Below are 576,716 nucleotides of genomic sequence, written 5' to 3'. Positions count from 1 at the left end.
TGTAAGGAAAAGGAAAGGTCCCCTGTGCAAGCACCAGTCATTTCCGACTCTGGGGTGACATTGCTTTCACAGCGTTTTCATGGTAGACTTTTTACAGGGTGTTTTGCCATTGCCTTCCCCAGTCTTTTACATTTTCCCCCCAGCAAGCTGGGTACTCATTTTACTGACCTCAGAAGGATGGAAGGCTGAGTCAACCTTGGGCCGGCTACCTGAATCCAGCTTCCACTGGAATCAAACTCAGGTCATGAGCAGAGAGTTCAGACCTCAGCACTGCAGTACTGCTGCTTTACCACTCTGCGCCATGGGGCCGCTCCTATGTGTAAAGGCCATACCTAAGTTCCATTTGTTTTAGAGCTGATAAACAAAGCAAGTGCAACAGTTAAGATACTAGTTCAGACATCACACAAAATCTTGGTTTTAAAATATCATTAATGTAGTCACCTGAATGCAGGCTGTTCTGCTAACTGTGGTGAGTTAGGACCCAGTTCAAATCCCACCTTTATTCATCTCAAGCCCTGTCCACCTCCCAAACTTTACATTTCATTTGACAGACTTGCTAATGAGTGAATTAGTCCAAGGGTTTGTCTTATCCCTTCTAATCACCTTAGGCAGACTGTCCGCCTTTTATTTTCTTGTACAAATATGACTGGTAACATCCAATTGCTTGTAAATTCTTTCAGTGCCTTATGTAAACACACACAATTGTCCAAAAGTGAAGAAGTCTAAGAGATAGGGAGAAAGTGACCTAGCGGCATGATCTCAGCTAATCAGAGTTTTCCCTGAAGTCTGAAATTAAGCTACCACAGGGCACATTTTGCCAATCAACCTCTGCCCCCCCCCCCCAAAAAAGTGTATTTATTACTTCAGGAATTAAGGACAAAAACAATTTCTCCTTGTACACAACCAACTCAGATTCCAGTGAAAATTTCAGTACATAAAAATGGCAGAGAAAAATCACTTTGTGGTGATTTTGTCCCATGTTTAACGTTAATAGGTTAACAGGTTACTTCAGAACAACAATGAGCAACAGCTGACTTCCTTGTCTTAAAGCGATGATGCATTTAAGATGTCTCACCATGACAGTTTTCTCCAAAGACAGCTATAAAACTTTTGCATAAAGATTGAAAAGAGAAAAAAAAAACCCTTCATGACAGTGAAGCTACCACTTTTAAGATCAATCGAGACAACAAGCTCATGTCAAAGTACTGTCACTCCTCAAAACTTTATGATTATACATAGGATGCACAATCTGAGAATAATAAAAATGTATAAAGTTACGTTGCTGACATGTTTATTTATATACATGTATGCACAGAGGAGGCATATGCAATGCAAAGAGACATAAAAATAAAATGCTGGGGATCTTGAAAGAGAAGAGGAGTCCCTCGATGATGAAGAATGTGTTCCAGACTGAAATATATTCCACTAAAGCCTGAAAAATACCCCATCCACGCATTACATTCAAAATTGTCATTATGGTGCAAACGGTGTTTATTTCGTTTGGATCACATTGAAAATTCTCAGTAATAAAAGGAATCCAGCAGGGACCACCATCAGTGGGTCTGTTGGAACAGGCTACTGAAGAAAGCCAAGAAAAAGAGCTCTTTATTTATTGAGATCTTTACACCCCAGGTTATCTCCTGAGTATGGACTCAAAGCAGCTTATAATGCTCTACTCTCCTCCCATAGGATTTCCCAGATCCTAGTGTAACACTGGAAACACTATATCATGCTGGCCAATAAAAATAACCCAACAAAATCTAGGTTCAGTTATGCACTCTGCATCTGAGTTAGTGGCACTGGTCTACTTCACACACACATACACAAACACATACACACACAAAGATGTAAATTAGTAATTAAATGGGCAGGACCTCCTTTGCTTAGTACAGGAGTAGCCAAACTGACTTGGGAGCCACAAGTGGCTCTTTCACACATATTGTGAAGCTATCAAAGTCCCTGCCACCCTGTTAACTGGAGTGAAGAAGACATTTGTCTCTTTAAATCCCTTCTCCAAGCCAGGCTGGCTGGTATGGGGGTGGGGTGGGGTTTGGAGAACACATTTAAAGTTAAAGGTGCTTTCTTTCCACCTCTTCCAACATCCCCCACCTATGTGTTTTCTTTCCACCTTTCTTGATCTCTTTTTCTTCCTTCCTCTCTTTCTCTCTCTCTTTCCCTCTTCCTTCCTCCATCCCCCATCTACTTGTTTTCTTTCCACTTTTCTTTCTCTTTCCAGGGCTTTTTTGGTAGAAAAAGCCCAGCCGGAACTCATTTGCATATTAGACCACACCCCCTGATGCAACCATTGTTCCACATAGAGCTTTTTATAGAGAAAGTCCAGCAGGAATTCATTTGCATATTAGGCCACACCTCTGACACCAAGCCAGCCAGAACTGCCTTTCTGTGCATTCCTGCTTTTAAAAAAAGAGCTCTGTCTCTTTCTCCCTCCTTCCCTTCCTTTCTCTCTCGCTCTCTCTCTTCCTTCCTCCCCCTCTACCATCTATTTGCTCTCTCTCTGTGTATGCATAATAATTGCACAGTGAATCAGATGGGGGGCGTGGTCAGCATCTCAGGACTTGGTGGGCCAGAGCAAGTCAAGTCACATTCATGCCATAGGGCTCTCAAACGTTTGACGTTTATTCCAGGTGGCTCTTACGTTAAGCAAGTTAGTATGTGAAACAGCCACAAGTTATTACAATTGGTTATTATCATATAGTATGGTGATATGGATAGGGAGGAAAGGTGGCATGATATACTCAGTATCATCAGATACTGGAAGCTCAGCGGGTTGGAACTTGGATGGGAAACCACCAAAGAAAGCTCTGCAAAGGAAAGCAATGGCAAACCACCTCTTCTCACTTGCCTTGAAAACCCCTTGCTGGAGTTGCCATAAATCAGTTGAGACTTGACAGCATTTATGTATATGTGGGGATATACATAAAATATTTAGTATGAAGACTAAGCAGTATGTCATATAGGAAGGAATGTTATTGAAGCATGACAGTCACTTGACTTCCTGGATTTAGTTACGATCATGTGAAGCTGCCTTATGCTGTTCCTTTCTGCTCAGACTATTTGGTCTGTCAAGGTCAGACTTTTCTACTCTTGACCGGCAAAAGCTCTCCAGGATCTCAGGATGAAGTCCTTCATATCACCTCCCACATAAGCCTTTTTAATGATGCTGAGAACTGAACCAGGGATCTTCTACAATCTGCATGCAAAGCAGATACTCCACCACTGAGCCATGCCCCTGTGATGTTATCGGTTATCTCTTAGTACGTCAATCATGTTTTCACATATTTCCAGATCCCTTTTCTGGGCAGTTGTGTGAAGAATGGAAAGGCAGCAGGCCCATAGCTACAGTGGGGCCCCAGGGGTCCAGGCCCCACCAATCAAACCCCTGTGTAACCTTTCTGGTCCCACCAACAAGTTCCCCACTGCTTGCTGTTGTTCAGGAGGCCTTAACCCTTTTCTTTCTCCTCACCCCCCCTTTACCATCCAGCCTGATAAAAAGTGCAGGGGAAGAAGATAGTTCGTGCATAATTTTGTGATAATAAAAAGGATAATGTGGCATTTGTTTTGTTTTTTTAGAGGGTTCACAGGATATTTTGAGAGTTGACACTAAGAGCCTGGCCTCCCTAAACAAAAAATCATGCCTGTGGCCCCACCAAGTTTAAAATCCTGGCTATGGCCCTGAAAGGCAGTACCTGGTCATCAAAGCCCTTCAGTACCTGATGTAAACAGAGCATCAGAGAATAATTTTATAGCAAAAAAAAGCAGCAGACTAAACACAACAAACACACTTTGCACTAAATAATCTGCAAAACAGACATTTCTTCCTCTGCAAAGTATTTATACTGCCTCCAAATTCACCATTCCTGCCATATTTAGAGTTCTTTAAATTTTCCAGGATCACCACTAGCTTATCCAAGTCTACTACAAATTGTTAGTAACAGAATAAATGGGATAAGCTAGTATTTCAAACAATCCCACGAGATACTTTGTTGTCTACAGTTAATCCTTTCTTTCCACACCTGCTAATTCCATCTTGAATGCTTGGGTAAAAAAGTCAAAAGAACACTGCTGTTCTGGAATATTTTTAGAGCTCCACGTTTTCATAGAAAATATAGATGATCATTGCTACGTTGCATTGCAAAGTCTGTTCTCATAAATTTGGGACACGCTCATCATTTTCCTAATGTTATCATTACGTCACCATAAAAAATTAATCCACCAATTTCATCAAATTCTTTGTAGAAGTATTGAAGGAGAATTGAGAATCTTTTATTACTTTTAATAGGGTTCCAGCTTCAGCCTTCTTCCATCCCCAGTGGAAGGAAAACCACTGGTGGTTTATACAACAAATGTTGAGCAGTGTTAAATACATTTGCACTGCCTCTTTTATTGCTGTGGCAAGGAGCTCTGATCCACTCTTTACTCTTCTCCAGATGCTGAAAGGCCAAAGAAATCTCAAAGCTTGTTCATGGGTTGAAAGAGTTGAGTCTTGGTTGACATTTTGTTTCCTGCTCAGACTTATATTTGCCCAGCCTTTTCTTTCCTTTTATAGCGCAATCACTCTTAAGCATACTTCTCTGGAATTAAGTCTCACTGAATTAATTGGGACTCCCTCCCAAGTATAGGACTACAGCCTCTCCTATGTTCTGGAGGACCTCTAGCAATTACATACATAAAACATGAAGCTGAGGAAAGTAATTTTGAATAACATCTCAGTTGTCATGTATTCAACAAATAAAATAATTTTGTTAATGATTTCTTTCAAATCATTGCCTAGGTCTGCATAGCGACCCTGGACTTCCTTGGTGGTCTCCCATGCAAATTCCAACCAGAGCCAACCATCTTAGCTCCTAAGGTTGCCAGCCTCCAGGTGGGGCCTGGAGATCTCCTGCTTTTACAATTGATCTCCAGCTGACAAAGATTAGCTCTCCTGGAGAAAATGGTTGATTTGAAAGGTGGACTCTATGGCATTGTACCATGCTGAGGCCCCTCCCCAACCCTGCCTTCTCCAAGATCCACCCTCAAAGTCTCCGGTGTTTTCCAACATATTACCTTCTGAAATCTGACAAGATCCAGTAGAAAACAGCAAGAGTCCTCACTGCTCACTTCATTAAATACTCACATACATTCATACCCTGCCACGGATTTTGTTAGTCTTTAATGTGGACAGGACTCTTGCTCTTTTCTACTGCTACAGACAGACTAACATGGCTACCCATCTTGACAAGATCCAGTTAGCCTGGGCTATCCAGGTCAGGGCATATATATAAAATGCATACCACATGCACACATTAAGGTCTGAGGCAGCATTATATCAAGTAAAAGAGTGTCATAATTGTGCCAATACTCTTGGAAGTTGGCAGTACTTGTAAGGGAACCAGAGTAATACCAGTTCACTTGGCACATTTCTTCATGTAGGCTGATAGAGGCCATTTGTATTCATTGCACTTCATCTTACAATGTGACTTTATTTTGTATGTTTTGATTTGTTAGCCGTCTGCTGGTCTGTGTAAGGGCAGAAAGATAGAATATAAATTTCTCAAGCCCCAGGAGCAGTCATGTTTGGTAAGCATGTATAATAAACTACAACATGGATTCAGTGCCTCTACTCATCCTTCCCAGGGAGGGGACTTAGAGGTACAGGCAAAGACATCTCTGGATATGTCAGTACACTAATTTATTTACTTAATTTATTCCCCATTTTTCTACACAACGGGGGCCCACAGCGGCTTACAATGTTCTCCTCTCCTCCATTTTAGTCTAGGATTGCCGGTCTTACCTGGCTGCTGGTGAGGAGACTGTAGGTAAAAAACATAGGTAAAAACTCTATGGTGCCATAGAGTTTTTCACACAAATGCTAGAGCATCCCTGCACAAGGTACTCAACATGATTACATCACTTCTGGGTGACATCATTGTGCCAGGCATGTCACATGCCAACAGAAGTTTCCAGGGTTGGGCCTCTCCCTGCTGGCCAATCCTGTGCCAGTGGATGGGAGGTCCCAAAATCGGGGGGAAACCTTGCCCCCCAGTGGGAGGATGGGAACCCTATTTTAGCCTCACAACTACACTGTGTGGTGGGTTACCAAGACTGGCCCACAGTCACTCAGCAAGCTTCTATGGCAGAGTGGGGATTTGAATCTGGCTCTTCCAGATCCTAGTGGAACACTCTAACCACCACACTTAGGGTTGCCAGTTCCAGGTTGGGAAGTACCTTGCTTTTGGGGGGTGAAGATTGAGGAGGACAGGTTTGGGGAGGGAAGGAACATCAATGGGGTACAATGGCAAAGAGCCCACTTTCCAGTGTCCATTTTCTCTAGGTGAATTGATTTCTATCACCTAGAGGTCACTTGTAATCCCAGGAGCTCTCCAGCCACTACCTGGAGGTTGTCAACCTTAACCAAATAATGGTTAAAGAAAAAAAATATGTATGAGAAAGCATTGTAAATGAGAACAGTCACAGAACTAAATGCGTATGTCAAGTGGCTCTCAGACCTTGTTCTTACATGCAGCAGAATCAATGTAAAAAAAAAAAATCCCAGGCTGCACCACTTCAGATAACAGGTGTAGGCCTACATGTCTGAATGCTTTCTGCCCAGTGCATAACAATCATTGTCCTATTGGAACCTGAATATAACAGATTTTACTATTCTGTCATTCACGTAATTCAATGAGACCATTTTCATCATCCAAACCAGTCATCATCAGCCACTTCTGTGTCAACAAGAGAGATATAAAATAGATAAGAGAGTGAGGAATGAAGGGAGGAAAACATTTCTATACATACAGGGGTGACAACAGTGATTAATGGCTCAGCGGTTGGATCCCAAATGCCCCAGGGAGGCCTCTTGCTTCCTCTTGGAAACACTGTTCTGTCGCCTGTCTCTGATTACCCTGCCATTGTAGCTCTTATTGCACACTTCCATGGGGTGAAAAGCACTTTGTTTCTACTTTGTGCCGGGCCTCCTTCATGGCTCTCTCTCTGTAAAACCCCAGCAACAACAGGAGCAGGTGCTTGCACAATTCCCTGCGATAATGTAACACAGCTGTTGTGTAATTGGGCCACACATTTTCTGTAGGGACACAGAACTCTGACCACAGGCATGCCAAGAAAGCAAAAAGACAGAAAAGGATCCTAGGAAACTTATCATTGTGAGTGTGCTAATCAGACAACAATGCTTAGTATTTATATAGCACCATAGAGGGTTCTTCACAAACAGGATCTGAGTAATCCTGGAAGGCAGGTCAGTATTATTTATTACCCCTCTAGTGCAAATTGGAAGAGGCTGACAGAACGGTGGCTTGCTTATGGTCATTTAGGAAATTCATGGCTGGAATGAGATTTAAATTGGGGATTTTCTGTTTATGTCTTGGGGCAAGGTTTGGGGCTCTGCACTTTCCAGGAGACTTTTTATCTCCCATGATATTCTCACCCTCTCCTGCTGCCAATGCTACCTTCAACCTGCTTTTATTGCTTTGGGGAGGAACAAGTACCTGCTAGTTTCCCCCAATAGGGAGAAAAGAAATTTGGAATTTGCTGTTTTCAAGGCAAGGCCATGAAGGCAAAGGTTACAAAGTCCTCCCTCTTGGTTAACACCAGGGAGGGGGTGTGGCTCAATTGTAGAGCATCTACTTGGCATACAGAAGGTCCCAGGTTCAATCCCCAGCATCTCTAGTTTAAAAAGAACCAGGCAATAAAGTGAAAAGACCTCTACCTGAGACTCTGGACAGCCACTGCCAGTCTGAGTAGTCAATACTGACTTTGACAGACCAATGGTCTGCTTTATTGTATGGCAGCTTCATGTGTTCAGTCACAAACCCAGTGTCTATTCTTACTAAAAGAAAAAAAACTCATCCTTGAAAATAACATAACTATGTATCATATGTATTGCACCCTTACATACTACATAGTGCTCATTATTTCATAAAAGTATATTACTTTTTACTCAGACTGTTCTGAGGAACTCTGAGGATGGGTGGTGTGGTCCTACCAAGGCAAAATATTGCCTTACAGGATTATTCAGATCCTTTTTGTGAGGAATACAGTGAAATATAAATGCTAAACATTATTTGCTATTTAAGAAAGGCACCTGTTGTAACTAGGTAAAATTTTTGAACTTCCAGAATATTCTTTGTAGGTGATTAGAACTTTGCTGACCTAAGACCTAACTGTCTAGGAATACTGGGTATATTCTGGGTTCCATCTCAGCTCACACAGAGGAATGGTTAAGCCTAATAGAGCTGACCAGTGATCCATGTGATCTGAGTTCATTACATTATCTGTTCTCTTAATATTGTTCTGTAGCTCTGAAAACACATTGTCAGACCTGATGCATATTTCTTATTCCTAGAGTGGGCAAATACATTTCATTTTGCTTTGTATCTGTCACTGAATCTCTATTATCTGTCTCCAAGTTCCTAAAGCTCTGTCACATTTTAGCATATCCAAGAAATACAATTTGAAGTGGAGCTATCTAGGGACAGGCTTAATCTAGCAAACCAAGAATTGGTTTAGCCCCAGGCTAAGGAAATACCAGGGGCACATAACTGCAGTGTAGTTTTATCCCACTTTTCTGCCAAAAAATGACTTAATGGTTGCTGTATCACTTCCATATTGGGAAGCAAAGAGTATGATAACACAGCCACAGTAAGGACAGCTTTTGCCTATTTGGCCTTGACATTTTTCCTGAGCTAGGACCACTGAAGCGTGACCTGGATGGCTCAGGATTCCCCAATGTTGACAGATCTCAGAAGCTAAGCAAGGTCAGCCCTGCTTAGTGCCTGGATTGTTTCCACATGTATAGTGTAGCCAGGAGATCCTGTAATTGGCTGTGATCACACACACTGGGCGTTTTCGCGCAGAGCTTACCCCAGAACGACGTCCCTCTTCACTGCGCAGTGTCTGTGCAGATTTCGCACCAACTGCTCCGCAGAACCAGGAAGAGCCGCGAAGTGCCGAGCCTTTTGCGTCGCAAATGTAAACCGCTAAAAACCAGTTTACGTTAGCGACGCAAAAGCCGCGGCTCTTTGCGGCTCTGCAGAGCAGTTGGTGCGAAATCCGCGCAGACGCTGCATGGTGAAGAGGGACGTCACTCCAGGGTAAGCTCTGTGCGAAAACGCCCACTGAATAATGCACTTTCAATCCACTTTCATACACTTCCCAACTGGATTTTACTGTGTGAAACCTGGCACCAGTCTGGTGGAACTATCTGCCTAATTATATCTGAGCCCTGTGGGACCTACTGCAGTTCCACAGGGCTTGTAAAACAGAGATATTCCACCAGATTGAGGACAGCAATGTTTTTTCATCGCCTGCTTCCCCATCTCTCCTCTCCTCCACAGGGAATCTGAAATATTCATAGAATGTATTATTTTAACTGTTTTAAAGTTATTTGTATTTATTGACATGTTGTTCACCACCCTGAGCTCTGCATGCAGGAGAGGACAGTATAGAAATAAAATAATAATAATATCTTAATGGCACCCAATTTACATACAACCATACACCTAAGTACCTTGGCATTACCCCGGACAGGACCTTGAACTATAAACACATCTTACCAATGTAGCAGCAAAAATAAACATGCAAAACAAATTTTCAAAAAATTTTGTGGAACACCTTGGGGTGCACTTGCTTCAACATTTGGATGTTCAACTTTAGGGCTGGTGTATAGTACTGTGGAATATAGAACTTCAGTGTGGCTCAACAGCCCCCATGTTCAATCGTTGGTGTCCAACTCAATACAACAACGAGAACCATCTGAGGATGTATTTAACCCACTCCTACCTGTTGGCTACCCATGTTGTGTCACATCACTCCCCGCATCTCTGAAGACAAGATGTTCTTCTTCATTAATATAGAAAGATCAGTGAAAACAGAATTGCCTAGCCATAAAGACATGGCTGACAAAGGCCTATCTAGACTAAGATATTGACACCCAACAATAAGATATGCACAAATCTTGCAAACACAAAATTGCAGTCTATGGAAGGAACGGTTGCAAACATGGATGCAGTCAGTTCTACCTCATATCCATATCTTGATATGTATTTATTTATTTTAATTTATATCCCACCCTCCCTTGCAAGAGGACTCAGGGCAGGTCACAGAGTGGGTGAATGATAAACATCAATGAGAGACTGACAGTATTTGACTTGCCACATAAAGTATGGAAGATGGCTAATAGAATACGAACAGGCTTTGTCAGTTGTACAGACCTGTTATTTAAATGGGGCAAAATACTGGGACCCGAATGCAATTGTGGTGCAGCCTGCCAAACTATTTTCCATCTGTCACAAAAATGTGTCATGTTTTCCAGAGAGATGTGATGGAGCTTTTTTAGCTCTCCCCAGCTGTAATTGAGTGGATTGAAAATGTAGTTATTAGTATTTAGGGGGATTGCCCAGTCCTTCTGCATACCCATATCAACTTGGCTATGTATTTTATATTATTATATGCTTCCTGTGTGTAACTCCACTGTAACATAAATAATAACTAATAGTACCTGGATGGAGAAACACCAATTAAGTCCAGAAGTTGCTATGCAGAAGCAGACAATAGCAAACCACCTCTTGCCTTAAAAAGCCTCTCTCCAGGGAAGGGAGCAAGTAGAGTCATTATGACCTTAACTTGTGCCAAGGCCAGGACTATGGGCTGTAGAGCAAGAGAAGCAGACATGCTGAGCACTGTAATTGAGCAGCACATGGACCCAGTACACCCAAGGGTCCATAAGGACCTGCAGCCATTCCTTTGAAGAAATGGCTGGCCCAAGGTCACCCAGCAGGCTTCATATGTTAAGAGTGGGAAATCAAAATCAGTCCTCCAGATTAGAGTCTGCTGCTCTTAACCACTATGGCTATGTGTATGATTTTTCTAAACAAGGAGAAATCAAACAAACTGGGCCACTGTACCTGATCGTTCATCTGGAGCCCCCAACTCATATAGGAGTGTGTCTGCACTGGGATGGAACACACCTTATTAAAAGTCAATCTCACTTCTTAGCCTACATATGAGACCGACTGAAACAGACTACAATTGTCATTGAGTTCTGAAATGATTAAGAAGTCATTTCACACACCTATTGATTCAATACAGAAAAACCCCTCAGCTTTGTGATCTGCAGCAGACAGGTCAACTGACAGCTCAAACTTAGCACACTGCTGTTACGTTTCTCTCAGTGAGAGCATTTCTGATCAATTCACAGTGGTTAGGATTCCTAATGTTTTTGTCGATGTTTTCTGCCAATACTATGAACAGTATAAATAACATGAGCATTCAAAACCCAGTGGGAGAACCTTTCAGTCTTCTGGAACATTCTCCTGTTGATTTAAAAATCGCCACTATTGACCAAGGGAGGCCTCAGTGTGAAATTGCTAAAATAGAATTTATGAGGAAGGTTGACTACATTAATCTAGGCCTCAACGGAGACCAGGTTTTCTCACCTTTGTCAGTTAAATTAGTTCCATAAAGTGAGGGGTCTTGTTTACACTTGAGGTTAATATAGAAATGTCCTATATGAATGTTAGAATGTTATTGGCCCTGCAGATGCATTTTGACCTCTCTAAACGCCGAGGCTACCTGTGAAGACATACATCCGCCCCAGTTAGCTATCTATTCAAGAAAGTTTATGCCCCCAATAATCCTGTTCGTTTTCCGTATGCCGCAAAACTCCTTTGTGCTTCTAGCGTGAACTCAGTCCTTAAACCAGATTGCGTTAAAGAGTCAAAGCTAAAAAGCTAAAACTTTTGACTGGATTTAGTGAATTCCCATCTGCATTATCGCCTGTCTACATCATTATTTAAGGCAAGCGGAAGGGCTTGTGCGGGGGAACAAGACAGTTTGGAAAAACGCCGCACGCACAAGCCCCGTCCGGACTGTCCCCACTGAGACACCCTCCTCGGCTCCCGGCAGCCTTCAAGGTGGCTGGAGGCAGAGAGGCAAATGTGGGCCGGGGGCGGGGAGGGGATTAGTTTGGATTTGCAAGAGGCGAAGCAAAGCGGCGGCGAGGCCTCCTTTCCCACTGGCTGGACAGCCTGCCAATCCTAGCTGTAAACCTGCAGGAAATTCTCCAGGCTTTAACTCGGAGTTGCGCCGCTGCTTGCTCCTCACAGCACATCGGCAGCCCGCCGAGCAGCCCTGGGACCGACGAGGCTCCGCTATTCCCACCCTGCCCTCGTGGAAAAACTCCGCTGTGCAAACTTTCCCCCCCTTCGCTCGTTCATCTGCGCGGCCACGAAACCAGCGCGGGGGAAGAAGGTCAAGCGCCCCTCGGCGGGAGAGGGACTGGCTTGGAGTGAGGCGAGGCGAGGCGGGCGACAGCGGCAGCGGCAGCTCTCCCGCCCGCCCCCCCTTCCCCTTTGCTCCCCGCAAGCGAGCCAACTCCGCCCTGAAGCTGGTGGGCTTGGAGCGAGCCAGCAAGTGCGGAGCGGCGGCTGCAGTGCAGGAGCGGCGAGAGGACTAGGGAGCAAGGCAGGCAAGGGGGACCGGCGAGCCCGTTGCTTCTGCCGGCGGATAATAGCAAAGAAGGAGCTGCCTGGGAGCCCTTCTCTTTTCTCCCCCCCCCCCATTCATTTTGGAGCCTGGCGGGGGCTGCGCGCGCGCGCCTCGGTGTCCTTTGATTGTTGCAAAGAGCTGCGGCGCGGGAATAATGTGGAACGTGTGGATACTGCTGGCTTTCGCCTTGATAGCCTGTGTCTCCGGGGAGACGGTAAGATTTAGTACTTTTTGTTTTGGGGAGGAGGGATGGCCAGTGGGATGCATCGAGTAATTCGCCTCTAAGTCCCAGGAGCGATCCTATCCCCCTCCTCCCCGCCTTGCTATCCAGGCTCTACAGCAAACCTTGGGGGCGCCCTGCCTGCAACCAGGTCAACAGAGGCAGATAAACATCTCCTCTCGCCGGGCCGGGCGCATCCTAACGCTTGGCAGAAGTTCGCTGTACTTTTCCAGCGCGCCACAATCCCTGTGCCAACTGAAATGTTTTGCAGTGAGCAACGAGGATTGTCAAAGAGAGTCATCCGGACTGTGTTCTTTTTGGGAGAGGGAGGTATATTACAAACGAGCTGCCTTTCCCACGGTTAGGGACTTGGCTGAATGGAGGGGGGGGGGAGAAGGATGAGACACCCCCGCTGTTCCCACATCTGCCGCGCAGAAGTCTGCTGAGGTCACTGGCAAAGATCAAAACTTTTAAAACAGAAGGGGCATTTTACCGTTTCGGCTTTATGTAGCGGTATGCGAAACGGAAAGAGTATTCCTTCATATATTTACGGGGGGCAGTGATTTCTTCCTCCCCCCCCCCCCCCCGGGATCGAGGCCAGCCTTTTGCAAACGGGGGCATCGGGCAGTTTCTCGACTTCTCCTGCCTTTGATGCTTTGCTAGGGTACTGTCTAAAGTTCTTTAAAAGAGTCTGAAAGTTAGCATGGAAAGCTGCAGGGAGAGGAGAGGCCTAAAAACAAACTGTAAAAACAAAACTTTCGAAAGTGAGTGTGTGAGGGCAGGTTTCCGAGGTATGTTCCTTTAATAGAGGAGAAAAGTTTAATAGCGTGTTCGGAAAGAAATCTGATGTTGCTTCAGCTTGTCCTCGGAGGACTGGAGGAGAACATGATATGATGGAGATTCCAAATGTACTCGTTCTTAGGTGGGGAGGATTCGGTATGGCTCTTTGCATTCAGTGTGACGGATCAGAATTGGATTGTGGGCAGAAACTAATGTACATGCTTCCCACACACCTATACACATAAACAGTTAAGCAGTTTCCCCTTGTGATTTCAGGTAGGTTTGTTGGCCTTATGAGAACACTGAATGGCACAGATTGTCAAAAATGTTACTTTCCCTCTTGGGAATTCATTTGGCAGTTGACTAATGGGACTTTTTTTAAACTTTAGAAACTGAGAAGGGATTCCTCTGGGTGGTAACTATAGGGCTTACCTAAGGTGGTGGAACACATTTGGTCTTTTGGTTTTAGTTGCCTTGTAGCCTTCTGTTTGGCATATAGTGTGAATTCAGTGTACGGTTCTTCCTTTAAAAGCCAGTGCTGTTTGTGCACTAGAAACTCCCCTCTCCTCTCTAGTGCCTCTGCAGAGGGGAGGGGGGAGTCTCTTGGCAAAATAGCTCAAATCTCTGCTGGTTTCTGCTGCTGAACATGCTCACAGGAGGATTGTGCAGTTCAGCTGCAGATCTCATGCAACATGTATTGTGGCTCTACTCTTTCCTGCTGCTGTAGTGTATCTGTAAATTGTTTGTGGAAAAGCAAAACCCAGTTATAGCTGAATTACCTCCTCCCTTTGTTGGGTTTTTTCCAAGGTTAAAGAGTGGTTCATTCATAACTTGTTGCATCTGTAAGATTTGCAATCAGCATGAGCTGCTGTCTGATGGAGGGAGATTGTTTGCATCCTCTGTTCTGTAGGAAGTCTTGCCGGTGTATAACAAGGGCATCAGAACTACTGAATAATAATGGTTGAAATATGAGAGTGCTTTGGAGAGAAGGGGGCATACATCAGCACAAATGCCCCACTCCCTGGTGGCTTTTGATGTGGCTTTAATTTCTTCTCTGTTCGTTGAGGGCTTGCTTGGTTGGTTTTCTAATTTGGGGGCATTTTGGGGGTCAAAAGAAGAAGGGGCTTCCTGTCTGTGTTTGGCTTAGAATCCTTGAGAGGAACATTCCAAGCAATCTTGTATCTTAGTCACAGGGAGAAGGAAACACAACAGCTTCTCTGTGGTTGAAAGGATCAAAATACTGAATGCAATGCCCTTTTCTACTAATGTTTTTACAGACTTAGGGGATGCTCTCATTTGTGGCTTTCATTATTTCCTAAAGCAAGCAGCCTGATCCTATGTCTACTTACTCAGAAATCAATTCTGCTGAGTTAATTGAAGCTTACTCTCAAGGAAGGATACATAGGATCGTTGTCTAAGTGCAATCCTATGCATCAGTGCCCATATCTAAACTGAGACCAGCTGAAGAAAGCATAGGATTGCATTTAGGTGGCAAGCCTATGAACCCATCCTTGAGAATAAGCCTTATTGAACTTTTGCATAAGTATGTCTAGGATAAGGCTGCTTTTATATATCATTTGCTGTTCTGGATCCACTGCTGTCCTAATTGATCATAGCCTGTTAACAGGGCAAACCTTTTAATGCTTGTTCATATCCTCTCTTCATAAAACGAGCATCATAATAACTTTTAGCAGTTTCTGAAGCTTTCTCGAATTGATAGTTGTGAAAGTGTGTTGATGCTGTTCTGAGAACAATTGCTTTTTAACTTGTGGGTTAGGATTTATATTAGCAGTGTGTTTAGGACATCAAAATGCTTTGAAAGCTTAATTTTGCACTTAATGCAGCTGCTGCTGAGGCCATTATTCTGTTCTTCTCTGAAAGTGTAACCATCAAAGAGCCTTGGCAATTAGGAGAACTTTTGCTTTGTGACTGGTATAATGAATGATTGAGGTTAGGTGGTTGAATTGGCAATGCTCTTTCTTTTCTTTTTCATTTTGTTCAGAAGCAATGACTAAAAGAGAAAAAAGAACAGATGGAAGAGCATTGTGTAGAATATAAGCATATTAAAGAAAATGTCAAAACAGTCTTTGAAAATTCAAAGGCTGGCCAAACTGTACCGTCAATAAACATACACTGAGAGAAATACTTCTACACAACTGCCTCTCCTGTGTTGATTGGAAAGATTGGTTAGCTCAAGCTTGTTGAACCTAAGGGAGAAGGTATTAAGAAAGAGTTTGTTTTACCCTGTGGGTGCCATCTTGGAGAGCCCTTTGGAGGACCGTGGTCCTTACATTACTTGTTTTGATGAAGTTTGATTTCTTGTATGGCCTGTTGAAATCAGAAGGACTTCTGAGTAAACCCACTGGGGATCATAGTGCAAGTGACTAGCCTGTCTGTTTTTCTCCCTGTCAAATGCAAATTGGATAATAAAAAAAATGTGGGTAGGTCTATGGCGCTTTGGTTCCTTATAACAACCTCCATGTGAATGATTCCTTTGGGGTAAAGTCTGAAGACATTTTCTGTGGAGAATGCATCACAGATGACTTTAAGTGTGTAATCTTGCCTGAGCATTTCTACAGTTGGAAGTATGGATTCTTCTTTCCAAATGTGTAAACAGATTATAATGCTCCAGTATCATTTGATCTTAAAATGTGTACTCTCTAAATTGTCTGACTTTTGTAGCTCTTCCTTTTTTCTTTGCGGAATACAAAGTTCTAGCCAACTATAAAAGAAGGGAGGATTTTTTTGGCTGCCTTCACAAGAGAAATGAGGAATTACAGACATTGTGGTGTGTTAAATGAGAGTGCTATACAAGCATGTGTTGCAAAGAAAATTATATTGGGATTACAGTAAATGCTGAAAGCCATCATTTTGAGGTGACACAGTTGTGGTACTTGGCATCTTACCCAGAAACTATATTTGGACGTCTTGAAAACATACCACGCTGCCACATCATTTGTTCCAGCTGCACTAGAATTCTAGCAGGTAATATGATGATACTATTTCATCAGCCATAAATGCAGGGTAGGATGATGCAGCCATTCTGTTGATGGATGATGACAGTTGGATTCTTAAGAACCCACCCTGCCCATTCAGTGGAAGGATTTTTTTCATCCCCTCTTTATGGGTGAGTCAGGCTGTGGTTACAGATTGACTGGAATATGTTCAAATTGTGCAGAAAGCTTAAAAGTGTATATGTACATCCTTCAGGAAACAATTTAGATGAATTCAAAGCACCACCCGGAGGCTCATCTTGCAGATATTTCTGAGGTTCGGTGTGGATCTGCAATGTATAAAATTTAGAGCAGAATTACATGCTTATTATGCATATTTAAATATTAAGGGGAGGGCAGTGTGGAACAAGACTACAATGTAAGAGTGAAAGGGATAAATTTAATTCTCTTATCTTGTGAAGTTTTCCTAATAACTGCTTGTGAAACAGAGGGCAGCACCTGTTTCTGGTTTCCCTGGGTTGGCAAAAAAACCATATTTTCCCTGGACAAAGAAAATAGTAATCATATCTCCTCCACTCCCCTGAAAAACAGCATGGGGTGAAGAACTACCCTCCTCCTACTATGCATAGGCAGGCAATAGTATACGACCTCTGAATGTCTTTTGGTTTAAAAACCCTACAGGGCCGCCATGTCAGTTGCAACTTGATGGTGCTTATTTACCACTTCCTGTTCCACTTTAGGTGGTTGACTTTTTAAAAACACTAAATATGTTGGGAAATATGATCATGGATCTATCATTTAGTGTGGCTCATCCCATTGACTGAAGATGAGTAGTGTGATACAGAAAGGGGACTTGCAGCTTTGTGGAGACAGTGTCACCTCTATTTGCTAACATCTGTCTAGCATACCACTGAATTGAATGGGATATATATTCTTCTTGCAGCTTCTAGCTCAACTGCTGCTGCCTTCTTCGCCTGGGGAGCCAAAGGGTCATACAGAACAGACAGGAGGAAGTTGTGCCGTGTGCTGCAGGCCTCTTGGTTTCCCAGCCATGCAAGGGGGCAGCAGTCACTGGGCTACTGAGTGACCAGGAGTGGGGTAAGACTTATATCTGTGTCTGATTCATTGATACACATGAGAGAAAAAATGAAGCTGGCAGGGTACATGCAGTGCTTTCTGTTCCTTTTTCTACATTGCATCTGTTTTAGGATACTAGAGTAGGATATGCACCTGTGGTCTATTGTGGGCTTCCTAGTTTGAATATCTTTTCCAATGATTTCACTGTTTTTATTATTTGATTTTGTTGTTGGAAGCTACCTTAAATTCTTTGAACTGAAAGATAGGGATCACATGTAAGGTTTCACTTGTAAAAGAATTGACAACAGAACTGATAATCATGGGATGATGCTTTCTCACAATACGAGAACTCATGGACATTCAATGAAATTGCCGAGCAGTTGTGTTAGAGCTGATAAAAGGAAGTACTTCTTCACCCAAAGGGTGATTAACACATGGAATTCACTGCCACAGGAGGTGGCGGCGTCTACAAGCATAGACAGCTTCAAGAGGGGATTGGATAAGCATATGGAGCAGAGGTCCATCAGTGGGTATTAGGTACAGTTTATGGTTGGAACTCTCTGTCTGGGGCAGTGATGCTCTGTATTCTTGGTGCTTGGGGGGGGGGCACAGTGTGAGGGCTTCTAGTGTCCTGGCCCCACTCGTGGACCTCCTGATGGCACTTGGGGGGGGTTGGCCACTGTGTGACACAGAGTGTTGGACTGAATGGGCCATTGGCCTGATCTATCATGGCTTCTCTAATGATCTTCCATAGGAATGGGGAGTTTAGCAGAATTCATGGACTTGAACAAATGAAGCAAAAGCTTGTGTAAGAGTTGGGCTGGGAGCTCAACCTCTGTGAGGGCTGGCTCGGCACAGCAGGATTCAAGTACTTCTGCAGCTCTGGAGATACCATCTTGTGTTCAACACTCTTTTTAAAACTCTTTATTAAGAACTGCCTTTAAGTGACAAAAAGAAGTGATTTCTGTGACATGTACTCCTTGTCACTTCTGAAGCCACTTTTGATTTAGGTTTCAAGATGCTTTCAGGGTACTCTGCTAGCCATTTTGATGAAAGTTAGTATTTCTTTTGGCTTTTGGAGGAGTCTTTTGATTGACTGGCTGATCTGACCTAACAACTCTATGCTGAATGAAAAGAAATTGTTTGCTTTTGAATATTTTTGTTTTTATGAAGTGTTGGCATAAGCAGGGCTTTTTTTGAGCAGGAATGCGCAGGAACACAGTTCCAGCTAGCTTGGTGTCAGGGGTGTGGCCTAATATGTACATGAGTTCCTGCTGGGCTTTTTCTTCAAAATAAGCATAAGTATGTACTTGTATTGAAGTACTGCCAGATGACACATGGTACTGAAGGAAGGATGCTAGATAGATGAACAGTGCAAATGGAAGTGACCATAGGACAAACTGAAGGCTGGAAAGGAGCTTTTGAGTCACAGAACTCCCTAATGTTCAAAGCTCAAAGAAAAATGGTGTTACATATTAACGCAGTGAAATTGGATGGTCTTTTAGATAAGGTGGACTTAAACAGGGTGGAGATTACTGCTGTTCAGTACTAAAGACTTCTAATGTCGGCAATAGATTTCTTCCCCTCCTCCCTTACAGATTTAAAAAATACCTTTCAGTGTTCAAGAGATTATGGGAAAAGCCTTATTTTTCCTTGCCTTCAGTACATAACAAGAGTAACTTTAAAAAATCCTGTTGTGTTGAAATTCTTAGATGACTCTGGGAGCCATAGTAGAAACCAAGTCTGAACTGAGGAATTCCCTCTTCCTTATTTAGAGGAAGGTCCTTTAGGAAACTTCATAAGATCCAATCATTTCAAAAATCTGTTTTACTACTCTTAATGTATGTGCAACTTGCACAGTCATAGTAAAGCATGTGGAAGATCAGAAAATTACGGTACCAGCAGGATCTTATTTTGTTCTATTGTGCTAAACTGTTAGCGACTATTGAACTGAAAATAAGACAGGGCATATAAAAAGAAAAATACATTTTAAAACAAATGTAGGAAATGGGGTTTCTCACACCTTCCTTCCTATAGGGGCTTGTAAAAATTTCTTTTTATTTCCAGCAACTGGCACATCAATAATGTCTTATAATTAGATTATCTTCATCAAATAGCTATTAATTACACTGCAGAATGAGTTAACTTATACTGGCCACCAGTTCAAATGTTTTCCTTATGGCAAATAATGTTGTTGTGATCCGGAGATGGAATAAAAGAGCACTTGTCTGGTTGCTGAAAAGCAGTCTGTCATCTTATTAGATGTGACTGTTTAAAAGAAACAGAGTTGTGTTGTTCTTTGAAGATGGAGAGGTTGTATTAGGTCTCCCCCCCCCCCCCCAAAGGCCCTACTTGTATCCAAGTCATAAAGACCCTCTTTTTATGTTTGCGTCTCATCTGAGCTGCAGCGAGTAATGAGTGAGCAATTTGAGTTTGGTTCAAGACACATTACTGAAATGGTATGACATGGTTTCCTGTTGTAGTATGAGAGAATTACTTCAGGCTGTTCTGTGAACAAGATTTGCTTAGTTGTCCTCAGAAGACGAGTGAGGAGGTTACAGTTTGCACAACTGGTAATTTACTTTTAGTTGTACAGCTGATGCTCTGAAAGCATGGTAGTTTGTGTTCACATTGAATTATAATTTGAAACCTTTTGAGCAAAGGGAGACTAATATTTGAGCATATAACAATTATTATTGTTTGTCTTTTTTTATTCAGTGGTATAATCTTGAAGAATGCTATCAAGGAGAGTATTCTATACAGCAGTCTGCAAACGGCAACTGTTTTCTGAAGCAACTCTGGGGAAAATCATTACACATAGAGTAAAAATCCTAAGGGACTCGTTTCCAACAAGCTATGCGAATTATTTTTATCGGGTTCTGGATTTGCTAGGATGAAATACTAATAGCTAGATGGTAAGCAATCTCTGTGTTAATATTGCATAAGTAACCTGTAGAAATCATACAATTTAAAATCAATTTTTAATGTATATTTAATTACTGAATTTGTTTTCTTAGAAAATATTAACCTAGTGGTATAAGTTGTTGATGGTCAAAGGTAAATTTATTTTGGTTCACTTCCCTAATATCTGTTAAGCTTTATTTGAGTTGTATGTTGAACACAAATACACACTTTGTACTCTTCCTTTTTTTAAAACACAGTTTTTATGTGCTAAGCAACTTTCAACGCATTAGAAATTAGGAGAAAGCTCAACATTTAGCAAAATTAACCATTTTTTGTTTATATTGGTAGCATGTATGGGCCTGAGCAATGCTGTTAACAATATGAAATTTTGGAGGTCACTAATTCACATATATAATTAACATATATAATTCCCCTGCTGTTAAAATCCACAACAAGGGGACAGCTTGTGAGGGACTTATTATTGCTGTTAGGGGGAACCTTCATGCTGAGTTGATATCTCATGATTGTGGTAATTTTGCATTGGTTTTGTTGTCAAATGGACCCTCATTGGGAACTGTGTTGTGTATACATGTTTATTTGCCCTCTAAAGAAAATGGAAGGAAAAATAGTGCTTCATCTTGGGATAAATGATTCGCTTTATTGGAAAGGTTAGTGGTTCAATTCCCAAAAGCCCAAGTTGTCCTGGGAGGAGCAGAATTGGTTCAGGTAACAGTGATTTGACTGAGGGAGAAGAAGATGACTGCAGATTTATACCCCGCACTTCTCTCTGAATCAGTCTCAGAGCGGCTTACAACCTCCTTTATCTGCTTCCCTCACAACAGACACCCTGTGAGAGGGCTCTCACAGCAGCTGCCCTTTCAAGAATAATCCCTGCGAGAGCTATGGCTGACCCTAGGCCATTCCAGCAGTTGCAAGTGGAGGAGTGGGGAATCAGACCTGGTTCTCCTAGATTTATTTATTTGTTACCTTAAATTTCTATTCCGCCCTCTCCGCAAGCGGACAGATAAGAGTCTGCACACTTAACCACTACACCAAACTGGAGGAGTTATGAATGCAAGGTATATAACTGAAGAGAGGTTTCTGCAGACTCTTATTATTAATAAAGCTGGTAGGAAGTTTCTAGAGTTATTGTCAATGTTCAGTCTGTATTTGCTGAATTGTTCAGATCTGGATTATACCAGAGGGTCTTTTAGGTATATTTCTCCCCATCCGGCAAGTGTAATTGACGATATAGCAGTCTGGATGGAATTTGTTAGGAAAATTTACTCTTTTGAGGAGAGGCTCAATATATAGTGGTCATAATCCTTTGGGAATCATTTTTCGCTGTTGGAAAGATTTACTTTTACTTGCCTGTAAAAGGAGTAGGAATATATTGTTTCATAAGAGGCCAGTCTGGTCTGTTTGTTCCCAGAATTTAATTGCTGAAGTCCTGATCAATGAGAGAGACTTGCAGGAAGTAATGGATTTTTTAAAAAGAAGATTTTGATGGGATTGATTGTTGCGAAAATATTTCTCACTAATTCACAGGGTTGCTATAAGTCTGAAGTGGCTCAACTTTTAACACCTATGCACGGGCCTTGAACCACACTTTGAAGCCTTGATATGGATAAAAGAGCGAAACAGATTTTGTGGGTTGGATGCAGTGATAGTTTCTAGATCCTAAGTTTTTGTAAAGCTTGTTACACCCCTCCAGTGATAGTGCACGCCTCCACAATTTGCTTCATTTTGATTGGTCCGGTGGGCAGATGTCGTTGGATGAATATACATTTTGTACCCATTTTTACCTAATGTGTTTCCTGGTAAGGCCCAGTCTGATAATCTGAGCAGACATAATGTAGGACCTGATTGATCTTCGATACAGGAAGATTTTTTTTCCCCTGGAGTCATAACTGAAAAAAAACTCTTACAGTGTATTGCCTGGATTGCATAATTACATTTGTCTCTCTGTGTGTGTGTGTGTATATATATATATGGTTTGCTCTTGGGTTTGGGGAATGGGATGCATCAGAGCTTTTTTGGTAGAAAAACCCAGCAGAAAATCATTTGCATATTAGGCCACACGCCCTAATGCAAAAACAGCCAGAACTGTGTTCCTGTGCCTTCCTACTCAAACCAAGCTCTGAGGTGCATGAACACAGAGAGACTATAAGAATCACATGTCATTTGAACACATGGGAGAAGCCATAAGAACCCTGAGTCATTTGGGAACCCAAAGACGCTTATATTATATTTATCCCGTCCACCATTTTAGCTTTACAGCAACTGTGTGAGATAGGTTAGGCTGAGAGAGCAACCACTCTAAGGTCACCCCGTGAGTTCCGGTGATCAAACAGGGATTTGGACTTGGTTCTCCCAGATTGTAGATACTCTGACCACTAAGCCATGTTTCATATGTTCATTAAAAATTAAAGATTTAACCAATGGGTAGAAAAATAATATTTAAGAATGATTGTTGTAAGTGTGTGAGGAATTATATGGAGAATTGTAAAGCATCATGAAAGTGATTAGAACAAAGTTTGAGTCCAGTGGCATCTTTAAGACCAACAAAGTTTTATTCAAGATACGAGCTTTTGTGCATAAGAACACTTCTTCAGATACAATTAAATGGAAATTACCAGCCTATACAGCCTAGACAGAGGGTGAGCAGTAAATTAGTAGGCAACATTATGATGTTTATCAGATTCAGGAATAACAAACTTAGTTTATATGGGTACCATTTGCTTAGGTTCAATTCAGGGAGGGGAACATAGTGAAGAAAATGTCTAAATTGGAGATTGATGTACCCTTAATTGTGGAATGCTGAGAGCAATTAATCGAAACCCTGACATTACAAGCATGGAAGTGACTTACAGTGTCATCTTCTTTGAAGCTGGGCAATTGGCTGTGTAGATTTATCTCCCCTGTTCGCAGACCAGAGAAATATGATTCAATCTACATTCCAAATTACATTACATTCTACTATTTTAATATATTCTTACAAATAAGAAAAAAAATAAAGAGGATGTATGACCCTTCTGGGGGATTGGTGAGAATACAGATGTCAGAATTGAATGAGGTTAGCATATGTAATGAGGTAAGAAACCAATATTTCTGTTAAGTCCTGGGGATTCCATTGTACCGAGTGTTGTAATTTATTTATTTATTTTATTTTATTTATATCCTGCCCTCCCTGCCGAAGCAGGCTCAGGGCGGCTCACAACATAAAATTCCACAAACAATTAAATTAATAAGTATTAAAATACACATTCGGTATTAAAATAGATATACAATGATTAAAACAATTAAAACAGAAAAACAGAATATTGAGTTGGTGCTATTCTGGTGGTGATGGCCTTCTTCCACTTCTCTTAGTACCAGTGCCAAGTCAATTGAATGCCAGCCGGAAGAGGACAGTCTTGCAGGCCTTGTGGAACTGCACAAGGTTCTGCAAGGCCCTCACTTCATCTGGCAGTTGGTTCCACCAGCGGGGGGCTACGATTGAGAAGGCCCTGTCTCTAGTTGATTTCAATCGGGCCTCCTTTAGCCCGGGGATTACTAATAGATTTTGTGATCCCTATCTAAGTACTCTCTGGGGAACATGTGGGGAGAGACGGTCCCTAAGGTAGGCAGGTCCTAGGCCATATAGGTAGCAGGTCCTAGGCTTTAAAGGTAATAACCAGCACCTTGTAACGAATCTGGTATACTATAGGCAGCCAGTGCAGTTCCCGTAGTCCCGGCTGAATGTGCTCCCTCCGGGGAAGCCCCAATAACAGCTGGGCGGCCACGTTCTGCCCTAGCTGCAACTTCCGGGTTTGGCACAAGGGCAGCCCCATGTAGAGGGCATTACAGTAGTCCAGCCTCGAGATGACTGTTGCATGGATCACTGTTGCCAGGTCGCCGTGCGCCAGGAAGGGGATCAACTGCTTTGCCCGCTTAAGATGGAAAAATGCGGATTTAGCAGTGGCTGCTACCTGGGCATCCATTGTCAAAGCAGGCTCCAGGAGCACCCCCAAAGTCTTGACCTTGTGTGCCATTGCCAGTGGCGCACCGTCAAACGCCGGTAGGGGGATTTCCCTTCCTGGACCACCACGACTCAAGCAAAGGACCTCTGTCTTCACTGGATTGAGCTTCAGTCTACTCAGCCTAAGCCATCCAGCCATGGTTTTTAGCACCAGGTCCAAATTTTCTGGGACAGTCAGGCCAGCTGTCCATCAGTAGATAGAACTGGGTGTCATCAGCATACTGAGTGTCATCAGCATACTGGTGACAACCCAACCCATACATCCGGGCGATCTGGGCAAGGGGGTGCATGTAGATGTTGAACAACATTGGGGAGAACACCGCTCCTTGAGGCACCCTGCAGTCAAGCGCGTGTCTCCGGGACAGTTCACCCCCGATCGCCACCTTGTTGTAATAACTTGCAACTCAGCAGTTTCCCTTTCTAGTCTGTTTCTGAAGTTCCTTATGATTATACAGTTAAGCATTAAGGTAATAGAGGTTAAAATCCTAAGGAAATTGATTCATTAGTACTTTCTAAGAGGAGGCCTGTGTACTTGGAACCCTGCACCAGAATGACTCCGAAAATTCTTTTTCGGAGTAGCGGTTGAATTGTATTATTTTAAAGATCTGCCATTTCTCTTAACCACAAAAAATCTATATGTGGCTTAGTCAATCTGTTAATCACGTGATTTCAGACTCTTCATTTAGCAGCTAACCTAATTGAGCAGACCTTTTAAAATATTACACAGACTCTTTAATAGGAAGTGGAGAGGTCAGGTTTATGCCTACACAGATGGTATGAGAATGGGAAATGTACCACACAACAGTGCAATCCTAAACAGAGTTATACTGTACTAAGTCAATTAAAAAGGTGCTTAGAAGGTTGATCAAAGATATGAGAAATCAAATCAGGTGTGACTGTTCTAACTTTCTTGGACACATGCCATTAAAACGTGATGATCTTATCTCCCTGCATCTCTTAGCTTTATCAGGTTTGAACAACCATAATGCTTGTCTCCCAAGTTACTGGCTGGTCACCATTTCTCCATAATACTAGCAATCACAGGGGTACACTAGGCTTGCCTCATTATTTTTTGGTACGATGTAGCAGCCTCATGAGTGGTTTTTATACATATGATAAATGCTTTCACCCTTCAAACACTGTTGAGATTAAATTCTCATTATCCTGTAACTGCGGTTTTCACAATAACCCAACAATGTGAAAGGGCTATTGTCCATTACCCTGGATTTTTGCCCCTTTTATTTTTTCTTGCAGCATCCCAATAATAATAATAATAGTTAAACCGAGCGTTGATAAGCTAGTCTTTCACAACTTGTATCCCACTCAGCCAGTCCCATCTCTCAGCCATGTATGGTGAAAGGCTTTCTAAATCTCCTGTTTTTGCTGCCAGAGACTGGAAATACAAAAGGGTTATAAAGCATCTGCCAGGCCACATTTCTGTGCTGATGAACTGTAATTTTCTTTTTCTGCTGTGCTGTCCTCATTGTTCTTGGGTATCATATTTGGCTGAAAAGTAGGATTTAAGTATTAGGAAATAAAATGTTGCAATCTTTGGCAATTTGAGTTCAAAGTTCTCGGGAGCCTTTTGTGTATCCTGAACTAAATTTTGGAATGATTGTTTTGCATAGTTATAATACTTAGAAAACTTTTTTCTGGTTACTTCAGGATATCTATTTGTATGTTTTGCAAAAAAATAAACCACCACCACAACAGAACACCCTAAGAACCATTGATGTTTCTGCAGTGTTTAAATTTGTGAAGAGACAAGAATTACTACCCTGGGGCAGAAAGTTTGGAGTAATATCACTGCTTCTTTTATTGGCTGAATGAAAATTTCATACATATCTCTGTGCATTGGAATACTGTACACAGCATCCAGTCTTTGATAGGTTTGTTTATCATTCTTCAGCAAAGTCCCTTTTGATTATTTCTTAGCTGTGGGGCTTGGCAGTTCCATTGTAACATGCAACTGAAGTCTTAAAATAACTGTATGAAACGTGTGGGAGACTAACTGGCTCTGGAGCCAGCATTTTGCCAAGCCTATTAAATTTGCTGAGCTTGGCGTTAGCTTTGTGTTTACACCCTGCCTTGCATTTCTAGCAGCCTGAGCTACAGTCCAGTTAAACTGATGTTTTTTTTCTTTTTTGTGGGGTGGTGCTGGTGAGATGATTTTATGTCTTGACCCTGTGCATGTTTACTTGCAGACATGTCACACAATCAGGACGAGGGCCTTCTGTGGTGGTACTCTTACTGTCTAGCCAGGGTCTTCTGTAGTGTTTGGCACTATATGGCAGAGATACCACTGCTTTGTTATTGGAGGAGGCTGTGCTTCTGTGGTACAGCACAGTTTGCATGCTACATGTTCCAGCTGAAATTTACTAGCATGTTCGATTAGTACAGGAATCCCCAACCTTTTTGACTTGGTGGGCACCTTTGGAATTCTGACACAGAGAGGTGAGCATAACCACAAAAATTGCCGCCACAGGAGGCAGAGCACACACTCCCCCCCCCCCCCGGGAAAAAGGACAGTGTGAGAGAGAAAATCAACACTGCAGAGGCAGCTGCCACCAAAATACTGTTATTTGAATATGCACATTCTGTCAGATCTCCAGTGGCCAATCAGAAACCTTGCTTGACAGCAGCTCCACCTCCGCTACCAGCTTTCTAAAAACACTTGGTGCGTGCCAAGAAACATACTGGCGAGGAGGACATTGCCTGTCACTGCTCTGTCGTTAGGTGATCTTTGATGACTTAAGACCAGATCTTCCCTGTCCAAATCCTTTTTAGGTGGCATGTTGTAAAAGACATGTATCCAAGACCTGGAAGAGTTGTCACCAGAATATGGAGTTAGATTGAATGGGTGTTCTTATTTAAGGTAAAGGTTTTTTTGTATATGTTGATAGTGAGCTTTTATCTTTTGCTGTGCTACCTATAGGGGATTGAAAATAGTGGGCATATAGTAAATACATTCTTAATGGATTTCTTGCACAGATGTGAAAATACAGCGATCTATAACTGATGTAATTACTTATACATAATAGTAATAAGTTTGTACATTACATAATAAGTAATAAGTTTGAGTTGATATTTATTCCATGACAGATCATCTGGCAGATGAAGATGTGTTCAGTCATAAATTGGACACAGTGCATCACAAATTTTACGAAGTGTTGCAGAGTTCTAGATACACAAAGGGTAGTTTACTAGGAATTTCTAGTGAGGGGAATGGAGATTTGCAAAGACATTGGGTAATACTGATATATTTCATTGAGGATTGATCAGGAGTTTGGCTTATTTCAATTATACAATTTAAAATCTGCTTCAAGGGAGTACTTGCATAGATGTATTTATTTCATCTCTAGGAAGAACTGAAGTTTTGACCTTTCACATGGCTATTAGTACCGAACTATTGAGTAGGCTATAAAATTGAAGGCTCCCCCCTTTCCTCTTGGGTGAATGCTTTATTAGAGCTAGCTGTATACATATTAGAGCTAGCCATATACAGTGACCTTCTCGCTTATAAATAATGAAATATGGCAATGTTGCTTTTTTGTGGTAGGAAGTTTGTATTTGTTGGTGGAGACTTGAGTGCTCTGGGATAAATGGTAGTGGGGATGAAGAGGAGGAGGGGAAAAATGTTGAGATGAGGCCTGTCACTGCAGTAAGCAGGAGGTGAACAATGTGTCTTGGCTTTGCTTATAGAAATGTAAAACTCCTGGAAGTTTTGAAGACTTGGCTGAAAAATATTTATTTTCCTCTTTCCATGAAAATATGAAATTGGGGGATGGGAGGACATCAAATGTAAAGTTATAGTTTTAATGATATAACATAAATCGCAAGAAGAGCCCTACTGGATCAAACTAGTGGTTCATCTTGTCTGGCATCCTGGTTCACACAGTGGCTCATTCTGGAGAAGAAAGTATTTCTTAGGAGTCTCCTGCCCCCCCCCCCACGCAAATGCTTCTCCCAAATTTCTATTTTTTTTCCACTGGAAAAACTGAAACAGTGTTGTTGGGGGGTGGAGGACCAAACCTTCAGTGACCCCACCGCTATGTCCATTTTTCCTTCCCTTCTTCAGAAACTTGTACTTGCTAGAATAAGAACCACAGTCTACCAGCAACTTGCATGATCAGGCTAAGCACTGATACCCCTCATAACACACATAATTAATGCATTTGTGGAGGCAATATTTGGCTGGTTCAGTAAAGGCTGTGCAGCCCCTGTAGCTAAGGCATCAGGAAAAGTCTCCCTTCTTGTCACTCAGGATTTTTCAGCAGCAAGTGAAAATCCCAGTAGCAGTGATGCTTAGAAATAATTCAGGCAAGCATCAGAACAAAATAGGTTTTGATTGTCTTTGAAAGATAAATCAGAGTTGTATTGTTCCTATAAATGTCATTTTGATTTGATTTTAAGGACTTGAGAGGAGCAGGGGATTAAATTATCTGCAGGTTAAGAAGCAGCCCACCATGTATTGTTCTGGTAATAATTAGTAGTATATAAATTTACCTCTTAAACTTTAGTCCTAATCCACTGAAAAGCATTTGATCTGCATTCTGGGCATAGTCTTCAAACGAAGCCATTCAGAGAAGTCCTGACCTAGTTCTGCTGAGAAAATGTTGTGCAAATCAGCCTTGTCCTGCTAATTTGTTGGGAAAGGTTTTGAGGTAAATTCTTCATGGCTTAAAACACTCTCGCATGGAGAAACTTTGCTGTAGAGCGTTTTCACACAGGGGGAGGTAGTTCTTTGCAAAGCTGGTGTTGTAAATATAGCATGAAGCCGAATTGGACTGACCTGCAATTAAGTGGTGGCAGTCCCTTATTTTGTGCTCTGCAGTTGTCAATTAGCTGTTATTATGAGAGATTTGTTTGCTGGAGGCTTTTGTGAATGGCTGCCAAGACTAAACTGTGTTTCTTTGCCCATTCTACCTGTGTAAAAAGGATGCCTGTTTCTATGCTATTATACCAAGACTTAATTCTCAATAAAGTTGCTCTCTGAGATATATAAAAGAGATTTCCTCCTCCTTTCTTATTTAAATAAATTCCCCATAATAAAATCACTTTCCTCCATGAATATACTGTGTATGCTTGGCACAAGTGTGCATAGGAGGAAGGCAGATCTTTGTGATCCAGGTAGCGAGGGGATGGGAGCCTGGAGGTACAAAATACAAGGGTTTTGAAATCCTTGCTTTGAAAAAAACACATCAAGAACTGGGGCAGAATTGTTGGGCTATATGAGCATTGGTTGGAGGATTCTGAGGACAAGTGGAGGAACTAAAAATGGAGGGAGGGAGGAGATCATGGGGTAATATTGTGCACAAGTATTCTAGTTTATATTATGTATTTTGGGAAGAGAGAAGCTTCACTTGCATTCAGGTCAACCAACCTCTAAAATTGTAGCCTGCTCAAGAAAGACTGTCACTTGTTATTACCCAAAGAGTTGCAGATTTCACAGAAATATAAAAATACACAAAATTATCGGTATGCATTTCTGAACATGGGCAGAAGGAATAAGTGAAGTTGACAGTACTGGCAATGGAGCACGGAAATATGATGACATGCACAGAAAGAAAAAATGATGGCAGAGAAGCATGGGCAGTGATTAGAACACTGGGGAAGTGCCAGTTGTCTTGAGGTATGTATAAATTTGAAAACCGGCAGTTAACCATTTGCATCCATTGTAGGATCTATGACAGAAAGGTGGTATAACAGGCTGAACCAGGGACTGGTTTCTGAGTCTAAGGCTAAAAATACAGCTGAGTGACATGAGAAAGGGCAACAGTTGAAGCAGAGGAACTTGAAAACTGGATAGGAAGAATGAAAAATCTAACAGAAGAAGAGATAATGAGAACCAAATTCTGAAAGGATGATAACTGAATATGCAAAGAAAGTAAATGAGGCTGGAAGTTAAATATATAGCAGATAAAAAGAGAGGTATGTCCAAGTTTGGTAATTAATGATTAAATATGAGTTGTAGTTGTAGAAAATTTTGGTAAAGATAAAGATAATATAAATCCTGTGCAGGAGAAAACTAGTGAGCAGGAGTGCTTTACTTTGAGGGAGAAGGATTGGCTAGCAATTTAGAAAGCCAACAGAATAAATTAAATAAAAACTAAATGTTTAAAAAGTCGTCTAGGTAGTCATTGTCTCTTTCAGGTCCCCAATCACTAATTAATGGGAACATACATAGAAAAGGGGAGAAAGGAATGATGATGAATTTTACTTCACCATCAGTCATTAATAGTAGTCCAAAGAGTTCATTTTAAATGTGAAAAAATACTAATAATATAGAAAAATAAAAGAAAGGGAATGGTTTGTATAAATGTTATGGTAGACTGCCATGGTACTGTTTACAGTTAACATGAGACAGTGTACCTCAGTGTTATATTGCTGTCTTCTCCTTGCAGTAGTAGTTATGGATGAGGGCCCTGAAGAAGTAATAGGCAACAATGAACCATACTATGTGAGATGCATAATTAATCTAGTCTGTAATAAAAAGGATAACATAGTACTGCGTCTCATTCTTTCCATCACTTACCCTCCCCCCCCTCCCGGTGTGGCTGCTTTAAAGGTTCAGTTCCAAGATAGCTAAATAATTTTGGAGATTCGCAGATCTCTAGGAAGAGAAAGTTTGAAGCAAGCAGCAGCACCAGTCTCCAGAATCCATCCATGTTTGTTGCTCCCCAAAGCTGCTGCTTCTCAGCTTCAGAAACTGTTTCCCTATCCGCCCAAGTTCAAAACTATCTCTCTTCCACAGCCCAGAATTATTTTGTCTTTTTCCTAGGCCCATAGCTTTGGTATATCTACCTAGTCTTTAACGCATGTTCATTAGCAGATGTTGGAAGCAGCCATATCATACCAAAAAAATAAAAAAGGACTTTGAATGACCTAACAGCCTCAAAAAAGTTATATTTCTATTTCAAACATTATGATGACTTCAGTTGAAGCAACAATCACCTCAGTTCCATAGAAAATGTTTGTGGTAAAGTTCAGAATCCTTAGAAATGCTTTTTGCTTATAACCATTCAGTGAAGTGTTGAAAAAAGAGCACTAAAATAGATGTGGAGATGTTGAAAAAATAGGTTAATGATTTTCTCGGTCAACATAATATAGTATTTTAGGAACACCTGTCCTAACTAGCTTCAGAATTAGTTGTTGGTTCACTAAAATGCTTCAGTATTTTGGGGTACATATTGGCATAGTTTTGAAGGGCTTTTCTTTTTTAGGTTGTCCAGGACCACTGCTGTTTGGTTTTGCTCATGTGAAAATATGGGAGGAAGCCACTTTAAAATATTGCTGACCTTAAAGGAATAAACTTGTTCTTGCCACCAAACTCATTATCTTCCCAAAATTCTCCTTTGCTGCCTGAAGGCAAACTGTAGTGGAACTAAGCATCCAAACCGTAATGGAACTGAGCAATGTTAACTGAGCAGAACTGAGGTGATCTGTTAATTCTTAACTGGTGTGAGTGTTAAGTGCCATCAAGTCACTTCTAACTTATGGTGACCCTATGAATTAATGACCTCCAAAACACCTATTGTGAACAGCCTTGTTCAGGTCTTGCAAACTGAGGGCTGTGGCTTCCTTTATTGAGTCAATCCACCTCATGTTGGTCTTCATCTTTTCCTAGCGTTATTGTCTTTTCCAGTGACTCTTTATCTTCTCATAATGTGACCAAAGTACAAGACACTCAGTTTAGTCATTTTAACTTCTGAGGAGAGTTCAGGCTTGATTTGATCTAGAACCCACTGTCTGTGGTATCTACAAAACTCTCCTCCAACACCACATTTCTTACTTAGGCATGATAAAATTTGAGCCTTTTTGTTACTAGGTTATAAAAAGGTTTGTGTGTATGTGACTCAGCAAAAAGGCATACTTATTTATGTACTTGGACAGTGTATCCTGCCACATTGTTTTTTAATTAATATTTCTTGATTAATAATGCTTACTTCAAGTATGGCAAACCCAAAAACATAATTGGTCAGATATTATAGGTTAACACCTGTCATTTATGTGCTTGCCCCAAAATGAGCAAAGCTCTTCCTCTTCCTTGCCTAAATTGACATAAGAACATAAGAGAAGCCATGTTGGATCAGGCCAATAGCCCATCCAGTCCAACGCTCTGTGTCACACAGTGGCTTATATATATACATACATACACACACACTGTGGCTAATAGCCACTTATGGACCTCTGCTCCATATTTTTATCCAATCCCCTCTTGAAGCTGGCTTTGTAGCCGCCGTCACCTCCTGTGGCAGTGAATTCCACATGTTAATCACCCTTTGGGTGAAGAAGTACTTCCTTTTATCCATTTTAACCTGACTACTCAGCAATTTCATTGAATGCCCACGAGTTCTTGTATTGTGAGAAAGGGAGAAAAGTACTTCTCTCTCTACCATCTCCATCCCATGCATAATCTTGTAAATCTCTGTCACCCCGCAGTCGACGTTTCTCCAAGCTAAAGAGCCCCAAGCGTTTTAACCTTTCTTCATAGGGAAAGTGTTCCAAACCTGTAATCATTCTAGTTGCCCTTTTTTGCACTTTTTCCAGTGCTATAATATCCTTTTTGAGGTGCGGTGACCGCACCATCGATTTATACAGGGGCATTATGATATTGGCTGATTTGTTTTCAATTTCCTTCCTAATAATTCCCAGCATGGTGTTGGCCTTTTTTATTGCAATCACACACTGTCTTGACATTTTCAGTGAGTTATCTACCACGACCCCAAGATCTCTCTCTTTGTTTGTTAACCATGCAGGCCTTTTCTTATACCTGTTTGTGCCTTTCCTAACTTGTGGTATATATTTTATCTGAGCTTCTAGAATTGTAGTTTTAAATAGCCTCCAAGCTTCCCCAAGGGTTTTGACTGTATTTACCTTTCCTTTCAGTTTCCTCTTCACATGCCTCCTCATCTCAGAGAATTTACCCCTTTTAAAATTAAATGTGGTTGTGCTGGTCTTTTGGGGCAACTCCCGATTTATACAAATGGTGAAATCAATAACGTTATGGTCATTGCTCCCAAGCAGTTTATAGTGGAGCACCTTGCAGTAGTCTCTCCACAAACCCATGCAAGCATGATAGCAATTAGATTGCCCAGGAAAATATGCCATATTTGCACGAAAAGCATTTACCTAAAGCTTAAGCCATTGATTCTAAGATGCATAGGAAGCAGCCCTGTACTCCCATATACTTGTACATTTAATTAATATAATAGGGCAGTTTATCCTTTGAATATTTCAGCTGAGGTACATTTAGATCATATAAATATATTAAATACATGTTTGCTACATGGCTATTGAAAGGCATGCTATTAAAAGGATGCTCTGTCTGTGTTTGATGAGCAGCAGAACAAACCGCAAAAATCTTTGAAGAGTCAATTGCACACCAGTTACAACTATGTAATGGGTCTGGAGCATACAGTCCAGTTACTTAAGACCTACTGCCAAAATGTTTTGCTGGGCAAGAGAGAAACAGCTCTTGACGGATTATCTCTAGATCAGCAGCTGCTGTCTGGGAGCATGCTTATGCACACCTTGCATTGTGAACAACTTGCTGATGTCCAGGACCTCTTGCAGGAATTTACACCTATTAATCATGTTCTTCCATTGTCTGCATTTAATTACACAAATTGGAACAAACAAAAGGTAATCACTGGAGAATCTCTCAAAGGCAGACTTGACCTACATATATGGTGATAGGTTCACATTTTTTAGAATTTTTGAATGTTCACTAATCCATAAGAAGATTGGGGAAATGTGTCTAATTATGGAGAGTCATGGTCAGATTTTCAGACATAAAGCTGAACACTTTATTCCCCCATCCCTTGTTTAAAAAAGATCTATGTATTTGAACTCAGGAACTGAGTACAAATTGGATTTAAGTCCAGATTTGATGCAGTTTTATTTCTTCTGCATTGCTTTCTTTGGGAGTAACATCCCAATCCATATTCTGGTACAATTAAGTTTAAATCCCTTTTTAAAGCAAGACTGGAGCTAGAGCTGAATGCCTTGAGTTTCTTGGCACTAGTATCTGATTTGTAGGTCAAGCATTTATGATGTTCATCCCTATTATGTGTTTCCTAGTTTGGTCGTAGTAGCAGTCACCACATTTAATCTATTTGGATTTCTTTCCTGCCTTATCCAAGCTCTAGATAGATTTCTGTTATAATTTATATGCAGTACAGATATCTGTTATATCAGTTTAACTGCTATGACTTTCTCTGAGTAAACTTTGTAAATTGAGTACACTCGGAGTTCTCTGAGTAAACACAAAGTTTGCTAATGGTAGTGGAAATCTTCTGAAAATCTGGAACACCTTTCACAGAACTAGTGTTTCAGAGGTGCGGAATGATAATTAAACCAGATTAAATCTGGTTCCGTGCAGTCATGGCCTCTGTTCTCATCCCACTTTATTCTTACCCTCAAAATTTTAGGCTTAGTGATGGCAAATTATTCAGAGTCACATTGTGAGCTTTACAGATGGACAGCATTGCACTTATTATGTTTTCACCCCACATGGAATGTATTTCTTAGGATGAAACTTGCATGTAATTGGAAAGGCTTGGTGGGGAGATGGTAGATTTGAAATTTGGGTTTTCTGTTTTGTAATGTGCAGGGCACTCAGTCAAGACTTCATTAATCCAAATTAACCCAAAACGTTGTTGAATGGTTCTGTACTCTAAATTAATCCATGTTAAGTAATTCATCCATGTTTTAAGACTTGAATATTCACTCTAAATATGTAATATTTTGCTCTGAACATGTTTTGGGGTTGTATGGTTGGGTATCTGGCAAGACCACTATCTGTCAAAGCACCCACTCCTGACTGGAAGAGTGGGGTTCTTCTTTTGTTTCTCAGTAGGAAAGGTTTCCCAGTTGGTGGCAGTGGAAAAAGTAGAGCACACGAATATCTCTGGCTTCTTCCAAGCAACGCTTCCAGATGACCCAGAAGCCAATTTAACAGTGCAGGGCTTTTTGTTGATTTGCTATTTTCTGGTGTGAAGAATGGTAGAAAGATCTGAACAGTGACAGTTTCATATACATTTTAGACTTGCTGACACATGTTAGGTTAAATAGATTGTGAGGAAGTTGCATTCTGCTCCCTCCAGCATGGGCATAATGGGAGAGGGAGAAAGGATCTTTTACTGGGGGAAGAGAATAGAGTCCTCATTGGGAGAGGGGAGGTGCTGTGGTATTATGGCCTACGAACACCCTCTGCCTAAATACAGACTGGATAAAGGTGGGTTTAATATAGGAAAACTCAATAACAGAACCTAAGGACAAAATCTTACAATGCCTCAGTTTACTGGTCTCAATCTATGTGTTATGTGGGAGACTCAGGAGTGGGGTTTTTAGTTCTACAGCTTCAGAGAGCTCAAAGTTTGATGCATTGAGATAGAACATAATTTCTGATTCTTTGGTCCTGTAACTGCTGATAGCCCTGTATAGTTTATAGCTACCCCTCTGAATGTCCACTGTGGCATGCAAACTATTTGGAGGACATTTCTGAAATAAAGAAATTTCTTTCTTGTATTTGGAGGGTGTTTATGAAACATCGAGGAAATTCCTTTCTGTGCATCGCTAGGCCTCCTTTAAAAGCAAAATTATAGGTATTTATGTAAGCTGCTGAGCACCCTAGGAATATAAATTTGATACATTTATTTCGGTTTTCAAAATATTATTAAATCTTTTTATGTGTCCTTTCCATGTAGGACTGGTATTTGGGCAAAGAGAGGCCTGCTGAGAAGTTGAACTGAAACTTGCAATTTCAGAGGGTGCCTTCTGTGCTAAAAATAAAGACACAAATATGTTGCAGCTTTATTCAAGAGTCACCACTGCTTTGGCGGTATATAAAATTCCCACTCTGTTTATGTAGAAAGCATTTAAGCCAACAATCAGCATTTTTGTTACCAGAGATTGGGTATCCATCCTGAAGACAAAGAAAGCAACTTGAGGGTGTTTTTTTTAATGCTTGAAAGTGGTTATCTCTTGTAGCTGGTTATGAGAAGGAGGTGTGCGTAATCCTTATGTTTACATACAGTAAGTCAGTGCTTGTGGAATTTTGCTGGTAGAATTTTGTTAAGCCTGCTTACTGGGAGCCAGGCCCCTTGAGAGATCTTGGCCTCTTCCTTAGTGGAAAGGAAGAAAGAACAAAGAGATCAAAAAGCAGAGCTGTTGAAACGGAATTTGTTTTTCTAAATCTCCTTTTGACATTTTTGTGCTGAGGAAGTTGCAACAGCAAAAGCATTCTGAATGTTGATAACTTGGTGTATGTGAAACACATCTTTTTCTTCACTAAAGATGAACAGGTGTCCTTGGAACTGTGTTGCATCTTCTAAAATTAACTTTGTATATTTCTTTTCAGGTAAACAATAGAGTGAACTTTGTTTTTCCCTCCTAAAAGTGCCTAAACTAAAAATGAATGTAGAATGTGAGTTTCTCTTTTTCCCCCCCGCAAGAAAAAAGAATTTTTGGGAGAATAGGTAGAAACTCTGATGATTTAATATGAGGCTTTGTATTTTTGGTGTGTGTAGAGCGTGTAAAGTCTGGAAAACAACTCCAGTGTAGTCCAAAGAAATAAATGTGTTTGGGGGAAGACTGTAAAAAAGGCTGGTATTTTCCTGCGGGAACAGAATGTCTTTTGGCAGCATAATTGTCTACTAGGCAAATACATATTTTGGTAAGCGGGACTTTGAAAATGCCCATTGGACTGTGTTCTCCCATGAATGATCTTAGTTTGTTATGATCCGCTAGGTCTCTGTTTTATATGCTGTTGTGAGACAGAAGATTACTGTGGTAGACCACTACATTCTTTGGAGTGAGTAGGCAAAGCCTAATGGCTCTTGAAGATGGCTGTTGATTCTGTGACAGGAAGGTTGATTTCATTTTAAAAGCCATAATTGTAAGCACCTGAAACTCCAGAATTTGAAGCTGGGTTGGGTTGCTGCTGTTGTCGCTTGTGGAGGACCTTTAGCTGGCCATTCTGGAGAAGTGAGTATAAAGTGAGAGAATATTTTAGGTTCGAGAGATATTGAATCATTCTAAGAATGTATGCAGGTTAAAAAAAAACCCACATCACTGAAGAAAGTAAGTAATGATGATCTCTTCATACATAAGATGATTCCACAGATCAGAGTTACAAAAGGAAAGAGTTTACTGCATCAGTCAGTGACTAGTTGATGATGTATGTGCATCACAGTGTATTGATCTGCTTTTTAGACATGGTGCTTGTTTAGGTGTAAGAGACAGGGCAGTTTTTACCAGAAAATATAGCAGGGCTCAAGAAATCTGGGCACTAGGACAGTGTGGCACCTAGGAATTCTATTGTGTCTTATAGTATTTCTATTAGTGATCTTACTGTAGTGTCTCTTGGCAATCTTCAGTTTGTACAAAAGTTTATTTCATTGCAGAATGTTTTGTTGTATGACATAAAAGTGCATGTGCATGAAGTTGTAGTCATTGACTGCAGTCACACACACTAAATAATGCACTTTCAATCCACTTTCAATGTACTTTCCAACTGGATTTTACTGTCTGAACTGGCAAAATCCAATTGGAAAGTGCATTGAAAGTGGATTGAAAGTACATTATTTAGTGTGTGTGATTGCAGCCATTGTTTGTTTATTCATAAATTGTACAACCTTCCATTGCAGTTGATGAATTCATTTCTTGCTTTCTATACAGGCACCAGTATTTGATAACATGGAGTGTTTTAGAGAAATAATGAAATTTTGAGAAATAAGGAAGAGGTTAGATTAGAGGCAAGCCCTTTAAAAGGGATGACAACCAGTCTTACATATTTATTTATGCTCGTGTCACAAGAAACTAAAGAACTAGCTTCTAGTCCCATAGCAATTTAGAGATCAACAGTATTGTGTGGCGGGGGAGGTATGAGCCTTCAGAATCAAAAGTCTCTTCAGATATACTGAAGCTATGAGTGGACTTTGTGGTAGCACCAAATAGAAAAATAAACTCATTAAAATATGAAACCCTGAAGGCTGAAAAAGTGAGCATGACTCCTAAATTTTGCAGTCGGTCCTCAAGCCAAAGAAAATTTATTAAGGTCCATAATACAGTATGCCTGTCCTCATAAGGTATGGCTTTAGTTTGGAGTGTATACTGGTAGATTCCCCCAACTTTCATTCTCAAAATAGTTATAGTAAAGCACATATTATCTGTGCTATTCAGCCTGGGGATGGAATGACATTTTTGTGCTTCTTGTCACTTTTAGCAGTGTCATTTTTTATATGACAGTCAAGTGCTGCATAACTGCTGAGGGACAAATCATAGGAGATATATGATGTTGGTTACATTTCACATAGGATTGAAAGGGATCAACTCCAGAGCATAACAAAAGAATTAGTCTCAGTTATGTTACCTTGATGGCATGGAAGCAGCATTCAAGCAGCTCTTCAAGGGCGTTTCACATAACCCTACCCCATTCAGGATGAATCCATGCTGTTTCCTATGATACCAAGATTACATAAGAATTCAATCTAATTGCCCTTTGTATGTATTGGTACAAGAGGCTGTCTTGTACTGAATCAGACCATCAAGGTTAATATTGTCTACTCAGACTGGCAGCTGTTTTCCAGGGTCTTGTGTGGAGGTCTTTTGCATCACCTCCCGGCTGAGCCTTTCAAATGGAGATGCCAGGGATTGAACCTGGGACTTTCTGCATGTACTATATAAGTAAGAAAAATTATTTCCTGCCTTCTTTCTTTCCTCCTTTCTTTAAAAAACCTATATTAAAATTATTTTAATGGGTTATTACTGGTATTACTGGATTAAAAAATATGTTCTGGCTTGCTCTAAACCAGTCCTTGAAAATATGAGTATGAAAAAACCCCAAACCCCAAATATTCTGAGAGCAAGACAATGGTTAAATCTTGCTGCATTGAGAAACATGGATCTACTGTTACAGATCTCATTCTTCTTCTTCTGCAAACTTTCTTTTCTGGTCTTCAGAAAGTGTTCAGGATTGGTGTAGAGATAATTGTTCAGGATTGGTGTAGAGATGCTCCAGAGAAGTAGCCATGCTGGCTCAGAGTAATGTGCCACCTTGTCCAACATTCTGTTTCTAACATTGACCAATGAGGTGCCACAGAAAATACTGCAAGCAGGACCTGAAGACTGCTGCTATCATCTACTGACTGCTCCTAAGCATTTAATAACCTGAGGCTTTTCTCCTTTGAAGCTGGAGATCCCATTCAACTGTCGTAGATAGTAGCCAAAGAGACCTATCCTACATAGATTTGTCTAGTCCACTCCCTGGATTGGTCTAAGCTGATAGTCATAACCACATCTCATGGCAATGCATTTCATGTGTCAGCTACCCAGTTTGTGAAGTAGTACGCATGAATACATGAAGCTGCCTTATATTGAATCAGACCATTGGTCTATCAAGGTCAGTATTACCTATTCAGACTGGCAGCTATCCAGGATCTTGGACAGAGATCTTTCACATCACCTACTGCCTCTTTCTTTTAACTGAGGATTGAATCCATTACCTTCTGCCACTGAGCCACAGCCCCTCAAGCAATAGTTCCTCATTTGCCTTGTTTTCTAATCTAAAAAGCCCCAGATAGTTTAGCTTTTCTTCTTTGGGTAAATGCTGTCTGGCTATGAGAATATTTTGGTTGTCCTTTTCTGCACTCTCTCCAGCTCTTCTGCATCCTTCTTGAAATGCTACACACAACTGTACACAGTATTCCAGGTATGGCCACACCAGGGGCTTGTATAAAGAATTTACTGTACTGGTAGCAGTGCCCTTCCTGCTAAACTGGCAGAACCAGCGCCATAACAGTTTTATTGCTGCCAGATATATTTATATTTATATATATATAGTGTAACGTGAATTATGTATTTTAACTTAACTGACTGGTTTTTATATGTTTAATTTTAATTGTTAAATTTAAAGTTTTATTATTTATGTTAATGTGTAAGTTTATTTTATTTTATTTATTTATTTGAGATTTATATCCCGCCCTTCCCACGAATGGCTCAGGGCGGCTGTTGTTGTTGTTGTTAGCCGCCCTGAGCCGCCTAGGCGGGGAGGGCGGGATAGAAATAAAAGTTATTATTATTATTATTATTATTAGTCCTTAGCATGGAATTGCCTTTCTGAAACACTGTTGCGCACTTAGTGGATGCTTAAGTGAGCTTACCACCACAAACCTCAGGTTTCTGTCTTGGTCTGTAAATCAGTGAAATTAATGTTTTTTGCCCCAGCATGCATTAAGTTTCATCTATCATTTTGGTATCAATCCATCCACTATGGAAAGATCCACTTACTGAACCATAAAAGCAAATCATCCTGTGGCCTTTGGTGAGGCACCTTGTCAAATGCTACCTGACAGTCCAGTTATACTGTGTCTTATACGGCTCATTTCTGTCTGTATGGCTTGTTGACACACTCAAATAATTTTAGCAGGCTTTGCAAATTAGGACTTCTCTTGAAAGAACCCATGCCTATTACTCTTCAGTTAGGCTCATTCCTCTGTGTGCTTAACATTTTTTGTCTTTAATACTTTTCACACATTTATTTGGTAAAAAAATTAGTGTTTCTGGGGCTTCCCCCTAGCTCCCTTTTGGGAAAAAAAAGTTACTTTTTTGCCTACCTTACTGATCCCCGTCTCAGCTGTGTTCAGAGTATAGCTGAATGAGGCCTAGTTTGGGTGTAACATGTCATTCACACTCACCTCAGTTGGAAGAGCATGGAATTGTACTATAGGGCTCAGATGTTTCCTACTCCTGTTCCTTTTCTTCTTTTCAGCTCTTGTGTGAATTCCCCTCCCCACCATCCTTGGTTTGCTTTAGCCATAGTCTTATATCTCTGTTGGTGCTATCTCTCATTATGTATGATTAGGAGCAGAAGTCTCTTATTGATGTCATTTATTAATGTAGTAGTATTTATAAATTGTCTAATCCCTACTTAAAGCGTAAGATTTCTGCTGGCTGTTCTAATAGTTTTTGGTTTGATGTGTTTTTATTCTATTGCCCATTTTAGCCCTCAGTTGCCTGGGAGAAAAATAGGCTGATAAATGTTCTAAATTAATGTTGTGTTTCTTTTACCAGTGTGTGTGTTCCCCTGCAGTTTTCCCCGCAAAAGTTAGACTTCTCATTTTCTTTTATGTCATGCTTGACTCTTAACCATGTCAACCTCTTATTTCCATGTATTTCACTGAGTCTAAAGATAGGAACATCCTAGCTCAGGATCCTGAAGAGATTTGACCTTATTCACTTTTCTTTTTAACTAATCCCTTTTGGGAAGTTGGCAGTGTTGAGCATTTCAGGCAATTTAGAGCTTACCTGTATGGTGAGTTGATGGGGTGACTGTTCCGTAGTGGTTTGACCATTCTTATTTCAAATACTGGATCCCAGGTACCACTCATTATCAAATCCCAAGTTCATTTCCCTTCTAGTTGACAGACCATTCCAGGGCATAGTCACTTATAATGTTTAGAATTTGTTTCACTTTGTTATGATTAGAACAGGCGTTTGCCCAATCAGTGTGAGGAAGTTGTTGGATGTCCCCCATTATTACAATATTGTCTCCCCTGGCAGCTTTTCTGATTTCTTCCCAGAGCATCCTCAAAGCTGCCTGGGACTTGATGTCTGCAGCTTTCACACCAGGCAGGTAGTTTGCCGTGTGGATATCATATCAGCCACATACATATGCTTCTACATTTTCAACTGCTGAATCATGTCTGTAACTATGTTTAGAAGATTAGGACAATGCTGTGTGGGTGCAGCCACTTTTTCCCATTCTACAGTATGCTTTAAGCAAGGCAATGTAAATTGCAGTCCTTATTAGTTTAACCAGATTAGCACCAATGGCAGATGTAATGGCTCTGCTATGGTTAAATCAAACCAGGAGAGGGGGGAAGAGCGGGAAATGGGTGAGACCTACAGCACACACCCTATCTGTTCCTACTGAGGAAATTAGGAATGTTATGCCTATACTGGGCTCATTCAGTTGTACTTTGAAAATAGTTGAAAGGGTAATTACTTCCCTTTGTTGCCAAATAAATAAGTGGTAGGCAAAGTTAATTCTTTTGATGCTATTGCTTATTATTCAAATGGTAAAATATGTACTTATTTAATGTTTGGCTGGCAAGGTGAGAGATTTTTTTTAAAGAGCAGGTACTTCTATATGTCATTCCCATTTATGATTTGAGGGGGAGAAAAGAAATGTACACGTGATCTAGAAAGGGAAAATGTATCCTACAGAACAATTATCACGCACCCCTCTCCCCAGGCCATCTCCTCTGAAAATACTGCGGTGAGTTATGAACCTGAGAGACACATTTTAATATTTCTGTTGGGTTGCTATGTGTGGAATGTATTAGTTCATGCATCAAAGACTCTGAAATGTATCCAGGTGCATGGCTGGCCTTCCTTTTTCTAAAACGAATGTCTGTGAGTAAAATAAAAGGGAATCGTGGAAAAGAGTAAAAACTGTGCAGCTAGAAAAAGGTAAATATCTGTTTGACTGAAAGTGATTTCTTTATATCTCTGCGCTTTTTTCAGCCTGCATCCTTGCTACATGTTAAAATGGCTAGCATTTTGGACAGTTAGTTGATTGTCACTCTTAGAATTTTGTGTATTACTTTAAAAATAACAACCAACAAACCATAATTTAGAACTTTGCTTGCTGGGTAATTTTTTTTTTTTTAAAAAATGCCACCTCAAATTCCTCTAACATAAAATAACTTAAAGTGGCCAACTAAAACTGTGTTGGCTTTAAGTTGTTGTGCTTAAGTATAGCTAGATTCTGGTCCTGTACCTTGAACAGGAGCATAGTTGGGTAAGATTCTCCTAAGTGCAGCTGTCTTTACAGGTGTGATGAAAGAAGCTGCATCTGGCAAATATCTTATCCAGAGGCATGTAGGAAGTCCGCTGGACTGGCAACCCTTTATACTGTGCTTCCTGTATAAGCGTCAGCTTGGCTCCAGTGACCTGACAGAGGAAAGGCTGTTCACAGTTCTGCTTTAGCCACGAAGATAATTGCATTGGTTGCTATTGCCATGTGTGTATAATAGCACAACACACTGTATTTTCTCACTGTCACAGGTTACAAGACAATATCAAAGCCAGATATCGAAGCGTGGCAAAATCTTGGGGATTTGACAAGTTATTACAGTTGGTTATGGCTGAGTGACTTGGGTAAGTCCTCGGATCCTGAATAGACTGATATACATACAGGGTTCCAGAATGTTGGAGTGCAGTATTCATAGGATTTTTGTAAAAATGTGTGTCAACGAAGGATCTTCGGAGCAGGGCTGGAACAGACCCTTGACTTATCGTTCAGAGTAGACTGCTTAAGTGTATGACCAAGGGAATGACCACTATATACGGCATCTTCATTTATTCACTTTTTTATTCATGCTTGAATAAAATACTTTCAAATTGCCCCCCCCCCCCCGGACAAAGGAGAGAAGGAAGAAAAGTTAGTGTGTGTGTGTGTATACTCAGAAACTGGCAAGAGCTTCAAGAGCTTCTAGAAACCGACAAGGGAATTCAATAGCTGTTTTGAGTGGCACACTTTGAAAAAAATACTGACTGGAATTCAGGTTGAATAGTGCCCTTTTCAGCTAGTGATAGTCTTCCACAATCATATGCCAAACCCTTTGTTTTTCATAGGTATGTTTTATTCCCACTCCTGCCATGTACAGGTGCAAATATCTGGTAACATATACACAAAGACACCATTAAAAAGCCATGCCTGGGATAGCCCAGTCACATCAGATCTCTGAAGCTAAGCAAGGTTAGCTGTGGTTAGTGCTTGGACCACCAAGGAAGACCAGGGTTGCTGTGCATTGGCAAGCAATGGCAAACCACTTTGAAGGTCTCTTGCCTTGAAAATCCTATGGGGTCACCATAACTTGTCTGTGACTTGATGGCAAAAAATAACTATTGCAGCCTCTGAAATAACATATGAACATGCAGCTCTACCATTGATCCAAGCTCATTTCAAACACCAGAAAAGTCACTAATCATGTAACTCAGGACTGTTCCTCATAAAAGGCTCAATGGTGCAGTACCTCTATTACATTATATACAAATTGCTGTGTCTTCAAGGCTATATAGAGAGGTCTTTGTTAGAGCAAAGGTGCATGGCAGAGACTGCATTCCACAGTATCAGCCTCTTCCCCATTCCATTTGAATTAGCAGCAGATGGGCTGAGAAGTGTGGAAAGTCCCAGCAGCAATGGGAGAGTTGGAAGGGAAGGATGTTTCCTCTGACAGAATTTGGAGGGATAGGGTGGGGTGGAGAAACTGATATTTTGAAAATTTTTCAGTGGTGCATAGAAAGGGCTCTTAGGAAGGGGATCTTAGATGGTATGGAGCTGTGAACTGTAGCTGAGTGTTCATGAGAGGGAAGGATAGTAATTGCTTGTTACGAGATTTTGGAATGCAAAATATGGAAGGGATAGCATTTTGAGGGACTGAGTGTCAAGAGCTTGTATTAGATGCTAACCAAAAATCCTGTTGTCAGATCTTCCTTCATAAAAGCTGATGTATTTTTGGAGCAAAGTTATGGATGCGGATCCTGGCAGTTAATGAATAAGGAGTTTGCTCTCTATGCACATTAGAGTTTTGATGTCACTGTTTTAAGGCATCCCTTGCATAAATCTCTCAATTCTGACCTTCTGTGTCCCCCTGTTTTCAATCCAGTTTTAGTTCAGTTTAAAATACTCTATTCATTGGGAAAATATTCCGGATGGCTGTATGAGGCAGGGTTTCCTGTATGTATGTGTGTGTAGGCACACACACATATCCCTCCGGAATAAAAACAAAATGGTTAGAGCAAAGACTTGTCTTTAAATACCTCTTTGAAACATTTTAGGTACCTGGAGACTATTTTTTTCTCAGGTTAAGAGTTTGTGAATTGAAAACATTAGTTTTGTTTTTTAAAAAAACAGGAGGCAAGTTACTTAGATTTATTACTACTTGAAAAGGCATAGTGTTAGGTGTATAACTAAAGCCCCTAGAGGAGCATATTCCTGGAAGTAACCCACAATTTTTAGCCAAGGCACAAGTCATAAATGGAAAGCTGCTCATTACAGGTGTATCCTGTGTTGCTTCTTAGCTGAGGGACAATCAGCAGGGAGTGGGCATCATCTCCACTTGCTGCTTGTGAACATCTTAATGCATCTGACTGGCAAATATTAGAATTGGAATAGCAGGCAAGATCTGGCCTTGGCCACATTCAGCAATGAGCCTTTGGCTGTAGTTGCTGTTCACTGAGACACAGCTGTCGTGCAGTGTGTATAAGATTTGTTGCAAGTAGTTGGGGCTATGTAAAAAGTCCACAATAAGGGACACATGTGCTGTTTCACATTCTAGAACTCTTTTCCCCAGGCTCTTTCCATTGCATCCCTTTGTGATCCTTGGGCTATAGAAATACACAGACAAAAATCACATGCCCACTGTAAAGATGCAGTAGGGATGAAATGCAACTGTAGATGAGTCTTCCAGGATGGCCATTGAATGATACAGAAATCCAGCGCAGGCACATTTGAAACTACCTTTCTGTTTCTTATGGATCCAGAATATAATACTTTTGTCTGTCTTTTTTTTTAAAAAATTAACAACATGGAAAGTTTTGAAAAAAATCTTTCTTGTGTGTTAATATGGTTGTAATGTGTTTTTTTTTTTTTTCTTATTTTATTAAGATTTATACCCCGCCCTTCTCACCTAGGTGTCTCAGGGTGTTACATGCCAAGGAACTGAAACTGACTGCTTTTTCTCCTCCCCCGTGCATGCACAACTGCTTTTCACTTGCACATATGGTTCTTTAGATCCTGGCAGGGTTTTCTGTAGATCAACTTCTTGGCACACAGTTCAGTGTCTTTGCGGTACTGTGTCAAATGTGAAGAAGCTGATTGAATTTGTGGCTAGCAAGAGACTGTCTTGATGGTAATGCAGAACACACAGCAGGTTCATCCTACAGTTTCCAAGTAATGCTTGAAGCCCTACCTTGCCCAGCTTCCACTTGCACAGTGTGTCTCCATACCTCCAGTCATAACAGGGAGAGACACAAACACCAATATCTCCTGAAATGGACGAGAAAAGAGGTAGAGGTTTTCAACAGTATCTGAAAATGACCTGCATGGCATGGTGTGAGGATAAGCAAGCATTGCTATGTGGAATTGAAAACACATTGCCTGATCACCCAAAAAACCTGTTTTCATCTTTGATGTGTGTACATTTGGGATGGGGCTGTCGTGAATTGGTATGTTGTTAGTTGTACCTTGTCACATGGTCCTGAACTACGTAGGTGACTAACTCTGTGTTGTTAGGTTCAGTTTTTAGGGATTTCTCCATGCCAGAAAGGTGTCATATGAGCAGCTGAGTGTGTGATGTGATAAGCAGCATGCCTTGGGGTTTGGCCAGCTGCCTGAACATCTGAAGAACACTGAAATTGTGGCATTGATTTTCTCCCCCTTGCGTAAAGAAGGCAGCGCCAGTTTCCAAAATTGAGAGAAATTAATCTTAAAAGGTGCTAAAGCTTGTAAATCTTTAATTTTTACCAGATAGTATTTGCAGAAAAACCTGGAAAATTTAAAAAGGATTAAATCCCCGCTTGTACTGGGTGACTTCAACAGCCACACACTCTCAGCTTAGTCTGCCTCACAGTGGTGTTGGGAGGATAAAATGGGGAGAAGAGAATGATGTAAACCACTTTGGGTTCCTGTTGGGGAAAAAAGCTGGGTATAATAGTAAATATACTGTATATTTTTTAAAAAAACCTAAATTGGAGCTATGATGTTAACAGATTTTGTGAGATCACCATTGGCATTACTAGCAGATGCTTGGAGCAGAAAGCATGCAGGACAGGCTGTCCACTTACCAGCCAGGTGATAGGGTGTGCGTGGAGGGGAACTCTGTGTTTGAATCATAAAATGTGAACAGCAGGCTTCCCTCTAGCCAGTGTTTGGCAGGGAAGCTTGATGGTGGTGGTAGGGGGGGGGAAGCTTGAGGGAGAAAGTACAATTTGCTTTCAGCTCTGAGTCTCCCCTCCCCCACCAGCTGGCTAATTAGGGGAGGCCTGGAGCTTGAAAACATCGTCAGTGTGCTTTTAACTCTTAAGTAACTTTTGTTAACTAATTGTTAAATTAGCTCTTTTCTGTAAGCCAAAATGCCCTCAAAACGAGGATGGGGAATTGTCAGGTGGGCACCTGGCTTAATCAGGATCTTTTACCTGTGTATACAGGATTCCATGTCCAGAAATTAATGCTTAAAAATATTAGGGACTCTAATTAAGTAAAACAATTAAAATTTATTCCAGAAAAATATAGGCTTACATACAAGATAAAATACTCATAAAATCATTCATACAGTCCTAAGAAAAATAGAGAGAGATATAGAGACAACACATGGGGAGACAAACAGGGTGATAATTACCGATCGTAGTCTTCAAGAAGGCTCCAATGGCGATGATAGAGGACGGAGGAAATGGAACCCTCAACTGGCCAAGAATCGGGGATGGATCTAGACAGCGGAACTGGGGTACTGCTAGATGCACACATGTGAGGAGCTGTGTTACAGGTTATATAGACTACCTTGAGCCCTTAGGGGATGGGAGGCACAGGGGTGGATGACAGGTGGTCAGCTGGTACATGACCTCAGAAAAGGGGAGGCTCTGCAGTGACCATAAGGGCTGGACTTCTGCAGTAGCCAATAGCAAGTTAATTGGTGGCACCTAATTGGGTGTCCATGACTGACCAATGAACAAGCTTGGTCCAGGGGTACCTGGTTGGACTTTCAGGTTGCAATGGACCAGAGTGACGCTCCAAAATGGGGAAAAGAATGGGGGAAATTACTGGGTGGAGGTGTGCTTGAGTTTACCAAACTTATCTAAAAAGGTGACAATAGATGGCCAAATTGCTACCTAAGGTAACACCCGGTTTACACAAAGGAACTTGGCTCTAGCTGAAGATGGTCTTCCTCTTGTTCAGTCTTCTTCTTGGCATCAGTCTTTGTCTTGAGTTCCGTTAGACAAAGGCTTAGGCGGTCTGGCAGGATCCACGCCTAAGATAAGCTTGATTGCCTTATGCAGAAGTTGAAGCAGCTGTTGGATATGGAGTCAGGAAAACAAGATGGATTCTGGTGGTGTTAGCCTTTGGTTCATGGAAACAAGCTGGAAACTGTTTGCCTGTACAGTTCATGGTGGCGTGGCTTCTTCCACTGCAGTGGCCAAGACTGGGCACGCAAGGAGCACCTGGAAGCTCATCTGTAGTTCTGGCTAACGCCAATCCAGAGATGTAGAATGCTGCTGCAAAGCTGAGGCTTATAGTATCCACATAAGCCTTAGAAACCATGGGCAAAGTCCACTTCTTAGAGCAGATGTGTGCGAGTTAAAACTCCAGGCACCCTGGCAACCATACTGGTGATCATGATGTCCATGTGTATGAAAAGTAGGGGGCTTTTTCTTACATTTCTAAAATGAAGACCTTCTAGCATTTTTACCTAAGATCTATGTAAATGTCAGTTGCCAGTCCTTCTCTTTGGCTTTTTTCCTGAAACACTGAGGGTTAGCCTGCAATTTCAGCACTGTAAAACAAAGAAGAAAATAAAGCAAAGTAAAAACAACTCTGTTTTTCCAAAAAATCAGTCTTTAAAGAGTTCTGTGCCAAGTAGACCTTAATAGCAGCCAGTTAGTATGCTGTATGCTGCTTGTTCTGCCTCAGTGGGTACAGGGCTTGTGGACAAGGATCTTCAACTTCTGTGGTTGTTGACAAATGATATCATAGTGCAATAATAAAGGTAAGCTGATGCCCACTCAGTGGTTTTGTTTGGTTCATGGAATGTTTGATGACTTTTTTTTTAAAGGAATATTTCACAACTAGTAATAAGGCCCAGTGTGAAGAAAAATACAACGGGCTTTAGAAAGAGGCTCTGGGTAAGTGCCCCCCTTGCTGTCTTCCACCAACCCAAGTGAAGTCATGCACTTTCCCCCCACACCTGAAGGAGAGCTGATGTCTGTCATCTGGAAAGCAGTTGTAATTCTGAATTATTTCCAGCCCTCACCTGGAGATTGGCAACAGTGATTCCTCAGGAGGAAATGGCACTGTATATGTCTGAGGTCTCATCCCTCCTCAAACCCCACCCCTTAAATCTCCAGGAATTTCCTAACCTGGAGTTGGCAATTGTATCTCCTTCCCTTTATCTGTCCCTCTTTCAGCTTTCCATTGCCTTCCACCTCCCTGCAGCTTCTATATAGGAAAAGGACAATCTTTCTTCACACTGGTGAGGAGGAAGACCAAAGCAGCTTACATCTTTCTCCTCTTCCCACTTCAGTCTGCACAACCTTGTAAATTAGGTTAGGCTGAAAGTCTGTGACTGGCTTGAAATCACCCAGTCAGCTTCCACAGCAAAAACATGGGTGTGGCAGACCCCACTCTGAAGCCCCCCGCCAAACCTTGGCTTTCACTCATCTAGTCTTTACCCTTGCTGTCTTCCCACCCACCCTGCAGCTGAAACATACACCGGCTTTCCATCCCTCCCCCCAATATGTGTGTATGTTCCCATGTCTGCGGTGGCTCAAAGCCCTGAAACAGGTCCAGAATGCCAAGAAGGAATAAGGGGAGGGGGTGCAGGGGGAGCTTGATGATGGTCACACAGACACCGAAGCACATCACACAGGGGGAGCTTGATGATGGTCACACAGACACCGAAGCACATCATTCCTTTTGTTTTCAGTGCATCATTGTCCCCTTTTCCTGTCATATCCAGCCTTGTGGTGTTTAGCGTCAGTGTGAGCTTGTGGCATGATTTTTTTTTTTTTGGCCTGGCATGGTTATGCTATAGAGTATGCACCTCAAGGCAGATATTTTCTGTAGGGGAATTTATCTGATTTCAGTTTTCCATCTTTTCCCCCCTCTTCCTGCAGCATCTACCTAGTAAAAGTCTCCACAATGGGGACAAAAGCAGGAACCAAGCGACCTCAGCAGAGTGTAATGACACATCCCTCACCTGGAGATTGGAAACACTGGTTTTCCAGGCAGAAATGTCTAATTTTGAGAATGGATTCTATGCCATGGTACCTGACTGAGATCCCATCCTTTCTCAAATTCACCCTCTCCAAATCCCACCCACCAAATCTCCAGGAATTTCCCAACCTGGAGTTGGCAACTGCTAATTCACATTGGCTGTCATAAAGGGACTGCTGCTGAACAGGAGCAAGCAGTTGGGCCTAGTTAAGTCATGCCAGCTAGGTGGCATCGAGTCACCCAGAGGGTGCTGCCAGACCTAGGGTAGCCAACCTTTAGGTGGAGCCTGAAGATCTCCTGAGATCAGAACTGAATTCCAGACAAAAATTTTTTCTTCCCATCCTGGAGAAAATAACTGCTTTGAAGGGTGGACTGTATGCTATTCTATTCACCTGAGGCCTCTTCCTTTACTGAGAAAAGCAGCCTGGGTTGCCTAGCAACAGCCTCTGGCTAGCACTTCCCACCTAGTCCTCACCCTTGTCTTCCCACCCACCCTGCAGCTGAAACAGACACCGGCTTTCCATCCCTCCCCCCCAATATGTGTGTGTGTACCCGTGTCTGTGGTGGCTCAAAGCCCTGAAACAGGTCCAGAATGCCGAGAAGGAAGAATAAGCGGGACCTTACCTCGCTGGCTATTTGTGTGGCCTTTTGAGACTGCGTGTGCTGGGAGCCCTTTTGTGAGGCCACACTAGCTCTGCAGCCCTTTCTGAGGCTGGTTGACATAGAGGACACAGAGAAGATTTGACTGAGGGAAGAAGACGATGATATTGGATTTATATCCCGCCTTATACTCTGAATCTCAGAGTCTCAGAGCGGTCACAATCTCCTTTACCTCCTCCCCGCCCCCCACACAACAGACACCCTGTGAGGTAGGTGCGACTGAAAGAACTCTAACAGCAGCTGCCCTTTCAAGGACAACTCCTACAAGAGCTATGGCTGACCCAAGGCCATTCCAGCAGCTTCAAGTGGAGAATCAAACCCAGTTCTCCCAGATAAGAGTCTGCACACTTAACCACTACACCAAACTGTTAACATTCCTGGGCCTGAGTAGGCAGGGGCAAAGGAACATGTCTCACAGTTTACTGTTTGCTTTGCCGCAGCATTGTTTGTGTGTGTTTGGGGGGGGGGGGAGATGGACTGTCCCAGACTTCTTACAACAAGCCCTGAGGAGAGGCAGTAGTAATCAGTAAGGCTCCAGAGAAGCTCTCAGCAGAGAACTGTCTCGCTCAAAAGTCAGTGGCCTTTTGATGGGGTTCTGGCCTGACAGTAGGCGAGTCACAGTGAGGCTACCCAATGCCAGAGGGGAGTGGTGACAGACAGAGTGCAAGGCCACTCCTGTGGTTGCCACAACTTCAATTAAAAGGATTGAGGATTGAGCCAATGTGTTGAGCTTTTATTATAACTATGATGTCAGATAAGTAATAGTTATCAAAATCCATTGGACGACTATGTAGGACAGAGCCTTTCTAGTAGTGGCACCAAAATTATGATATTCACTTCTTGGGGGAACCCATTGTGCTACTTTGTCAGCATTTTATCACCTGGTAAAAACAATTCTGTTCAGGAGGGCATTTGGGCTCCTCATGTAAACTTTAGCTGCTGTGTTTTTTGGCCTTGTCTGATTCTGTCGCTGTTGGAATAGCATGATAAATTGTGTGATGCCCTTTAAAAAAACCCCTCTAGCTTCTAAGCTGATCTGTTCTGATTTTTATGAGCTGAAAGTTTAAGTGTAAATATTTTAAATAAATCAAAACTGAAACAGTTATTCAGTAACTGGGTTTAACCATCACTACTCTACATATATACAGATAAATACTGTAGGCTTATTTTTAGTATGATTCATTAAACGATAAGTGAATTGTGAAGCTTAAAGCCATCAGAAATGTGTTAAAACATGACGGCTTTAGAATGGAACTAAAGATATGCCATTGTTTGTAGCATAAATGGCATCTGGTAGCATGGCTGGGTTCAGCTGTGCTGTGAATGAGGATATTTTTAGAGCACTTTTTCTTTTGTGTTCTGTAAGATTATTGGAAAGTGCTTTTTCTATTATGTGTGCCATATGAACATGCATTAGATGTAGCTCACCAAAGCTGATTCTTGCCTTGTCTTCAAATGTAGAAGTTCTAGAATGGCAATGGGGGGGTGGGAGTTGCTGTAGTACTTAAGAAATATAGCTGATGTTTACATGACAGTGTGTAAGTTACTAAACTGCAGTGTTTCAATTAAATTTTCTGTTTGACATTTAATGCTTTCTTGAGACTCTCTAGAGGGATTTTTGTATTCTACAATATTGGTGAAACAAATTGTACTGTCCCACATAGAGAAACAGGGCACTGGTAATGGATTGATGCCCTGTGTCATGAGCCCTGACGAGGAGGAGCTGGAAGGGTTAACATACCTGGAAGATTTACCAGCTAGTTCCTCAGCTGAACAAACAGCAGCTGGCCCATCAATCACTCTCCAGGCACCAGTGTCAGCTGTTGACGATCAATCTCCTCCAAGCTCTCCTCCTCCCATCTCAAGAGTTCGAAGCAGGCTCCTGAAAGAACTTTCAGAGCAAAGACATGAGGCACGCCGATGCTTCGTGTCTCGCAACCCCTGAGTTCTAGCAGAGTCACTGCCATCCAGGGAGCAGGCTGATTGAGACTCCCATATAGCGCCCACTCAGGACCTGGTAACCTTGTAGAAGCAACAAGTCTAGTCTCTGGCTTGCATCCACGCTACTTCCTGATCCTGACCTGCTTGATTTCCTTGACACCCTGACCTTTTGGCCTTTGGACATTGACTTCTGATTCTGGTTTGTGATTCTGCATTGGTGACTTGGCTCCTGCTTGACTTCCTGGACTTTGACCTTGGACTGGCTTTGAACTCCTGCCTGCCTGCACCCTGAGAACGTGACACCCTGTCTGAAAAAATTGGTATGTGCTTTTTGTTCACAGCCTGCCTCTGTTGGTCTACTTAATTGGAATTTTGTAATTTTTATTGATTTTAACTACAGAAACAAGAGGCACAAGCATAGATACATTAAAGAGGGAAAGGGGCGGATACAAAGTGGGAAAGCAGAAACAGAGAAAAATGCAAATATGTCATTTACAATTCTACCTCCAAATGAAATACCCAGTTCTTTCTACATGCAAGTATAAAGTTCTCCCCTTATATTTTACCATCTTTATCTTTCATTATAGATTTTTACTGAACTATTACTTAAAATACAATTTAAACCATTCTTCTTCAGCACATATAAGTCTCAACACAGAACTGACTGGCTGAGTTTAACCATATTGAAAGCACAGACTAACTTGTTAGTTTAACAATATCGTCATTAAAATGAGTATATGAAACAAATATCTTTACCTTCTAACTAACTTAATTCAAAAGGAAAAAAAAACAGATTTAAAATATCATAGAACATAGGGGGCAGAAAAATAATAAGCTAAAAATAAAACATATTAGTTTATCTGTCTCAGTATAAATAATTTCTCCAAACAAACATACTAAGAGCAGATCTACCAGATTACAAAATAATTGTGCTGTCTGCCTTCTTAAAAATTGATCCAAGTTAACTATTTATTTATATAACATTCTTTGTAAAACTTTTCAGTCCTTAAAATCTCGACCTTTTAAAATCGCATATCAGTTCTTATTAAAAATTCCATATCCAATTACCCACAGAGAGAACGACAGTTCAAAGACCCTTCTTCCTAAAAGATTTCCACGTCTTGATTTTTTGCTGCTTACCTCAACCATATTAAAAATACAGAATAGCTTGTTAGTTTAACAATATCATCATTAAAATGAGCATAAGAACAAATATTTTTATCTGTTAAGAGCGAATCTACCGGATTCCAAGATAATTATGTTGTCTGCCTTCTTAAAAGTTAATCGTTAACTATTTATTTACATAAAGTTAATCAAGTTAACTATTTATTTACATAAAATTCGTTTCAAAATTTTTCAATCTTATATCCATATTACTCTAGAAGAAACAACTTAATTTAACCCAAAAATCTCACTTAGCCTTTTAAGATCGCATATCTGTTCTTATTGAGAGTTCCATATCCAATTACCCACAGAGAGAGAGTTCAAAGACCCTTCTTCCTGAAAAAATTCCACATCTTGATTTTTTGGCTGAGATGCACCTTCTCTCTCCTTAATGCAGTCATCCCTCTCGGTAAAAGTAGGAAAAATTCCACATCATTTGTTCCTCTCGAAAAAACTTCAGTCAGTCTCAATTTCCAGTCCTTCTTTTTAACTGCGCCATAAGGTTCCATTTTGGTTTTCTTCTGTTCATTTCCCAGCGGGTCACTCTCCATTTCCAATTTCACAGACATCACCAAAATCTCTTTAACATTCTGCTCATGTAGATTTCAGCATAAAAGCTCCCATTTGCTTTTTAATCAACTCTGTTAATAAACTAAGATCCTGCTGTAGAGAAATTATGCTAAGCATTATATCTTTTTTATAAAACATTTCGCTTGGTAAAGCCATTTTTCTCTAGCAACAAACTCAGTCTATTAATCCAAGTTGAAAAGTAGCTCAGACCCAGTTAGTCTGCCTCTCCAAATCTCCTCCAGCCGTGATTTTTGATGTTATCATTTCAATTGCCTTCAGACAACAAAGACAGATCTCTCTAGAATATATCTCGTTTTTGTTCAGACCATATTGCAGCCAAATAATAGTCTCTTTAACACATATCCAATTATAATCCAGGTCAATTTGGGTATCTATATTCAGTCTAATTCAGATTGCTGCCAATGCTCAAAGTTGTTTGAAGTTGTTCGAAGGCTCATTCACAGGAAAGTGGGGGGTGGGGGGAAATCCACCTCTTTCCCTTCCCTTGAACTGTCCCACTTGTTGTTATGTAAAACAACCCATTAGCCAGTGGTATTGAAAGCAAACTTACTTGTCAAGTAGAATTGCCATGCTTGAGGTAGGGATGCGAGACATCAGAAGCTTATTAAGAGAAAAGAGAGCAAGCGGTCGAAGGTTCACCTCTTACTGCTGTGATAGCGATCATGGTGGTGGAGCTTTGGGGCATACAAAAAGGACAGAAACAGCCGCCACTATGCCCCTGGCTTCTTGCAAAAGTCCCATGCCGAAAGAAAACTCCTTCAGGGTCTCCTTGGGGATGCCCTGTCTGTGGCACCCCTCCAACTGCCTGATTCAGGGGGGGGGGGCGCTGGAGAGACAGTCCGTGGACCCCCGTTGAGCTCAAGGGGACATAACCCAGAAAACTTGGTCTTCCTATTTTATGTGGTTCCTCATTTTTACAGTCTGGTCTGATGTACCCTGCTTATTTTCTTTTTGTAAGTTAAACTCTTGAAGTTATGTGGGTAACTAGTTGACAGCGTCATGTAGGGGGAAAAACCTGCAGCCTGATCCTTAATATGTTGTTTTAAAAATCCCACTGCACTCACTAGTATTTATTGATTGGCTTCTGTTATACCCCGCCTTTCTCCCCAGTGGATACCCAAAGTGGTTTACACCATTCTCCCCTCCTTTGTGTCTTCACAAGAACCCTGTGAAATAGATTAGGCTGTTTTGTGTGATTGGCTCAGGGTCAACCAGGAAGCCTCATGGCACAGTAAGAGATGCTAAGCCTTTGCCTCTGCCTGACTTCTGGACTCTTAGCCTTGGACTGAATGGTCCTGTCTTGCCTGACTTCTGGCACCTGATATTCTGAGCCTGCAAGCCAGTACAGTTGCTTACTTTCTACATGTTGTGGTGATTAGAGTTTTGAACTATAATCTGGGAGATCCAGGTGTGAATCCCCACTTTGCCATGGAAGCCTGCTGGGTGACCTTAGGGTTAGTTACGCATGCTCAACCTGAAGTACCTCACAGGGGTGTTGGGAGGATAAAAAGATGAAAGCAGAATGGCATAAGCTCCTTTGGGTTCCCATTGGGGTGTTGTGGGGTATTGTTATAAATAAAATGGCTTGTGATAGGGGAGTAAGTCTCACTGAACTTGTGGGACCTACTTCCCATTAGGATTTGAAAACCAAGTGTTTTATAACAGTTAAAAAGTGTTGCACAAAAAGCAAGATGTTTTGGAACCACTTGGAGGGATGAGCACAAACTGGTTCATGAGCCAGAGTTTGTCACAAATATGGTCCAGTTTGGAGCTCCCGAACATTCGGCGAAGGTGGCTTCTTTTGGCCCTAACAGCTGAACTTGTCTGATTCAGCTGTTACGATCATTTAAAATTAACAACCGAGCACTGTGGTTCCACCTGCCTGCTGGTAGGTTTAAATGGCTGCCTGGTTCTATTCAGGTGTATGCATGGGAAGGATACTTAAAAGAATCTCAAAGATTCTCCCTGACAAAGCTGCACACAAACACATAGAGGTTATATAATTGTGTAAGTTTTTTTCCCCTTTGTACCATTTCATTTTTTTTCTTTTTTGTTTGCTAGCCATTTAACCCTTCCTGGGCAATTCCGTCTGCAGCCGGGAGAAAGAGAGATCTTAACTGACCTGTTTGGTTCAGATTATTTTTGGTTTGGGGTTTGGTTCATGAACTGCACTGAACCCTGAACTGAACTGGTATTTTTAGGTTTGTACCTATCCCTAACTGCCAGGCAAGGATGTATACTACACTGGCATTCTAATGCTGTATCTGTTGAAATAAGAATCCAGTGTAAGCATGATGCTAGCAATATGTTACTTGGAATTTTTTTGTGTGCAGCATCCATATAACTATAACCAAGGCATCAACATAACACAACAGTGAGAAGGGGGGAGACCCTAGATTTGTTGGGGGAACAACAACTCTGACTTCAAACACCCAAGTATAATAGTGATTTCTGTACATGCAAGATGCCGTTCCACCCTGAACCCTGCCAAAATTCAGGTAGCACTTTTGAATTGCTGTAGAAATTACAGTGGGCCTGTGCATGCTGATGGCAGCAAACTGGATGGTTGGAAAGGGAGGTAGCTGGGGTGTGAAATCTATTGGCAGCAGTATTGTTTTTAGTCATTCAGTTATGAATGTGTGTTTGTACCTTCTTTCTGAATTAATGAACATTTGGGCTGGAGTAACATCACTAAAGACCTGGTGTAATATTGTTCTGTTGGTATTTCTAACCTTGTATGTTTAATGTATGGACTTTGTGAATCTTGGGATCAGGCTGCAGGGGAATTACTGTGAAATTATGATTGTCAATCAAGAGAGTGTGACCTGCATGCACATTAGAATCTCTCTCTCTCTCTCTCTCGGCTTGGCTGTTAAAAGCGACACAGAGCAATTTTACCTCTTTTTTTAGCCATGTCATACTAATAATAAAAGCAGTAAGAAAAATAATTTGAATATGGAACTATATCTCCTTTCCTTCATAATGGAATAAATTATTTAATTTTGATTGGAAACTGCTTGTAGTAAAACTTAATTTCCCTTTACTCCATCCTTCATTGACTATATTAACAAACTGGTACATATGTATTCCTTGCTATCTTGGGGATTAATTCTGCTAATTGTTTTATAAGTGAGTATGCAGCATGATAGGTCTTGCTATGAATACTTGGAAGCTAATTTTCCTTTCTAACTTTCTTTCTCTGTAGCCGGTTTAGGAAAAGGTGCAGAAATATATCAGCGCTGTTCTAGCTGGTAATTGTTCCTTGAAAATCAGTCTGTCTTCAGTAAGATATGACATCTTTCCAGCACTGAAAAGAAGTTTCTTGAATGAAATGATGTGTGGTCAAACAATGTATGTTCATATGCACATGATTTGTATGTAGTTTCTTCCATGAAGTGCTTTCTGGTAGGAAACTGGTCACCCCTCGAGCATTCTAATGTGCAAAAAGTGCCAACTATGCCATTTTAAGCCCTCCATGTTTTTAGTTCTGCCCCCCCTCCTTAGCATAGTGTGATACCAATATCTTATTGCACAGTTAAAGTTAATAGTCAGAATGGAGTAGGAGCTAATGTAAAATGCTAATGTAAAATGCATTTTCATATGATCCTCTGGGAAATGCTTGGTTTGGATCCCAGTGAAAATCACTGATGGAGGAAGATTTTGATCAGCAGAGTTGTATTTCTTGGCCCTTTCCCCACAGCTCAAAGCATCCCTCAAAATGCTACTCATGTGGACAGGGAAGCCCCCAGGACCAGCATGAGAAGGGAATTCAGCTATGGGAGGGGAAAATCTCCTGCCCTTGTGGTAGTGCTTTCACAAAAAGCCTTCTTGCTACCATGAATAACCCTTCTCCGCCAATGTAAGGCAATGTCTGCACCTGCACAGACCTTGCAACTCAAACCAAAGCAATTTTGCTAAGTAAGAATGCTCCATACAAAATATCCAAAGGACATAGTTGCTGCTTCTCATAACTGATTGTGCACCATGGAACATACCCTAAAACATGGCCAGAATTAAGGGGTTCCATGGCAGATGCTCTCTCAGTGGAAAAGTCGATGTGAAAAACTTTTCCTGAACTGGAAAACTGAAAATAACTGAAGCCTACTGTTGGTGCTGAGTTAAAAATTCATGGCTATGTAGTTGAAATGGGGAGGAGTGTTACTTAAACCTGGGGTCCCCGTGTTGTTGACCCAGTGGGCAGTTGCAGAATTTTGAGAAAAGTGGATAAGTAGCTCCCCTAAATGGCAACCATAAAGGAGCCAGTCAGTAAATGTTGGGAGACTGCAAACTAAGCATTCTTCTACCATGAACTCGAGTTCTACTTCTTCAGTGAGGTGGAAGAAAACTGGGACTGGGTCTTTGCCTTGGAGAAGAGATGCTATGGGAAAGAAGCAGATGGACAGCATGAAAATCATCCAGAGGAGCAATGATGTCCACAGGTGCCACAGTGAGGATTGTTCTTAAATGGTGGCTCTAGACAACTATGGGGGAGGATTTGACAGGATCCTATATCTTGAAGTACGGTAGTGGGAGCCACTAGTACAAATGGGTGTATGTGTGGCACTGCTCTACAGCCTCAATGTTCTGGTCAACTTTTGAGACAAGAGCGAAAACCCATCTCTACTCATTATCCTCCCAGTTTATTTGATGGAGAGCTACAGGGAGACAAATGCTTTTTAAAGACAAACTTTGGAATATACAGTGCCACAGTGGAGATGGGAAATTTTGCTCTGTCCATGTGAACCTTATTTAATATTGTTCTACTTCTGCAAGATAACTAGATGGCGATAAAGATGGAATAATTCCAGTGCTTAATTAATTGTTGGTCAAGTGGTCAAGTGGAAGCTATTTTAGGTTGGCTATTTTTCTCACCTCCATTCTAAGAGGGTACTGACATTGTTCAGCCTCGTAGAATTGGTATGTGTTTGTATGATCTTACAGGCGTAATTTTTACACCATATGAAATTTCAGCTACCTAGTTTATATGAAAATCATCTATCAAAATAAGACATACAGATCCAGATTTTCCTTTTCAGATAGTAATCTAGATATACTGATCCCTATGTAGGTCAAATACTAATTTTTGTAATTGTATCCAGATAACTTTTATATGCTAGTCAATCATTTACAAGTAGTCATTCTCTTTGTACAAGAAATTTTAAAACTGTAGATTTTATAGTTTTACAATTTTGTTAATCTTGCATGTGTGACAGCTTATTAGCTACCTTGAGTTAGGGAGAAGGAAGGGTAAAAACAGTAGGTGTTGAAAGAAGTACAGCAAAATCCTGCACATTTTAATAGGAAGTATGCTGTACTGTTAGTAGTGGGGGAATGCTAAATACTTCAGGATATTTTTGGCTGCTTCATATAAATGCTTTTAACCCCTACTGAAAAATGCAATCTAAATAAACCCTCTCCAGTGAAGGTGACTATCTCCTTCTTAACTCCATCCAGGTATGATCATTTTCATAGTGGCCCATATGGTTTGTTGAATCTACATAAATGTTGTTTCATTAGAGACAGACAGATATACACATGCACATGCGTGCATGCACACACACAAAAGTTGTGTGTTGGAAGTTACCAAAAACGACCTGTCAGTAAGAGTCAGATTTTTGGCATATGAAATGAGGCAAACTACCAGCCATTAATGAATTCTGCAGTTTGATGGCAGGTCATAGTCATAGATGCGTGTGGTTTCTCAGCAATGTGAGAGGACAGTTATGCCTGCCTTGGAAGGACAATAATATATAGATGGATATTCAGTGTTGTCTGGTAATTTATGGGAACTATGGTCTGCAAAATGATTCATTCACCTTCCTACATTAGAGGAAAATGTTCCTAATTGTTTTTATTCTTCATGTTTATATTGATTATTTGAGCCCCCTTGAATATTTTTTTTTCAAATGGAGAAGCAAGTAAAATTTTAAAATCAAAAGAAGGAAAATCTATTCAGATCTGTATATGGAGACCATTTTCTTTCTTCATTTCTGATAGTCAATATTTTTTTCCAGTCTCTGCAAAAAGTTTAGCTTTGGGCAAAGTTTTTTGAAGAGGGTGCAAAGGTCCTGCTTTCCAGCAACTGAACCTTCCTTCCAGATTCTTTGCCCCTCCCCAGAGTTTTCAGCCTGCCACAGTCCTCCATTCTCAAACAATAGTTAGAAGGAGGACATTTTATTGGCCCTTTGAGCAGAATAGGTAGTAGCAAGTAGTAAAACCAGATTAATTCTGAGAAGAAATGGGATTTGGCCTTCATGCAGATTTCCTTAGAAACATTTGTCTTTCTAAAGTATTTTTAGGACACAGAAACAATAACCCAAAGTTGAAATGTGCTGGATTTTATTGTTGGCAGCTGAAGAGTTTGGTTGCTGTTGAAAGCATTTAAATGGGCAATACAGCATTTACCACAGAATGGAAAGCTTTCTTAAAGAGAACTGTGAATCTTACCTAAAATAGCTTTTTAAGCTATTGGTTACTTTTTAGTAGTCATTCTGCGACAGAATGCCAAGACCAAAAAAAAGAGAGAAGAGAGTATGCCATGCAAGTGGTGAGCCATCTGGATTTTTATTTAGAGATGGATGTTGCTATGCCGATACTCCTGGTTCTGGGGTTTTTCTAATGGGAGAAGGAACTCAGTCATCTTTGGTTGGGGGTAGTTTTCATTCCTCTCTACTCAGCCTTAGTTTGCCTGTCTCTACACTGCCCTCATGCAGTGGTCCATCCAGCAAATTGTGCTAAAAGGAAAGCACCCTGGAACATTTGGGGAGGGGCACAGATTTAGTAGTCTAAACATGGAATGTGGATCCTTGGTTGCACACCTTTGATCTAATGTACATACTGTTCAAGGATCTTTAGCTATATAATAATCTTGTATCACTCCTGTATATTAAACTTCGTCTCTTCCATGCTGTGTTAAATGTTCAATCAGAACAATACAGTGTAATCTACTAAGGGTCTTTTAAAAAACTGCAGCCAGTATTACCTATAATACCTAGCCCAACCTTGTCAGATCTCTGAAGCTAAGCAGAGGCAACTCTGGTTATTACTTGGATGGAAGACAACCAAGGAAGTCCAGGGCTGCTACACAGAGGTAGGCAATGGCAAACAATCTCCGCCAGCTCTTGCCTTGAAAGCCCTGTGAGGTCACCATAAGTTGACTGTGACTTGGTGGCACTTTCCACTACCATGGTACTTGCTGGTTTTTATTATGTGTAATTCACTGATATGATGGATACCAAAATTGTTTGTTTTGATTTTTACGTATATGGCATTTGATTGAAGTAATAATTGATAACTAATTTCTAGTGATTTGATTAGTCCCTGAAAGTGTATCTGTGTTCATTATTACATTAACCTTCACGAGGGGCCTTAATTTACTATACGCACACCTCTGAACGTAACTGGCTACATCTAACTTGGCACTCCTAATAAGAAGAATTTTACTGGATAGTTTTAATGATGGAAACTTGGACATTTAATATGATGTGACTAGGAGAAAAAACACCATATGATTACCACACACACAGCCTAATAGATCTCCGTAGTGGAAATTTCCAGCACATGATCAATGATGTAAAACATGAAATTTTTAAATGATTAAACAATGGGGATTTGTTCATGGGGTGTCACTGGAAATTTTAATTTATCTTCTTCGTGGTCTCTGTGCATCACACCGATGGGAGTAGGCGCCTGCGCCGATCTCGATCGGTAAACTTCAAAGCTGCGGATTTCCGCAGCTCGCGCCGCAGTGCGCATGCCCAGTACCCCTACTGCGCATGCCCACCAAGGCGGGGAGCAGACATCCCGCCAGTTCTCTTCTGACCGCCGTGCTGATCAGTCGATCTCTCCTGCTACGGTCGGTGAACTTCGTTCTTTCTTGTTAGCTGTTGTTAGTTAGTGTAGTTGTAATAGTTCAGAGTTAGATAGTCTAGTTAGATATTTTGTACCGCGAGGTGGGAATTTTCCCTCTTCGGAGTTTCCCCCCCCCCTCGCGGCCCTTTTTCCCGCCTTGTCTTTCGTGGCGTATGGAAAGAAGGTGCGGTTTTTTTCGCCGATGTGCAAAGTGCGGCAGTAAAATTGCACCACCCGACAGGCACTCCCTCTGTTTGCTGTGCCTTGGGGAAGGACATAAGCCGGATTCCTGTGGGCACTGCGCAAAATTTTCTAAGCAGACCAGTAAGAACCGGGTGGCGAGGTTAGCAGCGGCGCTCATGGAGCAAGCCCTCTCCCCCCGCAAGATGGCCGCCGAACAGGCCGATCCCGAGGAGCCGTCGACATCGAAATCTGTCGACACCGACCGGTCCTCCGTCGACGCCGATCGCCCCCGTAAGCGTGCGGGCTCGGCAGCTGCCGCTGAGTCCCCGGTGCCAGTTAAGAGGCACAAGGACGATAAGGCGACTTCGGGCGAGAAGGTCAAAAAGCCTAAGAAAGTTGAGAGGGCTAGACCTCTACTATCGGCACTGCCGACTTCTCCCGAATCTCCTCCGGAACCGGTTGGCGACGCACCCCCCCTGAAGCTTCTCGCTACATGTCGAGACAGCCCACTACTCGCCTCGGCATCGACACAGCTTGTGATCACTGATTCGGACTCCGAGATCAAATAGGCCCAGCGTACGGGCAGAAGCCTGGACCGCTGCTCGTCATCGGGCCGAGAAACTCCTCGATTCCGAAGCCCGGTTCGCCACCGATCTGATCGGGACCGATCTAAGGGACGTTCGCCACATGATGTCAGGGCAGACCGTACTCCGCATCGATCGGCGCAACAAGTGCCTTGGGACCAGCGCCAATGGCAATATCTTTACGGCGCTTATCCGTTACAACCTCCCTTCCCTTGGTTCGCCCCGAAACAGACGGAGTGGGACCAGCGTTCAGCCACTTCTTATCAGTCCCGCATGTCCTACCGCTCTCCGAAGCACTCATCTGCATTGGCGGCGGTGGGGTCGGCATCCGCAACGGCGCCGGTAGTGAAACCTCCCGAGACCGAGCATCGCACCCGGCGCGACCCAGCTCCTCAGACGACAGCGACAGAGCAGATGTCTCAGGTTGAACATAACCCGTCTGAAAGGTCGGAGTCGGCAGAGGCATCCCCCAGATCTTTGGACTCATCACCTGACGAGTTGGAAGACCCCTCCCCCGGGGAATCTTCCCCTCCCCAGAAGACGTCCGATGAGCAACCCATTTCCCCATCAGAGGACCTCAAGTCTTATGGGGACTTGGTTCGAAAAATGGCCCAGACACTGTCCTTGTCGACAGAACTACCGCAACCGGTTATAACGGACAGTGTCTTCGACATTGTTCAGAGGGACACCTCAACGGCAGTGGCGTTACCACTCACTAACGTGATGCTCCAAACAGTAAAGTCCTCTTGGGACAAGCCCGCCTCTACCCCGGTGTCTTCGCGGTGCCTGGATCATATGTATCGGATCCAAGAGAGTACTGCTGAATTCCTCTACACACACCCTAGACCGAATTCGGTGGTTGTGTCCTCTTTGTCTAGAGCGAAGAAGACACACTCCATGCCGCCCGATAAGGAAGGCAGGAAACTGGACTCCATGGGTCGTCGGCTGTATTCTGCCGGCTCCCTCGGGGTGAAGATAGCCAATTACTCGGCGTGTATGGGCAGGTACCAGTACGCCCTATGGGAGCAGGTCTCCTCCATCCTGGGTACCCTTCCAGAGCAGAGCAGAGGCACCCTGAAGCGGCTACAGAAGGAAGGTATGCTGCTAGCCAAACAGCAGATAAACTCGGCCAAACACTCGGGAGACGCATGCGCCAAGGCACTGACAACAGCCATCTCCCTTCGACGCCACTCCTGGCTGAGGTCCACGGCACTGCAACCGGACACTCAGATATACGTGGAGGACCTTCCTTTCGATGGTTCCGGTTTGTTCAGCTCCACAACAGACTCTGTCCTCCAGGATCTGGACAAAAGCATAAAGATGTCACGTAATCTAGGTGTTTCGGCTCCTCGTCCACAAGCAAAGCGGCAGTGGACGAAACCGTGGCAGAAGAAGCAGTATACGAAGTCGCCGGAACGCTCTTGAAAATCTAAACCTTCCATGTCCTTCCAGCGCCAGCAGTACTCTACTAAACAGAAGTACTCTCCCCCTGCTACCCAGCCTCGACAGAAAGGGTCCAAGCAGGGCAAGCAGAGCCTTTGACTTCCTTCCTCCATCCATAGTCGTGGACTCTATCTGCCTCTCCTGCCACCTGCCGGCGTGGTCCCGTGTTACATCGGACCTGTGGGTGTTATCCATCATTCGAAGGGGATACGCGATAGAGTTTCTGCGCTACCCACCGACTCCCAAGTTTGTTCATACCCCTCCGTCCCCATTCCTCCAAGAGGAGGTGGACTCCCTTCTCCTCAAACGTGCTATCGAAGCGGTTCCGGTGGACCAACGGGGCCGTGGATTCTACTCCTGTTATTTCACCGTCCCAAAGAAAGACGGCAGCCTCCGTCCAATCATGGACCTTCGGGCTTTGAACTTGTTCGTTCGCTGCGACGTTCCGGATGGTCTCATTGCAACACATCCTTCCCCTGTTGTCCCCAGGTGACTACATGACCACGCTGGATTTGAAGGATGCGTACTTTCATACCTCCATCCTTCCTGCCCACCAGAGGTTCCTGCGCTTCGCCATTGGAGAAGCCCACTTTCAATACAGGGTCCTCCCCTTTGGACTTTGCATGGCTCCGAGGGTCTTTACCAAGACCATGGTCGTAGTGGCCGCCCACCTGCGGCTGCAGGGGGTGACGGTCTTTCCCTATATAGATGATTGGTTGATAGTAGCAAGCTCGACGGAGCTTCTGGAAAGGCACATCGACCTGACCCTCGATCTGCTCTCGCAGTTGGGACTACAAGTCAATTGGGCGAAGTCTCACCTCCTCCCATCTCGAAAGGTGCAGTTTATTGGTGCGATCTTGGACACAGAGGCGTGAAGAGCGTTTCTTCCTCCAAGCAGAGCGGATGTACTCATCCAGACGGTTCGCTCTTTTCGCGAGAACCCGTTAGTTCCAGCTCGGCAGGTGCAGAGATTGTTGGGACTCATAGCGGCTACGACTTCAGTCATCGGCATGGCGAGGCTTCGCATGCGGCCGCTGCAACTCTGGTTCCTCAGGGTCTTCCGATGCAATATCGACTCCCTCTCTCGCAGGTTGATGGTTCCAGCGGAGGTCCTCGCGTCCCTCAGCTGGTGGGAAGCTCGTTGCCACCTGATGGAGGGTGTGCCCTTTCAGCGCCCACCCCCTTCGGTGACGGTGACGATGGATGCATCCCTCTGGGGATGGGGGCGCACGCATTGGGACTTTGTGTGGGCACTCCGTGGCCCAGTCGCCATTTACAATGCCATATCAACTTCCTGGAGCTCCTGGCGGTGTATCATGCACTGCAGTCTTTCCAGACCATCCTTCAGGGCAGAGCGGTGCTTGTTATGACGGACAACACCACGGCAATGGCATACATCAACCGGCAGGGGGGCACGGTGTCTCGCCGGCTTTGTCTCCTCGCAATGACCATCTAGGATCTCTGCGAGTCCCTGGGGGTGTCGCTGTCGGTGGCCCATCTTCCGGGGGAGCAGAATGTCCGGGCGGACTTCCTGAGCCGCGGCGGAGCGTCGCTCCACGAGTGGGAGCTCAATTGGGACTACCTGAGCCGTCTTTCAGCTGTGGGGGGCTCCCAATCTGGACGTTTTTGCAACCAGGGAGAACAGGAAGTGCAGGCTGTTTTGCAGCAGAGGGGGCCGAGGCCGGGGGTCCTTGGGAGATGGACTTCTTGTTCCTTGGAGCCATCACAAGGTGTACCTCTTTCCTCCGATCCCACTCATGACCAGAGTGGTGCAGAAAATCCTGTGCGACAGGCCGGTGGGGATCCTTGTCACTCCCTGGTGGCCCCGGCAGCAGTGGTTTCCAGTGGTCTCCTGCCTGGCCAACGGGAACTTCCATCACTTTCCGCAGGCCCCGGACCTTCTTCTTTACCATCGGGGCCAGGTTCTCCACCATGACGTTCCCCACTTGAAGCTTACCGCCTGGCGTCTGGACGGTCCCAGCTATCCGAGTGGGCGCAATTTGTGATGCTGAACTGTAGGAAGGAGTCCACTAGGAAGTCATATACCTACAAGTGGGCTAAGTTCGTTAAGTTCACAATGGACAGAGGGGTTCCTCCCTGTGAGGCGGGCTTACCAGTTGTCTTTGACTTTATTTTGTCCCTGCTTGACGGGGGGTTGGCGGTGCCTTCTGTGCGAGTCTACTTGGCAGCCATATCCTCGGAACATTCCAGGGTGGATGGTCACTCAGTCTTCGCTCACCCGGACTCTAAGAAGTTCCTGAGAGGGATTGCCAGGTTATACCCGGCCATCAAGGTACCCGCCCCCGCGTGGGACCTAGCCCTGGTCCTTAAGACCTTGACGGGAAAGCAGTTTGAGCCCATGGCCACTTGTGTGCCGCATCTTCTGGCCTGGAAGACGGCGTTCCTGGTGGCCATCACTTCGGCTAGGCGGGTCGGCGAGCTGGCCGCGCTCCGTAGTGATGCTCCCTACCTGCGCTTTACTCCGGAAGGTGTCTCGCTCCGGCCGGACGTCACCTTACTACCTAAGGTCGTCTCTTCATTCCATCTTAATGCGGAGATTCACTTGCCATCTTACTTTCCGGCCCCGGCCACCGAGGCTGAGCGCCAGCTGCACGCGCTGGACGTGAAGCGGGCTCTGTCTTTCTACTTGCATCGGACGAAGGCGTTCCGGAAGGACCCTCGTTTGTTTGTGTCATATGCCACAGCGTCACGGGGCAAGAGGATATCTTCCCAGCGATTGTTGAAATGGATTATCGAAACCATTCGCCTTTGCTACCTCCTTTGCAAGACGCCGCTCCCCGGGCCGGTGCGGGCCCATTCCACGAGAGCCATGGCAGCGTCGGCAGCCTTCATGAAAGGTGTTCCTCTTCAGGACATCTGTAGGGCTGCAACCTGGGCTTCTGCGCACACCTTCGTGTCCCACTACGCGTTGGACCTGAGATGGTGCCAAGATGCCTCGGTGGGCCGTGCTGTTCTGCAGTCTCTGTCTTCATGATGGACCGTTGCGCCCTCCTCCAGGTAAGGCCTTGGCTTGCTACGCTCCCATCGGTGTGATGCACAGAGACCATGAAGAAGATAAATAGGTTTCCTATCTGTAACTGATGATCTTCGAGTGGTCATCTGTGCAGTCACACTACCCGCCCTCCTTCCCCTCCGCTGCCGGTCCATCTGCTTGGGCTTTTGCAGCGGTCAGAAGGAACTGGCGGGATGTCCGCTCCCCGCCTCGGTGGGCATGCGCAGTAGGGGGACTGGGCATGCTCACTGCGGCGGGAGCCGCGGAAATCCGCAGTTTTGAAGTTTACCGATCGAGATTGGCGCAGGCGCCTACTCCCATCGGTGTGACTGCACAGATGACCACTCGAAGATCATCAGTTACAGGTAGGAAACTTGTTTTTCCCAAGGTCTGGAAAACTGGCAAAGGGCACTTGTGCATTCTAGGATCATCTGTGTCTGAAGAATGTGTTTATCAGTGCTGGCCTTGCTGTAAATTGCTCAAAAAACTGATAACAGAGCATGTTAACATCTTGAACAATTAGTAGCATAGTTGGTACTATGTAAGAATGGGCTGCACTGTGAGTGTGCTAATGTTTAAGTGATAATTTTTTTTATTGTTTAATAAAGCGGCTATTTAAATTTTTATTCCTACAAGTAAGCTTGATCATTTCCCCTCGTTTTAAACTTCTCTGATGTAATTGATCTGTACTTAGATTGTACATGGGAAAAGACCACAACAGGCCCTGAGGAGAGACAGAATGTACGCATTCTCATGTGTACATGGGGAAATTACTGTGAAAACTCACTGGTGTGGTATTACAGAGAATGTTATAATTTGAGTTCAGTAACTGTACCACAAATCTGGGTTGATATGGCAATTAGATGATGGGAAGGAAAGATACATCCTATTGTGTTACCTGTTTATGGAATGTGAATTTGCATGATGGTCATTGCATTTTGGGTGGCAATTTGCAGTTTGTGCTGCTTTTCTGATTATAAATGTTCAGGGACACAGACACATTAAGCTACCTCAACATAAAAAGACCCCTGCTGGATCAGACCAGTGGTCCATCTAGCTCTCTTGTCTCACACAGTGGCCAACCAGTTGCTCTGGAGGGCCAACAAACAGGGCAAAGATGCTGAGGCCTTCCCCTGATGTTGCCTCCTGATACTGTATTTATCTAAATGTGGAGGCTCCCTTCAGTCACCATGGTTATGAGCTGCTGATAGACCTATCCTCCATGAATCTGTCTAGTCTGCTGTTAAAGCCATCCATGCTGGTGGTCGTTGCTGCATCCTCTGGCTATATATTCCACATTTTAACCATACCCACAGAGTAAAAAAATATTTCCTTCTGCCTGTCAGCTTCATTGGGTGCCCCTGAAATCTAGTATTTGAGGAGAGGAGAGAAAAGTTGTCTGTCTGCTCTCTACCCCTTGCATCATTTTATAAACTTCTATCATGTCCTCCCCCTCCTTTACCTTTTTAAAAATGGAAATATCAGTCTTTTTAGCTTTCTTCACAGGAAAGGTGCTTCAATGTTGCCCTCTGTTGTACTTTTTCCAGCTTTGCACTGTCTTTTATGAACTGAACATTCAATTCCAAATGAAGGCACACCATAGATCTAGATATCTGTTTTATTTTAGTTCCTTTCCTAGTAATCTCCAGTACAGAGTTTGTTTTTTTCCACTGCTGTAGCACATTGGGTTGACATTTTTATTGAACTGTCAACTGTGACCCCCAAGATCTTTTCCTCCATGTTTCAGCAAGTTCAGACTCCATTAGAATATAGCTGAAGTTGGGATTCCTCCTCTCCCCAGTGTCCATCATCTGAGACTGACTTACAGTGAATGTCATTTGCCACCCTGTTGCCCACTCACCCGGTTTGTAGAAATCCTCCTGCAGTTCTTCACAGTTGCTTTACTTTTGTGTCATCTGCAGATGTCACCACTACATTTATTATTTAATTTTATACCACCCAGTGTACAGCAATAAATAATAACATTATCATACTAGTTAAAAGCATTACAATTACAATAAAATTAATGTAACAAATTAATTTAATCAGATGGTGCTCAGACTTCCAATTATACTATTACTTTGCAGGGGGGGATAAGAGTGCCAGCCAGATAGATGCTTTTGCTGTCCTCAACTGAACACCTGGAGTTAGGTTGTTCACCAGAGTTCCAGATAATTTATGAACATTGTTCACCACAGCTCCAGATCATTTATGAACAAATTAAAAAGTACCAGATGCAATACTTGATATTTGTGGGACCCCAGTGATTACTCTGTTGAGAGAACTGTCCATTTATTTTTATTCTTTGTTTCCTGTTGTTTAACCAATACGAAATATTCCCGCTGTTAGCAAGCTTCTGTTAAGTTTGACCTATAATTTTCACTCTGGTAATTTAAACCCTTAAATGATTGAGTGATATTTGAGGAAGTTGAATTGCACAATAATCTTGAGACAACCAATTATTTACCTTCTTTGATTGGACTGAACACTACTCCATGCTCCCAGTTTCTTGGAATAATAGTAAGTTCATGGAGTCAGTTTCATTGTGATAAGAAAATACTAGAGTCCAATATAACGGTTAGAATAGATCAGGCACAAGTGTGCATGCAAGTAATGCACACTCTTTCAACAGCAGCAATCACATTAAAAGCTGCTTCTGGAAGTTCAGCTAGATGTTTTCTCTGGTCAGATTCTGGTGTTTTTTTTTTTAATATCTTCATTTGCTCCCTTCCCCTCAAAGTGAAGTGCAACACAAATTCCCGTGGCTTGGAGTAGCGAAGGATATTAATCAGGACCACAAATCTATAGAGAAAAAGGCAGGGCTGTTTTTTGCCTAACAGCGCAACAGTATGTTAGTCTTCTCAGCAAGGTAAGATTTAAACCTTGGTGGGTTTGGGTCTCCCCAAACCCCGCCCCCCAGGCTTTTAAACTGACTTTTCCTTCTCAATATCCACATTCACACCTGAACTATAGCTTAATGACTGTTTCTGGCATGCATTTTTCTCTAATACCAGTCAAATTAGTAGCAAATATGTCTCCTTGAGATTTATGTGAAACTTGGTACTATAATTGTCTACCTTTCTCCTTTAAAAGTGAATAGATGGCTATCAAAATTATCCTTGACTCTTTTAGTCCAAGGCACAGTAGGCTGATGTACCACATAAACACTGCTTTTACCCCAATTTTACTCCCATCTGGTAATATCTTCCTTCAGCACTTGGTAGCTTTTCTATTTATGTCCAGGAAGTATTATCTGTCATTGTTACTGTTGTGAAACACTTAAAGAAGGGAGAAGTCTTGTTAGGTCATGTTAATTTTTCTCATTTACAAAGATTTGTAGTGCATATTTTGTGTTGTCGTGGGATTGCATTTCAATATCTTTTCCTGTGAAACTTTAATACAGATGACACTTGGAGAGTATGCTGCATCTTATTTGTTTTGGCCCACAATACTTCTTGTTAGTCTGTTATTAACATCTAGTTGAGTCCAAAGTTCAGTTTCTGCTAACAGAAGACACTTCTGACAGTCTGGATCTTTCTTGCCTTCTACTGCAATTCACTGAACTGATTGAAACTAACCTTAGATCCAGCCTATTATAGTTTTTGGCCTGATTTTTTGACAGTAAACTTTTTATTATCCTTTTTAGCATCTTGGGCAGAGTAACCTGTTATCTGTAACTTTCTATTCTTGAGTCCTTCACACATTAATTTTTCAGTTGTTTGAAATGAATAGAAAATAGAGTAGGCTGGATTTGGTGTGGTAAAGGGAGTTCACAGGATTGATTTATGCTGATCTTCCCACTTTCGACTGCTTTTGAGGGTTGGGAACCTTGTAAATGGCATGGTGTATGATCTAGTGCCGGGGTCCCCAACCCCTGATCCGTGGACCGGTATTGGTCCATGGCCAGTTAGTAACCGAGCCATGAGTTGTATAATTATTATATATTACAACACTGTTTCCCATTGCAGGGTCGGGACCCGGTACCGGAAGCCTCACTACTGAGTCACAAGAAAAGCCAGAGCTAGCCCCGCCCCCAGCAAAGCATGACCTCTGCTCTGCTTCCTTCCTTCCACCATCTCTTTGTTGTGCAGTAAAAACCTAGCCTTGAAGACAGGCACAGGCTGCAAAGCCTGAGCTCCATTTGGCTTCCTTCCTTCCTCCATCTCTGTGTTGTGCAGAGAGGAGTTGGGTTGCCTCTCCTTCCTTGGTGTAGTGGTTAAGTGTGCGGACTGTTATCTGGGAGAACCGGGTTTGATTCCCCACTCCTCCACTTGCACCTGCTAGCATGGCCTTGGGTCAGCCATAGCTCTGGCAGAGGTTGTCCTTGAAAGGGCAGCTGCTGTGAGAGTCCTCTCCAGCCCTACCCACCTCACAGGGTGTCTGTTGTGGGGGAGGAAGGTAAAGGAGATTGTGAGCCACTCTGAGACTCTTCGGAGTGGAGGGCGGGATATAAATCCAATATCTTCTTCTTCTCCCCCTCTCTCAGTGTTTGAGAGAAAAGCTAGCATCCACTGGCACTTTAGATCCATGAAGCTTTCATGTGCCTTGCAGTATGTTCTTTTGGGGAGATTTCTTGGGAGGCCTGGGCGGCAAAGAAGGGTGTGTTTTTTTTTCCAGCTGGGAGGGACAGGGAGTGGGCATTCCAGTAGCTATTTTTTTACCAAACTACAGAATTATTGCTGGCTGGGGTAATCTGATGGTGAGTAAGACTTTTTTCCCCTTTGTCCCCCCTTCTTTCTTTTTCAGTCTGCAAGGGATGCTATGTCTGTATTCTTGGTGCTGGGGGTGGGGGGAAGCAACAGTGGAAGGGCTTCTAGTGCCCTGGCCCCACTGGTGGATGTTCTGGTGCTTTTTGGGCATTGTATGAGAGAATTTTGGACTGGATGGTCCACTGGTCTGATCCAACATGGCTTCTCTTATGTTTTTTCTTTCCATGTCTTTCTTTTCTTTTCTTTTCTTTTCTTTTCTTTTCTTTTCTTTTCTTTTCTTTTCTTTTCTTTTCTTTTCCTTTCCTTCCATTTCATTCTTTCCCTTTCTTTCCTTCCATTTTTACTGAATGAAAATTTTCTGTTCATCGTATTGTTGTTGCCGACATAGGAGCTCTGTCAATGAAAAATTGGCACCTCCAGCTGTAGCCAGCTGGCCTTTCTATGAGATTTCTGTGTGAGTGAGTGAGAGTGTGTGGGGCAGAAAGAGATTATTGGAGATTACTGCGGTATATCTCAACAGCACTTGAAGTGATGGTACTATGAACTTGGCACCATTTTACTGGTCCTGCTTTTAACAGCTGTCTGAAACCAAAATTAAACTCCTGTAGATATTACAAAGGATGAAAGAAGTTCACTGGCTAAATATCTGCACTACAGGTTGCTTTTAAAGGCATGGGAAACACAGCCAGTAAAAAGCTGCAAGCCCCTCATAAATATCCTTTTTTGGGATAACTGCAGAAAAGCTTGTATGAACTTGATATAACTTGAAATTCATTATTTGCAGTACAATTCTCTGCTACCTTGCACAGCAATTTCCCAGTGTTTCAGTCAAGGAAAAGTATGAAAAATAGCTGTCAAAAGATTTTCTTGAAACCAAGCAAGCTTGGTTGTAGCTTGAGGAAGGGTTCCAGTAGTAGCAGATGAAGGAAGGGGCCTACTAAATGTGTCGGCATATTTTGAGGTACAGCATCTGCCAGGGCCCAGTGTGGGTGGTACACAGCACTGGCATTTCTGATGGCAATGGCAACAGCACTTCCAACTGCATACTCTAGCCAGTGCTGTTGAGGAAGGGGTGCGTAGTTGGTGCAGGCAATTGAACATGGACATTAGGAGTGCTTGCAAGCTGGAAAAGAACACACAAACAGGTGCATGCAGGTGTGAGGGTGGAAAGAGAGGACCCTGGGAATGTATGAAAAAGTTGCAGACCACCCACTTTCCACCCCCATTTTGGCTCAGCATGAGTTTCAGAGAGATTTTTCTGAAAACGGAGTTACTTCAGAAGAAGGCAGGTTTGGGGGAGTGCCCTGGAAGTGACATCACAGGAAAAGGTGGCATTTTTGTTTTGGTTCAGTGTGCCCCAGAAGTGACATCACTTGGCCCTTGACCTGGAAGTGACACCACAGGAAATGACAATTCCTGTCTCCCGGCTCCACCCCCAAAGTCTCCTGTCTCCACCCCTGAATTTTAGTGGGCCACAAAGGAGAAGTGTAAAAATAACTGGGCCACAGGAAATAAGAGTTTGGGAAACCCTGATATAAATGATCAGTCCTTATATACTTAGAGCCTGTGTGATCTCACATATGTGTTTCTGCATTTTAAGTGGGGCCTTTCCTGGGCTGGATGCAGTGAAAGCACAATGTTGACAGAACACTTCTACACTGCTCACTGCTCTGTTCACATAGCAGGGATTGTTCTGTTGTGCTACCAAACATATATCACAGCAATTCCTGCTGTTCATAGTATCCTTTGTGATGATAAAAATGTTTTCTTGGCCTTATTGTTTGTAAATGCAGTTACTGTTTCCACCATTTTCTGATATATCTGCTGTAATATTTAATGGATTTCTGGGTTATATAATCTGCTTTATTCTTTTGAATTTTTCAAAGATGCTGTCCCTCTTTCAAACTATCTGCCCCTCACCCAGTCAACTGGAGAGATTTTAAAATTATGGAAGCTGCACAAGGAGAAATGGCTTAATATCCCCACCAGCACCTGTTTCCCAATCAAATTAGTAACACTATGTGACTTCCTTGAATTAAAATAAGCAAACACTAAAAACCCAGACCTCAGATTTTTAGCATCACAGCAATGATATATTTCAAAAAGTAACTCATCTTTAGGCACAGTAGAACATTTCACAGTGTGCTGTTTATTTTCTTAAATTTAGACAAACTGATGTCAGTATTAAAAAAAAATTAAAGTGATGATATGATTTAAAGGAGAATATAAATCGCTCCATATTCTTCTGTGTTTCTGTTTAGTATGATTTTGCTTGCCTTTAAATTTGTGTATTTGTGTTCAGTCTGAGCTTAATTTCTGAAAGACAGTAAGATTGCTTCAAATTGATAGTGTTCCAGAAATGGGCATTGCCTTTAATTGCACTTGGAAGAATGAAGATTTTGAAAATACTTTTTAAAAAAAATAGGATACAATGACTACATTCTTCATCTCACACTTTGACCCCACTTAAACAGCAGGGCTTCTACCTGCAAGGTCTGTACTTGATTTCTTGCAACAGTGTTGTATAGACTTGTTTGCTCTATTCTGAGATACAGATATATTGTGGAATGTGCCTGACTGAATTCCTCATTATTTATGAAATATCTAAAGGGATAGGTTACTTTTCAGCTCCTTTCCCCCACATGTGCTACTTTACCAATCTTTAAATTTCTCCTTAAGAGTGTTTTGTTGCTGTGAGATACTGAATGAACATTCCTACCGTTTCTTGAAGCATCTTGCCTTTGTTAAGGGATAGTGTTTCTTCAATTCATTAAGCTTATTAGAGTTTCTTAGCTTATTAGAGTTTCTTAGTACTGAATGAGAAGAATTGTAGGTATTTCAGGCATTCATGAATAGCTGTTTTATAATAAAGGACTAAAAACTTTTTTTGGGTAATCTGGTTTCCCCCCCCCCCTTTTTTTTTCTTTTTTTGGCAATACAATTCTGACCTCTGACTTGTACAAGCTTAAAAGCCTTTCCTGAGAACCTGAAATGATAGAAATGCAGATTTTCATCTGCTTAAAAGGCTTCAGGTTAAAACCCTTGAATGTACAGGTTATGCTGTTCTTGTGGAGTTTGATACTGCAAGAATTCTAGTTTAAATCACTCACTTTGTGGCTGATAGCAAGGCACAAAGGAGAGAAGGGAATGGAAAAAAATTATTTGGATGCAAAATAATTGTATCTAAAACCCATGACGATATTGTTTAAAACAGAATTGCCTGCCATGTAATGTTAATGTCTTCCTTGTTGGAAGTGATCCAGAAAATTAGAAGTACAGATCAGAGCCAATCCTGACAAATTTTGCTATTGAAGCAGAGAAGCATCTCTCTATAAACTAATTATCACTAAGATCACAGTACGCTTTCAATTTTATTGCTGTTATTTAAAGGTACTTTTGGGGGGGAAGTGTTCCAATAAACTTTTAATTAGAAAAAAAATACCTACTAATTTGATTTTGAGGTTTGTTCTGAGTCTCCTTTAAAATATATTTGTCTACCATAACTTTTTTTTATCCCTGCGTCAGTGACTTCCCACTGAATGAAATGTTATCCCCCAGCTCAATGTTCTACCTTTATCTGAAACATGAAACTTTCTTAAATGAGTGAGCCCTCTGGTCCATCAGGTTCAGCATTGTCTTATCTGACTGAGAGTAGCTGTCCAGGGTCTCAAGGAAGAGGTCTTTCAAAGTACCTGCTATCAGATCCTTTTTAGTGAAGATGCTGGGGCTTTCTGCAGGTGGAACAGATGTTTTAAGCTATTGCCCTGCCTCCAAACAAGGCCTGGTACGAAAAGCCAGCTTTTAAGGAGGTGCCACTTAAAGAGGTGCTACATTTTTCTAGTCTTGATCTCACTAAAATCACTAAGTTTTAGGCATTTAGTGAAGCACGTAAGCCCCAAGTATCGCAATAAGATTTAGATTACCTAATTTTACTCACTGACTGGGAGTAGTAGCTTTGATTTGAGTGAAAAATCTAGTAATGGATGTGATGAGACTCTGGAAAAGAAGAGAGGAAATTAGCTTAGAAAGTTTAATTTGCTGCTGTTTTCTTTATATATCACAGGTCAAAGAAATTGGTTCTTTTCAAGAAGATAATTGTCACAGCTATACCTATTGTCTGTTTCTTCAGTTCCTGCCGTGTCTTGGGTCTTGGATCTTTTACAGAGATCAAAAGCCCAGACACTTACAGGCATTGTAGTCTTTCTTTGCTTTTCTGAAGCTGACAAGGGTCTGTTGTAGTAAAGGAAGACCCTGAAACCCTACAGATAGCTCTGGACTGGTAGATCACAGCAGTGATTCAAGTTGTAAATTCTACAAGGCATTCAGTAGGCTTGTTTTTAGAGCTGAACAAGTCAAGATCTGTAAAGAACTCATGAGCTACCGATGCTTTTTCCTTGTCACTGCCACTTTCCCCACTTTTTCTTCTGAATAGGAAGAAAAAAGCAGTGCTACTGCCTTTTCCTTTTCTCCCAGGCAGTGTTGAAACCTTGTTGCATGCCCACCTGGCCTCATCCCTCCACTTTTCCCCATGCTGGTGGCTACCACTACTATCCACCTTGTTCCCTGTCAATCCTCACTGCCGTTCCCACCTTTTCTCCTCTCTACTGACCCTTGGGTAACACCCTAAGTCCCGAGGGCGAGGTTCATATTCTAGAGTTCACAGATTCAAAATGTAAATCCAATTTATTTAAATATAACAGAACACAACTGTGAAAAACATTCCCCAAAGTTATCAGTACTGGCTTGTCCCCAGAGCAGATTCCTACTTATACTCCACTTTGTAGAAGGTGCAGACAGTACTGTGTGTTCATCCAGAGGCTATGCCTGGAACAGAGTCCCGGATTACCAGAAGGCCTTCTTGTAACAGCAGGGACTCTTCTTATGAAGGTGTGTGATGGATCCTTAAGCTCGTTTGTTGCCCTAGGAGCAGTTTCCCTTACTTCCTGGCAAGATGAAGTGTGGCAGCTCTGTATTAGGGTGTTGACCTCAGGCAGTCAATGAAGAGTTCAGCTGTCAGCAATTCTTGCTTCTTGCTCTTCCCAGCTTCCTCAGCTCTTCCTAGCCACCTCTGCTTTCCCAGGGAGGAGTGTTCAATTTTTCCCAGCTAGCAGTTTCAGCTGTGTTCTTTTTTCCCTTACAGAGAACACTGCTGTCTTCAGCACATTTCAATAATAATAACAATAATAATAATCCCTTGTCCTTTCAGCTAGCCCATGCCTGTTTACCCCATCTGCTGAAAATCCTCCCAATCTGTATCCGGCCCCATTTGGTGGGAAGGTAGATTCACACTTCTTAGAAGGTTCTATATCTGCTCTTGTCCTTCACCTTGTGCAAGTGAAAGAAAGTCTTTGGATTGAGTTTCCCTTTTATTTCACAATGCTCTATCTAGCACAGTGTCAAAGAGATCTTAGACCCATTGTCTAATTTGAAAGTGGGTGGGAGGGCACACAAACAATCATTCCATTTAAAGACCTTGTTTTCTTCTGGCATTTTGAGGTACTTAATCCTGCAACAACATCATATGAGTCCCGTGGCACAAAGTGGTAAGCTGCAGTCCAAGCTCTGCTCACGACCTGAGTTTGATCCCAGCAGAAGCTGGGTTCAGGTAGCTGGCTCAAGATTGACCCAGCATTCCATCCTTTCGAGGTCAATAAATTTAGTACCCAGCTTGTTGGGGGGGGGTGTGTGGAATGTAGATGAGTGGGGAAGGCAATGGCAAACCACCCCATAAAAAGTCTGCCGTGAAGATGTTATGATATGATGTCACCCCAGAGTTGGAAATGACTGGTGCTTGCACAGGGGATTACCCCTCAATCCTGCAACAAATTGTATCCACACCTTCCTTGTTTATTGGTTGTGATAAATAAAATTTGAATGAGCTATGTTGAATGTTGAACTTGTATGTGATAGGTTTGCAGTCACCATAGCCTTTTTCATGGTATTCTGAGCAAAGATTTCTTTCTCGGATTTGTTGCATTTACAAAGGATGTTGCATTTACAAAGGATTTTCCTATACAAACATTTCTGGCTTACATTTTAAAAACATTTTGTTATTGAAAATTTTACACACAGAAATATGAAAAAGGCAAGAAAAGAGAACCCTCAAAACACATTCATTCTATTCCTTCTATTTAGAAAATAAATATGCTGCAGTATTGATCCTATTTTTTGTAGATTGTTGCTTGCAACTTTGACATTATTCATTTGGGGCAGCCTCTATAACATAGAGATAAATAATAACAATTTTGCCTCTGTATATAGTTATTTACATACATATTTAACCCACTTTTCTTTCATTCTGAGGACTCAGGAGTGGCTTACAAAATGAAATGCACAAAACAAAATGCAGCTTAAATGAAGGCATACCACCCAAAAGGTGGTATATGTGAAGGAGATGATAAGCCACAAGGCTGTCGTATGTTGTTGCCTATTCCAGCACCCCAGCTTCCATAGGGAAACATCTGCAAGCACTGGATGGTCAAAGATTCACATCTCTGGCCTATGCTCTTCCTCTCCAGCCTGCCCCATGCCTGCTGCTTAAGTCCTCCCCCTTGGGGTGGAATGCCACCAGAGTCTCCAATCACTCCTTTCCAGGTGGGTTTGTGTAATGGATGTCCTTCATGCCCGGTGGGCACCTCCCTCCCTTAACTTTGGTGTGGGGTGGGTCTGGTGTCCCAACCTCCAGCCTCCCTTCTCTGCTGGTGTGCCAACAACTGTTGGTGCTCTTGTCTACTGCTTCCTTTGTGCTCTGCTACAGCTTGGGGAAGGCCGGGCATGCCTGCCTCATTCCCATGCCAAGCAAGGAAAACCCCAACAGTGCTGGCAAACCACCTTTCCACTCCCTAGGTTTTCACTGCCCATTTTCCTCCCTGGCAGCTGTCTGGTCTCCCTCTGTTCTGGTAAGTTTGAGGGTGCAGCTGCTGCCCCCAGGCACATAGTTTGTGGAAAGCCATGAGAAAGGGAACTTTCCTAATATCCTTAGGCAGGCCATCCCACAAGGTGGGGAACACAATAGAGAAACATATGTTTGAGCAGTTGTTGATTTTGCCCATTTGCAAGTTGTCACTTGTAGAAGACCCTGCTCCAGTGAGCAAAACTGTCATGGCGGAACATGGGGAGAGGCAGTCTCATGACTATGAGGGCCCAAGGACATGAAGGACTTTGTATGTGAAAGCTAATGCCTTAAATTGAGCCAGTAACTGATGGGCAGCCAGTGAAGTGCCTGCAGGATGGGAGTAATATGTGTGTTCCTTCTAGCTCCTGATAATAGCCAAGCTGCAGTATTTGGTACCAGTTGGAGTTTCCAAATTGATGTTGAAGGGGAGTTTCCAAATTGATGTTGAAGGGGAGTTTCCAAAATTGATTTTGAGGGGAGATCAACATACAATGCATTACAATTGTCTAGTCTAAATGTTACTGTGGCTTGGATCCAAGTGGCCAGATCAGCCATATCAAGGTGTAAGGGTCCATCTTTCAGGCAAGCATGAGTTTTAAGAAAGTCTTTATTTAGAACTGCATTAACTTGCTTCATTCCCCAGTGAAATCTGGAACATGTTCTTCAGAATGCATTCAATTCATTGTACTTTCCTTGCATGATGAAAGCCATTCATGAGCAAATTTCTGAAAAGGTCCTGAATGAATGACCATGGAGCACTAGACATACTATATCCTTGCTTGGAACATTGTTGCTAAGTGGAACTGTCATAGTAACTGTCAACAGAGAATTCTACAGAATAGTAGTTGAGAAGCAATTCTAGATGTAGGTGTAGAGATTTTTCCCCCATGTTATGATCCAGCACTAATTGTGACTTAAATAGGGTACATGTATGTATAACAAAACTAAAGCACTATTAGTATTGGTGTGCTGCTCAGCTGAATTAGTCATAGTTGCTGAGTGTATCTGACTAAAATATTGTTAGTTTTTATAGGTGTTGATGATACCTTCTCTTCTGATGTTATCTTCTCTTCTCCATCCCAGTTCTGCTGCCAGATTTTTTAAAAAATGGCCTCATCCAACTTCAGTAACTAACTGCATAGTCTGGTACCATTATGTATGAATAGAGAGGTTAATTATTCAGAAACCATCAGTTACAGCAGTACAAGCCTACATTGTGATGGGTCTGTGTTTAAAAGAATTGCGTCACCATTGGCTGTGGAGAGTTTTCTTCTACTCTGCAAACTGTATTGTTTGCACAGTAATTAACTGCTTTCAAAGCTGTAAATCAAAACAAGATGCATACAAGAGTACATACACTGTTCAGTCCCAAAGTTCTGGGTTGATTCTCAAAGGAAAAAATGCTGTCAGTTTTCATGTGTGGAATACATTTCAATATCACACAGTTTAAGATCTAGCTGATAAATTATTTAGATAAACAACAAGCTCTGATCTAGCCACTGTGTAATCCATGAGACAGTCACCTCCAGATTAGACTACTGTAACTCTCTGTACGCTGGCCTACACTTGGAACTGACTTAGAAACTCCAATTGATCCAGAATGCAGTGGCACAAGTACTGACAGGAATGCCGCAGACAGCACACATTCAACCTGTGCTGCACTAGCTACACTGGCTTCTGATTGAGTACAGAGTCCAATTCAAGGTTTTGGTGTTGATCTTTATGACCTTGAGTGGTCTGGGATCAACGTATCTGTGGGACCACCTCCTCCGCTATGTCCCTGGAAGAATGTTATGCTCTTTTGGTAGCAACTTGCTGGTAATCCTGACCCTAGAGAGGTCTGTCTGTCCTCAGTATGGGCCAGGACTTGATCGGTCCTGGCCCCGACCTGGTGGAACTCTCTGCCAGATGACATCAAGGCCCTGTGGGATCTTTTACAATTCCACAAGGCTTGCAAGGCAGAGATGTTCTGCCAGACTTTTGGTTAAGGACAGCAGTGGTTGCCTCGCTGGCACCCTTATTCCTTCCCCCCCACCACCACCCTCAGTTCTCCCCGATATGACACCTATAGTCTGGAATTGTAGAAGTAGCAGGGCACCATTGGGGGTTTATAAAATGTTTTAATTATACTGTTTTAAGGTTTTTAACTTTGTAATTTGTTGCATTACTGATTTAAATTTCCCAGAGCCTGGCACTAGCTGGGATGGGGCGAGTAGTAGAAGTAGTAGTAGTAATAATGATAGTAATAATAATTATTATAATAAAATAAGTGTTTTGGAGAGATGTCTTAATTCAAGAGCACAAAGCCATGAGTTTCCTGTGGTGTAGTTTCTGGCACACTGGAAGGAAACACAGTTGGGTTGGGAAATCACCATCAAAAAGCTCCAGCAGAAACACTTGATCATAGAGTCTTGCATAGTATTCACTAAGATTGACATATATCATTTGAGGCCTGTGACATAAACAGTTAAGTAAAAAATGACATTTTAAAAAAATAGATTATTCAGTGGTAGAGAGTCGTAGAGATTGTTAAGCTTTGATCTCTTCACTTAAACTATTTAAAGTAGCAGAGATGATGCCCACCAATTGCCTGAGGTCCTGATGGGTTGCAAGAAGTCAGAGTAGATAATCCTAGAGTAGGTGTACCAGAAGTCCAACTTGATATTAAGCTTCATACATTTGTAGGATTACATGTCACTCAGAACTGGCATATCTGTACAGAATTAATTAAATGAGAGATCTCAGTAGCTAAATATATCAGTATAGAAGAAGATGATGATATTGGATTTATATCCCACCCTACACTCTGAATCTCAGAGTCTCAGAGCAGTCACAATCTCCTTTACCTCCTCCCCCCCCCACCCCCGGCACAACAGACACCCTGTGAGGTAGGTGGGACTGAGAGAGCTCTTACAGCAGCTGCCCTTTCAAGGACAACTCCTACAAGAACTATGACTGACCCAAGGGCATTCCAGCAGCTGCAAGTGGAGGAGTGGGGAATCAAACCCGGTTCTCCCAGATAAGAGTCTGCACACTTAACCACTGCACCAAACTGAATCGTATCAAGGTGTATGATTCTACAAACATCAGCTTTCACTTCTGATAATGCGGTGTATGGATTCGGAATTTCTTAATGTAAATACCCTTAGTATAGGACAATTATTAGAATATGTTATTTGCTGAAGTTAAATTATTCTATATGAAAGAAAATTCTATATGAGGTTCTGCAGCAACTTTCCTTGGATTTCGTATTGGGCATGTGACTTCACAAACTTTTTTATTTTGATTTGTGTGTTTTACTGACCACAGTAGTTTAAGGCCCTGTGAAAAGAAGCCTGCCCAGCCAACAACAAAGTCGTCAAAACTGAATAATCCAAACTAAATAGACAGCAACATCCATCTGACACCACCCCATGCCTCTGTTGTCTTTCAAAATGTTACAGTTTTGCTTTATCTTGGCAACAATCAAAGATCCATAGTAGTAAATTGTAATAGGAATAAAAATATGAATTTAGCTCTTCTAAACACAAGATTAAATAATTTCTGGGAAACCTAAAGCTAGAGTTCAGAAAGTTAATTTTATACACCTTCCAGAATACTTCTGGAAATGCCCTACTTGTTGATGCTTGCTTGGTGCCTACTTTATGTTAGGCGCCAGGTCAAAATACATCTTTTTACCCAACCTTTTAATTAGAAGTTTTATAATAATACTTTTAAATGGCCTGCTTCCATTTTATGGATTATTTTTATGTTGCTTATGTCTAGCGGCTCAGCCATCTTAAGCAGCACTCTAAGCGGGTGACATTGAAATGCACTAAATAAGTAAAAATCTATAGTTTTTAGACCAAAAGTACAAGCAACAACATTGCTTTGGTGCAGCAAGTGTTGCTTTCTCATTTTAAATGTTTCTTTGCTGATAGGACTGGCAGGGTCTGGAACCTGAATTCTCATTATTCCTATCTCACCAAATTGTGGACTGGTTATGCAAGTTTAATAATGACTGAACTATTGTAGATATGACATTAGAAAACCTGTCAACTTGCATATTTTATGTGCATCGTATTTTTCTGTAGCATTTCCTGCTGCACTGTGCAGCTTTGTAAAAATTGTACAGTACCTGAAATTCTGAAGCCATTTAAATTTTCTTTAATGCACAAATGGATTGATGTGACAACATGGAATGACTATTTTAGGACTTACTATGTCAGGGTGACAGGTGGCAGACGCAGGACATTGGGATATTCCTGACCTTTCCCCTACTGCCCTACAGAACATGTAAGGCAGAAATGATTTTCTTTGGAGACCACCCAGAGGGAAAGAATACTTAGGTTCAAAATGTGATTTCTAAGTGTGTATTTCACTGTTCTTCTATTTGATATATTAAGTTTCATAATCTTCTTGTTGAGCCTCCTGTTAGTTAGATTTTCTATCTAACATGTAGTCCTAAAGCTATAGGCTGTGATTCACAGTGTAGCATGTCCATGGACTTTAATTCAGTGATGTGATCCATGGAAAAATTTTCTTGCCCCGCACATGTTAATATGTTCTGTTTATTGTCAGGGCTGTTGTGCTGCAGATCACTCATGTTAAGTTAAATGTGGAATACAATGCATGGACAAAACCCAGCGTATCTGTCTTTTGCTAGCATTATGTAGTTTTTGCTAACATTGTTTATTTAAATTTGAATCGGAAAACTTTCTGATTCAAATTTTCCTAGAAAACCCACATCACTGCTTTCAGTCACAGCTCCCTACATTCCACCTGAGCTTCACAGCTAGATCAGAAAAAATTGACTCTTTGTTTATAATTCTACCCTTTTCTGCTGTAACTTTCTGCCACTGCCAAAAACTCACATATGAGAATCAGGATGCATCATGGAGGGATGCTGCCAGATCAGAGAATCTCTGGAAAACACAGATTGTACCTTGGTGACATGAAAATACCTATTGCTTGCCTGAACAGGGGTTTGGATCCAACCCTATTTCCTTTGTTCCTGCATGTCCTTAAATGACTCTGTGTTGCTTTGTTGATGCAGGGTGGATTCTTGCCAGTCCCCCTACCCCCCACCCCCACCCCGACATATAGATTCCATGAAGTGCATAGATTGAACATCCAATACCCTGATAATTGGTTTGCTGTGTATATAGCATAGAAATCAGAATTTTGGCTTTTGTATATACAAAATTCTGATATTTTGGGGCCCATTTTAAACTGTTAAAAATTGTGCCTTTAATTGTGCAATGAGTTCTGTGTGCTAAAACCAGTATCAACAAACTTAAAATTATAACTTAAGCACATTTTCATTTTTTAAAAAAAAGCTAGCTCAGGGACTGGATTGATAAAACTTTTTTCTCAAGTGACAACTAATCTTTTTCATATGATTGGCCAAAAGCATCTCTTTAACATGTTAAATCTTTGGGTTGCCCCTTAGGAAAGCAACTGTAGGCACTCAGTTATAGTTCCTATTTAAAGATCACCTGATCATTATACATTGTATGTGCTTGGGGAGAAAAAGCCACATAGTTAGTAATACCTTTTTGCTTTTAAGTTCTAACAAAGATAAATTACCTAGCAGTACTGTGAAGTAGATCTAGAGGGGGATAAACAGCTTAGGTGCTCTGAATATAGAAACACAGCAAGATTAATGTATCTTCACAGCCAACAATATGTGTGGATGTTAGGCTGCTGTCTAATAACATTTTACTCTTTGTTGTTACTTATTAATGTGATAAAGAGCATACACCAGAATAATAAAGGATGCATTTAAACACATCCCTTCAGGTTGGAATAGCACAGCATACATTGGATCACTTTTTTCATCTGCTTGAAGACTGGACCTGTGAACAGATTCCACATGTTCAATTTCTGCTCCTTCCATATCTGTCAAAGCCGCACCATTGTTTTTGCTGTGTGTGTGACCCATTGTGGAAAGAGCCATGGTTTTGGTAGTAAGCATGTGTGGTTTACTGAAGGCTCAATCCCTGGCATCCCTGGTTGAAAGGATTTTAGGCATAGGTGTTGGAAACCTATTTGAAGGTCTGAAGAGCTGCTGTCAGTGTAGACGATACGGAGCTAGATGAGCTCGAATTGGTGGTCCTCAACCTTTTGCACCTTACCTTCTCTATCAAAAACTTGGTCTCACCAAGCTAGATACAAAAGTCTGCTTTTCTGAGAAGAACATTTAATGTTTACCAGCATCCTGTTCACGGTAAGTATTACAGATATTTTAAAAATTGCAAAAACGCAATGGATTGGTAGGGTTGGCAGGAAGTGGCACATCAAATATACTTGCCAGTGAAAAAGAGGTATGAAACACCCACGTCTTCAAGGTTACTGTTAGCATGCCAAAAGACCACAGATGGCTAATCTGTGTTAGGCAGAGTTGGCAGGAGATGGTAGGAGTTGGTATGTCACATTTGCTGGTGGACATAGGGATTGGGGGAGAGTGAATTTGCAGTAATTGTTTTGAAAATCCTGTGTCCCACCTAGACTACTTCTGCATCCTGCCAATGGTATGCATATTACTGGTTGAGAACAGCTGGACTAGATAGCCTGGCTTAGTATAAGGTAAATTCCTTTAACCCAGTGAGTCTGCAATTCTCTGAAAGTAGGAAATTTGTCACATAGCTCCCACACACTCCTAAATTAAGTTGTATTTTAAGAACAGCTGAACTGCAATTCATTAAAACTTTCCTCCTTATTTGTGTGGGTTCCCTTAGAACGTACTTGCTAACTTTGCCTGTGTTCGGAGAAAACCACCCAGCCACAATATAATATAACTGGATCTTGCTTTTCTTTGCATGCTGACCAAGGAGTGCTGAGAGAGGCTGTTGATCAACTTCATCCCCCTGTGCTAATTCACGTGTGCATATAAGTATTCAACAACAAGAGAGTTCTCTCCTCAGGGCATTGGAACCATGAGCCCGCACCATCTGATGTGGTGAGCCCCCTTCTCTTGTTCACTTGCATTTAAAGAAGAGACTATCATCTCTCCCTGCCTCCTTGGATAAAGGCTGCTTTGATCACCAGTTTAGCGAAACACAGCTGAGATGCAGTTCCAAGCCCTCCCACACTTACATTGGCTCCAGGGCTTTGCATCATCACAGAATCTTCGTCAGGCACAGCAACGCAGCAAAGCATCAGTTTCCCAGCTCTTGTTCTCATGAGAAGGGAATATCTGTCATGGAAGCAAGCTGATTCCAGGGCTTACTATACCCAACCTTGGAGGAGCCAGTCTCTGTTATAACAAAGTGGGGCACAGTCTTTAGTAGCACAGCTGAGCCTCTCCCTGCTTTTCTATAGCAAGGCTTATTTCCCACCCTTTTAGGTCCCCTGTTTCTAGCTATTTCAGGGAAGGACAGGATGCACTTCACCGAGCAGGGATCCCAGCTTCATTGCCCTTTCCAAAATTGCTGCAGCTTGTTTCGTGGGGGAATAATGGGACTTTGAAGAAATTAGTTTTGGCTGAATTGTGAATGTAAAAATGGAAAAGTGTTAACTTTACAGTTTGACAGACATTTTTGTTCCCCTATTCCGTATCTGTCGCTGTTGTTTCTTGAACCTTTTAAAAAGCTACTTAAGTAATTCAGATTTCATTGGTAATTGGGTGCCTGGATACAAAACCTCAGTTAATTTAACATCCTTACAGAGCAGTTTATGGTTATATGAGGAAGGTGGACTGGCTTGGGTGTTCTTTTTTTCTTTTAAGAGAATTTGCCATTTTAGTGGACCATGTTTTGGGTGCTAGAAGGAAAGATCTGGCAATTACAATATTCACATAGAAACAGAAGTTCCTTTTGCTGTTTTGATAATGGCTGCTGATGCTTTCCATAAGTAATAAATGCCCTAAGTATATATCTTCCTTGTTTACATGTGTTCCGAAGACATAACTAATGATAAGAATTCTTATTAAATAAAGGACAGAAAAAGTAACTAACTTCACAAATACAACATCTTTTCAATTCTACCACAGTTTGAAAGATGGCATCTGGGTTCATTAAGCATGGAGCTATTTTATTAGTTTCATTCACTGACTGATTTAGATTTTTTTCATGTGAATCTATTTAGCTGGGGAGGGTTGGTTGAATAGAGGGGGATTTTTGCAGTTCTCCACTTCCCAAATCCGTAGTGCTATTGATTACAGCTGCTCTCATAAGAATCCTTTAAAAAATGCATAAAACTGTTTTTAAAAGCATTATGTGCTTCAGACTTCTGCAGTTTGTCATGGGGGAATACCTTGCAATTTCAACCACTTTGCAAGCTGGCAATAATTACCACTAGGCTAAGGCAGATGAAGAGTTACTGGTTGCTTGGGCAGCTTTATGCATTCATTCACTTTCTTCTGCACTGGAAATAAAGCATCAGGTTTTCTGAAAGGTATAGAATGGATCTGTTGGGTGAAGACAAATAAGGAATTGGAGTGGATGGGATACAGTCATTACTGCATTCATTAATGCATTCCAAAGATGTCTTTGAGAAAAAAGGAAAAAACCCATACTCCAGCTTGGTCTTAAATGGATTGCTTGGTGGTAAAATCAGGATCCTGTTTTTGAAGGGATTAAATTTAGCATCTAGAAAATAATTAACAGATTGTTTTTTATATGAATAACATGGGCTAATGTTGAGGCACATTTTTCTGTAACTTGGGTTAGACTGATCTCAAAAGCTAACTGGGTTGTGGGCCTTGGTTAGTGCTTAGATGGGAGTCCTTTAAGGAGTACCAGAGTCGCAGCACAGGAGCAGGCAATGGCAAACCACTTCTTTTTTAAAAATAACATAAGTTTATTGAAATTTCCAAGTTATACAGAAATTTGTTGAATGAGGTAATATCTAGTAGATTAATTCCACATATAATAAAATTCTACTGCACATAAAGTGCTATAATATAGGGAGGCGCTACAATGGAAAACTTACTGTGTGTATTTCCATTTTTTTCCCTCTGGTAAAACTTACAGAAAATTGCTATGCTAATTGAGGAAAATCTGTGTGACGCAGTGGTTTGGCTGCTGACTGCCTGCTTTCCTGTTTGCAATTTGAAGAGCAACTTATCTATTGAAACTTCAGCCTGGAGTGGCACTCCAGGGACTAAATTTCAGGCAATTTCTCAGAAGCAGCCTCTCTGAACTTCTGTGAAGCTTGATTGCTCACCCTTCTGTCTTTGTTGGGTCAGAGCTATGGGTGTCACTATGGAGCCAGGACAAGGCTCCAGTCTTTATATCTAAGAATAGAGGGCAAATTGTCAATGTTAAACTCTGTAGTGGCCCTGTGCAGATGTGAGTTTTGATTTCCAGAAATACTGGAAATGCTTCAAATGCTGTGCATTTGCTTGTTTAGCTCACAGGTTTTAGTCTAAGAATGCACAATTTGATTGGAGGAGAGGAGAGCAATGGGATTTATGCTAACCTATAGAGCTAGTGTGGTGTTGTGGTTGGATAGTTGGACTAAGATCTGAGAGGAGACTCAGGTTCAGATCCCCACTCTGCCATGGAAGCTTGCTGGGTGACCTTTGGTCAGGCTCACATTTTCAACCTAACCTACTTCTTGCGGTGGTTGTGAAGATAAAATGGAAAATGAGAGCTCTTTTGGGTCCCGATTAGGAAGAAAGGTGAGATATACTTGAAGTGAATAACTAGATAAAATGTACAAGAATCGTTTAGTAGTGTTATTAGCTTCTTAGGAAGGCTGTAGTCTCTGTTGTTGTTTCTTGGGGGAGGGGGTGTTCACTAAAATGGTACATTGGCAGTACCAGGACTGCTCGCACTGTATACTTAAAATCAGAGTTCTTTACTAATATAATGCAGATTCTCTGCCTAGGAAAACCAGATATTAATGTATTCTGTTAAGCAAAAGTGGACAAACCTGAGCTATTTTCATCATTTCTGGAGAAATGGAATAGAATATATTGGGTTTATTTTCCGACTTCTCCAGTTAGAAGATTCTTCAGAAGCACCTGTTGGGAAGGACTGCCTTGGACAGCCTCTGTCAGGGAGTGGGGATAACACTGAGCTAAATGGACCAGTTTCCTCAGATATGTGTTCATGGATATGCATGCTGCCTTCCACTGGGGAACATATAATAGGGTGAAAAGCAATGTACTGCATACAGCATTGAAGACCCACTGCTTCATCAAGCACTGCCAAAACCACCTTTCTGCCATTTTTTTAAAGCCAAGATTTATATTCAGGATGCTGAATTCTGCAGTCAACATTAATTTCTATGATAGTCTCAGAGCACATCTAATTAATTGTATGATTGTGTGTGCTTGTTAAGCGCTGTCAAGTCACTTACAACTTACAACGACCTTGTGATTTAATGCCCTCCAAGTGTCCTATAATTAACAGCCATTCTCAGGTCTTGCAAACTGAAGCCCATGGCTTCCTTGACAGAGTTAATTTATCTAATCTTGGACTTTCCTCTTTTCCTGCTGCTTTCAAGTTTTCCCAATGGTATTGTGTTTTCTGTTGACTCATATGATTAGCTCAGTTAATTTTAGGCATCTCTTTTTTTTTAGTTGTGTGTATTAGTTTTAGCCCACCCATCCTGCAGAGCACCCATCCTGCTACCCATCCTGCTACAAAGTTCTCCCTCACTTTTCCTCATAATCATCCTGGAGTTAGGCTGGAAGAAAATTTCCGAAATAGGGATTTGAAAGTTGGTCTTTTTTTAGTCTAATTCTGTAACTTCCCCACTGCATTGGTTTTCCAGCGTTGGACCAGGTAAATCCAACTGGCCCTTTCCAACTTCATTGTATGAATAATAGAATCACAGAGTTGGAAGGGGCCATACAGGCCATCTAGTCTAACCTTCTGCTCAATGCAGAATCAGCCTGGAGTACCCCTGACAAGTGTTTGTCCAGCTGCTACTTAAAGACTGCCAATGAAGGGAAGCTGATTCCACTGTTGAACAACTCTTACTGTAAAAAAGATTTTCCTAATATCCAGCTGGTATCTTCCTGCCCTTAATTTAGTACCATTATTGCGAGTCCTATCCTCTGCTGCCAACAGGAACAGCTCCCTGCCATCCTCTAAGTGACAGCCCTTCTGATACTTAAAGAGAGCAATCATGTATCCCCTCAACCTCCTCTTTTCCAGACTGAACATTCACAAGTCCCTCAGCCTTCCTCATAGGGCCTGGTCTCCTTCCCCCCAGTCATCCTTGTCAGTCTCCTCTGCACTCACTCCATTCTGTCCACATCCTTTTTGAAGTGAGGCCTGCACACAATACTCCAGGTGCAGCCTGACTAATACAGTGTTCAGCAGAATTATGAAGTTTGGCAATTTGGATGTTTTGCCTCTGTTGATAACACCCCAAGATGGCATTATCCTTTTTGTTGCCACATTACATTGGCTGTTGCTATTTAACTTATGGTCCACCCGTACCCCAACATCTTGTTCATACACACTGCTACTACCCAGAAGTGTGTGAAGTATTACATTCTGTAGATTTCAATGAGATAGTTGGTACTTAAGGGAGCAACCAGAATGAAATGCTGCTGTTACTTATTTCTCGGCCTGCATTTGAATTCTGCTCTTTGGGGCATTATGTGTTCTCAGTGGCTGGGGACTCTTGAGCCATTTTTTAAATCTGCAATGAGAGATTTTAGGATCCCCAAGCTACACACATAGTGCTAGGGAAGAGGTTCTTCCTTAGATACAAGGAGCATGAATAATCTTTCTGGCATCTACTCTGAGATGTTACAGTAACTGTGTTGGCGAGCCAAACAAGGCTATCGTCCAGAATGTGATTTTCAACTCCAAGGTTGTGCTCTCATTGCTATAGGCAAATGCCAGAGTTTTAAATCCACTGCTGTTGCTCATACAAATGCTGACTTGGTATTGTTTCATGCTTGCGTAAGCGAGATCTTCAAATGTCCTTCAGTACTTTGAAACACTTTTTATATAAGCTATGTGTCACTTTAGGTAAATATATATGTATTTGTTGAAGGGAGGATACAAGGCAACCTGCTAAAATCAGAGATGAGAGATGCTATTTTCTATCTTAGCTTTTTTTTGTGAATGCAAGAATTAGCCCCACATAGAAATAATAAAGTATATGAAATGGCACCTGTTTGGCAAATGTAAATTAGAGCAAGAGTGCAGAGGTGTAGATCTACATTCTTTTGTGGTCTGTACGATTCATATCTTTTTTTTTTGCATTGGAGCAAAACATCTCCGGGTAGTTTTGCAAACCATGCAGGCTTCTTACATTGTGGAAAATAATTTACTCAGTTATTTCCCTTTGCCCAAAGAAATAACAACATCTTTATGATGCAATATTATCCTCTTGTTTCATATACAAGATTATACCTTTACAGGTTTGGTGTAGCAGTTAAGTGCGTGGACTTTTATCTGGGAGAACCAGGTTTGATTCCCCACTCCTCCACATGCAACTGCTGATATGACCTTGAGTCAGTCACAAGTTCTCGCAGAGCTCTTCCTCTCAAGAGCAGCTTCTGTCAGAGCTCTCTCAGCTCCACCTACCTCACAGGGTGCCTGTTGTGGGGAAGGAAAGAGGAGGGGAGGGGAAAGCGATCGTAAGCCACTCTGAGACTCCTTCGGGTAGTGAAGGGCAGGGTATAAATCCAATCTCCTTCTCCTTTGTAGCAGGAAGTGCCTCCCCTCCAGATCTAGTCAGTGTTCCCTTTAAGCTGAGTTAGTGTGAGCTAGTTCACAGTTTTTTTAGCCTCCAACTCACACATTTTTGTCTTGGCCCAGGAAAAATGGCCCCAGAGCAAAGTAGTTTATGCAGTAGCTCACAACTTTAATGCCAGTAGCTCATGAAGTAGAATTTTTGCTCATAAGACTCTGCAGCTTAGAGGGAGTATTGTTCCCAGTGTATTGTATTTTTGGCTTGGGCTCATTCCTGTTTGACCTAGGGGAACGACAGCCTTTCATGTTTACATGCAATGTAGTTTATGGAACATGGTACATTCTGACAGGCCTTGGATTTAGCAGGAGCTCACAGGAGCACAGCTCCTGAACCTTTCTGATTCCCCCTCCTCCTCGCCACCTAGTCCACTGAATAGTAGGTGCAGCTGCATAACAATCCCTGGATGAGTCCACCACTTATTTTTCTATAAAATGACCCCTGCATTCTGATGACCATGTTGAGAGAGTTGTCTGACATGGTGAAAACTGTGTGGTTTTTATATTTATGGGAGAGTATGTGACTGGCCATTTGAATACATGCTTGTGACAGTCATGAACCTGACTTTTTGCCATAAACTCTCTCCCTTTTTATGTAGTTGAAAGAGCCTTGAATCCAGCTTCAGTTTACCAAGACCTTGACTGTGCAGTGTCCTGTATTTGGAAGCTCCCCTGCCCCCTAGCTCTTGTAGATGCCAGGCCAAAACATTTCTATTACCCAGGCTAAACTAAAAGGCTGCTTCATTTTCACTTATTTTTTACAGTCTGCTTCTAGCCTGTTCGGTGGTGAAAATGTTGTCATTAACTAGGGCCAGTCCTGCTTAATGTCTGAGATCTGATGACATCAGGCTAGCCTGGACCATCCAGATCCGCCTGTTTTAGGAGGGTCATTTTAGGCTGTTTGATGTTTTATGCTGTTTCTATGATCTGGCTGGGTTTTGAATCATTTGGTTTTAGTGTCTTGTTAATGATGTTGATGGGGGGTTTTTTATCACAGTTTACTTTCTGAGTTGCCTTATGCAGTCGTCTAGAGAAGCAGTGTATACATTTTCTAATAAACACCTCTGATGTGAGAAGGTACTTCCTATGTGAATTTTCCTCCCGTCACTCCTGCCACCATAAATCAGATCCACAGTTTTTCCATTTGCAGTGCCTTTTGCTAACTTGGGTCAGCGACCGCAGTCTTAAACTCAGCCTTATAACTTAGGTTGTTGTTCATTTTTTTATGCATCTCATCCTAACTTGAACTGTAAATCAGACGCTAACTCAGTACAGACAAGAGAGAGTGGGTGAGAGTGGGCAGACCCCCACCTCCTGTGTCTGCATAATCTCCTGATCATCTGCAGAGAAAGTAGCTATGTGAACTCTTCCTCGTTGTGATCTCAGTGTTCAGAAAGTAGCATTGCTGATCACAGGGAGGGGTGTATGCATGACCACTTCCTCTGCATGGTTGCACCCTGTAGATGACCAGGACGTTGAGCAAAGGCAGGGTGTATGGCTGGCCTACTTGCACCTGCCTCTCCCCCTCTGCATTTAGTGAACACTCCTATCGTCTATACTGGGTAGGGTGTATGCTGTGAAATAAAATCACTCTGTTCGCCAGCAAATGGGAATGCTGACTCTCAAAGGCTTATACCCTGAACATTTGTTAATCTCTAAGGTGCTACTGGTCTTGAATCTAGAGCCATTTCTGCACTAGAACTTTAATCCTGGTTAAGCCCTGTCCCCAGACCGATTTTTTACACTAGAATCATGAAGTCATAGAGTTGGTTTCTATGATTCTAGTACAGAATGTCATAAATGTCATTAACTGCCATGAGATTATCTCAAACTCTTCAGCCAAAGACTATCAGTCATTCAGCAGAGAACCACAAGCTTTCTAATTTGAGCTAGAGCCTTGTTATCTCAGACATTATATAAAGACATTAACAGATGCTATATGTGTGTGTGTTTTAAAAAACTCTCACTCTTCATCATTTGGCACAAGAAATAAGCTTGGAATAGAAAGTACTGAGCTTTAATTTGATTTTTGAAGACCATTCAGACTCCTCAGAGGAGATTTTTTTCAGACAGATGTTCTGGCCATGCTCTCATCATTGTACAATGTGGAAAGTGTGCTTGGTAAAGCAATGCTGAAAGTGAAGCCAAGTTCTTAGTAAGAAACCCTCCACACTGCAGTGTTACTGCCTTGGTTTTGAAGAAGCCAAGACACATATAATACATTATAGCAGTGGATCAATAATTAATACCAATATCTAATCAATATAGCAATGCTAGAAATATATAAGAGTGTTTGCAAGAAATAATCTTCTAGAGCAGCTTGAAACATAGGAGTGTTAGCTTAGAGAGAGAAAAAGGGAACTGTGACAGGTCATTGACCTTGTTAAAACCACAAGCTGAAAAACATAGAACGAAACCTGAAATGTTTCTAGAGAAAGAGGAACCAGGGTTTACAGAAGCCCTAAGAAGGGTCCCAAGAAGAACCCAGAAGGTTGAAAAACAACCCGAAATGTGGTTAAAATGTGACGTAGGCCTCTTCCCACAAGTGGGAAACGTAGTATATTGAGTTGGCAATTGGGGAGGGAAAACCCAATAAAAGGTGACAGGCAATTGTAATTCACTGCTCAGAGCTGAGAGTTCAGACCCTCTCTCTGATGCCCGTGTATAGAGCGCTTATGCACGTTAAATAAAAAAGCTGTTTTCCTGATTCCTCGTCTCCGCGGCCTCCGTTATTGATCCGGCAGAAATTGGTAATGTATAAATAGGGTTTCCCCGCTACATATTTTGGTGCATTGGCCGGTTTGGGGCCTTTAGCCCCTTTCTATTAGCCTGGCCGACTGCGGCGGCTGACTGGTGGGACTAGAGCAACGGTAGTGGCCACCGGCCCTCTTTTGGGCTGACCGTCCTCAGTCTCCCCCGTCGCCGGCTGCCTTCGACCAGGCCTAATCGACCTAGCGGAACGGGGCGACAGGAACCAGCCCTGCTTAGAAGACCCCGGGGCGTGAGTCTTGACCCCCAACCTAGAACCTTGACCACAAGGCCGTGGCAACTTTTTTTAGGACCTTGTGCTCAACGTAGCTTTCTTTTACGTATCATAGCCTGACTGCAGTAACGAACCTCTCCGAGATGGTCGGGTAGGTGACCATACCGGGTCGCCTGACAGCCCGCATCCGCTGAGGGGCGGGCAGGAACACCCCGCTTCAGCAGCGCTCGCCGAACCCACAGAGCGGGAAGGGACATCGTCGCCTTCCGCCTGCGGCCTTCTAACAGTGTCTGATCGACGGAGGAGGGAAGGTATTAGCCCCTTCTGCCGGCGGGCCTTAGTCGGTTCCGCATGCAGCCACTGCACTAGGCTACGGGCTGCATTCGAAGAGGGGAAGGGACGGATTTCGACCCTTCTGCTTCCTATAGGTAGGGTACTGAGTGAAGAAGAAAAATAAAACGGCTGAGTCACCCGTCAGGGAGAGGCCGCCTCTTCTTCCATTTGGGGAAAATTCTGTGTTTAATGTTTAGGGAAACTGTGTGTCCAATATGTCTTACATGTTTTGCCTGTTTGGTTAACCATAACTGCACTTCTACTCTGGGGGACGCCCCTGCTGTTTTTGTGCTTGCCATCCTGCCATAGGTTTTAGGCAAGGTACCCCACTCTTCTTCCAGAGCTTTCGAAAAAGTGGGGAAAGTAAGGAGGGTTTTTTGTGCCTCCTCATTTACTTAAGAGTTTTATTAATGCAATAGAACCTGTCTGGTATGCCTGATGCATACTTGACGTATGTCTGAGACAATACTTGCTATTGAAGCGATAGCGGATCTGTCGGTGCCGTGTTTCCCGCCTGCGTGAGCACGGTGGGCCGGGACCACAGAGAAGCGGCTGAATAGGCTCCCATATGTGTTCTCCCTCCCTTACCAGGGAAGAGGGGAGGCATTTCTACGATTGGGAAGATTGTGACTTTCGGGCTCCAGGCGATAAGTTTTATTATATAGTTCGTCCCTGGGTGCGCACCCCAAATAAATTGTCCCTCTGTTGGGAAGAGGCCCTTTGCCCCTACCTTCGGGTCCAATTGTGGGAGGGGTCCAACGATACAACAACTGGGTGGCTACTTAAGCGACGAGTAAAGACTCTCACTGGGGGGAGTGGCACCTGGGCGCGGTGGTATTTTCTTAGACAAAAAGAGGGGGATCGCATCTGTGCCTGGGAGATTAAGTCCCAAACTGCCCATCCAGTAATCAGTAAGAGGGCGGTGAATTGGTCCCCCCTGATTGCCTAGCACCCATTAGCTGTGAAGGATTTTCACTCACGAAATTGTAAATGCTGCTCTGAAGGAGAGAACACACTTAGCCTTAGCTCACAGGTCGAGCTTGAACTGGCCTGGTACGTAGCGACTTTGGATGCTGGATGGGACCCCTTTAATACCAAAGCGGTGGTCTGCCAGTTAGTCGGCCAGTACCTCGACGATACCTCGCTAATACAACCGCATGAATCCCTTCCCAGACTATCAGTTGCAGGATCAGCCTCACTGGAGCCCCCGTCGGAGGTTCCGTAGGTTGGTAGGACCCTGGGTCTACACCCCAGGCGTACTGACCCTCTGCTGGCGCACTCCAGCGCCCTATAGGCACAGGCATAATATCTGCCTGTGGGTAGGAGAACAGGGGGAGACGACTGCTTGGTTGCTAGGAGGTCAAATCAGGGGCCCGACTGGAGGCGTAGGACGCACACGGTGGTGCTTCCTAAGGAAAACTCGGGAGGGTCCCCTACTGGCTTGGAAGATCAAAGGTCGGACAGCCACCCCAGGGAGCTTAGAGGTTGAGTTACCACCCAGCCTTGGGCCGCCTTTAAGGATTTGACGAGTCGCCTTTTGTTTATTTCAAACTTAGATTAATGCGGCCACGGGCAGCGTGTCAAATCATTGGTCTGAGTGTGGGATAGATTATAAATAGGACTGTGGCATAGATAGACTCCTGGAGGAAAATGAGGAGTCTGGATTTTTTAGATGTCCCAGAAGGGTCCCCGCAGCAGCGTACAGCAGCTGTGGGCTCCCGAAGTGTATTATGGAAGCAGAAGTCTTTAGCAGTTCCCCTTGTGGGTGCAGTTCTGCTTATAATTATCATTGTAATGGCTGTCCAAAAGACACAGCCTTGCTCACCATGCCCCTTTCTTGGCACCACTGCCTGCCCACAACATTGGATTGGGTACCATGGGAAATGTTATTATAAATCTGAAGATGAAAGAGATTGGAATGGCAGTAAGACTAAATGCTCTGCATTTGGTGCCACTTTGGCATTGATTGATTCACAATGGGATCTGAGTTTCCTAGTGAACCTGACTCGCCCTGTACACCACTGGATTGGCCTCTCCAAACAGACAGGCCTAGTGTGGAAATGGCAAAATGGCACAGAGTTTGCTGATCAGTTTCTTGTGCGAGGAGATAATGCATGTGCGTATTTAGATGACACTGGTGTGAGTAGCACCAGGTGTTCCCTGGAGAAAAACTTCCTCTGTAGCCAGGCGGATGCCTGTGCTGGAAGTGAAGGGAGAAATTAAGATCAGAGCAGTCACCGATTCACATTACTAGCAGCCACAGGGCAGTGTAAAGGCTGCTTGTGGTGATGTGAAATATTTCTGCAGTATTGCATAGCCCTGGCCTCGCTCGGAGGAAACGGGGGGGAGCGGGCTGCTGGGTAGCTGATTCACACTGGCACTTCCCGTTTTTTTTCTGAGCGCGGGTGTGGATGGGCTGCCTAGCAGCTTGCAATAAAAGTGTATGTGTTTTACCCCAGGAGATTCCTGGAGAACCCCAAAGATGCTATCTGTTAACCAGGAAAACTATGCTTTACTTTGTTTTATGATTGTAATGGGATTGCCATGCTCATGTCATAGGGATCCGGCGGCTGCGTATTACTTGAGCTTGCACATCATTAATTGAATATGGGTGTGTAGCTTGAGTGGTATGCAATTGCCGGGTGTGGCATCTCTGAATGGTCACCTCTTGGACAAGGCACTTGTAGTTAAGGAACCCCTTGGGAATCAAATTTAAGACATGGAGCAGTGTTTTCTGCTGCCCTCAGTTGTAGGGAGCTGGTCCTTTAAGCCCAATGCAAGGCTCCCCGCCTTTTTGGTCCTTCAGACCCCTGCCCCTTGCATCAGTTGGCACAGGAAACCCACGGTAGTCATGTGATGCCCTTTCCCAACTTCCGACCCATGATTAGGCTTGAAGGCATTCAGGGCAACCTCTATCTCCGTTAGGCATGTATCAGGAGGTGAAGGAAGCCTTGAGTGTTATCACCTTTTACCTGTACGATTGGCTTCCACGGAGAAGGGTTGACCATTTCAGGGAAGAATTGGAGCAGCTACTTGAGAGGAAATATGAAGGCCACTGGTACCCAGAGACACCCCTAAGGGGGTCCGCCTATCGCTGTATTTGGATAGGGAAGACCAGAGACTCTGTAGTAGAATTAGCTGCCAGAAGAAGTGGACTGACTGTAGAGGAGGTCCAGGACAGCATTCCTGCAGAATTGACTGTGTGGATTGACCCATTTGAAGTTTCCTACCGATTTGGGGAAGAAGGGCCAGTCGAGACCGTGTATCTGAAAGACAATAAAGGCTGCAGCACGGCCGAGGGACAGAGCAAAAGCAGAAGCAGGCTCAACCCTGAGGCTCCGGCTTTTGTCTCCGCTAGGAGTCAGACGACCTTCTTGTCCGGCTCCCCACCTCCATCTGCTGACCAATCTTCTGGTCCGACTTTCACCGTGGCTACTTTTGCAGCTACCAAGTTTGTCTCCACGAAAGTGAAGAAAAGCAGCAAAAGGCTGAATTGGGGTCTTGCCTGCCCAGGAAAATAAAGGGCTGACTGTGAGATTTGTTTAAATAAGCTTCTTCTCTTGTACAGTTGCTAAACGCCATTGCTGGAGGAGTGAGAGAAGATGGCATCGTCCCCTCCACTGCAGGAGGCCCAGATTGACGTCTGCCTTGACTGGAGCCAGGAGCTGGAGGAAGATAGTCCCCCTAAAGTCGGTCGTAAGGGGCGAGCCAGAAAGGCAGCGGCTCCAGCTGGGAAGAAGCACTGGAAGAAGACCATTGCGAAGACCTTCGGCACTCACGAGGGTACCTATAACCTCGAAATCAAGGGTCATGAACGGTTTCTGATGTTTAAGGAGCTGAATGAAGCCCTAGAGTTTAAAGATGCCCAGGAAGACCTTGAAACGGGGAAGAAGACCTCGAAGGGTCGTGGTAGAGGCAGAAGACCCCCAGACGATCAAGAAGAAAAGATGCCCCGACCTCCGGGCAGGCCCAAAGCTATGAGACCATCATTGGCACGCGACGAGTGCGCCTTTTGCCGCGGGAGGGGGCACTGGATCCATTCGTGCCCAGACGCCCCTCCCCAATTTCGCGAAAGAGGAAGAGGCCGAAGGGGAGTGCTCGACCACCACTGGCATGCGATGCGTGAACCTAGAGTCATGAAAGTGGCCACAGGATGGTATCTAGCCCCCTACAAGCAAAACCACACAGCTTGGAACCAGGTCTCCGATGCCGGTGCTGCAATTGAGGCGATACCAGAGAGAGATGAGCACGGAAACGAAGAAGGCATAGACGAAGCAGCCGGCCTGGCCCCCGAAATAGATGTGAGCCCACAAGAGCCTCTCCAGGAAGAAGCAGCGGCTTCTGCCCTTTTGAACCTCAAGAAGCTTTCCCAGGAAGAAGAAGGCTTGGAGGAAGATCCCACCTGTTAAAACCCTGATGTGAAGTCACGAAGAGGGGACCCCTTTTGAAGTAGTTTTGAGTCATTTGCTTTCTGCGCTTAAAATAATAATAATAAAAAGAAATATTGCCTTTCCTTTGTTAGCAAGAGCTCGCCACAGAAGAAAGGTAGGTTGGTCCCTGGGAAGAGTTAAGTAGTCAGAATGTGTTCTGAGCTAGTTTTAGCTTGACACATTGCTTAGTGCCTTGCCCATATCTTGTGATGCTTAAATAAGAAAGAAGGTTTAGTTCTTTGTGATTTTATTCATGAGAAGCCCTTTGGAAGATTGTTAAGATGAGAAAACCTAGCCCTAGAAAGAAATGTTACGATGATGGGATAGGCTTGTTTTGAACTTTGTATTGTTTTACTATGCAATTTTAACCGAAGCTTTCCTAGATAGGCTTTCTAGGTGCAGCTTCGGCCCCAGACCTGATTGCTTGAAGCCCGACCTCTGGACCTCACTCACCGGCAGTAGTGAGGTTCCACAGACAACGCCCTCTGGATCCTGGCCTACCGGGGATGGCAGGATTCCACAGGCATCAGAAATGACTCTCCCTGGGCGTGGAGCGGTCAACTCCTGTGCGGTTGCAGCTAGGGAGCTCGATTGCTCTACACACCGGGAAGAAGAAGGAATTTCTCGAGCAACAGCCAGCTGATGGGTTATCAAATGTATTATGGGTTTGATGTTTGGCTTTAAGTAGGTTGATGTTAGTATGTGTGTGATGGTTTGTGGATGTCATGATAAGTAATCAAACTCCGTTTGAAAGAGGGGAATATAGCAGTGGATCAATAATTAATACCAATATCTAATCAATATAGCAATGCTAGAAATATATAAGAGTGTTTGCAAGAAATAATCTTCTAGAGCAGCTTGAAACATAGGAGTGTTAGCTTAGAGAGAGAAAAAGGGAACTGTGACAGGTCATTGACCTTGTTAAAACCACAAGCTGAAAAACATAGAACGAAACCTGAAATGTTTCTAGAGAAAGAGGAACCAGGGTTTACAGAAGCCCTAAGAAGGGTCCCAAGAAGAACCCAGAAGGTTGAAAAACAACCCGAAATGTGGTTAAAATGTGACGTAGGCCTCTTCCCACAAGTGGGAAACGTAGTATATTGAGTTGGCAATTGGGGAGGGAAAACCCAATAAAAGGTGACAGGCAATTGTAATTCACTGCTCAGAGCTGAGAGTTCAGACCCTCTCTCTGATGCCCGTGTATAGAGCGCTTATGCACGTTAAATAAAAAAGCTGTTTTCCTGATTCCTCGTCTCCGCGGCCTCCGTTATTGATCCGGCAGAAATTGGTAATGTATAAATAGGGTTTCCCCGCTACAACATCAATTATATAAAGTCACTGAAGTACAAAACTGCATGTCTCACACTGTTTTTCATTTATGCTGTCTTTAAAAAACCTACTAGAAACCTAAAATCTAGTACATTTTAGGAAATCTTTATTACATATATACCAGAAAGCCTTAGATTATCCTAAAAATACATGATGAGGTAAGGTAACTTTGTAACTACCAGCTGTGTTCTTTAAATACCACCGTAGTCCTGTGGGTAAGAGATTTGAATTTGGGTTTGAGAGACATGTTGAATCTGAGGGCGACTGAAATAGGTCTGTTTTCTTTTTAAAATGCCTTTATGTGGTTTATATTAGCATACAGGAAGCATTCCCCTTCTGAGATGGAGGACATCTTGATTGGGTGATTCCCAATGTCCATTAATTTTCCTGCCTCAGAAGGGAGAGCAGCTTTGGAGACAAGCTCCTTTTTAGATTTAGACTTAGATTTTTTTATCTTCCAACCTTTCTACCTGTATCTGTTCCTTTGTTCTTCCTATCTTTTTTTCTAGTCCTCCCCACTGAGTGCTGGAGAGTGGAGAACGGAAACTTGAGCACCAGACTGCTGAGGGAGATTAATGGCTGCTAGCAACAAGCTCTCACTGCAGCTCTTTAAACCAAGCCGTTGATACGAAGGTTGATGCCTTTTTTTTCAGCCAGGAAGGCTGATTAATTGTCAGGAAGTGAGAGGAAGACTGCTAAAGATGACTTGACCCTGATGCAGTCTGCTCCAGTGGCTGTGGCTGACCTCTCTGCGAGGAAGAAAAAATGTGTGAGGAAGAAACATACAGGTTTGCAATGGTGGCCATTTTGAGTTACAGCAGGGCCCCCTTTTCAGGTGAATCTACCACTCTAAGAGGGAACAAATGAGAATTGGGAACATCGTCTTGGAGGCTCTGATGCCATAGCAATGTCCCAAACAGGCTCTCAGGAATAACATCACAATCCAGTCTTGCTGCAAACTGCTTAGCCTGATGAAGAAAGCACTGATGCACCTCAGTGGTAATGTAAGATCCCCAAGGTCACTTCACGTCAGTGCCCTCCAGACCTTATGGCCTTCCTTAGGCAAGAAGTGCAGGAGGAATTAAGAGATCTGCACCATCGTGTTACTCCTATTTCTCCCAGGGGTTGTAGAAGGTCTAGATCCCCTATTACAAATTGCGCCCCCTCTTCGTCTTCCTCCCCTCCCCTGGATGGAGGAAGGTCTGGCAGACACAGGCCAGTACGTGCTCAGGCCTGGCCAATTAAGGCAGCCCAAAAAGAGACTATTGCTACTCAATACTCAGTAACTATTACTACTCAATAACCATGGATTGGAACTCAGACTCATTATCCAATCCAGAACCAGAAAAGAAGGAAGAGGGGAGGAGTTCCTGTCTGAGGAACAAGAGGAGGAAAGTTTAGCGGCTCCAGAGCAATTTCATAGATCCTTTAAAGTTTAGGACTACCGCTATTTGCTTTCTAAGGTGCTTAGTACACTAGATTTACAGGAGTCACGAGGAGGAGGATTTGAATGTTTCTGATGCAAAACAAAAGTCTAGACCCAAAGGAAATAGGGACTTTTTTTCCTAGTTCAGATCCTCAAGAAAAAGTAATTCCTTTTCTGGAATATTTTGAGAGACAGCATAAATCTGAAATTACCTTAGCTAATAAGCAACATCCTACCCTTCTCAGGAGTCTGTATGTCCTTCCTTCCTTCACTAACAAGTCTTTGCTAACAAGCCATTGATGGATGCTCCTGTGGCAGCACTGCAGTTTTTGGGTCTGTTATCAGAAGATGGACAGGGCACTATCAGGGACAGCCTAGATAAAAAGGATTTCACCCTGCAGAAAACATTATGAAGCAATGGCTATGGCAATCAAGATCTCTACAGCAGCTTCCATCATTCTAGAACCTTTTACAATTAATGTCAGAATCTAATAAATGCCTTAGAGAAATATCCTCTCAATTCCTAAAGGTCATCTCTTTTGTAACTGATGCTACATTGAACTCTTTTACCTTCATGTCAAGAGCTATAGCAGCAGCAGCCAATAGGTCCATGTACTGTAGCTACAAGTGTGGCCATCTGATCTTCACTTAGTCAAGTCAAGGTAGCCTTTATTGGCATAAAATATATAGATATAGATATCAGAGCAAATTGGTTAAAAAAAAAGATAAAATGGAACAATTGCATACATATACATCAGGAAAAGCATAAACATAAACTATTTCTATGAGATCCTCTGGCATGCTTTTAAAACAGAATAAAGAAACTTAGCCACTTTCTCAGTGACACTAGATGACGTATCGTTCAAAAGACTATAGACCTTAAGTGCATCAGAACAATCAACCGTGCTAACTAAAAGAGGATGTAAATACTTGTGACGAAGATCTGTATACAAATTACAATAAAGAAGAATATGAGTAACTGACGCTACACATTTTTGCTTACAGAGACAGTATCTGACTGAGTAGTCTGTCTTGTTAAATCTGCCATAAAGAATGGCAGAGGGCATGGTGTTGCATCTGGCAAGGGAAAAAGCTCTACGCTGCTGTGGCACCTGCAAGATGGATAGAGATGAGGCCATTTTCCTAGTACTAAGAGAGATCTCAAAACTCAGTGGGGAACAAGTTTTCTTAGCCAGACTGTTTTTAATTTGTTGGACTGTGGTGGTGAAGGACAGCATGGACAGTAGTTCTATGCTTTGCTTTGATTTTTCTCTCAATATGTGCTGACAAATTTGACAAATTAAATTCAGAGAGCATTTGAGAGATATAGCTCCCCAGTTCAGAGTTGTAGTGCAAGCGTAACCAGAATTTGAAGGTCATGAGCCATGCACTAGTAACCATTAAAGACATGCCAGTTTCTAAGCAGATAACTGCATATGGGACACATTTTGGCATGCCCAGAATTTTACACAGGAATTTGGATCGGTCACGTTCAATAGCACATTCATAAGATCCAATCCAGACTGGGATGCCATACAGAAGTTGTGAAATCACTTTGGCTTTGAATATTTTTATGGCAGCTGGCACAAATTGGTTACCTCTGTTAATGGGGCTGCCGCGATGGGAGCACATTCAGCCAGTGCTGAGAGCCTGTTGTGTTCCGAGTTCGCTTCAAGGTGTTGGTATTAACCTTTAAAGCCCTTTATGGTCAGGGACCTGTCTATCTACGGGACCGCCTTTCCCCATATATCCCCCAGAGAGCACTGCGATCAGGGACAAAAAAGCTGTTGTCCGCCCCTGGGCCAAAAGAAGCCAGGTTGTGTGTAACGAGATCTAGGGCTTTTTCGGTGGGAGCACCAGAACTTTGGAACACCCTTCCAGAAGCCATAAGGGCACTGCGGGATTTGTCTGCGTTCTGCAGGGCCTGTAAGACCGAATTGTTTAAGCAGGCTTTTGCTGTTTGATTGAAAAAGGGCTGCCACCGGACATCTTATAGAATGCTGGTGATCACAGTCGAGAATCCAATATCGCTTATATTGTACTGAAGCAGCGCCATAGAATGGTTTTAAAACTGAAATAAGTAAATTATGGTTTTATATGTTTTATTGGACTGATTGTATTGTATGATGTTGTGAGCCGCCCTGAGTCCGCTTGCGGAGAGGGCGGGATATAAATTGAATGTAATAAATAAATAAATAAAATGAGCTGTGGCAGATGCACTGATGTTAACTATCTTCACTGCATAGAGATGGGTAGACTAAATCACATTATATTGAAAATAAATACCTATTTAAAATACTTGACTTGCTCGATATCTTTACCATCAGTAACCCATTTGTAAAGTCTCCACTTTTTTGAGAAAACTAAGATTTTGGACTTCTCATAATTGAGTTGGAGCTTATTACTAGTAAAATACAGAACACAACGAGACAACAGACATCTTAAGCCCACTCTAGAGCAGGACAACAGCACCATATCGTCAGCATAAAGTAATAAGGGTACCGAGTTTTGGACTATGGCAGTCAGGACCAGACAGCTGAATAGCCAGGTCATTAAGGAAGCGATTGAATAAAAGGGAGCCAAAATGGAACCCTGTTTGACACGCTTATTGGCAGCAATCTTCAATGTTAGGTTGCCTGCTAATGAACATTTGATCTGGCCGGTGGTAGCAGTGTGTAATCTCTTAATAAGCATAAGGAGTCTTTTATCCATGTTTAATTTATCTAGCTTAATCCAGAGGAGGTCCCTGTTGACCAAAACAAATGCACCTTTTAAATCTAAAAAAGCTACAAATAATTTCTAGTTGTTTTGCACAGGGATAGGGTAATGCAGTGGTCTAAAGTGGTCTTCCCTTTGCAGAAGCCCAGCTGTTCAGGGCCTAGAATTTTTTCCTGTAACATCCAGAGATTGAGCTTGACTAATAGATGTTTAGAGTAAAGCTTGCCAATGATGGAGAGTAGGCTAATTGGCCTGTAATTGGCAGGGTTAGTGTGATCACCTTTTTTGTATAGTGGGATCTTCACTTGAAGAATATTGTCATCGCCTATCCGTTTCAGAGAGATGGGCTCTTCGGGGATTGTCTAGATAAGATGTTGGTGGAAACGAGAGACAAAAGAAAAGCCATACTCAAGATGTGGAGGACTTGCTTGCATGCACTTTGGAAAGTGGTTGTCCATTGTGTAGCATGTGCCAGGGAAGAATTGGGGTTCTCTATTAACTGAAGTTTGAGAACTGCTGCTTTATACAGTTTTAAAACTGGCCTAGCGTTCCTCAAAGAATCTTATGTTGAAGTGAGAGTGCTGGGAATTCTCTATTCCTCTTTGAAATACAGCAATACTTTCTGGGGTTCTGTGGGAGGAGTATACAATTAAATCGATTTAAGTGGGGTAGATATTCTTAGACTCCATTTGCACATCACACTAAAGAAATATTAAATATTGTTTAAGTGAATGCTGCTTCATTCTTGAGTATAGCCCTATTGGAGATGGCAGCTATACTGTTAGAATAGCTTCTGCAGAACATGTAATTTCTGCTTTTGCTTTTCTTGTGTCTATTCTCCTGCTGTTACAAAGTAATGATCTTCCCCCAAATTTCGGTGTTCTTTTTTAGATACGTGATCACGATGAACCGTAAAAGCTTTCCTACTTCTTTGTAGCCAGAGAAATGACTTTACCTTTGGGTCTAGGATGACATGAGTTCTATAGCATTCCTTTTAAATTTGTTGATGACTTGCAATGAACTAATCACTCCCAGATGTGCAAACGAGTCAGCATATATTTGAGATGAAAGTAACCTGTATTTAGTGCTTAGTGGATACTAATCTGCTTCACATCTACTAGATTTATTCCTGTTTATTCAGTAACCAGACAGGGCTGCAATGATCATTGGCTTGTAATATGTGAAGAATTTAGGTCAGAGGGTTTTGCAGCATTATACTCTAAAAATATAAATGGAAGTGGGATAATAATTGATGGATGGGAATACAATCCCTGTCTGAGTGCAGCAAACAGTGTTTTTTATGGCCTAAACTACAAGTCGTTTGTGAAGGATCTTAATAAACCTTGTTGGTTTCATCGGTGAAAAATAGTCATGCTAATTAGGATTTGTAGTGCTGTAGACAACTGCTTATATGAGACACGGTTTCTACGTCTGAATTCCTAAGATCAAGGGCCAGTGCAGATGTAATATTGTCCAGTCTTCTCTAAACATGTTTAGGGTGTCAGGAGTTTCCAGCAAGTTTACATGCTCCTCCCTTTTCTTAGATACTCTTCTTCCCTCCTGCATTTTTTTGTATGTAGGTGTATAACTCTTTCCCCTCCCATGGCAGCCTAATACTTCCTCCTGAAAATGTGGTCTCCCTCTTCCCCAGAAACAGGATTTGGGGGGCATATTGGGCTGCGGGGGTGGGGAGAGGGGGGATAGATCGCACTCTATGGATGAAAGGACTTCTCATGGAAATGCTAGTGTGGATCCAAGCTGTTATGTCTTCGGTGGGTCTATACTTCTCCTTATATGAACCTATAGCAGCGCCCGCCTCACGGCCTCACTGGATCTCTTTCTTTCAGTCTCTTCGGGGTTTTTTACTTGTTTATTAGATGGAAATATAATTCACTTCATAGGGGACCACAGCAGCCTTGTTTGTTTTTCCCAAAAATATAGGCTCTCGAGAACTTTAACTTAAACCACAGATTTATTATAACACAAAGTCTTTAAACTGGGAATATGGGAGATATTTACACAGGCTAACACGTTGCTCAGTTGTTTCAGGCTTTTCAAAAACTTTTTCCCTCCTTTGAGTTTCTCAGTTACACAGTTCACAATTTCCCTAAATCTTGCTCTCTCCACCTCTAGCACAGGTCTGGCCTCTTGGGAATGATGTGCCAAGTCTCACCCCTCGACTGGAGTCCCTCTCTCAGCCCTTCTTGGTGTCTCAGACCCACATCCACTCCCTCAACCACCTCACTAGATCTTCAGAGTTGTCTATAGGTGTCTGTGACCGTTCAGGTCTTGACTGACTCACACACACAGCCCTCTTGGCTGGTTTTGTCGAGCTTGCAGCCTCTGGAAGTCTTTCCCGCCACTGTCTCAAGCTCCTTCACAGGATCAGCTGTCCCCTCAGCCTCGGTCAAGCACGAACTGACCCACTCAGTCTCTGTCAGGCTCCAACTCTGACAGACTTCGCTGACAGGCACCCAACACTGTCAGAGACCAACACTGACTGAATGACTGCCTCAGCAGTTTCCGTCCCTCAACCACTTTCCCTCCCTGAGAGCTCTGAGCACTTTGCCCCCACCCTCAGGTCACCTGACGCAGGCCCTATGCGTCTTCAGTTTCTGGTTAACCCCTAGCTTTCCGTCACAGAACCATTTATAAGGGGACCACTGCTGTGCCAATTTTTGAGCCCATTCTTTATCTAAGAAGTCTGGTTGAGAATGTCAGCCATTTCGATTGTGCAAATTGCATCAGCTGCATGTAAAGCACTCACTTGAAGTTCTGATTCATACTACTAGTGTCTCCATAAACCTTCAAAACAAGCAGAAGTGCAAATTTTGCTGAAATCTTCCTGAATTGACATCACAGGAGAAAAGTAGAGTTGCCAGGTCCAGCTCAGAAAATATGTGGGGACTTTGGGGGTGAAGCCTAGAGACTTAGAGCCAGGTGACTTTCCTATTCCCTAGAATAAATAAAAATACAGAAGTGCATGCAGTTCCCCAAATACAATCTTCATTTCCTCATTCCACAGTAACTGCACTTCCACTAAATGAAAGTGAACACACACAGACGCTCACAAAGCTGCAAAAATAAACATTTTGCAAGCACACACTTTTGTGATCTCACTGCGACAATTTACTCATGGGAGTTGCTGAATGTAACCAACTTCTTCAGGCTAACAGGAAAATGGAAGGAGAGCAGCCTTGGGGGGTGGAGTTTTCTTCTGTTCCGTAATCAGGTTCTAGTTAACTCAATTTTGCTATACACACAACTTCTGAAATTAGTGCAAAGCAAACAGAGGGACTGTACTGGCTACTCTTCCTTCCTCATGGTTTCACACACTCACTGGGAAGAGCCATGTGACTCTGCTTGCTGGCCTGCCCATGCAGCTTCCTCCTGCTGAGATTTAACACACAGAGTCCAAAACACACGCAGTTTCCAAGGTTCTTTTAAGCCTGCTGAGGTTTACCAGGAGAGCTAAGAGATATGGAGCTGTGCCTAATTGGAATGTTTTGATGGGGATCTCGATTGTACATGTATATTTATGTCTGTAAAGGAAGACTTATCTGCATTCTCCTGAGGAAGGAACACGTCCAAAATGCTGACTATCCGGAACTGTGTAGAATGGATTCTGTTTTGTACAAGCCACAAACTCTTGACGATTCAAGGACTTGCAGTATTCATATAACAGTTTATTCCATTGTGAGCTTGTTTTAGTTTATGAAGGAAATCCGCTGCCTTAGATTTGTGCTGTAACTCAAAAGTGTTTTTTGCCACTATCAATTTTTTGACATCTGCTTTTTTTATATGGGTATGAGTTTATTATTCTGTTATACACATATGATTGTAACATATTGGACTTTGGTTCTTACATCACTTTGTTGGCTTATATTTAGTCTGTTTTGACTAAAGATTTGTTTTGGTATTCTACCTTCTGAGATTTTAATGGCAAATTGTGGCTATTGGGGTGGGGCTTCCCCACACTGGCCAACTGGCTGGCAGTGAGGAGGAGTCTGAAAAAATGGGGGATACCCTGCTGGGGCCTGGCAAGCCTAGAGAAAAGAGTAGTTAGTATTGTCAGTTCTGGGTTTGGAAATACTTAGATATTTGGAGGGTGGAGCCTGAGGACGGCAGGGTTTGGGGAGGGGAATGACTTCAGTGGGGTATAACACAATAGAGTCCACCTTTCAAAGTAGCTATTTTCTCCAGGGCACTTGAAGATTAGTTGTAATCCCAGGAGCTCTCCAACCACCACTCATAGGTTGGCAACCCTATGAGTACTAGAGGTAAAGACTGGTATATTTCCTAGGCTTCCCAACCCTCCCGCTCTGGCGGGGGACCCCAGGATTTCCACCCTCCTCCCCCGCTCCCCATAAAAACGGAAGCGGGGGGGGAGGGGGGAAATGGCACCGGGGAGCATGGCGAGCCGCCCGATCCTGGATCGGGCGAGGCCGCCGCGCCGCTCCCGCCCCCTTCCCTCTTCTCTGCTCGCCGGCAGCTCCCCCACCAACTCCAAAATTCTTTTTTTTTGAAAGCTCTCGGTTGCAAAAAAAAGAGAAGCGGCGCGACTCCCCCGGAGGTGAGTTCGGCGTAGTTGCGCCTGGGCTTTTTTCCTCTTTCAAAACCGTCTCGCCTCCATTTGGTCCTTCGCAGGCCCACGTGGGATTCCCAAGCGCCGCCCCATCGGAAAGTTCCTTGGCGGGTTCCCAGAGGAGGGTGGCTGAGGGTTGCAAAGCTCCCTTCCAGCGCGTTTTTTGCAAAACACACAATCCGGCGATGGTGCAGCAGCAACGCCCGCGGCCTGGAGCGATCCTGGGAGAGGCGCCAGCTGAAGCGCCAGCTCCTCTGCCCTCCTGTTGGCAGCAGACTTCGGCGTTGTGCAAGCAGCCCGCCGCCCTGGTGACGTCTGCTTCTCGCACGCCCTTCCACGCTACAAAGTACGCAACATGCGGCAAACTGCAGCGTGACTGTCTTGGAGACTCCCCTAGAGGTTGAGGAGTGTCTACGCTTCTGACACAAACGCTTACCGTCGGTGCCTAGAACTTCGTTGGGCTTAAAGGTACCACTGGATTCAAACTTTGTTCTGACGTTTCAGTGTCCGCTCCGAGAAAAAGATCCATGTGTATGCACAGAGATGCTTTTGTCACGGAGAAAGCTACACTGCGCTCGTTCTCCCTGATGCGCTAGCTTTCTACGTGTAAAAAGATTTTTTTGTTTGTTTTTGCCCTCTCTCATGGCAGTTTCCTGCCTGCGGTGCTTGCACAATGTTTAAGCTGGGGTGGAGCAAGGCAATATTATTAATTTAAGAGTAAAAAATTCTGGCCCAATTATCAATTATCTTATCCTTACTAGGATATTTATTTATTCACTGGCAAACTGGACGTTATCTTAAATGCTAAATAATATGTGCTACAAGGTTATATGTATTATAGTACTTTATGCACAGTAGAATTTTGTTATGTGTGGAATTAAGCTACTTGATACTACTTCATTCAACAAAGTTCTGTATAACTTTGAATTTTCATATGAAGAAACTTATCATATGAGGAAGGAAGGAAGGAAGGAAGGAAGGAAGGAAGGAAGGAAGGAAGGAAGGAAGGAAGGAGTTGTGGGGCTCCTGTATCAGCTAAAACAGGCCTGCTTTCCAATTTCCAGTGTAGGGTAGGGTTGCCAATCCCCAGGTGGGGGCAGGGGATCCCCCAGTTTGAAGGCCCTCCCCCCATTTCAAGGTCATCAGAAAGCGGGGGGAGGGGAGGGAAATGTCTGCTGGGAACTCTGGTATTCCCTATGGAGACTTATTCCCATAGAAAATCATGGAGAATTGATCCGCGGGGCTCTGGGGGGGCTGTTTTTTGAGGTAGAGGCACCAAATTTTCAGTTCAGCATCTAGTGCCTCTTCCCAAAATACTCCCCAAGTTTCAAAAGGATTGGACCAGGGGGTCCAATTCTATGAGCCCCAAAAGAAAGGTGCCCCTATCCTTCATTATTTCCTACGGAAGGAAGGCATTGAAAAGGTGTGCCGTCCCTTTAAATGTGATGGCCAGAACTTCCTTTGGAGTTCAATGATGCTTGTCACAGCCTTGATCTTGGCTCCACCCTTAATGTCTCCTGGCTCCACCCCCAAAGTCTCCTGGCTCCACCCCCAAAGTCCCCAGATATTTCTTGAATTGGACTTGGCAACCCTAATATTTCCTGAACAACCACACATGCAGTAGCTAACTAAACAATACATGTTGGGTTGCAGCAAAATAGAATAAGGATGAGATGGGGAATGGGGCATCTTTTTTTCCACTGTCTCCTCCACACCTTCTTTCCCTCCTCCTTACAACTCACATGTCCTCATCTTTCTCTGCTTCTTTCTCTCCTTCCAAACCAACTTACCTGTTACTTTAATTCATTTAAGCCCTACCTTTCTCCACAGTGGGGACCCAAAGTAGCTTCCATCATTCTCTTCTCCATTTTATTTTCACAGCCACAGGGGTGGCCAAACTGTGACTTGGGAGCCACATGCAGCTCTTTCATACATATTGTGTGGCTCCCAGAGGTCAAAGAGGAACTTAATGCAGGCTTACTTCAAATAAGCATGCTTAGCACTGGGGCCTTAGTCAGCTTCTGAGTGCTGACCCATAGGTAGGCAACTAGTTCTGCCATGTGTAAAGTAGGGAAGGAGGGGGAAATAGGCAGGCTTGCAAGCTTTTCTCCTCCACCACAGAGGTTGACCAGGGAAAGAGAGCACAAGAGCCAAGGGAGCTACTGGAAGGAGGAATGGAATTAAAGAGTATGCTGTCAAAGACTTTTACGGCCAGAGTTCATTAGCTGTTGTAGATTTTCCAGGCTGTATGGCCGTGGTCTTGGCATTGTAGAGCCTGACATTTTACCAGCAGCTGTAACTGGCATCCTCAGAGGTATAACACAGAAGGCTAGAGTTCTCTGTGTCAAAGTGAGAAGAAGGTGGTAGGCCTTCCTGAGTAGATATATATTAACTGCCTACCATCTTCTCACTTGACACAGAGAGAACTCTAGCTGTCTGTGTTATACTTCTGAGGATGCCAGTCACAGCTGCTAGCAAAACATCAGGTTATGCAATACCAAGACCATGGCCATACAGCCTGGAAAATCTACAACAACTAAGGAATTAAAGAGGGCTGAACAGCATTCCCTCTTAGTTTTTAGCTCTTGTAGGAGCTGTATTTAACAGCCTTGGTGTCAAGGCAAAGAGAGATGCATAATGATGCAAACAGTAGTCAGTAATTTATACAGTACATGTGTGTTTCCTTCCCACTGGTGCCAAAAAATAATTCTCTAACCTTTTCCTATGCTGGTCTTATGGACACCATTATTCCCAGCTTTTGTTTTTTAAAAAAGTCTGCTCCTAGCATGGTTGTCTTGTAAAGTGCATGCATACATATTTTATCTTTTTTGTGTAAAGAAAGTATTAAGAGTTTTAAGAAATACATGTGTGTAATATTTGTTTATATCTTGCGGCTCTCAAACATCTGATGTTTATTCTATGCGTTTCTTACCTTAAGCAAGTTTGTCTACTCCAGTTTCCATGGTACACTAGCTTTCATTGGGTGGCTGCTGTTGAACAGTAGCAAGCAGCTGGGCCTGGGTGAGTCATGAAAGTTGCATAATATCAAATCACCTAGTGGTTGTTGGCAGGCCTAGACCTGATAAGTCTACATACAAAGGCTAAAACAGCCCTGTCAAGGCCCATGTCCCTTCCTCTCCCTTGTAGTGACAGAAAAGAGGGCCTGAAAGCTGGAGACACTGTTGTGCTCAGGGCATTCATTTCTTAAAGCTATAGGAACAGGTTCTATTATTTTGTGGGGGTTAACTCTCCAATTTTTAATTTTTTTAACATCCAGTTTTTTAGGGGTATTTTTCAGGTCTGTAGAAAGGTCGGTGTCGACATGAGTCCAGTCTCTGAATTTAAGTATTCACAGATTTTGCCATGGTGAGAATTAGATATATTAAGGAGTGTAGCTTATGTGCTTCCAACATTTGTACTACAAAATTGTATGTTTATGTCCATGAGAGCCAATTAATTGATTTGTTTAGTTGTCCCTGTGCACTTGGAAGATTGCTGATGACTTGAAGAGGGCCACAATAGACCTGAACTTTTAAAGATATTGCACACCCCTATTCCAGACTACAAAGTCTAGACTAGAGATTGGAGAACCAGCTGGAGGACTTACACTTTTCCCAGCAGTGACAATAGCTGCTTATCTCTAGTACTTCTCTAGAACTAGTTTTCTCTTTGAAAAGCAAATTTCCTTTTTCCTTGCAGTTTGGATAATACAGGATATTGAAATATTTGCTTGCTTCTATTCAAAATATGCCAGATGTCTTTTTTTTAAAAAAAAAATTATATCTTACTGCTGAGACATCCTAATGATCTACTTTTGATAATGCTATGCATAGCTTTCTTGCACTGTGACCATTTCTGAAGATGGAGTTATTGGAAGAATAGCTTGCTTCCACTTCAGTGTTAAGCTGAGCAGATCAAGAGGTATTTTCTTCTGCCGTCTCTAGCAGAGTGTATGGAACAGCACGAAGTATTCAGCATTTCTCATCCTGATTCAGACTTGTTCTTTTCTTTTGGTCTGTTTTTCTGCTCTATACTATATGCCCTTACAAGCTGCAGTGTCAAAGTGATCCAAGGACTGAAAGAAACACAATGGGAGGCTTTTGGGAAGCTCACTTTTGAGAAAATGGGAATACCACCCATGACTATCAAACCTCTAGGCCTTTGTATCTGAGAAGGATACCTGTGTACCTGCCAGTCTTCTTTAATTTGCCCCCATAGAGCCTTTCTATTGTGGCACCATATTTTCAAAGGGATAGTCACTTTGTCTCCTCATCCTTCTTTTGTTTCAAATGGTATTTTCTTTGTGAAATATCATTGTTTTAGTTTCTATTGAAACTAGACATTCCTTATATATATTGGCTATTTTATGAGTTGGTCTCTGTTGTCAGACTTCAACTAAAGTCCTTTCCCCTCTCCCCCTCAAAAAGTCTAAGAGCAGAAACCTGAGAACAGATATGGAATTTCAAATTTACTATAGATTTAAAGAACTTTAAATTGTTGTTTGTATGGTGGTGAAAAGTGCTGTCAAGGCACCTCTGACTTATGATGAGCTTGTGAGATTTTCAAGGCAAGGGACTTTCAGAGATGGTTTCCCATTGCATGCCTCTGTGTATCAACCCTAGTATCCTTGGTGGTCTCCCATCCAAAGGCTAGCCAGGACCACCCCTGCTTAGCTTCCGAGATCTGACAAGATAAGGCTAGCCTGGGATCTTCAGGTCAGGGTTTGTTTATAGCATGCATGAATTTTAGTGTAAACCACCATGCAGATTCAGTAATAGATAGAAGGTAGGGTTGCCAACCTCCAGGTGGCCTGTAAACATCTCCCAGAATTACAGTTGATCCTCAGAGTCCAGTTCCCCTGGAGAAAAATGGCGGCTTGACAGATGGCATCACATCCCCCTCTCTAAACCACACCTTCCCCAGCTCTACACTAAATTCCAGGAATTCCACAACTGGGAGTTGGCAACCTTAATAGAAGGACAGAGTAGAAATATTGTCATAAATAACAGAAAGGAATTGATGTTTTTAAAAGCTGTTGCTCACTTGATATTTATTGCATGAATTACTGTCTTAACAACCTGAATTGAATTGGAAGGACTCTCTTTGCAAAGCTGTAATATTTGACTTCTTGTGTTTCATTGTTGTTTCCAGAGAGCAGCATTGACTTCTGATAAAGATCTGTACCTTGACAACAGCTCCATTGAAGAAGCATCAGGAGTCTATCCAATTGATGACGATGATTATACATCTGGATCTGGCTCAGGTAAGCCAGTGTGCTCATGAAGAAAATATGTTGTATACACTCTGCGAATGTCACTGTTCTTCTGCAGGTTTGCACAGGTGGATTTATACATCTGAATTTTTTACTGTGTGTGAAGCAGACCTTAGTCAACATGTAGAACATGCTCCTCCAAAAGTGCAGACTGTTCAGTATAATTTAATGCTGTGTGCTGCATCCCTAAAATTCTCATTGCTTTTTTTGTTGCTGTCAGGTTGCAGCTGACTTACAGTGACCTCATATGGTTTTCAAGGCAAGAGATATTCAGAGGTGGTTTGCCATTGCCTGCCTCTGCATCATGGCTCTGGTCTTCCTTGGAGGTCTCCCCCCCAAATACTAGCCAGAAGAAGGGGAGTTGAATTTATACCCCATCCTTCATTCAGAGTCTCAGAGTGGTTTACAGTCTCCTTCCCTTCCGCTTCCCACAGCAGACACCCTGAGAGTAGAGCTGGTGCCAGGCTTTCTGGCGCTCTAGGCTGGGAGGGAGGGGGATGCCCCCTCCCTCCAGGCAATTTCAATCCTGTCCCTCTTCCCGTGCAATTTGAATTGGGGGCAGGAGCAGCCTTCAAGCTGTGGCTGAGGTGCTTGAAGGCCGCCTCCACCGGCGATTCAGATTGCACAGGAATAGTGGCAGGAGCAGCCACAAACACCTCCCTGCACAATTTAAAGATCCTGTGGGGAGAAGGGGAAGTCCACGGGAAGAAGGAAGCTCTCCTTCTTCCCCATTATAGTACTCTCATTCTTTTTTTTTTTTTATGAATGCATACAGTATTCCTGAATTTTACTGAAATGTCTTGTTTGGCCAATTATATTTTTAAAGTTTAGATATGTGATAAAACAGATTTAAACTTTTACATTTTGTTGGATTTATTCAGTAAAATGATGGATAAGACAGAACAGGGATGTAGTGTTGAATAATTGGTTAATGTAATAGATCTGAAATGCCCATAACAGACTGCTTGTTTAATGTAGCCTCCCCCACCCCAAACAACTGGCTTAATGGAAAATTAAACTTAGAAAGCCATGCGCGACTGGGCACATCTAATGGGAATCCAATCAGTTATGGAGATAAGAGAAAATGTAATGACTGCTGGGTTTCAATGTAAAGGAGTCACAAGATAATCAGTCTCATATCAGCCCAGTCCTTTTGCAGCTAAATAAATTCCACAGGATAAACTTAGCCCTTGTAGATCACCCGGCTGCAGAATAATTAACAGCTAGTCTGCAAAAACCGCAAACTTCATGGTGGAACTATTCCTTCAAGCTGCAGAGGCTGCTTGCTTGTTGGAATGCTCCCTTTGGAAAAGAGATTTCTACACCCTGGAGAAAGGAGCTGAGGCTTTTTAGCTGAGCCAAGATAATGTTTATTCATTTTGAAGCAGTTAAGTGACCTTTTGTATTCATTTGGCTGTAGCTGTGGTGATTTTGGTAGCAGTTTTTGCTTCCTTTAGTTATTTACTGGCAGCACCTAAAGAGCTGCTTTAGCTATATCCAGCAACATGTTTTATTTCCTTCTAAGAGCAGCAGACCTTATTCCTGCCCTGCACATCAGCCAAAAACCTTTGAAAACACTTCTCTTTCTTCAAAACAGTTTGTGACCCTGGAGGGGGAGAGGCCTGTTGTCCAGAAATATATGTATGATTTCCCCCCCCCTAGCCTTCAAAAGAAAGCGGGAAGGATGGACTACTGTGGGGTGGGGGGAGGACTTGAAAAAGGCAAGAAGCAAACACAAAAGATCCCTTTTGAGATCTTTAAGAATAAGAGAGAGGCACACACATCCCACTGATGATGGGGAAGAAAATCCAGTGGAGATTTTTATATACCATTGTGACCTTTTATTAGTAACGGGACAATTGCTATGAGGGTTATGCAGCAACAAAGGTATCGGGGCTGCATAGTGGAGCTCTGCAGTGTACTGCTGGTCATCTTGACAAAAATAATTGACCCTCTCATATTTTAGCGTTTGGGAATAGCTCTCAGTTCTTAGCGTTCACCACAAAACCACTAGGTCCCACCTGTACCTACCTGTGCAGGCTATCAGGTGAAACTTGGCTCTGAATGCTGCTGCCCCTGGAGATCAAGCTCACTAGTAGTATAATGTACCACGACAGGAGACGCGAGTGGTGCAACATACTTTATTCCTAGTACATTATAAGATGGAGACTGGACACACGCGGGCTGGGTCCCGCTTATATACAATTCCCGGTACCGCCTCCTGGGCAGGCCAGCCCAATCCTGGCCTGTTGAACTTCCCGCCACAGCTGGTGATTGGCGGGGTTTCGCGCCCTGTGCAGGGGCGCCCGGGGCAACCCAGTCGCCTCTATGCGAGGGTGCGTGGGGCTTGATATTGTTGTTGCGTTATTCAGTGTATCGTAATGGCGATACACTACAAGTAGGAAGAGCAGAATCTTTTCCTGTTGTTAGATGCTGTGGTTTGCTCACTCTTTTGCTCATAGTTTTTAGGAAGACAGCAAACACTTTTCTATTCCAGGACCCTATTGGAGACTCTTAATGGTTGTTTTATTACTTGTGCTGAATGTTTTAAGTTGATGCTTGTTGACATGTTTTGGGAACTGCCTTGGCCCTTTTGGGAAAAAGCGGACTATAAATACTTCACATAATAAGTATATGGGAAAACTGGTTGAATGTTTTGTTGTTGTTAACCAGTTTTTTAATATATTGAGGATGCTGGCCTAACATCTTTTATATTTTTGTGATGTTTATGTTTGTTTTTAACAATTTTGATTGTAAGCATTCTTGAGATTTCATTATAACATAAATCTTCAAAACTAAAAGAAATAATTAGAGTTGTGTGTGTAGAACTAATACTATTCAAAATGCTTTAGGGGCTGAAGAAGAAGGAGATGACACAATTATAACAACAACATCTAGAACACTTCCAAAGATACCACCAACTAGTGATGTCCCTAGAACTGAGAGAACTACATTGAAAACACAGACCAAGGTACCTTTGCAAACAAAGGTGTGTGCAAGTTGTTTTTGTGTTCTTTCTTTTTTTTAAAAAATAGCACTATTATACTATAGCTCCAAATGCCATTTGGCATACACTTTAAAAGTACGGTATTTGAAATTTCCTACATCTAGTGCAAAGCTGTGGATTAACCATAAAGACAATATTCCCTTTTACTTCATAGCAGCTATTAATGTTTTAAATAAAAATAAATACTATTGTTCATGTTGTAAATGTCAACATATTTTATTTTAAATAAAATAAATGTAAAATGTTGGTCTCCTGTTTTGAAACCACTGACTTTATAGAAAAGGTATGGAACAGTTCTTAGCTAGAAGGTCCATTCTTATGGTCATAAATAGGTATGGGTTTCCTGTTGTATTTTTTTCTGTTGCCAAAAGCCCTGCTTGTTAAATGACAGTACAGGCTTAAAGGGAAGTAGTAGAAAGAGATATGAAAATCTTGTTTTGATTTTTAAAAACAAGGGTTCCATGTTACCTTGGAGAGTCCCCCCCCCCCCTCCGCTCTTAGGCCTGATCTTTCTACTCAAACATCTAATTTAGATGTTTTTGTATCACATGTCGTATAGTAGATTTGAAGATGGTTAGATAAAAGATCTTTGTTATGTACAGTAGTAATTCCTTTCTTATTACATGCCTATCTCATATATTTATGATGGAATTGAATTGTAATTCTGAGAAAGGTTCTGGGGCCTCCAGCTACAAATTTAGAAATTATTATATTTTCTCTCTAGTTCTCTCATAGAAGTTTTGCTTCTAAGATTCTAAGTAATTAAAACAGTGCTGAACTTGCTGTGCTATATTGTATCATTTGGAGAGGTTTGTATGTGTCATTAGTGTCTGTGTACCTTAGACTTGACTCAGTGCCTTTTTTTGTGCTGTAGTCACCTGATGAGACTGATAAAAAGAAGATACTGAAGCCTAAGGCTGAAAATAAAAATACTAAAACTGAGCCCGGTGAAGACGCAGATGTAGTCACTCAAAAGCATTCAGAAAACCTTTTCCAAAGAACAGAAGTATTGGCAGGTGAGTGTTGCAGATTAAAAGTTCTGCAGCTCTTTAAGAAGTAACAAAGGGGCTGCCAGATTCTCAGTTATGAAAATACAAAGCTTGAAACTCATACCTCTGCTATTATGCCAATATCTGTAGGAGTCAATATCACACAGACTCCAGCTTTTGAGTATAGTGATGTGGGAGGCCCTCAGGCATTGTTAAATGAATCATCTGGGTGGTTGACTTACTTGTTTTTTGACCTGTAAGATCTGCAGGCTGTTACTGTCCCCCTCCTTTTTCTTGTGCTGTCTAGGAAAGTGCATATTCTGTTGTGTGAATCCTCCCTTTATTGTCTTTTTTCCCCTTTAAATGTACATCAGGTGTACTTCAGCACTGGTTTGCAAACCAATTCATTTTGGTTCATGACCCCTGCTTTCTAATTCCTTCCGCTTTTTTCTAATTCCTTTCGCTTCCCCTGATTTCTGCTCTACACGAACTGCCTTAACATTTGTGAAAATTCATGGTGGCTCTTCAGTTAACAAACTGGGCAGAATTAATTAGGAACTTTAGTCTTTGAGCTGGTTCATGCCCATCCCTAATCAGGTGTCATTTTATTATATCTTGATGGTACACTTATTGTATCTTGATGGTACACTGGGACACTTTTCTGCTTGTTAGATGGTAGTATTTCCATATCTCATGTCTTGCTGCCACTTAGTGGTCTAAGTCCCAAATTAGTCATGATGGCATGGGGTGGAATATATGTTCACATATCAAGTGGGAGAGGGGAGGAGCTTAATCCTATGTCTCCTGCCACTTCACTTTGAGCTGTGGTTGTGATAAAGTTTTTCAAGAGACAAAACACAGAAAGGAGGAGAGAGAAGAAGGCAAGGGGTAGTGCCCCTCGTGCTCTCTATATTTCAAAACAATTTCTTGTTTTGAAATATAGACCCATACTCACCTCTTGCTGTATATTTGAACGTTGGGGACACCATTGAATAGACAGCACTGCCATTGGTGAACCGATGCTCTGAATCAGTACAAGGCAGCTTTATATGTTCATGTATAAGGTTCCCTGGTTCCCTCTGGCCCCTAGTGGGGAATGGGGGGCAGGGTTGCTAGATCCAGGTTGGGAAACTCCTGGAGATTTGGTGATGGAGCATGGAGCAGACAGGGGCCTCAGAGGGGTATAATGCCATAGAGTCTACCCTCCAAAGCATCAATTTTCTCCAGAAGAAGAAGACTGCAGATTTATACTCCTCCCTTCTCTCTGAATCAGAGACTCAGAGCGGCTTACAATCTCCTATGTCCTCTTCCCCCAACACCACAACAGACACCCTGTGAGGTGGATGGGGCTGTGATAGCTATGGCTGACCTAAGGCCATTCCAGCAGCTGCAAGTGGAAGAGTGGGGAATCAAACCCAGTTCTGCCAGATAAGAGTCCGTATCTCTGTAATCTGGAGATTGTTTCAGGGGATCCTTAGGTCCCATCTGGAAGCTAGCTATCTACTTTCAGCTCCAAGAATTCAGATCTAAGTGTGTATCCATTTGAATGCAGTAGGACTTAGCTTCATAATGTTAAGAACAGCTTTTAATCTCCTGTTGAAAGCCTTTGAGGACATTGGATTTATTTTGGCTATGAAACAGTTGTTTTTAATGGTCTGCATTGTTTTAAGAACCCAATTGAGTAAAAAAAACAACCGAATAGTGGTTTTTAAGTGAATGAAACATTACTGTGGAGTGGTCAACCTGTATTACTTTTGAACCTTTTTTAAATGGAAAGAGCACAATATATTTAATTCCACTCAGGGAGCAACAGATTGGAAGTATGTATCATTCCTTGGCATTCCTTCTGAAATTTACTGTGTCTCTCTTGTTTCCTTTTCAGCTGTTATTGCGGGTGGAGTTATCGGCTTTCTCTTTGCAGTCTTTCTGATCTTGCTTTTGGTATATCGCATGAGGAAGAAGGATGAAGGCAGCTATGACCTCGGGGAACGTAAACCATCCAGTGCTGCTTACCAGAAGGCACCTACTAAAGAGTTTTATGCATAAAACTCTTAACTTAGTGTCTCTGTTTAAGAGATCACTGAACTTTTTAAATAAAGCTTTTTTTTTTTTTGCATAGAATAATGAAGAACTTTTTTTTTCATTAAAGAGCCTTTATGGCACCTTTATGATTAAAAAAAATCCCATTGTATTTAAAACTTTTCATGTATTCCTTTTAAGAAAATGTAAAGTTAAAATCTTAACATTTTGCAGTGTTCTGTGAATAACAATGGCAAAACATTATTTTATATCGCCATTGCTGTTCACTGAATCATTTAAAAAAAGAACTTTATGCATAAATGAAAATGATTGTTTTATCCTATGGTTTGATGAAAGTTGTTTAATTTTTGTCAGCATGTCTGATTGATCTTACAAGTTAGTTTTTATTTCATTAATTTATCTGTTTCCAAAAAAAAATGCCTTTTTGTAGTTTGTCATGGTGCAATCTGTCTTCGGATAATTCAGATAATGGTAGCTTTTAGTGTAAATGTATTTTTTCAGCTATGTAAACTTTAACCTCCACTTTGTATGAATTTTAGTGTCAGGAAATCCATTTTACACCTTGCTTTGTTCCTCAATGTTCCTGTAGCTTCATTGAAATTTACAGCAGCAAATTAATGTGCAAAATCGGACTATTACTGCAAACTGCATAGTCATACCCTTACAAAGAAATCTTCTCTATGGGAGATTTGTAGTAAGCTACTGACAAGCCTCCACCAACCCAAAGACTCTGAACAGTATTCTGAGAAGTTGCTGCAAAGTTATATGGCCACTGTTTGTTAATTTTTGGCAATTTGAAGGTACGCGTAGGGATTAATTTCTTTCCCCTGTTCTTCAAAAATGCATTTAAGTTGTAAACGTCTTTTAAAGCCTTTGAAGTGCCTATGATTCTATGTAACTTGTTGCAGACTGGTGTTAATGAGTATATAACGGTTTAAAAAAAAAGAAAATGTTGGTATTTTATAAGCACAGACAATTCTAATGGTAACTTTTGTAGTCTTACATGGATAGACAAATTGTAATTTGGGAACATAAACACTACTGAATAAATCATGTGGCCTAATACTGAAATATTTTATTGCAGAATTATTTTTCGACTCTTTCTCATGATCACAGCTTAGTCATTTTTGACATTGTGAACCATTACAAAATGAAGGAATTTTGGGAAGGAGAAGAGCCCCCCCAAAGCTATTTGCACAAGTATTGGTTAAAGCAACCATTTCTCAGAAAGTGCCATCTAGCCTCATTAAAAGTTAACTGTACCTATGATTGCTGAATCTTTTAACACTGATGAAATTTTAAGTACTAAGCAATATGTGCTGCTTCTGTAGAAGTCAAATTCACATGAATACTAAGTTTTCGTTTTCCTTGTGCATTACTGTTGTTTTTTCATGTTCTGACTTGTCCCTTGAAACTAGCAGATTGCAGGTTTAATCATCATTTCCATTAAACCAGTCTCCTAGTAAATAATGTGAACCCTGACATCCCAGAGAGCAGCTGCCAGTCTGAGTAGATGGAAGTGACCCTGATAGACCAGTGGCCTGACTTTGAAAGAGGCAGATTCACGTGTTCAGACCACATTGGTTGCTGTTAACCTTTTCCTCACCAGTTGTTCTTCTCCTGCAACTCTTTCTCCCTGGTCAGGGTTTACCCCTCATGTTTCTGCCACATACACAAGCATGGTATCCCAGGTTAGGACAAAGGGGTAAGCAGGATCCTTACTTCTTTTTTTCTCCCTCAGTGTCCTCCCTGAACCTGTGAATGTGCACATACATAATCTCATTGTCTTATAGGAGCAGCAGCTAGACTTCCCAGATATTTAGTGAACATATATCCCATTCCCAGCATATGCTGGCGATGTTCATTGTAAGGCATGGACCACAAAAAAAAAATAAAGAGTCCTTGTATGGTTGCTGTAAACAGGGCTTGGTTGAAGGAGTAGCAAGGAAGAGGCAGAGGCAAAGCTAACTAGTAACTGAAGTGATGGTGATTCTAAGAGAGGCTCTGTGAGTTTTAACAAGGAGAAACCTGACTGGTATGAAGGTAGAAGAGAGATAAAGGAAGCAAGTGGCATGGAGAGTTGTTTAGCACATATGGAGGCATTATCCATCAAGGAGTTCATGCATCAAGGGAGGAAGATGACAGATGGCAAGAAAGAAAAAAAGGATATTGGTTTAAGTCAGAACACAAGTGAGGAAAGCAGTGTTTACAACAAGATTTTTAGGAGTGTTTTTGAGATAGTCATAATGCAGAAAGTGGAACGGGAAACCAAAGAGGAGATGGGAGGAAAAGAGGGGCAATAATAAGGCTGTGCACAACTGGAACTTAAAATATAAAAATGAACTTCATGTGAATGGCAACTAAGCCAACAAAGAGATTTTGAGAATTGGGCTGCAGTCAGAGGCAAAGATCTACTCAAAAACTGAAATGGAAAATGTGCAGCTAGTGAGGTGACACAACTACAATAGGTCAGATGAGGAAAGAACCAGACTCTAGCGAAATTCAGGTAACAAATCTGTAAGCCAAAATGCCCTCAAAACGAGAATGAGGAATTGTCAGGTGGGCACCTGGTTTAATAAGGATCTTTTATCTGTGTATACAGGATCTATGTCCAGAAATTAATGCTTAAATTTATCAAGGACTCTTAAGTAAAACAATTAAAATTTATTCCAGAAAAATATAGGCATACATACAAGGCAATGTGCTCATGAAACATACATACAGTCCTAGGAAATATATAGAGAGATATAGAGACAACACATGGATGGACAAACAGGGTGATAATTACCAGTCGTATTCTTCCAAGAAGGCTCCAATGGTGACGAAAGAGGACGGGGGGAAATGGGACTCTCAACTGTGGTCAGAATCGGGGATGGATCTAGACAGCGGAACCGGGGTACTGCTAGATGCACACACGAGTGGAGTTGGGTCAGAGGTTAAATAGACTACCTTAGACCCTCAGGGGATGGGAGGTACAGGGGCGGAAAAAGGGGAGGCTCTGCAGTGACCATAAGGGCTGGACTTCTACAGTAGCCAATAGCAAGTTAATTGGTGGCACCTAATTAGGTACCCATAACTGACCAATGAACAAGCTTGGGCCCTGGTTACCTGATTGGACCTCTAGGTAACAATGAGCCAGGGTGGGGAAGCTCCAGGATGACCGTTGGGGAGTAGAATGGGGGAAATCACTGTTTGGAGGGGTACTTAAGACTATTAAACTTATCTAAAAAGATGACAATAGATGGCCAAATTACTACCTAGGTAACACCCGGCTTACACAAAGAACTTGGCTCTGGTTGAAGATGGTCTTCCTCTTCTTCAGTGTTCTTCTTGGTACCAGTCTTTGTCTTGAGTTCCATTTGGACAAAGGCTTAGGCGGTCTGGCAGGATCCACGCCTAAGATAAGCTTGATTGCCTTATGCAGAAGTTGAAGTAGCTGTTGGATATGTGAGTCTCTTGCTTTGCCATAATGGAGTCAGGAAAACAAGATGGATTCTGGTGGTGTTAGCCTTTGGTTCATGGAAACAGGCTGGAAACTGTTTGCCTGTACAGTTCATGGAGGCGTGGCTTCTTCCACTGCAGCGGCCGAGACTGGGCACGCAAGGAGAAGCTGGAAGCTCGTCTGTAGTTCTAGCTAACACCCATCCAGAGATATAGAATGCTGCTGCAAAGCTGAGGTTTATAGTATCCACATAAGCCTTAGAAACCGTGGGCAAAGTCCACTTCTTAGAGCAGATGTGTGCGAGTTAAAACTCCAGGCACCCTGGCAACCATACTGGTGATCACGATGTCCATGTGTATGAAAAGTAGGGGGCTTTTTCTTACAGATCTTTTTCCATTAAGCCACTTTTCTTCTAGGTTGTGTTCCTCTTAATTCAGAAGTTGCCCTGGAATGAGGTTTTAACTTGTATTTTATTTTTTTATTTTCCATTGCTCAGTATGCATTCAGGTGTGGGGGGGTTATCATTTGGGCTAGTTAATACTCACTTGCTGACAGTTTGCAAGAGGCTATATAAGATTTTTCTGCTGCATAGTAGTTTAATAAATGTCCTTGAAAATGAACAGAAGTACTGTTCCTTGGACACCTTTTTATTATTATTTGGCACAAGCTAAGTGATTTTAAAATGGGGTTCAGCAATATAAGTAAGATTTCAGCTTGTAGAGTGACAGCAGCTTTAAAGAACAACCAAGAAATAGGATTCTGGCAAAAGCATGTGAATTTAAAGTGCCAAAATAAAGTCTGCTGTTCCCATGTGTCACATTTCATTTCTATAGTCTGACACTGATTTCTGTGTAACAGCAGATTATTTATAATAGACTGAATTTCTTAAAGGTGGGAGACTTAATTTAATCACAGTGTTTAGATGTTAAATGGGAGAAATGATGGTCAGATTTAAAGCATTGGAATGAAGCTTGTGTTTTGTGTTTCTACCAGATTTGTTGGGTTCTTATAATAAAGTATTTCATTGCCCCATTTAGTCTGTTTTCTTGGGAAGACATTTTCCAAATCTGTCTATAAAATACAAAGAATTTCAAAAATACTTTTCATTAGGTTTTTAAAAGAGATTAGAAAAGAGAAAATATTAGTATATTTTATACAGAGAAAGGATCAATGCTTTAATCATTTGTGTTCTAGCACAGTAATTGTGAGCTATTTGTTAAAGTTTTCTCTTTCCCCCCACTTTTACTGAACACCCTGTCCTTTCTGCTTAATAGGGGTGGGCTCACACGTTACTCAGCAAGGTGGTTCAGATGTGGTGCCAGACCATAGGTGGATGTTCTGTGGGCAGTTTTACAGTTCAGGTTTGGTGCTGAAGGTGCCAACCATGATTTCTTCAGGATGTGGAAGTCTGGAAATGACAGTTGACTGTGTGACTGTTCACTATTGAGGAGGAACCCTGGTTCAGTGGTAGAGTGTCTGCTCTGTATGCAGAAATATCCAGGTTCAATCCCCAACATCTCCTGTTAAAATAATAGGGTAATACGTGATGCTAAAGACTTCCTCCTGGGGCCATGGAGAACTACAGCCTGTCAGAGAAGACAATACTGAATTTGATGAATGATTCAACTCTGTATAAAGCAGTTTCATGTGTCTCCACTGAAAACTGTCTTGGAGGTTGTGTCAGATTATATAAAAACTGCCTGTAAAGTATATTAGCTGTTTCATACTTACAAATCCCCTTGATATTGCAGTCTTCAAGCACTGAATGTGCATTTGTGTATCTGAAACCTCTACCCAAGATACTAAAGAGATACAATACTGTATTTATCTACTGTGCTGACAATAGCTACCTTTCTCCTATTACTTTCTGACCTGAGTCCCCATGCTAGTCAAAGTTGTCTCAGAACTCTTTTGATTCCACCTGCCTCTCAAGGTGTTGGGTGTGAAGGGAAGAAGGAAATTAGATTGTGTTATCAGAAATGCTGGGGGTCTCCTCTTTTTATGGGGAAATTAGCAAGAGGGAGACCTAGGTAGAGTCAATTAGAGCAGGGATCTTTTCCACCAATAATACAAAGGCCCAGTTTCAGAAAGAGAGACTCCAGAGTAAATATATTTTAAAATGTTTACTAGAAAAATGTGTAAAAAGGTCCAATCACAAACACACACGCAAGAGGCTACAAAACACACAAGAGGCTATGAAAATAGAGGTGAATGATAGGGAATTTTGGGGTTTATTATAAAGGTAATACTACTTGCTCAGATATCCAGAGGTCCATTTACAAATTACAAATTAAAGATGGAGACATGCACTGCCATCCTGCCATATCAGAGGCCCATTACTCAGAGTAGTGGGGGAACAACCTATGAACAAAGAGGTGTGGCTTGCTCTCATGTTTTATAAGGTTTGGAGCGTTGAAGACCCTCCCAGAGCTATGATGGCTCTTGATGGGTGATGATGTGTCTTTCCTGGGAACCTGAATGGATTCCCAGCTCAAAACAATAGGTGAAAATTACTCTAGATGTCTGCCATGATGGGTCCTGATGGATTTAATGTTTGTAATCAATTTAGTCTGGATACTCTGAGGAGGAGTCAGTGTGGAAGACAAAGCATAAAAGTAAATAAAAGAAGCTGAGTTGTAGTAAGAAGCCAGGAAGATGGGCCATTAATCAGTGGCCAAGGAGAAGAACATGAGACACACGTTACCTGTGAAAGCTTTTGTTCTTATGCATTCCGTTGGGGCAGGGGAGAGGCCAGACCAGGAGGATGCCTATGCGGTAATCAGAATCAGCTCAAACCACGTCTCGCTCCATTTTGCAAGGGGTGTTTTCCCTTGGCCTGTTTCTGATAAGAATCCATTTTGTTTCCAGGGTTGGGAACCCCATTCTCTCTTTATTGGGGTACTTCCATAGAGGCAGGCAGTGCCTCCTGGCCACAGTTGTATGTCACTTTGAGATTCCTTAAGGTACAAAAAAGCAAGGTATAAAAACTATTTTTTCTTTGTCTAATGCACATTCTAAACACATCCCCAGAGCAGTCTAAGACAATAGCTAAGGTTGGGGACTGGGTATCCGTTGTTCCTTATAACTTGAGCAATTACCACAACAATTGAAGTCACATGCAACAGAATGTAGAATTCTGAGACGGTGGTTAAATGGGCAGTACCACCAGTCAGGAGGTGAGGAGGTATCTGTTGTGGGAAGAGGAACGAAGGGCAATTGTAAACTACTTTGAGACTCCTTAAAGTAGAGAAAAGCAGGATATAAAAATCAACTCTTCTTCAAAGGAGGTGGTATCTGAGCTACTGTTACTCAGAATACCTGGGATTTTTTTTGTTGATGATTCTCTAAATAGTTCCTGCACCTATTTGCATATGTGCTTGATACAATAGATTTTGATTTTATTTGCACAAGAGTATTAATCTCAGAAGTATTTTTAAGGAAGCAGTAACTATTATTCTTCTGAAATTCTACATGCTTGATCTTGCCCAAAATTCTTAGCAAAAGTTTCCAATGAAAAGACCGGTTGTCTGCTTTATGGAATCTTGCTTTTCAGTGCAAATAGACTGTTTTTCAGAAGTGCCAGATTGGTTGTGAATTGTTAAAACCACAGGGAAGGGGTTAGACAAATATTCCTGTCAAATGGAAATAACCAACTAAAGAAATATTGTGAATTTGAGTCACTCTATTGTATTCAGGGGAGCAGAAGTGAAGAGAGAAATTGTTATCTTGGCATTTCATGGCAAAGCTGGGACAGAGGGCTATTATTCATGAGGCGTAGATATGCAGTGAACAACTGACAATATTGGACACCAGAACATATTTCTTAAAGCAATGGTGAAGTGTATTAAAGCTGGTATATGACTGACCCAATGAAATTAATTTACCATTTCCTACAAATGTAATGGATGATCTGTTTTTTGTTAAGCAACCAAGGGTCCCACCATTTGGAAAATATATCCTTTACAATTTGGTTGTATACTTAAACAGAAAATGTAGTTGACCCATGTGCTTACATGCACAAGTGGACATTTGATGCCATTAACATTGATTACAGTAAAAAAATGCCTTAAAATCAGTTACAGATAAATATACAAGGGCAAACCTTCAACAGTAAAAACAACTGCAAAGCCATGATACGTAATGCCACTCTCCTGGGCCGTTTTCCCACTTACCTTACCCCAGAGCGACGTCCCTCTTCACCGCGCTGCGTCTGCGCGGATTTCTCACAAACCGCTGCGCAGCACCAGGAAGAGCTGCGTAGTCCCGGGGCTTTTGCGTCGCAAATGTAAACCGCCAAAAAGCAGGTTTACATTTGCGACGCAAAAGCCCCGGGACTACGCGGCTCTTCCTGGCGCTGCACAGCAGTTTGTGCGAAATCCGCGCAGACGCAGCGCGGTGAAGAGGGACGTCGCTCCGGGGTAAGGTAAGTGGGAAAACGGCCCTGTAAAACTTCACTTAAAGGTAAATTGCCTCTGAAAACAGAGGGGAAAGCCCTGTGGGCCTGGAAGAGGGAACCTCCTGTTTGATAGTGCTGGGAAAAGTGCTAAGGAATGCCTCACCTGTCAGAGAGAGGGCATTTCCAGAAGTTGTTAAGTATATTTTGTGTCTGTGTGTGTGAAGTTCTGTCAAACAGCTTCCGAATTATGGTGACCTCCAACAGCCTCGCTCAGGCCTTGCAAACTGTGGGCTGTGGCTTCCTTGACTATGTCAATCCATCTCATGCTGGGTCTTCTTTTCATGCTGCCTTCTATTTTTCCTAGCATTATTGTCTTTTCCAGTGACTTTTATCTTCTGATAATGGGACTGAAGTACAATAGGCTCAGTTTAGTCATTTTAGCTTCTAGGGATAGTTCAGACTTGATTTGAGCTAGAACCCACTAGTTTGTCTTTTTTGGTGGCTCATGATATCCATAAAACTCTCCTTGAATTTCGCATTTCAGATGAATCAGCTTTCTTAATTGTCACATTTTCACACCTATACATCACAATGAGGAATACTGTGGTAGGAGCAGAAAATCTTGAACAATTTCAGTTTCTTCATTAAAGTTGTGCAAAGTCAGTCATACCTCAATGTTTTCTAGTTTAAAGCTTAGCTCTGCAGTTGGGCTGTGTTTCTCAGCTTTTGAGGCTTTGGGCGATAGTGTTCTTCTGGATTTACACCAGAAACACATGTTGTATACAGAAAACTTGCCAGTTATTTTCAGATTCATCTTTTGATCTTTGATTAATGGATCTATACTATTTTGAGGGGTGGTAGCATGATCTCAAGTCAGAACTCAGGATGTAAATGTTATTTCCTTAAGAGAAATTATCTTAGAAATGGCAGCCTTTTGGATGATGTTCTGATGTTCTGACTAATGTTCTGTGCTCGTGAACGGGAAGGTCTGGAATGAAAGTCTGCCAGGGCTGTGAGATCAAATTGTTTTTTTAAAAGAACCTACAGAAATGGGTTCTGATTTGATGAACAAGAAATAGATTTGATAGATTCATCATTTGAAGCATGGGTTCTTTTTTAAAATAGGCAGCTGGAATCCTATAAAAGTTCATTCTAGTCAATGGGGACATAGTTTACTTGTAAACAGCTTGTCACAATAGAAAATATTTGGGACATCTGCTTATCCCAGGAAAATAATCTGGAAATCATTTCCTTGAGAGGTTAATGAGTAAAGACAATTTGCGTAACATATCCTTTCCCCCCCATGAGATAATTGTTCCCACAGTAATTCCTGTCACAAGATTAATATGAAATCAGATTCCAAAAGAGGAGCCATATGAAGAGCGAAAACTCACATAGGGTTGTGATGTGGTAGAGTCCAACTGCTTTATTGTGGCACAGCCATTCCTAAATAACATCACATGTATGAACCAAGTATTATTTCATGGAGCATTTAGGATGACTGCATCTAAAGCACAACATGGCTTTCTTAGCAATCTGGTTATGAATAATTCCCCAAAAGGAGAAAAAACTGTTAGGTAATAAAAGTTTAATGTGCCTGCTTATATTGCCCATAAAATGAAATACATTGACATGCCCTCTGTAAGAGGAATTAGCTATTTCTTCTTCTTCTTCTACTTCTACTCCTCCTCCTCCTCATATGTTTGCTAAGGCAGCTAACATTAAAACATACAAATTAAAATCTTGTAAAGACCATTCATTACACAGCAATATCATTACAACCAGAGCTTAAAATGAATACTAAAGATAAAAGGAACAAAACACTGGGGAAGAAGAGACCACTGAAGGAATACCAAGCAAAACAAAAAACCCTTCACCCATGGTGGAAGACAGCAACATATAGGGTTGCCAAGTCCAATTTAAGAAATATCTGGGGACTTTGGGGGTGGAGCCAGGAGACATTAGGGGTGGAGCCAAGATCAAGGCTGTGACAAGCATAATTGAACTCCAAAGGGAGTTCTGGCCATCACATTTAAAGGGACCGCACACCTTTTCAATGCCTTTCTTCCATAGGAAATAATGAAGGATAGGGGCACCTTCTTTTGGGGCTCATAGAATTGGGCCCCCTGGTCCAATAGTTTTGAAACTTGGAAGATATTTTGGGGAGAGGCACTAGATGCTGTGCTGGAAATTTGGTGCCTCTACCTTAAAAAACAGCCCCCCCCAGAGCCCCAGATACCCGCGGATCAATTCTCTATTATTTTCTATGGGAATAAATCTCCATAGGGAATAATAGAGTTCCCAGCAGACATTTCCCTCCCCCCGCTTTCTGACGACCCTGAAGCGGAGGGAGGGCCTCCAAACCAGGGGATCCCCTGCTCACACCTGGGGATTGGCAACCCTAGCAACATAAGGGGAATAGGCAAATTTCCCTGGGGATGATTATGGTACCACTATTGAGAAGGCCCTCTCCAGAGTTGCTGCCCATCAATCTCAGAAGGCAGGTGCACCAAAAGCAGGCCCACCAAAGATGACCACAGTGGTTTGGGTAAGTTTACATTTAAGTCATACGCCACCTTCCAATAAAGATGACTTCCACCAATGTACCATATATGACATTATAAGCTACTAGGAGGATATGATGTTATATAAAGGCACCAAGTTCACTCTTGTCTGCTTTGCTGTGTATGGTTAGTGGCCCTGGATGGTAATGCAGATGTGCATTTCATATCACAATAGGTACATTCAGAGGTTTTTTTTCCTGGGGGAAAGTGGCAGAACACAGTTCTGGAACCTCTTTGTGGAAACGAAATTCTAAACAAAAAAAAGTTTCAATGTTCGCGAGGAACACCAATGTGTTTCTCCTTCATTTCTCTCTGAAGAGTTCCAGACCTCTTTTTCCAGAAAAAAGCCCTGGGTACATCCATACAATTCAGTGGGAACATGGACATTCTACAGTCCATATCCCTTGCATACATATCTATTACTCACATTATTGGCTAATGGTGTGCAAACTCATCCTTAATTTGGAACTCATTTGTGCTGAATTTTAAAGTCTATGAATGTAATTGACCAACTGTTTTGCCAGCTATGTAGGAGTATTAGAATATGGTCTTTCTCACTTCCATTTCATGTATGTTTTCTGAGGCATTCTATTTTGCCCAGTTTTCATGGCTAGTGGCCTTCCTTCCTTTCCACCAAGTTGCAGCTGACTAATGAAAACCTGAAGGTAAGAGGCCATTGCCTGCCTCCAGGGCTTTTTTTTCATAGCAGGAACTCCTTTGCATTTTAGGCCTCACTCCCTGATGTAACCAATCCTCCTGGAGCTTACAGTAGGCCCTGTACTAAGATCCCTGGAAGCTCTTGGAGGATTGGCTACATCAGGGGTGTGTGGCCTAATATGCAAAGGAGTTCCTGCTACAAAAAAGCCCTGCCTGCCTCTGCGTAGCAACTCTGGTCTTCCTTGCTGGTCTCCTATACTGACCAGGGCCAACCCTGCGAAGCTTCCATGTTCTGATGAGATCAGGCTAGCCTAGTTTCTTTTACATTATTTTAAAAGCAATTGACACAAAAACAGGAGTCAGTTTCAGCAGTGAGGTTTTGATCTAATTTTGTTATGATCAGGAAAAAGGATTACTCAGTTTCTTCCCAAGCAGGGAAAAGCCAGGCAAACATGGCATTTTCAAATCAAAACAGCATGTTCATGAAATGTAACAACATCTCTTCAAGCCTGCTAAGTCAAGTGTGATATATGAGAAGCTTACAACTCAGGTGTGTGAACATTGCATGCAAAGGCAGCTGTGTCTTGATGCAGTTTTCCCCCCTTTAGTCTGCTGAGCCATAGAGAAGTCAGCAGCATGGAGTATTGTTACCCCCTTTTCCCATTGCTGCACCCCACATTTGTACTTCCACCCCACCCCCAGTGATTTTAAAGGCAACCAATCATAGACATCCAACATCACAAACAATATCCATAGATAAGCCTTGACTCAAATGACTTCTTGGTCCACAATATCTTCACCCTTCCACCTAAAATAATCTATGTATACATACAGCTCTGAGCATTGTACTAAGATGCTCATGGATCTCTGGCCTTTAATTTTTTCAAACCACAAAAGTTTGGATTGGTCAAGTACCTATAGCCTTTTACCCATGTCCACATTTTGCTTGCTTCTGTGTGTGTGTGTGTGTGTATGCGAAAGAAGGAGAACCCAATTTTTCTTGGGTTTCTTGTTACACAGTGAAAAGATATCCCTGCTTGCTGCTGGGGCACAGAGTCAGAGTGGAAATTAAGAAGAGGGAAATGACTGAATGCCTCATTGCCGCTCACACAAAGCATTTTCCATTCTCAGTGACTGTAACACATATCCCTCATATTAGCATCTATTGCAGATCCTTTCTCCCCCTCTACCATTAGGTGACTGGGGTTACACTTGCTGCAAGACTGGCAAAAATTGTGCTCTTATTAGGCTCATTAGGGCTAATTGAGGGCCTCTGGAAAGCCTATCCATCATCTCTTCTTTTTCCACAAGCCCTTTTTCGCTTCCCCATGGCTTCAGGGCTTTTGATCTCTTTCCCCCTAGTCCGTGTTCAACTAAGTAGAGTTTAATTATAAGCTTATCTACTGTGGCAGTCATTCCCTCCCACCCACCCCCCACCAAAAAAAAAAGCATGCTGGAAAATTTGGTTGAATGGGATAGCTGCTGAGTCAATTTCTCATTCAGCTCTTTCGAACCTCCTAGTTTTCCATGGATTTTTTTTTTTTGAAAGACTGTATAATGGGATTGCTTGAATGAACACCTATTCCCCCCCCCCACCCCCAGTCAATAACTGGAAAGCTGACTCCTTGGGAGACCTGGGGTGAGTTAAACACGCTATGGCAATAGAAGTGTTTAGCTGCTTGTCTGGGCATCTTTAAAACTCAGAGCGATGAGCACCTACACAGGCGACAGCTGAGCTTCAGCATTTGATTTTCAGCTGCATGGGCCAAAAATAGAATTTTTTTTTAGCCTTTCTGCATTTCTTTTGCTAGGAGTCCAATAACACTTTTGTTCTGTGATTTCATCACCTGATATGTAGTGTAAAAGCCACTGGGAAGATGATTTCACCTTTAATGCAGGGGTGTCAAACTCATGAGGGACAGATCTGACATAAATGAGACCTTGTTGGGCTGGGCTATGTCAGGTTGGGCAGGGCCATGTTGGGCCAGGCCATGTGTATACCTATTTAAGATTAGGCAGCAGAGATATAAACTTTATAAAGGACACAAATTCAATTAAATGTTTTTTTTTTAAAAAAAAACTTTAAACATGCTTAAAACGTTGGCACTTATTGGTCTTAGATGCTTTCTTTGTATCTCACTCATGGGATCCAGGGAACTCAGCAAAGGAAGCTGTGGCTCTTTCCTTCCTTCCCCAGGGGACCAGGAGGGGGAGGAACCTCAGCCAATAGAAGGAAGAGAAGCTTGGCTCAGTTGCTCTGCTGTGCAATTGAGAGAGCCTGGAAAACAAGATCTGCCTTCCCCCCCTTTCTCCCCAAGGGAGGAGCCTCAGCCAATGGAGAAAATAGAGCTTTTGCTCTGTAGCTCCTGTGTGATTGAGCAAGCCGTGCAAAGCAAGCTGTTATGCAGAAGGAAGCAAGAGAGAGGGAGAAGGAAGCAGATAACAGCCAGTTGCTCAGGGGCCTGAGCACCTGATTCTGCCCCCAGGCCATGTTTGACACCCTTGCTTTAATGCTTTTCTTGTAAGCATCCTCCCAATAGAAGTTGTCCACCAAGCTGTCAGTAATCCCAGCAGAGAATAAAGTGTACACACAAAGATTGGAACTAATAACTGATCAAGGGTATGGATTCTATCGGGGAACACAGTGAATGTGAAAGTGTTAAATCACTCCCATGTTCCATATCCTTACCCTAGATTTTAAAGTTTAAATTACACCATGGAAGACCCAGTCCTTCCCCGAAGAAGATATGTCTGCCTTACTGGGTAAGAAAAGAGGATCAGCATCTAACCTCCTGGAAATCTATAATTTCTACACATTTCATTCTTAGGAAGAGACTGGGAAAAGCTTCTCTCTAGTGCAGGGGTGTCAAACTTATTTGTTAGGAGGGCCAGATCTGACACAAATGGGACTTTGGGGGGCTGGGCCATGTGTATCATAAAATGTAATGTGAGGTAGCAGAGATATAAACTTTATAAAGGACACAAACGCAGTTAAAAGATATTATTTTCTGACTTAAAATACAAACCTGCTTAAAACTCTTGCAGTATTTTGTTTTAAATGGAAAGGTGGGAGGAATAGTGAGATTTGGCAATGCAATTTTAAAAATAAAACATCAAGAAAAAGCACAAGGATCACAGCAGAAGCTAAAAATATAAAATGCTCTGAGCTTGGGAAAACAATTAAATGGCATTGCAAGCTTCTCCTCCCCCTACCTTGGTGTCTGCTCAGATTTGCAATGGCCATCCAGTATAATATCCTTCTTTGGCTGTGGGTTCCAAGGTTAGAGTACTCATTATGTCAGATTCATTCAGCAGAAACAAGCTGCCTCAAAGCATCAGCCCTTTATTTGCAAGGACACAACTCCCAAAAGCATGAGCTTCAGCTGTCTATATAGGAACACTGAAAGTGAAACTGGTCTCTCCATTGAAACGCATTGCAGCACAGACAGTGTTGCAAGGAAAATGTGGAATGGATTTTCCATTACGGTCTCTATGCCTATCTATCTGGGCAGAGAGACCTTAATGGAAATTCATTCCATGTTTTCCTTACAGCTTTGCTTTCTGCTGCAGCTTGCAATGGCAAGGCAAAAAAGCAGGGAACTGAAAGAGCAGGGAACTTTGTCGGCCTCAGAGCTTCAACAGTGAGGACAAGAGGGGGAGGAAGGGTACCAAGGGCCTGATTAAAGCCCTGGGCAGGCCAGTTCTGGCTCATAGGTCAGACATTAGAGCTCTAGTGTAATGGAACATTTGGAAACACTACAACTCTGGACTTTATATTACGTCCACTTTTGTAACGTTCCCATCAAGTTGGCAGTACTCTAGCCACTGAGTACCTCCTCAAGACATCTGGATCCTAGAAACTCAATTGTATACATGTTTTGCACAATGTTTAGCTCATTAAGCCTGGAGCTTGTTGGCACTTACAATAGAAATAATTAACTAAAATGTTAAATCTCTGGCATAACAATTTGCTAGCAAATCATTTACTACTTATGGGGATTAGAGCATGAAAAAAGAGGGGGGAAAATAAAGCATAGGGGAATTTGGATAAAGCTGCCAGGTTTGTTGTCTGGTAACATGCTTAAATGAGAAATTAGTGCATGGCTGGAAGGTTCAATTACTCCTTACTTAGGCGGGAGCATCATTTTTGGCTCTTAATTTAACCAAACCTTCTCTCCTTCCATTTTGATGACATTTCTTCTGCCTGCCCATTGTTCATTCCTATATAAGGGAGAACAGCAAGCTTGGGAAATGGTGCTTAAAACCTATCCTTCTTCTTCTACACTGATTTAAATTCTAGCCTATATTTGTTTAACCTGAAATGCTTAATTCAACCACTGCTTTCTCAGTACAAAGATTTTCAATGGCATTAAAACATATTGGCCTGTTTTCCTCACCAGATGTTGAGTCCTGATGTATTTTTCATGCCTTGGCAGGTGTATTTTTATACGGTCAGCCCCATAATAATTAACTGAGCCTTTTGGATTGGGTTTCCCTCTGGTTCACTGACTCAACCTTTGCGGTTTCAGTTTAGCAAAAATGGAAAGTGGTATCAAGGACTCAAAGATGCACTAACATTCTGCCGCTTTCCAGAAGCAGCCAAAGTCAATGCCTACTCATTAAAGTCATATTGCTGAATCAGAAAGAAGATCGCAGCTAGTGATTCACATTTCTCACAGTCCATTTGTAGCTGAATGTCTGCTTCTGCTGGCATGTCACAAACATTAGTTGCTGCTTCTCTCAAAGGCTCTTTGGGGTATGGGAAACTGAGACAGAAAAGACATGGAGTTATTCAAGAACGCTCACTGAGTTCAGAAATAAGTATTGTCACATGCAAAGTTCACAGGACGTGCTATTATTCTGACAAAGCTATTTATTTAAGGAAACATTTTTGCTGGGGCTGCAAAGCATTCCCCACACTAACCAGTAGGTCTGGGGGCTAGACGAGAGGTTGTGTTGGGGCCAGAAGAGTGACTCACATATGACACACCTGAAGCTGCCAGCCTTACACTGAATCAGACCACTGGTTCATCATGGTCAGTACTGTCTACTCAGAGTGACAACAGCTCTTCAGGGTTTCAAGCAGATATCTTTCAGATCACCTTTCAGCTGGCGATGTCAGGGACTGAACCTGGGATTCTGCATATTAAGCAGATGCTCTATCACTGAGCCACTGGCCCACTTTTTGTCCTCTCCCACAGCCACTATTAGCCCCAGGACCATGCCAGGTGGCTGCAGCAATGTTGTTGGAGTAGGAGAAGCTCTCCATGCACACCCATATGGCCCAGTGATGGAGGGTTGTAGAAGCAACTGGGGGAGGGTGGGCAGAGGGGACTCAGGCAGACTCCTCTGCCAGTTGCAGCTCGTGGGGGGGGGGACCAGGGAGGACTCTTTGCCAGCACACCCAGGATCAGCTGTTCAGATTGACCCAGCCATCACAAATCAAGAGGGCTGGAGCAGGTCAGGGACAGGAACCCCGGGGGGGGGGGGCACAGGATGGTGACTTTCTAGGAGTTGCACCAGCCAGCAGGAGGTTGGACAGGGCCAATGAGAGAGGGAAGCACAGAGGAAGGCCCACTGGCTTAGAAACTGGGAGTCAGCCATGGCCTACCCATAACTGGACAGCACTGGTGAAGCTCAGAGTGGCTCCGCCTCCAGGCAGGCACAGCCCAAGGCAGTCTGGGAGGACAAGGCCTGTCACACCTAAGCAATCAGAGAATGGACCAAGGGTTGAGGAGAGAGGACAAAGGATATTATAAACCTCCCTCCTGCCCCTTGAAGAGGAGGGTATGGGGTGTGCCAAAGAAAAGAGATGGCAGGAGGGTGTGCCCATCCTGAGCAATTACCCCCAGGAGGTGGAGTATGACACATTTTTGGGCCAAAGTGGCTTACACACGACAACAAAAATTTTCAATCTGCAAAACAGATAAAGAAAACACAAACCTGGGCTGGTTGGGGTCCATGAAACTAAGTACATTGGGTTTCATGCGGTGAGCTTGGGCCAAGAGCTCAGAAGCATTTAGCCCCACTGAATCAAAATACCTGCAGGAAGAGGAGGGAAAAAAGCCAGACTAAATGGAATTCATCCACTGCTTTCAAGCCAGCATGATCTTCTTCACTTCCCCATTCTGCCAGGACATTCTCGGTACAAGCTCTTATTTCACACATTTTTCTCCTATTCAAAATTGTTCCCTTCCCCTTCCCTAAGGGGAAGTTTAAAGAGAGCTTTGATTTTAGATTCACAGTTCACGTAAGACAGCCATTCACATAATCAACTCTGATGGGCCTAGATAGCAGATGAGATCCATTCCAGCCTTGCCCCTACGTAAGATCCTCTCATATAAGTAAGGATAAAGAATGCATAAATGAGTTATTGTTTTCCATCACATCTGTAAAATCTTTTTGTCTTACAGCTGTAATTTGGGGTGGGGGTTGCTTTTTTCTTTCTGTTCAAATGCTTCACATTGTTGATTTCACTTACCATCAATTAAATATTAAAACCTCCACAGAGACAGGAAGGAAGAGGAATTTAAGACATACCTGATAGCTTAAGATATGTTGATGCTTTCTGGGTTTTAGGCAGCAAGGGAGGGATGAGGGAGAATTGCCAGATGTTCAGATATCACTGTGATGGGTTTGGGGGAATAGGTTGCACAGATGTAAGCCAGCTGCCAAAAACAATCTGCACCACACAGTTGTGCTATTCTCTCTTTCACTTGGTAATTCCATGGTTCTTTGGATATTGATGCAATACCATGTCATGACCATATGAGATAGGGTTGCCAAGTCCAATTCAAGAAATATCTGGGGACTTTGGGGGTGGAGCCAAGATACTTTGGGGGTGGAGCCAGGAGACATTGGGGCGGAGCCAGGAGCAAGGGTGTGACAAGCATAATTAAACTCCAAGGGAGTTCTTGCCATCACATTTAAAGGGACAGCAAACCTTTTAAAATGCCTTCCTTCCGTAGAAAATAATGAAGGATAAGGGCACCTTCTTTTGGGGCTCAAAGAATCGGACCCCCTGGTCCAATCCTTTTGAATTTTAGGAGGTATTTTGGGGAGAGGCACTAGATACTATACTGAAAATCTGGCGCCTCTAGCTCAAAAAACAGCCCCCCCCCAGAGCCCCCGATATCTGCGGATCAATTCCCCATTATTCCCTATGGGAATTGTTCATGGAGGTGCATAATGGCTGTGGGGGAGGGGCTTCCCCCACCGGCCAGTTGGCTGGGGGAGGGGGGAAGCCTGTAGAACTGGGGGATCCTCCGCTGGGACCTGGGGATTGGGAAGCCTAATATGAGAAGACATTTGCGTCAGGTTAGCCAGCCTTGTTTCAGAATCAATGGAACCACATGCAGTAAACTTCCTGAGTGAGACCTGTTCTACACATGTAGTAGAATAAGCTGGTGACAAGATGGCAGAGTGTGAGGTGGTAGAACAGGCTGTACCCATTCAAACCTGCAGATGAGGAGTTTCTATTTTTCAGTGTTGTCTGACATTCATAATTCCTTGTAAATGGGAAAGTAGCACAGGCATGGTCAGAATCTTCTTTCTCCACGATTTATCACTTATTTGTAAGGAAATAGCGCACAGCAAATATTAAAATATTATCTTCCCCTCCCTCACTTTCCGTCTGGTAGTACAACTCATTTTACTGCCATCTCAGAATTCTACAATCTCATTCTGTTGCATTTGCAGCCAAGATCTCAATTGTTGTTGTGGTCAGTGCTTAAATTATAAAGAACAAGAGATACCCAGTCCCCAGCCTTATCTATTGTGATTGTGAGGCACTCCAAAGAGATCTGTTGAGGCTGGGTGAGTGGGCATCAACGTGGCAGATGAGGTTCAATGTGGCCAAGTGCAAAGTAATGCACATTGGGGCCAAAAATCCCAGCTACAAATACAAGCTGATGCGGTGTGAACTGGCAGAGACTGACCAAGAGAGAGATCTTGAGGTCGTTGTAGATAACTCACTGAAAATGTTAAGACAATATGCAATTGCAGTAGAAAAGGCCAATGCCATGTTGGGAATTATTAGGAAGGGAACTGAAAACAAATCAGCCAGTATCATAATGCTCCTATATAAATCGATGGTGCGGTCTCATTTGGAATACTGTGTACAATTCTGGTCACCGCACCTCAAAAGAATATTATAGCATTCGAAAAAGTCCAGGAAAGGTCAACTAGAAAGATTAAAGGTTTGGAACACTTTCCCTATGAAGAAAGGTTAAAATGCTTGGGGCTCTTTAGCTTGTAGAAATGTCAACTGCGGGGTGACATGATAGAGGTTTACAAGATTATGCATGGGATGGAGAAAGTAGAGAAAGAAGTACTTTTCTCCCTTTCTCACAATACAAGAACTCGTAGGTATTCGATGAAATTGCTGAGCAGTCGGGTTAGAACGGATAAAAGGAAGTACTTCTTCACCCAAAGGGTGATTAACATGTAGAATTCACAGCCATAGGAGGTGGTGGCGGCTACAAGCATAGCCAGCTTCAAGAGGGGTTTGGATAAAAATATGGAGCAGAGGTCCATCAGTGGCTATTAGCCACAGCATATTATTGGAACTGTCTGGGGCAGTGATGCTCTGTATTGTTGGTGCTTGGAGGGTGGGGGGGAAGTGGAAGGGCTTCTAGCCCCACTTGTGAACCGCCTTTTTTTGTGGTCACTGTGTGACACAGAGAGTTGGACTGGATGGGCCATTGGCCTGATCCAACATGGCTTCTCTTATGTTCCTATTTATTGTTTTAGCTCTTGAGATGTGCTTTGTATGTGCATTAGAATAAAAGTTTGTTTTTATACCCTTTTGCTCTACTCTAAAGAGTCTCAAAATTGCTTAAAATCACCTTTTCTCTCCCCACAGCAATTACTTTGTGAGACAGGTAGGGCTGAGAGAGTTCTGACAGAATTATGACTGGCCCAAGGTCACCCAGTAGGTTTCATGTGGATGAGTGGGGAATCAAACCTGGTTCTCCAGATTAGAGTCTGCCACTTTTAACCACTATACCATGCAGGCTCTTAGAACACCAGACAGAATATCAATGTAGTATCAAATTTATTTCTTTAATTCAATTTGTATCCTGCCCTCCCCACCAAGGCAGGTTTAGGGCGGCTCACATGGACATGCATATGCATGAATATAAACATACAATAAAAAGTAAAACAGTAAAAACAATTTAAAACATAGAAATTGACATTTCATTTCAGGTGCTATGACCTTAAGTGTGTTGTCTTGCTATTCCAGCTAGGTGTTCTCTGTAAAGTAGATCTTAATGGTCCAGATGTTCTATATGGAGCAGATTGTAAGAGGTGGCCCAGATACTGTATTTTTCGGAGACTGTAGTAGCCAATTATCTAACTTGCAAGAGTGTTGTTTTACAGGCCCTGTGGAACTGTATGAACTCTCGCAGGACCCTGATTTCCTCTGGAACTCATTCCACCAATGTGGGGCTGCTACAGAAAAGGCCCTAGCTCTAGTTGTCATGAGCCTGGCCTCTTAAGGGCCAGGGATTGATAATAGCTTTTTTGACCTACATCAAAGTGCTCTCTGGGGAACATGTGGGGAAAGGCGGTCCCTAAGATATGCAGGTCCCTGACCATATAGGGCTTTGAAGGTAAGAACCAGCACCTTGAAACAAATCCGGTATGCAATGGGCAGAATGCTGCAGCACTTTCTGCACATGTTAAATGTGCTCCCGTAGGGGAAGACCTGTTAACAACCTGGCTGCAGCATTCTGCACTAATTGGAGCTTCTGGGTTTGAGACAAGGGCAGTTCCATGTAGAAGGCATTGAAGTAATCCAATCTTGAGGTGACTGTGGCGTGGATCACTGTCGCTAAGTCATTGTGTTTGAGGTAGGGGACCAACTGCCTTACTAGCTGAAGGTGATAAAAGGCTGATATGGCAGTGGCTGCCACCTGGGCCTCCATAGTTAAAGAGGAATCCAGGCGGACCCCTAAGCTTTTAACCTTGGGTGCCGATGTAAGTAGCGCCCCATCAAAGGTCGGTAATAGGTCCTTGGATCCTGGACCGCCACGACTTAGGTACAGGACCTCCGTCTTCGTTGGATTCAATTTTAGTTGACTATGCCTGAGCCACCCTGCTACCACTTGTAGGGCCGTGGCCAGATTTTCTGGGGAGGAGTTGGAATGGCCACCCATCATCAGATAGAGCTGGGTGTCATCTGCATACTGATGACATCCCAGTCCAAATCTTTGGGCAATTTGGGCAAGGGGGTGCATGTAGATGTTGAACAACATCAGGGAGAGAACTGGCCCTTATGGAACACCACATACAAGAGGGTGCCATTGGGACTGTCCCTCCCCTGCTGCCACCCTTTGTTCCCGACCCTGTAGGAAAGACGAGAGCCACTGTAAGGCCAACCCCTGTATCCCAGCGTTGGCAAGGCGGTGAGTCAGCAACTGATGATCAACCGTTATCATATTCGGCCGATAGGTTTAGAAGCATCAGTACTGCCAAGCCACCTCTATCCAGATGGAGGTCATCTGTGACGGCGACCAGAACTGTCTCCACCCCATGACCTGGACAAAAACTGGATTGAAAAAGGTTAAGCACAGAAGCGTCATCCAGAAAGCTCTGTAGCTGCACTGCAACCACCCTCTCAATAATCTTGCTCAAGAAGGGCAAGTTTGACACCAGCTGATAATTTGCCAATACGGCCAGGTCCAAAGATGGTTTTTTTAAGGAGGGGGTGGACCACTGCCTCTTTAAGAGACTGAGGGAAGGTCCCTTCTGATAGGGACTTGTTGACAATTTCCCTCAGGGGAACCCATAGTTCTCCCCGGCCAGTTTTTATAAGCCAGGATGGACATGGGTCCAAGAGGAGAATATGATTTGAGTCCAAAATGAAAATGTAATTTCAGAACTGCTGCTTCTCTCATGATCTGGAATGTTTCAACATCCTACAGTGCACAAAGCTGAACAAGTACAGTAGCCCCAGTAGCTGCTAAACTGCCAGCATACAGAACGCATTGTTGGAGGAGGGGCCATAGTCCTTGAGTGATTCTTGAGACAGCAAATTCAGAGCCTAGTCATTTGGACTGCACTGGGGACTTCAGGCAGGCCATTGCAAGGTACGTATTTTTTTATTGTTCCTTTTTTTGTATTTGAATAAATGCATGTTTTTGTTACTTCTCAGTTGTCTGCATGGCAAAACATTTGCCCTGCCAAGCTGGGCTCCACGGTTTTAGGAGGGAAAGTACTGTTATAACCTCCTACTTCCCTAGGAAAGGGATTTGAAAGGCAAGACGGATTTAGTATCTTGATGCAGCAATAGCAGCTGTAAAGCGTTGAAGGCTGAAGCACAAACTGGACGCTATTGTTGGAAGTCATCCTGCACTAGAAAATTTATTATATCATTCAGGTGAATTCCCCCCCCCCTCTTTTAACTGGGGATGTCAGCCTCCAGGTGGGACTTGGGGAATCCCCTGGAACTACAGTTCATCTCCAGTCTACAGAGATCAGTCTCCTTGGAGAAAATGGATGTTCAGGAGGATGGACTGTGTGGCTCCGTCCTGCACAGGTTCCACCCCCATACCTCCAGGAGTTTCCCAACCTAGATCTGGCAACCCGAGCCCCTCATCCCCCACTGGTGGCCAGGGGGCACCTAGCAACCCTAGTTCCAATCTATTTACAGAGGCTGCTCAATCTACATCCACTTCCATTATTTATTTAGGGTTGCCAATATTCAGGTGGGGCCTGGAGATCTCCCAGAATTTCAACTGATCTCCAGATTACAATGATCAATTCCTCTGGAGCGAATGGCTACTTTGGAGGATAGACTGTATGGCATTGCAGATTGCTGAGCTCCCTCCTCTCCTCAAACCCCGCCGTTCCCAGGCTCTACTTCCCAACTCTCTAGGCATTTCCCTACCTGGAGTTAGCAAACTATGATGGGATTTAAAAAGAAAATTATGTTAAGCCCTCTTGCACGTTTCCTTGGAAGCAAGTGCCACTGAATCTGACAGGACGAATTTCTTTTCCCCGGTACGATTGAGGCTTAAAGCCCTCGCAAAGTTTATAGTTCCGCTCTCCGCTTTCCCTTTTCTTCCCGCCGGGTTGGAACTAAGGAAGCTCTCCAAAGGCCACCGGCGCTGAACGTTCCCTTTGCGCTCTTTGAGACAAACCCCGCCGCCTGTTTTTCCAGGCGCCGTTCCAAATGCCAGCCAGACCTCTTCAGGTTATGTCGAGAAGTCAGAGGACCCTGCTAGGGATAAAGTGCGCTCTCGACCTCCTGGGCTCGACCTCCTCTTTTGGAGAGGGGCGGAGAGACTGGAAGCAGCCTCCTCCAGTCCAGAAACGCGCCAGGTGCTGCCTCCCCAGCTGGGAAACAGGAGGAGGCCTTCGCTTCTCCCGCTTCTGTGTCCTTTACTACCGTTTCCAAAGGGGGCTGTAGAACCAAGAACAAGCGCCAGCGCGCCTCCAGACGCCTGGAAAGGGGCGAACTTAATTACGCGGGACAACAGGGGACCTTCTTTTGTCGTTATTATCTTACGTACACAGCTTGTGTCGCCTTATAGACGCGAAATACCTTCCCGTCGTCAGTCTCAGATACACACGAGCCGACACAGCTCGAGTCCTAAAAACTTGGAACCTGAAATCAAGGTGTGAAACCAAAGGCCCTGTGGGTGGGCAAAGCGGTGTTTGAAGGTTTGAAGAAAAGGATTTGTACCTTTAAGAGAAAACAGGAAGGAAGCCACCTCTCAGCAGAAACAGACATTCGCTCTCCTTCCCAGGTTTTAAAGGGACGGAAGCGCCTGCCGTTTGGAGCACATGAGTCCGGTGGTGCTAGTTGCCAGCGCGATTCCTTTTTAAGGAGGAAAGCGGGGAGGGTTTAAAGTTGTTTAATTGCAGGTTGGTTGTTCCCCGCGCCAGGGTGACCCTGCTGGTGTCGCTAACAGCAGCCGCAAGCTAAAGCTTGCCCCGCGGTTTATCTGTGCCATTACTGAGCACCTTGCACACATAATTGGTTTAGCTTCTGCAAAAGGCAGAAGAGCAGGGTGGGAAAACTCAGTGTCGGCCTTGGTAGGATTTCTGGTGCAAAACTTGTGGTTTCATGGAGCAGCACTGAGTTAACAAATCAGCAAGGGCCCATCTGACCACAGGAAAAGAGTGTGGCTGTGTAAAAAGGTAAAGGTAGTCCCCTATGCAAGCACCAGTCGTTTTCGACTCTGGGGTGACGTTGCCTTTGTTATATATTGTATTCCCCACTGGACATGGCACCTGTACCTGTTAACAGACAAGCCAAAATTCTAGGCATAGCTTTCTCTGCTAAATTTCTGCCTGTCCTTGCTCCACTTGCAGAACTTATGCTTGTTTCATACAAGAGCCCTGCTGTGTAGTCTCTACATGTGCTAAACGTATCTATATTATTTTATTTATTTATATTTTGAATTTGTATACCATCCTTCTCTGAATTCACAGAGCTCAGGGTGGTTAACAACAAAGTATATAGTTTAAAATTTGCAGTTAAAATAATACCAGAATGGCACCAATAAGACAGTGTGCATTACAGGCCCACCATGAGTGGGGGAAGGGAGTGCCAGGTAAGATTGATATGAATAATATTTCATACAGCCTTGATCTTAAACTGGATCTCTGGAGCCACCCACCAGGGATTTTTTGCTGTCCTCAGTCAAAAGCCTGGTGGAACATCTCTGCCTTACGCACCTTGCAGAACTGCATAAGGTCTCACAGGACATAGAAATGACTTGGCGGAGAGTTCCACCAGGCAGGACAACAAAGACAACTGGACATCTTTAGGTCTGGCGATCACCAGTAAGTTGCTTTCAGCAGAGCATAAAGCTCTTCGGAGGATATACCAGAGGAGGCAGTCCTATAGATAACGTGGGTCCCAGACTACTCATGGCTTTAAAGGTTAGTACCAAAGCCTTGAACCTGACCTGGTATTCCACTGGGAGCCCGTGCAGCTGGCACAGCACAAGCTGAATATGTGCAGTCCATGGTGTACCCATCAGGACCCACACTGCTGCATTCTGGACCAATTGGAGTTTCTGGATTAGTCTCAAGGGCAAGCCAGTGCAGTGCAATCTGGAGGTGACTGTTGTATGGATTACTGTGGCGAGGTCAGGGCAAGACAGGAAAGGGGCCAATTGCCTTGCCTGGCACAGTTGGAAGAATGCCAGCTTGACTTTTAAAAATCAAGAATAAACATCTTATTTTTGTGAGCTTAATTTATACTCAATTTTTAACATTCCTGAACTGAATTAACTCAGTGGGCATGACTTTTCTCGTAATTTGTACAGGAAATAACTCAATTTTCCCCTTCCCAAGTTTATGGGAAATCAATACCTTACATTGTGAAGAGGAAAAAGCATGGCTAGATGCACAGAATATTTCAATAAATTATACATAGCAAAACAGTAGAAAACAAATAGCAAGGGTTTTTTTGTTTGCTTAAGTCCAGTGTCTTGTAATTTGGCTTGACTTTTGACCTGATGTGTTGACAATATAGGAAGCATTGAAACCTTCTCACACTGAGTGTAACTGGTGCACTTTTGTATTTGTACAAAGACCATCTTCTGTATCTCTGCAGATACTGTTTGAATCTGACTGCTCTCACCTTTATCACCAATGAGAAATCTTCCAGCAACCCGTGCCCCCAACCTGTAAGTATCTCCTCATTAATGGATTAATATAAGCATTGCAACAGATGTCCAGGTTTTATTTTGGTTCTGTGATCATTTTTTAAAACAGAGAACAGCAGGGGGATGCGGGAATTAGACAAAAAAAATCCCTGGTGGGTGGCTCCAGAGATCCAGTTTAAGATCAAGGCTGTATGAAATATTATTCATATCATTACCATGTTGATAAGCATTGGTAATGCTGCATATCTGCACGGGGGATACACAGCTCTGAAAAAGTTTACCTGAGGACAGAAATGCAACAGAAGGCAAAGGATGTAAGAAAAGGTTCGATTGTGGTTAATTTTGTTATTATAGAAGGCAAGATGGTAGGACTGGACATTGAGATTCTAGACAGAACTAAATTTAGCTAAACAAAACATGCAGGTTTGGTATGAATTTGCATGCATTTTATTTCTTCTTAATACAATATAACTGCTGATGTACATTTTTTAAAAAAACCCAGAGGGATGCATGCAGAGAACCAAGAGGAGCAGGAGAGAATCCTAATGGCTAAGCAGGTGTTTTGGGGCTCAACCAAATGAGGCACTAGGAAATCCCATCTGTAGAGTACCAGTTGTGTTTGTTCTGTGGGAGCCTAATTTGGAGTGGGACTGGTGTGTATGAACACTTAAGGCCTGTACTAGTTTCTGGACCTGAAATGGCCCTGCAGAGCTATACTTTGCCTTGTGAGATCACACAGAAAAGGTTCCAGTTGAAATTGGGATCCCATGCCCTGACCTGGATAGGCCAGACAAGCCCAATCTCATCAGATCTTGGAACTAAGTAGGGCCAGTCCTGGCAAGTGCTTGGTTGGGAGACTTCCTTGGAATACCAGGAGTGGGAGACAGAGGCAGGCTGTATCAAGCCACTTCTCTGAACATCCTCCATGCCCTAGCAGGGGTCTCCAGAAGTTGCCATGACTTCCAGGCATACAAACACACAAATACAGGAAATACAAAATAATAAGAAGGGATTCCATATGCCTCCTTATTAAAAATGTTTTGGATCTCTCCATATGGAGCTTATCGCATATCTTTTGGTTTTAGATGTCTTGCGATTAATCAGAGCAGTGAAAAAGAGTCTTTTTCTAAATGTTCATGAATATTGCCTTCTTTTTAAAGCACTCTAGAAAATTTTCTATGGAGCAGGCCTAAGCCTTCCCAAAGAGTGATAGCCTCATGCAAGTTCTAGGCTGACTGATGGTATTTAGAACAGAAAGACTCCAATTAGCCCTGTTACCCTCAGGTAACAGGCATTTGGAGGGTCCTGGCCTCATCTCCCATCATTCAGATAGGCAGTTCACAGTGTACTAATTAGGCTTTCCAGGTTGTTATTTCAAAATTTCTGGTATCTTGAGCAGGGATAAAAGGAAACTCTATATGAATCTGTGGGTGGAGCCTGCATGGAAATAAACAGGTGAGTGTGCATAGATTTTTGTGTGTGTATATCCTTTCCTAATTAGGAAAAATATGTATTTGAATGCCTGTCTGCTTTGGAATTTCTGAAAATAGTAGGTGACACTATGAAATTTCTAGGTACCATGATGACCACCTGGGATTTGCCAGGCTGTAACCTAGACTGATCAATGATCTAATTTGTACCCTTGTATACCAGAGTATGTGTAGGGAGGAGAGAGAGTGTTGCTCCAGGACTAGAATTGTACCTTTTAATCTCACAACTGCTGCCCATGGGAAAATGGGTACACATTACCAGGATAGCTCATCCTATCCTATCCTATCCTATCCTATCCTGAACTGCAAGCGCATTGCCATGGTATGATCTATTTATGTCATTTCAAAAGAAAAATGCATCTTTTTCCCTTTTACAGTTTTATGAGTGTATATGAAATGGAATTGTTGGTGGCATGTTACAAGTTTGTACTGGTCCCAGAGAAATGTCTTGCTCACAACAATTACTTTCTGTTTGGACTGTGTGAAAGTGTATCAGACCTTGGGTGCCTAGAGACACTGACATGATAATTGACAGCAGAAATTACAGATAGAACAGAAAAACTTTTTTCTGTTCTTACCTTTCCTGTTACAGTTAATTGGAAGACTTGAGAAACAGAATTCAAGTTTCTTACAGTTTGCAAGACTAAAATACGTTCCTTAACAATAAAACAACAGATTTGGTATTCAGAATTGGGAAGAGAGCACTATCTTGCTATCTCATGGCAGCGGTCAGACGCACCATCAAATCCATCAGCAAGGCGTTCCTGTTTTGCCGAGTGCCTGTCCCGTCCTCCACCTTGCCGAGTGCCTGTCCCGTCGTTGACTGATCAGATGGCCCGGCCTTTGCGCATGTGCATAAACAATGCCGCTGATTGGCTCAACCTCAGGGACTATTTTCTAGAAATACGGACTAAACAATGATTGTGTCACAAAATTCAACCCCACAAAATTAAAAAGAAACATTTGCAGTTGCTCGGAATTCATCTGTTGTGGTGCTTAAAGCGCCCAGGAGCCCTTCCGCCTTTTGCCTTTTGCTGATCCTTTTGCGGTTATGTGTGTATCGCTAAGATTTTAAAAAAATGGCGCTGATCTGGGATGCAAGTTGAGACGACTCGCTAACGCTGGCATGATCAGACAGGGGAAATCTGTTTTTGGCCCGTCGTCAAGCATTTAGAACCGGATTTTATCCACTATCAAAAAAGTCCGACAGTAAGTCGCAGCATGACGGGATACCCACAACTCACCGACTACTCCCAGATGTTGTCGTCTGGACGTGCACTTTCAATCCGAAGAGCATGCGCTGCTGTGTCGGATAAAAATGTACGTCTGACCGCAGCCTTAATCTCTGCCAAAATGGCACATGTAAGCCTGGTTGGGTTTTACTACCTGAAAGCTAGATCATCTCCTAAGATTTATGGTTCGAATGCAGGATTTGCCATCAGCTTGTACAACTGAGTTAAGGTCATTGAGAAAACAAATGGCATGAATTAATGACTTGGCAGTCAAAATATGGAACAATTTATGTCCTTCAGGATGCATTGTGATTCAATATGTAAGTGTTTTTGTGTTTATAGACAGAGTAAGCAATCCTCATATGAAATTGGTTGGGATTTTGGCATCTATAAGACTGAAATTAAAATGTCTTGGAGATTTCAGTCATCAAGCACTATTAGTAAAAAAAAAAACACGAATTTAAATCCCTTCTAGTTAAAAACTTTGAGTTCTCAAAACAAAACAAAAATGGCCAAGACATCTGCTGCCTTTAATGATTTGTCTTATTTCAAATGTTTGTAGAAGAGTTGGTTTTTATACCATGCTTTTCTCTACCCTAAGGAGTCTCAAAGTGACTTACAATAGCCTTCCCTTCCTCTCCCCACATCAGCCACCCTGTGAGGTAGGTGGGGCTAAAAGAGTTCTGAGAGAATTGTGCCTCGTCCAAAGTCATCCAGTGGGTTTCCTGTGAGGGAGTGGGGAATCAAACCCAGTTCTTCAGATTAGAGTCTACCACTCTTAGCCACTACACCACACTGGCTGGAGGCAGAAGTATATCTTTGACTCTGCTGAGCTGGCCAACTAGATCTATGCCATAGTGACATTGAGACTAGACTACTTTAATGCATTCTACATAGGACTCCCCTCAAAATCAATTTGGAAACTCCAGTTAGCTTAAAATGCTGCAGCATGGTTATTATTATTATTGTGAGGAAGTAGGTGGTACATGCATATTATGCATATTCTGCATTCGCTCCTTTGGCTGCTCATCAATTACCAGGTTCAATTTAAGATAGTGGCCATCACATGCAAAACCGTTCATGGCCTTGGACCCTCATATCTGCAGGCCTGCTACAGTAACTTCACTCATCTGAACAGGGCCTTCTACAGGGGTCACCTGCAAATGGACAAGATCAACAGTTGCTTGTACCTGTGCCTTGTCTGTAATGGCCCCACCCTACTTTCAATACTTATGCTTGTTTTAGATTTCTGCAGTCCTAGCCCTGTTCTTTATGATGTATTGGATGTCTTCTCATTGTATTGATTGTAGTGACTTATGTGATCTGCCTTGTGTCTCAGAGAGAAAGGCAGACTGTGAATAACTTTAAAAAATCAATTTTATTTGGTTGCATCCTAAACATAATGGCTCCAAACCTAACTGCACTTTCCTGGGAGTAAGCCTCATGAATAAAATTGGACTTATTTCTTGGTAGACATAAGGATTACTTGTACATTATACCTTGATCCACCTAGAACCCATGCACCAATTACTTCCATCTCACCAGCTCTTATTTGCTGTGGCTCCTCTCATATGGCCGGTTTAATCATCCTCAGTTTGATCAGAACCACCAACTGTTTACAATTGTTTGTTGGAAGGGAGGAAAGAAGATGCCTACATCCATAGCTTTTGGGAGGAGTTGCAAATTAGTCTTGCTGTTGAATAAGGTGGTGAATTGACATTGAAGGGTAGATTGGATTGTGTTTGCATGGTTTTTCAATTATTTTGGTGTTGGCCATGGTGGTGGTTTATGGCTATTATTGTAATATTGCTTTTAGCAGTTTTTATGCTGACAAATATTTTGTAGACTCTTTCTGTAACGAAAGGCAGAACAGAAAGGTTTTAAATAAAATAACTTATAAAGGGGGAATAGTTAACTTGGATGCACATTAGTTCCCTGAGCTAACTTGATGGTTTCATTTTCTGGCTTTGCATGGGGATTGACCAGAAAAGTATGCTAAATCTTCTGGCTTACTCAGATTTGACAGATGGAAGGGAAGGGACTTCAGTCCATTATTCTGATTTCTAAGCCGGGACTGAGACCCATCACTGTAGACTTAGAAAATCCTGGATTTTTTTTAAAAAAATTCTGTTTTGTGTGTTTATAAAAATTATACCAAAGACATCCAATTGATGAAAAATAGTTGGAGAGAGCTTACTTTTTTATAAGCTAACATGGAGGGTTAACATTATCATGGAACAAAATAGCCAGCTCCACAAAACAGGTTATCCATTTCGAATCACCTGTTGCCATGAGTGTATTCCATTAAGTGTATGCCCTCCATGAGAGAGCCGCTGTGCTGTGTTTGTAAACATGGAGTGATTTAACAGCCATTCAAGCCCATAAGAATCAACATTTAATCATGTAAATGCTTTAGAAATAATGTTGAAATGTGATCTTTAAACCCCACTCCCCATGAATGACTCCAGGTAAGATAGGTTGTATGGAAGATACAGACCTCTCAATATATTTTTAATACCTTAATAGCAGCAGTGAAATTTGGATTGGGCCCCTAATGCTAGGGAGACTTAGATCAGGACCACCCGCATTAAGAGGTAGGGGGCTTAGCTTCCCCCATCATCCTGTTTTCTTGTACGGTATCCAGGGCCGGCTCACCCATTAGGCAAACTAGGTGGTTGTCTAGGGTGCCGGAAGGGTGGAGGCATCAAATTGGGCTCTCTACCCCCTCCTGGTGCCTCTGGCAAGCACCTTGTTTGCCTGCCTCCTCCCCCGCCAGCTGCTACCGCTGCCCGCCCCTCCGTTTTTCTTCCCTTCACCTTCCCCCCGGTGGCTCCGTGCCCCCCCGTGCCTCCCCCCCTCCCCGCCGCGCTGCCTCCTCCTCCCTCCCAGCCCTTCCCCATGCCACTTGTTTTCAATGCCGGAACCAGCTCTACCACCATGTTCTGGCTCTCTAAAGCCTCCTTCCTCCCGCCTGATCATTGGGTCTCCGGGCAAAACCGCTGCGGGGCCTGGCTGCATTCAGTCTGTCATGAGCAGTGTCCTGAAAGGGTGCCTCGGCTGCCACTGACTTCTTTCCCAGCCAGGAAGTGGGGAGGGAAGGAGTCAGCGGCAGCTGAGGTACCCTTTCAGGATGCTGCTCGTGACAGACTGAGCGCGGCTCGGCCTCATGGCGTGGTTTTGCCCAGCGATCCAGTGATCAGGTGGGAGGAGGGGGGCTTTAGAGAGCCGGTTCCAGTATTGAAATCCACGTGGCATGGGGAAGGGTCGGGAGGGAGGAGGAGGAGGCGGCAGGGAGGGGGGGAGAGAGAAGTAAAAATATAAATTGAAGGAAGAAAACAAATTCTGTAGTAAACAAAAAAATATTTGATCAGGTACACTTTCAAGCAGTCATAGTATATAGGACAAAGCAGCATCTTTGGATATTAAAACACTGAACTCTTTAATAAAGTATTATCACTAAGTGCATTATAGTGTATTAGTCAAAACTGTTTTCATTTAAACAAACATATTATTGAAAATACATTGTATACATAGGAATTGTTATCTTAGACTGTATCATGGAAAATTTGTCATAATATTCGTTTTGAGTACAAATTTGTCTTGAAAAAACATTTTACTCATTCCAAAATGAAAAAAGAGATCATAGGAGTTTTTCCCCCAGTGCTCCCCAACATTTCTAAGTTTTCCCACTTGACAAATGGAATAGTCTTCAGTCTGTAATACATTCTGAGTGAGAAAAGCCTTATCTTAAGAAGCGTTTCCCATATTCCAAAAGAGAAAACAATTGACAGTTTTTTTCCAGTGCTCCCTGAAACTTCCCAATTTTTTCCAAACTTAAAAATTTAAAAAATGAGAAAGAACTCTACCCATGAGTTATTCCACCCCCCCCCTTCATATCTCTTTCTCTAATTAAAAGGCTCTCCTACAGGGGGAAGAAGAGAATCTTGAAGAATTCCTGCCATTCAGTATAGGCAGTACTGAACTAGATGGGCCAGTGGTCTGATGACATAGAAGGCGGCTTCAAATCTTAATCTCACTTTTAGAAGGAATCTTTCTGTTTCGCTATTGAGTGGAGGCAGTGGGGCTGACGATAGCCATATATTGTGCAGTGCTCTTTTGCTTCATTTCGTATCCTTACTGTTGTCTTAACTTTTCACTTCTTAGCCACAATAAAGCATCTGTCCCTCTTTGCTGTCATTGACCCTACATTAAATTTAAGCCTTGGATTCCCTAGAGCTTCTGAGATAGGAAAGGTTATTAATTTATGTGTCTGGCTGGTAGACAGAGGCACTAATACCCAAATAGCCTGAGGGCCATTGGTCATAGGAAGGTCTAGAGGCTATAATGGAAGAAGAATGTGATGCTGAAGATCAGGGATAGTTTTATGCATTCATTGCAAAAGAGTCATATTGTCCCCCGCTGGCATAAATACATCTGAGCAGTCTTCTAGTTAATAATAAATCAAATATACCGACAGCTATTCTGACTGCAAGACCCCCATGTCTGAAATAAAATATCTGTTTTAGTCCTAGTGCTTAGCCTCAATAGCAAATGCTTCTGTGCCGATGGAAAGTAAAGAAAGACCTCCTAACACAATAGGATGCAATTCAAATTATGTCACTCCATAAATTTGGACAGCTGGCATTTTGAGAGTTGAGAAAGGGGCTTGCACTTGGCTGCCAGCAATATTTTCTAGAAGAGATCAGCCAAGAGTGAGCTATGATGTACATGCTTCGGTGTATAACAAAGTGGAAACCAATGGGTAAAAGAATTAATACTGGAGGTTCTAAGCAAATGGAACAATGAGTTATGGAATCCTCTGGTTTTAAAAGATCATTTCTGTAGTTTGCTGCACCAAGTTAGGGTCAGTGCTAATAAATTTCTAAAGAAAGGGAGTAGCAGGGTCTTTAATCTGTAGAAATGCTAACATTTTGTTTGGTGCAGAGGGGGCAGTCTTATTCACTTGGCAGCACTTTGGTGGAGTGGAACTAACCTCTAAGAAAAATTGGAGATCATCTTACATTCACGTACAAGTTACAGGTATGTGGAGTAATAAAAAGAAACATTTTTCTATGTCATCTTTTTAGGGGTATTGTCTTACATTCAGGATAGCCTTCCTTTTGTGAAGATATGGTTAAGGAAAATAATTGTATGTGGACAGGGATGAGTGAAAGCTTTGCAGCTGTACAGAAAGCACCTGCTTGAAGTGTCCATGTTTACCATGGACCAGGGCTTTTTTGGTAGAAAAGCCCAGCAGGAAATCATTTGCATATTAGGCCACACCCCCTGACACCAAGCCAGCAAGAACTGTGCTTGCCTGCTCAAAAAAAGCCCTGTCAGGGACTATCCTTATGCTCTGTCGTTCTTATGTCATTTGGAGATACTGTATTGTTAGTGTGAGATACTACTGTATCTTTTCTATATGTTTTATCTGAAGTTAACAATGCATTCTTATGCAGATATGCTGGAATAAATCCTGTAAATCTCTATGGTGCCACTGGACCCCTGCTTTATCCAGAATTGCCCGAGTCTAAACCCACTAATTTCAAAAGACACGAACCAAAATAATTATATATATTATTGTACTGTAAATCGCTGAATGGAAAATGAATTCATCTTTATCTCCAGTGCAGATGCATGCAAAGGCAGGCACATGACCACTAAAGCACCATGCAGTGAACTGCCTTCCATGTTACATGCTATAGCCACTGATGTATGCTTTGAACAACTGATGACATTGTAGGGAAATTCTATTTCTCTGCCATGCCTTTTGTCTAAAGGCAAATGCATTTTTAAATTAGTGCAAGAAAAGGTAAGTAAATACAATCTGCAGAAGACACGGCCAAGTCTTCTGCAATGTATAAAAAAATGGTGGGGGACTGTAAGGTACTATAAATGTGCCCCTGTTTGTTGAGAAATGTTGGAAGATACATGAACAGCATTCGGACTTCATATAGGCAGGAAATGTAAATAGCAATGTTGGTCCAAAGAAAATTTCCTCCCCCCAAGCCATTTTATATCCTTGGTTAGGACCAGCCAAAACATCATTTTTGAAATTCTCTGTTGGGTTGGATGTTGGAAAGAAGAGGAGGGGGTGGGGAGTGAGTTAGGGAGGGAAAAAAGTGTTCTTTGGGCTTGCTTTTAAGGCCCCCAAATTTAGATTCCCTCAAATACACTGGCTGTCTTGGAGGATGTAGATCTGATTCTTCTGATAAATTGCATCCTTCAAAGACTTGAACTCTTTCAGCAAGTATTGAATGCACTTCAGATACCCCAGGCTATGCACATGTTTGCACAGAAACCCGATTTATTGGAGTTCCTAAGGCTGTTGTGTTACTAGTTTTCCAGGGGCAAACAAGTCTGCATATGTCATTAGGTTTCTGTGCAGGCTAGTTCGTGCTGTATGTAGAAATGGGAAAATAAGAGCACAATTTATTCTTGTCTTCTCTCACTTTTCCTTCCAATTTATTCCTCAATGAGAAGGCAAGAATTCCAAAGTTCTTTCTTCTTCAACAGTACTTGGGGCTATATTTCATAAACCTAAGATAGGGTTGCCGAGTCCAATTTAAGAAATATTTGGGGACTTTAGGGGTGGAGCCAGGAGACTTTGGGGATAGAGCCGAGAGCAAGGTTGTGACAAGCATAATTGAACTCCAAAGGGAGTTCTGGCCATCGCATTCATTAAAGGGACTGCACACCTTTTAAATGCCTCCCCAGCATTGGAAATAATGAAGGATAGGGACACCTTCTTTGGGGGCTCACAGAATTGAACCCCCTGGTCCAGTCTTTTTGAAACTTGGAGGGTATTTTGAGGAGAGGCATTGGATGCTATGCTGCAAATTTGGTGTATCTATCTTTTAAAAAAAGCCCCCCTCAGAGCCCCAGATACTCACAGATCAATTTTCCATTATACCCTATGGGAATCATTCTCCATAGGGAATAACGGAGTGCCCAGCAGCCATTTCCTTTACTCCTCCCACGCTTTCTGATGACCCTGAAGTGGGGGGAGGGCCTCCTATCTGGGGGATCCCTTGCCCCCACCTGGGGATTATATGTAGAAAACAACCAAAAGTTGATACTCGGTCTTTCACCAATCACGGATGAGCGGGCGGGGGGGAGGGGTAGCATTACTCATACGGGAGGATTACTCCTTTCGGGCTCTCCCGGACCCAAAGATTGACGGGATTGAATGCACCGGTCTGGCATGGGATGTCGGAGAGGGGTTGGCAGTTTGGCTGGTGTACCGTCCGCCCAACGCGCCAGCTAACGCCTTACCATCACTATTGGAGGCAGTGGCGGGCTGGGCGTTGGAGTACCCGAGGTTTATGGTCCTGGGTGACTTCAACGTCCATGCCGACGACACGGCCTCCATTCAGGCGATGGACCTAGTGTCGTCCATGGCGACACTGGGACTCTCTCAATTTGTTACGACTCCCACGCATCAGGCCGGGCACACATTAGACCTGATCTTTGCAGCCGGGATTTTGGTGAACGATATCGCCGTAGAAGCGGTACCATGGTCGGATCACCTAGCCCTTAAGGCCCGTGTGGGGATGCCGCCCCAACCCTGTATGGGCGGAGAGCCTATTTTGGCTCGCCCTCGGGGCCTGATGGACCCGGAACGGTTCCAAACGGCCCTGAGGGATCCCTGGCCCACTGGCAATTCCCTCGATGACCTGGTGGAAATATGGCAGGGCCAGCTGTCCAGGGCTATCGACGAAATTGCACCCCGGCGCCCTCTGCGCCCTCGTATGAAGCTGGCTCCATGGTACACCTTGGAGTTGCGCCAGCTGAAACAAGGGCTCAGACGACTAGAGAGGCAATGGAGGCATACTCGGGACGAAGCAACGAGAACATCCTATAGAACGTTTATGAAGTCTTATGAGATGGCAGTCAAGGCTGCAAAGAAAGATTACTTTGCAACCAAGATTGCATCTGCAAATTCGCGCCCAGCACAATTATTTAGAATAATTGGGGATCTTACAACGTTGCCACAAGGCAAACCAAATGTTAGAGAATTAGAAATAGGCTGCGAGGCATTTGCGAAATATTTTGCAGATAAAATCTCGCTGCTCCGCCAAGACCTGCCTACCACATTAGACACAGTGAGTGAAATTGAGGCTCCGTGCCTGTCTTCGGGTTTAGTGCTGGACCACTTCGACCCACTCAGCCTGGAGGAAGTCGACAGAGTCCTCTCTGCTGCTCGCCCGACAACATGTGATCTGGACCCTTGCCCCTCTTGGCTGATTAAATCCTGCCAAGGGGAGCTTAGATGTCCTTTACGGGACATCATAAATAGATCCCTTTTAGAGGGGCATTTTCCAACACCTCTGAAAGAGGCTTTGGTCCGCCCTCTCCTGAAAAAAGTTACAGCAGACCCGGCTGAATTGGCGAACTACCGCCCGGTGTCCAATTTACCGTTTTTAGGTAAAATTATTGAGAGGGCCGTGGCGCAGCAGCTACAGGGGTTTCTGGATGACGCTTCTGTCCTAGACCCATGTCAGTCTGGTTTCCGGCCGGGCCATGGGACGGAGACAGTGCTGGTCGCCTTAGTGGATGACCTCCAACGGCAACTGGATCGGGGCGGCGTTGCGGTACTGATGTTGTTAGACCTGTCGGCTGCATTTGATACAGTCGACCATCGGTTACTGACGCGCCGCCTCACCGACATTGGGGTTGAGGGGTCGGCCTTGCAGTGGCTTTCCTCCTTTCTCCTAGGTCGGGGACAGAGGGTGGCTATCGGGAGCGAGCGGTCCCGGAGGTGCACACTGGATTGTGGGGTGCCTCAGGGAGCAGTTCTCTCCCCGATGTTGTTTAACATCTATATGCGCCCCCTTGCCCAGATTGCCCGGCGGTTTGGGCTGGGTTGCCATCAATATGCAGATGACACCCAGCTCTATCTACTAATGGATGGATGGCCCGACTCCGCCCCAGGGAACCTCGACCGGGCATTACAGGCTGTTGCGACATGGCTCAGGCTGAGTGGGCTGAAGTTGAATCCAGCGAAGACAGAGGTCCTATGCGTGGGTCGCGGCGCTCTGGGAAGGGAAATAGCTCTCCCGACCTTTGATGGTGCGCCATTGAAAGCAGCGCGCCAGGTAAAGAGTCTGGGTGTTTTACTGGAGCCTTCACTATCGATGGAGGCCCAGATAGCAGCCACTGCCAAGTCAGCATTCTTCCATCTGAAGCGGGCAAGGCAGCTGGCCCCTTTCCTTGAGCGCCGGGACCTCGCAACAGTGATCCACGCAACGGTCACCTCAAGACTAGACTACTGTAATGCCCTCTACTTGGGGCTACCTCTGTGCCGGACCCGGAGATTGCAGCTAGTGCAGAACGCGGCGGCCAGGCTGTTGTTGGGACTCCCAAAACGGGAACATATACAGCCGGGGCTACGTGAACTGCACTGGCTGCCGATTATATACCGGGTCCAGTACAAAGTGTTGGTCGTTACCTTTAAAGCCTTATATGGCCGAGGACCTGTCTACCTGAGGGACCGTCTTTCCCCATACGAACCCCAGAGAGCACTGAGGTCAACCGGGAAAAACCTAATGACTGTCCCTGGGCCGAAGGAAATTAAATATCAGAGTACCAGAGCACGGGCCTTTTCGATCGCGGCCCCTACCCTGTGGAACCGACTCCCAGAGGAGGTGCGGGCCCTGCGGAACCTTGAACAGTTCCGCAGGGCCTGCAAGACCACCCTTTTTAAATTAGCATACTCGGACTGCTAGGAAAAAACGGTAACCAAGGGTCCGCCAATGCGGTCTAAAGATCTATACCGCATCACAACTGTATTACTGGATTGGTTTTAACTTAATATTTTAATGTTTTATTGCTCTATATTGTAATTTTAAGGTTTTACTTGTTATTGTATGATTGTAGAATGTTGTTAGCCGCCCTGAGCCTGCCGTGGTGGGGGAGGGCGGGATATAAATGAAATAAATAAATAAATAATAAATAATAATAAATAGTGATCAAAATTACTAATATATATATTGACAATAAATATCCTGATGGTGAACATGCAGTAATTACAAAGAATTCCCACCATTGTATACGATGTACAGTAAGGTATCCACTTGAAAGAGTTACCAAGAAATCCCAATATAAATACACACAAAAATTACACATATTATTAAAATAGGCTAATTCATTGCAAATACTGAAGGAGTCCATTTTTTTAAAAAGTTCAAAGTTCTTAATATCACAAGTTTAAACTCATTGCATGTATGTAGATATAGTTATTTAGCCATTCTACTTGCAAATAAAATATTGGTAAATTCCACTGAAAACAATATTTGTGGTTTATTGAAAATCTTCCCAGCAATATTTATTATGTGTGCGGTTTTTATTGCACCGGGTTTTCATTGCAGGAATTCTGCTTGAGGATGTTCAAGAAATGTCTTTGTGACTATGCGATTTGACAGAATAACTGTATTTGGTTTCCATAATCCCACGGGGTGGCATAGCAGGCAGCCCAAATTCCGTAGTCACTGCTGTTCCAGAAACTTGTCGTGATTGTATTGCAATTGTCAATCACTGATTCCAGAAGTGTGCCCAATCCAGGTTGGATTAAGACTGAGAGATTTCCTGATAGTTGAGAAGGCTTCTTGGTGGGTTTGTTTTAAGATTTACAAGAAAATGAGTAGTAGTAGTAGTAGTTGTTTACTATGGTCTTTACACTAGCATGCAATTCAAACAGGCACAAACTACAACAATAATACAATGGTAATTTTTTTTAAAGAACTTTTAAAGTTCCGTGTCCATAATTTGAGAATTAATGAACAAAATTTAACAACTTCACATGTGATCTTATAATTATTATCAGATAAAAACCAATGAAACCTTGCTTTGTTTGTGTTTATGTGGCCAGGAATCGTATCAAGTAACAGGGTGATAATTCCACAATGGAAAAAAAATGAGTTGTATAATAATCTGTTTTGCTTGCTTCTGAGACTAGACAGCTTCAACAGCAAATGGTGGGGGCAGGGAATAACCAATGTTTTTAGATATCCTTATTTTCCTGTTGGGCAAATGTGTCAAATGGTGGCATTGCCCTTTCTTTTGCCCAGAGCTCCCCTGCTACACCCCAAAAGCAGGGGTGTAATTAAACTGGGGTGGAAGGGAAGGTGAGAAGCCAGTAGCAGCCTGAGAAAGGGGGTTGTCTCCTGTAGAATAGCAATAGTATAAAAGTAGAATCTGGGACATAGTCATTCTGAGTATGAAAGTTTGAATGTTAACTGGTAGTACTCCTAATGTGACTTGTGGAGAGCCATATTTACAGATACCATCAACGAAAAGAGCCACATGACTGACTACTCGGTAGCCCACGCCCCACCCCAAATACAATAACTACCAATATTATATAACTATATCTTTTTAAATTACCAGAGTACCTCACTACCAATGCTCCCTCTATGCTGTGGAATCTTGTGAGCAAAAATTCTGCTTTGTGAGCTTCTAGCATTATAGTTGTAAATGAGCGATTTGGCTACTGCATAAATTAGTTTGCTGTGTGGCCATCCTTCTTGAGCTAAGATAAAAAAATGTGAGCTGGAGGCTAAAAAACTGTGAGCTAGCTCACACCAACTGAACATAGAGGAAACATTGCTCCGTACACAGGAGGTTGTTGTTCCCCACAACGACTGATTTGTTAAATCTTAGCCAGCCCTGGTGTATATGGTGTGAAAGGAAAGGCTTCCCGTTTGGCCTTCTCTCCTCAGCATGAAGACAGGGCCAGCGCAAAGGACTAGGCCAAGTATGCGGCTGCCTAGGGTGCCACCTGGCCTACAGGGGTGCCAGATGCCCCATCCCACTGTGTCACTGCACTGCTCTCACCTTATTGGGGGAAGGAAATTAAGTATACAGCCAGTCAGCCACTAATAGGGAATTGGTACAAAAATATTTTTCAGATGGTATATTACCCCAAAGGATATTGAGAAAATAGATAAAACTACAAAGGAAAATGCCGGAAATTTCAAGATATAGATGGAACTTTTTACCATATGTGGTGGTGTCCACCACATACCATATGATCCTGGAAGAAAATATGTGGGAAAATGCAGAATCTATTCAAATTCCCAATGGAAGCCATAAGGAATACTGCCTAATTAATTACCAAAAGTTTTGGAAGAGATATTTGAATATATGATATCAGCAGCTAGAATAATCTATGTTGCAAAATGGAAACTGAGCTTAGAAGAATGGGAAAATAAACTTGCTGATTATGCACTAATGGCAAAATTAACAGCTTATCCAAGAAACAGATCAATTTCAAAATTTGAGGAGAAATGGAATGTGTAAACCCAAGACAAACTCAGAACAAGAAAAAGTTCAAAATTTAGAATGAGAAACAAATTAAAATTTTATACAAATATTTAGCAAACCATACAAATTATTATAGAAGCAGAATGAAAATGAGCTTAAATATGAAAGCATAAAGAGCTGATTTTTGGATAAAATATCCTCTATTCTTTATTGTGAGATATATAATATATAATTATATACTTCTTTACTGTGAGATATATTATTTACTGTGATATATATATTTTCCTTTAAATTTTAGGATATTAAAAACACTAATTAGTGAGGGAAAATGATGAAATATTTAACACAGAATATGTAGTAATTATGAAATTAATAATATAGTTGTAAAATAGATTAGTTATGAAATCTGGAATTCAAAGTGTTTGAAATATCTTAAAAATTTTAATGAAGGGGAGTTGGGGGAAAAATATTTTTTACATAATTTATCCTTTTGTATTCCTTATATATTACTATATAACCGTTCTTTCCTTTTGTATTCCTTACTGGTTTCTAAAAAGATTTAAATACTTAAAAAATATACTGGTATAACTAAAGCTTCTGAATTCATGAATGGTCCTACTCCCAAGAGTCTCAATGCAGTGTTTAGGACCTGGGTATTAATAAATAGTCCTAGTAGGACTTGTGGCCATGCCCTTATCTTTTAGAGGATATTTATTTACTGCTTTAAGAATATATCCTCTTTCCCCTTCTTTGTCACTTTAGTTCGCATTCTCAAAGATGTCTTCTAATGCTATCGATTTTGGATCTGTGTTCACTGAGGCTAAGCTTTTTCAAACTGTTTTAATTGAATATCTTTTGTTAAAGAGGACCAGCGTTTAGTCATGCACCAGGCAGTGTGAAGTAGATTCCAGACTCAGCTGATTATCTGATCTGATGATTGTGATAGCTAAAAACTCTGTGTTCCAGATGGGAAATGTAGCTGGTATCGAAATGTTTGTGAGGTCATGGCAGGTACATTGGGAGCCAGCCAGTAGGGTTTGCCAGATAATGTTTGATATTTAAATTCCCCATACATCCATGAATTCACTGACTTTGGTCAAGTTGCTGTCTCTTGACCTGCTTTCCCTCTCTGCAAGTGAGAATCACATTGTCCAACTGAACAGAGCTTTTGTAATAATGAATACTGAGAACATTATGAAATACTTTGGATAACAAAAGTGCTAGTGAATTGTTTCACAGTAATTCTAATGGGGCAAGCGGTAAATTGCACTGTAACAATTAGATGAATATAACAAGGTTGAACTGTGTAACTCCCTGGCATATTAGATTCTGTATAAGCCTACTTAGTCTCCCAAACAACAATTAAACATCTCATATCTTTATTATATCAAGAACAATTAACAAATCTCCCGCCTCCACAGGAGAAGTAAAGGCCAGATCCCAACCGATAATAGAACAGGAAAGTAACATTTTTTCTCTCTCATTGCCAGGAACACATTTCCCAGTGTTATGGTCAAGGGTGCTATGAGCTAAACAATGAGATAATTCCACTCTAATTCATCTGTCTAATCCCCTGTTCCTTGATGAGGCTTTGTCTCTACCTTACTGAAGAGGTAGAATTGCAGCAATAGAATAGCAAGCAACAATTAAGGACCTTAACAAATTTCATGACTTAACACTGGTTTGGTTTGAAAGTTATGTTTCTCTTGCAGTTCCTAAGTACTTAGGATAAAAACTGTGGCTGTTTTTCTTCCCTGACAAAATAAACAAATTTGATGTTAGAATGGCTGTCCATATTGATAACCGGTTTTTGTGTAAAATTAGCTTGTAACATAAATGGTGTAAAAACCTGATACCAGAAATGAGCAATATAGGTAAACAGGCAAAAAAGAAAAAAGGCAAATGCAAATTTCATTTGTAGCCGAACCTGTAAGCTTTCCTGCTCTGGTCCAGGATAGAGATGTAACAATTTTGGAAACTGAAGCCATGTTTGTTTTCTCTTTTGGAGGCAAATGGAACTTTTTTGGAAGTTAAGTAAATATATCAAATGCTTTATTAAATCAAAACTTATTTTACTTCTTTAACAACAAAAATGCATCATTTATAACTTGATGGTGGTAGAATGTGCTGTTCGTAAGTATACCCAGTACTAGAGAAAAAGAGGCAAACTGCTGCACCCTACGCTACTGTAGCCTGTGTATCATACTCTTCGCCATCTATGAGATAGGAAACAAAATGAAAGCTGAAAATAGAAAACACAAAGTTTGTAGTATCCAAGAAAATGTGCGGTAGGAGATGCAACTGAAGGGATTCTTCAGTCTCCCTTATGTTTTCGGTGGGGGGTGGGATCTGTACTGTTATTGGAATCTAGGGAGTGAAAAGAGTATGAGGCTTTGGGGGGCAGGATTCACCCACTTGGATTAATCTCTGAAGTCTGCTGAACTACACAGCAAAGCACAGGACTGTGTCCAAAATCTCCGAAAGATTGTTGCTGGCAACCTGGAATAGCAGTCCTTGAGAAATGTCTTCATTTGTTCCAATTTCATCCTTTGCTGCTCTTGTTCCATGAGAGGAAACAACTCTGTAACTCTAACCCCCCCCCATAATTCCTCTTATACTGCACATTCAGCTAACCTCTGAGCCAATTTATTCCACAGCTGTCATAACAATCTTACCCTTAGATGCTACTAACTGTGTCAGACACCCCCATGTACCGTGCAAGTTTCATTCCCTTACCCTGGGGCTTTTAAAGTCTAATCCAATGTTATCCAAGCCACCTCATGTACTGCTAGGTATGTGATTTCCTGTATTCCTTGGAGGGAAATCAAACAAAGCATTGTTAGGAAACTATTCAGTTATTCACAGATTTAGGAAACTTTTTAGCAACTAAGTGGTTATTAACCTGAGCCCATTGTTCCCTTTTCATGTTTCCCATTGTGAATTACAGATGAGATGTTCTTCTTTTGATCTGTGCTGGGCAACTGGGATTTCAAGAAATACTGCCATATAAAAATAGAAGAGCTGCTGAAACTTTATTCATTTGGGCTGCCTTTTTCTCTCTCTGTTTCTGTCTCTTTCCATTTAGCCCATTACTGATACATAAGTTCTTAGGCAGTTATGTCTGTGATGCTTACTCTTCCTCCTTTTATCATCATTTTCCCCCTTCTGATCTAACACTTTGATGGCTGAGGTTATCTCATGTTGTGTGTTCATGGCTATTTCTTTTCAGTTTAAATAAAGATCACTGTACTTCCATCCTAACAGTGATGTCTTTAAGGACTTATTGGGTACAAACTTCAAACAGGTCCCCCCCCCCCGATCCATTACACTTAAAACCAATATGATTACTCTGATACAAAGTGGTTTGAAGGTGGCAACTTTAATGCAGTGTATCACCTCATCACTTCCATGTCTGCATGTCATATGATGAAGGATCTACATGCATGTCTGAATGTCTTATGGCAAAGGATTTAGGTTTACTGGGGTAAAAACTTTCACAATTTATCTACTTTGCCACTAGATCAATATTCCTAAACCAGTGATCATGGGTTAGGACCCTCAGGTGGGTCATGGAGCTAAACCTTCTAGGTTACAAGTATCTTGTAGATTCACTAACTATTTTGCAATTGTTTGGAAGGACCTCCTGCTAGCATGCATGCATGCATAGAGAGTAAGGGTACAAACACCTTCTGCCTCTCCTTGTTTCTGTGCTCAGGGGGCAGCAGAATGGCAAGGGGAGGTCACTCTGTGGTGGAGAGGATTCTTCTTAGTATAGGTAGGTTCAGAGAACACTCAGCACCAGGGCTTTTTTTGTAGCAGGAACTCTTTTGCATATTAGGCCACACACTCCTGATGTAGCCAATCCTCCAAGAGCTTAGAGGGCTCTTAGTACAGGACCTACTGTAAGCTCCAGGAGGATTGGCTTCATCAGGGTGTGTGTGGCCTAATATGCAAAGGAGTTCTTTATACAGAAAAAGCCTTGTCTTCTTCCCTTCTGACTTTGGGTTCATCAAATGCTTCAGAACAGGGGTGGCCAAACTGTGGCTCTCGAAGCCCCCACTGCCGCATCAGCCAGATTGAAGGCATTTCTCTCTTTAAATCACTTTGCCAAGCCAGCCAACAGCTTGTTGAATGCATTTAAGGTTAAAGTTGCTTTTTTTCTACCTTTCCCTTCCTCTTCTCTCCCCACCTATCTTCCTTTTTTCCTTCAAACATATGACGTTCATGTCTTGCGGCTCTCAAACATCTGTTCATTCTGTGTGGCTCTTACATTAAGCGAGTTTGGCCACCCCTGCTCCAGAAGCATTTGCACTTTAGATAGTCCTGCCTTGGTGGTGGAAAGTGCCATCAAGAGCTGAGCTGACTTATGGCAACCCCAATATTCATTTGACAGATTTGGATACAGTCTCCTATACCCCTTGTCAAGTAGTCCTGAGAAGGACTGTTGAATTGGTTGATTGTTTCCATATGTATAGTGTAGCCAAGAGATCCTACGATACTCTAGCCGCCAGAAGTCCTAACTCTTTAGTGTTATCCAGGGTGTACCACAAGGAGGCAAGCTAGTATGGAAGGTGGCTAATAGAGTATATGAACAGGCTTCAGAAACTGTAGACCTGTTGTTCAAATAGGGCAAAATGCCAGGACTCGAATGTGATAGTGGTGCAGCCCGCCAAACTATTTTCCATCTGTCACAGGAATGAGAGTGTCGCGCTTTCCAGGGAAATGTGACAGCTCTTTGAACTCTCCCTAGCTGCTATTGAGTGGACTAAAAATTCAGATATTAGTATTTAGGGGGATTGCCCAGTCAGTTTGCATAAGAACATAAGAGAAGCCATGTTGGATCAGGCCAATGGCCCATCCAGTCCAACACTCTGTATCACACAGTGGGAAAAAAAAATTATATATATATATATATATATATATAATATATACATACACACACATTGTGGCTAATAGCCACTGATGGACCTCTGCTCCATATTTTTATCTAACCCCCTCTTGAAGCTGGCTATGCTTGTAGCCGCCACCACCTCCTGTGGCAGTGAATTCCACATGTTAATCACCCTTTGGGTGAAGAAGTATCTCCTTTTATCCGTTCTAACCCAGCAATTTCATTGAATGCCCACGAGTTCTTGTATTGTGAGAAAGGAAGAAAAGTACTTCATTCTCTACCTTCTCCATCCCAAGCATAATCTTGTAAACCTCTATCATGTCACCCCGCAGTCGACGTTTCTCCAAGCTAAAGAGCCCCAAGCGTTTTAACCTTTCTTCATAGGCAAAGTGTTCCAAACCTTTAATCATTCTAATTACCCTTTTCTGCACTTTTTCCAATGCTATAATATCTTTTTTGAGGTGCGGTGACCAGAATTGCACACAGTATTCCAAATGAGACCGCACCATCGATTTATACAGGGGTATTATGATACTGGCTGATTTGTTTTCAATTCCCTTCCTAATAATTCCCAGCATGGGGTTGGCCTTTTTTATTGCAATCGCATACTGTCTTGACATTTTCAGTGAGTTATCTACCACGACCCCAAGATCTCTCTCTTGGTCAGTCTCTGCCAGTTCACACCCCATCAGCTTGTATTTGTAGCTGGGATTCTTGGCCCCAATGTGCATTACTTTGCACTTGGCCACATTGAACCTCATCTGCCATGTTGACACCCACTCACCAAGCCTCAACAGATCCCTTTGGAGTGCCTCACAATCCTCTCTGGTTCTCACCACCCTGAACAATTTAGTGTCATCTGCAAACTTGGCCACTTCACTGCTTACTCTCAACTCCAAATCATTTATGAACAAGTTAAAGAGCATGGGACCCAGTACTGAGCCCTGCGGCACCCCACTGCTTACCATCCTCCACTGCAAAGACTGCCCATTTATACTCACTCTCTGCTTCCTATTAATTAGCCAGTTTTTGATCCACAAGAGGACCTGTCCTTTTACTCCATGACTCTCAAGCTTACTAAGGAGCCTTTGATGAGGAACTTTATCAAAAGCTTTCTGGAAGTCAAGGTAAACAACATCTATTGGGTCTCCTTTGTCCACATGTTTGTTCACCCCCTCAAAGAACTGTAACAGGTTAGTGAGGCAAGATCTTCCCTTACAGAACTCATGCTGAGTCTTCCTCAATAACTCGTGTTCATCAATGTGCCTACTCATTCTGTCCTTGATAATGGTTTCTACCAACTTTCCTGGTATTGAAGTCAGACTGACCGGCCTGTAGTTACCCGGATCTCCTCTGGAACCCTTTTTAAAGATGGGGGTGACATTTGCTACCTTCCAGTCCTCAGGAATGGAGGCAGATTTCAATGAAAGACTACATATTTTTGTCAGAAGATCCACAAGTTCAACTTTGAGTTCTTTCAGAACTCTTGGATGTATGCCATCTGGACCTGGTGACTTATTAGTTTTTAATTCATCTATCAGTTGTGGGCCCTCCTCTCTTGTCACCTCAATCTGACTCAGGTCTTTCCACACCCCTTCCAATATAAGTGGTTCTGGAGCAGGCAAACACTTCTCATCTTCCACAGTGAAGACTGAGGCAAAAAATGCATTCAGCTTCTCAGCCATTTCCCTATCCTCCTTCAGTAATCTTTTGACCCCTTGGTCATCCATGGGCCCCACTGCCTCCCTGGATGGTTTCCTGCTTCTAATATATTTGAAGAAATTTTTATTGTTGGCCTTTATGTTTTTTTGCAATATGCTCCTTATAGTCCCTTTTTGTCTGCCTGATCACAGTTTTGCATTTGATTTGCCACAGCCTGTGTTCCCTTTTGTTAATCTCACTTGGACTAGCTTTCCACCGCTTAAAAGAGTCCTTCTTACCTTTTACTGCTTCCATTACTTTGTTTGTTAACCATGCAGGCCTTCTCTTATACCCGTTTGTGCCTTTCCTAACTTGTGGTATATATTGTATCTGAGCTTCTAGGATTGTAGTTTTAAATAGCCTCCAAGCTTCCCCAAGGGTTTTGACTGTATTTACCTTTCCTTTCAGTTTCCTCTTCACATGCCTGCTCATCTCAGAGAATTTACCCCCTTTAAAGTTAATCGTGGTTGTGCTGGTCTTTTGAGGCAACTCTCTTTTTTACCTGTTTTATCAACTTAGCTCCATATTTTATATTATTACATACTTCCTGTGTGTAATTCTGCCATAAGATAAATAAATTTGGTGACCCCATGGGCAACCACCCTCAACCCAAGAGACATTCAGAGGTAGTTTGCCATTGCCTGCCCCTTCATTGCAACTCAGGCATTCCTAGGAGGTCTCTCATACAGGTACTAGCCAGAGCTGACCCTGTTTAACTTCCAAAGTCTGTTGAGATTGGGTGTCCTGCCTTATTCCTCCATAAAAGGAAGATACAAAACTGGGAGATAGTGGCTTGCCTCAGATTTCTCTGGTAGCTCTAGCAGAGATGAGATTTGTACAGGTGACTTTCTGAGTCATACTTTTAAGCTACCTGCTATACCAGCTTCTGCTCTTTGTTTTCTAATGCCTGATTTGTACTCCAGGTGCTTAGCAGTACCCTGTTAATATTTTTCTCTTGTTCAAATGTTTTTCCTCTCAAAGTCCGATTCCTATCTTACCTGTGAAATATGTACAGATCAGCATTATTTCCCCCATTATATGTACTGAAATGGTAAATTTCATGGTCCACAGATGGAGATGAGAGTTGTGCTTTCTCTCTTTATAAGCAGTAGAGTTGAATAGAAAGTAACAAAGCAGTATGATTTTTGACTGTAAGAGGAAGGCCCAATTAGATGTGATGGAAGGAACCATGTGTCTACCTGTGACTAAAAAGAACAAAAGGGGGGGCTAATTTTTAAAACAAGATAGATTGTATGAAGAATTAACCCCCCTGCCTCTTTCTAGTCTTACAGGATTCTGCCCTACTGCTTTTAGCCTTATTTTTTTTTGGCCCCTCTCCAGTACCAGAAGTGAGCTGGGCTGAAAGTACAAGTTAAGTTGGAAAGGAGGCAGGTTTTAGGTCCCTTTACCTGCATGCTTCACTTTTTGTTTAAAAAGACACCTCCTTTTCCGTTCACTAGATATGAATAGGTTAACACATGTATAAATGCATGTGGATTCCCCTATCACATCTAATTAGGCAATCAGAAAGACTTAATGCGTGGGCCAGATGTTGCCATGTCCAGTGGTGCCAACTCAGTTCTTGGAGAGCTCTCAGCCCCATCTACCACACGGGGTGTCTGTTGTGGGGAGGGGAGGGGAAAGGAAATTGTAAACCTCTGAGGCTCGTTCAGGTAGTGAAGGGCGGGGTATAAATTCAGTCTCTTCTCTTCTTGTTCTGCAGATTAGAAGCCATCTAACCCATTGAAGTTCTGCTTTAGATATTATGAAAGTTAGTAATAGAGAAAAGGGATTGGACTATATTTTCCATCACAGTGTTGGAAGCTACAAGGAGATGGATGGATTTACCTTGGAGACGGACAGTATTGGTGAAATCCAGCTTCATTGCCTTGGATGACATCAACATGCTTGCCCAAGCTTGAACTTTTGACCCTTTTTAACTTCACTTGGGGTCTGTGATAACCATCTGGAACTGCTGCTGCTAGTACTACTACTACTAGATTAATCACCCTATCCTGGCTCTGGGTGATGTACAGTATGTATTATAAAATAGCATACAAGTTAAAAACCAACATAACAATTTCAGTTTTAAAAATACTTAAAGAGCCCAGATGACACTCTGTGAGTTTTTATCTACAACAATTTTTGGGTATTGAAATCAATTACTAAATCCAAGTGCTCTGATATTTGGCAGCAAACCTTAAGAAGACTCAGTTCTTTTTTAGTTTAACTGCAGTTGGTAAATGTTCAGAGACAGCATTTTGTTGAATACTCGGTGGTTGAGACAAAGCATTCAGATCAAGTTTTGCAAGCTTCCTGGAAGTATCCATCTGGCCACCTTTAGAAACAGAAAGCTGGATTAGGTGCACCTTTTGGTGGCTTGATTTAGCAGAGCAATTTGTATGTATCTTTGCTTAGTTGTTAGGTTGCTTTCCAGATGTTCCTGTGCCAGTGTCCTGGTAGTAGATCAGTCAGGTTGGGTCCAGAATTGTTTATGGCATAAAGGGACCTTATTGGGAGAGGTATTCACCCTGGGCCTTGAGAACAGCTCTGCTGACAGTCTGAATTGGCTTTCTGGCTGTTGACTCAGTAGCATCCAATCATCCCTTCTCTGGCATAAAGGGCACAACTGTGCTCTTATGCATGTCCCACAGTTTGTGCAGGATTTAGAGATATTCCCAGTGGACTGTGCCCTGATCCACTATAGAGAGAAAAGAACATATTTCAGCAATAAAAGAGAACATTAAAAAAGAAAGAAACCTGTGCAATTTCAAATCACTTTTGAAAACATGAACTAATTAGCAGTCCGCCCCTGCATAGAATAACTTGATGCTGAGAATATTATTCTTTCTTGAATAAAGTTCAATTTTGCATCTGGGATTAGTTCTTTAAAGATAAGCTTGTTTTATTCTTATGACAATTATAATTAGCTCTTAATAAGGGTTATAAGGGATTTTTAAAAACAACACTGAGAAAGGGCTGTGTTCAGTTCCTGGGAAAATAGGTTTTCCAGTGTGAGATCTTACTGTTAAAAAATCTCTAAAATATTGATTTAAATATATCTATATGTTTCTTTTCTTTCCCTCCTGCTTTTTGCATACGAGCATGATATTTAGTATTCCAATTACAATTAAGTTAATTTTAAAAGGAATGAGTAATGGCTGTGTCCCCTTTTATGTATAACAATAAAGAGTGTTTGATATGTATTCTGCATCTTAATTCTTAGTTCTGTTTTCTGTTAGAAAAAGATCCTTGTAAGCTTTTCAAAGACTTCTAGATTCCAAGGGGTCAGGCATGTCATTTTACTCATTTCAATTTGTGTTAAAATTTTTTAAGGGGAGTGAGACCCTGGAGAGTAGAAACCCAGAACTAATTTAAAGGAGTACAGTGTGTCAAAATGGAAGGTGTCCCTGAAGAGATACAGCCAAGTTCCTAGGCAAAAAGAAGAATCTTTCTACAGCCTTCCTTCTGCCCATTTTGTGTAAATACTGAATTCTCTCAGTCAGGTCCTCTACTAAGGGGTGTCAAATGTCTGGCCTATGGGCCTAATCTGGCCCCCAAAGGACTCCAATCAGGCCTGCCAGCAACTGATCTAGGGTTGCCAAGTCCAATTCAAGAAATATCTGGGGACTTTGGGGGAGGAGCCAGGAGACTTTGTGGGTGGAGCCAGGAGACATTAGGGGTGGAGCCAAGACCAAGGCTGTGACAAGCATAATTGAACTCCAAAGGGAGTTCTGACCATCACATTTAAAGGGACAGCACACCTTTTCAATTCCTTCCTTCCATAGGAAATAATGAAGGATAGGGGCACCTTCTTTTGGGGCTCATAGAATTGGACCCCCTGGTCCAATCTTTTTGAAACTTGGGGGGTATTTTGGGGAGAGGCACTAGATGCTATACTGAAAATTTGGTGCCTCTACCCCAAAAAACAGCCCTCCCCCCGAGCCCCAGATACGCGGATCAATTCTCCATGATTTTCTATGGGGATAAATAGAGTGCCCAGCAGACATTTCCCTCCCCTCCCCCCACTTTCTGACGACACTGAAGGGGGGCCCCTCCAAACTGGGGGATCCCCTGCCCCCCCTTGGGATTGGCAACCTTATTTCCCCGCCAATTCCAGGCGCCCAGAAAAACCCAGCCAGGCGCCTTGGAGTGGAATAAAAGGTGATACCTGGAATAAAAGGTGATAAAAAGGTGATTGCTGCCCCCGAGGAGGCTGCCATTTCCCAGCCTGGCCGCCTCCTTCTCCGGGAGGGAAGAAACCTTCCGGGGCTCCTCCAGGGGACTGAGTGGCGAGCAGGCCCGGCGAGGTGGGGAAGGCCGGCCTCCTTCGGCTGGGTAAGGCTGCTCCCTCTGAAGCGAGGGGCTTCTCCTCTCTCCCTGCAAATGGCAATGGCGGCTGCAAGGGGAGGCGGGCGGGCTGCTCGCTGGCCTGGAAACACCGTTTCTCCTCGGCTGCTCCCCTCGAGGGCCCGCCACTGCTCTCGCTTCCGCAGCCTGCAAAGGGACCGGGCAGGGGCGGAGGGAGGTGGTGCTGCTGAGCCCAGCCGGGCCCTTGGGAGGCCGCTTGCTGCTGGCCTTCGTGGATGCTCCCCATGGAAACCGGAGCAGAGCGTGTCAGTGTGCGGGTGTGCGCATATTGCGCCGCTGCAGCCCCGAGGGAAAGGGATGGGAGGGGAGGCGTTGCGCAGGGCCGGGTCGAGGCGGCAGCAGTGGGGCAGCGTGGTGGAGAGCAGCGCCCCGCAGCCAGGCCCAGCGCCAGCAGCACCGCCGGCAGCCCCGAGGCTGTGGCCAGCAGCCGCCCACGCCATCCGAAGCCCCCCGCCGGCGGCCAGCCCCAGCAGCCGCCAGTCAAAGGCCATGCGCCACTGCAGCCCCGAGAAAAAGGGAGGGGAGGGGAGGCTGCCCGGGAGCGCCATCGAGGGCCGGTTGGTGGCGGCGCGGACAGGCCACTACTGCTGCCTCCTCTTCTCCGCTCCCGGGTCTGTTGGCTGGTGGGAAGGCCCGGCCCAGCTCTCTCCCCCCCACCCCCTGCCCCCAGATTTTTTGAGAGCGGGGGTTGAGGCTCAAAATTCGGGGGTCCCCCGCCAGGGCGGGAGGGTTGGGAAGCCTAAACTGATCATAGCCTGTTTCCTACTCCCTCATCTGTTTTGTTCAAGTTATGAGCTTTTTGTCTTGCTACAGAGAGAGAGTGTGTGTTTTGTTGGCTTGTTATGCCTGGGCTCTCCTGGGTGCAACTGGATTTGCTTCCCCCTTTTCTCTGTATTCATGCATGCATGATCCATGCCTTCATGACTCAGAAGAGGAATAACAAGCCAGGATTAGGCTGAGAGTATGTGTCCAGACCAAGTTCCTTTTATTTTTTTTCACATTTCCCTTTGATTTCCTTTGATTGAGTGGGGATTTTGAACTTAGACTTCCCAGATAGTAGGCTGATACTAACCACTATACATAGTTGTCTCTCTGTTCTTGCACTGCCTCATAGGAGTTGTAGTAATTTCTCTGGGGAAGACTATAATTTTGTAGACAAACACATAGTCCTCAATCTGTGTCCTAGTGCCTTCACATGTGCTTGACTAGCACATGAAGCAGCTTATGTACAAAAGCTCACAATGCCCAGCCATTTCTTGTTCTACTCTAGGTCTCAGGACCAAAGCATTGATCATGAGATTTCTGTCACTAATGTCATTAAATCAATAGTAGGTTTGCAATTTACAGATGCACATCTGAACACCTGATAGCATACTCAAGATGGCTACAGCTTAGACATTGTCTCCAGTTTTTGATGCAGTAATTTAGAGCAAGAGGAGTCAGTTATTAGAGACTGCTAACAAAATCTGCAAGTGTACTAATGTTTTAAGCATGTTTTATTTTTAATAAAAAAATCTTTAATTGTGTTTTTGCCCTTTATAAAGTTTATATCCATGCTACCTGGCATTACGTATTATGGCACACATAGCCTGGCCTGACGTCTTGTTTATGTCAAATCTAGCCCTCATAACAAATGAGTTTGACATCCCTGCTCTATATTTCTTTTCTCTAGGGCTGTGATCAGATGTCAAGCTTACTGGATTCTGGAGCTGCCTCTAATTTATCTAGGTTTCTTTGAAACTGAGAGTTTTGATCAAACATCCTCCACCCCTTAACTTGCCTTCACGTGTTCACCCTATGGTTCATCTATCAGATTTGGCAGCCATGGAGTGGGGCATCACCCAGTTTTTCTTAATCACATGTCTTCTGGGCATGCACATAGGTGTTTATGGGAAGCAGCATTTCAAACTTTTGGCAGGATGGCTGCAACGGGGGGCCAATGGAATTGCTGGAGGAGGTTGCTGGAATCTGTAGTTCAGCATGGGGAAAGTGTTTTTTAAACTGTGCTTTGAAAACCAGGAGGGAGAGAATGAAAGAGATTAGCCTTATCCTGAGGAGCAAGGAGGGAGCTCTCTGGTTCAGCTAGAGTAGGCAGGGAGTGACAAAACCCACAAGTACTGAAGCACCTATCTGCTTATTTGCACGTCAGTAACACAGAAAAAATGGCAGTGAAACAGGAAGTCAGCAATCTGACCTCCCAAACAGCTTCACAACACAATAGGATTCCCAAACCTCCCGCTCTGGCGGGAGACTTCTGGGTTCGCAGCCTCATCTCCCGCTCTTCAAAACTCTGGAAGCGGGGGTGGGGGGTGGAGGGGGGGGAGAACATACCTTTAGGCTTCATGTTGTAGAGCTCCTGAGCCGTTTGCAAAATGTCTGCCCCTTTAAGGCTGGGCAGGAAGCAGGAAGCAGAAAAGGCTTCTGAGAACGGCCCCTCCCTTTCTTTGCTTTCGTTTTCACAGGAAGTAGAGTTGTCCGGAGGAAGATCTGGTAAGTGTGTGTGTGTGAGAGGGAGGGGGCAGGGGATTCCCTAGTTTGGAGGCCCTCCCCCCCTTTAGAAAGCGTGGGGGGGGAGGGAAATGTCTACTAGGCACTCTATTATTCCCTATGGAGAACGATTCCCATAGGGAATAATAGGAAATTGATCTGTGGGTATTGGGGGCTCTGGGGGGGGCTATTTTTTGAGGTAGAGGCACCAAATTTTTCATATAGCATCTAGTGCCTCTAGTGCATCTAGTGGAGAGCCAGTTTGGTGTAGTGGTTAAGTGTGCGGACTCTTATCTGGGAGAATCGGGTTTGATTCCCCACTCCTCCACTTGCACCTGCTAGCATGGCCTTGGGTCAGCCATAGCCCTGGCAGAGGTTGTCCTTGAAAGGGCAGCTGCTGTGAGAGCCCTCTCCAGCCCCACCCACCTCACAGGGTGTCTGTTGTGGGGGAGGAAGGTAAAGGAAATTGTGAGCCGCTCTGAGACTCTTCGGAGTGGAGGGCGGGATATAAATCCAATATCATCTTCTTCTTCTTCTTCTTCCCCAAAATACCCCCCAAGTTTCAAAACGATTGGACCAGAGGGTCCAATTCTATGAGCCCCAAAATATGGTGCCCCTATCCTTAATTATTTCCTATGGAAGAAAGGCATTTTAAAAGGTGTGCTGTCTCTTTAAATGTGATGGCAAGAACTCCCTTGGAGTTCAATTATGCTCGTCACATCCTTGTTCTTGGCTCCACCCCCAATGTCTCCTGGCTCCACCCCCAAAGTCTCCTGGCTCCACCCCCAAAGTCCCCAGATTTTTCTTTAATTGGACTTGGCAACCCTACAACACAACAGTGATTTCACATCTGCAGAAGTACTGTGAAACTGGTAGGATACATAGATACTGGACTTTCTGTGGTGTCAGGAAAATCTGTGGTGAGCCGGAGGGGCTGATGACTGTGGGACAGGAGTCAGATGTTCTCTGCATGAGTGCTTTGGGAAGAAGCAACGACAGTGGATCAAAGTGCTCATTTGATTGCAGCTTGTGTTTCCATAATTCAGGTTTGTCTGTTTTCGGTACAGTCACAAGCAGGGTTGCCAGTCCCCAGGTGGGGGAAGGGGATGCCCCGGTTTGGAGGCCCTCCCCCTGCTTCAGGGTCATCAGAAAGCGGGGGTGGGTGGGTGGGAAGGAAATGTCTGCTGGGCACTCCATTGTTCCCTATGGAGATCTATTCCCATAGGGTATAATGGAGAATTGATCTGTGGGTATTGGGGCTCTGTGGGGGCTGGTTTTTGAGGTAGATGCGTCAAATTTGCAGCATAGCATCCAATGCCTGTCCTCAAAACACCCTCCAAGTTTCAAAAGGATTGGACCAGGGGGCTCAATTCTTTGAGCCACAAAAGAACAACTGTGTAGAACTTTTTCTAGAATGTTCCTTTTATTTATTTTTATTTTATTTACCTTAGATTTGTATGCCGCCCACTCCATATGGACTCCTTGGGTACTACTCGAGTGCCTCATAGGATATTAACACCCAGTTAAGAAGATGATTACCAGAAACAATTAAGCAGGTTTTTTTTAAATAGCCTGTTATATATGAGTAGAGCCCTGTGACGCAGAGTGTTAAAGCTGCAGTATTGCAGTCCTAAGCTCTGCTCATGACCTGAGTTTGATCCCCAGTGGAAGCTGCATTTTCAGGTAGCCAGCTCAAGGTTGACTCAGCCTTTCATCCTTCCAAGGTTGGTGAAATGAGTACACAGCTTGCTGGGAGGAAAGTGTAGATGACCGGGGAAGGCAGTGGCAAACCACCCCGTAAAAAGTCTGCCGTGAAAATGTTGTGAAAGCAACGTCACCCCAGAGTCGGAAATGACTGGTGCTTGCACAGGGGACCTTTCCTTTTCCATATATGAGTAATGTTCTCCTAACAATTTGGCAATTTCTTTGCTTTTGGTAACTGAGGCCTTGTTTTCAAGGTTTCTTCTACACTGAAAAGTAAATTCCAGGGAGAAAGGCTGTGGGCTTCCAATCATGTGAGCTTCCACCTGTATCCCAGGCACAGTTTTATGACCTCAGCATGAACCAGACCTGAGATTAACTTTTGTCCTATTGCAGTAAAAGCCATGTTTCCACTGATGTCTGTAAGTGAAATTTAGCCTGAGTACCTTTCCTTTGGGAATCATAGCATTCCAATGGCATTCTTTTAAACAGCAATAAAATGTGTTTTGGGCTCTTGTCTTTTTCATTTGGCTTCAGTAACGACCACCAGAAATTGGCTCGACTTTTCTGCCACTTCACTTTCACACGACAGCACTTGATTGAATTGGTTTTCCTCTTTAACAGGCTACCATGGTCCATACTTCAAAACTGGAGTATTGCTGAATGATTTAATGTTGTCTTTTTCCTCCTACAGCTTGATGAGTGAAAATCGAGTGGAGGAAAAAATGAAGCTTCTGTTTTTATTAGCCTTCGTGCTCCTATTTCCTCAAAGCAAAGGGAACCCATTAAGTAGAGATGATGGCTACCAAAGAACATTTGAAGACCTGAAGAGGGAAATAGCTGGCTATTCAGACATTGCCAAGAAAATTATCGACCTTGCTGTTTACGGCAAGGCGCAGAATAGATCCTATGAAAGGCTTGCACTTTTTGTGGACACTATTGGATCAAGATTAAGTGGCTCAAAAAACTTAGACTTGGCTATCAAGTACATGTATAAAGCCTTGAGGGTGGATGGCCTGGAAAATGTCCACTTGGAACCGGCAAAAATCCCCCACTGGGAAAGGGGGAAAGAGTCAGCAATGATGGTGGAACCTCGCAATCACAGTATTGCCATTTTAGGGCTTGGTGGCAGCATTGCAACTCCTCCTGAAGGTAACCAAGATTCATTTAGAAGAGCTATTTTGTTTATTCGTTTGATCTAGGAGAAAATTGAATGGGTGTACCTTATCCAAGAGTGATCAGTCTGTTTCGGTTTTGCTTCTTTATCTCTTGCTAGTTTCTCAATTGCTTATAGCACTGATCCCAGTATAATATATGTAAGGCTTTTCAGCAGTTGAGGTCTATCTGACCAGCACTGTGCAACCTTCTGTCTTAACAAAAGGATGGCTTGAAGCACGATCTTAATGGTGAAACTCCTGAACTACAGAACCTCCTCCCTGAAGAAATTAGGCAATTTACTTCTGTCAAAGTCCTAGAAAGTTTGGGTTACCAAATCAAGCTTGGGAAATTTTTGGAGATTGAGGAGGGAAGTGAGCTCACTGGTACTGTGATGAAGGGTTGCCAGATCCCCATCATACACAGCGGGCCTCCTGCTCTGTGTCCCCTCCCCCTAGTGCCAATCAGCTGGCTGGCTTGGGACTTACTGGCAAGAAAGGAAGCAAAGGTCCTCATTGCCATCAACATAGTGATATCACTTTTGGTGCATAGCATAAGCACTGGCATCACATCACTGGCAATGCAAGGGTGCTCTGGAAAAACACTATGGTAAAAATGACTTCTACCATAGAATTTTTGCTCAAGTATCAAGAATGTCCCTGCGTTGCCAGCAATGTGGTGACATTACGTTGCCGCCAACACTGACCTAAGCTTCTTTTTGCTCCCACTGAGTCTTCCCCATTCTCTGTTGGTTGTCGGGAATACCTAGCAACTCTGATGCGATGTCATAGAGTTCACCTTCCAAATTTGCCATTTTTTTCCTGGGGAAAATGATCACTGAAGTCTGGAGTTCAGTTGTAATTCTGGGAGGCCCCACCTGCAGATTGTCTACAGTAGTAAGAACTTTCTTCTTTAGCAACCAAGTTGGATGATCAGGATTGTTTTTGTGTTGCTAAGTTCTGTATTTTATTATATATTATATTGTATTCTAATTGGTATTTCTTGTTTAGAGCTAATTAGGAAAAGAGGTATAATATAATGGCTAATGGAGGTGGTAGAGGGGGGTATTTGAAAAAAACAAGAGGAGGATTATGTGCATGCATGGAAGTGCATTGCACCTTTTCATGCAATGTACAAGAGTCTTTTTGATGTTTCCCACTTCTCAGGAAGACATTTATTCATGGCTTGTTCTTTGGCCACCTCGCAACACAAGCACAAGGGTGTCGACACTGGTACTGTGATGAAGGGTGATGGAGCTTAGCTTCTTCTGAGGCAGCATCAGGTGTAACCCATGCCCATTGTCATCTCCTGGACACACACTGCTGTTGGGACTCAGCTTTGTCTAGCTGCTAGGTGATGGTGACTGGCAACAAAGTATAAAACAGGGGTGGCCAAACTGTGGCTCGGGAGCCACATGTGGCTCTTTCACACATATTGTGTGGCTCCCGAAGTCCCCACCACTTCATTGACTGGCTCGGAGAAGGCATTTCTCTTTTTAAATCACTTCTCCAAGCTAAGCCAGCTGGCAGATTGGAGAATACATTTAAAGTTAAAGTTGCTTTCTTTCCACCTCTCTCCCACCCATCTATTTGCCTTCCTTCCTGTTGTGTCCTGCAGTTCTCAAACATCTGACATTCATGTCCTGCAGCTCTCAAACATCTGACGTTTATTCTGTGTGGCTCTTATGAGAAGCAACTTTGGCCACCCCTGGGATAAAGCATCCTGTAGGCATCAGGATGAGTCTCTCAGTAGGTTTTTGCATCCATCAGTGAGACCCTTTCTCTTCTTTACAAATACAAAACTGTCCATACAGTAACAACTAGGTCGGGGTCCCCAGCGTGGTGTCTCTGGGCATAATGGAGGCCTCCAACACCTTACTTGGTACCCCCCAAGTGTTTTCATAAAGTAGGTGGTGCCGAGTGGGGGTTTTGCCCAGCATAGCTTCTAATAGATTTGATGGGCTGTGCATATGAAAAGAGCATTGCTTTGTTGGCAGCTGCCACCATACTGATTTTATTCTCTCTTTCTTATTCCTCTTTCCCAGTATATTTTTAGCATTAGCCCTCTTCTCAACTGCACTTGGACTTCTTCTAGGTATATGTATGACGCCCACAGCAGCTGTTGTGGTTGTTCAAATGACTGTTTCAGAATTCTGGAGGTGCCCTCAGGCTCCAAAAGGTCAGGGAGCACTGGGCTGTGTCTTCTTTGTGATAGACCTTAAATGGCTTACCAGAGTGGATACAGAGGGTGCCTTCCCTGGCTGCATTTAGGAAGGCATGAAAGACAGTTCTGTTTCAGAGGGCATTTGCAGGAGGGTGAACTGCCTCATCCCATTTAGCTTTATATATATATGTGTGTGTATGTGTACACACACTTTAATCTGTGCATTGTTTTTTATTTGCTGTTTCTTTTGTGTCCTTGTAATTCAGAGTTGTTCTGTTAGCCACCTTGAGCCAAGGAAATAAAGGGAGGGAGTGTATGAATATTTTACACTAAACAAGAAATTCGGAGTAAATAAATATATATTTGTCTTCTAGTATGCTCCTATCTAGTTACCTAAGATTCCTGCATCCAAGTAAGGTATCAAGGAAGCATTATTGTTTGACACTTCTGAAAGTGTGCTTCTGCTCATTGATCTTTCTGAAAAAATCTACATGAATTTTTCATCCTGATTAAGTTGCACAAGAGTTCTTCTATGGAAGAAAGTTATTATGCTGGACCTAGCTGGTAATACTTGTATAAGTTTCTATTAAGATGGGAGAGAGCCAATATAAATTAAGGAAAAATAACTTCCTTCATAATTCCCTCCTTTTCCAAGCTTATGAGGAAAAAATTATTTCTGTTCAGCCACTGTTCTTTAAAGCAGAAGATGTTTCAATTGGAAATGTATTTATTTATTTAAGACAAATTATATTGCATTTCCTAAATTCAAGGCAGTTTAGAAATATCACTACCAACATTGCCAGTTTATTAATTCAGAATATTTCTAACTCATTCTCAATACTCCAGGTTACTGAGGTGATGTCCCACTTCTAATCTCTCGGCTTGGCTTCGCGAACGAAGATTTAAAACCCATAAACGTCCTAAAAACAATGACAAATAATTAGCATTAAATAGGTTTGCCAGCCTCCAGGTGATGCCTGGAGATCCCCTGCTTTTACAACTGATCTGACCCTGGAGAAAACAGCTGCTTTGAAGAGTGGACTCTATGGCATTGCACCATGCTGAGACCCCTCCCCTCCCCAAACCTCACCCTCTCCCAGATCCACCCCCAAAGTCTCTAGGTATTTTCCAGCACAGACCTGGCAACCCTAATAATGAACAATTGAGATAAATAGTCATTAATGACAATAGTCATTAAAGCAGTAATAGTAAAACAGAACAACCTGAAAATCACATTAAAATTATCTAACAGGCAGTCGTAGCAGTACAACATTATAAGAGCTATTTGGGATGGGAATCAACCAGAAGCTCCGAAAAAGAAGAGCTGGTGCCTTAAGTAGAGCACCAAGCAAGTAGTCATTATGAGAGAGTTCCAGAGTTGAGGTGCCACCACAAACAAGGCCGGTCCTCGGAACATGGGTACAACACTGAGCAGGCTCGGACAAAGTTTGCTGATCAGAATTATTTAATACTGTGACACCCCCCCTCCATATAAGGTAGCATCCAACAAAAATAATTTGCAAATATCAAGAAATAAAAACTGAAAAGAATGACAGGAATGCATTACTAATATTAGGTCTAAGGTTAGCAAGGTCACAGTAGCAGAGTGTAAAGTACCTCACATTAAAATTCAGATAGTCTCAATAGAGAGAGCATTATTAAGAACCACTATGAAACAGAGAACATTCAAAAAGTGCAGTGATTCAAAGAGAAGGGAATGGAGGACAGGAGAAAACAAATTATACAGAAAGAAGGGAAGCGGCTTAACTATAACTAGCCTAAGAGGGGATGTTTTCATCCATGTCCGAAAGCTTTGAACAGGTGAACCAGTGTGGGGAGGACCCTTGGGGCACCACTTTTTTTTTTTTTTAAGAGCCCAGTCTGTGATGCCTGACTCATTTCACACCTCCAAAGGCAGTCACAGCAGGGAGAGGGGCACTCTGAAGAAGATAATTGCAGGTTTGTAAGAGAAAAAAAGATGCTCCTTTAAGTGCCTATGATCTCATACTGGCTCTTACATTAAGCACCAGAAGCCTATGGCTGTGCTCTGTGGTCAAAGATTGAAGCTGGATAACATGAAAATGTTCGTTCTGATTGAAAATGTTCATTCCGAAACCCCAATGTCTTTTTCTCTATGCTAATTATGTGTGTCTTTGTTTTCCTGTTTATAATACTAACTTTCTGTTCTTAGAAAATTCAAGAGTGAGAATCCCATTTTAAATCAGCCTTGGCAGAATTCTTAGGCAGAGGCCCTGAAAAAAAGCAAGCAACTTGAGACCTCCTTGGTGGTGGGGGTGGGGTGTGTGTCTTTCATTAATGCAACAAGGAACTGTCAAGAAGAGCCACTGTTCTTTCTCCCCTTGATGAGCAATCATGAGCACATGTTATTATGTTTTATCTCTCCATGCAGCATATAAATGGCACGTTGGGATGAATTACCTGCTGCCAATCCTGCTCATCTGTTGCCAGAGCTGATATGTCATGCAGATTGCAGATCCAACCTGCAGAGACATTGATTTTTCTAGTAGAAAATGAAATTTCTGCAGATACCTGGCTTCATTTCCACTGGCATCCCTCCAGCCTTTGGAATGATCCTGTCACTGGGACGTTTCTTAGCTATATGGTTGAAACTCTTCTTCATTAGGAGCAGCTGGAGCCTCTCAGTTCAGCCACTTACATGCCAACAATAACAGCGGTAGATTTTTGCACTTGGTGCTCAAATGTGGCATGTTTGGCACTTTAGGAAAAAGTTGGAAGCCAGGACAGCCAGCCAATTAGAATTTCCTCACCTGTCTTATTCTATTTCTGGAAGAAAAAGCCATGGTCTCTCTTGCAACGTTTGAAACTATCTCTAGTATATCTAATAAATTGTTTGAAGGAAGCCAGTGTGTGATTTACAGAACTATTCTTCTGCATCCCATTGCCTTCAATGGTTTTAGAAAGGGTGTGGCTTAAGGACTGCACTTGGTCTTGAAAGCATGAAACATGAAGCTGCCTTATACTGAATCAGACCATTGGTCCATCAAGGTCAGTACTGTCTACTCAGGGTGGCAGTGTCTCTCCAGGTTTCAGGCAGGTCTTTCACATCACCTTCTCTCTGGTCTTTTTAACTGGAGATGCTAGGGATTGAACCTGGGATCTTCTACATGTCAAGCAGATGCTCTACTATTAAGCCACTTCCAACCTGCAAATTTGCAGTCCAGAGCTGAGGATCTGCATCATTTTCTCCATCTGATCCATGTCATGTTAACTGTCAATCCTTCTGGATTGGTCTCAGTGAACTCACCTTTATGCAGTGCCCATCATGGGTAAGCGTGCAAGATCAGGATTGGAGAAAATAAGAGAAAGGGAATTGATCAACGTAGGAATAACTATAGCACTGAACTTCACATTGCCTTCATATTTATAAGCTCACCCACTGGCCTTGCATCATATCCAGCATGGAGCAAGAAAAGAGCAGGATTCTGGAGGGTTCTGAGAAATACAGAGATGATGAACAACCACCCATTATGTTCTCTAAGGCCTCTCAGCTAAAGATGAGTAGAGCTACTTAACAGCACAGTCCATCAAAACCTGCCAGGTCTTAATGATTATGTTAATAATATTTATATACTGCTGAGTGTTAAAGCTGCAGTACTGCAGTCCTAAGCTCTGCTCACGACCTGAGTTCGATCCCCGGCAGAAGCTGGGTTTTCAGGTAGCCGGCTCGAGGTTGACTCAGCCTTCCATCCTTCCAAGGTCAGTAAAATGAGTACCCAGCTTGCTGGGGGGAAAGTGTAGATGACTGGGGAAGGCAATGGCAAACCACCCCGCGAAAAGTCTTCCGTGAAAACGTGAGAGCAACGTCACCCCAGAGTCGGAAACGACTGGTGCTTGCACAGGGGACCTTTCCTTTCCTTCAGACATTCAAAGCATATTCCAGACATATTATTGTTCCAGTCCTTGCAACAATCCTTCAAGGCTTGTCATCAGTATTACCTTCATATCACAGATATGGAGGGAAGGCAGTGCTGACACAAATGCAGCATTTTGCCTAAAGTCATTTAGTAAATCCTTGGCAGAGATAGGATCTGAGCCAGAAATATTCAGATGGTGGTTTGGTCTCTCACAGTGTAATCCTAAGTAGAGTTATCCTTCCAAGGTCCATTGAAGTTAGGGTTGCCAACCTCCAGGTAAAACCTGGAGATCTCCCAGAATTACAACTGATCTCCAGATGACAGAGATCAGTTCCTCTGGAGAAGATGGCTGCTGTGAATGGTGATTCAGTGGCATTTTACCCAGCTGAGGTACTTTCGCTCCAAAAATTCCACCTTCCACAGGCATTGTTCCCATTTTCCAACCTAGAGCTGGCAATCCTAATTCAAATAAATGGGTGTAGAAAAGCCTAGCAGGATTTGCATATTAGGCCATACCCCCTGAGTCACCATTGTTTCACATGGGGCTTTTTTGGTAGAAAAAGCCTAGCAGGAACTTGTTTGCATATTAGTCCACACCCCCTGACACCAAGCCAGCCAGAACTGTGTTACTGATCAAAAAAGGCCTGTTGCTAGCTATTCTGCTTTACCACCTCCACACTTCTGTGCACATATCTGATTGTGAACTACTATCCTGGTACAAAGCAAGTGGATATGAGTGCATGTAACTCACGAGGAGCTACAGTTGGAATCATTTATGGAGGGCATTCAGATCTAGAACCATCAGCTTACTATGCAGGTGGTATCATGTATAGAACTCTACAAACTTGGTTTGCGGATTAGAAGCATTCAGATAAGGCTGCAATTGGGACTGTATGAAAGAATTTCAGACAGACTGATTCTTTTTCATTCTTTCCAGAACCTATGGAAAAACCCTTGCTTTTCACTATTACTAATGTTTTTTGTGGCTTCTAGGTGAAATGCATAGAGGTGGCATTCCAGGCATCCATTATGACTTCTATATTTAGCAGCCAAGTCTAGTTCTCACCCTTGAACAGTTTCCACTTATCTCTGTAACGAATCCGCAAGATTGGATTGTAAGTGTTGTGGTCATCTTGTGAACGGTTCCATAAAAGCCATGAAATGTGGTTCCCAAATGAAATGTTCAGTGAAAATTTATGTGCGATGATGGCAAAAAGAAGTTTAAAATAATGGTTACCACCGTTACCTATAAACATTTATTTGTTCTCCCAGCCAACGGGTAAGCAGAGAGGAAATGCTTTTAGAGATTTCACTTGCCTTCGCTGAAAAGTTTGTTTGTACTGGAAATTCAAAAATGGGAGATCTCAATTTTTCCAAAAAGCTTGCTGACAGTTGTTTCTGCAGTCAGCTTTCTTCCTTTTTTTAAAATAGTATTTCTGGGGTTTTTTTTAAAGAAAGGATTTGCACATCATGGCTAAAAACTGTGTTCTAAGAAAGATGTTGGATTAATTTCAATTGATCTGATGCGAGACAGTTTCCTGGAGGCTTGTACCCTTTGTAATCATGATTCATGTTGTTCAGCAGCAAGGCAAACAAACAAAAAAACCCCAGAACAATGATAATGTTTTGAAAGCATGTATAAATAATCGTAACCGTTCACATTGTTAAGCCACATAATTTAATCATTATTATTTATTATTGCCCTCATTCACCAGAAAGCAGAGTTCAGTGTGCTGCAAAAACTCTTCTAGGGCTAGATGTATCCTTAGGCTTCCTGTACTCTGCCACTTGTCTATGGATTAAGGTTGCCAAATCCAATCCCAGAAATATCTGGGGACTTTGGGGGTGGAGCCAGGAAACTTTGGGGGTGGAGCCAGGAGACACTGGGGTGGAGCTAGGGGGGAGGGGGGGAACGGCGCCGGGGAGCGTGGTGAGACGCCCAGTCTCAGAGCGGGCAACGCCGCTGTGCAGCTGCCGCCTCTTTTCCGCTCGCCGTGGCTGCTCCTCCGAGATGGGCTCAGGCTGAGCCCATCTCGGAGGAGCAGCTTCAGTGGGGCGGGGGGGGGGCAGCAGCGGCGCGGCGGCCTCGCCGGCTACGCTCCGCCGTGGAATCGGAGGGGGGGTGGAGGCGGGCTGGGGGCGTGGCGAGCCGCGAGTCCGGGTCCCAGAAGGGCCCGGATTCGCGGCTCGCCATGCTCCTGGCCTGCCTCCGCCCTCCCCTTGTTTTGCCTGCGCTGCTGCTGCCTCTTGGCTGCTCCTCCGAGATGGGCTCAGCCTGGGCCCATCTCGGAGGAGCAGCTGCGGTGGGTGGGGGCGGCGGCGCGGCACGGTGGCCTCGCCCGCTCCGGGATGGGGCGGCTCGCCATGCTCCCCGGCGCCGTTTCCCCCCTCCCCCCGCTTCCATTTTTTTGGGAAGCGGGGGAAGAGGGTGGAAATCCTGGGGTCCCCTGCCAGGGCGGGAGGGTTGGGAAGCCTACTATGGATATGTGCAATAGTTGCAGGCATTAGGCTAGCCAACCTCCAAGTGGGGCCTGGAGATCTCCTGCAATTACAATTTATCTTCATACCACAGACGTCAGTTCCCCGGAGAAAATGGCTGCTTTGGAGGGTGAACTGTATGACATTATACCTAGCTGGAGTCCCTGCCCTCCCCAGGCTCTACCTCTCAATCTCCAGCAATTTCACTGGCAATGCTAGTAGGCATGTTATAGCACATTTTGCATTCCTAAGCATCAATACCATAAGGAAGGTGAGGCAGGTGATGGCTTTGGATGGTCTTATGAGCAGTAGAATGGGAGACAGAATCCATGAAGCCACGTTCTACTAGAAAATTCTCTTGTGCAAGTCCCAATAAAATGAATAAGAATTGTGTGCAAGCAGTCCACCTTTGTGCAACATGCATTGGTGTCCATGATGATTATTGGGAGGGGGCCATTTTCAGGTCACTAACTGAGCAGGGTACAAATGTTTTAAATAAATAAAACCATCACTTTGATGTTTTCCAAATAGCTTCTTTGGCCTGCTCTGATCCATAACTCTAATATGATTTTTCAATTCCAGGGATTACTGCTGAAGTTTTAGTGGTGACCTCCTTTGATGAGCTACACCAAAGAGCTCAAGAAGCAAAAGGCAAGATTGTTGTTTACAACCAACCTTATGTCAGCTATGGAGAAACAGTACAGTACAGGGGACAAGGAGCCGTGGAAGCTGCGAAAGTGGGAGCGAAGGCATCTCTTATCAAGACTGTTGCTCCGTTTTCTATAAATAGGTAAGGGCTTGCAGCTTAGTGTGTGTACTATTTCCCTCCTCCTTCACTGAGTGTTGTGGATTGTCAGCATGCTCAGAAGAACAGTGTGTGTTCTCAATAAGAAGGGGTAGCTGTATTCAGGATCTCTTGCAGAATGCTATTTTGTTGTTGTCATCTTATTGTTTGTCTACTTGCAGCTCTGATATCTGGCACTGGTTCTGTCAGGAATCTTAGTAGCTGTTTGTGAGTTTCATGGTTCCATGAATACTCTGTATCATCATGGTTCTTTTGATGGAGTGGGAGCATTCTATTTAACAGCAATTATGGCACATTCATTTTCTCCGCGTTTTGCTTCAAAGTGTTCAAATTGACTCTTGTAGCTGATCCTAAGAGGAGAACTGTGAGTTTTCATGTACTGCAATTTTACTTATTGGAGGGATATATTAATAAGGAGAAGCTGTGGCTCAGAGGTAGAGCATCTGAAATCCATGCAGAAGGCCCCAGGTTCAGTCTTCAGGATTTGCAAATTATAAACATTAAGAAGTAGGAGATAGGAAAAACTTTGACCTGACACAGTGGAAGAGCATCTGCTTGGCATGCGGAAGGACCCAGCTCTGTTTCAGGCATCTCCAGTTTAAAAGCGCAGTAGCAAGAGACCTCTGCCTGATACCCTGGAGAGCCATTGCCAGTCTGAGTAGACAGTACTGACCTTGAGGGACTAGTGATCTGTCTCAGTATAAGGCAGCTTCATGTGTTCCTGGTGTGAGACCTTGGAGCGTGGCTACTGGTCATAGTACCAACTAGGGTTGCCAGGTCTGTGTTGGAAAATACCTGGAGACTTTGGAGGTGGAGCTGGGGGAGGGGAGGGGCCTCAGCATGGTACTATGCCATAGTCCTCACCCTTCAGAGCATCCGTTTTCTCCAGGGGAGCTGATCTCTGCCAGCTGGAGATCAGTTCTAAAAGTGATAGATCTCCAGGCCCCACCTGGAGGCTGGCAGCCCTAGTACTGACCTCGATGGACCAGTGGTCTGACTCAGTATGAGGTGGTTTCCTGTGTTGGTGTTTTATTTGTAATTATTGCAGGAAGGTGCTTCTAATGCTTTAAAGTATTATTTTGTTTGTTCTCGCAGCCCTTTAAGCGAGGTCTCTGCTACTTCTAGATTGGAGTGACAGCTTTGTCAAACTCATCTCAGTGAGGGTCTGGTTTACATGGGATTTGAATGCAGGCATCTCACATTCAGGTAGGATGCTGAAGACTCAGCATTGCCTGCTTCTTTTTCTCTCTAACGGTGTGATCCTAAGCAGAGTCACAACACCTGTCTTGACTTCAGCAGACTTAGAAGGGTGTTACTACTTCGGGTGTCATTGAAGGTTTTTCAAAAGCTGCTGTCATTATTATCTCTATTGGTATTACACCCACATTTGATAGCTGTCTGTGTCAATATTCCATGGTAATGAGGACTTTCCCTAAACCTAAAATAATATATTTACCAAAAACCTGGATGTACAAGCCCCTTTTCCCCTGAGAAATTTTTCTAATCCTATCAAAACTCTTTAATTTTGAAATTGTCCTAAGGGAAACACCTATGTTCTTAATGAATTTTGCTGTTGGCAAAATGTTGATGGCAACTCAAATAAGAACATAATGTTTCTATATTTGTGGTGTTTTTCCATGTTTCACTGTTAGGGTTGCCAATCCCCTGTTGGAGGCAGAAAAAATCTCCTGGTTTGGAAGCCCTTCCTCCACTTCAGGGTTATTAGAAAGCAGGGGGGAGGGAAAAGTCCACTAGGCACTCCATTATACCCTATGGAGACTGTTCCCAATAGGGTATGATGGAGAATTAATCCATGGGTATCTGGGAGGGGGCTATTTTTTAGGTAGAGGTACCAATTTTTCAGCATAGCATCTGGTGCTTCTTCTCCGAACACCCCCCAAGTTTCAAAAAGATTGGACCAGCGGGCCCAATTCTATGAGCCTAACCCCTGTGTTCTTTGAGTTAAAACAATTTTTATTGGTAACATATGGTAATAAATCTATTTCTTACATCTTTAATAACTTCTTTTATCTATCCCATATATTACTTTCTACCCACCCCTCCCCCCATTACTTCACCACCCACGATGTTATTTACTTAAAATGCTAATATTTAAAGGTACCCTTAGCTATTAAAACAAAAATTTATATTCTTCTTTCTAAAACTTAATCATTATCACAAATTGTCCAATGTACTTTTATCTTCCACTCTTTTTCTACATATCTTCTAAACTTTTTCCACTCAGTCTTAAAAACTTCTAAATCATAGTCTCTTAATATTCTTGTTAATTTGTCCATTTCACTCCATGTCATAACTTTTATAATCCAATCCCATTTCTCTGGTATTTTTTCTTGCTTCCACAACTCCGCATATAATGTCCTAGCAGCTGAAAGCAAGTACCAAATTACAGTTCTATCTTCTTTTGGAAATTTTTCCATTTGTAATCCCAACAGAAAAGTCTCTGCAACTTTCTTAAATGCATATCCCAAGATCTTAGAAATTTCTTGCTGAATCATCTGCCAGTACTTTTTTGCTCTTTCACAAGTCCACCACATATGGTAGAAAGAACCTTCATGTTTTTTACATTTCCAACATCTGTCTGGCATTTTATTTTTCATCTTTGCCAATTTTTAGGAGTCATATACCATCTATACATCATTTTAAAACAGTTCTCTTTAATACTATGACACATCGAAAGCTTCATAGAATTCTTCCACAAGTATTCCCAAGTTTCCATCTGTATTCCTTTATTTACATTAATTGCCCATTTAATCATTTGAGATTTCACTACTTCATCCTCCGTAGACCATTTTAAAAGTAATTTATATATTTTTGAAATTAATTTTTCATTATCTCCAAGCAGAACTTTTTCCATTTCTGTTTGTTCTTTTCTTATTCCTTCAGTTTTGATATCATTATCCACCAAACTCTTTATTTGTTGCATTTGGAACCAATCATATTTATTATTCAGCTCTTCAGCAGTTTTCAGTTCTATTTTGCCACTTCGTATTTTTAATAATTGATTATATAACAACCATTTTTCTTCACCTATCTCAGTCGTTATTTTTATTACTTCAGCTGGCACTATCCATAACAGTCTTCTCTCATCTCCATATTTCTTATATTTATCCATGTATTTAGCAAATTATTTCTTATATAATGGTGAGAGAAAAAAACGTCCATCTTCTTTTTCCATAATACAAATACGCGTGCCAGCCAAATTTATTTCTGTGACCTTCACTAAGAGTTTTTTGTTTAACAGCGTTATCCATTCTTTTACCCACACTAAACAAATTGCTTCCTGATGTAATTTTAAATTCGGTAGTTGAAATCCAACAAGCATCTGAAAAAAGGCACAAAGATCAATGTTTACAAAGCGGTTGTGATGGCAACCCTCATCTACGGCTCCGAATCGTGGGTTTTATACCGTCATCACCTGCGACTCCTCGAGCGCTTTCATCAGCGCTGCCTTCGCACCATCCTCAACATCCACTGGAGTGACTTTGTGACCAACACTGAAGTCCTCAAGCGGGCGGAGGTTACCAGTATCGAGGCACTGCTGCTGAAGACGCAGCTGCGCTGGGCAGGGCATATTTCTAGGATGGAAAACCACCGCCTTCCCAAGATTGCCCTGTATGGCGAACTCTCCACCGGCCATCGAAATAGAGGGGCACCAAAGAAGAGGTACAAGGACTCCTTGAAGAAATCCCTTGGCACCTGTCGCATCAACCATCACCAGTGGTCTGACCTAGCCTCAGATCGCAAAGCATGGAGACACACCATCCACCAGGCTGTCTCTTCCTTTGAGAACGCACGCATAGCTGGTCTTGAGGACAAAAGGAGATTGAGGAAGAATCGCACTGCTACAGCACCAACCCTAAATCAGACTTTTCCCTGCAGCCACTGTGGCCGGACCTGCCTGTCCCGCATTGGTCTTGTCAGCCACCAGCGAGCCTGCAGCAGACCTGGACTATTGCACCCTTCTTAAATCTTCGTTCGCGAAGCCAAGCCGAGAGAGAGCGAGAGTTGAAATCCACCTCTCTCTTTTGCATCTGTCAAAATTTTCATTTTGATCCTTGGTTTCTTCCCAGCCCACACAAATTCTGAAATTTTTCTTCACCATTTATAAAATTGTTTACTATCTTTCACAATGGGAATAGTTTGAAACAAATACATTATTCTTGGTAGAATATTCATTTTAATTGCAGCTATTCTACCCAGCAATGACAAATTAAGTTTATTCCATTTTAACATATCTCCATCCATTTTACGCCATAGCTTCTCATAATTATTTTTAAACAGATCAATATTCTTCATTGTTATCTCCACACCCAAATACTTTACCTTGGAGGTAACTTCACAGCCCGTTAGTCTCTGCAGTTCTTGTTGCTTATTTATTTGCGTATTTTTACATAGAAGTTTTGATTTTTCTTTATTAATACAAAGTCCCGCCAACTCCCCATATTCTTGTATTTTGGCTAACAGCAAAGGTGTAACTTGTATGGGGTTTTTATTTATAAACATTATATCATCTGCAAATGCTCTGTATTTGTAAGTAAATCCTTTTATTTTTAATCCTTCTATTTCTTTATCTTCTTGGATCTGCATCAGTAATATTTCAAGAGTCATTATAAACAGCAATGTGGAAAGCGGACAACCTTGTCTTGTACCTTTGCTAATTATCATATCTTCTGTAAGATCTGCATTTATACATAGCCTTGCACATTGTTCAATGTATATTGCTTTTATCATTCTTATAAAGCTTTCTCCCAGCTCCATTTTCTCCATTACTGCAAATAAAGTCCCAGTTTAAATTGTCAAATGCTTTCTCTGCATCCACAAAGAATAATGCTACTTCCTTTTCTGGATGTCTTTCATAATATTCTACAATATTTACAACAGTTCTGATATTGTCACTTATTTGCCTTTTGGGAAGAAACCCCACTTGAACTTCCTTTATAAAATTTATCAAATGTTGTTTAAGCCGTTCTGCCAAGATTCTTGTATATATTTTATAATCATTGTTTAATAGCAAAATTGGTCTGTAATTTTTTACATTCGTGACATCTCTATCTTCCTTTGGTATCAACGAAATAACAGCTTCCTTCCATGTGTTTGGTATTTTCCCTTTTATTCTTATCATGTTCATCAACTTCTGCAATTTCGGTATTAACTCATCTTTAAAGGTTTTAAAATATTTAGCTGTATATCCATCTGTCCCAGGTGCCTTTCCATTTTTCATTGCATTAATTGCTGCTTCAATTTCTATTTTTTCAATTGGATCATTCAAAACTTTTCGCATATTTTCTGTTAAGGGTTCTATTTTGTCTTTTGTAGATACTCATCCATCTTTTCTTTCTTTATTTTAACACCTTTAAACAACTTGGCATAATACTTAAAAATTCTCTTTTTATTCCCTCTTGGCTAACCACCTCTCTTCCATCTACCACAATTTTATTAATAATTTTATTTTCTCTCTTTTTCTTCAGTTGCCGAGCCAAATACTTTCCAGGTTTATTTGCTCCCTCAAAAGATTTCTGCTGCAGTCTTTACAAATTCTATTCCAATTCTTTATTTAACAAATGTCTCATTTGCGTTTGTAATATTGTAATTTCCCTTATAATTTTCTTTTTCCCTGGCCTTTTTCTCAACTCCCCTTCTTTTTTCTTTATTTCATTTTAAATGTCCAACAACTGTTTTTCTTTTGCTCTCTTATCTTTATTATTCAAAGTAATCAATATTCCTCTCATTACTGTATAGGCATCCCAGACCGGCTGAAATTCTATATCCTCTTTGTCATTCATTTGAAAGAAAGCTTTCATTTTCTAGGTATGTCACTATTTCTTTATTCTGTAGTAAATCTTCGTGCAATCTCCATCTTCTCAACTTCTTAGACAATTTTGTAATCCTCATTATTGGGTTATGGTCAGCCCCAATTTTAGGTAAAATCTCTATTTTCCTTGACCTAAATCTTTAGTGCTCCACAACATGTCAATTCTGGAAAAGTTTTATGTCTTGCTGAAAAAAAGGTATATACCCGTACTTCAGGGTTAAATTTCCTCCATATGTCCTCCAAATTTTCTTGTTTGACCAATTCAAAAAAGACTTTGGCAATTTTCCTTCTTTGTTATTATTCTCCCCCCCCCCCAGACCTATCCAGTGAGTTCTTAATTGTTCTTTTAAAGTCTCCCATTATCAAAACTTGGTCATAAGTCAGTTCATCAAATTGTTGTAAAATGTCTTTTTAAAAAGCATTCTTTGCACCATTAGGCAAATACAGTCCCAATAACAACGGTTTTTTTGCATTTAATATTATTTCTACTGCTACAAATCTTCCATCTTTATCTTTAAACACTAATATTGGCTCCAATTCTTGTTTAATATAAAAAATCACTCCCCTTTTCTTCTTTTCTTCTTCAGCCAATGAAAAAAATTCTAACCCCAATTGCTTATTCCATAAAAAGTTGTAATCCTTTTGTTTAATATGCACTTCTTGTAAACAAACTATATTACAATTTTGCTTTTTAATCCAATGAAACGTTGCCCTTCTTTTTTGTGGTGAATTTAGTCCATTTACATTCCAAGACAATAATTTGTAATCCATCATGGTGCAAATTCTTTATATTCTTCATAAAATCTACGCAGTTCCTGTGCATTTGTAATTGTGATTCTTTTCCCCTGAAGTTCAAAGCTCAAACTTTCAGGTATTATCCATCTAAACCTCTTTCATTGTCCTGTAATTTTTCTGTCAGTTTTTTATATGTTCTTTTATCATTTATCACTTGCCTTGGCAACACCTCCATAATTCTTACTCTGCTGCCTCCCACTATCAATGTCTTTTCAAAGTTTTTATTCATGATCTCTCCCACCATTTCTTTTGTCATGTATCTTATGATAACATTTCTTGGTAAATTATTTTTCTTGGCATAGATTGAGTTCACTCTATACATATAGTCATACATATTTTTAGTCTCTTCAGGATCTTCCTCTAAAAATTCTGCAATTATTTTTATTATATATTCTTTCAAGTCACCATCTTCTTTTTCAGGTACTCCTCTCAGACGTATCCGAGTCTCCATCAATTTGCAGTCATGGATTGTCACTTTTTCTTGTATTTTCAACAAGGTGGAGTCATGTACTTTCATTCTCCCTTTTACCTCCTGCACTTTCTTAGATGTTTCCTCTGTCTCCTTTCTGAGAATCTTCCATGTCTTTTTTAATCTCTTCTATAATTTCTTTTTTTGATGCAGTTATCATCTCTTTCATGCCTTTCATCATTCTGGCCTCCATTGCCTCTAAATGATCCTACATTTTCTCCAATGAAGTAGCCCTTTTACAGGTTTGCTTGTGTTCTGACATTTAAAAATACTGAAAATTTTGATCTCACCAATTCCAAATTTGACTATTCGGTTCAAAAGATTAGAGGTTGCTTTTTATAACAAAACTAATTTCGTCATCCTCCGAGCTTCCCAGACCGAGATATTAAATTTTAAAATTTTTAAATCCTTCAAAATGGCAATCGCGACTTTTTGCTTCTCTCTGAAAATTTTTTTATTCCTTTTTCTTTTAAAGGCTTCTAAAGTCCATTATAAACAATATGTCCAATAGTATTTATCTTCTTATCATAATCTCAATTAATTCCAACAATTTTTAATGTCCCGAACACTTTAAAAACATTATTTTAATTTTGACCTCCTTGCAATGGCTGCTGATGTTTCTCAATGGTATTATAGTCCTAGAGTAGGCTTTTCATCCACTACTTCCTGCTTTACTTGCCACCAAATCTCGTTTTCACTGGTAAAGAGATCTCGCGATACTTGACGTACTTCCTGTGTTGATTGTATATGCTGCAGGTCTGTGACAATGGTGCTCTTTTTTCAAAACCGCAAGTAGACAAAACAATAAATTCCTTTCCACTTTTTAGCACTGTCCTTTAAATTTACAAAGTCCAAATTTCACCTCTTCCTCCCTTCTTCCAAGCTTTCTAGATTTCCATTTCCCACCTTCTGAATTTATTCTGTTTAACTGTAAATAGTCCCAGAATGAAAGATAGTAATCTGTACCTTTTCTGCCAGTTATCCAGATCCACACCGGTCTTGTGTAGCTTTAGATGTTTAGCAAAGTCCAAGAAGGTTAGGATTCTGTCGAGCTTATGTCAAATAAATGACTCTAAGAACTTCTGCAGATGATGAAAATGCAACTCTTCTCCGGAGACCCCTCAAAGGAGCCCCCCCAGGACTCCCTTTTAGCCAAGGTAAATCTCCTCAAAGTTTCCTGTGCATATCTTGGACTAATCTCTAACTGAGAAAAGTAGGCAGTAGGCATTAATTTGCCTTCCAGTACCCCGGACAGAAGTTCCAGCCTGCTCCCGTTATGAGAAGCAGCTCAGCTCGGCATTTTCCTCCCCCGGAAGTCCCTAACAGCTATGTTCTTAATGAGTTTTGCTATTGGCAAAATGTTGATGGCAACTCAAATAAGAACATAATGTTTCTATATTTGTTATGTTTTTCCATGTTTCACTGTTAGGGTTGCTAACCCCCTGTTGGAGGCAGGGAATCTCCTGGTTTGGAGGCCCTTCTTCCACTTCAGGGTTATTAGAAAGCGGGGGGGGGGGGAATCTGCTAGGCACTCCATTATACCCTATGGAGACTGTTCCCAATAGGGTATGATGGAGAATCAATCCATGGATATGTAATGTAATGTAATGTAAAATTTTATTTATACCCCGCCCTCCCCCGCCAGAGCAGGCTCAGGGCGGCTTACAACATTTAAAATGAACAATACAATAATAAAACATTAAGAACACATTAAAACCAATCAGTGATTAAAACATTCCTAGACTAACAGTGGCGGTAAGCATTATTAATTTAGCAGTAAACATTGGTACCATCATTAATGAACGCCTGTTTGAAGAGGGCGGTCTTGCAGGCCCTGCGGAACTGATCTAAGTTCCGCAGGGCCCGCACCTCCTCTGGGAGCTGGTTCCAGAGTTGTGGGGCTGCGGCGGAAAAGGCCCGAGTGCGGGTGCTTTGCAATTTTACTTCTTTCGGCCCAGGGATATTCAGTTTATTTTTGCCTACTGACCTCAGTGCTCTCTGGGGCTCATATGGGGAGAGACGGTCCCTCAGGTAGGTCGGTCCTTGGCCATATAGGGCTTTAAAGGTTATGACCAGCACTTTGTACCGGATCCGGTATACAATCGGCAGCCAGTGCAGTCCGCGCAGCCCAGGCCGTATATGCCTCCATCTTGGAAGACCAAGTAGTAGCCTGGCTGCTGCATTCTGCACTAGCTGCAGTTCCCGGGTCCGGTATAGAGGCAGCCCCATGTAGAGAGCGTTACAGTAGTCCAGTCTTGAGGTGACCGTCGCATGGATCGCCATCGCTAGGTCCTGCCGCTCTAGGAAAGGGGCCAACTGCCTCGCCCGCCTCAGATGAAAGAATGCTGACTTGGCAGTGGCTGTTATCTGGGCCTCCATTGATAATGAAGGCTCCAGTAAAACACCCAGGCTCTTCACCCGTTGCGCCGTCTTCAGTGGCGCCCCGTCAAAGGCCGGGAGAGATATTTCCTTCCCCAGAGTGCCACGACCCACCTGGAGAACCTCTGTCTTCGCTGGGTTCAACTTCAGCCCGCTCAGTCTGAGCCACGTTGCAACAGCCTGCAAAGCCCGGTCCAGGTTCCCCGGGGCAGAGGCGGGCCGGCCGTCCATTAGTAGATAGAGCTGGGTGTCATCTGCATATTGATGGCAACCCAGCCCAAATCTCCGGGCAATCTGGGCGAGGGGGCGCATATAGATGTTGAATAACATCGGGGAGAGAACTGCTCCCTGGGGCACCCCACAATCTAGTGTGCGCCTCTGGGATCGCTCACCCCCAATTGCCACCCTCTGTCTCCGACCCATGAGGAAGGAGGAAAGCCATTGTAAGGCCAGCCCCTCTACCCCTATGTCGGCGAGGCGGTGAATCAGCAGCTGATGGTCGACTGTATCAAATGCAGCCGACAGGTCTAGTAACATCAGTATTGCCACACCGCCTCGATCCAGTTGCCGCTGGAGGTCATCCACCAAGGCGACCAGGACCGTCTCCGTCCCATGGCCCGGCCGGAAGCCAGACTGGCATGGGTCTAAGACAGAAGCATCATCTAGAAATCTCTGTAGCTGCAACGCCACTGCCCTCTCGATGATTTTACCTAAAAATGGTAAATTAGACACCGGTCGGTAGTTTGCCAATTCGGCCGGGTCTGCTGTAGATTTTTTCAAGAGGGGGCGGACCAAGGCCTCTTTCAGAGGCGTTGGAAAATGCCCCTCTAGGAGGGATCTATTTATGATGTCCCGTAAAGGGCATCTAAGCTCCCTCTGGCAAGATTTAATCAGCCAAGAGGGGCACGGGTCCAGATCACATGTTGTCGGGCGAGCAGCAGAGAGAATTCCATCAACTTCTTCCAGGCTGAGCGGGTCGAAGTGATCCAGTGTCAAATCTGAAGACAGGCGCGGAGCCTCAGATTCACTTACTGTATCTAATGTGATAGGCAGGTCCTGGCGGAGCGACGAGATTTTATCTGCAAAATATTTCGCAAATGCCTCACAGCCTATCTCTAATTCTCTAATATTTGGTTTGCCTTGTGGCAATGCTATAAGATCTCCAATTACCCTAAATAATTGTGCCGGGCGCGATTTTGCAGATGCAATCTTGGCTGCAAAGTATTCTTTCTTTGCAGCCTTGACTGCCATCTCATAAGACCTCATAAGCGTTCTATAGGATGTTCTCGTCGCTTCGTCTCGAGTATGCCTCCACCGTCTCTCTAGTCGTCTGAGCCCTTGTTTCAGCTGGCGTAACTCCATGGTATACCATGCAGCCAGCCTCTTACGAGGGCGCAGAGGGCGCCGAGGTGCAATTTCATCGATGGCCCTGGATAGCTGGCCCTGCCAGACTTCCACCAGGTCATCGAGGGAATTGCCAGTGGGCCAGGGATCCCTCAGGGCTGTTTGGAACCGTTCCGGGTCCATCAAGCCCCGGGGGCGAGCCAAAATAGGCTCTCCGCCCATACAGGGTTGGGGCAACGTCTCCATACGGGCCTTAAGGGCTAGGTGATCCGACCATGGAACCGCTTCAGCCGCGATATCGTTCACCAGAATCCCGGATGCAAAGATCAGGTCTAATGTGTGCCCGGCCTGATGCGTGGGAGTTGTGACAAATTGAGAGAGTCCCAGTGTCGCCATATCTGGGAGAGGACTGTTTTTTAGGTAGAGGTACCAATTTTTCAGCATAGCATCTGGTGTTTCTCCGAACACCCCCCAAGTTTCAAAAAGATTGGACCAGCGGGCCCAATTCTATTATCCTCAAAAGAAGGTGCCCCCATCCTCCATTATTTCCAATGGGAAGGGAAGGCATTTAAAAGGTGCAGTCTCTTTAAATGTGATGGTCAGAACTTCCTTCAGAGTTCAGTCATGCCTGTCACAACCTTGCTCCTGAATCCTCCCCCATAGTCTCCTGGCTCCACCGCCAAAGTCTTTTGCTCCACTCCCAAAGTTCCCTGATATTTCTTGAGTTGGACCTGGCAACCCTATTCACTGTTGAGCCCAGTATTTGGCCTGTATCAGAAAATTAAAAAGCAAAACAAAACCAGAAGCCAGAAGTTGGGCTATGAGTTCCAAAGGCTAAGGGCTCAAGTGAAGATCAGTACTATGACTGAATACCCAGTTCAACTGTTTTTCTCTCCAGTTCACAGTGTGGCATGCTACATGTGTTACTCAAACTGGTGGTCTCCAAATTAATTTGGGGAATTAGCATAATTGGAGACTAGTAATTAGGGTTGTTCCCTGAAAACTCTCAAATAAACCACGCCATGGTATAACAGGAAAGGCATTTTATTTTAAAAAACACCTTTATTAGTATAAAAACACTGGTCAGAATGTGTCCAGTTATAGGAAAAATTGAACCTGGGGCAGTTTGATGGATGTGCCCCTAAAACAATACCATGATTGGCTTTAAACCACAACTTCTTGTCTTAATGTTTGATGGGTACTCACCATGTCATTTAAACAATGTGTTGGGAGAGGATTGATGGCTTTCCCTTGGATGGACAAAGACCTGCCAAAACTCATGACAGTTTACATTATTGTTGCTAATGGTGTGTAATGAACTTGTCCGGTGTAAACTGAAAGTGTTAATGTTTTTCCAATGACACTTGGATGTGGGATGGGAGAAACTATCAAATTATATGAATATCCCTTTAATTAAGGTGAATGAGTAAGGGGGAAGCAGTTTGGATGGGGTGAAGTTCAGGGAGGGGTTCTCAAGAAATACATTATTAAGATAAAGTATCTCTTTTTAGGGTGGAGAGAGAGCAAGCCAGCTGCCCAGGATCACCTATCCAAAATAGTTTCCCAGACTGTCTCTGACCACCATCCATTTTGTTTGTTCCAGCTCCATCTTGGTTCTATTTCTAGGTCAGGCACAAATGATTTTTTTGGGGGGAGGGGTGGTATTTAAAGAGGGGTGTCTGGTATCAAACTGCCTTTTTCTGTGGCATCCTCTTAATGTTTGATGGGTACTCACCACGTAGTTTAAGGAAATCATGTTCAGAATCTCACCCCTCCACATTCCACCTAGGTCTCCATCAGAAACCCTCACAGTGATCCATGTTATCAAAGGGAGGGAAAATTAGCTGCCATAGGAGACTCTTTTCAGTGACATCCTTTCAGTGTTCTCCAGCCGTTACTGTGTGACAGCTGAGGAAGGTTCTGTGGAAGTGAAACAGTTGCTTATTTTCACCCCTTAACATATGAAAATTGAATCATGGTATTTCAGAAATGAGCTCTATCTAACATTTATGATATGCAAGTGGATTGTAAAAGATCTGAAAATGAGCATGGTTCTTTCAGACAGACTGTCTGCAGTTTTGCCTGTTAAACCGGCTTAGCCTGCAGACTCTTGGTCTTGATTTCTTGACAACCAAGAGGCCTGGAAAATTGTTTTTCTAAAGAAAGCTAACGTTAATGGGGCCAAGAGAAAACTGCATGACTGTTATTGTTGTTTTTTAAAACTGCCACAGTCCTGTCCTCTGAAACAAGCCTATGTGAAATTGCTTTACACTGCGCAAGGCTGTTGATCCACTTTCTCTAGTATTGTCAGACATGGCAGACAGCAGTTCTTCCATGTTCTTCCACAAAGGTCTTTAGCGTTGCTAATTAAGGTTGATTACAAATAATTGTACCTGAGATTATGCATGAAAACAGGGCATATTTTCCCCCTTGACCTGTAGGCTTCCTTATTAATTATAATATGCATCTTTTAAAAAGAAGAACTGTTTTATGAAAGCAAGCGGTGTTGCTTGGTCTTGGTCTTCTAGAGAGTCTTGGAGTCTGATGGAAACCATGGATCAAGGAAACGTAACAGGGTGGATCTGACTGTAACAAGACTGTTTGTTTAGAGGCGCTTCCAAAGAGCTTGATGGAGACTCATGACGTGATGTGGAGAATTGAAAGTGATGCAAGAAAATGCATCCAAACCAACATAGTTGCTTATTGTTCAGTTTTAGTAAAAGTTCCTTATGGTTCAATCTTAGAAAAAAAAGATAGTGAGAAAAGATTTCTGAAGCATAAAAATCAAAGGAATTTGAAGAGGAAGGACTTAAGAAGATGTATAGCTAGATTGGTGGTTTGAGTGCTGAAGCTTCTATCATAGGTTCTAAGTTGGAATGGCTTTTCTCACTGTGCCTTTTGTATTGTACATGATTACTTAATGACAAAGACCTAAGGCACTGGTAGAAGGAATGGCATGCTGTGCAAAACAGTGGCTGCAGCCAACTAAGTACTCTTTGATGAGAACAATGAGTCCCAAATAATGTTTCCAAAAGGAGTTAAAGACAGTAAGCTATTTAATGGCGGATAAACACTAATGCTGCTGAATTCTAGCTTCAGAAAATCTTTAAGAGAAAATTTAAGATTCCTACAATTTAGGAATGAAAACCATGGGCATTAGAAGTTGAGACTTATGCCAGAAGTTTAGGGTTGCCAGGTCTGTATTAGAAAATACCTGGAGACTTTGGGGGTGGATCTGGGAGAAGGTGGGGTGAGGGGAGGGGCCTCAGCATGGTACAATGCCATAGAGTCCACCCTTCAAAGCAGCCATTTTCTCCAGGGGAGCTGATCTCTGCCAGCTGGAGATCAGTTGTAAAAGCGGGTGATCTCCATGTTGGAAATATGTATCTGTTCTGTATGTCCTTTGCAATGTTCTAAAGATACAGTCATTATAGGGTTAACACTGTGCCTGATTCCCTATTGTCTGCATGACCTAGGAAGAAGATACTGACTGCTGTCAATCAAGGTCTAGAAGCGGGAAAACCTGTTTTGTTTGTTTGGTCAGTTAGTCAGGTGACTTCCTTTGTCTAGACAGAGAGTTCAAGAAGGAGGAAGTGGTCCTCCATTAAGTACATGATCTTCTAGTGTAAGCATATAGTTCTGTAGTGTTTTTTATTTTTACCTCCCAGTACCCTTTTCCTGTAGAAATAAATATATTTTTGCTTTTTCTTGTTAAATGCCTCTCAATGATTATTTGATCCAGTGATCCATTGCACTGTTTGAGATAAAGAAATAGAATTTCAAACAGAATTCCCTTAACATTCCAAGCTGCACCTGGAGGCTGGCAACCCTAAAGAACTTCCATTCCATTAAAGCAGTAAAGATGTATTTGCATATTGGATTTGCTTAAATATATTTCTGTCTGGTGCATTTTAAGACCAGCATATTGTTCAGGAAGCTCAGGGTGAAAAACATTCTTTTTCTGCTTGCTTGCTTATTTGTTTATTTATTTATTATTTTCTAACCTGCCCTTTCCTCAGTGGGCTCAGGGCAGGGAACAACAATTAATAAATATACAGAGTTGAAATTAATTCACACAATAAAACAATATGACAATCTTAAAAACAAGTCAGATTCTGCAGATGGCAATATCAAATTGCATCCACTCCTCCCACACATCCCGCAGCTTGTATAAGATGGATGACATAGCCTTAATGTAGTGGGTCAATTCAACAAAACAATTTCAGCAGGGCCACTGCAGCAGGGAAGCCCCAGATTGACAAATGTCCACTACCTTAGTTGAAAGCCTGGTGGAACAGCTCTGTCTTACAGGCCCTGCGGAACTGCAGCATTTATTCCTATGTGGGGGGTGGGGGGGGTGGGGGGGATGGGTCTGGTTCACAGTCATCCAGCAAGCTCAGAGGATTTGAACAGTCTCCCAGATTGTACAGCTCAGCTCCATATTCTCATAAATATGGAAACTTTCTTCCTCCTACCTCTCGCTTGAGTGTTAATATTAAGACTAGAAAATGAATTAAGCAACAAAATCCCAGTAAAAATAGGTAGTAAAATATTATTAAAATGATCTCATATAAATCAACTACTCCAACAATAACTGACAGGGTTTAAGATAGCTAGTTTAAGATAATAGTAGAATTAAAAACCAGGTGCCATAAGGGAGGAAGGAAGAAATACACCAGTTACAATCACTGAACAACAAAGTTAACAAAATATCTGGAGAGACAAGTATATTTTTAACCTGATTCTGAAAACAGGAAGCAGTAAATGCATGCACAGAGTATTCATGTGAGTTGGATGCTTTTAAAGGTAATGTACCATTTGTGCTCCTGAAAGAATTCTTAATGGAATCGAAAGCATTTACTTTTAGGGCCAGTTAAATCAACATTCTAGTTTGCAGTGGAGTTATGATGCACTGGTTGAGCACATGTTTTGCACATGGAAGATCCTAAATTCAACAATTGGCATCCTCAAATTAAAGGATCCAGATCCTGGGAAAGATTTCCCTGAAAGACATGGCCAATTGGAGTAGGCAGTGTTGAGTGAGGTGGAATGATTTGGAAAGCTGAAAGACTGCTTTATATATATGTTCAGATACATATATTGAATTCAGAAATAAGGAGCTCAGATACATATGGAGTGTGCCAAAGCTGGCAGTTACTTGTAACTGGGCACTGCATAGTTTTAGCTTTCCAGTTAAATGAAAGATGAGATCAACGGGATGCTAAGAATCAATTTGTTTTGAAGGTTCTGCATCTGTAATCTTAGATGGAAAGAGTTCAGTGTCATTCTTAAATGCTATTGCAAAATGGGAGATTTTTTTTTAAATTCTAATACAATAAGGTGAGTTTATTTTTTGTCCTTCTATTAATTTAAGATAGATAATACAGTGAGGGGGACTCATGTCATTGTGGCCATTGCCCAGAGTGACAGGAGGCAATGTCCTAGCGAGGACAGATTTTTTAGTCTTCAACGCCTCCTCTTAGCCACCTGCTCTATCTTTTCATGTCTGTCTGTCCTGGCAACAAATTGTACTGAGTAGATTCTGCTGGACACACAGACGGTTGTCAATCAGAAACAGGTGGCATTATCAGTTCAGATTGTGTTGCTTTTTATTGGATCGAATGCAAGCGTTGATTTCACTTGACCGCTCTCCTGGATATGGAGCCCTGCTGGAGCACAGGGAGGGAAAAATAACAATTGATTTCTAATTAGGGATTTGTAGTGGAGTCCAACGCATCTTTTTTGCAGAAATAAGTGCTGTGTTTGATTGTAGTCATTTTCTTCAGTTTACAACCTTGTTTCCAGGGATAGTATTTTTTTCTCAAGAAAGGGGAACAATGTTTGGAATACTTCATGGTGCTGGAAATGTATGGCTGCCTCAGTAGCATCAACAGTCTCCTTCTGCAATATGTGTTATTAAATTGAGCACAGTGAGGGGTATTCTTTAAGGAAGGATGGGTGAAACTCTGGATATCGCTTTGCTGAGTTTTGGCTGAAGGGAAAATGGTTTCATTCCAACTGTGGTTTGGGTTATGGAAGCCAAAAATGACCTCTGAAGTTTACTCCTATCCTCTGAAGGGAAGGTACTGAAACTCTAATGCATATAGTTTTTAAAAGCTTACCTGGATGACTAGATAATGCTGGATCAGCATGCTTCAGGTATGATGGAAAATCTAGTGCAGTCCTCCTGCAGTTCCAACAAAGACTTGTATTTTTATTCCCTTCCCTTTTGGGTTTAAGAATGTTTCCAGGAGAAAAGACTCCCTGCCATACACGCAAACACCTTACATGCTCCAAGGTCTCTGAATTGGCAGGAGAGGAAATAAAAACACCTCCCTGGCTTTGTACCAGGGGGTTACTATTGTTTCTGGAGTGAGCCCATAATCTTCTGGACTTGCTCCAGAAATGCTCTCATTCAAATATCCATAATTCTAGCATAGATCGCAGTAGGGACAAAACTTCTAGACCAGTGGTCCGCAACTTTCTTGAGCCTGTGGGCATCTTTCAGAATCTGTGTGTATATAGTACAGTGGGTGCAGCCACAAAATGGCTATCACAGGAGGAATAGCTAGCCACAAAATGGCTACCACAGCTTCAATCATGCAGTGAAGATCCTTGTGCTACGGTGGCTGCAGCAGCTGCTGACCAAGCAGCAGCATTTTACAAAATCTGCACAGCAAATCAAATTTCCAGTGTGTAATGTACTGGAAACCGAGACGGTTGGAAGGCAACATTCTTTATTGTGAGCACATTACAAGAGAGGGAGCACGCGGGCCGGGCCCCGCTTATATACATTGCCCGGAACTGCCGCCCTGGATTGACCAGGCCAATCCTGGTCCATCCGAACTTCCCGCCACAGGTCTTGGTGGGCGGGGTGAATGGCGAGCTACATCCGGGGACCCAGGGGTCGCCTTCTGTCGGGCTCGCCATGTGGTACATTCTAAAGTCAATACATAACACCGTGTCAGTCAGAAGCCTTAAGAGGCAGAAACCCCTGCCCACTTTCTAAAAACCCTTAGCAGACATGATGGCACTCATGGGTACCATGTTGGTAACCCCTGTTCTAGACAATGGAACATCAGTCCCCACTAAAGCAATAATTCATCCCTCCACAATGTCCAAGGCTCTTTCATACCAAACAGTTCAAGAACTCGGTTCAGTCATTGTCATTCCCTCTTCTTCTCCCTCCCTCCCTCACTCCCTCCCTCTCTCCCTCTCTCTCTCTCACACCCACACCTTTGGAACTGTTCCTTTCACACATTGTTGTTTCATGGTAGTTTGTTCCCACTCTGGCAAGAGAGTATGGACGGAATTCTAGGTTTTAAGCACACTAGGGCCGAGGTCAGACGCACATAAACTGACGAGATGGGCATGGATGAAAGCCAGATGCATATTTTATGCGGTTGTCCAGACATCAGCATCTGGCAATGGTCGTTGGCTCGTTCGTGTCCCGAACTGCCACAACTGAGACACGGACTTGTTTGACAGTACATTAAATCCGGGATAAGAATGCTTCCGACGACTCCCGCATGTACTTTCTATGTTTGAATGCTACATTGTAGCCGACTTGTCACAAGCGCACATCCGCTTCCCTGCAAGAGCCCACTCCAAATATCATTGCGCCAGCAATTGTTGACTCAGCCTTCCAACCTTCTGAGGTCAGTAAAATATGCACCCAGCTTGCTGGGGGAGAAAGTATAGATGACTGGGGAAGGCAATGGCAAACCACCCCGTAAAAGGTCTGCCATGAAAACGTTGTGAAAGCAGCGTCACCCCAGAGTCGAAAACGACTGGTGCTTGCACAGGGGACCTTTCCTAAATGGGGGGGGGGGGGGGAAGGCAGATCACCCACCTTTGCTGTCTCCCTGCCAGGGGAGGAAGATGAACCACCTTTGCCATCTCCCCGCCAGGCGGAGAGACAGCAAAGAGAGTTGCTGTGCTCCCCCCCCCCCCATTTAAACACCACGGCGGGGTGTTTAAATGGGGAGGAGAAAGATCCCCCAACTTTGCTGTCTCCCCGCCAGGCGGAGAGACAGCAAAGAGAGTTGCCGTGCTCCCCCCATTTAAACACCATGTCAGGGTGTTTAAATGGGGGGGAGGAAGATCCCCCACCTTTGCTGTCTCCCTGCTAGGCGGAGAGACAGCAAAGAGAGTTGCCACGCTCCCCCCCCCATTTAAACACCACATCAGGGTGTTTAAATGGAGAGGGAGGAAGATCACCCACCTTTGCTGTCTCCCCACCAGGCGGAGAGACAGCAAAGAGAACTCCTGGGCTTCCCCTTCCTTTCTGGGTGTTTAAATGAAGGGGGGGGGCAGATCGCCCACCTTTTCTGGCACCTTAAAAAAAAAAAAGCCAAGCACAATATCCCATGTACTGCGCTTGCGCGAGTGTGGAATGCCATCTCAAAAAATGAGGTCCTGTTGAGACCTCTGATCAACCAGCGCCGGGACCAACGCTGCTTAGAACTGAAGGATGGAGGGATGTCTGATCAGGAAATTCGTTGTAAAAAAAGCTGCAGGGTATAATAGCGATGTGTTAGGGATGGATTTAATGGTGAGTGTGACCGCGGCCCAGGACTCGCATTTATCAAGTCCTTTTATCAAGTAGTCAAAAGCCCAAAGAGATGGTCATTTCTTCACTTTGTTATAACAGTTCAGCATGACTATGATGTTGCCTCAGATTCAGTTGAGTTTTATAGTTCAGCTTGATTCTTAGAAATCTTGACTCAATTCATCAGAATGTTTCTAAGTCCCTTCATAAAAGTGAAGTACAATTGGTAGCTAAATGTTTTCTGATCTTGTCCATCCATTTGAAACTTTGTCTCCCCTGGGAAGGGTGCCCACGTAGTATTCTTCTCCCCACTCCATTTATGTAAATGCACAAATCTGTTCGTATTGAGGCAAGGTTATAACATCCTCAAACTAGAAAATGCTTTGTATGACTTTCCTTGCCCTGCCAGGATGGCTTCTTCTTAGTAAAGGCTGCAAAACAGGTTGTTTATAGCTTTTGAAACCATGCTACAGATTTGCTAGATCTTGCTTTGCGGGGAAGAGGGCGTGGTTAGAATTGGAGTCTTTGAATATGAATTCTCCCTTGTGGAAATCCATGTCCCAATATTTTTTTTTTGTTTTATATATGATATTAGTATGTTAATATTTTTTTTCTTCTATCATGGAATTCAATGCAGTGCACTTTGGGGTCCAGAAGATCCCTGTATTTTGGAAGTGATCAGCAGGGCTGCTGTATCATGCGTCCTCAACCATATCCCAGGGAGCATTGTCAACTCCAGGTTGGGAAATAACTGGAGATTTTGGGGGTTGAGCCTGAAGAGGGGAGGGTTTGGGGAGGGGAGGGATATCAGTGGAGTCTAATGCCATACATTTTTTACAGCAATCATTTTCTCCAGGTGAACTGATCTCTGTTGCCTGGAGATAGGATTGCCAGGTCCCAGCAGGGGTTCCCCCGCTTTTGGGGGTGTTCCTCTGCTGGGGAAACCGCACCTCCAAAGTCCAACCATGGATGTCTCTGGCTGATGTCATTGTGCTGGGGATGTCATGCAGTAGCACTCTGGTTCTGGGTTAAACTCTATGGTTTTGAAGGCCATGACAGCAAGGAGGACCTGGTTAACCCTACCTGGAGATCAGTTGTAACCATGAGAAATCTCCAGCCACCACCTGAAATTTTGGGTCAGTGAAAAAATCCATGAAAAATAACTAACACACGTGTTAATTCAATTTCATCCAGAATTCATATGAAAGTTCAAAAATTCATAACAAAAGGTCTACAAGACCAATAAATATTTCTTATAATCTTCACAGTGCACACCAGCGTTAACAAATACAATGCATTTACAAAAACAAAGTGCTGGTATAAAATTTAAGATAAATTCTTAATGTCACAAAGTCATGAGCAGACATCCTTGAAAACCCTCTATGCGGATAGCCGACAATAATCTTCATATTTCAATGGAGCCACATCTTCATTAAGGAAGGATGTTGGACCATCCACCAATACTTTCTCAATGTATTTCTTACAGAGTATCCAGCACAGTGTCATCCAAAATGGAGAAAACTGAGCTATGATTGGCTTTAACAATCTTTGATGGGTTTTTCCATGCCTGAATGGATTCCCAGTTTAAGACAAAAGGTGAGAATGGATCCCTGATGAGTCCCAGGAAGAGCCATAATGGTTTAATGTTTGAGATTAATTTTACCAGGATACTCTGGGGTGGTAGCAGGAAGGAAAGAGGTTTTCACACAGTACATCTGCATATTAGCACAGGATCACACAAAAAGATGCTTGGGTGTTATTTGGAGACAGAGATTAGCCAGGAGTTTCCAGCCAGAGATTAAGAAATAAAGATATTTCACCAGAGAACTCATTGTATTAAACATTTCCTCGCTGGGTGGAGGAGGGGGTGGAGCGTGACAGGAATTAGCCTGGAGGATGCTTGTTTTGCAACCTTAGCCAGATACCTTGTTTGCAGACTGACCTTTAGCCCAAGCATGGAGTCTCTCTCTCTCTCTCTCTCTTGGCCTGTTTTCCTGTTTTTCTGACTGGACTCTGGTTCAGGTCAATCCCAGGGGATGCCACTGCTTGTTGGGTTACTCCCATAGGGTACTCCTCCATTTACAGCTGCTGGAATGGCCTTGGATTAGCCATAGCTATTGCAAGAATTGTCCTTGAAAGGGCAGCTGCTGTGAGAGCCCTCTCAGCCCCACCCACCTTACAGGGTGTCTGTTGTGGGGGGAGAAGATATAGGAGATTGTAAACTGCTCTGAGTCTCTGATTCAGAGAGAAGAGCACAGTATAAATCTGCAGTCTTCTTCTGGTGACACTAGTACCAAACAGGGCCAACCCTGCTTAACTTCCAAGGCCCCCAAAAATATCAGGCTAGGCTTTTACTGCTTACTGTATTGCTCAGCTAATTTGTCTGTCTGGGTTGAGGAAATTAGGTGAAGAAGACAGTGAGAAGTTAAAGCTTCTCTCTGAACATGACATCAAGGGACAGACTCCAGGCATTGTTGACTGTTTGGATGATATCTCCAGAATCAGTGCCTGGCTGCTTTGCAGTGGTGACTGTAATGAGATAATGAACCTTAAGATTATTTTGTTTTGGATGGTAGGGTAATACTGATCATCATTCTAGAAGAACCCATGTGTTATTCACATACTGGGAATGTGTCTGAATTCAAATCTTAGTCCCACTGACGTTGAAAGAATTTTGCAGTTGACTTTGATGAGGCTCTGGCTCATAGAGAGTCAGCACAGTTTATAGGAAATTTTGCTTGTTCAAAACATTGAATCTTCTTGTGTAGCAATCCTCACTTTCTCCTGGGGCAACTTCTGGCACCAACTTGTCAACATTTCATAAGACTTCTAAATGATGCCCTCTTGGGCCAAAAGTAACAGAACCTTGGCAAAAATAAACAGCAAAAGCAAACATTGACTTAAAAATCAATAAACAGGAATTCAAATATTTAGTCTTCTAGAGAATGCATGGTATTGATTTGCTTTGCTTTGCCCATGTGGAAGCTACAATATGACTGTTAGGATGAAATTTGAAGTAGAAGTAGGAATTCACAAATGAATTACTTTTGATTTGATGTTTAAAGTGTATTAAAACAGAGAGACTGGATATGCAGATAGTTAGAATGTTGGTCAGTGTTAATTTAGATAGGAAGAGGAATGCATTGGTTTAGGTGGGAGGGAGTGTTCAGGATGTTCCAAAAAATTGGAAAGGCTAGTAAGCACTGTGAGTGGTCAGCCACACAGATTCAAGCTGTAGTGTAACACTGTTGGAAAGTAGGGACACTTCCCCCCCCCCCCATCTGCTGCACAGATGCATAATTGGTGTCCTTGGGTGTGGTGAGTCAAATGCTACTTCCTCCGTACAACTGGGCACTTAAGAGTGCTTAACCCACTGAGCTTGGCACAAGTTACTGATTGTCTCCTTTGTGCTCTGCATATTTTGCTGTCTCTTTAGCATTTAAGGACCACATTAAAAAGCATTATGAGGTCTCTGACAAGAATTGTCAGTGTTCTGTCTGACCTTAACAAGCAGCTGGGGGAGGGGGTCAATGTTAGTGAGGGAAGTTTGTTTCTTCTCCTTGTGATGTTTCCTTGACTGAAAATCCCCCCCAGCTGCTTTAAGCCCTGCTAGGAAAAAAGACAAGCAAAATATGGATATCTAAACAAGTTGAAACAAACTCCTGATAAGATGGAAGTAATGCTGGATGGTAAGGTTAGAGCTTCTGGGGGAACTGTGCTGCCTGCTTAATATGGGATTAATCTCTTGAACTGTTCCTTGAATTGTTGCTTTTAATTCCAGTTCTAAAATGTTTGGCGCCATTGCTTTGGAGAAAAGTATTTTAAATAAAATATTTATTAAGAAATAATAGTCATGATACAATACATGAAACTTCACTTTTCTCCTGTGCTGCAACTTAAAGCAGCTCCAGTGAGTATCTTTGTTCATGGAAATGGCATGGGGTGGAGAGTTAAATCCCTCTCCTCAGTTTCATGGCTCCAATTTGTACTTGGGGCCCCATAGCTTTTTTTTTTTTAAAGTCAGACAAATTGTCAGGAAATCCTATTACAAACTCCAGTGTTGTTTGAGTCCTAAAACTGGCCAGTCGCAAAGATGTCAAAATTCCTTACCTTATCCAAACAAGAACGTGGGTTCCCAGCTTAGGGATCCCAGGTGGGATCTGGGGATCCCCTAGGTATTATAATTCATCTCCAGACTACAGAAATCAGTTACCCTGGAGAAAACGCATGCTTTGGAGGATAGACTTTGTGACATTGTACCTGAGGTCCCTGTCCTACCCAGGCTCCATCCCTAAATCTTTCAGAAGTTTTCCAATCTGGATCTGGCAACCTCACCCCCCCCCCATCCCCCACTGCTGGCCAGGGGGAACCTGGCAACCCTATCCAACTAGACCTGTAAACAACAGCACTTTAGTGGCAGTTTTTGTCTGATCAGGGACCCACTGGCTGTAGTGGTTGTGAGCATTTCGGTTAAATACCTCACAGAAGAGACACATAATGTTTTTGTGTCTGAAAAGCATAATGTGAAAAATGAGTTGTCTTTGCAGTACATTCAGACATCCACAGTGCAGTTGGTGATGAGCTAATGTTCCCTTTTTTGTGTGGATTTCCCAATAATTATATCTTTGCCAACTATCGCCATTCTGTGCTTATGGCAGCAGATTTTGTAAATTTGCTTTTAGTTTGTATTTAGAGCCAGTTATTTTTATGTCCTGTTCAGGGTTATTTTAATCTAAACCCATTGAAACGAGCAGGCTTCAGATTGGAGTAATTTTGCATAAATTTTTGCTGTTATAATATATTGTATATTGAGATAAATGTTGGCTATCCTGGCAAGAATTCAGTGCAAAGAAACACGATGTGGAAATAAAAGAACCATGGGTTCAGTTTGCACAAGGGAAAAGCACTATTAATATGGGGATCAAAACAGTAGATAACTTGAAATTATCTCTAGTTGGCATGGCTACCAGTAAGATCCCCTGCAACATGGAGCTTGAAACTTAATCTGATATGCAGTTTTGTTTAGCGTTATAATAATTAATGAGGCAGTAAATAAACCTGAATATAGCAAACTCAGAGCAAGACATCTACGCTGTCACTTTCTTCAGCAATGCCATCTGTTAGACCATACCACTTGTCATCCAAGCTGTTGTTCCACTGAATCATAGTTTTCCCAAGGCATTTAAATTTAACCAGGACTTTACTGTATAGCTGGCACCTGTTGGAAACAGTGAAAAAGATTTTATAAGCCTAGACCTAAAGCTCAGGAAAATATCAATTCAACCTCCAGCCCTCGAATGCCTGGTTCTCTTACCGGCATTAGCACAGCGTGTTTAGAAGGCAAGAGGAATCGTATGGTCTGTAGAAATGAATTTGCATGCACAAGCTGAAAATTGCAGTCAAAAAGGAACTCTAACAGCCAATTATAGATTGGGGTGGTGGTGAAGAGGTTTTTGTAAGAGCAAAAAAATAAAAATTAAAAATGTAGACACAATGCAGTAAATGGAGCTTTGAGCATAATGCTTTCAACTTTCCCAAGTTCTCTTTTGATGGCTTTTTGGATTATATAAAGCCTGATTTACTGCGTGCATTTGTTTCTGAATTTTTAGAAAGGTTAGGTGCAGCTCTATCAGAAAAGCATAAAATCTAGAGGTAAGTGAACATTTGGAAACTGGAAAGCTTGAGGCAAGTAGCAAAACCCAAACATGTTACGTATCACAAATTTTAATCTGTCTTCCTGATCATATTGAACATTTGGAGGGGGGTGCACATACACAAACAAATGCAGAGGACACTACCTCTAAAATTTAGTACATTTCAAATAGTGAACAAAATACTCTTCACAGTAGTACACCTGTCCCTCAGCCTTTGCCAACTGTTGCCATTTTTGTAATGATTAATCTGTTTTCTTTTGCTGGATTTCTATCTTGTTTTGTTCACATGGCAACAGTGGAAAAATCACACAATAGTGAAGTCATAAGGTTAACCATACCCAAGTGCCACGCAGTGCATACCACCCCAGTCACAATGACCTTAATCATACATTACAACAGTAGAAACTTGCCATTTTCTTCCTGATTAAAAATGTTCAGTCTGCTTTTCTTTTCCTTTTTTGCGGTCCCACACATTTATTGATTAACCATTTAATTTGACCTCCAATGGCTTTCCCAGCAAATGGTTCAAGGAATGGAAGGAGGACCGTCTTATTTTCCATGCACAAGTGCTGAATATTTGACTTGCCAGCTAGTTCAAGGTCTTTTGCTTTCCATCACCTGCACTTTTTTAAAAACAGAACTATTAGCTGCTTTGTGAAGTTACATTGGGATACTTTATTAATTTACTGCAGTTCTAGTTACTCATCTCTTTAACTTTGCTGGCTTTTAATCAAGGACATACCTGTTCAGAGGTTTTAAGAGGTCCTTTAAAGAGCAATTTGTTTCAGAAAAGGGCCAACCAAAGAACTCATATGAATATGTTATGTCAGAAAATATCACAGAGAAATAAAGGACTCACATGGTCTTACACAATGAACATTTTTGACCAGGATTTTTTTTTGAGAAGGAACGCACAGGAATGGAGTTCCAGTTGACTTGGTGTCAGGGGTGTGTGACTTGATATGCAAATTAGTTCCTGCTGGGCTTTTCCTACAAAAAAGCCCCTTGTGAAAGTGGTGATGTCAAGGGATGTGGCCTATTATGCAAATGAGTTCCTGCTGGGCTTTTTGTACAAAACCCTGTTTTTGACTATTATTTCAGTTTTCGTCCAAAATCAAGCTGACAAGTGTAGTCCTATCCCATCAAAACTACACCAATCTAAGTCCATTGACTTCAGTGCATTTAGGATGCAGTATAACTGCTAATGATTGTAGTGTAGGAGTCCCAGAAATGGAAATACATGAAAATACATGGAAATTTTGGGGTTGGTGCCTGTGGAGGGCAGACTTTTGGAGGGGAAGGTATAATGCCACAGAGTACACTTTCCAAAGCAGCCATTTTCTACAGAGTAATCAATTACTGTCGTCAGGAGATAGTTGTAATTCTGGGAGCTCTTCAGGCCCCACCTTGAGTTTGTCATCTCTAACTATGGACCTACTTCAAGTTTCCCGAGGCTATTTATGTTCAAACTACAAGTATCATCATTCAGAATCCTTGCCTCCTGTTATCTGTATCTCTGAGCTCTACATAAGCCTCTTGGCACTTCCTTAGGAAGACAATATATTACATGTTGATACACTTTGACTGATGTAAGGTGCCTTTTGAAGATGGGAATTGTCCGTTGATACAAATGGGTCAAAAGTTCCTATTTTCTGGTTTTGAGAAAATACGATTAACAGGTTTTTGCTTGAATCAGGTGTGTGACCTTTTGTTTATTAATAGTTATTTTCATTTGTATTGTGTTTTTCTTCTTCACAGAGGCTTAAAGTGACTTATCATCCTTCCCCTCCTGTGCCTTTGAATCATGACAACAACCTGTGAGGAAGTTTAGACTGAGGGATTGTGGTGAGCCCAAAGTCACTCACAAGTTGACAGGTTTCGAATCTGGTTGCCCCAGGTCTGGGTCTGATACTGTAACATACCTAGCTGACTTTAAATTTCCTTTTATAATAATAATAATAATAATAATAATAATAATAATAATAATAATAATAGATTTTATTTGTATCCTGCCCTCCCCGCCTAGGAGGCTCAGGGCGGCTAACAGCATTTTATACATTTACATTAATAGATAAAAACTTTAAATTTAACAATTAAAAATTAAACATATAAAAACCAGTTAATAGATTTAAAATACATCATTTAAGTTAATTTAAATTTATTTGGCAGTAGTAATGGTTAGTTCTGTGACGCTGATTCTGCCAGTTTAAATAGTTCGATAATAATGTAGATGGCGGATCCTTTATTCACAGCAGTTCAGCAGTCGGTGTCGATATACGCTTGTTTGAAAAGGACGGTCTTGCAGGCCCTGCGGAACTGGTCAAGGTTCCGCAGGGCCCGCACTTCCTCCGGAAGCTGATTCCACAGTGCAGGGGCCGCAGCTGAAAAGGCCCGAGCTCTGGTGTTTTGGAGTTTGACCTCTCTCGGCCCAGGGATCGCCATTTTATTTTTTCCCACTGACCTCAGTGCCCTCTGGGGTTCATATGGGGAGAGACGGTCCCTTAGGTAGGCTGGTCCTCGGCCATATAAGGCTTTAAAGGTAATGACCAACACTTTGTACTGGACTCGGTATGTAATTGGCAGCCAGTGCAGTCCGCGCAGCCCCGGCCGTATGTGCTCCCATTTCGGGAGCCCCAACAATAGCCTGGCCGACGCGTTCTGCACTAGCTGCAACTTCCGGGTCCGGCACAGAGGTAGCCCCAAGTAGAGGGCATTACAGTAGTCCAATCTTGAGGTGACCGTTGCATGGATCACTGTTGCGAGGTCGCGACGTTCCAGGAAGGGGGCCAGCTACCTTGCCCGCTTCAGATGGAAGAATGCTGACTTGGCAGTGGCTGCTATCTGGGCCTCCATTGATAATGAAGGCTTTTCTGGGTATTCTCTTCTGATGACTAGTCATTTTTGAGGGTGTGAGTGTACTTTTCTTTCTTTAATGAAAATAGTTAATAGTAATCCTCCCTGTATCTCATCATGTGTGAAAGTTCCAGTAAAAATCACTTAAGATTTAGAATGAAGAATGCGTTCTGAAGTCGGCAAAGGTCTTGATTCAGTCTGCAGAAAGCTAGTATCAAAGAATAGTCCCAATCAGAGTTGCTCTTTCCCTTTTATTTCATTCAGAGTCTGAAGGTTAGTGGGATGAGGTATGTGACACATTCATCCCCTCTAAATATTTCAAAGCCTCTTTTAAAGGTTAGCAGCCATGGGAGACAACCAAGCATGGGGGAGGGAGCACCAAAGAATTATTAGAATACAAAAGAAACTGTGTTAATGTTCCAAGAAGAATCTTTACAGTTCACTTTCTCATGGCTGCTTCAAGCTAGTGTGACTGCTGTTCCGTAGGGTTGTGTCTTTGAATCCATTGGTTATTAGGGCAAGGGTGTTGTGCTCATACAGGAGCCATGCCTTCCTCCCACTTAAGGCTATTTGCATTCTTAAATTCAGATCTTAAACTTTTGAAGGTCAGAGGGTTGAATTCAACCAGCTTTTCTTCTCATGAAAAAGGGAGATGGTCCCCTTTGGCCATCAAAAAAGGCTGTCATGGGACTTGTGAGACCTGCATGAACAAAAAGCATATGCAGTGGGGACTGGAATAAAGAGCAGAGTATGCATGAGAAAGCTGGCTGGACGCAACCTACTGAGGCTTAATTTGTTGTTCTAGGATTGAGAAGATCTGAGTTAAAATCTGCATTCAGTAATTAAACTCAATAATATCAGGGCTTCTTTTTTTTAAAGCAGTAACGCACAGGAACGCAATTCTGGCTGAATTGGCATCAGGGGGTGTGGGCTAATATGCAAATGAGTTCCTGATGGACTTTTTCTACAGAAAAGCCCTGTGTAGAACAATGGTGACACCAGGGGGGTGTTGGCTAATATGCAAATAAGTTTCTGGTGGGCTTTTTCTACAAAAAAGCAATAATAATAATAATAATAATAATAATAGTAATAGTAATAATAATAATAATAATAATAATAATACTGTTCTCCTCTGAATGGCTCAGGGTGTACATCATAAATTAAACATAAATAGAAACTATAACAGAAAACTATAAATAGAAAATAACAAATGGTTAAAAACGGATAAAACAGTATAATTTCTCCAGATAAAAGACAGTGTAAACATAACTTGGATTGCATGCTGGGATCAGTAAGGCCAGATGGAAATCATAATAAAAACCATTGCTGCCTCAACTGTAGGCCTGGTGGTATATCTCAGTCCCACAGGACGTAGATGTTACAAGGTTAGAGAGTTCCACCAAGCCGGGGCCAGGGCTGAAAAAGCCCTGGCCCTAGTTGAGGACACCCAGACATCTTGCAGGCCGCAGATCTCCCGGAAGTTTTGATCTCCCAAGCTTAAAGCTCTTCAAGAGACATACCAGGTAAGGAGATCCCACAAGTTTGTTGGTCCCTGATGGTTAAGGGCCTTGAAGATCAGAACCAAACCATGTCTCAGTGTGATTCACCTCACAAGATTGTTGAGACAATAAAATGGAGCAGCAGAGTGGTTTGTATGGTTCCTTGAGCTCTTTAGAGAAGGAAAAGCAGGATAAGGAAATGTGGTAGATCAGAAGAGCACTCTTTTTTCCTTTTCTGCTTTGAAGAAATATTCTTTGTAGTAAAATAAACTTTCTCCATCAGTAGTCTCTTTTGTTTCCCATGGAACCTCTTTAGAAGCAAAGCAAGGTGCTATCTGGCTACTGTAGCAAGAAAGTGCAGGAAATGATTGATTGCCAGACTGGATGCATTTAAGATATACAAGTGCTTACTTTGGGGAGAAAAAATGAGATATGAAAAAACAATTTCTAGTCTGATTTATTCTCTTCCAAATTACACTGATGTCAATATGTGTTCTGTTATTGAATAAGTCCTGTCTAAATTAGCATAATCAGGAAGAGTAAACAGCATTCTGCTCTGGTTTGCAGTTCACCAACAGTGCAATTCTAGAACACTTTCCTAGGAGTAAGCCCAAATGAATAAGCCTGGATCGGATTGCTCTGAAAGGACTGTTACCTCCAAGCCTTGCTAAGGCTGGCTATGGTTGTTTCTCACAGCATCAGAATTCATTGGGTGGAATTATTATCTGTGCTGCTAAAATATTAGATTATAGATAGGAGCCACTTCCTAGTTTCATCTCCTGCTCCAGATTGCCTTTTAGTTGCTGAGGCTGGAGCAGTAGGCTATGCAAAGATGTGTCCTCGGTTCAGATTTTTGAAAATAGGTATTTCAGTTGCAGAAGTCTTGCATGAGCTTAATTTAAATAATCTTAACGATTTGATTTTTAATTTTTTTTATTAATAAAGCTCTATCTCCAGTCGGTGCAGTTTAAAAACTACATTCAGGCCATGACGCACGGAAGTAGGCTGAGAGAGAGAGACTCCTGTTGGAGTGATATGCCCCTTTCCACAGAAAGAGTTGTTGGCCTTGGGAGAAGTAACGTGTTAATTGAGTTTGTTTCATCAGCTAGGGCCAGACTTTTTCAGAAAATATATCCAGTAGAAATATAATAGTTTTCTGTGGAAAACATGTTTTTATGCCCTGCCCTTTTACTTTCAGAGCACTCAGTGTGGCTTAAAGTTAATAATTTAAAACAACCACTACATTTCTTATTTAATTTTATTTAAAACATTATATGCTGCTTTTTCACTGAGCCAGGGTCCCTGAAGCAGCGCATATAAGCCATTAAAACATTTGAACAATTAAAAACATCATTTGAAACTGTAAAAACAATTCAATAAAAACATGTAAACAAACAATACCAGAACCAGGGAGGAAGGCCAATAACAGACTTTGGGTTGTGCCAGACAAAACAAAAACGGTCTTCACCCACTAGTGGAAGACACAGAAAGAGACAGACAGATCTCCCTGGGGAGGGAGTTCTAGGGTTGGTGCCATGATCAAGAAAGTTCTTTCTCAGATTGCCACTAATCTAGCCTCACATAGAAGGGGCAGCCAAAACATGGACTCCAAATGTGTCTTGAGTGAATGGGTAAGTCCTTATGGGAGAAGGCAGTCTTTAAGGTATGTTGGTCTCAGGGCCTTAAAGGTCAATACCAGCACCTTGAATAATTTTGAACAGGGGAGGCCAAACTTGCTGAATATAATGATCGTCAGATGTTTGAGAGGAGTAAGACATGAATGTCAGACTTTTGAGAGCTGCAAGATATGAACGTCATGTTGGACGGAGGGAAGGAAGGGAGGAAAAAATAGATGGGGTGAGAAGAGGGGGAGAGAGGTGGAAAGAAAGCAACTTTTTCTTTAAATACATTCTCCAAGCCACCAGCTGACTTGGCAAAGTGATTTAAAGAAAGAAATACCTTCTCCAAGCTGGCCAACAGGGCAGTGGGGGCTTTGAGAGCCACACAATATGTGTGAAAGAGCCACATGTGGTTGCCGAGCTGCAGTTTGGCCACCCCTGATTTCGAATAACAGTAATGACAACACAAATGAGAAGGGAGCACTCACTGGAGAAGACCCTAATGCTGGAAAAGACAGAAGGCAAAAGAAGAGGGGGACAGCAAAAGATGAGCTGGCTGGACAGCATTACTGATGTAACTAACATGAATTTCAGCTGACTTCAGAGGATGGTGGAAGACAGGATGGCCTGACATGACTTGGTCCATGTGGTTGCAAAGAGTCAGACTCGACTGTGTGACTGAATATCAACAAAATGAACAACACAAAAGTGAGTCATCTGAAACCAATAAAGAACAAAGTTGTAACCCCACTAAACCTGAAAAACCCAAACTCTCCCCCAAACAAGTTGAACTTACAGTCAAAGACAAAATAAAACTTAAGTGAAGTCTGGCACAAAACAAAGATCAGAGAGGTTTAGCCTCCTTAAAGGTCTTTTGGAACAGAATAGCTTTAACAGATTTCCAAAGGATTGTCAGAAAAGGGGCTACTGCTGAGAAACATTTTCTTCTGTACCCCCTAATTTCCCTTCATGCAGAACTGAAAGGAAGAAAAGACCAGTTTCTGAGGATCTCAAGTGAATTATTCTCGGGTTCCAGGGTTGTTATTCACAGACTTTTAGTTGTTCATGTTCTCTCCCTCTGGCTGGTCATCCCTCTTCATACCATATACCTGTGCATGTCTCCTTCAGAGTTCCCACAATATCTCCACGTGTCTCACATATCTGACCCTCTCCAAGAATGGCTGCCGCTTTTTAAAGGGTTAGCTACTTTGCACATGCCCCACAAACCCTCTCAATAGAGATTCACCCAATAGAGATTCACCCAATAGAGAAGGGGATGGTCTAAAACAGTTTGCAAACTTTGTGGCTTAGTAAGTATATTTGGCTTAAATGTCAAAAACCATCTGTGAATTGCCTCCATTATCCTACTAATAACTTTATTGCTCACTCCTTTAGTTTGAGAGTAGGGAGGGAGCTTGATTTCCCCCCAGATCGGACTATTCACCAGGGCAATTTTAGTTTAACCTCTGAGCAATCACGTATTGCAAACCCACAATATGTGAGTAGAACATTTTAACATAGATATTTAAATAGTGTCATACCATCACACCCCTCATGCTCTGCTAAAGAGCTCAAAGCCCTCCCCCCTTTAAAAAGTCTGTGAAACATCCTGCAGAGGAAAGTCCACTTGGCCACATTTTGGTTTCAGAAGATTGTTCAAGGTCTTTTTGTTTTAGAAGAAAATATTTTAGTTAAGTCCCGAGAGGGGAGTATGTTGATAGTTCATTGACTTTTGACTGTAAAAAAAAAAAAGTTTTGTTGCCTGCACATTATTTTGATAGGTTTATTTTCCTGTAATTGTTGCTTTTGTTGTATCTTTTTGTTAATCAGGTGGGAGCCTGGAGAATGTGTATGTGAGGTAGAAAGGCAGGCAATGAATAGGTTCCCTGCAGGGACCATTCTAGCCCTGTGTAGATGTTCTTAAAGTGGATACAGACAACTTCAGGAGAAGGGATTGGGATTGTTGCATTTGGGCTGTCTGCCCACAAGCACTATGCTCATGGTCCAGTTGATTAATGCCAGTTGAGGTTGGACTCAGTAGGTGTGTGATCCTATTTGCTGCCTGTACCTATTAACCGTATCCTTTTGAAGAATGTCTGCCATGCAGCTAGAGTGAGGCAACACTGAGACAATGCTGTGAATGGACGTTTTGTGCTTCATTTTATTTTGAAAAATATGCTGGTTGTTCAGATTTCTCTTAAAAATCAGCAAGCCTTGTTGATTTAATCTTTTATTCAGGATTAAGAAACATGAGTTGAAGTTCTAATGGATTTTCACAAGACTGTTCTTTCTTTTTACGAGGATGAAAATGCTGTGTTTGCCTGTTTGTAGCAGCAGAAAAGAAGAGGAATCCAGTAGCATCTTAAAGACTAACAGAATTTGTGGCAAGGTATGAGCTTCTGTGAATCACTGCTCACTTTAGGTATTTGAAGAAGTGAACGGTGACTCATGAAAGCTCATACCCTACCACAAATTTCATATGAGTATTTTTATAGTATATATCGACTCTGAGATGCTATGATGGATGTTAAAATGATATAAAATTTAACATTAGTTGCCAGAAGCTTTCATTATTTTATCTCAGTACTGCTATATTTTTTTGGTGTGGCATCGAAGCTGTCCAGCCAGCTCTAAATTCACAACGTATCTCTCCATGGCAATTTAAGCCTGGTGTTCCATCATTTAGTTACAGTGTTACATTTTTAAAACCCCTTTGAATTTTGCAGTGTTATATATCATTTTGAGAAAGGACTGGTTATCATTTAATTATCACCACGGAATTAAGTTCATTTTGTTCCATGAACTACTTATGTTAAACATGCAATAAGCAAATAATGGCACAGCTATCTTATCCATTCCTGTTGAGCTTGCTACTACAAGGATCATATTTAAATAAGGAAGTGGATAAAGTAACTACAATTCAGTTGTGTTACAGGTCATGAATAGGCATTTTAGATAGGGGAGAGCACCATCATCTCAAAAGTACAATGAGGAACTATAGATCCGGTGCACCACTAGAATAAATGTATGCATAAGCCACGTACTCATTAAGTCCGTATTCATGGCCTATCCTGAGAGTTTGCTTTATGTGTTTGGTAAAGCCAGGCAACTTGCCCACTGCATTACTGTAGAACCTATTGAGTTTGCGTGGGATCACATGGTTCCATGGAATGCACTTTGAAAACCACAAATACAAAGATGAATGGCAGTTCAGATGATAATCTGTGAACACAGTGTGCTGAAATCAGTGAGTATTATGAAACATCCCAGCAATCATGCATTCTACTGAATGTGCCTCCTCTGAAATAAAAGGACTTGCAGAAGTCCAGGCGGAGCATTCCAAAATTACTTTAGAATGGCAGTGGCATTTTCATGATAGCCATGAGGACACTCTCATGTCTACTTTGGCCCTCTGTTGGCCATTAATGAGGCCAGTGCCTTGGTGAGGAAGACTTGAGCTACGGTAGGGTTGCCAGGTCTGACTCAGGAAATATCTGGGGGCTCTGGGGGTGGAGCCGGGAGACTTTGGGGTGGAGCCAGAAGCAAGCTTGTGACAAGCATGACTGAACTACAAAGGGAGTTCTGGGCATCACGTTCTAAGGGGCCGCACTCCTTTTAAATGCCTTCCCTTTATTGGAAATAATAGAGGATGGGGGCACCTTCTTTAGGGCTCATAGTATTGGACCCCCAGTCCAATCTTTTTGAAACTTTTGAGGAGAGGCAGCAGGTTCTATGGTGAACATTTGTTGCTTCTACCTCAAAAAAGCCCCCCCCCCCCCGATACTCGTGGATCAATTCTTCATTATACCCTATTGGAATTGGACTCCATAAGCTATAATGGAGTGCCCAGTTTCACACATCCCCCCTTGCTTTCTGCTAACCTTGAAGTGGGGGGAGGGCCTCCAAACCAGGTGATCCCATGCCCCCAACTGGGGATTGGCAACCCTATGCTAGGCCCCCACTTTGTGTGTGTATCCCTTTAAAAATCCATACTTGGAACTGCTTCCAAAGCCTGACAAGGGGACTTGTGGGGGAGGGGGGTATGACAAATTTCACTTTCATTTAGTGGAATTGCATCTGCCAGGGTAGGCAAAAAAGAGGATGAGGAAACAAAAACTGTATTCAGGGGAACTGCACTGCTGTACATTTATTTAGGGAATGGGAAAGTCTCTTGGCTCCACCCCCAAAGTCCCCAGATATTTCCTGTGTTGGACCTGGCAACCCTTCTTAAAAACTAAAGAAAGTGAACAGAAGCCAGATCTGTCAAACATCAAACCCTTTCACAGTTGCCCGAACTTAGCTGGAGCCCAGTTTAATTCTGTAGTGCATGTGAGCTGCATGATCAAATGTTTTGAAAAATGCTGCAGAGTGACACATATTGATTGCTGCAGTTGTATATAGTATGCAAATTTGTTCAGGAAATATAATTAAGTGACTTTTTCATGAGTTTTAAATCAAACTCATTTGATTTAAATCAACCCACACTAATACTAACCCATACTAATTATGATGAATTGGGGGTAGGGTTAAAAAGTTAGTGGTAGAGCCATCTGCTTGGCATGCAGAAAGTTGAAGATTCTATCCCTGGCATTTCCAGTAAGGAACAGGTTGTAGGTGATGTGAAAGTCCTTAGCCTAAGAGACCTCGGGAGAGACCACTTTCTGAAATCCTAGAAACCTGCTGCCAATCTGAGTAAACAATACTGAGTTTTTATAGACTAGGGGCGTAATTCAGTATAAGGCAGCTTCCTGGGTTCATGTGTTCAAGGGTTCAGTTTGAACAGTTACTGAAAAACATATTAAATCTCCACATATGAGTAAGATACAGGGTTGCTAACTCCAGGTTTGGAAATACCTGGAGAGGTGGAGCCTGTGGAGGGTGGGTTTTGGGAAGGGGAGGGACCTTATTAGCATATAATGCCATAAGAGTGCACTATCCAAAGTAGCAATTTTCTCCAGGGCAACTGATCTTTGTCATCTGCAGAACAATTGTAATTCTGTGAGATCTCCAGACCTCACCTGGAGGTTGATAATCCTAGTTCACCTGAGATAAATGGCAGCTTTAGAAGGTATTCTTCATGCCATCACATCCCCACTGAGCTCCCTCCCTTTTCCAAACTCCACTTTTCCCCAGGCATTGCTTCCAAATCTCCAGGAATTCCTAAGCTGGAGTTGGCAACCCATATGTACTGACTTCTAGGTTGCTCATGTGTCTGATAATCTTGCTCTTAATTATAGCTGCTATCAATTTATGTTGCTGGCTTCTGCTTTCTATTCTCATTTCTGGATGCTTGCCAAAAAAATTATCTTTCTATTTGCCACCTTTTTGCCCTCAAATATTGTGGTTGGTGTTAGGGGGGAAAAAGTTACACACAAGAGTCAGTAGTTCAATAATTTCATATCCGAGGTGTTTTATGCTCTCTTGAAGGTCTACATCTGATTGTACAGATGCATTCCTATTTAATCTGTCTGTGCCTTGTGACTGAACGTGGGCAATTAGATTTCAGTAGATTCTGTACGAGGCCAAAGTGATTATAGTTATAAGGCCTTCTGATCTAGAAGACAGAAACAACAGTGCCTGTGGGCTGGCCTTATCTTGTTCCAAGGATACACAGGTGAAATCTTGTTCACTTAAGAGAGTCCGCTGCATAATACTGTCATCGGACTCAGTGTGCAGAGGGCTTAGCTATTTGGGTGCTGCTGGACCCAGCGCTATAGCTAAGCTGCCAGACTGCAGGTCAGACTTCCATCACCTATGTTTGGTGAAAAGACTGCAAGTTTTTCTTTTAGGTTTAGATTTGGCATTCACTTTAAAGTCTTTTATTACACAGAATCTTGACTCCTAATATGGTTTCTTAAATGAAAGATGCTTCATCTTTAACTGCCCATGTGTGGCCTTAGCTCATGATGCTTAATGGTTTTCCATATTGCCTAGGAATGGTCCATGATTTGAAGTTCCCTTTCTTATGTCTGCCCTGCACAACACAGTGGCGTTTTGCTTCAAGTCTCTTTTCGAATGAGTTATACAGAAAATAGCATTGCCAGACTGTTCAGGAAGACTGCGTGTGGGCAGTTTTCCTACAGTCGTATATGGGAAAGGGAAAAAATTCATCTGTGCTCTTTAGGATTACCTAAAGGTAAAGTTAAAAGGTAGTCCCCCGTGCAAGCACTAATCGTTTCCAACTCTGGGGTGACATCGCATCACAACGTTTTCATGACAGACTTTTAAAATGGGGTGGTTTGCCATTGCCTTCCCCAGTCATCTATATTCCCCTCCCAGCATGCTGGGTCCTCATTTTACTGACCTCCAAAGGATGGAATGCTGAGTCAACCTTGAGCTGGCTACCTGAATCCAGCTTCTGCCGGGATTGAACTCAGGTCGTGAGCAGAGAGTTTGAACTGCAGTACTGCAGCTTTACCACTCTACGCCATGGGACTCCTTTAGGATTACCTAGTGTTCCTTAAAAGAACAGGAGGCCTGAAATGCTTATGGGGCTGTCATACCAAGAAGGAAATCTTTATTGAGTTTCTGACTCAACATTAGGAAGAACTTCCTGACCGTTAGAGCGATTCCTCAGTGAAACAGGCTTCCTCGGGAGGTGGTGGGCTCTCCTTCCTTGGAGGTTTTTAAACAGAGGCCTAGATGGCCATCTGACAGCAATGAAGATCCTATGAATTTAGGGGGAAGTGTTTGAGTTTCCTGCATTGTGCAGGGGGTTGGACTAGATGACCCTAGAGGTCCCTTCCAACTCTATGATTCTGTGTCATTGGAGGAAATGTATACGTGCATTACTTTAGATGAAGAATTCTGTGTACTTCTGCTGCGTCTTTTGTTTGAACCTATTAAGCTTATTTATTTATTTATTTATTTTATATCCCGCCCTACCCCACCGAAGCGGGCTCAGAGCGGCTAATGACTGTCATATTTCAGTCCAGTCAATATGTTGAACATTTTTTGTTATTGTAAGAATTTCTATAAACTGAAGAGGAGAATTTTTTTTTCCATTTTAAGACCATTGTTCAAATAAGGAAAAACGCACTGTGTTGTATCCAGTAGGAGAGTGCACAGAAGCAGTCGGCAGAATGGATCATTCGTCACCTTTTCCACAGACCATGCACCGCTCTTTGAAGACTGGGACAGCCTCACAAGCAAAATGTGCTGCGGGTGGGAATAAGATGAAACTGCCTTTCTCCCTTTTGCACTGATGTCGGTCTCAAATGGGTGAGAAAGATGCATCTGTAACTGATTCCCAGTTGTCACTATCCTGTTTTGCTTGTCTTCCAGTCCTCAGAAAGACTCTTGGGACTGCTTGGGGAAGATGAGGGAAAGAACCACTTCACCAGCTCTTTCTGTGACCTCTTGCACTGGATCCAGCCCAAGGATTAGTCAAGGCAATGATGTCAGCTGCAATGCCATAGTGATTTCCTATGAACAAGTTAATCAGTCGTTATCAGTGAATTCAGCCTGAAATGCTGTGCTGTAGAGTCACGTTGAGGCATCATGACAAGCTTTGGTTTGTTTATGGCAGGCATAGACACAGCCTGTTTTTACAGCTGCATGCTCCTCTCTCTCCTGTCTCATATGTGGAGTGGGATTGACTCAAATTCCAGTTTACCGTAATGTCCAGATGCAGGAGCCTAGGTAAATTGGAGCTCGTTTCCTTCCCTCAAACCAAGGTCCTAAACCTGGGTTAATCCCAATGGAAAATCCTTGTTTATGATGTCAGGATGAATAGGAATATGATTTAAGATTTCTCCAAAATAGGGAGCATTTAATTGTGCTACTTGCACAAGAGGAGGTCTGCACAAGAAGGGGAAGAGCATGAATTCAACAATTTGCATTTATACATTGTAGACTAACAGGTTTTTTGTGATATCTGAATGTGATCAAGATGCTTGTGGAGCCAACTTGAGCCAAGAGGAAAGATGGGGTAGACATATTTCAAATAAATAAATTTCAGTATGCTCTGTTATTAATTTAACAAACAGAGCTTTGTTACACACTGTCATTCTGTTACTCTTTTGAAAAGTATCAGGCAGATTTTTTGGGGTGGGGTGGGGTGGGATTTGTCCCAGGTATTGATGAACAGCTGATTTATAAATGGTCTTTTGGAATGGCTCTGTTTTTCTGGGACTGGACTTGTAATTGATGTGTTGGATCCATTGCTTTATTTCCTCTTTCAAAGGACCCTGTTTGGTCTGCTGCAGAATACATTCCTGTCTTGTTCAGAACTTCAGCTCATTCATCACAACCAATGTCTTTCAAAGAGCTGGAAAGGACTTACCACAGTTCATAGTATAGAGGCTTTTAGATCTACAATTTTTATTGCATTGGCTGCTGCAAACTTAGTTTTCTGTAATTTTGTCACTGATCTTTTGTGGTGTTTAACTGAGATTTTAAATTCTAAATATGCTGATTATGGTTTTAGTCACTAGCTTAGCTTAGGTCTAAGCTGCAGTGGTACCAGTTTATGCTGTTGCAGGTTGCTTTTGGTTGTTTTATTGTCACATGATTTGATTTCTTGACTTATTTTGTTTGTATTTGCAGACCACCTTGAACATTCTTCGGAATGTGGAACATGGAGACTTATTACATAAATAATAGCATCTTCATTTTTGTTCTCTACAGCCCACATACCGGGATGCAGTCCTATCAGCCAGGTGTGCGCAAGATTCCTACTGCGTGCATTTCAGTTGAAGATGCTGAACTGATGGCGCGCATATCTTCCCGAGGCAACAAGATTGTTTTGACTCTGAAGATGGAAGCCAAGACCTATCCTGATGCCGATTCCTTTAACACAGTTGCAGAAATAGTTGGAAGCAAGTACCCAAAGCAGGTGAGTGAGACTTTTTATTTCACACATAAGTAACAAATTCGAAACACTATGGAGTCTTGCACTTCCAAAATCAACATAATGCACTCACATCTGATGTTAACATTTAAAGGAATAGAGCTATAAAACTGATTGTATCCGCAAAATACTTTTCCCTGGTGATGTCTCTAGCTCCGTAACTTCCTGGTTTGGAATATGAACCATAACCTGGTTTGGAATATGTAGTTCTCCAGTGGGCTGGCCAGTGGTTCGGTCCGTACTACTGGGATTAGTACGGACCTCCTCATCACAGGGTCGGCTTCTTTGATCAATCTGGGAGGGGAGTGGCCTATCCCCAGAGAACTCTCCAGTCATTCCAGCCCTGCGACCAAGCAGGACGGCTTTTTGCTGGATACAGAGAAAAGCGCGCAGATCCGGAGAAAAGAAGAAAGAAAGGATAGGGACCAGAAGCATCAGGGTTTGTCCCCATCAACGCCGGCTGGAGGATGACCTCCCACGGGGAGGGCTACTCTGAAATAGTTCCTTTTCATTTACTCCATCCCCCCACCCCCGAACAAAGTGGCACAATAGACGGGGCAGCGGCGAAAGGCCCAAACGCGACCTGCTCCCTTGTTGCCGCAAACGGAGCAGGAGCGACAGACTCCAGCTGACTCCAACCTGAAGCTGCATTTGGTGAGTCTTTTGCAGCGTAAGGGGCCCGGCGAGGGCAAATTAACTTACCCAGGGGTAGGTTAATCGCCTAGCTACAGCCCCGCGGGCAGGAGAGAGAGCACGGGAAACTGACTTCGAGTCAGGACAGTTTTTCAAGCGGGGGGAAGGAACCGGGCAAGGTTTCCCAGACCCTCCATTTTGTTTCCCTTCCTGCCTTTCTCAGGGCAGTTTTACTTTTGTTTTCAGTGCTGTCTGCGCTCACAAGATGGCAGCCAACTCCAAGGGAAGTTCCCCCAGCGACTTTGAATTGCCTTCCTTTTCTGGTTCCCTCTTGTCTCAGATGACACAAGATGATCCTGAGCCTGGCCTCACAGGGAATAATGCCAAGTCTAATTTGCTGCAATGGCTAAAGCAGGAAATGATAAAGGAGTTGGGATAAGACCTCTTGAACAGACAGGACGCTTCCGCTTTAACCCAGAAGAAAAAACTGGAAGGGAAGAAGAGAGCTAGAGAGGCCAGCCCTACAGACTATCCCGGCAGACCCCCTAAGGGAAAACTAAACCTGGGGTTAGACTCCCCTCTACCCCGTTCTGAAGAGAAGTCTGGGCATTCTGATCAGTCCTCAGATAAGGAAGAAGGGGAATTGTCAGATGAGAGGGAGGAGCAGGACAACACTGTACAATCTAGACTCTTCCCTCAGGAATACTATTCAAAGATGCTTCCCAAAGTTTTGAGAACCCTTGATTTTTCTGCTACCCCTAAGGAAAAGGAAGAGCTGGACCCAGACCTTCCTACGGGCTCTGGGGACATGATGCCTAAGTTGAGTAGCTCAAAGACAGGGGTGCCCTTGCCAGCTGCCTTCTTTGCTCTTTTTAAAGGGGAATGGGAACACCCAGCCAAGCCTAGGTCCACCCAACAAGTTTTTTCGAAGCTCTATTCCTTAATCCCTCAGGCAACCAAAAGGCTTAAGCTGCCAGTGATTGACGACCCAGTTACTAGTCTTATCTCCAATTCAGTCCTTCCCATGGACTCAGATGGGCTACCTAAGGACCCGTGTGACCGAAGGGTGGAACAAGCCCTACGAAAAGAATTTGAGGCTTCAGCGTGAGCAATTAAAGCATCAACCACTTCCTCGCTGTTTGCTAGAGCACCTTATTCTTGGGCAACTAACCTAGCGGCTGCCGACAGTGGGGTCCCAAAAGAGCTAAAGGATGAACTAAAAAAGATTGCTCTATTGGCTGCCTTTGTAGCAGACTCCTCCTTAGATGCAGTGCAACGATCAGCTCGGGCCATGGCCTGTGGGGTGGCGGCTAGGCGTAACATTTGGCTACGCAATTGGGATGTAGACGCGGCAGCCCAGGGTAGAGTTGCATCAATCCCTTTTAAAGGGTCTTTGCTGTTTGGGGATGGATTGGACAGGTACCTTATAGAGAATAAAGACAAAAAGAAGGTCCTGCCTTCCAAGGGGAAGGAAGGAAAACAGAAAAAATCCTTTCCTTCCTTTAGAGATTCCAAAAAATCCTCCAGACCTGGCTCCTTTCACCCTTTCAGAGGGAAATGGCAGTTTAAAAGCAGAGATACCAAGTCCTTCCTTGCAGGTAGATCGGATCAGGGTTCCAAGTCCTCCAAGAAAGGAGGATTACAATGACTACGCCAACAGACCAATGCAGATTGGGGGCAGACTGATGCTGTTTGCAGACATCTGGCAACAATCAGTAAAAGACAAATGGGTCTTGGACACAGTGAGAAACAGTTACGCGATGGAATTCCACTGCGACCCTCCCAATCGATTACGCCTCCTTCCCAAGAAAAGAGATCCGGTAGCTCACGAATCGATGCTGGCAGCTATCCAGCACCTGATAGACATAGGTGCAGTGGAACTGGTGCCAGCATTTCAAAAGGGCCTTGGGGTGTACTCACCCATATTTTTGGTCCCCAAAAGTTCTGGGGACTTCAAAACTATACTGGACTTGAAGCGTCTCAAGAAATTCATGTAGACAAAACATTTCAAAATGGAAACTCTGCAAGCTATCCTGGCAGCGATTCAGCCACAGGACTTCCTAGCCTCCTTAGATCTATCACAGCCTTACTTATATGTCCCCATTAGGGAAGCATGCCAAAAATTTCTCCGCTTTGCATACGGAGGGAAGCACTGGCAATATCGGACTCTGCCTTTTGGTCTAAAATCATCACCAGGGGTATTCACAAAGGTCCTAATGACTCTAGTGGCCGAACTGAGACTCCAGGGAGTAGCCCTGTACCCCTACTTAGACAACATTCTAGTGATATCTCTGTCATTTCAGCAGTGTCTGGAAGCCATTCGCCTAACCATACGAATGTTCCAGCAACATGGTTTTGTAGTAAACAGAGAAAAGAGCAACCTAGTCCCGACACAGAGTCTGGTTCACCTAGGAGTTCAGATAGATACATCTCTAGACAGAGTGTTCCTGATCACAGAGAGGAGGGAGAAACTCTGTTTGTTACTGCTAGAGGTGACTCAAAAGAACAGAATACAGGTGATGAAACTAGCAAAGCTCCTGGGTTTGCTGGTCTCTTGTCAGGATCTGTTGTTCTGGGCCAGGTTTCATACACGGTCACTGCAGTTGTTTCTCAGTCCGTTCCAGGAGGTCATTGCAAACAAGTGGGACAGATAAGTGACCCTGCCAGAATTGTGCCAGAAACTACTATGGTGGTTGGAACCTGCTCAGTTCTTACAGGGCCATCCTTGTGCGAACCTCGCAGAGTTTGTATGACTACAGATGCCAGCCTGATAGGTTGGGGAGCACATTCACAAGGACAGATGATCCAGGATTGTTGGTCTGCTTGTGAGGCTCGCCGCAGCATAAATCTCCTGGAGCTCAGAGCAATCAGGTTGGGACTGAAAGGATTGCAGAACATGCTATCAGGCTCTCATGACAAGACAAACAATTCAGTACCTATGTGAACCGGCAAGGGGGTACTCGGTGAATTCTCTCCATGCTGAGGCAGTGATGCTGTTCGAATGGGTGGAGGCCAACCTCCTCTCGATGGCTTGACTCAGTATAAGGCAACTTAATGTGTATGTGATAGACAAAGTGTAAAATTCTCTGTTTATGCTAAAAGATTCTTCTTGCACATAAACAGTTGTGTTTACATGTGTTCTCCATTGAATTTGTGTAAACTACAATGTATGCCTTTTTATCCATTTGTGGTGGTATCTGTTATTTCTGGATCGATGCACAGCTACTGGGGAGCTACCTATTGTGCCCACCTCTATAATTCTAGCAGCATATTTCTTTTTGGAATAATGTTGCCATTACTTCTAGTAATTTAAGGCATTGTTTCTGTTTATCAGTAGTAAAGGTTTCATTTGCACAAATATGGCTAAGCTCTCCTTGTAAAATAAAAACATGCTAATGTTTTAAAGCGGAAATGTATTAGATTAACTTCATTACTTGTTGCCAGCTGCATTGTAACTTCTTAACTGTATTAGACCCTGTTCAAGATCACAGTTAATATGTTTTCCAAGCATGTAATGCCTTTAATATTTAATGAAGATACATTACAATGCATGATATGACATCATTCAACAAATATATCCTGCTTTGTTCCCTCACCTGGCTCTCAGATCTGCAAGAGCTGGTGTTTCAGAAGTCTCCCCTGCCAGTTCATTGTTCAAGATGGATGGTTTAAGAGCTGTTAATAGATATGCCACCCACTTTAGGTTGCTTGCCAAAAGCTTAGAGTGCCAGATCTCCTCTTATTTTGCTTCTGAATTTCAAATTTGGTTTATTTTTTTTTCTCATTAAAACAGCTGCTTCGTGTCCCTTCAGGCTTGCAGAGTATGGCACAAATGGAGGTTGTAAGAGTTGGCTCTGGCAATGCCTTTTGTTGTTCAGAGAGCTTGAAAGGAGATCAGCATACAAAGGGAGGGGTGTGTGAAAAACTTTGAGCCAAAGTTCAACTTCATTGCTTATTTCAGGAGAACCCCATAGATTTCTGAATTGCCACTCGTGTGGTGAGTTATCAGGGCTACATGTCAGTTTGTTTTCTAGGCAGAAAAGAGTTAATTGTCTGTGGAACAACTCCCACCTACTCAAATTGGTTGGTTTCAGTAACCTGGAAAGACTGTAAAGGTTTTCAGGTCAGGCCGGAACTTCCCTTGTGCTACAGCAGCATCCACTGTGTCTGGCTATTTGGTAGAAGAACCTCTCCCTCCAAAAATTACAATGTCAGAGCTCAGGCAAGAAATACACTGACTGGCTGTTTTCACATTACCATTCTAAATGGGATGCTATTTGTTGTTGGTCCAATTTTGAGTAAAGCGTTACAGGGATGGGGGTTTCATACAGCAGATTTCCTTCTGTTAATAAGCAATCTCTGAAGCACTATAGTCATTTCGAAGAGTGCCACTTTTTCCCACCCATTTTTGCTGTGCCATCTTGTTTGGACTTTTAAAAAAAATTATAAGGTGAGTGCTATAGTGCTAAACTGCTAATGATACAGTGAACATAAGAGAAGCCATGTTGAATCAGGCCAGTGGTCCATCCAGTTCAACACTCTGTGTCACGCAGTGGCCAAAAAATCCTAGGTGCCATCAGGAGGTCCATCAGTGGGGCCAGGACACTAGAAGCCCTCCCACTGTCCCTCCACAAGCACAAAGAATACAGAGGATCACACCCCAGAAAGAGAGTTCCAGCAATACGCTGTGGCTAATAGCCACTGATGGACCTCTGCTCCATTGAGATGCATTGACTCTCAGTGCTATAGTGCTCACCTTAGAATGTTTTTAAAAAGTCCAAGGAAGATCGCATAATGAAAAAGGGTGTGTGTGTATGGGGTGTGTGTGTGGGGGGGGAAGCAGTATTGTAAGAAGCACTATGGGTGTTTTAAACAGCACACCACAGTGATTCAGAAACAAAGTGAAGGGGTTGAAAATGGAAAAAAAGCAGTCTCCCTCAGAAGCAGTTCAACCACACTTTGTTAACCTGACGCAAGCAGGTTTGTATGGACAGATAAATAAATACTGCTAGCAGCCAGTTACTGAAATAACAGGCAAAAACTATTAGCAATCAGTTCCTAAAATGGAATAGAAAGGCAGCCTGAAAAGGGTTAATGTGTTTACAGGGAATAGATCCAACCTTTAAGCACCTGGAATTAGGGATGGTTTCATTCCAGACCCTGGCTTCTCTCTAGAAATGAACCACTTGAAATATTGAATAGAGAAATCATTTCTAAAGAGGAACCGAAGAACCACATAATTAACCTCTACCTACCAGTATCCTTGTGCTAAAAAATGAGAGGCGTTGAATGAGGATATTTGTGCATCTGAGGAGCTGCAACACAATGTTAAGAACTGCAGACGCCAGAAGTATGATTCAGGAGAGAGGTACACTAGCCCCTATGCATGCAGCTAAATTTCTACTTTACATAAGGCAAGAGGCAGCTGTACTGTAACCTAAGTCTTAAGAATTTGTCCTCTGTGTCCCTTGGTTGTATAGTCCAGCTAAATAGATAACTGTATGACATATCCTTGACTGAGATGGTGGAGGTGATCTTGGGTGTGGTTTTAAGATCTTCCACGCTTATTGTTCTGGGTTTTCAGTTCCCTGATGAGGCTGTGTTTAGCTGGTGTGGCTCAGGAGTTCATAGTTGCCATGACAACATTGGACCTATCCCAGTGGAGGTCTAGTCCAATGCATGTTAAGGGTTATTCTTTCAATTTGGTCTTTTGTTCTGAGCAGGTTATAAACTGTGGATCTACTGTAGTCCCTTTGGCACAGGTTGATCACTCTTCGGCTAAGATTGGGCTAATGATGTCTAATTCTCTCCAAATGGATGGTTTAAAAGATATTTATTTATAATCTTTGTCTATACATTCTTTAAATGGGCAAGCATTGGCAAATCTGGAAAAAAATCATATAAAACAATAATTATAGTAATAGCTACTGAAAATTCAAAACATGATCAGCAGAGGAAATGGACAAAACAAAGCCAAGCCAAACAGTATCAGCAACTGTATTCCTTCTAAATAACGACACAGCAATAGAAATTGGTTAAGGATCCAGTCCTGGAGGATCTCAAATGGTAAGGCATTCCAGGACCTTGAAGCTATCACTATATGATCTGAAGAGGTGCCCTGCTGGAGGGCCTACAAGCAGGGCGTAAAGGACAGGATCTTCCCATTATGTTGCCTTCTAGTATTTACATTCAGCTGTTGACTGCCTCTTGGTGTAGAAGTTCCTGTTAACAAAGCACCACAAACAAACTGGACCCAAACTGGTAACCAGTGGAATAATGGCAATAGTGGTGTTGCATGGTTATACTCAGTGCCTAATACATCACCTGGTTCAGAACATGACAGTTGCACCAGCTTTAGGCAATAACTGCAGAAATCAGCATCAGGACTAGGAACCAGGAGAGCTCTTTGATTTCCCATTCTGAATCTTATTCTCAGACAGACTGGCACCTGGTTTTTTTATCCACTGTGTGACACAGAATGTTGGACCTGATCCAACATGGCTTCTCTTATGGTCTTATGACTTTTACATATATGGTGTTTAGAAGGTTCCTATGGCATAAATAATGCTGGCAAAGTTTCTCTTTTTCAAGAACAGGAAAAACTGACCAATCTATTCTCTTTGGCTGAAATTGTCTCTGGTGAGAGCCTATACCTAAAAAACTAGAAAGAAGATCTCAGAAATAGTCAAGTTCCCTTGCCGATACTGAATTTTCAGTTTATCCATCCTCATTCAGCTGATTTCTGTTCTCAGCTTTGCATTTAAAGACAAAAAATCACCACACCTCATTTAGAAGGAAAGGAAAATCAAGCTAGGTGTCATCAGTCTGATGGTGACAGTTCTGTCCATACCTTTGGATAACATCTTCCAGTGGTTTCACATAGACATCAAAGAATATGACAGGCAGAATTAGTCATTGTGGAATTGTACAAGCCAAGTTTCAAAAGCTGGGTAAAAAAACAAGTCTCTCAGCATCCCCTTCAGGAATTTACCAGCTGAAGAATCCAACAAGGCAGTATCTAAAAAGATTGTGGATCCATAAAGTTCCAGGATCTGTCCTTTCTTTGCAAAATGTTCACAGTTAAGTCCTTAAATGGGAATATACCCATATTTGCAAACATTTCCCACGTTAATATTTATAGACATGATGCGTGGCACCTGCTGAAAGGGTTCCTGGTACCAGTGGGCTTCTTCCCCAAAGCAAAGAGCCAATCCTGGCTTTCTTCCACTTAATTGGAGCAGAAGAATCCAGTCCCAGAAGCAACTGAATTGATAATAGTAGGATTCCAGCATTTTGTGATTCTTATGTATACTATCCATGCTGTCTTAAGGAGAAGGCTCAGTGATACGTCAGTGTCATAGATGTCAAAATATTAGTTTCTTAAAACCCCTTCAAAGACAAACTACATGGACCTTTTCAACTATGCATGCAATTTCAAAACGATAAATAATGTTTTAGCGCCACTATTTTGCCACTGCTGAGATGACATCATTTCCATTATAAACTTATATAATCCAAAAGGAACCTTTCCATGCAATTAAGTCAGCAGAAAGGCCTCTTGCCATTTATAGCTGACATTTCTTCCACCACATGTATGTTTGGATTACTGAAAAACCGTAACATTGTAGACTCTCCAAAGTACGCGGTAAAAGTGGAAAGAATTTTTGAGCTGAATTTTAAAAACAAGAAGCTGCAATGTGTTCATGGATCTTGTATTGTATGAGCTTCCTCTTGCCCTGGGCATCACTCCAACTTTCCTGCACACTGGAGTGATATGGAGACCTTCATTTGTGCTAGGGTTGTCAAATCCCTCCTGGCCACTGGTGGGGGATGGGGGGAGGGATGCCAGATCCAGGTTGGGAAACTCCTGGAAAGGACAGGGACCTCAGAGGGGTTCAAGACCAAATAGCCACCCCCCAAAGCTGCCATTTTCACTAGTCTGAAGATGAGCTATAATTTGGGGGGATCCCCAGGTCCCATTTGGAGTCTGGCATCTCTAATCTGTGCCTTGGGACCCTCCCCCCCGTAAGTACACTGAATGGTAGAACAATAATATGTAAAGCTGCCTTTGAAAATGCTTTTGGAAGCCTCAGCTGGGTCAGTATGCAGCTGCCTGTATGTTGGCTGAGGTTAGTTACTATCATCATGTCACCTCAATTTTAAAAGATGTACATTGGTTACGCAACTTTGTTTCCAAGCTAGATTCAAAGTGCTGGTTTTGTTCTATGAAGCGACTGCTGAGATGACATAATTTCCATTATAAACTTATATAATTCAAAAGTTTACACATTACAGTTTCCTGTAGGACCAGGGTACTTTAAGGACTATTTTCTCTCATATCATCCTGCCCAGACACTGAGATCATCATTGCGACCTCTCCACCCTGTCCCTCATTGGCATGAATGGAAGAGTGTTGTCACAAGGGAGAGAACCTTTTCTGCTACTGTCCTCTGTCTCTGATGAAATACCCTCCTATTGGAACTCTGCCCATTCCCCTCTCTGTCCTCCTTTCAACAGCCACTAAAGGTGCATCTATTTGGTCAAGCATTTCACTGAGTGTTCTGTTTCTCCTTTAGATTTTTACCATGTTAACCGTTTTATACCAAGGACTAAAAATTTTAATGGGAGCTATTTTATTGCTTAATTTTATTGTTGTAAGCTGCCTTTAGCACATTGTTGTAGAGGCAGGATATATGTATTTTAAACAAGCAAATATATTGTTTATTGTATAGAACTGTTACACATTCCTGAGGAAATAAAGTGGTGTACAATCTAATTGCAGAAAATCTTTATTAGATGAATAAACATCACAGCAAATTAATGTTTGGCTGAGAGCCCATATTTTGGGGCAATTGCACACGTTATCAGGCACATTCTGTGATATTTGGTCTTCTTCGGGTTAAGGCAACCTACAGTGTCATCCTGAACATAATTATACCTTTCCTGGTTTTTAAAAACTGAGTAAGGTGCAGAAGACCTTGGTAGGTCCACTCCACTATTTTGAAAATTATCCTTCTGTCTCTTACCTATTTTCTTCCTTTTTGCAGCCTTCTGTCCTCACTAGCATTTCATAGAAATGGTAAATTCTAAATAGGTTTTCAGTCTGTAATAAGAATATGAACCGGAGCAGAGTTGGGAGATAAACTTCTTTCAGCCCCTTGGAATCAGCCTGTTGGTTATAAGCTTCTTTGAAAGGCTAGTGAAAAAGTTGGTTGGGTATATTTTTTTTAGGAGTTAAAATTGGTTTGTAATAAGTTGGTACATGTTCAGAATGTGTTTCCAGTTTCAGTCTATTTTTTGTCAAATGCCTATACACCAACTAATTTTTATTTATTTATTTAAAACATTTCTGTGCCACCTTTCCAAATATGGCCCCCATGGCAGTGAACAGCAAAGCATTAAAACATTTTAAACAGCATTGAATATAAGGCATATATAAAACATTCAGTAAAAACATACAGACATACAAACAGAACTCAGTCAGGGAGAAGAACCCGTAAGAGTTACTGGAGGTATGCCAAACAAGACAAAAAATGCTCTGCCCACGGACAAAAAATCCATGACAGAAGGTAGAAAGTTCTAAAGTTTCAGTGTCTTATTTGATTTTTGGACCACCCTCCCCTATGTAGGGTTTAGGGCAGTATATGTCATATCCACATCTCAGAGAGGCCTGAGAGGAACATCTCAGAGAGGCCTGAGAGGAACAGAACAGAGCAGAGCAGCTCTGATAAGCTGAGACAGCTGGAGAAGTTGCTAAGAATTTCTGTGTTTTGAAAGACTTCATTCTGAGGCTTGGGTGACTGCTGAAAAGGCTGAGTTGTGATAGCTGGGGAACTGCTGTACGTTTGGGTGAGTGGGCTAAAGGTGAAAGTGATTGATTGATTGATTGAGAGTAATTGTTGATGATTGCTTAGGAGTGGTCTGCTCCACCCTCTTTGCATTTTAAGCTGCGCCTTGCCAAAGGCGCGAGCCTTTGGCGCGAGCCGAAGGGCGAGAGCTAAAGGACTCTTGGCCTGTGGCTCTTTGCCTGGGGGCTTCCTAAGGACCAGGAACCCAGATCCCTTATTTCCTTGTTCTCCCAATAAGGTAAGTTGACCTTCCAGAAGGGGAGCCACGTAAACAACAGCATTTAAAGAGGACTGTATATTTAATATATATATCATGAAGGTAGAATGCCAGCAGGGGGGTGGGGGCTTTCCAGTGTTTTGCACTGAGTGTCACATGTATGACTATCTGCCCACAGGACAGAAGTCTTGGGTGTGTGCTCGATGCAAGGAGCTCCTGGTCCTCAGGGAACGAGTTCGTACCCTTGAGGCCGAGGTGACTGCCCTGGAGAAGCAGAGACGGTCAGTTCGGCAATTGGGGAAGACTCTTGGGGGCGTATTAGATGAGCCCCACTCTGAATGTGGCAGCCCCGTTGCTGCCAGAGAGCGTGAGGGTCTAGAGGGAACAGGGCACCTTGCTGAGGATAAGGGGAATGCGCCCTCAGAAGGGACCTCTTCTTCGGTTGGTGAGCGGGTATCCTTTCGCGCCAAGGAACCATCCCTGGGCAGGGGGAGAGGGGGGGTCTTGGTAGTTGGTGATTCGATCCTTAGGCAAGTAGACAGCTGGGTGGCGAAACCGCGTATTGACCGTATGGTGACTTGCCTGCCTGGTGCGAAGGTAGCGGACATTACGCGTGTAGTAGATAGGCTGATAGACAGTGCTGGGGAGGAGCCTGTGGTCATGGTGCATGTTGGCACCAACGATGTGGGGAAATGCAGTCGTGAGGTCCTGGAGGAGAAATTTAGGCTGCTAGGTGGGAGACTTAAGGCCAGGACCTCCAAGGTGGCCTTCTCGGAAGTGCTACCTGTTCCACGTGCAGGGCAGGAGAGACAGGCGCAAATTAGAAGTCTCAATGTGTGGATGAGACGATGGTGTAAGGAGGAAGGGTTTAAGTTTGTTAGGCACTGGGATGCTTTCTGGAACAAGCCGGAGCTGTACAAAAGAGACGGTCTCCACTTGTCTCCGGATGGAACCAGGCTGCTGGCGCTTAAAATCAAAAAGGTGGCAGAGCAGTTTTTAAACTAAATCTTGGGGGAAAGCCGACAGGAGATGGAATGTCTCTGGTTCGGGAGGACTCGTCTCAAAGAGATGAAGGGTTGGCTTCTATTTTTCTACCGAGTAACGGATCAGAGTTGTCCACTGTGATGGTGACAAACAGTATGGACTGTCTGCTAGAGTCTCGAGGCGGCAGGAGAGAGGTGGCGGGCCTAGCTTGCTTGGGAAATTATAAATGTTTGTATCCAAATGCTAGAAGTGTCCGAAGTAAAATTGGTGAATTGGAATGTTTAGTGTTGGGAGAAAACATAGACATTGTGGGAATTTCAGAAACTTGGTGGAATGAGGAGAATCAGTGGGACACGGTGATTCCTGGATATAAGTTATATCGGAAGGATAGGGAGGGAAGGGTTGGAGGTGGGGTGGCTCTGTATGTCAGAGAGGATATACGGTCCAGTAAGACTGAGGTCAGAGAATTAGATTCCCTTTTAGAAATGCTTTGGGTTGAAATAGAGGGCCCAAAAGGAAATTTAACTATGGGAGTTTGTTATCGCCCACCAAATCAAAAGAGAGAGGACGATTATAATATGATGGAGGGATTAAAGATAGCGGCTAAACGTAAAAACTGTGTCGTAATAGGTGATTTTAACTACCCGCAGATTGATTGGGTCAATATGTGTTCTGGTCGAGAGAAAGAGATTGAGTTTCTTGATGCTCTCAATGACTGTGCTATGGAGCAGATGGTCTCAGAACCTACCAGGGGTGGGGCGATCCTGGATCTGGTCCTAAGTAATGCCAAGACTTGGTGAGAGACGTAAAAGTGATTGCGCCGCTTGGGAACAGTGACCATAATGTTATTGATTTCACCATTTGTATAAATAGGGAGTTGCCCAAAAAGACCGCCACAACCACATTTAACTTTAAAAGGGGTAAATTCTCTGAGATGAGGAGGCATGTGAGGAGGAAACTGAAAGGAAAGGTAAATACGGTCAAAACCCTTGGGGAAGCTTGGAGACTATTTAAAACTATAATCCTAGAAGCTCAGATAAAATACATACCACAAGTTAGGAAAGGCACAAACAGGTATAAGAAGAGGCCAGCATGGTTAACAAACAAAGTAATGGAAGCTGTAAAAGGTAAGAAGGACTCCTTTAAGCGGTGGAAAACCAGTCCAAGTGAGATTAATAAAAGGGAACACAGGCAGTGGCAAATCAAATGCAAGACTGTGATCAGGCAGGCAAAAAGGGACTATGAGGAGCATATTGCAAAAAACATAAAGACCAACAATAAAAATTTCTTCAAATATATTAGAAGTAGGAAACCAGCCAGGGAAGCAGTGGGGCCCTTGGATGACCATGGGGTAAAAGGATTACTGAAGGAGGATGGGGAAATGGCTGAGAAGCTGAATGCATTTTTTGCCTCCGTCTTCACCGTGGAAGATGAGAAGTGTTTGCCCGCCCCAGAACCACTAATATTGGAAGGGGTGTTGAAAGACCTGAGTCAGATTGAGGTGACAAAAGAGGAGGTCCTACAACTGATAGACAAATTAAAAACTAATAAGTCACCGGGTCCGGATGGCATACATCCGAGAGTTCTGAAAGAACTCAAAGTTGAACTTGTGGATCTTCTAACAAAAATCTGTAATCTTTCATTGAAATCTGCCTCCGTTCCTGAGAACTGGAAGGTAGCAAATGTCACCCCCATCTTTAAAAAGGGTTCCAGAGGAGATCCGGGAAATTACAGGCCAGTCAGTCTGACTTCAATACCGGGAAAGTTGGTAGAAACCATTATCAAGGACAGAATGAGTAGGCACATTGATGAACACGGGTTATTGAGGAAGACTCAGCATGGGTTCTGCAAGGGAAGATCTTGCCTCACTAACCTGTTACATTTCTTTGAGGGGGTGAACAAACATGTGGACAAAGGAGACCCGATAGATGTTGTTTACCTTGACTTCCAGAAAGCTTTTGATAAAGTTCCTCATCAAAGGCTCCTTAGAAAGCTTGAGAGTCATGGAGTAAAAGGACAGGTCCTCTTGTGGATCAAAAACTGGCTGAGTAATAGGAAGCAGAGAGTGAGTATAAATGGGCAGTCTTCGCAGTGGAGGACGGTAAGCAGTGGGGTGCCGCAGGGCTCGGTACTGGGTCCCATCCTCTTTAACTTGTTCATAAATGATTTAGAGTTGGGAGTGAGCAGTGAAGTGGCCAAATTTGCGGATGACACTAAATTGTTCAGGGTGGTGAGAACCAGAGAGGATTGTGAGGAACTCCAAAGGGATCTGTTGAGGCTGGGTGAGTGGGCGTCAACGTGGCAGATGCGGTTCAATGTGGCCAAGTGCAAAGTAATGCACATTGGGGCCAAGAATCCCAGCTACAAATACAAGTTGATGGGGTGTGAACTGGCAGAGACAGACCAAGAGAGAGATCTTGGGGTCATGGTAGATAATTCACTGAAAATGTCAAGACAGTGTGCGTTTGCAATAAAAAAGGCCAACGCCATGCTGGGAATTATTAGGAAGGGAATTGAAAACAAATCAGCCAGTATCATAATGCCTCTGTATAAATCGATGGTGCGGTCTCATTTGGAGTACTGTGTGCAGTTCTGGTCGCCGCACCTCAAAAAGGATATTATAGCATTGGAGAAAGTTCAGAAAAGGGCAACTAAAATGATTAAAGGGCTGGAACACCTTCCCTATGAAGAAAGGTTGAAACGCTTAGGGCTCTTTAGCTTGGAGAAACGTCGACTGAGGGGTGACATGATAGAAGTTTACAAGATAATGCATGGGATGGAGAAAGTAGAGAAAGAAGTACTTTTCTCCCTTTCTCACAATACAAGAACTCGTGGGCATTCGATGAAATTGCTGAGCAGACAGGTTAAAATGGATAAAAGGAAGTACTTCTTCACCCAAAGGGTGATTAACATGTGGAATTCACTGCCACAGGAGGTGGTGGCGTCCACAAGCATAGCCACCTTCAAGAAGGGGTTAGATAAAAATATGGAGCAGAGGTCCATCAGTGGCTATTAGCCACAGTGTGTGTGTGTGTGTGTGTGTGTGTGTATATATATATATATATATATATATATATATATATATATTTGGCCGCTGTGTGACACAGAATGTTGGACTGGATGGGCCATTGGCCTGATCTAACATGGCTTCTCTTATGTTCTTATGTTCTTATCCAGGGCTTTTTTGAGCACGAACACACAGGAACACAGTTCCAACTGGCTTGGTATCAGGAGGTGTGGCCTAATATGCAAATGAGCTCATGCTGGGCTTTTTCTACAAAAAAAGTCCTGGTTATATCAACGAATACATTTATAAATTAACTATGTTAAATTAAAGCAGTAATAAGCAACTATTCAGAATAGTGTCTTAAGGACACTTTATATTCTTTCCCTACAATGAGAGGAAAGATGGAGGATTCCAAGCTTGATGGCAACCATTGCTGTCCTAAGCCATAGGCCTTGACCTAGAAGGTTGCTACCTATCTGGCCTCAGATAACCGAAGTGGGTAGGTAGGTACATATGGGGGAAGGTGGTCCTTAAGGTATACTGGCCCCAAGCTGTATAGGGCTTAAAAGTCACCAGCACTTTGAATTGAGCCTAGAAGCAAATTGGGAGCCAGTGCAGATGGAACAAGACTGAGGTGATATAGTCCCTAATCACATTCATTCAGGGCTTTTTTTGAGCAAGAATGCACAGGAACACAGTTTCGGCTGGCCTGGTGCCAGGGGTGTGTGTGGCCTAATAGGCAAATAAGTTCCTGCTGGACCTTTTCCACACAAAGGCCCCGCACAAAACAATGCTGCCAGGGGGTGTGGCCTAATATGCAAATGAGTTCCTGCTGGGGGTTTTCTGCAAACCCCCCCCCTGCATTCAGTTATCTGTATTTGACAAAGAAGACTTCAGGAAGGAACATTTTAGGTCTTACCCAGAGCTTTTTTTGTGGAAAAAATCCAGTAGGAAGTAATTTGCATATTAGGCCACGCACCCTGATGTCACCATTGTTTTGCACGGGGCTTTTTTGTAGAAAAAAACTCAGCAGGAGCTTATTTTCATATTAGGCCACAACCCCTGATGCCAAGCCAGCCAGAACTGTGTTCCTGCTCCAAAAACGCCCTGGTCTTACCCTGAACATGAAAGTACAGGCCATTGCGAAATCTATAGGTTATCAGGTTGGAGAACTTCCTAGAACTTGGTTAGTCAAGCTCAGGGTTTGTACAGTTCCTCCCAAGGCTCCAAAGCTTCCTTGGGAAGTTTTTTCAGCTCTGTGATTAGTGTTCAGGACTTGGACAAAAAAGTAATGAAAAGCACATTCTGCTTAGAATTTTGCTTTACATAATGAGGCAAATTAGAACTTTTGAGGCACCCCTCAAAGACATGACATTTGATTTGTAAATACATCAATGCATGACAAGGTAGGAAAATTCAAACCAAGTCATTACACAGTTACCATCACCATAGTAGGAACATGGCAAGCAAATTAACCACATGTCTTTAGCAAGAAGGAATATAGGCTGCTCAATGCCAAACTAAAATTGCCTAATGTGTAGCTAGAAACAACTGGAGATCATCATAAACTCAGTTGGAATATTCTTTAAATTGTCTCAGAGAATGCTCTGAAAGCATTTGATGCTGTTACATCATTAAAGCCGCGCAGATCTCAGCCTGCTTAATGCTGATGGAAGATTATCTGCGAGTCTCACACAAGCTTTAGCTTTGCTGGGCTTTATGAGGGAAGGGTGGGCATTAAGCAATGCAGTATGCAGCTCTCATAATGGATTTTCTCTTAACATTTACATCTTGATCGGGGAAATATAGGCACTGTTGCATAATGTGCTATAGAAGTTTGTGTGCAGAACATAAACAACTTTGTGGTCACTTATTGTATATTTTCTAGAATCTGTCAAAGGAACAGTATCCAAATATTTGCTGTGGTGACTGCCATCATATATTCTGTCATTCTATTCACTTATGTATTGTAGGTGTCCAAAAAGTATATATGTATCTGTTGGGGTTTAGATATACTATTAGCAGAGTAATGTGGAGAGAACCACAAATAACAGCCAGGCACACGGTTTAGTTTAAGAATAAAAGTAGTTTACTTTACTAATGAGGAAAAGGTATGACTGGGATTTCTAGAAAACAAAGGATTCATTATCCTATCTTGCTATACTACATCTTGACTCTCTTGAGTCTTAACTTCAACTGCATGGAGATCTAAGGGCTTAACACAAAGAGCAATAAAACTGACCAAATGGTTTCCCTCAGACCACCACCCAAATAGATGGATTAGCCTAGTAGGGCTCTCCTTCAATGGTCACGATGCATATTGACACCTAGCCTTGGTGGGAAGTACGTGCAAACATTCTCATTGGCTCTACCTACTCACTGCCTAAACATCAGCATGCATATACAAACACTTAATTAACTCATGACAACAGGAAGTGAAATTGCATCAGAAACCCAACAGTATCCAGCAGCCTTACTTATTTAGCCACTGATTTGTGAACATTGTCACACAGGGATGTGGACAGAGTCCTATTCTCATGTGTAAAACTATTATTTGAGACAAAGTGCCAGTCAGTATGGGAGGTAAGGTGACAGCTAGGCTTGAATTTGTAGATGGCTACAGAATGAGGAAGAAATAGGGCTGCATGTGGTTCTTGTGGTCTAAGAAGGAACAATGGGCAGACACTTCTGTACTCAACCCAAAATCATTTGAATGTTTGTGAGCATTCTTTTCAATCACACAGGTTAGGGATTTGGATAGCACAAATATGTACAGAGGTCAGATGAGGATCAGTGAGAACCATTTTCTGTTACCTGAAGAGGCAGTCTGCCACTTAATTGGGGAAATTAGCTTTAGGAGACAGAGCAAGGGGCGGATAACTGGAATCTGCTGCTATGTAGACCAAGATTTTCCCCCTTTAAGAGAACTCTCAAATAAACCAGGCAGATGTTCAACCAGATAGGCTTTTTATTAAAAGAGAAATAAAAGGGCAAAATGCACACACAAACACATTTAAACACATACAAGCTAGTTAAGAGAGAAACAGGGAGGAGCAGGAATAGTTGAGGGAAAAAGGGCTAGAATTAACAGGTCTTGTAGAGGTCCATAGAGGCAGCAGCAAAATGCCCAGGGTTTCAGGGGAGAAGAGAATAAATTCACAAAATGGAGGTGCATACTGTTGATACCAGGAACACACGATACAGTGCTTTATAAGGGCAAAACATTGCCTAGGGAAAGCTGATGTATCAGCCCCAAAAACTATAACTTGAGGGTTTATTCAGAGATGGACAATGGTTGAGTTTTTCTGAGGTGAACTATAGGCATTAATGGTGCTTTGGTGACCCTGTTAGCACCTGATGGGAAAAGCTACCAGGTTTACTGAATAGATGTTACGTGTTGCTTAAATAGGGTAAATGGGTGAGGGGAAGTGAGGCTGGGTGTGGATGAGTTAATCCAAGATGAGGAGACCCATTGTCCTAAATTATGCATCTCTCTATGGTAGGGAGGAGGTTGTTAGTGGGCCAACCACTTTCCCCCACACTTATGATGTCCAGACTTGTCCATGTCTGGCATCCATTTTATGTCATTTTAGGCCAGACAGTGCATTGAATTAATGTTATTTGAGATGATATTTGAGGAGGGGTGTTAATGGTGTAAACTGTCTCTCAGTAAGAGGGAAAATCTAACTTCTAACAGTTCAAATCCCCACTCCCACCACAGAAGCTTGCTGGCTGACCTTGGCCAGTGAGTTTCTTTCAACCTAACATATCTCATGGGAGTGCTGTTGTTATGAGGATAAAGTGGTAGAGGAGAGATCAACACTGTAAGCTGTTTGGGGTGGGGCTCTTTTTGTGGAAAAAGCTCAGCAGGAACTCATTGGCATATTAGGCCACACACCCTGACATCACCATTGTTTCACATAGGGCTTTTTTGTAGGAAAAGCCCAGCAGGAACTCATTTGCCTATTAAGCCACACCTCCTGATGTCAAACCAGCCGGAACAGCATTCCTGCTAACCTCCCCCCCCTGGTTTTCCATGAAGCAGAAAAACATGGCATGCATAGCTTTTTAAAAAGCACTTCAGACATTCAGAATACTTGTGTGCGCACAACCTCATAGATTTCCATCTCTCTTTGTAAAATTTATTTCCTTTCTCAAGCCACAAGTTTCCTCCTTTGGAAGGTAGCTTGCAATGGGGGATAGTAGTTAAACAGGGGATTGTAGCCTAGCTATCCATCAGACTAGTCTTCCTCGAATTCTCAATCATGACTTCCTACCAGAGCTTGTGGAAGGAACTGTATTCTCCAAATTGAAGATCAAAGAAATTACAGTTTCCCCAGCAATCCAGTGCATACTGAGCATGGGGAAGCAGTGGATGCCTTTATGACAAGGAATGCTGAGAAATGAGAGTACCACCAAGTCAAAGGCACTTGAAATACTTTCCAGTAAAACTGGCAAACAAATCACCTCTGTGTGTCTGAGGTGCTCACCTTGGGAAGTGGTCTTTGTGAATAAAATATGTTTGGTTTTTCAAGAATGTCATTTGCAAAGGCCTGAGCCTCACTAGCAAGAGGTGAGCCTATCCTTCTTGTTCACCCATGCCACAAGGAGCTGGGAGAGGTAGGAAGACTCTGCCCATCTTCCTCATCTCTTGCAGTGGGGCAAAGTCCAGCACTGGGTTGTACTGGCGTCTTTTCTCCTTCCCTCCCGCCTGGCACAATGGGGAGGTGAGAAGACACCCCCATCATCTCCCTCAATCGCTGTTGCATTCCTTTGTCAACTGTGGCCAACCTCCCTGTCCCACCCTTCATGGAGAGAGGGAGCATTGCTGACTGACTTCTGAGGATGGGGGAGTCTCCCGAGTGCCACAGTGGACAGGTGGCTTGAGGGTTGGCCATGTTATTTGGTGCCCCTCCATGGCTGGCATCCTCGACAATCTCCTAGGACTGCCTACTGGATGGCCCACCCATGAAGCATACACGTAACACTCTCTCCCACCCCTTTTTAGAGTTCACAAGAAAGGAAGGAACAGCTCATTTACACACAAATCAATTCACACCTTCCACTGCTCACTGTGCAAATGAGAATTTTAATTGGAGGCAAGGAAAGTTTTCTCTCAGGTACACAGATTTTAGGAATGATACCTTGGTGATGGGTGCTTTCCCTGAGAACTTCATCAAACTTGCATGCAGGAGGACAGTCACATTTTAAAACAATTATCTAGTTGTTTTATGTTATAGAATATAGTTCAAGTTAGTAGAACAACTTAAGAACTGAATGCTCATCAGCCTCTTTTGTTCCACATCCCAGTATACATTTGTAAATAGGAATCCTTCCTCCCTCTCTCCCTCCTCTATTGTGATTGCTCTCACTCTCTGGCAATCAAGTTGTAGCAAACTTAAGGTTTTTCAAGCCCAGAGACATTCAGAGGTGGGTTTCCATTGTGGCCGTCTGCATACCAACCCTGGACCTTGATTTCCTTGGTGTTCTCCCATCAAAGTACCAACTAGGCTGACCCTGCTTAGCTTATGAGATCTGATGAGATGGGGTTAACCTGAGCTATCCAGGTCAGGGTGATTGCTTTCTACCGTGCACCATTCATTCTGCATAGGATATACTCTGAAAAGTTTTAGATTGTCAGAGATCCTGTGCTCTTTGGAAATATTGTTCCTGTCTTAAAATGAGGGATTTTGTTTTTATTTGTTTGTTTTTAAAAGCCTCAACTGTGATGTTGGCTGAGAAGAAAATTTATTCAAGTTTGTCCCCTGAATTCTTATGACACTGTAGAATGATGTGTATCACAGGGGCTCTAAGATGCTAGAACATAAAGTTCTTTCCCAGTTAGCAATTGATTCAACAGATACTCTGTGACAAAGGAAATGAGAGTTTATTTACTCTTCTCTTGGAAAAAAAATTCTCTCTTGGAACTTGCTTTTAGCAGATGCTCTGTAGAATAACAAAACATGGAAAATTGGCTAGATTCCCCCCCCCCCCCCCCCCGTTACTGATACTCATGTAAGAATAAGAGCCGATCAGTGACATTAAAAATCATATGAAATTTGTGTTATGCTACACAGGGTTAAGTTTACATGAGATTTGGCATAAGCTCTGCCTGAAGACACAGTATTCATTTATTGGATGGGGTGTGTGTGTCAGAGTTCTTTTAAGCCAGACTAACTCATGTGTATAACAGATACAGGAGTGAGGATATTTTTGAACCTGGCATGAAAGTATCATTTTCCCTCCCAGTTTCAACTTCTGAATAGCTTTTCCTGCTCTGGTACCCTAATAGCTTTTTGAATGAAAAATGCCATTAGGGTCCCATTTGCTGCAACCTTTGTGTTGGCAGTAGAGTCCCGCTTTTGTGGAAACTGGACACATGCTCTTGCTTGCAGAAAAGGTTTTTGGGCTTTTTTGGCAATTCCACTTCAGAGAGGCCGCAGCCTGAAGATGGAGAAAGCGGTTAGGGGGTTCAGTTGGATGAAAAGCAACTGAAAGGAAAATTAGCTAGCATTGTCCTAGAATACTATTATGATATTTGCAATAGTGTGCAATCAGATGGAAATAGCCAGAAATACTATAGTTTATTTCTGCAAGACTGTGTGTTATAATTAAAGCAATAATAATGGCTCTACTGGGGAAAGAAATAAAGCTTAATCACCATGGCGAGAATGGGTACTTTTCAATATCATATTTTTCATGTGATTTAATACCTTGTGGTGTCCCAGCACTCTTTCCTTTTATTTGGGTTAGCTGTTCAGATTTTTCTTGGATTTAGCAGCATCATCATCATGGTCATTTGCCACTAAAGATGCTTCCACTCACACATGCATTCCCAAGTGATGCTTTAGAACAAAAGCTGCAGTTCTCTGGGATTATAAGAAGAAAGACTGGAAGCAATCCTGTATTGTTACAAGTATATCTGCTTCTGTGTATAAACTTGGAGAATCACCAAAGGAGGCGGAGGGGGCGGGGTGCTGTGCTGTCAAACTATAGTTCACAAAACTATCAAAAATATTGTGCAAAAACACACACTCTTGACTAATATATACAAAATTAAGTAAATTATATTATATTATATAATGAACAGCCTACAAAAGTGGGCATGCATTCATACAGTAGAAATTAAAGACAAACAAGAGTCTCAAATACAGTATTACAGGGAGGACCCCACACAGTCTCTTAATATTCCAAACAGAGTACTAAGACTCAATAATAAAGTTCCACAGGAGTCCCTCCGTTGCTTGTTGACTTCTGAAGGAAAAATTCTTGCCTTCACACAAACTCCGGCTTTGATTGCATTCCGCTGCTCCTGCAGCTTCCTCGTAAGCCAACTGAAACTTCCAGCCAAGTTCTCTCTCAAACGCCCATTTTGGTATCTTAATTAGCGGCTTGATAAGATACCAAAATGGGCGTTTGAGAGAGAACTTGGCTGGAAGTTTCAGTTGGCTTACGAGGAAGCTGCAGGAGCAGCGAAACGTGATCAAAGCCAGAGCTTGCGTGAAGGCAAGAACTGTTCTTTTGCATTGTCAAACTATAGTTCAGCACAGAGTTTAATGTGCTTAAAGGCCACGGATTTCAGTAAGGTTACACCATGTTGGAATGGAACTTGGTGCTTTCCATCACAGAGAAATTTGGAAAACGGCACAGCGATGTTTTGAGAAACCTAAAGTTGGGTGTGTGTAATCTGTGCACACATGCACAGGTACCCACACACATGGTCTTTCTTGGGGGAAAAAATCCACTTCATCTCCTCTCTCTTCATGTTTCCATGTTCCTTTTGTAAAATGCAAAGATGTAAAGTGGCAGACATTAAAATAAAAATGGAACATTACTTATGTTTGTAGAGAGAGCGAAATGTAAGCCATGTCAGTTCCCAAGGATTTCTGTAGTCATCACTTAAAGGAAAATATACACTATTCGGGTATAAATCCAATGATTATCATTAACATTATCATTATTATCATTATCACATACATTTCCTTTCTGAATTGCACACCCTTGTGCATCCACAACATACTAGCGACCCACATGCAAAAAATCCAGCATAAAGTCTTGCCTGTATTTTAGGGCATGGGTGGGACTACACGTTCTCAGAGAGCTATCTATTCTGCAATGCTAATGAAAATGGGCCTCTCTTCCCACTGTCAATCATTGTTTTTTCTGGGTTGGGGCCCCATGCTGTGAAATATTCTAATGGCTTCCTTAATCATGTGGCACTATACTTGTTACTAGACTAGATGAACAAGGCCAGTGAACTTGTACTAATGTACTAATGCAAAAAAAAAAATATTAAGTGTTTAGTTAGTGCCAAGGATGTTTTTAGTCCAACAGTTCTTGAATCCCAGGAAAGGAGGAAAAATTGGCCCACAAAGCACACAAAATATCTCTGTTCTTCCTATTCTTTGTCTGTAGGCTCAGGAGATATTAGCTAAATGTGCAACATTTTAAGAAAGATCTGTCTTTCTCCAAAAGCTTCCATTAATGGATTTGTTGTACAAATCAGGAATGTATTTTCCCAGCAAATCTCATAAATGTAAAAATAGCTCTGGTCTGGACACTGTGAAGCAACAATCTTTTCCCTTCTCCTTTTAACGGGATTATAAAGCATCCTGTGGTTAGAAATGTTGGCAGCTCATGTGACTCCTATCTGCTGGCTTTAATTCATTCGGGTTTCGTTGCAGGGAACAACTTTAGATAGAAATAAAACTCAGGAGAAAGCTAAACTTTGCTGATCAGATTTTCTTGCGATATATAATTAAGTGTAGGTCTGCCAGCCACTGAAATGTTTCAGTCGATTAAGAGTGCTATTTAACTGATTGATTAATTGTAGGATACTATGCACATGTACACTCTGCTGCTTTCTGCCACTTACGTAGCATTTCATCTGCAAGGGACTTTGTGTGTGAGTCTGTGTGTGTGTGTACATGGAAGTCATGGTGACCTCTGGTGACTGACCCTTACTGGGAACATAGAGGATATTCAGACAGGTGGCTGAATAAACCCTCCTGGTACTGGTATTTCAAGGAGGTCTCCCATCCAAGTACTTGCTAGGGTTGACCCTGCTTAGCTTCTGAGATTTGATGAGATCAGGCTTGCCTAGGCTATTCAGGTCAGGGCAACGTGTTTAGCCATTTCAGGGAAATCCTAAGGGTATTCTAACCCACTGTATTTTAAAACTATTTTAGACATTAGATGTGCTGTACTGCCAGACCTACAATGTAATTCTTTGAGGAAAACTGAACCAGTTTCTTCTGAGGAAGTATTTGTATACATGGATTTATTAATTTCATTAATATTTTGCACTTATACCTATTTTGCACTATACCACTTATTGCAGTGATATAGATTATGTAAAGCCCTCTTTGCATGATAACTGAATGTGCAGAGAGGGTTGTGGGATCATGCCCACTATATTCACTTCTGACTTTCACAAGGTTAATGAGTGTTTTTGAGTAAAACACCTGTATATTTGTAGTGCTCTTTCTATGCAATTGACATCCCTGGTTTTATATCACTGTGAAGGCTGGAAGCAGGGAGGGCCTTCCCCAGAATCCCATCTCCTTCTCACACACACCTTCAGTGAAGACATGGTTTTTGCATGAACAGCACTGAAGTCTTTATATATGGCTCTTTCAATAGGTTCTATGAAAAACCTACTTTAGCTTTGACCAGACAAAAAACATCCTGGTTTGAAATGCTCTGGGCCCTAACAGATTGATTCCCACGCTCCTTCAAAGTCTCCTCTTCTCTTTATTTCCTGTACTGGTGCGTTCCTCCTCACTTGTCTTTTGGATGCAGGTTGGAGTCTCAATCTTACCTTTCCAGTTTTCTCTTTAGCTTGTTTTGTTTGGTGTCTTTTGACAGCTTTACAGGGTGATCCTAAACAGAACTACATTCTTCTAAGTCCACTGAAATCAATGATTTAGAAGGGTAATAACTCTGCTTAGGATTGCACTTAGTGAATTTTGTTGGCTTTATGGCTCTGACACTTCCCAGGCTGCTATCAAAATGCTTTTCAGACTGTGTCATTAGAATTTATTCTCTGCCCTTGAAGGAGTTTCCTATCTTTTAGGGGGCAAGAAATTTATCCAAGCAGCTAGTTTATTACCTCTGTCGTAATGATTACAAAAATATGCACAAGTTAACATGACTCCTTTCCCCTGCTCTGTGTTCCATTTCCTCATTTTTTGTACTTCTGCAAATCATTATGAAATGGCAACACTGTCTAAGCACACAAAAGGATTTGCAGTATCATTACAATTGCTCTTATTTTTTAGAATTACTCTGCATTTGTAGCAGCATTTCGGCAGCAGGAAAATAGGCATAAAGCAACATATTAACTGTGCTATAAAATTACAGTGGCCTAAAAGCAATCCAAAATATTCATCCTGAATAAATAAAGAGCCAGAAATGTATGAAATTGGTGTCTTATGATTGCTGGAAAACTGTTACCAAGTACAGGCGTATCTGAATTCTTTTATTATTAGTAATAATCTAATGATAGGGTATTTCAAACACCATTATACCTGTACAATACAAGAGCAGTTAAGAGGGTTTTTGCTTGGAAGATTTTCAGATCAAGTATGGCAGAGAAATAAAAGATTTGGTGAAGAGTCCAGGATAATTGCAGTCCTACTTAACTCCTAAGCAATTTATATCAAACTGTTTGGATTTAAACCTGTTTTACCCTCTGGAACTCAATAGGTTGTGGATTACACAGACTGTTAGTGACTATTGGTTTGCTTTCTATCAAGACATTCCATTAATAGTCAAAGGTGGCTAGAAGGTTTAAACGTGGGAACCCCCACTTGACCAAACAACTTATGAGCCTTGGACAAGCTGTTTGTTTCTTAGCTAAACCTACCTCTCAGGATTATTGTGAGGATAAAAGGATCACGGGGACTGGCTTCAATGGCAGACTATATGGTTTGCATTCAGAAAGCCCCAAATTCAGTCTGCAGCATCAACAATTAAAGGGATCAGATATTAGGTGATAGGTAGACCTCTAAGACCCTGGAGGACCTCTGCAAATCAGAGTAGAAAGGACCTTTGAGTCAGTATAAGGCAGCTTCTTGTGGGAGTGGAGCTTGGACTTTAAATGTTTCAGTTTACCTGGGCTTTTGATTAGGACACTGATTTTTTTTTTAACAAAATCTTCATAGGGAAGCTAGGAAAGGCATTTGCTAGAACACCTCTCTGCATTGTAATGGTTTTCTTGATGTGTTTTGATGATGGTGGTTTGTGAGGGTGACTGCAACTTATATGCAAATGTATATATCCTGTGAGACCTGAGAAAGAGGACAAGCCACTCAGAAATGTGCATCCCACCATATCTAAACTCAACCCCCTTTCCTTTGTGGCTGTTGGGACTGAGCTTGTCTGGGTTGGTCAGATGGATCTGGGAAGTAATAAACTACCTCTTTGTGGAAGGGTGTTGTCCTGGCCACTTTTGAACAAATGGTTGTGTAACGCCTCTTGAAGAAGATATCTAAACAACTACCACCTGATGACCAATATTCCATTTCTTGACAAGGGACTTGAGTGAGTGGTGGCCACACAGCTTCAAGCAGTCTTGGAGGAGATGGGTTATCTGACTCCAGAAGGTGGTGTTGGGAGACTGCCGCTCATCCCAATGGCATTTATGTTACAGGGTCCTGCAGGTTCTATCTTGTGCCATGTCCTGGTTAGTGTCTACATGAAACCAGCGGGAGAAATCAGGGATTTGGAGTAAGGTACAACCAATATGCAGATGATCCAGCTCTGCATCTCCTTAACAGTTGAGTCAGGTGGGTCTGCTGAAGTCCTAAACAGGTGACTGGAGATATTAATAGGCTGGATGGGGGCCAATAAACTGAATCTCAATATGGACAAGACTGAGGTGCTGTTGGTCAGTGACAAAGCTGCTCAACGACTGAGGAGTGAACCCATCCTGAAGTGAGTTGTGCTTTCCCTGATGGGCACCTTCCTTGTGAAATGCCTTTCCCCGTCACCTACATTGCTTTCTTTTAGATGCCAGGCTAAAATATTTCTGTTAACCCAGACTTTTAATTAAAGGGCTGATTTTTTTTAATACTGTTTTAGCCTGGAGACTGTTATCTTAAGTTGTCAGTGATCTGCTGCTGGACTGTTGTGTTATTTTAATGCTGGATTTCTATTAATACCTTTAAGGTTTCCATTTTTTAGTACTGCTGTAATACTTGCCACACAAGTTCAGATCTGTAAAATGAGAGGAGCTGTCCAGCCTGCCAGTAAGATCTGCCTCCTAAGGTGTAATCTCTGGACGCAAGCCCAAAGAAGCAAGAACAGGGCATTTTCTGTGGTGGCCCTTCACTTTTGTGATGTGCTCCTTTTTGAAGCTGGCCTGAGGCCTACCTTACTACGTTTTAGGCACCAAGTAAGAATGGTTCCTTTTACCCAGCCTTTTCATTTAAAGGATTTTAAATCTGTTTAAAGTTCTTTTGTTGTCTGCGTCTAATCAGAAGACGGTATTGTACATTTTTTTTCAAGGCTGGATGTTCAATGGTTATTTTATCCTTTTTATGCTAATGACCCATTTTTGATATTGGTAATTTAATACTGCATTTAAAAATGTTTTAAAGTGTTGTTTCATTTGTGAGCTGCCTCAAACAGGTCCCTGGAGAGACAGTACGGTATATCAATTCCCTAACTAGCTAACTAAATATTTTCCTTGGAGTCACCTTGTTCTTTAGGGACTGCTCAGTGACCCTTCATTAATGTAAGAAGTTTAGTCAGCAGGTAACTCATACCTGACATTGAAAGAGTACTGCTGGCTGGTGACCACTGACTGTTTGAATCCTATTGTTTCATTATTTAATTGAGGAAAATTGTTATAATCTCATTGCTTGCCAGAAGAAAGCAGTCTATGAAGTCACTGACATCTAATTTATTGGACGAATTAGCTGTGTTATGCTGAGCATGTTTCCTTCCCCCACCCCCAGCCTAAGAATGCTTGATCACCCCTTGATTTCAATCACAACTCGATCATTCATTGCAAACAGTACCCACAGCCACTTGGTGAAATGATCACTGTTTTTCATCCTGATTTTTATCTATCGTCTTCGGGCTTAAACGATCAGTAAAAATAGATGTCTCCATCCTGCTGGGCCAAGCTTGTCTCTGCCTTTTCTCAGAAACTTGCTGTTATAGCCTTGTCCATTTTTCCTGTCCAGCTCAGTGTTTAGGGCAGGATCACAAGTATTTTGCGCTTGCATGTTCTTGCATTTCTTTGCTGTGGTTGTGCTCTTCCATCTGCCCAACAGGAACTTATAACGGAGATGCTTTCTTTGATTGTCTTGATTGTGCAGGACTGGTGAGAGCTTTATGACTTCTTCTGTCTAGTGTTCCAGAGCTACAATTTTGCCACTGACCCACTGGCTGTGGGCCATCTCCCACCCCTGCCTTCTGTGATTATTAAAGGAGCAAGAAAAAACATGGGGAGGAGGATGGCATTGATGCTGACACTCTTTACCACTGAGGTTAGGGGAAATTCCTAGATAGTCACCCAGAAATGACATCATGTCCTCTTGAATCTCCACCCTTCCTGGACACTATCCCAAGGAATCTTCCAGCATTCATCAGCACAGGGCTGGAAAGCCTCATTTTGGCCTATGTCCAGGCTACCAGAGTTAAGTGTGTTTGTTTTCTTGTATTGATTCAATTAACATTGTCTCACACTGCTGTCTGGAAACTGTCTATCAGATAAGCTCTGCCCACATTGGTTTGGTGAATGCTCTTGATTGATGAATGCCACCAACTGTGGAATTGCAGGACATGCTGTCTAACAGAGTTGATAGTAAATACTTGTGTGTTTTTGCACTGCTGCCTAGGAACTGGTTTTGGTAAATAAGTTCTGAGCATGCCTGATTTTAATGTGCTGACTGCACAGAAGCAATAGCAGCACATATGCATGACTGTAGTTGACTTAAAATTAGGCATGACCTGCCCATAGCAAGATTGTCATCCAGGCAAGCCAGCAGTTGTTAACAACATCTACCTGGCCAGCTGCTGTGCCAAATGCTGCCACCGCACAAATGCAGAAGTGAAAAGCTGTTTGTTATGAGTTGTGAGCAAAACACCATCTTGACAAAACAGGCATTGCAACCCAGGGAAGGATCACATTTTGAGCACCTCATTTGCAGACATCTACCTATTTCTGCCCATGAACACTCTGGATGGGTAGCCGTGTTAGTCTATCTGTAGCAGTAGAAAAGAGCAAGAATCCAGTAGCACTCCAACAGCTAATCAAATTTGTGGTAGGGTATGAGCTTTCATGGGTCAATGAGGTATCTGAAGAAGTGAGCAGTGACTCACAAAAACTCATCCCCTGCCACAAAGTTTGTTGGTCTTTAAGGTGCTGCTGGATTCTTGCTCCTTGTTACTTGTACATTCTATAAGCAAGTAACAGTGTCACCCTAAAGCTGATTTACACCCTTCCAAGACTTCAGTGGACTTTGAATAGCATTAACTCTGTTCAGAATGGCACTTTAAGAACAGAATCCAGATGAAGTTATTCTGTGAGTAAAAATAAAAAGCAAAGCTTTAAATGTATCTTCCTGGCTTTTCAGAAACTTCCTGTGGTAGGTGGCAAACTCTGCTAGTGTAATGTGCTATCATAACATGGATCTTCAGTTAAGGGTTGTTGTTTTTTAAAAAAATATGTGATTTACATTCAGTCATTTCCTTATATTCTGCTGGGTGTTCTTAGGGCATGTTTTATATGCCAAAATGCTCATTGTAACTGGTGCTATATTTGGAAGGCGCTTTTCTTTATGGTCTCCTTAGCTTGCATGCTCTGCATGCCTTTCCCCCTCAAACGTCTGCCACAGTAAATCTGGATGTAAATATAGGCTGAAGTTTCTCACAGGGGCTTGGAAGAAATCCAGAGGCTGAATATTGTTTCGTTCATTAGCTTAGTTAAATCCAAAAAATGTGTTTTGTACATCAAAATAATTGGGTATGCTCTCATGCAGCAAGTGTGGTCCATTTGTTTTTATTGATGTGCAGTGCAGTATAGTATTTCTGAGTGTTGATTGCTGAGGGCCTCTTCACACATTGCACAATACAAATGCATGTTTTTCAAGACTTGCAGACATGTGATGGTGCAGGGGATCCTGGCTGTGAATGCCTTTTTGATGCATGTATGTGCAATATGCATGGTTTTAAAAAACACTCCCCTCCCCAGATATGACATTTATCATGAATGTGCTGCATGTATATTCTAAAAAACATAGCCTTCCTCAGTTGACATATGGAAACATACAGGGGGTATGAGAATGAGTGCACTGGACCTCTCTGCTGCCTACACATATACAAACCATTTGCTCTGCAACTTGGAATTTCTGGCAATTTCTAATGGTGGGGTTTTTTTGAGCCTATACTTTCAAAAATTGCTAATGTGGGTACTTATGTTCTGTAGGAATATATGACTCTGAAATAATACACAGCAGGGGTTGAATCTTGGGTCTCCTGTATGCAAATCATGCGCTCTCCCACAGAGCTATGGATCCTCCTTATAGGAGTGTAGTATATAATCAGTTTGCTTGTCATACATACTCTAAACACTAAAATTACAATATTAAGATAATAAGCTATGATGGCTGCTGGGTGGTTACACTTTTCTTCCTGATCTGTGGTTCAATATTAAAACGGTGTGATATGCTTGGCTACAAGTATGCCTTTCCAGTACCCTATCTCTTTTCCACTACTGACATGATAAATGTCTGGATTGTCTACAGTTGTCTAGGCTAAAGGGTGGCATCTCTGTTTGTGTGCCAGAGTTTTTCAAATAACTCCATGGGATCACTTTTCACCCACCATGGTGACTGCTAAAGTTTTACAGTGGAGGGGAAATAGGGTTCTGAATTAACACCAAGCTGGAGAGAATTATGGGTCCAATCAGCTTGTTCACTCAATCTTGCTCAGCGCAACTGCTTAGCACAGTCCCATCTCACGTGACTTTGGTCCATACAGGCGCTGTGATGGGGGTGGTGGTTAAAGGGAACCCCTCCTTCCTTTTTCACCAGCTTCATAAGGTTTATTCTAAAAGTTCTTTTCCATGTAAAAACAATACACAGTAACTAACCTTTTTGTATCAGGGAGGACTGAAGAATACTAAACCTCTTGTTGTAATTGAAATCTATGGATTCCAGCTTGTTCTCCCGGAAACTTGTTCTCATTGAGAAAATGGGTGGCAGACAAGCTTTCCAAAAAGATGCTTGGTCCAACACAGATCTCCCTCTGCACAGGGCAGTCCTGGAGCATTTGTCAGGGATTTTTTTGTAGCAGTAGGCTACACACCCCTGATGTAGCCAATCCTTCAAGAGCTTACAGGGCTCTTCTTACAGGGCCTACTGTAAGCTCCAGGAGGACTGGCTACATCAGGAGGGTGCGGCCTAATATGCAAAGGAGTTCCTGCTATTGGCCCTTTAAAAAAAAAACTCTGGTTGGATGCATTCTAAGGAATCATTTGAAATCCTCTTAGGGCAGAGATGAGGCTCGACAGATCACCCTCATTGAGTGGCACACAAAAGATTTGCAGTACTTCTCTTGATACTTTTTTTTTAAGTTTTAACTTTTATTAAGATTCATATAGTGTAACAAATTGCAAATGGTATCAATATACAAAGAGCTAAACTCATTGTAACAAACAAAAATACAGATATTCATTTCTTATCCCCCCCTTAACAAAGCCACAAGTTATTCATTCTCTTCATACTATAAGCATTATCCTACTTTGCATGGAGTAGACCTGTAATTAGTTCCACAAGCTGATATTGCTCAAATAACAACAAAACAAACAAACAAAAAATAACCCCTAGGCAGTTTAAACACAAAAAAGGAAACCAAAAAATGCCTTGTCCTGGATTACGAAAGAGCCACTAGCGATATGCATTCCTGCACAGTGAGAGAGGATGGATTAACTGCGATTCCAATTTCCATGTAGATAAGGGATCCAAGTTTCAGAAAATGTTGAAACTTCTCTTGATTCTCTCACCCTCAATTAGAGTGCATTTATGGAAGTCAGAAATGCAATTGTAAATACGGTTATACCTGATTTTAAACAAACGGTTGGCCATGAAAGACAGTAGATTTATAAACTGCATTGCAATGCTCCTGCATTTTTGTGATACCCCGTGAACAGATGTGTTCTTTTTAGTCCTACACCCATCACTATTTTCCATAGAGTTGTTTTCCACTGAGTTCCATAGAGTTTTCATAGGCCTCATGCTTACAAGATGCATAGTATCCTTCAGTCCTCTCCTATACTGAAAGGTTAGTTACTGTGTATTGTTTTTACATGGAAAAGAACTGTTAGAATAAACCTTACAAAACTGGTGAAAAAGGAAGGAGGGGTTCCCTTTAACCACCACCCCCATCACAGCACCAGTTTGGATAAAAGTCACGTGAGATGGGGACTGTGCTAAGCAGCAGAACTGAGCAAGATGGAGTGAACAAGCTGGTTGGACCCATCTCTATTGCTAAGAGGCTGAAGTGTGTCTTCCCGTACAAAAGATGGAGAAGTTATTTCAAATGAGAGAAATGTAACTTGTGAGATGCATTAGCTGAAGTCCATGTGGAGAGGATTCCCAAGTGATAATTAAAGCAATTAAAAATGCAGCTGTGACCTTTTTATCTGGAAGCAGATCTGTTTTGACGAGCAGTGATCCAGAGGGGTATCCTGTCAGATATCAATACCTCTGCTTGGCAGAGGTATTCCCTAAAAGTGGACAGAAAGCTTGAAAGCTTAATGACAGATGAATGCTACTGACTTCAGCAGAAGCGATTTTGCCCTTTGTTGCATACAAATGAGCAGTTAGTGGTTCTTGCCCCCATTTTGAGATGCATGGCAGAAAATGTTCCCACTACTTTGTGACAATTCATGTTCACTTACATTACCATAGTTTTGGAATGACTCCACTGATGTCAACAGAATTGGACTGGTGTCACTTCACATTAACTGCAGATAGTATTATCCTTTTTTTGGTTGTTGTTGTGGTTCATCACCAGCTGTAATCATGAAGACTCTTAAAAGTAATTATCTGAAGATGACATTTATTCATGATTTTTCTTATGAGATGTAAATGTGGAATTCTTTAATGTAAAAGCAGGGTATTGCATTAGTAAACTAAACACTGCAATGCAGTGAGTTATTTTTGAGTTTCACAATTATCTCTACATAAGAGCTGTCAGGTTGCAACCAACTTATGATAACCTCAGCAAGGGAGTTTCAAGGAAAATGAGAAGCAGTGGCAGTCTCCCATCCAAGCATCAGCCCTGCTTAGCTTCCAAGATCTGATGAGATCAGGCTACACCGTGCCACCCTCCTTCCTATTTAATAATTCGGAAAATAAAAAAGAGGGAGAAGAAAAGGTATTGAGGATAGATATTAGCTCCATCTAAAATATGTTAGACTGTACAGATTCCCTGTAAAAGGGGGGAGGTTTGTATGAAATATTATAGCTTGCCTGATCAGGGTTAGAGATAAATGCAAACAACTGCTAGCTCTTTATATCGCTATAGTTTGGAATGACTCCACTGAAGGAGAGTTACCATTGTCCCTGTGTACCAGCATGCTTTTTAAGAGCTTGTGATCTTTTCCATCATTCTCATCTAGGAAATAGCTGCTGAGGTTGCTCTTGTAACTCTCCGTCGTAATGTACACAGCTCACATAAATAAAACCATTCACAGGAACATTAATTTACACAAATAAGCTAGCTGCTATAATATCTGTGCTATCCTTCTGTAGGTCTAAATGATATTATTTTCCTGGAGTCAAAGAACTAAGTGTCAACATACATAATATGCATGACATAAGTCAGGACTCGGGTGCCCATTTTAGTCGTCATACATAAAATTGGTGCAACTCATGTTGAAAATGTTGCATTGCTCCACACAACTCACAACATTGCAAGGAAGGAAGAAGGGCTACAGGTTTCCCTTCCATACCATTTTCACCAGTGGAAATGGCCACAGAGAATCCTGTGTTCCCCTTCCTTGTGCTCTACATGTCCATCTGAGGGTATTTGGATCCTGAGGAAGGGGAAAACAAGTCCCTCCCATGACATTTCTGCTGATTCAAAAGGGATGTCTGAAACGTCCCCCTTGCAGCATGTAGAGCCTCATGGAGCAACAGAATGCTTTAAAGCTAGTATCGTGATACAATAGTGATGGCATCCATATTTAAAATGGGTAGAAGGGGGTTCAGAAATTAACTCATCCACCCTCCCAGTCTATCAGAAAGAAAAAGCAATGAAGTAAAAAGGAATAGGTGAGGGCAAAATGCACATGGTCACAAAGAATGGGGTATAGTCTAGCTCAGAGGAACATTGGTCCTGGAGAGGAAGGAGAAAGAGTAATGGGTCCCCAGGAGCACTGTTGAATCCATCAGCTAGCCTTCCATGCGGAGGTCGAGTTGAACTGTGTATAGATGATGTGGGGAAGATCTCTCCTTTGTTTTACATCCTCTGGGGTAAAAAATATCCTCTGGGGTAAAAACAACAAGGGTTTGTGGCGCCTTAATACAGATTAATACATGCATTGCAGTGTGAGCTTTGATGGCCCTGAGCCCACTTCCCTGCATACATGAAGTGGACAAGGGACACGGTACATGTGCCGGATCTGTCTGCATCTATAAGAAGAGGCAACTGACAACGAATGTATCCTGCAAGTATCCAGAACTTTAAGTCTAGGATTGCTTATGTGTTTTTCACATTATACACAGACAGGACAGTTATGCAAAAGGATATTAAAATTCAGTGCAAATATGCTGCAGTGAGTGATAACATACATAACTCAATCAATTGAAACATTTATGTATTTAGTAGCCTACTTTTCATTCATTGAACTGAAGGTGGGGTGTATATAGGACCCCCACAAGGCACTGACTAAATTCAGAGTTGCCTAGTTTCAGCAAATTGCTGTTTCTTCTGCCCTCCAAACATACCCTGTAAACTTTTCCATGTTCTCCCCACTTCCCATGTTCTTCCCACTCTTCCACATGAAGCCAGCTGGGTTACTTGTGCCAGTTCTCTCACAGGGTGTCTGTTGTGGGGAGAGGAAGGGAAGTGATTGTAAGCTGCTTTGAGATTCCTTCAGAGTATAAAACCAGGGTATAAAACCAGGAAAAACAGGGTATAAAACCAACTCCTCCTTCTCTTTTTCTTTGGCGAGAACCGTGAAATAAACCTGAACAATGAGTGCCGGTTGTGATTGTGGTTCCACATGAACGTGGGTGGGGGGGAGGGGCGGGAACTGTGAGACTATGTAGGCAGTGTTTCAAAAATAAAAAAATTACATCCATAGGCATGATACATAGATATTGGAATAAGAAGTCTACACAACTTTTACCAAGAGATAATCCTGAATCTTTGAAATGAGCCTGGATTTATTTTCAGCCCACCTTCAGCTCACAGGAGCACTGGAACCTATTTCCCCTACTGAAACATTTTCACACATATATTCATAAGAATATTTTGAACAGCCAGACATGAATACAAGATGCTGTTGCACTCTGATTTAAAAAAATGTTATCTTAAATTGCACTTGTAACAGAAATGGATACAGTTTTTTTTTAAAGTGGATTCCAGGCAATTAATCTGAGGTTTTTGAACCAGCTTTTCTGAAAAGGTACCTCTAATTTCCTTTCTTAAATTGTAAACCCCCCCCCCCCAAAAAAAAACTTAAATCTTACAAACTATTTTCTCCCCAAGCCCAGATGTTGGGTAATATTGCCAAATTCAGTTTTCAACAATCTGATAGATAAAAACTTCTGACTATATTGTGTTTCAGTGATACAGTCATATGTTCCTTTGACCCAATGGTTTGTGCCACAGATCTGAAATACAAGTATCTCAAAACTGTCTATCCTGTCTGATGCTTTTGGGATGTCCTCTTGACCGGCCTCGTCACTATCCCATTAGATTAAATGGGTTCTCTGGCAAGCTCCCCAACTTCAAAGTCAGAGGATCAACAGCTCTTGAATCCGGTTATCAGTTTTAATCTACTCTTGCAGAATTGGAATATAACTTCAAAAGATGAAAGATAATAGCTTGCCAGTAATATGCTGGTCACACTTTACTTTCAAAAACACAGGGCAAGATTGAGATAGCTGTCTGAATTCTTAACAGGTTGGATGGTTTTGAAAGAGAAGTAGCTCAGCATTTTCACATGGCATAAGAGAACTCCCAAATATTGATGCTCAAACAGATTGATTACTAGCATTAATCATACTTCCTTGATCTATTATGTATCATTTTCAAATAATATTCCATCGTGAAAGTGTGTTTTCAGCACGAGTAACTGCCTGAAATAGAGGATAAAATTGGAAGGAGGGAACTTTATTATGCCATCTGGATCTCCTTGGAGGGTGGCTGGGAGAAACACTGAATACTGTAGTGATATCTATGCACTGTAAACCTGTGAATTCACTGTGTGATCCCAACACTTGCTGCTCATTCTCTGTGTAGTTAGATTCATGCTCTCTTTTGGAAGATCTTTAAGGAAAGGGGGCCTAGAATTTTATTCACTGCAATTTCAGTGACGTAATGTAGCTTCTGGGCTGGGTAGGATGATGAATTGCAGATTTAGTAGCACATAGATAATTATATTTGCCTGTACAACCCTGGCACATTATTGCTTTCCGAGGTATTAGCAATTAGTAATGCAGCTTTTATTTGTCTCATTAATCTCATAGGCTTTTTTCTTTTTTTAAAGTGAGGCCATGTTCTCACTGGCATTTTACGTCTGTTTTTAACTTCTTACTTTGGACTGGATATAAAAGCTAAGGTTAGATTTGGCTGCAGCAGCATGAGCTGCAACTCAGGAGTGATCAAGAAGAGCAGGGCCCTGCCAGTTTTGGCCGGATTGCCAATATATATTCTAAAAACCACATCTAAAATACTTTGTCCACGGTCTATGCTGCCTAAAGCTCATGACTTTTATATATATATATATATATATATATATATATATATATATATATATATATATATATATATATATATATATATATATATATATATATGTATGTCTTATTTTATACTTGGAAAGGGGTGTAATTACCTTGCAGCTGTTATTGCTGTCTCAAATTTGGTTCTGTACTCCAAGCAACTAACAGTGCAATCCTAAACAGAGTTATACCCTTCTAAGCCCATTGACTTCTAAGCTATTGATGTTGGAAGGCAGTCTGGCAAGTCTTTAAGATAATGAATCTCACTAGGCGACAAAAGGTGGGAAGAGGTAAGAACATGAATGGTTCTCAGAAATTCTGGGTGATATGGTAGAAGCTTTGGATGTCCTCAGGAAATGTAGCACCTAGCAGATTATGATGCTAAACCAGCATAGCTGCTTTGTATGCTTTTTTCAGTGAAGGAATGCCATAAATGGCCCAGTTCCAAAGAGTTCAGAGCATACTAAGTTAAGCACTTAACCATGGAATAGAATCTCACTGATTTCAGTATGACTGAAATTTCTCTGAATTGCGCCCTTATGTAAACAAGAAATGAACACAGGAGTAGATTTAGGAATTGTTTTATTAATTTATAGTAAGAGTCGAGAATCCGATTGCAAATTTATTGGCAGTCCTTTTTTGAAAACAGTCAACCAGACAGACAGTGGGTATTTCAGGAAGCATAGGAAATAGCACACTGAACAAGAGTCAGGTTTTTAAAATAGGTTTTGGTTCAGTACTTCTTTGGTTTATCCCCTGATTTCCACATGCATTTTTGTGCCTTTGATTTTCACTTCCAACCCCCCCTTCTTTTCCCAACTATTTTGGGACCACTTTTATTTCAATGTTCTTCTGGAAGCCAGTTTTAAGTCGGCTTTGTCCTAGTTCATGTTTCTGTTGGTTTTCTTTGTCCCATCCACCTCCAACCCACTTTTCAATGATAGAACTGTCATCCTGATTAAACTCTCCCCCCCCCCCCCATGAGTGATTTCAGTTTTCTTTTAAAAGGCCCCAAAATAGTGATATAGTGTTGCAATAATAGTTAAGCATGTTCTCTGAATTTCCGGCTTTCATTTTTTTTTTTTAAAAGTAAGTTTCTATCTCCTCTTTTCACAGAGATATATTAGGGAAGGGGATACCTACTTTTTAAAAACAAGAACCTGCTTAAACTATCATTGCAGCACTGCATTATTATATCTCTATTTTAGGGCCTTTTTTAAAAAATAAAAGGGGGTGTGTGTCTGATGCCACTGATAATAGCACCCTGCCTTGAAAATCCTCACTATTTAAACCATGTGCCAAAGAAAAAAACTGATTCCATGGCTGTAAAAATTCATAGATTAGTAGATGTGCAGAAGAACGCTGCCCAAACCGATTCCAGTGCTTGTGGATTGATTCCCAAGGAAATCAAGATTAAATCAAGTGTGCAGAAAAGGTCCAGTGATGTGATATGGGAGCACAACAATTATGGCATTTTAGACTGCATCAGCCTGTTCAAATACCGGGAGGTTATAGTATCATGATTTATCCATGGGTAGATTGCATTTGAGTGAGTTGTCCAGTTTCATGCCTCACATTTAATCTTTGGAGATTTAAGAAGGGACAGTTGACAGTTACCTACCAGTGATATTTGGGTATCCTGTTTTACATCAGAAGTTTGAACTGGATGTTATGCCATGAAGTCTCTTTGATGATTTTTTCTGGTGATTCTCAGAAAGCATACATGCAGCTGCCATTCACCTGGTATATCAATAGCTAGTGAGAGATTATGTAATAGTTTAGATTAATGATTCATTTTATAAAACATTTTAGATAAACGATTCAAAGAAATGGCACTGTGTCCATGAACAATCAAATGTTTGGAGTGATATTATTGAGACATACATGTACTGTTTAGAAATATTTATATTATGATTGTATGTTTTCATTCTTTTTATATTATATGGTATTTTGTCTTTTCAAAGTTCAGTTATAACACAGCAATTGGTTATGCTCAGATTTATGTAGATCAGTGATATGTGATAATAAATTATGACCTTTACCTATACTCCTGTAAATCCCAGTAATTTACAATACAGATGGATATTAACCCTTTTCAGTCATTGTCGTTTTGGTGCTCTAACCTAAGATAATGGGGTTATGAGCGCCTGCCATTTTGGCTGAATAGGGCAGTGCACATATTTTCCAGTTTCAGTACACATGAATGCATTTCAGTACGCATGAATGAATTTTCTAGTTTCAGTACACATGAATGCATATCCTCAAAAATCTGGGTTTCTGATTAGAGCAGGAAAATAGGTGTATTACCCTGTTTACAGAAAACGATGACTACCTGTGTAGAGAGAATCATGCATTGTACAATCTCCCCTTATTACTGATAATAATACTGAAATAATAATGACTGAATAGGCTATGCTGTTGAAAACTCCCCTGAGAAAAATCACTAGACTTTTAAAAACTTCTGCTGGCTACCCTTGATATTACTCAGATTTTTTCATTAGAAGAAGTATCCAGATTAGCAGATTCCTGCTAAACTGGGCTGCAGATATGGGTAATAATCCTTCCATTTCCCTTTACAGAAATACTTGAAATTCATTGAGATATTTTGTCCCAAAAGAAAGCACTACCTCTCTTCCCAGATTTCACTTTCTAATGTAACTGTGACTTAGCATCCCATTCAGCATAAGTGATTTCAGGAACCCCAGAAAAAGAGATGTCTGCATATGACAGCAGTGATGCTTACAATGAACAGTGAGCCAAATGGGCAACATGTGAACCCTGGATTTCCTGCTGTTGAATTGTACTGATGTCAAAAACAAATTTCTTTTTAGCTTTTGTGCGTCATCATAGTGCATGCCATTTTGCCAGCATGGGTTGCATTTTAAATCCCAGTTGTAGGTGAGCATCCTTTCTACATTACTTTTCTTCAGTAGATGAAAGAAGGTTGGGGCCCTCTTAACCAGGCCTTCACTATTTGCGATATTCAGAGCAAGCAAACAAGATCCATACAGTTTACTTCTGTGCTCAGCAGTTCCGGAACAGAAACCAAACAGCCATCACTGTTTAGACTGCATCCATTCTGCCTGTCCTTTGTAGTGGTGCCAAGGCTCTCCACATCACTGGCTGGAGGCTTGCCGTTAGAAACAGAGCCCGCTTCACTTTGTTCATGAGCCTGAAAGCTGCTCACAACATGGGATTCCAGCTCTGAAATTCTTTAAGGGGGAGGGAATTGCAGTCCACCAGCAAAAGCTGTCAGAGAAATGAATCGACGGAAAGTATTTGTTTTGACTTCTCTGTGATTTGTTTGTTTCAGCATTACATTCCCTGTCAGTTAAAAAAAAACCTTAATGAAAGTGTAATTTCAAAATCTGGTTTACCAGCAGATGCTTTACTTCTTGGGTTGGATTTCTAGTGAGTTGATAAGATCATTTAACTATGAAAGAAAGTGGGGGGGGGGGGACCTCAGACAATAAACTGCTTTCATTCTCCAGCCAAAATGCAGAAAATGCTGAGTGACAGTGAAGAAAACTTTTATGTAGAAAGAAAAAAGGGTAAAAAAGAATGTGATGTATCTGATCACTCCGTTCAGCTGAGTTTGAAGACTTCCAGCCCTTAGGAGCCTTCCTTCTACAGGAGAGGCCCAGATACAAGCCAATGATAATAAAATACAAAAATATGTTTTTGGGAAAGTCCAGGAGCAAAGCATACTTTGAGGGAGAACATCAGAATATAGCTCCTGGAGCTACTTACAATGCCAGGCGGCTCAGTTCTGGCAACCAGCCAGAATTCCTTCTGTGGGTAGCTTCAGCCCTAACCCTTGGGTAGTGATGGAGCTCTCCCTCCATAGAACATCCTTCCTCATTGCTGCTTGGATTGAGGAATCATGGAATTGGAGAGGATCAAGTGGTGTAGCTGAATTACCCTTTGTATGGCATGGCAACATTTCTAGAAATCTGATGAAATATTTATATAAAGCAATGAAATGCCATTGTTCATTTCTTGGAGCTCATGGTCATCGTCTGGGATCAATGACAAGAACATAAGAACCCTGCTAGAACAGACCAGTGGTCCATCTGCTCCAGAATCCTGTCTCACACAGTGCCAACCAACAACAGGCCTTCCCCGAAGGTCCAACAGCAGGCCTTCCCTTGATGTTGTCTCCTGGCACTGGAATGCAGAGGTTTACTCCCTCTGAACATGGAGGTTCCCCTCAGTCACCATGGCTATCCCTCATTAATCTGTCAGATTCTTTTTTGTGTGTCTATGCCTGCGGCCAGCTATCACCCTGCTGTCTGGCAACAAATCCCAATTTAAAACACTTACTGTGTAAGCAATTATTTATTTGAATCTTGAATCTACTATCCATCAGCTTCATTAGATGCCCTCTACAACCCTTCAAGCAATCCCACCTGCTTCTGCTGCAGAGCTTGCTACAGTGATTCCACTTCCCCTGTCCCCCCAAAAACAAACATTCAGTGTCCCTGAAACAGTGTACAAAAAAGCATCCTTATTGATGCATATGTGGGTTCTAGGCAGGATTCAGCACCCAGTGTACGTATTGCAGTAGAATAAACAAAAATCATACACCTTTGTCCGACTTATACAGGTTACACTCCAATACCAGTGGTTTAAGTATTGGAGATAAGTGTAAAAAATTTTCCTGGGAAATGTCGCTTGTGTTTCTTTGCATTTAACATTTTTAGTTCTCACACTTATTCCAAATGTATTTTTGTCTTTTTCACTTCTTGAGTTTGCAAGGACATACAGCAAGAGCTCTCCAGCCATCTGCGAGTTACTCAATGTGCTTCTGAAACTGTACCCTGTTACTTAAAGCAGGCTTTGTGCGGCTGCCGGCTCAGTCTTTTTGGCTTCTCATTTTGTCTGTCGGCAGGGTGATTCGGTATTCATTCTCTGTGTTGGTGGGGGGAACTTTTATATGCCTTGGAAGCAAAGTGTCTGATTTTCTGTTGACCTCTCAGAAGGTGAAAGGAAATGCACTAATGGAATATAAAGGGACATCCTATTTGCTGCTACTCACCACTGGTCAGAAAATACCCTCATGCCTGCTAATTGGCCTTGTGGAATGTAGATAATGAATGAGACTTAGGGCAGTATAGGCCTCTAACTTTCGTATATGGCAGGGAACACAATGAAGGGTGTTTCAACAAGCTGCCTGAATTGGCTGACCTGGGCTGTACTCTTGTTCCATTTTATTCCCAGATGTCTTTCTTTAATAAGAAGCTAAAAATTTCAGTTAGCCTGTTTGCTGTTGGCCACTGAGTTCTTTAATCATTTATTATATTAGTGCTGCCCAGACCAACCTCAGTATAACTTTATGGAGTTGTCTCCTCTTCTGGGATACCTGCACCTTATTACTGACCAATGCTTTTGAAAGTTGCTATGAGTTTGGAAAAAAATTTCCATCTTCCCACCCCCAACTCCAGAAGGAAGGCCAAGGGTGGCCAAACTTGCTTAATGTAAGAACCACATAGAACAAATGTCAGATGTTTGAGAGGGGAAGGAAGGAAGGAAGAAAGGAATAATAAACCAACTTCTGTTTGTAGGCACAAATACCAGGAGGTTGTGATGACCAGGCCCAATATCTATGCATCACAATATCTACACAGTTTCTGGCTCCAGAGTTTAGTAATTTTTTGGATCTGGATTCATTGCAGCATGGTTCAGCATGGCATTAAATTAAGTGTTTGCCTGCTCCAGAACCACTTATTTTGGAAGGGGTGTTGAAAGACCTGAGTCAGATTGAGGTGACAAGAGAGGAGGTCCTACAACTGATAGACGAATTAAAATCTAATAAGTCACCAGGTCCGGATGGCATACATCCAAGGGTTCTGAAAGAACTCAAAGTTGAACTTGTGGATCTCCTGACAAAAATATGTAATCTTTCATTGAAATCTGCCTCCGTTCCTGAGGACTGGAAGGTAGCAAATGTCACCCCCATCTTTAAAAAGGGTTCCAGTTTAAAACAATTTTATTATAATGTAATATATTGTGATAACGTGTCATCATTTATCATTAAATGTTAATACACATATATAACATTTTCTCCACCCCACCCCCCTCTTTTGTGACCCCCAGCAGTGCATGCCCCCTTAGCAAACATCCCCATCTTACTTTTTAATCTAATTTGTTATAAGGTAATAAATTTTATCTATTAAAGAATCTTTCTCCAGAAAACCCAAAAGTTACAATTATAATCCTCTTCATGTTATTTCTTCTTAGTCATTGGGAGAAAAAGAAAAAGTTATGATTCAATAATCATATTTTTAAACTGTAATCCATATCTCGTTTCTTTAAAAATTAACCATTGTCAAAGATCACCAAATGTCCTTTAATGTTCCATTGTTTTTCAATGTATTTTTGAAACTTTCCCCAGTCATTTTTAAACTTCTCTAAATCTTGTTTCTTTTAAGATTCTTGTAAGTTTGTCCATTTCACTCCAATGCATAACTTTTAAAAAAGGGTTCCAGAGGAGATCTGGGAAATTACAAGCCAGTTAGTCTGACTTCAATACCGGGAAAGTTGGTAGAAACCATTATTAAGGACAGAATGAGTAGGCACATTGATGAACACGGGTTATTGAGGAAGACTCAGCATGGGTTCTGTAAGGGAAGATCTTGTCTCACTAACCTGTTACAGTTCTTTGAGGGGGTGAACAAACAGGCGGACAAAGGAGACCCAATAGATGTTGTTTACCTTGACTTCCAGAAAGCTTTTGATAAAGTTTGGTGTAGTGGTTAAGTGTGCGGACTCTTATCTGGGAGTGTGTGAGAGCCAGTTTGGTGTAGTGGTTAAGTGTGCGGACTCTTATCTGGGAGAACCGGGTTTGATTCCCCACTCCTCCACTTGTACCTGTTGGAATGGCCTTGGGTCAGCCATAGCTCTGGCAGAGGTTGTCCTTGAAAGGGCAGCTGCTGTGAGAGACCTCTCCAGCCCCACCCACCTCACAGGGGTCGTTTTCGCACTTAGCGTTTGCTCCCCTTATTCCACGGCGCAATTATGTCCGGCTCATTTTCCTCGTTTTCGCACATGGACTCATTTGCGGAGTCGCTTTCCATGAAGCCCCGGCTCAAATCGTTTTCCCACTGGCATCGACTTGAGTTCGATGCCCTGTCAATCATTTTTTTTTTAAGCGCAAGTCTGGTTGCGTAAGGACGTAATAACGTAACATCGAGCAGTCACAGCTGTTCCTTCCCCTTCTTTTCGTGGACAAACCGCATCACGTGTGCTGCTGCTGCTGCTTATGGATTGGCTGCAGCTGTAGTATCCTCCACAGCCCTTTATGTATTAACAGAAGCATTCACAGTGGAGAATCCTAGCACTAGATTCCCCCCCCAAATTCTGAAGTTGCGAACTATCGCAATAACGAAGAGAGAGAAATCGAGGGGTTTGTGTGTGTGTGTGTGTGTGTGTGTGTGTGGCAGCTTCTTCCTTTCCCAGCCTCGCTCCCTCCCGGGTGGCGAAGCTGGGATTTCCTCCGCGCTCTTCCCCCTCCCCGGCTGGCGCTTGCAACGGGGACCTGACTGATTCCTGCTGCCAGAGCTCCCCCCCCCACCCCATTCTCTCCTTCCCCTTCTGTGGCGCGTGTGAAGAGCGAGCTCGCGTCTATTTTCTAACTGAGCGGAATATAGCCAGGGAGAAGAATGCAGGACTCCAACTTCCCATTTTATACATGGCGATTTTGTGCAGGTCCAGAAATCCTGGTGGCACAGCTGAGGGAGGCATTGCCTTTTTAAAACACACACACATGAACACTTTGGCCCGCGCCGGCACTAGATTCCCCCCCCCCAACAATGTATAATGTAGTTGCGAGATAACGCAACAGCGAAATAACGCAACTAAAGTCAATAATAATAATAAAAAATTCTAATGAAACCAATTGAAGTGGCAATTGAGGCTATTCCAGGAGGGTTTTTTTTTCTATTTGTTAATTTCGAAATATCGCTATTACGCAAGAAATATGAAGTTTAAAAAAAAATGGCCGTGCGGGCACTTTTGGAAAGCGCCGCGAACGGCTGATGATTGGCCAAGGGGGTGGATGGGGTGGGAGGATGGAAAGGGAGAGGGTGACGCCCACAAAGCAGTCGATCCGGCGTGGATGGATTTCCCACAGCAAACTCCGAGGAGTGGATCCGGTGTGGATCCGGAGGTTTTCAAAAACTCCGGAAGCATGTTGAAAAACATACTCCGGCGTGAAACCCCTGAAGCGCTGGAGCAAACCGCAGCGCCGGAGCAACAGGTGCGAAAACCAGGAAAAGATCCGGAGGTAAATGGGGTGCTACGCCGGAGTAAACGCTAGTGCAAAAACGCTCAGGGTGTCTGTTGTGGGGGAGGAAGGTAAAGGAGATTGTGAGCCGCTCTGAGACTCTTCGGAGTGGAGGGCGGAATATAAATCCAATATCATCATCATCTTCTTCTTCTTCTTCCTTAGTAAGCTCGAGAGTCATGGAGTAAAAGGACAGGTCCTCTTGTGGATCAAAAACTGGCTAATTAATAGGAAGCAGAGAGTGAGTATAAATGGGCAGTCTTCGCAGTGGAGGACGGTAAGCAGTGGGGTGCCGCAAGGCTCAGTACTGGGTCCCATGCTCTTTAACTTGTTCATAAATGATTTGGAGTTGGGAGTAAGCAGTGAAATGGCCAAGTTTGCCGATGACACTAAATTGTTCAGGGTGGTAAGAACCAGAGAGGATTGTGAGGCACTCCAAAGGGATCAGTTGAGGCTGGGTGAGTGGGCGTCAACGTGGCAGATGAGGTTCAGTGTGGCCAAGTAATGCACAGTGGGGCCAAGAATCCCAGCTACAAATACAAGTTGATGGGGGTGTGAACTGGCAGAGAATGACCAAGAGACAGATCTTGGGGTCATGGTAGATAACTCACTGAAAATGTCAAGACAGTGTGCGATTGCAATAAAAAATTCCCGCCATGCTGGGAATTATTAAGAAGGGAACTGGAAACAAATCAGCCAGTATCATAATGCCCCTGTATAAATCGATGGTGCGGTCTCATTTGGAATACTGTGTACAATTCTGGTCACCGCACCTCAAAAAGGATATTATAGCATTGGAAAAAGTGCAAAAAAAGGCAACTAGAATGATTAAAGGTTTGGAACCTGGAATTATCATCAAGCCATCTTGTATATACTGTGACTGTAGCACCTTTATATTGTTTTTAGACTAATGATTTTAATGTTAACTTATACATTGTATAATTTATATTGCTTTGTTTATTGATTGTATTACTTGTTTTATTGTTATACCATGATATTTTATATCATGTCTTGTAAGCCGCCCTGAGCCTGCTTCGGCGGGGAGGGCAGGGTATAAATAAAAACATCATTATTATTACTTTCCCTATGAAGAAAGGTTAAAACGCTTGGGGCTCTTTAGCTTGGAGAAACGTCGACTGTGCGGTGACATGATAGAGGTGTAAAATATTATGTATGGGATGGAGAAAGTAGAGAAAGAAGTACTTTTCTCCCTTTCTCACAATACAAGAACTCATAGGCATTCAATGAAATTGCTGAGCAGTCAGGTGAAAACGGATAGAAGGAAGTACTTCTTCACCCAAAGTGTGATCAACATGTGGAATTCCCTGCCACAGGAGGTAGTGGCAGCTACAAGCATAGCCAGCTTCACGAGGGGGTTAGATAAAATTATGGAGCAGAGGTCCATTAATGGCTATTAGCCACAGTGTGTGTGTATATATATATCTGGCCACTGTGACAAGGAGATCGACAACAGGCTGGCAAAGGCAAACCGTGCCTTTGGCCGACTGCACAAAAGAGTGTGGAGCAACAAGCATCTGAAAAAAGGCACAAAGATCAATGTTTACAAAGCGGTTGTGATGACAACCCTCATCTACGGCTCCGAATCGTGGGTTTTATACCGTCATCACCTGCGACTCCTTGAGCGCTTTCATCAGCGCTGCCTTCGCACCATCCTCAACATCCACTGGAGTGACTTTGTGACCAACACTGAAGTTCTCAAGTGGGCGGAGGTTACCAGCATCGAGGCACTGCTGTTGAAGATGCAGCTGCGCTGGGCAGGGCATATTTCTAGGATGGAAAACCACCGCCTTCCCAAGATTGCCCTGTATGGCGAACTCTCCACCGGCCATCGAAATAGAGGGGCACCAAAGAAGAGGTACAAGGACTCCTTGAAGAAATCCCTTAGCACCTGTCGCATCAACCATCACCAGTGGTCTGACCTAGCCTCAGATCGCAAAGCATGGAGGCACACCATCCACCAGGCTGTCTCTTCTTTTGAGAACGCACGCATAGCTGGTCTTGAGGACAAAAGGAGATTGAGGAAGAATCGCACTGCTACAGCACCAACCCTAAATCAGACTTTTCCCTGCAGCCACTGTGGCCGGACCTGCCTGTCCCGCATTGCTCTTGTCAGCCACCAGCGAGCCTGCAGCAGACGTGGACTATTGCACCCTTCTTAAATCTTCGTTCGCGAAGCCAAGCCGAGAGAGAGTATGACACAGAGTGTTGGACTGGATGGGCCATTGGTGTGATCCAACATGGCTTCTCTTATGTTCTTAAGTTCAAATTTAAAGGATTTAACTACTCATAATTCCTTGGGTTTCCTTATGTGCCGACAAGTGAATGTTATCGTCTATACTTCTGCCAACAGTTCAAGCAGAAGATGTGCTAATATCTAATCACTTCCATGCATATAGTAAAATGCAAAATTCAGTGTACACAAATTACTTCATATTAAATTTATAAACAAATTTCTTCCTGCTGGGAAGAAGATAGAAGGAGGGAATCATCCTTGAGAGATGCTAATCACATCACTTAATGATCTACTGGAAGGAGCTTCATTAACTCAGTGATACATGCAGGGCTGGAAATGAATGAAAAATAGGAATAAAAATGGCAAATTGTTAAGTTCTAGTGTATGGTGGGTAGGAAGGAGTAAGATGCAGACTGTTACAAAGCTGGATTTTCTGGTAGTGTAAGCATGGTGGGATGTCGGGTTTTTATATATTTTATAATAACTAGGGATGAGAAGATGGAGGTAACTATAAGTTATTGTACCTAGTACAGAGGGTGCGCTGCATAGCAGGTGTCAAAGCATAGATCCCACTTAGCCCCAGAAACTGAGTAGCCATGTACAAAGAATTAAATCTCAGCTTTATATTGTATCCCTACATCTATGCATATATTTTCTTCCTGAAAGCAATTCATAGCAGAATACCTCTCATCTCATTATTCCCAAAATTAGTTACACATTCCCAAAAGAACTCTCCAAAAGCACGGAGGTGTAGTTCCATTGGCATGGGTAATTTGCAGATGGTGCCTTCTTTGGCTCCTTTCACCTTGAGCTAAAGATGTTATAACAGAGGCACATCTGCTACATAGTATGAAGAAGAAGAAGAAGATGATATTGGATTTATACCCCTCCCTATATTCTGAATCTCAGAGTGGCTTACAATCTCCTTCACCTTCCCCCCTACAACAGATACCCTGTGAGGTAGGTGGGACTGAGAGAGCTCTCCCAGAAGCTGCCTTTTCAAGGACAACTCCTGCGAGAGCTATGACTGACCCAAGGCCATTCCAGCAGCTGCAAGTGGAGGAGTGGGGAATCAAACTTGGTTCTCCCAGGTAAGAGTCTGTTCATGTAACCACTGCACCAAACTGGCTCTCATAAAGCAAAATAAACCTCTGCATCCTTGAGCCTTATTACATTTTTATCCCACTCCTCCAAGTAGCTCCCTTCTTCTCTTTAACCCTCACTTGCAACCCTGTGACACAGAGGAGGCTAAAAGAGTGTGACTGGCCTGAGATCATAATGGCTGGGAAGGGATTTGTACCTATGTGTCCCCAGGCCAAACCACTCTAGCTACTACAGCTTTCATTCATTGTGCCTCTCCTTCTAGGAGAAGGAATGGGGTGTAAAAATGAAAGTGACAGGCATAATAATTTCAGACACAATTGAGTACCCTACATCAACAGCCATAATAAAGAGCAGAACAGTGGATATAAATCCATTTTGTAGAATAATAGGTGGTGGAGTTCATACAGGGATTGTTATGCAGCTGCACCTACTATTCAGTGGACAGGGTGGGAAGGAGGAGGAGGAACTCTCAGAAAGGTTCAGAAGCTGTGCTCCTGTGAGCTCCCACTGAATACGAGGTCTGTATAGATCTATATGCATGCCCTAATGTCCACTGCATCCTGCATTACAAGGAGAGGGAAGGCTAGAAGAGGGTTCCACTTAGCCTTTGGTGATTACCTTGCTGCACATAACTGCACATAAAGGAATGGGTGGATCATGTCCATCCTATTTTATCTTCTGTGGTCTACGATTTTTAGTTTTCAGTTTGTTAGTATCCATTAGCTATAAGGGATAATTTATAAGAGTGAACCCAATTAGCTTTAGTTATTAATCTGTTCTGATCAAGAAAGGGCTTCACCAGGCAAGTTCGTAATAGATCACTATTAATGGATTGAGTTTCCTGTATTTTGTGACTAGATGGCAGGGGGGGAGGGGGGACAATCCCAGGCCCCAGCACCCTAAGGGGAATCATGTGTGCTTCTACCTCTTGTCTACATTCCTGAATATATGATCCAAGCTGTCATCTCTACCTGCCTGTCGGGTGATCCAGATACCCCCATCACCATTCCAAGAGGTTAATAGTACTGACAAGGCAAACTGCACGTGAGATAGCGTAGGAGCATGAGGCCTGATCTGCACACAAAAGCAGTCAAGACCGTTGGCTTGTGAAGTGTATATTAAAACTCATAATAATATATTGTATTTTCATGTTTGGCTTTGATTTTTGATATGAACCAAATGCAATAATGTAGTTTTTGAATAATATAGTGTAGTCTGGGTCTTGGTTGGGAACAATGCCTAAGTTGGAAATCTCTTGAATTTAGCATGTCAGGATAGCTGGATTGTTGCCAGTTGTATTAACTCCAGGAGCTAATATTTCTTGCAGTCTTACAATATAAATGTTTCCATAACTATTGAAACAACAGTGTAAAGGCTATAATTATATCTAGGCAATGAGGATCCAAAGCAGCAAATATTTAAAAGGCATTTTATGACTTTCCCCATAACCCACCCACTCCTTTCCCAAACAAACAATATAAAAGGCCTTATGTGGCTGGGCTCCTTGTGTGAAAACTCAATCTTGCCCAAACCCTATATTAATAATTCTTCATAACAGAAAAAAAAAACAATGCTCCCATGCCTATTAGTAGAGCAGCAAACAATACCATAGTTGTGCACAGTAAAAAGTTGGGGTTACTGTCAGATATACAGAACAATAGTTATTTATAAATGAAAAAAGAGGAAGGGGCCAATGAGCCAGTGTATATAGCGGTTGGACTCGGATCCTGGAAACCCTGGTTTGAATGCCCACTCTGCCATAGAAGTTTATTGGGTGACCATGGGCCAGTCACACACTCTTAGCATAACCCATTCCTCAGAGTTGTTGTGGGATAAAATGGAGGACAGGAGAACAATGTAAGCTGCTTTGGGTCAGGCTGAAGAGGTTAGAACTCATTGGCAGTAGGCTACTGTGAAAACCACTTGAAGTCCTCATTTGCCTCTGCCATTGGAAGAGGCAGGGTGGTGTTTAACCAAGTCAAGGAGCTCAGCAAACTGATGAAAAGTTTGGCTTTGTCACTGAGTATCATAACTTGTGGAAATGCAACCCTTGAGAACAGTCCCCCCACTGTATCATCATTCCATCAGTTGCTGCATCTGCCAGAACTCCACAAAACAGCTGTTAGCAGGTTGAGAGTATTTTTTTTAGCCTGTCGGATCCCCTTATAACAGGTGACCCCACAGTCCCTTTTAAACAGGCACATGGAAACAAAGGGTCTTTATACCTGTTTCAGAGCAACACATTAGCTACTAAATCACAGGGCTATAATAAGATGGCAGCTCTCATTGATATCCAGTGTCTGTAAGTTACAGCCCTCTGACTGAAGAGAAGTCAGAAGTTTATTTACTACCAAAAGTCAAGTGAAAACCTTGTGTCTTAGCCCAAGATTGCTCATGTTTGTATTTTGAGATTTTTTTATTTAAAATCAATCTAATAATTTTGGAAATGAATAAATATGAAAGAATCACCTTGAAATCAGAAAAAGGATGATATACATATAATTACTTACCCCTTATTCTATCTAAAGACTAGAACAGTGGCCCCCAATCTTTTTGGCACCAGGGATCGGTTTTTTGGAAGACTATTTTTCCACGGACCAGTGGAGGTGGGGGTGCTAGGTTTTTTGCTGCCCCCACACCCACATCCCATCCCTGCTCCCCACCAGGGGTCTTTAAATGAGGAGTAGGCGAAGGTCTCTGCCTCACTCCGCAACCCGGTTGCTAACGGGCCACGGACCAGTACCAGTCCACAGCCCAGGGGTTGTGGACCCCTGGACTAGAAGATAAAATGCAATTTCTGATATTCTGACCATAGCACTTTCAGAAACCCACATCTGAGAGATTCAGGAGTGTTTAGGGTATGGCTATCTTATATAAGCCTAATCACATGAAATCCACATGATCATATTGAAGCTTTTCAGTTCATCACTTCTGATGGTATGAGATGAGAGCTTCTCCAAGCTTAGAAAAAATTTCCCATAGAAATATATGTATCAAAACCATGAACTATTAGATCAACTGGTTTGGAGATTTTTTCTGAGCATCAGTCCATCTCTTCAAAATATTTCTTTTCTAAGGATGGGATATTGAGTACAGAAGTGAGAAAGTAAAACTTGTACACATTTGCAGATAGTGAAACTAAAGGAAATTGTCAGGCTTGTGGTATGTTCAACCAGTTCTTCTTACAGATAAGAGTCTGTGACACCCTTTTCCCACCCTTTTGGCCTCTGTGAACAGGGAGTTCTTCCCTCTCAGAGAATGGCTCCTGTCCTTTTTCTGTCCTTGGGAGAGGTATCCATTTAAAAGAAAGGAATGTTTCAAGATGTTCTCGACAGTACCACCAGAAAATGTCTTCACTTCCAACCATGTTATCAACTGAAGATGATTTTTTTTCTCTATGTATATTTTTATTATTATTATACATTATCCGTTTCTCTACATGGTTTCTGATATCCATTTTACATTTTCCCCCAACCCACCCCCCTTAGTCTATACATCCTTTTCTTCTTCCAGCCAGGGACAAAGGACTTGAAGCTTCCACTGAATGCCCACTCTCCTTTCTTCCTTCGCCCATTTCAGATACGTCAGCCACTTTTCTTTAATTCTTTATCTTCTTTCTTCCCATGATTCTTCTTGCGACATTGTAGCAGCTATATCTGACTGGACAAAATCAAAGAGGTAGTTATGCCAAGTTCTTTCCTTCCATTTACTTTTATCCTTCCATCCTGCCGCTATTACCGCTTTACCCGCTGATATCATTGCTTTTAGTAAATCTTGATTGTTCTTCCCTATTTTTTCATTCCCTAATAAACTCATCTGCATTAGTTCAAAGTTAATTCTCGGCTCTACCTGAAAGAATTTCTTTATCATTCCCACTACCATATCCCATAGTTTCTTGGCCTCAGGACACTCACATTGAAATTTCAATTCCATTTCTCTAACCTTATGTATCTTAACTTTTTTTAAACCTTCCATTAACTTCTCCCCTGTTCGTTTCGTTATTTGGCCTTCTAAACTCCATGACCGTTGAAGGTATCTTATTGCTCCTTCGTTTCCTGAATTCATACTCCTGTATAGGATGCCTACTAATCCTTTTTTTGTTTTACCCATTAATTTATAAAACTTTTCCATAGGTTCTTCTTCATTTAAATTACTCTTCTCCACTTCCTTCTTAACTTTAGTATACAATCCTGTAGCCTTAAGCCAGTATTGTATTCCTACGACTTCTTGAAACTCATGTAATGGTTTTAACTTATCTAGTATTAACAAATCTTCTACCCTTCTAAATCCTTTAGCCTTTAGTTTGCTCCACCTATGCTCCTTATCTCCTTCCATCAACATTTCTAATGGCGTCAATCTAGATACCCGATTCAGCCATTTCGGTTGCCATTTCTTCCAAACATTTAGCCCATTTTTCCTTGGTCCCACGTTTAAATTAAGTTCCTTCGCCCCCATGTTCGTAAAGATGCCATGTTTTCCTACCCCATTATTAGCTTCGTTCTCAAACCTTATCCATTTCTGATCCCCTTCCTTCTCTATTTCTAATAATGCCTTAAGCTGAAATGCTTCATAATAATTGACTATATCTGGGACTCCCCATCCAAGTTCCGATTTATGATTGTATGCCAATTTTTTTGGGAATCTAAGTTTCCTACTACCAAATATCCATTCCCTTATTTTAGTGTTCCAGTTAGTCATTTTTTGCTTATCTAACTCCAATGGTATCATTTGAAAAAGGTACGACAACCTTGGCATCCAAAACATCGATACACTCTTTATTCTAGTGGTCAGGCTCATCGTCCTTTTCCCCCACTGCTGCATATCCCTCTCTATCTTCTCCCAGATTTTATTATAATTCCCCTCCACTCTCCTGTTAATATTTTTATAAATTTCTATCCCTAGATATTTAAATTTCTTAACTCCCATCCCCATATTAGTTATCCTATTAATCTCTTTCCTTTCTTCCAAACCAACATTAAAGTACATTATTTCAGACTTTCCCATATTTATCCTTAAACCTGACACGGCTTCAAAATCCTCTAAAATAATTTTCGTTTCCCTAATGGCTTCTTTCGGGTTAGATATTGTCATGATTATATCATCTGCAAATAAATTGATTTTTATTTCCTCCTTTCCCATTCTACAGCCTTCTATTCTCCCTGAATTCCTGATCCTTTCTGCTAGTTGCTCTATCGCCATTATAAACAGGGATGGGGAAAGTGGACACCCCTGCCTCACACCTCTCTCAATTGGGAGCTGATCCGTATGTTCGTTATTTACTCTTCCCACTGCTGACCCCTCCCTATAGACCTCTTGAATGGCTTTTAAGAATAGTGGCCCAATCCCACACTTCTTCATTATGGACCATAAGAATTCATGGGACAGCGTATCAAATGCCTTGTATACATCTAATTTAAGCAAAGCAAGTTGCCCAGAATGTTTATGGTATAATACATTAAATATATTCCTTATAGGATGTGCAATACTCCTATTCTTCACAAAACCATATTGATCCTCTTTTATTATATAAGGTAATATGTTCCTTAACCTATTTGCTAAAACTTTAGTGAATATTTTGTAGTCCTGGTTAAGTAGACTTATTGGTCTATATGAACCCACTTCCTGAGGATCTTTCTGGGGTTTTAATATTATGGTTATTTCAGCCATTCTCCAAGAGTCGGGGGCTTTCCCTCCCTTCAATATAGCATTAAACACTTGTTGTAATTCGGGGATCAGTAACTCCTTCATCTCCTTATAAAAATCCGCAGTAAAGCCGTCTGGCCCTGGGGATTTACCCACTTTTAAATTGTTCACAACTTCCTCTATTTCTTGAACTGTTATTTCCTTCTCCAAACTCTCTTTATCTATGTCTTCCAACACTTCTCCACTTTCTTCAATATGTTCTGTTATATCCCTCCTAGCGTATAACTCTTTGTAGAATTCTTGAAACACTTGCCTAATTTCTCTCGGGTTCTGCGTGACCTTTCCTTGTCTCTTTATACTTTCCACCTTTTGCTTTTCTTTCCTAGTCTTGAGATAATTAGCCAGTCTCCTAACGGAGTTTATTGAATCTCTTTGAAACTCATTTCTTACCATGGTTTGTTTTTTCCATAATGCCCTCGAATCCATAAAGTCCAATTGTTTCCTAATCTCTTCGATCTTTTTTTCCTATCAGGGCAGAATCTAATACCTTGACTGCTCTGCAGTACACCTAATTCCTGGAGTTTCTGTGTCTTGTTAGCATACCATTCTTTTTTTATTTTTTTCTCCTTCATCATACAATGACCTCTTAACACTGCCTTTGCTGCTTCCCACAAGATATTTGTGGCCACTGTTCCCTTGTTTTCTCTAAAATATTGTTTTACTTGATTTTCCATATATTGTCTATTTTCTTTTTTTAATAAGACCATACTGTTAAATCTCCAGGTCCTTCTGATTTGCTCGTTTTTTGTCACCAGTTCTATATTTAGTGGAGCGTGATCTGAGATCCATATTGGATGGGTTGTTACTTTCCTCAACTCCCAATTATTTGATTTTTTAAGAAATATATAATCTATACAAGAAGCTGTCTTGTGTCTACTTGATAAATGTGTTGGCTTTGGAACCAAGCCTAAGGCCTCATGCGCTTCTACCAAATTCCTTTTCCACCTAGCCTCCTTCTCCTTGGTCATATCTATATTAAAGTCTCCTGCTATAATAACTTCTCCCTCTGAGAATTTCTGAACTTTTTGCATAACTTTATTCAAAAACCTCCTCTGTCCTGTATTTGGGGCATATATATTTATCAGCGTTATTACTCTATTTTGAAACCTACCTTTGATGAACAAATATCTCCCTTCCCTATCACTACTGAGATCTAGTATCCTAATATCAATCCTTGTGTGTACTAAAATTGCTACTCCTCTCGTCTTAGTTCTACTTCTTGCTTCAGCCAATACTTTCCACCCTGGGTGTTTAATCAACTGTTTAATGTCATCCTTTGCCTTAAGTGTTTCCTGTAAATACACTATATCTATATTTTGTTGTTTTGCCATTCTTGTTAATCTATATCTTTTCAGGTCTGAACTTAGTCCATTGACATTCAGTGAGAGCATTTTCAAAGTTTTAGCCAAATCATTCACCTCCTCTCCCTTCCCTGGCTGGATAACAAGGTCTATTATGCTTCTCCCCTTTCTCCCTTTCCCCCACTATTCCCCATCATCCCCCCTCCCCTATTCTGGTATAGGGCTCGCGTTTGGGTTGATTTCTCCACCCTCCCTATACCTTTAGGTGGGCACACCTCCCCCACCCCTCCTGGATCTTTTATTGTTTCCTTCCTTCACTTAAGACCATTATATCCCCTCCCTCTTATTTGTGGAGTACTTCCCCTTTTTTTAGAAGTTCCTCCTTCTCCTTAGACGTCTTATAGTCTCGTCCTCTGTCGTTTCTCCTGATGTGTAGAGGGCCCCTCCTCTGGTTCATCGACATTAAGCTCTTCCTCTGGTTGAATTCTTGTTTCCCCTGGGTCCAGACCCATCTTCTCCAAGAGTTTCTTTGCTTCAGCTGGGTTCCTTGCTGTGAGTCTTTTGCCTTCTTTATAGATTACAATAGTGGCTGGGTAAATTCATGTAAACAATATCTTGTTCTGAAAGAGTTTATCTGCAAATGGCTTCATTTGTCTTTTTTCTTCCAGTGTCTCACTGCAAAAGTCTTGTCTCACATATACCCTTTTTCCTTTAAATTCCAGTCCCCTCTTCTTCTTCAAAGCCAAAAAGACTTGCTGCTGCACTTTTTCTCTTGTGAATTTAACTATCACTGGTCTAGGATCTCCTCCTGATCTTCTGGATCTAAGCCTATGAACTCTCTCAACCTGGTCAGCATTAATCATAACACCTGTTTGCTGTTCTGAAAGCCAATTTATTATCCCGTCTTCCAAGTGTCGTGAGTCAATGTCTTCTGAAATACCATGAACGATAAGGTTTGCCCTTCTTGCTCTGTCGGAGAGGCTTTTAATCTGTTCCTTTAAATGAACTATGTCCTTCTATGGAGAGCCAGTTTGGTGTAGTGGTTAAGTGTGCGGACTCTTATCTGGGAGAACCAGGTTTGATTCCCCACTCCTCCACTTGCACCTGCTGGAATGGCCTTGGGTCAGCCATAGCTCTGACAGAGGTTGTCCTTGAAAGGGCAGCTGCTGTGAGAGCCCTCTCCAGCCCCACCCACTTCACAGGGTGTCTGTTGTGAGGGGAGAAGACATAGGAGATTGTAAGCCACTCTGAGTCTCTGATTCAGGGAGAAGGGCGGGATATAAATCTGCAATTCTTCTTCTTCTTCTTATTTGTTGAAGCTGCCTTATCTGCTTTGTTGGCCAGCTGCCTAATATCTTGCAGTTCCTTGTTTATCTGACTAACTTCATTTTTAATTTCAGCAACAGTCTCCTCTATTTTGTTCTGAGATTGCATCATTAAAGCCTGGAACTGTGCTATTTGTTCGGAAAGCTGATTCACTGTAGTGGCAGCCATTTTAACGGTGCTAATCACTGCCTCTGTTTCTTATCTGTTTTGCCAAAATACTCCCTTTTTCTCAGTACTAGCTCTCTTCTGAGCACGCCTTTTACTTCTTTGACTCTCTAGCTTCACTGCCAAATATTATGACCCCCAAAACTTCAATATTTACTTATCTTTCGGTCCTAATCTCTTTTCTTATCCGGAAAGGGGCGAGCCGAGGCTTCTTCTCTTTAGAGCGTGCGCATTCCACCTGTATCAACTGAAGATGATGAAGAAGACGATGATGATATTGGATTTATACCCTGCCCTTCACTCTGAATCTCAGAGTCTCAGAGCAGCTTACAATCTCCTTTACCTTCCTTCCTCACAACAGACATTCTGCCCTTTCAAGGACAGCTCTGCAAGAGCAGTGGCTGACCCAAGGCCATTCCAGCAGCTGCAGGTGTAGGAATGGGGAATCAAACCTGGTTCTCCCAGATAAGAGTCCACACACATAACCACTACACCAAATTGGCTCTCCAGATTAGAGTCCACCACTCTTATTATCCAGCACTCCATGCTTACTTTAAAAGTCCACATGTGGAGTATGGCCTACTGGTCAAGATGCAAGAAATGACAAATAAGTGAGACAGTATCCAGTGTTGGTACCACTGGGCAGGTCTGGGCTGAGTGGGCCTTGCAATGCCAGCAGAGCTATTGGGACTTAGTTCTGCTACCAGTGGCTCTCTATGGTAGTGGCCTACTGGAAACTTTCCCTATAAATTTAATGGCTTGTCTGCCCCAGCACTGCAACTGCATTTTAAAAGAAAATATCGCCATAATCTAGTCTTGAAAATAATGAGGTAAGGATGAAGGAAACATAGGAATGCAATGGGCAAGGAGGAACTGGATGATGAGTAAAAGCAGACTGAACCAAACATTGCTAAAAATCACCTCATTTGGTGGTTCCTCAGTTTCACGGAGGTCACAGCTGTGCATTCTACTTGCCAGACTAGTTTTGATTTTCTTTGCTCTCTGCACTTGTAACTCTAACTGAAATTTTTGTTGTTTATTTTTTACCCTTGCTATTCCCAATGGAATTACAGAATTAAGAACTTCAAAAGAGCTAACAAGCTTAATTGGGTGGTTTTTCAAAAATAGGAATTTCCGGGGGCCAGACTGCTCAGGTAGCTCTTTTTAAAAGAGAAGTTGTGTGAGTGCAAAATCCCATGGGAAAATGCTTTTCCCTCATGAGTTTCATGCTTAAATCAGGCCACATTGGCTCTGTTGGAAGTAGAAAGAGAGAAGGGGGATGCAGAGAGGGAAAGAAAAGCGAGTTTTGCCAGCTGCCTAAGTCAATGTCCCCTCTTTTTTCAGTGTTGCTGTTTTCATCTGTTAATTGTTTTGAAATGTGAGCCCAACCCGATTAGCTAGCTTGGTTGAAGATCTAATTTTTGCTTAATTTTTTTATATTTCCCCTAATAAAAAACATTTTGGACATTTTATGTTGTACCACCAAAAACAAACCGTCATGAATATAAATAACTAATAGTGTCAGGCAGTCCCTGAAGAAGGTTTAAGGGCTTTCCCAAGGAAATTGTCCTGTGTTGTATAAGCTGTGAAAAAACCATCTTCAACTCCAGAGGAGGGGGTAATGCCCCCTCCCCAACATCAACTTTTTATGGAATTTTATGTTATATCCTCAAGAATATTATCACCAATTATCTCCCCCACCCTCTGCTTTAATCTCCATACTCAGTGACCCTGTAACCTTTTGATTAGATTTCATGGGCATTAGCAGCGCATCTCAAATAATCAGCCCGGCTGTCTTAACCAATTTGTAGTCTAACAGATACAATAATGTTCAAAAACAGGAAAAAATGTTTAAGCAAGCCTCTCATCTGTGATTCAGTTCCCGCCCTCCCTCCCCCGTGTGCATTCTTGACAGACCTATATGAAATGCTGAGGAATCTGTGAAAGGCTACTCTGAGCAGTTTTTACTGGTAAATGGCCAATGCCCCATCGGGTGGATCAGTGGAGTTAAACCCTTTCCATATGCTATTTTTCCATTTCCAACAGATTCCCAAAGCTTCTGTGCCCCACTGGGGACAATATGGAATGTTTTCTCCAGTAGTGCAAATATGAGATCTTTGGGGACATCTGAGGTCAGGAAAACTGTAGGGAAAGCGTTAAAACTCTTCTGCTTGAGACTTTGCAGCTTCTATTTACCAATGAAAAAGTGGTGGAAATATCCTTTCCTGAATATCCCAGCCTTTTATCTAGGTCAGTGTCATAAGATTTAAAATCTTATACAATTAAGATGTAGATTTTAGTATTCAGAGTGTCCCTATGAACCAGCAACACACACAGAGAGAAGCTGATTCCCCCCCCCCCCAATGGAATTGTATCAATTCACACATGCTTCATTCTCTTGGGACAAAGTTTAATTTTTTAAAATAATGTTTTGTTTAATAAGCACTGGATTTTTGCAACTGTGCTGAATATACTTAAGTATATGAATATACTTAAATCTCTCGCCACCCCCAGTCAAATGCAGTTTGCTTGGATGGGGAGGATGGGAGTGTACATTCCTTAAGCATTAAGCTTAAAATGAAAGTCACAGTTTGGTATCAGACTGAGATATTAGCAATACATTACTGATAAATGACACTAATTAGAATCTGTTAACTGATAAGCAAATTGCAATAAGGGTAATGAAAGAAAGAAAGAACTATTTCAGATGCAACAAAATATTTTTCATGCCTAAAGTCTTGGCAATTTTTCATTTGAACCTCAACTTTTGAAACAGTTTCCCTTTCCAAAGTATATTTCTGTACTTTCTTGATTTCAAAGATTTTTAGTACTAAGTTCCAGGTTGGCAATTTTTACAAAACTTGTGATGCTTACTAAAGAAGAGAAAAGAAGTGTTCTGTTCTCACATTTTGCTGGAGAGATGGAGACCAAATACCCTGGATGGAGGTAATGTGTTTGGGAAAATGTCTCAGAAGTTCAGGACTGGGCTGCACATTTGCAAAAATACCATTTGTACAACAAACAGGTGCTTTCACACAGGCACTGTACACAGGGTGGCTGTGATTCATGACATTATAGCAGCACTCTTTAGGGGGCTTCTGTGGTTGTGCAAATCAGGCCAATCAGCTTATGTACCTGTGTCTTCTATATGTTGAATCAATTTACAACCACTTATCAGTTAAAATCCAGGAGTGGTAAGGATTTGTGGTGTGTGTATGGTTTGAAGAGGTAGATAGCTAAGGATAAATAGATGTAGGGATGTAGGGAGGGATGATAAATAGATGAAAAAATGCCTCAGCAGATGCAGCATGTGAAACAACAGTGGCCGTTTTCGCACTTAGCGTTTGCTCCCCTTTTTCCGCGGCGCAATTATGTCCAGAGCATTTTTCTCGTTTTCCCACTAGTGACTCTTTGCGGAGTCGCCTTCCCTGAAGCCCCGGCTCAAATCGTTTTCCCACTGGCATCGGCTTGAGTCCGATGCCCTGTCAATCATTTTTTTTTTAAGCGCAAGTCTGGTTGCGTAATGACGTACTAACGTACTAACGTAACATCGAGCTGCTGCCTCCCCTTCATTTCTTGGACAAACCGCATCACGTGTGCTGCTGCTGCTTATGGATTGGCTGCAGCTGTAGAATCCTCCACAGCCCTTTATGTATTAACGGAAGCATTCACAGTGGAGAATCCTAGCACTAGATTCCCCCCCCCCCAAATTCTGAAGCACTAGATCCCCCCCCCCAAATTTCCTCCGCTCTCTTTCCCCTCCCCGGCTGGCGCTTGCAACGGGGACCTGACTGATTCCTGCTGCCAGAGCTCCCCCCCCCCCGCTCCATTCTCTCCTTCCCCTTCTGTGGCGCGTGTGAGGAGCTCGGTGGCGTCTACTTTCTAACCGAGCGGAATGTAGCCAGGGAGAAGAATGCAGGACTCCAACTTCCCATTTTATACATGGCGATTTTGTGCAGGTCCAGAAATCCTGGTGGCACAGCTGAGGGAGGCAATCCCTTCTTAAAACACACACACATGGACGCTTTGGCCCGCACCGGCACTACATTCCCCCCCCCCCAGCAATGGTCGTTTTCGCATTATCGAGATAACGCAACAGCGGAATAACGCAACTAAAGTCAATAATGAAAAAAAATTCTAACGAAACCAATTGAAGTGCCAATTGAGGCTATTCCAGGAGGGTTTATTTTTTTTCTATTTGTTAATTTCGAAATATCGCTATTACGCAAAACTGTGAAGTTTTAAAAAAAAAATGGCCGTGCCGGCACTTTGGGGAAGCGCCGCGAAATGCTGATGATTGGCCAAGCGGGTGGATGGGGTGGGAGGACGGAAAGGGAGAGGGTGACGCCCCCAAAGCAGTCGATCCGGCGTGGATGGATTTCGCACAGGAAACTCCGCTGAGTGGATCCGGAGTGGATCCGGAGGTTTTCGGAAACTCCGGCAACTTGCTGAAAAACATACTCCGGCGTAAAATCCCTGAAGCGCCGGAGCAAAGCGCAGCGCCGGAGCAACATGTGCGAAATCCAAGAGAAGATCCGGAGGTAAATGGGGCGCTACGCCGGAGCAAACGCTAGTGGGAAAACGGCCTGTGTCTTTGCGTTCATGATCAGATCTAGACAGGACCAATTCTACAATGAGGCTAAGTGAGGTGGTGCCTCAAGCAGCTGATCTGGAGAGACAAACATCCCCTGACTCTTCTTGCTCTAATACAGTCATCAGGACAGTGTCCACTCCAAACCCAGGAGGTAGTGTGGTTGATGTTTGTTCCCTTCTTATTCTCCAGGCTTTTTAAAAGACAGTGTGGGAAGGCTGTGTGACTAATCAAATTATGAGAGAAACCATGGCTCAGTGGCAGAATATCTGTTTGGCATGCAGATGATCCCAGGTTAAATCCGCAGCATCTCCAGATGAAAGGACTAGGCGGTAGGTGATAGGAAAGACCTCTGCCTGATACTTTGTAGGGCCGCTGCCAGTCTGAGTAGACAATACTGACTTGATGGACCAATATATAGCAGTTTCATGTGTTCTGTGGATCTTTCCAGATTCTCATAAGACACAAGTGTTCAGAAAGCCCCACTGGGAATACATGGCTCATTGTGCTGTCTTTAAAGATACTTGGAAAAGGAGGAGGAAAGGAGCATTAGCTGCATCAATTCCTGAATAGGGAATGGACAGTGGAAGGTGGGGGATGGGACGTGTGGAAAGAGTCTCTCTCATAATACTAGGACCCAGGTCATTCAGTGAAGCTGAAGGGTGGGAGATTCAGGAAAGACAAAAAAGAGTTCTTCACATAGCCCATAGCTGAACATAGGATGTCGTGATAGCCACCAACTTGTAAGGCTTTAAAGGGAGAGTGCACAAATTCATAGAGGACGGGGCTATCAATGGATGGATTGATGGATGCCAGTACCAGACACAGTACGCCTGTTTCTATCAATTATTTGGGATCATGAGTGGGAGGATGCTACGGCAGTCATCCTGCTTGTGGGCTTCCTAGAGAAACCTGGGCTAGATGGGGCTTTGGTCTGATCTGGAATATCTTTTCATATGTTCTTATGTTGGTGTGGTGGATGAACTCTGGTGCTATCCCTTGTTGAACCATCAAGTACAATATAGATGTCACATCTGTTCACCATTCCAAAACTGAGATTCTGAGGAGGAGCTGAACCCTGAAGAATTATTACTTTGGCAAGTCATACTAAACATTAGCAAGCCATTCTCCAGTAGTCAGAAATAGGGACCAAAGCAGAAAAGAGATTCATCAGGGGGAAGGGTATGCGAAAACAGGAACTGTCCCTGCTTGGAGAGGATATAAGTAGACCCTTTTTGAGACAAATTTCAGACATTTCATTCTGTTGAGGTACACAACAGTGTTGTTTAAAAAGAGATCAGCCTATAAGGGTCATAGGGAGCCTATCATAATGAGTGAAAAAACACATTTAAGGACAGTGTGTGGATTGTTGCAAAGAGCAGATTGTCTTGTTTTGAAATACCATGATGTTTTGCTTAACACACCACCACACACATCTCAGGTCTAATAGCGAACACTTGAGTATGTGAATAAGTGTGGAGTGGGAGCTTTCGGAAGCGTTAGGTCATTCTGACTTGAGAAAAGGAGCACTCCCTAATCCGCCTGTGTACATATGTGAGTGGGAGGATGAAGAATCCCTCTGATTGGTTTCCTCATTTTTTTAAATTAAACACAGCTTGTCCTGATGAAAAATGAATTCAGCACATGACTGACAAGTGTTTGATAACCGTCATAATGCTGGCCTGCCAGGAAATTGAATGTCATTGTGTATTTGAAATGTACCCAGCTTTTAATTTCTCTTCTCCTGATAAGAATTCAGAGGCAGAAAGGCAGTCATGTAGCTGTGAAACTGTAGTAAACCCAGGGCTCACATGGAGCTGCTGCTTCAAAATAGCTCTAATCCTTAAATACCCTTAAATACAGGCAAAACATGATCTGCTTCGCACATGTTGGTGGTTCCTCAGTACGTTAAATATAAATAAAATGCAATTCCTGCCACATTGGAGTGCATGAGATACACTTGGTGACTTCCATAGAACATGTCTGGGTAATTTACCTTGAACTATGATCTCTGATCTATTTACTCCACATCCATCCCCAATGGAGATAGAAGGGCTCCAAATTCTGCAGGGGGGGTTGTGAAAGAAATAGTCATGGTGGTCTTATTGTTTCTGTGGCCCCAGGCAAAAATCTAGAATGGGACCTTAGAATCACTCCACCATGCCACTGAGGTCCAAGTCTTGTCCCTTCTGAAGTGGGCAAGAGCTGCTGCTGCACTGAGTCAGCCGCCCCTCTCCAGGGTGTGCAGGATTGTAGGCAGTTTGGGGAAACTGCCCCTGTTGCTCATTGGTTAAGACTGCCCATGGAAATTGTATTCTAAAGATTCTACCAGCAGCTATGCTTACCCTACTTGCAATACATGTTTACTAAAAAAAAAAGTCCACTGAGTTCATTGGAGCATAATTCCAGAACAATTTGCATAGGAATAAATTCTTAATATATCAGGGTGTTTTAGACCCCAGCAAAATTCTTTGATGTATTATAGAGGTAGCCATTTTGCTGTTAATTCTTATAATACCTTTAAATATTCTTAATGCTCTGGGAGCTTGGCTATTTATTCCTTGGTGCTTTCAGATTGGAGTTGCCAGCCTCCAGGTGGGCCTGGAGATCTCCCACTTTTACAACTCATCTCTAGCTGGCAGAGATCAACTCCCCGGAGAGCCGGCAGCACCTGTAGAAGAGCATGCATTAATCCATGTGTAGAGAAATTTAGCTAAGGCTCCGCATATCGTCAAGAGAAGGAGGCTGATGAAGTACATTCTATTGAAATAGCGAGGAGTCCTGCAATAAGCGGTTCCTCCTTACTTTATCCGTTTCGTTTGGAGTTGAACACTGAGTTCAAAGGATTTTACCTACTCCTGTGTCTATTAGAGGAAGCCGACTTCCAAGCTGTGGAAAGACTTTGTGGGGACATTACTTATACTGTATATTCAGCGTTCTGTTCTTTTTGTTCAATTCAGTTTGCACTAAATATATTTGTACATGGTTTTGTGAAAGTTACATTGTTTCTGGTGATTTCCTTATATTACCCCGGGAGAAAATGGCTGCTTTGAAGGGTGGACTTTATGGCATTGTACCATGCTGAGATCCCTCCCCTCCTCAAACCATGCCTTGTCCCGGAACTATTCCCAAAGTCTCCAGGTATTTTTCAAGAAAGACCTTCCAGCTCTACTTCAGATAAAGCAATTTCATGTTAACTTCTTGCTCGATAGTTTGTGTGTACTATCTCCCCACATCTTCTGCCAATGAGTCCCAAGACAAGTGAGATCTCAATGTTATGTTCCTTCTAAATAAAGCAGGTGTAGTAACTTTGAATGTTTAAACTGGGTCCTCAGGTATTATGCATGCAATGTTATTATATCAAGGATGGAAAATGTACATGGACAGTGTTAGCATGCCAGGCAGACATTGTTCTGGCTTGTTAGTGTTGCTTGTGTCACTCCTTTGTAGGTGTCGTTGCCTAGGTTAACTGCTGGCCAGCAGCAGATGTAAATTGCTCTGTTCTAATAGCAGTGAGTAACACTTTGGGGTTCCCATAGTTGCTCTTGTATTATTATTTCTAAGCTTGCATATAGCAAGTTTTACAATGTATCATGATCAGCAGACCATGGCAAAGATTAGTGGCTGTTCAAAAACACCCAGCAGAAAGCTGGACAGAGACTTATACAATGTCAGATTGATTCAGCATGGTCAGTTTGGCTCAGTTTTGTCTACTCTGACTGGCAGCCGCTGTCTAGTGTCTCAGCAGAGGAAATTCATGCCAGTCTCCTGCTCCCTGAGATCTTTTAACTGGAGAATGAGCTGTCTGTCTCGAGCATTTTATACTGTCTTTCTTCCAGGAGCTCATGGCTGTGTGCATGGCTTCCCCCTAGGGTTGCCTGGTCCCTTAGAGCAGCTAGCAGGGGATGGGGGTACACTTACCAGGAGCAAGAAGCAACACTGGAAATTAATGTGAAGTGCCTACATAACCTGGAAGTGATGTGGGCATGTCAGGGACATCAATGGACAATGCTCTGACTTTGGGGCAAAAACTCTATGGTAGAATTAGCTTCTACCATAGAGTTCTACCCCCATCATGTCTATGTCACTTCCAGGTTACATAGATACTGTGAAGGGGAGAGACGGTGGCTCAGTGGTAGAGCATCTGCTTGGGAAGCAGAAGGTCCCAGGTTCAATCCCTGGCATCTCCAAAAAAGGGTCCAGGCAAATAGGTGTGAAAAACCTCAGCTTGAGAGCCGCTGCCAGTCTGAGAAGACAATACTGACTTTGATGGACCAAAGGTCTGATTCAGTATAAGGCAGTTTCATATGTTCATACAGTATATCAGATTAATTTCTAGCATTCCTTCCTTTGGGGGGAGGTAATTCCACCCTATCCCCACCAGGGGGTCTGGCATCTCTACTCTCCCCTCCATTCTGCCCTCATAGAGAGATTTGATCTACAAGTTTTCTCCCTTCCCTATCCACTTGTAGCATTGTGTAGCTTTTTCCCTAAATGCTAAATTTCTGTATTCAAGTCTGAAAGAAATGAGATGGATCTCACAAACAGTAAAAGAAACTGATGTGGATTTTTTTAAATGTTTATTAGAAGATACTAAAACTTGATGTTTTTCAAGCTGACATGCTGTTCACCAGGGCATGTTTTAAAATTTTGTATTGGGTCTGCTAAGTAAGAAATCTTGCTCCATCAGAGGAAAGCTTACATACATAAACATAACATGGAGCTGCCTCATACTGAAGCAGACCCATCATCAAAGTCATATTGTCTTCTCTGACCAGCAGTGGCTCTCCTGGCTCCAAGGCAGTTTTCTTTCACCTGACCCTTTTAATTGGAAATGTGTGGGATTGAACCTGAGGCCTTCTATATGTCAAACAGGTTCTCTTCTACTAAGCCATGGCCACTCTTCATTGGAGAAAGTTTCCTTATTTTGAGGGAAACTATAGGATCTAACCCTGTGCAAATGAATTTCTTCAAAAATTGTGTTTGTGACAGCTGTCAGTCTCAGTGACAGTCTTCTCAGGACAGAGCAGTATTGGTTCGGCACCTTTCTTTAGGGTTGCCAGGTCTGTTGGATCAGCCAGTAAGGGATCCAGCTTCTACCATAGAGTTTTGCCCCAAAACCATAGCATTGTCTCGCCCACCCAAAACATCACCAGTGTACCTACATCTAGGGTTGCCAAGTCCAATTCAAGAAATATCTGGGGACTTTGGGGGTGGAGCCAGGAGACATTGAGGGTGAAGCCAGGAACAAGGGTGTGACAAGCATAATTGAACTCCAAGGGAGTTCTGGCCGTCACATTTAAAGGGACAGCACACCTTTTTAAATGTCTTCCTTCCTTAGGAAATAATGACGCATAGGGGCACCTTCTTTTGGGGCTCATAGAATTGGACCCCCTGGTCCAATTGTTTTGAAACTTGGGGGGGTACTTTGGGGAGAGGCACTAGATACTATACTGAAAATTTGGTGCCTCTACCTAAAATAACAGCTCTCCCAGAGCCCCGGAAACCTCCAGATCAGTTCCCCATTATACCCTATGAGAATCGATCTCCACATAGGGAATAATGAAGTGCTCAGCAGACATTCCTCCCCTCTCCCCCCCCCCTCCGTTTTCTGGCAACTCTGAAGTGAGGATTGGCCTCTCTAGTCACGAGTTGCGGCCAACTTCTTCCAAGTAACACAGAAACCCCATCCCAAGGGGAAGCCTTTCCAATCGGAGACTGGAGCCTCCGGAGGGGGAAAAAAATCACATGGTGGCTTTGGGGGCGGGGCTTCCCCTCGCCAGCCAGCTGACTGGGGGCGGGAAGGAGACTGGGAAAGCAGAAGAACCCCCACTGGGACCTGGGGATTGGCAAGCCTTCCTACATCACTTCCAAGTGATGTAGGCACATTGCCTTTATTTCTGGCTTTTGCCTGTTGAGGGTAGCCGGTGGTGAAGAGGGTTAACAGCTTGCCAGCGGTGGAGAGCAGTGCCCTGAACCAGGGGACCTCTGCTCCCACCATGAAGGTCTGGCATCCCTACCTTTCTTCTTGAAGGAAAGTGAATGAATAAATAATAAATGGCACTGATCTTGTAGTCTGGTTGAAGAAACACTACAAGATTCCCCTGAAGAAGCCTGCTAGCAAAGCATGTAGGGAATTTTAACTGAGTAGTAAAATATAATTTTACTTTACTTGCCTTGACCTTGGCCTATTTTAACTCAGGGCTGGCATCAACATATGTTGAGGTGAGGTAGCTGCTGAAGCCCAGGGCTTCCAGTGTGGGCTGCTGCCTTCACCTGTGCCTTCACCCCACTACTTGCCTTTGTACACTTACTTTGTGAGTCTTTATGCCACCCACACTACTTATGGTGCTCAGGACTCACCATGTAGGAGACGTATGGCAGCAGCTCACACCAGCAAGTGTGTAGGAGTAGGAATATATGGATGGGAAAAGTTGGCCTGAGCGTGAGGTGGGGCAGGGAGGGCCCCCCAGAAATTGGAACCAGCCTCAGTTTGACCCCCAGGCCCCATCCAGGTATCATGACCATTAATTTCAAGAGCTTAGCTCTGCCTGAGGGCCACCATAATATTGAATTTCATTCTAAGGGAATGAGCCTGAAGAATCCTCATGCTCGACACTTCCCCCTTCCTCCTCCTCCCGGCAAGGAAATGTAAAGCTTTTGCTGCAAACTCTCAGGCTGTGGTTCTGTTTGTTGCCATTGTGGTAAAGTAGTCCAGTTTGTTAAGCCTGTCACTTAACAGAGCTAAAATCCGTTCTCTCCCGATCCGCTGAACCTTAACCTCCCTTGGTGTAACATTCGGAAATTTGTGAGTGCCCTTTACGATAGCAATTTCTAATCTCATGACAGATTACACTACCTTTTGATTCAAAGTTCCCTGCTGTTGTAATGCGAGTTCTTTCACAGGAACAAAAAAGTAATTCTCTATCAGCCATTCTCACATAGCAGTGGTTGCCAGGAAACATCACACAGTATTAACAAGATAGTCTTTCACTGCTCCAGATAACGTATTGCTTCTGCTGCAAATTCAGGTTTTGCAATACACTTACAAACTAGCCCATAACTCACTTCCAGGCATGGGTACATTTTCTAAGTCTGGTGTTTGATGAAAACGGGTTGATCAATTTACAGTCTTGCCAGCGTGATACTCTTTGATAGTTAACGTCTCCTTCAGAGTCTTGGCTGCTTATTTAAAAACTTGCCTAGATGGAGCCACATTATCACACAGCAGAAACCATTTCTTGCAGGGGTTTTGTCCCTCCCTCCCTTTGCTGCAACCTGGACATCATTCCTAAATCTGCAAAACGTGAACCAATACATGTCATCTGATCTTTGTTAAATTATGTAATACACAAAATTAATGGATGGAATTCAGTGTTGCAAGATCCAATGATGGCAGCTAATTTAGATGAGAGGCAGGTTTTATATGATGGGTGCATTGTGCTACTACTGATGACTAAATAGAACCTTCATCTTTAGGGGCTGTATACCTTTGAATACCAGTTGGTGATGTCACAGAGTGAAAGTAGGTTTTGCCTTCAATGATAGCTTACCCTAAGGTATCTGGTTTGCTGTGAGAAACAGGATGCTGGACAAGATAGGCCCAGCAGGACTTTTCTTTTGTTCTTAAATGTTATTTAGTTGTGTATTTGTAAATGCATTCATTGCTTTTCTGTCAGTCAAAGTGATATGCAGATGCTAATAAGAAATGAATATTATCTAAAACATGTCGGGATCTGCCCAACTTCTTAATCATCACTATATGAACATCATCACTTTCCACTGGGACTTTACTGTAATTTGTAATGATTTCACCAGCCCAAACATATTTGTGAAATGATGGTTTGTAGTTGGACAGCAGAAACTAAACCCACCAGAATAGTTAAACAATCCAAGAGTCAACTGATGCAGAGCCTTCCAACTGCAGCTATTTCATGCAAATATCTTTGGTTATATTTTTAGGTTGTGCTGGTCAGTGGACATCTGGACAGCTGGGATGTTGGGCAGGGAGCCATGGATGACGGCGGTGGAGCATTTGTTTCATGGGAAGCGTTATCTCTCCTTAAGGATCTTGGTAAATATTTACCTAACCATGATGTAAGGAGTAAAGAATTGCATGACTTCTTAAACTCCACCCCCCCCCCCTCAGAAGTGACAACCAGTATGATTATTGTACTTCAGTCTTCTTCTGGTGAAAAGTGTCCATTTGCAGCGTAATTATTCCCAAGAGTGTCCCTGTAATAATAGCTGTTTCTTTAGAAAACCTGCAGTGCTGCTAATTTAGAAATGTAACACTTCCATATTTTTCATATCTGAGGTTTGACAGGAATCAAAGGTTTCTCTGAGTGTTGAGAGTCTTAACAGTGCAATCATAAGCAGAGTTATATTCTTCTAAGCCTATTGACTTCAGTAGATTTTCAAGAGTTCAACCCTGCATAGGATTACACAGTAAACATAGCTATGAAGTGTAACATTTTGTACTCATAAAAACACCATATAGGCAATGTCAAATACGTCTCTTTTGAACAGCCCCATTGTGCGGTCTGTGGTGCTGCCAGTCATGACCCCACCCATTTTTTAGCATTAAATCCTGTCCCTTTGTATATGGGTTGGGTTTTGCATTTATTTATTATCTGGGCTTTCTTTGTAGAAAAAGCCCAGCAGGAACACATTTGCATATTAGACCACACCCCCTGATGCTAAGCCAGTCAGAACTGTGTTCCTGCACAAAAAAAGCCCTGTTTATCATTAGATACCTGAACCTGTCTCACACAGTTGTAAAGAAAAAACAGGCTTAACCCTGTGTACACTGAGCTCCTTGGTGGCAATGCAAGCCCAATAATATTTTCCTGGGAGTGAGCCCCACTGAGTAGACTTAAGTAGGATATTGAGCAGACCTGCTTAAGATTGCTTTCTTAGTGTGGTGCAAGAAAATGCCATCAAGTCACAACTGATTTACAGCAACCCCACAGAGTTTTCAAGGCAAGAGATGTTCAGAGGCCCACCAAATTGAAAGATAGAGGACGATTATAATATGATGGAAGGATTAAAGATAGTGGCTAAACGTAAAAACTGTGTCGTAATAGGCGATTTTAACTACCCACAGATTGATTGGGTCAATATGTGTTCTGGTCGTGAGATCGAGTTTCTTGATGCTCTCAATAACTGTGCTAAGGAGCAGATGGTCTCAGAACCTACCAGAAGTGGGGCGATCCTGGATTTGGTCCTAAGTAACGCCCAAGACTTAAGAACATAAGAACATAAGAGAAGCCATGTTAGATCAGGCCAATGGCCCATCCAGTCCAATACTCTGTGTCACACTTTGTGTCACACAGCGGCCAAAAGAAATTATATATATATATATATATATATATATATATATATACATACATACACATATATACTTGGTGAGAAATGTAAAAGTGATCGCTCCGCTTGGGAGCAGTGACCATAACGTTATAGATTTCACCATTTGTATAAATAGGGCATTGCCCCAAAAGACCAGCACAACCACGTTTAACTTTAAAAGGGGTAAATTCTCTGAGATGAGGAGGTATGTGAAGAGAAAACTGAAAGGAAAGGTAAATGCCGTCAAAACCCTTGGGGAAGCTTGGAGGCTATTTAAAACAACAATCCTAGAAGCTCAGATAAAATATATATCACAAGTTAGGAAAGGCACAAACAGGTATAAGAAAAGGCCTGCATGGTTAACAAACAAAGTAATGGAAGCTGTAAAAGGTAAGAAGGACTCCTTTAAGCTGTGGAAAGCTAGTCCAAGTGAGATTAATAAAAGGGAACACAGGCTGTGGCAAATCAAATGCAAGACTGTGATCAGGCAAGCAAAAAGGGACTATGAGGAGCATATTTCAAAAAACATAAAGACCAACAATAAAAATTTCTTCAAATATATTAGAAACAGGAAACCAGCCAGGGAGGCAGTGGGGCCCTTGGATGACCAAGGGATCAAAGAATTACTGAAGGAGGATAGGGAAATGGCTGAGAAGCTGAATACATTTTTTGCCTCCGTCTTCACTGTGGAAGACGAGAAGTGTTTGCCCACTCCAGAACCGCTAATTTTGGAAGGGGTATTGAAAGACCCAAGTCAGATTGAGGTGACAAGAGAGGAGGTCCTACACCTGATAGACGAATTAAAAACTAATAAGTCACCAGGTCCAGATGGCATACATCCAAGAGTTCTGAAAGAACTCAAAGTTGAACTTGTGGATCTCCTGACAAAAATATGTAATCTTTCATTGAAATCTGCCTCCGTTCCTGAGGACTGGAAGGTAGCAAATGTCACCCCCATCTTTAAAAAGGGTTCCAGAGGAGATCTGGGAAATTACAGGCCAGCCAGTCTGAATTCAATACCAGGAAAGTTGGTAGAAACCATTATCAAGGACAGAATGAGTAGGCACATTGATGAAGACGGGTTATTGTGGAAGACTCAGCATGGGTTCTGTAAGGGAAGATCTTGCCTCACTAACCTGTTACATTTCTTTGAGGGGGTGAACAAACATGTGGACGAAGGAGACCCAATAGATGTTGTTTACCTTGACTTCCAGAAAGCTTTTGATAAAGTTCCTCATCAAAGGCTCCTTAGAAAGCTCGAGAGTCATGGAGTAAAATGACAGGTCCTCTTGTGGAACAAAAACTGGCTAATTAATAGGAAGCAGAGAGTGAGTATAAATGGGCAGTCTTCACGGTGGAGGACGGTAAGCAATGGGGTGCCTCAGGGCTCAGTACTGGGTCCCATGCTCTTTAACTTGTTCATAAATGATTTGGAGTTGGGAGTTAGCAGTGAAGTGGCCAAGTTTGCAGATTACACTAAATTGTTCAGGGTGGTGAGAACCAGAGAGGATTGTGAGGCACTCCAAAGGGATCTGTTGAGGCTGGGTGAATGGGCGTCACCGTGGCAGATGAGGTTCAGTGTGGCCAAGTAATGCACATTGGGGCCAAGAATCCCAGCTACAAATACAAGTTGATGGGGTGTGAACTGGCAGAGACTGACCAAGAGAGAGATCTTGGGGTCATGGTAGATAACTCACTGAAAATGTCAAGACAGTGTGCAATTGCAATAAAAAAGGCCAACGCCATGCTGGGAATGATTAGGAAGGGTATTGAAAACAAATCAGCCAGTATCATAATGCCCCTGTATAAATCAATGGTGCGGTCTCATTTGGAATACTGTGTGCAATTCTGGTCACCACACCTCAAAAAGGATATTATAGCACTGGAAAAAGTGCAGAAAAGGGCAACTGGAATGATTAAATGGTTGGAACACTTTCCCTATGAAGAATGGTTAAAACGCTTGGGGCTCTTTAGCTTGGAGAAACATCGACTGCGGGGTGACATGATAGAGGTTTACAAGATAATGCATGGGATGGAGAAAGTAGAGAAAGAAGTGCCATATTTTTCGCTCCATAAGACGCACCTGACCATAAGACGCACCTAGTTTTTAGAGGAGGAAAACCGGAAAAAAATATTCTGAACCAGATAGTGTAATAAAATATTTAATAAACTATAACAGAATAAAATTTAACCATGTAAAGTGAACAGCAGTCAACAGTGGCATTAAGAACCATTATCACTGTCATTAACAAATGGAGAGACTTAAAGGTTTGAGTACTCTAGTTTTCTGGAAACCCCAAGAACTCATCATCGCTAGAGTCAGAATTTATGAAGCTCATTTGCTCGCAATCACTGAGATCACTTTCTTCGCTGTCTTCATATAAGATACCATCTTCACTTCCATCTAAGGCATTGCTAATGCCACATTTTTTGAATGACTGTACAACGATCTCCTCCTCTACTGAGTCCCATGATGTTTTCACCCATTCACAAACTTGAGTGATGGTGGGCCTCTTCATTCGTCCAGTAGATGTCAGATCATGATTAGCAGCAGCCATCCATTTGTTCCACTCTTCTCTTATTAAGACCTTAAATGGCTTGTTGATGGAAACATCAAGAGGTTGCAACTGGCTGGTAAGCCCTCTGGGAATTACAGCTAGATGAGTCTTCACTTCTTTGAAGCACTTGTTGGTTCGCTAATATGTGCTATAAACTGGTCAAGCACTAATAAGGCAGGTTTTTTCAGAAGTCCTTCATGACGTTTGTCCACCTTTTCAACCCATATCCTCATTTCATTTTCATCCATCCATCCTTTCTTATGTACATGTACAACAACTCCTCGCAGAATCACTTCTTTTGGAAATGTTTTCCTTTTGAAAATCAACATGGGTGGCAATTTGGTGCCATCAGCACAGCAGGACAACACAGCTGTGTAATGGGTCTTCTCATGCCCTGAAGTTTTTACAGTGATGGTTTTGGCACCCTTCAGATCTACAGTCCTATTAGATGGCACATCAAAGGTTAGCGGGACTTCATCCATATTCCCAATCTGGCCAATTTCAAAGCCATTTTTCTTCCTAGCATCAATAACAAATTTATGAAAGGACAGAATTTTAGATTCATTTTTTGGCATTTTTTGCACAATTCTAGTTTTGGTCCGCATAGCAAGACCACATCGCCTCATAAATCTATAGCACCATGATGGTGATCCTGTAAAATCCTGAATGCCTTTCTCTATAGAAATGCATTTCGCTTCAAATATGATCATTTTTGTTAAGACAGAGAAGCCATTATTCCGGTGACGTATCATCCATTCTTTCATGCCCACCTCTAACTGTGGCCACTTTGCAGCATGCCCACGGAAAGTGTGCTTACTTTTATCTGCTTTTTGCAGCTGATCCTCCTGTTTCCTCCACTCTCTAATCATTTTTTCAGTTGGAGGAGGCCCAAAATGTCTCTCCGCTGCTGTTTCTATGCTCCTTAGCATATTTTACTACCTCTAGTTTAAAAGGAATTTTATATGCTAGCCTTTTCTGCTTTATCATCCTTGCACTGGTAGAATGAGGTACTGTAGTATTTTTCTGCAAGAAATGAAAGAACTGTCAGTATCATTTCTTCAATGTTTACCATTGAGCACTAACCATTTGCATTGTCACTAAGCGCTGAACATTTGCATTACCATTGAGCGCTGACCATTTGTGTTACCACTGAGCGCTGACCATTTGCATTGTCACTTACCATTGGCTGCGCATTATCACTGACCAATAACCTGCACTGAGCATTGTATTAAATCAATGAAAACAACAATCAGCCATATTAAAATTTATAACATATTTAAGACCTAAAACACAAACACAAAAATGGACTTTGTGCATCATGTGTGCAGTATAAATTAATAATTGATTCCAGTGACCTGACTTTGTACATCATAATTACGGTAATACTGACCACTAAAGTTTAATATTTAATGCTCAAAGTGGAACATCATATGTATGGGGTAAATCAAGATTTAATGAGTGATAAAGTTTATTTTTTTAATGAATTGTGTCCCCTGCAGCCAGCATTCATAGTACCTCAGACAAGCCCAGCCGTTGAATGGAGAGTAATGCGCATGCGCACTGCTGTCCTTGCTGTCTACTAGGAAACGCTGCCTACTACAAACTCTTCTCCAATAAGCGCGGCAATAACACAGCCAGCAACAGCACTCACTCCTCGCTTGCAGTCTTCCCTCCTCCTCTGTACGATCTCCTCCTTCTTGGCTGGGACCCGCTTCTCCACGCTGCCACCATGGAATTGTAAGTTTCCTGTCTGGACCCGCTCTCCTTCCATGTAGTCCTGGTAATGGTAATCTGGCTGCAGGCTTCCCCACGGCATCATTAAGGTCCCCAACATGCACTCTTTTTTGCAGTATTCGCTCCATATGACACACACACTCCCCCCCCACACACTTTTTTTTGCATCTTATGGAGCAAAAAATACGGTACTTTTCTCCCTTTCTCACAATACAAGAACTCGTGGGCATTCAATGAAATTGCTGAGCAGTCAGGTTAAAACGGATAAAAGGAAGTACTTCTTCACCCAAAGGGTGATTAACATGTGGAATTCACTGCCACAGGAGGTGGCGGTGGCTACAAGCATAGACAGCTTCAAGAGGGGGTTAGATAAAAATGTGGAGCAGAGGTCCATCAGTGGCTATTAGCCACAGTGTGTATATGTGTGTGTGTGTGTGTATTTTTTTTAAAAAAATTGGCCACTGTGTGATACAGAGTGTTGGACTGGATGGGCATTGGCCTGATCCAACATGGCTTCTCTTATGTTCTTATAGTCTTAAGTTTGCTATTGCCTGCCTCCATGTATCAGCCTGGGTATTTCTTGGAGGTCTCCCATCCAAATACTAGCCAAGGCCGCCCCTGCTTAGTTTCCAAGATCTGATGAGAACTGGCCTATCCAGTTCTAAGGGTATTATTATTGTTGTTGTTGTTATTATGATAGATGGATGGATGGATAAATATTCTAATATGCACACACATATACAGAGTCATCTTGAGTTTTTATACAGAAAAGAAAGATACAAATTTATTAACATATTTTGAGAATAAGCACAAAACCATCAATCTTAACTGAAAACATAAACCATTTACTTAATTTTGTTCAGAGGAAGAACATTGAAACTGTCTTGACGTTCCGAAAAAGACAAGTTCTCTTTCTCTCCTGAGTTTGGGCTTCTGTGAAAAAAAACTTCTCAGTGCACAGCTCTAGAACAGGAGATGGGCTTTGAAACATTTTTATTGATGTTGCATTTGCTTACAGTGAAAGAACTCTGCAGTACGTGAATTTAAAGAGATATTGAAAGAGATTGACAGAGTCCTGGAAGTTTGGCTATTGTAATTTTTTCATGAATTTTGGCACTATATTGTGATATTGTATTATTTTGATAAGAATATATTGTTTGCATTGTGATTTGGTGCAATTTGTTTCCAAGGTTATTGTCAGGGGCTGGATCCAGAGATTATTTCACTTCCACTTAAAAGCACTGGACTGTTTGTTAGATGCACACTGAAAAAGGGTATATATATATGTACCAGGGTGGAGGATGACAGATGACTAAGAAGCTGAATGCTCACATTTAATGACAGTTCGAAATAAATCCTAATGGTAATACAAAATAAATCCTAATACTACAATGACTAATCTGAATGTATACAGGAGCATTAAACATTAATTTAATTAGTTACTAGAACTGTGCACATCAATCCAATGAATAACCAAATGACTAACAATTTCTGTTGATATTGAGAACCAAGAAGTGCAGACAAATTTGTCAGTTATTTCCAATTCTGCAGGTTGTTGCTCCGGTTATGCAACAACTGCCTAAGTGTGCTCAGTCCTTAGGGCCAAAGAAGGGTGATCAAAGATACTGTAATGTTCTTTTACTAATTTATCACTGGTTACAGTACTGGAAATATCTGCAACAGCAGATGAAGAGTGGGTGTAATTTTTTACTACGTACCTAAAACGAATAACTTTAACACCTTCAAATTCATAAAATCTGTCTTTGACTTGTGCACCGTATTGCAAATATTCATATGAATTAATAAGTCTTCTTTAACATGTCCACACTAATGGGCATGTCAGAACCTGGTAACATCTGCCTTGCATTGATTTGGCTGGCCTTGGAAGTAACTCCCCAGCTATGGATTTATAAAAACCTTCACAACTAATGTGAATTATTTAGACCCTGCACTAGCTGGACATGAGCCTTGATTGGTCAAGAATCTATTTCCAGGGCAGGCCCTAATTCTTTGCATTGCATCAAGCTGTCACCTCCAGTGCCAGCACTCCCATTAGATGACCTTAGACTGTCTCCTAGGGCACAGCCCTTGAGGGTGCCAAATTGGGTGCCCCCATGTGTCTTGCGGCAACCACTGCCACCCCAGGGCAAAAGCTAGAAGGGCGGGGGCCACTGCTCTCTTCTGGGTGATTTAAATCATGGGAGGGTGCCCAGGAACAGCCACTGCCCTTCCCACACTAGTGATAGGGCCCGCTGATTGCTCGTTCCCTGCCTGCTGCAATGACCTCTGCCTCCTCCTTCTTAGGGTCCAGGATGAAAGCTGGGAGGGTGGGGGCTTCTCCTTCCCTCCCAGGCAGCAGCAGCAGGGGGGGGGGAGCGAGCTAGGAAGGGGGAGTGCCCAGGAGCAGCCACTGCGCTTCCCACGTGCAATATAAAGGCCCCACAGATCAGCCCCACAGATCAGCCAGCCTTTTCACTGGCACAGGAAGGGCAGCGGCTGCTCCTGGATGCCCTCCCACACAATTTAAAGTTCCTGGGAGCAAGGGGGCAGCCCCCACCTTCCCAGCTTTCACCCTAGCACCTTAGAAGGAGGAGGCAGAGTCTCTTGCAGCTGCGGCAGAGGGGGGAGTGAGAAAGGGGGAGGAAGGGCAGCAGGGCAGGAAGTCAGGGCAGGGGGGCTGACAGAGCACCAAGAAGCCTGGCACCGGCCTGGTCCCCTCCATGCATTCAGCATTTTTCTCCCTGTGTTTTTCATTACTGCTTTTCTGCTATGTTTATCTTATTCTAGCATCCACACTTTCTGTTTCGGAACAGGATTTCCTGAGCGCATTGTGGCATCGCTGGAACATCTCAGACTCACAAAAGCTCATAACCTGCCACAAATTTTGTTAGTATTTAAGGTGCTACTGGGCTCTTGCTCTTTTCTACTACTGTAGATACCTGCTGGTATTCATATATTGCAATCCTATGCAAAGTTACTCCAGTCTAAAATAAGTGGTCTTAGATTGGAGTAAGTGTGCAGAGGATCACACTGACAGTATCTTTGCTTCATCTAAATTATGAATATTATACTCTCTGCTTTTCTTTAATTACTGAGAGGGGGGTTAATCTGGATTTAGGGAAGTTTGCAACATGAGACTTTATATAGGGCTAGGCTTCTGAATCTCAAAGCTATCCCAAAGGGCCAGAATTAGGGTTGCCAACTCTGGGTTGGGAAGATTCCTGGAGATTTGGTGCTGGAGCCAGGGGAGGATGGAGTTTGGGGAGGGGAGGGATCTCAGTGGGGTATAATGCCATGGAGTCAACCTTCCAAAGCAGCCAGTTATTCCAGGGAAATTGATCTACTGAGGAGGTCAAGGGTGGGGCCAATGGGTGCCATACTGAATGGCCACCTCCATGGATTCAGCCTTGCTTTCAGTCTAACAAAGGCTTTTTGGAGGGAGAGGGATAATTAAGGGGTGGGGGGAACCTGCTGTTAACTTGGCTCTGCATTACTCAGTGTAAACCAGAATGTATTCCAGTCATTATCTTTAGATAAAAGCAAAGCCTGATTTTATTAAATATCTACATAAACCATCACAAAGTACTTCTTGCTATTCCAGCCATTAATAATAGTTCTGATAAGCTGCAATCACTTTCTCAAACTGAATAGTAGCTGGGCCTATGAGTACTTTGTATATGCACATTGTACCTCTTTGCATAACTTTACAGTTTTATGGATTGCAGGGAGAAAGTAAAATAACCGGATCTTGTCACTGGTAGCATGGTTTTCTACCCAGATGCTGCATGACTAATTAGCTGTTTTAACCTAATTTCACTAGCTAAACCATTTTAATAAAAGCCATTCAAGTGTGGTTAATGATATTTTAGTTTGGAAAACAAATTGTTCGTTTTAAAAAAATTCTTTAAAGATGAATAATTAGATCTTCAGATGCTGACAGCAATTCCAAAATACTCAAAGAGAATTTCCATTTTGCAAAACAAGGGTGTATTAAGAATCGGATTTGTTAGACTTTTTTTTTTATTAAACTTACATTTGGAGCTTGGATACTTCAGTGTCCATTCACAATAAATTGGGAACCATCTTGATGGCTTAATTTTTTTTTTTTTTTTTGCAGTCTCAGTAGTTAACCCATGTTGCACGGTGAAAGATGATAACACAGGCAGTGAGTTGAATGACCAATGAAAGAAATAAAGCAATGAACCAGTGAAGAAATTACTTTTTTCCTAAAGAGTACAGATTCAAAACCAACGTTAGTTAAAGCTCATAAATTTACCTTTACTGCATAAAGTAACAGCCAAATAGCGCAAATAGAAGCTACTGATCTATAACCCTTCAGAAAAGAAGGTCACCAATTCCAGGCTGGACAAAGGATTATCTATACACACTAAACAGCAAATTGTGGAGAGGATTGTGATTAATTTTATTTTGTTTTGCCTTGGATACAAAGTAAGAGAGTTTCATCTCGCCTTCTGTAATCAAGCCAAGACAGGGTTCTTTTTCCTTTGCCCTTATTCCAAGTGCATTCCTTATGCTGTTTTGAGAGTCCAGGTGCCTGTTCCTTTGAGTCCATTTCAGATGCCCAGGAGAGTATCGCAGGGGTGGTCAGAAGAAAGCATCTCTTTGAGTTGAAGTTGCAGTTTTCATTTCTGGAAAGCTCTTAATTACTGGTGTGAGGTCTTTGCCTATGTGAAAGGAAAGTTAGCCATGGCAACTCTTCATTGGCCAAGCTTTGTGGGGTTTGGGGGGTGGTGGTGGAGCAAAGTACATACCCTACAACAGGGTCTTTCGTGGAGAGCCCCACAGACACTTTAAGTTCATTGTGATGGAAGTCCATATGTTTCTTTGGTAGATGTTATTTGGTTGGAGAATTAGAATTCTTCCTGCCACTGGAATGGGAAGCGAGTCTCTTTGAAAACAGCTGAAATTGTGCTGATTTGAATGCCATCTGCGCAAAACTCAGCACAGAGGAGTTTTTTTTATTTTCCTGCAAGCTTATTCAAACCACATTCCTCATGTTCTGGGCTGCCAGATGGGCATTCCCTTTACCACCCTTGCTTTCAGGATTGCAAGGGAGGTCCAAAGAAACCAGGCTTTGAATCTGGGCTGCAGTTCCAATGCCTTAATTACTGAAATAGAATCTTGACTTCAGGAGTGACAGTTAAGAAGATTAATGGCTGGACTGAATCTATAGAGGCACATTTCTTGGCAACAAACTCAGTGGAAGCTATCCAAATATATCAAGGTACATCTTTAGTTTTAAGGCCTATGCCAGTAGTTATAGTAATAGCATGACTGAGGCGAGGAGATAGTCCCTCTCTTGATTGTTTGGTTGTCTAGAATTTTTTTTGCTGGTCTTCAGTGTTTTGTCCTTCACTATGTCTACTATATTTTTTTGTTTCAAGATTCCTAAGTAAGGTTGTTCATGAAATTTTTAGATTCCTCCCCCCACTCCGAATGTAGATATGTCCACTCACAAATATGTCATACTACAACAGAGCCAATATTATTTTTGCTCCCCTAACTTTGTCACTATAAAATGGTTATTTACTACATAATCATATACATATTAACAGACTTCAACTTCGTATGTAGGTGCCACTGAATTTTTTTTTCTTAAAGACAGCATGGCATATTGGTTAGAGTGTCAGACTAAATTCTCTGAGACCCAGGTTTGAATCCCCAGACTGTCCCTGAAGCTTGCTGGGTGACCTTGGGCCAGTCACACTCTTAGACCAACCTATTCCACAGGGTTGTTATGAGAATAAAATGGAGGATAGGAGAATAGTAGTGGCTGTTTTGGGTTCTTACTGGGGAGATGGGTGATGTATAAATTGGAATGACCTGATAAATTGTTGGCCAGTCCCCTGGATGACTGTTGGCCAGGTCCATTGGAAATAAAAAACAGAAGCAAATATATGTCTATTTTTAAACTACTTCAAATCAAACTTATATTTATTTATTTATTTATTCTATAACTTATATCCCGCCCTTCCCACAAAATGGCTCAGGGCGGCTCACAGCAAACAATAAAACAATAAAACAGAGTTCAGAATTATTACATTTAAAAGTTAAAACATTTAAAGACCTAAAACCCTTAAAATTTTAACATTAAATCTATACCGTATGAGTCACAGAAGTCTAATAAGCTACATTTATTTCCCAGTCAGGCGTAGGCTAACCGGAAGAGGGTTGTCTTACAGGCCCTGAGGAACTGAGCAAGGTCCCGCAGGGCCCTCACCTCTTCCGGCAGCTGGTTCCACCATGTAGGGGCCATTGTGGAAAAGGCCCTGTCTCTGGTTGCCTTCAGACAGACTTCCTTAGGCCCGGGGATGGTGAGAAGGTTTTGAGTCCCAGACCTCAGTACTCTCTGGGGAACGTGTGGGGAGAGACAGTCCTTCAGGTAGGCAGGTCCCAGGCCATATAGGGCTTTAAAGGTAATGACCAGCACCTTGTACCGGACTCGGTATGTTATTGGGAGCCAGTGCAGAGCCCGGAGACCCGGCCGAATGTGCCCCCACCTTGGGAGGCCCAATAACAGCCGGGCCGCGGCATTCTGCACCAGCTGCAATTTCCGGGTCCGGCACAGGGGCAGCCCCATGTAGAGGGCATTGCAGTAATCCAACCTCGAGGTGACCGTAGCATGGATCACTGTTGCTAGGTCGTCGCGGTCCAGGAAGGGGGCCAACTGCCTTGCCCGTCTAAGATGAAAAAACGCGGACTTGGCAGTGGTTGCTATCTGAGCCTCCATCTTTAGGCACGACTCCAGTAGCACCCCCAGGCTCTTGACCCTGTCTGCCGCCGTCAGCGGCGCACCGTCAAAAGCTGGCAGGGGGATTTCCCCCCCCTGGTCCTCCACGACCCAAACAAAGGACCTCTGTCTTCACAGGATTCAGTCTCAGTCCACTCAGTCTGAGCCACTCAGCCACGGCCTGTAGTGCCCGATCCAGATTTTCTGGGGCGCAGATCGGTCGGCCGCCCATAAGTAGATAGAGCTGGGTGTCATCAGCATACTGGTGACACCCCAGCCCATACCTTCGGGCAATCTGGGCAAGAGGTCACATATAGATGTTAAATAACATCGGGGAGAGAACCGCTCCCTGGGGCACTCCACAGTTAAGTGTGCACCTCTGGGATAGCTCCCCCCCAATCGCGACCCTTTGTCCCCGACCTTCAAGGAAAGAGGAAAGCCACTGCAAGGCCAGCCCCTGAATCCCCGCGTCGGCGAGGCGGCAAGTCAGTAGCCGATGGTCGACCGTATCGAACGCCGCCGATAGGTCCAACAACATGAGCACTGCCGAGCCACCCCGGTCCAGATGCCGTTGAAGGTCATCTACCAGGGCAACCAACACCATCTCCTTCCCATGGCCCGGGCGAAAGCCGGACTGAAGTGGGTCAAGGATGGAAGCGTCCTCCAGGAAAGTCTGTAGCTGCCTCGCCACTGCCCTCTCAATAAGTTTGCCCAGAAAGGGCAAATTTGAGACCGGCCTATAGTGTGCCAATTGGGCCGGGTCTAAAGATGGTTTTTTTTAGGAGGGGACGGACCACAGCCTCTTTAAGTGACACTGGAAAAAGCCCTTCCGTCAGGGATCTGTTTATGATATCCCGTACCGGATATCTGAGATCCCTCTGGCAAGATTTAATAAGCCAGGAAGGGCATGGGTCCAATTTACAAGTTGTTGGGCGGGCAGATAAGAGAATCCTGTCAACTTCATCCAGGCTGAGGGGGCTGAAACCGTCCAGAATATGATCCGAAGACATGCTCGGGGCCTCGGTTGCATTAACTGTCTCAAAATTGACGGGGAGGTCGAGGCGGAGTGATGCGATTTTATCCGCAAAATAGTTTGCAAAAGCCTCACAGCCTATCTCCAATTCAATAGAATTTGGTCTGCCCTGGGGCAGCTCTGCCCCTTGGTAAAGGATTGATGCCAGGTTAACAAAACAAAGGACTGTTACCAAGATGAGGCTCTAACAGTCATTCTCCCTATAAAAGACCAGTTTTCCTACTCCTCCACACTAGCAAGTACTTTATAGGCCTACTGATGGAGAATGTCCTGGGTGACTCAGCAGCTTCCTGTTGATGCTGGTAGAGGACTGCCTCAGATAGGGTTGCCAAGTCCAATTCAAGAAATATCTGGGGACTTTGGGGGTGGAGTCAGGAGACATTGGGGGCAGAGCCAGGAGCAAGGGTGTGACAAGCATAATTGAACTCCAAGGGAGTGCTGGCCGTCACATTTAAAGGGACAGCACAACCTTTTTAAATGTATTCCTTCCATAGGAAATAATGAAGGATAGGGGCACCTTCTTTTGGGGCTCATAGAATTGGAACCCCTGGTCCAATCGTTTTGAAACTTGGAGGGTACTTTGGGGAGAGGCACTAGATACTATACTGAAAATTTGGTGCCTCTACCTAAAAAAACAGCTCCCCAAGAGCCCCATATAGATGTTATTTAACATATAGATCCCCATTATACCCTATGGGGTATAGGGTATCAAGTCCCCATTATACCCTATGAGAATCGATCTCCACATAGGGAATAATGAAGTGCTCAGCAGACTCTCTCCCCCCCCCCAGTTTCTGGTGACTCTGAAGTGAGGGATTGGCCTCTCTACTCACAAGTTGCAGCCAATTTCTTCCAAGTAACACAGACACCCCCTCCCAAAAGGAAACCTTTCCAATCGGAGACTGGCACCTCCGGAGGGGGAAAGTCACATGGTGGCTTTGGGGGCAGGGCTTCCCCCCGCCGGGGGCGGGAAGGAGCCTGGGAAAGTGGAAGAACTCCCGCTGGGACCTGGGGATTGGCAAGCCTAGCCTCAGACTGTTTTGCAGTCTTTGCACAGATCTTTCTAAGGCATTATTCCCACCTTTTCAGCATGCACAGATATTCCAGCCTCTTCCTAGGCTATCTGTGGTCTTTCTACTGCCTTCTCTTTCATGGTGAATCTTTCTTACCTTTAGCCTCTCACTCAGACCTTAGACCTTGGCTGGTAACTTTCTTTACTTAACAGTATTTGTTCTCCAAACTTATTTTTCCACAGAAATAAAGTATATAAATGCTTTAAAAATAGAAAGATACTTCATCCACAGTCACCTTGCCATTACTATTGACCCTTTTCAAACTACCTTTTTATACCATTTTAGTAACTGCTTAGCTATAACGTTGCCAGGTTCAACTCAGGAAATACCTGGGGACGTTGGGGGTGGAGCCTTGAGTCTTTGAAGGTGGAGCCAGGAGACTTTCCTGTTCCCTAAATAAATAAATAAAAATACAGCAGTGCAGTTCCCCTGAATAGTCTTCATTTCCTCATCTTCTTTTGTACCTTCAAAGGCTTGCCCAGCAGCTGCACATCTACTAAATAAAAGTGAAATTTGTCATACCCCCACATGTCCTTTGCCATGGTTTTATTAAGGGAAACACACACACATACATACATACACATACAAAGCAGCCAAAATAAACACAGTTTGCAAGCCCACACTTCTGTGATCTCACTGGGGCAGTTTACTCATGGGAGTTGCTGATTGTAACAGGCTGCTGTATTTCAACCAGTTTCTTCAGACCAACACAGGAAAATGAAAGTAAGGAACAAAGCCGTCTAGGAGTGGAGTTTACCCTTATCCCATAATCAGGTTCTAGTTTACTCTTTACTATCTTTTTTACTATGCAAACAACTTCTGAAATGAATGCAAAGCAAACAGAGGGGCTGTGCTCTCTTAGTTTCTCGCAACTTCACACACTCACTGGGAAGAACCAAATGGCTCTGTTTGCTCACCACCCCCATCCAGCTTTTCTCCTACTGAGATTTAAAGGTACACACACCTTCCAAAACACAAGCAGTTTTCAAGCTTCTTCTAAGCTTGCTGAGATTTAAAGGTACATGGTGGCTGTTGGGGTGGGGCTTTCTCTCCATCGGCCAGCTGGCTAGTGGCATGGAGGAGCCTGCAAAACTGGGGGATCCCCTGCCCAGACCTGGGGACTGGCAAGCCTAGGTTGCAAATGCTAATGGGTTTTTCTTGTCATTTCAGACAGACCCTTTTTGGCTGCTAGTGGAATTTATTTACCTGTTCATATAACCCCACCTGCATTGGGTTAGCAAAGTGTGGTTGAGCCACTTTTGAGGGAAATTGTTTTTTTCTTTCAACCTTCTTGTTGTGCTTCTGAATAGCTGTGGTGTGCTGTTTAAATTGTCCATAGTGCTTCCTATAATGCTGCTCCCCTCCCCCCACCTTTTTCACCATGTGATCTTTCTTGGACTTTAAAAAAATCAACCTAAGATGAGCACTGTAGCGCTAAACTGCTATAGTGCTTCAGTGCTACAGCACTCACCTTAGAACATTTTTTTAGTCTGAGGAAGATTGCAAGGCAAAAAAAGGTGGTGGTGGGGAAGTGGCACTGTTTGAAATTACTTCAGAGAAAGCTCATTAACAGAAGGAAATTAAGTGTATGAAACCCTCATCCCTGTATCACTTTACTCCAAATTGGGCCAGCAAGGAATAACATCCGGTTTAGAACAGTAATGTGAAAAGAGCATGTTTTCCTAGACACCCTCAAGAAATTCTTGCTTTTTACTATATTTTTGCTATACGGTGATCCAAATTACAAACACACAAATGCATGTGCGTACAAGGTCAGGGAACTGTGTACCATTTCTATGATGTCTCAACAAAACATGTGTGTCATATCAGATCAAATCAAATATTGGAGTAAGCTGTGTATTCAAGCACCTACTTTGGAGGCTAAAAACTGGAAAATACATTTGAGAGTATGGCATGGAAAGCCAGCAGAACACAACACCTGTGTGCAGATAATCAGAGATGGAATAGAGCAAGAAGAATTTGCTCATTCAGTCTGTAACCAGTATTTGAATGGGAAGTAAATTACTCGAATTTGAGCACTGAAATTGTATGGCTCATGTGCCTGGTTTTGCTGCTTCAGCTCACACATTTAGTTTTTCCAGTACCAACAGCAAGCCATAAGAGGGAACTCGGACCGAGGAATGTGTGTTCTGGAGTGGCAAGGAAGAACTTGATAACAGAGGGATATGGTACCAGCAACCTCCTAGCTTTTCCTCTGCAGGGAGAAAAGGAACTTATGGGTAGGATTTTAAGTACCCCTTGCCCCCTCCCATCCCTCTTCAAACTTGCAGCCTCCTGAGTCTGGTTTTGATTTTTAAAAGTCCTGGGAAAGTGCTTGCAACTGTTTGTCATATCTATTTTACCCCTATGAATAGACAGAACTCACCTAGAGTTGTCTCATGAAGGTGTAGTCCTGCAGGTGTGTCTTGCTGTTGCAGGCAACTTTTCACAATGGCATTAATGTCTCCTGTGTAGATGGATAAAGCCCAATGTAAACAGCTTTTCCTCATGAAAACAAAGAAAACCCTGATGCATCCATGAAGGGGCAGGGAGCGTGTTCTTGAGGCTGTTCCCATAGCAACTTGTTCAAAGGAAAGATGGCTGCTGTGGCAATGAAGGTGTCTCTGTAGACTATTGTTCCTTTATTTATCTGACTGGTATCTGTCCACTAATTATGTGAGGGAACCCATGCAATCAATGTAGATGAATCTGTAGTAACTGGTTCTCTAGTGACTTCAAGAAATAACGGCAGTAGTATAGTATACCTTATAGCAACTGATGCAAACAACTATAATGGGAAGGCATAGTAAATATCTTCACAGCTAACTCTGCATATAAGCCTCTGTTTCTGAGAAACACTGTGTCAAGCAAAATTTTTAAAGCATTAGACTGTGAAAGGCTCTTTTAAAAGTGTAATATATAGAGTTCATTAGAATGTAAATAACCAACTATCCTTAAAGTCCACTTAAAATGTAAATTAAAACTTTATTCCCTTCTCCTGTTCATCCTGGCCAGCATGTGCAATGGAAGGAGGTGGCGAAATCCTGAGAAGCTATAGTAGACTGTATGTCAGAAATATTCTTTTGTGATTTAGAAAGGATGATTGCCCTGTGAAAAAGAGGACATAGAATATAGACAAACAGGACATTACAAGTGTTTACAACTGAAATTACTGTGGTTTTTTTCACTTGGCAAAAATATAAGTCTGATTCCCTATACATGTTTCCTTTAGAGTTGCCATTTGTCCAGTTATAGCAGGTGAACCTCCAGTGGCACTCCAGTATTCAGTGCAGTTGCTGGGAGGAAATGGGAAGAACGACATCACATGACATCACATCACCTCTGACTGGAACCTTAAGTGACATCAGCACAATGCAGAGATACTCTAGGAATTGTCCCAGTCTCTATGGCTTAAACCACAGAGATCAGGGGAAATCATAGAGCATCACATCATTTCCAGATTCCTAGTCAGAAATGGCATTGCAGCATTGTGCAATGCTGTTTTAAAATCTCCATCCCCAAATGCTCCCACCAGAGTTTGAAGCTGGGATGACAACCTAGTTTCCATAGATCTAACTGGGAATTCTTAACACCATTCTCTTCTACAAGTGTCAACTTCACTGAAAGCTTGAGTACACTTTTATGATAGACAGTATTGGGTAGAGCTTGGTGGCAGAAGGATTTCAGGTCTTCAGAAACCACTTTAACTGTCTAAATGGAAAACGCCACTGAGGTGAATCCCTCCCTCCCATCCCCATGCATGTACATTTTAATATGTCCCATGCAGCTTGAGACTAGACGGGTCCCGTGTCACTGAGACAGAGAGAACATTACAAAGAGAGTATGGACAGAGCTATAAATATATCTCTGTGTTTCACTTGGAAAAGGCAAGGAGCAAAATGGTAAGCGTACAGCCAGGTCTAGTTCAAAGGCTAAAACAAATTTTATGTTTCTGTCAAAATGAGAGTGAAAGAACATGACGTTTTCTGGTGTGGAACATGCTGGGACTGCTTCTGTTGATTCTAAATAACCCACTGCTGAAAATTAGTAGGCAGCTAACGGAATAATTTTGAAAGTGAAGGGAGTGCTGCAAAATAGCAGTGCAAACTTCTTAGGCCTAGAGTTGGGCATAACAGCCAGTGACAGATCCAGCTCCTGTTGATCTTAGGGGAAATCAAGATACTGCAAAGAGAGGCTATAGGCAGCAGCCATGGAGATGTCAACAAGAGTCAGCATCAGTCCGTCAGGAAGATCAGTCAGCAAAGGTGACTCAAAAGGGTCACGAGGACTAAAGGGGTGCTGCCAGGCCTGTTGACATAAAGAGATGGGTGCATTGGTTGAATCCCTGCCTGAGGTTCATTGTTCAAGGTGAATCACATGCTGTTCTTAATAGTCTACAGCCAGCCTGAAAACTACTTCAGGCTGCCCAGTGCTGTTTTTTGCTGTTTTTATGTCCCTCTTCAGACACTGATTTTCGGTTGCCAGCCTTCAGGTAGAGGTCTGGAGATCTCCTGGAATTACAGCTGCTGTCCAGACCACAGAGCTCAGTTCCCCTGGAGAAAATGTCTGCTTTGGAGGGTGGTCTGTGTCGGAGCGGGAGTAGCAGAGTGAGGGAGATGACTTGCCCGACACAGGGCTTCAGGAAAGAAAATCAGGCAGACACGTGCAACTAGTGCCAAAAGGTGTATTAACATATATACACAACAAGTGCTCTCTTGTGCAGTCTATACAATATCACCTCCACGGACAAAGTGCTTCGCCTAACCACCATCTCACAGGGAGAGACCTGTGTGATGCACACACAGATCATATATAGTCCAAGCAGCCAATCCTGGCCGTGCTGACTCAGCAGATTGCATCACTTGGCTTCTGCCGGCTCAAGCCGGTCTGCTGATCAGGTCACTGTGACCTAGCCTGGCAGCTAGATCACCAGCTGTCATACTGTAGCTGTCAGACTGGGTTTATGTAGATTCTTGCTCCAACACACCTCCTAATCTATTTAAACCCAGTGCACCAAAACACTTTACACAGTTTACATACATGTCCACCAGCAACATTACAGTTCATATTTACGTAGCTCGGAACCCTTTCCGGAATTCGTTCAGGAACTCATCATGATTGTAAAACACATCATCGTGTTCCTGTTCAGCCAGCTCTTTCAGACGCTTGGCTTCAGCCTCCTTCTCCCTTGCCTCGCACTCTGCCACCCAGGCTTTCCATTTCTTAGCCTTTTCTTTTAACATTTCCTCAAATCCGGGTGGGTCTGGATTGACAGTCAGAGTGACATAGGGACACTTGTACCTAGCGGGACGTTGGCCTTTGGTGGACCTGGCAGACACCCGTGGCCCTGTGCTTGGACCAGCTTTGTCTTCTTCGGGTTGCTCTGTTCCCACCTCCTGGGCTGGTTGCTCTGCCCCTGTAATTGGGTGTTGAACCTCCTGACTCTCACACTTTACCTCCAGTTCCTGCATTTGAGGCTCTGCCTCCTGACTCTGCTCGTCAGGCTCTGTGCCAGCATTCGGCTCACCTTCTCCAGCCCCACTGGGTGCCACCTCCTGGGCTGGAGTTCTGGGCTGCGCTCCAACATCGTTATCGCTACTTGGCAGCAGGACAAATTGTTTCTGCAAGGAGTGCAACCTTGGCCAGCTGCTTTCTTCATTGAACTGGGCACTCTTACTAAGTGTTATCTTGCTTTTGCTATTGCAGAAACGATAACACCTGGCCCTTGGCTTGTAGCCCAGAAAAATTAGGCTCTCTGCCCGGACATCCCCCTCCCCGCTACTCGTGGAGTGGATGCCAACCCGAGCCCGTGACCCAAAGACTTTTAAAGAACTCAAATCTGGGGTCTTGTTCAACAGTAACCTGTAAGGCACATTTTTCACAGTATTACACCAAACCCTATTTTGCAAAAAAACAGCTGCATGTATGGTTTCTGCCCAATAGGTCATTGGCAGTTGTGCATCCTCTAACATGCAATACATCACATTCTGCAATACAGCCCCATGCCCATTTTCTCGGGGCGTTGCCGGGTTCGTCAGACGGTGGGCGATGCCCTTGTTCTCCAGCCAACGTTTCATCTGGTTAGATAAGAATTCCCCCCCTCTGTCGGTTTGTACAGCTAGGAGATTAACCCCTAATTGTCTCTCCACTGCTTTGACCCACTTGGTGAATGTCTTATACACCTCAGACTTATGCACCATGGTGAAAACCCACGCGTACCTCGTGTGGTCGTCGGTGGCCACCAAGCAGTATCTCCTCCCCGACAGACTCTTTGGCAATGGGCCAATAACGTCTAAATGGACTAGTTCCAGGGCTCGTGTGCTTTCCCTTGAGCTTTCTTTAGCAACAGCACACGCCTTGCTTTTGGTCTTCTTGCAGACCTGGCAATCCAAGTAACATTTGCAAGGATTTACTTTCAAACTAGGCACAAGCTCCAGGGTTTTCTTTAACGCCCTAAATCCGCAGTGCCCAAGTCTCCTATGGAGCAAATGTATACAATTATTGTGCACAGGCTCATTCGACACCTGAGCCACCTGGGCACAATCACTCTGGACCACATACAGTTTACCTTCCCTCTTTCCTGTCACAAGCAACTTTCCCCCACCTCCCAGGATTTTGCAGCAGGTTTTCTCAAATCTCACCTGGTATCCCTGGTCAAACAGTGTGCTAACACTCAACAGGTTAGACTGCAGTGAGGGTACATACAACACATTTTGCAACATACATTTCAGTGCAGGAAATTCCACATTGCCTGAGCAAACAGAATTGGCAGTGGTCCCATCAGCCAATCTCACATACTTATGCTCAGGACTGTCAATGTTTTTCAACAACTCCTTCTCGCAGCAGAGATGGCTCGTTGCCCCGGAGTCTAAAATCCAAGCAGACCCTGTGCTCTCTACTGCAGACGTGACCAGCCGGGTTGCTTCCTCACACGGGCTGGCGGTCCTCCGCTCTCGCCGCACACGCCCCCGCCTCTTCTCCCTCTCAGGGCAAGCTCGGAGCAGGTGCTGCGACGACCCGCATCCATAGCAGCGACGGACTGCAAACGCAGTCGGCTCCACTTCCTCCACCTTCGGACGCCTGCCAGCAGCAAAAGCTGGCTCATTCTTGGCTGTCTTCCCGGACACACCGATAACAGCACGCTGCCCGGCCGACACCCCCGGACAGCTCACGGCCGCAATTCTCTCTTGGAAGTCAAGCAGGTGGGCACAGACGTATTCCATGGTCAGGGTCGCTACGTCCACCGTCTCCAGAGAAGTTATCAGGGGAGTGTACTCAGGTGGCAACGACGACAGCAAAATGTACACTCTGTCGTCTGGAGCTACAGTCTTGCCTCTTGCCTCCAGCTCAACGAAACAGTCCGTTAGCCGTTTGATGTGATCTTTCACACACCCTCCAGCCGGCATAACGGTGCGGAACATCCTCCTTGTCAAGGCCATGAGGGAACCAGCAGTGGTGCTAACATGCACCGCACTCAACGCGTCCCAGGCAGCCTTGGGAGTGTCCTTGCCTCGCACATAAAACAGCTGGTCATCTCCTATAGACAGCACTATGTTGGCCAGTGCCTTATCCGATAACACAGTCTCGGCAGGAGATAAGTCAGCAGGGGGGTTACTCACGAACAGCCATTGCCCTTCACGCTTGAGGTAGTGTTGCATTCTCAGGCTCCACACCGCGTAGTTGGCTGAGGTGAGCTTCTCAACGGCTACTCCAAGCTGTTGCTGAGCCATCGTGCCGACTCCTCCTCACGGCTGGCTGCCGACGTCCCTCTGGCTCTCAAACAGAGAACGGTGGTGCTTCTGTGTCCTTCACCGGCGTTCCTCGCCTCCGGCTCTTTCCAAACTCACAGTCAGCTCAACTCTCAACTCTCTCCTCCGCGCAGCGGAACCGCCCTGGGCCCATAACCCTGTCGGAGCGGGAGTAGCAGAGTGAGGGAGATGACTTGCCCGACACAGGGCTTCAGGAAAGAAAATCAGGCAGACACGTGCAACTAGTGCCAAAAGGTGTATTAACATATATACACAACAAGTGCTCTCTTGTGCAGTCTATACAATATCACCTCCACGGACAAAGTGCTTCGCCTAACCACCATCTCACAGGGAGAGACCTGTGTGATGCACACACAGATCATATATAGTCCAAGCAGCCAATCCTGGCCGTGCTGACTCAGCAGATTGCATCACTTGGCTTCTGCCGGCTCAAGCCGGTCTGCTGATCAGGTCACTGTGACCTAGCCTGGCAGCTAGATCACCAGCTGTCATACTGTAGCTGTCAGACTGGGTTTATGTAGATTCTTGCTCCAACAGTCTGTATGGTATGAAACCCGCTGTGGTCCCTCTCCTCCCCAAAGCTTGCTATCCCCAGGCTCCACCCACCAAATCTCCAGGAATCTCCCTATCTAGAATCAACCTTATACCAATCCCACACTTTCTCCCTCCCCTTTTAATTACATGTGTTTTAACAATTAGAGGCAGCAGTCAGGCATGGGGGCATCAGCTGTAGGAATGCATTTGAATTTGTTCAGACGCATCCAAGTTGCTCCGTGAACAATCAGTTTCCTAATTGACTAGCGAGCAGGATGTGAGCCGAATGAGAGGGTTCCTAAAAGTTATTAATAAGTAAAAGAAAATGCAACATGTTCAAGAACGCTGAACAACCACAAATGACAAGAAATTTTTATGAAGCATATCAGAATGATCTATAAGGATGTATTTCCATATTTGTTTTATTAATAAAAGGATACCAAACTTGGGCAGATTTTATAGAATTGCTGTTACTTCTTGGCCGCACTGGAGTAGTATGTTTAGCCAGCACATATTGTTCGTGGAATTAATTATAGCAGTTACTTTCCCCCCACTATTTTCAGTATTTCAGTATTGGGTCATGACAGAACATTCACACTATATGTGTGAGAAATCAGTGTTATATCTTGGGGGAATAAAATCCAACAATGGTCATTACTGGTCACTACTGTTGTACATTGTACATTGTACTAATATGATATGGATGAAAATACCAAAAATACATCAATTTATTTTTTAAAAAGTCTTCACATCCATCCATGAAGAGGATGCTGGTGCATTAACAAAAACCATAGAACTGGAAATAGATCCAGGTGGGCAGCCATGTTGGTCTGAAGCAGTAGAACAAATTTTGAGTCCAGTGGCACCTTTAAGACCAACAAAAGTTTGTTTAAGATATGAGCTTTCGTGTGCAGGCACACTTTCTCAGATACATAGAAATGAGGAAGTGTGTCTGCACACAAAAGCTCATAACTTGAATAAACTTTTGTTGGTCTTAAAGGTGCCACTGGACTCAGAATTAGTTAATAGAACTAGAAGTTATTGAACATGAGCTCCCACTCAGTCAGAGCTATAATAAGGGCAATTGAGGCTGTTGCCTCAAGTGCACAAAGCTGAAGGGTAGTGGCATACCCAGGCTATTTGGTGCTTGGGGCAGATAATTTTTAACACTCCCTTCATCTTTTTTTCCTGTCAAGTCACAGCTGACTTATGGCGACCCCATAGGGTTTTCAAGGCAAGAGACAATTTGGAGGTGGTTTGCCATTGCCTGTATCTGTGCCTCCCCCACCTCCAAAGGTCTCTTGCCTTGAAACCCCTACAGGGTTTCCATAAGTCAACTGTGACTTGGTGGCAAAAAATAAAATAAAATCCATCACACGTGTTCTAAGCAGGCACTTGAAAGGGTTCTGTTCTCTATTTTGAAGCCCAAGAGCTGACCAGCCCAAACATCTACAAGGCATTTTGAAGAGCTAGAAGTCTAATTAACACTAGCCAAAACATCACAAAATAGTGATTGCAAGCTTCAGCAGACTGGATGTTAAGAAACACACTACCCTTGAAGTGGGTGCCCCCATCTGCCATTGTTTCCAAAGGACTAAAGTCAATCCAGAGAATAGCTGCAGTAGAAGTGAAGGTGGATGGGGGATTTTTGCAAGCCCAGCATAACCCAGTGCCATTGAGAATTCCATTTGATTTCAAGCACAGAATCACAGTCCAAAGGGGGGCGGCGGAGGTTGGAAGCCTAGCAATACCAGTGCAATATACAGTGCCCCGCAAACCCAGTGCAGAATCATAGTCCGGGTGGGGGGTGGGGTTGGAAGCCCAGCAAAACTAGTGCACACTGCTCCTACAAAGTAGTTTCCATAAGGTTCTCAACTCATCTTCTACCCAGCCAGCTAGAGTTTCTTTGCTTCAGCCAGAGAAGGGCATCATGGGCCACCAGACCACTCTCTGGATCCTAATGGGCCTGACCATTTTTTGATGAGCAAAGGATCAGGATCAACAGGTGCCCATGTTCGTAGTTTTCTGTGAGCAACTTAGAAATGATATAATGCTTCCTATTTTTCTTCTTGACGTGGAGTCATAGAACTCATTTCTGATCAAAGTTGTGCTTACTAGCCTATATTCCATAATGCTAAATATCCTTGCCAGAGTAAATTATGCACTCACTAATCCAGTGATGCATCACATAGTTCATGGGAGGACATCACAGTGCTAAGGTCTCTGATTTGTCTGTGTGATAATGTCACCGGGTAGGGAGTGAGGGCAGTGTAAGCGAACAAGCAGACATTTTTAACTGGCATAAATTTCATGAAAAACTTCACTCTAGTTCGTCACTTATCTACAAGCTGCTTGAGTTAAACTGATCCACACAAAAAGTACAGAACAGCCTTATTCTCTGGTTGACTGTTCTCTGAAGACAATCCTCTCCACTACATCCATATTCCACCATTTTTCTTCCTCACATAGTTTAGCTATTACCTCAGCACAGATTACTCATTAGCGCACCTCTAATCCCCTGTCCAGTTTTGTGTGGCTGCTGTATATTTCATCTTTAATTGGCCCATTACCTCACTAAAGGAAAGATGCCTAGCACTGAACTTCTTGTGCCTTCCTCTTAACTCCTCTCCCTTTTTTATCTGCTTTGTTCTCCATTTATTTTTGGAATCGCAACCTGAATCTGTATCCTATCACACCAGCCTGCAGCCTTTTGAGCTCTCTCCATCTTCTCCATGCCCTTCTTTCTCCCCATAAAAAATTAATCAAATGTCGTCTATCCTTCCTTTGTAATATTAGATTCTCATTGTGTGCCTGCTCCTGGAAATCAGAGCTAATCTCTTACCACACTATTTCCCTTTGCAGCCTTTGCTGTTCAAAACACCAACCAACTCCACTTTGGCCTTTCCTGCCTCTAGTAAATTCAGAAAGATTGAATGGCTAAAATGATAAGAGTTTAAGAACCCTGCTGGATCAGACAAAGGGCTCATCTTGCTGACCATCTATCCTGTTTCCAACAGCAGCCATCCAGATCTGTTTATTGATTGATGACATTTTAAATCTGCCTTTCTCCAAGCAAGGACTCAAGGCAGATTACAATGTTAAAGAAACCACTATAAAACAAAGCGCTCAATCCTAACAAATGCATCAACTTTTCAAAATTTGCACACAGAGAAATCACATCTATGTAGCTCAGTTTTGCACAGCCTCCAGAAAACCAATATAGTGGAGCCTTCATGCTGGATGAGCAGTGACTGAAGTAGCTCTGGAAAGAATTCTCACATGCCTGAAGGAAAGAACCTTCAATAGACCATGGTCTGCAGAACTGTTGCAGTGGAGCATTATGAAAATGCAATCCGTTAGATGTGTGGATCCCATGCTGTAAAGGGCTTTAATAGGCAATCACCAGTGCATTGAACTGATGTAAAAAATGAATAGGATACCAATGATAGACTGTCCAAATAGGTGTCATATGTCTATTGCGTATAGCTCCAGATAGTAGGCACCCTGCAGCATCCAAATAAAATTTCTGGATTCTTCTCAAGGGCAGCCACAGCCTCAAGATTAGTGTAGTATGAATGAGCATGGCCAAGATGATGTAGGTATTTCCAGAAAGATGCAGATCATGAAGTCAATCGATGCCTCTCAGGTTTGTCCCCAAACAACTGATGTTCAAATATGTATGTTCCAGTTTGTTATCATGGACAATAGCTATAGAAAGACCTACCCTGTATGAATAAATCCAATAACCATAGCCATCATCATATCATGTTGCAACGAATTCCAGATGTTCACTGTGCAGTGTTTGAACAAGCACAGTCTTTTGTTTGCCCTGGATCTACTGCCAATAAATTTTGCCAGGTGACTCCAAGTTTTGGAACAATGAGAGTGAGAGAAAAAGTAATTTCTGTATCCATTACACTGTTTATAATTTCATAAGCCTGTGTCATGTCCCCCTCACTGCCTATGACCCCTTTATTCTTAGAATTGTATGTTCTGTTATTGATGTTTTAAGTATTTTCTGATGTTGTCCTTAACTTCAGTATTTATTGTATTTACCTTAGGATCAATGTTCCCTCTAAGCTGCAGAGTCTCCATTGACTTTCAAACTCCGGTTTACAAGATCAGACCATATTAGCCAACAATAGCCAATGTCTAGGAAGTTAGCATACAGGATGTGAGGGAGGTAGGCATCCACAGTCATTTGTCCCAGGATTGAATAGTCAGAAGTTTACCTGAACATGGTGACAAAGGTACAATAATTTATCTGGAATTTATTTATTTATTTGTGATGTAAAGATCTTGTGCTTTGAAAAGTCTTTGCTTTCAAGGCAGCTTCCAGCAACAATTAAACCTGTAGTGCAGGGGTGGCCAACAGTAGCTCTCCAGATGTTTTTTGCCTACAAGTCCCATCAGCCCCAGCCATTGGCCATGCTGGCTGGGGCTGATGGGAGTTGTAGGCAAAAACATCTGGAGAGCTACCGTTGGCCACCCCTGCGTAGTGAAATCACCAATAAAAACAAGAGATAAAGAATAATTAGACATGTCATTGGCAAGGAGGATCAGCAATAAAGGAACCAGTAAATCCCACAGCAGTCAAATCAGCTGTAAGAAGGATGATGCAATTAAAAGTTCAATTTTTAATAGAAGGCCAGGGAAGAACCAAAAAAAAAAATTGCCAGACGCCTAAAATGTATCATCCTCTGGGTGAATTTCTACAAGGAGGCAGTTCCATAAATGAAGTGCCACACCTCTGGCACTGAGCTTTCTTCAGAAGGTGGAGCACATGTATCAGCACCTCAGAAGCCTTTCCATACAGTGATCACATTCAAGTAGGATGTATGGGGCTGCTCTAGAAAACAATTCTTAAACATTAGTAGTACAAAACACTGCAGACAGGTTATTTTCTAGGCTTTAGGGATCATACTATCCAGTTCTGATAGTACTTTATTGCTTGTGCTCCCTAAGTGAGAATTATGCCTCTGGGCCCGCAAGCCATGCACAACTGCGCTCATATTGAGGTGCTTCTCCAGGCCCCAGTGAATTAGTTGGATGGATCTGTGAATGTGGATAGGGATGTCGTAGGGATCACTGGTAAAACACAGTATCATTGCAATCCTCTACAGAGTTACTCTAGTCTAAGCCCATTAATGGTAATAGGCTTAGACTGGAGTAACTTTGCACAGGATTGCACTGTATATGTACCTAGAGCTGGATGCTAGGTATATGTACCTAGAACCGCTTGCAGGGAGGGCGGAATAAAAATCTGAACAACAAAAAATCTAAACAAATATGTATCAATACTTCTAGATCTCAAGGATGATTAGACTTTAAAATGGTATAAATAAATTGATAGTTGTAGCCCAACTGACTTTAATGGGGGGTGGGGGGTGGGATATATAATTTCTCAACTATTTCAAATGAGACACTGAAACACCATCAAGATTTTAAAAAATGATGCAGGCCATTGTGGGAGAACATATTTAGTATCCTCATTTTATTTATAGAAAAAGATGCAGAAACCCTGCATGGGATTGTATCTTAGTCATGTGTTTGACACATGAGTCTAAGGCTCCTGTAACAAAATATGCATCTAAAAATGTAGCCGGCATGCTTGTTTTCTGCATCCGAGTTATAGATAGTCTGTTGTATTGTCATCGGGTGCTGTTTAAAAGGTGTTGAGTAAGTTTCCACTCAGACTGTTAAATGCCAGTGGCATTCAGGGAATCTCTTATGCCTTGTGAAATCAGATCACCTCCTTCCCCCTCCCAGAATGGAAAAGCTGGGAGATGCTGCCAAAAACGAATGAACAGCCATAATGAAACATGTCATACACATCCTGCTTGTATTATATTTCAGCTGCATAAATGGATTTAAAAGAGATCAGACCTAGACTATAAGGCAGAAATGAAAGAAAGCAATATCTCCAAGAAGGCTAAACTAATTCATTTTGCTAAACCTCTCAAATGCGGTATCAGTGCAGCAGTTACTTACATGTCACATGTAACCTACACCTCTATTTAATATCCCAGCTGATTAAAGAGAGAATGACAGGGAGTCTGAAAAGATTTAGCCATGCAGTGCATGCTTATTTTAGTGCGCAAGTCAAAAGCTACAAATCTTTTGTTTTTTAATTTGACCTTTCCTCATTTGCACAGATCCATATGGTCTGCCTGCATTCTTCTCCTCTAGTCAATCTTCCCAAAAGGATATCCCTGCAGGGCACCCATTAACAAACTCCCAAGACACATTTATATGAATCTTATATTTATTGTATTTTTTAGGATTTTTGTATTTATATGAGTTTTTCCTCCCCCTTTCCCACCATATACTCCAGCAATCTGGATGAAGAACATAATTAGCAGGACTCCATTGGGGGTCTCTGAAATTTTATTGTTTTAATCTTTATTACTGTGTTGTTTTAATCTATGAATTTTTTTCTGATTCACATCATCCAGAGCCTGGTTTGGGCTGGGATGGGGTGATTCAGTAAATCTAATAAATAATAATAATAATGTGTGTGTGCATACACCTGGATGTCATGGTGACCTCTGTTTACTGACCCCTACTGGGGGCCCGGAGGGTGTTCAGGGAGGTGACTGAATAAAGTCTGCCCCCACCTCCCAACTTCTGGTATTCAAAGGAGCTCTCCCATCTAAGTACTTCCCAGAGTTGAGCCTGCCTAACTTCCAAAACCTGGTGTGATTGGGCTTGCCTGGGCTATCCATGTCAGGGCTTTATTGTATTTTATCATTTTATACTTGCTGCTGAACTGCCCAGAGAGTTTTGGCTACAGGCAGTATAGAATGTTAATAGTGATAATAATAGGCATGCATCTGTGTGAACATATTTACTAGAGGAGCCAGCTGTATCTAGCAGAGAGCAGGTCAGTGGTCAAAAAGTCATCATCTTTTATTCCTAAGCTGGTGTATTTTTAAAGAATGGGGGAAACTGAACTGGCTGATAAATTTATAGAAAAACTGATTTTATTCACTGACTATTGCAATATGAGATTTCAGGATAATATTCAACGACCTGAGCTTTTTAAAATGACGACCAAAGCTAAAATGCCACACCTTAACAAAAAATGTTTCTGAAGAATGGTGGGATGTAAGTAACAGTAGGCCTGTTCACATGTTAGAGGGAACTCACCTGCATCCTGCATGTACATGCATACATCTATTTTTATAAGGAAAAGCCAATGTTCATTCACTTTACAAACGAGACCAGGGATCCGGGTGTAGATAAATGTAGGATTTACCTCATATGTTGAGCTGTACATGTGTTGACCATAACATAGGGTTGCCAGGCCCAATTCAAGAAATATCTGGGGACTTTGGGGGTGGAGCCAGGAGACTTTGGGGGTGGCGTCAGGAGCAAGATTGTGACAAACATGATTGAACTCCAAAGGGAGTTCTGGTCATCACAGTTAAAGGGACTGCACACCTTTTAAATGCCTTCCCTCCATTGAAAATAATGAAGGATAGGGGCGCCTTCTTTGGGGACCCCCTGGTCCAATCCTTTTGAAACTTGGAGGATGTTTGGGGGAGAGGAATCAGATGCTATGCTGCAAATTTGGTGCCTCTACCTCAAAAAACAACCCGCAGATCAATTTTCCATTATACCCTATGGGAATTGGTCTCCATAGGGAATAATGGAGTACCCAGCAGACATTCCGCACCCCCCCACACTTTCTGATGACCCTGAAGTGGGAGGAGGGCCTCCAAACCAGGTGATCTTCTGACTCCACCTGGGGTTTGGCAACCCTACCATAACATGAGAATTGCTCAGTACAAGAATAAAGAAAAATCAAATTTACACTGTGCTCGGATTGTATGTGCATTCACTGTAACTTGGGAACAGGACTAGAGTTGACTTTTATTTAGGGGAGAGACTATGGTCCAAAGACAGAGCATCTACTTGACATGCAGAAGGTCCCAGGGTCAGTCCCTGACATCTCCAGTTCAAGGAATTGGGTAGTAAGTGATGTGAAAGACCCTTCATTGAGATCCTGGAGAACTGACCCAAGCCATACAGACAGTATTGGCCATGATAAATTAATGGTCTGACTCGGTATACAGGGCAGCTTCATATATTTCTCTGTAGTTATCATTTTGCACTGCTTGTTTTTGTGTTTGTACAAAAACATATTTGAGAGAAAGGAAAATAACACTGTTTTTAAGATTCCAGTGAATGGGTGGCCATGTGCAATGTGCTCTTTATCCCTAGATTGGCATCCTTTGCAAGCAAGGATATCACAAAAGTTACTAATTCTGGGAAATCCCACTTTTTGGGAAAGTTACTAATTCTGGGAAATCCCACTTTTTGTTCTTGGCCTGGCAAAACATTTCAAATTCTAGTTTGTTCTTTTTTTACTTTCCAGCCCTGCTTCTTTCCAACTCCAAGGGTAGTTTGCTCATTTATGTATAAGCAACTCATAGTGGTGAATTTTGAGGCCCTCCCTCCAGAGAAATGATTCAGACAGCAATTCCTGAGATGATTTTGTGCTAGTTGCCCTGTTCACATGTCATACTGATTGCATGTGCAACCTGCTTGTACGTGTGTGCACCCGTTTGTAAGAGAGTCAACAAGCGTTCACTTTAGCAGTGAAAGTGGGGACCAGTGTGTGGATAAATGTAATAATAATAATATTTAATTTATATCCCTCTCTCCTCGCCAAAGCAGGCTCAGGGTGGCTCACAACATAAAACTTCAACAATTAAAACAATACATATTATAAATCAAACATACATATTATATATCATAAACATACATGTATAAATCATACATTAAAACCATCTAAGTTAATTTGGTGTTAAAATCTTGATGTGCACATTTTACAGTTTTTCCATGGCAATGGTATGCCTTCTACAGTAACTTGGTCTTAAGTTAAGGCCAGTTGAAAAAGAGTGGTCTTGTAGGCTCTGCGGAACTGGTCAAGGCTCTGCAAGGCCCGCATCTCCTCTGGTATTTGGTTCCACCAGTGGAGGGGCTACAATCGAGAAGGCCCTTTCTCTGGTGACTTTCAGTTTGGCTTCCCTCAGCCTGGGGATTACCAATAGATTTTGAGAACCAGATCGCAGTACCCTCTTGAGAATATATGGGGAGAGACAGGTCCTCGGCCATATAAGGCTTTAAAGGTGATAACAGCACCTTGTAATGAATCCGGTACACTATTGGCAGCCAGTGCAGTTCCCGCAGCCCTGGCTGTATGTGCTCCCATCTAGGGAGTCCCAATAACAGCTTGGCCACTGTGTTCTGCACTAGCTGCAGTTTCCAGGTTCGGCACAGGGGCAGCCCCTGTCATGGGTGCTGGGGACCCTGCAGAGGAAGTTGAGCCTGCAGAAGAAACTGTGCCCCTGCCACCTGCACCAGTGCCCCTGCCTCCTGCTGGAGAAGATCCCAGCCCCCCCTGCCTCGCCCTCTCGGGTGGCGCGTGTGCGTGACCGCCTCCGTCAGGACCTCAGGGATCGGAGGAGGGCGGCACGCTCACAAGCAAGACACTCCCTGAGCCCTGAGTTTTGAGAGGATTCTGGCCCTTCTAAGAGCAAGGATGCTTGAATTGTAACAGGATCCTGGCTGCCTCTCTGAGCCAGCAATTAGCCCAAATGGGCAACAGCCAGCAGAGGGCTATATAGCTGTAGGCTTTGGGAGGAGGCTCTGTGGAAGCAACTAGTCATCTCCCTGATGTTCTTGCATCCACTCCGGCTTGACTTTGGTTTCTGGACTCCCTGACTTTGGCTTGTGACTTCTGGACTCTCTGACCTCGGCTTCTGGACCTCGGACCTGCGATACTTGTACAGTGATTCGGATTTGGTGCCCCGGACCCTCCTGCTTACTGGCTACAGACCTCGGACTGCCCCTGGACTTTGCCTGACCCGGCCCCAGCCGTGACAGCCCCATGTAGAGGGCATTACAGTAGTCCAACCTCAAGGTGACCATTGCATGGATCACTGTTGCCAGGTCGCTGTGCTACAGGAAGGGAACCAACTGCCTCGTCTGCCTAAGATGAAAAAAAAAAGTGGATTTAGCAGTGGCTGCTATCTGGGCCTCCATTGACAGGGCAAGCTCCAGTAGCACCCCCAAGCTCTTGGCCTTGCATGCCGTTTTCAGTGGCACACAGTCAAATGCTGGTAGGGGGATTTCCCTGCCCAGACCACCACGACTCTGGCAAAGGACCTCACTCTTCACTGGATTCAACTTCAACCTACTCAGCCTGAGCCATCCTGCCACAGCTTGCAACGCCAGGTCCAGATTTTCTGGGACACAGGCCATCCATCCAACAGTAGATAGAGTTGGGTGTCATCAGCATATTGGTGACAACCCAACACATACCTCCGGGCAATCTGGGCAAGGGGGCGCATGTAGATGTTGAATAACATCGGGGAGAGCACCGCCCCCTGTGGCACCCCACAATTAAGTGGGTGCCTCCGGAACAGTTCACTCCCAATCACCACTCTTTGTCCCCAACCATCAAGGAAAGAGGAAAGCCATTGTAAGGCCAACCCCTGAATCCTCGGTGAGACGGTGGGTCAGTAACTGATGGTCGACAGTATCGAAAGCAAACGACAGGTTTAACAGCATCAGCACTGCTGAGCCACCTCGATCCAGATGCTGTTGGAGGTCATCCACCAGGGCGACCAGCACTGTCTCCGTCCCATGACCTGGGCAAAAGCCGGACTGGTGGGGATCTAAAACGGAAGTGTCATCCAGGAAACTCTGTAACTGTAATGCTACTGCCCTCTCAATAATTTTACCCAAAAAGGATAAATTGGAGACCGGCTGATAATGTGCCAATTTGGTCAGATTTTTCAGGAGAGGGCAGACCACATCCTCTTTAAGAGGCGTTGGAAAAAAACCCCTCTGAGAGGGATCTATTTACGATGTCCCTTATAGGACATCTAAGCTCCCTCTGGCAAGCATTAATTAGCCAGGAGGGGCATGGGTCCAAATCACAAGTTGTTGGGCATACAGTAGAGGATTCTGTTGACTTCCTCCAGGCTGAGCATGTTGAAGCAGTCCAGAACTGGTCCAGAAGACAGGCATGGGGCCTCGAGTTCACATACTGTTTCCAATGTGGCAGGGAGGTCGTGGCAGAAATGTAGGGTTTCAGTCACATGCTTGACCTGTACACATGAGAATTAATCAACAATCAAGTGTACATGTATACACAGATTGTACATGTGTTCACCATAACTTGTTAATAGGGGTGTGCCTGGCTGTGACTGGACCACATCCTTACTGACTAAGCCAATCTTTGCAGCACACAGCAAGATAGGCAAAGTGGTGTTCTGTGCTACATTTCTAAGGTGCTTAAAAATCCACTTTTGGCTCTGTTTAAGTTCTATGATCACTTTCTGTCTTCTTTTCCATTTTCAAATGCAGCCGCTAGGGCTGTTTTTTCAAGAATAGCATTGATGGCAAAAGAAAAGGAGCTCTTTAATCTTTCCCCCCTGCCACTCCCCCACTGAAAAAAATATCCCTGAGCCTTTTTTCCCTTTAAGGGGGTGGGGTGGGGGGAGATATGGGAATATATAAAGGAGGCTGTGGTTGACTTTCACAGCTGTACCATCAGGTGTGTCTTACATCCAATATTCCTCAAAGCATGTTTTTTAGGCAACTGAGCAGACTTGGTTTGTGCTTTTAAGTGCACCTTATCTGACCCTGACCAGCAGCTACATACGATGGCTTCAACATGATTACTGTTTTATTATCTTAATATGACATCATTGGCCATCTGGCTGTTTTGAAATGGGAAGGAGCCTCTAATCCTGTGCTGTAATGGTAACTAAGATGTATACTAGCAAATCCCTTGGATGTTTGGAGGGTTTGCTTTTGAAAATGCCAGCCCCTTTCCCTCTTTGCATATATTCTGTTTGCTTGTGCTTATACAGTGCTTTTTAGTCATTCTGTCTTTCCCTTTAGCTTGCAGCATTTTATATTTTATTGATTTATCTATACATATTTTATTATTTACATATTTATTCATTTATGTATATATTGTGTTATTTATGCATTGTGCAGTTTTTGTATATTGGCTATCCATTTATCCAGATGACCTGATGTCTCCAGTTAAAAGGCTCATGTAGTAGGTGGTGTGAAAGATCTCTGCCTGAAAGTCAAAGTAGACAATAATGAGGCCAACACAATAAAGCAGCTTCATGTGTCAGCTTGCACACAAAAAAGCAAGATTTAGATTTCTAAAGTGGGTCACCCACAAGGACAATGGGCATCACATTTTCTCCTCTCCCACTATTTCATATGAGGGAAGGCAGCATGGTGTAGGCTGATCTCATCAGATCTTGGCTACTAAGCAGGGTCATTACTTGGAAAGGGAAGCCACAAAAGAAAACTCTGCAGAGGAAGGCAATGGCAAACCATCTTACTTGCCTTGAAAGCCCCTTGCTGGGGTCACCATAAATTGGCTGCAACCTGACAGCACTTTATACACACACACAAACTTTGTTGGTCTTAAACATGCCACTGGACGTGAACTTTGTTATACATAATCTATTCCCTCTCTTCTTTCCCTGAAAGCTCCATTACCTTTCCTCCTTTCCTGCTGCCTTTGCTCCTTTTATTTATTTTATTTACTTTCCATTTATATCCCGCCCATTCCAAATGGACTCAGGGCGGCTAACAATCATATAAAAACCAACATCTCAATTTCAAATATAAAACAATAAGATAGTCAATTATAATTTAAAACAATTTAAAATAAAGTATTGGTGCCATACAGAGTATACAATTTATCTGTGGTGGTCCTTCTGGTGGAGTTGCCCAGTAGCATAAAAGCGGCAGCCTTCTCCCCTAGTTGTTATAGGCCTGTTTAAAAAGTTCAGTTTTACAAGCTCTGCGGAATTGGGAGAGATCCTGCAAAGCTCTTATGGCCTCAGGGAGCGCATGCCACAACATTGGTGCTGCCACTGAGAAGGCCCTGGCCCGTGTAACGCCCAGTCTGGCCTCCCTTGGTCTGGGGATGAACAATAGATTTTTAGTTCCTGAATGCAGTGCTCTCTGGGGAACATATGGGGAAAGGTGGTCCCTTAGATAGACAGGTCTTCAGCCATACAGGGCTTTAAAGGTCAATACCAGCACTTTGAAATGGACTCAGAACACAATAGGCAGCCAGTGCAGCTCTTTCAGCACTGGTTGAATGTGCTCCCATCTCGGGAGTCCCATTAACAACCTTCCCACCCAGCAGCCACCCTACCCTTCAATTTTCCTTCCTTCTCTATCCCTGGTAGCTTCTCCCTGGGAAAAGTATGGGCAATTTATACAGTCCTGGCCACTGGGCCAGGCCCAGTTATGCAAGACAGAACCCCCAAGGACTTGTGCAGGGCTCCTCAGATTCCCCTGTATCCCTTTCCCCATACTAGTTCCACTTTCCCTCCTTCTACTGACAGAAACCAAGCCTTCAACTTGCAGTACTGTGTGTTTGTCTATGAATAGCCTATGAGGGTATTTGGTCATTAAAGCTACAGGCTCAGCTTCTATTATTAGTGGAACATTTAACTCCCAGTGTATTTTTTAAAATTTATTTTTTTCTGTAAACCTTGGGCTTTTCTCAAATTTATCCTGTCTGTTCATGACTTACAGACACTGGATTTAAGTATCCACAGATTTGGCCACACTGAGAATTAGATATAATGAAGGGAAAATGGCACAGTGGCCTAGAATTCTCCGTGATGTTTTCAGCCTTCCAATGAAGTAAAATGACTGCAGTGTCAAAATCCCTACTTGCTCTGAAACTTAATGGGTGACCCCAGTAGGGTTGCCAATCCCCAGGTGGTGGCAGGGGATCCCCTGGTTTGGGGGCTTTTCTCCCACTTCAGGGTCATCAGAAAGTGGTGGGAGTGGGAGGGAAATGTCTACTGGACACTCCATAGTTCCCTATGGAGACTGATTCACATAGGGTATAATGGAGAATTGATCCATTGGTATCTGGAGCACTGGAGGGTTGCTTTTTGAGGTAGCAGCACCAAATCTGCAGCATAGCATCTGGTGCCTCTCCTCAAAAACCCCTCCAAGTTTCAAAATGATTGGACCTTGGGGTCCAATTCTATGAGCCCTCAAAGAAGGTGCCCCTATCCTTCATTATTCCAAGTGGAGGAAAGGCATTTAAAAGGAGCATGGTCCCTTTAAATGTGATGGCCAGAACTCCCTTCAGAGTTCAGTTGTGCTTGTCACAGCCTTGCTCCTGACTCCACCCCCAATGACGCCAGATATTTATTGAATTATACCTGGCAACCCTAGACCCCAGGCCAGTCATTATTTCCTGGCCTAACCTAACTCACAGGGTTGTTATGACTTGATAAAATGGAAGAAAGGAACTATCCTGAATTCCTCATAGTAAGGGTTGGATAAAAATGTACTAAGCCAATAATATGGATATTATGTGTTAAATGTAAAATACATTGAGTACTGCATGCTAGTTACATATGTAGTAGTTACAAAAAGCAGTCGTGCAAAGAACACATAGGGTTGCCAGGTGTGACGTGATGCTGGACAGTCCTCCACTGCCCACTGGAGGAGAGTCTGTTTGGCATAGAGGTTAAGTGTGCAGACTCCTGTCTGGGAGAACCGGGTTTGATTTCCCACTCCTCCACATGCACCTGCTGGAGTGACCTTGGGCAAGCCACAGTTCTCTCCAGAGCAATTCTCTCAGAGTTCTCTCAGCCCCACCCATCTCTGTTAGGGTGCTGCGGGGAGGGGAAGGGAAAGGAGATTGTAAGCCATTCTGAGACTCCGAGTGAAGGGGGGACTATAAATCCATACTCTTCTTCTCTTCTTCTGCTGTTGCACCAAAGTCCTGGTGCCTATCAGTGTGATGGGAGGGGAAAGTGGGGGAAACTAGAGTTGCCAACTCTGGGTTAGAAAATTCCTGAAGATTTGGGGATAGAGCCTGGAGAGACCAGGTTTGTGGAGGAGAGTGGCTTCAGGGAGAATACTGCCAAAGCAGCCATTTTATCCAGGGGGATTGATCTCTGTAGTGTAAAGATCAGCTGTAATTTTGGGAGATGTCTAGCCCATCTTGCAGGTTGGCAGGAGAAACTGGATTGCTGATGCCATAATGTTATTTCTGGGTGAATGCCTCTAGGAATTCCAGCGATCTCTATGGTCTCTACTATGGATATTTGTGGATTTCCTAGACAGTATGACTTCCATTTTGCCCAAGAGCATCCCTAGAAATCTCCCAGGAGTTGCCAGTGGAGGGCTGGCAACTCTAGAAAGTAATAAGTTATAAAGTGTGTGAGCTAGCTGACAGTCCTGAGATTTCAACCTGTGCCCTGAGAATGGATCCAGAAATTTTAAGAGTTTTCAAACTCCCAAAATGTGAGTCTGCAAATGATCCCCAACACCTGAGACTTCAGACTAAAGCTTGAAATCTTGGCAACTCTAATCATAGCAGAGATTACAGAGGTGTCCCAGTCTCACTGAGTAGGGTGCACACACCTAAGCATTCAGATGTTCCAGTTTCTGGGAAGGCAATGGTGGTATAGTCAAGAACTCGGTGCCTCAGCATAAGCTTCATCTTTGAACATTACCTTGGCCATTTAGGGTTGTCAGCTCTGGGTTGGAAAATACCTGGAGATTTGGGAGGTAAAGCCTGGGAAGGGTGGGATTTGGGAATGGGAGGGACCTCAGTAGGGTATAATGCCATAAAGTTAAGGTTGCGGGCTCTGGGTTGGGAAATACCTGGAGATTTTGGGGATGGAGCCTGGTGAGGGCAGTGTTTGAGAAGGGGAGGGATCTCAGAAGAATATAATGCCATAGAGTCCACCCTCCAAAGCAGTTATTTTCTCCAGGAGAACTTCCCCAAACCTTGCCCCCCCCCCAGACTCTACCTTTCAAATCTCCAGGTATTTCTCAGTCCAGAACTGGCAACACTAATTGAATCTCCACTATTGAAACTTCCATGTTGCCAACAATACCAAGTGGGCCTAAGGCCCTGCCCAAACCCTTGTGTATTAAGTATGGTAGGTAATGGTATCTGCATTCTCCTCCTGACGCAGATGCAAGTTTAGATTTTTCCAGCCTGTGGCAGCAGCCAGTCAAGCTGTGTAACCTGCTTGTGTTTGTAAGTTCCTTACTGTGTGAAGAATAGAAACAGTGAAAGACTGGAAGAGCAGTGAAGAGCAAAGATAAGATGAAATGCAGAGCAAGAAAGAAAAAAGAGACCGAAAGGAAGCAAAAAGCTAAAACCGAGTCTCAAACTGCAAGCAACAGCACAGACTTATTCCTTTAAACCCATGTTGGCTCCAATCACATATGAGACAGGAACAGAGTCTAATTATTATTGCAAAAGTAGGATGCTAAGTCCTCACTTTGACAGCCTATTTCTTCTTGGTCTCTTCCTCTGAGAGCTCTACTCCTTGCCCAAGCTCAGAAAACTCTCCCTTCTATCGCTTGACACTAGATAGTCCTGAATTCAAACAAATGGATCTGGCCCCAGTGCTAGAGGAAAAAGAGGTGGAGAGAGTGAAAAAGAGGAGGGCAACAGAGCTCGGATTGTACAGACATTTATAATGGTACAAATGGTGAAAGGAAGGTTCTCTGGAGAGACAGCATAAAAAAAACTCTAAATCAGGGGTTCCCAATCTTTTTATGCCCATGGGCACCTTTGGAATTCTGAGAAAGGGGAGTGGGCATAATCACAAAATGGCTGCCACAGAAGGGGCCAACTATGTAATATCAGGGATTGAGGTTATATAAAACTCTAATAGTGACTCTTCAGTATTTCAGACAAGCTCTGTTTGACAGAATTTCTTTTAATCTGCACAGCCAATCAGAAGCCCCACTGGAGAAAGCCCACCTACTTTCTAAAATCACTTGGTGGGCATCAGGAAAGTTATTGGCAGAGGCCATGGCACCCATGAGCAACACATTGAGGACTCCTGTTCTAAATAAATGTTACAGAGAAAAGTCAGAAGCAACTTGACAACATTTAACATATCCACAAAATAAAAAAAACTTAAAAATGTGGTCCTTAAAGTGATTTGAGTTGTAAACCCTTTTTTCATGTACTAAAAAAAGTGGTGGGTGTTTTTTTTTTTTTCAATCAATCCTTTTCTTTTTTTCATAACTTTCCTAGGGCTCCGTCCTAAGAGAACTCTGCGCTTAGTATTGTGGACTGGAGAGGAGCAAGGTGGAGTAGGAGCTGAACAATACTACAAGTTGCATAAGGTACGTGATTGCAGCTCCCTCAAGCAGGTGCCTTCTCCAGTTCAACTTTTTTTGGTTCTGACTTAAAATGTAAGAGTGAGCAAACTTGCAAACAAGCCATGGCCCATGAGATGGTTGTTTCAGCCCAGAATCAGACCTAGTGTTGCCAACTCCAGGCTGGGAAATTCCTAGAGATTTGGGGGTGGAGCCTGGGGAGGGCAAGGTTTGGGGAGGGAAGAGACCTCAGCTGAGTATCATGCCATGAAGTCTACCCTCCAAAGCAGCCATTTCCCCCAGGGGAACTGATCTCTGCAATCTGAAGACCAGTGGTAATTCTGGGAGATCGCCCAGCCTCACATGGAAGCTGGCAACTCTAGGCAGAATTCAGGTTCAGTGTGTGAATGAGAGAAGGGTGTGTAGTCCAAATCAAAAGTGGACATTAGCCACACAAAATGTTGGAAGCTCTTCATTGTAGAGAAAATTTCATATCAAATCACAGCTCCAATGAGCTTTGTTAAACTTAAAGGTCTCCTGTTTTATTTATTTATTTATTTTTAAAAAAATTCCGTTATACCTTTCTTTTATTAAATAATATGAAAGATGGCTAACTTAAAACTTCCAAGTTATATATATTTTTAACTTTTTTATCTTGCCCTTCCTCCAGGAAGCACAGGGTTGCATGGATGGTTCTTCCCTCCTCCATTTTATTTTTCACAAAAACCCCTGTGAGGTAGAACAGACTAAAGAGAGTGACTGGTTCAAGGTCATCCAGTGTTTGATGGAAAATTAAACTAGGGGGTTGTGGGGTTTTTTTTCCTAGCACAAATTTCTAATTACTACACTACACCGTACTGGCTCTGTTGTAATATATGGAGTGTCAACTTGACTTATATCTAACTATGCTATTAAAGAGTACTGTAGTTATATGACAATTTTGGCAGGAAATTTCCATCTCCTGACCAGCCAGGTCAAGCATCCCCTGGATCTTTAGAAAGTTCTAGAAAGCTTTACAATCTTCTGTCTGTGACTCACCTGCACTATCACAGTGTGTGCCTGCCCAAAAACTCACAGCAAACAGTTAAAGGTAAAGCTTCCAAACTCCTTCCAGGTGCAGGGGATTCCTGCTCCCAGCACATGTTTCCTGCTACAACTGGAGGAAGAAAAATAATGACAACAATATGCAAATGTAAACTTTGTATGATTATTTTAAAGAAGACATTGTTCTCTGAAAAGCTGCAGCAAGAGGAGAAACAAGCATCATCCATTCTGCCTCTGATGAGTTGCCATCAAAACTTCACCCATAGTATAATTTGAAGTGGTTTGGGGGCTCGCAGATCAAACATCTTGATCAGTTTCCTCAAAGAACTTTAATCAGACTAGCAATTTTTAGTGGAGTTGAAGAGAGCTCCAAATATATCTAGGCACTTAACCAAGTTTTACTTAATGCAAAATTTGAAGTGAATTTGGGGACTGGTGAAGCATCTGAGGATTTTTGGAGAAGGCCAAAATACCAGCAGACATGACTAATCTGTCTATCAGAGGAAAGAAAATACTTTTTTACACAATGAGTGATTAAATGTGGAATTTGCTGCCAGAGGATATAGTGATGGCCACAGGAATAGAATGCTGTAAAAGGGAATTAGACACATTATTGGAGGATAGGTGTATCAGTAGTTACCCATCCATGGTGACTGCAGGGAACTTCTACATTCAGAGGCAGTGAACCTCAGAATATCAGTGCCAGGAGGCAAGGTCAGGGGAAGGCCCCAGTCTCTGTGCCCTGTTGTTGGACCTCCAGAGGAACTGGTTGGCCACTGTGTAAGACACTGTGTAAGACAAGGGCTAGGTGGTCCAATGGTCTGATTCAGCAGGGCTCTTTTTATGTTTTTATAGTGTAATGTATTCTTCAGAAGAGCACCATGGTGCAGTGGTAAGCTGCAGTACTGCAGTTCAAACTCTGTGCTGACAGCCAGAGTTCAATCCTGGCAGAAGCTGGGTTCAGGTAGCCGGCTCAAGGTTGACTCAGTCTTCCATCCTTCCGAGGTCGGTACAATGAGTACTCAGCTTGTTGAAGGTAAAGTGTAGATATCAGGGGAAGGCAATGGCAAACCACCCCATTAAAAAAGTCTGCCGTGACAATGTCATGATGTGACGCCGCCCCAGAATCAGAAACAACTGGTGTTTGCACCTTTACCTTTTTATTCTTCAGCAACAATGGAGCTTTGTTCTGCATAAGATGAGTTCTGTCTACACATGACTAATATTGTCAAAGCATACTTCCTGGAATTCTGGAACATGACTTCCTGATGCCTGATTCCTTCTGTCTTGAAAACTTAAGATGGTTTTTCATGTAATGGTCTTCCATGCAATGACCTGTTATGAAACACCATTAAAATATTCTGCAGTTATTAGATCTTTTGGATAACATCAGTGGCTAGCATGGGGGGGGGGGGGGGAAATAAACTAACTGCCCGTGAATTGAGATGAAGGGAAACTTCAGCAAAATATGTACTTCCTTTATGGTACAACATCTTGATAAGCTGTTGGATTGAAATCAATGAGGGAACAGTTATCATAGCTTTAGAATTTCACTTTCACCAATGAAATATTAATGGTATGGAATCAAGCATGTCCTGAACATCATCAACATATTTGCAATGCCTTGTAAATGAAAAAAACTTCTAAAACTCAGGGTTGGCTTGAAAGTAAAATATAACAGGATTTCTGTGTTTCATGTAATGTCGTTGCAATTGTATCTTCAAAGTGTGGTATAGCATGAGGAATGACTTGATAAAATTGTCTCAAAGCCAGAAGTGATTACTATATAAACATGCCATAGCTAACCCAGTTTAAAGTTTTCATATACTTCCTTACTCACAAAATTAATTAAGTAAACTATATGCAGAAGCTTTTATCATTGTTGGCCAACTCTTGCAGGGTACCAGCCAAACTCCAACATTCTCTCACACTCTTCCGGAATTGTGTCTTGATCTCAGCCAAAGGTATTTGTTCTTTTTTGTGAAGCAGCAACCACTGTCACCCAATCAATGGAAAAGGATTCTTTGTTCTTCTGCTTGTTTTGCCCCTCTCACAAGCAAATTTTCTCCAACAAAAATGGACCTTACAGTTTTGCTGCCTGCATACACAAGCTTTCGTTCGCCCCTAAGCAGCTGTTGAATTTCCCCCAGATTTCATCCTCATTGTCACTGTTTCTCGCTTTGTCAAAAAGTTTACATCTCTCTTCTGGAGAGCCAGTTTGGTGTAGTGGTTAAGTGTGCGGACTCTTATCTGGGAGAACCGGGTTTGATTCCCCACTCCTCCACTTGCACCTGCTGAAATGGCCTTGGGTCAGCCATAGCCCTGGCAGAGCTTGTCCTTGAAAGGGCAGCTGCTGTGAGAGCCCTCTCCAGCCCCACCCACCTCACAGGGTGTCTGTTGTGGGGGAGGAAGGTAAAGGAGATTGTGAGCCGCTCTGAGACTCTTCCGAGTGGAGGGCGGGATATAAATCCAATATCTTCTATCTTCTTCTATCACTGATCTTATTTATTGCAAATTTTGGTCAGGGAATAGCATAAATAATTCTATTTAATATTCTGAATAATAGAGGGAATAAAGCTAGGAACTGAGCATTATTGAATCATATCAAGCTATTGAAAAACCTGTTGGTGGGGGAAAATTAGTAAAATGGCATGATTCTGGAAACTTTTCCCATCTTTTTCTATGTATCAAATTTAATCTGTTGTCATTATGGAAAATTGGTGGTGTATCTATCTGCACAAAAGTCTTCATTTGAACTAAGTGGAAAACATAAACAGATTAATATTGTACGTGGCACTTTGGTGTGAAAAAACATTTTAACCTTTTGTTGAGATTCTGCCCACATTTCCAAAAAATGGATTATGAGAGAATGAAGATTTCTTGCAAGATGGTAATTATTCAAAGGCAAATATGATCAATTATTTCAACTTTTAAGTCTTACTATTATAAAGGGTACTATTTAAAGATTATTGGATAATTCATTTATGAGGGTGGATTCACTGTGAGCCTGGTTGATTGCATTAGGAGACTGTGATTAAACACTTCCACTTAAGAAAACAATTAACCAGCAAGTTGACAAATACTGTGAGTTTTCATGGACAAAAATGTAGCTGTCCTTGTAATAGAAATGTATACAATTATGGATTCATAGCTCAGTTTTACTTTAGAGGAACTTTAATGGTGGTGTATATTCTGGCAGATGTAAAAAGTTCCGTATCAGTGTTTGCTGTTAATTAAGGAGGTCAGTGGCAAATGTCAGAGAATTCTAGTATTTACCAACTTCTTTATGGCAAATAGTCAGTTTTATCTTCATATACCATAGTCAAGAGAAGCTGGAAAACAAGCAACACAAGTGAAATGACACAAGCCAATGACACAATTGTTCAACTATTCTTTCAACAAATTACCCAATTTAATTCTCATTTCTGCCCTCTTTCTTTCCTGGTTCGCCTGGAAAACATCCAGGATGGAGAATAAATTAATTGCTTTTTTGACATTTCTTATATGTGTTACAGTTTCTCTAAAAGTATTCTGGATACTGGGGTGGATCCAGCCAGCTTTTTGCAGGGTCCCCTCTAAGCACCAAAAAAACTCTGTTGAAGATCATGGGAACAGACATGACAGGAGTGTTGTAAGGATGGAAATTAGGTGAGTCAGTGAAAAAACTGGCTGAATCCAACCCACTAACTGATTAATTGCAACAAATCAATGTCAGTGAACAATTGTTTCCAGGATTGTTTGTAGCCCACTACGTAGACTTCATGGGAGAGAAAGTGACATGGTACAACCTGAACTTGTCAGATCTCGGAAGCTATGCAGAGTCAGCCTTGGTTAGTACTTGGAAGGGAGACAACCAAGGAAGACTCTGCAGAGGAAGGCAATGGCAAACCACCTCTGCTTCTCACTTGCCTTGAAAGCTTGTTGGGGTCACCATAAATCACCTGTGACTTGGCAACACTTGACACACACAGACTTCAGATAAAACATTTTCTCCCTTGAACAAAGGTCCAGAGTATCAACCTATTAGCATCTGATGTCCTAGAAATGGAACCATTCAGTAAGAGCACAAAGGAAATGGCAAGGGGGGAAAGGGTGAAGAAATATCTCCCCCCTCTACACAAACACATTCTTTCCTTCAAACTGCAGTTGCTGCATTTTACCAAAGGTGGGAAGAGAAAGCCCACCAAAGTTCATGTAATGTGTAGATCTGCACTCATTCATGCATCTCTTATTTTATAGATTGGCTTTTTCCTTTGGTAGGCACAGGACTTTTTTTGTAGAAAAAGGCCAGCAGGAACTCATTTGCATATTAGGTCACACACCCTGATGTCACCATTGTTTCACACAGGACTTTTATGTAGAAAACTCCCAGCAGGATCTCATTTGCCTATTAGGCCATACCCATTGATGCCAAGCCAGCTAGAACTGCGTTCCTGAGCATTCCTGCTTTTAAAAAGCCCTGGGTAGGCAGGGAACTTTGTTCTACAGCGCACTGGTTTGAGTGGAACCAATGGAATAAGTCAGTGGTCAAGAGAATGCAGTCTTCAAAGACTGGGTGTCATTTTCTGTTTAAGTTTTCCTTGCTTTTTACTCAAAATGCATAGGCAAACAGCAAATTACAAGCTGGCAAACATAGCCAGTGATGTTATGCAGAAATAGCCAATTTGGCCTCCTCATGTAATAAACAAATGAATTCTTTTTATTTAGTGGGAGGGGAAGGAGGAGGACTGGAGGAACTGTAGCTTTGTTCCATGTTGTAAAGCATCTTATTTTTTGTGTATGTGGTTTAAGGACTACAGATTCAAACATGGGAGATTTTGTTCTCATCAGGAAGGAAGGAGGCTGTGTGGTCCTATGTTGAACTAGGAACGCAGCTGGGGAGGAGGTAATCTGTGCAGAGGGTCATGGAAAGGAAAGGAGGATAAGAAACAAGTAGCTGAAGCCTGGGGGCATGAAACCTACTTGCTTTTTCTGTGGTCTTCCCAAAGATGCTTTAACCTCCATATTACCTAGATTGACCTCATTCTTTAGGCAAGGGCCTTGAAGATGCTTGTTATGGAAATCCATTTGACAGGCCTATGAAAACATTCCTTTTGAGTTTGAGCCAAGATGAAAATGAGGGGGAGTTAACAATTTAAAAAGTAATCAGATAACTTAAGATTTAAAGATAAATTCTCCCTTAGTGCTCAAAGCACTTCATGTACCTTATTTGCACATATTAAAATTTGCCCTTTGCCTTTCATAACATGATACTAACTATGAGAAGAAATTCTTCCGAGCCTGTTTGGTAATGACTTATAAAAGTATATATTCACGGGAAAGGGCTAGAAAGACTTATATAAAAGTGACAATGACCAGAGTTAAGTATATATGCAGAAACTAATGTTTGTGAAATTGAATTTTCATGAAATATGATGAGAAAAATGCATGTATTTACAGTGCAATCCTAAACAGTTACTGCCTTCTTAGCCCATTGATGTCAGTGGACTGCTTAGGACCAGTGTTCCCTCTAAACTGAGTTAGTGTGAGCTAGCTCATAGTTTTTTAGCCTCCAGCTCACACATTTTTGTCTTAGCTCAGGAAAAATGGCCCCAGAGCAAGCTAATTTATGCAGTAGCTCACAACTTTAATGCCAGTAGCTTAAAAGGCTCCACAGCTTAGAGGGAGTATTGTTTAGGACTGCACTGTGGTGAAGAAATAAATTTCTATTCATTTTGCTCCTCAAACATGTTAGAAAGTCTTCTCTCTCTTTTTCTTTTTTAAAAAACCAACCTAATTACTATTTTTATGATACCATGTATGATAGAAATAGAAGTCATTGTAGGGTTGCCGTGCGAGATGGGGGGAGCATCTTACAAGGAGAAAGAGGAAGGCCCAGGCCACATTGCTGGCATTGCATCACGCTGCAATATCCAGGCAACAGTCTGGTATTTGGGCAATACTCCAGGGCTTTTTGTTTGGTAGAAAAAACCCAGCAGGAACTCATTCTCATATTAGGCCACAATCACTGGCATCATTGTTTCGCACAGGGCTTTTTTGTAGAAAAAGCTTAACAGGAATTAATTTGCATATTAGGCCACACCCCCTGACACCAAGCCAGCTGGAACTGCATTCCTGTGTGTTCCTGCTCAAAAAAGTCCTGCAATACTGTATGGTAAAATGGCTTCTACCACAGAGGTTTTGCCCAAACACCAGAGTGACACCCAGATGGCACTGGCATGATGACATCACTTCCTGTGCAACACTGGCAATGTCATGTGGGCCTTCCCCTTTCTCCTGATAAGTCCCCCCACCAGCCAGCTGATTGGCGGCTAGGGGGTGAGGCCTGGTGACAGGATACCTTCACTATAGCGTTGCCAAGTCCAATTAAAGAAAAATCTGGGGACTTTGGGGGCGGAGCCAGGAGACTTTGGGGGTGAAGCCAGGAGACATTGGGGGTGGAGCCAGGAACAAGGATGTGACAAGCATAATTGAACTCCAAGGGAGTTCTGGCCATCACATTTAAAGGGACAGCACACCTTTTTAAATGCCTTTCTTCCATAGGAAATAATTAAGGATAGGGGCACCATCTTTTGGGGCTCATAGAATTGGACCCTCTGGTCCAATCGTTTTGAAACTTGGGGGGTATTTTGGGGAGAGGCACTAGATGCTATACTAAAAATCTGGTGCCTCTACCTTAAAAAATAGCCCCCCCAGAGCCCCCAATACCCACGGATCAATTCCCTATTATTCCCTATGGGAATCATTCTTCATAGGGAATAATAGAGTGCCTAGTAGACATTTCCCCCCCACATGCTTTCTAAAGGGGGGGAGGGCCTTCATACCAGGGAATCCCCCCTCCCTGCCCCTCCCTCTCTCTCACACACAAATACTTACTTGGTCTTCTTCCAGCAGAACTTTGCTGTGAAAACGAAAGCAAGGCTGCACAGGAAAAGAAAGGAAGGGGCCGTTCTCCATGGAAACTGTTACTGACCCTTTCCCATGAAGCCCTTCCTGTTTCCTGTGCAGCCTTAAAGGGACACATTTTAAAAACGGATCAGAAGCTCTACAATAACATGATGCCTACAGGTACGTTCTCTCTCCCCCCCCTGCCCCCCCGCCCCCAGATTTTTTGAGAGCGGGGGAGGAGGCTGCAAATTCGAGGGTCCCCCGCCAGGACGGGAGGGTTGGGAAGCCTATTTCACTAGGGTGTCTGGCAACCCTAAGTTAATGTAGGGTGTGAAAATGTGATATTTTAGAAGATGAATGACTATAACTTTGTAGGGTAGAATACCTGTATTTTTCCCCCCTAACTACTTATATTCACTTACTGTTCTTTTTGAAATATGGGTGACATATACACTCTTGATTAATTAATGCAGTGTGGCCCTAAAGATAATAATTTAGATCTGCTCTCCAAATTATTATTGAATATCACAGCAGTGATTGCACATGTGCCAAAAAGGGCCACAAGGGCTCAGTAAACATCTGCATCTGACCAATAGATATGCATGATGAGATTTCAGGGATTATTTGCAGTGGCTTTTTCCCCCTTACTACTTATTTTTTAGCAATGCATTTTATGGTGGTTTAACAGCCACTGTGAATCATCAAGGTGGCTGAACACAGGGAAGATAATAGGACTTGTAATGCTCAGCCTCCTTGGATGTCCTTCTAGGCTTCCCAACCCCCCCGCCCTGGCGGGGGACTCCAGAATTTATAGCCTCCTCCCCCGGTCTCCAAAAGTCCAGAAGCGGGGGGAGGGGGGGAACTTCATGCCACTCTCCGGAGAGAGCCTGCCTGATTCCCTGCACCCACCGAAGGCTCGGCACTGGAGTCCAGTCCTCACCCAGGCATGCTAAGCAAGAGCCGAAAAAGAAGGGAAGGGAGGGTGTGTGTGTGTGTGTCCTGTCCTGTTAGTAAAGAAGATTTGTAGAGGTGGTTGGTGTGTAAATAAACATTCCTTCCAGGCACAGAGAGAGGGAGATCTAGCAAACATTTTCTCGTCACACAAACCTGCTCTGTGCCTTCACTGCAGAACAGAAAGGCATGAGGTGTTCTTGATGAGATTTTGAATGATGCATGAACTGATAAACTGCCTTGCCCTCAACCTGTCAGCAGCAACTTCTGCAGAACTTTGCAGTAGAATACTTATTGAGAACTTTTGGGGTTGTTTTGCCTTTAAGAAGAAAAGCCTCTCTTCCAGAACAGGAAGTGCAGGCAAGGAGTAGTCTTCTGACGCTGTTTTGCTCTGCAACTAAGGTGCTTTCTAAAGCTTGATTTTAAATGATTTAAGGTATCGGTTTAGAGTGCTTAAGTTTTCGTTTTATGTGCTTCTCAGCTGGGCTGGGCTAAGCGCAGTCCCAGCCTTGTGTTCTTGTGGAGACTGTTTATTTTTTCATTGTCTTATCTGATTTATTGCCTCCTCTGCTTTTATTGCCTTTGGCTACCCCATGTTCAGCTTAACTTTGGTATATGCTGGCCCGGGTGTCTGGAACATTCTGAAGAAATTTGTCTTAATTTTTAAAACCTTGCTAAAACTTTGAACCCAGTGGCACCTTTAAGACCAACAAATTTTAATTCAAGGTATATTTTTTCATATGCAAGCATATTTATTCAACTGATTTGCAGATTACAGAAGTCATTTTCACTTGAGAAAATGGGTGTTAAAACTAACCTATTTTTATTTGCTAGCATTGTTTTGCTGAGTTAATTATCCTGCTCTCCTTCCCCCCCCCCTTAAGATATAGCAGGTTTTTTATCACAACAAACACACCAAACAAACCAATCCTATAACGACTGGGGGGAGGGATTTTCCAGGTAAAGATCAGATAGTTTGACAGGAATTGTATTTTTTGTGAAAAGGAAGCAATATAGTTTATTGCATTATGAATATGTTGGTTCTAGATGACTTTTAAACATATTTTTGAGCAATGTTTCCTCTAAGCTGAGTTAGTGTGAGCTAGTTCAGTTTTTAGTCTCCAGCTCACACATTTTGGTCTTAGCTCAGGAAAAATGGCCCCACATGAAATTAATTTATGCAGGAGCTCATGACTTCAATGCCAATAGCTCACAAAGTAGATTTTTTGCTCACATGACCCCACAGCTTAGCGGGAACATTGCTTCTGAGTCTCAGGTGTTCTAAATGCAGTACTGCAGATATTGTTTTGATATTGTGTTCTTTTCTAATCCCACTAAATGAAAAGATGAATAACTGATACTTGAAAGTATTTCCTGGAATTATGGCATATCTCCAGATTACAAAGTCAATTTCTGCTGGAGAAAATGGATGCTTTGGAGGGTGGACTTTGGGAGCATTGTAATCCACTGAGTTCCGTGTCCTCCCCAGGCTCCACCTCCAAGTCTCCAGGAATACCCCAACCTGGAGCTGGCAACCCTACTCCTGCCTCTGGTCAGTGACAGGTCCTGGCAACCCTAGAGCTATTCTATTACATGATGGTAACCAGAGCTGCTTATTAGGATTTTTGGTAGGGGTGATATATGCAAACCTCCACTCCCAATTGCTAGTCATAGAGGAGGACATAATATGCTCTAGTGTGCATATAAGAATTTTCTCTGGTGTGAATTATCTTAAGCTTCCAAATTGCCAAGTTCCTGAAGCATAAAGAGCTACAAATTCTTTTTTGTGGCCAAGAGAATGCAACTGAGAAATACCTGACCACAGAATTACCAGAGGTATGATAGAGCTACTTAGGCTTGTAATTGTGTTTGACCTGAGAAGACAGCAGTAACTAAGTCTTACTAGGTTGGGAATGGCTTCCACTGTTTAAGAGGGAAGCCCATATCTGTTTTGAGTTAAGTGACATTATTTAGCAAGCTTTCATCCAAATTTGTCAATTAGAATCTTATTATTTGAATTGAGTCTAGCACTAAAGTCTCTCCCCCCCCCCTTTAGAATCAGGTGTGCTGGAGTATCTAATAAAAGTTCTTCAATAAAAAATTCAGATTAATTACAGCACCTTGCTATATCTGATCATTTTTGCTGGGGAGGGATATATACATTTAGTATTAGAAGAGACCCCATTTTGAAGTGTAGGAGGATAGCCATTGCCCATGGGTTTGAATTTTTTAGATGGACACATTCAATTTAAGTGATGTAGAAATTAGGATTCCTAAACCCCCATGAAGGGTTTTAGAGGTGGGGTTTGATGCAGTGTGCTGGAAGTGATATAGAGGAGTGAAGTTCAGGAAGTGACATCACTTGACCTTTGACTTGGAAGTGATGTCACTTCCTTGCTCCTGGCTCCACCCCCAAAGTCTCCTGGCTCCACCCCCAAAGTCCCCAGATATTTCTTAAATTGGACTTGGCAACCCTATGTCCTTCACATGTTCAAGAGCATGTGGGATCTCAGTACTCCTCCCAGTACACATTGAACAGGTGCTCCTGTCCTCACAGCTAGTTCTAGAACACTGTGGCAGGGAGAGTCTGGGTCATGTGCAGGACCTGTGCACCAGCCAAGCAGTACAATGAGAAGTGCATGATACTCCACTGTGGTTCAGCATACTTGAGCTGCATCCATACATGGTTGTGTGTGTTTAAATTGCCATCAAGTTGCAGCTGACTTCTGGCAACCTTCTGGCAGGGTGTTGAACTCATTTGTTACAAGGGCTGGATCTGACATAAATAGGATTTTGTGGGGCCAGGACATGCGTATCATAAAATGTAATGTCAGGTAATGGAGATATATCAGGGGTGGCCAACGGTAGCTCTCCAGATGTTTTTTGCCTACAACTCCCATCAGCCCCAGCCATTGGCCATGCTGGCTGGGGCTGATGGGAGATGTAGGCACCGTTGGCCACCCCTGAGATATATACTTTATAAAGGACACAGAGAAACACACTTAAAAATATTGTGTATTAACTTAAAATACAAACATGCTTAGAATTCTTGTGTTGTTTTGTTTAAAATGGAAAGGTGGGGGAATAGTGGGGTTTGGCAATGCAATTTTAAAAATAAAACATCAAGAAAAAGCACCAGTAGAAACTAAAAATATAAACCAAAAATATAAAATGCTCTGGATTTAGGAAAACATGAAATGCCTGGGCGTGGCAAGCTTCTCCCCCTGACGCCAGGTCTACTCAGATTGGCAATGGCTCTTCATTGTAATATTCCCTTTTGGCAGTGGGTTCCTAGATTAGAGTACTCACTAGGCACCAGTTCTCAGGTCAATTCAGCAGAGACATGCTAGCTCAAAGCAGCAGCCCTTTATTTCAAGGTCTCACAATTCCAGCAAGGAACAGCTTCTAACTGGCCATAAAAATGCTGCAAAGTGAACGTGAGCTCCATACCATTAAAATACATTGCAGTGCAGACAAAGCTGCAAGGAAAACATTGAATGTGCCTAGATAGAGTTGTCTCTCTGGGCACAGAGACCTTAATGGAAAATCTACTCTGCATTTTCTTTGCAGCTTTGCTTCCTGTTTCAGTCTGTAAGGCCAAGGCAGAAGGAGTAGGGAACTTTGGCAGCCTCAGAGCTTCAAAGGGTGAGGACAGGAGGGAGAAGGGGAGAGAAAAGAGCCCTATTGGCCTGATTAAAGCCCTGGTGAGATGGTTCTTGACCCATGGGCCGAACATTTGACACCTCTACTCTAGGGTTTTCAAAGCAAGTGATTAAGCAGAGGTAATTTGCCATTGTCTTCCTCTGCAAAGTCTTCCTTGGTGGTCTCCCATTCAACTACCAACCCTGTTTAGCTTCTGAGCTCTAATGAGATCAGGCTATCCAAGTCCAGAATGAAGACCCAAACCAGCTTACAATACAAAAAAAAAAGAGAAGACAACAGAAATGAATCTGAAAGGTAGGGCTGAAAGCCAAGCAGGTTTTATTACCTCACTCTGCCAGCCAATCTTCTGCCAAGCTGTAGGTCAGTCTTCAGGCAAAGGGCCAAAGGAGAAGATCCCTTTGACTCACTCCTCTGGGTATGTCTAGGCCTTAAGTACTTGTGAGCAGAGCAGAGGAGAACACAGTCCATAAGATGTTATTTTTCTGCTCCTAGGAAAATTCCTCTCCCACTAGTTATGGAATAACTTCTGTAGTGCAGTGATTACAGTGATAGTACATTAACCAATTATGGATGGATTCAGGACTATTGAGGGGGACACTCTGGGAGAGGATGCAGAGAAACATCCATTAGACCTTTTTAATAATAATAATAATAAGACTGCAGATTTATACCCCGCACTTCTCTCTGAATCAGCAGCTTACAATCTCTTTTATCTTCTTCCCCCACAACAGACACCCTGTGAGGTGGGTGGGGCTGAGAAGGCTTTCACAGCAGCTGCCCTTTCAAGGACAACCTCTACAAGAACTTTGGCTGACCCAAGGCCATTCCAGCAGCTGCAAGTGGAGGAGTGGGGAATCAAACCCAATTTTCCCAGATAAGAGTCCACACACTTAACCACTACACCAAACTGGCTGCCCTGGCTCAAGAGAGGCTGTCCAGAGCTCTAAAACAGCTGTGTTGGGTTCTCAGTGTCTTGGAATGATGACCCAGTAGCCAGTCACAGTTTGCTACACACAGACACACATTTTATTTCTGTATCAGTTTCTGAATGCTCCATTACAAACAGAATACTGTAATAGCTGGAGAGGCCACAGACAAGGGCAATGATGAGTATTGAAAAGCTGTTAAATCATCACAGCAAAACCATAACAGCAAAAACTAACACATTTATTGTGGCCTAACTTTTGTGAACTAAAGCTCATGTCACTGGATGCACAGTAAATTAGAAGTTATCTATTAAAAGGTACCCATGGGAAGGAAATGTTTTTAGCACATGGCCAATATTCCAAAAAGCAAAATGAGAAAGAGAGAGAGAGAGAGAAGGAGAGAGAGAGAGAGATGGCAATAGCTGACCATGCCTATTGCCTTCTCTTGGTCCTCATCCTCCAATACCTAAAACGCTGCAAATAATCTCTGTTTCCTAACAGTTCTAAAGGCAACACCACCTGTACTTTGTGTGATTTGGTCTAATTAGCTGTGTTAGTTTAAATTTAGAAAATCAGATTGACATTAATTTGCGAGACACCGACGGAGAATAATGCCTATGAGTTGCAAGTTTTCCCTTCCAAGACACAAATTTAATAATAATAATAATAAATTTTTTATTTATATCCCGCCCTCCCCGCCTAGGCAGGCTCAGGGCGGCTAACAACATTTCAATAAGTTATACAATATAGGGTTTAAAACAATTAGGTTATACAGTAATATAAAATAACAATCTAAAACAATATAAGATTATACAAGAATTTAAAACAGCGATCTAAAACCAGTTCCAGTTGCCTGGATCATTCTATGATTTGGACGGCAGTGATCTTCCTGATGTTGTTCTGTTCACTTATGTTATGGCAGGGGTCACTAGATAAATCGTTGATGGATTAAACAGCCATCCTATCAACGGTCTACAAAAGCCTGCTTAAAAAGAATGGTCTTACAGGCCCTGCGGAATTGATCCAAATTCCGCAGGGCCCGTACCTCCTCCGGGAGTTGATTCCAAAGGCACGGGGCTGTAACAGAGAAGGCCCGTGCCCGGGTACTCTGTAATTTTGCTTCCTTTGGCCCAGGGATAGTCAGCATGTTCTTCCCTGCTGACCTCAGTGCTCTTTGGGGCTCATATGGGGAGAGACGGTCCCTCAGGTAGGCAGGTCCTCGGCCATATAGGGCTTTAAAGGTGATAACCAGCACTTTGTATTGGACCCGGTATGTAACTGGCAGCCAGTGCAGTTCACGCAGCCCCGGCTGTATGTGCTCCCATTTCGGGAGTCCTAATAACAGCCTGGCCGCTGCGTTCTGCACCAGCTGCAGCTTCCGGGTTCGACACAAAGGCAGCCCCATGTAGAGGGCATTGCAGTAGTCTAGTCTTGAGGTGACCGTCGCATGGATCACTGTTGCGAGGTCCCGGCGCTCCAGGAAGGGAGCCAGGTATATGTAAGCATGTATAGATGGTTTCTCTGACATTTCTTTTCAAGCTAGCAAACTTGCAGTGATGCATATTTTGCTAGAAACGTGAGCGAGCTCAGTATTATTTTGCTATATTGAGATAGAGAATGTCAGGCGGGGGTTCATTGAAGCTCACAAGTAAGTAAGCAGACTTGGTATTTTGAAACAAAGTTGCATTTATTGGATACTTCAGAGTTACTCCAGGCTTGGCAGGCATTGGAACTGATGGAGATCAGTTCGAATCACTAGCATTTAACGTTCTACACCAAAGCGATTGCTTCTACCCCTCATTTCCCAAAACAAAAGGTTGCTTTTGCATGTGAGAATTTTCCCAACACTCCCCCCTTATCTTTTCAGTTGGTGGTTACATTTCCTGGAGGCAATGTCCTTGCTGCCTCTGAGGAGGAGGTGAGAATCTGGCACATACTGTCTACTTCAAAGAGACCTTGGCAACCTTTGATATTCCTGGGAAGCTACTCTCTACTCTTCCCCCCTCCCTCGTTACTATCCCGGTCCCTGTTAGTGAGCGTTTCTAGGCATTGATCAATATGGTTAGTAGCAGTGTTTAGCAATATTGTATATGAACAGAGCCTGACATACTGCCCCCCCCCCCAAGCTCTTGCTTGGGGTTTGTCTGGGTGCAGTAGGTAAAATTGCTTAAGCAGTTGCGGAGCATTTAGATCAGAGACTTTAACCCATTCATCACAGCTGGGCGGGAAATAGCGCCAGCGCACCAAGTAGTAAAGCACCCCCCTTTGGATCTTAGAGTCCAGGATTTCCTTGACTTCGTGGTGCTTCTGCCTCTTCACCAAGATGGGCTTGGGCTCCGGACCACGAGGGTGCCACGTCGACCCACCCGGATCTTGACGCAAAAGGCTGCAATGGAAGACAGGGTGCACTTTACTAAACAGTTTGGGCCAGTCCAGTTCTACAGTCACTTGGTTAATCACCCTCTTTATTTTAAAAGGTCCCAGGAACTTGTAGGCTAGTTTCTTGGAGGTCTGTGGCAACGGCAAGTTCTTAGTTGAAAGAAACACTGTCTCCCCCACTTTGAAATCCCAGCTGGGGCTGTGCTTTTTGTCAAACTGGGCTTTGTAATCCCTTTTGGCTACCTCCAGGTTTTCATGGATCACTTTCCAAGTCTTTTCCAGGCGGCCCCACCACTGCTGACAGTCTGTGGGCTTAGAATCGTCTGCCCCCCCCCCCCCCGGCAGCGAAGGGAACAACTTCCCCTCATAGCCATTAACCGCCTGAAAGAGAATCATTTTAGTGGAACTGTGAAGGCTGTTGTTATATCCATACTCTGCAAATGGTAGCAGCTCTACCCAGTTTGATTGTTGGAAGTTTATATAGCACCTTAGGTACTGTTCTAGAAGCCCGTTCACCCGCTCACTTTGTCCGTCGGTCTGCAGGTGATAGGTTGAGCTCAGTCCTTGCTCCATTCCCGCCAGTTTGCAAAACTCCCGCCAGAAGTTGGCAACGAACTGTGGCCCGCGGTCGCTAATGACCTTATCAGAGAATGAGTGGAACCCGGACCACGTGCAGGAAGAATAAATATGCCAATTCCTTAGCCGTGGGTAATTTACAGCACGGAATGAAGTGAGCCTGCTTAGAAAACGTGTCCACCAGGACGAGGATGTCCACCCCTGGGAGGGGGGCAGCTCTACAATAAAGTCCATTGACCCCACTGACCAAGGCCTCTCCACCGTGGGGAGGAGTTGCAGTTGTCCCGGCACTTTGCCCCCCCTTCTTTTGGCCATGAGGCATGTTGGGCAGGTTTGCACAAAATCCGAAATGTCTTTTTTCATCTGGGGCCACCAAAACTGCCAGTTCACCAGGTGGAGGGTTTTTATGTAACCGAAGTGACCGGAGAGCTTGTTAGTGTGGCAATGTTGTAAGACCTCCAACCGCAAGCTCTTGGGGACGTTCAGTTTCCCTTTGTAGTACCAGAACCCCCCTTCTCCCTTCAATAGTCCATCTGGCCAGTCCTCTCCTTCCTTCTTGCTTTCCACTATCAGTCTATTCCCCCCCCCCCCCAAGGATCTGGATTTTTGGGTTTTGCTTTTGACTGGGTTTGCACCACTCCAGCCACTGCTTCAGGGGGTATTAGGGAGTCTATCACTTCCTCTCATTGGCTTTCGTGCTGCTGAAGCCTCGAGAGGGCGTCAGCTAGAAAATTCCTCGCTCTGGGGATGTGCCGCAGGGTGAAGTCAAATTTGGCAAAGAAGCCTGCCCAGTGGATCTGCTTCCCCGTTAGCTTCCGGTGCCCCGTGAGCACTTCTAAATTTTTATGGTCTGTCCAAATTTTGAATGGCACCCGCGCCCCCTCCAACCAGGACCTCCACGTTTTTAATGTGAAAGTTACGGCGAACGCTTCCTTGTCCCACACTGACCAATTGCGTTGCTCCTGGGAAAATTTTTTAGAGATGTAGGCGCATGGCCGTAGTTGGCCCCCCTCGTCTTTCTGCATTAATATGGCTCCTACGGCCACGTCGGAAGCATCACATTGAACCACAAAAGGCTTGAGCTCGTTAGGGTGCCATTCGAAAGATGCTATAATTAGTTTCAGAACTTCCATGCTACACTCAATGGGAAGCATTAAAGCTAAATATAATCAATAGAAAATTTAACACAGAGTTCCAGAGACTGTTTTGTCATGAGAAAAAATGGATAACCCACAAGGCAACCACTGCAAAACTATGCCATAGGAAACCCACAAAAGTGGCACATCTCCAAATCAAATCCTCCCTGGAGAAAAGTATATTCCTTTTGTACTGTGAAAGTTTTGTTATCTGGATCTTGATTATCCAGAATGTTCAATTAAACAACACTGCCCAAAGGACAACTACCTTCCCTTCCTCCACAATGTGCCTGCAGCTGTAGATGCTCATGTGCCCCATTTCACTTCTTCAGTAGATAGGGTTGCGAAGTCCAATTCAAGAAATATCTGGGAACCTTGGGAGTGGAACCAAGAGGCTTTGGGGGTGGAGCCATACACAAAGTTGTGACAAACACAACTGAACTCCAAAGGGAGTTCTGGCCATCACATTTAAAGGAATCGCACACCGCCTTCCCTACATTAGAAATAATGAAGGATAGGGGCACCTTCTATCGGGGCTCATAGAATTGGACACCCTGGTCCAATCTTTTTGAAACTTGGGGAGCATTTTGAGAAGAGTCATCAAATGCTATGCTAAAAATTTGGTGCCTCTACCTTAGAAAACAGCCCCCCCAGATACCCCCAGATCAATTCTTCATTATACCCTATGAAAATCGATTTCCACAGGGAATAATGAAGTGCCCAGCAGACATTTCCTCCCCCCCCCCGTTTGTGACATCTCTGAAGAGGGGGGGATTGGCATCTCTACTCATGAGTTTCTGAACTTCCAACTTCTTCAAAGTAACACAGAGCAACCAAAGGTTCAAGTTTACCTTTCCTATGCAAAGGACCTCTGAAAAGATTGTGCAACCAACAGAAGGTCTGGGCTGCTTTCACATCCACTGGGAGCAGACATGTTCTTTTGCCTACTCCCTCCCACCCACATTCAGCCTTAAAGAAACAGACACACCATCCCAAGAGGAAGCCTTTCCAGGCGGAGTCTGAAGCCTCCGGAGGTGGAAAGGCACATGGTGGCTGTGGAGGTGGGGCTCCCCCCCCCCCCACTGGCCAGCTGACTGGGAGCAGGAAGGAGCCAGGGAAAATGGGAGAACCCCCGCTGGGACCTAGGGATTGGCAAGCCTATCAGTAGGCCAGCTTGGTGCCTGTAGCTGTTGATGGGCTTCAGACAGCAGGCTGACATCGCCCTCAGATGCCTTCTTCCCCTTCTGCCTGCCTTATAAACAATTTTATTAGTAACATATGGTAGCAAAGTTATATCTATTTCTTACAACTTAAAAAAAGGAAACAATTATCTACTCCATATCTTACTTTCCCCCTGCCCCTCCCCCCGTTTCTTGACCCCCACCAGTGTTATTTACTTAAAAAAACCAAATATTTAAGGTACCCTTAACTATTAAAAAACCAAACGTTATACTCTTGTTTTAAAAACTTAAAAATTATCAAAGATTGTCCAATGTCCCTTTATTTTCCACTCTTTTTCTACGTATCTTCTGAACTTCTTCCACTCCAACTTAAAAAGTTCTAAATCATAGTCTCTTAATATTCTTGTTAATTTGTCCATTTCACTCCATGACATTTTATAATCCAGTCCCATTTCTCTGGTATTTTTTCTTGCTTCCACAACTGCGCATACAATGTCCTAGCAGCTGAGAGCAAGTACCAAATTAAAGTTCTATCTTCTTTTGGAAATTTTTCCATATGTAGTCCCAACAGAAAAGTCTCTGCAACTTTATTAAACTCATATCCCAAGATATTAGAAATCTCTTGCTGAATCATCTGCCAAAACATTTTAGCTCTTTCACAAGTCCACCATATATGGTAGAAAGAACCTTCATGCTTTTTACATTTCCAACACCTGTCTGGCATCTTGTTATTCATCTTTGCTAATTTCTTAGGAATCATATACCATCTATACATCATCTTAAAACAGTTTTCTTTAATACTTTGACATGTTGCGAGTTTCATAGAGTTCTTCCACAAATATTCCCAAGATTCCATCTTTATTTCTTTATTTACATTAATTGCCCATTTTATCATTTGAGATTTCACTACTTCATCCTCTGTAGACCATTGTAAGAGTAATTTGTATACTTTTGAAATTAATTTCTCATTATCTCCAAGCAGAACTTTTTCCATTTCTGTTTGTTCTTTCCTTATTCCTTCAGTTTTGATGTCATTCTCCACCAAACTTTTTATTTGTTGCATTTGAAACCAATCATATTTATGATTCAGTTCTTCAGCAGTTTTCAGTTCTATTTTCCCACTTTGTATTTTTAATAATTGATTATATGACAGCCACTTTTCTTCGCCTATCTTATCCGTCATCTTTATCACTTCAGCTGACACAATCCATAAAGGTTTTCCCTCATCTCCATATTTCTTATATTTTATCCATGTATTTAATAAATTGCTCCTTATATAATGGAGAGAGAAAAGACCGTCCATCTTCTTTTTTCCATAATACAAATATGCGTGCCAGCCCCCCTTCTGCCTGCCTTGAGCTGTTGGGAGCTAACTGTGGCAGAGGGATTCCAAGGTAGAGTGCTTTTCTGCTTGATACATAGGACCAGTGTAATGTAGTGGTTAAGAGTGGTGGACTTCAATCTGGAAAACTGTGTTTGATTCCCCACTCCTCCGCATGCAGCCTGCTGGCTGACTTTGGGCCATAATCCTCTCTCTGCTCACGTACTTCGCAAGACTCCATAAGGCAGAGAGAAGTGGGGTATAATACCTTCTTTTGCTGCTGCAACTGTTTACATGGTGCCATGGAATGGAGGTGTGGCTGTGCAGGGGTACGGTCACACCTCACATTAAAAGCGTGTGTGTAGCGCTCAAATTTGAACAGCTGAATATTGATTCGATGCAGGGCCATTCAGACGAGCATCCAAGAATGCGACTCATTCTGTTGTTGAGCGTTCAGACATCCAATACTATCACGCTCTTTTCTTGGAACATGCGTGATCAGGTGGTGATTTCTGGGAGGGGGGGGGTCCATTGAACATGCGCCCAACTGTTTGGAGGTGGAAAATCAAACGTTACTTCGAGGGGGGGGGGAGTTTCCAGAAATCCTCCACATTGAAAAAAAGAGACTTTTTCCTGTTCTAAATAGTGGGATAATGTCCCCCCCCCCCCGATCCTGTGTTGATTAGAGAAGCAGAAGAGTCACCTCAGATTCCCAGATGATCTGGCAATGCGCATGTCTGCTGGGGCTTTTTTTTAAAAAAAGAAAAGGTGAGAGGCAGTAACGCACATGAGCTGTCCGAACAGGAAAAAGCCGATCTTGTGCAGCTTTTTTGAAAAAGGACCGGACTTTATGTGCTGTCAAATTAATGCGCCATAGATGCGTAGCAAGCCGGGATGACACTGGAATACGCTTGATTGCCAGATGTGGATGTCTGAACGAACACATTTAATCCGTCATAATGGTATGTCTGGCTGCACCCCAGGTCTGCCACAGATGGGACATCCCAAAAGCATTTTGTGCTTCTTTCCTAGTTTGGTGTCACATATCATGATTAGAATTTTGCTGTTAAAAATGTTGCATTGTAGTCAAGAGGCAATAGCTTGGATTTTTCCCTGATGGTAGCGATTATCTCAGTGGACTGATATTTTAATGAGCCTGCATATTTGAATGAGTCTTCCAATATGAGGAGAGATGGAGGAAACAGCTGAGCCCACGGTTAATCTTTGGCTCATGCAGCCACTCTCAACTCTTGACTTAAATTACCTAGGAGGACATAGCCCAGTCTGAGCTTGTTTTTCACAAACAGCAACTGTTTTTTCACTATCTAAAAAGGAAATGAAGGACAGTATAAAACATCTTTTCCCTTCACATACATATATATGAGGAATTTAATATCTTGTGTACGGATCCTAAAGCTGGTGTCCTAACAGCTGAACAGATATTTTCTAAAGGGCTTTGCATTACCTTCCCTCTGAGCCACCTCACACATGCCTGAAGACAATTTGTTCCATCCAAGTAGACAAAAATCTTGAAAAGGGGGGTTTCAAAAGACAAAGAAGCTGTTTTCACATCTGTGACCTGTTTTGCTTTGTTTTCCACAGCAGTTTCTTAGCAGAGACATTTCTGTTTTTAATGCATCTCCCAACATGTGCTGAAAATTAAATGGTTACAATAATACATGAAGAATGGTAGGGTGGGGTGTAGCCATATCATGGGCTAAGGGTGGTTCGTGTTCTTGGTTTTATATTAGAAACACATGTGAGCCGTTATAGAAATGGATTTCTATTGAAGAATGCCATGTTACCAACAGCTTATAAAATTGCACCATAGGGAAAAAAATCTCTTTGAGTCAGAATTCTTACTTAGGCTAATATCAGCTCTGCATTGGCTTGACTCCCCCTCCCCCTGTTCGCATATTTCCTTTTCCCCTTTGCATTGCTGCTCCCCTCACCCAGTCTCAAATTGGCCTCTAACAATCTTCATTGTTAGCTGCACTTAGTTCTGGTTTGTATGTTGCCAGTTAGAGAGCTTGTTTTGAAACTGTGCTTCACAAAAGGTCCATAAAAAATACATGAGCCAAATTCTTAGATTCTTGCGCTTGCAAGCCGCCAGCAGCTTTGTGGCTAGAATTAAAAGGGGAGACTTTGCCCACAGAAGTGCTCACAAAACAGCAAGAGACAGTGATTATTCTAAACCTGTCTCGCTAACTAACCCAATTTACATACTTTTGGACTGTTGCCATATTTTTTTTCAGTTTGTAAATGCCAAAATTTGGTGTTTGTGCTTTGTTGAAAAAAGTTGGGGGGGGGGAGCATAAAGCAGCTCCGCAAGCCAGCAGAACAGTAATTTTCACATACAGGCTCATCTGCCAAAGGAATTGAGGAGTCCAGCTAGTCCAACTATGTCATTCTTCATAGATAACGGAGACTTCATGATAAAGGAGACTTCATGATAAAGATACTGTCCATAGATATGTCCCATAGGTTCTCTTGCACAATTATTTTTAAAAGTAAGGTAGCTGCTACTAAACAATGCTTGATCCCAACCAGGGCTTTTTTTTTTTTTTTGTAGCAGGAACTCCTTTGCATATTAGACAACACAACCCTGATGTAGCCAATCCTCCTGGAGCTGACAGTAGGCTCTTCACTAAGAGCCCTGTAAGCCTCAGGAGGATTGGTTACATCATGGGGGTGTGGCCTAATATTCAATGGAATTCCTGCTACAAAAAAAGCCCTGGCAATGATATAAATATGAGCTCACATAATACTAGAAGGCCATGATAGCCGTGATAACAAAGCCTTAGAGTCAAAATAAACAAGGCGTCAGACAGGCAGCCATCTTAGGAAATCATTCCACAAGCACTGCCTTACACAGGGGCATGCCTAGTCTGCAGAGGCAGTCCTAGTGATTCTGGGGCCCCAGGCCGAGGCAGCGTGGAAGATCAGCAGCAACTTCATAACAGCAAGGCTTCAGGGCAGCGGCTGAGGTGCTGCCAGCCTGAGGCCCAGAGCAGCTACCATTGATGCCCCATCGTTTGTCTCGCCCCGCCCCCGGCCCGGAGTCTGACTTGTACACAAAAGTATCTGTAACCTGGCCACTAGGTGGCAACTAACATGAACGTATATTACAGCTGCTACGTGGTGTATTCTACTTGATTTTCTGATGACTGAACCTGTGAACCTGTGCATGCCAAGCAGATGCTCTACCACTGAATGGCCTTCCTTAGCATAAAGAGACATATTTGGATCCTCAAGCCAAAGCAGATGTTAAATTGCATGCCCTTTTGCGGGATTCTTAAAGTAACTGGGAACCTTGAACCAGGGTTGATGTTATGACCCTTGTAATAATCTGAAAAGTCACAGGAGCGACCTGATAGCTAATTATGTGCTTGTATTTTGAAACTGAATATATTTGCTGGCATAGTTAGAATGGACAGGATCAAACACCTAAAACCAATTTTCAAAACATGCTTTGCAGGCATTTGTAGAGTTCAACAGAGCTTATTCTGCCGTGATTAAGCTGTTCAGTCTGGTAATAACTGCTTGTCTCAGAATATTATCATGAGGCTGATTTAATTAATGTTTGAATAGAACTTGTGAAGAGGTATGTGCTAAGTATTTAATTATATTTCAGTGATTGTTTAGTAAGTGATGCTAGAAAAATATCTTTCCTAGCCTGAATGGACAGAGAATTTCTGATCTAAATAATGCGTATTTTTACTGATACAATCTTTAGACCATTTCAGTAGAACAATAGAGTTACAGCCTTGGGGGTGTTATCTGGAATCACATGTATGCAATTCAACTAAGTTCTTTTCAGAGACTTCCTATCAGCAACTGTCTTCACTGAGCACCTAGACTGATTTTTAAATTCCCTTGAGTTTAAAAAGCAATTTGGAGATTTGGTGTTGGCACCAAAAAGGGGGGAGGGAGGAAAACTGCATCTAGTGCTGATGAGTTATTTTCTAAGCGTGTTTCTCCTTCCATGGCTGTTCTTTCCAGACCCTCAAACTGCTTTTTAAGCTCTGAGAACTTGAAAAACCTATTTGCAAGTTATGGATGCTGCTTAATAGGCAATGTCTCAAAATAACAGTACAAACTCCTTCATGTTGTACCTATTGTTTTCTTTTAATATGTAATAATACTGAGCATTTTTATAGCACTTTAGAGCGTTCAAAGCACTTTGCATGCATTATCTTAACAATCTTTCCAATGACTCTGTAAAATAGGTTAATACTATTATCCCCATACTGAAGGTACAGGGATGAGAGATAGAGCTTGCTTAAGGATGCCTGTGCCCAAGGACTTCACTGCTGAAGAAGATTTCAGCCAGGGGCTTCCTCGTTCATACTTCACCATTGCAGCCTGCTCTCAGCAGGGGTCTTTTTGGGTTCACACTTATTTCCTATCTAATTTATTCTGGGCAGAGGAAACTAATGGTTGTTGATGTGATTGTTTCTAAAGCACCGCTTTGCAAACACATATGGATGAAAAAAGTGTTCCCTTTATATTTTCAGGTTAACATCTCTAATTTCGACATAGTGATGGAATCAGATGAAGGAACCTTCACGCCGACTGGTCTGGCTTTCACAGGCAGTGATAAGGCTCGTGGTATTATGAAGGAGATAATGAAATTGCTGCAGCCTATCAACGTTACGGGTGTCTTTGAAGAGGGTGGAGGGACAGACATTAATTACTGGATACGAGATGGAATACCAGGTGAGATTTCAGAATAAGTTTTGGAAATGGCTGAGTTGCCCTGTCCTGTCTCATTATTTCCTGGCAAGTCTCCTGTTGTGTCAGCCAATGACATCATTTTCTTTTAATTGCACTTGATCAGAAATTAACTGTGTATGTATCCCAAGGCTGCCATACAGAAGCATGGCCATAATGGCTTGAATCCAGCCAGCTTTTTCACTTTTTCACCTAATTCCCTTTCATATTGCATCTCCTGTGGCTTTTGTCTATGGAAGGCTCATCATGACCTTTTTGGGTGGTTGAAAGGGGACCTCTTCTCCTTTCCCCGCTAGTGGAAAAGCTGATTGTACCCAACCTAATATATGCTTGAGCTTCTGTTCAGGAAAGGTATAGTTGGTGATACATGGACAATATGGCTACAATCTTCTTTTAGTCTTTAGAGTTGATAATAATCTTTTTCTAGAGCACTGGATAATAATAGCAGAATGTTCCCTCTGCTTGAATTGAAAGGGGCATGAACCCCAAAAGGATATTTTCCTTCTCACGTGACATTCCATGTGCAATTGCATAATAGTAGCTCCTTAACAGAGTTCATCTCCATCCTTTAGATAGATGACATTCTTACCATGAGACCTTCCCTCCTTTACACAGAAGTAGGGCTTTTTTTGAGCAGGAATGCACAGGAATGGCAGTTCTGACTGGCCTTGGGTCAGATTCTGTGACCCAGTATGCAAATTAGTCCCTGCTGGGCTTTTTCTACAAAAAAAGCTCTATGTAAAACAATGGTGATATCAGGGAGTGTGGCCTAATATGCCAATAAGTTCCTGCTGGACTTGTTCTGCAAACAAAACCCTGCATGGAAGTATCTGCTGGTCCCACTCTTTGACCAAGCTGTAGCAGAAAGGATACACAAAGCACATGCCTAGCTTTTGCCAAATCACAGCAAATGGCTAAGTATTGGGACATTGCAAATGTTAGGGAAGGAAGGTTGTCTGACAGCCTAGAAGTACCAGCACTCTCAGAGAGCTTCTGTTACTGTAGACAGCATCCTGTTCAAAAGAGGAAGCTATGTGCACATCTTGGAATAGTTCATGCTCTGTTGAGCTGTGAAAATATAGCAGGCCAATGTTTAGTTTTGGTACATAATACCACAGCCGTTTAACTGAGCACACTGCAACAGCTTCCACTATGATATCCAATTTAAACATGCCATGAAATGTCGACACTTCATCAATTTCGTTTAAATATTTTCCTGAAAATTCACTCAATTAATTTGGTGCCTGTGATGTTTTTTTAAAAAGATATTGGAATCATTTTTAGGATTATTTTTTTATCACAAACCTAGTAATAGGAGTCTCATTCTCTTGTAATTGATTTCCTCACTGTGTGCAGAACCATCTCTCCATAACTTCTGGATCCAGTATTGAAATCCTCTGTATCTGCTTTGAGGCCACTTACAGCCCAGCATTCCTTTTCTTACAACCAGGGCTTTTTTTCAGGAAAAAGAGGTGCCAGAACTCTCAAGAGGGAAATTAAGGAGAAACACATGAGTGCCTCTCATGAACTTTTAAACATTTTTTGAGAATTATGTTTCCACACATAGGTTCTGGAATTCTGTTCCACCATGTTCCCCTAGGAAAAAAGACCTGGCTTACAAACTATTTTATCCTAGGTAGAGTTACACTATTTTTGACCTATTTTGCTTTAATTTGGACACTGGCTTGTCATTTTTAATGCGAGCTAGCTGTAAATGGATGGCTTATTCAGATTTACAGAAAAGAAAACTGTGGTTTAGAACAAGCTGCCTCTGGCATGAGTGGACCACAATAAGAAGGCAGAAGGAAAGGCCTGTTGCTGAAGCAGAGCTTTGCCTGTGGTTCTTTGGAAATAAGCCATCGCTAAATAATGCATGCTGCTCTGCTCTCAATTCATCATTGAAGTTTACACACGGGCAACATTTCAATGCACAAACCATTTGCTTTAGAGCAAGTGACTTCACTGAATTCACCACAACGCAAAGGACACTATTTAACAGACTGACAGAGCAGTCCTAAGCAGTTCTTCCCAGAATCCAGCTCAAGTCTATTCAAAGGGGTTTATTGGAAAGAAAACGTTTGCTGGACGGCACTGTGAGAGGCCTGAAGAGGCCCGGCATTTTGTGAATAGCTGCAGATCTCATTATGATGTGATCTTTTTTATATAAAAGCAGAAACAATATTCTGTTCTTAATTGTATTTAAGTACTCCCGGATGTATACATATGGGTGGTCTTTTCCTCTTCAGCAAATGAAAACCAAATGCAGTTTGGGTGAAATAAAATCAACTAAATCTGTCTTTTGATTTCTGTTGGAGCATCGTTCCTGGGAGAGAGAGAGACTTAGCTTTATTATATCATAATCATCTTCAATCAGTTTCCTTCAATTTGTCTTTTATTTCTGAACTTCAGTTGCACAGAAAGCATTTTTATGGCCCCGCACATATGTTCTAACCCACAGGCTCAGTTCAGTTCTTGCAAGAACACGATGCTGCATATACAGCAGTAAAAAGGTCTTGCTTTCTTGGTATCCTTGGTAGGAAAGGCATGCTGCGATCCCTGCTAGACAAACTTTCTAATTGTTTAAGCAAGTAAACGGGGCATTAGGTGCAAGGAAAAGAAGCTCCTTTTTGCATCAATCAGACATTGAGTGAGACAGCCCTTGAAAGAATCCCCTACCAGACCAGTAGTTAACAATTTAGAAGGACTAATCCATCACTCCTCCTTGTCATAGCTTTAGGAGTCATGTCTCTCATTGAAAGGGAACTAAGTAGTTATTTATTTATTTACCAAAATAATTATGTTCCACCTTTTGACCTGTTAAGGGAGCCTGAAGTGGCTTGCAGACAGCTTTGTAAAACAGGCACAAAGCACAAACAATTAAAACCAAGACAGTAATCCATTGACAGCAAAATCATAATAATTACCAATTACCGAGGACATGGGAGAAGTGTTGTCTACTGCTGAACCGAGTGATTGCTTGGTGTGCCAAGCATAAGCACAGGGACTGATTAGCCATTAAGATCACCAGGAAAAATCCCAGTAAGCCAGTAGCAAGCAAACTGAGACTCACTTCATGCAGGGTAGCTTTGTGGGAGGCAGGTGGGAGCTGCCACCACTGCCAGCTGGCAGCCTTGGCCCCATGTAAAGCAAGTGGAAGCCAGTGGCCTGTGACATACACAAGCCGGGTGAGAGCTGTTGTCACAAGCTAGCCTCTCACAAGGTGGACAGGACCTGCTACTTCCACAAGCCAGCAGCCTTCAGTTGTGTGAGGCAACTGTGCACCTGCCGTTCCTCCCTCCCCACCTCCTTGAGGGGGGCAGCCCCTTTTCCAGGGATGCTTTTTCCTCCTGGAACTGTAAGAAGCATCTGATCTGGAGAATGAACTCTTCCTCATTTTCAGCACCCACTCAGCTTACTAGAGGCTTTTAGAAACCTTTTCTGCTATGGCAAATTGTCTTTCTATAAGGCTGTCTCTTGGTTCGTATTCCAGCATTTATTTTACACCCCACATTTCCTCATGGTTTACAGTAGCTTATAATATCATCAGTTTAATATTTGTCTCTTGTTTTGATTTATTTCCAGGCTACTGGGGCACAATGATAGATCAAGATGGGTAGCTCTCCATCAGTAGAGCAAGAGTTCAGTAGCACCTTAAAGACTAACAAAATTTGTGGCGGAGTATGAGCTTTTATGAGTCACTGAGGTATAATGAGCAGTGACTCATGAAAGTTCATTTCCATTCACAAATTTTGTTAGTCTTTAAGGTGCTACTGGACTCTGCTCTTTTTCTACTGGGACACAGTGAAGGAGACTTCACACTCTCTCTATGGACAATTGCTGTGGCAATTTTGCTATTAGAGGGAGAAGTTCCAGATTTTTGCAATGTTACACTTAGGTCCCCACTGCCATAATAATGGCCTTGAGAACTACTGTCTCTTTCAAATTCATTTTAAAAGTATTTATTAAATTTTAAAAGAAGGGTATAGGGGGAAAGGGGGGAAGGGAACGATAAGGGAAAACTAAAAATCAGTAATATAACCATTTCTACTTTCACATTTTATACAATAAATTCTCAATAACAGTAAAGTTTGTAAGTTTGCTATCATGATGTCTTTAACTACATATTGCCATAATTTTTGTTAAGTGTAACCACACTCAGTTTGCTTTATAAGTCTAAGTTATATCATAGTACATAAGCTTAATAATTTGTCTTAATCCATTCATACAGTGGTGCCCAAAGTTCCTTTGTGTCTTGATTGGTATCTTCTTTCAACATATCAGTCAAAATGTCCATTTCTGCTATTTCCAGTATCTTCTCCAGGAGTTCTTCTTTTAAGGGCACTTCTGTCCTCTTCCAATATTTAGCATATATTATTCTAGCCGCAGTTACTAAGTGTATAATCAAATGCTTAGCTTTTTTTGTGTATTGCTTCAGGTACAATATTCAAAAGAAACAGCTCAGGTTTAAAAGGCATAATCAAGAGCAATATTTTCTGGAGCATTTCATGAAGCTTTTCCCAATAGCCCATTACATTTTTACAAGTCTACCAAGCATGGTAGAAACTACCCACATGGGACTTACACTTCCATCAATCATTAGACATTCCCTGATCCATTTTAGCTAATTTTTCAGGAGTCACATACCATCTATAAAACATTTTATACAAATTTTCTTTAAATGCAACCGCCCTTGTTATTTTGACATTTACTTTCCAAATTCTCAACCATTGATCAACTTCTATACTATAACCCACATTCTATGACCTTTTGACCATATAATCTTTTATCATTTTATCCTCCATCTTTATCTGCAACAAAAAAGTGTACATTTTCTTTATTAATTTTTCATTTGAATTATATAACACTTTGTCAAAAGGTATCTGCTCTGTATAGAACCCTTGGGTTTTATCTTTTGCATATCTAGATTCAATTTGTGCTCTCAGCCACCAATCTAAAATTATATTTTCTTTCTACAATTGACTTTAAAGTACCGTCTTTGCCCAACAGTTCTTCATATCTAATTATTACTTTGGATTCAAACAAATTTAATTGGGTAAATGCTTCTAGAGGAGATACCCATTTCAGAATCTTACTATATATTTGGTATTTTATTTTTTCCCCAGGTTGTTATCAAGGATTTCCTTACAAAATGATTTTTGATGCTGCCTCTTTCAAATTATCTGACCATTTTGTATTTTGCCTCTCCATCCCCATCCCTGATTTGCTTGAACGGGGCTCAGTGGTGACATGAGTCATGGGGACAGCATGCTGTGAGGGTTTGGTTTCTCTAATGCTACATACACACACTCTGAAGTTGATTTCTGTGGTCAGGCAGTTAGCTTCTGGGATCACGTTTTTGTGGGTGTTTTCCCGGTAATACCTGAACGAAGTCCAAGACCAGTTTATTTAACTTAGACATCAAATAGGCATGTTCAGAAACATGTTTCTGCCAGTAAATGTTTTTGGATAGGGTCACCAAAGCCTGGCTCAGTCATTACTTTCTTGGCATCTTCTATAGAATTGCTACAGAGACCAAATGTAAACTTTGCTTTAAATTATAAAAAGTGGACCTACTGATAATGTTTAATAAAATAAAAGATCCACATAGTACCAGACACTGCCTTCTTAATATTAACCATTTTTAAAAGGGTAGATTATTTATTTAAAATATTTATACTCCAACTCATCTCCTCAGACCCAAGGCAGTTAACAACAATAGCAAGGAGATGAAAGCATTGAGTCCAGTAACAAGTTAAAACCCAACCTATAATTAATACTTACCCCCACACACACATGCCATAGTCACCCTCTCTTTGTTCCTGGGATTCTTAAGGGAAGTATATAAATATTTTTATTAAATTAAATAAGTACAAGTTAAATAAGTACAAATTAAAACACAGCCAAATTTGCCAAAGCAGTTTATTACTACAAAAGGCCTCCAGGATTTAAACAGCCAGTTTTATTCTCAGTCCCTTTTGCAATAATCCCCAGTATGGAAGGCAGGAATCAGCCGAGAAAGCTGGAAGTCTGATGCTGACTGCCTGCTGGGGAAATCCCACTCCGTACCTGACAAAAGGGTGGTTTTCTTGGGAGGGGGAGGTTGCAGGGTGGGAATCCGGTCTACTCTCAGCTGATCTCCCATACTAGAATCTTTGCTGCCTTCCAGGTTTACTGAGATGCAGCAAATTGAAAGGGGGGGGGGGGGGAATGATCAGAAGGTCAGCTGATTTCCTTTCACTTTTCCCTAGCCCAAGTGGTTGGATTGGGCTGAAGGGAAAAGGAGAAAAAGTAGTTCTTTTTCCTCTAATTTTTACAATGCAGATATTGAAAGCATTGCATCTGTCCTCACTCAGCTCAGTGGGAAGAGAAACAAAGCTTTCTACTCTCCCTTTTGCAATACAGAAATTAGAAACATTGCTTTTGTTCCTGTTCAGCTCGGAGGGGAAGGCTGCTAGTTACCCCGTTGGGGGTTACACATATATTGCTTAGGTATATGTTACATTATGCTAAGGAGACAAAAAGCTGTTCCCTTGGGAGCATTTTAAGTTGGGAAACCAGTGGTGGGGTGTTTCTCTCCATGTGCCATAATCTGAATTGAGCCCACACTCACATCAGAAGCATGAAACATTAGAACATACCTTTCCACCCAACCTTGGGTCATCCCCAGGGAAAATGTAACACATTGTTAAGCCTTGAAATAGGGCTTCCATGTGCTAGCAACCAACAGGAGTCTGTGGAGGCAGAGACAGAGTTGTCATTGTGAAGCTAAAACCATAGAGCAGAAGTCTCCAAGCTTTTTGAACCTATGGGCAGCCTTAGAATTCTGACACCAGGTGGTGGGTACAAGCACAAAATGGCTACCGCAAGAGGCAGAGCCTGTGAACTGCTCTGAGACTCCAAGTGAAGGGGAGGTATAATCCAATCTCCTCTTCCTCCTTCTCCTTCTGTCATGCATAACTCCAATATCAACCCTTCAACATTTCTGGTAGAAGCTCTGTTTGATAGGATAGCTTTTAAAATGAACTATCTGAAGAGTTTGGGGGTGGACCATGAGGAGGGTGGAGTTTGGGGAGGGGAGGGACTTCAGTGGGGTATAATGCCATAGAGTCCACATTCCAAAGTGGCCATTTTCTCCAGGTGAACTGATCTCTGTCGCCTGCATATCAGTTCTAACAGTGGAGGGTCTCCAGTCACCACCTGGAGGTTGGCAATCCTGCCTGCAATAGAGTTTCTGGCAATTCCTAGGGAGTCATCATTACATTGCTTCTTGGAAAACCCAAGTCACCACACCAACAGCGATCTTTAAATTTATTTCTCTCCCACCAGCTGACAAAATGGCAGCCCTGATATCAGTGGAACGTAAATGTGTCTCAGTGTGCTGGGATTGTGCCCTTGACATTCTTGCAAGAAATTCAAGAAAGAGTGCAGACTTTCTCAGCTTGTCTCATTAAACAACTGTAGAATCCAGATGTATTCTCTGTATTTGTTTGCTTTGAAAGGCAATTATTCAGAAAACCTCACTTTAATAGAAAACTTCTAATTTTAAAAATCACGTCTCTTGGAGCATTTTACTGCATTTGCGTTTGGTTTTTTTTTTTAAATCCTGGAAAGAAAGTTAGAATGTTCTAGTGTCTTGAAAGTGAAAGGTTCGGTGGTGAGGTGATGTCTGTTCCAGCAGACTGCAGGTCTGTGCCCTTCTCTAAAGCAGTTTCCCCAAGAATTTGCACATATGTGTGGGTAATGAGCCTGCATTAACCCCTGAGATTATAAACTCCACCTTTCATCTAGTACAGCTGTCCAATTTAGCTTACGCTGCTCTGATGGAAATTCACCTCCCATTCCTTTAAACTAATTCAGCCCAGTGGGTTACAAGAAGAGCGGTTTTGAGCCAGTATTTGCTGACAAACTTTTATCATCCGTAGACATTGTTGTCTTACTGGCCAAATACACAGGGATGTGCCAAGCTGTTTTGTAAGAATTTAAACATTAACCTTGTATGATTTATGGTTGTCCTTTGGAGCATTCTGACGTTTCTCATTATAGCACCAAAATCAGTGGCACTGAAGAAATTGTTACCATTTAAGGATGAAAAAATTACAAACTTGGCTTGTTCATGACCACAAAGACAAAGGAGTTTGGTACTATCCCACAAGCAGTTAGCTTTGAAATTGAAGAGCAGAGAAATTCTGGCAATAGTTGTAAAATGTATAGCTGAAATAAACCACAAAACTTTTTTTCCTGAATAAAGCTTCCAGAATATTTTTTTTTAAAAAAATTGGAAAACCCCACTCTGTCCTTTCCTCAAAAATCTGCTTTGCAATACAATCCTGAGGGTCCCTCTGGCAGAGTCATCCAGCTGCTGGCCTAATCCTGGCAATACTCATCTGCTCCCTATGGATATTCCATGGGGAAACAACAACACACTGTGCCCTGCCAGACACAAATGGCATAGCAAACACGCTGAACTCCATAACAACTCTGGCAACATCCACACAGCAGCAGCTGATGATGCCTCTTGTGAGTGGCACACAAAGACGCAGCCAATCACTAACTGCAGATCCCACCACTGTCCCCTGAAACCCCTCCCACCCATCCCCCTGGAGTGCCAGCAGATACAGGATGAGACTCTGCAACAGTGGCACCTTAACTGAGGCACATGATCCAAGAGGCCCCCTTCTTAGCCTATAAGGGATGGCCACCCCATGGCAGACAGGATGCCCACCCCTTCCCTGGCAGGGGCCAGACAGGCAGCAAAAGTGCTACCCACATGCAAACACCCCTGCGCCAAAACAAACACCCCTTTTCCCCCAGAAAAGTAAACATATAAAGTCTAGACTAGAGAGCGGCCACCTTCAACCCATAGGCCCTGACACCTGGGACCAGCCCCCTAACCTCAAAATCAGGAATGATGATATGTCAACAGGCAATAGGCACCCCACTAAAGCCCTGACATCACCACCAGCCACATGGAGCTGGCCAGAGAGTATTGCACAGGCAGCCATGATTCAGTGGAAGAGCACTGCAGTACAGGGGCCAGGTGTGAGCCCCACATAGAGAGGTGGACAAAAACCCTGGGCCTGACTTTTTGCCCTTACAAATAGCAAAAGGGAGAACTGGTCAGCTTAGCCAATGGGCTCCTCTAGATAGCAGTACTGTGTGAGAGTGTGGGACTCTGAGGCAGATGCTTTTGCTATTCAAATGATAACTTACCAATCCTGTGCAGAAGTGCTTAGTGACTGCAAATGATTGATCCACTGCTGCTCTTGCTGCTGCTGTTGCTACTAAAAAGGGCTCTGATCCTGCAAGGGAACAAGTTCCAGAGTTTTATGATCCACAGAATATAGGGGGCAGCTGCCAGGCACCCTGATACAATCTTGTAGCCTATATTCCACTTGGGCAGGGGGGAGGGTTTCCTGGCAGAGGAGTGTGCTAACAGGCCAATGTGGTGCTTCAAGCCACCCTGCCCACCCCCCATTAGAGACAGCTTTCCTGACATGAGTAATGGTCTCAGATGCCAGGGAGCTGGCATTGGGGGTCTTGTACAAGGGCAACAGGGAAAGCTTGTGCTGGGTGGAGCTACTTCATTCCCAGCACTTTCTTATCTGCCAGTGCATGGTTGCATCATCGAGCTGAGCCAAAGATGGTACACGTACTAGGGTTCTGCAAGGAGACATGTTAACCACACAATATGTACTTTGCTGTCCCCTTGGATGTTAGTGCTAAATGCTCCCCAGTAGTCCTAAGTACCCTCTCTGTGCTTCTGCCACCACAACACATAGTGCTGCATGCTGTAAGTCTGCACAGCAGAGAGCTCTGAGACAGTGCCTTACGCCATGTGCCCTACCTAATGAGTTGTGAGGAGTCCTACCAGGGTTTATGTAGTGCTGGGGGAGAGAGTGATTGGGTGCAGGGAGCAGAGTTGGCCACTGCCAGGGAAGTGGTGATTGGTCATGGCTGTAGTTAGCATCCTGTGCTGTGCCGGCCTTTAGGGTAGGGCCACATAAGAGACAGGCTGTTGAATTTTTCTTTGCATGGGCATCTATGGGCTATGCTGTGTTTTCTGCCACTGATGGGGGCACATTTATTTATTTGATTTATAGCCCGCCTTCTCCCAAATGGGCTCTGAGTGGGTAACAACAATCAATAATACAAAGTTAAAATCAGATTCATATACTAAAGCAATATAACAGTCTAAAAACAAACTCTAATTCTGCAGCTGGTGGTATCAGTTGCCTTCACTCCACATTCTCACAATGGAGCAGTTTAAGGAACCAACAAATTCTGTCATATTCCCCTGCCCAGGCCACCCACTCTCATGCTAAGAGACGGGCCTTTGCCAGGAGGTGCCATGCCAGTGTAACACCTTCTTACCCTGACGTATCTCTACGATACACTGGTCTACAGGGTAATCAGTTCTCTGAACGCTTTCAGGGAACCCCTTAGGACTTAGTGATTAAAATAGCAATTTAAAATGTAAATATTTTAAATTAGCAATTTCCTGGTCACAATATATATGTGCTGCATTTTTCCTGCACTCTTGTATTTAAAAAGTTTAACTACATTCTTCTGCCAGTTGGGTTGAACGGTACCTGTATGAACAGTATCCCAAAAGTAATCTTTTTAGCACACCTGTTCCAATTCCTATTCATCAAAGATAATAGAGTCCGCTGTGACCTGCCAATTCATCTCTTCCTGCTTTCTACCCCATTTTTCTTTAGACAATAATTAAAGTTAAGATTAAAACACTGCTTGAAGATTACTGAAAACAGCATCTTCTCTGTATTATCATGTGTAGCATGAGTCAACATGTCATTGTTCTTCATAATCACATGAAGGAGTTCCTCCCCAAAAAGATTCCTCTTTTTTTTTAAAAAAAAAAGTCATCCTCTCCTCAGTTCTGTAAACAAAAACTTGATCCCTGTTTTGTTATTAGCACTTAAAAGGGGGAAATGTGTTTTTGAAGAACATTTTTTTCCTTTAATGCTAATATCAGAGCAAGGAACTTCATTCATATGAATGAAATCAAAAAGAAGTTAAAGGGTTAAGCCTTTTCTTTCTTTCTTTCCCACATTACCCTGAGGCAAACTGAGTTTATACAAGCATGCAAACTGCAGTTTATAGATGGACTGAATTGTGTGATCTCAAGTCTATCTGGTCCATGTGCTGCAACACTTCAATTTCTACCGTTTTCGCACACAGCTCACCTCGCAGTCACAATCCTGTTCCCTCCGCAGCATCTGGTCAGATTTCCCACCATCTGTGCCAAAGTTGCAGGAAGTGCCGCAGCTTTAGCGTAGCAAACGTAAACCGCTAAAACCCAGTTTACGTTTGCTACGCAAAAGCTGCGGCACTTCCTGTAACTCCGGCGTAGATGGTGGGAAATCCGACAGACGCTGCGGAGGGAACAGGATTGTGACTGCGAGGTGAGCTGTGTGCGAAAACGGTTATCCTTTCCATGCTGTTCCTAGCTCTCTGCTATCCAAGTTGCCAGACCACATCCCAAAGTGTTGAATCAAAGTGTTTAGTGCGTATGCATTATTTTAGAAACCTAATTTGGCGAATCCAGCATAGGTACATATATTTTCTTTAGCACTTCGTTCAACTCCACAAGCCACCCAGTATTCCTTAAAATTATCTTGCATTATGATCCTGGTGGAAAATGAGACTTCAAGGAATACACTTCTTACAAGTAGGAGCTATTAATTCAAAGCTCCATGCCAGGTGAGCAGTTTTAATTGCTTGGCACTTAGAGAACCAGCTATAAATGTTAAATCCATTAGTCATTTAAAAATCTTGATTGCATTTAGAAGAGTGTGTTAGCCTGTAAAACAACTTTTGTGAGCAATTAATTTATCACTGTTCCATGAAAATAAGCTTTAAAAACCTGAAATTGCCTTACACGGTACATGAGTCATGTATAGACACAGGACTAAGATAATATACCTCTCCTTCTCTGCCCAATTGGTGAAATCTCTTGAGCTGGTTATCTCCTGCTTTTATAACTGCACTGTTTGCCTCTGACGTCCATTGTCACACCGTGATCCTCTCAGGGTCTGACTACATGATACATTGTCCCAAGGCCTGTCACCCAGTCTGCCATCAGTCCTGTAAAACTAGACTGGGAGTTCCATTTTTAGAGATCACAATAATTTTTTAAAGAAACCTTGGAAGGGGAGAGCTGATCTAGACTGAAACAGCATGTGGAGAGGGGGGGGGGGGCTTAAGTCTTCCTACCGTTCTTCTGACTTGAAATGACCAGGGGAATAGCTCTGAAATGATCCAGGGGAATAGCTCTGAGGAAACTTAGGGTTACCCAGGGCCGGCCCTGCCGCTAGGCAAACTAGACGGTTGCCTAGGGCACCGGGAGGCAGGGTGTGGCAAATTGGGCCTCCTGGCGCCCCAGGCAAGCACTTAGTTTGCCTTCCTCCCCCCCCCCATGCTGCCGCCGCCCCATTATCCCCCTCCGGCCCGCCGCCGCCCCTCCGGCCTGCTTCCACTGCCCCCCGCCCCCTCCGGCCGATTGGCGAGCTCTACTCGCTTTCCCTCCCTCCCGCACCACTCGCTGCTCACCAAACTAAGACCTGTCGGCTACTCACAGCCCACACTTGTGCATTTTGTTGAGTCAAAACACACAGGCAAGTGGCGAGCAGCGCGGGAGGGAGGGAAAGCGAGTAGAGCTTGGCGACCGGCCGGAGGGTGTGGAGGGCAGTGGCAGCGGGCCGGAGGGGCAGCGGCAGGCCAGAGGGGGATAGTGGCTGCGGCAGCCATGGCGGCAGCGTGGGGGGGGGAAGGAAGGCAAATGAAATGCTTGCCTGGGGTGCCAGGGGGGCAAATGGGAAAGGAAGGGGGAAGGGAGGAAAGAAGCGGGGGTCGCTGCACCACAGGGGGGGCAGCGGGGGGTGCCTGCCTAGGGCGCCAGGGACCCATGGGCCAGCCCTGGGGTTACCTGGTTACAAATAGGGCTGCAGGTAAATTTCCCCAATAGAACACAAATAGGGTTGCCATCTGAGTTGGGAAATATTTGGAGATTGGGGGGATGAAGGCTGAGGAGGGCAGGGATTGGCAAAGGGAGGGACCTCAGCAGGATATAATGGCATAGAATCTAACCTTCAAAGCAGCCATTTTCTCCAGGGATAATGATCATCTAGAGATCAATTGTAAGAGCAGAAAATCTCCAGGTGCTGCCTGGAGGTTGGCAACCCTAGTAGCTGCTCCTCAAAGTCACCAAATGAGAAGTGCGTAAATCAATAGTTTAAAACAGTAGGAACTCATTTGCATATTAGGACAAACCCCTTGACATCACCATTGTTTCAGACAGGGCTTTTTTGTGAAAAAGCCCAGCAGGAACTCGTTTGCATATTAGCCCACATCCCCTGATGGCAAGCAAGCCAGAACTGTGTTCCTGTGTGTTCCTGCTCAAAAAAAGCTCTGGTTTAAAATGCCAAAGTGGAAGGGTTAGTGCCTAATAAGGGCTTCTGGGGCTCACAAGATGCTGGTGGGTTTAGAAAAGGCAACAGTTATACTTTGGAGAAGGAGTCTGTCCCTAGTTATAGGGAAGCAGGTGGGGCACATAACCAAAAGATTCTTTTCTTCTGGACTTGGAAAGGGGTTGAAGCAAGGGCCAGGGATGTGTCTAAATAAGACCAAGAAGGAGGTGCTTCCTGGGCTAATTAACTGGACAAAGACTAGGAGCTTTGAGGAGTTGGTGAGTTTTGAATGCAGGCATGATGCCTTGAGTCAGTCAATAGGCATGCTAATGATGGCAGGAAGAAATTTTGGATTGCAGAATACCCTTTGATAAGATTACTGGAGATTCCTAATCATTCCCTGATTTCTTCTGAGTGGGTGCTTTTTGGTCAAGCATTATTTCATGGTGGGGGGGGGGTTCCTGTCAGTTTCCTCCTCAAGCATTCCCAGATAATGTGGTTGAATAGATTTTCCCCTTAGTCATTGCCTTTGGCAGACTGGCTACAGTGCATTATTCTTATTTTGGTTTCATGCACTGAGGAGGTAGAGGAAGAGAGATGCCTCAGTGCCAGAAATGAGAAATTGTAGAACACTCTTCCTTGCACAATTGGACATTATGGTTATTTACTGAAATTCATGCCCTTCCCCTCCATTATATTTCCTCACTTGTCTTGGAAGTGTTCTAATCTCAGCATTTAGTCTCTGGTAGGAAATGGCAGAAAACACAGGCTTGCAAATGGTTGGCTCTGATATGCTGCTCCTAAGCAGCGAAACCATCAATGACCTCATTTAACTAAAGTCTGAATTCATTCAAGTATGATTATCTAAAGTGGGGTGAAGGGAATTAGTGACCGGCCTGCAGTAAATTTCCACATTTAGTGTTGATGACATACTGCTGGGAAATACTACGAAAATAAACAAGTCCTTAAACAAAACAGCAACAAACAGACTTAAAGAGGTTCACTGTAGTCATAGAGTCATAGTTTTCATTGGGAGGAACCAGGAAATTAGATTCCAAAGCATTTTCATGCAATTTTGTTTTCTTCAAACATGGCAGGGTCTATGACAAAATGGTTTCTTAATTACAACTTAGGCTTTCAGCATCTAGTAAAGGATGTGGGAATGTTTGAATGTTTCTGAATTTCTGAGCTGACTTGAGCTGGTCTTCCAAATGGAATCCAGCTTTTAAGAAAGAAAGAAAGAAAGAAAGAAAGAAAGAAAGAAAGAAAGAAAGAAAGAAAGAAAGAAAGAAAGAAAGAAAGAAAGAAAGAAAGAAAGAAAGAAAGAAAGAAAGAAAGAAAGAAAGAAAGAAAGAAATTGTCCTCTTTCTTCCTATCATAAATTATCTGTGGGACTACCTTGCCTGAAGTAGCACCATTGCAATTTATTTGATTGTTTTATTGTCTTAATATTGCTTATTGTTTATTGTGTATTTTATGTTGTTTGCCACCTTGGGTCTTCATAGAATGGGCGAGATATAAATATAACATAAATAAATAAAATAGCTGATTAAATTAAAAAACCATACCACTATTCAGTGGCTGGGGCAGTGGGTTAGAACAGGGAAGAGCTTAAGAACTGTGGCAGTGGGTGCAAGGAAACAGAATCCCTGCTTTCATGTTACAGTGAATACCCTGCTTATTCCATACGTACACCTGCTTGTATGAAAGCACCAATGTGTGTTCACTTAACAAATGAAACCGGGGACTAGTACCTGGATAAATGTGTGGTTTCAATCACACATGATGTACATATACATAGAGCTTTTTTGTAGAAAAATCCCAACAGGAACTCATTGGCATATTAAGCCACACCCCCTGACATCACCATTGTTTCACACAGCTTTTTGGAGAAAAAGCCCAGCAGGAACTCATTTGCATATTAGCCCCCCCCCCACATGATGCCAAGCCAGCCAGAACTGCATTCCTGCTCAAAAAAAGCCCTGTATACAAATGCATTGAATATCACATGAAAAGTACTCAGCACACTTATAAAGGAAAATCAAGTGTACAGTGTATATACAGATTCACTGCAACCTATGAACAAGGCTAGAGATTGCAGAATTCAGTTGCCAGTGCTAATCGTTGTCAGAGGAAGGATCCAGGCCCCTCAGATCCTAATCTTAAACTCTAAACACTATACCACAAGGACCATTCACTTTCTGTTTCTGTGACTGAAACACAATGGCAATCATATGGTCCATGTCACCTCCCCAAATTCTTGCTCTAAAAGAGATGGACTAAAAGCAGTATAGATGGCTCTCCTGGATCTTCTTCGTGGTCTCTGTGCATCACACTTGTGGGATACTGCGCCTGCGCGGGTCCCCGATCGGTATCTGTAAGAAGCCCGGGAATTTTCCGCGGTCGGCGCCACTGGGCATGCGCAGGCGTCCCATTGCGCACGCCCAACGGCGCCACCGCGGTAATCCCGCCAGTTCCTTTCTGACCGCTGCGCGAAGAAGCTGCGTTTTCATCGTGTTCCCGGTCGGTGAGCTTCGGGGTTTTTCACCCTTTTTTCCCCCTTAGCCTCTGTATATATATTAGCCTGTTTATTGTTTTTCTTAGAATAGTAGTTAGTTCTTAGTAGTTAGCTAGTTAGGAAAAAAAAAAAAAAAGCTGTTTTTTCTCAGGGTGCGTGTCGCGGGGTTTGTCCTCCGGGACTCCCCCCCCTCCCCTGCTCCCTAAAATTTTTTTCTCCTCTCAGAGGACTCTGAGAGGACCCTCCTAGCGACCACTGTCTATGGACAGTCGCTGGGGTTTCTTCAAGAGGTGCCAGGCCTGCGGGAAGAAGATCGCCCCTCCCGACGGCCATTCCCTGTGTCTTCTTTGTTTGGGAGAGGCGCACCGCGTGGAGACCTGCCCACACTGCCAGCACTTCTCCAAACAGACAAGGAAGAACAGGGCGGCAAGACTTTCGGCAGCGCTAACCGCCTCGGCACTGAGACCTCCAGTTTCGGCTTCGGTACCGAAAATGGCAAATGCCCAACTGTCGACGGGTCCATCGGTCGATGCCCCCGTAGTCGACACGGGAACGCCGAGAGATCAGCACTCGGCGAAACGGTCCCTCGAGCTGTCGACCGAGAAGCCGTCGAAGAAGCGACGCGAGGAAGCGGGCCGCGAGTCCTCCAAGAAGGAGAAGAGTAAAGAAAAGAAAAAGCGACCTCGCTCCTCTCCTCCGCCACCGGACACGGCGGCATCGACCGCCACTGAGCCGCGCAGAAGGGTTCCTCCCTCTCCGCTCCGCAGCCCCTCGACTCCAGCGGTCGGCGCGCATACGTCGCACAGCCCTACAACTCAGCGGGCTAGCGTCCATCGGCCGCGCAGTCCCTCAACTCCGAGGGCTAGCGCTCATCGGCAGCACACCTCGCCGATCCTCGACCCGAGCGCTAAGGGGCAGCACATTCCAGCACCAGAAGCGGAGATCGACCTAACCCGTCGATCCCCTTCGGTGGCCTCTCGTCGGAGGAGCATCGACTCGGCATCGGACGTCGAGCCCCTACCATCGGCTGACGAGGCGACGCCTGCAGCGCCCAAGCGACCGAGACAAGGGGACCCGTCGGTCGAGCGCGTGAGGCGAACCGACCCATCGGTCGAGCGCGTGAGACGAAGGGACCCATCGGCCGACCCGCGCCGCTTTCCATCTATGCCCCCCTGGGAACAGCACAGATGGCAGCCTTCGTATCCCTGCTGCCCGCCTTACCACTGGTACCAGCCACCGGAACACCAGGAATGGGAGCGTCGGTCCGATACGTCCTCCTTCTCTAGGACATCACACCGACCCAGGCAACCATCGGCATCACGCTCGATCCCGCCGGAGGAACGCGCCGCCGCGACAGACCCCCCGACCCGACCGCTGACGCCGATCCAGCAGAGGGAGCCAACACCACCTCTGTCGACACACTCGGACTGTGAAGAGTCCGAGCCATCGGGTTCGGAGAGCGACGAGGGGAGGACCTGGGAACCCTCGCCCGACCCAAATACTGCGGAGGACCTCCCGGTTTCACCCTCCGAGGACCTGAGCTCCTATGCGGAGATGATCAAGAGGATGGCATCGACCATCGCTTTACCCATCTCGCAACCCAAGCCAGTGGTGGACGATAGCGTCTTCGATATCGTCCAACGCGACGCCTCCACAGCCATAGCCCTACCGATGACCAGGGTCATGTTGCAGGCACTCAAGGACCCATGGAAAAAGCCATCATCGGCACCGGTGTCCTCGAGGAAGTTGGATCACATATACAAGATCCAGGAGGCGGGGGCTGAGTTTTTATTCACTCATCCAACACCCAACTCAGCCATCGTCTCGTCTTCCTCGAGGTCGCGCAAGGTGCATTCTGCCCCCCCTGACAAGGAGGGGAAGAAACTAGACTCCATGGGCAGGAAGATCTATTCTGCAGCATCCTTGGGTGCCAAGGCCTCCAACTACACAGCCTGCATGGCGAGATATCAATACGCCATGTGGGAACAGTTGTCCCCGCTCCTATCCGCCCTGCCTGAGGACAAAAAAGCGGCTGCCAAGAAACTGCAGCAGGAGGGCCTGAAGGTGGCCAAGCAGCAATTGACAACTGCAAAGCACCTAGTGGACGTCTCTGCCTCACACATCATGTCCGCTATCGCCATCCGCAGGCACTCCTGGCTGAGGTCCACTGCCCTGCAGCAGGACACCAGGGCACTTATCGAGGACCTGCCGTTTGAGGGGGACGGGCTCTTTAGTTCCACTACAGATAACGCCCTGCAGGAACTAGATAAGAACCTTAAGATCTCCAAGAGCCTGGGAGTGCAGGCACCCTCCAGACAGCCCAGGGCTAGACAGTGGAGTAGATCCTGGACTAGGAAACCCTCCCACAAGTCGTCCACAGACCAACAGTGGCGCCCACGCCCTTCGCAGCCCGACAAGCAGGCCTATTCGGGCAATAACACTAACAGGCGCTACACCACCCAGCATTCAGGCAAACCTAAGGGTGCCCGCCCCTCCAAGCAGGGACTTTGACTTTTCTGTCCCACGCATCGTCGCCCCTGCCCGCTGCACCATCCGCCTCCGCCCCTTCCTCCCTGCCTGGGAGCAGGTCTCCTCAGACAGGTGGGCTCTCTCCATCATCAAAGAGGGCTACAAATTAGACTTTGCTCAGATTCCAAACCAGTCCGTGGTGGTTACCACCCCCCCCTCCCTACCGCTGCTGGCAGAGGTGGCCACCCTCCTACAGAAACAAGCCATAGAGGAAGTACCTCCAGAGGACAGTCCCGGGGGTTTCTACTCCCGTTACTTCCTGGTTCCCAAGAGGGACGGGGGACTGAGACCCATCATGGACCTTCGGAATCTGAACAAGTTCATCCTATACCGCAAGTTCCGGATGTCCACACTGCAATCCATCCTGCCCCTCATCAACCAAGGCGATTGGATGGCCACCCTAGATCTCAAGGATGCCTATTTCCACATCAGCATCCACCCAGAGTTCAGACGGTTTCTAAGGTTTGCGGTAGGCCCGCAGCACTTCCAGTTCACGGCCCTACCATTCGGACTTTCCACAGCACCCAGGGTGTTTACAAAAATGATGAGCGTAGTGGCTGCCCACCTCAGGCTACAAGGGGTGATGGTCTTCCCATACATAGACGACTGGCTCCTGGTAGCCAGTTCAAGGGAAAGCCTATCTGCTCACATCACGTCCACGCTACGCCTCCTGGATGCCCTGGGCCTACAGGTCAACCTAGAAAAATCGAAACTCACCCCATCAAGGTCAGTGCAGTTTATAGGAGCAGTGCTGGATACAAACCTGCACCGAGCGTTCTTACCCGCCCAAAGGGCAAAAGACATTACCAGCTCTGTACAATTGCTCCAGAGGCAGGGATGGGGCACAGTCAAACAGATCCAGCGGATGCTGGGCCTGATGGCGGCGACGACAAGCGTGCTTCTCTTCGCGAAACTGAGGATGAGGAACATGCAGCTATGGTTCCTACGTCAGTTCCGCCCAACCAGGGACTCACCTCGAAAGAGGTTCACTATTCCCCCCATGGCGCTCCACTCGCTTCACTGGTGGGGGTCAAAGGACAACATCTGCCAAGGAGCGCCCTTCCACCTTCCGGCCCCCACAGTGACCATCACCACGGACGCTTCCCAGTGGGGATGGGGCGCTCACATGGAAGGACTGTGCGTGGGGGGCCAGTGGCCACCCAAGCTGGCCCTGCAACACATAAACTACCTGGAACTGTTAGCAATCCACTTTGCTCTGCGTTCATTCCGCCCGAAGCTGACAGGGAAGACGGTGGCTCTGCTCACAGACAACACCACCGCCCTGGCATACATCAACAGACAGGGTGGAACAGTGTCCCGTCGCCTTTGCGCACTGGCAATGGACTTATGGGCGGAATGCATCCAGCACGACATCTTCGTCAAGGCCGCGCACCTCCCAGGGGTCCTCAACATACAGGCGGACTCCCTGAGCAGAGGGGGGGCCTCACCGCACGAGTGGGAACTCCAGTGGCGCTTCCTGCAGCCAGTCTTCCAGCTGTGGGGTTACCCTCAGCTGGACGCCTTCGCCACAGCACACAACAAGAAGTGTCCCAGGTTCTGCTCCAGAGGGGGTGCCGACCCGGCATCCCTCGGGGACGGCCTTCTCATCTCCTGGGAGGGCCGCTTCCTCTATCTCTTTCCGCCCCTCCCCCTTTTGACGAGGGTACTCAACAAGATAGCCAGGGACAGGCCACGCTGCATCCTAGTGGCCCCCTGGTGGCCACGTCAGAACTGGTTCTCCTCCCTACTACGCATGGCAGGGAGGAACTTCTACCACTTCCCAGCGGACCCAGACCTCCTGTCATCTCAAGGGGGGCTAGTGCTGCACCACAATGTGCCACACCTGAAACTGACAGCGTGGCTCATAGACCCCTAGACTTCTCCAGCAGGGTCCAGGAAGTCCTACTAAATAGCAGAAAACCCTCTACCAGGGCTTCCTACGATAGAAAGTGGAAGAAATTCTCCAACTTTCTGGCCGACCGGCCAGGCACACCACAGAGGGCAGGCCTGCCGGCAATCTTCGACTTCCTATTGTCTCTAGTCGACGCAGGCCTAGTCTTCTCGTCCATCAGGGTCTACTTGGCAGCAATATCTGCCTTTCACGACCCTGTGGGCGGATACTCAGTTTTCGCCCACCCTCAGTCCAAAAAGTTTATGAGGGGACTATTTAGACTACATCCACCATCTAGACCTCCCACTCAGCTGTGGGACTTGACTCTGGTCCTAGACATGCTAACCAGGCGTCCCTTTGAACCTATGGCCACGTGCTCTCTGCAGCTCCTGTCCTGGAAGACTGCCTTCCTCGTGGCCATCACCTCTGCTCGTCGCGTGGGGGAACTCACGGCGATGCGCTGTGACTACCCCTACCTAGCTTTTATAGAATCTGGTGTCTCCCTGGCCCCAGATATCAACTTCCTCCCCAAGGTACCCTCCCAATTCCACCTCAATCTTGAGGTTTGCCTACCCACCTTCTTCCCTAACCCCTCCTCGGACAAGGAGCGGAGGCTGCACTCCCTAGACGTCAGGCGTGCCTTACTCTTTTACCTAAAGCGCTCTAAAGCCTTTCGCAGGGACCAACAGCTGTTCGTCTCATATACTTCGCCCAGGCTAGGGTCTAGGATCTCTTCACAGCGATTCTCGAAGTGGCTGACGGAGACCATCAAGACCTGTTACCTCCTAGCAAAGAGGCCGCTGCCAGGACCTGTTCGCGGACACTCCACCAGAGCAATGGCGACATCGGTGGCGTTCCTGAAAGGCGTCTCCTTGGCGGACGTCTGCAAAGCTGCCACCTGGTCCTCCCCGCATGCCTTCATGAAGCACTACGCGCTGGACGTGCATGCTCAGCAGAGGACTCGGTTGGGGACTGCGGTGCTGCAATCTGTCGTCTCCGGTTGACCGTCTTCCCACCTCCAGGTATGCCTTGCTTGCTAATCTCCCACAAGTGTGATGCACAGAGACCACGAAGAAGATAGACAGGTTGCTTACCTGTAACTGTAGATCTTCGAGTGGTCATCTGTGCAGTCACACTACCCGCCCTCCTTCCCCACTGCTGACGGTCTCCCTCTTATGGGGGGCTTTTTTCAGCGGTCATGAAGGAACTGGCGGGATTACCGCGGTGGCGCCGTTGGGCGTGCGCAATGGGACGCCTGCGCATGCCCAGTGGCGCCGACCGCGGAAAATTCCCGGGCTTCTTACAGATACCGATCGGGGACCCGCGCAGGCGCAGTATCCCACAAGTGTGACTGCACAGATGACCACTCGAAGATCTACAGTTACAGGTAAGCAACCTGTCTTTACAAAGAAGCCTGGGAATCTAGATATGTAGTGCATGGCATAATCTAATTACCAAAGTAATTATTGTTACCTGATTACCTTCTCTGCAACACTGTGTGTTTGAAAGCTCAGTAGTCACATTTAAAGTTGGCATTCGGGACCCTGCTGACAAACGCAAGGTGTGATTACAGCCTGCCTGCTCAGAAACAGTTTGTCTGCATTTAAGGACCTTACCATACTTAACATGCAAATGTTTGTGCAACTCACCCTTCCTTTAAAAAAAAAAGCTAGAAAAGCTACTTCAAGAGAGTTTGTTTCTGAACCACAGATGCTCAAAGGGAGGGAGATGGGGGGTGCTCTACTCTTTTACTTCTGCTACCTTCCTCCTGCAAATGACTGCCATGGCCTAGTCCAGCATAGTGTTTCAAACTGGAGCTTGCATCTAATTCATGAACACAAAGAGATGGCTACTTCTAATTCTGGATAAAGTAGGACACCAATGGTAAGTGTTGCCAGTTCCAGCTAGGAAAGTTCTTGGAAATGTGGGGACAGTACCTGAGGAGGGTGGAGTTTGGGGAGGAGAGGGACCTCAGCCGGGATAATAATTCTATAGAGTCTGCACTCCAAAGCCGCCATTGTGGGTAGGGGGGGGGGCTGATCTCTGTGGTCTGGAGATCAGCTGTGATTTTAGAATTCCAGGCCCCATCCATGAGGGTGGTAAACACACAGAATTGCCATCAAATCTAGTTGATGTTACTTTATCCAGATTTTCCCTCAGACTGGAGTTTCAAATTATCCACTCTTGTTTCCAAAACAGATGCATCTTCCATTGTGTTATGTTCTTTAAAAAAAACTATACAGAGCACTATGCTAGGTAAGGAGACAGTTCTCCACAGGAAGTGATTTAATCATGCCAGTAATGTCCAAGTGATGCTCTGGTATCTGGTATGTAGACAAAACCTCTATGGTAAAACTGGCTTTTATCATAGAGTTTTTGCCCCAATAGCAGAGCGTCACCTAGACATCAGTAGCCTGATGATGTCACTTCCTGTGGAACACCAGCAGTGAAGCCTAGGCCTTCTCATTCGTCCTGGTAAGTCTCTAACCCCCACCGACCAGCTAATTAGTGGCTGGGGATAGGGCCTGGCAGCAGGGGACCCCTCCATCACCACTGAGATGTGTGGTTACCCTCCATTGTGCATGTATCATTGTTTGATCACAGTGCTCAGTTGCTTCAATTCATTCTTGTCTTTGCTGTCCACGGTATTACTGGTGCATTGGTAAAACACTATCAAAAGAGCAATCTTGGCTTGCATCCATCTGCCACTAAACAGTGCACTACCATTTCATAATAATAATAATAATAATAATAATGCAAAATTATCCTCACAAAAAAAAATCCAGTTGTACAGGAATGCTATAGAACAACAACGGCACAGTATCCATTTATAGCCATTTTCTGGGCTGTCTTCTGCAGCCCTTTTAAAGTTTAAAGGAGCTGTACAAGATGGCCCTCCCCAATGCTCATGGTTTTTGCAGTTTTTACACTTAACATAAATCAGAGGTTTAAAGGACCCAAAGTCCCTTTAAACTCCTGCTTTCTGCTCTATTCACTAACTCCCACAAACTACTTTAAAAGTTTGTGGAAGTTCGTGAGAGTAGACCCATCAGCACAAACATAGGGCTGCCAAGTTCCTCTGGCCCAGAGGTTTACAACCCACTAGCCCACATTGGGCCGGCAGGGGAAGATCCTCTTCCAACATCGCTGGCGTGATGGCACCACTCGCAGTGACGTCGTCATGCTAGTGATGTCATATGCCGGCTGCTCTAGGAGCTTCCAGGAAAACTCTGGTTTTCCTGGCCGCTCTATCAATTTGGGAGGCAAAACTCTATGGTACCTATTGTACTGGGTTCCTATGTGTTCCTGCTAAAAAGAAAATCCCTGAATATAACATTGGATTTGTGCTATTGGCCTAAACTCTGCATACAACTTTCTCATGTATTTGTTACATTAGATGCTAATCACAAAAATCTGCCATCTGGGGGCATGACCTGTGTAGTGGGAGCCAATTTGCATAGTAATTCAGTTGCAGTTTTCAAAAGAGTGTGTTAAATTCACTTTTGATAGGGGAAATGTTAACAGCCTCTCAAGTTAATGGCTTTTTATAGGTGTATCTATCCCTTATGATTTCCAGACTGGAATTTCCCTGCATTATAAATTGCCAGATATAAAGCATTATTTTAGTTGTCATAATTTTAGCTAAGATTATTATTCAATGTATAGGGTGGGGGGGGGGAGCCTGCCAGTGAAGTAGACAGTTCAAATAATATAATAGGCTCTAGCACTGTCACAGTATGATGGTGAGATAACAGGGAATTATTGAGCCACAAAGGGTTAATGTGATCTGTATTACTAAAGATCAAGCACACAAAAAAACCTTCCTCATGTTACTGTTGGACTCTGCCATTTTTCAGAAGCTGAATACAGCTGTATATAAAAGGTTGTAGAGGGGACCTTTGACATGATATATCCCAGAATGAAAAAGTGGAAAGCACTCACTGTATCGGGTATCTTTTACACTTGGAGAAAGCTCCAGATGCAGCAGCCTGGTTCAGATACCTGCCAGACTGCCATCTTAAATACATTCACTTAGAAGTTAGCTCCACTGAAATCAATGTGACTGGGCAATTAATACTTCCTCTAACTCTTCAAGAATATTACCCTGGCACGTGTTTACAAGTTGGTGTGTTCATTTAGAGCACCCACAAAAGAAGCACGAACTTCCAAACTAAGCCAGTGTTGTCACAGATTTTGAGATCCTTAACTATTGAGACATCTGTGACATCATTGACAAGAGGCAATACAGGAGAGGTTCATCCCATTCTCTGAGCACAAGGTACAATTGGAACACTGGTCGCATGAGTCACTCTATTGTACAACAGTAGCCATGAACTTCTATTGGACTGAGCTCTGCCTGTCTTTACCCTGTACTTCAGACAGTGTGTGCATGTGCTTTATGCTGCTTCTTTAAAGGAGGTGAATTATTACTTTCACACTTCCTCTCCAAATGGCATCACTGCCTCCTGTAATTTAGAAATTTGGAATGAAGTCTTTAGATCAAGTGTTTCCATTGCTTTTTTTCCTCTTATACTGTTTATATACCAACATAGTAAAGCTGCAGCATAGCAGGAAAAGATTGCCAAAGCAGAAGCATATAAAATGTTTTAATTGGTAACTGGAGTCTTATTGAATGAGAATGTTCCCTCAGTTATTCATGTGCTCACACTGCAGTACACATTCTGTAATGAAATAAACATATATATTTGCTTTCACTCTTTGGACTGGCAAATGTTTGCGTCAATTCTACATTTGCTAGAGATTCATATTCTGACAGTATGAAAACATAGCAAGCCTAATCCAGTAAGAAAGTCAGGATTTTAACTGCATAAAAATTCTTCCCCTATTGCAATGTTTTCTTTTCCTTTCCCCCCCCCCTTTTTTTTTTTTTTTTTTTGAAGCTTGCCTAATGAAAATACTTTGGAATAGTAGGTCCCTTTAGCCTGACCTGGATGGCCCAGGCTGGGCTCATCTCATCAGATCTCAGAAGCTAAGCAGGGTTGGCTCTGGTTAGTACTTGAATGGAAGATCACTAAGGAAGTCCAGTGTTACTGTGCAGAGGCAGGCAATAGCAAACCACTTCTGTTTGTCTCTTACCTGTGGGGTAGCCACCTGTCAGTTGTGACTTGATGCCACATTCTTTATGGCCTGGTTGCTTCTTCAACAAAATTAACAGAATGATCCTTCTTCTTAAACGCTGGAAAATAACTATTTGCCCCCAAACAGCTACTAGAGATGACTGCCGTGAGAACCAAAGTCTCAAATTCCTAGGTAGCATTCTGAAATTGTGTGATGTAGTTGTTAGGGATTGTCAGTACAGACTCTGATGGACATTTGTGATTTGCGACCTACAATTCACAGTCCCCATCTGGACTAGAGAGGAGATTGTAATAGCCCCTACTCTGTTTAAAACTGTTAAGCCAGTTTTTCTAGGGATGGGTCTAGAAGCAATTCGATCTCTATTAACGCATCGTCGCCTGAGACAAACCTTGCAAAAAATCAAAAGACCTTGGGATTAAGGGGGTTTTTTTTGTATGCCTATTCTTTCTTTTACCATATAGAGGAAGGGTTTAAAAGCCTTAGATCTGTGTGGGGGTCCAAACCAGAGAGTGCCAGAGGAAGGGTATTCCCAAACTCTGGATACTCTAATAGTTGTGGAGTTATTGTTTGTTGGAACCTTGAGGGTTAAGTTATAATTAAACAAGATCCAACACACAATAAACAATCCTTCACTATTGGGTTCCAAGTTGGCACCTGGGCAGAAACTGTTCTGACCCACAGAGCCATCTGGATGTGCAGCCCTTCACTGCATCACTGCAGAAGGGAACCAGATTGGCTACAAAGCCGAACCAGGAAGCTGAGATCGGCAATGTTTTCAGGACAACCCTTTCCCGCAAACTAGCCTTTTGGTTATGACTAGGTCAACACAGACATTCTTTTCTTATAAAGTCAGTCTTTTGTTTCCTTTTTCAACTGTTTAAAAATCTTTTTCTTGTTTTTCAACCCACAAACACGTTCATTTTGGCTAACTTATAGCCTAGCCATTGCTCCCAGACGACCTCGGGCTTGGGACATTTGCATTGTCACACTCTGCACATGCCCCAACCTGAAGCACAGGTGCAAAGGAAGGTGGGAAATGGAGTCCTTCCCATTCATAAATGGATGATTTGGTCTTTTACTGAATAAAGGCAGGCCATACCAACGGCCCTGAGGGTTAAAAGAGGACAGGCGGTGACACTTGTCCTCCGGAGCATGGTGACTCCAGCTAAAAGAGAAAAATTCTCCCGTCCATAGCCTCAGTGTGCCAGAACAGATCCTCCCTAGATGCCATACTGCAAGGGTATCGAGAGTTTGGATTGGCACACGAGTCCCTGGAGGGAGAAGAATGGTTGGGTCTGTCTCAGCCGAGCCACGCTGAGGGGAGCGCTTGTCAGTTACAGTGACTCCCGGCTGTCGTGGGCATGTCTACAGTTACCATTCGACGGAGGTGGATTCGGCCTGCCAAATTTATGCCTATACCATTGGGCATATTTGTTGGCTTGTATTCAGCGATGGGCTTCACTTAATCAACTTGTAGGGTCACCCTTGATGAACTTGGAAACTGCTGTTCTTACTCCTTTGTCGACATGGAATGCGCTCAGGTCAACATACCATCAGGGAGAGCTGGTTCTTCCATCAATTCGGGCGACAAGACAAACACGGCAATATTTGGGTGATACCTACGGATTTGACATCCACATCCATAGTTGGATGACCCTTTGGGGCAACCCCGAAGTGAAGATAGGGGGACAGCTGGTGATTTGGAAGCCATGGGCACAGAGGGGTCTCTTAACTCTCAATCAGCTTAAAGATAGCAATGAGGACGCGTTTCTTTCTTTTGAGGATCTACAAAGCGGCTTTTGGTTACCAGCTAACCAATGGCTGCAATTCCAGCAACTGAAGCATTCATTGTTCACTTCTTTCAGCATAGATGCCTTGGCAGTTCCGGATGCCCTGCCTCTCCTGCAGACTCTAGAACATGCAATAGAACAAAATAAGCCAGTCCGTGTTTTATATTCATGTCTGAAAAAAGACTCACAATACTCTATGGAAGATTTGCGATGTCAATGGAGCGAGGAAATCAACTGCCCTATTTACCCTTTTCAATGGGCGGCTATTTGCAGTGATCTCCAGCATTGTTCGAAAGATCTTCGTCTGATTTAGTACAACAAAAGCTTTTGTTCAGGATTTACTGGACTCCTCTCCGCCTCTATAAGCATGGTTTGGCTGAATCCTCAGCTTGTTGGCGGTGTCTGCGCCCAGAGGCGGGTCTGGCTCACATGTTGTGGAATTGCCCGATGCTACACAACTTCTGGGACGGGATCGTTTGATGGATGCAACAGGTACTCAATATTGACCAGTCTATCTCTGCTATGCAGATATTATTGAACTACTTCCCGTCGACCTGGCCACTGACTCGTATGCAGCGAAGATGGGCTGCACGTGCTATAATGATTGCGAAGCGGCTTATCCTGCGGCGGTGTCGTGAAGACTTCACTGGCACGATTATAATTTGTCTCGAGGGAATGTATGCCTTAGCTGTGCAAGAAAGGGTAGCATATCGCCGGCAATGTCAACAACAACAATTCGAATACTCAATACTCTGTACCTTGTAGTCTGGGATTTGCCTGCCCGGGGGTGCGTGGGCTGGGGAACTGGCATGCCGGCATCTAATTAAGTCGTTCAGGTTACAGGCAGGTTAGATTAGGAGAATACATGGTGGCGGTGCACAGGGTGTGGGATGAGTGCCATTGTTAGTTCGACGGAATGATTGTCTGCGATGTGCTATGAAAAATTTAATAAAGTAGAAATAATTTTTAAAAAAAGTTACAGTGACTGAGAGCTACTGTGTGTTTCCAAATCCAGTGCTAAAATATTATTGTATATTGTGTTTTGCCAGTGTCAATGTGTTATGTGTTTCTGGTGAGATGAAAACACACAGGCATGGAAGTCCTGGCTCAATGGAAAGGATAATTTACATAGTCCCTCCTATTCAAACCCATGCTAACATTCCCTCCTCCGTCCCTTGTATGCCGCCTCAGCCACCAGCAGGAGGCAGCACTTGGCAAAATATGTGACGTATCCAGTTGATAGTTGCCATCTCCCGGGCGGGAGATGTCATTAAAATGGGATTTTCAACTAGACATGGATATGTATATGTATTTTCAAGTCTATTCTTTACAAGGGAAGGTGGGCCAGCCCTGGGAGGGCCAGCTTTGAGGTAATCTATCAGCTGAACCGGGGAGTCTGAACCTGTATCAGGACCCCAAAGGAGCCCAGCACAAGACCATCAATGGCAGAAACGAGGGACGAGCCCCTGCTCTCGCCAGTGGGTTCGAAGAAGATAGCTTCTGCATGGGTATTCCTTCCAACATGTCAGCAACCCATCCAGCCTGATCCATTGTTAGGTCTGGGTGTTCAAATGTACCCAGGAGTAAATGACAGGCACCCAAGCGCAGTGGGTCAACTGGGAACAAATGCTCATTAAAACTGAGGCATCAATTTTTATGGTTATGTTTTTAATATATTGTTGATAAATATGCTGTACCATCATGCATTGCAAGTAATTGGGTCCGTCTGCATAAGTTGACCCACGCTTCGAATAGGACTGACCAAACCTGAGGGATATTTGAACATGTATAATGGATCGTGTAGCACAAGACTGTGATGGCCCCTCCCCCTTCAAGCAAGCAAAAGGCTTTTTGAGGGACAGACCTCAGAGTGAGTGACAGGCTATGCTGATTGTGCACAAACCTGGATCGTTCTATTTTTAACCTTGTAGAGGGGGAGTCCTCCAGCCAGGGAGGGACTCCAAGCAGGCCCTAAAAAGGGACCAGACTAACACCAGGCCCCTCAGAGCCACAAAGGCTCTAGATTAAAAAGAGGAGAAGGCACACTAGGCTGGCTTCTCCGAACCCATTGCAAGGGGAGGGGCATCATGGAGATGCAGGCTTCCTGGTTCGGAGTGTCAGCCCAGTGGCCATTTTCTCCCAGTAAACATGCCCATTTGCAGCAATTAGTGCTCAGGGTATACCAACAGACATGTTTTGGGGACATAGTGTGCACATTCCAGGAAATGCAGAAATTGGAACCCAAGGGTCTGTGTAATGGGAAATCTGTTGCATTTGATGATGTATGTATTGATTAAGGACATGTCAAACACAATAATGGTGCAAACATCTCCCCCAGAAGCCTTTGATACACATGTAGATGGAAGCCTCCTCATAATTGGGTCTGACTATGCCATGTGAGTCCAGAACTGAGGGAGACGGAGGAACCCGATCTGACTTGGGAAACATTGGGAAATCCCGCATTGAGCATGCTCTGTGAAGAATTTGGCTTCAACCCGAGCATTCTCGATACAAGGAGGGGTGGGAAGAATAATGACTGCCACCAGGCACTTTTTATCTCCCTCCACCAGGACATACACCTACCTAGTGGAGACAGGGAAGAAGATCCTCCTCTACCCCCAGCATAAGAAGCTTATCGAGGGGGGGCGGGGAGAAGAATAGAAGACTCAAGGTTAAATAGTGGCCAGGATCAAATGTATTAGAATAGTTATAGGGGAATAATGTGCAAATTCAACTTGTAACCATGAATTCTGATGTAATTGTGTACTTTTCTAATTAATTATTGATATAATTGTGTACTTTTCAAATCAATTCTTGTTATTTATCTCGCTTGAATAGCAGCAATGATTTTATGGAATCACCCTTTTATACCAATGATTATGAAAATTGCAACCCTGTGTCAAAAATACTGTATGCTGAACAATGTTGCCAATGTTAGTTGCCTCCACATTGCAGTATTTGAGGAAGTAGCCTTTGGCCCATTGGATACTGTATTTTCAAAGTATTTTTGAGTATGTTAGTTTAGTGGCTCCAACTTTTTCTTAGATAGGAGGTACACCCCAATTGATACTTGGCTCTCAGAGGGAATGTCGCCTGTCAAGATCAACTGTGGACTTTTGTTGTTCAAGACCTTGTCTCCATTCGGTGATGTAGGACTTGAAGGGGGGGAATTGTGAGAAAAAGACCCCTAATTTCAGAACATCGTAGCCACCCGTTTGGTTGCCAGGGTGCCTGGAGACTCAACTCACACACATCTGCCAGGAAAACGTGGGTTTTGTCTACCAGACTGTAAGGGACTTATGTGAGTACTAACAGCCACAACATTGCAGCAGCACTCCATGTCTTTGGAAGAGTGCTAACCAGGAGAACAGATGGGTTTCCAATCGCTCCATGCACTCACCAACTCAGCCGTTGCAGCGGAAGAAGTTCCACTGCCAGGAACTGTCCAGGCAAGCGGTTTCCAGCCTTGACCATAGAATCCATATGGGAAGGCTAACATCACCAGCAGCTATCTTCCTGCAGTGCCAGACTCCATTACAGCGAAGTGGGAGGCTCACGTACTCAACAGATGTCACCTAATCATAAGGCAAACAAGCTTATCTTAGGCGTGGATCCTGTCAGACTGCCTAAGCCTTTGTCCAACGGAACCCAAGACAAAGGATGGTGCCAGTAAAGGAATGAAGAAGAGGAAGAACATCTTCACCCAGAGCCAAGTTTCTTTGTATAGATTGGGTGTTACCTTAGGTGGCAATTTGGCCATCTCTTGTCACTTTTTAGATAAGTTTTGATAGCTCTTTAACCACCTCCATCCCAAAAATTTCTCCCATTCTTTCCCTTAATGGTCTTCCTGGAGCCTCCCCCGTTGGCCCATTGTTACCTGGAAGTCCAATCAGGTAACCAGGGCCATGTCTGCTCATTGGCCAGGTATGGGCATCCAATCAGGTGCCCCCAATAAACTGGCTATTGGCTACCGCATAAGTCCAGCCCTTATGGTCATTGCAGAGCCTCCCCTTTTTCTGAGGTCATGGACCAGCTGACCACCTGTCATCTGCCCCTGTACCTCCCATCCCCTAAGGGCTCAAGGTAGTCCTTATAACCTGTGACCCAGCTCCCCACAGGTGTGCATCTAGCAGTATCCCATTCCTGCTGTTTAGATACATCCCCGATTCCTGATCAGTTGAGGGACCCTTCCCCCTAGTCCTCGTTTGTCGCCATTGGAGCCTTCCTTGAAGACTACGATCGATAATTATCACCCTGTTTGTCCATCCTTATGTTACCACTATGCATTTCTCTCTATTTTTATTAGGACTGTATGTGTGTTGTATGTATTCATTACCTTGTATGTGTGTTCTATATTTTTCTGTAATAAATTCATGATTGTTTTACTTAATTAGTGTCCTTGGTAAATTTAGCAATAATTTCTGGAAGTGGAATCCTGTATAAATAGATTCTAGATCCTTTTTAAGCCAAAGGTGCCCACCTGTCAATTCCCCAACCTCTTTTGAGGGCATTTTGGCTTACAATGTGGCTGACTGCCATTCTCAACTGTTTATAGAGGTACATCTCAACCAATGCAAATTATCATATAGAGAAAGGAAAATCACATGTTAAAACTTACTCATTGCTTGATAAGCTGTCAAAATGAGCTCTTATTTACTCAAGCAGATAGTTATTTTAGTTCATACAAATGGACTGATATACTATTTATGGGTTAGTATAGATTTATAAATAAATTATAATAAATTATGGCCTTGTAAATAAATTATAATAAATTTAAATTATATTTATTTGTATATAAATTATATATAAATAAAGCTGGAGATGCCTATATACTGGGAGGTCCTCGTATGCAGGCCAGGCCCTTTTTTTGAGGAAGCCTTGGGGGCAATTGATTCTAGGTCTTGGCGGAGTCAACACCAACTTTGATGAAATCCCTTCATTTCAGTGTTCAAAATGATCAGACCCTTTTCCTTCTAAGAACTTCCCTTCACTGGCCAGAGAAAATGTAAACCCAAAATTAGATACAATTTTAATACTTTGTGTTTGTCCTTTCCTCTGTTTACAACATTCAACTTTCACAAATAAATTGTTTGAAAATCAATCTCCCCTTGTTTGCAATGCCCATTTCCTTGCAAATCAAGTGCCTCTTGATGGTTTGTTGGCAATTCAAAACAAGCAGAAGTATTCAAGTGGTTTTTGTATCAGTGTCGGGGTGGCATTCAACATAGCAGCTGGCCAAGTAGCTGTTGTTGGTGCATACTCACAATTGGCTGGCTTGATTTGATTATGTGTGGTCCAGGGACATCATGGTATGCATCACTTAAAATCAGCTACATTAGGAGCATATGCCCTGCTCTTGCATTTGCACATCCAGTGGTGTCTGTCAATGGCATATTGGCACATGCTCAGAACTTACAGGTCTGAACAAGAGTTCCCACAGGGCAGTGCAAGAATATGCTAGGTATTTCGATCCAGTTTAGAATACTGGGATGGCACTAAACCTTTTGCTTTTTAGGAAGACAACCTAGGCAAGGCTGGAATACTAGAGAGGCAAGCCACATAGCTGCTTTCCTCAGACCTCAAAAGACTTGGCACAGCCAAGGAAAGCACCTCATTGCTAATATTCCCCCTGCCCATCAGGTGAGATGGGGAAGAAGGGACAGGGCAGCCATGGGAAAGTATATGAGAACCTGCACATGCAAAACATTTGATACCATTTTGAACTTCTTGGAACATTCATAACTTTTCACATGTTCATGGCTTTTTCATGCAATTTGTGATAAAAATGCAATTATAATGGTTTATTTGCTCCATTCGTCCTATTTAAATCAGTGGAGAGATGGATCAATCCAGTTTGTTGTAGTAGTGCTGCTATATTTTGCAAAAAAGGAGTGTGCGTGTATCTGGGTTTTCTTGAGTATCAGATTATAGTATTGGTCAGAAACATAAGTTATGACCAATTCACAAACTTGAGAGCCACATGGACACTGTTGAATAGTCTCTAGTAGCTGCCTAATTGGCATTTTATGTGCAGCCTGCTTTGAAGACTGCTTAGAAGGGTTTTTTTGTTCAGAATGTGGCAGCCAAATTGATGTGTGGCATTTGTTGCAGAGGACATGTAACAAATATTCTGTATGAGTTTAATTAGTTGCATATATGCTTCCGCTAAACACAAGGCATTCAAGGTACCTTTAAAGGCATCTGCTGTCTGGACATCTTCAGAGCTGCTATAAAAGGAACAAGATCCTAAATCTGGTGAGCTGGAGGCACCAACTGATGCTACAGCATGGGAGCCAATAGAGAAAACAAACCATTTCTGCAGTGGCTGCTAGCCTGATGGAAGGAGGGATGACCAAAAAGTTCTCAGCATTTCAGCTTAAACAACAAGGAAAGTTATATGGAAGGAGGGATTATCTCGAGTCTCTGGACCATTGTTTTCCTCTACAAAAGAATCTTTATACCAAATGTGCTTCTTGGTTTCAGCTGATTGTTATTGGGAGCAGTCTAGTTGCTCGTTCTTTTTTGCTTTGTTTTTATTGTTATTGTATTGTAATAACATTATTAATTATTATTCTCTGCAGAGAGAATTGTGCGTTGAAAGTCAGGCTATAAATTTGCTAAATGAGTAAATAAATAAATCCTACTGTCAAGGTGAATTGTGCTATTGTTACAGGAACACTGGCTGGTTGGGGGCCTGTAACAAATTACAGGACAGGGCAGAGGAGCAAATACCACCCACCTATAGCACAGCAGCTGAAATGTGGGTAGTTTCCATACCCTTTAGCCCTGAACTTGAGCACTGCAATAGGGATGTGCTCAACATTGCTTTTAATGTTTGTTTCTATTTCACCAGTGCCAGGAGGCAACATCAGAAGAAGGCCTCAGCCTCTATCCCCAATTTGTTGTCCCTCCATGGCAACTGGTTGGCCACTGTGTAAAAGAAGATGCTGGAATAGAGGGGCTACTGGTCTGGTCCAGCAGGGCTCTTAGGTCCTTATTTGTAATTAACTTCATTGGTGTTTGTTATTTTTGCTATTACTCACATTCTTTTTGTTTAAACTTTTGTTCTTGCTCTCACTAGCTTCTGTGGGAAAATATATTCCCAGCTGTACCTTTTTTTTGTAGTTTCCCATCTAATTAGGATGAAACTTACCAGGTATTGTATCCATTATCCAAGGAGCTGTCTCTGCCAAACCTCCAGCAGATGGACAAAAATGGTTCAGTTTTATAGCTTCTTAAAATGTTGGCTTGCTGAGCCAGCACAGGGAAGTGTTTAGCTACCCAAGAAATGCAAGTGAAAGCAGGTGATTTGCCTTCCTCTTCCTTTGCATGTTATGGAACATATAATACTGTTGATATCACTAACAGTGCAACCTTAAGCAGAATTACACTTGCTCCTTGACTGCAATGGACTTAGTGTTCATAACCCAAGCACTGGGTTGCATCCTATCACTCTGACGTCCGTATTCCACTAATGTAAGGCACATTCTGCACAACAGGCACTTCCCCATCTTGCACTGACCAAATGTGCATTGTAATGATGGAGCACACCATTCTTAGCTGAGCGCAAATTTTTACTGAACTTCAGTTAACTGATCTATATATATATATATGTAACATATAATGTTTCTGCTTTCTTCCAGCTCCTCCTTTTCTTGCAGTTGCTACAAACTTATACTTCCTTTGTGAGACATGTAATTAAGTCTACAAACAAATTTAAAAGTGGAAATAGCAGGGCAGAGAGAGCACAGAGCTTGAATTTGTCAGCTCACTGTTTGTCTGCACTGCAGATGGTTATAGAGATATGCACTATGTACAGATTGTATGCTGAAGACTGTGCTGGGACCAATATTCCCTCTAAGCTGTGAAGTCTTGTGAGCAAATTCTACTTTGTGAGCTACTGGCATTAAAGTGGTGAGCAAGCGGTTTGGCTGCTACAGAAATCAGTTTGCTCTGGGGCCATCCTTCCTGAGTTAAGACAAAAATGTGTGACAAAACTGTGAGCTAGCTCATAATAACTCAGCTTATAGGGAACACTGGCTGGGACTAGCATGAAATGGAAAGGAATGAAGAATCCAAACACTTTGTCAAAGACACTGGAGACGTTAGTGATGGTCAGAAGAACCTTTTGACACAGACAATCCTAGCAACTCTATCCACTTTGGGCAGGAACAACTGCCAAATCTTCTGTCTGGACACCCTGCTTGTAACTTACATTATCTGCTAACTCCTGCTGCTCCTCCCCCTTCTGCTCTCCCCCTCCTGCCTCCTGCTTTCTCTCCCCCCCCCCCCCCCCCACTATCACCATGTGAAGCTCTGGGATGCAGATTTTATGGCCTCCAGAAACTTCTACAGACATTTCCCAAGATTTTCAGAGATTACACTAGTTATTTTTAGCAATCAGATGCCGTCTAATACTGACAATAATTTAAATGGCTTTTTCCTTTAGTCATATTATTAGTTACTGCCCAAGACCACATCACCGACAGTGCCCTGACTGTGGAGGTGAGTGTTCATCCAGCCCTAAAAATGAATGGCAAAATGAAGTTAGTGGTAATTTTGAGCAGGGCAATTTCCTTTCCCTCCTCTGTTCTCCTCCCCTTGCCCTTGAACAGCCATTGACACTCCATGGTTTCTGGGAAGCAGTGTATACAATTAATCCTCATTTGTGGAGGGCCTGCCTTAATTTATAAACTATTATTTTTCTGCATGCCTAGGAAATTTTCAAAATATTGAGAAATTCTTGCCTTGTCTGTGTAATGGTCATGCCAGTAGGTTCTTGTATTTACTATTAGTAGGAGACAGGTAGAAATTAGGCCAGCAAAACTAAAAACTTTCCTGCATGACAGCACAGTATGGGTATATTAGCCTAAAACAAGCAAAATCTCCTGCATAATTAATCATGTACTGATTTCCCACAAGGCTTGTTCCACGTAGAGAGCCCTTTTGCTCCCGGGGCTTCTCTCCATTTTCGCACAAGTTGCCCTGGAGCTGCAAGTAGGTGCAGCACTCTTCCGCAGCAAGCAGGATCCTCTTCCAAGCAGTTTCTGTTTGTTGTGGGAGAACAGCGCACCAACTTGAAGCTCCAGGGAAGTTGTGCAAAAACGGAGAGAAGTGCCGGGATCAAAAGGGCTCTCCACTCGGAACAAGTCCTAGTGCGAAATCGGTCCCAATCTGCATCTAAACTACAGAGTGTGTGTCTGCAACCTCCAGCAACAGCTGAACCAAACAAACCTTCCCATCCTTCCTTGCCACACAGAAATGTAGGAGACCAGTGAGGCAGTGATTCTAGGCTAACCCACAGTGGCCAGATGGCTACCTCCACCAGCCCGATTCAAGTACCTCAGAGGGAGTTTTTAAGTGGTTACTGAGTGTGATCAAGTTTCCCATCTTTGGAATCCAGAAGTACAGTGGCAAGAGGGTGATGTAGGATATGAGCAAGTAGTAACACATGTAATGATAGCATTCAGACAGAAGGAAAGAAATGCTGGCTTTGATTACTTGCACTGCTTAAATAACTCCCTGCCTATTAAAAAACCCCAACAACTAGCACTTGAGGAGAAAGGCACTATCCTAGCGTATTCCCTGCTGGGATCATTTTCAAAACTGTGATTCCACACATATTCTCATTTAGTGGTATAGTTCATTCTACCACTTCTGGGGTTGACCACTTCATTCCCAACTCATCCTCCTACATAATCTCTGTGGACCAGGCTACAGAAGCATAACAAAAAGCAGCTGCTTCCAAAAATAAATAAATAAAGGACATGAACAGCAGAGATTAATTACTGTCTGTGCGAGTCTGTGATGTGCCTTTTCTTGGGCTGTAGGTTAAAAATAGGTTAAACACCCGTGGGATGGGAACAGACTCTGGCTTTCCTTATCCATCTGTGCATTCCAGTTGCTTGGCTGTTGGTAATTCACTTATGCTTAAAAGTAGAAAATCTGTGCTTGTGTAATTCATGGAGGTAGGTGGCAGCAGGGGGAAAGCGACCCAAGTCTTTTTATCTAGCGAAGGCTATATCTGTTTTGCTTAACTTGGGAGCACTTTAGGATAAGTTATTTTAGACGTTTGCCAGTGCTTGCTCTGCGGAGTGGAACCCCTTGCTTCCCAGAGACCTGATTTCGTGCCGTTTTTATGCATGCCGAGTCTCCACCTCCAGCTGCCACAATTGCTCTGCAGCAATGAGTGAAAGGTTAATGTGCTGCAAAAAGTAACTGTGATAATCCTGAGCTGTAATTTAGCCTATTTACTGTATCAATAAGAATTAATACTCCAATGAATTAAATTGAACAGGAAATTGGGCTTGCGGCATATTTCTCCTTCCTTCCCATTGGCAGCCCTTGTTTAATTAGCCCCTGAAGCAGCTGAAATGAGCGCTTCCCTTTTGCCATTTTGCTTAAATCTTGGAGTTTAAAAAGCTTTTGAGAGCAGTGATTCAGGAGGTAAAACAGCAGGACTTCTGATGTTATTTATAAGCTCAGTGCCGGAAACTATTTCAAGGTCTGTAGCAAGGGTAACTCAAGCGCCATTGACTTCACCCAGTAATTTCAGTGTTAAGAAACTCAGTGACAGAGCGGGTGGCACAGTTGCCCGGCTGGAACCACATTAACTTCTTGATCATTTGGGCTTGAATTGACAAAAGTCTCCAAGTATTGTATGCCACTAAAGGCACTCACTGGCACACTTAATCAAGTGGAATGAGGCCGGCTTTAGTTGTTGCAGCGTCTGAAGCGAGAAATTGAAATGACACACACTTTTAACACATTTTTGGTGGCAAGCCACAAACTTTTTCCTTTTTTAAAAAAAAAACATAGCTTCCTCTGAAAAAGAAAGTTCTCTTATTTGACAATAACTTCTCTAAATGTCCTTTAATGCAAGTCCACATTGTCATACCGTATTGTGTTTTGGGAGGATTACCTGTACTGTATGCCACATTTTTAAAGTACCCAATCCTTGTCACATGGTGCCTCAATCCAAACCCCTCCTTTGACAAACTTTGCACACGCATGCACACCTTGATGAATGGCATATTTTATGAATGGCCTTTTGTCGGTTTGGTAGTGGCATCTGCTAGTCTGTCTTCATTCCATGAGAATTCTTTACATATTTGCTGTGCTCAAAGATCAGGGTTAGATTTTTGGCTTGAATTTTTAAATAAAAACTGAGATTTAATACTTGCCCAAACAGCTGTGCTCAGAGATAAAATGATAGCTTGCTGCTTGAAAGAGTGTACTGCTGCAACTACATATTTCCTCATAATCATGCATGGCAGTCTACCATTTGGAAGAAGAGGGCCGCAGTTTTGACAATGACCTGATTCTGATGATACAAAGGCTGCCTGCCATGAGGACTTTGCATCACAGGCTCACTGGGAATTCCATGCTTCCCAGGCACACTGGGGCCTCGTTCAAATCAGGCTCATGGTGCATGTGCAAAAGGGGCTTCAGCCCTCCTCCCATACTGTTTTCCTGACATGAAATTACTCCAGGAAACTTCTGTTAGCCCTGTTGGTGAAACTTATGCATAGCCAGGGGTTATTTTGTAGAAAAAGAGGTGCCGGTGCTCATTAGCACAACTCATTTGCATAAATCATTTGCATATGGCATATACCTCTGACATCACTGGAAAGTGTACTAAATTATATCAGCTCAGCATCTGCCTTAAAATGCTTGTTGAGTTATAATTGTCATCATAAAACCTTACTCTACCCATCATATTTTTTTAAATTCCTTTCTCCTATGTGGCCACAGTGCCATGAGGAAGATTTCCAGCTTTTTGCTTTATATGTTTCAGTTATTTTCCCAGTTTTTGTGGGGAAAATATTGGAAAGTTTGTCAGATCTTAGAGTGTAGCAAAATTTTCACAGTGGGGTTGAACAATGGAGCCCAGAAGCAAGTTTTGGGGGGTGGGGTTTAAGAAAGAAAGAGCACAATAAAATTGAGATGTTCCGGAGCTTCACTCCTGTGAGCTCCTGCCCAAAATGAGGCCTGTTCATAGCCATCATTACATGGAAGGCTCTTCATGGAAGAAATACTGGATCCCTGTGACCATTTAAGGCAGGAAATCAGCATGGGAGGGATGACCAAAGCCACTTCTCCATGAACATCATGTAGCCACACAGACTTTGCATCATGTGAATCGTGGCAAGGGCTATCAAAAAAGTGTGATAAGTACAGAATATCTCAGAAGTATTGACACTCCTGCAGACAATCCCAGGATTCTCCTACTCTGTCCCAGTGCCAACCAATTAAAACAGAGGTGTATACCTGTTCTTTGCTAGTTATTCTGGAGCATAGTTTGTTGTAGTGGTTAAGTGTGCAAACTCTTATCTGGGAGAACTGGGTTTGATTCCCCACTCCTCCACTTGCACCTACTGGAATGGCCTTGGGTTAGCCATAGCTATTGCAGAAGTTGCCCGTGAAAGGGCAGCTGCTGTGAGAGCCCTCTCAGCCCCCCCACCTCACAGTCTGTTGTGGAGGGAGAGGATATAGGAGATTGTAAGCTGCTCAGAATCTCTGATTCAGAGAGAAGGGTGGGGTATAAATCTGCAGTCATCATCTTCTTCTTCATATGTAAAGATACCTGGTACAAACATAACCTTAATATATTACACCTTAATGTTATTCTTCTCTCTTTGTCTGTACAATGTGTCTTCCTTGATTTAAACACTGGCATTATATATGCAGGACCATGGTCTTTTCAACCACTAGCAACCGTTAACATATACTGGCAATATTTCAGTTCCTACCTACTCCTGTAAAACTGCATTGTCTACAGTTTGTAGATTTTAAAAAAAAACCCAAAACATAGATTTGATCTATCCTAATTTCCATATTGATCAAATTCTTGTATAACCAGTAGTGAATCTAATGGATCGGAGTGATCAAACAGTCATTTGGGATTGCTATAATGAAAAGATAAGAGAACATAAGATCATAAGAGAAGCCATGTTGGATCAAGCCAATGGCCCATCCAGTCCAACACTGTCACATAGTGGCAAAAAAACCCCCAAACCAGGTGCCATCAGGAGGTCCACCAAAGGGGCCAGGACACTAGAAGCCCTCCCACTGTTGCCACCCCCCCACCCAAGCACAAAGAATACAGAGCATTACTTGCCCCAGACAGAGAGTTCCATCTATACCTTGTGGCTAATAGCCACTGATGGGCCTCTGCTCCATATGTTTATCCAGTCTTCTCTTGAAGCCGTCTATGCTTGTAGTCGCCACCACCTCCTGTGGCAGTGAATTCCATGTGTTAATCACTCTTTGGGTGAAGAAGTACTTCCTTTTATCCATTCTAACCCAACTGCTCAGCAATTTCATTGAGTGCCCACGCGTTCTTATATTGTGAGAAAGAGAGAAAAATACTTATTTCTCTACCTTCTCTATCCCATGCATAATCTTGTAAACCTTTATCGTGTCACTCCTCAGTCGTCGTTTTTCCAAGGTAAAGAGCCCCAAGCATTACCCTTTAATCATCCTAGTTGCCCTTTTCTGCACTTTTTCCAGTGCTACAATATCTTTTTTGAGATATGGTGACCAGAATTGTACACAGTATTCTAAATGATATATGGTCAAAATCATTGATATGCCTTCACTTATATAATAAGCTGTTCAAAATGGCCAGTTGTTATTTGGCTACTTGGATGTCATTTCTTTAAAGAGAGAGAGAGAGAGATTCATGTAGAAGCCTACTGGGTCCACTGACTAAATCTGCGAAGTACTTTTTTAGCCTGTCTCTAATTAGCATGGTAATTTAGCTGGATGAGTTAGACAATAAATGTGAAACATTGTATAGGTCTCTTCCCTACTTGGATGCTAATGGATGGGGAGCACGAAAACAGGGACAGCTTGTGGGACTTAAGAAGTAGTAATGTTCTTCAATACAAGAAGATAAGCAAAAACTTGGACAGGGCCAGTAAAACAGAGAAGGCAGCTAATCTAGGGAGTCCACCACAAGACCAGAGTCTTCCCTAGCAAATTCCTGTTGAACAGATTGTCTTCCATACCATAACCTCTTATATAAAGTAATTTTCTCCATCAGCTTAACAAACCAGACTTTCCAGACACTACATGGTTTGTTTCCCAAATAGCAATGTTAATAGCTTTGCAACTAGAATTACATTATTTATCATACATTTATTGTTTTATCATTATCTCCTTTAGAAACAATCCCAGCAAAGCAATTTTAGGAGTACAAAGTAGGGTAATTTGCACAATTTCTTCCATTACTTTGAACATACCTTTCCACTAGCTTTTAGCCACCAGACAGTGCCAGCAAAGATGTTTTAAACTTCCTATTTTGCCTTCATAGTGCCAACGCATCTTGGATGTTGTAGGGAACACTTTTGCCACTCTATCTAGAATAAGATACTATTTCTACATCAGTTTTATCACAGTTTTTATCACATTCCTATTCCTTCATTAACTTTTTTCATACATTCTAAGAGTATGTTTTTTCCTGAATGGTTATTCAGAGATCTTTTCCCCAGTATAACAGGTAACCTTTGTGTATGAATCTGCCCCTGTATTGTAAATATTGGTGACTAATCTTTTCTTTGATGGGGTTTGTCTAATTTTTTTCAGGTTTATTTAAAAGCCTCTTCTGATCTTGTTTAATTTGTAAAAAAAAAATGTAAATTTAAAAATATTGGTGCTACAAAGCCTCTTCTCTTCCTATATGTATAATTCTGAAAAAGATCTAAGTACCTTCCCAATTGTGAAATCAGTTATTCTTATAAAGGCCTTTTCCAACCAAATTTCAGCATTACCAAGACTATATGCTGCTATGAGTTCGGCATGATAAATCACAGAGATAAAACAGTGAGAGTTGTAGTTCAAAATTTTATTGACAGGGGTTGCATGCAACCTTTCTTAACCTGTTGGAATAAAACTGAACCCAATGAAAATGTCAGAGACAAAATTCTAGCGTATATATAGCTGGTGTGGTTAATAAGATGTATTTTTATTGCAAAGATAGCTATGCTACCACCATATGTTTGTGTGTTAAGGCTCATTTTGTTTATAATTATTTTGCTCTTTGTATGCATGCATTTTTTAAAAAGACAGAAGTCTTCCCTTCCCTTATTGTATTAGGTACTTCATCAGTGGGTCATGAATATGAAGTGCCACGCAGTTCCTACCTATCCAGTTGTGCCCAGAAGAATGTATTCCCCACAGGCTTTGAGTAGCTTATGGCTTCTTTCCTACTCAGTTCTGAAACAGAACAGAAAGATTTATTGGGGAAGCCAGTTAATCTGGTATAAAACCATTCTACATTTGTGAGGTAGACATGTCATGAGTATTAGCTTCACTAGAGAACCAAAGAGTAATTATTTGTCACACTGACTCTTTGTTTTCCCTTCAAAGAGTTCAGAACAGCTTAAAGGTTGTTCCCAAGGAATCAATTGCTCAGACAGCATCTGGAGTCAGACTACTTTTCCTATAGGAGCACCTATTAGGAAAAAAGACAATTGGGGGTGAAGCGGGGAGATGCATGATATAGATTTATAAAATTATGTGTTGGGTAGCAAGAATTTTTTTTCTCAAATAGTATTAGAACTGGGGCTCACCCAATGACATTAATGGACAAGTGTTTCAGGACAAAGGAAGAAGATACTGGATTTATACCCTGCCCTTCACTCTGAATCTCAGAGTCTCAGAGCGGCTAACAATCTCCTTTACACTTTCCTCCCTCACAAGAGACACCCTGTTAGGGAGGTGGGGCTGAGAGAGCTCTCACAGAAGCTGCCATTTCAAGGACAGCTCTGCAAGAGCTATGACTAACCCAAGGTCATTCCAGCATCTGCATGTAGAGTGGGAAATCAAACTCGGTTCTCCTGGATAAGAGTCCACACACTTAACCACTACACCAAACTGGCTTAGGAGTACTTCTTTATTCAATGAATTGTAATTGTAGAATTCACTGCCAGTAGATGCAGAGATGGGCATGAGCATGCATGGCTTTTAAAGGGAGTTAGATTCATGGAGGATAAGTCCTCAGTGGCTACTAGCCATGGTGAGTAAAAGCAGCCTCCATATTCACATTGTTCTAGAGGGTTCCTTCTCTCTAACCAGCAGCATTTCTGGGTGAGCTGGAGGCTTCCTGGGAGTAAGAGAAGTTGATGAAAACCATTTCCTCAGACTCACACTGTATGCAGACTCATTTGGTCCCGCGCCTTTTTTTGAATCAGGCAAACCATTGTCCAAAGAAAATCTAAAGCACTTCTCCCGGCTGTAGAATCCTACATTAAGGACCTCTCTGCTTGGGCAGATCTTCTCAGTGCTGCATTTCAAAAATGATGATATTTACCTGAGTAAGAACCACACAGAAGCCCATTGGGCAGGAGATGTGCACTTTAAAAAAATCAGATTTTTTTTGGGGGGGGGGGCGGGTTCTGTATCAGTAGTAATCCAGATGATTTGCCTCATCAGTACCATTTCAGAATTTGGATTATAGTCAGTGGTGCCATTGGCAGTTATTTTGTAATAATGCCCACAACCTGTTCTCAACATTTCAAAAGGGCTCAGCATGGGTTTCTCAAGAACAAGTCATGTCAGACTAACCTGATCTCTTTTTTTTGAGAAAGTGACTACCTTGCTGGATCAGGGAAATGCTGTAGACATCGTTTATCTTGATTTCAGTAAGGTTTTTGACAAGGTTCCATGTACTGTCCTTCTTGACAAGTTGGTAAAATGTGGTTTGGATCCCGTTACCATTAGGTGGATCTGTAACCGGTTGACAGATCGCACCCAAAGAGTGATTGTGAATGGTTCCTCATTCTCTTGGAGACGAGTGACAAGTGGAGTGCCTTAAGGATCTGTCCTGGGACCTTTTTTGTTCAACATCTTTATTTGGATGAAGGAATAGAGGGAATGCTTAATAAATTTGTCGACGATACTAAATTGGGAGGGGTTGCAAATACAGCAGAAGACAGAAACAGGATACAGGATGACCTTGACAGGCTGGAAAACTGGGCTAAAACCAATAAAATGAATTTTAACAGGGATAAATGTAAAGTTCTGCATTTAGGTAGGAAAAATCCAATGCATGGTTATAAGATGGAGGAGACTTGAGTAATATGTGCGAAAATGATCTAGGGGTCTTACAGTGCAATCCTAAGGAGAGTTACTCCATTCTAAGCCCGTTGAAATGAATAGGCTTAGACTGGAGTAACTCTCCTAGGGATTGTACTGTTAGTGGATCATACGATGAACATGAGTCAACAGTGTGATGCAGTGGCTAAAAAGGCAAATGCAATTTTGGCCTGTATCAACAGAACAATAGTGTCCAGATCACGTGAAGTGATGGTATCGCTTTACTCTGCTCTAGTAAAACCTCACCTGGAGTATTGTGTTCATTTTAGGGCACCACATTTTAAAAAGGATATAGACAAGCTGGAACGGGTCCAGAGGAGGGCAACGAAGGTGGTGAGGGGTCTGGAGACCAAGTCCTATGAAGAAAGGTTGAAGGAGCTGGGCATATTTAGCCTGGTGAGAGATGATATGATCACCACCTTCAAGTACTTAAAAGGCTGTCATATAGATGATGGTGTGGATTGTTTTCTGTGGCCCCAGAAGGTAGGACCAGAACCAGTGGGTTGAAATTAAATCAAAAGAGTTTCTGGTTCAACATTAGGAAGAACTTCCTGACCGTTAGAGCGGTTCCTCAGTGGAACAGGCTTCCTCGGGAGGTGGTGGGCTCTCCTTCCTTGGAGGTTTTTAAACAGAGGCTAGATGGCCATTTGACAGCAATGAAGATCCTGTGAATTTAGGGGGATGTTTTTGTGAGTTTCCTGCATTGTGCAGGGGGTTGGACTAGATGATTCTGGAGGTCCCTTCCAACTCTATGATTCTATAAGATTGGAGACCAAGACCATATTATGCCCTCCACAAGAAGCAACTTCTTTTGATTAATTTATTAAATAATATCATTCTACATACCTAAGGAGTCTACCAAGTATATAGAGACTCCAATTTCATCAGTAGGTAGGAAGCCTGGGTTGGCTGCTAAGGAGTCAGGTGCTTCATTATTAGACAGAGTGATCATTACTTAAACTTGTGCCTTTGATTCTGTGCCTTTGTTCCATGCGTTCTGATCCTGACCATTTTGGAATAATATGGAATCGATCCACAGGTATCCAGAGCTCTGGAGGAGGGATGTTTTTTGAGGCAGAGGCACCAAATCTGCAGCATATCTGCTGGTGCCTCTCCAAAAAAAAAAAAAAAGCTTTCAAAAAGATTGGACTGGGGGTCCAGTTCTAAGGACCCCCCAAGGAAGGTGCCCCATCATCCATTGGCTTCAATGAAGGTGGGAAAGGCATTTAAAGGGATTGTGGTCCCTTTAAATGTCTTTTGCCAGACATGAGGAACTCCAAAGTTGTTTAAAAGGGCTTGCAGTCCCTTTAAACACCTTCTCCGCCCACAAATTCACCCAGAAGGCATATAAAGGGACTGTGGACCTTTTAGATGCTCTTGAACTTTGACTATCTGGTGGTTCCAAAAAATCCCAAATATTTTCAGGATTGGATAGCGCCCCCCCCCCAAAAAAAAATAAAATAAATCCAAATCTATATCTGGCAATATTGCTCCGGATTCTGAGATGTAGTCAAAAATTACGAATAAGGTATTTTTAATATATATATTTGGATCAAAAACTATTTGAATGAGCACCTCTAACACTGGGAACATGGACAGTTTTCCTACAGTAGCTCTGAAAAAGCAAGCTGCTTTCTCGATTCTCTCTTTTGTTATTTGTGTCTTTACCTGCCAGAGCTGCTGCCGCAAAAACGTCAGGGATGGCTATTGTGCTTCCCTGTGCCTGTGTAGATTTCCTTTGGCTTGCTGCCTAAACTTCATGATTAATTAGTGATGGATTCAGGGATGGAGTTCAGGAAGCCTGGCTCTTAGGTTGTCCTGTCAAGCATCAGCAGTGACTCCAGGGTCTAGCTGCACTGGTTCATAACCTGTAACAGAGTGGAGAGGTATTTAAATATGGTGCATAGAAAGAAAAAAAAACGGCACTAAAGAGAAGAAAATAATTCTAAGCTGTCCATATCCATATGTGAGTGCTTAAATCCAGTACATGTCCCCAGTGCATGTCAAATCAATCAGTTCTTTTTCAAGGGCAATTGTAAAAGCTGTAAAATACATTAGTTTTATTTTTAAAAGCAGTATTGTAACACTGAATTTCAATAGCAGATATGCAGTATATAAAAGTACGTGTAAGAGGTGGCCATTGGGTTAAGTACACAGCCATATTAAAAATTATCTTTTATTGTTTTTGACTGTAGCTGATTTTGCATGCTGGCTTGCATTGGTTATACGCCTTCTGTACCTCACATTCTTTCTTCCTGTATCATGCCAGTTTAGAATAAGACAGCCAGTTTCCTATTTGGAGGAACAAAGTGAGAAAGCATTTCCTAGGCTGTATGTCCATAGGCTATGGAGGGGGGAATGCCCCATGAAGGGAAAAATCTCCATATATAATTTTTTTTTATTGTTTATTTCATGTATGCCCCATCTCTCTCCTATATCAGCTTACATCATTCTCCTCTCCTCCATCTTAGCCTCACAACAACATAGAATCATAGAGTTGGAAGGGACCTCCAGGGTCATCTAGTCCAACCCCCTGCAGGAAGTAGGTTAAGCTGAGAGTGAAGTAGGTTAAGCTGATTGGAGACCTGGACCATAGTATGTCCTCCACAAGAAGCAACTTCTTTTGATTAATTTACAAAATCATATCGTTCTACATACCTAAGGAGTCCACCAAGTATATAGAGACTCCAAGTTCATCAGTGGGAAGCCTGGTTTGGCTGCTAAAGGAGTCAGGTGCTTCACTATTAGACAGAATTATCATTACTTAAACCTGTGCCTTTAATTCATGCATTCTGATCTTGACCATTTTGCTTCCGTTCACAATGTTTTCAGCCTAAAGAGATAATCTAAGGTATCTCCATTTCTGTTTTAATTCCCTGCATGACAACATTCCTTTGGTGCCCTTTTCCCAGTCCTACAAATCCTCTTTCCTCTGGAACCCATAAGGCTGTTCGATGCCTAAATTGCCTTTGGCCCTCATCATCATCATCATCATCATCATCATCATCATCATCATCATCATCATTTTATTTATATCCCGCCCTCCCCGCCGGAGCAGGCTCAGGGCGGCTAACAACATAAATCAATACATTAAATTATACAATGATATTTAAAACAAAGACTAATTTAACAATTTAATTAAAATTCTAAAAATTGATAAAATTAATATGCTGGTGCTATTACAGTAGATGGTAAGTTTACTTAGCAGTCTCTCTCTTTAGTCAGTGAAGGCCATCCGAAAAAGGATGGTCTTGCAGGCCCTGCGGAACTGTTCAAAAACCCGCAGGGCTCGCATATCTTCCGGAAGCTGGTTCCAAAGGTGTGGAGCCACAACAGAGAAGGCCCGGGCACGGGTGCTCTGTAGTTTTACCTCTTTCGGCCCGGGGATAGTCAGCAGGTTCTTCCCTGCTGACCTCAGTGCTCTCTGGGATTCATATGGGGAGAGACGGTCCTTAAGGTAGGCAGGTCCTCGACCATGTAGGGCTTTAAAGGTAATAACCAGCACTTTGTAACGAATCCGGTATATAACTGACAGCCAGTGCAGTTTGCGCAGCCCCAGTTGTATGTGCTCCCACTTTGGGAGCCCCAACAACAGTCTAGCAGCCACGTTCTGCACCAGCTGCAGCTTCCGGTTTTGGCACAGAGGCAGCCCCATGTAGAGGCCCTGACTATAATGTCATCTGTGAAACATGCCAAGTATTTCTTCTATTTGATGGTATCGCTTTACTCTTCTCTGATAAGACCTCACCTGGAGTATTGTGTTCAGTTTAGGGCACCACATTTTAAGAAGGATATAGACAAGCTGGAACAGGTCCAGAGGAGGGCAATGAAGATGGTGAGGGGTCTGGAGACCAAGTCCTATGAGGAAAGGTTGAAGGAGCTGGGGATGTTTAGCCTGGAGAGGAGGCGGCTGAGAGGTGATATGATCACCATCTTCAAGTACTTGAAGGGCTGTCATATAGAGGATGGTGTGGAATTGTTTTCTGTGGCGCCGGAAGGTAGGACCAGAACCAGTGGCTTGAAATTAAATCAAACGAGTTTCCAGCTCAACATTAGGAAGAACTTCCTGACTGTTAGAGTGATTCCTCAGTGAAACAGGCTTCCCGGGAGGTGGTGGGCTCTCCTTCCTTGGAGGTTTTTAAACAGACGCTAGATGGCCATCTGACAGCAATGAAGATTCTGTGAATTTAGGGGGAAGTGTTTGTTAGTTTCCTGCATTGTGCAGGGGGTGAATTAGATCACCCTAGAGGTCCCTTCCAACTCTATGATTCTATGGGTAGAACCAAATAAGCAGATTCAGAGTATCCAGGATGGTTTGTTAACTTACAGCTAGACCTGCATGCATTTTTTCTCCTTCTGGGTTTCCCTGAAATGTAGTAGTTACAGTTCAGTCCTAAACTGACTGTATTCTGTGCTTATTTATTTCAGTAGCTTCAGGTCGGACTCTGCACAGGATTGCGCTGTTATTCCCCATAGGGAGCTTTCCCAATAGAGAGCCAGTTTGGTGTAGTGGTTAAGTGTGCGGACTCTTATCTGGGAGAACCGGGTTTGATTCCCCACTCCTCCACTTGCACCCGCTAGCATGGCCTTGGGTCAGCCGTAGCTCTGGCAGAGGTTGTCCTTGAAAGGGCAGCTGCTGTGAGAGCCCTCTCAGCCCCACCCACCTCACAGGGTGTCTGTTGTGGGGGAGGAAGGTAAAGGAGATTGTGAGCCGCTCTGAGACTCTTCGGAGTGGAGGGCGGGATATAAATCCAATATCTTCATCTTCTTCTTCTTCTTTTTGCCAGTAATGCAAAGGAAAAACAAACATTTGAGATGGTATACACAGTTCCCTTTTCGTCATTCTTTTGTCATTTACCAGCCAGCACAACCATCCACCATACCTTTGTGAAAGTGAATTCCATTAACTTCAGTGAAAGATTATGATTGGCTGGTGCTGGCATTAACCCAATCCATATATTGATGGTCAAACAATTTGATCTTTTTAGGATCCAAACATGTCAGCAGAACTACTTTTGTGCTTACACAGGAGGGGAGACATTATTTCTAATTGTTGGTAGTAGCCCCAGTTCAAAAGGGGGGGGTGGCTGAAAAACCACCATGCCCCAGTAGAAGACTAACCACAAGGTTTTGGATCCCCCATCCCACCCTACTAATTTTTGAGCGTATTTATGGTGAAAACCTATTAGCATCTAACAGCTTTTAAGCTTTTAATGGTATGATCCATTACCAGACAAAAATGTTAGCTGCATTCTTTCAGTAAATGAAGGATTAAATGCTATTTTATAGAAAGAACATAATTATTCTTATTAATGTGATATCTGAAAAGCATTTTGTATAATTAGGTGGTGCTCTGAGTCTTTATATAAAATAAGTTTTAAAAAAAATACTTCCTGCAGATGCTTGTCTGAACTTACATGCTCAGAGCAATATTGCGTAGAATTATTTCAAAAGAACTTATTGAAATGATTTGATGTTTCTTTTATAAGAAAATCCATTGCATCAACAGTGTTCACAGAATGATGCAGCAGGTTTCAATGGTAATAACTGACACCACTCAGCTGCTTTCAATACAGTCAGATTGAGAGCACTCACATCTTACTGTGTCAGTATGTGTTCATATTGTATGTAAATACAATGGGTAATCTCATTAACGAGAAACACAAACTAAGAAATGTGTTCCTTACCAAAGTCATTGGCCAACAACAGATGGCTAGCTCAGGGCAGCATGAAGCCGCTCCAAAAGAGCCAGCCAGAAATGGAGTGGCCGGGAGCCTCCAGACAGCACGTGGCCTGCCCCCAGAACTGGGACGGGCTGCGCACACCTCAGAGGAGCTTCTGGAGCGCTCGTGCACCTCCTGGCCACTCCCCAGGTGCTTCCAGCCATCCAGATGGCTGGGAAGTGCCTCAAAGCCATCTCAGAATTTAGGCACCACTTTGTAAGAGGTGTCTTTCCAAGGCAGTTTTGATCCAGCCCTGGGCAGGCTGTGGTCAGGATGGGGACGTGAGGCAGATGTGCATGTGTGGATGCACTTTTTCAGTCCACCTGCCTCCCATCCCTGGGGCTTCTTAAACTGCCCATCTGTTATCACCCAACGAGAACCTCTTTCCAAGTTGCTGCCATGACTTGGAAGTGGTACTTTTCCCACTTATATTTCTTAAATAACTCCACCCCTTGTCCCTTGCAGCACTTTATGCCTTGACCTACATCCCAGTGGTTTTACCTCTCTCCCCCTTACAAACCCAAGCTCTTTTGTGAAGCCTTTAGCTTAATCCTATGGTATGTATCCCAACTGAAGTGAAAACTAGGTATGTGCATTTGCTCATGTTCATGTCTTGCCCTTCTCTGTTGTCTCCTTTTTCTTTCCTGTCTTAGTGTAGACTATAAACTCTTTGGGGCACAGACTTGCATTGTGTTTATGTTCGACTTGATGCATACTGATGACACTCTGTGAATGATACCAAGAAGGGGACCCATGAAGACTCAAGGGGAAGGGGGAATCCCATCCCCCACCAGTCCCTGTTCAACCCAGTGCTGGGTTTAATTTCTCCTCCTGTGCCATCTCATAGTTCCTAATGTGTACAGTCCTCACTTTTCCCAAATTTTCTGCTTTTCCATTTTCCTCCATCTGGTTCCTTTTCCTTCTTGTACCCATGTTCACCATTGTCCCTGTGCTGGCTCTGCTTCTTCCTTACTCTAAGACCTACTCCCCCCTCCTCCAGTTCTTTTCATTGCCGTGGCTGTTGCCACTACAACACTGTGGATGACTAAAGCAACCCCTCACAATGGTGAGGCCTCTGACTCACGCTGTGTTTTAGAGGAATCTGCAGAAGATGCAGTGTTGCCAAGCATTCAGCAAGCCATCTGCCACCTAATATTTTTCAGAGGGCACTAAACTCTACAATTATTTCTCCATAACATGACACAGAGAGCTCATGATTGTGATGAGTTGCCTAGGCAATTAAAAACAGTGACTGAGATCTTGTGAGGCATTCACTCATGAGGAGATTGCTGTCTTCAAGGAAATTTGTTCCCTTTTGTGATGCCTCCAAATGTATTACTTGGGGGGAGGGGCTTTTAATGTTTTATAGTTTTGGATTTATTTATTTATTTTACAAACATGAAGGTTTCCCAGAACTTGCAGAAACATCTCTTCTAGCTCACTGTGGCCACACAGGGTTTTTTTTTGGGGGGGGGGGGAGGTTAGGGTTAGGGTTAGACTTCTGCAGTCCTTCTGCTGCCCTGGAAACACCAATAGTAGCCCTCCAGACACCAAACAGAAGTGGTCCTTGTATGGCATGGAAGAAAGCGTGAAAGAGCTGAGGTCAGAGGTAGAAGAGGATGAGGGAGAGGAGGGGTGCATGCCAGCGGTGGTGCAGGAAAGAGAGGAAGTGAAGATCTGAGGCTTAGGAAGTAAAGGAGGATGATAACCTCTTGATAGAAGCAGAAGGAATTTTGGGAAACCGGCACATGAGGCAGTCAGAAGGAGGCCAGCAGATGAGGCCAGGTCAAAAAGGGGGACCCCAGGAGGACCAGAAGTCAGTGATTGCAAGGTTAGAAGGAAAAGGAGAGTGAGCTTCCTTGAGTCAGCTGGAGACTCACCATGGCTTTGGCATCTTAAGCCCACGGGGGAGCCACTCTACCACATCACAAATTCACAAAACAAACCGGTTTGGCAAACAGGATAGTTGGTGAAAGCTTGTGGTTTGTGAGACCCCACAAACCTGGATGACCCTCCGTATTCCCCGTTCATTCCAATCCCTTTTAGATATATGGTGTCAGTAGGCATGGACTTGGTCCCACTCCCAAGTGATCAGAGAACATGATCACAAGATGCAGGTTTACCAAAGGATGCCAGGGTGTTTAAATTCATTTGATGCTTTTTTACTTGATGGGACCCAATAAGGGAGGAGGCTAGTTTCAAGAACATTCTCCCACTGCTGAAGCCAAACCAGTGAGAGTGAGGCAGACTTGCTATTCTTGGGTAAGACTGACCAGAGAATGAGCCATCTGTAATAGCTAACAGATTATGTCCAGGATAGCCAGAAGCAAGGCAGTGAAGTTTGAAGTTCAAACATAAAAATGCTGGCATTGGAAGGGCAACACAGGCATCAGAAATAGATGCAAGAGTACAACACTATTGAATTTTAAGACATTAGGGATGGTGACCCTTTTTGCTCTGGACTCCATTAACCTTCTCTGCTGTCCTTATAACAGATGATTATTTTGAATGAAAGCATGAGAAACAACTATAGGAGCCGGTCACTCTCTTTGCACTTTAAGCACACTTCCTGGCCTTGTAAGTCAAGAGTGTAAGATGAAGAGCAGAGGATCCACTAGTTCATGGGAAATATACCCAAATTCAGATTCTTATGCTCCTTATTCTACCAAAAGAAAAAATCTCTCTCTCTCTCTCTCCCCCCCCCCCCCCCCCCCTCTCTCTCTCTCTCTCTCTCTCTCTCTCTCTCTCTATATATATATATATATATATATATATATATATATACACACACACACATATACATATACACATGAGGGTTGCCACACCCCTGCTAGGGACGGGGGGGGGGGAGTCGGGGGACCCCCGACTTTTGTAGGGTACCTCCCACCACCAGTCAGCTGGCCGGAAAGGGGAAATCTCTCCTCCAACTGGCCCAAATGGCAACATGATGACATTACCCAGAAGTGATGTCATCATGTTGCTGACATTGCATGGTGATGATCTAGTTTTGGGACAAAACTCTATGGTAAAATTGGCTACAAACTATAGAGTTTTCCCCAAAACTAGAGCATCGCATATACCCCAATGTCAGCAATGTGTGCAGCAAAAGATTCTGGAAAGGACCCAGGATCCCCTCACCAGCTGCAAGGTAGGACCTGGCAACCCTAAGACACATATAGACACACATACACAAGTGGTGACCTGTGATACTCAGCTTCTGCCACTAGAATGCAACACTCTGCTCCAACTCACACCGTTCACTGACATCAATGCTGGTGAGCCCAGCGAGGCTTGGACCATTGCAATTCCTGAAGCCCTTTATCTTCAAAGCTTCTGTTGTAGAGATGCCACACTCTGCCCCCGCAATGACATGAAAGCAGGAGGGCCCAGGGCAGTTCTAGGCCTCTGCTGTGGCTCCCACAGCCCTTCACCCTCAAAGCTTCTGCCATTGGGACACCACACACACACCCAAGACATCAATGCCAGCAAACTTGTGTGGCTCTAGACCTCCACCACCAGGCCATGTGGCTCCTGAAGCCCTCCATCCTCAATGACTCTGCTTTTGGGATGCCAGGCTCTCCTGACATCAATGCTGGTGAGCCCATTGTGGCTCCAGATATCAACTGCCATGGCTTCCCCACCACCACCACCACTGAGATTCCAAAAAAAGGTAGGTGCTTGTTATCACATGCACAGGAAACACTTTTCTCCTATGTAATTTTTTTGCCTATTTCAGATAAGTACATTTTTTACCTAATGGGTTTTTCCCCAAATTTGAAGAAAAATCTTCTTTTATCTCATTGTAGGCCTGATCAGCAGATTTAAGGATTCACAGATCTTATCCCCCTTTTTAGCTGTCTTTATTTACTCATACATGGCTGACAAAATGATGTATTTTAAGATGGAAGCCATGAAAACCTGAGCACCCTATTTTTAGGACGATTATATGAGCCATGTAAAGATTGTCAGATGTTCATATGGATTTAATCAAAGTCAAGGAAAGAAGTATGCTCATAAAATTCCCATAATGAATTTGCTCAACTTTTCTCCACAGGTGCTAGCTTGCATGATGACATCACGAGATACTTCTGGTTTCATCATTCCCAGGGGGACACAATGACAGTTCAGGATCCAACTCAGATGAATCTCTGTGCTGCTTTTTGGGCTGTTGTGTCCTACGTAATTGCTGACATGGAGGAGAGGGTGCCAGTTTAATGCTGTTTTTGTATTTTTAGTAGAACAAAGAAGAAACATTAATCTTTTCTACTATATACCAGAGATATTTTTTACTCACGTGGCTTAAAGCTGTTGTGAAACTCTGTATTCTTTTTTAAAAAAACTGACTTTGTTTCTCTTATTTGAACTCAGAGCACATCCACTATATTACGCAGACCTGTTTCTATTTGCTGATTTAATACCTTCCACTTGAGATGTTCATCTTCTGCCATTTGTATTAAATTCTTCTGTAGTTTGCTATTGCTAGTTTCCGCTCAACAGTGACATAAGAGCCATTGGTGAATAAGTGAACCTGTTTATCTGCTAGTTACTGATAATGTGTGCTTTTGAGGGAGAAGCAGAAAAAAAAAAAGAATTAAAAAGCAAATACTTCCCAATTAACAGTTGTGAATATAATGATAAAGGAAAGGGAAAGGAGAATGCCTATCTCATATTTTAAATGCAGAGGGGATATGAATGCTTTTAATCTTCCATCAACTTTTTGGAAGTTCAAAACTAGGGCTGCCAAAACCCTAGTAGGAGATCCCCCACCCCCAGGCCCTGTTGCCCACCACCATTTTGGAATGGCAGCAGGGTGTGTGGGGGGAGACTAAAATGCAGCCTTATGTACTTACCAGAAGTTCTTACCATAAGTTTTACCATAGAGTTTCTGTCAAGTTGGCATCTCTGGCAAGAACCTCCAGTAAGTACACAAGGCTACATTTTAAAGAACTTTTTCTCCATGATGACACTACATCCATATCATGTTTGAATTTTAAAAAGATGAAATATGAACACATGCATCGCTTAGGGATGAAGAGAAAGATTGGGGGCTCTACTGGCACACACAAGGGTGCTGGGGGGGAAGGGTAACATGCCCAGGATGAGAGGCTGTGCATGAGAAATGCTAGGACTGTTTCAAACTGTGCACCCTTTTTTCTGGTGCTAGAAGTGACCGCACACACCTAGGTATTTGTTTTTAAAAATCAGGACTAAAATATTGTTATATAATATATCAATATACCATTACAATAATGATAGTTTTAGCAGGTACTCTGAATTCCCAGCTTTTTTCTTTTAAAGTAAGTATCTATCCTCTTTCCCTTGTTGAGATATAAAGGAAAAGGCATATCTCTGCAAGGAAAAAAGCTAAATATTTACTTAAAAAAAAAAAGCTGGGGATTCAGAGTACATACTAAAGCTAAGGGGATATGAGTGAGTGTGGATGTGTACATTCTTATATCTCTATATTGATATAAGGGTTGTATTTTGATTGAAAACAAAACCCACTAATCTTTAGGGCAGAAGTGGGAAGGAGAGGGAGTGGCCTGATGATAACAGCAGTCCAATCATCAAAAAGTGGGCTGGAGATGGGTGGGAATGATTGGGACAAAGAAAACCTACAAAAACATCCCATAAAGAGAAAGGTGATTCTAGACTAGCTTCCAGGCAAAAATACTGACGTCAAAGTGGTCTTGAAATGAAGGAAAGGTCAAAGGTTTGGCACACCAGACTTGGCCTGAATTCATCTATAGACTTAGAAGACAGTCTTAAGTCTTTGTGTACTTTGCCTTATGCAAGAGAGCTGATGCTCTTAGAATGTTACCTTTCACCTCCTTCCTGGAACACACGTTTGTGTTAGAGCTAAAGATAAACATCTGTATCCTTGTTCTGCATGCTTGTAGTAAAGAGAAGTGTATAAAATAAATGACCACTGTCAGAGAGACAGACCGGTGCGTAGAACCTCAATCGTGTGTCATGATTCCTTCATTGAAAGAACCAGAAGGGTGCAAAAATGCATGCAGAAATCAGAGGATAAAGTGAAGCTGTGTGAGGCCAAACCAATTTTAAAAACTCACATGGAAAACCCTTAAATCATTTCCACCCTAAGTTTGAGGTGCATGTCAGCGGTGGGATGCTAGGCTCTCTTGACATCAATGCTGGTAATTCCAAGCTGCTGTTGGAATTAGCTTTGTTTAAAGGGTAGCCTGGCACACAGTTACACCACAATCCCTGCTCAAAGGTTATTATACCCACAGAGCATTTTTTTCGTAACTTAACTAGCCCACTGTTTTTCAAAAATTGCTGACCTCCTTGCCAAATATTGGTGGCTTTGGGGTTTGTTGGTGCCAAATTTGAAATTTTGGCATGGGATGCCATTAGCATAGTCTGCTAGCTTTTTGCAAAGTAAAGTAATTTTACATAATTTCACATAATGATGTACAACTGCATAATAATGGCCTAGCCAAAAGTGGAAACAGACTCATGCGTCATTGCTGCAATCACTTCCGCAGCAGAAACTGCTGGCTGTGTATTTATTTATGCTTCATTCATAAAGATCTGAAACGCTTCCATTTGCTGCTCGTGAATATCAAAGTGATCTTGACATCCATATCTGCCTCATGAAATATACATCCCGTTCAAATGTACCCAAATGACTAATTTTCTGCTCTTTTAAAGATTAGCATAATAAAAATCTCATGACAACACTAGATAGAAATGTTACCATTAATCGTGGCTTGAAGGGAGCTGTGTTTCCTGCACAGAAATTAACAAAGCACACGTCCCAATTTTCCCTAATGGATTGGGGAGTCGAAGACATTTCTCTAACCAGCAAGTGTGCCTTGTGCTTGTGCTTCCTTCTCTGAGCTAGAAATCAAATCATGTCTTTTAAAATGAAACAGAAGCTGCTGATGAGCAGCACAAGTGCTGAACAGAGAGTGCTGAATGCAAATTTAAGACAACTGGTCTATTACTTCCAGGTTATTAAATATGCACCAACATCATGGAAACACTTTTGTTGTTGTTGTTCTCTTTAAAACCCCAGAATTGGATAAGATGTTATAGGAGAATGAGGAGGGCTGCCCATTGCAACATTTTAACATGACAAAAAAGACTAGAAGGATTATTCTGAATTTGTGCATGTTAGTCCAGGATAACTGTGGTTAATCGAGTAGAGTTACCAGCCTCAAGGTGGCACCTGAAGTTCTCCCAGGATTATAAAAGATTTCCAGACTACAGAGATCAGCTCCCCTGCAAGAAATGACAACTTTGGAGGGTGGATCCTATGATATCCAACCCCACTTAGTTCTCTCCCCTCCCCGTCCCTTCTCCAGACTCTGCCTTCCTTAGACACTAACCCCAAATCTCCAGGAATTTCCCAAGCTGGAATTGGTAGCCATAGTCAAGAGGAGATGTTATGTGCATGGAGTTGCATCTCCATGTTTATGTGTAATTGTCATTTGTCTCAGAGTTTACAAGGGCCTTTGGTATATACCCAGTGAAAAGCCTAAGATAAAGGGTCTTATTCATATGTGACCAACCCCACCCACTGGTGACTACTTCCAGCTTCAAGGTCAGTATTGGTCAGCCACCCACTTGCTGATCCTTTCTTTTTTCCTCCCAGCTCGAGATGGAACTTGCAACCTTCTCAATAAAAAGCAAATACTCTGCCAATGAGCCATAGCCTCATCCCATGAGAAAATAGGAAGTGTTCTCAGAAACTTTTCTTGGCCTTCTTAATTAGTCCATTTAAAACTTTGCATATCAATCATATTTGCCATAGCAACAGCAAGTTGCTTGACTCAGCCAAAGGGTGAAAGAAAGATGTGTGCCTTTAATTGTGGACATATGGCTTCTTGGTGCATATTTTCAAGTCCCCACCTTCATACTTTATGTGTTTATTTGAGGAAATATCATTGGCAGGGTCAGCCCTAAACTGTCTGGCACCCTAGGCAAGGCTAACTTCTGGTTCCCCCCCTCCCCCCCCACCCGCACTGATAAGACCAAGGAGGGGAAAAATACTTCAGAGAGTATATAATTTCTAAGTAGGGTTGCCAGGTCCCCCCGACCACTGGTGGGGAATGAGGGGGTAGGGTTACCAAAATCCAGGTTAGGAAACTCCTGGAGATTTGGGGATGGAGTCTGGAAAGGACAGGGCTTTCAGGGCGGGGGAGGGGGTACAATGCTACAGAGTCCATCTTTCAAAGCATTCATTTTCTCCAGGAAAACTGATATCTGTAGTCTGCAGATGAGCTGTAATTCCAGGGGATCTCCAGGTCTGACCTGGAGGCTGGCATCCTTATTTTTAAAGCCAACTCTGGGGCACGGGGGTGTAACCCTGGCAGCCTCAGCCACCTGTGGAAGCCAGCAACTGGAGTATTTCCTTGCTCTTCTGTCCTTCACTGGAATATATTACAGCTCTTCTAGCAACCAAGGATGATCATATCAGAGGGATAGCCTCAGGAGTCTTCTGGCTGTGACAAGTTTTTATCTAGCATACACAGTAGAATAAAAACTTGTTTTCACAAGACTCCTGTTTATTTTTGATAGAGGGTGTGATTTGCTTCACTCTAAATTTCCTGCATTACGCTTTCCCCAGCAAATTTCCTGACTAGTATTTCTTTTCTTTTTCTCTCCTGGTCTGCCACTAGGATGTAACTCCACTGAGGCCAGCATTGCATAGTTCCCAATTTGGGGTTATAATTATGACAAGAAACCGGCAATTTTTAATCTCTCCTTACAAGTAGTGCTAGCAATAGCAAACACAAACACAGTGCTTTACTTTCCCAAATAAAATCTCTGAGCTAGTGTTGGGAATGAGCAGAGGGAAATTTCACAGCAACTTCCACTGTAGTTGTTTTTCTGCCATAGACATGTTTTGATTCCTAGGGCTGATATCTTTAATTCTCACTGCCAAAAAAGAGAGAGATAAATTGCAAATGAAACTCACATGCAATGGGGAGTTTGATATAATACCGTTTTAAAAATAATTATGATTGGACAGATATGCAAGTTGCATTTGGATGTGTTTGAACATATATTTCTGCCTGCGTAGTGGGAAACCCTCTGAATAGAGGAATGATTTTTTGTAACTCAGTTTCCATTTTTATGGAATATTTTAAATTTATCTTTATGATCATTTTGAGGAAAGCAATTTAATGTACATAAGCAACTTCTTATCTTGCCCAGATTCCCACAGACATACAATTCTAGCCATTCTTTTTGTCAGTTAGCAGTATTTTCCTAGACTGCCCACTTGGAAATTATAAAATCTACAGTTTTGAGACACTAGGAGCCATACTAAAAGTCTATTGTACCGAGGAGGCTTTGTGATTGATCCCTCATTGAAACTGTGCTAGAGCAAGAGTAGAAGTCTGGGGCTGGAATGGTTTTGTCAAAAGTACCTTCAAATTGCAGCCCACTTGTGACAACTCCATTGGGTTTTCAAGGCAAGAGACAAACAGAGATGGTTTGCCATTGTCTACCTCTGCCTAGCAAGCCTGGATTTCCTCAGTAGTCTCCCATCCAAGTGCTAACCAGAGCCAAACCTGCTCAACTTCCAAGCCCTGATGAGATTGGGCTAGCCTGAGCTATCCAGGTTAGGGCATGGGGCCTGAACAATGTATTAATTACCAATCTGGAAACAGTTCAAAATCAATGTCTTTTTTTACAATTTTTTTTAACAATCCTAGTATTGCCTTGATGCGGCCTGAATTCAAGCTTCCTTAAATAAGGACCTGGGTGCACATGACTTTGATCAACTTTGCAAGCAGATGAAACTTCCAGCCTCTAAATCTCAAGGCAGTGCTTCAGCCTTCTGCAGAATGACAATACCTAGGTCACCAGATATAATAGTATCCTCAATTGCTATTCCAATTGACCCACAGGAGGGCCCTCAGGTTAGTCCAAAACTCTGTGATTTCTGATGCCTCAGCTGATAGGCATACAATAGTGGAAAGTACCATCCAGTCACAGAACCCTAATGGCAGCCCCAGACGGTTTTCAAGAGGTGGTATCCAGGGGTCATTTTGTAGAAAAATAGGTGGTGGAGCTCATCCAGGGATTGTTATGCAGCTGCACCTACTATTCAATGGACAAGGTGGGAAGCAGGAGGTAGAACTCTCAGAAGGTTCTGGAGCTGTGCTCATGTGAGCTCCCGCTGAATCTGAGGCCTGGTGGTATCAATGAGTACAAGCCTGAAACCCCATGGATTCCCAGGGCTAGTGTACACAACAAACCAAACCTTTATAAAAATATATGAAGTTTGTTAGTTTCTGAAATAGTTCTATTTCTAGGTAACACAACACTCTAAAATCCTTGCAGCAAAGAAAAACTAACTTTTCTAACACACTTATACCTTGTATTAGATGGCACAGTCTTCAAGTCCCAAAAAGTCAAAGGCCATGGCTTAAGCTTTTTCTATGTAGCTGTCCATTGCAATGTGAGCATATCATACTTCAGGCCTGAGTCTACCAGAATCACCAAAGTTCGACTCCTTCTCTCAGGTTCTTACCTCAAGTATAGCCTCAAGCCAACTGGCATCAGGTGATGGTAACAATCCAATCAGGACACATTCTCATTGGAATCCTCTGGAACACTACTTCATCGCTCTTGATTTTGCCCTTCCATCCTGTGACCATTCTTCTCAAGAAGAGCTAATTATCACTTTCCTAACTCTGGTCTTCAAGATGATAAAGGCCATGTAGGCAGAAAGGCCCGATTGCTAATCCTTACAAGATGGAATAAGCCTGTTAATATTCACATTAACCCTTTGGGAGAAATCCAGAGTGCTTTGCCTCACACATGTTTGGCCATTCAGAGGTGCTTTGCCATTGCCTGTCTCTGTGTCATGACCCTGGTATTCCTTGGAAGTCTCCCATGCAAATACTAGTCAGGGCTGACTCTGCTTAGCTTTAGAGATCTGACAAGATCAGGCCAGCAGGGCAGGGCAGAGATGGAATACTTGACTCCCAATTTTCTCCCTGGTCTAAATGGTTTAAAGTGGATCACAACAGAGCCCGCTATCTGTCCAACATCATGTTATATAATCTAACAGCAGCCTTTACATATGTTTGTTTTCAGAGCATGCAATCAGCCATGTTAGCAGGATGATACTCTCATATACAGGTTACCCAGCTGTGACGGAACGGCCCTGGTTTGCCTACCAGACCCCGTTCCCCTTTTTGGAGGGAGCTATTTCTCCTCTGGCCACTTGGGCTCGCTGCCACCACCTGCTCAGTCTAGGGTTCGGATTGAGAGGAACAGGACTCCCAATCCCCCTCTCCAGCTCTGAGGCCAGGCCTCAAGGTCCTCTGCCACCCTGTACTTGGGTATCACAGAGACCACAGCACTTCTTCGGGGAAACCCTGGAGGATTGGCACCTTATCCAACCACAGGCCTTTCCCCTTTCCCCGGGGCCTCCTTCATAAAGTGTGGTCTAAAGCGGTTGGGGATCTATGTGGTACAAAGTTTGACTGCCAGCATTCAAAACAGTAAAAATATTTAATTAGAAGAGAAAAAGAAAAGAAAAGAAACAAAAGCAGTTGCATGTGAAAGTTTAGCACAGCACCCAAGCAGCAACCAGAATGACAAATAAAAGGTGGATTTAAATGCATCCTCCCGTCCCTGGTCTAAACTTGCCCTGCCTTGTGGATGACTTAGTCTGACTGCCTGGGGTCCTCTTCCTCTTGAGTAGGCCTCTCCCACAGTCAGGAGCCCACAGACTGACAACCTCTCTCCTTGAGGACCAGCTGAGAACTGACCTTTTCCCGCCTCACTCCAATAAAACAAAAGAACTTCATGCCCCTCTAGGAGGCTTTTGCCCTAGAGTTGATGGTTTAACTCCGGAAGGAAGGGTGGAGTGAAGGGAAGGCTAGGCCCCAAAGCCTGCCTAGCAGTTTCATGTTCCCTCCCAACCAAGCACCACCATTAACTAAGATGACGTTTCTCCACACCAGCATACATGTATTTGTGGTTGTAAGAGACAGTCAGGGACCAGGTCAGCGGGTAAAAAAAAGGGACCACTTTAAATTTTGTCACCATTATCACCTTAGGAGAACCTTGTCAGAAATAATGAAGGCACTTTTAGTGTTTTAAAGTTCAAACCAAATAATAGATTTATTATGTACAGAAAGGCTAGGAAGGGAGAAAATAATATCAGATCAATTTGTATATAAAAATCATTTGACAGGCAGAAAATCAAGTAATAATAAACTCAAGAGCACTAGAGAATACTTCGTATGTTGGCAGGCTGGTATTGTAATATAAAAACAGTGTTTCCCTCACACTGTATAACATTCACTCTAGAAAGACTTTTATAGTTGGCTTTGGCTTTTCAAATATACTTTCACACACTATCTCACTCACACAGAGGACTGACTGTGCTTGTGTCAGATCTTCCCTTCACAGACCCTTTCCCCTAGCAAATATTAGGCTGTAGAGCTATACCCTGGATGCTAACACCCTTGAGGGCTCTTCACACTAGCACTTCATTCTCTTGTGTTAAGTCCCCTTATCCAGCTAGGATCTTTGTCTTTCTGGGATTTCCACACAGCCACAAGAACCTTTTGTTCCTCTCATAGTGTGTGTGTGTGTGGGTGGGTGTTCTATCTTAGAACCAGGAGTCTGCCCTTTGGTCTGACAGAACTCCTCAGCAGAGCCTTAAAGTCTCACTCTGCCTTGTGACACTCTGTGCCACAGCCTTGAGAGTTTTCCCCAGAAAGAACCAGGCCTCATTTTGGGTAGGAGGTTACAGGAGCCCCAGAACCTCTACATTTTATTGTGCTCTTTCTCCCCCGCCTTCCCCCAATACTTGCTTCTGGGCTCCATTGTTCAAACCCCCTGTGAAAATTTTGCTGAACTCTAAGATTTGACAAACTTTATAACATTTTGTAATCCCCCCCCCCCCCTAAAAAATAGGAAAATAACCAAAACATATAAAGCAGACAGATGGAAATCTCCATCATGCTACTGTGGCTGCATAGAGAAAGCAATTTTAAAAGTATGATGGGAGTAAGGTTTTATTATGAAAGTCTGCTCTCAGATCCAACTTCTACTAAACTGAAAACAAGAGATTTTTCCTCTTGGCTGCCTCTTTCCACTTGATACATTCATTACCATGGAAGCGGCTCAGCCAATCAGAGTGAGCTTCTCAACTCTCACTCAGGCAGACTGCTTTCAGTCCATCACAGTGGTGGATTAGAGGTTGAGGTTCCTGCACTGTCCTCTGTATTTGGAACCCAGACAGAAATTTCCTGCAGCTATTTTAGCAAATCTGTCTTTGTGAACAGTTGTGGAGAAAATAACATTCCTTCTAATGGATGCAGACCCACATGTTACCCTTATGTTACACAGCTTAATATGTTGTGGCAATCAAGAAAATGAGTGTAGAAGTTGTGTCTCAAAGTCATTCTTTTAAAGTAACATAACTAATTTTTAACATGTGGAATATTTAACACTTAGACTCATAATTGTTTGGGTAGGATGATGGTTGGCAACCTATCTTGTTTTTATTTGTCAACTTCCGTAATTCATGTTTTACGTAGTCTAATTTTGTAAGAGCCTTTGGCCATGTGCAATTTTTAAAAGCTGCCTATGTGCCTACCAGTATTAATATATTATCCCTCTGCCCTAATTGGTGCAATTGGTTATGAAAGAATTATTAGAATATTAATAATGTTGTGCCATGCGCAAAATATATTCTCACAATACTTTTGTGGGATAGGCCACATTTCCCATATATGAGAATTTATTTATTTATTTGGATTTCTATTTCACTCTCCTCACAAGCAGGCTCAGGGCGGATCACAAAAAGAAGACAGCACAACAATAATTTAATTATTGTTAAAACAATCTAATTTAAAGGCAGGTATCACTGTTGGTTAAAAAGCAAAGTACCCCTCCTCTTCTTTGTGACATGTGATAATGAAAATGAATGGTATCAATTTACCATATAATACCCTACAATATATACATCCAGAAACTTTTGTTGTCACTGATAGTTGTTGACATCATGCCTTGCATTTCCATTGCTATGTTATATGGAGGAGGAAGGAGATTAGAGTTTTCAGGCTGTGCCTGGGAACTAGCAGGAGGTTTAGGGGTGGGGACATGTGGGTGACATCAAATGTGTCATTACATCACTTCCAGGGAAAATCCCAAAATGACTGAGGCTATCTTTAGGAAATGCCAGAGCCTCTATTATAAAACATAGAGTTTCTCACTATTCCTAGGGCTAGTCTTTGTCACTTCTGGGTTTTCCACAGAAGTGACATAACAATGTGAGGGATTTTAAAAAAAATCTGCTTCAGCCAAATGACAGCGGTTAATGGGACCAGGGGGCAGGGGATACTTCAGAATAACTGGGGCACTGGCAAACTTGAGGGAGACTTTGATGTGGGCTCCATATAACAGTTTCATAAATGAAACTCTACAATCACTGGTGAATGTGCTATACTTACAATAATATGAGAACAGCCTCACTTTATTTTTTGATAATTTGAAGTGACGCTGTGGATTCTCTGACTCCTATATAAAGTCCAAACCAAACTGCTCTTCTCATACTACCTGGTGTTGGCTCCAGGTAGGTAACTCCAGAAGAGTAAAATTTGATGATGGGACTTCCCTGCCTCCCCCTCCTGCTTAAGCACTGAGCTCCCTGAGGAACCCTCAGGAGTGGGTGGCAAAGTGGAAATCTGTTGTGGAAGGAAGAAATCAGTTACAAACTCCCTTACCCTCCTCCATCAGAGGGAGTGCTGTTCTTGAGGTTGCCAGATCAGTCAAAATCAGTGAGACTTTTCTTCTCCAAATAAAAAATAAACTCTTTTGCTTTAGGATGCATTTTGGAGTTGTATCACTTGGAGTATCACTTCTCATCGTTTAATCTTGACTATATCCAAGAGAAGACTTTTAAGTCTTGTTGCAGATTTTGCCTCCACAGTGAAATCTTTTGTCTTTTCCTCCACTTTTGTTCCTTGACTAAAATCTGAAATGTCACCCCACTTTATCTCTTGCATCCGTCTACAAAATGTGATGGGCAAAACCTATTTATGAAGCTCCCATTTGCATAGGCCTAGTTTAAACATGTCATTGAATGTATGTCGAACGGCAGCTTTGATTCCAGCTCCCCCTTCCCTATCCATGACATCTAGTAGGACTTACCTACAATGACATCACTGGCTGCTGTTGACAAGGAAATGTGGCGTGTGCAATAGCTTCACAAACTGGTAAGTACTACTAAACACAATAGAAGGGAATTAGATAAACACTGAGCTTCCCATTCTCTTTTGTCTAGGGCCAGGCCAAGAGCATGCACATTTCCTTGAAACTTTTTTGCAGGCATTTTAAAGGCAAGCCTTCTGGGCCCATGCTTGTGAGCAGATTCTTTTTCAGATGTATGAGACCTGCCAGCACTTGAGAGCTGCCTCAGCCAGTCATGTAACACCTGGCAATTGGAATTATATGTCATTAATAATTAGCCCACTTGGATATCGCTGAAACTCAGAGATGCCATCAGGATGCAATTTACAGTGTTGTCACCATATTGTGAAATCATGGAAATAAAATGTTTTTCATGGTTCATATATCTACATTTCAGAAATGTGTCCAAGCAGGCAGAATAGAGAATTTTTTTTTAAAGTGCCAATATGTTCAAATTGAAAGATTCATTTGTTTTATGTTCTCTGCTAGGTGTCAATGAAAGTTGTCTTCATTTTTCAGGTGTCACAATCTGCCTGACGTAGTGGTTTAAATAAGACATCAGCTTCACCAAAGAAGCTTCAGAGATACTCATTCCCTCTATAGACAGCATCCTAAGCATTGTTGATTCACATCTAAGGGAAGAATCCATTCCAGAAACAGGAATAAAGCTTTTGGCATCCATCACGTCAGTTTTGTCAACTGAAACCTTTTAAAGACTTTAGGCAAATGCAGATGACTGTTTACCACCTGGCAGCTGCTTACTGTGAGCTGTATGGAGAGCCAGTTGTTTGTTGGGCCCTAATGAGAATGTACTGAATGACTCAGATTTCTGTTGTCATTGCCATACATGTGGAAATGCACTTCAGCATCTCCAACAGAAAGTAGGAAGAGCATCCTATCGGATGCCACATGGCAGAATGCTCATGGAAGGGCATATGGGTTGCAGCCTATTGATAATTTCTACTGATTCCTCCACTCCCACTGGAGATTTCTGCCCCCATGCTGAGAGTCCCCCATCCCTGAGAAGCGCACGGGGGGTGGCATTTGGGGCTGTGGTAGAAGGTGGGAAGTGAGAATGTCATGTTGGAAATCCTTTTGTCAGCTGTAATTTTGAGCAGAACCCAATCTGATGTGTGCACAGCCTGAGACATTTTGGTGGCTGAAGAAGGTAATACAAATGGCATTTGCGGTACTAAAAAATACTAACCTGTCACCAGAAGAGCCACTTAAGTTGGAAGAAGGCTTCTTCAGCTTAAGACTTTGTTAGTGGAGTCGTAAGATTGGAGTAGGATCCACCCCATTGTACACCCTTTAATGGCGCATCAAAATCTGATTCCCTACAGCCTGAAGACTGAGCATACACTTTTGCATACCCACGTATGCCTCTACCTGCTCTGTGTGTGCACACAATCCAGCTAATGGCTTCCAACTGTGCTTCTCCCCTGTTGCATCAGGATGGTGGCAGTATGTTAACATAATGCAATAACTGAGTGGGAATCTGTGGCGAGGCAAAGTTTGCTTTGTCACATGGCTAGATGCAGCTGCAGCAGCCTGCAATGAGTTCAAAGTGGCCCCCACATTGCAAATGGTCATCCATATCCACTGTATAAACTCGATAGGGATCAGCCGATTAAAAGCAACAAACGTTTTAATGTCTGGGTTTGTTTTTGTTCTCTCTCTGGGAAAAGGCATGATAATCTTACTTTAAAATGAAATCTAAAATTCAAGAAGATAAGTGTCTTTGAAATTATGCTTTGGAGAAGTATGAGAAACACACAACCAATATGTCATCTCAAGATAAGCATCCATCAGATTTATTGCAGAGCTGGTTTAAGAACCAAAAACAAATGTGAATAGACAGTGCTGTGAATAATTTTTATTAAGTTTTGTTTTCTGCTTCCTTTCTTCAAAGAAAAGCAGCAGAAATGCGATTTTTTTTAAAAAAACACACCCTATTTTGTCATTAAAATAGAATGAACATGAAACACATTTTTTTAAAAAAGAATAAGTCTTGTTAACAATAGTTAGTGGAGAAAAAATAGTTCAGACCAGTGGAAATAGTGTTTTCATTTATGTTTTCAATTAATTAAAATGGAAAAAATGCATACCTAAAGCAAACAATACAAAAAAAATAAGAAGTAGAAAATAAAAAAAAGGATATTGGGTTGTATTCAGAAGTGCCCTTCTGTTAATTCAGGGGTAAGCAAGCGTAATGTCTACCTGTGAATGTGTTCATGTGCCAGCAAACAAAAGTGGTGTGTGAAAGCTGTACTTGGCCAGAAATTCCTGGAGCAAGAGTGCTGCCTGATTTGGACTGTCTGGGAGGCAGTGGGAAATATAAGCCTGGTGCTTTTTTTTGTATAGCCAGCCCCACTTCATGAATGAACCAGTCAGTGAGATAAAAAGGGCAAGGATGGAAAGGAGCAGGAGGAGGAGATTGGATTTATATCCCACCCTTCACTCGGAGTCTCAGAGCAGTTTACAATCTCCCTCCCTTCCTCCCCTCACAACAGACACTCTGTGAGGTAGGTGGGGCTGAGAAAGCAGCACTGAGAGAATGATGACTGATCCAAGGTCATACAGCAGCTACATGTGAAGTAGTGGAGAATCAAATCCAGTTCTCCCAGATCAGAGTCCATACTCCTAACCACTACACCAAACTGGCTCAGAGAAGGAAAGCTGTACAGCTCACCCTCCAACTAGAAAAACACAGTTCTTTTTACTTGATCTCTCAGCATGTAACAAAGATGACAGATGAGGGATAGAGATAGTGAAGTCATATGAGAATGCACATGCACAGAACATTTGAACTATATCACTCTTGACGCATCTACAATGGTTAACAATTTATTTCTGGGCTCTATTCAAGATGCTGGTGTTGACCTTTAGAGACCGATATGGCTTAGGATAAGCATAACTGAAGGACAGCTTTCTTCCATATGAACCTACTTGATTATTAAAGTAGGGTTGACAATCCCCAGGTGGGGGTAGGGAATCCCCTGGTTTGGAGGCCCTCCCCCCGCTTCAGGGTCATCAGAAAGCAGGGGGAGGGGAGGAAAATGTCTGCTGGGAACTCTATTATCCCCATAGAAAATAATGGAAAATTGATCTGCAGGTATCTGGGGAGGCTGTTTTTTTTAGGTAGATGCACCATATTTTCAGTATAGCATCCAGTGGGTCCCCCCAAAACACCCTCCAAGTTTCAACATGATTGGACCAGGGAATCCAATTCTATGAGCTTTCAAAAAAGGTGCCTCTGTCCTTCACTATTTCCTATGGAAGGAAGGCATTTAAAAGGTGTGCAGTCTCTTTAAATGTGATGGCCAGAACTCCCTTTGGAGTTCAGTTATGCTTGTCACACCTTTGCTACTGGCTCTACCACAATTTCTCCTGGCCCCACCCCCAAAGTTCCCAGATATTTCTTGATTTGGACTTGGCAACCCTATGTTAAAGTCTTCCAAGTCCCTATCTTGGGCACCCCTACCTTCTGCAGTTAGGCAAGTGGCAACTTAAGAGGAGGTCTTCCTGGCCTTGGCACCAAATCTATAGAATTCTCTCCCCAGGGATGTTTGTTTGTTCCTCTTTGTCACAGTTTTCCACCAGCAAGTGATGACCTTTTTTTAGTTTGTTTCATTTGACATTCCTTCAACGATCTCCTTTCTGCCAATGTTTTAATTTCTGTTTTATATGGTTTGGGTATTTATGTTAGTTTTGGCTTTGTTTTTACAAACTGGTTTTATGATTTGTTTTCATCATGTTTTTAACTATTAGTGGCCCTAACTGAACAGAAAGGCAGCACATAAATTTTGAATATATATATATATATATATATATATATATATATATATATATATATATATATATATATATATATATATTTGTGAATCAGCTTTAAACATTTTTTGGGGGGGAGATCTTTTAAAATATTTGAGTGTGCTATTTGCAATTTGAGAACAAGCTGCAATTCCAGATAGAGCAGTGAACAAGAGTCCCTGTTCCAAACTTTGTTCAGGAGAGTTCCTTAGAAGCTTATCAAAGCTTCTGCCATCCATAGATCAATCACTGCAGGCAAGCAGCCTTGAAACAGTATTGTCAGCTATTACTGTGTCCTTCCCTTGGTTTCAGACACAAGGAAGCAAGTACTGCATGTGGACTTAGGGTGCATCTCATGAAAGCCAAACTACACATAATGTTGAAGTTCCAGACATGTTATTAGAAACATGTTATTAAAACAGGTTGTTTGGAGATTTAACATGCAGTGAACCCAGAGCACTGGGGAAAGGAATTTAACACACCATTCTCACCCCCTTACCACTGTTTGTAAAGTTAAGTTGCATGTTTAGACTGGGCTGGGTTTTACATACCTAATTAGGAACCAGGTATTCAAAGTGGCAAGTAGTATAGCATTAGTTACTGCATGAGTTCCTTCAGAAAAATCACACAAACAAGGGTTTAAAGAAAATGAGTAACATAGGGAGCAAGTTCATTCATGTCTACTCAAAAGTAAGTCCCATTTCATACACTGGGGCTTACTCCCAAGAAAGTGTTCTCAGGAGGATTGCAACCTAAGTCACTAGGATTGCAATGAGGAAAATGATGCTACAGACTTGATCTATTCATGGATCTTCCGAATTGTGTCTGGTTTGAAAAAGTCACTAATGATGAATCTTACATTTGTCCAAAAGAACATAAAAGTAGACATAAAAATCCTTCTTTATCGATGCAAAGACTATACAAGGGATACAGGGGGATACAGACAAAACAAATTGAGGGATACAGACAAAACAAATCCAGTCCTCCAGAGTACAAACTCTCCCTTCTCCTTCCCCCCTCTGGGCTGCCCTCCACTTTTTTTGCTTGTGGGGAAAGCTACCCTTTTAGAAGCATGTTTTTAATCTCCCACACCCAACTCCAGGTGGTTTATATTATATATGACACATACCAAAAACTAAAGGGAGGACGGACAGCAGTGCTTGCGGAGAGCACAGTTCCCACAAATACGTCAGAATTAATCTGACAGCAACAACTGTTCTCTAGCACAATGACGTGTGGCCTTTCTGCAAGATGTCCTACTCAAATTTGCCTCTTTTAAAAGAGGCATATTAAATCATCCACTTCAGTGTTTTAGAAAGAATGCACATGTCCTTCACATATATGGTTGCCAACTCCAGATTGGAAAATTCCTGAAGATTTGGGGGAGGACAGCTTGGGAAGGGAAGGGAGCTCAGTAGGCTATGATGCCATAAAAACCACACTCCAGAGCAGCCATGTCCTCTAGGGGAACTGATTTCTGTCATCTGAAGACTGGTTGTAATTCCAGGAGTTCTTCAGGCAACCCTATTCCCAGAACGAGAGAGAGAGAGTTTACAAAATGGCAGCAGGGTTGCCAATCCCCAGTTGGGGGTAGGAATAAACCAGAAAAGGTTTCCTGCCACTCTCTGCCATGCTTCTCTGTTTGGTTTGCACAATCCCCAGTTGGGGGCAGGGAATCCTCTGATTTGGAGGCTCTCCCTCCCACTTCAGGGTTATCAGAAAGTGTGTGTGTGGGGGGGGTCTGCTGGGCAGTCCCCATAGGATATAATGAAGAACTGACCCATGGGATTCGGGGGGGGGGCTGTTTTTTGAGGTAGAAGCACCAAATTTTCAGCATAGCATCTAGTGTCTCTCCTCAAAAAACTCCACATTTCAACAAGATTGGACTAGGAGGTCCAATTCTATGAGCCCCCAAAGAAAGTGCCCCTATCCTTCATTATTTCCAATGGATGGAAGGCATTTAAAAGAACATAGTCCCTTTAAATGTGGTGCCAGAACTCCCTTCAGAGTCCAATCGTGCTTGTCACAACCTTGCTCCTGGCTCCACCCCCAAAGTCCCCAGATATTTCCTGAGTTGGAACTGGCAACCCTAAATGGCAGTCAATTTTCAGAGGATTTCATGACCGATTCTGTCTTTAACTAAAATTACGCAGGAGTCCAGTGTCACCTTAAAGACCAACAACATTGATTTCAGCATGAGCTTTTGTAAGTAGAGCTAATTTCTTTAAATGCACAGAGGTATACATTCATTAGTCTTGGTTAAAAGCCTAGCCAGAAGCATGAGGGAGGAGGACGTTACAAGAAGACTGATGTAGAATAAGATTCAGCCTAAAGAGAAATCTGTTCACATTCAGGAGATGCTGAGATACGAACAACCAACAACAGACTAGACTAAACATTAAATCTACTGCAGGGATGAAATGAGATAGCAGAACAAATTAACACCACAAGGGGTGGGATATGCAAGCTACAATTACCTACAGAGAGGTAGGAATCCAAGGCCCCTGCTAAGTCCTGTGAAGAATATTGTCATTAATGTGTGACAGAAATTTAATTCAAGACTGTCAACGTTGGATCCTACTTGTGATTTTTTTTCATGTGAAGGAAAACAATAACCTTTAATTCATCCACAGTATGGCCAAGGGCTCCCCAGGAATAGATGGGGACAACTGGGGCTCTCTTGGGAAGGGGAGGCAAGAAATTCATTCTTGGTGGATGGAAACCCTTCTGTTCATGGAGATGTTCTGATGGATACAAGCCAATATCTGTTTCCAGAGCTAATTTATTGCTAATGCAGAGTAGAATGTGATGTGGAAAATGCGGTCAAATCACAGCAGATTTTGGGCAACCCTATAGAGCCCTGACCTGGATAGCCCAGGCTAGCCCAATCTTGGAAACTAAGCAGGGTTGGCTTTGGCTAGTATTTGGATGGGAGACCTCCAAGGAATGCCAGGGTTGTGACACAGAGATAGGCAATGGCAGATCACCTCTGAATGTCTCTTGTAGGGTTGCCTGGTTCTATATTTTCACTGGCAGGAGGTGGGAGGGAGCTTTCTGGGTGTGGGGGGCAGGGGGACATTGCCACATGTGATGTCCCCAGCTTCATGATATAAGGTGAAGTGGCGTCATCACATCGCACTCTGGTATTTTGGGCAAGGCTCTATGAGTTTTGCCCCAAATACCAGTGTTGCTGTGCAATGTCCCCAGTGTGATGATGTCATTTCTGTGTGATGTCATCATGCTGGGGACATCAATCTGAGTGTTGGGGTGGGGCTTTCCCCCACTGGTCAGCTGGCAGAAGCCCACAAAATTGGAGGATCCCCCGCTCCCACCTGGGGAATGGTAACCCTAGACTCTTGCCTTGAAAACCCTATGGGGCCCGCTGTGACTTGATAGCAAAAAGGGAAGGTCTAAGGCAAGAGACAAACAGAGGTGGTTTGCCATTGCTTGCCCCTAGCATAGCAACCATGGACTTTCTGGGTGGTCTCCCTTCCAAGTACTAACCAGGGCCAATCTGCTTAGCTTCTGAGATCTGACAAGATCAGGCTAGCGTGGGCCATCTTAATCAGGTAGCCCAGTATAATTTGTGTTGGGGAGATGTGATATCTACTTAACAGAATTATTACCTTGAAAGATCTCTTGGATTTCTCCCACACACCTACTAAATAAATGAATAACAACTCCAAATTGATTCTTCTATAAACTAATCATTTGAAACAAGCCAGAAAACAAAAATATGCATTTTTTCAGATAATTAAGTACAGATAATTAAGAATCATCCATGAGGGGTTTCCATTCATCTTATTCTTACCACAAACACTTGGGATTGTTTCATTTGTAAAAAAACTTAGTAAAATCATTTTGTGAATGAGGTGTTTGGGAGAGTTCTTGAATTAATGTTGAAAAGCAGTGTGTAACGATTTTCTTCTCCAGAGCTCGCAGTTCAATCTGCCAAATTCATCCATTACCTACTTTTTTTTCACATGTCAGTTCCCAGCTTCAGGTTTGATTAATGATTTTAATTGTATCCTGTCACTAAAGGGAGTCCTATCACAACTTGGCAACAGGAAATTGTATGCATTTGCACTTAGAGATGAAATTCATACTACACCTTTAGAACAAACCAACACTGTGATTTTTTTAGAACAATTTTTTAAAAAATAACTGGTCTCCTGTGAGACTGTACGAAAGAAGGAATCAACATATTTCCCTGTGGTGAGCATGCATATCCTCCCATTTTAAAATAAATGGATTCAATCATATAGTGGCTTGCTGCATTTGTGAAAGCGATATCATTAACTGTAATCCAAAGCCCCACATTTCTTCCAATGTAGATGCACAGCTCTAATGAGAATGACATTTCCCATCTGTTGAATGGAAAAGGCAACTCTGTATGTCCAAAAAAGAATGGGAGGCATCAGAAGTCCTCTTCACTCTCAAGGAATTGTTATGTGGAAATGAAATATGCAATGCATGAATTCCAAAAGTGTCTTCCATGAGAGCTATGTAGTGTAGCAGTTCAGAGAATGAGCAGTGATCTTGGTGGTCACTGATTCAAATATAATCTCAGCAATGAAATCACTACACAAAATCAATAGCCACCCTCTCTCAGCCCCACTACATTTTGCAAGCAAACCACTGAACACCCATAAATGTCTGTGAAGCATTTTCAGGTGTTTGACAGAGATGCTCACAAAAATGCAACCTAGAGCCTGAAGGAGGCTACAGCACCATTCCACAAGTGACCACTCTGGGAACTTCAGCTTAGATCACCTCAACAAGGCAGGTGACTAAGTGAGAGACTCAATGAGGGCAAGAATGAAGTTCTTTCTCTGACTTGCCTCCTGAACCTTGGCTTCTTGTTCATTGTGAGATGATTAGCTTTGTGCTGCCTGTCTTGACTGCGCCTCCTTCCTCTGACCTGGCTATTTCAGCTTCCTCTCCAGAGAAGCAGACCTAATCAGATTCATTCTCACTGTCCCTCAGATCACCAGAGGCGAACATTTGATGCACTGTTTATCTGTGTCTAAACAGGCTGAATGGGTGAGAGGGAAACCTACTTTGAGATGAAACCTACAGGTTATTCAGTCTTTGGTTTGCTTAGGCAACATAACTCATTCTTCATTGATTTGCTACTGAGATGTCAGTATCCAGTTTGGGTATCTGCACAATGCTTCATGGGAATTGTAGTGTATTTCCTCTCCCATGTGTCTACAAAAATCTTATTTAAACTAAGAAAAAAAGATGTTTCAGTAGTATTTGATCTGCACTATTGCTGACACATAGTAGCCACACTGAAAACTAAAAAGAAAAGCAGCTGAATGACTCTAATCAAGATGAATGTGTGCAAGCACATTCTTTCTGATACGGTATCTATTGGAGTTTAGTTGCATGATGCATTTAATTGTGTAGGCAACAAAAGCAGGCAGACTGTAAGGGGTTCTGTGCATGACAAGTAGGTCATTTTGATCATCTGACATATATCCTCAGGGATAAATGACTTCTCTCAAGAACATAAGTATTTAAGAAAAGCTCTGCTTGATCAGACCAGTGGTCCATCTAGTCCCGAAAAATGTTTCACACAGTGGCCAACCAATTACCTGATGCTTTCCCCCTGATGCTCCCTGCTGGCACTGAATATAGAGGTTCCCTTTAGTCACCATGGCTAGTAGACACTGATAGACCTATTCTCCATGAATCTGTCTAATCCCCTTTTAAAGTAATCTATGCCTGGGGCCATCACAACATCCTCTGATAGTGGATTTTATTTTATTCATTCACTGAGTAAAGAAATATTTCCTTTTGCCTCCCCTGATCCTGTTGCCCAACAACTTAATTAGGTGTCCTTGAGCCGCACTGTTATGGGAGAGGTAGGAAAAATTCTCTCTATCTACTTTCTCCACTTCATGCATAATTTTACAAACCTCTATCATGTCCCCTCTCAGTTATCTTCCCTCCCACCCCTAAACAGAAAAATCCCACTCTACAGCCTTTCTTTATAGAAAAGTTCTCTGACCCTTTAATTGTTTTGGTGTTCTTTTGTGCTTTTTCTAGCTCTGCAATATCCTTTTTAAAAAAGAGGAGGGAAACACTTTATTTTTAGAATTTGTGCAAATAACATCAAATAACAATAAACAAGAAGGAAGACAAAATTTAGCTGTAAGTTATAGATGGCAATATACATTAAATGAGATTAATATTTTCATTTAAAATAAAGGTATACATTTGTACTGTTTAGGAATATCTAGTTCAGGTAAATCTGATTCCAACACATAATCAAAAAAGGAGAGAATTTTCCATATATTTAGACTGAAATTGGTGAGAATGTAACATGTTCTCTGAAATATTATCCATAAATACATACTCGCAGTTTCCCATACCACTGAAAGATCATTGCAACATTTTTGTTCTTCCAGTGTAATGCTATTAATGACGTGACTGCCACAAGTAATACAGCTATAAGATGTTTTCTTATTGTAGGTATACCCCATTTCCCCCATAGATTTAACAAAACTGGAGTCTTGGAAGTATCATAGTTTGTGATCAACTTGACTTGATCCAAAACTTGAGACCCAAAAGATGCTAGTGATGGCCATTTCCACCAGAAATGTAGGTAAATTCCTTTATTGTTATATCCTTTCCAACAAAGAAAATGCTTAATTATTTCCATACAAAATAGCCTAACTGGAGAAAAATACCATCTGGTCATAAACTTAAGAGAGGGTTTTCAAATTATCCACAACAGAAAGAACTGTGTAGGATTGCCAGATTTGGTTCCAATTTGTAGGTTGAAGTTGCCTACCACAATCTTCATTTTATGCATTCTGGTAATTGTGCATCACTGGTTTAGATTGTTTCAGTAAAATTTTTATAAATTTTTGAAATTAGATTTTTGCTGTTTCCCTCTTTCATTTTAAGAATTCTTTCCTAATCCATGTGGCCCCATAACCCCTAGTTTGATTCTTGTATTTTGCATTAATCTTTGGTGTGGTGTTTAAGTGTGCAGGCTCTTATCTGGGAGAACCAGGTTTGATTCCCCACTCCTCCACTTGCACCTGTTGGAATGGCCTTGGGTTAGCCATAGCTCTGGCAGAGGTTGTCCTTGAAAGGGCAGCTGCTGTGAGAGTCCTCTCAGCCCCACCCACCTCACATGGTGTCTGTTGTGGGGGAAGAAGCTAAAGGAGATTGTGAGCCACTCTGAGACTCTGAGATTCAGAGTGGAAGGCGGGATATAAATCCAATATCTTTATCTTCGCAATTTCAAGTAGATGTACCAGGGAATTGTCTTTTGTCTGTCTTGATGAGCTTTCTAAAGGTCATTTTTTTGTGGTATCCTTAAAGTGATTCATGCCCTTAGACCTCCATATTTCAAAAGCAGGTAGTTCTTTGCCAGGGATAAACCACTGTTGGTCTAAAAATGATGACACCAATGAAACATCTAGAACCACTGTATGTCTCTTTAAATCCCAGATATCTAAAAGGTTCTTCAAAAATATTTTGTTTAATTTATCTTAGGTCACTCAGAACTTTTATTCCACTTAATATCTGCAATAAAATGTGGACTCAGAAAACTACTTTCTATTTCAATGCAATCTGGTTTGGGGCAGGTGTATAAAGAAACCAAAAGGTTACCAAGTTAGGAAGCTAAATAATATAAATGTAAATCTGGCACTTCCAGCCCTCCATCATTGGAAGGTTGTCTCTTTATCTAGAAGTTTACTCTAGGAGTTTTATATGGCCAAATAAATTTGCTGAAAATAGATTGCCAAGATTTGAAATCTTTAAGAGGGACCAGGTAAGGTAACACTCAAAGTAAATATTAAAAAAGTGAAAAATAATAGATCTGCAATATCCTTTCTGAAATACAGTAAGCAGAAGAACTGCACACAATACTCCAGATTAGGCATCACCGTAGATCTTTACATGGGCATTACAATATTGGCCATTTGATTTTCAGGTGCAGTGTGCAACATATCACCTGATGATTGCAAGGCACTATCTGGCCCTGATGTTTGACACACTGATCAACCCTGCATTTGAGTCAAACCTTAAAAAACATCAAAGCAATAGAGCTCATCCTACATGTAAAGGAGGAATTTGACCAATGTAAGTTCCACTGGTATTTGCATTCACAACAAACTTCTCAGCATCTCTGGAACACAGTGGAAAGGACAATCAGACATAGGCTATGGATGTTGGTGTAATGAATCTATCTGCACCCAGTCTGACAGCTATGTTTTGACAGCTGGTGATCTAGCAGGCATGCTAGGTCACAATGACCTTATCAGCAGGCCGGTTTGAGCCGGCAGAAGCCAAGAGAAGAAACCTGCTGAGTCAGCATGACAGTGCACAGCCTTGATTGGCTGGTAGGACTATAAGTAGACTGTGTGTGGACCACACAGGTCTCTCTCCGAGAGTTGGTGTGTAGGCGGAGCATTTTGTCTGTTGGAGTAAGGTATTGGACTGCACTAGTGAGCACTTATTGTATATATCTGTAAATACACTATTTTGGCACTAGTTGCAGGTGTCTGGCTGATTTCTTTCCTGGAGCCCTGTGTTGGGCAGGTCACCACGCTCACTCTGCTAACTCCCGCTCCGACAGGGTTATGGGCCCAGCACGCTTCCGCTGCGCGGAGGAGCACCGTGAGAGTTGAGCTGGCCGAGAGTTTGGAAAGAGCCGGAGGCGAGGAACGCCGGTTGAAAGACAAAGCAGCACCAGCTATCTCGTTTTGAGAGCCAGAGGGACGACGGCAGCCAGCTGTGTGGAGGAGTCGGCATCATGGCTCAGCAGCAGCTCGCAGTGGCCGTTGAGAAGCTCAATTCAGCCAACTACGCGGTGTGGAGCCTGAGAATGGAACACTACCTCAAGCGTGAAGGGCAATGGCTGTTTGTGAGTAATCCCCCTGCAGCGTTATCTCCTGCCGAGACTGTGTTAGCCGATAAGGCACTGGCCAACATCGTGCTGGCTATAGGAGATGACCAGCTAGTATATGTGCGTGGGAAGGACACTCCCAAGGCTGCCTGGGACGCGCTCAGTGGGGTTCATGTTAGTACCACTGCTGGCTCCCTTATGGCCTTGACTAGGAAGATGTTTCGCACTGTTATGCCAGCTGGAGGGTGTGTGAAAGACCACATCAAGAAGCTAACGGACTATTTCGTTGAGCTTGAGGCCAGAGGCAAGACTGTAGCTCCAGATGACAGAGTTTACATTTTACTGTCATCGTTGCCGCCTGAGTTTACTCCCCTGATAACTTCCCTGGAGACAGTGGACGTAGCAACCCTGACAATGGAGTACGTCTGTGCCCACCTGCTTGATTTCCAAGAGAGGATTGCGGCAGTGAGCTGTCCGGGGGTTGAGGAGCGTGCGGCTATCGGCTCGTCCGGGAAGGCAGCCAAGAGAGAGCCAGCTTTTGCTGCTGGCAGACGTCCAAAGGCTGAGGAAGAGGAGCCGACTGCAATGGCAGTCCGACGCTGCTATGGGTGTGGATCATTTCGGCACCTGCTTCGAGCTTGCCCAGAGAGGGGGAAGAAGCGGCGTGGATGGAGGCAGCGAGAGCGGAGGACCACCAGCCCGTGTGAGGAAGGAGCCCGGCTGGTCACGTCTGCAGTAGAGAGCACAGGGTCTGCTTGGATTTTAGACTCTGGGGCAACGAGCCATCTCTGCTGCAAGAAGGAGTTGTTGAACAATATTGACATTCCTGAACACAAGCATGTTAGATTAGCTAACGGGACCATTGCCAATGCTACTTGCGCAGGCAATGTGAAGTTTCCTGTGTTAAATTGCACTTTGCAAAATGTGTTATGTATACCCACACTACAGTCAAACCTGCTAAGTGTTAGCACGCTAATTGACCAGGGATACCAGGTGAGGTTTGAAAGGACCTGCTGTAAAATCCTGGGAGGTGGGGGAAAGGTGCTTGTTACTGGAAAAAGAGAAGGCAAAATATATGTGGTCCAGAATGAATGTGCCCAGGTGGCACAGGTGTCAAATGAGCCTGTGCACAATAAGTGTATACATTTGCTGCACCGGAGGCTGGGGCACTGCGGGTTTAGAGCGTTGAAAAAAAAACCTGGAGTTGGTGCCAAGTCTAAAAGTGAAACCTTGTAAATGTTACTTGGATTGTCAGGTCTGCAAGAAGACCAAAAGCAGGGCATGTGCTGTGTCTAAGGAAAGCACAAGAGAAAGCAAGCGTGCCCTAGAGCTAGTGCACTTAGACGTGATTGGCCCGTTGCCAAAAAGTCTGTCGGGGAGGAGGTACTGCTTAGTGGCCACAGACGACCATACGAGGTACTCTTGGGTCTTTGCTATGGTGCATAAATCTGAAGTGTACAAGGTGTTCACAAAATGGGTCAAAGCAGTTGAGAGACAATTAGGTGTAAACCTCCAGGCTATTCAGACCGACAGAGGGGGGGAATTCTTATCAAATGGATTGAAATGTTGGCTGGAGAACAAGGGCATTGTCCACCGTTTAGTGAACCCAGCCACGCCCCAAGAAAATGGGAAAGAAAATGGGCTAGCAGAGCGCACAGGAGCTGTGTTGCAAACGATGTACAGCATGCTTGAAGATGCAAGGTTGCCAATTTGTTATTGGGCAGAAGCCATGTATTGTGCTGTGTTTATTCATAATCGTGTTTGGTGTGAACCTGTAAATGATTTGCCTTACCGATTGCTGTTCAATAGGACCCCAAGTCTGAAGTATCTGAGAGTCTTTGGGACTAAAGCCTGGGTTGGCATCCACTCCGAGAGCAGCAGGGAGGGGGATGTCCGGGCAGAGAGCCTGACTTTTCTGGGCTACAAGCCAGAGGCCAGGTGTTATCGCTTCTGCGATATGAAAAGGAAAATAAAGCTCAGTAAGACTGCCCAGTTTAACGAGACTGCCAGGTGGCCCCAGTTACACTCTAATAACAAAGACCTTGTACTCCTGCCAATTACTGATAATGATGCTGGAGTCCTGCCCAGGGTAATTAAGCAGGAACATTCTCCCGACCGGGGGCTGGCAAGCCGAGGGGCAGAGAAAGGTGAGCCCAAAGCTGGCACAGAGCATCAAATGCAAAGTCAGGAGGCAGAACTTGAGAGTCAGGAGGTGAAACCTCTAGATCAACAGGAGGTGGAACTTGAGAGTCAGGAGGTGCCAGGCCAGGAGGTGGGAACAGATCAGCCTGAAGAAGATAAGGCCGGTCCTAGCACAGAGCCACGGGTGTCTGCTAGAACCACAAAAGGCAAACCTCCGGCCAGGTTTAAGGTACCCTATGTCACTCTGACAGTTAAACCAGACCCACCTGGGTTTGAAGAAATGCTGAAGGAAAAGGCCAAGAAGTGGAAGGCCTGGGTGGCAGAGTGCGAGGCAAAGAACAGGGAGGCTGAAGCCAAACGCCAGAAGGAGCTGGCTGACCAGGACAGTGATGATATTTTCTATCACCCAGACGAGTTCCTGGACTAGAAATGGTGAATGTGTAAATATGAAAATGTATGTTACTGTCTGCATGTGAACATGAAGACTATGTACAGTGGTTGGGTGTACTGGGTTCAATAGATTAGGAGGTGTGTTGGTGTAATGAATCTATCTGCACCCAGTCTGACAGCTATGTTTTGACAGCTGGTGATCTAGCAGGCATGCTAGGTCACAATGACCTTATCAGCAGGCCGGTTTGAGCCGGCAGAAGCCAAGAGAAGAAACCTGCTGAGTCAGCATGACAGTGCACAGCCTTGATTGGCTGGTAGGACTATAAGTAGACTGTGTGTGGACCACACAGGTCTCTCTCCGAGAGTTGGTGTGTAGGCGGAGCATTTTGTCTGTTGGAGTAAGGTATTGGACTGCACTAGTGAGCACTTATTGTATATATCTGTAAATACACTATTTTGGAACTAGTTGCAGGTGTCTGGCTGATTTCTTTCCTGGAGCCCTGTGTTGGGCAGGTCACCACGCTCACTCTGCTAACTCCCGCTCCGACAATGGACTGATCCTCAGAGGTGATATTACTACTACCATCAAAATTTTAAACAAAACAGAGAAGATTGGGCTGCATCCCGCCAGTTTTTTCATTCATTCTCACCTAATCTTCCCTCCTTATTCTAGCCCCTGTTGCACATGCCTTTTGTTCATGAATTCCCCATGATGACAATCAAGCACAGCCCTTTGAGTGGTGAATGGAGACCTCCTTCTCCCTTTTTCCTCAGAAGAAAAAATGGCTGAATCTATCCCATTAAGTATTAGAGATTTTCCAGTCACCTGTAAACACCTGACTCCAAAATATCCCACAATTATCAACAGTGCTTTAAATTGCCACTTTAAAACCCTTGCAAGCAAATTGCCTTGCAGATTATTTGTGCTCTGTATAATTATAACATCTCTCTCTCCCCCATATTTCTTTGCAGTTTCCTGATTGAACCTGCACTAACATTCTCTGTTTACTGATTCTCATGATTATAAATATCAGGGTACTCCTGCAGAAGTGACATAGAATTAATGGCAGCAGTGGCTTGAACTGTTCAAGCTATCTTTGTAACAAATTTGGTCCTTTGATGAATGCCATTCTACATGTTATCTTGTCGGTATGACTGCTGCTTATCGATGATCTTGTGGGATGGATGCATGATCTGGGATGCTATGGTACTCCTGGCTGCCAGGGTGGTGTGGTTTTGTCAGGGTAATGTCTTGTGTGATCTGCCCATTTCATTTAATTATAAGATTTAGATACGGCATTCAGCTTCAGGATAATAGTAAGCATGCCACAAGGCTAACATTTAAATTAGCCCTGAATTAGCTTTACCATTTCATCAGGAAAGGAAAAGAAGGTTATAGTGGACAAAGATGCAGAATGCTGTGAAGCCTTGACTGTCATCATGGAAGCCTTGTGTCATAGCTTGGGGGTCTTGTATCATTTCCAAACCTGTGATCCTCTGTTTCAGAGCAAGCACCATTGGCAATTTCTGCCTGGATTCCATGGGAAAGTGTTCGGCCAATCATATGCTGACATGTTTATCTTGCTAGCTGTCAGGATGAGTAAGTATTCAGGTTGAATACTCTCATTCAGCCTGAATGGAGAAATAGCTACTGCTCACAAAATCTGACAGAATGAATACGTTTTCAAACACAATCTGCCAGATTCCTATTAATCTTTTGGCTCTGATCCCATTGTGATTGATCTTAAACTGGGATCACACTGGCCGTTTTCGCACTCACGTTTTACTGGCGCCACGACCCTCCTCACGCCGGCGAATCTGCATGGATTTCGCACCAGAAGCGCCGGCGCACCCAGAAGCGCCGGCTACTTCCGTCGCTAAGCCAGCGCAAACGGAAATCGCAAAGATGCAGGAAAACGTTTGCGCTGGCTTAGCGACGGAAGTAGCCGGCGCTTCTGGGTGCGCCGGCGCTTCTGGTGCGAAATCCATGCAGATTCGCCGGCGTGAGGAGGGTCGTGGCGCCAGTAAAACGTGAGTGCGAAAACACCCACTGACTAGCAACTTAAAAGGGTAGCTTCTTGATTTCCTTCAATGAATGTAGGCAGCAATACAAGACAGTTAACTGTCTGTTGATCGGTGTTTCAATTAGCCACCCCCTTCCACTTGCCCATACATTTGTGTGTCTTTTAAACACCTAATTACATTGATGACTTCCAAAGACAGCTTATAGTTGGAGATTTAACACTAATCCAATGAAAAAAGGAATGCAACTGCTTCTAGGCAATTACAGCATCTGTCTTCCTCTGGCCCTCCCCTCCACTCCTGACTACCTTTCAGGCAGTCATTCATGAGGAGTTGCAAAACGAAGTGAGAAAAACAGCACCCACAGTCAGACTCATTCCACGCAGCACAAATATCACACTGTACTCAAAAGAACACAAAGTTCAGAACTACCTAGAACATCAACAGGCCATTTTCTGCATGTCCTAAGCTGGACTGGCCCCAGGCAGAACTTGGTAGCAGGCCAATCAGTTGCTTCTCATGATCAAGAGCAGACTCAGTTCCCTCCCCCCTTCCCCCTCCCCAACACATATATTTCCATCTCCAACGATGTCAAAGCATCTCATCTCATCCTCATCAGAAAATGAGATCATTTCCAAACCTGTGATCCTCAGCCTTGGCTGATGTCCCTTTTAGTATTTACAGGAGTGGTGGGGGAGAGACTGAAATTCTTCCAGACCTTTCAAGTTTTTTTGTTTAAGTTTGCCAGAGTGTTGGCATCATGTTTACAAAGCAAAGGACTGTGAAACTCCACTGGGAAAGGGAGAGGGCAATAGCTACACTGTGCAGATTGTAAGCAAGAGTTAGGCAAACAGAAGCAAAGCCCCTGAAGCCCCAGATTTACCTTACAGGACTGGTCAGCTTCCAGAAGCTGCAGAGAGGATATTTATTAGAAAACTCTCATTCCCAAAGAATCACAATTCTACTTGTTCTGCTGCTTCAGATCAACATGGTTGCCCACTTGGATCCAACTCTACTTACAAGCCTGAGATTTGTAGCTGATTGTACTGGGAAGGTACTGGTTGGTCCAAGGGCTGCCAACCCCCCAATCCGGGCGGGGAATCTCCCGCCCGGGAGGTTCTCAACCCGCCGGCCCACATTGGGCCAGCAGGGGGAACCTCCCTCTGCGTCGCTGGCACGTTGACGTCACCCAGAAGTGATGTCATCAAAATGGTGGCGCCTGTGTGGGGCTGCTCTAGGCATTTCCAGGAAAAATCTATGGTTTTCCCGGAAACCATAGAGCAGCCCCGCACAGGCGCCACCATTTTGATGACATCACTTCCGGGCAACGTCATTTCGTCATGCGTTGTGCGGTGTGCAGCACGTGCACAACTGTCCCTCTCTGGGGGATGAAGAGGACTTGGCAACCCTAGCTGATCCAGATTCTTTGTTATTTAGCAGAGTGCACAAGGCTTTATCACAGAGGTGCTGGTATTGAATCAGAACAGACCATGTGGCTGCAAATTTACTTACAGCCACTGTTTCAAGTTGAAACAAAACAATATCTACTTTATTGTAGAAGTACATGTCAGATAGTGCAGGGTAAGAGAGACAGATCCTATGCTACCTACCTGGCAGATGGGGTTGGAAGCAGAGAGGAGCATCTTGGGCCACTATCTTGTGTGGGTGGAAGAGGAAAGAAGGAAAGAAGGAAGTTGCTTTTCCCTAGGAATGTTTATTTTCAAAAGGAGACTGTGACAGTAGAAAGTAAAAAGTTAGATGCTTTAATGTGTGCCTGCCTGCTTGCCTACTCTGTGTTCACTTGCTTCTGGAGCTCTGAGACACAGGGACATTGCACCACATACTTCCAAAAGATTATTTCCATTTCCTGCAATACTGAGTGGTGCTGTCTTTCTAGCAGTCTGGTTGTCCACACACACACATCTCAGAATGCTCACTCTCTTTGGTGCCTGGCTGTTGCTCCTTGAAGTGTAATAGGCCATCTTTACAAGAGACAGAAGAAAATAAGGTTTTCAAAGGCAGGGAAAAAGACACTTCTGCATCAGCCATTAGGACTGGAGAAAGCTTGTTTTTTTAAGGTAATGTCACCCATCAACAGAAACACTTGGCCTCTACTGCCAGGAAAGTACTGGGGAATCTGCTTCCCCGCCCCCATGGTGTGGAAGAACTGATGCTGGGAAGCAGGCCTGTTTCAATGCAGATGTGAACATTTTTTGCCCCTTTTCAAGCCTCCTTAATGGACACTGAACAGGGAGGCACACTCTACAAAATGCAACCTTTTTCATAAAATGGGCCCCTTTCCTTGCTCAGCTTGCACATTTATTTTATCCTTTTATATCCTGTTATTCCACACAATTCTGAATTCCTAAGTTAGGTAAGGAAAATTATTTTCTTTTTTAAAAAAAGTGTGAGATTTCAGTGATAAAAGAACACACAGCTATAGCATGTGACAGCTGAAAGTCATCACGTGGATGAATTTAAAGTGGTTGCCACACACCTATCAGCCCTTGGAAAGGAATTAACTGAGTAAACTTTTCCAACAGCCATCCTGCAGGTGCACAGAGTTATATAAAAACTAGATCTCTTTGCACACAACCTCTCCACTTGAGGCCAACCATTTATTTAAGTTTCTCGGTGCCTGATGCTCTGTGCACACCTGAAGCTGTGTGCTGTGAGTGCAATTTACATCTTTGTTCAAAGGCTTCACAACCTACATTTAGAAATATGCAGGGTTTTTTTTTTTTTTAGCAGGAATGCATAGGGACACGGTTCCGGCTGGCTTGGTGTCAGGGTGTGTGGCCTGCTGGACTTCTTCTACCCCCTCCCCCCAAAAAAAGCCCTGGAAATATTGAAAACAAAATGGCAGATAGACTGGCTCAGGGAAAGAGGTGATCAACCTAATAAGGGAATGTTTTTAATGAAATCCCCAAGTATTGGGTCCAAAGATAAAGCCCTTCATGAACATTCCCCTTTCCATTAAGTTGATATTACATAAGAAAGTTATTCTTCAACTGCTTCAAATACCAAATGATGGGAAGCAATACTAAGCAGGTTTACTTGGAGGTAAGTCCGATTTTATTCCAATAAAATATTATTAGGATTGTTGTCTTTATCCAGGAAAGAAGAATGCAACTGGAATATGTCTGTATGCCTACCATCTTCTTCTAAAGCAAAGATGTACATGTGTCAGTTTCTTCTCCGTCTCAAAATGGAACCAGGAGAATCACCATGTTTAGCTGTTTCTGGGCCAATTTTATGGTGTATGAAAGTACTCAGCAGCATTGTATACAAAGAATTCTTCCAGCACTGAGTCAGAATTTTTAAACATGACAAATTATTTGTTTAGTGGATGACATATTGATAACATCCCATTTCCTCTTCTTTACCATCCCCTGGTTGCTAGTGCAGTGTTCAGGCAATGATTTGTACAGCTGAACAGAGAGTGAAATTCTCCATCACTCAAACCACTTTTTATATTGTATGACATAAATACTGGGCACGTATATGGCACTTAATGGGCTGACAGTAGGAAACCTGAGTTATGTTAGTAATCCTGAGGTCTGTCAAGCAGAATGGTTTTCAAGTGAAAGGGAACATGGTGTCCTAGGTCAGGAAGACAAGATGGATGGAGGCAGAATTGAGGGTTTCATACGTCTTAGAACATCTTTTGAGAAATACCAAGCCTTTGTGTTCAACAACGTAATTACACAAAGGAATTTAGGACCAAAATGTTCTCCTTACATGGCAAATGGAAAGTACTTGTTCTGAGGCTGCAAGCTTCAATTAGTTTAATTGGTAGATTCATTATCTATAGTTTCAATTATTATTCAAAAAGGACCAATTTTTATCAGTGTGTGTGTGGAGGGTGAAAGTTAATGGCACAGTAATTTGTTTTTAGTTTAGCATGTTACCAGAATTTAAAATAAAATATTATATTAAAATAATATGTATATAAAGGGAGATATTGAAGACTGCCCTTGTGCCTGACAATTATTGGTTGATTTTGTTCATAAAGGTTTAAGTGCACACTGTTCAATATCTCAGAAAGGGTCTATATTGTAGTTACATAGCTACATAAATGCAATCAGCTAATAATTTAATTGGCCGTGACTCCCAATACAATTCAATGCAATGTTACATTGAAACCTATAGGTTTGAACAGGAATAGCTCTGTGTAAAATTCTATTGTAAATCAAATAATCTCACATTGGTTGGCAACCTTAATTCATTCAATTTAGAGGTTTACATGGAAGGTAGGGGTTTATGCACTGCTTTGCAAAATGCAGAAAGATTTTGTGGGTGGTATATGGGGAGAGTGGAATTTGGAGAGGATGTGATCATTTCTTTTGCCTAATCTCTGTGGTGAAGACCATATAGACATGAGGAAATTCCTAAAGTGTCAGTGGTGGACATCTTCCAGTCATTTTTCTCATGTTCCATACAGGCATGAGGAAATTCCTAAATTGTCCGTGGTGGACATCTTCCAGTCATTTTTCTCATGTTCCTCAGTTTTTCAATGGTGGGGGGTTACTGCTGAGAGTGGGCATTTGCCCACCATTGCCAGGTAAATGCCAAGTCTAATGGGAGGTGCTGTTCCTTTCTCTTCTTAACCCATATGCTACCTGCATACAGCAATATGATCAGGCTCATTTTATAATACCAGGGCTTTTTTTTGTAGAAAAAGCCCATCAGGAGCTTATTTGCATATTAGGCCATATCCCATGATTTCACCATTGTTTCACAAGGGTTTTTTTGTAGAAAAAGCCCAGCAGGAACTCATTTGCATATTAGGCCACACTCCTGATGCCAAGCCAGCTGGAACTCTGTTCCTGTTAAAAAGAAAAAGCCCTGTATAATAAAAAAATACATTTTGGAAACCTTCATTTAGTCCCCTCTGCTTTTTTATTTCAACTAAATATTGCCTATAAGTCCTAGCACAAAGCATTTACATTTAAAAAGGAAAGGAAAGGTCCCCTGTGCAAGCACCAGTCATTTCCGACTCTGGGGTGACGTTGCTTTCTCTACGTTTTCACGGCAAACTTTTTACGGGGTGGTTTGCCATTGCTTTCCCCAGTCATTTACACTTTCCCCCCAGCAAGCTGGGTACTCATTTTACTGACCTCGGAAGGGATGGAAGGCTGAGTCAACCTTGAGCCAGCTACCTGAAAACCCAGCTTCTGCTGGGGATCAAATTCAGGTTGTGAGCAGAGTTTAGGACTGCAGCACTGCAGCTTTTACACTGCTGTACGGGGCTCTTATTTACACTTAAACATCCCTCTTATAATAAGGTAAAACAATTACTAAGAGACATCCTCCAATGTTCTTTCTTCCACACACAAAACAATGAGCAGCTGTGTCTTGTTTCCCTCTGAACAGTTTTTGGAGCCAACTGTGCTAATTTGGACTCCTCCTTCAGCAAAAAGGCTCGCTGCTATAGGTTTGTATCACTTTGGTGGCTCAAAAGTGTTACTGACACAAATTGTGTGGTTTATTGGAAGGCACCATTTCACAATGTACTACAAAAGCAAGCTGCATGGCTCCTGAAAGAATGAGGAAAGGCATGCATGTGAAAACACCACAAAGGTGTATGTGGCTTACATAGCAAATAATGCAGGGTCCTTAAATAAAAGCGCATAAGTAAATAAGACCCAAGTCTACAGTACAGAGGACATGTTGCACTATGTAGAGCGGAGCCATACACTGGGTTGCCAACTCCAGGTTAGGAAATTACTGGGGACTTGGGAGGGGGGCCTGGGAACAGTGGAGTTTGAGGAGGACAGGGATCTCAGTGGGGTACAATGCCCAAGAGTGTATCATCAAAACAGCCCATTTCTCCAGGAGAATTGATCTCTGTACTCAGTTGTAATTCTGGGATAACATCATGTCCCCCTGGAAGTTGGCAACCCTCACCACACACCACCATGTGTTGCAAGTGCCCTTGAAATAAGAGGCTGTAGACATGAGAGCAAGCTTAATGGACAGTAGCTGTTCTGAATATGAAAATACTGACACCTCCTCACCACCCTTTCTTGTTTCCAAGAAATCAGTACAATTCAGGACCATCCCAACAATATAGGCATACTAGCCATTTGCCTCAAGCTGCCTGGCTATAAGGATGCCACATTAGATGGAAATCAATTTATTTTGTCTGTGGTATCAATATAACGGAAAAAGTTATAAACAAAAGTTCTATCTAAACGTGTCATTTCTTTCTCTATTTGACTGTGGGGCAGGAAAGACAAGCCAAAATCACTGTTTGCCCAAGGCACAAAAAGCCCTGGGGCCTTCCCTGGCTCAGCCAGTACAATATTGCTGAAAAAGGAGAACGGGCCCTGGTCTGTGAAAAGACAGGTATCTTCCACAGGGCATCCCTATAGTGCATGAGGGAAAACATTCTTCTGGGCTATACAGGCTGTGCTGATCCCTCAACAGCCTCCACTATACATAGATATGTATGCTGTTGTGCTCCATACATCTGGACAGTATGGATTGGGGAGTACAGTTTTAATCCCCCTTTTGCAGTGATATTGAAATGTACATCTCACTTTTTCCCCACCTAGCATTCTGTAAAATGATTAGGAATAGAAGTATTTAAAGTGACTGTTGAACTTGTGTGTGTGTGTAAGAGAGAGAGAGAGTTTCAATTTACTTACCTTTCTTCCATGTGCTGCCACTAATTTCAGTTTTCCTTGGCTTTTTAAAAAATTTGCCCCGCAGAGAAGACAGGAAAAGCAAACATCAGTTTAGAACAAAACAGAATGACAAGGCAAGGCCCCAAGAGGAGGAAAAGAGATTTTGTTTAAGTTGCATTGTCTGTTTTCTTTTCATGGTGCCAGACCCTAGAGGCAAAATTCTCAGCCAATATGTTTTAAAAAAACAAAACTTGAGAAGATATTCAGTTGTTTTGTTTCAAACCAAGTAGTCAGTAGTGCGGGGGGTGGGGATCACAAAGATCAGTGAGGCTCACGGGAGTAAAGCCAAATGATAGGCAAGTACCCTTTTCTTTTCTTCTGGACATTTTTCACTGAAATAAGCCAATTTCATCCTATGGCCACTAGCAGGGAGATATGAAAAGCAAACCAAGAGAAATTTGCTCTCAAAAAGAAAGAGCAACACCTTCTGGCGCTATGATGGGTGTCAGCATTTCCTGATGCTTACTGAGAGAGTCCCACAATCCCCAACAGGCAGAAGACACAGCCTGACATCTGAGCTGAGAAAGAAACAAGAACAGCCAAAATGCCAATCCAGTTCTCCAGTGAATCGCCAAACGGTTGTGAAGCAGAGAAGAAATGTCCCAAGTCATTACCCCTGGATTGACGCATTAGTTTGAAATATTAGGGAATAGCTGCTAGAGGCTTCACTTCCATTTGACTCATGTAATCAAAGTCCAAGGGAAACCACCTAGCACTTACAGTGAGAGCTCATTTATGCTTTTACTTATCAAACTATTTGTGCCACACTTTTTCATTCTATTCTCATTGGGGCTAATAAATAGCAAAATAATAGAAACAAAATATGAAAGCCTGAGAAATCAACCATCTTGAGAATGCAATATCAAATGAAAGAAGCAGAACAAGAGCTCCATTTTATCCTCATGACAACCCTGGGAGGAGGGTTCAGCTGAGTGAATGTGAGTGGTCCAAGGTCAGCCAGCAAACTTCTGTGGCAGAGTGGGGATTCAAACCGGGGCCTTCTAGATCTTAGTCTCACACAACACTATGCTGCCTCATCAACAACAACAGAATATTCCAAAAGGCATGCTTTTTTGCCTGAAACTTTGGAATATGTACATGGAATTAATTACACAGGTGATAGATAGATAGATAGATAGATAGATAGATAGATAGATAGATAGATAGATAGATAGATAGATAGATAGATAGATAGATAGATAGATAGATAGATAGATAGCCAGATTAAACCCTCTGGAGGCCCCTAGCCAAAATCCCTAGGCCCTCGCAAATTAGAGCCAGAGCACCCATCCTGATTCCTGCTGTCCCCACTGCAGCCAGCTTCTCAAAAGCCCCTTTGACAAAGCTGCAGGGGAGAGGCTTAGAGAGGCAAACTTGGTGACGACGCCAGCAGCAGCCACACCAGGCAAGTCAGGCAAAGAACGGTGTTATGTCTTGAAACATAAGCTGATGTACCGCATGACGATCGCTACAGAGGTGACCCCACGGGTCCCCGGATGTAGCTCACTAGACGCCCCACCCATCAAGATCTGTGGCGGGAAGTTTGACTGACCAGGATTGGACTGGTCAGACTGGGGGGGCAGTTCCGGGGAATGTATATAAGCAGGACCCAGCCCACGTGTTAGGTCATTACTCCCGAACCCTGACCCCCGCAGAGCACAACTATGCCCAGATTGATGAGGAGGCCTTGGCAATGGTGGCGGGGGTGCATAAATTTAATGACTATCTGTACGGTAGACGTTTTATGATTGCCACGGATCACAAGCCGCTCCTGGGACTCCTCGCCCCGGACCGCCAGATGCCACCGATTCTGTTGCAGCGCGTCCTGCGGTGGAATCAATTCCTGAACTTTTACTCATATGCCCTGGTCCACCACCCGGGCAAGGCGATGGGTCACGCGGACGCCCTCAGTCGCCTTCCGCTGCCCTCCATGGATCCGGCCCCGGCCCCAGCCCACCATGTGATGCTCATTGAAACGCTACCGGAGAGACCTCTCCATGCCGCCGAGGTAGCGAAGGGACAAAATACTCGTGCGGGTTCTCGACTGGGTGGGGAGGGGATGGCCCGAGGAAAAACAGGCCGAGGAATTCAGGGCATTCACATCTCGCAGGGAAGAACTCTCCTCGCACAAGGGGTGTCTTCTCTGGGGAAGCAGGGTGGTAGTCTCCCCCCCCCCCCTCGTTGCAGAAACAAGTGCTGGAGGCCCTACACGAAACTCATCCCAGGATTGTACGGATGAAGGCCCTAGCACGCAGTTATGTATGGTGGCTGGGGATGGACGAGGAGATCGAAGGGTGGGTTCGAAGGTGCCAAGCCTGCCAGGAGTCCCAGCCTGAACCACCCAGTGCCCCGGTCCACTGCTGGGAAGCCCATAGGAGGCCGTGGTCTAGGTTACATATTGACTTTGTGAGGCCATTTCAGGGCCAAACATTCTTCATTCTGGTGGATGCTTACACCAAGTGGTTGGAAGTTATCCCCGTAGCCTCCACCTCAACGGCGGCGGCGGTCCGAGCGTTGCGCAGGGTCCTTTGCACACACGGGATTCCTGACACCATTGTCTCGGATAATGGGGCTGCATTCACCTCCCGGGAATTCCAGGAGTTCTTGCAGAGATACCTAATAAAACATATACGGTCCGCCCCCTTCCATCCGGCCACCAACGGCCAAGCAGAGTGGATGGTACACCACGAAAGAGGCCCTGGGACGCATAGTACAGGGGGACTGGGACCACCGCCTGGCCGCCTTCCTATTTGACAATAGAATCACCCCCAACCCAATCACAGGGGTGAGCCCAGCAGAGTTGTTAATGGGAAGGAAGCTGATCACAAGGTTGGACCGGTTGCATCCTGACCGCGCCACCGATCTCTGCAGTTCTCTGCGGCTAGGGTGTTCTTTCCGGGGGATCCGGTATACGCAAGGAACTACGCTAGCTGCCCCGAGTGGGTAGCGGGTCGGGTGCTGCGCGTGACGGGGTCCCGCTACTACGACGTCTCAACTGAGGGGGACCAAATACTGCGGAGGCATATAGATCATATGCGCCGCCGCACCTTGCCAGAAGAGCCGGCTGCAGTACGGAACAAGGAGGAACCAGCAGCCATACCCACGCTGAGAGCTACCCCGCCCCTGCTGACCGCTCCGACCGATCGGGCGGAAGAGCCACACTGGAGCAGGGGTGACCCCCCAAGAGTAGGGACACCAGAAGAGCAGCAGGGCGCAGACAACCATAGGCCAGCGCTGCTCCCACGTGGGGAAACCACCGCCCCGTCCGCCGCAGCAGCCGCGGCCTCGGCAGCCCCGGTGACCACTCCTACTCCACAAGTAACCCCAAGGAGGTCAACCAAGGAACGCAAGGCCCCCGCTTACTTGCAAGACTATTTGTCCTGAACTAGGGGGGGAGGAGTGTTATGTCTTGAAACATAAGCTGATGTACCGCATGGCGATCGCTACAGAGGCGACCCCACGGGTCCCCGGATGTAGCTCGCTAGACGCCCCGCCCATCAAGATCTATGGCGGGAAGTTTGACTGACCAGGATTGGACTGGTCATACTGGGGGGCAGTTATGGGGAATGTATATAAGTGGGACCCAGCCCGCGTGTTAGGTCATTCATTTATAGGGTCGCCATAAGTCAGAAAAGACTTGACAGCACTTAACATACACACATTTCCAGTACTCAAGGAAGGAAACATTCTGGCCCAAAGGGCCAAACTAAACAATGTGCAGGAGGGGAAGTTAATAGCCCTTTGATTTAAAAACAACAACAATGCTGAAAAGTGGAGGCTGAAGTCAGGAACAGAAAAGCTCCAAGGAGGCATTCCTTAACACTCTCCATTCCACCATCAGTCTGCCAGTTTGGTAGTGCTTAGGAGCAAAGACTCTAATCTGGGAGAACTGGGTTTGATTCCCTGCTCCTCTACATGCAGCTGCTGATGTGACCTTGACTCAGTCAGAAGTTCTCTCAGAGCTGTTATCTCAAGAGCAGTTCTCAAAGATCTCTCTTCACTCCACCTATCTCACAAGATGTTGGTTGTAGGGAGGGGAAGGGAAAGGAGATTGTAAACTGCTCTGAGACTCTAAGTATAGCTCCAATCTCTTCTCTTCCTCTTATTTTGTTCAGAATTCAGCTTCTCTCCCCAAGTTATTTCCCCATCTATATAGGAAATCAGGCATCTATAATGTATTTCCCCTGGAGCAGGGGTGGACTGGGAAGAGGGGGTGACCTGGATCAAGCCAAGCTGAGTGGTCTCTATACAGCCATCCAGTGGAGCAAACAGTGGGCTTTAGATCACCCATTGCTTCCTCCATAAAACTGGCAGCAGTGTGAAAACAGGCTACTGATGAACTGATACCAATTACCATTGCTGATGAAAGTTCTGGCAAATTTGCTAGATTTTGCTGTTCTTGTTTTTGGCCACTGCAGCCCTATGGGGCAGTGGCCCCCTAGGAAATTTCTCTGTTAAGTTAAATAGCCAATCCACCTCTCCCCAGGAGGGAGAGAAGTAAATGATTTTCTGTGGACAGAACATGATGAAATCCCCTCCCCACACCATTCCTCCGCTAAGGATGGCAGCCTCCAGAGGCTGCTTTTCAATAATATTCAGTCGTCAGAAGGCTATTCCCACATCTTCTGTGTACAATTTAATTTTCCCCATCAGAACTCCACTTATCTCCAAAGATCCAGACACACTTTGTCACATTGCTCTAAGGGGTAGTGCAGCTTTACAGACCGGAAAGAAGAATCTAATGATAACGGTTTTTAACAAAAGCATTTGGGAATAAAGCTGCTTTCTGTATTTACAGATAATAAGTTATATATATGAATAGTCATTCCTTTGCCCTTGTTTGGGTTTCCTTTTCCAATTCAAAAGAAGGATAGTTGAAGGTAGAGGTCTGTGTTGTGTAGAATGATATAAAATATTAAAAGACTATTAGTAGAATTTCCAAACTGTCACACTGCATGGTTCATTTGTCAAAATGTAAGGTTTTTTAGAGGTCTGTTTATATGTGGAGATTTTCATCCTGATCTATTATTTTGTTATGGCAACCCATCAGACTCAGAGCAAACGAGAAGCAAACGCCTGCCTATTGTTCATGTAAAGTCAGGCCAACTGTAAACACTCCGATAAATACAGCTTGTATTTAGTGCAGATTCTGAATAAACAGCCTGGTGAACCATTAAACAGTTCTCTCTCCAGGACCCTTGCGAGATCGTTCCCCCTCCCTTTCTTCCCAGGAAGACATCATTCACTAAAGAACTCTGCAAGAAAGGTAACAGAAAAATTGGGCACACACACACACAGCATTGAACTGGGAGTTGGCAGCAAGACTGGTTCATTGCCCCAGTCACCCAAGCAAGAGCCAAACTGGCAGGGGGACAGTGAGATGCAAGGAGGAAGCAGGTGTTGCTTGCATCTGCTGTCAGCTCCTATGTTGACACCCAGGGCTTTTGTTTGTAGCAGGAACTCCTTTGCATATTCGACCACACACCCCTGATGTAGCAATTCCTCAAGAGCTTACAGGGCTCTTAGTACAGGGCCTACTGTAAGCTCCAGAGGATTGGCTACATCAGGGGTGTGTGGCCTAATATGCAAAGGAGTTCCTGCTACAAACAAAAGCCCTGTTGGTACCACTGTGGGGTTGCCATTCCCCACACCCACCCAAGACCTCTGATCCCTGCTACTGCTTGACAGGGTGTGGGGGGGAATTTGTGCTGTGAGTCAGCATTGCATTAATACGATGATTTTATTTCTGATGCAAACCAGAAAGAATGTCATGGCAGCATGATGCTCTAGGATTCACCCAGTCTCTATTATTAAACCATAGAGTCATAAGAGTTTTTGGTGAATCTTTCAGAAAACACAATTTTATTTGGTAACATATGGTAACAAATTATATTTCTTGCATCATTAATAACTTCTTTTATTTATCCCATATATTACTTTTTACCCACCCCTCCCCCTGTTACTTGACCCCTGCTGGTGTTATTTACTTAAAATACTAATATTTAAAGGTACCCTTAACTAACAAAAATTAATATTCTTCTTTTTTCTAAAACTTAATCATTATCAAAAATTGTCCAATGTCCTTTTATTTTCCACTCTTTTTCTACATATCTTCTGAACTTTTTCCACCCCATCTAGTTTTTGGTGAATCTTCAAGTGTTTCAAAGGCACAGCGGCATCACTTCCAGAGTGAAACATGAAACTGATCTGGCAGGTCCTTGCCCTCCTGCAGTTTCCTTTGCAGGTGCCAGTACTATGCTGGCAACCCTATGGCAATGTAATCTGTGGTCACAAACTGGAAGTGGTGTCAACACAATAGCACAAAAGCACCCAAACTCTATAGTTAAACCACAGAATTTTCAGTGAATCCTAGAGTATAGCACCAGTGTGATAACATCACTGGATAGAAGCAGTTCACTGGATGGCATCAATTCAGACTGAAAGTAATGTCATGTCATTGATGTGAAACCAATCTGGTAGGTCTCTGCCCCTACAGTCTCCCGCTAGGCTGGCAACCCTATGCCATTGCCATCTGTGGCCAATGAGTGGACTGCAGACACCCATCTTCTGCAGCTTGTCTTAGATCCTGTTGGGATAGCACCAGTTCAAATGGAGGTATGCACCTTCTCTTCTGTCACCTTGGATACAACAAGCTGGGTTGCAGAGAAATCTGCTTCTTCCAGAGCACCTCTTGGATCTAGGATTGCCACTTCTGGGTTGGAAATTTTTTGAAGATCTGGAGGTGGATCTTGTGGAGGGTGAAGTTTGGGGAGGGGAGGAATCTCAGCACGGTTCAATGCTATAGAGCCAGGGCCGGTTCTTCCACTAGGCAAATTAGACATTTGCCTTGGGTGCCGGTCCTGGGGGGCACCAAATTAGGCTTCCCCCACCTAACTTTTCATTTTAAAAGTTTCCCTGCCAAGCACTAGCTCAGAATCCTCACTCAAGATGGCGCCAAGCATTCCTGCTGGTGCCATCTTGAGTAGGAACTCCTAGCTAGTGCCTGCCCTCTTTTCTCCTCCTTCATCACCACCTTTCCCCACCTCCTTAACCTGTTTACTCTGGCTCCAGCCTTTCCTCCAATTCACTCTCTTCCCACCCTCTTTGCTCCTTTTCCCTCCTTCGTCACTGCCTCTTCCCACCTCCATTCACTCTGGCTCCAGCCTTTCCTTCTTCCTGTCTTCCCCAATTCACTCTCCCCCCCCCCCCACTTTGTTCCTTTCCCCTGCTTCATCACCACCTCTCCCTGCCCTCCATTCATGAAGGTAAGTGTTTGGGACTGCTTTGGTGTCTGTCACTCTTCCATTGTTTAAAGACAGCTGGTGCATCCCTGGGGGTGGGGGGAAGGTGGCTAGGTGTGTTTGCAAGACTTCCTGCCGAGGAGCCCTAGCGGTGGGGGAAGCTCTTGGAGCCGAGAAAGAGCAGAAAGGGCTTTGGGGGGGGATTTTGCTGTGTTTTCACGGGCAGATGGCCTGAAAGGGGTGGGCATTTCAGCTGATGGGGAGTCACTGGCTTTGGGGGGGGGGGGTTGCCAGAAATTAGGTTTGCCTGGGGTGCTGGATAGTCTAGGGCTGGCCCTGCTTAGAGCCCACCCTCCAAAGCAACCATCATCTCCAAGAGAACTGATCTCTATAACCTGGATATCAATTGTAATTCCAGGAGATTTCCAGGCCTGACCTAGAGGTTGGCATGGGAGGGGGGTGCTTGTGGTAGATCAATAGCTGCAGCGGCCTATGTCTGCAGGTCACATTTAAAAAGCAGATTAATTTAATGTGGGCCCCACCTTCTTTCCTCATTTCCTCTTCAACAGGCAGTCAGCCATGTCAAACCATATGCTGAAAGAAGCCCTTCCTTTTGATTATCTCACTAAAATTTGCAAGAAACACACTTGCTCATTTGTCTGAAGTGATGGGCCATTGGCTCGAACGTCATAAAACTTGAAATTATTTACACTTTCAGTTTCAAAAGCATTTCTGAATGGAACTCAGCTTTATGAGGTATTCAGCTTTACAGAAGAGCTTGTTTCTGGGATGATGGCCTTAATAAACTTTTGACTTCTTGGCCTTTCACATCTGAAACTCTTATTCCATTTTTAATGGCTGTTGACATCTGTTTAAACATGTGTCTCATGGACCGCATAAAATGAGACCTTAAACCCTGATGCAATTGTTGGGGGGTGGGAGTTGATTTGGAGTTCAGAACAAAGTTAAATCAAAGGCAAAATTCCTAACAGAGCAGGTAATGCCATTTTTCTTACATTTTCAGAGGCCATGTCATTTTGGAAGGTGGTTTGGATTCTCTATATTTATCTAACCTGTGTTATGTAGTATATATATTTGTGACTAGAGACCTGAAAGTTACCATTCAAATATTTCCATCCATAGGCTCTTCTAAGAAAGCAAGGAAATGCAGAAATGAGACATTAATAGGTAATTTCATTAAAAAACAGTCTCTTTGGGCTCTCTTTACATAGTCCACGAAAACAAATCTTTCTAAAAACTTTCTTATGCATCATGGCAGAGGAATGTGGCCAGTCTTCCCAGCCACCTTGTGTATGGAACTACACATGGCATGCTTTTTTGTTTGCCATATTCATATTTCACAGTTTTAGCCTTTCACAGAAAATTTTCACAGAAAAGAAAAGGATATATGAAATGATCTGCAGACATGTATGTGGAGAACAATTTAATCTGGATTCAAGTCCCAGCAGTGCCAGGACATCATCACATTACCTCAGCTGCCCTGATATAGCAAGACAGGACTTTCTCAGGGTCATTGGCTGGGCTACACAGAGTGATCCTGATGCCTGTGCAAACTGAGCATGTGCCTCACAGATCTTCTCAATTCCAGAGGATTCTGGAGCACAGCCTCCATGCACAATGGAAAACTAGTGATGATGGAAGCAACCTGAGAGTCTGAATTTATGTACTGCTTCCAGCATGATGAGCACCCCTTGAATTGTATCACCATTATGCAGCTACCTTATCTGCCTATATAGCAGCACTCACACAGTTTGCACATATAGGCCATATATATAAACCTCTCCAGAGCTGCTGCTGCTTCTTTTTTTTAGCAGGAATGCACAGGAATCCAGTTCCAGCTGACTTGGCATCAGTGGGTGTGGCCTAATATGCAAATTAGTGCATGCTGGGCTTTTTCTACAAAAAAATGCCCTAAATCTCTCCATAGTTTTGAGAGACAGTTTGGTGAAGTGGTTAAGAGCAGCTGACTCTGATCTGGGAGAGCTGGGTTTGATTCCCCACTCCACCACATGCAGCTTCTGGGTGACCTCACATCAGTCACAGTTCTCTCAGAACTCTCTCAGCCCCACCTATTTCACAGGGTGCCTGTTGTGGGGAGAGGAAGAGAAGGAGATTGGAAGCTTCTCTGAGACTCTGAATGAAAGATGGGGTATAAATTCAATCCCCTCCTCATTCTACTGGTGCTGCTGCTCTTCTCCGTTTCTTGCCAATAGTGAGATTAGATTAATAGCCATACAGGAAATGACTTTTTTGGTGGTGGCCCCTGGGCTTTGGAGTTTCCTGCCTTGGAACATTGGTTCACCTTCCACATTGTTGGCCTTCTGGAGAACAAGGAAGATAGCCTTGTCCTGGAGGGCCTTTGAAGGAAGCTGAATCTGACACTATTTTGCCTAAACAGATTGCCCAGGAGTTCTACTTTGCTAAGTTAAAATCTAGAGGGGTTGCTATTTGCTTTATTGCTTTTGTATATTGCAATTAGAGTTTTATAACATTTTGTGTTGCTGCTATAGTTTTTAATGTGTCCTTTTTAACATAATGTTTTAAACTTTGTATCCCACCTGAATACTTTGGTCAAAAAAATGGGATATAAGTAAAGTAAATAAATTGCTTGCATGAGCATCCACGTGATGATACATAGCTGTACATGTGCAGTCTTTGGGCTCAGTCTCACTCCAGATTGGGAATTAGGATACCCCTTTCTCTGCTTTCAGTGCGGAAGGAAATTTATGGAGGTACTTCAAAACATCTAGACCAGTTTTCTCCAATTGTATCTAAAGATTTCTGTGTGCTGGAGCTGGAACCTATTTAAAGTCCAGTTAAGGCAAAGAGCTATTTACGTTAGGTGACACCTGCTTCTTATAAACCTTCTGTAACCTAGTGCAATGCTAATTAAAATTATCAAAGGGACACAGCACCTTACTGACTAGGAAAGGCTAGGGTTTGGGGGGATTTGATCAAGGAAAAAGCTGACGTGGAAGGACATGATAAAGATTTATGACATTATGAATTTTTGGAGACCATAGATAAAGCGAATTTTTCTCCCCCAGGTTACAACATTAGAACTCAGGGCCACCTAGTAAAATTGATTAGCAGGTAGACTGAAGCTGCCTTATACTGAATCAGACCATCAGTCCCATCGAAGGCTGTATTATCTATTCAGACTGGCAGTGGCTCTCCAGGGTCTCTGGTGCAGGTGTTTCACGTTACCTACAGTACTTCCTGGTCCTTTTAACTGGAGATGCAGGGATTGAACCTGGAACCTTCTGCATGTAAAGCTGATGCTCTACCACTGCCCTAGCCACTCTCAAAATACAGATTCAGGATGTTCAAAAGAAAGTAATTATTCACATAATTGGTTAAATCCTCCCAGCCTTTTTACTCAATCTCACTCAGTTCTCTTCCTCATTACATCTTCTAACTTTTGTGGGGAGGGGGGGGTCCCATCATACCCAGCATAGTCTTTTCTGCTGTCAAAACAGGCCCCTTCTCCCTCCTTTTTACTGTGGAAAAGTATTCATTTTCTCAAGATGATGTGATAGACACTCTCTTAGATGGATTTAACAACTTCTGTACATTAATGGATAATAACCATGATGACTGAATAGAACCTCCATGTTCAGAGACAACATACAATATCTTAGAGATCTTTAATGCCAGATTTACATCCATTTCCCCCCTTTTGCATAAGTCTTTGTGGTGCTACTGGACTCAGATCTAACTGTTCTATCACAGACCAACATGGCTACCCTTTGAAATGGAATACCTGTTGCCGTGGGTCAAGCAACAAGGGAGAACTACTTCTTTCAAGCCCTGCTCATGAGGCATAGGGGGCATCTGACTTAGGCCTTGTGGAAAACAGGATGCTGAATAAGACAGAGCTATCCTTATGTTCTCATATGTTGACCTGGCTTCACACAAGGCAGTTCCAACAAGCACAGAATGACTTACAGATACCCAATTTCCACTTAAGGGCCTTAGCCAGTATGTGTAGTGGTAAGAACAGTGGACACTAACCTGGAGAACCACATTTGATTCCTCACAATTCTCTCAGAACTCTCTCAGCTCCACATACCTCACAAGGTGACTGTTGTGGGGAAAGGAAGGGAAGAAAGGGAAGACTATAAGCTGCTTTAAGACTCCTGAGGATACAGAAAAGTCAGAATAAAAACCAGCTCTTCTTCTTAAAAAAAAAAATGCATGTGATAAGACAACCTAGGGAGGTTCCACTATGGGTCTGAAAACAGAAAGAGGAATAGATAGAAACAGGATGCTTTGTTTAGCAGTAGGTATTCACCCTGGTTTCCATCGGCTTGAGACTGTTTACGACGGCACCTTCAAAAAGGGCAAAATCCCTGACTTCCAATGTTAATACCACTACTAGTCATCTGTAACCTTGTAAAACACAGTACAGAAGGAAAAAAACACAGACTCCTTCCTTATTTCCATCATTCTTCCCCTCCCCTCTTTAACGTTCCCCTTTGAAATGTTCTCACAGGGTAATACTGCTTGTTAACTGGCTGCCAGTCTGATTTTTCACAAGTTTGCCACGTTGCAGTGACAGGACCATAGTGAGACCCAGATGCTGCCGAGTAAATAAATAGCACATCTGGGATTTGGAAGTGGGCTGGCTCCACAGTATGGAAAAAGCCTGATGTGGAGACATATCCAAAGAACACACAGATGGAAATCATTAACTTGGGAAGGAGGATGAGGCAGAAAAGTAAAGGGCGGGGGGAGGAGCGAGAATGGTTAAAATGTGGGATTACTGGTGTTTGAAATCCAGCGCCTTGAAATTGCTAAGAGGAGCTCCGTTTATACAGCCGTTCAATTAATAGCATTCCTGAGAAAAGAATGGTTTATAATAACTGACCTTGAGTAACACAAATAGGGTTCAGGCCCAGAGTGGGAATGCTGGCTCAAATGTAGCTATCAGATGTCATGGAGGAAAACAGTGAGAAAATCCTGAAGGTGATGGAGACCAGGAATGGCTTTTTGGAAACATGCTTTTTCAGAATTGTTGCCCCTTGAGAGCCAGTGTGGTGTAGTGGTTAAGACCAGTGAAGTCCAATCTGGAGAACTGGGTTTGATTCCCCACTCCTCCACATGAAGTAAGCTGGGTGACCTTGGGTGAGTCACAGTTCTCTGAGAGCTGTTCTCTCAAGAGCGGTTCAAGAAAGAGCTCTCTCAGCCTCACCTACCTCACAGAGTAGTGTTCCCTCTAAGTGTGAGCCAGCTCACAGTTTTTTAGCTTCTTGCTCATACATTTTTCTCTTAGCTCAGGAAAAATGGACCCAGAGCAAATTAATTTCTGCAATAGCTCACAACTTTAATGCCAGTAGCCCACAAAGCAGAATTTTTGCTCACAAGATTCCACAGCTTAGAGCAGGGGTGTAAAACATGCAACCCCCTGAGCAACTGGCAGTCATCTGCTTCTTTCTCCTTCTCTCTTGCTTCCTTCTGCATCACAGCTTGCTTTGCCAGACTTGCTCAATCACACAGGAGCTGCAGAACAAAACCTCTGTTTTCTCCATTGGCTGAGGTGGGGAGGGAGAGCTTGCTTCGCCAGGCTCTCTCAGTCACACAGCAGAGCTACTCAGCCAAGCCTCTCTTCCTTCTATTGGCTGAGGCTCCCCCCCCCTCCTGGTCCTCTGGGGAAGGAAGGAAAGAACCAGAGTTTCCTTTGCCCAGTTCCCTGGATCCCATGGGAGAAATACAAAGAAAGCACCTTCAATTGTGTTTTTCTGTGTCCTTTATAAAATGTATATATCTGCTACCTAATTTTAAATAGGAACATACATGGCCCAGCTTAACATGGCCTGGCCCAGCAAGGTCTCATTTATGTCAGATCCGGCTCTCATGACAAATGAGTTCGACACCTCTGGCTTAGATGGAGTATTGGTGTCTGTTGTGGAGAGGGGAATGCACTTTCAATCCACTTTCAGTGCATTTTCATACTGGATTTTGCCAGTTCACACTAGGCTTCCCAATCCCCAGGTCCCAGCAGGGTATCCCCTGGTTTTACAGGCTTCACCAGCTGGCCAGTGGGGGGAAGCCCCACCCCACAGCCACCATGTACCTCTAGCACTCCGGCAGGTTTAGAAACCTGCAAACAGGTCCCATTTTAAAATGTGTGTTTCTGTTGTTTGTGTGCCTTTAAAGTTGAACAGGAAGCAAGAAACAGAAAGCACTTCATGGGAAAGGTCAGCTGCAGCTTCCGTTTGTTTTGCTTTCATTTTCAGAGCAAGTAACCAGACCCAATAAGTGTGTGTGTGTGTGTGAGAGAGAGAGAGAGAGAGAGAGGGTGGGGGGGAAGTTGCCAATCCCCAGGTGGAGCCAGGGGATTCCCCAGTTTGGAGGCCCTTCCCCACTTTAGAAAGTTTTAGAAACCGGGGGGAGGGGGAGAGGGAAATGTCTACTCAAGCGTAGCCTTCCCAAGCCTCCCGCCCTGGCGGGAGAATACTGGATTTTCAGCCTCTTTTCCCGCTTTCCATAACTCTGGAAGCGGGGGGAGGAGGGGGGAATGGCGCCAAGGAGCATTTGCGTCGTCCGGGGAGGAGGTGCTGAGCCTGGCAAGGGAAATCTTGAGAAGGGAGGCTGGCTCGCCAGCGAGCGGGTGGAGGTGGCTGCCGAACGCAGGCGGGTCTTGACGGACTCCAATGCCCGATGCTTCTCCTCCTCCCTTCCCTTCCCACCCAGCCCCGTTGCAGCAGCCGTTCTTCCTTTTCGCAAGCTGCTTCCCGCGCCCAGTCAGCTGGCTGGGGGGGGGGGGGAGGAGAGAAGCCCCGCCTGCAAAGGACCATGTGCCTTTGCACCTCCGGAGGCTTGATTGCAAGGCTCCACTTTGGGATGGTGTGACTGCTGCTGTAAAGAAGCTGGCAGCAACTCGTGAGTAGAAAGGCCAGTCCCTCGCTTCAGTTGCCAGAAAGGGGGGGGGGAGGGAGGAGGAGAGGGAAACGTCTTCATTATTCCCTATGTGGAGATCAATTCTCATAGGGTATAATGGGGAATTAATCTGGAGGTTTTGGGGGCTCTGGGGGAGCTGTTTTTTGAGGTAGAGGCACCAAATTTTCAATATAGTATCTAGTGCCTCTCCCCAAAGTACCCTCCAAGTTTCAAAACGATTGGACCAGGGGGTCCAATTCTATGAGCCCCAAAAGAAGGTGCCCCTATTCTTTGTTATTTCCTATTAGGGTTGCCAAGTCCAATTAAAGAAAAATCTGGGGACTTTGGGGGCGGAGCCAGGAGACTTTGGGGGTGGAGCCAGGAGACCTTGGGGGTGGAGCCAGGAACAAGGATGTGACAAGCATAATTGAACTCCAAGGGAGTTCTGGCCATCACATTTAAAGGGACAGCTCACCTTTTTAAATGCCTTTCTTCCATAGGAAATAATTAAGGATAGGGGCACCATCTTTTGGGGCTCATAGAATTGGACCCTCTGGTCCAATCGTTTTGAAACTTGGGGGGTATTTTGGGGAGAGGCACTAGATGCTATACTAAAAATTTGGTGCCTCTACCTCAAAAAATAGCCCCCCCAGAGCCCTCAATACCCACGGATCAATTCCCTATTATTCCCTATGGGAATTGTTCTCCATAGGGAATAATAGAGTGCCTAGTAGACATTTCCCTCCCCCCCCCATGCTTTCTAAAGGAAGGGGGAGGGCCTCCATACCAGGGAATTCCCCCCTCCCTGCCCCCTCCCTCTCTCACACACACAAACAAACACTTACCGCACTTGGTCTTCTTCCCTCTGCCTGCTCTGAAAACGAAAGCAAAGAAAGGGCGGGGCCGTTCTCCGAAGCCCTTCCTGTTTCCTCCTTCCTGCCCAGCCTTAAAGGGGCAGAAATTTTACAAACTGCTCAGGACTCAGGAGCTCTACACCAACATGAACGCTTCAGGTATGTTCTCCCCCCCCCTCCACCCCCCACCCCCCCGCTTCCTGATTTCTGGAGACCGGGGGATGAAGCTGGGAACCCAGGAGCCTCCCGGAAAAGCGGGGGGATTGGGAAGCCTATTTCCTATAGAAGGAAGACATTTTAAAAAGTGTGCTGTCCCTTTAAATGTGATGGCCAGAACTCTCTTGGAGTTCAATTATGCTTGTCACACCCTTGTTCTTGGCTCCGCCCCAATGTCTCCTGGCTCCACCCCCAAAGTCTCCTGGCTCCTCCCCCAAAGTCCCCAGATATTTCTTGAATTGGACTTGGCAACCCTACTCAAGCGCCAGGACCTAGCAACAGTGATCCATGCAACGGTCACCTCAAGACTGGATTACTGTAATGCCCTCTACATGGGGCTGCCTTTGTGCCAAACCCGGAAGCTGCAGCTGGTGCAGAACGCAGCGGCTAGGCTATTGTTAGGGCTCCCGAAGTGGGAGCACATACGGCTGGAGCTGCGCGGGCTGCACTTGCTGCCGGTTGCATTCCAGGTTCGGTACAAAGTGCTGCTTATTACCTTTAAAGCCCTATATGGTCGAGGGCCTGCCTACCTGAGGGACCATCTCTCCCCATACGAACCGCAGAGAGCACTGAGGTCAGTGGGAAAGAACCAGCTGAACATCCCTGGGCCGAGGGAGGCCAAATTGAAGAACACAAGGGAACGGGCCTTCTCTATTGCAGCTCCACACCTGTGGAATCAACTTCTGGACAAAGTGCAAGCCCTGCGGAGTCTTGAGCAATTCCGCAGGGCCTGCATGACTACTTTTTTTAAGATGGCCTTCGCTGAATGCTGAGTTAATGATAGATTCACTGCTGTTGTATTCCGCCATCAATTTATTAAAAACCTGAAATTTAGCACCATAAATGTTAATTTTAATTGGAATGTTGACTTAAACGATGGTTTTATAATGTAGTAATTATTGAATTATATGATTTTATTGTATTATATTGAATCAATATGTTGTGAGCCGCCCTGAGCCTGCTTCAGCGGGGAGGGCGGGATATAAATAAAAAGTATTATTATTATTATTATTATTACTGGGCACTCTATTATTCACTATGGAGAACAATTTCCATAGGGAATAATGGGAAATTGATCCGCGGGTGTCTGGGGGAGGGGTGTTCTTTGAGGTAGAGGCACCAAATTTGCAGCATAGCATCCAATGCCTTTCCTCAAAACACTCTCCAAGTTTCAAAAGGATTGGACCGGGGGGGGGGGGCAATTCTATGAGTCCCCCCAAAAGTTGCCCCTATCCTTCATTATTTCTAATGGAGGGAAGGCACTGAAAAGGTGTGCAGTCCCTTTCAATGTGATGGCCAGAACTCCCTTTGGAGTTCAATTGTACTTGTTCCAACCTTGCTCATGGCTCCACCCCCAATGTCTCCTGGCCTCACCCCCAAAGTCTCATGACTCCACCCCCCAAAGTCCCCAGATATTTTTTGAATTGGACTTGGCAACCCTAGTTCACACAATAAAATCCAGTTGGAAAGTGCATTGAAAGTAGACTGAAAATGCATTATTTAGTGTGTGTGATCACAGCCTGTGAAAGCTGGAGTATAAATCCTCCTCCTCCTCCTCCTTCCCCCCAAGCCTGGTGCAAGCAGCACATGTGGACTTGGGTGGAGCTCTGCCTTAGCTGTGCAAAGAAAACTTAAAGGACCTGCCTACCTTAGGGACCGCCTCTCTCCAAGGAACAATTGGAGGAGGAAAGAGTGCGCAGGCATTGTGGCAGTGGCCTGGTTGACTAGGCATGGACCATCGTGAGGCAGAATGGGAGGTCCCACTTCAGGCTGCAGGTAGGCAAACTGCCATTTTCAAGGTTCTGTAGGTGTACATGTTCTCCAAGTCTTTTTACTCTCCAAATAGAAAATGAGCACACTGAGTTAGTACCTTTCTCTGTAGTATACTAGTTGGTTTGTTCCTACTTTGGAGATGACTTTTAAAAATAAAAAAAACCCTCAGAAATGCCACCCCTTACTTAGTACAGTCTACTTTCCAACTCAGGATTTCACCACCTGCTTGAGTTGGGAAACAGCTATAGGGCAGGGATGTCAAACTCATTTGTTATGAGAGCCAGATCTGACATAAATGAGACCTTGTTGGGCCAGGCCATGTAGGGCTGAGCCATGTGTGTACCTACTTAAGATTAGGTAGCAGAGATATAAACTTTATAGAGCACACAGACAAATGCAATTAAAGATTTTTTTTAAAAAAAACTTAAAATAAAACATGCTTAAAATATTAGCACTTGTTGGTCTTAAAGGTGCCTTCTTTGTATTTCTCCCATGGGATCCAGGGAACTGGGCAAAAGAAGCTCTGGCTCTTTCCTTCCTTCCCAGGGGACCAGGAGGGGAAGGAGTCTCGGCCAAAGAAGGAAGAGAGGCTTGGCTCAGTAGCTCTGCTGTGCAATTGAGAGAGCATGGCAAAGCAAGCTATCCCTTCCTCCCCAAGGGATGAGCCTCAGTCAATGGAGAAAATAGAGACCTTGCTCTGTAGCAAGCTGTTATGCAGAAGGAAGCAAGAGAAAGGGAAAAGGAAGCAGATGACTGCCAGTTGCCTGAGAGCCTGATAGAAGCCCTTTGGGGGCCTGATTCGGCCCCTGGGCCGCATGTTTGACACCCCTGCTGTAGAGGTTGGAACTTGAGGAGGGTAGGGTTTGGGGAGGGAACATCATCATAGCAATTTTCTTTGGGGGGAACTGATATCTGTCATCTCGAGATCAGTTATAACTTTGGGAGATCTCCATGCCCCACCTGGAGTCTGACAGCCCTACTGCATGCATGGACTAGGCTGGTGAACAGAATGACAAGAGGATTGATTCCATGGGGCCATATCCTGCATCCCAAACCAAACAGTTTGTGCCCTAGCACTAGGATTGCCATTAATCCACCCATGGCCAGCAAATACTCATGCATTAGGGCTCAATCACTTGAGAAATTCAGGGGTGGTCTAGGAATTTCCCCATGACTCTATGGTAAAGACCATAAAGGAAATGCATTAGGGGAAATCCCTACAGCATCACCCAGAAGTGCATTTAAATGCTCCACAAACCCCATCCTCCACAGGCACCACCCTCAAAATTTCCTGACATTATCCAAGGCAGTGCTGGCAACTTTACCTAGCATAGACATAAATGCTTGGAATAGAATCATAGAGTTAGAAGGGATCTCCAGGATTTTCTAGTTGAACCCCCTGCATAATGCAGGAAATTCACAACTACCTCCCCTCCACCCACCCCAGTGACCCCTGCTCCATGCCTAGAAGATGGTAAAAAAAAAGAAGGAAAAAAAGTCCTCTAGGATCTCTGGCAAAACTGGCCCAGAAAAAAACTGCTGCCTGACCCCAAAGTTGCAAGCAGCATTGTCCCTGGGAAGTAGCAGAACGGAGAAACTGCCAGGTACCTGAACATGTAACTTCTTTTCAGTTACAAGAATTTTTGCTTTGCCAATGTTAAATACTATTTGACTGCTGGGATTCACTTGTTTGTTCAAGGTTGTAGGAAGCACAGTAGCCTGGTCCTTTGCATTTAGCTGCCTTAATTACAAGATAGTTAAAAAAAAAACAATACTGTGTTCTCACAAGAACATTGCCATTCACAGAAACATTTTAACCAGGATTTCATGTTCAACCTATTTCCTACATGCTTTGGATTGCAACAAAACCATTCTTTTAATACTAGTGTAACAGAGGAATTTGAGATCTGAAGCTCAGGTGACCTGATTTCATGGATCACTCTTCAGGATCTGTAATTCATCTCTCTTCCTGTCTTCTGAGAACTTTGTTAACACAGACCTCCTGAGCAATTCCTTCACTCAGTGCTCTACACTTAACTTTTTGCCAATGTACTAACAGGTGGTTGAAGAGATTCCAAGAGCGGGGTCAGCTGAGGCCTCAGACAATAGTTTCACAGTTTCCTTCCAAAGAGTGCATGCTGGAATTCCTAGCTGATGGAGGCTTGATACTCTACAGCCTCTCAGTTAATCTGTTACATTTAAAAAACGGACTACCCATTAGAACTGAGGACCTTCATCCTGAACCACAGAAAAGCTATTCTGCTTTGAAAGGGACCATTTCCATCCATCACAACAGTTCCACAATAAGAAACAGAAATATGCTTCTCTCCAGAAGCTTTTTTTTCTTTCCACTTGGCTCTAGGGGGAGAGCCTGTCGTTCAAAGGTAGGTCATCTGCTGGACATGCAGGAAGTCCCAGGCTCAATTCCCAACACCTCCAGTTTAAAAAGGACCAAGTAATAGGTGATGTGAAAGTCCTTTGCCTGAGACCCTGGAGAGCTGTTGCCAGCTGAGTAGACAATACTGACTTCAATTGATGAAGAGTCTGATTCAGTATATGGCAACTTCATGTGTTCATTTGTGACCATTGGCTGAGGTAACCTGAGTCTCAGGCAGAGGTCCCACTCTACTACCTGAGATTTCTTAAATGGGAAATTCTGAACCTGATAAACCTTCTGAATGTGAACTGTATGCACTACTGCTAAATTGTAGGTTTCCTCCCAACACCTTTGGTGTGTCAGTTACAACACTTGCTTTATGCTTAAGGAGGGTTGCCATCCTCCAGGTGGGGCTGCTAGATCTCCTGAGATACAACTGATCTCCAGCCTACAGAAATCAGTTCTGCTGAAGGAAGCAGCTCCTTTAGAATGTGGGTCGTGTGGCATTAATACCCACTGAGATCCATCCCCTCCCAAAACTCTTCTGTCCCCCTCCCCACACTCTGCCCCCTCTCTCCAGGAATTTCCTAAGCTGGAGTTGGCAACCCTGATAAAAATGAGGCAGGAGAATGAAATGCACCTGTTGAGACTTTCAGGAAATCACATATATTTATTTTCCTTACATTGAAAACTCCTTGCAAATAGCATCACAGTTAGCAGAGCTTGGTGGAGAATTTTCGCTCTACCTATCATGCTAGTTTTCTTTTTCCTTTTTTTAAGTGGGAGAACATTCAGCATTATGATTTTCTTCCTATATTCCAGTGGGAGCATCCATTCTACCCCTTCAGTGTCCCACCACACCATTCACTTCTCATTCTGCTATGTATGTAGGTCCAGCTACTACTAGTCTGCGTCTCCGCCTATAGATTTAATTATAGAAAGAAGGACACCAGTGCTGACAGTTTCCTCATCTCTGTCCTGTATTACCCTCTCTGTGGTAATCTGCAGTTTTTTGTTTGGACGTCTGCCAGAAACGTTATCTGGATTGTGTAGAAACTGCATGCTAAAAATGAAATCCTAATTCCATATTGAGGTAGCACCAATTCCAATGCAAGAAAAGCTGAATTTCCTGGCCTTTGAATGTTATTGCATATTTTTGTCTCATTAAGTCCAGTTAACTTTGAACCGTGCAGGGTGACCACAAGTCGACTGCAGCTTGGTGGTACTGTCTGTCACCAGGTCCATTGAATCATAAGGAACAGAAGGAACCATGGCAGGAGCAGAATCTGGAATGTCTGGTCACTGCACATATTTCTGTGCCCACTACTACCAGATTCTGAAAATTTGGTGGGAGTTGATCATGAAATATAATGTCCATCTTTGAAGCTGTAAGGATTAGAAACATATTCTTTAAAAAGAAAAGAAAATGAAATTCTTAGGATGCCCCATACTGTCCCCAATACTAAAATCTGTGTATATTTAATAAAAAGGTAAAGGTAGTCCCCTGTGCAAGCACCAGTCATTTTTGACTCTGGGGTGACGTTGCTTTCACAACGTTTTCACAGCAGACTTTTTACGGGGTGGTCTGCTATTGCCTTGCCCAGTCATCTACACTTTCCCGCCAGCAAGCTGGGTACTCATTTTACTGCCCTCGGAAGGATGGAAGGCTGAGTCAACCTGGAGCCAACTACCTGAACCAGCTTCCACTGGGATCGAACTCAGGTCGTGAGCAGAGGGCTCCGACTGCAGTACTGCACCTTTACCATTCTGCGCCATGGGGCTCATTATATTTATTACTTGAATTACTGTATATTTGAGGGAAAATAAAAATAGACATTGGGGATCCATGATCAGTTCTCCCATCCCTTTAAACTTGTGTAACCAGGAGCCAAGGTGGAGCTACTTGGATTAGGATCATAGTGCTGAACAAGAGAAAGGTTACTCCTTCCCCTCAGCACTCTTTGCCCCAGGAGGTTCTAGGTTTTCACTTCTGGCCATCTATGGAGGACACAGAGAGTGATTAAAGTGTGGAATTTGCTGCCAGAGGATGTAATGATGACCACAAGAATAAACTTCTTTAAAATTAGATAGATTCATGGAGGCCAAGTCTATCAAAGGCTACTAGCCATAATGAGTGAGAGGAACCTCCACATTCAGAGTCTCTAAGCCTCTGAATCCCAGTCCCAGAAGGCAACATCAGAGGGAGGCCTTAGCCTCTGTGCCCTGTTGTTGGCTGTCCAGAGGAACTGGTTGGCCACTGTGTGAGACAGAATGCTGGATTGGGCTGATCCAGCAGAGCTCTTCTTATGACAATTTATATGGAGAAAAGACAGGGAGAAATCCAGCAGTACAATCACAAAGATTGCAAGAAAGGGCTTTGATTTTTTTTTAATTTATTTATTTGAGATTTATATCCCGCCCTTCCCACCAGGTGGCTCAGGGCGGCTTACAACATATAAAAACTAACATAAAATATAAAATTATGCATAAAAATTAACATTCCAAATTTACATAATTAAAATCTAGACATTCACATAATTATGTACTTAAAACATTCAAGACATACGGCGGTCTTACAGCTACACTCAGTTTCAAATTCCCATGTTTCAGCGTTTCAGTATTTCAGTGCTGGTTAGTTCTAGTTGGTTGTAAGCCAGCCGGAAGAGGACTGTCTTACAGGCCCTGCGGAATTGAACAAGGTCCCGCAGGGCCCTTACCTCTTCCGGCAGCTGGTTCCACCAGGAGTGTGCCATTACTGAGAAGGCCCTATCTCTTGTAGTTTTCAAACGGGCTTCCTTTGGCCCGGGGACAATCAGGAGATTTTGAGTTCCCGATCTCAGTACTCTCCAGGGAACGATGTTGCTTACAGATGTTAAGAGACCCAATCATGGTTCTGGAGCAAGATTCAAGTCCAGTAGCACCAATAAGATTTCCAGGGTTTAAGCTTTTGAGAGTCAAATAATCATGGTTCAAGTTGTACCTTCATACAGCAAATTACTAGCAAATGTTGATTATTATTAACAGGCAGTCTGGGCTGCTGGTGAGAAGGAACTAATAGAGCAGAAATCCAGAGGATGTGTTAGCCCTAGGGCCTGTGGAGCCAGTCATGTGATTTGTCAGGCATACATTTCATCAGTTTCTAGCACAGAGGTAAACCCTGCATTGGCTCATGAGGACATTGGATGCTTCTCCCACTTCTTTCATTTCAGCAGTAGTCATATATGATACAGAAAGAGGCAAGAGGCTCCAATGTGCTTCATGTATAAAACTGCTCTCCAACTCAGCAAAGCCTGAGATCCACATTACTTTGCATCTCTGCCTGAGCCTGAAAAGAACTGGGTTATCTGTAGGACTAGGCCAGAGGCAGGTTGGCCAAGCTTTAAAGTTGCCTTCCAGCCAGGATAGTATTTTTTCTGACAGCTTGGAAGTAGGGGATGTCACTGTATATAACTGTGGACTCACTTTAAATCCTTATGCCCAAGCTTATCTCTGGGTAACAGACCATCCTTTTTAATGGACCATTGTCTTGCTTGCAGTGGGAGGCAGTGCATTAACATCCTCAATGCCCCAAAGGCATCAAATCACACGAGCCCAGAATTTATTGTGTAATCATTCTTTTTCTCGTATTTTTCAAAAACACTACTGTCAGGGCAAATGATGTCAAGAGTGCCGGTCAGTTCAGCTGGCACAAGAGCTCCACTGGTGAGATGAGACTTGGCATCCAGTATCTTGATGCAAATTATGTTAATTATCAGCAAACTGAAAGTGCAATTTAGGTGCAGCAAGTCTGGTGGAACAACACAACATTCTGTAGCATTTTGAAACAACAGGATGTCATTCTCCACCTGATGTGTGCCCGATGCCTTATTACATTAGCATAACTCACAGACTTTCCATACAAACTGTGTCTCCAAAGTGCAGAGGCCCACCACAAATAGGTTATTCACACTCACTCTGCCATACTTATTTACACAATCCTACAATGTGTATCTCAACTGCATTGATCAGGGTACAGAAAGAAGGGGGGTGGGGAGGGAAGATAACTTGTTTGCGAGCTTCCTGGAGGCAGACAGCTGACTAGCCAGACCTGCAAAAAGAATGTTCAGCTATTAATATTGTGGTCTGATGATCCAGCTAGGCCTATGGAGATGTCTCATTGAATTGTTCTCATTATTATTTTTATGGCACTTTGATCAGCGACATGTAATTGCATAAACATGTGAAATTCACTGTCACAGGAAGTGGGGGCAGCTACAAGCATAAACAGCTTCAAGAGGGGACTAATAAAACATATGGAACAGTGGTCCATCAGTGAATATTAGCTGTAAGGTATAGATTGGATACTATGTCTAGGGCAATCATGCTCTGTATTCTTGGTGCCTGGGAGGCAACAGTGGGAGGACTTCTGGAGTCTGGCCTCTAGGGTTGCCAGGCCTCTGTTAGAAAACACCTGGAGACTTGGGGTGGATCCATAAGAGGTTGGGGTTTGGGGAAGGCAGGGGCCTCACTATGGTACAATGCCATAGAATCCACCCTTCAAAGCAGCCATTTTCTCCAGGACAGCAGATCTCTGCCAGCTGGAGATTATTTTTTTTTACTCTGAATCATCATAAGGTCCTTTTGTTGATATATAAAAGGTGATATCTAAATCTGAGAATAAGCATTCCTGTGCTATTCAGTTCCTTAATAGCAGATTTATTAATTTTACCTACTGATGAGATTTCCCCCCTGCCCCATCCTGTGGAGGTACATCCAGTACCACTGGAAAGAAGAAAGCATACAGGTCAGCTCACACATGTAGGTGGACAACAATTCTGAACATGTGCACACACCCTTCTCGCATATTTAAACATTATCCTAGCTAAATGAGAGCCAGTAATATGAGTGGCTCCCATACAACTTAGAGAATATTTAAAACACTTGGGAAAGCACAAGGTGACTAAAAGTAACCCATAATTCGGAGCCTCAATTTACACAATCTTTATCTTTTTCTTTTCTTTTGACAGTAGAGGTTCAGGCCTTTCTCTCAGAATTATGGGTGTCTCCATGTAAAATGCCCACCTCACATTTTGGCTGAGGTGATTAGTGGAAGGAAGACATGTTTTCCTTCTCCATGCCAAGCCAGATGTGTGAACAAGCTGAGTGTAAAGTAGTGAGTTCAGCCGTGGGTAGATGAAACTCTATTTTATTTCAAATTGGGACTGGGGAAACAGACAGACAAACTGGAAATATGTACACAAAACCCCGCCCAAAAACACACCCATTCAGTTGGCGGGAAACCACCCCATTGGTCTCTCCGGGATCCTATATTTTGCATATTACTGTTATGGACATATGGACATATGAAGCTGCCTTATACTGCATCAGAACCTCGGTCCATCAAAGTCAGTATTGTCTACTCAGACTGGCAGCGGCTCTCCAGGGTCTCAAGCGGAGGTTTTTCACACCTATTTGCCTGGACCCTTTTTTGGAGATGCCGGGGATTGAACCTGGGACCTTCTGCTTACCAAGCAGATGCTCTACCACTGAGCCACCGTCCCTCCATGCCTGGAGCCCTGATTGGCCAGTTCACAGGGAATGGCCAATCGGAGCTTAGGCATTAGAATGCTGGAAGCAGGAGCATGCTTCATACTGAAACTATGACAATACATAACACTGAGATAAAAGCTAAATGCACAGTTAGAAATGGCAGAAAGTACACACCTATATAGGTTTGGATCTTATCATTTTGTTCCTTCATTGTCTGCACTTTCCATGACTCTTTAAAACAAAGATAGACAACCTCCAGGCACTCAAAGCATTCTGTCAACCAGGGGAAGGAAGTGACTTCAACAGAAGATATGCCCTTTTTTTAAACAAGTTGAAACAGAGACTTTGATTTTCAGTTAGTCTGATAGAATCCAAGATGATGATAAACTTCATTTTGAACTGAGGCTTGTTTTATACTCCAACCCCACAACATGATTCTGATTGGATTTGTTTTGGCATATAAGAACTTTAACATTGAAGTCTTTTTAAAGGACTCTTATCAGCAGGCCATCAGTTCCACACTCCTTTTCATCCAATGTCAAATTTTATCCCTCTAGGTCCAACTTGACCTGTTTTGTGGGTCTTTGAAGCCTGGGTTTTACAAAGCTAGAAAACACTGGAACAGAATCATAGACATTATTGGACAAATTTGAATCATGAGGAAATGATGCCATCTAAAGAACTGAACACTGTCTGTAATATAATAAAAGGAAAAGTGGAGGAGGGACAATTATAACCCAAAATAAATTAATTCAAAGTAATGAAAAACTTGATCGTCCATCGTATGCCCAATGTGCTTCTGATGCATTTAAGACAATTCAATCTCATATAAGAATGATCTCAGAAGGATTTATGACGAGGAATGCACCTGAAGAACACAATTTCGGGGGCATATCTAATTCTACACTGCTAATTTTTTATTTAACTAGATTCTAAATTCTTGTATATGAAAGGCTCTGGCTGATATTGATGATATGTGTAACAAGAGGGGTAAAGAAGAGCCTTGTGATGCATTTTTTCCTGTCATGACAAGTCCATCTAGCTTGCTTCTGAGTATTGTATGAGTTTTACCAACACCAGTCTGCTGACTGGTCTGTTTGTGCCAAATCCTTCTTCAAGCACTGGTGAGCAGCATTTTACCTCACAACAAGCCTATAAAATGGCTTATTACTCAGAGATTACAATTTTCTAGAGGTGACCGTGTGAGCTTTTTCGTTGAACAGGGAATTGAACTTGGCTTCTCATGTCTCAGCCTCAGCCCACTTCCTGACTGTATCCTGAGATAGCCTGCTTGGTTAACTACTGAGGAAACAAAACTTTGATGTTATCTTGTCCTTCACTAAGCAAATCAGCAGCCTGCCAAATTAAAGCTGAAAGCCTGGGACAGAATGAAGTAATGGGTAGCTGATGGCCAATTCATAAGGGACTGTCCTGTCATAATTTTGAGGGCTATGTCCTCTCCGTTTTTCCCTTCCCATTACGTGCCTGTAACTCAAAAACATGTGCATGTAAATTGAAGCTGTCAAATTGCAGCTGACTTATGGAAACACCAACAAGGAGCTTTCAAGGCATGTGTGAAGCAGGGGTGGTTTGCCATTGCCTTCCTCTGCAGAGTGTTCCTTGGTGGTCTTCCTTCCCAATACCAACCCTGCTTTGCTTCCAAGATCTGATGAAGTCAGGGCAATACCATACTGTTTCCCCTCCCAACCCAACAACATACAGATGCATATTTAGATGATCAAGACTCTGGGCGGAACTAAACATTATGAAAAATGTCACCAGAAACAGTAGCTCAATGTCAAATCTCCCCTCTTCCTCTGTATCCTGTAATGCACTTTATTTTATTTGGTCCTATATTTACTCAGCATTTCTCTAGCAACAACAGGTCCAAGGAAATGTGCAAAGTCATGCCATCAGAAATACAGCTGTATATAATAAAAAAAGAGGGAAGAACATCCCTATTCCCTAGCACTGTTGATTTTGACTGCAACCCTGATTTTCATCTAGTGTTTAGTTCTATCTTAGCAGCCCCATGGCGCAGAGTGGTAAAGCAGCAGTACTGCAGTACTGTAGTCTGAACTCTCTGCTCACGACCTGAGTTCGATTCCGGTGGAAGCTGGATTCAGATAGCTGACCCAAGGTTGATTCAGCCTTCCATCCTTCCGAGGTTGGTAAAATGAGTACCCAGCTTGCTGGGGGGGGGAGTGTAAAAGACTGGGGAAGGCAATGGCAAACCACCTCGTAAAAAGTCTGCCGTGAAAACATTGTGAAAGCAACGTTACCCCAGAGTCAGAAACGACAGGTGCTTGCACAGGGGGCCTTTCCTTTCCTTTAGTTCTATCTTATGTCATTGGGCAAAAAGAATACCAAATTTTAGGCAGGGAGAATGGACTAAGAAGTATATGGTGATGAGTCCTGCTCTGCCAAATTTTGAATTTTTAAAAAATGTAATATTCCTGCTTTATCAAAAACGTATTCCGTTTGCAAAGGGATTTAAAAGGATGGCTGCATTTCCTGCTAGTTTCCTTGTTGTCTTTACTTTTCACCTAATCTTTCATAATTGTTATTGGTTTCCATGTTCATTTTCCTGACTGACAATCTGACCCTGCTGCTTGTGTATGACATTCACAGTATTGATTCAGCTTGGTCTCATCAAGCAGCAATTTGTACTAATGGGATAACTCTTGGTGACAGCACGGCTGCAGCAAGCATCTGGAGCAAATGCACTCTTTCCTTTGGTCCTTCTTTTGACTAGATTTTTTAACCCATTTGTTGCCATTTCCTGTCTTATACAGCCATAATCTTCTTAAGATCGTGAGCTTCTAAATCCCAGTTCTTATTCCTATTTTCATCAATTTACTTAACTAGAAATGTTCTGCTACTGAGGCTGAAGCTATGTAGTGCAAAATCCATTTTTTACAATAATCTAATATGGATACCATGGGCTGCCAAGAAGTCAAATAAATGGGCTCTAGATCAAATCAAGCCTGCATTTTGCCTAGAAACTAAAATGAGGCTATCAGACTTTGATCACATCATGAGAATACAAGACTTAATGGAAAAGACAACAATGCTAAGGAAAATTGGAAACGGCTTTGCCAGGTGTTTGAACATGTAAGTCCTGTTGTGACCACATAAAACATTTTGAAGGCTTTACCATTCCATGTAAATTAATATTGAGGAAGAAGTTCAGCCCTTGAAAAACACAGTTATTTCATGTTGAAATGATCATTGGACGAGGGACCTTGGTGGTGTTTGAGAGTACAATTTTAGTCTTCCAGAGTTTGTCATTTTGGAGAGAGCTTTCCTGTCTTTCCTGTCTTTCACCAGCCAATTTGCTTTGGGACTTTGTTTGAAAGACTTTTTGTCACTGAGTGGTTTTCATTTGAGTAGTATGGATTTATTGTTTATTAGGGTCTTTCTGTAATTTTGCTATATGCATTCAATAGTTTATTAGTCTTCTTGTGTTTTCATATGCTATGCAGTGAAAATTGGAAGGCAGTGGGAAAAGAGGAAGACCCAACGTGAGATAGATTTACTCACTAAAGGAAGCCACAGCCTCCAGTTTGCAAGAGCTGAGCAAGATTGTTAATGACAGGATGTTTTGGAGGTCATTAATTCATAGGGTTGCCATAATGACTTGATGGGACAGAACACACACATGTGATTTATTTAACATGTTTAATAAGATAAATTGCAATGGAATTTTCGAACCTAGTTTGTAAGTACACATCACACACTTGCCACCTTTTCTCTACAAAACAGGTATCTGTGTGGCACTTCAGTGCCCACTTTCCCACTGTGTGCAGTCATGGCACCCATTTTCAGACTTCTGTCTCAAAAACAGTTCCCAAACACTACTCTGCCACAATATGATGAAGACATTTGCCGCCTCAATGCTGGTCTTATCACTTTTCACATCCAACCTCTATCAACCTTGTGTGACATTCTTCCCAAGCCAAATGAAGGCATCTAAGGGAGGCAGGGGGCACACGTGTCATCCTCAGCTTAAGTGCTTGGTCCAGCTTGCAAAAGAAGAAGACTAGGGCTGAAAGCAAAGTCCAGGTGTGATCTATCTGTCAAAATCACATTGTATGCAGATAAAGAAATAAATAATAACTTAATATATGCATGCTTTCTGGAGCATATGTTAATTTGTAGGCACCTTAACTTCTACAGAAAAATTTAGTGATCCTAAAACATCCATGTTTTTGGAAAACAAATGCCCAGGGTTACATTTCCTGTAACAGTTCATGTAAAGTACAAGCATCCAGGTATTCTCATATTTGATACCCCACTATCAAACAAATTAATTATGGCCAGTTTGGTGCAGTGGTTTGATGTAATGATTAGGAGTGCAGACTCTAATCTAGGAAAACTGGGTTTGATTTCCCACACCTCTACATGCAGCTGCTGGGTGACCTTGGGCAAGCCACAGCTCTCTCAAGAGCAGTTCTTTCAGAGATCTCTCAGCCTCCCCTTCCTCACAGGATGTCTGTTGTGGGGAGAGGAAGGGATAGGAGATTGTAAGCCATTCTGAGATTCCAAGTGAAGGGTGGTATATAAATCCAATCTTTTCTTCTTTCACCCACTTTGTTAAATGTCTAGAGATGTCTTTTATGATCTTCGTGCTGCCATTTACTGGCTTAAGGTGGGCCAGTTAGCACCAACTGGGGCCCCCTTTTTTTCTACTGTAGACCCCACCCTGTGAAATAGACTCCTGGCAGAAGGAAGGGGACCACTATCATTGGAAATCTTCAGGAGGAGCCATAAGGCCGCTTTATTCACTAGATGTTTTAATGGGACAGACTGTAGGCATTTTGGGGAGGGGGGTATCTTGTATTTTATTCTGTTGGGTTTAAATTGTAATATTTTTAACTGTGCCTTGTAAGCTACGAGTCACAAGGAAAGGAGGGATATGAATACTTTAATAAATAAACTACAACATTAGAGAACAAACTCTTTGGCCGTTTTCCCACTCACCTTTTACTGGCGCCACGACCATCCTGACGCCGGCGAATCTGCCTGGATTTCGCAACAGAAGCGCCGGCGCTCCCAGAAGCGCCGGCGCTTTCCGTCGCTAAGCCAGCGCAAACGTTTTCCTGCATCTTTGCGATTTCCGTTTGCGCTGGCTTAGCGACGGAAGTAGCCGGCGCTTCTGGGAGCGCCGGAGCTTCTGATGCGAAATCCAGGCAGATTCGCCGGCGTCAGGATGGTCGTGGCGCCAGTAAAAGGTGAGTGGGAAAACGGCCTTTATCTTTCAAGCAAGTTAAGTATGCTGTAGAAAAACATATTAATTATCAGGTTCCTTCTGGCCAAATTATTCTTTCTGCAAATTATTCTTTCGGCAGAATTATATCCTTGCCCTATCCAGGCCCAGGCTACTCCAGCCTCATTGAAAATTGGAAGCTAAGTAGGGTCAGCCTGGTCAGTGCTTGGATAGGAGACCACCCAGGAAGTCCAAGGTCACTACAGAACAGATAAAAGGAAATATTTCTTCACCCAAAGAGTAATTAACACATGGAATTCACTTCCTCAGGAAGTGGTGGTGGCTACAAGCATAGCTTCAAAATAGGATTGGATAAACATAGTATAGACAGCTTCAAAAGGGAATTAGAGGTCGATTTGTGGCTATTAGCCAGAAGATACAGATGGAACAGTATGTCTGGGACAGTGATACTCTGTCTTCTTGGTACCTGGGGGGCAACAGTGGGAGAGCTTCTGGAGTTCTGGCCCTGCTAATGGACCTCTTGGGGGCACTTGGGTTTGGGCCACTGTGTAATACAAAGCATTGGACTGAATGGGCCATTGGCCTGATCCAACATGGCTTCTCTGATGTTCCTATGTTCTTACTATGCAGAGGCAGGCAATGGCAGCCCACCTCTGTTAATCTTGAAAATCCTAAAGGGTCAGTATATGCCAGCTGTGACTTGACAGCCCAACTCAACCTTCACTTAGCCATCCTGAGAATCTATCCAAGGTTTTGTTTTAGTAATTAAAATGCATTAACTGAATTAACACATTAATTAAAATCATAAGCAGCAAAAAAGTGAGAAGCAAAAAGGTTGGGAAGAAGTTGTGGGACCTGAGGGGAGCCAAGAGGAGGTAGGCTGGGTGACCCCCATTGTGCCTCTAGGGGCAGCTGCAATTGTGTATGCAAGACATCGCTATCTCTCACCTCTAAATACTATGAGAACTGGAAAGATCACAACATTAAAAGAACATATATATATTTAAAACATAAATAGATGGCATATTTCAATGTTACCCTTTAAGAGAACAACCTTCCACAACCCATTTTTAACTGTTACTACCTAAATGTTCTAAGTAACTTGCATCTCCCTACAGAAGAATCCAAATTTTGCCATGATCTGTCGAATGTTGTGAGGAACGCCATTTTGTGCTTTTAAAGAGAGAATATGCATGCCTTAATAACTGTTCTCCAGCTCTAAAATTTAGTTATAATCTTTCCACAAAGTTTACTTTTTAACTAAAGAGTAAGTTAAATTGAATCTGAAATCCACTAAGCAGTGATTTCTCATTTAAACCAAACAAACAAAAATTAAAGAGTGACATCTTGATGGGCTGTAAGAAATATTCAGACTGTGAGAAGGTTTGATCAAGTGGAATGAGATAAACTCTTTGGCCTGATGAGAAGGCTGGAAAAACAAGAAATTTATGCTGAAAAGTTAGGAAATTAAGAGTGAAAGGGGAATTCAGGCAAAGCAATTTCAATCAAAGAGTAATAAGCACGAATAAATTATTACTAGGTGAATTCATTGAAGCAAGTAGTAGAAATGAATTTAGAGACGTGTTTTTGAGAGAGAATCTAAGGAAGCAGCATGTGTTTCACATTCATAGATCTGAAGAGGCTTCCAAACTTTCTTATGACCCCATGATTTCCACTCCTTTGCCCAAGTGTCAATGTCCATGTGTTGAATGCCTCCATGCCCGCAGCTATACAGCCTGCTGAAATATTCTGTTAGCGGCATGATGCTTATGAATGAAGTTCAAATGGATTAATTGGAAATATCTGGATGATAAAGGAACTAGAAATCAGACCACCTGAGGAACTGCTAAAGATGGGTATATATTGGTGGGTGGGAGCTGACCAGAACAGAAAAGCAGGTTTCTGCTTCTCTGCTGTTCAGTGACCTATGCCAACATCCCCTTTGTTCTTCCTATGACCTGCTTGCCTCCTCTTGCCTTTCTGTCTTGCTTATTACATCTATCTCCATTCTCTCTCTATGAATCATACCTAGATATGCTGGAGTAGCAGAATCTACCATTTGACTTTAAAAGAAAAAAACCTGTATAAGAACTTTTCTCTCTTCACTCCTAAATTCAATAATTGGGCATGTTTTATGTGTGGTTCATACTCTAAAGAAGAATGCTAGAATGATATTACAATACCTTAGAAGTACTAAGAATCTATTTATACTAACAAACCTACATTATTTAGTTTAACTGACAATTTTATTTATATAAAGTTTTATACTGCCTTTCAGAAAAGATCAATCATAGCTGCCACCTTCCCCTGAAAACAATTTTGGTAACTGTAGTTTGGAGAAGGCACTGAACATTCTCCAAGATCACCAGTCCCAGCAGACGCAACTGAAGGTCTCCTCACAGAGGGAATGTGCTTTAAATTAATAGTATAGATATGTTATTAGAGCTTCTCACATCACATTTTGCAAGCACATCACAGCTACTCTGGCATGCAGATGAAACATTTTGTATGAAGTAATAATACAAGTGGTTTTTCTCTCCTACACAGACTGCTGGCTAAGCTCTCGGGTCTGCCAGAAAACCAGTTGCATGAGTTGCCAATTCACACAAGCCTTTCCCATGTGTATTCAGACCCTGTAAGGAGGGACTTCAGGGAATCAATCTGTGTACTAAACCTAGCACAAAAGGCCATCCTGAGGCTAAAGCATGTGTGAGATTCCCTAAGTGTGAACTACTATGTGTGCGAGAAATTGAAAGGAGGGAAACACATTCTGCTGAAGGCCACATTGGGACATTCCAAAAAGCACAGCAGTACAAAAACAAAACCACAATGCTAGCCTGAAGGCAGAGAATGTTGAATGCGTCTCCTCACAACATTTTCCTTCTTCTTCCAGCTTGTACCAGATGATTTTTTTTTTACTGAGTCTGGTTCCAGGCTTTAAAAACATGTGGAGGGGGGAGCAGGAGCAGTAGAAAAATTTTATTTCCGAGAATTAAAAAAAAGCTTTGAAGAGTAGGTGAGAGTTTATTCCTCACACAAATGCTAGCTTGGGCCACCCAGAATTCCTCATATGGGAGCTCAAAAACAGTCACTTTCTGAGTGCACATTAAATCTGGAAAAAAGTCATAGTTCAGAGAAAGTTAAACACAGAGGGTCAGATCAGAACAAGTAAATTAAAACACAGAATGTTATTTGGGTAGCAATTCATTTGGTTTCCAAATGACATCAGCAACTGTTGAATGTGAAAAAAACAACTTCTACCATGACTGTTCCCATACCCTTCTTCCTTTGGCACATTCCAGGGGTATAATGATTAACTTGCTGAACTTATATCTGGAGAGCCTGGGTTCAAAATGAGAACAATGTATGCTGAGGAAAAAGTAAGAAAATACACTAAATAAATGGAGTTTAAAAAGTAATTCTCAATAGGTGTGACACAAATAGCTTTCATATGTAGTGGCAGGTATGCATATATGAACACACTATCACAGATCTAACACTATAGATAAAAAAAATATCTTTCAGTGTCAGTCTCAAATGGAATACCTTGCAATGGAATCTGTTTACCCATTCAGGTGCTTCATGATCAAAACAATGCAATTATGGACATATTCTTACTGGAAAATCCTATGCTCATATTTGAGACTTCAACAATGCACACCACACATTTAGAAGGCTGTAAGTCTGTTTAGGATAGCACTGTAAACTGTCATTAAATCCAGTATTACCTTCACCTCAGTTTCAGATGCCCCCAGGGGTTTTTTTGGTAGGAAAAGCCCAGCAAGAACTCATTTGCATATTAGGCCACACCCCCTGACACCAAGTCAGCTAGAACTGCATTCCTGCTCAAAAAAAGCCCTGATTTTTCATGTTGCCTTTTGACTACAGGTGTGATGGAAGGTTGCCAGATTGCCACTTGGAAATCCATGCCTTGCCTTTAAATTCCAGTTGTAGGTAATGAGACCGCTCTGGACTTCTCCTGCCCCTTCTTCTCTTTGTCCTAGAGCAGTCTGTCCTGCCAGCTGCTGCCACAACCAAGACCCCAGGTATGTTGTGTGGCCAGAGAAGGGAGAGGGAAGATGGCAGGATTAATGGAGGAGAGGGCCACAGAAATCACAGCTGCTTGGTTACCTGTATCAAGTTATTTAAAGGTACAGAATAGTACTGATCTCCAGACTGCAACCTGGCAACTTCATATGAGGGAGGAGTTCGGATTCCTTATCCCTGCTACTGGAGGCTTTTCTGCATCACGATTTTGCTCCAAATAATCAGGGCTTTTTTTGTAACAGGAACTCCTTTGCATATTAGGCTACACCCTCCTGATGTAGCCAATCTTCCAAGAGCTTACAGAGCTCTTCTTACAGGGCCTACTGTAAGCTCTTGGAGGATTGGCTACATCAGGGGGGTGTAGCCTAATATGCAAAGGAGTTCCTGTTACAAAAAAAGTCCTGATTATAATGGGCTGAATCCTACCACATGTTCATCCAACATAAGCCCCCTTTTGAGAAACATGGAGTGACAGTGGGAGGCACTTTGCGCTGAGGGGATGTATGGACAGCTAATCAACTAAAGAGAACTTCAACAGAGCAGTCTAGGGTTGCCAGGTCCTACCTTGCTTTTGGTGGGGGGATCTGGTAGCCTTTCCTGGAGTCTTCTGCCATATGTGCAAAGCATGTGCAGTGCAATGACATCACTCAGAAGTGACATCATTGCATTGCCAACATTGCACATGAGGCTTCAGGTTTTGAGCAAAAACTCTATGATTTTTAAGTTACAAAATCATATAGTTTGCCCAGAAACCAGAGCTAAAAACTATGGGAAGTGGGACTGCATGGAGGATATCTCACAAGCCACACAATCCTCACAGACAAAATTATGTCAGTGGCCCATGCTGACAATAAAGCTGCCACATCAGCAGACACAGCACAACCTGGTCATGAAGCAAGTCTCAGAGTGGTTTACAATCATCTTCCCTTCCTCTCCCCATAGCAGCCAGCTTGTGAGGTATGTGGGGCTGGGAGAGTTTTGAGAGAACTGTGGCTGGCCCAAGGCCACCTGGCAGGTTTCATGTGGAGGAGGGGGGAATCAAACCTGGCTCTCCAGATTAGAGACCACTGCTCTTAGCCACTATATAGAAGAAGAAGAAGAAGAAACAAGAAGAAGAAGACTTGCATTTGAAGATAGAAAGGAGTAGACATGCTGCTTTGAGCAGGCGGAATCACTTTAAGTTTATCCACCCCCGCCCTGTGGATTCTTCACCCCTGCTGTGGGTCTTGTAGATCTGTCATCTTGTAGGAGTGCCTCTTTGACTCCATAGCTGAAAATAAAACAAATATTACAACAATGCCCTTAGTCTCTGGTGGTCTCTCCTCAAAAAGGAATACACCCATGTTATGCTGCTGCTGGACCTTCTCTTATGTCCTTCTTGTTCAGAGGACATAACAAAAGCATGTTTATATGTGACTTATTTTTTAAATTGTCTGCTAAGAATGATTCCTCTTCTGAGCATTCTATACACTGAGGATGCTCTAGGTTGATCCTGTATTGAGCAGATGGACTAGATGGCCTATATGGCCCCTTCCACTTCTGTAATTCTATTATTCTACTCTAAAACCTCCCCCCCCCTCCCGTATAACCCCCATGCTGGTTTCCAGTGCTTCTGGCTAGTAAGCCCTGAACTGTTTGGCAAATAATTGGCAGTCTGTAGGCACATGTGGTATTTAATGAAGTCTATTTTCTTATGGACCTAGGATTACAGGAAGCTGTAAGGGGAAGTTTGCCAGGAACATTTCCTATGCAACTCCCATTGCAAAAAAGATCTGCAGAAGAATTCACATTCATTTCAAATTCAGTGCAACTTGAGATTTTCCCAGTGGACTATGCCTTAAATTAGCACATGGGACTCAGAGGCAGATTTGTTCAGACTAGTTTTGCTCCTGTTGTTGTTACAAGACTTCTGAAGACAAAAACAAATTGCCATCCCAAGTCATGTGAGACAGCCACTCAGCTGGTTTCCACTTGCCAGTCCAAACAGGTGGCCCTGGTCTGGGCAGTTGCTTACCCAGCCATTATTTTTAATGACCTGCCCACCTAAGTGGTGTGATGATTTTACAGCATGGCAGGGACAAGGTGGTTAGAGAAAAATGGACAGAGCTGTAACATAGTGGCACCCACCCCAGGTGCCACTGCACTGGAAAAAAAAAAATCTTGTTCTGTGAGCTGAATAAAGTGTGCTGTTCTAGATATCAATCTGTATATTGCACAATTGATCCTCAAGCAGAAATGGACAAAGTGCTACATAAAGTACTGGATCCTTATTCATACACCCTCCAGTCCTGCGAAGATCTCAGTTTGTCTCCCAATTAAACACATATGGGCCCTGTTCACACAGCGTGTTGAGTCTGTGTTAAACTGACTCGGTTCTGTTCCTAATATCTTTGTTCTGAATATTATCAATCAGACTGCCATACTGCAATTCAAATCACTCTGCAGTGAAACCATCTTCTGCCGTCTACACAATGGCACCATGCAGTTCTTTTTTTTTGTTTCCTCCACTATTATGCGCATAATGCACATAGGTACATTATGCGCATCAGTCAGCAAACATTATGTGGTCTTCTCGCTAAGTAGTTAAAAAAAAAAATGACGACCGTAAACCGGATGTCTGAGGCTCCTTTTCCTCTGGGACAGCCTTCAGACATCCGAAAGTTGGTTAATATCGCAGCAGAACTATCCAGATGGAGAAAACTATGAGGTGAAATGAGACAACTCAAAAAACACCACAAAGGAGCAGGTAACAAAATAATTCGGTTTGGAGAAGGATTATGTGTGGGGGGGTGACAACGATTGACTACCGGGAGGTAGATGTTGCTGTCTGATCAGCCACTTTTAATCCGGTAGGGAACAGCAGCGACAACTGATTAAACTGTGCATCTGAACAGGCCCACAGGGTGATAGATTTGTTGATACCACTTGATTGCTATTCCATTGTAAATTGAACTGACTGAGACAGAAAGAGATTTGGGGGATGTAGTAGAAAGCTTGGTAAAAATTCCAACCCAGTGTGTTGCATCCATGAAAAGGGCAAACTCCATGTTAGGAATGATTAAGAAAAGGATTGAAATGAAATGGCCAATATTGTGATGTCCTTGTATGACAATTGACAACTTCCAGGTAGGGTCTGGAAATCTCCCAGAATTACAACTAATCCCCAGAAGACAGAACCCTTTGTACCTGGAGCAAATGGCAACTTTGGAGGGTAGACTTTATGGCATTATACACCACTGAGATTCTTCTTCAAACCTTGCCCTTCCTAGCCTTCAGCTCCTAAATCTCCAGGAATTTCCTATCCCAGAGGTGGCAAACCTACCTTGTATAAAACCATGATGTAGCTTAATTCAGAACAATCTGTGCGGTTCTATCCCTGTATCTTAAAAAGGATATTGCAGAGCTGGAAAAGGTACAAAGGAGGGCAATCAAAATGATTAGGGGGTTAGAGCACTTTTCTTTGAGGAAAGGCTAAAGACTCTGGGACTTTTCAGTCTAGAGAAAAGACATCTAATGGGACACATGATAGAATTATGCAGGGGGTGTAGAGAAAAGATATAGGGAATTCTTATCCCTCTCCCATAATACTAGAACTTGGGGACTTCCAATGAAATTTTTGGGAAATAGATTCAGAGAAAACAAAAGCAAATATATCTTACTCAGTGAGTAATTTAACTGTGTAATTAACTACTGCTGGAGTTGGTGATGGCCACAAACAAAGAAAACTTTAAAAATGGGTTAGAGAGATTAATGGGGGAAAGGTCCATCAGTGGCTACTAGCTGTGATGGCTAAAGGGAATCAGATATTAGGAACAGAACTGAGTCAGTTTAACACATGCATCCCCAGTGACCCCTGATCCATGCCCAGAAGATGGCAAAAACATCCAGGATCCCTTGTCAAACTGGCCTGGAGAAAAATTGCTAAATGACCCAAATATGGGCATCGGGGGCATTCGATGAAATTGCTGAGCAGACAGGTTAAAACGGATAAAAGGAAGTACTTCTTCACCCAAAGGGTGATTAACATGTGGAATTCACTGCCACAGGAGGTGGTGGTGGCTACAAGCATAGCCAGCTTCAAGAGAGAATTGGATAAAAATATGGAGCAGAGGTCCATCAGTGGCTATTAGCCACAGTGTGTGTGTGTGTATTTATATATATATATAATTTGCCACTGTGTGACACAGAGTGTTGGACTGGATGGGCCATTGGCCTGATCTAACATGGCTTCTCTTATGTTCTTAAATATGGCAATCAGCATTTTCCTGGGCGTGTAAGAAAGGGCTCAAGAATGAAGCACTTATGCTGTCCTTCCTGACCTCCTTCTCATGGTCCACCTAATTCACAAAATCAGCATTGCTGTCAGATGGCTATCTAGCCTCTGTTTAAAAACTTCCAAGGAAGGAGAGCCCACCACCTCCCAAGGAAGCCTGTTCCAATGAGGAACTGTTCTGTCAGGAAGTTCTTCCTAATGTTGAGCTGAAAACTTTTGATTTCAACCCATTGGTTCTGGTCCAGCCTTCTGGGGCAACAGAAAACAATTCTGCACCACCCTCGATATGACAGCTCTTCAAGTACTCGAAGATGGTGATCATATCACCTCTCACTCCTCTCCAGGCTAAACATACCCAGCTCTTTCAAACTTTCCTCCTAGGACTCCAGACTCCTCATCATCTTCATTGCCCTCCTCTGGACACATAGGGTTGCCATAGGGTTGCCAAGTCCAATTCAAGAAATATCTGCAGACTTTGGGGGTGGAGCCAGGAGACATTGGGGATGGAGCCAAGAGCAAGGTTGTGACAAGCATAATTGGATTCCAAAGGGAGTTCTGGCCATCACATTTAAAAGGACTGTGCTCCTTTTAAATGCCTTCCTTCTACTGGAAATAATGAAGAATAGGGGCACCTTCTTTTGGGGCTCACAGAATTGGACCCACTGGTCCAATCTTTTTGAAACTTGGAGGGTATTTTGGGGAGATGCATTGGATGTTATGTTAAAATTTTGGTGCCTCTACCTCAGAAAACAGGCCCCCAGAGCCCCAGATACCCAAGGATCAATTCTCGATTATACTCTATGCCTATGGGAATTTATCTCCATAGGGAATAATGGAGTGCCCAGCAGACATTCCCCCACACACACACTTTCTGATCATCCTGAAGCAGAGGGGGGGCCTCCAAACCAGGGGATCCCTTGGGGATTGGCAGCCCTAACATTCCAGCTTGTCTAAATCCTTCTTAAATTGTGGTTTCCAAACCTGACCACAATATTCTAGGTAAGGTCTAACCAGAGCAGAGTAAAGTGATACCATCACTTTGCGTGATCTGGACACTATGCTTCTGTTAATACTGCCTAAAATCACATTTGCCTTTTTAGCCATTGCATCACACTGCTGACTCATGTTCAGTGTATGGTCCTAAGACCCCTAGATCCTTTTCTCACATATTACTGCCAAGACAAGTCTCCCCCATCCTATAATGATGCATTGGATTTTTCCTACCTAAATGCAGAACTTTACATTGTCCCCATTAAAATTCATGTTATTTGTTTTAGTCCAGTTTTCCAGCCTGTCAAAATCATCATGTATCCTGTCTCTGTCTTCTACTGTACTTGCTACCCCTCCCAATTTAGTATCATTTGCAAATTAAATAAGCATTCCCTCTATTCCTTCATCCAAATCATTTATAAAGATGTTGAACAAAACAGGTCCCAGGACAGACCCTTGAGGCTCTCCACTTGTCACTCCTCTCCAAGAGAATGAGACACCATTCACAAGCACTCTCTGGGTGTGATTTGTCACCCAGTTACAGATCCACCTAACAGTAACAGGATCCAAATCACATTTTACCAACTTGTCAACAAGAATAGTATGTGGAACCTTATCAAAAATCTTACTGAGATCAAGACAGACTATGTCTACAGCATTCCCCTGATCCAGCAAGTTAGTAATCTTTCTCAAAAAAGATCAAGTTAGTCTGACTTTCCTTGTTCTTGAGAAGCCCATACTGGTTCTTAGTAATCACAGGCATCTTTTCTAAATGTTCCAGAACTAACTTTTTGATTATTTGTTCTGAAAGTTTTCCAGGTATAGATGTCAAGCTGACAAGTGTGTTGTTATCTGGATCCTCCTTTTCCCCCTTCTTGAAGATGGGGACAACATTTGCCCACCTCCAGTCTTCTGGCACCTAACCTGTTCTCCAAAAATTCTCAAAAATAATGGACAGAGGCTCAGAAATTACATCCACAAGTTCCTTTAAAACCTTTGGATGCAGTTCATCTGGCCCCAAGGACTTAGTTTCATTTAAAACAAGCCATATACAGAAGCAGCAAACCTCTAAATACCAGGACTATAAGGCAGCAGCCTCTATGCTGTTTGTCTGGCCCTGCAGGGCAATGTCATGGACTGCCTTGGTGTACTGTGGGAGGATGCATTCTCATTTGAGAAAGGGGAAGATAATCCATTCTCAAACCCTGCCTTGGCAGACCCTTCCTATGAGGCTGGGGTTTCAGAGGCCTCCAAAAGAGATCCTGAGCCAGCAGGGCCCTCAGACCTCAAGGCCCCAGCATGGACCTGCCCATGACCAGATCTACCATAGTCTCCTGAAGCACCCTGGGAGCAGAGGCTAGGGCTGAGATATGGACTAGGAGCAGGAATGCATGCCCAGCAGCCCACAGCCTCCCCTTTGCTAAGGAAATGCTAGAAGAGACTGATAATTCCCCACAGGATCTGGGACCCAATACTCCTCATGCATACAGGAGCTGACTCAGTTTGTAGGGGAGACCATGACATGGAAACCAGTGGCACCTATAGGGAAATTCTCTATATGAGGCTGCAGAGAGGCTCCATCCAGTGTGGGGTTGATTTGTTTGCAGTCTTCCTGGCTATGCCACCAGTTGCTGGATCTGTTCTGTAGCCATTCTTGTTACCTGACCCTTTGGCTGTTTTTTTACTTGGCCTTTTAGAATTTGTAACATGACCTTGCACTGCCTTTTGACCTTGCTCTTGATTATGTTCTTGGAACCTGGACTGTGACTTTTAGACTGTGAACTGAGAACCCCTGCAGTCAGACCTTGTGGTTAATGGGATTTGTCTTCTGCCTGGTGACCAGGGCAGGCAACTGATTGGCCATTGTATGAAACACTATGCTGCACTAAGTGAGCCACTGCTCTGATTCAAAAGGTTCTTCTTATGTTTTTATGTAGCCATTCGTCTACACAGTCCCCTTCATGTTCTTTGCAATGAATTTAATCTTTTATTGGTATTTATTCCTGTTACTTGCTGTGCTATACAAAATAAAAAAGTTCTGAGGTCTGCACAACTACACACCTGCCACGTTGACATGGAGGACTTCGTATCAGTGCCTTGTTTTTTTATTATTTATTTATTTATTTATTACTTTGCATTTATATCCCGCCCTCTCCGCAAGCGGACTCAGGGCGGCTTACAGTATCATAAAAACAATCATTCCATAAAACATATAAAACCATAATACATGGTTTTAGCTTCCTGTCTGGAACTGCCAAAACAAAGAGACTGTCAAGCATCCAACCAACATGACAGACTGGCTGCCTTTGACTTTGTGTCTCACAAGTTGTGAATTCTCTTAATGGAAAACAAGTGTAACTATTATCTTCTGACACATGTGAAAGCGTACAAAAACCATAGCTGCTCCTTTATATATTTGTACAATCTTGATCTGCAATGGCTTTTCCACAAACGCCTGTTGTCACTTGATGTGGTAGTTGTCAAAGGGATCTACATCCTCTGACACAGCTGAAAAAGGGGCACATTTTAACACACACACCCCTCTTTTCTTAAGGGATCGCTTTCTGAATTCCACACCCATCCTATTTCTACACATCACAGAATACCTACTGTAAACTTTCCAAGGAAAGACAGTGCTGTTTGTAATTCAGGTCCAAGATACTGTACAAAGAAACAATTCCCTTACAATGTGATACCAGCAGTTCAAAATACAAACTCTCAGCACTGCAGTGTATGAAAGTGCACTGGGTGACACTTTAGTGTTGAGGCATGTTATATCCTAGTAACAAGATTAACCCCAGTCCAGGTATTTCTGTTTTAGAAATTGTAGGAAGGGAGCTGAGTCCTGAAGAATGGCAGCTGTTGAAGGGCATCAGATACAGGGTAGACAAAAAGAAGTACTTCTTTACTCAATGAGTTCTTAAATTGTGGAATTCACTGCCAGTGGCTGTAGTAGCATAGACAGCTTTAAAAGAAAATTAGTTTCATAGAGGAGAGGTGCTTCAATGGCTACTAGAAGAAGAAGAAGAAGAAGACCACAGATTTATACACTGCCCTTCTCTCTGAATCAGAGTCTCAGAGTGGCTTACAATTTCCTTTATCTCCTTCCCCCACAACAGACACCCTGTGAGGGGAGTGGGGCTGGGAGAGCTCTCCCAGAAGCTTCCCTTTCAAGGACAACTCCTACAAGAGCTATGGCTGACCCAAGGCTATTCCAGCAGGTGCAAGTGGAGGAGTAGGGAATCAAACCCAGTTCTCCCAGATAAGAGTCCGCACACTTAACCACTACACCAAACTGGCTCTCATACTAGCCATGGTGACTGAAGGAAGCTTTCATATTATAGGCTTAGCAGGTAACAACTGCTGCTGCCCAACAATGCTCAGGAAGAAGCAGGTCAGCCAAAGGGGGGAGGCAATGATTTTTGTTACCCTATGATGATGTAATTCCTGGTGTGACCTGGAAACTCTGACATCATTACCACTGCAGTGCCCTAGCCTTGTCCCAAAACTCAGTGGGAACGGTAGAGTTTTGGGGCAAATACTAGGGTGTCACCCCAGTGGGATGTTGGTGCTTTGAGGTCATTCCAGAAGTGATGTAATCACATAACAACAAATATTGCTGCCTCTGCCATAAGAAACTGCCTCCTTCCATCTCCCACCAGTTGCTAGGCCATGCCTGGCAAACATATTCCTGTCACAACATCAGAAGGCCTTGGTGTTTGTGTCCTAATTGTTGGTTATTCTGGGCAACTGGTTGGCTACGTGACACAGGATACAGCACTAGAGGGACTAGAGGCCTCTTCTTACATTCTTATGTTAAAACATACTGACCACATTATTTACCCAGTACAGGTACCAGAAACTAGGGATTGCCACTGATAAACAGGGACAACTGAAGCTTCTGTAAAATCTGTCATTTTGAGCAAGCTTTTAATGGATCCTTTATGACTGAGGAAGAGGTAAGGTAGTCAAAGCCACCCTTTGTGGTTTGCAGTGTACGATAGCTGTGTAATTAAAGGAGTCTACATCTGGCACTGGCAAACTGAGCACGAGTGGTTGATGCCTCATGTTGCATTTCCTCATATTTGTGGTCTGTTAAATTTAGACAAATCACTAAACATTTCAATGTTTATCCAAATCAAACATCCAGACCTTTTGAGGTTGCCTCATCAATGGATAGCTCAAATTTGTCTGACTTCACTCAGAATGAATACAGAACCAACATGTAAGCTCAAGGGACTCCTAGAGGCAGCATCTGGTTAACCTCTGGCCAGTAGAGTCAGGGTTTTTCATAAATCAAGGTGGACAACACAATCAAACAAAATTTTAAAATAGTGTTCTTTTTTTAATCCTTTAAAGTTTCTGTAGTCAGTGCATTCACTCCTCTCCAGCACACACCAATGGAGTATATAGTTATATCTTGATTTAAATATAAAGGGTAAATTTTGAGATAGAGTGAATATGTGGAGGAGGGAAGATCTTTGCCTAGACATTCAGGAGATGGCGCTTGCCTCAAAGGCAGTAAACGCTGAGAACCAGTGCCAGACAAGGCCTTGGCGTTCATGCCATTGTTGACCCTCCAGAGTAAGTGGTTGGCCACTATGTAAGACAGAATGCTGGACTACATGGATCACTGGTCTGATCCCTGTCTTCCAAAAAGCCCAAACATAGGGTTGATTTGGTTCTTACAAGTTTTTAGCTTCTCATTAGGGTTGAAATCCTGCAAAATATAATAGGCTGCTACCTCTGCTAGCAATGTTGGTAATGATGGTCACAGGAATAAACCGCTCTAAAAAACTCGTTGGTGTCATTTCTTCCTATATGCAATGTGTCATACCAGTAATCTTATTGATACTATAGCCCTCTTCAGTTCTTGAGGGCCCAAGTACATATCACATGGGATGTGTCCAGGGTCACTTGGAGCACCCTGGTACCTACTTAGAGGAGAGGCTAAAATCTGATGACTCCATGATTCTGCTCCTTGCCCTTGGTCTCTGTCTCATGGTAGGTCTGGGGCTGTTGGGTATGCCATCAGCCAAGCTGGGGGTGGTGGAAAGACCACCCAGAGCATCATGTTCAACTCTTCCAACCAGCTGAAGGGGGGGTGCCCCTGTTCTTGCCTTGAGGCATATGTGGTTTGGTGAGGACTCAACCGCATGCTCTTCAAACCTCTCTTGGGCAATCTTGTCATTGCAAGAAGCTGGAAGCCCAAGTGGGAAGGCATATTCCTAATGTCTCTGAAATACTACAACCCATGCCTCTTGAAGGAAACCTTTTGATTGGATTTCCTTGCTTAAAACGGGGGGTGGGGGAGGGACCTGCCATGGGGAAGCCTGATTCAGTTGAAGTCCACAACATGAAGAGGTAACTTTCTGTCATATTTTTATGATGCCATTCTTCCAAAGAGATCAGGACAGCATAAATGGTTCTCCCTTCATCCATTTTATCTTTTCAATAACTCTGCAATATAGGTGAAGTCACAAACCAGTGATGGACCCAAGGTTACCCAGAAGGCTTCATAGATGAGTAAAGACTTCTAGGGTTGCCAGTCTCCAAGTGGTGGCTTGGAGATCTCTCAGAATTACAACTGGTTTCCAGGTGACAGAGATCAATTCCCCTGGAGAAAATGGTTGCTTTGGAAGGTGGACTGTATCACATCGCAGCCTACCAAGGACCCTCCCCTCCCCAAACCCTGCTCTTTCCAGGCTCCACCCTCAAAATTCCCAGGAATTTTCCAACCCAAAGCTGACTACCCTAACTTGAACCCAAGGCTTTGATCCTTTACCTTGTTTCCAGTGTACTTCATCTGTTGCAGGTACTATTCTCTAATGTGGAGTGAGCATTCCTTTGGCACAAGACCAATGAGGTAGAGCCAACCTTTCTCCAATTAGCTTTCCTTGACAGAGTTAATGGGCCTCCACAAGGCGGGACTTCTGTAATCTTGCCTTATTTTATGACCTTTCTATCTTGCCTTTCCAAAAAGCTCAGGTGTTGCCTGGCTAGGCCTTGTCCCTTAGAAAATCACCATCCCTCTGTAGATGACTTGAGTGTAGAGGTAAGTTCACTCATTATGGGGGTGGGGTGGGAGTGAAATAATATAGATTACTGCTCCCTCACGCCTTGACCTCCTGTGCATTTTTGCTGGGGGTAGGTGTCATAACTGCATGCACATCGCTGCACAACTGTTGTGCTAATTGGAGAAGCCCCATGGCTTCAGGGACATCATTGCTGTTCATGTGACATGTGAAAAGCATCTGCTCCCACCTTTGGCTCAAGTGCAACTTTTCTAAGGATTACTTCATAGTCATAGACATTCTTGTGGCTTGTCTGTGAGTCACAGAATCCAAACTCAGAGTCGGTCTCAGGAACGCCTGCTGTGCACACAAACATACATTGGCATGCATACTAGTGAGAACATGGCTTCTCATCCTGTACTAATTGTTATAAAGGGCATTTGATCAGGCGTGATGGAGAGGGAAAGCAAGAAAGATGTTCTTGTTCTTTTTCTGGGTGGTATCTTGTGAGAAATGGATCCTCAAAGCCTCCTACATTTATAGTTCACATTGCTTCCAGATGGAATATGGATTTGACAGAATGCTGGTGGGGAGAGGAGCCTTTAGTCCCTGTTTTGGAAAGAATGGTGTGTTTTCTTTTGGGGTACTTAAGAAAGCAATGTTGTTTATTCCCAGGATTCATAGCAAAAGCTGGTTTGAACGCTGCAGTTAGCCATTCTTGACCCGAATTTAAGTGAAACATTAGAAATCTATGCTCACTTTTTAAAAAAGTAATTATTTGCTGCAGGTGAGCATTTTTTTCTTGTGATTTTTTTTTCAGTGGGGATATATCAGAACATAAAAAGCAATTATATCAACCAAAAGCCTAAGGAAAATGGATGGGAAAGGTAAAAAGGGTAGGAAGTAGGAAATGAATCAAGGCAAGGGTGATAGAAAGGGAGACAGAAAAAGTATTCAGAAAAAAGACCAATAAAGATTAGTGATGGACAAGGGAGGGAAGTTGCCCCCAGGAGTGGGGAAAGAATGGATAAAATGTTTGGGGGGTTTAAAACCCAGGGGTTGCACAGGAATCGTGAGACTATAAACACATGAGGAGGGAAAGAACATCCCATTTGCTCATGAAGAAATAGCCCATAAACAAGATCCTGATGCATGAAAAATTTCGGACTTCTTATGCTTCCCTTAAAAGTATTGGAAAATATTCTGAAACTTGTAGAGAAGCCTTCTGTAGTCAAACTTACTTTGGCAAGGAAGCTTATAACCGAGAGGAGGGAGAGAGGAACAACAAATTCCAGTTGAGATGAGAAGAAATTATTAAAAACAGTGACCAACGTGTTTGTTTGTTTTTAACATTTCCCTCTCAACAAACAGGGAGCTTTTTGAATGCCTTCCACTTCTAACAGCTCTTGCGAAACACACACACACACACAAGTCCCACATTAGCTTGAAAAACAAAACAAGTCAGAACGTCCATAAGGCTCACCCATCCATAAAGCATCTCATTCCCCTGTGCCAGGTCTTTACCTGCCATAGCTGGTGAGAGACAAATAGTTTGGCATTATAACTATCGCTTTATTTAACAGGCCTGAAGTGACCTTGAGGAATCCAAGATTGCTGCAATATTCTCGCCAGCACTTGTGTAAGTTTAATTTTTGTTTAAACTGACATCCCCATGTATGTTTTTCCTCAAATAAGCTATGTTTATATACAGCCCCAGTAACTCTGAGCATATATTAGACCATTCAATTGCACGAGGAAACATGTATGTAGTTGACACCTGCTTAGCTTGTGTATACAGTTTCAGTGCAAATATTTGCTGGGATCCTACTTATTTATAAAAGTCTTGGTTTACAAATCTTCTTTGAAGAGGTATTCCAAAATATTTTTAAAGAGCTTGCAAAATCCTGACATGCTGAAAAAAACTCTATACCAATGGGAGCTTCCATATTAAGGCTGTGATCATACACACTAAATAAGGCACTTTCAATCCACTCTCTCAATGCACTTTCCATCTGGATTTTAGGCACTTTCACACACACTAAATAATGTGTTTTCAATCCACTTTGCAACTGGATTTCACTATTTGAAATGCCAAAATCTACTTGCAAACGGTCACTGAAGTGGATTCACTGTGTGAACTGGCAAAATCCTGTTGAAAAGTGCATTGAACGTGGATTGAAAGTGCATTATTTAGTATGTGTGTGATTGCAGCCGAAGTGTAGAAAAAATGAGTTCTGGTTAACAGACTAGGATGTGTGGTATTTATGAATCTGTGCCAGGAAAAGGCACTGATGAGACTGTGTTGGAATGCTCCCTGGGGTCTAATTCACATGACCATGAAAGTGATCTGAATTATGTTTACTTCAGTTTCTCACAGATAAAAATGTAGTTGCTTCTTAACCACAGGGCCTTGATGGAACAGGAGATAAGTAAGCAGCCCATGGACCTAGAGGGCATAGCAGTTAAAGAGCTGTGGCCAGTGGAACACTGTTTACAGAGCACCACAAAGAGAATGTAAGAGGACATAACCATGAGAACCAAACCTCAGACCTGCATCCTCACTCATCCCACTCAGTGGAGAAGAAAAGGGAAAGAAGGATCAACAAGGATTTCCTCTGGGTTGAGTTTATCTGGGGCATAACCTTGAATGCTGGGAAAGCTCTGAGTCCAGTAGCTCCTTAAAGACCAACAAGATTTCCCAGGTATAAGTTTTTGAGAGTCAAAGCTCCCTTTGACTCCCAAGAGCTTAAATTCTGAAACTCTTGGTACTCTCTAAATTGCTCCTGGACATGAACCTGTCCTACTGCAGACCAACATGGCTACTCACCTTAAAGTATCTTCCTGAAAATTGGGACTCTTTCATTAAACAGTCAATGATATAGAATTATGGAATGAAAAAATACAATGTCCAGTACATTCCTTAACAGAATTAAACACTTCCAGCCCTGACCTGGATAGCTCAAGCAAGTTCAGTCTCATCAGATCTTAGAAACTAAACAGGGTCAACTCTGGCAAATACTTGGATAGGAGACCAGCATTTGGAAGGCAGGGTAGGCTTTATTCAGCTACCTCTCTGAATATCCTCTATGCCTCCAATAGGGGTCAAGTCACCAGACTTCCAGGTATGTGCATGCACACGTGCACACACTTGTACATTAAAAAAAACAGAACTACACACTTCTGTGTCCATTGAAGGTTTATAAGGGGGTAACTGTTTTGGACTGCACTGTAAAGCTGAATCCAGCAGTCAGATGGTCTTGGTAACCATAGAGTTTTGCCCAAAATACCCAAGTGTTGCCGTATGACATCCCTGCTGTAATGATGTTACTTCTGTGTGTTGTCACCACGCTAAGGATATCATGGCAGGTGCTGGTTGTTGGGGGCAGGAGCCCAGAAAATCAGGGGATTCCCCCACTCCCACTTGGGGGCTGGCAACCACCTATTATATTTTAATAATGATTTTTTTTCATTGATTGTTGCACTGTAAATTTCTACTACATAATGTTCCCTAGTATGTGTGTGCATGAGCGCACACATCTTTCCAACAGACAGCTTAATTTCCATATTGTTGGGTACTGGGGTGCTCTGAATACTATGAGCGGCTTTATTAGCTGCCTGTAATTATTGTTTTCCTGCTGGAGAATTTGACTTACAGGTCACTGCAAGAAACACTGGCAACAGAGCCATACTCTCAGTTACAGCTTGAATTCATTACAGCATCTGTAACATCTGTAGGTGGGCCACATGTCAGGAAGTGAGGAGAAATCCTCGTTTATGCCCTAGCTCTGGGACCCATCAGGAAGAGAATGATGTCTCTGCATGGTGTAAATCCAAAAATATGGTCCTTCTAGTGTTCTCTTAGCAAAAGTTATTCCCCCCACCATCACTGTATTAAGAAACAAAATCATTCTGCCAGCGGGAAACAACATATTAATAGTGCCAGAATTTAAGCCAAGATTCTAAAGGTTATGAGACCTGAGTCTTCTCTGTTTGAGCACAGCAGAATGCTGATTATGCTAGAGAATGCGCAAAAAGCAAAACTATATAGTCCCCTGATACTATACATTTTCTTTCAAATGGTCAATGAAATGCCTGATGTGCCATCCATGCTTGCAGAATCACCAGAGGAGCAAAATATTTTGGTGCCATCTTTTGCAGCACAAAGTAGACTGTGCAGAGTCCAGCTCAGACAGGCCCCTTTTTGTTCATCTGCTCATTCTTTAATTAAAACAAAATCTAGAGTTGCCAGCTCTGGAATGGGAAATACCTGGAGATTTGAGGGTGAAGGGAGGGACCTCAGTGGAGTATAAGGGCACACAGTCCACACTCCAAAGAAGTTGTTTTCTCCCAGGACAACTAACTGTAGTTTGGAGATCAACTGTAACTCTGGGAGATCTCCAGGCCCTAGCTGGAGCCTGGCAACCCTATCAGAACCTGACAATATGAATCTCTCATCACTGCAGTCATAGAAAGACATCACCCCAAAAGATAACAATTGTTGCTGAATCCATATTACAAGGAGTCATGCATGTCCTCTCTTCACTTGTGCTGCAACCTTACAAAATATTTATCTAACATATGGATGCCCAGGCAAGCCTGATCTCATCAGATATCAGAAACTAAGCAGGGTCAACTCTGATTAGTACTTGCTGGGAGAACACCAAGAAGTCTAGCATTGCTAAGCAAAGGTAGGCCATGGCAAATCACCTCTTGAGTTTATCTTGTCTTGAAAACCCTATAACCTTTTTAGCCTGAGGTATTTTGCATATTTAGATCCTGCTTACAGGGGCAAGGTTTTTAGTATCAGTCAGTCACTGAATTCTGATTCCAAATTGCCTGAAAGTATGGAGACTATTTAATTGAGCGTGTGTCTATGGCTCTCCTTCAAAGCACTGGCTTCAGATATAGCTTCCAAACTTCATTTAGAAAGTCAGCAAGGAACTCTCCAGTGCTCTGAGTGTAAAGGTAAAGACAGTCCGCTGTGCAAGCACCAGTCATTTTCGACTCTGGGGTGACGCTGCTTTCACAATGTTTTCACGGCTGACTTTTTACGGGGTGGTTTGCCATTGCCTTCCCCAGTCATCTACGTTTTCCCCCCAGCAAGCTGGGAACTCATTTTACCAACCTTGGAAGGATAGAAGGCTGAGTCAACCTCGAGCCGGCTACCTGAACCAGCTTCTGCTGGGATCGAACTCAGGTTGTGAGCAGAGGGCTCCGACTGCAGTACTGCAGCTTTACCACTCTGAGCATTACCACTCTGCATTACAATGAAAAACTTAACAAATAAACAGTCTTCTACCTGTACAATGCAATGTTTGCAATCACTAGCTCATGCGGCAAGTACTCATGCTAGATGTTATATCAAGAAACAAGAACCTTGTAGGATGTGTCACTGATGCCAAGTCCCAGACTTAATTCAAGCATCACTGATGCCATTCCCCAGTAGCCTGATACTCTGTCACACAGGTGACATCAGGATGAAGGAATCATGTGGGAACAAACAGATAACAAGGAAAGAAGATAATTGCATAGAACTGCTATTCCAGCAAACAATGTAGGTATTGTGTGAGTTGTAGTTTTCAATCCAAATGGCAAAAATTGGGGTCGGATTATGAGCGTCATCAGGTTGTCCATGGTTGCATTTTCTTTCATGTGAGCAGGGATTTTTATTGAGCAGGAACGCACAGGAATGCAGTTCCAGCTGGCTTGGTGTCAGGGGTGTGGTCTAAGTTATTGCAGCTAACGCGAAATCGGGATCCAACAAGAAAAGCTGCCCGTACTTTGAGGAGCTGGACGTCATTCTGCATGGAGAGGCGGACATTCGTCCAAACCACATGACGCAGAGCACTAGACGCCAGAGCTCTTCCTCCAGGTTGGAGGGGGGACAGGAAGGTGAGCCTCCAGACTCTATTCTTCTGTTTTCCCAGGAGGAAAGCACTACCAGAGAGATGCAGAGCGAGGCTGCAAGAGAAGATGTCATGTCAGGTAACAACTGTAACTGCCCCGTCTACCTCTAAGCATCCCTTTGTTGTTGGGCAGGGGGGTTGTCAAAACAGGGTTGGTGGCGGTGAGATTGGGATGGAAACCCACACTTTATTTTCCCAAGGCTTGGGTGCTGTGGGATATGGGGAATGGGCTTCAGATTTACTCAGGGGTGGGGGGTTCCCATTCAGCATCACGACCAACTCTGGTGGTGAAATAGAGCAACTTCCTGCGCCCACGTTGCTGCCGTGTCCCACAGGGTCTGTGGTAGACTGCTTTTGGCAGGAACGCATACTGCCCCCCCTCCTTTATCTGAATGCTCAAAGGTCTAAAACAAGGGCTCTGCCGCTGGTTGGCATGCATGTCTCGCCATCCCTTGCTCTTTGAGCGATGAAACGACTCAGTTACTTGACTATCAGGAATTTCTTAGGATTATCTTGCTTGCATTTCGTCTTGCTTAACCAGACACTACCTCCTCCACCAATTTTCCTTATTTGCTTCCTTCCGTAGTTCTTCCCATCCTTCCCTTGTTCCTTCCTTTTTTCCACTCCTTTCCCCATCCATCCCCCCTTCGTGTTTCTCCCCCTCCCTCCTCTCTTCCTGTCTCCCTTCCTTTCCCCCTCTCTCCTTCCCTCTAGGCCTATTGCCCCCCCCCCCCCCCCGTTATCAAGTGCTAATTTATTTCTTTTTCTGCAGGTTCCAGCGGTTCACCAACAATGGATGCTGTGGAGGCAGAGATCCTGGGTAGTGACGCCATGCAGGTGGACCTCCTGGAGAGTTCAGGTGAGTTTTACCTGGTATGATTACTTCTCAGCCAATCCTTTTCTAGTTGTCAAGCTACGTCACGCGTCACGCGCTGTGCTGTAATGTGTGTTTTGACCAGTGGTTGACAATTTGGATTTAGCTTTCCATACTCCTCACCCAACACGCATGGTGCTTGATTAACTTTAAGTTGAAATTGTTTTACATCACTCCTCCAATACTTGGACTAAGGGAGACATAATTCTCTCTACAGAATACAATATCACACTGGACCTGGTTCAGGTGGATGTCAATGGGAGTGTTGGCACGGATGAGGGGCATGCTGAAGGTGAGTTAGCAAGGGCCGCCCTTGCTGAATGCTTGGTTAAATGCTTATGGAATTTTGATTGCTCTCTTCCCCTGGGATCCTTGGGCTGGGGGAAGTTGGGTGGGAGCATTGTGAAATGGGGAATCAGTCTAACTATGCCCTTTGAGAGGTGATGATGTGGCTCGGGACTTGTATCTCGAATCAGGGCAGTGAAGCATTGCTGACTGCAACCCCGCACCAACTGTCCGGTGTCGTGAAGGGCGTTCATTTTCCAAGACAATCTTCAGAACTCTGTTGCGGCCAGACATTTCACCTTTGTTCCCTTGTCTTTTCCCCAGCTACTGCCATTTCCATCCTGCCACCAACTACGCCCACGAAGGAGAACTCCTTTGTGAGTGAGAGGGACCCTGACAGTAAGTTTGCAAGTGGAGTAGGTGACCTGACTCTCAGTTAAAATGGCTAATCTCGATTAATACACTGCCTTTAATTCCATGTCAGAGCGATGAAGGGCTCGATATCACAAACTAGCGGAAGTGGAAGCAAGCTTCCAGTATACAAAGTCTCAGCTCGGCTCCCCTTCCACTCTGTCCTAGGGGTGGGTTCCTCCCCTGACGGCCTCACATCACCAGGAATGGCAGACATGCCTTGATCCCGGGTATCTCTGATGAGACTATCCCGGCCCTTGCTGGCACACTTTTTAAGATTTGCCTAAAAAGCTTCCTTCACCCCTGGCCACGTTATAGACTCTCTCACACTCAACCTTTAGAAACCATGCTCCAGTTTTTCTTCCCTCAAACATCTCTATAGCTGGCTATCGGGTTTGGAATGGAGGGAGTTTTGGGGGATTTTGGTTTCCCACAAGGTGATCATGGGCCAACCAATGAAAATGCCAATCCTTGTTATGATTTCAGCCTGTTACTCATGGTGCACCGTCATTCCATCAACCTTCATTTATGGCTTTCCCCAATAACTTTCTCTTCACCCCCTGTCCAGCCTCAGCCACATTGCCCTGGACATGTCCAACAGAAGCACAGGATGACGTCAAAACCCAGCCTGTGAACTCACTCCCACCATCTCTCAAGCACAAGCTTTAATAGTTCGCACTATTTCTCAGGGCAATGTCTGAACCTGCTATGTGTTCTTTGTTTGCCCGACAGGTTTAACAGGTAACTATCATTTTATTCAATTTCAGAGATTCCACCAGGAACACTAATGTCAGAGTTGACCTCTAGGTCATGCAAGGCAGTTTTGAAGGCTAGGAGGAAGAAGGTTTCGGTGCTTCACAAGGTGGGAGAGCACCTCACGCAGTAGGCCACTCATGACAACAAGTCCATGATTGCTTCCTCATGACAGAAGCACCTGGAGGTTCTAGAGGAAATGCAGGCCTCTCACCAGGAGCAGGGAGCCTCTAGGGAAACCATGGAAGGCTTCATGCAGGCCGCAGTCACCACCCTGGGGGATATCTCGAAAACCTTGTTTCCCTTGGTCCAGTTGATAACAGCACATCAGCTGGACTTCAATGGAAATGATGCCACCTTAAACAGGGTGGGTGATGGCAGTTTGAGAGGTGCCTCTGCAGGTGATGCTGCCCGAGAGCCGGGGTCTCCTAAAGACTCCAGCATTAACAGCAAGAGTCAATGCTCCAGGCATGCCCCTAAAAAGAAAACCCCCTACACGCCACCAAACTGAAATGTCATGATGATGGCACTGCAGAAGTTGGCTATCAAAAGTCCATTGGCTATAGAGCAGTCACGACTCAGTTATTGCCAAAACAATCTTAGGATTCCTCCAATGTCATGCCATGGCAATATTAACAAATAGGTGTCATTTCCCCATGGTTCATACAGGGTTTGGCCTCTAGATGACAGCCCTCGCAGTACTTGCTGATGGTGATCAAATCACCTCTCAGCCACCTCCTCCCCAGGCTGAATATCCCCAGCACCTTTTAGACCAACCTGCTTTTATTCACAGCGTCATCTCCCATGGGCTCTCTAAGCTGCGTTGTGGAAAAAAGTATCATTAAAGAAAAAATTCAAATGACGCTTCAAGCACCTTGCACTGCGATTGGCAGGTGGAGGCCAGCTTGCTGCAATCCGGTAGTGCAATGCGAGCGGGCAGTGTGGAGGCGCAGACATGGGGGCTGGCTCACCCCATCACTGAGCAGGTGACCGCCATCTGGGACAGGAAAGCTAGGAAAAGATCTTGTGCAGCATTCTCCGTGAGTAGAAAGCTAAGACAAAGGGAATATTGACAGACTCAAGGAATGCATTTTCAGTGGGAAACGAGAGATCGACGACCACCACGGTCAGGATGACAGTGCAAACAGTGGATTGAGAGCTCCTAGGATTAGATTGGCAGGCAAGAAGGGAGTAGACAGCCTATAGGTCCACATTGACAGGGGGGAAAGGGAGGTTTGTGGACTCTGGGACAAGATACATTGGCGATAAAGGAAACTGACAACCTCCAAGGACACATTGAGATGCGGAAAGTGAGACTGACAGCAAGCTTAGTCAGAATATTCATTTATTTTAATAAACACTTGTGAAACCTGGGGATTGAGACAAGTAAGCATTGATGTTCCCTCGAAGTGAACCTCACCCAAGGACAAGGAGCGGCATCCTCTTATTGAGATTTGAAAAACAACTTCCCTCTCATTCCTCCCATCGTGTTGATCGTGGGGAACACTGCAGCTGAAATGATGCTGAATCACCAGCAACCTATAGGGGAAGTACCTCAACACCAAAGAAAAACTCCAAACCGATACTGGTGATAGGTGTGCCTCACGCGCTCATTGCTCATGGGTTAAAACGATGTTGGGACCCAGGGCGGCATGGCACATTTGTAGGGGTTCAGTGTCAACTCCATGAAGCCACAATGCGTGATGTATTGTAAGGCATGCACAAAACCCACAGAAAGGCAGCTTTAAATGGGAGGTTTATCAGCGGCTTGAATGAATTGGTGGCCATTCAGAAAGGATGATTGACATATTGTTCCTCAAACACTTAGCAATAGATGTGTAATTTTGGCCTTTAGCGAAGCAGGCTGAAATCCACAACACGTTTACTTGGGAGTAAGTCAAACACAGAGGGACCAACTTCTGAGGTAAGATGTCTGAGACTGGGTTGTCTGAGAACTCTGCTATGCTGAAAAGGTGCTCTGGTTCCTATTTCTTCTGGAATCTCCATTACTTAAGGTTTCCACCATTCTGCTGCAGCCTGGAGTACTCCCAGAACTATAACTTCCAGACTGCAAAGATCAGTTCCCCTGGATAAAATGGAGGCTCCGTAGGGAAGATGGCAACACATCCCTGCTGGTCTAGGGGTGCCAACTCCAGTTGGGAAATCCTGACTTTTTCAGGGTGGAGCCTAGGGAGGGACCTCAGCAGTGAATCATGCTATAGAGTCCACCCTCCAATTCTGCCAGTTTTTTTCCAGGGGAACTGGTTTCTGTAGTGTAGAGATCAGCTATAATTCTGGGAAATCCCCAGGCTCTACGTGGACATTGACAACCTTACCTGCTGAACTCACTCCTCCCCAATCTCTGCCGTCTCCAGGCTCCACCCCCAAATCTCCAGGAATTTCCCAACCTGGAGGAGCCAACTCTACCATTCCTTCATGGAAAGCTTGGCCTCTGCAGGTCAATACAAGTGTGGCAGTGAATCATAAAATACATTTCTTTCCTCAGCTCTGTTGAGAGTGGCAGAAGCAATATATTTTTCATAAAGGTCTCTTAAAAAAAACAACAACAACCAACCTACCTGCAAAGTCAGCTTTGTGTGGTGTATACTGAGAGTAGAGTAATGAACTGTCAAAAAGAGAAGATTAGAGGCCCTTCACCTCAGCTATGCTCCTGTCAAACAAGCCAGCCAACCTACCTCAGCTTTCCTGGGGAATTTCATATACAGCCCCACAGGGCAAGAACAACCATTCACACAACTTGGATCACATAATCTGCTTAGATCCTGCTTCCAGGTTTCCAGATGCACTGGAATTAAAAGCATATTTTATATACCCTCCTCTTGAACCACATTTCTTTCCACCCCCTCCTGCTTTCTCCCACTTTATTCTGCTTATTAAAAGATAATATTGTGTACCATCCATGCCTGACAAAGCTGGCAGTGTAAAGGATAAAGGGGAACAAGAAGTGTGTGATTTTAAGGCATACTAAACTGATCCCATTAGAAATTGCAAAAAGGCATTTTCCTATTTAAGCTTGCCTTCAATAGTTAAGGGAAGGTAGCAAATGTCCCACAGCCCTGACAATCCCACTGGACAAGTATAGATATTCAGTAACACTGACGTGCATCTTGGATTTTATGGTTAAAATGTGTGGATTGATTTTACTGTATATTGTTTTTAATATTCTATGTGTTTTTTAACTGTTGTTAGCCACCCTGAGCCTGTTGGGGGGGGGGGATATAAATTTGATAAAATAGTAAATAAATACATTTTTAAAAATAATATAACGGGGGGGGGTTTGAGAAGGGAAAATGTTCTTACCTGTATTGTGTTTTTTTAAAATTCTATACAGGATATATTTATTATACTAGAGTTGTCAGCTCCAGCTTGAGAAGTTCCTGGAAATTTGAGTGTGTAGCTTGCAGAGGGTAGGATTTAAGGAACAGGGAGCATTCAGCAGGGCTTTGATTCCATATAGTTCACCCTCCAAAATTACCATTTCCTCCTGGGAAATTAATCTCTGTATTCTGGAGACTAGTTGTAATACCAAGAGAACTCCAGACTTTACCTGGAAGACGGCAACCCTAAGGGCAAAGCAATTCACAGCACAGTTTTAAATTGAGTCAATGGGCTTAGAATTATGTAACTCTTCTTAAAACAGCACTGTCTATTATTTCCTATACTTATTTATGGCAACAGATTAAATCAAATATAGACTGGTTATGAGCATAAAATCACAAGGCCTTTTTCTTATAAGATCACAAGGACCCTCCTTATGAGCAAATGTCAAGTAAATAAGATATAAGCAGGCATTAGTCAGCATTATTTGCAGCACAGTGGCACAACTGAATTTCCTTTAAATGGCAGACAATGTGAGCAGCCCAAAAAGTTCTAGTGATGGAAGATTTGAGGCACCAAACCAAAAATAAAAACTGTGCCAAAAATGCTGTTCTCTGAAAAAGAGTTATTCTACATAAAAGCCAAAAGGTGATGTTATTGGGGGGGGGGGGGGGGATATAATATATAATTTTACAATATTTAGACACGTCTCAGTGCTTGTACTGAATGAAACAGCAATGAAACAGGAGGTTTTGCAATTGCTTATTAAAAGATACTGGCTTGGTCCTTATCACAACCCAACAAGAGGAAGATATTAAGACTTCTGATGAAGTGGTAACACAAAATGAGTTTACAACGAGTTACTCATACAAGAATGAACTGTGTTGATAATGCTATATTACAACACAAGAATGAACTCTGTTGTAAATGGTTATATAGCATCATTTTTATGGTAATTGTTAATTCTCTATGTAAAATTGTGAAATTCATAAGTAGTTTCATCAGGGCTTTTTTTGTTTTTTCGTTTGCATATTTGGCCGCACCCCCTGATGCCAAGCCAGCTGAAACTGCATTCCTGCTAAAAAAAAAAAAAAAAAGCCCTGAGTTTCATTAAAAACATATAGTAGCTCATGTAGCACAGTTATGTTTTTAGGATAATAAAAACCATGGAAATATACAGTGAAAGTTGAGTGCATTTGTAAAGGAACATATTTGAAGAAATACATCTAAAAAGCATTCTGTCTCAATTAGAAATCTAAGGGGAAATCATCACAGGTTAGATCCTGTGGACCTGTTCCACTAATGGAGGAACTTTCCACTGATGCAAGACATTCAGCCCAAAGCATTTCTCCATAGGCATCTCTGCACCTGCTTACTTGAAAATACTAGGTTTGTTTCCAAGTGTGCTGTCAAGAAAATGAGGAAGGAGTCTTAAATCTGCATACGAAGTACAGCTGTGTACACAGTAATAAAAAAACCCCCTGCTGTATAAACTTTCTTATTGGGAATTGTTGTACGTTCAGGGTGGTCTTCCTTTCAGGTAAATATGGTATATCCCAACTCATTACAAACTATCTGGCCTCACTTATAAATGCCGGATGTACTCTTTGTCAGAAATAAATTCTTCTACTGTTGTGCTTTCTTTCACTCTTAGTCATCCAAATATCCACACATTTCCTTGACTTGGGCAAGGTTCTCAAGAGTTGGCTGGTCTGCTTTTGTTCCATGTACCTAGAAGCCCCCAAAATCTGAGATCCCAAGAGCAAATCCTATCCCTGTTTGTGGATGTTTATTTACTTTATGGTTATGCTGGCAGATCTGGAAATACATGAGCAAATTCTTTCTTTTTACAAAAGCAAATAAGAACATTTGTTTGGGCTAGGGTTGCAAATCCCCAGGCAGGGGCAGGTGATCCCCCGGTTTGGAGGCCCTCCCTCCGCTTCAGGGTCATCAGAAAGCAGGGGGAGGGGAGAGGAATATCTGCTGGGAACTCTATTATTCCCTATGGAGACTTATTCCCATAGGAAATAATGGAGAATAGATCCACAGATATCTGGGGCTCTGGAGGGGGCTGTTTTTTGAGGTAGAGGCACCACATTTTCAGGATAGCATCCAGTGCCTCTCCCCAAAATACCCTCCCAAGTTTCAAAATGATTGGACCAGGGGGGCCAATTCTATGAGCCCCTAAAGAAGGTGCCCCTATCCTTCATTATTTCCTATGAAAGGAAGGTATTTAAAAGGTGTGCGGTCCCTTTAAATGTGATGGCCAGAACTCCCTTTGGAGTTCAATTATACTTGTCACACCCTTGCTCCTGGCTCCACTCCCAGTCTCCTGACTCCACTTCTAAAGTCCCCAGATATTTCTTGTATTGGACTTGGCAACCCTACTTTGGGCACCTTATTTATTTCCTGCACAAATTGTGCAGAAAGATGCTGAGCCCCACCAATATCCCCTCCCCCACGCTGTACAGCAACTAGAGTTCCTGAGTTCCTGGGAAGGCTGCTCTCCTCAGGCCCCCTGGCTGTACAGCTGATATGAGGTTGGCTAGATAATATATGGAACATACCCTTCAAGCTCTGCAGCCAGCACTCTATCAAAGTGTAAGATACTAGATCTGATCAATTTACATAACCCATTTGGTTAAAGAGCTCAAGGGAAAACCCAAATCTGACTTGATGCCTTTGAATAACAGTGACAGGGAGCCACATCATTTGGTCACCTGGAAGGTATTTCTTTTTGGAGTCATTTGTTGTCACAGTTCCACGTCAGAAAACTTCAGTAATCTGAATTTTGTATTGGCTCAAGGGCTGCAGCCTATGCAAATTTTAGACAGCTTTTAGAGGTTTAGGCAGCTTTTTTGCTGTTAGTTGGAGCACACCAGCTCCAGCTCTTCTAGAGGTAATGGGTTAATCTTGCATTGTGTTAGACCCTGGCCTGGCACACAAAGAAGACTTGGAAGGACTGCCTGATTTCATCCAAGAAGCATAACATGATAACTACATGTTAGGATTTAACTGCGTTGTTAGAACTTCGTATGTAGTTTTTCTTGTTTTCCTGCTCATTGCTCTGTTCTTAAAAATATCCCTGCAATCTTTAATAAATATATACTTTTATTATATCTGGTTGTTCTGCACTCCAGATATTTGATCTAATTCCAGAACCTAGACCTAAAGAGTCCACCTGCCAAGTTAATTGTTGGAGAACCTCATGTCTGCAGGCAGGGCTGTTTTTGTAGCAGGAACTCATTTGCATATTAGGCCATACCCCTCCCCCGATGTATCCAATCCTCCAAGAGCTTATAGTAGGCCCTGTAAGAAGATCCCTGTAAACTCTTGGAGGATTAGCTACATCAGGGGTGTGTGGCCTAATATGCAAAGGAGTTCCAACTACAAAAAAAGCCCTGTTGGCAGGTACCTTGCAGGGTTAGCTTTCTTAATTAATTCCCAGTAAGGTAAGAAGCTTGCACCTTGGCTTCTTACTTTGTGGGTAGTTCAAGGGGCTGGTGGCAAACTATCATTCTGGTGAGTATGTGGATGCACATCCCAGGGTCTAGTAAATTTGTGCTCTGCACACCCATCACAAGGATCCCCTGGATTGGAAATTTTTGGCACTAAAAACATGAAAACTGATTTCGCACACAGTGCCGCGGCTTTCGCGTAGCAAACGTAAACTGGGTTTTAGCAGTTTACATTCGCTACATGAAAGCCGCGACACTTCCTGTAACTCTGGCGCAGATAGTGGGAAATCCGATGGATGCTGCGCAGAGAAGAGGAATGTGACCGCGGGGTAAGCTATGTGCAAAATCGGTAGAAGTGTGTCCAGTTAAAACCAATTGCAAAGGAAATGCTTTTACAAATCTAGTTCCCTGTGCAGAGTTTTCTTTATAAGCACTATAAAATCTAAATGTTGTGTTGAGTATGCATAACATTTTAAAAATTAGACTTGATTATAAATACAGCCTTGAACACATTTCTTAAATCAGGAATTTCTTATTTTTCCCTGACAAAGTCACATGTTCTCAGTTTGCCTCAGCAAAGTATTTGGAAGCTCAGTCTGTGTGGGATTTTCTTGATTATGGGGTCTTTGGCATTTCATTTGAGAACAGCTTTACAGCCAGACATTTATTCAGGTGAAAAACAAAGCCATTTTAACTGCAATCACAAAAAGGTTCTACATTCCTCTTCTTCAGGAATATTTACCAGATTTCCAAAAAAGCAGAGGGATGTGCAGGCCCTCTCCTTTAACTGCCTCAAAAGAAAACAGCAGGAAGCAGGCTAAGTATTACTTTAAAAGACTGGTCTGCACTGCAATGTACAAATGTATAATAATGAAAGGCAGTCAGTCAAAACCCATTCTTTTTCCTAGCTCTTTTTTGTCTTCACCCCACCATGTGCTACCAGTCTCATGCTCCTTCCAAGCCTAAAGGTGAGAGGCACCTTTACTCTCACTGAGAGTCTTTCAAGGAGACAGTCACATTACCAAAGATGGGTCTTTTAAAACATTGGAAGAGAAAATCCAGCAATGAAGAGGTGGAACCCCCCCTCCTCTGAAGGTATAACTAAATGGAATACACATATTGGAGCTTGGATAGGATACCATTAAAAAAGAACCCAGTATTGTAACCACTAGATAGCAGAGAAGCAATGGTATCTCTTGCTGGGTGCCTACTCAGAATTCCACAAATACCCATGCCAAACTGGTTTCCTTGACCAATTTCAAGGCCTTTTCAGGAGTTTGATTTTTTTAAGGGCATTTAGTATAACGTGCCAGCAATCTGTTGTATTTTAAGAGCTATAGCGAGTTTCATTGTCAATATTTAGAAGGGGGTGTGGCCTAGGGTTGCCAAGTCCAATTCAAAAATATCTGGGGACTTTGGGGGTGGAGCCAGGAGACATTGGGGCGGAGCCAGGAACAAGGGTGTGACAAGTTCTGGCCATCACATTTAAAGGGACAGCACACCTTTTTAAATATCTTCCTTTCATAGGAAACAATGAAGGATAGGGGCAACTTCTTTTGGGGCTCATAGAATTGGACCCCCTGGTCCAATCATTTTGAAACTTAGGGGTACTTTGAGGAGAGGCACTAGACACTATACTGAAAATTTGGTGCCTCTACCTCAAAAAACAGCTCCCCCAGAGCCCCCGAACCCTATGAGAACCCTATGAGAACCCTATGAGAACCCTATGAGAATCAATCTCCACATAGGGAATAATGAAGTGCTCAGCAGATGTTTCCCTCCCCCCCCCCCCCTGCCCCGTTTCTGGTGACTCTGAAGCAACAGATTGGCATCTCTACTCACGAGTTGCTGCCAACTTCTTCAAAGTAACACAGATACACCATCCCAAGAGGAAGCCTTTTAATCAGAGAATGAAGTCTCCAAAGGCACATGGTCCTCTGGGCTTCCCCCTGCCGGCCAGCTGACTGGGGGCAGGAAAGAGCCTGGGAAAACGGAAGAACCCCCGCTGGGACCTGGGGATTGGCAAGCCTAGTGTGGTCTAATATGCCAAGGAGCTCCTGCTAGAATTCCACCCCTGGACGTCACGCAGCAAAGTCCAATTAATATATCTCCAGGAATGCAAAGTCCTGGAGGGAGGTTGGGAGGGACGGAGGCACAGTGGTAGAGCATCTGCTTGGTAAGCAGAAGGTCCCAGGTTCAATCCCCGGCATCTCTAATTAAAAAGGATTCAGGCAAATAGGTATGAAAAACCTCAGTTTGAGACCCTGGAGAGCCGCTGCCAGTCTGAGTAGACAATACTTACCTTTTTTGTGTGGTCTCATTTGGAATACTGTGTGCAATTCTGGTCACCGCACCTCAAAAAGGATATTATAGCATTGGGAAAAGTGCAGAAAAGGGAAACTAGAATGATTAAAGGGTTGGAACACTTTCCCTATGAAGAAAGGTTAAAACGATTGGGGCTCTTTAGCTTGGAGAAACATCAACTGCGGGGTGACAGGATAAAGGTTTACAAGATTATGCATGGGATGGAGAAGGTAGAGAAAGAAGTACTTTTCTCCCTTTCTCACAATACAAGAACTCGTGGGCATTCAATGAAATTGCTGAGCAGTCGGGTTAGAATGGATAAAAGGAGGTACTTCTTCACCCAAAGGGTGATTAACATGTGGAATTCACTGCCACAGGAGGTGGTAGCAGCTACAAGCATAGCCAGTTTCAAGACGGGGTTAGATAAAAATATGGAGCAGAGGTCCATCAGTGGCTATTAGCCACAGTGTGTATATATATATGTGTGTGTGTGTGTGTGTGTGTGTGTATGGCCAATGGCCCATCCAGTCCAACATTCTGTGTCACACAGTGGCCAAAATTTTAATATATATAAGAAAAAAGAGAGACCAGGCTGGCAAATCCTGAATCTATTCATATAAGCCTTACTCAATGTCTGGGACCAGGCCCGATGGGAATTGGCCCCCGGACTGTCTTTCCTAACTTCTTTTACAGGGCAACCATGGTTTTCCCTGGCGTAACGTCCTTCTTCATTTGCCACCTGGAATAAGGCGTCAGTTACATTTATTTTTCAACTTTTTTCAAACAGGAAGTTACTAACTAAAGCTCAATTAGAAAAGAAAACAATGATTAAGATCCCATGGTTTGAATATCTGCAGTTAAGTCACTTTTTGAATAGTCCCGTAGGTCGAAAAATTACTTCCCGTCCCCAGACAGAATTCGAAAATCTTTTTTCTAGATCCTGTCCTAAATTTAAAGGTCTTATTTCACATATCTATAATATATTAATGCAAAAAGCTTGAGAGACTTTGCCCTCATATTGTGCACATTGGCAACAGGAAAGTGACATCACAGTAACTAGTCCCCAATGGGACTTTATTTGGGAAACTGAAGCTATTCATACAAACTCAATCAATATCCTGCAACAAAATTATAAAGTCATGGCACGATGGTATCGCACGCCATGCCAACTAGCCCGTATTAGCTCACTTCAATCTCCACTTTGTTGGTGACAATGAGGCATAGTAGCCTCCTCCACTCATTGCTGGTGGGGATGTCCGGTGACCCAAGCCTTTTGGAACAAGGTTTTGCCCCTAAATTGAAAATAGCAAAGGCATATCGGTCCCTAGGCGACCAGAGGTAATCCTCTTAAATAACTGGCAAGCTGTCAAAGCGTCAGACTCTAAAATCTCATTACTTATAACCCTTACAACAGCGGCCAAAACCATCATAGCACAGAATTGGAAGTCTGCTGGTCCCCTGAGTGTAGATAGTTGGATGCGTAAGATTTGGGAGTATATTACTTTAGAGAAAATTACTGCTAATATTGATTCTCATGATCCTATTAAAGCATTTGGGAAATTTTATGCAAAATGGTACCTGATTCTGGATAAAATCAATATAGATCCACGATATACTGCTTCTGTTAACAGGTGTGCAATTTATAAGAGTATTGTTATGTCTTAATTTGTATTGGAGAGTAGTTCTATTCTGTAATTTTTAGGCTCAATAATTGCTTGTTTGATAATTAATGGAAGAATACGCTGTTAGTCATGGATGTGGCTTAATTGTTGTGCAGTTATATAACTGTTTTTTACCTGTATAAATGTGAAAAAATAAAAAAATTGTTTGCGGGGAAAAAAATGTCTGCAAGATATGGCAGTTCCTTCAAATGCCTTCCTCTTCTTCAAGAGCCGGTTTACTTTTCAGTCTCCTAATTCTTCTCGAAGTGCTGTTAAGTTGAGAGTCTGTCTGAAGATCGTCCTGCGTGCATATTCAAAAGTTTCTGTGGAAGCTGGTCAAATGTGTCATATTGAAAAATGTCTACGTGCTGATAAGAGGATAAGAGTTTTCTTTGAATATGCTCCTGTGTGAATTTTAAGTCTGGTGATAAATAAATAACTAGATGTGCCTTTGAAACAAATTCAGCCTTCTATTTCACTATGCAACAAGGTGCCTACATAATCAGAGACTTTTGTGTGTGCATGTGTGTGCGCGCATGTGTGTGTAGATATATATATATAGGCATTTGAGGGGATAAACACTGGTAGTAGGAGCATTTATCTTATCAAGTTCTATTGATTATTCACAAAATATCTTTGGCTCGTCTGACTAAAACTGACAGAAAATGTGACATCCACTACATATCTACAGAAATTGACTGCTATTTTTGTGTTGCAAACAACACAAGTCTTTTCTGCGTTCAGTAATTGGAAGCACAGGCCTAGTACCCTTTTAAAGGAAAGTGCCTTTAACACATTGGTGTTCAAATAGTGTCACACAAGTGGAACACACCCTGACTTTAGTTGGCCTGCACCAATGACTCCACTACCAGTTTCATGTTGCTAATTTTTTTTTTAAAGGACAGAATTAGCAGATGCTATGAATATGTGTACAGAACTACAGCTGAGCACTGCTATATATGGAGCATGAGAACATAATGTAAGACGAGTCTTGCTGGATCAGGCCAAGGTTCCATCTGGTCCAGCATTCTCTTTGATACACTACACAACTTTTTCCTGTGCATCATAGTTCCAATCCAAATCCCGTTCAGCATGCCTGAGACTTGAGTTCCAAGCACAGAACTCACAAAGCATGTCTGACTGAAAGTCCTCACAGTAGGTCTGAGGACTTTGTGACATATAATTAGGCCTTCAAATTGCCCCAAAGACCTATAGAATAACTTTGTTTTATACCCTCATTAAAAAGCCAAGGAAAGGAAAGGTCCCTGTGCAAGCACCAGTCGTTTCCAACTCTGGGGTGAAGTTGCTTCACATTTTCACGGCAGACTTTTTACGGGGTGGTTTGCCATTGCCTTCCCGTCATCTACACTTTCCCCCCAGCAAGCTGGGTACTCATTTTACCAACCTCAGAAGGATGGAAGGCTGAGTCAACCTTGAGCCGGCTGCCTGAAAACCCAGCTTCCACCGGGGATCAAACTCAGGTCGTGCGCAGAGCTTAGGACTGCAGTACTGCAGCTTTAACACTCTGCGCCAAGAGGGTACTACAAACCTTCCTGATTTTTTCCAAGAGGCTGGTCCAGAAATATAGAGCAGTAATCAGAAACCCCCAGCAAACACACTCGTTGCACATAGATTGCATGTTATATAGTGATTACAATTGTTGCTTGCATGCACATTGGAGTTAAGACGCCTTACATCTCCCTCAGCAGGCAGAGGGCCGTGAAGTCTCACAATACAAGAACTCGTGGGCATTCGATGAAATTGCTGAGCAGTAGGGTTAAAAAGGATAAAAGGAAGTATTTCTTCACCCAAAGGGTGATTAACATGTGGAATTCACTGCCACAGGAGGTGGTGGCGGCCACAAGCATGGCCACCTTCAAGAGGGGGTTAGATAAAAATATGGAGCAGAGGTCCATCAGTGGCTATTAGCCACAGTGTGTGTGTATATATGTGTGTGTGTGTGTGTGTGTGTGTGTAATTTTTTTGGCCACTGTGTGACACAGAGTGTTGGACTGGATGGGCTATTGGCCTGATCCAACATGGCTTCTCTTATGTTCTTAAGTGCTGAAGTAGGCAGCTGAAGGAGCAGCTCCAAGAAGAAGCCCATGCACACACAAGCCTCATTCTCTCCTCCTCTGGTTCTTCTGTGTCCTGCTGAAAAGCTCCCACCCTCTCTCCAGTCTTATTCCCGCCCCTCCCCTTCTTCCAGCTCCTACTCTATACTTACTAGCTTCTAGATGGCTTTCCTCCCTCATTATTGTTGCAAAGGAAGTAAGAATGTGAGAAGCTGGCAAGGAGAAAGAGGAGAGTAAGAGAGCAACGGAAAAGTTGGGGCAACCATTAGGAAGGGTTGGCCTGAAACCCACCTTTAGAGGCTTTGCAACTCACTTCCGTGACCCTGTTGAGAAGCACTGGTTACAGTGCTGCAAAAAATGCTGATTTGCAAACAAGCTTTTGTGTTTGCTCACAAGTATTTGTGCAATTGTATTCATTGAGCAATGAGTATGAGTGGCCTTCTCACTCAATTTAATTGCTCTTTCTTGCTTTCTCCAATTTCTATTTTCTCTTCTTCCTCACCTGTTTCTCTCCCTTATGTGTCCTCTTTTCATCTGTAAGTGCACATCTACACTCTCAGTGAAAAGAATTAAAGCAGGATGTCTTGTATCCAAGACCAGCCATCTGCATAACTCCTGCTTCAAAGGGCCCAGCTAAATGTGAGAGGAGAGAGAATTACAATTACAGGGAGCAAAGCAGTTTTTGCGTGGGACTGAATACACTTTCTCTTTTTTCCTCCCCAGGGAAACAATGTCCTGAAAGGAGATCTTCACCTGGCAGCTGAAAGTCCATTTTAGTTGCAATTCCAGACATTTGGCACTGAAACAAGCAGTATAAAATATATGCTAGATGTTGTCTCCAGTATTAAGGCAGAAGCATCAGTCTGATGATTCTACAGGCACGTTGATAGCTGCAGTTGGGGAAAGATCATTCCCAATGAATAATTCTTTAAATTTCCCCCTTGTTGCTAACAGTTCATTGCCAGACTTATTATTCTCTTAAATTTGTGGAGTGATATGCAGAGTTGTAACCCGTAGGCTATGTGCAAGCAGCTTTTTGTAATGGTGTGACTGCAGAGACCCTTTTAGCTGGGACTGTATATTCAGAAAATGCATTTAATCCCCAAAAGTATCTTCTGAAGACATGAAGAATCACGATGCAAGCAGCACAGAGGGGGAACTGCAATGCCAGGGGGAACTGAAGATGCCAGTGGTTCATATATTTCTACAAAGTTTTTGAAAGACTTCCCCCCCTCCTCAGCACTTCCCAATTATCACTGATGCAACGAGGATTGCAGGAAGGTTCTTTATAGTCTTTGGCTGCTTCTAAAGGGATGTTCTCCTTCACGTTTGCCCCCTCTCAAAGACTGAAGTGGTTCAATGGGAGGCTTCTGTACTCTTTTTCAGTTTCCCCCACATCTCTTTGAGTTTCCCAGACCTGATCAGGAGGTTCTTCCTTGAAAGATCACACTCAAAGCAGGTGTGTGGAAAGTGTGGGACAATAAGGTATGGGCTTCCACACCTCCCTGCCCACATCTAGCATCACAAGTGACACTGTTTCTTGTCATGCACACCATTTCCCCCCTCACTGCCAATGGTCTTTTAGCCAGGTTTTGTCTATTTATCACTATAGTGATATACTAACTACGGATTACAACGGTGGGGTGGAACTGGTGGTTCCAAGAGGAAGTCACAGGGGATACCCCATGAAGAAACTCTGTTGCCACTGCAAATGTTTTGTATTTGCGATGGCAATAAAGAGGAACAGGGAATCATCCCAGAGCAGAAGCAACCATTCTCTAAAACAGTAGTTCTCATGCCACATTCTGGAAAATACTTGTCCATAACACTTCCTCATAAAGGTGGCAAAACCTTTTGAAATCTACTAACTGAGGCTGTTGGTTATTTAAGCAACAGCTGATACAGACGTGTACATTTCTGTCAGATCAGCAATGATAAACAAGCTTCTCTGAATGACCAGTGTCCATCATTACCAATCTCTCCCCTGCAGTGGACAGTTGTAAGAGATCACTGCATATGTTATGTGATGCATTTTCAGTCCATGTCTGGCAATGGCTGGTGCCACATAAACTAAGAAAATATCCTAGAACACTCTCCAGAATCCTTGGCAGATTGATCAATGGGGAAAGGGCTCCCTGAAGTCAGGATGGCTGCTATAAGGGATATTATTTGGTAGCAGTGATATTATTTGCTATAAGTAGGGGTGGAATTGTAGCAGAAGAGCTCCTTTGCATATTAGGCCATACCCCCTGATGTAGCCAATCCTCCAAGAGCTTACAAGGCTCTTTTTTGTAAGCTCTCGAAGGATTGGCAGCATCAGGGAGGTGTGGCTTAATATGCAAATGAACTTCTGTAAGAATTCCACCCCTGGTTATAAGTGATATTATTTGATAAAGCTGATATTATTTGGTAAGAGTGTGGGATTCTAGTCGATCTCTTGAATGGCCAATGAGATAGAAAACATGTGCAAGGTCAGCCCTCATTCCCTGCCAAGAAATATATACACATGTCAGATTGTCTAGGGATGCCATATACTTGGACCTTGCTGATACCTTACCTGGTATGGGCAGAAGCAATTGTAGTGGTTGGCAGTGACAATCAGGGCCAGCCCTAGACTGTCTGGCACCCTAGGCAAGGCTAACTTCTGGTGCCCCCCCTCGCACCGATAAAGTCACCGAGTCCCATTGGGGGGGGTGCCCAATTTGGCACCTCCAGAAGGCCAGCACCGTAGGCAGTCACTCAGTTTGCCTAGTGGCAGGGCCGGCCCTAGTGATGATAATATCCTAGAATCCTCTTCAAAATCTTTGGCAGACTGTTGAGTGGGGAAAAGGCTCCCTGAAGACAAGATGGCTACTATAAGTGATTAAGAAAGACAGGTGTGATACCTAGGCTTAGAACATTACTTTTACACTCACTTCTCTCTCTGCTTTCACTCCCCCCTTCCCCCCGGTAACACAGAATCCAAGAGGAGAAGCTCTCAATCCAGCACTCCTGCTTTCCAGTTATTTTTGAGACAGCCAAGGGTAACTGCTTTCCAATCCTACAGTTTCACATTGCTGACGTAAGGGGGAACATATGCACGTTGCTAAGCATGTAGCGCCTGCATGCCCAGCAGAGTACTATGCTGGCTTGCATCCCCATAGCTTCCATTTATTAACCATGAAAGAAACTACACTTTTTGCAGTGTTCCTGGTGGCAAACAGAGCCTATGCACATACAGATTGTTGTTTACCTTTAGACTCCTCCCAGAATCTAACAAATGCACATAGGAAGCAAGCGGGAACTACAGGTACAATCCCAACATCCCCCTCTGCCTATAGATACTGCAATGTTTGCAGCCACTTGGCTTCCCATAAGAAGTGCTAGAATTCATCCACTTACAAAGAGCAGTTTTACATGTCAGTTCACTTGGAGGATTCCTCCTTATGTCTGTTGCCTTTAAAAATAACGTTATAGATTGGTCTTTTGTATGGCCTCCTCATCTTGACACATAATAGATGGTACACATTCTGCATTTATCTACCCATTTATCTCTCAATTCTTATTTCACCCTTGCTCCAAGGGGCTTAAAGTGGTTCTCTTCAACCCAAATTTTGACCTTAAAACAACAACCGTAAGAAGTAGATGAGTCTGAGAGGGAGTGACTGGGCTTAGGTCACCAAGTGAGCATTATGGTCTGGTGGAGATTTGAACCCAGTTCTTACAAATCCTCCTAATCTGAATTTCTAACTATTATACTGCACCGTCTGTTTCAGATATCACCCAAGTAACCAGTCCCCATTGCTGTGAGAGCAGGCACTACTCTGAGAATCTTGCCTTACTGTGGTTATAGCAGAGATAAGATTATCCTGGAAGAGCTGACAACAATCTCAGCTCACATAACAATAGCTTGGGTGATCTGTAGTTCATTGAGGTGAGGGAATTATCCCATCAGAAATCATGATACTTTCTGACTCATATCAGCCTTTGCTTCATAGCTACTGAAGGGGCTCCTTCTGAGGGTTTACCCCAAAGAGTGTTTACATTAATAGAGTTGGATTCCATCTGGGTTTGTATCCCTCTGCTCTAAAGTTATGGACTGAGTCAGACACACTTCATTTTACCCATTTATAAGCATGAATTAAATTATCTAAAATTACATGGGTGGAATACCTTCAGAGATATAATGAAAACACACTGAAGATAATTATGAGCTATTGTAAAGCTGTGCGACAAAGCCCAGTATTTCAATAGAATTATCTATGTCAACAAGTGTTATAATTAATTGCAAGATTAAAATCAACAAATATAATTTGAACTTGATCCATGTATTCTTGTAACAAGGTCACAAGGCACTCAGAACTGTTTGTTTTAATTATGTGTTTGGAGAATTGAGTTCTCATTATGATTGTGGAGTTATTTAAGTGTTTGTTTAATCTTAGAATGGCTCCAACACTATGGTTGGCAAGCCCAATTCAAGAAATATCTGGGGACTTTAGAGGTGGAACCAGGAGCAAGGTTGTGACAAGCATAATTGAACTCCAAAGGGAGCTCTGGATATCACATTTAAAGGGACTGCACGCCTTTTAAATGCCTTCCCTCCACTGGAAATAATGAAGGGTAGGGCACCTTATGTTGGGGCTCATAAAATTGGGCCCCCTGGTCCAATCTTTTTGAAACTTGGAGGATATTTTGAGGAGAGGCACAAGATGCTAGGGTGAAAATCTGGTGCCTCTATCTCAAAAAACAGCCCCCCTCCTGCCACAGGTACCAATGGATCAATTCTCTATTATACCCTACAGGAATTGGTTTCCATAGGGAATAATAGAGTGCCCAGCAGATATTTCCCTCCCCACCCCCGCTTTCTGATGACCCTGAAGCTGGGGGAGGGCCTTGAAACTGGGGGATCCCCTGCCCTAACCTGGGGATTGAAGCAACACACAGAAGCACTGCCTATATCAATTTCAAATATATATACACAATCACACTTTACTTCTTCTCAATATTGTTATATTAATTTCAGTTATACACATAAGTATCCACTTTGCAGGAAACAAATTATATCAGTCACATAAACTCCAAACAAAAAACTTAAAGGCTCAGTCCTTCAAACTTTACAGAAGAATTGATCCAGAATACTTGATTGGCCCCACGGACTCACAATGTGATAGGGTTGCCAAGTCCACCACAGCCTCCGGTGGGGGACTTTTCTCACACTCAGCGCAGGAGCTTGGCAGCCCTATGATGTGAAGAAAACGAAGTTGTCTTCTATATTATTGTAGAGGTGTTCAGAGCCCAAAGAAGGAAAATCTCTCATGGAGGTACAGAAAAACTTCAAGGTGGCAGCAACAGCTCTTCAGGTAAAACAGAGCGATGACAAGCTGCCTAGGTTAATAAGCATGTTTCTTTTGAAGCCTTTAAAAAGGTAAAGGTAGTCCCCTGTGCAAGCACCAGTAGTTTTCGACTCTGGGGTGACGTTGCTTTCACAACGTTTTCAAGGCAGACTTTTGACGGGGTGGTTTGCCATTACCTTCCCCAGTCATCTACACTTTCCCCCCAGCAAGCTGGGTACTCATTTTACCGACCTCGGAAGGATGGAAGGCTGAGTCAACCTGGAGCCTGCTACCTGAACCAGCTTACGCTGGGATCAAACTCAGGTCGTGAGCGGAGGGCTCTGACTGCTTTACCACTCTGTGCCATGCGGCTCTTTTGAAGCTTTTATCAAGCCACAAATATATTCAGAACCTTGTGCTACAGGCTACAGATCTGTCTATTTTCTGGTCAGCACTCTTGGTTCTCAATACCATTCCAAAAGGCACTCACTTAAGAATATATTTGCAGCTTGATAAAGGCTTCAAAAGAAACATGCTTATTAACCCAGGCAGCATGTCGTTGCTCTGCTCTACCTGAAGAGCTGTTGCTGCCACCTTGAAGTTTTTCTGTACCTTCATGAGAGATTTTCCCTCTTTGGGCTCTGAACACCTCTACAATAATTTGGAAGACAACTTTGTTTTCTTCACTCTTGAAGTTAATTCAGTACGCATATACACACAATATTAATATAATAGGCACAAAAGCAGTATAAATAAAAAGGCTAGTTCTATCTTTTTATACAATATAAGAATTGGTTTGGTGGTGAAAATGTCTCACTGAGTCACGTTCAACTTATGATGACCCCATAGGGCAAGGATGTCAAATATATGGCCCACAGGCCTGAAGTGGCCTGTCCAGGGCTGATTCCACACTAAACTTGCTCCATGCCAGGCTTCCATTTCTCTCCAGAGCAAGCTAGCAATTTTGCACCAGCTGCTCCACGTCACCATTTTGTGCGATGAAAACCCGCTATTTCCCATGCCGCAGCATAAACCATTTTTTTCAGGTTTACACTGCGGCATGGCAAATCGCAGGTTTTCCCTGTGCAAAATGGTGGCATGGAGCAGCTGGTATGAAATCGCTAGCTTGCTCCGGAGAGAAGCGGAAGCCTGGCACGAAGCAAGGTTAGTGCAGAATCAGCTCTTATCTGGCCCGCAAGCAACTGAGTATGTTTGTATTTTGAGTTAAATTGGATTTGCTCTGTAGATCAAAGTTATAAAGTTATATCTTCTGTACCTGACATTACATTTTACACCACACATGATCTGGCCTGACAAAGTGACTTTTATGTCAGATCTAGCCCTCATAATAAATGAATTTGACACCCTACAGCATAGGGTTTTCAAGGCAAAAGACAAACAGAAGTGGCCTCACTCTGCATAGTGACCCTTGTCTTCCTTGGCAATAACAACAGACTAGTCTCAGCCACCCAATTCAGGGCAAAGAATGATTTACTGAATCCATCCAGTCCATCATTTTCAGCTCTAGCAATATGTCAATTGCAGGTCTGGACAGGTCAAGAGGGGGAGAAGGGAATTCTTGTGAACATGTCTGCTAGCTCTGTAAGTTTTGAGCTGAGCTTCTGTTTTCATTTTTGTTACAGGTATTTAAACTGGGGGAGGGGGCAGAGGCTCTTCTAGCAGGGAAGGAGAACTGCTGGCATAGAAAGGGAATGTTGGGAAAATGTTAACCACCTGAATATGAGCTGGGCTGAGCTTCTGGTTTCCCCTCTACTGCAGTTACTTAAGCTTGGGAGAGTCAGGGCAAGAGCCAAAATTTTCTTGGCTTATGCATGTCAGGACAGCTCAGAATGTGGAGTATTGTACTCTTTGGATTTAAACAAATAAATTGTATTGTAATTTGTGAGCTGCTTTGAGTCCCCACTGTGGATAATAAAGGGGCAAAACATTTAAATAAAATGCTACAATGCATTGTTTGATGTTAATAGTCATACTGTTATTGACATCATGTGATAATTTTACTAATTTGAAATGAACATCCTACCTTCTAAGTCCCAAAGTTGTTCAAACAGACATCAAAAAGTTGCAATAACTAACAATTTAAAATAGCAACTTATTGTTAAAACGACTTACATAGTCAAAAATACACCTGCCAATATTAACTCAGACCTCTGAAATAAAATGGTCTGGCTGGGACACTTTCTGAAAAGCAGGGAACAAAGATGACTTCCGTAGGTATTCTGGAGTGGGAACCCATTCCAAAGTATCCGCTCCACAACAGAGAATGCCCTCATTCTGGCAGTTGCCAAGTGAATTAAATTAAGGGAGGACACTGTAAGAAGCAGGTCACCTGAAGAGTGCAATTGGTGCATGGGAGTCTGATAAGTGTAAGGGACACAGGCCATGAAGGGAGCATAATACCTCAGTACACTTTGCATTGCCATGGAAAATAGCCATTGATAGATCTGGATTTCATGAATGTGTCCAACCTCTTAAAAATACTATTAGACTACTGCCATCACTACATCTGTGCTCATGAATTCTGTAAATCAAGCTTGTACTCTGTTAAATTTTTCTTGATATCCATCTTGAAATTCTACCAGACCCTTCACCTGTGCAATCCTACAGCCTGACTTCATCCCAAGCGCCCCTTCCCCCAATTAATGCTCAGGTGGAATTTCACCATGATAGGAATTCATTTTAGGTAGTAATCTGAAGTATATTTACTAAGAAGTCAATTCTAGCAATTTTGGTGGGATTTTTCCAAATAAATATGGATAGGAGTTTGCTGCCAGCCTCCAGGTGGGACCTGGGGATCCCTTAGAATCACAGCTCATCTCCAGACTACAGAGATCAGTTCCACTGGAGAAAATGGATGCTTCAGAGGGTGGACTCTATGGCATTGTACCCCACTAAGGTCCCTGTCCTCCCTCTGAGGAACAAGGTCCTGACAAGGTTGTTTGTTCTGGTTAAGTACAGTATACTCATTCTGTTTGGTTTGGATTATTCTAGTATTATTGTCATTACTTATTATGTACCAAGGGTTTTCATATTTAGCCAAATAACTCTCACCATGTATTCAGGGCCAGCCCTAGACTGCCTGGCACCCTAAGCAAGGTTAACTTTTGGTGCCCCCCTCCACACTAATATTATCAATGAGCCACGTGGGTCCCCCAATTCTGTGCCCGCGGAAGGCTGACGCCCTAGGCAATTGCCTAGTTTGCCTAGTGGCGGGGCCAGCCCTGCATGTATTCATATATTCAGTTATCTATGTGTATTCACTTGGAACTAACCACCGTGCATTTTAACAAGTTTATTTTGTAACCCTGAACATTTTAAAGCATTAACGTAAGGTTAGTAGAATAACATAAATGAAAGTGAGCCTGCTCAAAAGTTAAAGCACCAGGGAGAACTTTTATCTTGTCTCCAGGAAGACGCAGTCAAGCAGCAACCAAGATTTGTCTACCCTGGAATGCATGGCCTTGGCTGAGGAAAAGATCAAACTTTGGAAACCCAGTTTGAATTACTTCTGGTAGGAGGTTTGAGCAGGAGAATGTATGTCACTTATCTGGAATCTATAAAAGACTTTTAGGTTTCATTTTTATCTAGTTCTGGCAAAACTAAGACTTGCCAACATGCTACAAGGCTGCTTTGCTGATTCACTTCAAATAAACTTTTTCTGCTTCTGCATGAGAAGTCTACCCGAGTGATATCAGAGCAAAGCCATACACACTCCAGGTTTCACCTACAAATCTCCAGGTGTTTCCCAACCTGGATCTGGCAACCCACCCCTCCATCCCCCACCAATGGTCAGGGACAACCTGACAACTCTAGTTCTGGCCCAGTTCTTTTTTAACCTGAAAGCTTATAAAAGGCACCAATGTTCCCTCTAAGCTATGGAGTCTTGTGAGCAAAAATTCTATCTTGCGAGCTACTGGCATTAAGGTTGTGAGCTACTGCATACATTTAGTTTGCTCCATGGCCATCTTTCCTGAGCTAAAACAAAAATGTGTGAGCTGGAGGCCAAAAAACTGTGAGCTAGCTCACACTCACTCAACTTAGAGGGAACACTGAAAGGCACTGACACTTGGTATCCAAAGGAACAGACCACTTGTTGGTTGTCCTTTGCTGCTAGATATTGCACAAAGTATTTCTACGTTATTGCTTCTACCAGCAGTGGAGTTCAAATGGACCCAGATTTATTCTAGCTGCTCAGAATTGTTCTCTTCTTCCCTTGTTATCTCACCCAAAAGCCTTCCCTTCCAGAACCAGTTCACTCCATCAGACACTTACAATTAGGTTTATGTGCCCAGTTAGCTGGAACAATGCTTCAGCTTGCACATTTGGAACCTGGATGGTCCATTAGCCTAACACCTCTTTCCCTCCTTTCCTTTCTCATTATCATGACAATAGTTTTGCTATTTAACTTTAACTCCTATTTATTACGCTTCATGGTTCCCTCTCATTTGGATTCCGCCCCCCCCCCCCCCATGCTCTTTGCTTTAAGGGGAGAGCTCCACTCATCTTGTTTTAGCTCAGGAAAGATGGCCATGTCTCATCTTTCTATACCCAGGATAATTCTGCTGATAACTGGGTTTGGCAGACATTTGCAGTAGAACTGATCAATTCTGCTGATCTCCGGACAGCCTCTCTTTGCTGGAATCTGTTTTCATCACTCTGAAACACACTGGAGGTGTACAGTGCTCCCAAGCTTAATCACATGGGAAATCTAGGCTGCAAAGGATAGTCTGCCTACACTGGAACCAGCAGCTGAACTGACTGTTGGTGGGTGTGACTGCTGTTCGGTATGGTCTTTTCCTGCAGGCTTTATCTTTCCACGTGAGGATTCAGGGGTATGCCTTAATATGGTTGGCCTCCTTTCTCCAAGGTCGGGGACAAAGGGTGGTGATAGGGGAGGAATCATCCCAAAGGCACCCACATATGTGGTGTGCCGCAGGGTGCGGTTCTGTCCCCAATGTTATTTAACATCTATATAATAATAATAATAATAATAATAATAATAATAATAATAATAATAATAATAATAATAAACTTTTATTTATATCCCGCCCTCCCCGCCAAGGCAGGCTCAGGGCGGCTCTATATGCACCCCCGGCCCAGATATGGGCTGGGATGTCACCAATATGCAGATGAGACCCAGCTCTATCTATTGATGGGTGGCCAGTCCGACTGTACCCCAGAAAATCTAGACCTGGCTCTTCAAGCTGTAGCATCTTGGCTCAGGCTGAGTCGGTTGAAGCTGAATCCGACAAAGATGGAGGTTCTCTATCTGAGCCAGGGTGGTCCACGGGGGAGATCCATCTGCCAGCTCTTGATGGGGTGCCACTAATACTAGCCTCTAAGGTCAAGAGCTTAGGTGTGCTCCTGGAGTCCTCTCTTACAATGGAGGCCCAGGTAGCAGCCACTACTAGATCCGCCTTTTTTCATCTTCAGCGGGTGCGGCAGTTGGCCCCTTTCTTGGAGCATGACGACTTAGCAATGGTGATCCATGCTACAGTCACCTCAAGAATAGATCACTGTAATGCTCTCTACATGGGGCTACCCTTGACGCTGACTCGGAAACTACAGCTAGTGCAGAATACTGCGGCATGGCTGTTAATGGGGCTCCCTCGGTGGGAGCACATTCAACCAGTGCTGAAAGAGCTGCACTGGCTAATTATTGTGTTTCGAGTATGTTTCAAGGTGTTGGTATTGACCTTTTAAGCCCTTTATGGTCAGGGGCCTGTCTATCTGCAGGACCGCCTTTCCCCACATGTTCCCCAGAGAGCACTGCATTCAGAGTAAAAAAATCTACTGTCCATCCCTGGACCAAAGGAGGCTAGGTTGCGTTTGACACAGGCTAGGGCCTTCTCGGTGGCAGCACCAGAACTGTGGAATGCTCTCTCGGAGGCCATGAGATCTTTCTACTTTCTTCAGGGCCTGTAAGACCGAATTGTTCCAATAGGCCTTTGATATAGAGCTGGGAGAGAACTGCCACCCCACATCATTATAGAGCTACTATGTGATCACCATCAGAAAAGAAAAACTCGCTTATATTGTAGAGGTACAGCACCACGTAATGGTTTTAAATTGTAACTATGTTTTATTAGTTTTAACTTGTAAATATGAATGTTAGCTGTCCTGAGTCCGCTTGCGGAGAGGGCAGGATAGAAGTTTGATGTAAATAAATAAAAATAAATAACCAAACATATGTGTGTAAATGGTAGCAGCCAGAGGCATAGTGATCTTCTGTTATAGTGGTCCATTGATTGATGCCTAATGGTCTCATACAGTTTCCTTCATCTAGAGTAGAAATCAGTCTATAATAACATTCTGTTCTGAGTCTGAGCACAGCTATTTAATGCTTCAAGGCATAAGGAAATGAATTCAGCCCTGCACAAAGTGACTCACCAAATCAAATGCAGGCCACCTAGCATGTTTTGTGGCTTGCCAGTTGCTTCCTCTCCCCACCATTTTTGCAGTACCAGAGTGGCACAGAAACATGGGGTTTTCTGAACCTCCAGTGATTCCACAAGAGGCTGATTTCCAAACCTTTTTACCAGTGGTTGCTCCCGTGCCTTTAACAGACACTTGGGCCAATTCCACAGTAGCAGTTGCTCTGCCCCCAAGCTTCTGCTTTCCCCCAGATCAAGCAATCAATTCCCCACCAGTTGCTGCGTGGCTACATTTTGACCCACAGCTCCCTCCACTTCCCCCCACATCTTCCTGATCTCTAAAAAACAAGATCAGGAAGACACAGAGGAAATTGGAGGGAGCCGTGGGTCAAAATGCGGCTGTGCAGCAACCGGTGGGGAATTGATTGTTTGATCAGGGGGAAGCAGAAGCCCAGAAGTGGAGCAACTGCTACTGCAGAATCTGTATTGGTCTGTGAACAGATCGTGAAAAGCTCCATCTGCCACTATAGAAGAAGAAACGGCAGGGGGGGGGGGGTTTGGGGGGGAGGGGTTTAACGTCATTACTATTTGGTTTAATTCTGCTTGGTAGGGTTGCCAGGTCCCCCCTGTCTACTGGTGCGAGAATGGGAGGGGAGAGGATTGCCAGGTCCTTCAAAGCATTCATTTTCTCCAAGGAAACTGACCTCTTTAGTCTGGAGATGAGCTATAAATCCACGGGATCTCCAGGTCCCATGTGGAGTCTGGCTTCGTGGGTATCTAGCTGGCATATTGTTCGCTGATTAATAGCCAAACCAAATCAAAGCTGAGAGGAAGTTTAAACAATATAGGTCTGCAATATTAACTGAACTTTAATAGCACCCCACTTCTTGTCTCTGTGAGATTCAGTGAGATGTACTTCTAAATTCACAAAGTTAGCCATTTGCCTCTGGCCAATTCAGTCCCAAATTTGAAGAGGGGTGCCAAAGGAGCAGCATGTACCTTTAACACCTCTTCATTGTGGCTGGGGATTTTACAAGACCCTATTGCTCCTAACATCATGGCACTGAAGTTCAAATCACCAGTGTTCTCACATTGCTTCTTGCTTCATTGTTATTCTGTCCTGAAGTCCTTACAATGTTGATTTTATACATGCTACCTTTATTCATATCTATTTATTTCGTATGCCATCTCTTCACACAACAAAATGGCTGCCATGGGGATGAGACCAATCTAGGGCTTCTAGATCTCCACTGGCAGCCCCTGACCCCATCACTGCTTGGTAGGCAGGCAGGAGGAGAGAAAATAGTGCAAAAAAAAAATCACTATTATATTCATGGTGTGATGTCATTTCTGAGGCAAATTCAGAAATGACGCTCCACCACAGAATTTCTGCTGAATCCCAGAGCAACATGGTATTATTTCTGAGCAGGGCTTTTTTTGTAGCCGGATCTCCTTTGCATTTTAGCCCACACGCTCCTGAGGTAGCCAATCCTCCAAGAGCTTACAGTAGGCCCTGTAATAACAGTTCTATAAGCTCTTGGAGGATTGGCTACATCAGGGGTATGTGGCCTAATATGCAAAGCAGTTCCTGCTACAAAAAAGCCCTGCTTCTGGGTTTGCACTGGAAATAACATCACACCATTAATGTCCCTACCCCCATCTCCCACCATGTGCCAACTCAAACCAATCATAAAATGGCTGCTATGAAAGCCAGGTCCAGCCACCAAACATTGGTTAGTTCAATGGTGGAAGCAGCTTTTCCAAAGAAGTATATCCTGCAGACACAAAGACAATATCTCCTGGGCTTTTCTACACATCCTTCTCCAGTGAAGTGGAGAAAAGCAGTGTCTCCACAGAGCCCCACCAAGGCAATTCTGTAACAGCCGTACTAGAAATAGTAAATGGACTTGGTGTTTCTAATTTCCAACTTTCCGTTAGTATTTACAGTGCCCAACCTGAAGCAGCCTGCTCTCAATTAGCTGTACGATTGATTTCAATAGGTTGCCCTGCAGTTAGTACATTCAGGACTGTAGACAATGCAATCGCATCAATGAAGCTTAGAAAAGATTAGACAATTAATAACAGAAGCTGACATTGTAGTTGTTTTATTAAAGTAACACTGTCTAATTCCTGTGTCTGCCCAAAAAGAGTTACATGTCTAGAGGGCCTGGGCGAAATCAGGCAGATTCAATAGCAAGTGTATACAATACACAAACACACACACACACCCAACTATAACTCAGTTATACATGCTGCTTGGGGAATTAGATTGTAATGCACTTTTATACAGGGATCTGGGGCAATTTATGCATCCGTAATTCATTTTGACAAAAGAGAATAAACCACCCTTGAGTTATTTTAGCTGGAAATGCAAGTTGACATTTTATTCATGATTTTTAACCAATTCCTTATAGACATTTTCCAAGAAACATTTCTCCTCAAAGATCCACAATGGCTTTCATTTCTGAGAGTTTCAGCTAACATGGTTTTCATATTATTAAGAGGTTTTTTTAACAGTGGAAGGTAAGGCTTACTTCAGTATCACTTTTGTCAGCCTGTTTATCGTTTCTTGCAAATGCTCAAATCCATTTCCCTGGGAAAAGATTTGTCTTTGTATGACAGGCATATAAATAGGATGTATTATAGTACTCTATTCACTGGTGCAGCTTTAGCCTGAAGACTTAAAAGGAATAGGTTTTTTAAAAAAAAAAATCCTTGAATGACAGCTCTGTATTATCTAACTTCTTAGCCGAGGAACAAGGGGACTGAAACTCAAATTGAAGTATGGTATCTATCCATATGTAGGCAATAGAGCCAGCCAAACTTACTATGTTTGAATTCCATCAAAACAGACCCCAAAGCATTCAACTGAAGAGCATTGCTCTAGCAATTGAATATCATTATAAAGTAACTTATTCTCAGATGGCTAAATTTGTATACATATTAATAGAGGGTCTCACTGATTCCATTACATACACTAACGCCTCCCTGCTGCTGAGTACCGCCTGTCAACAGACAATGGTACATTGAGGGGAGGGAATAAATGAAGGGCTTTGCACAAATAGCAGTGAGTAGTCTAGGAGTAGCTGGTGCCATCTCACCGTTAAAGCTAAGCTACTGTGGCCTTCCTTGGTATCAGGATGCAAGACTGCTGGGAACCAAACATATGTTGTTCTCTGAGTTTTCTAGAGCAGGCACAGAATATACACATCACAAATACACTGTGCTTGATTGTGGTATGAGGCCAGAGGAAGACAGCAGCAAGTTGTTCCTCTGGGCATGTTTTCTCCCTTGTGAATCTGCACTAGGGATGGGCATAAACCTAGAAAATGTGGTTCAGGTCATGGTTTGTGGTGTGCCTGGTTCACCAACCATGAACCATCACAAACTTTTTGGTGTTAAATTAGCCAGCTTGGCTTGTGTTGCGGAAGAACACACATGCCCAGTGTGCTAGAGACACCAAACTCACAGGGAATCTCAAGCTGGCCCTCTTCTACTTGTGGTCCACATAGAATAGCAATTGGATTTACAGAGTCCAAGTTATGCCCCCCCAAAGAAGGTACCCCCCAAAAGTGCTTTCTGGGAAATTGAGAGGTGCAGGTTCAGGATGTTGAGGAGTGTACAGATTGGATCCTGTGCAAGATAGTGACACTGAATTTGCAGGGGATCTCTGGCTGATGTGTCATTACTTCTCCTCCAAGTTTGGTGAGGACTGGATTTACAGAGTCTGATTTATATTTCCCAAAGGAGAAACCCCATTTCCCAATGGAAGAAAAAGAACAGCAAAAAAAAAAAAGCATAGGCAATAGAAGCCCTGCAGAACAGAATCAAAGTCCCAGAGAATCTCTGCTGTGGAAACTGAAGGTGGGGAGCATTTTTGAAAGCCCAGCAAAACCAGTGCAATGTGCTCAGCAGAACCAGGGCCACTGTGGCACTACAAAGCCAACAGAACTAAGTTCAAGCCAGGAAAGTGCTTTTGGGGAAAATGTCAGGCTAAACACACCAAACACACGGGGAACCTCACCCTCCTACCCACTCCTCTACAATCTCTCCAAGTTGAGGGTGAATTACATTTCTGGGGTCCTGGTTACAGAACCCCCTCCCAAAAAAAAGCAGGTCTTCCCAGTGGAAGGTCTTCTTTCCTTTCTGGGAAAGACAGCTGCAGTTACAGGAATCTATAGAATGGCTCAGGAACAAGCCAGTGATACCAAACTCATAGGGAAACTTCACCTGGCAGACCTCCCCAGCCAAACACTGAAAGCAGGGCTGGCCCTGGACTGCCTGGCACCCTAGGCAAGGCTTACTTCTGGTGCCCTCCCTGAACTGATAACATCAACGAGTCACATGGGGGGGCACCCTATTCAGCAACTGCAGAAGGCCAGCACCCTAGGCAATCACCTAGTTTGCCTAGTGGCTGGGACAGCTCTGACTGGAAGCCAGGCAAACATCCTTCCTATGCCTCCCCAAAATCTCCAAAGGCAGGTTCTGAAAGACAAAAAGGCATCCATCCCCCAGAGTTCTGACCGAGGGTCCCCAAAGCAACCCCATGACAGCTTGGCAGGCACCCTAGCCACAACATATGAGCAAGGGATGCAGAGAAGCAGCTTTTGAAGCAAACTCTTGGGAACATGGTCTATGTATTATGAAGTGTTAAAAGTCAGTCCTCTGCTTGCTTCAAATTCCTGAACGCTTCTGTGTGCAGTAAGGGGTGTTTGTTGTGAGGGGAAGACGTTCACCCATGCATACCACAGGCCCCCAACCCTGGCCACCAAACCCATTTTGACAGGTAACTGGAGCCCAGCCCTAGCAGGGCATCATCAGGGGTCCTGAAGCCTCCTTCTCCTGATCTGTTTCTGGGCCTCTCCACAAGGCAAAAGAGTTGTTAGCACTGCCCAGAGACACCAGCAGTTGCTAACACTGTTTGGAGAGGAAGACTTTGACAGCAGTGATTCAGAGGGTGTGGAGGGAAGCCCACAGTCTGGAAACATTTCTGCACCCTCCCCACTGATCCTTGGGTGGCAAAGTGCCAGGTGAGCCATGCACATGTCTGGAGGGGTGCAAACCCCCAACACTTGTCCTTCTCTGCAAAAGGTGCACCCCACCGGAAGAAAGAGTGGTAGCCAGTGGGAGGAAGAAGAGGTCCATTTCCTCAAAGCAGGGAAAAGCAGAGGGGGGCAGAAAAGCTTCTCCAAAAAACGCTCTCTGCATTTGGGCTGCTCTGGGTGGGACATCAGGGCAGGCCACCCTCCAAGAGGTCAAAGGACCGTGTGAAGGCCCCAGGAAGCAGCTGCTCACCTAGTCAGCAAGATGACTGCTATGGTTGGCAAATCCTTCTCCTTCTTGAGGGACACAGCCTTTTGCCAACTCCAGGGGTGATGGTCAAGGCTCGGCTGGTAGAACTGTGAACTTCACAGCAGACCTCTGGGCAGCCAGCAGGACTGTCAGGGTATGGCCCAGTCCCCAGGAAAGGATGATCCTGCCACTGGACTACAAAATGGTTCCACTCTATGTGCAAGGGATGGATGCAGACCACACGGCACAAAACATTGCCACCATGTGATACAGAGAAGCCTGAGGGAGTAGGTGGGTAGTATCAACATCATCCATGGCTACATGATCACAGATGCCAGTGCCAACATGCTGGCACAGGTGAAGTGTATGCATTTCAAGGGCATTGTCTGCCTGGCACACATGCTTTAGTTGGTGGTGAAGGATGCTCTAGGGCTGGAAAGGTCATCTGGGACACTGCCTCCCGTGAGAAGCGGTCCTTGCTCAAGCCCTACCAGTGCCTGGCCGCCCACTTCTCACACAGCATCAAGTCTGCCCATCTGCTGTGCGAAAGGCAGGGGGGAGGGGATGAGGAACTCTGCCTAGGCCATGACTGAGCATTTGGTGGAGCAGAAGAGCACAGCACAGAATGTTGTCTCCTCCATGACCATCCTGCACAGGGAAGAGGAGCTCAGCATCAGTTCCAACAACTGGCTGACCCTCTTCCAAATGGTTTGTGTCCTCAGTCCCCTGGAGTAGTGGTCATGCCAGGCTGACATCTGGCCAGACCTTTCTTGCCTAGCCATGAGCCTTGAGTTCACCTAACACACAAATCCCAGCAGGGGAGAGGAGTTCACAATCAAAATGGGGGTCCTCAGCCAAGACATCCAGTAGCTGAGCCTGTCTGCTTGACATGATGGAGTAGACTGATCAAAGCCACTAAGTAATACACAGTCTTACAGTTTGCAAAAATATATTACAAAGATTGTGTACAACACATAGTAAACAATACAATATTGATAGAGGCCAATTATGCTAAGGCCTTTTAAAGTAACAGAAACCCCAAGGGGGCCAAAAAAAATCCCCAAATGAATAAATATAAGTCCAAACTTGGAAAATGTCCAACTGAAATTCACAAGGTGGGTGCTCCTAGAGAACGTAGCTTCAATGCAGCCGCTTTCTTAAAAAGACGTCTCTCTAGATTTTGATGATGTTTCAATTCCTTCTTCAGTTTTAACAGCTCAATTGTTTAGGAACCCTACATTCTCTAATCACAGCATTAAGCTTCTTATTTTCAATGTGAACACTGGGCTCCTTCATAAATAAATAAACAAACAATGAAGGCCCGTACAATTCATATAAGTTTCACATTTAAATTTCACATACACACATGAACATTTCAATATACACACCTGGAATCAGAGCATTGGTCCATAAATTTCACATTTAAATTTCACATACACACTTGAACATTTAAATATGCACACCTGGAATCAGAGCAATGGTCCATCAAGGTCAATACCAGTATTTTCTCCTCAAACTGGCAGCAGCTCTCCAGAGCCTCAGGCAAAGGCCTTTCACATCACCTACTGCCTAGTCTGTTTAACTGGAGGTGCCAGAGGATTGTTCTTTATACATGTGTGGGGGCACTAGAAGAAACAGCATAACCGTCTGGCAAAGAAGAGGAAGAAGGATATCCATACCATTCTGTGTAAGATGATTACCCAAATAATTATCATGTTACATTCAACTCACATGCAGTTGAATGTGTGATTGAAATTTTGCGTTTATCCAGCAACTGGTCCTCGGTTTCATTTGCATTGGCTCTTTCTTACAAACAGATGTACTCATGTACATGGAGGATGCACATGTATTAACTGTAATGTGCCAACAGGGCTACTGAGGGAGGGAAGAAGAGGCTGTGCCTTCACTGGCAGGAAATGGGAGGTAGCAATTTCTGAGTTTCTAGTGGACCTTGGAGCCAAACAGTGATGTCATCATCCTGTGCTCACAGCAGGTTCTATTAATGCCTCAGAAGATGTATGCCTGCTCAGTGCTGCAGCTGTGTTCCCAACAGCTCCATCACTGCTTCGCATCGCCTCCTGGTATAGGTGTCACCTCCCTCTTCCCCTTCAGTTGTGCACTCTGGTGGGATACTCCCTGCAGTTGACCACCTGTGACATCATTATTTTCACCAACACGTGGCTGGTTCTGTATTGGTTGGAAAGCCTTTATAATAATCTACAGAGAAATTGTCCCTAGTATGTGTATTAAGAGACTCTCCATGTGAGAGTTCTGTCGCATGAACCAACATTTCAGGAGAAGATTTTTGCCAGTAATGTGGCAATACAGCAGGGCCAAAAATATTAAGATATTCACATTATGCTCTTAGTGGTTGTTTTTGCATTGTGCTGCTTTGCTCCAACTGTCTATGAGAGATGTATTTATTCCTTAATTGTCCAAGACCTTTTCAGAGAGTCAGCTAGAAAAAACCTCACTCTGTGTGTGCATTTGTCCACAAGCTACATTTTGTGCATTTAAGCAGAGATTAAATTAAGCAGGGGAAAAATTAACCCAGTCTTCAGTTTGCTAAGCAAATCATACAACACTTAATTTCACACACACACACACACAATGGTTAATCAAATTCAAGTTTCACAGCAAAAGTCAAAGTGTGAGCTTTGCAGAGAGAACAGAAATGCCTGGTTACAAAATTGCCACGTGGATTGTGTGCTGGATTTGCAGAATGTACAGTGAGTGACCATTGTTGTGACAATAACTGGAAAATACAACTTGTCTGCCAGCATCCTTAAGTGCTTTATACAGCCTTTCCAGAGATTAGGGCTTTGTCTGAGAATGGTCCCTGATAATGGTAGATCCAAGTGTGATGTCGCAGGTCTCCTGGGGGCACTGGAAGAAACAGCATATCTGTCTGGCAATGAAGAGACAGAAAGATACCCACACCATTCTGTGTAAGATGATTACCCAAATATGGCAAGCTCAAATAAGGATCATATAGGTACACTGAACTGTTCCATATGTTCTGATAATTAGATAACCCTTCAAATACTACTTATTTTGTGGTTCCCGTATATATATTTCTGCCCATGCTGATCAAAAATCCCACAGGAGGCCTAGCAGATTTGTCTGTGACTTGTTTGGGTTGCTCTCAGTCTGCAATATGTTAAGTTCAAAGGCTTTTGATTTTGCTCTTACTGGTTAAACTGTGTAAAACTCACTGACCCATCTGTTTCACTCATACAGATCTCTTGTGGTTGAGATATGCAATAGTTTTCATGACCCTGAAGAAGAAGCTTTTCTGCACATCACAAATGATGGACAGACTAGATTTAAACATGGAAATCCTTTACAGTTTGATATCTGGCCTCCCCAAATATTCATACATGAATCCTTTGTTTTCATTCTGGGTAGATTTGGGGCCACAAACCTCCATGGGGAGGGGCTGTGTCTTAGTGGAAGAACCTCTGCTTTGCGTGCAAAATATCCCAGCTTCAGTCCCTCAGCTTCTCCCATTAATAGGACCAGTCAGTAAGTAGGGTTGCCAAACTCCAGGTGGTACCTGGAGACCTCTCATATGGCATTACACCATGCAGTGGTTCCTCCCCTCCCTAAACCCTGCATTCCCCAGACTCCACCCCCAAAAAAATCTCCAGGTATTTCTCACCCCAAAGGAGGCAACCCTAGCAGTAGGGGATGTGAAAGTCCTCTGCCTCAGAGGCTCTGGAGACCCACTACCAGTATGAATGGACAATACCGATCTTGATGGACCAAGGGTCTGATTTAGTATAAGGCAGTTTCATGTGTTCATTTGAATTTTTTGAAGAAAGAAGAACCCTATTAGAGCAATGTACAAGCTGCATAAGCTTTGCAGATGATCAGACCAAGATTGCTACTGCATGAACTTGAGTTTGCATTGGTCAAAGCTAGCCACTCTTCTTAGAGTTGCTAGATAAAGCAAACAGGCCACCAAACACTAGAGCAGCACTGCCTGCAACTGATCTTCCTTAGGAGCTGCACTCTCCAGGTACTATTTTAGCATGCTACCAACAACCATGACATCTGCCCACCCAGGTCATCATACCAGTTATACTTCACACAAACTGTACCACAGTGGTATCCATGCCAACAGGTACCTTTTGGCCAACCAGACTGTGGGTGTGGCTAGATCTTGAATGGGAATATGGATGGGTAGACCAATGATGAGCAATGATAGTGAGATATCATATCAAGGAAGATATGCCAATATGTGACAATACATTCGCCTATACATTCCATCCCACCACATTGGACAGCATAGACCAATTGTTGTCCCTAATGTCGAAGGTATCCCTCTGCTGTATAGAGGCCAGTTCAGCTGTAAAAGGAACATCAGCAACTATCAGATACTTGTATCATTCATTCTTAGTCAGCATGTGCTAACATTAATATTCACACCATGTTTTCCATTTGAATGAATATCGTGACTAATATCACTCTTACAACAAACATAACCTTCTATGGTTGTCATATAATAGGAAAATAAATCTTTTGTATTAGGATCAACTGCAATGAGACTAAATATTGTGCAAGCTTTCAAGATCATCAAAACCCTGCATCAGGCAGATTTTATAAAAATAAAAAAGCTAAGGAAAATGCAGCCTGTCATGCCAGCTGTGGTGGTGTTAATGCTGATAGGCTCACAGACTTTGCTTTCTAGGAAGTAAACAATGGAGTTACACCTTAACTGAAACAACAAAGGCCAGTGAGATTCAAATGTCACCCAAATACCCATTTGAGACACACAGGCTGAGCAGCTCCTACTAACAGAGCTGCTCCTTAATGTACTCTTTTTTGATCAGCACTTAGGTTGTGGTCAGATGACAGGCTTGGCACAGTCTGGCCCCATCTCTAATTAATCTGGGGTGGGGGTGGGGCTGTAAGGGAGAATTTTGATCAGACATCCCACCTTTAACCCACATCACCATGTGCTCACTCTGGGGTTGATCAATCAGATTCCTGCTGTGCAGCAACCAGGGAGTGGATGGTCAGGCAGCTTTTTCATCATTTGTCTTCTGAGAATGCACATAAAGCATGTATTAGAAGCAGCACATCAAACTCCTGGCAGGAGGGCAGCATCTGGTGGCCAACGGGATTGCTGGTGGAGGCTGCTGGGATACGTACTGCAGGGTGGGGAAAGTGTTTTTGAAACTGTGCTTCTCAAGAAAAACAGTCTTGAGAAGCTCCTAAGAGAGAAAGAGAGAATGAGAGGGAAGGGTTTGTAAACTGTTAAAATAAATGCACATTTTGATTGATGACCCATGGATGATTATCCCATTATGCACGCATTGCTACTTGATTTGAGGGGGGGGGGGGCAGAAACAGATAGGAAGGTTCACACTTCCCCACCAGCTTGAGTTCATAGCAGGAGAGTTCAGACATCCAAAAATGCAGGGTGAAAGCACTGACATCCATAAAGACCAAACATTCCCTGATGCCTAATAACGCCAATTTGAAGGTATGTCATAATGGGGTGCCAGTGACTGGGGAATGGGAGGCAGATGGCACAGTCTGATTGTGCACTTTAAATCTGGAAGGGAACAGCAGTTATATTGAATCAAGCCTTTTTTTGAGCAGGAACACACATCAGGGCTTTTTTTGAGCAGGAACACACAGGAGCACAGTTGTGGCTGACTTGGCATCAGGGGTGTGGCCTAATATGCAAATGTGAAACAACTGTGTTGTCAGAGGGTGTGGCCTAATATGCAAATGAATTCCTGCTGGTCTTTTTCCCCACAAAAAATCCGCATTTAGCATGGGTTACTGAACCTCTTCTCATGTTGGAAACTTTGGCCCAGACACACCTGGTCCAGGTGGTTCCAACCATCCCAAATCCACTCCCACTCTTACTCTTAAGTTCTCAGCTTTTCAGGGCATTGCACAATAATGATAATATGCTTGTTATTTTGTATGGGGAAAACTATATATAAAACTATTTATATCCTATTTATTTACTAAGTATATTTTTAAATCACCCTTTCTCCAAGAAGCTCAAGGAGATGTAAATCAGTTTCCTTCCTTCACTTTGCCCACACAACAATGTTGTCACATAGATTAGGCTGAGAGAGAGCTATTGGTCCAAGGTCCCCCAGAGATATAGCAGAGTGAGGATTTGAACCTGGATCTCTCAGATCCTAGTTCAGATAGATAGATAGATAGATAGATAGATAGATAGATAGATAGATAGATAGATAGATAGATAGATAGATAGATAGATAGATAGATAGATGATAGATAGATAGATGATAGATAGATAGATAGATAGATAGATAGATAGATAGATAGATAGATAAATTTATTGTCATTGTTCTCAACAAAAAGAGAGCAACGAAATGAGGTGCTCTTCCACAAAACATACCAACACATCAAACACACATATTCATATTCATACCATTTAAATACATCTAAAACCCTTTAAACCATTTAAACCATTAAAACCATTTAAATACATCTAAAACAGATAAACATTCATAAAACCATTTAAACCATTTAAATATATCTAAAACAGATAATCCTTCATAACCCTGCATTTAGCCTAACCACAGCACTTGGACAGAAACTGTCCTTAAATCTGTTTGTCCTAGCCTTCAACACTCTATATCGTCTACCTGACGGTAAGATCTCAAATAGCAAATGGCCCAGATGTGAAGGGTCCCTTAGGATCATTTGTATCTTCCTTTTACATCCCATATTATACAGATCCACCAATGAGGGGAGAGAACATCCACAAATCTTTTGTGCTCTTCTCGTCACTCTTTGGAGCACCCTTCTCTCTGCTTCCATGCAGCTCCCAAACCACGCGCAGAGGCAATAAGATAAAATGCTCTCAATGGAACTACGATAAAAGGCAACCAGCAGACTCCCTGACAGTTGTAGTGATCTTAAGAGTCTTAAGTAGTATAGTCGTTGCTGGGCCTTTTTCTCTAGAGCTAAAGTATTTGCCCCCCATGTTAGATCCTGTTTCATGGTAATTCCCAGAAACTTCCATTCTGTCACCTGTTCTACCATATGCATCATTAAAAAGGTAAAGGTAGTCCCCTGTGCAAGCAACAGTCGTTTCTGACTCTGGGGTGATGTTGCTTTCACGTTTTCATGGCAGACTTTTTACGGGGTGGTTTGCCATTGCCTTCCCCAGTCATCTACACTTTCCCCCAGCAAACTGGGTACTCATTTTACTGACCTCAGAAGGATGGAAGGCTGAGTCAACCTGGAGCTGGCTACCTGAACCCAGCTTCCACCAGGATCAAACTCAAGTCGTGAGCAGGGAGCTCAGATTAGCACCTGGTTTATCTGGCACATCAGCAACTGTGCATTGTAGCTGCATGTCGTGCTGTACCAGCATAACATCAAAACCGGAGTTGTGTATAAAAGTTCTAGCTTTGCTGCATCATCCCCTCTTTGACAGATTAGATAGTTAACTGTAAAAAAAAAATCTCTCCCAACCCCTGACAAATCTTTAACCTAACACAAATATCTAATGGATTTGCTCCACTTGACTTAAAGAGCACCAGGTGACCTAAATGTAAATTCTTCTTGAGATAAGGAAAGAACCAACTTTTAAATGGATCTTTTTTACATATGAATAGAGTCAATTTGTCTCATAATTGTAGAGCTGCTTCCATAAAGATACCACCAGCAGTTGCTAATTGTACCTAGAAAACTCATTACATTATATGATTGGATTTTTAATTAGATGTGCAGATGGCAAGTCATTTATTACTGTTCTATGTAAGTCTCTGACTAGGAAGGCATTCCTTCCACCCTATCCCCTTATCTTTTTTAGAAAAGTCTACAATTTGATTACTGGGGAACAACTTTGGTTCACAACAGAGATAAAGGATAAATCATATCTAGATTCATGAATAAGTTTGTATGTGTAATGGAGGGGTACCCTTTCTTTCTTTCTTTCTTTCTTTCTTTCTTTCTTTCTTTCTTTCTTTCTTTCTTTCTTTCTTTCTTTCTTTCTTTCTTTCTTTCTTTCTTTCTTTCTTTCTTTCTTTCTTTCTTTCTTTCTTCCTTCCTTCCTTCCTTCCTTCCTTCCTTCCTTCCTTCCTTCCTTCCTTCCTTCCAGCTATTGTCGTGTTGCTTATCATTACTACAGTTGCTAACAGCCATATGCAGGTATGTCACAGACTTTGCAATGTACGTGCATGATAAGTGAACATACTATGTTCATTAGCCATGATGATCACCCATGAACCAACCTCCGATCTGTTCACCTGCAACTGTTAGTAGCTATGGTAGTGGAGTTTTTTTCCCCCTTGACTTATGGATACTTCTGCATCTGGACAGTACATGATATGATTTTACTCAGAGTAACTGGGTCAGGGAATTAAATGGCATGAGAAAAAGAACTACTTTTCCACATGGCCGTGTGAAATTACACATGTGCAAAAAACAAAAAAAAGACTGATGGGCTTCAATGAACACCAAATACAGGTGGGTAACTGTGTTGGTCTGAAGTGGTATTGTTAGAGTTTTATGTTGTAAGCCGCCCTGAGCTCACTTCGGTGGGGTAGGGCGGGATATAAATCTAAATAAATAAATAAATAATTTATTACCAGTTTACTGCCCACCCTCTATATGTATGGCTGTTATTTCCATTTCATTGTACCTGAAGAAGTGTGCACATGAAAGCTCATACCTTGAGTACAACTTTGTTGGTCTTAAAGGTGCTACTGGACTCAAATTATTTTTATTTATTTTTTATTTATTTAATTTATATCCTGCCCTCCCCACCAGAGGCAGGCTCAGAGCAGCTCACAGGCTGGGATCAAAGAATGACCGAACAAGATAAAACATCGATAAAACACAGGGAACAATTATAAAACAATTATAAAATATCAATTATAAAATATCAATTATAAAACAACACCATCAATTATAAAGCAACTATGATCTTCCAAGTGGCAGGGCCAGATCTAGGAGGGAGCAGAGGGGGCGCTTGCCCCGGGCGCTGCTGGAGGAAGGAGCACCAAATTGGGTACTATTCTTCAGAGTCCATTCTGTTCTATGGGCCCATAAGATAGAATGGGCTCATAAGGCGGCGTCATTTTTAAATTTTGTCCCACCTCAAAAAACATGTAGATCTGGTCTTGCCAGATGGTAAGACTTCTTTTAAAAAATCACTGGCTGACTGATGGATTTGTTCATTGTTTTTCCATAAGACTGACTGCTGAGTAGGGTTGCCAAACTTTGGATGGAACCTGGAGTTCTCCTGGAATAACAACTGTTCTCCAGAGTACAAACATCAGTTTTCCTGGAGGAAATGGCACTTCCAAAAAGTGGACTCCATGTCATTACACCCCTGCTGAACTTCCTCCCTAAGCTCCCCCATCCCCAGGCACCACCCCTAAACCTCCAGGAATTTCCCAAATTGGAGTTGGCAGCCCTAACCCCTTTGTATTCTATATTTTGATGGGGTCTCAAAAGTGGACTGAATGCTCTGTGACAAACAGGGGTCATGTAATGAATTTCTCAAGCTGAAGATATACACAAATTGCTGGTTTGGGTTGATACAGTGGTTTCCCAGAATGGAAATATAAATCTGAGGCTAGAATCATAGAATCACAGAGTTGGAAGGGACCTCTAGGGTCATCTACTCCAACCCCCTGAACAATGCAGGAAACTCACAAACACCTCCCCCTAAATTCACAGGATCTTCATTGCTGTCAGATGGCCATGGCCATCTAGCCTCTGTTAAAAACCTCCAAGGAAGGAGAGCCCACCATCTCCCGAGGAAGCCTGTTCCACTGAGGAATCGCTCTAACAGTCAGGAATTTCTTCCTAATGTTGAGCTGGAAACTCTTTTAATTTAAGTTCGACCCATTGGTTCTGGTCCTACCCTATGGGGCCACAGAAAACAATTCAACACCATCCTCTATATGACAGCCCCTCAAGTACTTGAGGATGGTGATCATATCACCTCTCAACCACCTCCTCTCCAGGCTAAACATCCCCAGCTCCTTCAACCTTTCCTCATAGGACTTGATCTCCAGACCCCTCACCATCTTTGTCGCCCTCCTCTGGACCTGTTCCAGCTTGTCTATATCCTTCTTAAAATGTGGTGCCCAAAACTGAACACAATACTCCAGGTTGTTGGTATAACTAACCCTCCACCCCCAAATAATCTGTCACCTCCCCCAAAGTTTGGGCAGTTAACAGCAATGCAGTGTGTGCTCTTGTTTTCATTGATTTCCTGGCCAATGGCATTCCCCCTTCCAACTGGATCATGGAGGTGTGCTCTCAGCCAATCACCTTTGGAGACGAGTTCCTTTCTTTGTTGGGGCAGAGACCTTTTTTCTCTGAAAGGAGAATGCCTGGGGAAACCTTGTTCAGCAGCCTGTAGAACTGTGCTACTTGATCCAATTTGTTTGATATTTGGTTTTTGTTGGACAAGGCAGCACTTGCTTCCTGGCAATTTGGGTGTCATTTAGTTGAAAGACAGCCACTCCACCCCTCTCCCCACAAGCACCCCACTGGGAGTAATGAAAAATTGCTATTCTTCTTCTTCTAATAATAATAATAATAAAATTTTATTTGTATCCCGCCCTCCCCGCCTAGGCAGGCTCAGGACGGCTAACAGCATTTCATAAACATACAATGATAAATATAAAACTTTAAATTTAACAAATATAAAACTTTAGGTTTAACATCATTTAAAAACCAGTCAATATAATTAAAATTTTATAACTTAATCTGACAGTGATGATGGCATTTTTGACACTAATTTCTGTCAGTTTGCACAATTTACATAATGACATAGGTCCTTAGACAGGACCGTGTTGGCGGATCCTTGATTAACAACCTTATTCAGCAGTCCGTATATGCTAGCTTGAAGAGGGTGGTCTTGCAGGCCCTGCGGAACTGATCAAGATTCCGCAGGGCCTGCACCTCCTCAGGAAGCTGATTCCATAGGGCAGGGGCCGCGATTGAAAAGGCCCGTGCTCGGGTGTTCTGAAGCTTAATCTCTTTCGGCCCAAGGATAGTCATTTTATTTTTCCCGGCTGACCTCAGTGCTCTCTGGGGTTCATATGGGGAAAGACGGTCCCTCAGGTAGGCCGGTCCTCGGCCATATCAAGCTTTAAAGGTAATGACCAACACTTTGTACTGGACCCGGTATGTAACTGGCAGCCAGTGCAGTCCACGTAGCCCCGGCCGTATATGCTCCCACCTCGGGAGTCCCAACAACAGCCTGGTGTTCTGCACCAGCTGCAACCTCCGGGTCTGGCACAAAGGTAGCCCCAAGTAGAGGGCATTACAGTAGTCTAATCTTGAGGTGACCGTTGCGTGGATCACTGTTGCGAGGTCCCGACGTTCTAGGAAAGGGGCCAACTGCCTTGCCTGCCTCAGATGGAAGAATGCTAACTTGGCAGTGGCTGCTATCTGGGCCTCCATCGATAGTGAAGGCTCCAGTAAAACACCCAGGCTCTTTACCTGGCGCGCTGCTTTCAATGGCGCGCCGTCCAAGGCCAGGAGAGCTATTTCCCTTCCCAGGGCGCCGCGACCCACACAAAGGACCTCTGTCTTTGCTGGGTTCAGCTTCAGCCCACTCAGCCTAAGCCTCATCGCAACAGCCTGTAAAGCCTGGTCCAGATTCCCTGGGGTGGAGTCGGGCCGGCTGCCCATTAGTAGATAGAGCTGGGTGTCAGCTGCATATTGATGGCAACCCAACCCAAACCTCCGGGCAATCTGGGCAAGGGGGTGCATATAGATGTTAAATAACATCGGGGAGAGAACTGCTCCCTGAGGCACTCCACAATCCAGTGTACGCCTCTGGGACCGCTCATCCCCAATAGCCACCCTTTGTCCCCGGCCTAAGAGGAAGGAGGAAAGCCATTGCAAGGCCGACCCCCCAACCCCAATGTCGGCGAGGCGGCGCGTCAGTAGCTGGTGGTCGACTGTATCAAATGCCACCGACAGGTCTAACAACATCAGCACCGCAACGCCACCTCGATCCAGTTGCCGCTGGAGGTCATCCACCAAGGCGACCAGCACCGTCTCCGTCCCATGGCCCGGCCGGAAACCAGACTGGCACGGGTCCAGGATGGAAGCGTCATCCAGAAACCTCTGTAGCTGTAACGCCACTGCCCTCTCAATAATTTTACCTAGAAACAGTAAATTAGACACCAGACGGTAATTCGCCAATTCGGCCAGGTCTGCTGTACATTTTTTCAAGAGAGGGCGGACCAAAGCCTCTTTCAGAGGTGTTGGAAAGTGCCCCTCTAAGAGGGATCTATTTATGATGTCCCGTAAAGGATATCTGAGCTCCCTCTGGCAAGATTTAATCAGCCAAAAGGGGCAGGGGTCCAGATCACATGTTGTTGGGCGAGCAGCAGAGAGGATTCTATCGACTTCCTCCAGGCTTAGTGGGTCGAGGTGGTCCAGCACTAAACCTGAAGACAGGCACGGAGCCTCAATTTCACTCACTGTATCCAATGTGGTAGGCAGGTCTTGGCGGAGCAACGAGATTTTATCTGCAAAATATTTCGCAAATGCCTCACAGCCAATCTCTAATTCTCTAACATTGGTTTGCCTTGTGGCAGTGTTATAAGGTCTCCAATTATTCTAAACAATTGTGCTGGACGCGAGTTTGCAGATGCAATCTTGGTTGCAAAGTAATCTTTCTTTGCAGCCTTGACTGCCATCTCATAAGACTTCATAAACGTTCTATAGGATGTTCTCGTCGCTTCATCCCGAGTATGCCTCCACTGCCTCTCTAGTCGTCTGAGCCCTTGTTTCAGCTGGCGCAGCTCCAAGGTGTACCATGGAGCCAGCCTTCTGCAGTTTATGAAACAAACAACAGACTATAACAAGGAATCATGGCAAATCCAGTTTTCAGTGGAAAAGTAATTTTTAAGTTGGCAGACAGTCACTATAAAAGTAGGAAAATAAATACAAACAGGTTTTTTTTAAAAAAAAAAATGAGAGCCAGTTTGATGTCATGGTTAAGAGCACAGATTCCAACCTGAGAGAACTGGGTTTGAGTCTCCACTTCTCTACATGCAGCTGCTGGTGTGACCTTGAGTCAGTCACAAGTTCTCTCAGAGCTGTTCTCTCAAGGGCAGTGCTCACCCCCACCTACCTCACAGGGTTTCCATTGTGGGGAAGGGAAAAGAGATTGTAAGCCTCTCTGAGACTCCGAGTGAAGAGCAAGATATAAATCCAATTTCCTCTTCCTCCTCCTATTCTTATTAATGCTGGTGGCTGTTGCCATCTTCCTCCCAGCCCCAAATATCTGGAAGTTAATTTGGGGGTCTGTAAAACTGAACTCCTTGGTCCAATTCACTTGAAACTGACTGGGGTGAGGGACAGTCTTTAGAGGGAGGACAATATTCTGTGCAACTTTGGTGTCATTATCTTTACAAACTGCTACCCAAGGCCCATTGAAAATAATGATCCTGAAGCAATGGAACCCCAAAAGAACACACAGATTTGAATCCCAAAGCAAGCTATGTCCTACACAAACATAACCAACTACAGAACAAATCCTTTCTTCCCAAAAGGCCAGATATAAACATATTATGACAAAATAGGAGTCAAGTTGCACCTTTAAGACCAACTTAGTTTTATTCAGAACGTAAGCTTTTGTGTGCTCTCTAAGCACACTTCATCAGACAAGGAATCTGGTACAGTGAGCAAAGCCACACATAGCTGGTAGTCAGTGGCTCAGAATGCAAACTGGTACAAATGTAAGAGCCAATGACAGTACAGTAAAATTATCTGGTAGGGAGTGGTTTAGAATGCAAAATGGTACAAATTCAATGACAGAATAGTAAAATTAACAAATTGAACAGATCTTTGATCTGAGTAGCATGAGCATGCAAAAGCAATAAAACAGTAATATGTCGAAATGTGAGAATGTCTGTTAATGACTACATTGTATTAAGCTTGGGTCAAAAGGAAGGTATTTATAAATACCTTCCTTTTGACCCAGGCTTAATACAATATAGTCATTAACAGACTTTTTACTATACTGTCATTGGATCTTAAACTTGTACCAGTTTGCATTCTGAGCCACTGACTACCAGTTATGTGTGGCTTTGCTCACTGTACCGGATTCCTTGTCTGATGAAATGTGCTTAGAGAGCACACAAAAGCTTATGTTCTGAATAAAACTAAGTTAGTTATAAAGGTGCAACTTGACTCCTATTTTGCTCTACTACTTCAGACCAACACGGCTAACTACTGGATCTATATTATGACAAAGCCATTCCTCACCTCTCTTCAATGAGGCCTTAAACTGCTTGAAATCTAAGTTGGAGAGACTTGGGAATCCACTTACTGCACATTGATGAGAAGCAGCATGCCTGAATTCCCCACTCCAGAAGCATCTCTACACATAATCCTCCCACTCTCTGAGACAGGTATGCCTTAGACCATGGTTCAGAGGAAGTCAACAAGGTACCCAAGGTGATAGCATAAAGAGCCCATACGAGTAAATACACACCACTGCTACTATATGTTATAGATTAAAAAGTGTGTCAAATGTTTATATAACATTTGGGGACTCATTGTGCTCCCATTATTTCAGCAGTTGTGTTTATCAGTCCCCCTGGAGAAAATGGCTGCTCTGAAGGGTGGACTCTATGGCATTGTACCATGCCGAGGCCCCTCCCTTCCCCAAACCCCACTCTCTCCAAGCTCCACCCCTAAAGTCTCCAGGTATTTTCCAATGCAGACCCGGTAATCCTAGGCAGTAGGATGGCAAAAAGAAAGGAGGAAACATCTGGGGAAAGTAAATCAAAAAGGCCAATGGCAACACAATGATAGGGAAAAAGGAGAAAGAATGAGTCCTCAGAAAATATACGTAATTTTAAAAAAGCCTACATATTTCTGGAAAAGTATTTTAATAAACTATTCCTTGAAAATATACTAATTTAGTTGAACCCATTGATATAAACGAAAATCACCGGGAAGCACTTTGTTCATAGGTGGGAAAGTGCTATGCAAAATACTCCGCATAAAATAAGTTTTGCAACCTTTCTTAGACTTTGATTAGTTGCTTCCATGATAACTCAGTATCTTCATGGCTCCCACTCTATAGAACCAATCTAAGATTTCAGCAGTAATAACTAATGCATATTTAGAGAATCAGTTTTTATCTAGAAACATTCTGAAGACCGGGCATCAGCCCCTGCCTATATTTTCCATTCCTACCACACGCTAACATGCTTGGACAAATTCATGTAGTCATGATCTTGTTACTTGCCTGGAAACATTTATTTGTTTCTGCAGTGACAGCTATGGGTGAAAACAGAAGTAAACTTATTATGGGTAGGTTCACAACCAGGGTTTCTTGTCTCAGCATCCCGTGTACAATATATAATTATACATAATTGGGTACCCTTAAAAAAGCCTGGTCCCCTAGTAGGCAACCACCTAGTTTGCCAATAATGTCAGGCCAGCCCTAGTTGTGAGGATGATGCATGGAAAATGCTTTAGACATCTGAAATTTTATGGATGTTCTATTTGAATAAGGAATCATTATAGTTTAGTGACTGGAGAGCACTGGAGTCAGAGATTTGACACCAAATTACTTTAGTGTTATTTATTATATGTGAATGTTTCCTGAATGGGCAATTCATCTTCAAAAGCTGGGTTTGAGGTGTGTATTTGGCAAATTGTGTTTGAGAAATGAATTTTGCAGTTGGAATGATCAGAGAGATAGACTAGAGTATTATGAGGTGGCTGAAATCACAGAAAATTGGGGTATAAAGTCCCTCTCTCTGGAGATTTCATTCAGTAAAGGAGATATGATGCTTTTTAGGTCTTTTACTGCCCATTGTGGATTGCATTAATATTTGTAAAGAAGCAAATATTTCAAAGACGCCAGTACTTTCTCCTACAAACAAACAAACCTGAATCAAACTAGTTATTTCCACCCAGGAACTCTGATTAAGCCATGATATTGCCAAGATGACTGCAAGCAGATTCTGCTTGTGCCCTTCCAAGGCATAAGCATGGGGTGGAGGACAGGGAACACATAACTGGGATACAGACATCCATTAATGCATGTATTTAATATATGTATTTCAAAATTGCATTTAGGATATATATGTTTTAGCAACTGGTACTTTACTTGGTTTCTGAGTTACCTTTCTGATTCTTGATTCAATTGGAGGGGAAGGGGGTTAAGGTTTTTTTATCCTCCTTTTATTCCAGTACTCCAGTCCCCACCTGGAGCTGAGAACCTTCGATTGAAACTGCCTCAAGAAATGGAAAGATTTCACACGGCAACCAAGCCAACTGAATGCAACTCCATAGTGCAGAAAAGGTCCCGTTTCAGAGGTGTAAATGGAAACAAAATTATGTATTATGTGAGATGGCATCTGTCTCCCATAAGAATAAACCAGGCAAAAGAAAATATGTTCTCATTTACATTATCTTGATCCTGGTTCATACAAAAGGCCTTGTTTGCTGAGGCACATTTTAAGATTTCCTTTGCTATAAAAATAAGTTTTATTGAAAGGGTGAAAGATAACCCCATTCTCCCTCTTTTCACCCACGATGCATTTGAATTTATCAGAATAGTTGTGGGGGAAAATAATATGTTTTCAGTGAGATTTTTACTTGCATGAGAGGTCAGCGCTGAAGAAAATCACATACTGCACTGTCATGGACAAAGAAACAATTTCTCTTTGTTGGTTTTCAAAGTAGCAGTTTCATGTAAAAACTAAAACCCACCTAAAACCTTCTTCCCACTCCCCTTCCCCAGTGTTATCTTTTTAAAAATAGTAAAGCCATTTCAGACTAGGGCTACAACCGTAGATACACTTACTTGGAAGAATAGATTCAGGGGGTGTTAAGCACTACTGAACACAGTAAGACAATTCCTAGTGAACATGTATAAGACTGGGCTGTAGGTCTGCCATATTCCGGAATGGCATTGTCTGTTGTGCCTTGACTAGCTATTCTCTGGGCACAAGTTCAATGGGTGAACTTATTTCCATTGCTACAGTGTTATGAGAGTAGTGTCCACTTCAGGGGTCAGGGGTGGTTTCTTTGAGAAAGATGTCCTTTGTGGCCACCTTCTTGGGTGGTCCTACCTCCTTGCAACTGTCCTCTGCTGAACTGAAAACTGGTGGCTGCTGTTTCTTCTCACTCCATTTCTATCTCACTCACTTAAGCAGGCTAGACAAAGAAACTCCAGAGGTTGGCAGCCAGCTCCTTTCTGGAATACGGGCCTTGGTAAACGTCCTACAGCACTGGTCCCTGACAGTGGCCTTCTATTAATGGAAAGTACACATGTGAATTATCTCCCTATCTGATAGCTCTTAAGGCCACTTTACAAGAGACTGTGGATCTTCAGTTCCTCTATGACTGATCAAAAACCATCTATTGACTACAGCAACGGTCTGTTTGTTCTTCTCAGACTTTTGTGTGACACAACAAACATGACATCCAAAAGTTTCCCTGTGCTTTTCACCTTCTTATCCTTATGCTGACAACAAATGCTAGATCCTCTATCAGACATATATTCTGCGGTATTTGGACATAAAAACATAAAAAAGCCCTGCTGGATCAGACCAGTGGTCCATCTAGTCCAGTATCCTGTCTCACCCACTGGCCAACCACTTCCTCTGAAGGTCCAACAACAGGGCATATAGGCTGAGACTGTACCCTGATGTTGACTCCTGGCACTTTACTGCATGAGCTCCAGATTCATTGAATATCCTCAGTCCTATCATTTTTTCAGTCAGTCCTTCTAATAGTAATTTTTTTTTTGGGGGGGGGGTCCTGTTATGATTGCAAACAGCACAGTAGTGCCACCCACAAACAAGGCAGGCTATCTGCTTGCCTGGGTAAAGAAAATACATGCCCTCAGGAGGCAAAATATCTACAGTTGCCTGCCCCTGGTTGCTAAGTCGCACCCTTCAAAGGTAGGAACTATTATCTCAAACTAATAAGCAACTTTGAAATACCAGCAGCTGGAACAAGAGGACTGGGGAGTGCATTTATCTCAGTTTTACTCTAATTCATTTCCTTTTATGTTAAGCTACACTGGAGGCCTATTGTCAGTCAGAAAGGTGGTATATAAGCACTCTGAACAAACAGTGCCAATTTCTACATAATTAGGAGATTCTTCATGTATGTGGAGAAATGTGAATTTGTAAATTAACCAAAATAATACCCTCCTCAGAAAAAAAAGAGTCTGATGAGGACTTGAATACATTCTTAGAGACAAGACTGTTTATAAAAACTGAGGGTGCTTAAAGGAAAAGGGAAGATGCTGAAATTAACCTGCTCAAAAATCTGAGAGATGACAGAACTCTAGCTTTGGGGGAGTTTACAGGGATCAGCTCCCCTAGAGAAAATGGCTGCTTTGGAAGGTGGACTGTATGGCATTATACTCCACTGACGTTCCTCCCTTCCACCAACCCTGTCTCCCCAGGCTCCACCTCCAAAATCTCCAGGAATTTCCTAACCCAGAACTGGCAACCCTAGTCACAAATCTTATGTAACAGAAGCCCTGACCTAGATAGCCCAGAGAAGCTTGATCTCAACAGATCTTGGAAGCTAAACAGGGAGGACCCTGGCAAGCAGGCTCGTAGATACAAGGGGGCCTGTGGGGGCACAGCCCCCTGACTGCTAGGCAGGGCTCCTGACTTGGGGCCCCTAACCAGCCTCCAGTGCCTCAGCTGCATCCTTCTCCATTCTACCGTCATCATACACCATTGCTTCTGCTTGCTTAGGGAATGTGATCATACACCGTTGCTTCTGCTTGCTTAGGGGCTGAAAGAAATCTCTGACCCCTCAGCAAACAGAAACAAAGGTGCACTTTCAGGGCCCAGGACTGAAAGTTAAGCTCCCTGTTCCTTCTGTTTGCTTAGGGGCTGGAAGAAATCTGACCCCTCAGCAAGCAGAAACAAAGGGGCACTTTCAGGGCCCAGGACTGAAAGTTAAGCTCCACCTCGCTTCTGCTTGCTTAGGGGGCTGAAAGAAATCTCTGACCCCGCAGCAAGCAGAAACAACTGGGCACTTTCAGAGCCCAGGACTGAAAGTTAAGCTCCCTATTGCTTCTGCTTGCTTAGAGACTGGAAGTTAAGCTCCCTGTTACTTCTGCTTGCTTAGGGGCTGCAAGAAATGTCTGACCCCTCAGCAAGCAGAAACAACGGGGCACTGAAGAACTCCAAAGATGTGGAGTTTACAACAAAAAAATCTGTTTTGTATTCATCTAAGTACTTCTTAATACCATTAATGGATGCTAGCCTGTTTGATTAAGCAGCATTTTCATGCATGTGCAGTTGGGGGGGGGGGGGTTCAATAAATTCACTGTCAAACTTAACAGATCAACTGATTAGTGAATGTCTGGTCATCAGTTGAACAAGGCAAGCTCAACTGCTGAATACATTTGATACAAAATTCATGGCATTCATCTTCTACATGTATATATATATATATTAGAGAGAGGAGCAGAAGAGGAAAGGAGAGCAATTTAAAATGCTTTTTTGATAACATCAGGCTGAATTTTGGAGTTACAATTTTTGTTTGCATTTTCAGTACTTAACCCATTTAGTAAATTGACATTCCTCTTTGGAACACACACTCTTTCTCATCCAGACAACTATTTGTAGACTTTCACCCTCCAAATTTCAGCAACAGAGCATGGACTTTATTTTTAACTTTCTAGGACAAAATCACCATGGAAACATAATGAAATATGAGAGCAATCTGTCTGATTGATGATGTTACAGTGGAGAAAGATTGACATGAAAAGCAGAGATAAATTTTGTGGCATTTTGAAGCAAGGCTTCACTTACACAGTAGATGAATCATCAGGCCTAACTTTGCAGGCTTTACATTCATGCCATAAGACCACTTAACCCAATGCAAAATGAAACATGCCTCAGATGAGATATTACCCTCCTTGGTTCATTAACCAAGCCAGTAAGAAGGATAGCTCTCTTCTTGGTTAAATGGGAAAGATGACCAGCAATAATGAAGGGTCATAAATACACATGACACTTGGACATATGGTGGGAGGGGAGATTTATTTATTAAATTAACAATTAATTTTGATTTACTGCCCATCGATTTCCAAGAGCTTGGAAAAAGAAGGTGTAATTGTACACAAGTAGATGAGACTCCCAAAAGCCCATACTTTGGGGTTATAGTGCTTGTACATTTATGTGGTATCAACGTCAGTTTTATGGGATTTGAAAATATTTTAACAGAAGAATTACAAAAAATGTTTCATATTAAGACAAATAACAGTGCAATACTATGCAGAATTACTTCAGTCTCATTGACTTCAATAGTCTTAGAATGGAATAACTCTGAATGGGATTACACAAGAAGTCCAGTCCTCTTCTATTCACTGCAACTTTCCAGTCATATTTTGTAAGTGCCTTCTTTTTCAAAGAATACACCAAATTCTCTTCCCCTTTTTCATGATCACGTGTATTTTCTCTGCTTCATATAGTTCAGTCCTGTTTATAGTAACACATATCTAGTCTATCATGGTAATTAATTGGTCCTCTAGAATTATGCTACAAATCTTGATGCTTAATACTCACCAAACATTCACTGTATTTTAAATATACAATGAATAGTTCACCTTATAACATGACCTAGAACCAGCTCTATGTCTAACAATGACATGTTTAACATATGGCAAGATTTGACATAACTATTTGATACTTGACCTTCCTTGGTTGCATCCTTGAGTGCCCGCCCTACTTTGGCAGCAGCACCACATGAAGTGGGAACAGGCAAGAATGTAATCTGCACTCACCTATTCTCGTTCTAATAAAACCACTCCCGCTCATCATTCCATTCCTTCCCCTTTCCCCCATGGTACCCGTACACAAGCCCATGGTCCTTCCCAAACCATACTATAATGCTGCATTGCAACTCAACAAGGAAAGGAGAAAAGACCTTTAAAGGGCTAACAGGGAAAGAGAATGGTGTGCAGAAGCGAGCTGCCCCTCACAATGTTAATAGCAGAGCTTAGTGCTGCCCCTGGCCATAATAACTATGAGTGGAATGTCCAAATGGATGCTCACTTTCCATTTTGAGCAGGAGGAAATGAAGCTTTTTTTTAAAAAAAAAATCTGGTTTACCATGGGACATTGATGTTTTTGATGCAAATAATGCAGTACTTCTAACAGACCCTGTCCCACAGCAAAACCCTAAACAATGAAGTCTTAAGTGCTGTTCCCTAGAGTGCATTAGTCATAGGAATGTTCTCACAAGTGACCACCATGATCACAATAGGAACGCTTCTACAGTAAATCAGGAATGGAGCTGCTAAGAATCTAGGTGCTGCTGAGCATATCCATGTTGACCTCATGGCATAAATCTGCTCTCCCTGGCATTGCAGAAGATTTTCTCTGTGTGTTTTTTAAAAAAGTTAAACCTGGAAAAGTCTTTAAATTTAAGTCACCTAGACCACATCCAGCCAAATCACCTCCATCAAGACTGCACAAAAGTAGATTCTCCTCTTTCCATTCCATCTCCCACCCTACTAGCATCTTCCATCTTCTGCTCTTTTATTCTAACCTCAGCACCAAAGAGAAGTGAAAAATTCCCTTGTGATCTGTTATGCTCTTGTACTGATAGCTGGCTACAATATATATGCTCACAATGCATTCGTTATAAAATGCACATTTCAGCTGTGTCTCTTCCTTTTAAAATAAACAGGGACAACAAAAGGGTTTAAAAGAGTTAAAAGTTTATGATGGTGTTGACATCCACAGAGCAATCTAATAATCTACAGGAGGGTAACTTTCTCCATTATCTGTTATTCGTTTTTTCTCAAGTTAATAATTTTCTGCCACCACTTGTGAAATTCCTCTTTTCACACTGTGAGTTTGTTATTTCACAAACTATTAATCATGCCACTGACTTCCATCAGTTTGACAGTATCCTGATAGCTTCTACTGTGTTTTAAGATTACCATCTTCCTCTCCCCAATTCTGATGCATTTCTGGCAATCTAGTACAAATCTCTTGTCGTTTTTGTCTTGCACATTAAGGCAAAGTCACTAGGCAAAGTCTAAGAATGCTTTTTATCTTAGAACACACACCTGGCACTTCCAGCTGACATTTTTATGCCAGTGTTGACCACATAAGGATTTTTAACTTATCACGATACTAAAAAGAACCCCTATTATGTGGCATCTTTTCGTTGTTTAAAGGAAACTATTCTATAACAGAGTCATTATGTACACTCTGGTGCCCTCTCATGGTCTTCTCTACTAAAGCTTGCACTCATTTATTGGACTCAGCAGCATTAAGGCCAAATTAACCCTACCTGGGTGGGCAAACCTGGCCCAGTCTCATCAGAGCTCAGAAGCTAAGCAGGACTGCCTTGGTTTGTACTCAGATGGGACACCACCAAGGAAGTCCAGGGTCCATGACACAAAGGCAGACAATGGCAAACCACCTCTACTTGTTTTTTGTCTTGAAAAGCCTATGGCATTACACAAGTCAGCTGCAACATGACGGTACTTTACGCACAAGGTCTAATTCACAAATTTGCAATCATATGTCAAGCTTCCCAAGATGAATCTTGTCAATCCGTTTCGCTAACAGTGGCACTTTTGTCGCAATTAACAGTTTTTCCACAGATGTAGGAAGCTTTTCCACCAGCAGAGCAGAGTCCTGGAGAGCCAACGTGGAGTAGTGGCTATTGTGTCAGATGAGAATCTGGGAGACTTGGGATTCTAACTCCCACTCTGCCATGGAGGCCTACTGGCTGACCTTCCACCAGTCATTGTCTCTCACAGCCTAATGTACATTTATAAAAGGATATTCATGGGTTGTTTTTGGATAAAATGGAGGATGCATCTTTGGGTTCCTACTGGAGAGGAAAGCAGAGTGTAAATAGATTTTTAAAGTCCTCTGTCAATGGAAGGCTTCTTGTACAGGAGGAAAGTACCCCATAAGTAAAACAATCCAATCCCCTGGGTGTTACAATTCATATATGATTTCAGTGTAATTCTGATCATTTTTACTTCAGCAAGGCTTCTCATTTTTACACTGCCATAAAAATAGGTAATTACTAGGGTTGCCAAGTCCAATTCAAGAAATATCTGGGGACTTTGGGGGTGGAGCTAGGAGACTTTGTGGGGGGAGCCAGGAGACCATAAGGGTGGAGCAAAGATCAAGGCTGTGACAAACATAATTGAACTCCAAAGGGAGTTCTGGCCATCACATTTAAAGGGACGGCACACCTTTTCAATTCCTTCCTTCCATAGGAAATCATGAAGGATAGGAGCACCTTCTTTTGGGGTTCATAGAATTGGACCCCCTGGTCCAAACTTTTTGAAACTTGGGGGATATTTTGGGAAGAGGCACTAGATGCTATACGGAAAATTTGGTGCCTCTACCCCAAAAAACAGCCCCCCCCCGAGCCCCAGATATCCGCAGATCAATTCTCCATGATTTTCTATGGGAATAAATCTCCATAGGGAATAACAGAGTTCCCAGCAGACATTTCCCTCCCCTCCCCCCGCTTTCTGATGATCCTGAAGTGGGAGGAAGGCCTCCAAACCGGGGGATCCCCTGCCCGCACCTGGGGATTGGCAACCCTAGTAATTACTATTCCTGTTTGGTTGAACTATTTCTCTCTTTCTGGGGGTGCGGTCACACGTACCATTAGTGACGACACAGCTCCATCTGGCTGACGGATTAAATGTGTTCGTTCAGACAGCCACATCTGGCAATTGATTGTCATCTGGGCTCATCCAGGCTTGCTACGCATGAATGGCGCATTAATTTGACAGTACATAAAGTCCGGCCCTTTTTCAAAACAGCGGCACAAAATCGGCTTTTTGTTGTTTGGACAGCTCACGCGCGATACTGCCTCTCACCTTTTCTTTTTTTTAAAGAAAGCCCCAACAGACATGCGCATTGCCAGATCATCTGGGAATCTGAGGTGACGCTTCTGCTTCTCCAATCAACACAGGATCGGAGGGGGTGGAAATGTTATCTCACTATCCACTTTTTTTTCAATGTGGAGGATTTCAAGATATCATTGTCACTGCCAATTTCTAGGAAAATAATTCCTGGCAGTTCCGTGGTTTGGATAGGCAATGTTAATTCTGGAAACTTTCGCCCTTCCCCCCTGCCTCTGAAGAAAGTTTTGATTTCCCAACAATTGATTTCCCAACAGTTTTGATTTCCAAACAGTTGGGCGCATGTTCAATGGACCCCCTCCCCTCCCAGAAATCACCATCTGATTACGCATGCTCCAAGAAAGGAGCGTGATAGTATTGGATGTCTGATCGCGCACAACAGAATGAATCGCATTCTTGGATGCTCATCCGAACTGCCCTGCATCGATTCAATATTCAGCAGTTCAGATTTGAGCGCTATACACCCGCTTTTAATGGTAGGTGTGACCGCACCCTGGGAGGCAAAGTTGGACCCTCTCTGCTATTAATGCTGGACACTCTCTGCTATTAATGTTGCAAAAAAAACCCTCTTAAATTACAACTCTGGAGAGATAAATGCCTACCCCTCATAACTTAATGAATTAAGGACCTTAACCTCATCAACTTTTGAATGTATGGTATATAGATGACAATTATGTATCAATGTATTTTTAGATATTTTGAATATCTAAAATTTTTAGATATTTTTAGATGAATATGTGTAAACTTGCCACCATTGTTGTTATATTTACGTATATTTTTTGTTTCATTTTGATGTCTGTAATTATTAGAAGTATAACAAAATAATTAAAAAACAGTTTGGCTGATGGTTAGTCAACATGGAGCTGAAATGGAATAATGTTTGTTAGCTGAAGAGGTCCTCCTTTCTGCTAATTATCATTCTAATAACTAGGAAATGTGCAAATAGGAAATTCTAATAACTAAGAAATGTACACATAGGAAATTCTAATAACTAGGAAATGCACATGGTGGTCCTGTTCACGTGTTACCATGAATATATACACCCAGCATGTACATTTATAAATCTGTTTGTAACTATGAGCCAACATCCATTCACTTTGCAATTCAAACCAGGGACCAATACCTGGATAAATGTGGAGTTTGTATCACACATTCAGCTGTACCTTTTTGTTGAATGTAACATCAGAATGATTCAACATGTATATTTTTAAAAAATCAAATGTACATTCTACATAGATTGTATGTGTGATCACCCTAACTTGTGAAAAATCTTGTCTATAGTGGTTTCAAAGATCAGAGGGGTTAGTCAGGATTCAAGATGAAACACACATTAGGATGTTCCAGTTGTTTCTCAGTCACCACCACAAAGGACAGAATTATGCTGGTGTTGTAACAAACTGCAGTGCAAATGCTCACACTTCAAGTACCAGACTGGAACTGTCAAACCACTGCAACAGAATGACATCTCCACTCTTGGAAAAGATGTTTTCCATAAACGGAATTAACATAAAACATGGCTCAAGACATGACAATTTACACAGATTGCTTTGAGTCCTTTCCTCTGCTTGCCAAGCTTTAAAATGAAAGAGGAAGTATGTATTAAAGCCAGAAAAAGAAAAATATCATTCATAATAATAGCCTGAAATCTATAACACAAATGGGCCCCTGTGTCCTTTAATCATAGCTGATGTCACCAGGAACAGTTGTAATTCAGAGAGTCCACAGCTCAAATAGGATACTAGTACCCAGAACCAGTTCCAGCAGGTACACTGCTAGAATTATGGAATAATTTATAAAAATATTTTAAAACAAACTATTGCTTATTTCATTATCCCTATAGTGATATATATTGCTCCCAGAAGAAACCAGCTCACAATTAAGCATAAAATAACAATATATTCCACTAATGACAAACTTCAGAGTGTAACTACAGTAGTCTACTGAGGCAAAATTATAAAGGAATCTCGTGGCACCTTAATGCTAGCAGATTTACTATGGCATAAGCTGTCCTAAACTAGATCTGACAAAGTGGGCTTGAATCTGAGAAAGCCTTTGTCACATCATAAATCCATTAGTGTTTAAGGTGTTGTGAGAATAGTCTTTCTTTATGGGCAATCTCATGAAAATCCATATTTCTAAGGGAAAGGGGAACCTTAATTAGATCTATATTTTCACTATAATTACCTATGCTAGATGTTAATTATAATTTTTATGGTTAGAAGCAGCTGTAATGTTTTGGATTTTTTTATTGTTTATCTGAAAAGTTGTTTAGTACCTTTATTCAGGAAATATCTGCAATAAAAACATTATTTTTGTCCTTGACAGCTTAAAAGCCTCTTTGGGAATGATGGTTCATACCTACAAAATAAACCCTAAAAGAAACAAACCGAACATCAGTGTGACAGCCTTACCTCAGACCCAATCCACACAACCATTTTTGAGATAAAAAAGCCAATACAAGATGACCTTTCCCCTCAGTAACTGCAATGTGAAGAAGAGAAAGTCCCATATGGTAAACCTGCAATTACTATATGGAATCACTAGGAGAAAAATAACTACTTTAGGAAATGACTGTGACATGAATCATGGAGATGAGCAGTATGACAGACCTTTCTATGTGGCACATGAAAGGGTCTTGGCTGAAAATCATGGAGGATAGTATTGCTATGCGCCTTTCAAAGCCTCCTCTTACATTTCTATCCTTCAGGGAGCTCAGAGCAGCCTATAAGGTTCTCCACGCCTCCATTTTACCATCACACAACAAAACTATGGAGCAAATGAGGCTGAGAAGAGAATGACTGATCCAGTGTCAGACAGGGATCTTCACAGCTGAGCAGTGACTTGAACCAGGTCTTCTCAGTCTGCATGCAGTACTATTCATTTCGCCACACTGGCTGTCTCACACTGGGTTCTCTCACACTACTTACAATGCCTTCAATAATCAACAGGATGTAGGCTCCTTGAATGTCTATGTAGTTCCCTTCTCTCACACACACCCTTACAGTCTTCCTATAAGGACGGCTGAAAATGCCAAACCCAACTCACTCCATTTAAACTGAAGACTTATCAGTCACTCCTCCAATTTCTCAATGTGATCTTGTTTCTTGAACTGATAGGGATATCTAATCTCTCTCTTGCTTGCTCGCTCTCTGTTTGGAACAGCACCAGTCTCCAGCAATACAGTACCAGTCTTTTAACAGCAATGCACTCTTTTCTGCAGCGTGCATGCATTAAAGTAATTAGCTCCTGTGGCACACAAAAATCCAAGCTTCTATAAACCAGTTTCTCAAAAATACTTACAATGCCACAGGAAATTTTCTTTTAACATTGCTTTGAGTTTCAGTCATTAAGTAAATAATCAACATTCCGGCCTTCCCTGTTTCCAGTTCTTGGCCTTGACATTTACTATTGTGCATTTTTGTCATGAAATCTTGTTTAAAGAGTTACATGGAAACAAGTACAAATGTTGAATAGTAATGAGAAAGCACCAGTAGAGACCTCCATCTACCTTATTATTTTATTTTTAGCCTTTCCTCCAAGGAGCTCCTCCACATGGCAAGTTACAGTCTATCCTTCTGAAATCTTCATAGCACTCAGGGCTTTTTTTTGAGCAGGAACGCAGTTCCAGCTGGCTTAGTATCAGGGGGTGTGGCCTAATATGCAAACGAGTTCCTGCTGGGCTTCTTCTACAATAAAGCCCTGTGCAAAACAATTGTGATGTCAGGGGGTGTGGCCTAATATACAAATGCGTTCCCGCTGAGCTTTTCCTACAAAAATAGCCCTGACAGCAGTTATTTGTCTGATGATAATATTTTTCCAATAAGATATCAACAGGAGCAGCTGTGTGGGTGAGCAATATCATGTGGGTAAAACATGAAGTTGAGGATCCCCTTGGAACCTGTTTGTTTCCAAGATCAAGAACATAGACTACTTTTACCAGAGGCACCACAGGGACTGACCGCAGGCTACGGTTGCCAAGTAGGAGGCTTACTGGGGTGCAGAGGGGCTCTGGAGGGGGCAGAGGCAGAAATGGTGTTGCATGACATCATTTCTGGCTGAAAAACTGCTAGTGGCATCACCACATTGCAGAAAAACCACAGAGACCAGAGGGATTCCTAGAGCATTGTCGTGACATAGGCTTCCCAAATCCCCTGCCTGGGCGGGGGACCCCCGCTCGCCAAAAATCCGGAAAGCGGGGGGGGATGGCGGCCCTTCCCACCCAGCCCCGATCCCAGCAGCTTGTTCTGGCCCCTTCCCTTCCCACCGATCCCTGATGCTTCTCCTCGTCCCTTCCCTTCCCACCCTGGATAGGAGCAGCTTCTCCTTGCCCTTCCCTTTCCTCCCAGCCCCGATCGCAGCAGCCAGAGTTCTTCCGTTTTCCCAGGCTGCTTCCTACCCCCAGTCAGCTGGCTGGGGGGGGGGAGCCGTGCCCCCAAAGGACCATGAGCCTTTGCACCTCCGGAGGCTTGATTGAAAGGCTTCAACTTGGGATGGTGCGTCTGTGTTGCTGTGAAGAAGCTGGCAGCAACCCGTAAGTAGAGAGGCCATTCCCCTGCACCACATTTGCCAGAAACGGGGGGGAAGGGGGAGGAGAGGGAAACGTCTTCATTATTCCCTATGTGGAGATCGATTCTCATAGGGTATAATGGGGAATTGATCTGGAGGTTTCAGGGGCTCTGGGGGAGCTGTTTTTTGAGGTAGAGGCACCAAATTTTCAATATAGCATCTGGTGCCTCTCCCCAAAGTACCCTCCAAGTTTCAAAATGATTGGACCAGGGGGTCCAATTCTATGAGCCCCAAAAGAAGGTGCCCCTATCCTTCATTATTTCCTATGGAAGGAAGACATTTAAAAAGGTGTGCTGTCCCTTTAAATGTGATGGCCAGAACTTTCTTGGAGTTCAATTATGCTTGTCACACCCTTGTTCCTGGCTCCACCCCCAAAGTCTCCTGGCTCCACCCCCAAAGTCCCCAGATATTTCTTGAATTGGACTTGGCAACCCTATTGTGACATTTCCAGATTTTTGACTGTAATGAAACTTGCGGGCTCATGTAGTGCTTGCTTCTTCCTCCCCCCGCCCCACATCTTTCCATCCTGCCAACAAACCTACTAGTGGCAGGCAATGAGTTGCATTAGTGAGCAGGCACTTGGCAATAGTACCAATTACTCTATTTGGGTCATGTTGCTTGACCATATCACAGCAAATGCTCCTTGCCAAGTCCCCACTTTGTCATGGGAGGGGGATTTGGGGGTGTTCCAGAGATGGGCAGGAGATTGCATGTGAGGTCCCCAACATGATGACATCATCCAGAAATAATGTCATCATGATGTCAGAGGCAATGCTCATTTTTGGACAAAACTCTATGTGTTTTTGGCTTCAAAACCAAAGGGTTTGCCCAAAAACCAGAGCGTCATCATACAATGTCCCCTGTGTGAATGTAATCACCCAAAAGTGATGTAATTGCATTGGGGATGTTGCATGACTATGTCACTGTTTGGGAGTTGGGTTCCTTTGCCAGCCAGCTGATCGACAACAGGCTGAAGCCCCAAAAATTGGGGGGAACCCCTGCTGAGACTTAGGGGTTAGTAGCAACCCAAGAGTTCCACAGAAACTGGAAATTAAGACAACAATATCACTGTGGAGTGATAACAAATGAAATTCACCAAAACATTGTTTTGGTGAATTTCATTTGTGATCATTCCACAGTGATATTGAGACTTGGGGGCTGGTAACCCTACTGGCATGTGAACGGAGAGGGTAGAAGATTGCAATGTATGTGACCAAAAATGTTCTCAGAACAGCATGCTTATGAGTTGGGATACCAGGTCATTTACTTTGCCTAAGGCTGGGCACTCCCTGGTTCCCCATGGCCTCCAAGTATGACTGGCAAGCCCCAAAGGACCATGTGCCTTTGCACCTCCGGAGGTGGTGAAAGGCTTCAACTTTCTGTGTCTGTGTCTGTTGCTGAAATAAGCTGGCTGGTGAGTAGAGAGGGCAATCCCCTACATCAGATTTGCGAGAAGGGGTGTGTGTGTGTGGAGAGGGAAACGTCTTCATTATTCCCTATGGAAATCATTTCTCATAGGGTATAATGGGGAATTGATCTGGAGGTTTCGGGGGCTCTGGGGGAGCTATTTTTTGAGGTAGAGGCACCAAATTTTCAGTATAGTATCTAGTGCCTCTCCCCAAAGTACGCCCCAAGTTTCAAAATGATTGGACCAGGGGGTTCAATTCTATGAGCCCCAAAAGAAGGTGTCCCTATCCTTCATTATTTCCTATGGAAGGCAGACATTTTAAAAAGTGTGCTGTCCCTTTAAATGTGATGGCCAGAACTCCCTTGGAGTTCAGTTATTCTTGTCACACCCTTGTTCCTGGCTCCGCCCAATGTCTCCTGGCTCCACCCCCAAAGTCTCCTGGCTCCACCCCCAAAGTCCCCAGATATTTCTTGAATTGGACTTGGCAGCCCTACCTAGGTACAATGCGATAGAGTCCAGCTTTCAAAGTATCCATTTTCTCCAGGGAACTGATATCTGTAGTCTGAAGTTGAGTAAATCCTGGGGATCCCCAAGTCCTGCATGGAGACTGGTATCCCTATCAACATTATAGGCCTCATGGATCATGAGGCCTATAATGTTGCCCTCCCCCAAATTGGCTTCCAGAATTTTTCTGTATGTATATTGAACACATCCAATCAGGGCTTTTTTGGTAGAAAAAGCCCAGCAGCAGCTCATTTGCATATTAAGCCACACCCCCTGGTGTCACCATTGTTTCATTCAGGGCTTTTTGGGTTAGAAAAGCCCAACATGAACCTATTTGCATATTAGGCCACATCCCCTGACACAAAGCCAGCCGGAACTGCGTTCCTGCTTAAAAAAAAAAAGAAGAAGAAGAAGCCCTGCATCCAATAATGGATCTTGTGTGACATGGATGTCAACATTGAACCATTGCCCATTTCTCCTTTTTCTACTCTGTAACAACTGACTGTTCATCTAGAAGGTGGCACGCAATCATTTCAGGAGCCCCCAAACCTCACATTATGAAAGATGCTCTTTTATCTTTGGCATGAGCCCCTTAATGAAGAGTCTATGAATCAGCCATGTTTCCCTAAGCTGGGTCTCTTTGCCTCTGTCTATTAGCCTGCTTTGACTGAAACACCATTCAGAATGCTATTTACCTTCAGCTTAATTTGATCCTCAGGAATTTACACACAGTTTAAAGTTTCGGAAAAAATCCCTCAAGTAACTCCTCATTACTTTTATGATAAAAAACAAGTCAGTTCCCCAAAGACTGCATCGGCATAAATGGGCACAGTAGCTTTTAAGACTAGCCACATCCTGGTACTGTGGTCATTCATTTTTTAATGAAGAGTTAATGCCACAGCATATTTGCTGTACCAGGAATCAAAATGTTTTCAGTATGATGCTAGTTAAAGAATTTCTTTGAGGTCTATTAAGCCCTCTCTTAAATTATCCAGTTCTTTACATTTCAGTCAGTCCAAAACCATACTGGAAAATTCTGCGCAGCTCAAGCCTAGTAAAAGAAGGGACGGGGAGGAGATGATATTGAACACAGCATTGACAAAAATCAGTACTAATATCCAGCCATATAAAGACTGAAATATTTAAAATGGAACTATTCCATCATTAAAATAGAACTTGAACGTTTATATTGTATTTAATGTTATGAAATCTCTTATTGCAACCTAACATTTGTTAAACAAAGTACAGTATCCTCCAAACCTTGTGTAAGAAGTCAGTTCTTAGATGGAAGTTGGTGATATTGCCTTATGGCAGGGGTGGGGAACCTCCATCCCGAGGGCCGTATATGGCCTTCGAGGTCACTTGATGTGGCCCTCAGGGATTGCTGGACCCAACCGAGCCATGTGGCAGCCTCCCTGGGGCCTGGCTGGCCAGTGAGGATCGTGGGGCCCAGCCGCACTGTGCAGTAGTCTCCCCAAGGCCAGGCAGGGATCACAGGGCCCAGATGTACTGTGCGGCAGCCTCCCTGGGGCCTGGCTGGCCAGCCAGAATTGCTGCAGGGCCTGGAAAAGTTACTGTCACAGTTCAGTTTGCACTTGATTATCCCAGATGGCGTGGCCTAATATGCTAATGAATGTGTGACCTAGGCTTCCCAATCCCCAGGTCCCAGAGGGGGATCCCCCGGTTTTACAGGCTTCCCCCCTCCCCCAGCCAGCTGGCCGGCAGGCGAAGCCCCGCCCCCAGAGCCATCATGCACCTCCATGAACGATTCCCATAGGGAATGATGGGGAATTGAACTGTGGGTATCGGGGGCTCTGGGGGGGGCTGTTTTTTGAGCTAGAGGCACCAAATTTTCAGTATAGCATTTAGTGCCTCTCCCCAAAATACCTACCAAGTTTCAAAAAGATTGGACCAGGGGGTCCAATTGTATGAGCCCCAAAAGAAGGTGCCCCTATCCTTCATTATTTCCTATGGAAGGAATGCATTAAAAAAATTGTGCAGTCACTTTAAATGTGATGGCCAGAACTCCCTTGAAGTTCAATTATGCTTGCCACACCCTTGCTCTTGGCTCCGCCCCAATGTCTCCTGGCTCCATCCCCAAAGTCTCCTGGCTCCACCCCCAAAGTCCCCAGATATTTCTTAAATTTGACTTGGCAACCCTAGTGTGACCTAATATGCTAATATTAGGGGATGTGGTCTACTATGCTACCGAGTTCCTGCTGGGCTTTTTCTACAAAAAAGCTCTGGACCTAGGCATTTGCCTAGGGTGGCGGGCCGTGTGTATGCGCCAGATTAGGCTCTCCCCACATGACTTCAAATAGAAAAATAATTATTTGCATTAATTTTGCTGGCCTGAATCATTCTCCCTCAGCAGAACACTGTTTTTTTAAGTTGATAATTTTTTATGGCCCGTGAATGATGTCATAAATATCCATATGGCCCTTGACAGAAAAAAGGTTCCCCACTCCTGCCTTATGGCAATTAAAGATGTGGACAGAAGCTTATACTTGGTATTTGTTTTCTTAAGAATAAGAGATGTCAGAGTTATTTTGCTGATTTTACAGACCTATAGGAATGCAAACAACCGCTGTGCCTGGCCTCAATTTTAAATTAAAAAAAAAAAACTAATGAAGTAATGATTAACATTTGTTAATAATAATAAAAATATTAATCTTGTATGTATAAAACAATTCATATCCTGCACATGCCTTCATTCAAGAGAATTTACGAGGATCTACAGAAAACAATCATTAAAATTTTCAAAAAATTCATTAGAACATTACTTAAACCAGTGACTAGTAAATCGCTTTTAAAAATCAACAGTGCTAAAAGTAAGCTTTAAGACATTGTGTAAGATTTAGATGTCATTAACACAGAGGTGGGAATGGAAAAGCATTAAAACATGCTATATATTATAGCTTCAGTTATTTCCCAGATGAGTCCCGGTACTGAAAAGAAGTTTTGTGAGTGACTGGCAGTGCATTTCTGTGCAAAGTCACTCCAGTCTAAGCACATTGATTTCAGTGACCTTCAACTGGAGAAACTCTGCATGGGAAGGGACCATGAAGCAGTCCATTACAAAACCCTACAGCTTTCATATTACTCCAAAGACAACAGTTTTCAATTGAGTTAATTCAGTTAGTTGCGAGTCATCAAGTGAGTTACCTGAATTATGAGACACCAAGCAGAGTCCTTGGATATGTGGAATATAGTCCTGACAAATTTCCACATGAATCTTGCATATATTAAGCATGCCCACTTTACTCCACAGAACAAAACAAATTCATACTCACAAAGGAATGTTCCAGAAATGTTACCAAACTTCACAAATGTACTGTTTCAAGTTGAATATCCTAGTTGCTGACACAGAACTCCCTGCTTGGAATGAAATTGCTGTCATCTTTTCTTTTGCATTAAAAACTTGACATATGGTATATAACAAAATTGCAAAAAAATGCCATCAGAGAAAGCAATGGTATACCAGCAATGAAAGTGGGCGGAATGACCAGGCTCACAAAATAACATATGCAAAGTTATGAAGGGGGCATTTCCATAAAATCTTAGAATATGAATGTGCATATACTTCCTTCCTTTAATAATCAGAGATGACAGTGTGGATAGGACTACTACACATCATCTGATGGTTTTTTTAAAAAAAATATTTTATTTATATCTCTTCTTTCTTCACATTGAGGACCAAATGCAGCTTACCTCATTCCCCTCTCCTCCATTTTATCCTCACAACTCTGCAAAGTAGATTAGGCTCAGGGTGAGTGACTGGCCAAAGGTCACCCAGCAAGCTTCCATGGTACAGTAGAGATTTGATCCTGGGTCTTCCAAGACCCTTGTCCAGCACTCTAAATTGGTACACTACAATTTATATCTTATGAACACATGAAGCTGCCTTATACTGAATCAGACCCTCGGTCCATCAAAGTCAGTATTGTCTACTCAGACTGGCAACGGCTCTCCAGGGTCTCAAGCTGAGGTTTTTCAAGCCTACTTGCCTGGACCGTTTTTAGTTGGAGATGCCGGGGATTGAACCTGGGACCTTCTGCTTACCAAGCAGATGCTCTACCAGTGAGCCACTGCCCCTCCCCTTCCTATTAAATTTTGCCTTCCTATTAAAAAAAATATTCAATGTGATTTACTGTGATAAAGGGGAAGCATATAAAAAGATACATTTGTCACAGAAAAAAACATACCTACATACTGGGCCTGATACTAAATTTGGGTTTCTTTAGTTCAAAATGGGCACCAGTTTTTTTAAAAAGTTTATAATGGCCAGCCTTTGTTACTGCCTGCTCTGGAAAAGAATATAGGTCAAACTAGTATTACAATTAATATGGGGAAGGCTTTTGACATTTTTTCCCAGCTTCCGAATGCCTTATTTTCCAGCATGAAAGAAACTCTCCCCAGAAATCTTTGGGTTAATCAGAGCATGAGGAAGCCTTCTTCGTTAAGCTACCAGCATTCTTACCATGATAGATAGAGCCAATTCCTAAAGCCCTGCAGGCTAAGGATTCTGTGTGTTCTGAGATGCTCAGACTGCTTCTGATTATTGAAAATTCTTGTTCTCTAGTTGCCTGTGGCACAGCAGTTTGTAATGATGAGTCCCAGTAAGATGCAGCAGCAAAGCAACATAGATCAGCCTGGCAGAACTGTAGCATTTGGCTCTAAGCATCTATCTTGCAAAATCTTCTGGCGCACAGTTTGTCTCTGACACCAAGTCTCAAGAGTGTTTTCATTAACTCTAAGTAATGAAAATATTTGCTGGAAGTTAAGAAAAAACTGCAAGTCCATATACTGCTAAAATCAAATTAAATTGCATTAAGACTAGAGCTATTTTTCAGTATGCCTTCCATGAGTTTTTACTAGACGGAACGTGTGGTTGATACTTTGAGGTAATAAATATCCTCTAACAGTTAAGCTTATGATCAAGATCTTCTTAGGGATGATTTAAATGTGATAACAGCCATTAAGGAAGTATTTTTATTTGCTTGTGTATTTAAAATATTTCTAAACTATTTCCCTCAGACATTGAAGCAGCTGATAATAAAAACAATCAATAAAACAATCCAAAAACACTCCACCCCTCCCCCAAAAGTACACTTATAATGTACAAGACACAGAACAGCCACAAACTCCTATTCACTGAGAGTCAGAAAGAAAAGGAAGGTATTTTATTCCTTATAGTCATTGGAAGGAGAGGAGTTTTCCATCTCCAGGAAATCAATTTAACAAAATCAACCAAAGGACCTGATTCTAGCCACCACCACTAAATGTCCAATGGAAATGATGCCACATGCATGAAGAACTAGGGATGTCAACTCTAGGTTGGGAAATTTCTGGAGATTTTTTTTGGGGGGGGGGGGGGGCAGAGCCTGAAGACCAAAGTTTGGGGAGGGGAGGGACCTCATTGGGGGTGTAACATTGTGGAGTCCAACAAAGCAGCCAGTTTCTCTGGGTGAGCTGATCTTTGTAATCTGGAGATCTGTTGTAATTCTGGGAGAACTTCAGGTCATACTTGGAGATTCAGACCAATTGGCATATGGGCTTATAGGGGAAGAAATTATCCTTCAGCCACATAGATACCAACCAACTAGTTCTTGAGAAAAAGGAGATACTTTTTTGACATTCCTGCAATGGGCTTTCAGTCAGGTCATGTTTCTTTCCACTTAAATCTTGGAATCTGCTTGCACAGCTTACCGTGGAGGCTTACCTGAAGCACTGGCATCAAATTGTAGCACAGAAGGGTTTCAGAACAACAACAGGATGCAAAATACCAGTACCAGCCATCCATTTTCCAGATCCTGCACTCAAAGTTGCTAATGCTGCACAGCTTGTAAGAGGAAAAGCTTGTAAGAATATGATATAAAAACTATACATTTATGCACTATAACATGATCAAGTATTGTAGGACTTGCTTTTCAATCAATCACAGTCCTTTTTGTCATATGAGAGTATGGGTAAATGTGATGGAAAGTGCACTCAAGTCTCAGCTGACTTATTGTGACCCCATACAGAAGGGGTGTCAAACATCCGACCCACGGGATGGATGCAGCCCGTATAATGCTCAGATCCATCCCCTGAGTAACTTCCTTCTCCTGCTTCCTTTTCCAGGGTTGCTACTGTAGCTTGCTTTCCCTCCAGCTCTCACAGTGGCTCTTTGCTTCTTGCTTTGTGCAGGAGATACAAAGACAAGCCTTCCCACCCCCACCCCCACCCCAGCTTCTGCTTCCTTCTCCAGGGCTGCTTCTTCTCTTTTGGGGAGGAAAGAGAGAGAAAAGAAAGTTGGAGTCCTGTGGCAGCTGGAAGACCAACATTTTATTCCAGGTATAAACTTTTGTGTGCAAGTACACTTCTTTGGGAGGGAGGATAGATTTTCTCATGTCAGATTTATGTCCATTTATTCTTTGCATCCTCCTGGACTGAATCCTCCTGGATGGAACTGAGACCAAGGTTTCCTGTTTCATTATCAGTGCTGGTATCTTCAGGCCTGCTACCCCTCTGCATTTCACACCTAATCCAATCAAGCCTGCTATTGTCATTCACCTGCCATTGCCATTCAACATCTGAAATCACCTTTATAAAGTTTATATCTCTGGTACCTCGTTATATTTTATGGCACGCATGGCATGGTCCAACAAAGTGACATTTATGATCCGGCTCCCATAACAAATGAGTTCAACACCTCTCCCATAGGGTTTTCAAGGCAAGAGATGTTCAGAAGTGGTTTGCCATTGCCTGCCTTCATATCATAACCCCAGTATTCCTTGGAGTCTCCCATTCAACTATTAATCAGGGCTGACTTTACTTAGCTTTTGAGATCTGACCTGATCAGGCTAGCCTGGGCTATCCAGGTCAGAGCATAGGTAAATAGGTCACACATTTTCCCCCAGGAATTCTTCATGAAAGTTAGAAAACTAGTAGCAGGCAGCTAATACAACCTGATGACCATGGTAAGCTGCGGTGGGTGTGATTAAAATTAAAATAAATAAGGTTGGATCCTTCCAGACATGGATCTTTCTTGTCTTCTGCTGCCCCCCAGCAGTTGCTCTGGGACTCCAAAAATGCTGATGCTTGGGGATAAGAGAGCTTTGCAGATAGGGTCGTGGGGCACGTGGGGCTGCAGTAAGGAGGGGTAATTAGGCCAAATGGGTCCACATGCCTCTACACCAGCAGGTCTGGAAAAATCCCTATTTGCCAGTGCCTTCAACTCCTAGTTCACAAAATTCAACAGAGTCCTGAGTTCCTACCCTTTTCCCCACTTTTCCACTGTGTTACAACATTTGATCAGAATAAACTGCAGCAATCAGCAAAGAAACCTGTACAAGGGCTCTTTCATGAATAATCTACAGATAACATTTTGAACTAAGCATTTATAAGCTAGTACAGTCAGTCTGGTGACGAGCCAACTAGCAGTGCAACCCTAAGCAAAGTTGCATCCTTCTAGGTCCACTGAAATCAACGTAATGAGAAAGGTATAACTCTGTTTAGGATGGCACTGTTGGGGGAACACTTCTTGTTATATGAAAGTGCACATGCAATAACCACTCTGACTTTGTAAAAATGAAAAGCAGCCTTAAAGTCTGCAGTTCTGAATTTAGAAGCATACATGGGATGCATGTTTCACTCTCTACCTTCTTGCTGTTTATCCACCCCGAATTTCTCTTGGCTGCTTCCCCTCCCACAAGGTTCCCACTGCAAAGTTTCAACAGTATATTCTACATCTTACTCTAGTAAGTTCTAAAAGTCCATTCCATGAATTTTAAGGTGTATAAACACTTCAGATTGATTATTTGGAACCAGGTAAAATGACAATGGCAGAGTATAGTGTACTAAGGGTTATGTACATCAGGCTTCTAAATTTTATATATATTTTTCAAGAATTATATAAACTTTCCCCATGTTAAAAAGCCTTGTTAACTCCAGGGATCTGGAAGAAAATTCAGGTTCATTTGTTCATAGCATCAGTAACAAGACATGTGGTAGAGAAACAGAAATAGAATCCCACAGATTTTCTGAATGTTCTCCCAAATGAGAAAGGAGTCTTGTTTTTAAACAACGCTTACCACTACTTCGCATAAATCCTGAGTAATTTTCCAGAAAGATCATTGGCAAGTGACTTTTCATGGAGAGGCATATATCCAGTACTTTCCAGAGGCACAGAGAACAAAGTCGCATTCATCATTCCCAATATAATTTATGATGAATACATATTACAGTACATTGTTATTCAATTAATAAGTTCCTGTTGCTTTAGTGTCTGGAGCTGAATTGCAAAAAGGACTTGGTTGATGCATTAATGAGCAATAAGCGCCATCTGTTGGCTGCACACATTTTTGTCTCTTTCTGGCTCTCTAGCTTAGCTTGGGCTAAACATCCTCTTTATTTTAGTATATTTCTTATTTGGAATAGCAGATTATTATAGTGATTGTAGTGTAATGCAATTAATATTAGAATGCAATGTCATTTAGAGTGGTATATATTTATCCAGTCTGATAACAAAAGAGACCTTACACTACACTACAAATTTATTATTAAATTCAATTTTTATACAACCCATTTACTAAAGCAGGGCTTAGAGCAGTGTACAACATACTAAAACAAACATATCATACAGTTAAAAACATTTTTAAAAACCTAACAAGTCCTGTGGAACTGCATCAAGTCTCCAGGGCACAGATGTTACTTGGCAGAGAGTTCCACCAGGTTGGGGCCAAGGCTCTAAAAGCCCTTGCTGTAATCAAGGACGATTAGATATCTGTCAGGCTGGGGACCACAAGCAAGTTCTTATCAGCTGAGCATAATGCTCTCGGGGGGTGGGGCATAATACCAGTTCCTCTCACCCTGTTGCTTGAGAGGAGATGGATGGAGTGTACCAACAGACTCTCAGTTAATTGTTCTTAACACTCACAATTAAGAGGGGTACAGTTGCACATCTGTTGCCCCTGTATAAATCGATGGTGCAGTCTCATTTGGAGTACCGTGTGCAATTCTGGTCACCGCACCTCAAAAAGGATATTATAGCATTGGAAAAAGTGCAGAAAAGGGCAACTAGAATGATTAAAGGTTTGGAACACTTTCCCTATGAAGAAAGGTTAAAACGCTTGGGGCTCTTTAGCTTGGAGAAACGTCGACTGCGGGGTGACATGATAGAGGTTTACAAGATTATGCATGGGATGGAGAAAGTAGAGAAAGAAGTACTTTTCTCCCTTTCTCACAATACAAGAACTCGTGGGCATTCAATGAAATTGCTGAGCAGTCAGGTTAAAATCGATAAAAGGAAGTACTTCTTCACGCAAAGGGTGATTAACATGTGGAATTCACTGACACAGGAGGTGGTGGCGGCTACAAGCATAGCCAGCTTCAAGAGGGGATTGGATAAAAATATGAAGCAGAGGTCCATCAGTGGCTATTAGCCACAGTGCGTGTGTGTGTGTGTGTATTTTGGCCAAATTCGCTGTCTGACTTTTAGAGTTGTTGTATTAACTCTATTTATATATTCTGTTTTAAGAGCTGATGTTTTATTAGATATTGTAAATCACTCAGCCCTGCAGTAGCAGGGATTGGACAATTCATAACAACAACACCTATATGTATGGACTAGTAACTTCTATTTCAATGTATCTGAGGAAATGTGCATGCACATGAAAGATTGTAACTTGAATAAAAAGGTGCCACTGGACTCAAACTTTGTTCGAAAATACACGTTAGGAAACAGGAGTTTTAAACAGAATGGAGATGAAGGCTTGCAATAAAATAAAACAATGCCACTTCTGAAGCAATGGCTGTCTTGCAGAACATCTTGTGCTGATTCGCACCTACTTTTTAAAAAATCCCGATGAGGTATCTAGTTGGGCTAAACACTATGGATCTTCAGTTTTGCTATATCTCCTGAGCCTTTGCCTACATAAATGCTGTCAAGGGTAAGCTATATGCAAAAAACATTTGATCATATAGAGGAGTAAAGAGTTTATTTACAGTGCGTCAACATACTCTGAAAATTTATAGTTTAGAACTGGTATTATAATGCTTTGAAAAAACTTTTAGCACAACTTGGTTTTCAAACAATGCCCTTGGTGCTGGATCTCTGGTTTGAGAAGGGAAAGTACTTTGTGGGTGGGGAGCACCATACCCTGTGTACGAAACTGTGTTTACTCTTATAATAAATAGCTACTTTGCTTAAGTCAAGATGTGTGAGTGGGAGGGGGGATTTAAGAAAGGTCTTAAGCCTTGTATTTGCCCTTGTTTCCAGTGCCTGGGTTACACTAGCATGATGCTACAGATGTTACCAGAACAACCTTAAGCAGGTTTTAGGAGGACAGAACTCTGCTTAGGATGGCATTGTAAATTTACGCCACCGTATCTGCAGTCAGAAGGTGATATAGAGGATATCATCCATAATGCATGGTATTGTCTATGCATGCAGCATCCAGTTAAAAAAATATTTTTGAACTTTACAATAATAGACAAAAGGTCTGGCACTGAAAAGGTTTGCTAAACCTCTGGGGAGCAAGGAATTCTTTCCTGATAAAGTGGCACTGATTGCAGTATCAGCCCAGAAAATAAGGTGACATAATCTGACAGTTGCTCTATTTTGCCAAGACAAGTATCTGATACAGAGTCAGCGCTGAAACTGTGCTAAAATAGTCTGCTAAAATAGACCTAGCTCCAGACCTCGGATTCAGCGGGAGCTCACAGGAGTGCTGCTCCTGAACCTTTCTGAGAGTTCCACCTCCTCCTTCCCACCTTGTCCATTGAAGGTGCAGCTGCATAAGAATCCCTGGATGAACTCCACCACCTATTTTTCTACAAAACGACCCCTGCCTAGCACTGATGAAATAATAATATGCATTCACTGTTTGTAATGGAAAACTTTAGCATTGTACTGTACACCAGATCCAGTAAACCCTTTGTGTTTTGTATACATTCTGAGATGACCCATGATTTAAACAAATAACCTGTGGGAGTCAAGAAACCAGACGAGACGACCGTGGGGAAAGCCGACCTCCTCAAGCAGGAGCGCTGCTTTATTTATCCTCCGAAACCAGGCGTTGGCTCAGGTAATGATTGATAACCTTTTTTGCAACAGTGCAGTGCCAGGGCAAAGTTCATGCACACGAAGCAGTTTCTGATGGGGCCCTGCAGGGTGCAGGCAGCACAGGCAAGCCACGTGGTTTGCCAGCGTGGAGTCTGGTACTCTTCCTGCACCCCTACATCTCCCCCTTTATGTTTTTAAGCTGATGATAAGCATAATACAGTGCACGCCGTTGCAAAGTTTCCTTAGAACGTGTACACATTTGCAGCAAATTAGGAAGGCACTGAATACAACAACAGGCAGTAATTAAAAGAACAACAATTACAATTATGGCACAAATCAATTGTCGGAGCCAAGTAGGGTCTGGGAGCAGGGAGGTTAGCCAAGCAAAAGGGTCCCAATCAGGACGGAGTGCATTATCCGCAATGAGGTTGTGCAAGTGCTTCAACTCTTCCTCGATGGTTCGGTTGAAGTCTTGAAACCGTACCTCACAGGCTGCTGGTCCAACAATCTTGCAAAACCCTCCCTGGCGTGCCAACAGATAGTCCAGGGCAAGCCGGTGCTGCAACTGTATTTGGTGCAGACTGAAGATCTCCTTCTGTAGGTCACGAATGATGGAGGTAGTTGCATTAATGGATTGTTCTAGACGGCAGGTGAGTCCAATGATGGAAGCGCGGTTCTCCTGTGCTACTACATTAGAGTAGCCGCCTAAGGTTAAAATGCCTGTGAGACTTGCAGCGGCCGCCCTCCCCGTACCCCACTTCTCGGGACCCCCACTTAACTGTGGGTCTACAAAGACAAGATCAGAACACCCTGACCCCAGCGGGCTTCGTGGGTGTCGCTGGGGTTGGGGGGTCTGTGTGGAGCGCAGCACCGTGACAGGTAACGTAAGGAACCCAATAGATGCGCACTCATAATTTCCTGGATGAAAATTAGTGGCGATTCCCCCACCCCAGAAGAACCATAAATTGGGGTCTTTTATGATCCACCCACTACAAATGGACCCGGGGGTAAAGGTT

General features: G+C 43.1%; 2 protein-coding genes across 4 annotated transcripts; both read left to right on the top strand.

The window, feature by feature from the left end:
• Positions 1 to 11,837: 11,837 nt before the first annotated feature.
• SDC2 (syndecan 2) lies at positions 11,838 to 122,323 on the top strand. The gene is made up of 5 exons (XM_060243466.1): positions 11,838 to 12,721; positions 115,096 to 115,207; positions 118,069 to 118,205; positions 119,098 to 119,239; positions 121,095 to 122,323. Exons 1-5 carry the CDS (start codon positions 12,662 to 12,664, stop codon positions 121,256 to 121,258), a joined length of 615 nt encoding a protein of 204 aa, XP_060099449.1. The 5' UTR covers positions 11,838 to 12,661; the 3' UTR covers positions 121,259 to 122,323.
• A 22,313-nt stretch (positions 122,324 to 144,636) lies between these two features.
• Positions 144,637 to 417,605, top strand: CPQ (carboxypeptidase Q). 3 transcript variants are annotated; one of them, XM_060243464.1, is made up of 9 exons: positions 144,637 to 144,935; positions 146,887 to 146,959; positions 177,770 to 178,227; positions 187,350 to 187,557; positions 227,197 to 227,404; positions 296,770 to 296,881; positions 336,700 to 336,791; positions 361,347 to 361,548; positions 415,696 to 417,605. In XM_060243464.1, the coding sequence occupies exons 2-9, from the start codon at positions 146,925 to 146,927 to the stop codon at positions 415,854 to 415,856; spliced, it is 1,476 nt and encodes a 491-aa protein (XP_060099447.1). In that variant the 5' UTR covers positions 144,637 to 144,935; positions 146,887 to 146,924; the 3' UTR covers positions 415,857 to 417,605. The 3 variants fall into 3 exon arrangements, with proteins under 3 accessions (XP_060099447.1, XP_060099445.1, XP_060099446.1); XM_060243462.1 differs by lacking the exon at positions 144,637 to 144,935 and adding an exon at positions 145,039 to 145,184; XM_060243463.1 differs by lacking the exon at positions 144,637 to 144,935 and adding an exon at positions 145,097 to 145,460.
• The last annotated feature ends 159,111 nt before the right edge of the window (positions 417,606 to 576,716 follow it).

Source organism: Heteronotia binoei, chromosome 7, assembly GCF_032191835.1.
Source record: "Heteronotia binoei isolate CCM8104 ecotype False Entrance Well chromosome 7, APGP_CSIRO_Hbin_v1, whole genome shotgun sequence".
Taxonomy (NCBI): Eukaryota; Metazoa; Chordata; class Lepidosauria; order Squamata; family Gekkonidae; genus Heteronotia; species Heteronotia binoei.
Note: the sequence above shows the minus strand (reverse complement) of the source record. Positions and strands in the feature narration are given on the sequence as shown.

What these genes read in the sequence shown, in the direction of transcription:
- SDC2 (XM_060243466.1), top strand. Translation starts at nt 12,662, where the DNA reads ATGTGGAACGTGTGGATACTGCTGGCTTTCGCCTTGATAGCCTGTGTC. An exon ending in AGGTACCTTTGCAAACAAAG is followed by an intron (nt 118,206 to 119,097) that starts GTGTGTGCAAGT and finishes TTTGTGCTGTAG; the next exon opens with TCACCTGATGAGACTGATAA. An exon ending in AAGAACAGAAGTATTGGCAG is followed by an intron (nt 119,240 to 121,094) that starts GTGAGTGTTGCA and finishes TTTCCTTTTCAG; the next exon opens with CTGTTATTGCGGGTGGAGTT.
- CPQ (XM_060243464.1), top strand. Translation starts at nt 146,925, where the DNA reads ATGAGAAATCTTCCAGCAACCCGTGCCCCCAACCT. An exon ending in CATTGCAACTCCTCCTGAAG is followed by an intron (nt 178,228 to 187,349) that starts GTAACCAAGATT and finishes TTTCAATTCCAG; the next exon opens with GGATTACTGCTGAAGTTTTA. An exon ending in GATACGAGATGGAATACCAG is followed by an intron (nt 361,549 to 415,695) that starts GTGAGATTTCAG and finishes TTTTCTCCACAG; the next exon opens with GTGCTAGCTTGCATGATGAC.